At 38.7% G+C, this 542969-nt stretch overlaps 1 protein-coding gene and 1 long non-coding RNA gene across 2 annotated transcripts; both read right to left on the bottom strand.

Annotated features, from left to right (window-relative positions):
• Positions 1 to 95745: 95745 nt before the first annotated feature.
• Positions 95746 to 370794, bottom strand: ppk13 (pickpocket 13). The gene is made up of 9 exons (XM_067140082.2): positions 370658 to 370794; positions 331381 to 331578; positions 308957 to 309116; positions 299374 to 299504; positions 223649 to 223733; positions 168486 to 168771; positions 150848 to 151013; positions 133556 to 133656; positions 95746 to 96032 (listed from the first exon to the last, which is right to left on the bottom strand). The coding sequence occupies exons 1-9, from the start codon at positions 370792 to 370794 to the stop codon at positions 95746 to 95748; spliced, it is 1551 nt and encodes a 516-aa protein (XP_066996183.2).
• A 73189-nt stretch (positions 370795 to 443983) lies between these two features.
• LOC137498395 (uncharacterized) lies at positions 443984 to 445309 on the bottom strand. The gene is made up of 3 exons (XR_011017777.1): positions 445094 to 445309; positions 444615 to 444773; positions 443984 to 444327 (listed from the first exon to the last, which is right to left on the bottom strand). It is a non-coding gene; the product is annotated as an uncharacterized lncRNA (long non-coding RNA).
• Between the last annotated feature and the right edge of the window lie 97660 nt (positions 445310 to 542969).

Below are 542969 nucleotides of genomic sequence, written 5' to 3'. Positions count from 1 at the left end.
AACAAGGGAGCAGGGTCATCCCAAGGCTGTTTTAGATGTGGCGCGTTCTCCCATATTGCAAAAAATTGCCCGAATTCGAATAGCACACCCTCCTGCTCAATTTCGGGTGCAACTTCCACCAACAATCATAAGTGACTAGTGGCTCCAGCTGAGCCGGCAGATTCATCTTTTCAAGGCTCAGCCCAGGTTAAATCCGACAAAAATTCAGGGAAAAATCAGAACTGTTCTACATTCCCATTTGTATGTCCCAAAGAATGTCTTAGGATTGCGGCGGATACCCCCGTACCTGTTCCATTTCTCAAGATTGAATTGAATAATGAACCTGTAACTGCTCTTTTAGATTCTGGCAGCGTGTGTTCCATTATTTCGGCCGAGTCATACTCCAAATTGAAAACTGTTTGTAAACTTCCTGATTTTTGTTCGACTTCGGTTCAATATGTTTCGGCGAACTCATCCCCATTAGAAATTTTAGGTTTTCTGTATGTCAAAATTAGAATTCCTAAATTTACTTGGAAGGTTAAACAGTTGGTGGCTAAACACTTGTCTTGCCCCATTATTTTGGGAGCGGATTTCATGTCTTTTACTGGCCTAGTGCTCGACATTCAGAGCAAGTCGTGCACGTTCAAATTTGCTGCTAATTGTAAAATTCCCTTATTGAAATTTAGCTCTGTGTCATGTTCATCGGTTTCGCCTACTCAGGATGAGATGTTGTTAGACCTTAGACATCTACCTGAGGAGCAGGCTGACAGTATTCGTAAGTTGTGTCAGGCATTTCTGGATGTTTTCTCCGAGGCTCTTGGTGTTACTGACCTTATCGAATACAAGATTCAGGTGTCTGATTCGATTCTGGTCTGATTTCCACCTTATAGGCTGTCTCCACCCAAAATGAAGGCTTTGAAGGAAATCATAGATCAGATGTTGAAAGATGGTATTATTCGGCCCTCTGAGTCGGCGTATTCATCGCCTATTTTCCTTGTGCCAAAACCCCAAGGTGGCTTCAGGCCTGTGATTGATTACAGGGCTCTCAATCGGAAGGTGGTGTTACAATCTGTGCCCCTTCCAGACCTTCACTCTTGTTTCTCATGGTTTCGAAATGCTAAGTTCTTTACCATCTTAGATCTTAATCAGGCTTATAATCAGATACCTCTGGCTGAAGAATCTAAACATCTTACAGCGTTTGCCATGGATTGGAACTTGTATGAGTACAACCGCGTGCCTTTCGGGCTCCCCACGGGAGCAGCTGTGCTTACGAGATTGCTGGATAGGGTCTTCTCAGATATCAAAATTCGAGTACCTATACCATTATCTTGATGATGATGTCGTATTTTCTGAGACCTTTGAAGAACACCTTGATCATCTGAAAGAGGGCCTTAATTGTCTTCGTAAGGCAGGGTTAACAGTTAAGGTGTCCAAAGTCACTTTTGCTAAGCCTTCTGTGTCATTTCTAGGGCACATTGTGTCGCCCGATGGTGTCGCTGTAGATCATTCTAGAACACAGGCCACCGGGCGAGTTGGCCGTGCGCGTAGAGGCGCGCGGCTGTGAGCTTGCATCCGGGAGATAGTAGGTTCGAATCCCACTATCGGCAGCCCTGAAAATGGTTTTCCGTGGTTTCCCATTTTCACACCAGGCAAATGCTGGGGCTGTACCTTAATTAAGGCCACGGCCGCTTCCTTCCAACTCCTAGGCCTTTCCTATCCCATCGTCGCCATAAGACCTTTCTGTGTCGGTGCGACGTAAAGCCCATAGCAAAAAAAAAAAAAAAAAGAACACAGGCCATCCGTGATTTCAAACCTCCCAAGGATATCAAAGTTATTGCTAGGTTCATCGGTATGGTGAATTTCTTCAGGAAATTTATTCCAAATTTTGCCAATAGAGCGAAAAAGACACAGAGCTACATTTCAATAAGGGAATTTTACAATTAGCAGCAAATTTGAACTTACTTCATAGGAAAGGCGTCAAATTTGAGTGGGGACCTTCTCAACAAGCCGCTTTTGAAGATCTCAAATTAGCTCTGTGTAATGCTCCTGTTCTGGCCATGCCTGATTTCTCGAAGAAATTCATCGTCCAAACCGACGCGTCATCGTCGGCGGTGGCAGCAGTCCTTCTTCAAGAGACTGAACTAGGGAGGCGACCCATCGCCTATGCATCTAGGACATTATCGGCCCAAGAATCCAAGTATTCCATCTATGAACTTGAGGGTTTGGCTGTCTTGTTTGCTCTAGAAAAGTTCCACCTCTATCTGGAACATGTCAAGTTCGACTTGGAGACTGATAACCAAGCCTTAAACTGGGTCTTAGCTAGGCCGCGTCGTACTGATCGCATAGCCCGCTGGGCCATCAGAATTTCTGCCTTCCAATTTGATGTCAGGCATATAAGAGGAACAGAAAATGTGGTGGCAGACGGTCTAACCCGTATGTTTGCCAATGATATAGAGACCTGAGCAGGTTGATAGTTCTTCACCTCCCGAGTCCATACCTCCTGAGGTTAATGCCATTCTAACTGATGCTCCCATGCTCTTTAGGGATATTGAAAAATATCAACGTGAAGATCCGATGCTGGCCCCTATCATGGAAACCCTTTCTTCGGGGGAACATGTTGTCCCTTATGTATTGAGGAATGGTGTTTTATGTTGCCCGTCGGGGCATGATAAGAAGATGAAAGTTGTGGTTCCAGCTGTTCTCGTACCTATGATCTTCAAGTACTATCATGAGACCCCACTAGGGGGGCATTTAGGCATCTTCAAAACCCGTGAAAAGATCCGTGAAATGTTCATTTGGAAGGGTATGGACGGAGAAATCCGTGAATTAGTAAAAGCTTGTAAATCTTGTTGGCTTAGTGAACTCACCATGTCCACTAAGCAAGGGCTCTTGTCTTCCCACCAAGCGTCGCGCCCCATGGAACAACTCTATATCGACTATGTCGGACCCTTTCCCCAGTCAAAGGGGAATGCCAATAAATTCATCCTTGTGTGTGTAGATGGTTTCACAAGATTTTCTTGGTTATTTCCGACTAAGCTGGCTACCGCTCAGTCCACCATTTCTTGTTTAAATTCTATCTTTGCTTCTTTTGGTCCATGCCAATATATTGTATCTGATAATGCTAAAGCCTTTACCTCTAATCTCTTTCATAAATTCTGTTTTGATCTATCTATCTCACATGTAACAACTTCCGCTTACTATCCTCAACCATCTCTGGCTGAACGGGTCAATCGTAATCTGAGGTCGGCGCTGATTGCCTATCATCACGACGATCATTCCAGGTGGGATACATCCCTGCATTGGTTAGCCTTCGCTTTGAACTCGGCAGTTCACGAATCTCATAAATTCACCCCTGCTTCATTGATGTTCAAGTTTGTACCCAACACGCCGCTCTCTAACCTGTGGTCTATTAGCGATATTCTACCTGAGGCAATAGATCCAGATAATATTAGAGATCTTTGGGAGAAGGCCAAGGCCAATCTTAAAATTTCTCATGAAAAGGTTAGGGAAAGATATGATCGTGGACGGAGGCCCACCAACTTAAAAGTAGGAGACCAAGTTATGGTCAAGAATTTTGTTCCCGCGGGCAAGCTTGCCCCCAGATTTCATGGGCCGTGCACCGTCTTGGATTTTTTAACGCCAGTGACATTGTTAGTGAGCAATCCAGCCACCGAGAGAATCCTTAGGGTTCACCTGTCCCAGGTGAAACCTGTGTAAATTACTTGCTCATTGCATCTTTAACATCTTGTAAGAACCCCAAAAGGTTATATTTTTCTCTAAATCCTAGGCCTTCTGCCCCTTATAGTTTTACATTTTGTTATTTTTTATCTGCTCTGTATAAATATTATGAAACCTTCTCTGAGGTTACTCTGCTGTCCTCTCCGTATGGCCATTACCAAGCTCCCATCTCCTGCTAAACCACACCAGTGGCATTAAAATAAAAGTAATGAAATAATAGTTTCCACGCTGCTGGCCCCTCAGCCTCAACTCCAAGACAGTACCCTAAAACATTATATTCCAACAAAATTCTGCCACCGAGATCTTAATGTTTCAGTCCCCCCGCAGCCGTGCGGCACCGTACTGAGGTGGGGTACAGGCCCACTCCACTCCAGTGAGGTCAACCCGTGTACGGCGAGCCGGAGTCCTCCTTCCGGCCAAGGCTGATGTGCGGCACACCACCTGCAAACTGCTCGAGGACTGTAAACAATCGTCGCGTCTGCGGCGTGCTTCACCACGACTACCCCTCTCATAGTAGCGGCAGAGGTGTATCTCAGGGTACTTAAGGGGTCCGAGCGGCCTCCCCTGGATATAAGCAGCGGCGACAGTTCTTACAGTCAAAATTAATCAACAGCTTATGTACTTCTTAAGCTACGTGGACATTCCATATCCGCAATTACTACATTTTTGCTCCAATCAACCTTAGGTGGACTTAGAAAAATTTTACTTCCATGAATTAATTTGTGTTTCACCATTCTACAACTACAAAAATTTCTCAAAACTGGACTTAATCTAGTCGCACCCACCTATATCAAACAACTTGTGAGACCTCCGAGTACTGAAAAGTTATATTTTTCTCTTCTAAATTCTTCAACTCATCAGCAAAAAACTTGGACTTTGTTTTAAAACAAAACAAAAATTTTTTTCTTCTATGTCACCCCTTGGAAGGACTTTTGGGTGGGGAGGTCTGTACCGGGCGGTACACCTCCACGCCGCTACTTCAAATATTGCGCCAATTGAAACTCCTCTACAGGAGAAAGCCTGAACTTTAAAAAACTGTACTAACTCAACAGTTGCTCCGAAGATGGCTCTGTGTGAATTTTGATGTATTTTTGTTTGCAATTGATCAAGAAGTGTGGACGTTCTCTACCAGATGCCTCTACTAAAAACTATGATTACACACTCTGGTGCGAAGGAATGAACTATCTTGAAGAAATTTTGTATTCAAAAGTTGTTGTCTTTACTAAATTTTGTTCTTTTATTTTTTGGGTTGGCAATATTAATCCTTCCTTCTGCCAGTTTTGAACTTAGCCAATCCCAAATTTCTTTAATTAATTTTCAGCCAATCATGTATGTCTTCTTCGATATGGATATGTAGCTCTAAGCTATCCAATAAAGTTGAGGGGGGTTGAGGGGGTGTGTGTATACATTCTTGAAAGGTCTCGAATTTTCCACGAGGGTATAAAACTGCTGATTTTCCTGTCTCCTGGCCACTAGTATAACATCTAACTCAGTGTGTGAATATGTAGCAGGGGGCGGGAAGCGCCTCTTTCTTCAAGCAGCAGTTCTTCTACAAGGTAATGGCCTTTTAACATCTTTATTTCTTGCTAGCTCAGCAGTTTAACTCTCGGGGAAGGTTCAAAACATTTAATATGTAACCTACCACTTTTGAAAGGTAAATTCCTCTTCTGTCTATGTAAACACTACAAATCTCTTTCACTGTAAAGTGGGGATAGAGAGTGCTTTACCCTCTCGAACTCCCCTTCATTTTGAAATTGAGGTGACCACGTTTTTATAACCGTTTCTTCTCTTCCTTAATGTATTAAAGTTTTCTCATACGGGTCACCTCCCTAGCTTGGGACTAGCCCCAGTGTATCGGCCTAGAGCCACTTAGGTTTTAAAAGTGTATTTGGAGTGCAAGTTCACGCCTCCAGTCCTCTCTGTACTTTGAGCCAGTAACTTAACCTGTTGTTTTATTTTCATTGCAAAGGCCCTGTAGGTTGGGTATTAAATACCCCTGTTTCTTTGTGTGCCTTGAGGGCAGATAGATGTGAAATTCGTTGTGGCCTTTGATAGGCTTGAACTTTGAGAGCGGGTCTGCTCCTTCCTAAATTTGATTTCTGTGTGCCTCTAGGAGGCTTAACATTGTAATTTGGAGCAAGTGCTCCTTGGCATGATGGGGTTTTCTGCCCCTTTGTTCAATTTTGTACCTTGGTAAAGTTGGGCTAATAGCTCAAGGATTGTGATTGTGGGGCTCGAAGCCCAGACCTTGTAATTATCCCCTAACACTTGTAATTTCTTTGTATCTGATTTTGGCTTGTTGTTGCTTGTTAAGTTTTCAAATTCTATGTTACCATTGTTAAGTTTAGAAAATATAACCTTTGTTGAAATTTTAATTCATCTTTCGAACTTGTAGTTAGAACCATTCCAGCCCGCATCTTCTTTCACCTCTGCTGTTCCACAGATACCTCAGAACAATAAGTATTGCATTTGATTGTATGTTCCTTGGTCTTAATTTGCAAATACTGCAAAAATACATTTTTGTAAGTTTTAAGAATTCGTAACATTATTTGTAAAAATCATATACAGTAATAAGCGCCCATTGTAACACACCTCCTCATTAAGTATTATCAGATATAAAAATCAAAAATACGGATATTTGCCAATGGACTTCAAGTGAAATATCGTTCTCCCATTTAGTGTGAAACTTGTTGCTGAATCTTAGTAGCCATGTCATTTATATTAGGTTCATAACTTGCTGTCTTCAGTAGGTACCACAGACGATGCACGTAGTTCTGAACCAAGACAGTTTTTAACTGTTGACTTCACAAAGTTCTTTGTAGAAAACAGCTGTTCGCAGGCGTATGATGACCCAAACGAGGTAAGTAGCACTGTAGCAAGTTTATTCGTGGCTGAGAACTTTTGTGGGAGGCTGTTCCACTGTTCAAGTATTAAGTTCTCTGGCTTCTGGAGAGAGTATTCACCATCAACAGCACACTCAATTTTTACCAGTGCTTCACCAAGTTGTACGAATTTGTTCACCCATGTATTGCTTTCTCGAAATTCAATCAACTCTATTTCTAAATGGTCAATATCTAACCTGACCTTTTGTCGCTTAAGTGCGGCCAGTATTCCAGTATTCGGGAGATAGTAGATTCAAACCCCACTGTCGGCAGCCCTGAAAATGGTTTTCCGTGGTTTCCCATTTTCACACCAGGCAAATGCTGGGGCTGTACCTTAATTAAGGCCACGGCCGCTTCCTTCCCACTCCTAGCCCATCCTTGTCCCATCGTCGCCATAAGACCTATCTGTGTCGGTGCGACGTAAAGCAACTAGCAAAAAAATAACCTGACCTTGTACAATATAAGGCTTTGAAATAAAGTGCAAATTTTTCTCCAAATCTCAAAATTCGGAAAAATCTCTTGGAAACTATTTGTTTTGAATTTTGTACAATGTTCACATAATTCTTACAAATACCTTTTTGTGTCTTCAAAAGGTAATTGATCTGAAAAATTTGACATCAATTCAAGTTGTACTTCAAGTTAAGGAAAGTACTTAAATGTCTTTGTTTCAACATCCCTGACGAATACTTTAAGTTTTCTGTGAAATAATTTTATGATCTCAAACAATCTATCTGCAGTATGTCCCTTTCCTTGCTGGTCCTTATTCACATCATTGTATATTGCTGTAAAATCACGGAGAAACATTAAATTGCACAGTCAGATAGGGTCCATGAGTTCCGGAAATTATTCCTGTTTTCTGTCATGAAGAAGCAAATTTCATCCAAGAGCTCGACAAACCTCTGGACTACTTGCCCACTACTCAGCCAGCGAACATTATTGTACATTACAAGTCCGCCATATTGAGATTCCACTTCGTGTAACGTCTTTGAGAACTGACGATTATTTAGAGCACGTGCAGATATGAAGTTCCCAATTGTAGTTACCACCGAGAATTCACTTTCAAATGACTTCATACCTTCTTTCGCACAAAGGGCTTCTTGATGTAATAAGCAATGGAACTGTAAAATTGGGTTTTTAACTTCTTCTTTAAGAAATTCCACAAACCCATTATGAATACCCACTATACTTGGGGCAGCATCAGTTGTCAGGGACACAATATTCTGTAAGTCAAACATCATTTTTAATACAAGTTCTGGCTTCAGTTCATTCAATATATCTTTCCCAGTTGTCGTAGTTCGTAAATTCAGCAAATTAACTAATTCCTCCCTCATCACATTTCCTCAAGGAAATCGGAAGAAAACAGCTAACCTTGCTTGTAAGGGTCGTATCCGAGCTTTCATCAAGACATATTGAATACATTTGGGAGTTATCCAGATAAGCTTTCAATTGCTCCGAAACATCTTCACTCATTCTTATTATTCTATCCTTGACAGACTTTCTGCAGACTGGCATTTTTTTAATTCTGTTAATTATTTGTTGTTTGTTAGGAAAGTCTTCAAATAATGTGTCAGACGACAATAAGAAACCCTTCTTCAAGAACTCACGTCAGAAAGCGGATTCTCATTTTGTACTATGCAAAGAGACAGGTGGAAACTACCCGCACTGATATTATTCCTTAACCTGAAAGATGATACAAAAAAACTAGTTTGTTTTGTATATTGTTCTATTTTTTGTGAAATGAACTGTCTTCTTTCTTCACTTGGCATGGAACAAACATTTGAATGATTCGTCTCGAAATGGTGCTTTACATTAAATGACAATTAAATAAATTAATAATAAATTAAATAAATTAAATGTTAAATGACATTAAATGTTCGAGATACAACTGTTTCCGAACACAGGCAACACGAAACTTTATCGTTCCTTGTTCTTGAGAAATCCGGTCACTATCTTCGTTAAGTTTTTTCGGCACCGAAAACATGTTTACGAGGTCCGTGTACAAAACCACCAGAAAACGATATTCAATAAACAGTTACACACTAAGAATAATTACGGGCTACTGGCTACCACACACAAGTCGAACTTCACTGACTGAGGTGTGTGTATGAGTCAAGGGCACGCCAGCCGTATCTGACACTTATCTCACTAGACTTCTGGACCTATCAGTGTTGCCATATTGCACATCAGAATGGAACTAGAATTTGTATTTTCGATTGATTTCTTACACGTGAACACTATGATTATGCGATGCACGAGATACGAGATACACAAGGCCGGGAAATACAGCGCACTAAACTTGTCCTAGAGATACTTCAGACAAGCGCCGCTAGAGTTCTCTTTACTATTCTGTCTCGCCCGCTCAAGGCAACACGTTCATATATGAAAAACTATAAAAATTCATTAAAACTAGTAATTTCAGAAAGCAGCAAGATCAAAGATAGACCAAAAGCAATTGTTTAACTTATTTTCTACAATGTATTTCTTACAATATGCTTAAACAAAATAAGTAATTCACAAAAGAAGCAGAGAAATCTGATAGAGAGTTTGTCACTTCTTACCGATTCCTTTAATTGTGCCTCAGAGTATCTGATAAGCGGATCGAGATTGCGGGTTTAATCGCCCTTTCACCAATTATCAGCGATCCAATCTTTTCCTCGGCACATCCGATATTTTGACATTCGTATTGAAGCCGCTGTTTGGTGAGCGATGTTATGCCCATTACGCAAATATTTAGCGGCATTTCACCATATTTCTCTTTTTTCTTCCCATAAAATTAAATTTGTGTTCGCCTCTGTGGTGTAGTGGTTAGTGTGATTAGCTGTCACTCCCGGAGGTCCAGGTTCGATTCCCGGCCCTGCCACGAAATTTGAAAAGTGGTACGAGGGCTGGAACGGGTCCGCTTAGCTTCAGGAGGTCAACTGAGTAGAGGTGGATTTGATTCCCAGCTCAGCCATCCTGGAAGTGTTTTTCTGTGGTTTCCCAATTCTCCTCCAGGCAAATGCTGGGATAGTTCCTAACTTAAGGACACGGCCACTTTCTTCCCTCTTCCCTGCCTGTCCTTTCCAATCTTCCCTTCCCTCCACAAGGCCCCTGTTCAGCATAGCAGGTGAGGCTGCCTGGACGAGGTACTGGTCATCCTCCCCAGCTGTATCCCCTGACCTGAAGTCTGGTGCTCCAGGACCCTACCCTTGGGGCAGTAGAGGTGGGATCTCTCGCTGAGTCCGACGGAAAAACCGATCCTGGAGGGTAAACAGATGAAGAAAGAAGAAAATTAAATTCGTTCTAACAGGAATAAACTCCTAAATGACCAATTTTAGCATGCTTTTCAATTTGGTTTGCTTTTTTTTTTTTTTTTTTTGGTCAAGTTCAGATACCATAAAACTTTTTTCTGATTTCATTACCCGTATCCTACTTCTCAATTTACAGATTGCTTTTCTGTAATCTGGTATTTAATTTTCTCATCCATATTTTTTTTTTTATAACAGAGGTACTCGTAGACTTTCTTTGATATAGAAACGAGACTTGTACTCCTTTTTCGTTTGTGGCTGACGTATGAAGATATGATATGTTCAACCTTATCTGAATCGAAACTTTTACTAAATTTTGAAGGACCGGGCAAGTTGGCCGTGCTGTTAGGTGCGTGCGGATGGGAGCTTGCATCCGGGAGATAGTGGGTTTAAATCCCACTGTCGGCAACCCTAAAGATGGTTTTCCGTGGTTTCCCATTTTCACACCAGGCAAATGCTGGGGCTGTACCTTAATTAAGGCCACGACCGCTTCCTTCCCACACCTAGGCTTTTCCTATCCCATCGTCGCCATAAGACCTATCTGTGTCGGTGTGACGTAAAGCCACTAGCAAAAAAATATTTTGATGGCAATACATCATTTTTGGGAGCTGGACGCTTCCTGCATTTGACATTTTCCTGTTTGTGAACAGGATACACAATGAAAACAGAAGGAAGTTTGATTGATGTGCTTACACTGAAATCTGTTTTGTGAGAATTGCTAGGTACCTAAAGAGATCCTACTATATTACCTTGCTTAGAAATAGTTTGCTTCCATTTCTCCCTTAAACCGCACTCAGAAGGGAAACTATGGAATGTCAATTTTCATGCTTTTTTTAGTGTCATCCGAAATACAGAGAGGTACACAACAGTGCACCTTCTTCTCAACCTCATAGAAACAATATTCACAATAAATTGCACAAAATCAACACAGCATCACAATTACTCCGCATATCACAATGTTAAAGTCTGCCAAGAACAGAACGGAAACCTGACATCTAGCGGCCAAACCATGAACACGGTCGGGCCACTTTTTCAGCGACAAATTAGTAGCTATGTCCCGGCCTTGTATATCTTGTAGGCAACGACAGTACAAGGCGTGAAATGTTAATATGATCATGTGGCGTGCCACCGAAATCGTGTTCGTGTCACCTAGTGACACGCGTGGCATAGGTTCACCATCCCTGTTCTAGGATGATCAGACTCAGTTTCCAACGGGGGAAGATGTGTGTTGAAAAGCAACAGATTTCTTACTTTCAATAGATTTACTAGTATCCTCCTCAGTAGCCAAGTTTATCAACGGGACTTGGTCGGTTTTGGGAGCAGCGGCCCCAGACAACAAGTAACTAACTCTACTAGACATATCTGTGAGATGTTCAACCAAATTGCTAGCCTCCTTAGCATGATCATCCTTTAGCCTTAGAGACAATAGGTCCCTAGACATACTGTAGAAATGAAACAGTCTAACCTGTACTCTCTAAAGTTGGCTAGCAGATGGATCACTCACTTCAAAAAACTAACTACAGACACTAGCTCGGTGATATTGTCTGTGATAGTGGATAGAGCCTCATCAATTTCTTTTTCCCCCAAAACTGGAAAACAAATAGGCAGTTCTAAGGACTCTTTAAGTTTGGCAATATCTGCCACAACCATGCCTCCAGATTGGACCTTTCTTTTGAAGAGCTCATACATCAATTCCTCATTGCGCAAGTACCCGGGAGCGAGGACTTCACGAGGACCAGACATGTTGACAGAAAAAGTTAATAATTTGGAAAATTCCCAGCAACCGAGAAAATTCTTAGAGTTTGGAGCTAATCCTATGTTTAGCCATCAAAGAGGGCTTAATCTAGACCTATTCAACCACTTTCTGCTACCACTTGTTCCGTGGTTATCTGTGGAATGCAGAGAGGTGAAAGAAGGTGCGGGCTGAATGGGTCTATCTACGAAAATCAAAGATTCTTTTAAAACTTTAAAATAAGGGTTACATTTCTTTTCAGAAAATCAAATGGTTAACCAAATTCTTCACTTTGTGAAAGAACACGGAATCAGGTACAATGACAATTTTGACACCAGAATAGAAAACCTGAGAATAGATAATTTACAAGTTCTTTGAGCTTCAGGCTCCAAATTTACAATTTTAAAAGTCGCTAATGTAGCATTTAGTTATATAAGGAGAGATATCTCCTAATAAATAATATTCCAGAGCACTTTGCTCCAACCATTAAAATGGACTGCCTTCCAGAGTCACCACTCATTATTACACAAATCTCAGAAAAGAGCTTACATATTCTCCAAATTTTACCAAGGAGGCTGACTCCCAATTTCTTACAGCCTACTCAAGGGAACTTAACACCAAACTTTACAATTTCTGGCCTCTCTAGGCACAGCCTACAATTTATAATACCTTTACACAGGGATATATAGTAACCATACTATTGGGCCTTTGTGAAAAAGAAGAATAGGTTAAATTACTAACCCAAACTCAAAAATGCATGGAGGCGTACACTTGCGCTCCTGAAAAACCAAGTTTTAAAACCATACTTGGGCTTGTGGCCCGGTGATGCAGGGGCTAATCCCACACTACTAAGGTGACTAGAAAGAAAGGTTAATTAATGCTTTACAGGAAGAGAAACAGTTACAAAATCATAGTCACCTCAAGATAAATTGAAGGGGAACTTGAGAGGGTAACGCCCTTTGTATCCCGATTTACAGTTAAAGTCTTTATGAAATTTTACATTAGCAAGAATTAGTTTACATTTTTAGAAAATGGATGGTTACATATTTAGAAATTAGAACCTTCCCCTCGGGTAAATTTGTGGAGATAGCTACAGAGATGTAAAACGGGTGGCCATTACCTGGGCCGATGTTCTGCCTGCCAAAGAATGAGGCATGCCGCCTCCTGTCTTAACACACACACACACACACACACACTCAATAACTCGATGATCTGTAAGACAAGGTAACTTGAAAAAGCCGCAGCTTATATACCCGAGAGGAGGCTTCGAGAAGGCTCTGGACTAAATCCGGAAAAATCCTCTCATTTTTATTGGCTAAACAAGAACCTACAAGAATCCTATGTTTGGCTGAAAAATAATTAATGAAAATTTATTATTGGCCATACTCAAAAGCTGGCGGGATGAGAAGGAAGTGTTGCAAACCTTGAAGTACCAAAATAAATGAAAGTTAATTTAGTTGAGAAAACCTATAAATGCGAAACTTCTTTAAATCACTCATTCTTCCACCTTGTACCAGAGTGCATGACCTCAGTTTTCTTGTAGAGACATCTATGGAGGAAAGTTCAAACTTCTGGATGTACACCAAAACAAAACAAACAAATCTAATCAGTTTAGGAAACTTTAAAATAGCATATTACTCAGTTATTCAGTAGTGACGTCTGATCAATGTCCCAACTTTATATGCATTAGCTGTTTCACGTTTTGTTCGATAGATAGAGTTCCATAAGGCGCTTCTTTTAAATGTGCGGGTTTGAGGTGTACCTCCCAGTACAGTTTCATCAATGGATACCCATGTTGCCTGTGGCAAATCAAAATTTTCGATGTGTGTTGTCATAACAGGGGTGCAAGTAACTTTTCTGTAATGTTGCTTTGTGCGGGATTGACTGTGTTGTGTATTTAGTTAAGAATTTTTGGAAGTGCTCATTGTTTACTTTAAGCAGAATATTGGTAGATACCAACATTTCACACATGTCTTAAAGAGCCTGCCTGTTCTATTCAGAAGACTTTCAATTAGTGCAGCTGTTATGCTTAGTCACAGCACAGCACTGTTGCACATTAAGGGGGTTTGGAATCGCCTATCTCGCCCATGTTAATTTTTGCGAAATCATGCTCCTTTTTTGAAGAAACTAAGAAACACTTATATATCATTTTTTGCACACATATTTATCTTGCTTGCTTTCTGTTTAAAGGGGCCTAACATCAAAGGTCATCAGCCCACACATATTTATCAGTACCTCTTGTAATGTGTGCAAAACAAGAATCTTCATCTATTTTTAAAAGTTAGAAACTTATAATTTATTTTGCTATGCTTCCTTTTATTGTGCAGAAAAAGTTGAATAAAATATATTCTAACCCTCTTGTAATTTACATTTGCAGAATAGAAAAGTTCTGTACACTCATTGATGTACGTGTTGCTTCTGTTGTGCAAGTTTCAAAACTTTCACTCAACTGCAAGCTGAGAAATAGGTACATAACTTTGGAAAAAGCATGTTTCAAGAAAAAAGCCTTAAAATTATGGATGTAGTCAGTCATTTAGAGTGTTCTAATACATCCCAGCTGCATATAATGACTCATCAGGGTCTTCCTGTTGCTCATATATCTCTTCCAACTTCTTTTTCGCCTTGCTCCTATTTTGTCTTCCACTTTTCTGCCATTCGCTCAGCCTTTGCAATCTGGATTTTGTCAATGTTTTTAATTGCAGCAATAAAATTAGATCCAGGTGTAAACCCTAACCATTTTAATACATAACATGCCACAATAGAACCCTCATTGAAAGCTGCTACTGTTTCAAACACACCAAAATGTAATTATTTTATTCCCATAAACTTTTTTGGCAGACGATTCCAAATAATATTGTTCAAGGATTCATTGGGGTTTTGACTTTTACCATGCACACATTACTTTAACAAGTCTGGTTGTGACAAATCCAAGAATATTGGTTTGATTTCCTCCGTTATTGCTGGAGGAACATGGAAATGTCCTTTGTGTATGTATTTTTCACTTTTTGCTGTAGCTTTCCTGTATTTTCACTATCTGAACAGAAATAATGGCACAGGTTATCATCTGTTGACCTAATGTGGAAATATTTTGCCCAAACAGCTTTTTTTATTTCTCTGTGGTAGCCAGTATTTCTTCTTATGGCTAAATTGTAGTATTTTTGGATGTCACCTATACAGAAATCTGTCAGTCATCCATGCCCTCCAATTGATTTACCATCTGTAAATTTCTTTCCAACGAGTTTGGACTTGAGAATCCTAAGTCTTGTGCCCATCTGTTTCTTAACGTGCCCCATGCACTCTTCTTTTTCTTCTATTGCTTTTCCTACACCTGTGGGGTCGTGGATGTGAACTGCGTCACACATGTGGATTTGACTCTGTTTTACGGCTGGATGCCCTTCCTGATGCCAACCCTATATGAAGGGCTGTGGGTAATCATTATTGCATGTTTCTGTAGTGTTTGGGAGTGTAGTGTGGTGTGTTGTCTGAATATGAAGAGGAGAGCGTTGGGACATACACAAAGTCAGAAGAATTAATCAGAAGCGATTAAAATCCCCGACCCAGCCGGGTATCGAACCTAGGACCTTCTGAACCGAAGGGCAGTGCGCTGACCATTCAGCCAACGAGTCGGACCCCTATGCACTCTTAATTTCTCTATATTTACATCTGGTCCATAGGGCTGAGATTTAGCTACAGCTTTATACACTTTTAGAATTAGCATTACCAAGATATTCTAAAATAATGCACATTGTAATTTGAAACAGACCGGTTAAATATTTTTTGCACCACAGACCTCCATTCCACCAATAGTTCCATGATAATTTGCACTACATTCTCCAATATCTTGATCATTCATTTTATTTTATCAGGGCATGTACAATGTTTGTAGAGGATGTCAACATACAAAACTTTTCCTGCGTCAATCATTGTAGCTGTAACCATATTGACAGAAGATCGTTTTCTTGCCAGGACCCATCCAGGGCAATAGACAGGTCTCTCTTGCCTTCATTTATAAGAACAGTTTCCTTTATGGATTCCATACATGTATCCTCAACACTGGAATTGGCTGCGTCCAAGTATGGTTGGAATTTCAATGGTGGCTTTTGGCAAGTTCAGAATACCTCAAAGAATACTTGCTGCCCTTTTCCATTTACACCCTTAAATTTATTTCATAAAGCTGCAGTTCTGTCCCTTCATTGTTAAATTTTTCAAGATCAGAATTTGTGAAAGAAAGTTCTGCACTACAATGTTCACAGTTTAACGAGAGTTCACATGCAAGTCGCACGTGCTTCGTAATGGAAAGTGTGACACTGTTAAGGCATCTTCTACAAACAACAAATTTGGTTAGTTCTGACTGTAATTCTGTTATGGTTATAATTTAATTTGTACCTGAAAGTTTGGCATTTCTTCCTTCCCCAGGGGTTTGTAGCCCTTCGTAAGATGTTGAAAGATTTTTATTTTAGAAGCACTATTTTCCTTTGAGTCAATGTCAGTAAAGTTCTCCATATCGTTTCCGGTATCACAGTTTCCCGCCGGGTCATTTTCATTATCACCTCGCATAACCTCACTTGAGTTTCCTCCAGTTCACCCTCTTCTAAAGTATTCTTTGACTTCTAGGCATTATGTTGCAAGTACAAACATGGTTTATAGTAAAATAAAATATAAATAAACTCTTGGCCATTATCCTCAGAAATAAAGAAATACCAAAGTTACTAAAACACTGAACCACACACAACAAATATGCCCTACCCCCTGTGGGTGGGGGACGCAGATGAAGAATACACCCACGGTATCCCCTGCCTGTCGTAAGAGGTGACTAAAAGGGCAATCAAGGGACGATCAAATTAGAACCATGATACTACTTGTAATTATTACGACCATTCAGGGAACACCATGGGTCGCTTTTACTTGTGCGTAGTACCACTGTGTTAGGTATGCAATAGGTTTGTGATTAGTAGCGACAGTGTGTGCTCAGGATGCATTTTACAGTATTTGTGATTCGTACCGCTATATAAGCGACACCATGGGTGAGTGACACCATGGTTCTGCCTTGCGTATGATTAGTACCCACTATGTGAGGAACACGACGGGATAGTGCGAGTCCCTGTGATTAGTCCACTTATGTGAAGAACACCATAGGTTTGCATTGCCTGTAAATAGCTACACAATGTGCGAAACAACATAGGTCTGTGTTACATGTGCGCATTACATTACGTGTGAATAGTACCATAATGTGTGGAATACCGCAAGTCTACGCTACTTTTCATTAGTACCGCAGCATGACAGATACCATGGTTCTACTTTCCTAGTGATAAGTTCTATTATGAGGGGCTGATGACCTGCATTTTGGACCTGTTTAGACTGCAAGCATCATCGATTTGGTATTGTGCTTTAGAAGCAGTCCCTTGGTCAGTAATACTATTGTTTAATGCTAGTTTCTGGGAATGTTGGGCATTGCTGGTCGGATCCACTGATTCTTCGTCCTCACGTTTTGAATTCTGATCAGTGGAAGATTATGGATTTTTATTTGTCCTTACACTTAGTCTCATTTCATGCCATTAGGGGCCGATGACCTAGATGTTAGGCCCCTTTAAACAACAAGCATCATCATCATCATCATCATCATCATCATCATCATCACAAAAACTCCCTCCTTCCCACATTAGTATATGCAGGTTAGTCAATATACTTCCCAGGCAACCTAACAGAATGAAAACTCCCTTCAGGATAAAAAGTCTCACTGAAAAGAAGTTGTAAGAGTTTCACTACAACTTCCCAAACGTTGTCTGGGATTCTTAATATGTGTAACTGAGTAGGCAACATATACAGTAATGTGAAAATTTAATACCTTACACTATGAGGAATTTTTCGTATTGTACATCATTTTAAAGCTTAGATTCTGTACTTGACGAATCGCCAAAAGAAATGCATAATTTTAAAAATTTCCTTTATTCCAAACGCCTTTAAGTCGCTTTACCTCCGCTACCTTAACTTCACACATTTTACAAAAAGGAATTGTAGGGTCAGTATTGAAGATCTCTTCACCAAACTCTCACATAATTTTACACCTTCACTGCACATCACTTTCAGCATGATACAGTTTACTGGAGTACTAAAAGTGTGACCAATTTGTTGAAATTTGTTGGTAGTGAAAGGGGAATGGAGCTGTAACTGGAACCGTCAAGGAAGAATTAGGCAAGAGATAACATGGGATTTCCTTGTTTGCTAATTGCTTGTCAGCTAAATATATCTACTGGGGTGACATCCTATTGAAAGGCGGAAATACACTATCATCATGTTCCGTGAGCTCACACGTTTAGTGTCACAATATAATGTCTCCAGAAGGATGTGCCAAAAGACATTCGTACAGCAGATCCTTCTTGGAATCAGGTCTTCTAAATCTGCTACCTGTCTGTTCTGGGAAAAGAAAGAAAAATATATCTACTACACTATTTGGAAACCCTGTGTTTGAAACTCGACACAGATAACATGAACCTAGTTAACGACTCCCCAATTTAAACAATGCTAAATTTTAACCAAATGTGACCTTACAAATATATCACTAAACTGAGCAAAAAATGACCAAAAGAATAAAAATGGCTGAATTATGCATTTATATGAAACATCAACTTGCTTTATGTGCAGTCAGGGACCCATCATTCAAACTTATTTTTCAGATTCCATTTAAAATGAGCTCAGGAAAGAAATGTGACTTTTCCTTAACTTCTGAACCTTAGTTGTCATTCATTGTGTGCTACCTCTGGCCCTGAAGCATGCTTGAACATGGTGAGGCATGCTCAGCACCAAATAATCCAGCTTGTTTTGGGACAGATTATCCCACTCTTGAATAGCTGCTTCTCTCATTTGCTGAATATGAGCAAAAGGATAAGGACTGTGAGAAATTGCTCTCTTCATTTCACACTATGTTTGTTCAACACATTTCAGCTCTGCAGAATTGCCAGCCACACCATTTGCTGTATGCCATGTATCTCAAGGAACTGAGGATCTGCTCTAGCCTGATGGACAGAAGCATTATCATTCACTTAGTGTAAAGCCCTTGCCCACAGTGACAGCAAATCCTGTAACTACAGGTTGGAGGATGTTGTCTCTCTATACCAGAATAATCCTGACCATGTTACTCTGGATAGGAATTAGTAATGTACGGTATGTCTTCCTAACATGATGGAAACCCGTTGATGCAAGATGAAGGGCTTGTTCCATCCCTCTGCAGGTTCTAATGCTTCTGTTGTGTGGGTGCATGTTATGGTGACCTCATTAGAAATCTTACACTTCCACTGTTCTTAATGCCATGTGTTAGAGTTGTTACCTTCTTCACATGAGCTGCTCTATTGTTTGGTTTAAGAGGAGCTTTCATCCCTGGCCTCCATACAGTCCTCCAATGTTCAGCCATTTTGCATTGTCTGATTAGACACATTCATTCTTATGGCCCTCCGTAGATCCTGCAAGAATTAGGTGGGCCTATGACATGCTGGCAGCAAGAAATACGAATCCTCCCTGTGAGTTGTCGATCAGCTACCATTTGTGTCTCCGTGATCTTTTACCAAATTCTGGAGAGATCACTCTGACTCACTCCAAACTGAATGGTGACATCCACTTGTGACCATCCATACTGCAGTGTCCCAATTTGAATGCAGTCACTTGAAGAAGTGGGTACTCATGCCAGGTCTACCTCAGTCCATGGTTTGAAATAGAACAAACATTTGTGCAGGTGGTAGGATTCTACATGCTGTTCATCTAACAAGAATATATTGCAAGTTTAATCTTCTAATTCACTTAATCTTCACATGAACACTTATACTTTGAAAAAAAAACTTAACACTAGCAGTGTTAGAAAAAACGGGAATTTTTTGCCAAATCTTACAATTTAATTGGCACATTACTATGACTTGGACATCAACTTCCTGTGATTAACATCTAGTCTAGTATAGACTTATTTTAATTGTTACTTCTTCCTGTTTACTTTTTATATAGTAACGATATTTTATTGCGTACTAACATTTTAATGAACAAATAATTGTAAAATAAGGTTTATTATAATGACTCAACCTTGAGATAATTATACAAAATGGCTGAAAATGCTCAACACAATGAGCGAAACATGTCCCATTTAATGTTTGTTTTGTAGTAAATGTCCTTTTGGGGACAATAAACATTTTTATGTACAGTATTGAATAAGGTGGATATAAAAACAAGAATTCATAACTTAGAAGTGAAGCTTCCACGGTGTGAAGAATTATTTAATTTATTTTCCGGGTTGAACCGTGTTGTGCTTGTACGCATATCACGTACAGTTTGCCGACGTTTCGAATACATTGCAGTATTCATTGTCAAGGCGACTGAAATACCCCTACTCGATCCGAGGTAATCAGTCTCCCAGGCAGAGTTACACTACTAGAGTGGCCTTGATCTTGGCCTTTTATATCCTAGCCTATCTGGCTGGCGTAAGCCCTGGCTGTCTCGCGAGGCTTCTGGAAAGTTTATGTCACAGCCAGGTAGTGGGGGCTTGCCCGCGCTGTTATGTAATGGGGTTGCGGCCCGTGTGTTTACGTTGTGGTCTGTATGTCTTAAGCTATGAATGATGGGCATCCAAGAATTACTGATTTTGTATCCTTCTTCTAAATTTATGTTATTCGGATGTTTCTTGATTTCGATAGCCTCGCGGATTTTTCTTTCCAGATTCCAAGGGATAGCTGCTAGGATCTTGGTCTTGTCAAATGATATTCCGTGCCTAGTTTCGTAGGAATGCTTGGCTACTGCTGAAATATCTGTGTTTTGGTTCTTGGTGTGACGGATATGTTCTTTTAGGCGGGTGGAGATCAGACGTTTTGTCTCACCTACATAACAAGCTCCGCAGCTACATTCAATGTGATACACTCCAGGGGCCTGTAATTCTATTGTGTCTTTTACTGGTGGTAGATAACGGGTTAGCTTACGGTGAGGTTTATAGATAGTTTTTATGTTGTATTTGTCCAGTATCTTGCCGATCCTGTCTGTAGTGTTTTTAATGTATGGCAGTATCGCTGTTTTCTGGCGGGTCAGTTCTTCTTTCCCGTTGTTTTCTCCTGCGGCGGTCTTTTCTTTCTTCTCTTCTGATTTTTTAAGGACTCGTCGGATGTTATTGAGCGAGTAGCCATTTTTCCTAAGGGTTTCCGTGAGGTGTTCTTTTTCTTCCTCGAGGTGCTCTGCGTCAGATATCGCTATGGCCCTGTTTACTAGTGATGTTAGGACAGCCTGCTTTTGTGATGGGTGATGATGAGACGAGGCGTGTAGGTACCTGTATATGTGAGTGGGTTTCCTGTATACTGCGCGACTCAGCGTCCCATTGGGGTTACGTATTACTAGCACATCCAGGAACGGTAGTTTTCCGTCTACTTCTATTTCCATGGTGAACTGAATATTTACGTGTATGGAGTTGAGATGGTCGAGAAATAGCTGTAGGTTATTGCTCCCGTGAGGCCAGATTACAAAAGTGTCGTCAACAAAACGGAGAAAACATTTCGGTTTCAGGGCAGATGTAGCTAAGGCTTTCTGTTCGAAGTGTTCCATATACATGTTTGCTATTATTGGAGAGAGTGGCGACCCCATCGCGGCCCCTTCAGTCTGTTCGTAGAACTCCCCGTTGAAATAGAAGTAAGTGGCGCTAAGGCATTCTTTAACTAGTGTTGACAGGTCTTCTGGAAGTTTCTGATCTAATAGCGGAAATACTTCTGTTAGCGGCACCTTGGTGAAAAGTGACGTGACGTCAAAGCTTACTAATAGGTCCGTACTTTCAATTGATTGGTCCTTAAGGAGCTGGATGAAATGTCGGGAGTCCTTCACGTAGGTTTCAGTGTTTCCTGTATGTGGCTGAAGTAGTCCAGCTAGGTAGCGGGCGATCTCGTGCGTGGGAGAGCCTATAGCGCTCACGATAGGTCGCAGAGGTATGCCTTCTTTGTGGATTTTAGGCAGGCCATACAATTTTGGAGGTATCGGGTCCGAGGATATCAGTTTCTTCTGTATTTCGGCTGGGATACTGGAATTTTTTACTAGTGTGTGGAGTTTGTTCTTAATGCGGTTGGTAGGGTTCCTAATTTTCCTGTATGTAGAATCGGTGAGTAATTGTTCTATTTTCCGAGTGTAGTCTGTGCGTGTCATTATCACCGTAGCGTTGCCTTTATCTGCGGGTAGGATAATTGTTTCCGTATCTTGACGTAGTGTTTTTAGGGCATGAATTTCTTCTTTAGTCAAATTGGATGGCGGCGGCTTTGCGGATCTCAGTAGACATGATACATCCTGTCTGATCTCCTCTGCAGATTCGGTAGGAAGGTGCCGGATTGCAATTTCTACTTTGCTAATTATTTCTTCTACCGGTATGCTATTCGGAGCTACTGCGTAGTTGAGTCCTTTTCTCAAGACCGAGGTAGTGGGTTCACTGAGTGGCTTATCTGTGAGGTTTACTATTACATTCTTCTTCAGTGGAGCAGGTGGTTTCGGTTTCTGTTTTTGTAAGAGGCGGTTGAATTTCTTGTTTTGCTTGGCAGTGGCTAGTTCCAGTGTACGCTGGGATTGTGTGTTGCTAATGCTGTCTAACGTGGTCCAATCATTGAGCGACAGAGTGCTGGCAAGTTGCAGGTGGAGATGAAATAATTTATTGTTGAGGTAGTCCAGAGTCTGTCTTGTGTCACTGATCCGTTCTCTGAGGAGTTTTATGCTGGTTTCGTGAAGAATACGGTCAGTCCGTCGGTTCTTGGTGTGATATTTCAGTCTCACACATGCTGGTATAATGCTGTTGTCCCTGCAGCGTTTCAGAAAGGCGAGTCGAGCCAGGTAGTTACTCATTTTCTTCCGAAGGTTGTCGAACTGCCTAGTAGCTTTGAGAATATCCTCCCCGTAAAGGTTTCGTATCTTAGAAGTGAAGCTTCCACGGTGTGAAGAATTATTTAATTTATTTTCCGGGTTGAACCGTGTTGTGCTTGTACGCATATCACGTACAGTTTGCCGACGTTTCGAATACATTGCAGTATTCATTGTCAAGGCGACTGAAATACCCCTACTCGATCCGAGGTAATCAGTCTCCCAGGCAGAGTTACACTACTAGAGTGGCCTTGATCTTGGCCTTTTATATCCTAGCCTATCTGGCTGGCGTAAGCCCTGGCTGTCTCGCGAGGCTTCTGGAAAGTTTATGTCACAGCCAGGTAGTGGGGGCTTGCCCGCGCTGTTATGTAATGGGGTTGCGGCCCGTGTGTTTACGTTGTGGTCTGTATGTCTTAAGCTATGAATGATGGGCATCCAAGAATTACTGATTTTGTATCCTTCTTCTAAATTTATGTTATTCGGATGTTTCTTGATTTCGATAGCCTCGCGGATTTTTCTTTCCAGATTCCAAGGGATAGCTGCTAGGATCTTGGTCTTGTCAAATGATATTCCGTGCCTAGTTTCGTAGGAATGCTTGGCTACTGCTGAAATATCTGTGTTTTGGTTCTTGGTGTGACGGATATGTTCTTTTAGGCGGGTGGAGATCAGACGTTTTGTCTCACCTACATAACAAGCTCCGCAGCTACATTCAATGTGATACACTCCAGGGGCCTGTAATTCTATTGTGTCTTTTACTGGTGGTAGATAACGGGTTAGCTTACGGTGAGGTTTATAGATAGTTTTTATGTTGTATTTGTCCAGTATCTTGCCGATCCTGTCTGTAGTGTTTTTAATGTATGGCAGTATCGCTGTTTTCTGGCGGGTCAGTTCTTCTTTCCCGTTGTTTTCTCCTGCGGCGGTCTTTTCTTTCTTCTCTTCTGATTTTTTAAGGACTCGTCGGATGTTATTGAGCGAGTAGCCATTTTTCCTAAGGGTTTCCGTGAGGTGTTCTTTTTCTTCCTCGAGGTGCTCTGCGTCAGATATCGCTATGGCCCTGTTTACTAGTGATGTTAGGACAGCCTGCTTTTGTGATGGGTGATGATGAGACGAGGCGTGTAGGTACCTGTCTGTGTGAGTGGGTTTCCTGTATACTGCGCGACTCAGCGTCCCATTGGGGTTACGTATTACTAGCACATCCAGGAACGGTAGTTTTCCGTCTACTTCTATTTCCATGGTGAACTGAATATTTACGTGTATGGAGTTGAGATGGTCGAGAAATAGCTGTAGGTTATTGCTCCCGTGAGGCCAGATTACAAAAGTGTCGTCAACAAAACGGAGAAAACATTTCGGTTTCAGGGCAGATGTAGCTAAGGCTTTCTGTTCGAAGTGTTCCATATACATGTTTGCTATTATTGGAGAGAGTGGCGACCCCATCGCGGCCCCTTCAGTCTGTTCGTAGAACTCCCCGTTGAAATAGAAGTAAGTGGCGCTAAGGCATTCTTTAACTAGTGTTGACAGGTCTTCTGGAAGTTTCTGATCTAATAGCGGAAATACTTCTGTTAGCGGCACCTTGGTGAAAAGTGACGTGACGTCAAAGCTTACTAATAGGTCCGTACTTTCAATTGATTGGTCCTTAAGGAGCTGGATGAAATGTCGGGAGTCCTTCACGTAGGTTTCAGTGTTTCCTGTATGTGGCTGAAGTAGTCCAGCTAGGTAGCGGGCGATCTCGTGCGTGGGAGAGCCTATAGCGCTCACGATAGGTCGCAGAGGTATGCCTTCTTTGTGGATTTTAGGCAGGCCATACAATTTTGGAGGTATCGGGTCCGAGGATATCAGTTTCTTCAGCTTCACTTCTAAGATACGAAACCTTTACGGGGAGGATATTCTCAAAGCTACTAGGCAGTTCGACAACCTTCGGAAGAAAATGAGTAACTACCTGGCTCGACTCGCCTTTCTGAAACGCTGCAGGGACAACAGCATTATACCAGCATGTGTGAGACTGAAATATCACACCAAGGACCGACGGACTGACCGTATTCTTCACGAAACCAGCATAAAACTCCTCAGAGAACGGATCAGTGACACAAGACAGACTCTGGACTACCTCAACAATAAATTATTTCATCTCCACCTGCAACTTGCCAGCACTCTGTCGCTCAATGATTGGACCACGTTAGACAGCATTAGCAACACACAATCCCAGCGTACACTGGAACTAGCCACTGCCAAGCAAAACAAGAAATTCAACCGCCTCTTACAAAAACAGAAACCGAAACCACCTGCTCCACTGAAGAAGAATGTAATAGTAAACCTCACAGATAAGCCACTCAGTGAACCCACTACCTCGGTCTTGAGAAAAGGACTCAACTACGCAGTAGCTCCGAATAGCATACCGGTAGAAGAAATAATTAGCAAAGTAGAAATTGCAATCCGGCACCTTCCTACCGAATCTGCAGAGGAGATCAGACAGGATGTATCATGTCTACTGAGATCCGCAAAGCCGCCGCCATCCAATTTGACTAAAGAAGAAATTCATGCCCTAAAAACACTACGTCAAGATACGGAAACAATTATCCTACCCGCAGATAAAGGCAACGCTACGGTGATAATGACACGCACAGACTACACTCGGAAAATAGAACAATTACTCACCGATTCTACATACAGGAAAATTAGGAACCCTACCAACCGCATTAAGAACAAACTCCACACACTAGTAAAAAATTCCAGTATCCCAGCCGAAATACAGAAGAAACTGATATCCTCGGACCCGATACCTCCAAAATTGTATGGCCTGCCTAAAATCCACAAAGAAGGCATACCTCTGCGACCTATCGTGAGCGCTATAGGCTCTCCCACGCACGAGATCGCCCGCTACCTAGCTGGACTACTTCAGCCACATACAGGAAACACTGAAACCTACGTGAAGGACTCCCGACATTTCATCCAGCTCCTTAAGGACCAATCAATTGAAAGTACGGACCTATTAGTAAGCTTTGATGTCACGTCACTTTTCACCAAGGTGCCGCTAACAGAAGTATTTCCGCTATTAGATCAGAAACTTCCAGAAGACCTGTCAACACTAGTTAAAGAATGCCTTAGCGCCACTTACTTCTATTTCAACGGGGAGTTCTACGAACAGACTGAAGGGGCCGCGATGGGGTCGCCACTCTCTCCAATAATAGCAAACATGTATATGGAACACTTCGAACAGAAAGCCTTAGCTACATCTGCCCTGAAACCGAAATGTTTTCTCCGTTTTGTAGACGACACTTTTGTAATCTGGCCTCACGGGAGCAATAACCTACAGCTATTTCTCGACCATCTCAACTCCATACACGTAAATATTCAGTTCACCATGGAAATAGAAGTAGACGGAAAACTACCGTTCCTGGATGTGCTAGTAATACGTAACCCCAATGGGACGCTGAGTCGCGCAGTATACAGGAAACCCACTCACACAGACAGGTACCTACACGCCTCGTCTCATCATCACCCATCACAAAAGCAGGCTGTCCTAACATCACTAGTAAACAGGGCCATAGCGATATCTGACGCAGAGCACCTCGAGGAAGAAAAAGAACACCTCACGGAAACCCTTAGGAAAAATGGCTACTCGCTCAATAACATCCGACGAGTCCTTAAAAAATCAGAAGAGAAGAAAGAAAAGACCGCCGCAGGAGAAAACAACGGGAAAGAAGAACTGACCCGCCAGAAAACAGCGATACTGCCATACATTAAAAACACTACAGACAGGATCGGCAAGATACTGGACAAATACAACATAAAAACTATCTATAAACCTCACCGTAAGCTAACCCGTTATCTACCACCAGTAAAAGACACAATAGAATTACAGGCCCCTGGAGTGTATCACATTGAATGTAGCTGCGGAGCTTGTTATGTAGGTGAGACAAAACGTCTGATCTCCACCCGCCTAAAAGAACATATCCGTCACACCAAGAACCGAAACACAGATATTTCAGCAGTAGCCAAGCATTCCTACGAAACTAGGCACGGAATATCATTTGACAAGATCAAGATCCTAGCAGCTATCCCTTGGAATCTGGAAAGAAAAATCCGCGAGGCTATCGAAATCAAGAAACATCCGAATAACATAAATTTAGAAGAAGGATACAAAATCAGTAATTCTTGGATGCCCATCATTCATAGCTTAAGACATACAGACCACAACGTAAACACACGGGCCGCAACCCCATTACATAACAGCGCGGGCAAGCCCCCACTACCTGGCTGTGACATAAACTTTCCAGAAGCCTCGCGAGACAGCCAGGGCTTACGCCAGCCAGATAGGCTAGGATATAAAAGGCCAAGATCAAGGCCACTCTAGTAGTGTAACTCTGCCTGGGAGACTGATTACCTCGGATCGAGTAGGGGTATTTCAGTCGCCTTGACAATGAATACTGCAATGTATTCGAAACGTCGGCAAACTGTACGTGATATGCGTACAAGCACAACACGGTTCAACCCGGAAAATAAATTAAATAATTAAAGAATTCATAACTATTAGTAGTAAGTTCAATACAGGAAAAAACATGAAATTGGTCTTATGCAACATACCACTTAGTCGAGCAGCTCATCTCCTTTCTCCCAAGTCTTCCCAGTGCAAACTTAGCAACATTTTTGTAATGTTACTCGTTTGTTGGAAATCACTCAGAACAAACCAAGCTGCTTTTGTTTGGATTTTTTTCAGTTCTTGAATCAAGTAATCCTGGTGAGGGTCTCATACACTGGAACCATACTCTAGTTTGGGTCTTACCAGAGAATTATATGCCCTCTCCTTTACATCCTTACTACAACCCCTAAATACCCTCATAACCATGTGCAGAGATCTGTACCCTTTATTTACAGTTATATTTATGTGATTACCCCAATGAAGATCTGTCCTTATATTAAGACCTAGGTACTTACAATGATCCCCAAAACAAACTTTTACCCCATCAATGCAGTAATTAAAACTGAGAGAACTTTTCCTATTTGTGAAACTCACAACCTGACTTTTAACCCCGTTTATCATCATACCATTGCCTTCTGTCCATCTCTCAACATTATCGTGGTCATTTTGCAGTTGCTCACACTTGTTCCACACTCACTTACACAGCGCTCCACCTCCTGAGGTACATTTAATACATGGCGGTCACCAGTTCAGCTTTCTTCATGTGGCTGAAAGTGTTCAGAAAAAAGTCACTGTCACAAAGATGTAACATATAGCTTACGTTAAAGTTACAGAGTGAAGTTCTCTCGTCAGTTGCAGGGTAGTTGTCTTACAGTAGCAATAATTTATTTACTACTACTGAATTCAATGAGGAAACCCATTACATCAGCATGAAAACACTTCTCTTAAATCACTATTTTATATTAGACTGCATCACAGATACACAGATACAGAGCTATTCCATAACCAAATTGTAATATTTGTCCAAGTATGCTTTCCGAGATATAGACTTTTGAGGAATAGTTTGGTTGCAATACTTCTCAAGAAGGGAATATTTACTGCAATCATTGTGTGGCACAATGCTCGTTGGGCAGAATCATTCAGAAAAACCTAGAATTGACTGTCATGCCCACTCGAAGGCCGGAGCTGATGTATTGAATCATTGACAAAGTGAGTGGTTGTAGAATAATTTGCCCTTTCTAACCCTGTGCAAGAGATAAGATGCAGGGCACCCAGTTCATCTCCGTTCAACTTCCTGACCAACATGTTTGTTACGTATTGTAACGGTTCAAATCTCGTTACAAGGTGATATCTGTATTATTATTATTATTATTATTATTATTATTATTATTATTATTATTATTATTATTATTATTATTATTATTATTATTATTATTATTATTATTATTGTACCGGTTGGTACACCTATACGCCGCACATTTGAATTTTCCGCCTTAAAGTACTCCTCTACAGCTGAAACTCTGAACTTTAAAACTGAATTAATTCAACCGTTTATCAGAAGATGTCAGTGAGTTAATTTCGAATTATTTTTGCTTACAATTATCAAGAAGTGTGGACATTCTCTCACAGATGTCTCTACCCAAAACTATGATCATGCACCCTGGTGTGAAGTGAAGGAACTTTTCTTGAAGATATTTTGTATTCATAAGTTTATTCTTTACTAAATGTTGTTCTTTCATTTGTGGGTTGGTAATATTAATCTTTCTTTCCGCCAATTTTGAAATTAGCCAATCGTAAATTTCTGTCATTAATTTTCAGCCAATGGCGTCTTTCTTTACCAATGTCAATGTGTAACTGTAAGCTACCCAATAAACGACTGTGAGTGTGTCTTAATCATTCATGAAAGGTCTCGAATCTTCCCCGAGAGTATAAAAACTGCTGATTTTTCTGGCTCTCCGCCACTCGTACAACATCTATGTTAGTGAATGGAAGAATAGCAGGAGGCGGGAAGCGCCTCTTTCATCAGTCAGCAGCCCTTCAAAAAGGTAATGGCCGTTTAACATCTTTATTTTCTTGCTAGCTCAGCAGTTTAATCCTCAGGGAAGGTCCGAAACTGTTTTGATGTACCCTATACCATTTCAATGTAAAGTTTTCATGTTACTTTAACTGTAAATCGGGGATAGAGAGTGCCTTACCCTCTTGAGCTCCCCTTCCTTTTGTTTTGAGGTGACTACATTTGTAACTGTTTTCCTTCCTTATGTAATGTCTTAAATTTTTCTTGTACGAGTCACCTCCATAGTGTGGGAATATCCCCTGTGTAATTGGCCTATCGCCACTTAGGTTTTAACAAGTTTCATGTAGGAGTGCAAGTTCTTGCCTCCATTCCTTTTGTATTTAGGGCCGTTTAAATTAACCTATTATTTTTTTCTATTTAAGGCCCAGTAGAATGGGTATAAGGTACCCCTGTTCATTTGTAAGTGTGCCTTGAGAGGCAGGTAAGGCGAATGTTGTAGCCTTTGTAAGGCATGAGAAATTGAGAGCGGGTCAGCTCTTTCTTGTGTTTGAAAAGTGCCTCTGGGAGGTTTGAGGTTAAAAGTTGGGAGCAAGTGCTCCATGTAATGAGGGGTTTTCTGTCCTTTGGTAATATGTGGTTGTGAGCTGAGAGCTCAGGAATTGTAAAAATTAGGGCTTGTGGCCCAGATTGTTAAAGTCTCTCTAAATCTAGGCTTTCTTGGTCTTGTACCTGATTTGACTTGTTGTTATTTGTTAAAATCTGAAATTTTAATGTGAAAATTGTTAAGTTTTGAAAATATAACCTTTATTAAAATTTTAATTCATCTTTCGGACTTGTAGTTAGACCCATTCCAGCCCGCACCTTCTTTCACCTCTGCTGTTCCACAGATACCTCGGAACAAGTGGTAGCAGAACGTGGTTGAATGGGTCTCAATTTTGCCCCTTTTGACGGCTAAACATTGCTTTTGTTTTGAACTCTAACAATTTTCTCCGTTGCTGGAATTTTCTTTCTCATTTTCTATATTTGTCAATCTTTTGTCATCATGTCCGGCCCTCGCGATGTCCTCCATCCTGGCTATTTGTGCAAGGAGGAATTAATTTACGAATTAACTATTAGAAATGTTCAATCTGGGGGCACGGTTGCGGCCGATACCACTAAGCTTAAAGATTCTCTTGATTTGCCGATTAGTATCCCCATCTTGGGGGAGAAAGGTATTGATGACGCTCTCTCCACGACCACTGATAATGCTACTGAACTAGCATCAGTAGTTAATTTTTTTGAAGAGGGTGATCCATCACCTAATCAACTTAAACGTGTGCAAGCTAGATTGTTCCATTTTTACAATAGGGTTACTGATCTATTGTCTCTTAAGTTGAATGACATTCAAGGGAAGGAGGCTAGTGCTCTTCTCAAAAACCTTTCTAAATTGTCCAGTAAGGTTAGCCTATTGTTAACTGGGGCAGTACCCCCCAAAACCGACCAACCTGCTCTGATAAACATAGTTAGCGAGGAGGATTCTCCCATGGGTGAAAGAGGTAGAAAATCCGTGGCAACTCAACAAACATCTGCCCCATTGGAAACCGAGTCAGGTCGGCGTACATCTATCCCTCCATTTGTGTTGAATAATGTACCTTCTGAAACAACTTCTCCGCCCCTTAGGCCTTTACCTACTATGTCACCCGGGTTCAGTATTTTGCCTCATCCTTTAGCGATGTTGCTTAGGGGTACTTCTAAGTTTTCCGTTAATTCTACGAATGACGTCATCGCATTCTTAAGGTTTTTAGTTGAGTTTCAAGATCACGCTCTTGTATTTTCTCTTTCTCCGTGTCAGATCCTACAGATTATTTATCCCTATTCCATTGGTGTTCTCTCAGACAAAATAGTAAGAGCCATTGCTGAACAATCATCTATTGAAGACTTCCATGCCCACCTGCTAGCTAACTTCATTCTGGCTCGAGCTAGGTCATCTCTAATTCAGAAGTACTATTATCGTGTACAGCGTCTGGATGAAAACCTTGCCGATTTCATCCAAGACATTAAATTCTACACAAGGGTATTTGCTCTTCATTTCCCTGAAGACCAAATTGTGCACGCTATTGTAGAAGGCATTTCCCCATCATACAGGTCATACTTGTGTTTCGCGTCGCGTCCTCAAACCTTTGTTGAGTTAAAGGCTATGGCTGTATCAGCAGAAGGAGTTAGATATGCGGACACATTACGTGTTGCGAAGGAGCCCTCTCCATCTTCAAGTAATGTTCGACCTCCACCTCGTCGAACCCTCACACCCCGTAAATGTTATGCTTGTGGGTCGCCTGACCATCTCCGGAACAAGTGCCCTTTGATCAGATCCAACGGGACAAAGAATGGAGCAGGGTCATCTCGAGGCTGTTTTAAATGCGGCGCTTTTTCCCATATTGCCAAGAATTGCCCGAATTCTAATAGCACTCCCTCCTGCTCAACTTCTGGTGCAACTTCCACCAATAATCAAAAGTGACTAGTGGCATCGGCTGAGTCGGCGTGCCCAACTTCTTCAGGCTCAGCCCCGGTTAAATCCGACCAAATCTCAGGGAAAACTCAGTCTTCTAATTTATCTTTTGAAGGTCCCAAAGAATGTCTTAGGATTGCGGCGGATTCCCTCGCTCCTGTACCATTTCTCAAAATTGAATTGAATAATGAACCGGTAACAGCTCTATTAGATTCTGGCAGTGTGTGTTCCATCATTTCGGCTGAATGGTATTCCAAATTAAAATCTGTTTGTAAATTTTCTGATTTTTGTTTGTCTTCGGTTCAATGCATTTCAGCTAACACTTCTCCAGTAGAAATTTTAGGTTTTCTGTATGCCAAAATTAGAATTGCTAAATTTACTTGGAAAGCTAAACTGTTTGTGGTGAAGCATTTGTCTTGCCCCATTATATCAGGAACGGATTTCATGTCGCACACCGGTCTAGTGCTCGACATTCAGAGCAAGTCATGCATTTTCAAATTTGCTAGTAATTTCAAAATCCCCTTACTTAAATGTAGTCCTGTGTCATGTTCATCTGTTTCGCCTACCCTGGATGAGATGTTGTTAGACCTTAAACATCTACCTGAGGAGCAGGCCGATAGTATTCGTAAGTTGTGTCAGTCGTTTCCAGAAGTTTTCTCCGATACTCTTGGTGTTACTGACCTTATCGAATACAAGATTGAGGTTACTGATGCGATCCCTTTTAGGTTTCCACCTTATAGGTTATCTCCACCTAAAATGAAGGCTCTGAAAGAAATCATAGATCAGATGTTGAAAGATGGTATATTTCGGCCCTCTAAGTCGGTGTATTCATCGCCTATTTTCCTAATTCCGAAACCCCAAGGTGGCTTCAGGCCTGTGATTGATTATAGGGCTCTCAATCGGAAGGTGGTGTTACAATCTGTGCCCCTTCCTGACCTTCACTCTTGCTTTTCATGGTTTCGAAAAGCTAAGTTCTTCACCATCTTAGACCTCAATCAGGCGTATAACCAGATCACTCTGGCGGAAGAATCTAAACATCTTACAGCGTTTGCCACGGATTGGAACTTGTACGAATACAACCGCGTGCCTTTCTGGCTCCCCACGGGAGCAGCTGTGCTTACAAGACTGCTAGACAGGGTCTTCTCCGACATCAACTTCGATTACCTATACCATTATCTTGATGATGTCGTCGTATTTTCTGAGACCTTTGAAGAACATCTTGATCATCTGAAAGAAGTCCTTAATCACTTTCGTAAGGCAGGGTTAACCGTAAAATTGTTCAAGGTTGCCTTCGCTAAGCCTTCCATGTCATTTCTAGGGCATATTGTGTCACCCGATGGTGTCGCTGTGGATCATTCTCGAACACAGGCCTTCCATGATTTCAAACCTCCTAAGGACATCAAAGGAATTGCCAGATTCATTGGTATGGTGAATTTCTTCAGGAAATTTATTCATAACTTTGCTAATAGAGCGGCGCCCTTGAACTTACTTTGCAGGAAAGGCGTCAAATTTGAGTGGGGTCCTTCTCAACAAGCCGCTATCGAAGATCTCAAATTAGCGCTGTGTAATGCCCCTGTTCTTTCCATGCCTGATTTCTTGAAGAAATTTATTGTCCAAACCGACGCATCATCAGCGGCGATGGCTGCAGTCCTTCTTCAAGAGAATGAACTAGGGAGGCGACCCATCGCCTATGCATCTAGGACTTTATCGGCTCAAGAAACCAAGTATTCCATTTATGAACTTGAAGGTTTGGCAGTCTTATTTGCTCTAGAAAAGTTCCGCCTCTATTTGCAACATGTCAAGTTCGACTTGGAGACTGATAACCAAACCTTAAGTTGGGTCTTAGGTAGGCCGCGTCTCACTGGTCACATAGCCCGCTGGGCCATCAGAATTTCTGCCTTCCAATTTGATGTTAGGCATATAAGAGGAACTGAAAATGTTGTGGCGGACGGACTAAGCCGTATGTTTTTTAATGATGTCGAGCCCTGTGAACAGGAAGACAGTTCTTCACTTCCCGAGTCCATACATCCTGATGTAAATGCCATTCTAACGGATGCTCCCCTGTTATTTAGGGATATTGAAAAATATCAACATGAAGATCCGACACTGGCCCCTATCATGGAAACCCTTTCTTCTGGGGAACATGTCGTCCCTTATGTATTGAGGAATGGTGTTTTATGTTGCCCGTCGGGGCATGATAAGAAGATGAAAGTTGTGGTTCCAGCTGTTCTTGTACCTATGATCTTCAAGTAATACCATGAAACCCCATTAGGGGGGCATTTAGGCATCTTCGAAACTCGAGAAAAGATCAGAGAGATGTTCATTTGGAAGGGTATGGACGGAGAAATTCGTGCATTGGTAAAGGCTTGTAAATCTTTTTGGCTTAGTAAACCTACCATGTCCACTAAGCTAGGTTTATTGTCTTTTCACCAAGTGTCGCGCCCCATGGAACGTCTTTACATCGACTACGTAGGATCCTTCCCCCAATCAAAGGGGAATGCCAATAAATTTATCCTTGTGTGTGCAGATGGTTTCACAAGATTTTCCTGGTTATTTCCGACTAAGCTGGCTACCGCTCAGTCCACTATTTCTTATTTAAATTCCATCTTTGCTTCCTTTGGTCCGTGTCAATACATTGTGTCTGATAATGCTAAAATTTTACCTCTAATCTCTTTCGGAAATTCTGTTTCGATCTGTCCATCTCTCATGTGACTACATCGGCGTACTATCCTCAACCATCTTTGGCTGAACGGGTCAATCATAATCTGAGGTCGGCTCTAATATCCTATCATCACAACCATCATTCTAGGTGGGACACATCCCTGCATTGGTTAGCCTTCGCTTTGAATTCGGCGGTTCATGAATCTCATAAGTTTACTCCAGCTTCCTTGATGTTTAAGTTTGTACCCAACACGCCGCTCTCTAACCTGTGGTCTCTTAGTGATATTCTACCCGAGACAATAGATCCAGATAATATTAGAGATCTTTAAGAAGAAGGCTAAGGCCAACCTTAAAGTTTCTCATGAAAAGGTTAGGGAAAGATATGATCGTGAATGGAGGCCCACCAATTCAAAGGTAGGAGACCAAGTCATGGTCAAAAACTTTGTTCCCGCGGGCAAGCTTGCCCCCAGATTTCATGGGCCGTGCACCGTTTTGGATTTCTTAACCCCGGTAACATTATTAGTGAGCAATCCAGCCACCGAGAGGGTCTTTAGAGTTCACCTGTCTCAGGTGAAACCTGTGTAATGTTATTGTTAACCTAGCCATCTGTGTCTTACAATGGTGTAAATGTTATATTTTCTATTAATCTTAGGCCTTCTCCCCTTTGTTTTCTTATCTGCTCTGTATAAACTTGAGCGACCTTCCTCTCCGGTTACTCTGCCGTCATTTCCCATACAGCCATTACCAAGCTCCCGTCTCCTGCTAAACCATACCAGGGGTAATAAAAAATTTTCTACGCCGCTGACCCCTCTGCCTCACCAACAAGATCGTACCCTAAAATAAGAAATCAGATGTCAACAACAATTCTGCCGCCGAGATTTTATTGTTTCAGTGCCCCGCAGCCGGTGGGGTAAGGGCCCACTCCACCCCCGTGATGTCCTACAGTGTACGGCGCGCCGGAGTCTATCTCCCGGCATAGGCTGAAGTGCGGTGCACCAACTGCAAGTTTATCTGGGGATTGTAAACAAACTTCACATCTGTGGCGTCCTTCACCACGACTACCCCTCTCATAGTGTGGGAGAGAGGTATCTCAGGGTACTTGAGGGGTCCGGGCGACCTCAACTGGATATTGGCAGCGGCGACTGGTCTGGCCGTCAAAATTAGCAACATGTATTTGGCAGTATACAACAAGAAAGACACTCTAAGTCTGGAATTTATCTAGTCATCCACAAGTATCCAAAAAAATATGTTTTCTTTCTTAAAAATTCTTCTTCTATTCAACATTAAGAACCTTTTTCATCTATTAATGTTTCTTCCATGTACTTCAACAAATCTATATCCAGGGAAGTAAAAATTTTCTTCAAGTTGGGTTAAACAAAACTTGGACTTTTGTTTTGGAAAATAATTTTCTTCAACATTCTTCTGTGTCACCCCTTGGGAGGACTTTGGGGGGGGGGGGAGGTCTGTACTGGTTGGTACACGTATACGCCACACATTTGAATTTTCTGCCTTAAAGTACTCCTCTACAGCTGAAACTCTGAACTTTAAAACTGAATTAATTCAACCGTTTATCAGAAGATGTCACTCAGTTAATTTAGAATTGTTTTTGTTTACAATTATCAAGAAGTGTGGACATTCTCTCACAGATGTCTCTACCCAAAACTATGATCATGCACCCTGGTGTGAAGTGAAGGAACTTTTCTTGAAGATATTTTGTATTCATAAGTTTATTCTTTACTAAATGTTGTTCTTTCATTTGTGGGTTGGTAATATTAATCTTTCTTTCCGCCAATTTTGAAATTAGCCATTCGTAAATTTCTGTCATTAATTTTCAGCCAATGGCGTCTTTCTTTACCAATGTCAATGTGTAACTGTAAGCTACCCAATAAACGACTGTGGGTGTGTCTTAATCATTCATGAAAGGTCTCGAATCTTCCCCGAGAGTATAAAAACTGCTGATTTTCCTGGCTCTCCGCCACTCGTACAACATCTAGCTTAGTGTATGGAAGAATAGCAGGAGGCGGGAAGTGCCTCTTTCATCAGTCAGCAGCCCTTCAAAAAGGTAATGGCCGTTTAACATCTTTATTTTCTTGCTAGCTCAGCAGTTTAATCCTCAGGGAAGGTCCGAAACTGTTTTGATGTAACCTATACCATTTCAATGTAAAATTTTCATGTTACTTTAACTGTAAATCGGGGATAGAGAGTGCCTTACCCTCTCGAGCTCCCCTTCCTTTTGTTTTGAGGTGACTACGTTTGTAACTGTTTTCCTTCCTTATGTAATGTCTTAAATTTTTCTTGTACGAGTCACCTCCATAGTGTGGGAATATCCCCTGTGTAATTGGCCTATCGCCACTTAGGTTTTAACAAGTTTCATGTAGGAGTGCAAGTTCTTGCCTCCATTCCTTTTGTATTTAGGGGCGTTTAAATTAACCTATTTTTTTTCTATTTAAGGCCCAGTAGAATGGGTATAAGGTACCCCTGTTCATTTGTAAGTGTGCCTTGAGAGGCAGGTAAGGCGAATGTTGTTGTAGCCTTTGTAAGGTATGAGAAATTGAGAGCGGGTCAGCTTTCTTGTGTTTGAAAAGTGCCTCTGGGAGGTTTGAGGTTAAAAGTTGGGAGCAAGTGCTTCATGTAATAAGGGGTTTTCTGCCCTTTGGTAATATGTGGTTGTGAGCTGAGAGCTCAGGAATTGTAAAAATTAGGGCTTGTGGCCCAGATTGTTAAAGTCTCTCTAAATCTAGGCTTTCTTGGTCTTGTACCTTATTTGATTTGTTATTATTTGTTAAAATCTGATATTTTAATGTGAAAATTGTTAAGTTTTGAAAATATAACCTTTATTGAAATTTTAATTCATCTTTCGGACTTGTAGTTTGACCCATTCCAGCCCGCACCTTCTTTCACCTCTGCTGTTCCACAGATACCTCGGAACAATTATTATTATTATTATTATTATTATTATTATTATTATTATTATTATTATTATTATTATTATTATTATTTCTGTACTATTATTATTGCTATGATTGTATCATTATTGTTCAATTCAATTATGCAATGATTGTCGTTTGCGCGATTGTAGGTACACTGACTGACAGAGCAAATGCAACACCAAGAAGGAGTGGTTCGAAAGGGATGAAAGTTGGGGAAAAAACAGAGACGGCACGGACGAATAATTGATGTTTATTTCAAACCGATATGCAGGTTACACAATGCGCACGGCATCGACTCAGTAGGATGTAGGACCACCGCGAGCGGCGATGCACGCAGAAACACGTCGAGGTACAGAGTCAATAAGAGTGCGGATGGTGTCCTGAGGGATGGTTCTCCATTCTCTGTCAACCATTTGCCACAGTTGGTCGTCCGTACGAGGCTGGGGCAGAGTTTGCAAACGGCGTCCAATGAGATCCCACACGTGTTCGATTGGTGAGAGATCCGGAGAGTACGCTGGCCACGGAAGCATCTGTACACCTCGTAGAGCCTGTTGGGAGATGCGAGCAGTGTGTGGGTGGGCATTATCCTGCTGAAACAGAGCATTGGGCAGCCCCTGAAGGTACGGGAGTGCCACCGGCCGCAGCACATGCTGCACGTAGCGGTGGGCATTTAACGTGCCTTGAATACGCACTAGAGGTGACGTGGAATCATACGCAATAGCGCCCCAAACCATGATGCCGCGTTGTCTAGCAGTAGGGCGCTCCAAAGTTACTGCCGGATTTGACCTTTCTCCACGCCGACGCCACACTCGTCTGCGGTGACTATGTCTGACAGAACAGAAGCGTGACTCATCGGAGAACACGACGTTCCGCCATTCCCTCATCCAAGTCGCTCTAGCCCGGCACCATGCCAGGCGTGCACGTCTATGCTGTGGAGTCAATGGTAGTCTTCTGAGCGGACGCCGGGTGTGCAGGCCTCCTTCAACCAATCGATGGGAAATTGTTCTGGTTGATATTGGAACAGCCAGGGTGTCTTGCACATGCTGAAGAATGGCGGTTGACGTGGCGTGCGGGGCTGCCACCGCTTGGCGGCGGATGCGCCGATCCTCGCGTGCTGACGTCACTCGGGCTGCGCCTGGACCCCTCGCACGTGCCACATGTCCCTGCGCCAACCATCTTCGCCACAGGCGCTGCACCGTGGACACATCCCTATGGGCATCGGCTGCGATTTGACGAAGCGACCAACCTGCCCTTCTCAGCCCGATCACCATACCCCTCGTAAAGTCGTCTGTTTGCTGGAAATGCCTCCGTTGACGGCAGCCTGGCATTCTTAGCTATACACGTGTCCTGTGGCACACGACAACACGTTCTACAATGACTGTCGGCTGAGAAATCACGGTACGAAGTGGGCCATTCGCCAACGCCGTGTCCCATTTATCGTTCGCTACGTGCGCAGCACAGCGGGGCATTTCACATCATGAGCATACCTTAGTGACGTCAGTCTACCCTGCAATTGGCGTAAAGTTCTGACCACTCCTTCTTGGTGTTGCATTTGCTCTGTCAGTCAGTGTATATTGTGTATAATTATATATGTGTGTGAATATTAGCATTTAACCATGTAAAGTAAGACTTGCTACATAATATTATATATGGATATGCTTTGTAATAAGTTTTGACATTGCAATGCACATGTTGCAATACTGCTAGCGTAACTGCCGAGTCATCACTCCATCACTGTGTGCATTTAGTGGTGAGCTCACTTTGTTGGTGTAACCTAGAGTGCCCCAGGCAATTTCACCACTGTATGTAACAGTTTGAGCCGGGTGGGGGTAATATCATAGTTATTTGTGGAGATTGCGTAGGTGTGTCAGCAAATGTCTATATAAGCTGGCTGTATATTGTAGCATCAGTCATTAGTCATTAGTCATGGTGAGAGTGAGGCCACAGTTGGTCAGTCAGTCAAATGGATGGTAAACAGTGAGTGAGTCAATTGGAAGGAGAGACCTCAGTCGGTCAGTTTCGAAATTAGACTGTCTCGAACTTTGAGCTTTCTCAGGCACTCCCAGATAAGCTCCCTTGGTATGCTGTCATAGGCCTTTTCGGTGTCAAGGAACAGTTTTTTTCCCATTAGCATCCTGACAGCAAATATAAGATCTGTTGTTGATCTTCCAGGAATAAAGCCATATTGTTCCTCTTCTAAAAGTGGTTCTACAATTTCTCGTAATCTATCGTCTATAATTTTTTCCAGAATGTTTAGTCCAAGAGAGAGTAGTGATGCCACGGTAGTTGGTACATTTCTGTCTGCTGCCTTTCTTGAATATAGGTACAATTATACCTTTCTTCCAGTCTTCTGGGATGGTATTTTGCTGCCATACTACATTTAGGAGTCTATATAGCCATTGGTTGCTGGGATTCCTCCTGCTCTCAACATGTCCACACTTAACTCATCTATTCCTGCAGCTTTTCCTTTCTTCATACTTTTAAGGCTCTTCTCTACCTCCAACCATGTGATTGGTGGCTCCATATTTTTACTGGGATCTTCACTTTTACCAGATTCTTCTCTGTTTTGAATTACATTTGATGCCTTTCCATTCAGGAGCTTGTCAAAGAAGGTCTTGAATTCTCTCTGATTCCATCTTCCTCTCATACAACTGATCCATTTTCCTGCTCTATTACCTTGATGTCTTCTAGGTTATTTTGCTTGTTTTTAATTACTCTGTAAAGAAATTTCTTGTTTCTTCTGCTTTCCTCTTCCAACTTTTCCACAAACTCATTCCATTTTTTCTCTTTCTCTTCTCTTACTATCCTCTTAGCTGTAAGTTTCTTTGCCCTGTAGAGTTCCTGTAGTTTAGTAATTTCTTGGCCACCTGGATCTTGTGTATCTCTTTGCTTTTCTTTGTCTAGCATCTTTCTTGCCCAATTTCTCTCTTTTATAGCCAATCTGACTCTGACATTCCACCAATATGTCTCTCTTTCTTACCCACCAAAGTAACTTTAAAAAATTTCCATTCTTCTTCTAATGTATTCATTTCCCCTTTTGATAAGTGTCTCTGTATCCTTATATTATATTCTTCCTTCAGCTTGGCTGCTTCTAATTTATACCATGGAATATTTGCTGCCATTATTGTGTGCCACAAATCATGGGTAAACTCATTTTATACCAAAGTGAATGGAAGTTCTTGTGTCAGTAAGGTTTGTTTTGTGTTGCTCCTACCAACTTGCTTAGCATTTATTTGAGCTGAGGTGTTAAAGAGTGCTATAAAATCTTAGCTGGTACCTTTTTACACAGGGAACCTGTTTGTCACAAACATGACAAAGAATTATTTTACTATCTGGGGTATAATCTGCTTTGCCTCCTATCCAGCATTTTGCAAGGTAATTTCTACTACTTCTTTGTTTTAGCATTGTCTGGACTTCGCTTAGATTTCAAACTTGGAAACACATCACTGGCCAGTTCACTAACAACATTGTGATAATCAGCACTGAAATATTTAACTATTAACTCACATTTACACACCTGCGATACACTGTGGGCTTCGGGTGCAGATAGAACTCTAAACACTGCTCACAGACTAATTGTTTCATTCATAGGAATAGGTTCGCCTCACTGAGGTTCCTATAGCCCATCAGCAAGTAAGCTACTTCCTATAGCCCATTATGCCATTTCACCTACAGTGCTTTCTCCTTCCCCTCTGAAGAAATACGGAGGTTGAGTCATAAGTCATGGCAACTATTTTTTTCCTACGAACAGGAGACAACACGGAAAATCTACATACGGTATGTACTTGCGTATGATGCCACTAGATGGTGTATGTAAACAACAGTGTGGGTCTAAGCATGCCCCCAAGTTCAGTGTGTGAGTGAGAGCATCAAAAAATGGAAGTCAACAGGCAGGAGCAACGATCGTGTATTAAGAGAGCAGAAATGCTCCGTGGCAGAAATGCATGCCAATGCCATGCAGAGCTGCGGGAAGCATTAGGTGTGCATGCCATGCCCTATAGAACAGTGGCGAGATAGGTGGAGACGTTCAAACGGGTTAGAGTATCAACTGCTGCTTTGCCTCGCCCAGGCCGTCCAGTGTCCATGGACAAAGATGTACGGATAATGGTGATCGATCAGTGTTTACATGAGGTCTGTAACCAGTGGAGACCTGTCCTTTGTATGTAATCTTGTGTATTTGCTGTCTATACCATAATCAAACAATGTTTACCAATGGCCTGTGTTCTGTCGCTTCCCAACGAGTATCTCCTGAAGTCAGAATTTGTCTTCAGATGCTATGCATAAGTACATGCCCTATATTTCGAAATGCATATCTTATATTTTCCATGTTGTCTCCTGTTCGTGAGAAAAAAGTAGTTGCTATGACTTATGACTCGACCCTCGTATTTACCCCATTCTCAGTATGGATGATTGACAAGCCAGGTATTTCTGTGTGTAAATACCTCGTAAGGAAGCATTCAGTTGATGCTTATCTGGATCCAGGACTGTCACTCCATACAGTCACCAGTTTACGCTTTCTTTACAATGTTGACAGGAATTGATGCACGCTTTGCTCTTGAAGCAATTTTTCCTTGAAATCTAATCACAGCTGTAATGTTCGTTTAAAGAAAGGCCACTCATTCTGAAAGAGTTCATGGCATTAATTACTTTACATTTTCTTGAGGACTGCTTGTAAAACTTGTTAAAATATACATAATAAAAGTAAAAATCATGCACAATATATCTAAAATTGAAACGTATCCTTTAATCTTATAAATAAAATTGTAAGGGGTCTGCTGTCTGTAATATCAATTATTTCACATTTATTTTTATATATTTGTCCGTTTTAGGTCAACCCAAGACCGTATCAGTAGTTTTTAGCTTTCAAGTCTGTCTGTCTGTCTGTTTGTTCCACCATCACGGGTAAATGGTTGAACTTCATATTTAGAGTCTATTCATGTGGGAGCAGTTTTTGTTGTGTACATGATTTAAAAATCACTGAATAGACTGGGGGTTTAACAGAATTTATTTTCACTTTTTGCTTACACTATTGTTTATATCTCAACCAATCTTCATATTAATATTCCACTCAACCAGGAACAGGTTTCAATATGCATATCATTTTAAAATCACTGAATAGACCAGGGGTTTATAGGAAGACCAGAAGAGAGTTTTTCAATTTCCTCTTACACTATTGATTATATCTCGACCAAACTTCATATTTAGAGTCTACTTATCCAGGAGCAAGTTTTGATAACCATATCATTTAAAAATCGCTAAATAGACTGGGGGTTTATAGGAGGACCATAAGAGTGTTTTTCAATTTCCTCTTACACTATTGATTATATCTCGATCAAACTTCATATTCAGTCAACTCATCCAGGAGCAGATTTTTGTATGTGTATCATTTAAAAATCACTGAATAGACTGGGTATTAATTGGAAGACAAGTACATAATATTGCTTACTCTTCACATGCAAACCATTTACTTCATGGTCCGTATCGATAAATTAATCAATAAATCAAGCAGAGCAATTATTCCACCTAATCGATACTTTTTATTTTGCATTTGGAAAATTTAATTTACAAGTTGTACATGTTTCATTTAGACTGTCAAAACATCATCAGCTGCACTTTTTTAGTTTAGGTAGAAATTCATGAAAGTACAGAGACATATTATTCCATATGAATCTTAAAACAATCTCTAACATATTCAAAAGTTTAAGACTGAACCATTGAAAACATGGGTGGGGACGAAGGTGAGGGGGAGGGGGTGTGAAGGTTAAGAACTTAGCTGTGTCTATTTTGGTTAAAACTAATAAACATTTTTAAAAACATGTTATAATAGTTATAATAATATTGATGACTGGATGATAAGAAGACAGTTTACTTTTCTACGTTCCATGTTATGGGAACACAAAAAGAACAAAGATAATTTCTAGCCATCAGTTATAACATGTTTGTAGAAATGTTTGTTAGCCATTAGTTTTAATCAAAATATACGTTTTCAATGGTTCAACCCTAAATTTTTCAATGGTTCAACCCTAAATTTTTTAATATGTTAGAGATTGTTTTAAGATTCACATGGAATAATATATCTCTGTACTTTTATGAATTTCTACCTAAACTAAAAAGGTGTAGCTGATGATGTTTAGTCATTCTAAATGAAACATGTATTACTTGTAAATTAAATTTTCCAAAGGCAAAATAAAAAGAACCAATTAGGTGGAACAATTTCTCTGCTTGATTTGCTCTTCAAATGACAGAGAAAATCACTATTTTCTACGGGCTTCATACTCTGCAGCCAGTGACGGACACCCTCACAGACCTACAGTGAATCTACTGGCTGCCATGGCAACATCTCAGTCTGTTTGGCAGCAGGGAAGTCATGTAATGCCATTTTTGTCATCATTCCTGTGAACTCATAGTTTTTAGTTGGGTAGAAGGCGAGAAATGCATCAGGCTGACATTCTGAGGTATATTTGCAGAATACCGGTGGAGGTTACAATTGTCACATGGGTAAATATTCCTGATCCCACCTATCTATTACAAGTACAGTAAATTCGAAGTGGGAACCAATGATCATCACAACATTATTTAGCGTGTATGTCACTTGAAATTGAAAGCTTTTATGGTCTTACTAAACGGAGGTCAAACATTTGGACAAACTCTTTGTTTTATGTCCTCGGTTGAATGGCACATGTGAGGTTTGCCTGTACTGTTACAGACAGAGGATAGGATAATAACTGCTGAATTGTCAGAAAACTGTAATGACAGACAGCCTTCCGACTTTCGTAAAAGTCACATGCTACAGTGCAGGGACTATGGGGTTCCCTGAAGTGGTGATCACCATGTATGAAAGGTGAGTGATATTCAGAATGGTATTCATGAATTTTGATTAACTGAGCACAGATGGGCAGTGCATAATATCCTGACCAGCTTTAGGAGTCCATAAACAGGTATTCTTCAGCGAGCTTGATGTTTCTCCTTCAGCTATGTTGTGTGGGAATCTGTGTCTTCCCATAAATGATGGGTAGTTCTACTGCTGATCATGAAAATAGAGGGAAAGGTGATGTTTGCGGCCCAATCAGAAGTTGTCCAGCACTTTCCAAAATTTTGCTGATGATGATCCACAGGAATTGCTTCCTGTGAATATTTTGAAATTACTCGCATTCGCAGAAGAAGAACTAGGAGACTCCAACAAGTAATTCCTCCTTGATATCCAGCAGAATGATAGAGCCAATAGGATTCAGTACTTCAGTGACATTTGAATTCTTCTGGCTCGTGGACTGGGTGTTTCTATTTGTCCCAACACTTTCCTCTTCATATTCAGACAACATACTACACTACCAACCACCACAGAAACATGCAATAGTTATTACATCCCTCCGTATAGGATTGGCATCAGGAAGAGCATCCAGTCGTAAAACAAGACCAAATCCACATGTGCAACACAGTTCACACTCGTGACCCTACAGGCGTGGGAAAAGCGGTAGAAAAAGGAAGAAGAAGAAAGAACTTCAATGACTTTGGAGGACTAATAACCTTCCCGAGTGGAAATATAATCACCTACAAACTATTGTGGGACACCATCATCTAAGTCCTCTAGTTGGGGTCTTACCAGAGACTTATATGCCCTCTCCTTTACATCCTTACTACAACCCCTAAACACCCTCATAACCATGTGCAGAGACCTGTACCCTTTATTTACAATCCCATTTATGTGATTACCCCAATGAAGATCTTTCCTTATATTAACACCTAGATACTTACAATGATCCCCAAAAGGAACTTTCATCCCATCAACACAGTAATTATAACTCAGAGGACTTTTCCTATTTGTGAAACTCACAACCTGACTTTTAACCCTGTTTATCAACATACCATTGCCTACTGTCCATATCACAACATTATCGAGGTCACGTTGCAGTTGCTCACAATCTTGTAACTTATTTATTACTCTACAGAGAATAACATAATCTGCAAAAAGCCATACCTCTGATTCCACAACTTTACTCATATCATTTATATATATAAGAAAACATAAAGGTCCGATAATACTGCCTTGAGGAATTCCCCTCTTAATTATTACAGGATCAGATAAAGCTTCACCTACTCTAATTCTCTGAGATCTGTTTTCTAGAAATATAGCAACCCATTCAGTCACTGTTTTGTCTAGTCCAGTTGCACTCATTTTTGCCAGTAGTCTCCCATGATCCACCCTATCAAATGCTTTAGACAGGTCAATCACGATACAGTCCATTTGACCTCCTAAATCCAAGATATCTGCTATATCTTGCTGGGATCCTACAAGTTGAGCTTCAGTGGAATAACCTTTCCTAAAACCGAATTGCCTTCTGTCGAACCAGTTATTAACCCTCTTGGAGCCAGGAGCCGATCTGGTCGGCCGCTCACTAGCAGCTGGAAGAGGCCAGAGCTCCGCCTGCACTCTACTACTGTAAAGTGCCAGGCCGCTTCTAGTAGAATTACGTGCATTTTAACATTCGCGTATATCTACCGGTGTATGTCAAATACCGGCAAGAAATTTTCTACACATCGACTACATAAAATAAACAACTGATTTAGAGTGATATAAAGAATTAAAAAGTATTATTGTTGATATCTCAATATCTACTTTGAAAATACCATCTACGATACAAAAGAATATACATGATAATGTAGAATTTTTTTCTAAATATAATTATATAAAATAATTACTTTGAACGCAAAAAATAAAAATATAAAAAATTAAAATTCAAACTATGTCCCGATAAAATTCATGTATATATCGATGTATGGCAAACACTTAAGATAAATTTTATATGTGTGGACTAGATTGTATAAAAATAGTTCTGAGTTATTAAAAAGTAAAAAATAATAGTTGAGATTATAGTTTTTATTTTATCGGAAATCCCCTTTTCTAGTTTTCTGTTCCAGTATCTATTTAAAAAAAAACATTTTACAATACAATACAATATGCGCAATTAAAACATCTATGGCACTAAAGCCCTGATGGGCCTTGGTCTATTAAGCGACCGCTGCTCAGTCCGAAGACCTGCAGTTTACGAGGTGACGCATGGTCAGTGAGACGAATTCTCTCGTTCATTATTAATGGTTTTCTAGACCAAGGTAGCTCTCTCAGCCTAAGATCTCTCCTCGATTGTCATCACTTAGGGTCACTTAGTTTGAGTGGACCTCGAACCAACACTCAGACCCAGGTAAAAACCGTTCACCTGTCCAGGAATCGAACCCATGACCTCCAAGTGAGAGGCAGGCACACTACACTTGACCCGCGGGGACTGGCATTTACGTAATGATAGAGAATTCATTTATGAACAGAATAATTGCTTTGAACGAGAAAAAGAAAAACGAGAAAAAAATGCAAACAAAAATTTATTATGTCACTAGTAAAAAAGAAGGAAAATGACAAAATAAATTTACTCACCGAAATTTTTTGAGAAGAAGACTCGTCACCGCTATATAATGTTGTTCACAGTTTGAGACCACTGTTGAAGCACTTAAGGGTATTTACACTAACACTAATCACTTATCACTAACACTAATAGGAACAATATAAAGCGCAACGCGTCATATAAAATCTGTGTTTTTTGTTCAAATAGAACTTTAAATATATTTTGTTTATTTAGGGCACTTATGAAGAGCTGCACATTTAGTATGCAGGCCTTTATCACACTTGATGCACATAGTTCACGACCTCTTTCTCTGTTGCGGAGAGCTACATACAACGCACCGTCTTTCTAATTTACCTGACAAAAGTTTTACGCCACACACAGGAATATTCGTGATAATCTTTTGTCTATTCTCAAACCATTCAGCACTTAGAGATTCAATTATACTGGAGTAGAACTGGAGCCAAGTCATTTTCTTTCCGTTACAGTTTTCTAAATACATCAAATAAGCATTTAAAACTATTCTCAAAATTATATTGAATGCAACTTTTTTCCAGAATTTCAAAGTTCTACATTCATCTAAATAAAAATACACCATCATGTCATTTGTATCAACGCCACCCATATAACGATTATAGTCTAAGATCACATTAGGTTTCCTCTTGGGTTGATTAATGTTTCTAGCAGTTGCAGGCACTTCTGTTCCTATTGCAGCTCCGCGTGTACTTATAACCACCACCTGATTTTTCTGAGATTTTTTTCTGTTTGGATCCCACTAGTAAAATTGGCCCCTGTCTGAAATATTTACTACAAACTAATTTAAATGGCTTTTTCACAGCATCTGGTAGTCCCTTTCTGTTTCTTCGTATAGTGCCAGTAATAAATGTTCCAAGTGAATATAAATGTTTTGCAAGGGATATTGACATAAAATAATTATCTGCATAAACGCGAAAACCTTTCATGAAATAATTCCCTAGGGACATGAGTTTGGTCACTACAGTGTAGGCCAGTCCATTAATTCTGATTTCGTTTCTGTCTTCAGTGGATCTTGCTCCTCGGTAGGTATAAAAACCAACACAATACTTACTAACTGCATCACACAACATCCAAAATTTTATCCCCCACTTGTGATGGTGCTTATTCGGCATGTATTGGAGTAGTTGTGTATGGCATTTAGTTCCAACTAAACTTTCGTCTATGGAAAGTTGCTGATGAGGAGTATAATGATGTCTAAATAGCCTATTAGCATGATCTACAAGAGGCTGGAATCGAGCACAGGGATCATAGTTTGGAGAGCCAGGAGGAGAAAGCTTACTGTTGTCAACTAAATGAAAAAATTTCAAAAGAAGCTGAAACCTATTCCATGAGAACATTTCACCAAACCAAGGGGTAATGAAATGGTCTTCAGTACTCCAGTACGAAACAATGGTAGGTTTTCTTATCAGTCCCATATTCATGACGACAGCAATGAATGCCCTTATTTCACCAATCATAGTGCGTCTCCAACATCAAGAGCAGGAATTGGGTGACAGTTCATTACAAGTAAGGAGTTGGTCAGCGTAGCGATTGGTCTCTGTGACTATAAGGTTTAGCAGAGAAAAAGTGAAAAATAAATTGAAGTATGATATGGGCGGAGAATCAGGCGGAGGGGCATGTTTAGGTCCAGGAATTTCCATGAACGAAACAGGAGGCTGAGGAACGTTGTCAGGTTCGTTGGGAGAAATTTCCATAAAATGTTCTCCAGAGACATCAACATCATCATCATCATCATCATCATCATCATCATCACTAGTTTCATCAACAACAGTATTCACAGTAGCTTTAGTGCCATTAGAAACAAATAAACGCCTCTTCTTTAGCTGTGGTGATCCTGGGGGCGTGTCTGGTATAATTTCATCACTACTCTCTGAATTAACTTCACTATCGCTATCCGATAAATCATCCGCGTTCACTTCGCATTGTTCCAAATATTCCATTAATTTATCGTCATCAATACCTGCTGAAAATATATCACGTGAACCACTTGCTATTCTGCTGTCAAGAATCCACTCACTGCAAGGAGCAATCTTGTACTGACCGGTTAACGGTATTTATAAACACAGGGAACAATTCTTGTGAAAGCTAGAACACCCTCTTACAAATTCCAAAGCAAGGTCAGGCACACAATAACTTGTAGCCCCTTTACTACAGATTGTCACAAAAGTATGCACATCACTATAGACTGCCACAAAATTATGTATATCATAGAATTTCCAGCCGGCCGATGTAATCGGCTCTGGCAACTTCCGAACGGATATTTAAAGGCCGATCTCATCGGCTCTGGCAATCTAAAGGGCGGGTGCTCGCAGTACCTCCTGGCTCCAAGAGAGTTAATTTCACAAACATGTTTAATATAATCAGAAAGAATGCCTTCCCAAAGCTTATATACAATGCATGTCAAACTTACTTGCCTGTAATTTTCAGCTTTATGTCTATCACCCTTTCCTTTATACACAGGGCTACTATAGCAACTCTCCATTCATCTGGTATAGCTCCTCCGACCAAACAATCATCAAATAAGTACTTCAGATATGGTATTATATCCCAACCCATTGACTTCAGTATATCCCCAGAAATCCTATCAATTCCAGCCGCTTTTCTAGTTTTCAACTTTTGTATCTTATTGTAAATGTCATTGTTATCATATGTAAATTTTAATACTTCTTCAGCATTAATCTCCTCCTCTATCTGGACATTATTCTTGTAATACCAATATAATGGTCCGTTATTGGACATTGGATATTACTCATTCAGGACAAATATTTTAAGTTCCCTATGGGAATCAACATCTATATCATTATTCTTGTACCCAACAATATTTACATACTGCTGACTGAATACTTCTGCCTTTTGAAGATCCTCACATACACACTACCCTTGTTCATTAATTATTCCTGGAATGTCCTTCTTGGAACCTGTTTCTGCCTTAAAATACCTATACGTACCCTTCCATTTTTCACTAAAATTTGTATGACTGCAAATTATGCTTGCCATCATGTTATCCTTAGCTGCCTTCTTTGCTAGATTCAATTTTCTAGTAAGTTCCTTCAATTTCTCCTTCCTTCCACAGCCATTTCTAACTCTATTTCTTTCCAGTCTGCACTTCCTTCTTAGTCTCTTTATATCTCTATTATAATAAGGTGGGCCTTTACCATTCCTTACCACCCTTAAAGGTACAAACCTGTTTTCACATTCCTCAACAATTGCTTTAAACCCATCCCAGAGTCTGTTTACATTTTTATTTACTGTTTTCCACCGATCGTAGTTACTTTTTAGAAACTGCCCCATGCCTGCTCTATCAGCCATATGGTGCTGCCTAATAGACCTACTTTTAAGACCTTCCTTTCTATCACATTTATTTTTAACTACAACAAAAACAGCTTCATGATCACTAATACCATCTATTACTTCAGTTTTCCTATAGAGCTCATCTGGTTTTATCAGCAACACATCCAGGATATTTTTCCCTCTGGTTGGTTCCATCATTTTCTGAATCAGCTGTCCTTCCCATATTAACTTATTTGCCATTTGTTGGTCATGCTTCCTGTCGTTCGCATTTCCTTCCCAATTGACATTTGGTAAATTCAGATCTCCCGCTACAATCACATTTCTTTCCATGTCGTTTCCTACATAGCTGATTATCTTATCAAATAATTCTGAATCCGTGTCAGTGCTACCCTTTCCCGGTCTGTACACTCCAAATATATCAAGTTGCCTATTATCTTTAGAAATGAGCCTCACACCTAGAATTTCATGTGTCTCATCTTTAATTTTTTCGTAGCTTACAAATTCCTCTTTAACCAGAATGAACACTCCCCCTCCCACCATTCCTGTCCTATCTCTACGATACATGCTCCAGTTCCGTGAGAAAATTTCTGCATTCATTATATTATTTCTCAGCCATGATTCAACTCCTATTACAATATCTGGTAAATATATATCTGTTAAATTACTTAATTATATTCCTTTCTTTACAATACTTCTACAGTTCAACACTAACAATTTATGTCATCCCTACTTGATTTCCAGTTCCCTGTCCCCTTATCACCGCTCCCTAGGCCACCCCATTTCCCTGAATGTACCTCCCTATTACCCTTCCAAACAAATTTCTTAACTTATACATACCACTGCGGTTTAAGTGAAGGCCATCTGAGCGCAGATCCCTATCTCCTACCCACCTATTAGGATCTAGAAATTTCACTCCCAGTTTCCCACATACCCACTCCATAGTCCCATTTAAATCCCCAATCACCCTCCAGTCAGTATCCCTCCTACAAAGTATTCCACTAATAACAATCTCTGCTTTCTTAAACTTCACCCGTGCTGCATTTACCAGATCCCACACATCTCCAACTATGTTGTTACTTATATCAGCTTGCCTTACATTGTTGGTACAAACGTGAAACACTACCACCTTCTCCTTTCCCTCCTCCCTCTCTTCTACTTTCCTCAACATCTGCCTCAACCTAATTCCTGGATAGCACTCTACCCTGGTTCCCTTTCCTCCACACACTTTCCCCACGTGTCTAATGATGGAATCCGCCAGAAAGTTGAGAGCCCCAAATTTTAAACATTGTTTCACAAATTCTAAGGATATAAAGTATACATAAGAGCTATTGGACATAATATAACATTTTATTGAATTTGGAAAAAGCATGTTTGCAAATGTTGTACTCAGGAATCCTCATTTCTTGGGGAGAACAGTTCTATGAATTAAATTTATTAGGAAGAATGGATTTGGAAAAGTGTCTGCTAATCAGAGACATAGACATAGAGATCATTGCTAAAATAGTCATGTGAGAACTAAGACAACTTCTGCACCAGCCGCATTATGCACTTCATCACCTAAACCTCAGGAAAAATATCTACGTCAAACTGCAGAAGATAGTGATTTTTTAAACCTGCAGTATTTTGAGGAAAGTGATGAATAGTTATTTAAAGGATTCCTAACAGAAGAAAATCACAGGAGGTATAATATTTCGCTCGGCTTGAAAATTAACCCCGCCTAATGTAACTGAACATCGAGGAAACATGAGGTATAACTTTTCCCTTTGGTGTCTGTCTGTCTATCTGTCTGACTGGTTATCTGTTTGTATATTCCAAAAAGCGGAAAACTGCTGGACTTAATTCAATTAAACTACGTATTTGGATTCTACTCACTTAGGATTGTGTTATCAGATGCTTATGATATCATGGTAAACACACAGAGTTGGTATTTATAGAAATATTATTCTCAAATATTTTAATTTACATTAAGTCTATGAAAATAATGTATATAACAAACATTTAAGAATATGTCATTTCCATTCCTTTATACCATGTACGTATTTATCATATGACAGATAATAATGGAAATGATTATGAAAAAATGGATTTTTAGTCCAAGTCCCTTTGGACATGTCGTGCATGTCACTTCAAAGTAGGTAAAGGGAAAAACTGAAGAGCCATTTTACTCTTTCCAATAGTGCAGATAATATGGGAGGTATCATCAGTGTCTGAGCGCCATGCCAGTAGCCATGGATACCATATGCAACCTGATAATTAGGGAGAATTTTGCACAACTTCAGACCAGGAACTGTAACCTACAATAAATTGGGAAATCATCCTCTTTCTCTCTTGATTTTGTTCAGCTTCATCATGTAGGAAAATACCAGTTTAACGTGTTGCACTAACCATGTGAATAGAGCCATGTTACTTCACATAAATTCATGAAGCTAAAGTGTAATCCACTACTAATTCCTGTGCAAAGAACGGGTACAAATGCTACTCTCAAATATATGTAAATATGCACGTATACACTGCCTGACAAAAAAAAGTTAAGCACCCAGAATGGGTATCTGTTTGTATATGCCTAAACATGGAAAACTGCTGGACTTAATTCAACCAAACTATGTATTTTGAATCTACCCACTCAGGATTGTGTTATCAGGTGCATATGATGTCATGGTAATCACATGGAGTTGGTATTTATTCAGAATACTACGTATGCTGAAAGACCATGTGCCTTTATTGAACTGATTACAATATGGGATGAAAGAGACAAGGCCATTGGGAGTTAGAGGTGGAATGCTGGCACCAGGCCAGTAGGATGTCGCACACCCCTGGCCACAATACATACCCTTATGAGGTTCAGAATGGTGTAAAACAGCCTTTGGATCCTCTTCTGAGGCAAGTTTGCCCACAGTTGTTGCAACTGTCCCTCCAGATTCCGCAGGTTAGTACTTGGACAGAGTTCCCTTCCAATGTCATCCCACACGTGTTCTGTGATGGAGAGGTCTTGGGACCTTACTGGCCACGGGAGGACCTCAACATGCTCTAGGCAGTCCATAGACACACATGTTGTGTGTGGACATGCATTATCTTGTTGGAAAAATGTCCCAGGGTGCTGTGCCATAAGGAGAAGGATGTGAGGATGCAGAATGTCTGTGACGTATCGCTGTGCCACTAAAGTCTACCGAAGCAATATTAGAGGTGACCTGAATGCATATACTATGGCTTCCCACACCATGATGCCAGGGATTACACCTGTGTGTCTTTCCACAATATGGGCAAGATCTGCCCTCTGCCCTCGACGCTGCCAAACCCACACACAATGGTCATGGGAGTTTATGGAGAAGCATGCCTCATCATTGAACATGATGCAACACCAGTGCAAGGGTAAGGCACCACTCCAAATGCAGGCGTTGGTGATCTGGTGTCATTGGCAACCGACTTATGGGGCGGTAAGACCCCAACCTGGCAGATGCAAGTCATCGAGACACTGTGCAGGAACTCACAGGATGTTGTAGAGTCTCAAGTACATGTTCGCAGATGGCGGGTGCCGAAGTTATGGGATCCCACAATGCTTGGCGCGCCATACGACGGTCCTCCCTCGGGGTGGTGTTTCTTGGTCGACCCGAACCTGCATGACGTGATTGGGTGCCCTCATGTATCCATTGTGTCCAACATCAGGCCACTGACATCTCAATGGCACACATGCCTGGCAATTGTATGATACGACCAATCAGCCTCATGCAGTCCCATAATGTGATCTCTGTCAAATGCTGTCACTTGGTGTATAGGTTGTCTAACATATCTGCAAGGCATCGTGGGTGCTTCATACTGTACGTAGTCCTCTCTGCATGTCTTACTTAACTGTCTGACTCACAGCTGTTAACTGGTAACAACTTATCAACAACTAGACGGTGCCATCATGAATGCACTCTGGTGGGCGTTTTACACATTACATATCCACACATTCACACTCACACATCAATGGTATGCATGTATACTAATGTGGAACTACTCCTTCTGGGTGCTTAACATTTTTTGTCACACTGTCAAACTTAATAATTTGTCCAGTTTCACCTTCAAACGCACTTCCTTGTTAGTTTTGGAGGTCTTCATATCGGCAAAAATATATGCATTTAGTTACAAATCTGATGTCTACTGATGAAGAGCTGATCATTTAGATGATCTTCAACAACTCCTTAGTACAGTAAGTGAAGGCAGTTAAAATCTAAGCCTGAATATTAACATAATCTTCTCTGTCTTTAGGTCATCAGCCCAGAGGCTGGTAAAGAAAACAAAATTCATAATTGTCATACCAGAGCCCAACACTCAATGGCTCACCAACATGAAGAATGAATAAGTTTAAATCCATTGCATCATGGCTTTGTGATGTCTCGACATCAAACATGGAGACAAAATGCTGTAAAGGGAATGCCCGTTGTGCTGTCTACAGATTTGGACATCAATATTAAGGTAAGATTTGTAAAATGTTTTATTATCTGGTTTATACTTCTGAATGGTGTTGAAGGAAGGATGCTAAAAATTCTTACAATGAAGAAAATAAAGTCCTTTGAAATATAGACCTATTGTAAGAGGCTTAAAGGGGCTGCCTTGCTGAGGCAGTAAAGGCGTGCTCAGTTCACCCGGAAGAACATGGGATAAATTCCCTATCAAGAAATCAAAAAATTTTAGAAACTAGGTTTCCACTTCAGTAGGTGCATATGGCCCTGGGGTTAATTCAGCCTGCACCAAAGATGAGTACCAGGTTATTTGCTGGGGGCAAAGGCAGCAGGGCATACAACAAACCACTTTATCCTATCAAGTGCTGAGGTTACAAATAGTGGAAGCCTTTACTTTCTGCACATCCAAGGGCCTACATGGCCTGTACGGAGATGACTTTGCTTTTTGTAGGATGCGTAAAATACCTAACGTGGACAGCAAGAGTGATTTAATGAAGAAGTCCCAAATTGTACGAAGAGAGATCAAGAACTGCTAATTACAGTTAACACGTTCAGTGCGGATCACGCGCTGGGCGCGTGACGCTACTTCACAAGCACGTGTGGAGCATGCGCCTAGCACGTCATGGGCGGGTGCTAGGAAATGTAAATCACAGTTTTCCCGAATGGTAAGAAAGGCTCTGATTGTCATCCCGTACATTGTGTAAGTCCAGTCTACTAGCAGATCCATCCGTAGCCATATTTGCACATGCGTATTCCGTTTCCTGCGTATTTCCTCTCCAGAGTTGTCGTCATACGTCACCATTCATTTATGGGATCTTTGAGCAGCAAGACCATTTCAGTGCGAGTGAAGACACTGCATTTTCTGTTTATTTTGACTTCAAGAGAATTATGAGTGATTCTGCTTTTGAAATAAATAAATTCCACTACTGCAATATGTTCAGTAAAAGAACTGAACTTGTAATTGTCATTTATTCTTGCATCATATATGTGTATAACACAAAAGAACTTCGAATTGTCATTTATTCCTGCATCATATTTATAAGTAACTTGAAAGAACGTGCAGTAATCATTTTTTACTGCGTTGTGATGCTTATGTTTTCATTTTATTATATTTTTTCAGATGGCCGACAATGTGGTTCCTTCAACATCATGAGACCCACCCAATTAGCAATGCGTTTCATTTTTGTTTGTCAAATTCTGTAATAGAGAAGTGTAAATAGGAATATATATTTATGTATGTAAACTACTTTATGCATTTGTTTGCTTTCCGCGGTAAAGAATACACAGTAATCTATCAACGCGCGTGGCGCGTGATCTGTCTGGTGACCAGTATTACTTCTCGATTTCAACTACCGTGCAGGTCACGCACCAGGTGCGTGAGTGGGATAAGTCCACGAGTTCGATAGAACTCATCCTACCAACGTACAAAACTTCTATAATTACAGCTTTTGAGAAGTCCCACACAAATATTTTGCTCAGGTTGGTGGGTATGTCACGCTCTGCTAATACGCAGTGAATGTGTTAAAAGAAGAAAAACTGTATACCTGGGACATATGTGGAATTCTAAATATTGCCTTCTACAGTTACTCATAGAAGGACAGATAGAAGGCAAATGAGGAAAAGGGCAAAGAAGAATATCAAGGCTACACAACATAAAGCAGTGGGCAGGGCTACTTATTGTTGACTGTCTGCTACACCCAGCAACCTGTTGGATAGAAATGCAACATGTGGCCAACAACGTCCATTAATGGATACGCATAAAAAGAAATGTCCAAAATCTCATTTTTCGGTATGAAATGTTTTATGTAACTGTAATGGTATATATATATGCAGTTCATACAAATGGTCATTCATCTAACTCCTCTGAGCTGGCCAGCTATTTTTCAGCAATTAACTTTATTTATTTAATGGCAAAATGATGATTACCATTAAATTTAAGAAATGTCAATGAAGCATTTGTTAGATCCAGCCCAAGCAGTTCCTTTGAGAGTATGAGGTGTTGCAATCAGAGCAGAGTTAAAGGTAAACTTGGCAGTGTATACTATCCAGGAGTAGGCTCTGAGATGATATAGACACATCACAAGGATGATTGAAGAAGAGAAGTCGAAACAGGTGTCTGAGGCTGAACCTAAATGTACCGTACTCAAAGAAGAGGTCATCCAAGGAAGCAATGGATCCTGTATATTGGAAAGGTAGCATAGAGGAAGGGAAAGACTCTTCAGCAAGCCAGGCATCTCAGAGTGGATAGGAATGAGTACAGAAGGTAACTGGCAGATCCTATGCTGAGAGGCAGAAGGTGTACATAAAGTAGAAGAAGAGAGAACACACACAACTTTTGGTAGGTGTCAGGATATTTGATCATTTATTGAGATACACCATTCAGTTAAAAGATTGAACAAACTATTAGTTACCACTTGTGTGGAAAATTTATGGTACAGTGATATTTAAATAAAATACAATAAGTGCAATCTCTGGGTGAAAATTCCACAGGCACTCACAGGATGCATTGTTGAATGTTAGAACTCAATGTGTCTCCATGTACCATTATACAGTCTTCATAATAATTTGTGGGCTGTGCTTAAGAAAAGCAGGATCATTTGAATTACTACTAAACCAAAGCTTAATTTACAGAATGCTTAAAGAGATTGAGTTAGCTTAACTCTAGAGGAAAATTATTTGACAACATCATAACTTTATACTAGAGAAATAACCTATTTCCCTTTACTACATCATATTCTGTACTTGTTTTTAGTTTCTTTTGCTGAATATATAGGTATAAATTTATCTGATAATTACAATTTACAAGCAACTGCTTATTTCTTCAACTAGTGGACAATCCATCAACAGACATTTTGTCATCTGAAAATTTTGCCTATTTTGGAAATTATTCATCATGATGCATTTGTCAACCGAGAATCTCAACAAGGAGAACATCAGCAACAGATATTTCATCAATGAAATATTTTTACTATTTGTGAAATCCGTCAGTGTTATGGGTATGAAAACTGAAAAAAATTGATGAGACCAAATGGAAAGGCTGAAGTGTAAAACAGAAATTTATTTGTATTATTTATACATCATCATTCTATGTTTTTTCTGTATACAATTTTAATTTGTAGCTGACTGAATGTAGGTAATCTTCAATGTAAATTTGTTTGATTGATATTCATCATAATTTCATACAATATTTTCAATTCTTTTTCTATTTATAATATATTTCTTTTTAATAGGACACTTAACATTGTGGTGTCCTCCCAGTAGTTGTAGTATAATTATGCTGTTTTCATGCTCGTCCTTGCGAATATTGTCTAGAAACATCTAAATGGTGAATAACAACATTTTTCTGGAATTTGGAATGCCACTCATCAGCCACGTTATTTGTTCTTTGATCTCCATGAATAATATGCTTGTGAATGTTCTCCACTCTTTGGGGGAGGAGATCATGCTAGAATTGCCGCATATTATCCTCTTGTTCATCTGCGATGGATGTAAGTGATTTCAATGTATTCGGCAAGTCCAATAACATCCTCGTGAACGGTGTCCAGTACAATGTTGAACACTTCCAGAACATCCTGAACTGGTATAAAAGGAAGGGCAAGTAACATACCAACTGAATCTTGCATTTCTTGATTTTCATTATGTGGTGCTTCAAGACCACATTGCATCACAGCATGGTACCAAATAGCCTATGTATAGTGGAACAAGCAATCACATACCTGCGCTGCTGGAAATGCATGCCTGACCACGTTCATTGCTGGTAACTCACAGTCCATTAAGATTTTCTCAGGTTCCAGAATGAAATTTCAATGCCATGCTGCATTTTTCATTGCTTTGAAGAGAGTTGTGTAAGAATTTTCATCCCGCCAGCAGTTAAAGCATATGGTAATGGAAGCACATAATTGTGCACCACACCGTGCGGTGTGTACAGCTGTCCAAAGATTCCAGGAACAGTCTTAAAATTCCATCAGCTTAAAAGCCACGAGCTTCATATGAGGAGACATAACCATCTGACAAGAAAATAATAATTTGATTGGGATCAAGTTCCCCTGGTGTCATATAAAAGGAACCTCTCATTGGTGATAGTAACATCATAAAGTGCTCGCATGGCAACTTAGGAGAGGAAGCTTGGTATAGGTGGTCATTGCTTACTTTGTTGCCTGTTGATGTCAAGCAGGGATGTGCTTCTGTTCAGATGTCCCATTAGTACTGTCTCATCATTAATGCACACCAGTTTTTCTCTTAATACTGCTGCTGGGGGGTTCATTAGGATGGACCTCTGCTCTTTGTTTACACAAACCACTTCCCTTACTTTGATGTAGGGTCATTAGCACATCGATGGGGTAATACTATCTATATTTATGTGGGTGTTCGGGTCAAAATTTGTAACACATGACTCTGTGCGTGTCTCTGTATTGACACAGCTCAATTATTTCCGTGTATTATTTTTATTACTTACATTATAATTGTACCTGTAATTTTTATCCACTAACATAGGCCTGTTCCTGATGGACTGCAGTAGTCTTGCCATTCGAAGTCTGCACTCAAATTTTTGTTAAAGTCTGCACTAAAAATTTTGGTTAGGATCTGCTTTAAAATCAACACACATTCATAGCCACAAAAACTATTATTGTATTGACAAAAAGTCCCTTTGCAATTTTTCCTCATGACTAAAGTAAATGTAGGCTAAAATCTTGTTGACGAAATGTCCATTGGCATACTGCTGTTGACAAAACGTCCTGGAAGCATTTTTTAATTTATATATATGTAACTTTTAAGATTGGAATATTGTTTCCAGAACTTATTTTAAGCAAGGATGAACTATGACTACATTTCTACTTTTACTTTAAAATCACTGTTCACCTAACCTGTTCATAACAAATAGAAAATTGAAGGCATGTCCTGAAAAATGGGTTAACTCTCAAAATTAAAAAAATAGAGGTAAGTGTTGCCATCTGCTTTAGGAAAAGAGATGTATCTGTTGTCATTCTGGGCTATCCATCAGTGATTATATTAGGTTAAATACAAATTGTAAAAGTTATTGTGTTTCTGGATTTGCTTTATCTTTAATGTCAAGAACAGGCTAAGCCACTGCTGCAATATATCTGCCTTCAAAAGGTGAGTAGTGGAACTAGAAGCAATAAATAATGTCATAAATGAGAAAGTATATTTGTTAATGACTCTTGTAATAGTAGATAATACCAAGATATTTCAGTTTTACACAACAGAATATTTTACACGGGTAACACACTGTTAATCTACGCTCCGGAAATGGGCTGATGACCTTCGATGTTCGGCCCCTTAAAACAACAAGCATCATCATCATCATCACCACACTCCAGAAAATGAAAAAAGAACACCTTGATGCAAGTGAATAAGGCCTGCCATACTTGCACGGGATACTACAAGAGAGCAGTGCATGCAGTGATCAAACACGCAGTGGACACACTCATTATCACCCGAGAAATGTTGCAACTTGTGCAACAGTTGGTCACTGCCTAAGCTAGTGGCAGCCATTTTGCCATTGCATATGGAGCTCTGTCTATGTCAGCAACATTGTTAGCATGCCACAACAACATGTACGTGAACAATTTGTGCAACTGATGAAGTTTGAGCGAGGGCGTATAGTGAGCCTACGGGAGGCCAGGTGGTCACACTGCGGAACTGCGCAACACGTGCGGCGAGAGGTCTCCATAGTGCATCGATGTTGTCACCAGTGGTCAGCAGAAGGTGCACATGCCCGTCGGCCTGTGTCGCATCTTATGAAGTGCTGTATTTGACCGCACTGCGACTTCACAACAAATTAGGGACACGATTGCTCCGGGGGTATCAGCGAGCACCATTCACAATCGTATATGTGAAGCAAGGCTACGATCCTTCCGCTCACGCCCCACTAATGTTCAGCCCACCTCCAATGGTGTCACGATAGGCACTTATGGAAGGACGAATAAAGACACGTCGTCATCAGTGACAAGAGTAGCTTCTGCCTTGGTGCTAATGGTGGTTGTATGCTTGTGTAGTGTTGTACGGTGAGCGCCAATGTCTGCAGTGTATATGAATGAGGCACACAGGGCCAACACCTGGCATCATGGTGTGGGGAGCCATATCCTACACTGGCCTTTCTCCTCTGGTGATCGTCAAGGGAACATTGAACATTGCACGGTGCATCCAAACCATCATTAAACCCATTGTTCTGCCGTTCATGCTCCAATAAGGCGATTTGTTTTCCAACAGGAAAATGCACATCCACATGTATCCCGTGCCACCCAACGTGTTCTACAAGGTGTACGTCAACTACCCTGGCCTGTGCAATCCCCAGATCTGTCCCCCATTGAGCATGTTTGCGACTGGTTGAAATGTCATCTTGCATGGTCCGCACGAATGGCAGGAAATATGGTCCAACTGAGGCTCCAGGTGGAAATCGTATGGCAGGCCATTCCACCAGACTACATTCGTCACCTTCATGATCATTTGAATGGGACAATTGCAGCCTGCATTACTGCAAGGGAGGGTATACACGGTACTAGCGCTGATATTGCGCACACCCTGTTGACTGTACTCAGATGCTTTTGGCTCTGTTGGTGTGATCATGTGTTTTATATGTCCTCAAGAGTGTATTGATAAAAGTTCCTTCTGCTGGGTCGACGACTTCATGGTGTTCATTTTTCATTTTCCTGGAGTGTATTAAGTAGTTAATCATATAAATATTGTAGTACTTGAGCAGCAGTTATGTTGGCACTCGATACTGAGAAAGTAAAGAACAACAATGAAAGTAACTAAAGGCCAAAATTTAAGCTGATTTTTTTTTTTTTAAATGTATAATTATGATGAAATAGAGGCTTATGTTTCTGTGGAGCTTAGAAGAAAAACAAAATTGGCTGATAGACCTTCACGTAGTTATGTGACATTCCCCACCAAATATCATGTTCCAAGGCCCATAAATCCTACAAAATTGAAATATTTAAAGGAACTGATAGATTACAGTGTGCCAATTTATCATGCATACTACCCAAACATTAAATCTGTTTCAGAATCAGAGAAAATCCCTGATCAACCATATTTTTAGGATAACAATGACTACTGTTATAAATAACATCTTCAACCATAAATTTCATGGGAATAATACAGTTAGGAAGTGCCACAATCTTAGTATAACATGTTCAAAAAGTTAAATATAATACATAACTGATTATTTTTGACTTAGAATTGAATATAAATGTCATTTTTAATATTGGAGATAGCTTTGTGAAGGATCAAAGGAGTTTAATGTAAATGCCCTGCATTTATTGTTTTGGGCTTACCAAATGAAATGGAAATGGCGTATGGCTTTTAGTGCCGCGAGTGTCCAAGGACAAGTTCGGCTCGCGACCTGCGCGTCATGATGAGGATGAAATGGTGATGAAGAAGACACATACACCCAGCCCCCGTGCCAGTGAAATTAACCAATTAAGGTTAAAATTCCCGACCCTGTCAGGAATCGAACCCAGGACCCCTGTGAGCAAAGGCCAGCACGCTAACCATTTAGCCATGGAGCCGAACAGCTTACCAAAAGAAAGTCTGTAATAAAATACATAAATGTATACTATGTACTTGAGCCTTATGTTCACAAAAATTAATACGGATAACTCCTTATGTTTCTCTTTAGCTTCATTTACAAAACTCAGTTTTCCTCCATTTAAAAAAAAGTGTGGGTTAACTCATTTTTTTGGGCATGCCTTCAGTTGTTGTTTCTAACTTTTATCCTTTTGTGCTACACAAGTTGTGAAGTGTAATAAACTTTTTTTACTAGAGCACACTAAATTTATTGCTTCAGACTTGACATCCATGTCATTTTCCATTCAATTTAGTACTTTGTCTATTTATATGACCATAGATAACATGCTGAAAAGTACTTTACTTGAAGTTGAATTTCGTGCCTTATTGCATGAAGCTTTAAAGTTTGAGAGAGGTTTCCTAGTGCCTTCAGGTGATGTACATTGATGATGATGATGCTTGTTGTTTTAAGGGGCCTAACATTGAAGGTCATTGGCCCCCGGTGATGTATATTACATGGCCATTTTATTATAAGCACTTCTTTCTTTTTTAATGTTCTGAAGCATTTTTTCTGTAGATGGATTGGTTCTTGTCAGGGACATTTGATCTTTCTGCTATGTTATGTTGGAAACACCACCATCCACATAGGATGACAGTTGTTAATGAAGAATGTTATGGTTGGTTCTGCTATGTCCAAAGTTTATCATGTTCTTGGGAGCCAGAAAATTATAGTGCCCTGCATTGAAAGCACAGTGGAGAAATGAGCTAGCCAGTAACAAAAGCTAAAGGAATATAATTCAAATCATAAAACATAAGGCACTTAGATATGAAATCATATTATTCTACTATTTGAAAAGTGAAAGAAATTGTGTTTGAATACTTATCCCATGAATATGTTCAGGATATCAAGAGTCATAAGAAAATACACATGCTTGCTAGCATTTCTGAATACATGTACGCTTATATTGTGCTAAAAGAAGGCCTTGTAGTGATCCATCCTCACATTGGAAAAAATATGGAAATGTACAAACAAAACCAAAAAAGAAAGTCTGACAAACATACATGATTATAATAATGTGACCATGTAGAGCAATTATGTTCTTAAGCAAACTGATATTTGTCTATGACGGCCAATTATTTAGCACTCTATTGCAGAAAAATGTGACTGGAATGTATTTTTGAAGTAGGTAGTCCATTCAGTTTTGAACATGTCTCAATATTTTCCTTTAGAGATGTTTATCCAAATAAATTTTCACCATCTGTGTACTTACATCCTGTAGTTTCTTATTTATATGACCTTTTCCTTGTATTTTGTTAGGTACACCATCTATGTTAGAAAATTCTGACAAGTGGTTAATCTGTTAATACGATTGAAATGAAGCCACATTTCTCAATATATTTAGCCTGCGATACTTATGTTGAAGTCCTTTAAAACCAATAAATGCTATTGAAAAGTGGCATATCTTATCTATCAATTTGTAGCAAAGTCATGTGACAGTTCTATTATATGCAGTGTAATACATTCACAGTATTTATGAAAGTCCTTTTGCTCATAATTTTTTTTACTTGTGTAGGAATTTTGTAGATTGCTTGATGATATTTATGCAATTAGGTTAGTTCATAATCTTCATCTTGTATATATGCTTGAAGTACTCCCATGGTTCTGAAAGAAAAGAGAAATCTTGATGTAAGAAACAAAGATACTATGGTGTAAGGGGTCTCATAATTCATGGCATTTAATTGCATTTGCTCAAATGCAGGATCTACCAGAAAAATGGAAATATACATTTGGGAGTGGGGAGCATGAGATGCTGTGCTTGTTACTTTTTCAAAAAATATCAATCAATCAATCAATCAATCAATCAATCAATCAATCAATCAATCAATCAATCAATCAATCAATCAATCAATCAATCAATCAATCAATCAATCAATCCTGATCTGCATTTAGGGCAGTCGCCCAGGTGGCAGATTCCCTATCTGTTGTTTTCCTAGCCTTTTCTTAAAGGATTTCAATGACATTGGAAATTTATTGAATATCTCCCTTGGTAATTTATTCCAATCCCTAACTCCCCTTTCTATAAATGAATATTTGCCTGAATTTGTCTTCTTGTATTCTTGTATTTCCTACTTTTAAAGACGCCACTCAAACTTATTCGTCTACTAATGTCATTCCACGCCATTTCTCCGCTGACAGCTTGGAACAAACCACTCAGTCGAGCAGCTCGTCACCTTTCTCCCAGTTCTTCCCAGGACAAATTTTGCAATATTTTTGTAACGCTACTCTTTTGTCGGAAAAAACCCAGAAAAAAATTGAGCTGCATTTCTTTGGATTTTTTCCAGTTCTTGAATCAGGTAATCCTAGTGAGGGTCCCATACACTGGAACCATAGTCTAGTTGGGTTCTTACCAGAGACTTATAAGCTCTCTTCTTTACATCCATACTACAACCCCTAAACACCCTCATAACCATGTGCAGAGATCTGTATCCTTTATTTACAATCCCATTTATGTGATTATCCCAATGAAGATCTTCCCTTATATTAACACCCAGATACTTACAATGATCCCCAAAAGGAACTTTCACCCTATCAACACAGTAATTAAAACTCACCGAGCTCGATAGCTGCAGTCGCTTAAGTGCGGTCAGTATCCAGTATTCGGGAGATAGTAGGTTCGAACCCCACTGTCGGCAGCCCTGAAAATGGTTCTCCGTGGTTTCCCATTTTCACATCAGGCAAATGCTGTACCTTAATTAAGGCCACGGCCGCTTCCTTCCCACTCCTAGCCCTTCCCTGTCCTATCATCGCCATAAGACCTATCTGTGTCGGTGCGACATAAAGCAACTAGCAAAAATTAAAACTCAGAGGACTTTTCCTATTTGTGAAACTCACAACCTGACTTTTAACCCTGTTTATCATCATACTATTGCATACTGTCCATCTCACAACATTTTCGAGGTCATTTTGCAGTTGCTCACAATCGTGTAACTTATTTATTACTCTATACAGAATAACATCATCTGCAAAAATCCTTACCTCTGATTCCACTCCTTTACTCAAATCATTTATATATATATATAAAAACATAAAGGTCCAATAATACTGCCTTGAGGAATTCCCCTCTTAATTATTACAGGGTCAGATAAAGCTTCACCTACTCTAATTCTCTGAGATCTATTTTCTAGAAATATAGCAACCCATTCAGTCACTCTTTTGTCTAGCCCAATTGCACTCATTTTTGCCAGTAGTCTCCCATGAGCCACCCTATCAAATGCTCTAGACAGGTCAATCGCGGTACAGTCCATTTGACTTCCAGAATCCAAAATATCTGCTATATCTTGCTGGAAACCTACAAGTTGAGCTTCAGTGGAATAACCTTTCCTAAAACTGAATTGCCTTCTATTGAACCAGTTGTTAATTTTTCAAACATGTCTAATGTAATTAGAAAGAATGCCTTGCCAAAGCTTACATGCAACGCATGTCAAACTTACTGGCCTGTAATTTTCAGCTTTATGTCTATCCCCTTTTCTTTATTTACAGGGGCTACAATAGCAACTCTCCATTCATTTGGTATAGCTCCTTCAACCAAACAATATTCAAATAAGTACTTCAGATATGGTATTATATCCCAACCCATTGTCTTTAGTATATCCCCAGAAATATTATCAATTCCAGCCGCTTTTCTGTTTTCAACTTTTGTATCTTGTTGTAAATGTCATTGTTATCATATGTAAATTTTAATACTTCTTTAGCATTAGTCACCTCCCCTATCTGGACATTATCCTGACTGAATACTTCTGCCTTTTGAAGATCCTCACATACACACTCTCTTTGTTCATTAATTATTCATGGAATGTCCTTCATGGAACCGGTTTCTGCCTTAAAATACCTATACATACCCTTCCATTTTTCACTAAAATTTGTATGACCACCAATTATGCTTGCCATCATGTTATCCTTAGCTGCCTTCTTTGCTAGATTCAATTTCCTAGTAAGTTCCTTCAATTTCTCCTTACTTCCACAGCTATTTCTAACTCTATTTCTTTCCAATATGCACCTCCTTCTTAGTCTCTTTATTTTTCTAATATAATAAGGTGGAATGTATAAATAATGCTGAGTATGTGGATGTAAAGTGAGGAAACTGTCAGCCATGAAATCCTTGTGTTACATAATATTTATTTTCAGGGAGAACAGTAAACCCTCAAGGTAGTCTCCTAGATTGTTCACAACACGTTGACAACAATGCAGGAGACATCGAATACCAGTTGCCTCACCATGTGTGAACTTTGCAATCTCACGTTTCACAGCGTTGGCAATGTCTTCTCATGTTACAAACCGTCTCCCACACTTTCACTTTGGAGATGACGTCAATATCACTTGGAGACAAGTCTGGTGAGTGTGGTGGGTGTTCCAGTACTTTCCACCCCCCAGCGCTGTAGTTTCCTCAGTACAGCCTCTGCTGCATGCAGTTTGGCATTACTATGGAGAGTTGAGAAGATCCAGGCATTTGTCACTAATAGCATGACGTAACTGCCTCTGCAGGAAAGTTGTGTTGTATATTGCTTTCACCATTGTGCCATATGGAATGAAGTGACATGCAATCATGCCTCTGACGTCCTAAGTCAAAATGCCCATCAGCTTCACTTGTGTCTTGGTGGTTGATCCTGCATGTCCCCAGTTTGAGCTCTGGTTCGTACGTCCTGCCACAAAATTCATCCATGGTCACTATTCTCTCCAGCATTTGCTTGCTTGGTTGGAGCAAATGCCATACTGTGTCCATTGCTGACATTGAGTACATGTGGCACCCACTGTGATGCATTTTTATGCAGATGATGATCTTCCCATAAAATTCTGGTTTGGCTTGTAACTCAAGTAGTGTTCATCTTCTATCCATGTCCATACACTGGGTAATTACTGGACATGACACATCAGTCCTGACACTAAAAGATCTTCTGGAACATTGCACGTCATTGTTTTATGTTCGTGCTGAAATAGTACTACCTATCTCACAAAAGTGCAGTATGGAAGGACATTTTTCCTCCATAGCTTCCACAAGCTCTTACAACATTCTTTGTCACTGGAACCCTGGTCAACGGCCAGTTTTTAAATGGATGTTGTTCTTGTCTCGTAACATCCATCCTGCACAGAACTTGACTCACTACTGAAGTCCCGTTGCCCTATGCTTGGTACCTGTCCAACATACTGACATCGTGTGCTGTGTCCATGTACTATGAGTGTCATGCTTTCCAGGACATATTACCATTGTATGGTAACAAGATGCAAATGTGCCATGACTTATGCACCAACCTTAATTGATAGGATATATGCAGAATGCGAAGTGAATGGTTAGGCATTTGATAACATACAACTCCCTATGTTGGAATGAGCTGGAAGACATGAAAGGATTATGGTACAAATTGAAAAATTTGGCAACATTACTGCTTGCAGAAGTTTGCAACTGTATGTATGCCAAAAGCAGGTAAACCAGCCGGACACTGTCACAGCTGTTAGAGCCGGATATGCATAGACAGAGAGGGGGAGATGTAACAAATAGGTTGCGTGTATGAACACATTTTATAAACATCAACACATCAGAGAAACATCTACAAGACTGCATGTGCATATCCGAACTTAGCATGCAGAATCTCGCAAGGGGACCTGCGACTTTCCCACTTCTGATATTTATGAAACTTATTAATAATGTATGCACTGAGTTAAAAGTAACATCCATGAAATAGTTTGTTTCGGAGCTCTTTCTGTTGTGAGTTATTGGAAGAACACTTTTAACTCCTTGTTGTAGTTAGGCAACTTGAAAGCACATTCTGGTATAATGTAGGACAGAAATTACATTTTAACGTTATCTCAGCTCAGTTCCTAATGGGACATGCATCTTATTTGGACAAAATACTAATAATTGTTATAAACTACCTTTAAAATGGAAATTTAATGTTATGAGGGCACTTCATGGTAACAGAATCTTCTTGACAGAATTTTCATGATCAAAATGCACTCTCAGTCACTTGTGTTCATCCACATATCAACCAATGCTTCACTCTACTCGCAAGCAGCAGGTTATCCCTATGACATCTCGTGTTTGGTATTCAGATCTTCTGGACATTAACTTTCATGTATCAAGAAGGTGCAGTGTAGATAACTATGATGAAAACGCTCTCGTGGTATGTTCTTGATGTAATAATAAACTTGTTATCGAACATTGTGTTCTTCATCTATATTACTGTGAAATGCCCTCATGGATTAAATTTCCCTTTAACAGGTAATATATACTAGGTAAGGGTGTATTCTGCCCGAAGACAGGTCCGAATCTCCTCAGAGGTGTGCCTGAGCCGGAGTTTACATGCGGTAGGATGGCCAGTTCCTTTCTGCTCCTCCATTCCCTTACCCCCACCAACAGCGTGTGACAATCAATCCAAATCTTGACCTCGCCCAATGTTGCTTAACTTTGGAGATATCATAAAATCCGGTGTTGAACATGACTACGGCTGTTGGCTAATATATACTAATTATTAATATTGTTATTTTCATTATTATTAATATTGTTATTTTCATCATCATCATTATTATTATTATCATCATCATCATCATCATCATCATCATCATCATCATCATCATCATCATCATCATCATTATTATTATTATTATTATTATTATTATTATTATTATTATTATTATTATTATTATTATTATTATTATTATTATTATTATTATTATTATTATTATTATTATTATTATTCAACTGATGAGAGATACTGCATGTGTTGAAATGGTAGATGCATGTTAGCTCTTCTCATATTGTATCAAGGAGGTGCAGTGTAGATAACTGACAACAGTTACTATACAGTACTACAAGAAGTACTGCATCATGGACCTCCCTCCACCATTCCCAGGATTTCATCTTCCTCTTTCAGGATGCATGTGGATGTACTCACTCTTGATGTTCATCATGCATTGTCTCATAATTGATGTCATGAACATGGAGCTACTGCAAGTACCGTTGCTGGATTCAGCACCCATCTGTTAGGGAATTTCTCCCGATAAATTTGCTTAGGATGGCGAGTATTCTGTTGTGCCTCATCATACGCTAGCAGCATGTCAAGGTACTTGTGATTTGAATGCACTGCTATTGTCCAAACATTATGAGTACGTACAATCTCTGTATAATAATGTCCGACTCCTTGGCTGAATGGTCAGCGTTGAGGCTTTTGGTTCAGAGGGTCTGGGTTCTATTCTCAGCTGGACCAGGGATATTAATCATGTTTGATTCATCCTTCTGGCTCAGAGATTGGGTGTTTGTGTTTTACCCAACACTCTCCTCTTCATATGTGTGCGTGCATAAGAAAAGAGACCACTTCTCAGTCAATAGTTCACAAAATAATTGTAAAAAACCACTCAAGAGAGTAAAATGTCAAATTTTCGTTTTTGATACCCATGTATTGCTTAGACCATCATCTACTCACTGCATGAATTTAAGAGCCCTTTGACAATAATTACTACTAAACCATGAGTTTTATTTAATACCAAGAAAAGGGACCACTTTATCGCATCATAAGCGCTTGCGCTCTCAGCTGTGCAAATATAAGGTGACTCAGATATCTTATGATAAATACTCTGCTATTTGCTTTACGTCGCACCGACACAGATATGTCTTACGGCGACTTATGATAAATAAACCCTAGCTGGGCACTTTTAAAGGTAATAGGTTTCATAAACATCCTGTCTGCTCCAAACATTTCCAATACCGATGCAGTCTTTCAGTGTATTTCAGAGTGTGGATAAGTGTGGTATTTTCCTTATTATTCGTATAGTTGTGAATTTAAGTTTACTAAAATGTTTTAAAATAGATTAGGTTCCAAAATAAGGAGTAATAATTCTCACTATGTCAGGGGCTAGTGATGCAGCAGATGTTATTGTAAAATCTTTAAAACAATATGCAGGCAGTGACTTACCTCTGGAACTTTTGAATGTTATTTCAGACTACTTGAGCACACCCCCTCGAGTTTCAAAGTGAAAATTGTGGTGAGGATAGTGATTTTGAGGAAAGTGAACCTTTTGAAGTTTCCACAACAGACAACTTGCACGAGGACTCTGCTGACGTGGATGTAAGTTTTGTACATGATGTTCTCAAAGTTCAAACAGCCTCCGAATATACGGAGAAGATTAAAAAATTTGTAAACAAGGGTTGTGGCTGTACAAGAAATTACACTGGTCTTTTTCCTGAAAGCTTCATTCATTCTTCAAGAAACGAATGTCAGGAACTGGATAACAATTGTGAAGAACATGTCAATCACCACCACATTTTAATGATGGGTGCAATGAATGCTTTAGTAGGAAACCACAATATGACGACAGCTATTAAGAGAAAACATTATGACAGGAAAGAAACTTAAACAACTTATCACTTCAGAGAGCAGGAGGTGTATCAGTCATTCTTTCAATTTGTATTCACTTGTGGTTCTAAGGGGCTAAAGAATTCAATGGAACACTCCAAGAAAGAAGGGGTGCAGCCTAAAATTCACCAAAACTTATTAAAGACTTCTCAGACAAAACCTATTTCTTTTGATGATCGTAAACATGCAATCAACTTTATGAATAATTTCAGTGAACAAAATGCACTTGTCATGCCAGACTGGATCCCTACAAAATGAAGAAGTGATCTCATGCTCCTCCCAACCAGGATGGCTAAGAAGTATGTACATACATTATACTCTGAAAGTTGTAAATTATTAGACAGAATTCCTGTATCATCCTCGTCCTGGTATTCCATCTGGCATACATTTTACAGTAACATAGTAGTTCAAAAACCCAAGACTGATCTCTGTATGACTTGTAGAAGCAATCAAACTGTAATAGGGAAACTGTCCATTATGGATGAGGAGAAAAAAAGAAATCTGATGGAAAAGGCTATACAACATCTTAATCAAGTCCAAGCAGAGCGGTTTGCTTATAAAAATACCATCGAAAATTGTAGAAAAGGGATTACACAACTGGAAACTCCTTTGTCTCTTGGGCCATATAGCTGTAACACATACAAAGGCACAATGCATATTTTTTTTCTTACAGATGAAAAGTGGGTCTCTTTAGTGTAATGTGTGAACCACTTAACAAATTTGTTTTGTACATTATTTCAGAAACTTGTATTGCAGGTAAAGGAGTAAATATTATCTTATCCCTTATACATCACATCTTGGAAAGGTTTTCATTAGGTGAGGAGCATTTAGAATTCCATGCTGATAACTACATTGGGCAAAATAATGAGATACCTCATGTGGAGAGTTATGACAGGAAAGAACAACAGTTGCAAAATTTCATTTTTGCCAGTGGGACACACGAAATTTCAACCTGATTTGTATTTTGGTTGTTTCAGGAGAGCATTCCAGAAAAATAAAAGTGCAGTTATTGAAGATGTATTTAATGTCACCCATAAAAGTTGTCAGGTTTCTAGCTCTATTATTCCTGTCACTGTTGGCACAGAATCTGGAAATGTAACATTTCCTGCTTATGACTGGCAAAACAAGTTCTGTGTTGGAATGAAAAACATACCACAAATAATCCAGGTACGGTACATCATTTTGTGTGTATGGAAGAGCACCCTGGTGTAGTGTTGACAAAGAAATCCATAGTTTCTGACGAAGTACCCTACACCATCCTTCCAGAAGATCCTCCACCTGACTTCAGTGACCTTCCGCAAATCATCAAACCTCAAGGACTTACATTGAAATAATTAGACCCTTCATATCAGAAGATAAAAAAGATATACTATGTCCTGCTATAACATCTTTCCCTGTTCCAACAACGCCACCACCAACCACCTCAAGTGAAAATCTTATGGAGCCAGCTTCTGTTTCTCCTTTTCTGCCAATAATCACAACATCATCTTCTTCAAAAAGTGTAACGTCTAAAAGCAAGTATGGCTCAGAAGAGAAAACCATCAACTCCAAGAAAATTCTCCCCAAGGAAGAGGTCTCGACCCACCTGCAGCTATTGTGGAGAGGTAGAACATCAGGACCAGACGGTGAACGGACATATAATACGCCCAAAATGCAGGCTTCACCATGAATAACTGATATTCGTGTCTTATGCTGACTGTGATTAATGATCATTAAGGTATGTGATAATTTTTGTAAAGTGCAGTAGTTTTGCAATTAGTTGTTTTCAGTGACCTTCTGCAAGTCATAGTCATCTGTTGGTAATATTCATTAAAAATAATCTACGTCAGGATACCAGTGAACATGAAAATGCAAATGCCAGCATAACTTCCAAATAGTTTAGTAATTATTTCTGTCGTAATGTAACCAAATTTTTAAGCAGCTCCACTGAAAAGTTATGAAATCTTATGTTGTAACATTACATGCTAATTTAAGGCCTTAATTTCCTTCGGAGGCATTCAGTTCATATTAGTTACATATTATGTCACACAACAGTACCTTTATCTCAATACCAGACATGGGGTCCCTTTTCATTTGCACGCACACATATCGATATAACACACAACACTACCAACCACCACAGAAATATGCAATTATGGTTACATCCCTCCACATAGGGTTGGCATCAGGAAGAGCGTCTGGTTGTAAAACAGGGCCATTCACATGTGTGACACAGTTTGCACCTGTGATCCCACGGGGGGTATAGGAGGAGGAAGAAGAAGAAGAAGAAGAAGAAGAATAATTATCTCCCTATAATAATAGTTCGCATAACCCTGCAAACTTACAGGGGGCACAAACCTGCAAGAGTGATATTCATAATTGAACAGATGTTAAGTAGGTGAAGGGCATGCAAACATCTTATAAGCAACGTCTGTATTGAGGAAAAGGCGAAGGGGGTGGACTGATGCCTGCTGGCTCAAAGCAGCACCGCTCTCTTTGTAAACACATATAGCCTATTCCCTACTCTCACAGGCATACGCGCGACACCTGAAGGAAGCTGTTGTCAAGTAGCTCCGGTTACGAGAGCTGCAAAAAAGTCATTTCAGTATCAGCTTGCTGTATACAGAAAAGGCGCAAACTCCTTTTCCTTTGGTTTGTTTTGCTCTACATAGAGTATATATCAAGCCTATAAGAAGGATGCTTAACATATTAGACATGTCAAAGATCTTACCTTGAATTTTTCTCCCACTAAACCATGCATCTTTTAATATACTTTTTTTATGTTTGTCTGCTTGTTCCAAATGTACTTTCTCAGCTGCCGTATATTGGTCATTTTATCACATAATGGAAGATTTAGTGTTGCAGCACACCACTTACTGGAGCTATGAATTGTGCTACATGTCGTTAATAGGTGGTAGCATCACACACACATTATTTTGTGTTAATTGATAGAGATCACAGTGCCATAAGTAACATATTTAATATATGATAAAACTCGTAACATTGGCAAAGCAGTGTAGTGTAATTAGAAATTGCATCTAAATCCAATGCAGCTATTTCTGAGGCATTTCTTAACATTTCTCTCCGCCCCCCCTCCCCCCCCCTTGGGGGAGCCTGAAATCCCTGCAGGGTGCATCAACAGGTGGCAAATAGGGGGTGTCACCCAGATGCATGGAACTGGAAGGAAATGAAATACCTTCAACAGATCAACAGGTAAAAGGGTGGTGGATAGGTGTGTTTGTACCTAATTTGGACACCTCCAAACAGTATCATTATGCAGTATCTCTTCTCCAGGATAGGAGTGGCTGTAAATGGCGTCTGTTCTTCAGGTAGGGAGCGTTCTCTCACAAATTCCTTCAGCGGCAAGTAAAGCGACACATCGGTTGAAGTATTTTTCTATCGCATCGTCAAATCATGAATGCTACGCCTATTCACCTCTCAGAAAAAGTTAGGGCATTCTCACAGGCGACATGTATCGACCTCGCCAGAGTGACGTGGAAAGTGGGCAAGGGCTACCTGTTCATGGACAGAGTAGGCTAAAGAAGAGAGTCCCCAACTTATAGCAAGCTACCATTAACATTGGCACCCTCACTGGAAGAAGCCATGAGCTAGCAGACACCCTGAAGAACCAAAACATCAACATTGCCTTTATCTTTAATGTTTTCATAATAAATGAGTATTTACTATAAGTAGGTATTAACTGAATTATTCTTTGTTCAAAGTTTAGGCCACAAAAGTTCTTCAATCCAAAACCTCGAAGGGTTCCTTCCACTGTCCACATCCTGTCGTTAGTTTCCGTGTATTTTACATTGCTTAATTTTGATTTTATGATGTGGTTTTAATGGTTCTAAATTGTATCTAATGTTCCAAAATATTTGTATCTTTTTATATAATTATTTTATTAATATCCACCAAGCGCCGCTACATGTTTGAGACCCAGTGGCCATTTTGGACAGGTAGAGAAATTATTTTGAGGCAATGTGTTACAAAGAATATCCACATCCACCAATAATGAGTGAAGATTAAATTTCTGGGCCTGTTCCACTAATAATCATTGAAGAGGTCTTAAAGATGGTGAGTAATCAATCAATACTGATTGATTACTCACCGACAAAGAATGGAAAACTACAGGGCCAGATGACATCCCATCAGAAATCTGGAAGATGCTTGGACAACGCAGAGCTGAAATACTCGCAGTGCATTTCAGTTTGGTAATTTCAAATGGATGCCCACTCGCAGTCTGGTTGACTTGCACTACATCCCCATTTCTTAAATTTGGTTTCTATTTATTTGCAGGATACAATATTTTGTTGATTTTTCATTTTTTCATGAAGAAGATCAAACAATGGCTAAGGTATGTATGTGTAGTTACTGTGGGTGTGAAGAATGGGAATTAAGGAGTACAAGGAAAGAGTTGGAGAGGTTTTATTTTGGTATTTGCTTTACTTCGCACCAACACAGATAGGTCTTATGGCGACGATGGGACAGGAAAGGCCTAGGAGTGGGAAGGAAGTGGCCGTGGCATTAATTAAGTTACAGCCCCACTATTTGCCTGGTGTGAAAATGGGAAACTATGGAAAACCATATTCAGAGCTGCCGACAGTAGGGTTTGAACCCACTATCTCTCGGATGCGAGCTCACAGCTGTGCGCCCCTAACAGCATGGCAACTTGTCCGGTAGTTGGAGAGTTTGAGGGAGATAATTAGGATTCTCAAGGAAGACAGGAATGAACAAAGGTAGGCCCCCTTAAACAATGTGCAGGTATACAAGAGTGTGAGAGGGAAGTTGTAGAAGATATGTGGTCTAATGTTCTGAGGTGGAGGAAATTGAGGGTCAAGGGGCTATTCAGAGGTAGAATTCATTATAGATATTAAAGAGAAATCAATATCAGTCACTGCAGGTAGAACAGTCGAGAGAAGATGAGGAACAGAGAAGTGTGCAGTGGAGGGGAGAGTTAGGAGGAAAGGAAAAGGTAGGAAAGGAAATATAGAGTAGAGGATAGGATAAGAGAGTTGGTACGAGGATGTGGGAGGGAAAAAGGATAGGAGGAAGTAGGGGAGACTGTATGGGGATCTGGAAGTCAAGTAGAGATGATATAAAAATGGTTAATTTTGAACTGTGGAAATATGGTAAACAAAGGAATAGAATTCAGTAATTATATATATATATATATTTACCAGATATTGTAATAGGAGTTGAATCATGGCTGAAAAATGATATTACGGATGCAGAAATGTTCTTATGAAACTGGAGTGATTATCATAGAGACAGGTTAGAAATTGTAGGAAGGAGAATATTCATTCTAGTGAAATAAAAATTTGTAAGCTATGAAAAAGTTAAGGATGAAAAACATTCTAGGTGTTAGGCTCATCTATAAAGATAATAGGGAACTTGATGTTTTTGGAATGTACAGACATGAAAAGGGTGGGCCTGGTGCTGATGAGGAATTATTTGAACAGATAATCAGCTATGTGGGAAACGATACGAAAAGGAATGTTATTGTAGTGGGTGATCTCAATTTGCCAATTGTCAATTGGGAAGGTAATGCGAACAACAGGAAACATGACCAGCTAGTGGCATGTAAGTTAATCTGGTAAGGACAGCTGAATCAGAAAGTGATGGAACCAACCAGAGGGAAGAATATTCTGGATGTGGTGCTGGTAGAAAAGGATGAGCCCTGTAGAAAAACCAAAGTAATAGATGGTATTATTGATCACAAATCTGTTTTTGTCATAGTTAAAATTGCAGCACGAGAAGAGTAGATATTCTAGCAATCAATAAACAGAGAGATCGTTCTTTAATATTGGAGGGTAGACAATAGGCTGATAAGACAGGCATGAGGGAGATTTTAAAAAGTATTTATGATCAGTGAGAAATGGTAAATAGAAATGTAAACAGACTGTGGGATGAGTTTAAAGCAATTGTTGAGGAATGTGAAATAGTTATGTACCGGTACCATTAAAAGTGGTAAGGGATGGTAAAGACATGCTATATTATAACAGAGAAGAAAACAGGCTATGAAGGAGATGTAGGTTAGAAAGAAATAGTTAGAAATTGTTTTGGAAGTAAGAAGAAATTGAAGGAAGTTACTAGAAAATTGAATCTAGCAAAGAAGTCAGCTAAGGGCAACATGAAATGGCAAGCATAATTGGCAGTCATACAAATTTTAGTGAAAAATGGAAGGGTATCTACAGGTACTTCTAGGCAGAAACTGCTTGCAAGAAGGATATTCCAGGAATCATTAATGAACAAGGAGAGTGTGTTATGTGAGGATTTACACAAGGCAGAAGTATTCAGTCAGTGGTATGTAAGGACTGTTAGTTACAAGGATAATGTCCAGGTAGAGGAGGTGACCACAGGTCTTATTGCTAAAGCCTTTCGTGATAACGGGTAGGAAGTACATGAAGAAGTGAACTGCTTAGCTGAAAATTGTAGCATGAGAAGAGTAGATATTCTAGCAATCAATAAACAGTAGTATTGGAGGGTAGATCATGGGAGACTACCAACAAAAATGAGTGCAATTGGACTAGACAAAAGAGTGCCTGAATTGGTGACATATTTCTAGAAAATGGAACTCAGAGAATTAAAGTAGTTGAAACATTATCTGATCCTGTAATCATTAACAGGGGAAGTGCTCAAGGCAGTATTTTTGGACCTTTACATTTTGTTATATATACAGTATATGACATGAATAAAGAACTGGAAACTGAGAAGACTTTTTGTGGATGATGTACTGTATAGAGTAATAATAAGTCACAAGATTATGAGCGACTGTAGAGACACCTCGACAGTATTGTGAGATGGACGTCAGACAATGGTACTAAGATAAACGGGATGAAAAGTCAGGTTGTGACTAATGAGAAAAGTCTTCTCAATTTTAATTACTGCATTGATGGGGTGAAAGTTCCTTATAGGAATCACTGTAAGTACAAAGGTGTTAATATAAAGAAAGATCGTCACTGGGGTGATAACATAAATCAGATTGTAAATGAAGATTACAGATCTCTTCACATGGTTAAGAGTGTGCCAATTCACTGTCATATATTGACACTTTGGAACTAAAATGGACGCTGTTGCCACGAGATGAATAAATACGGCACATAAATTCAATCATTGATATCGAGAAAGTAATATATATAGCATAATCGAAGCAAGAAATATCAAGGTGGCGGTGAAAAAAATAAAGTAAGGCCTAAGATTGTTATATCATTATTACTACTACTTCTCACAAAAGACTGAAAGCTAGAAGAAGCAAGGTACCGGTCGTGGCAAAATAAGCATATAATACAAGCAGCTGACTGAGATTTTAAGAGAATTATTACAACATTTGGGAGAAGGAGATCAGAAATACAGAGTGCTATGCTGAAACGCGCAAATAAATTCCAATAAATCAAAAGTGGCATATTCAGAAGAAGATTGTGGGAAGGATTATGTCACGAATTCTGAACAGCAGCAGAAAGCATTAATAGCTGACCAGAAAGAAATATATAAGTCACAGAAATTAGTATCACTATATCAAATAGAAATCGTAACAGATAATTGAATTTTAGGCAGACATATTTGTAATCTGGAAGAAAAACCAGAGTTGAAACTTAAAGAAACGCTACATTTGACACCAATATTTATGTTAGAAGGGAGAGAAGTTCCTACGATGACAAAACTGACTCTGTTTGTATGCATTTTTGTTACATTTGTGCAAGAGATGACCGTCAACATGAGCTAAGGAGACCATGGCCCGATGTCCGGGGAAGACTTGCTTGAGATGACGGAAATGGAAGCATGACTTGTCTCACAGCATCCCAGAGACTAAGAGGATGTAGTAGCCAAATCTAAATCACAGATGTACCAGTACATCTAATTCCAACATCATTTGAGCAGAGGGTAAAAGAAAAGTCATATACGTCAATGCAGTAAGTAAAGTAAAATTGTTTTGAATGAAATGTTATTGTCTTATGTGATAAATAGATAGTGAAGGGGTGAGATCTTCAAATTAGCTCATAGGTAGTGGATTTTTGAGAAATAACATATACATGTGACAATGCAAAGGGATGATAGGTAGTCATCTAAATGAAATAACAAATCTTTGGCTAGGATGTGAATGTGATATATATATAACCTGTAAATGCTTTCATAATGTTTCCTAACATAGTGAAGAGGTTAGCACATGTGAATTATAAGAGTTATGTCGACGTAATGGTTAATGTAATGAATAAGTTAGGGTTAGTATTTTATAAAATGGATGTAATTCAGTGCCATATGTAGGTTATAGTTGGATTATGAGAAGATACATGAGTAACGTGAAATGAAACAGAAGTGAATTAAAAGAAGAAATGGAATATTCAAGCAAATAGATGATGATTATGGAATTATCTGCGTCAAATCAATGTGTACATGTAGGTAGTTGATATAAAAGAAGAAATATGATAATGAGATATGAAGCAGATGATTTATATGAAGAATGAGTGAATAAGAATAATAATAATGATGGATATAGTTATTATTTCATCGATTAAGAAGAGAATGATTTATGGCAGTTGTTATAGGTAATTTTTACGGAGTTATCCGTGGTAGTTAGAGGTGAAAGAAGGTGCGGGCGGGAATAGGTCTTAACCCTTTCAGTCCAGGTGTACAGTATACTGTACATCAAATTCATTAGCTTATAGCACCAAGAATTATTAGTGAATAGAGGAGTTCTCTATCTTGCTAGAGACTTCTATGCTTTATCTTTGTTTCTCAATAGGTTGAAGTGACATCTACCAACACATTAGTGAATTATGAAGATAAACAACAAACATGGCAGACAAGCATGCTGTTAGTGGAGGTAAGTGGGAAAATGTTATTCTTTATTTTTAACATTTTATTCTGTTTAGGGTAAAGTTCTGTTCGGGGGTTAAAGATAAAGGTTTGAATAGAATATGCATACTAATTATAGTTAGTTTTTCATATCCCTTGCCTCATAACATCCAAGTATATTAGCATGTACAGTATACTGTACATGGGGTCCCAAGTGTTGCAAATAGTGTGACTGATTTCATTATCTTTCACAAAGTTTTATTTATATACCTGGTAGTTTCTAGTAATATAGAAGAAGATTAAGTGTTGTATACTCTAGATTGTCTCTTAGAAATGTAAAAAGAAACTTTGTTTTAGTTCTCTGAGTTCCCTAAAATATATTTTTGTTGAAATTCAGGCACATCAAGGATGAAAATGAACCCAAGTGACGTTGATATGATTTTGAAGTTGTTGGAGAATGGAGATGTGTCTGATGTGGAGGAACTAGCCAGTGATGATGAGGATGAACCACAAACCAGCCACAAATACAGCGCATTGGTACGTTATCACATTCAATATTATTACACATTATGAAACTCCAGTACTCTTATGGCAAACTGAGTTGCCCAAATTTTTAGCTAATAATTATTAAAATATAGCTTTATTTTGCGATATGTTTCAGGAGCTGATGTTGAGATGATATCTGTAAGCAGCCCAACCGAGGCAAGTGGCAATGGATATACTATTGGTACTTCTGGAGATGCTGAACTTTCTGTTGAAGATATTTTCCTGACACAGAGGCCTGATATTCTGCTCCCATAACAATGTGCAAACCAAACAAATCTTTAATTACTTTCCTCAGGTTTGATTGGCTTGTATGTCACGTCTTTCTGAAGTACAAAAATATTTGTTTTCTCTGAGTGATGGAGTACAGCCAAATGCTAGAAATGCTGGGTTGGCACAGAAGGAGATAATGGATTTGTTAGATTTCAGGCTTAGGGTAACTGAAGCTTTTGTGAAAGTTGATAACCAATTCAAGTGTATCAAAAGAGGAAGGCTATCTACAAGCCCTGTAAGATCACCTTCAACTAATAAAAAACAAACAACTGAGACGAGACCACGGAGGGAAGTGCGGACGGATAGTGTTGATCACTTACCAGAGCATGATGGCAATAAAGAACCTACTCGATGCAAGAAAATTAATTACACCCAGCGATCACACATTATCTGCAGAAAATGTGGAGTACATCTTTGTGTAAATAGGAACAGAAACTGCTTTGCAGCATTTCATAAGCAATGAAATGAATGTGAATTGTTATGAAGCATCTCTTTGTCGGTAACATGTGAACAAAATATAAATATTTGTAAATAATTATCTGTAAACAATGAAAATATCTCAAAAATAGATAATTTCAGTTCTATAGGAATGTATAGCTTACCATTTAGTACAATATAAACATTGTATACCTCCAAATCCTGTCCTAAGAAGGTTGCCATCCCAAGGTAAAAGTTTAGGATTCAGCAACACTTGATACCAAATGTACAGTATACTGTACATTATATATTTTTTTAACGGAAGGTCTCTCATCAACCAAATTTTGTAAGTACACCCCCACTATGACCTAAAATCAAAATCCAGTCAGAAATCATTTTTCTTTCTAAACAGAAAAAATCAGGACTGAAGGGGTTAACTACAGAATTAAAGTTAATTTAAAACTTTAACAAAGGTTATATTTTCTTTTCCAAAATCAACAAATGACAACAAATAACAAAGGTGTAACAGGTACCAAGTAGCAGATCAACAATTTAAGAATTTACAGATTACAGTCGTTACAAGATTTGGGCTTCGAGCCCCAAGTTTAATTCCTGAGCTCTCAGCTCACAACCACCATAGCTGAAGGGCAGAAAACTCCTAAGTACGAGGAGCACTTGCTCCTAATTACAATGTTAAGAGAAAAAGAGCAGACCCGCTCTCAATTTTACAAGCCTATCAAAGGCTACAACAAACTTCATTCCTAACTGCCCTTAAGGCACACATACAGTGAAACAGGGGTATCTTGTACCCAACCTACAGGGCCTTCACATGAAGAAAACAAACTCTGGGTTAATTAAATGGCCCAAAAAGCCAAATTGACTGGAGGCGTAGCTTGCACTCCTACATGAAACTTCTTAAAACCTAGGTTGCACTCGGCCAGTTATACAGGGGCTAATCCCATACTAGGGAGGTGACTCGTAGAAAAATAATTTATCACACTAAGAAGAGAAGAAAATCGGGTATGAAAACGTAGTCACCTCAAAACAACATGAGTGGGAGCTTGAGAGTGTTAAGCACTCTCTATCCCAAATTGCGGTTAATTTACATGAATATAGTAAGGTTTACATTGAAAAGGATTCGAACCTTCCCCCGCGGGTTAAAACTGCTGAGCTAGCGAGAAATAAAGATGTTAACAGGCCATTACCTTGTTAATGAACTGCTTCCCGAAGAAAGAGGCGCTTCCCGCCCCCTGCTACGTAATCACACACTAAGCAATTTGTCGATGAAGTGGCCCGGAGACAAGAAAATCAGCAATTTTTTATACCCTCGTGGAAAATTCGAGACCTTTCAAGAATGAATAGACACACCTCTTCAATTTTATTGGTAGGCTAGGAATTACACATGGAAACCTGATGAAGAAAGCTATGATTGGAGGAAAATTAATTACAGAAATTACTGATTGGTTAAATTCAAAACTGGCGGAAAGAGAAGGGTTATACTGCCAACCCAAAAAATGAATGAAAGAAATTTAACAAAGAACAAACTTATGAATACCAAATTTCTTCAAAAAACAGTTCCTTCACTTCGCACTAGGGTGCATAATTATAGTTCTAAGGCAGTGACATCTAGAAGAGGACGTCCACACTTCTTGCTAGATAGTAAACAAAAACACGTCGGAATAGACACAGTTCAGAAAATTTCAAAATTACACCATTTACCGTAGTGACATCCTGTAGAGGAGTTTAAATTGGCGCAATATTTGAACTAGCGGCGTGGAGGTGTACCGCCCGGTACAGACCTCCCCCCCCCCAAAAGTCCTTCCAAGGGGTGACACAGAAGAAAACAAAAATATTTGTTTTAAAACTAAGTCCAAGTCTTTTGCAGATTGGATGAAGAGAAATTTAGCAGAGAAAATACCAATTTTTCAGTAGTCAGAGATCTCTTAATAGATTTGATATTGGTGGGTGCGACTAGATTAAGTCCAGTTTTTAAACTTTTGTAGTAGATTTTGATGAAAGGTCTCTATGTTTGTAGGAGTTGAATTCAAAAAACACTTTAATTCTCGAAAGAAAAAAAAATATTTAAGCAAAAAATTATTAATTGTAGCAATAAGGTGTCCATGTAGCTGAAGAAGAACTTTAGCTGTTGATTAAGTCTGACGGCCAGACCAGCCGCCGCTGCTTGTGTTCAGAGGAGGCCGCTCGGACCCCTCAAGTACTCTGAGATACACCTCTCCCGCTACAATGAGAGGGGTAGTGGTGGTGAAGCACGCCGCACACGCGACGATTGTTTACAGTCCGCGGGCAGTTTCCAGGTGGTGCGCCGCACATCAGCCTTGGCCGGAAGGAGGACTCCGACTCGCCGTTCACTGGTTGACCTCACTGGAGTGGAGCGGGCCCGTATCCCACCTCAGTGGCGGTACGGCGCCGCACGGCTGCGGGGGCACTGAAACATTAAGATCTCGGCGGCAGAATTTTGTTGGACCATAATGGTTTTAGGGTACAGTCTTTGTGGTGAGGCTGAGGGGCCAGCGGCGTGGAAGTTTTTATTTCATTTTAATCAGCCACTGGTGTGGTTTAGCAGGAGACGGGAGCTTGGTAATGGCCTTACGGAGAGGACAGCAGAGTAACCTCAGGGAAGGTTTCACACAATTTATACAAGGCAGATTCAACCAAATGTAAAACAATAAGGGGCAGAAGGCCTTAAAATGAAAGTAAAAATATAACCTTCAGGATTCTTACAAAATTATAAGGACCAAGTTAGCACGGAAATTACACAGGTTTCACCTGCGACAGGTGAACCCTAAATATCCTCTCGGTGGCTGGATTGCTTAGTAACAACGTCACCGGGGTAAGGAAATCTAAAATGACGCACGGCCCATGAAATCTGGGGGCAAGCTTGCCCGCGGGAACAAAATTCTTGACCATAACCTGGTCGCCTACCTTCAAATGGGTGGGTCTCCGTCCACGATCATATCTTTCCCTAACCTTTTCATGAGACACCTTAAGATTGGCCTTAGCCTTCTTCCAAAGATCTTTAATGTTATCAGGATCTATTGTCTCGGGTAGAATATCACTAAGAGACCAAAGGTTAGAGAGCGGCGTGTTGGGAACAAACTAGAACATCAAAGAAGCTGGAGTAAATTTATGAGAATTCAAGGCGAAAGCTAACCAGTGCAGGGACGTGTCCCACCTAGAATGATCGTCGTGATGATAGGCAATAAGAGCCGACCTCAGATTACGATTGACCCGTTCAGCTAGAGAAGGTTGAGGATAATAAGCAGAAGTAGTCACATGAGAGATGGACAAATCAAAACAGAATTTACGAAAGAGATTGGATGTGAAAGCTTTAGCATTATTCGACACAATATATTGACATGGACCAAAAGAAGCAAAAATGGAATTTAGACAGGAAGTAGTGGTCTGAGCGGTAGCCAGCTCAGTCGGAAATAACCAAGAAAATCTAGTGAAGCCATCTACACACACAAGGATGAACTTGTTGGCATTCCCCTTTGACTGGGGGAAGGGTCCTACGTAGTCGATATAAAGACGTTCCATGGGGCGCGACGCTTGATGAGAAGACAAAAGCCCTTGCTTAGTGGACATGGAGGGTTTACTAATCCAACAAGTTTTACAAGCTTTAACTAGTTCACGAATTTCACCGTCCATACCTTTCCAAATGAACATCTCCCGGATCTTTTCTCTAGTTTTAAAGATACCTAAATGCCCCCCTAATGGGGTCTCATGATAGTACTTGAAGATCATGGGCACAAGAACGGCTGGAACCACCACCTTCATCTTATTATCATGCCTCGACTGGCAACATAAAACACCATTCCTCAGCACATAAGGGACAACATGTTCCCCAGAAGAAAGGGTTTCCATGATAGGGGCCAGCGTCAGATCTTCACGTTGATATTTCTCAAGATCCCTAAACAACATGGGAGCATCAGTTAAAATTGCATTAACCTCAGGTCGTATGGACTCGGGAGGTGAAGAACTATCGACCAGTTCATGGGTCTCTACATCATTGGAAAACATGCAGCTTAGTCCGTCTGCCACAACATTTTCAGTACCTCTGATATGCCTAACGTCAAATTGGAAGGCAGAAATTCGGATGGCCCACCGGGCTATACGACCAGTACGACGTGGCCTACCTAAGACCCAACTTAAGGCTTGGTTATCAGTCTCCAAGTCGAACATGACATGTTCCAGATAAAGACGGAACTTTTCTAGCGCAAACAAGACAGCCAAACCCTCAAGTTCATAGATGGAATACCTGGCTTCTTGAGCCGAAAGAGTCCTAGTTGCATAGGCGATGGGTCGCCTCCCTAGTTCGGTCTCTTGAAGAAGGACCGCAGCCACTGCCGACGACGACGCGTCGTTTTGGACGATGAATTTCTTCGAGAAATCGGGCATGGCAAGAACAGGGGCATTACACAGAGCTAATTTAAGATCTTCAAAAGCAGCTTGTTGAGAAGGTCCCCACTCAAATTTGATGCTTTTCCTACGAAGTAAATTGAAGGGCGCCGCTCTATTAGCGAAATTAGGAATAAATTTCCTGAAGAAATTCACCATACCAATGAACCTAGCAATACCTTTGATGTCCTTGGGAGGCTTGAAATCACGGATGGCCTGTGTTCTAGAGTGATCGACTGCAACACCATCGGGCGACACAATATGCCCTAGGAATGACATGGAAGGCTTAGCGAAGGCGACCTTGGACAACTTCACAGTTAACCCAGCCTTACGAAGTTGATTGAGAACTTCTCTCAGATGATCTAGGTGTTCTTCGAAGGTCTCCGAAAATACGACGACATCATCAAGATAGTGGTACAAGTACTCAAACTTGATGTCGGAGAAGACCCTATCTAGCAGTCTAGTGAGTACAGCTGCTCCCGTGGCGAGCCCAAAAGGCACGCGGTTGTATTCGTACAAGTTCCAATCTGTGGCAAAAGCTGTCAAGTGTTTGGATTCCTCTGCTAGCGGAATCTGGTTATAAGCCTGATTGAGGTCTAAGGTGGTGAAGAACTTAGCTTTTGAAACCATGAAAAACAAGAATGAAGGTCGGGAAGGGGCACAGATTGTAACACCACCTTCCGATTGAGAGCCCTATAATCAATCACGGGCCTGAAGCCACCTTGCGGTTTCGGAACAAGGAAAATAGGCGATGAATACGCCGACTTAGAGGGCCGAATAATGCCATCCTTCAACATCTGATCAATGATCTCCTTCAGAGCCTTCATTTTAGGCGGAGATAGCCTATACGGTGGAAATCTAACGGGGATGGAATCCGTAACCTCAATCTTGTATTCAATAAGGTCAGTAACACCAAGAGTATCGGAGAAAACCTCTGGAAACGACTGACACAGCTTACGAATACTATCAAACTGCTCCTCAGGTAGATGTTTAAGATCTAACAACATCTCATCCGGGGTAGGCGAAATAGATGAACATGGCACAGAACTACATTTTAGCAAAGGGATTTTGGAATTATTGTCAAATTTGAAAGTGCATGACTTGCTCTGAAGATCGAGCACTAGAGCAGTATAGGACATGAAGTCTGCTCCCAATATAATGGGGCAAGACAAGTGCTTTGCCACCAATAGTTTAACCTTCCAAGTAAATTTAGAAATACGAATTTTGGCATTTAAGGAACCTAAAATTTCTAATGGAGAAGAATTAGCCGAAACATATTGAACCGAAGACGAGCAATAGTCAGGAAGTTTACAAACAGATTTCAATTTCGAATACCATTCATCGGAACACACACTACCAGAATCTAACAGAGCTGTTACAGGTTCATTATTTAATACAATTTTGAGGAAGGGAACCGGTACGGGTGAATCCGCCACAATCCTAAGACATCTTCTGGGACATTCAAATGGTAATGTAAAATTGTTCTGACTTTTTCCTGCATTTTCGTCAGATTTAATTTGTGCTGAGCCTTGAAAGTATGAATCTACCGACTCAACCGAAGCCACTAGTCATTTTTGATTTTTGATTGATTTTTGATTGTTCGTGGAAGTTGCACCCGAAGTTGAGCAGGAGGAAGTGCTGCTAGCATTAGGACAGTTCTTGGCAATATGTGAAAACGCGCCGCATTTAAAGCAGCCTTGGGATGAACCTGCTCCATTATTTGTCCTACTAGATTTGATCAATGGACATTTATTGCGAAGATGGTCAGGCGACCCGCAAGCATAACATTTACGGGTTGTGACGGTTCGGCGAGGAGTAGACCGAAAGGTACTTGATGACGGAGGTGGCTCCCTCGCGACACGTAATGTATCACCATATCTAACCCCTTCGGCTGATACGGCCAATGCTTCAAACTCAGAAAAGGTTTGCGGGCGCGCCGCAAAACACAAATATGACCTATAGGATGGTGATATTCCTTCCACAATAGCATGAACGATTTGATCTTCTGGAAAATGAAGAGCAAACACCCTGGTATAGAATTTGATATCCTGGATGAAGTCGGCCAGGCTTTCGTCCAGACGCTGTACACGATAATAGTGCTTTTGAATAAGAGATGACCTAGCTCGAGCCGGAATGAAGTTTGCGAGAAGGTGGGCGTGAAAGTCTTCAATAGATGACTGTTCAGCAATTGCCCTAACTACTTTGTCTGAGAGGACACCTATGGCATACGGATAAATAATTTGAAGAATTTGGGAAGCAGAGAGGGAAAATACTAGGGCATGATCTTGGAACTCGACCAAAAATCTCAAAAATGAAATTACTTCACTGGTAGAGTTAACCGTAAACTTGGAAATACCCCTAAGTAACATTGATAATGGATGAGGCAAACTACTGAAGCCAGGTGACATAGTAGGGAACTGCCTAGGAGGTGACGGAGGCTTGGAGGGAGCATTATTTAAAAAGAAGGGCGGAATTGAGGGCCGACGATCAGGCTCGGTTTCTAGAGGGGCAGGTGTCTTTTGAGTAACTGCAGATGTTCCATTTTCTTCCCCTTTGGAAGAAGTTTCCTCACTGACAGTGTTTACCGCCATGGGCGGGTCAGTCTTGGGAGCCGTTACCCCCGATAACAATTGACCAACAGTACTGGACAATTTAGAAATGTTTTCAATGAGGGCACTAGCCTCCTTTCCCTGAATGTCACTCAATTTGAGAGACAATAGATCATGAAGCCTATTATAAAAATGGAATAATCGAGCTTGCACACGTTTAAGTTGGTTAGGTGATGGATTCCCTTCTTCAACAAAACAAACTACGGATGCTAGTTCAGTAACATTGTCATTGATCGTGAAGAGAGCGTCGTCAATCTCTTTCTCTCCCAAAGTTGGGGAGTTAATTGCCAAAGTGAGGGAATCTTTAAGTTTGTTGGCATCCACCGCAACCGTGCCTCCAGATTGAACGTTTCTAATAGATAATTCATAAATTAATTCCTCCTTACGCAAATAGGAGGGATGGAGGACATCGCGAGGGCCGGACATGATGACGAATGGTTTACAACTTTAGAAAAGAAAAATTTCCAGCAACGGAAAAAATTGTTAGAGTTCAAATTAAATGCAATATTTAGCCGTCAACAGGGGCTAAAATGAGAACCATTCAACCACGCTCTGCTACCACTTGTTACGGAGTTATCCGTGGTAGTTAGAGGTGAAAGAAGGTGCGGGCGGGAATAGGTCTTAACTACAGAATTAAAGTTAATTTAAAACTTTAACAGAGGTTATATTTTCTTTTCCAAAATCAACAAATGACAACAAATAACAAAGGTGTAACAGGTACCAAGTAGCAGATCAACAATTTAAGAATTTACAGATTACAGTCGTTACAAGATTTGGGCTTCGAGCCCCAAGTTTAATTCCTGAGCTCTCAGCTCACAACCACCATAGCTGAAGGGCAGAAAACCCCTAAGTACGAGGAGCACTTGCTCCTAATTACAATGTTAAGAGAAAAAGAGCAGACCCGCTCTCAATTTTACAAGCCTATCAAAGGCTACAACAAACTTCATTCCTAACTGCCCTTAAGGCACACATACAGTGAAACAGGGGTATCTTGTACCCAACCTACAGGGCCTTCACATGAAGAAAACAAACTCTGGGTTAATTAAATGGCCCAAAAAGCCAAATTGACTGGAGGCGTAGCTTGCACTACTACATGAAACTTCTTAAAACCTAGGTTGCACTCGGCCAGTTATACAGGGGCTAATCCCATACTAGGGAGGTGACTCGTAGAAAAATAATTTATCACACTAAGAAGAGAAGAAAATCGGGTATGAAAACGTAGTCACCTCAAAACAACATGAGTGGGAGCTCGAGAGTGTTAAGCACTCTCTATCCCAAATTGCGGTTAATTTACATGAATATAGTAAGGTTTACATTGAAAAGGATTCGAACCTTCCCCCGCGGGTTAAAACTGCTGAGCTAGCGAGAAATAAAGATGTTAACAGGCCATTACCTTGTTAATGAACTGCTTCCCGAAGAAAGAGGCGCTTCCCGCCCCCTGCTACGTAATCACACACTAAGCAATTTGTCGATGAAGTGGCCCGGAGACAAGATAATCAGCAGTTTTTATACCCTCGTGGAAAATTCGAGACCTTTCAAGAATGAATAGACACACCCCTTCAACTTTATTGGTAGGCTAGGAATTACACATGGAAACCTGAGGAAGAAAGCTATGATTGGAGGAAAATTAAATACAGAAATTACTGATTGGTTAAATTCAAAACTGGCGGGAAGAGAAGGGTTATACTGCCAACCCAAAAAATGAATGAAAGAAATTTAACAAAGAACAAACTTATGAATGCCAAATTTCTTCAAAAAACAGTTCCTTCACTTCGCACTAGGGTGCATAATTATAGTTCTTAGGCAGTGACATCTAGAAGAGGACGTCCACACTTCTTGCTAGATAGTAAACAAAAACACGTCGGAATAGACACAGTTCAGAAAATTTCAAAATTACACCATTTACCGTAGTGACATCCTGTAGAGGAGTTTAAATTGGCGCAATATTTGAACTAGCGGCGTGGATGTGTACCGCCCGGTACAATAATAATAAGATTAAGGCAGTTTATGGTTAATATTATATATATTTAATTCCATGATGAGTGATAATTCTTAGATATTCCATATCGAACATTGAATATGAGTTGCATAGCTCACATAGAGAAGGTAGGCACGAATAAGTTGTCGAGATAAATCCATATAAGGAAAGTTGAGTAGAATATCAACCAACATTAACCCAGATTTCAACCAGAGTCATGTTTGCTTGATAGATAGAAATATATCGTACTTATTTCCTAACATTTATGCTATTGGAAAGGTTACTCACACATAATTGCTAAAGATATGGTTAAGATATACGATGCCTATTTTCATAAATAGCGATGAGTGAGGTGTTGTAATTTATTAATGACCTGTTGGCATGTTTCATGTGACACATTTATGAGCTATTGGTAATGATGACAGATGGTAATTTTTAAGAGTGTACGTGTAGTAAATGACTTATCGCTCATCTTTTTCCTGATGTATCCATATATAAAACTAGATGTGATTGATATCCTCAATATTATCGATATTATTGATATTAATGATATGATGAAAATGTGAAGACATGAATGTTTAATATTTGGATATTTAATTCAAGGCAACGGATTGATGCTCAATAAATTTTTCCAGATAGATCTGTAAATTTTGCAATAAGAAATAATGTAGGGATAGTAATCTCATTCAGTCACAGAAAGAAATGAATCAGAGATGTGATTTTAATTTATTGGTACAGAATTCATGAAATAATTTCATAATTATTTTCTACTTTTCAATATACATAATTGTAAATATTATATTTTAATCAAAGATCTTTGATGAATCGAAGCAACAATTAACTAATTTTTTTAATGAAGATAGATATTTCTTCCCAAAGATACTTCATTTTTCTTTCCTTTTTCTAGATTTTTCTATTAGAATAAAGTAAATGAGAATAATCAAAAGTTAATGGCATTTTATGTTATAAGCAGACAGTAATAGTTAACTATTGGTTAAGGATTACGAATTATACTACGTAAAAATGATTGATCGGCGCGATGGAGACGTTCATCGGCACTATTGAATGGAAATCAGCCAGCAAATATAGCTATCCAATGATCTCTGCAAATCCACGACCTCAGGACGAAATGGAAGTTGGAATTTAAGCTAGTCTGGATTTCTTTGCGACCCGCCCTGGACGCAGGAACGGCGCAAGAGTGTATTTAGGGGTTGTTGTAAGGATGTAAAGGAGAAGTCATATAAGTCTCTGGTAAGGTCCCAATTAGTGTATGGTTCCAGTGTATGGGACCCTCAGCAGGATTATTTGGATTGACAAGTGGAAAAATCCAGAGAAAAGCAGCTCTATTTGTTCTGGATGATTTCTGATGAAAGAGTAGCATTACAAAAATGTTGCAAAGTTTTGGCTGGGAAGACTTGGGAGAAAGGAGACGAGCTACTCGACTAATCGGTACGTTCTGAGCTGTCGGTGGAGAGATGGCATGGAATGACATCAATAGACAAATAAGTTTGAGTGGTGCTTTGAAAAGTAGAAAATATTACAGTATGAAGATAAAATTGTAAGAGGACAAATGTGGGCAAATATTTGTTTCTAGGAAGAGGAGTGAGGGATTGGAATAATTTACCAAGGGAAGTGTTCAATAAATGTCCAAATACCGGTACGTTTATGTTATCTAAGAAAAGACTATCTAACAACAGATAGGGAATCCGACATGTGGGCAACTACTCTAAGTGCAAATCAATGGTCGGTCGGTCTGTTGACTTAAGCTTCTGTCCAAGAGTGGGATAATCTGCCCCAAAGCAAGTTGGATTCTTTGGGACTGAGTATGTCTTGTGTTCAAGCATGCTCAGGGTCCGAGGTGGCTATAGGCCTACGTGGTATTGATCTGTTATAAGCTATAAATTTCATTTTTGTTCCGTATTGAAGTGCAATTATAAGAAATAAATTATCAAGAGAGTCCACCTTTTCAATACAATTCATTGAACCCAATTGGTTCATGTCATGAATAAGATGTAGTGAGAAAATAAAGTAGGAAAGATCACAATATGAAAATAAAGTTGGAATTCAAGAGGACAACCTGGGGCAAGTATTCATTTATAGGAAGAGTAGTTAGGGATTGGAATAACTTACCAAGGGAGATGTTCAATAAATTTCCAATTTCTTTGAAATCATTTAGGAAAAGGCTAGGAAAGCAACAGATAGGGAATCTGCCACCTGGGCGACTGCCCTAAATGCAGATCAGTATTGATTGATTGATTGATTGATTGATTGATTGATTGATTGATTGATTGATTGATTGATTGATTGATTGATTGATTGATTGATTGAATAATATATGGGAAAGAAGAGTTCATACTGAAGCGGGTTATGTGTGGAAATCCAGCCGTTGAAACATGTCTTCAACGGTACACGTGTAGAGGCTTAGCGGATGTTGCATTAGAGAGAGCACTGGAATTTTCCATTGGTTAGAGAGAGAAACGTGAGAACAAGATGAGACGGAGCTAAAGGGATTTACCGGCAGAAATTTTGAATTACAAGGCAGCATGCATAGGAGTAACTGGTATGGAGCAGTAGTAATGTGATAACGCTGTGAAAGAATGTTAAATCCAGAAGAAATGATTATAAAATGTGAATAAGACACTTATAATTCCGTAAAAATTCAATTAAAATATCCTGGCAGTTTGTGAAGTTATGTATATGTATATGATCACCAGAGACAGGAAGTATGGTGCAATCCAGAGGAGAATCGCTGATGTGTGTACTGTAGGTACCAGTACATGAGTTGCATGACACCACGCGCTGACGAGGGGCTCACTCTGAATTTTGAAATTGAACGGGTCGGACGTGTATCTAAGATCGTCGCTTGAAAAATGTGGAGTTCACATTGAGCATTTCCGCAGGCAAGAATAATAACTTTAAATATTAAATACAAACTTAATCTGCAGGGATTTTACCATAATGGAATTATTAATGGTTAATTGTCACAAATTAATACGTATAGCTGTGTGAAGTGCCGAGCCATTTGTTCTGCAAGCAGTGTGAAATTTTATAAGTACTGAAGTCGCGAGTCAAGCTAGAACTTGTAATTAATATTGAATAATAGATTCCAGTGGAGAATAGGCTACAGAATGAACTGTTATGTGGATGGAATCTTGAGAGGGATTATTTTACTCTGTTTCTTTAAACTGTGTGATAATTGATACTGTATGTTTTCTATGCTCGGTGTATTTCGACTTGTACGGGACATGATTTACCAATTGTGCCGTGAATAAGATTGTCGTCGGGACAGTGTACTTCAGAAGAAGAACCATGGGGGAGAGCCCTAAGGGCTGTTATATTTCCAACGTCATGCTGGAGTGAGCGCAGTATCAATGGGCCGATCCGATGGCTGAAATGGTGCATTGCTGAATCATGGACCGATGCGGACAAGGATGAGTACATCTGATTTTATTTAAACCGAGCTCAATAGCTGCAGTCGCTTAAGTGCGGCCAGTATCCAGTATTTGGGAGGTAGTAGGTTCGAACCCCACTGTCGGCAGCCCTGAAAATGGTTTTCCGTGGTTTCCCATTTTCACACCAGGCAAATGCTGGGTCTGTACCTTAATTAAGGCCACGGCCGCTTCCTTCCCACTCCTAGCCCTTTCCCGTCCCATCGTCGCCATAAGACCTGTCTATGTCGGTGCGACGTAAAGCAACTAGCAAAAAAAGATTTTATTTAATCTCCAAAACAGTAACTTCTAGCTAGAAGAATAAATTTGTACATAGTCAGTTCTTGCATGTAATATTTAAATTTATTTGAATTAATTATGTAGCAAGTGTCAGGTAGATTAGTACAAGTTATTTTTGTCATACTAATGCCTTGGAGGTGTTTATTTTTGTGTGAAGGTGTTAATTTAATCTTTGGAATATATTCTTGAGCATGTTGAAATAATCTTCTTACAATTATATGAGCGTGTGTTAATGTAATGGTGATAAATAGTAGATGGCATTATGTACAGTTAAAGTAGTTTGTGGAAGCATTTTAGTTGTATGGCATGTGGCACGATTATTTTTGTTCTTCGAGAAAGACCCATCAGTGTCATGCTACGGACTCGAACCAGTGACCATTGGTGTATATTACAATTTATATTTAAAGTCATCGTACGAGGATAAGTGATTTGGTTTTGGTTGAGATAGCAATTTGTGCTGTGAGGTGGTTCATGTTTCTCGACGTTTCTTTATTGTGTTTATTTTGTTATCTGCTGAAATATGATATATTTAAAACATTCAGAACGGCAATGAGAGGAAGAAAATAAGCGATAACGATGATATGAGGTATTATGAAACTGATAATTGAAGGCAAGAGATTGTGTATTCCTGATCATAGATTTTGTGGAGTATTTTGTTAATCCTGGTGAGATTTGAACCGGTGGATGTTGTTAGCCAGAGAGAGGCCAAATTATAAGGTATTTGGAAGAAGACTGAATGAGCTTGCTTTGTCATGGAGATAACGTATGGAATACTGACATATGTGTTACTCCAGGAAGCGTTGAAAGGGATATGTTTATGTTCAAGTTACGAGCCTCCCAGTGACTGCGTCTGAATGTGAAAGATTATATCCTGTTGAGATAGGGATTAATTATGATGTTACTTTATACAGTTCCAATTGATTAACTAGAACCACAGCACGAGGTTATTTGAATATTCAACTTCATCTGACAGGGCATTTCAGGTACGCGGTAATTGGATGTCTTGAGGGACATCGCTTTCATTCTTGACCAGGTCTTTGGACTTGGATTTTTTGCTGATGGTGGTTGTCATGGATTTATTTACATGTGTGACTTATAATTTCTTGTATGTGTATTTTGACAATGTAAATTCTGTTTTGTGGTTGTTGTGATTTATTGATTGTGGACTCATGGTTGGACTGTCTTGAGGCAGGGGTTCCATTCCCACTGCAGTAAAGTCAGTGTAGTTGTAAGCTTTTGGGGGATTTATGTTTGTTTATATTTCGTAGGGCCCTTAGCTACAGATTTATTATGAGTGTGATTTTACTAACGTATACCGTAATTTCCATGTTGGTGGAATATAGTAATTAGACAGCTGGTTGTGTTTGTTTATGAGATTGAATTTTTGGTTGGATTTTTTCTTGTCAGTCCGTGTTTGGTTTGTGGTAGTAAATTGTAGGGATGATTCAACAAAATGATGATTTAATAAATGTAATTTAACTGATTTTATATAATGGATTTAATTGGACTTAATATGATTTGATGAATTTAATAGATTAAACAAATTTAATTTAATGATTTAATTGATGTAATTTAACTTAATTGACAAAGGGCAATACAGGTCAACTTTGTTTTTGGAACAATGATGTGAGTAATTTAATAATGAAACCCAATAAGAGAATAAACAGAATGAAATGATATGTAATGAGTTACGTCAGTAAATACTTTTGTGACAAATTAAATTGCATAGATGGATCCAAAAATTATGTAAATGAAGCTTCAACCACTCGATATGTATCTTTCTTAGGGGTTTAAGATTGTGAGAGAGAGTGGTATTATGTCAGAGATTTAATGAGTGAATTTGAATGTTTAAAGAAACGACTTAACAAATTTAACAAATAATGTATTTGTACTATATTGAAATAATACTTGGAGGATATAACCGAATTGTGTAATATCCGTATGAAGTATTAATGATTTTGTCCTTTTATTGTTATTCATTTTTCTTTGCCATACTGTCAAAATTTAAAATAAAGTAGTTTTGCAAAAAGTTCTCATTCATAATCTTTTTATTATTTTTTACTATTTTTATCCTTCCTGCTTATTAATTTCAGTTTAGTTTATTTTTATACGACCCTGGGATTTATAGCCGGTGCCCAACTTATAGGCGGAAGGGTAGAATATATATAGTATTGATCTGCCACACAGTAAACTATAATTTTGTGTTGTAAGTGCCTCATAACTAACTTTATGCTTTTGTTGCATTTCTGTTGCTTTTGCATAGCTGACTGCATGTTGTTTTCCTTTGTCATGTGTAATACATGTACAGACACATTGCAGAAAAAGTTGTTCAGACCAGAATATGCAAATTTTTCTGATCACTGTGTTAGGGCATACACAGAAAACTTTAGCTCTAATGTGACACCAACATTTGACTAAATTATATGGAAATTTTGTTGAAGAATCTAAAATATACTTTGTCTACTTTTGTTAGAGGTTAATATATATAATCCCATCTTGAGTATGAATGGGATGCATGAATGAGAGTGAATATGGTGGTTTATTGTAATGTGTTCCTGTTTATACTTTAGTTATACTTTACTCACTTTAGTTAGTTTAGTTAGTGATACTTCAGTTGCTTTAGTTATACTTTAGGTTGTAAAGATTTCATACCGGTATGTTAAAATTTTATGTAAAAATTATATTGTATATACATGAAGTGGTTAAGTGTAGGAAAGGGCCAGGAGCCCTAACTTCGCCACAATAAAGACGCTTTAATAATAATAATAATAATAATAATAATAATAATAATAATAATAATAATAATAATAATAATAATAAAATTTTCATTAGGATATGTTCATGCGTATTCCATATGGAAATGGTTAGTAGTCGAAAATGTCTGAAAATTAGCAGTTGATGACTTTCAATGAGATATTATAACTACTTACTCATGTTTATAGATGATGAACTATACCAAAGGAATGCTGGGCTCTCAGAAGTTTTGTTTCTGGTACTCCTGTCACAGGTATTAAAGCACCATGCATTAGTTGTGGATTATCCATAGGAACAAACGTCATTTTTCGTTTGGTGACTGTTGATTTTCCAGCAGTTTTGCAGTTTTGATTCTTTGCAGTTTGAATTTTTGCTGTGCTGTATGCACGTAGTGTAAAGTAATGGACTAATTCCACAAAGCTGAGCAGACTTGCTCCCACAAATAAGCCAGTTGTTCCTCCCATGGACACTGTATAACACAAATATCATGGGTTAAATGCGTTGCAAAAACACTGCAATTCATTAATAAATTTAAGAGTATTTAAATGTCTCCTGCAACTGTAAGAAAATCAATAAACACAAGGGCAGTTCAATAATTAAGGTATAAATCACAATTTCATCAACATATGAATATGCATTTCACAAAATCTGGAAAAGATATAATTGTTCACATCGGTACAATCCTTTCAGCACACATTTCCCATGTTTCACAAGTTTAAAAATTTACTTTGTAGTACTACTCCTCCTCAAAGGTGATGAAGTACCGTAGTGTGGATTAGGGTCACACGAAGCAAGTTGAATCAAGGGAGAATACACCCAGGGCAATCCACCTAGGAATATTCACCCAGTAAGAATTCACCCACTTAGTTTCGTTCTTACCCTTACCAAAACAATTAGTACGTTTACTTGCAGGATTCAGATCGATCTGAGTACACTTCCCGTATTGAAAACGCCATGTAAACGGGGACTCAATTCGGATTGAGTCTCAAGGTCGATACAGTAAAATCTGGGATCGTATCGTACTCAGTTCGAACTGAGTTCCGTGTAAACGCGGATCGTACTGAAATCGTATTGAAAACGGCTGCGCACATAGTCCATGTTTGTTCTGACAAAATCATCATCATTAAAGTTCTGTCGAAATATAAGCCAGTAAATATATTTACCTGTATAAATGATCAACAACTGCAATCATATTATAAGACGGCGATTAAGAAAATCACGGTAACCTTCTATTGGGGGTAAAATTGGAATGTGCGTTCTATCTATTGCACCAAATACATTTAGAATACCACATATACTTTCAAAACTGTAAGTTATCTCCTGGGCTTCTACTTCATTTGGCGTTTTTAAATTCTAAGAGGTGATAGGCTATCGATTTTACTACAATTCTGCATCGTCTGTATACGTCGATGTTGCCCGGTGGATTCAATACGATACTCAAATACTACATGTAAACGGGGATCGTATTCAATACGGTAAGTGTACTCAAATCGATCTCAATCCCCATGTAAACGTACTAAATTTGTACAGGACAAATCACCCAGGAATGTTCTATGTTCAATGTTCTTCCATCTTCAATAAATGTAGTTTTACAACAATCAATTATATCCGTTGTTTAGTATACAAATCTTTTTGTACCTTCCTGAAACTAGAATCCAAATTGTAAATTTTGACATGGATAATTGGGGAGATGTTTTTTCATGTGGCTTTCAGCCTTGTGAGTGTCCAAGGACATATTTGGGTTGCCAAATTTTGTAGCTGCTTTTTCCGGTATATCCCATGTGGGTGAGCTACATGTACTGCTGTGCAAGGGCGTTGTTGATGGGTATAGGTGTAATTGTATGGGCTAGGAATGGGAAGACAGTTGTTGTGACCTTGAGAAAGGTATCATCCCAGCATTTACTTGGATTTGAAATGGGAAACCATAGGAAGGGGATGGGTGACGGGGGATTCAAACCTACCTGTCTACCAAGTACAGAGCTAGCAGCCTTATTGGCCGTGCCCCAGTGCACTGAGGTAGCTTGTTTAGTAGAAATGTTTATTTTAGTGTACAGAAAGCTGTATGTAACCTGCATTCCAGAAATTCCTACAGAGGTAAAGCATAATGGGTTGTAGAAGGAAACCAGCTTGCACAAAATGGGCAATAAGTACAACCCACAAATGTTCTAATGTAGAAGTTTTAAATGCAGATGATCATTAGCATCTTCCATGTAATGAAGAGGTGAAAACAGTTTGACGATATTCAGTTAAAGCAAGCTGAATACAACAATGCAAATAATGCTAGCTCAGACAGTCATTACAGCGAAGCTCAAACCTTTTGACGTTTGAGGCATGTCAGCCTACCCAGCACTGGCCAGTAGCAGCATCCAGAAAGAGAGTTGTGTTGCCTCATACGGTCAAGGTATCTCATCGCTTGTGAAACTAAAATCAAGAACCATGTGCACTCGGAGAGATGTTTTATGTTTAGTACTTTGAGTACAATTGGCACGGATGGGGACATTTTTATAAATATGTAGAAACAAAAATAGTATTTTTACGCTGAGTGGTTTGCATTTCATAGTGCGTTAATGAAAATAGCAGTAATCAATGTCCAGGATTATGCACACGTTATTGCCGTCTCAAAATTTGTTGAGCAACAAATTTGGAAACAAACATAAATTGAATGACTGAAGTATTTCACCGTGGTTTTTCATTTCAAATCCAGGCAAATACTGCAACCAGTGGTTTAGTTGGACCGAAACGGGCCGGAACGCCGTTCCGGAAAATATTTTGCCGCTTTAGAATGACGTAACATTTTTACATTCAGTAAGAATATCTTATAATCTATACATAGCGCTGAAACGTCATGGGTGTACAATGAGATCCACGCCGAAAAGAGAAATAGGCTGCTGGTTGCAAGATCAAGCGGACTTATTTTCATAAACAGCGTTGGACCCCATGTGCATATATTTAACCCACAACCATATGTCAAGTCATGGCTACGAAAGGGGAAACGTTCAGCTGACGAAACAACTTGTCGGAAACATAAGGCCGCTGATTTTGACACCTAATACGAGTCCATTAGGAAACTGCTGAATTAATAAAGTGAGTTCCTGTAAATATTTTGTTCCAACTACATCACTGACTGCAACAAAATATTTCGTAGCCCCACAACTATATTTCCTTTCATATTTTAACGCTAACAATTGTGAGTACCCATGTGGCATAGACACCATAGCGGAAGTTACACATACACACACAGGACTGAAGACCATGATGTCCTACTTCCTCAATCATCATCATCGGTTTGCCCTTCCAGCGAGCTGGGTAGGGTGTTTGTAAACGAGCGTCTTCTAAAGTTGCCTATTCAAAAAGATTTTGTTGTACATGACAGTTTCCCAATTCCATCCTCTTCTCTCCACGTCTTCCCTCAGTTGGTCCATCCATCTTCTTCTTGATCTGCCAGCTGGTCTTCTACCTGTTATTCTCTTTTCCAAGTAAGCACATGGTAACCTGATGTTATTCATTCGTTTAACATGCCCAAACCATTTAAGTCTAGATGACCTAAGTCTTTCCTCCATCGATTCATTTAGACCTAGGTTAGATCGGATCTCATAATTTTTCACATGATCAAGTCGTGTCTTTTGGAGGGCAGTTTTAAGAAACTTCATTTCACAGGCTTGAATCCTACTAAAATCCTTTGATGTTAGTGTGCAGGTTTCCAGAGAATATGTAAGGATGGGAATGAAATGTGACTTGTACAGTGTCAGTTTTGTTCTTTGTGGGACCTTCTCATTCCATAGTAGGTGTCTAACAATTCTGTAAAAGTTAGGGCCTTTGGTTACTCTGTTTGTTATTTCTATCTCAGCTCTATTATTACTAGCCATTACGCTTCCTAAATAGCTTGGGGTACTACTTCAACTTGGTGGTCCTGTATTTTTATGTTGCATTCTATATTATGTCTGCTGATTTTCAATGTTACTGTTTTTGATGGGTTCAATTTCATTCCATACTCATCAAAATTCTTATACCATGCATTCCGATTATTTTGCACTCCCTCCTCTGTTTCATCCCATATTGTCACATCGTCTGCAGATCTTTATTACCTTTTCCTGTTAGTTCCTTTAAAATGGTATCCATAACTGCTATGAATAGAAGAGGTGAGAAGGCACTTCTCTGTTGTACTCCTTTGGTTGTATTGAACCATTCAGTTTGACCATCTCCAATACTGACACAGCTTTTGCAATTAGTACCGTATATAGCATTTGGATCTTCTAAGTAAGGTACTGCGGTACAACAAGTTTTCTAAGACTTTTCTAAATACTTGATCTAGGAACATTATTATACGCCTTTTCAAGGTCCATAAACACAATAATTAGGTCTATTCCGTTTTCCCAGTGTTTCTCGGCCAACATCCTCAAAGCAAATATCAGATCTGTTGTGCTTTTTCCAGCCCTAAAGCCATGTTGTTCCTCTTCTAAGATAGGCTCTAGTATATCCCTTACTCTGGCTTCAATGACCATCTCTATAATTTTAAGGCTGTAAAAAGTACATGCTGCTGCTGAAGACCTTCCAGGTATGGGAGAGGAGGTGTAATAAGATGGTAGGGTAAATTAATTCAATGTTATGGACTTAATATTCTATTGTTATATTAATGTCATATAACATTATATACATCAGCACTGGTGTCTTAAAAAGGCATAAAGTAATCTACTGATAGCCAACTCATTACTCCAAAGGGGATATTATCGTAAGTGAGGAGTAGGATGTTTACACAGCTGCAATATCGATAAGGTACTATAAACAGACGCCCATAGCCCATAGGACCAAGACATGTCAACTGTAGAGAACATTAGTCTACTTTCTGTTTGGCCTGTGAACAGTTGTGTTAATGAGCAAATAGAGTGAAAAAAATTGAACTGAAGTTTTTATTGTCGGTTTGGAACACTGAAAACAATTATGTCCCTCAGCAAGACCAGAACTAGTGGAAGTGATAGATCCAGTGGATACAGTAGTTAAGTTCGGTATATGGTGTATAATGTTTGTTGTTTCTTCCAAAAATATACACTTGAAGAAAACTGCAGGCAGCTTTTCTTAAGTGTCACGGTTTAACTGCTGAAACGTGTTTGGTAAGTGTGTCAAGTGTATGCAGAGAAGCTGAAAAGGCAAAAACACAGAGTGCCCAGAAATTGTTTTTCTCACCTCAAAAACTCATAGAACTTGTCTGGGTACAAACAAAAGAAGAAGTATCCAAGAAAAACACTACTTTCAGACTCCGAGATGTTGAAAAGCTTGTAAATGATGAAATTAATAACGTAACATGGGAAAACTTGATTTCCTGCGTAAAACACACAGAGAAATTGCAAGATGATTTTGTGAAGGAAACGGATCAACTTGAAATTTTGGAACCCATTATAATTAACTTAGAAGACTACAGTGATAGTGATACTGATGTTAGTAAAGACAGTGATAGTGACAAGGGGGAAGACAACACACCACTAAGTGTGTCCCTCAAATAGAAAATTATGCTACAAAAAGTACGTTGATTAACTAATAATGTTATTGGCTTTACATCACACTAACTACTGTTATGGTTTTCGGAGATGTCGAGGTGCTGGAATTTAGTCCTGCAGGAGTTCTTTTATAAGCCAGTAAATTTATCGACACAAGACTGACGTATTTAAGCACCTTCAAATACCACCAGACTCAGCCATGATCGAAACTGCCAAGTTGGGGTCAGAAAGCCAGTGCCTCAACAGTCTGAGCCACTCAGCCCAGCTGTTGATTACTCTATTATTCTTAATACCATGTGTGTTTTTCTTATACATTTATGTCAAGAGCCTTTTATTGATACATTTTAAGTTGTTGCTAGTCATAAGCTTTGGAAAAACATCGATGAGATATTAGAAGATGATTTTTTTTATATAACTGATTTTTAAATGAAAGGAAAAGTGACTACTGTAAATTTAAGCCCGTCTGCTACGAATTTCAAGACGGCAGTAACCTGTGCATGATACTGGAAATTGATTACTCCTATTTCCCTTAACGAACTATAAAATATGAATCACTGAGCATAAAAATATCCCCATCCGTGCCAATTGCACTCCAAAAATGAAGTATTTATTCATATTATGCTCGCGGTATTTCTTCTTGGTTTTACAACCAGCGAGACAGGCTGTCCACATGACACAATGCAGTTCTGCTCTGTAGCGTACACCAGCTCCGCAGTGTGACATTGTCTTGCACTCGCACACGATTGGCGCCCGCGAAACATCAAGAAGTTTGAGCTTCACCTTAGGTGAGTTCTTAAGCCTAGTATTTGTATCTCTAGAAGATTTATATTGAACCTATTGTTGTCTGATGCCAAGAGTTCCAAGAGAAATGGGGGATTTTATTAAATATTTTGAGAAAACGTATATTGGATGCTTGCTAGAGTATGTCGTGTAACTACTAGAGCTGAATTTCCACCAGTATTGTGGAATCGGTTTCAAGTAACTACTGCAGATGTAATCAGCTCCAGACAAATAATGCTGCAGAAGGATGACATGACAGGTTTCCTCATCAGTTGGTAAATAGCACACCTATCAAGACGCATGGTTAGTGCATACCATGGAGGCCACTGCCTAGGCTCGTGATGAGCTCAACTTCGCACACTGGGGCGAGACGCCGGCAACCAGGAATGAGTTAGCTGGAAAATTTATAATGTCCAAAAATGGAGTAACTATATTTGTATTATAAATGTATTCATTCAGAACAAATATTTCAGGTTCCATATGGGAATCAACATCTTTATCATCTGATGGCCAGGCAGGCATCAATTTTTGAAAATGTGACAAAGTCACTCATAGTGCATTGGCACTGCCGGTGGCTCCCTTGATAGGTGTGCTATTTACTAACTGATGAGTCCAACTCAGCACACTGAGGACCAACTATATTGGTATTAGAAGTGGTATATTCCGAGCTGTCAATGGAGAGATGGTGTGGAATGACATTAGTAGACGAATGAATTGGAGTGTTGTCTTTAAAAGTAGGAAAGATCACGATACGAAGATAAAGTTGGAATTCAAGAGGACAAATTGGGACAAATATTAGTTTATAGGAAGGGGAGTTAGGGATTGGAATAACTTACCAAGGGATATGTTCAATAAATTTCCAATTTCTTTGCAATCATTTAAGAAAAGGCTAGGAAAACAACAGATAGGGTATCTGCCCCCTGGGTGACTGCCCTAAATGCAAATCAGTAGTGGTTGTGTTAGTTCTGTTACTATTACATCGGATTCCTTACAACACATTTTCGTCTGCTTCCTCTTCTTCTGCACTTTGCAGGCAATGCAAGTTTTGTACATACTCCACTTGTTATGGATGAGGTCCTGCGGTCAGCCTCGAGGGAAGGAACTTAACATGCTAACATTGTCCACTAAACTTTTCAGTCCGGAATTAGCTGCATCGAACTTTTGTTCCTTCGGATTCAGGTTCTTCTGTTTCCAATGTAGTTTTCTGCTCAGTATTTCAGGCATCTGATCTTCATCCTCACTATCTTCATCTTCAGTTGAATCATCGAAGTAGACTGACCTGTTAGATGAGGAAGCGATATCTTGAGTAGAAAACATGCCTGAAGTAGAAGATATGATTGAAGTCGTTCTGTCACCAGAATCAGATGATAAATCACTATCACAGTCATCTTCTTCAAAGTCACTACCTAATACGAGGGCAAGAATATCCGCAGTATATCTTTCCTCCGTCATCAGGCCTTTCACAATTTAAAGCGATTAAGAGCTAAGTTGAAAAGCACAAGCACATCAGCACACGGGAGCAACTAGGCATGGTGTGAGTAGCATATCGGACACATTGCTTTAGATTCGAACTGGTTACTCTTGTCATCTGGTGATCATAGCCCTAACTATAGACTCCGAACACAGCCACGAGAGACCTCCAAGGCCGAACTTCCCTAGCAGCCTATCGTAGCGAAACTGAAAATAGCCGAAAAACACGCAACTTCTACAAGAGTCAACTAGCTGTGAGGCATGGCTCCAGCACAACTGCTATAACAGTCCACCGTGTACATGGCACAGTTCCCTCCCGATTGCTAGAACAATTGACTGGAGTGAAAGGGCTAAACAAAGGAATTTGTGCCTGCTAGAAAATACACTAGACTGGTTCGGGGGAAGCTTTGGATAATAAATAAATGATACTGTTTTTACGTACCACTAACTACCTATTTGGTTTTCGGAGACACCGAGGTGCCGGAATTTTGTCCCACAGGAATTCTTTTACGTGCCAATAAATCTACCGTCACATTTTTTTGTAACACTAGAATTAATGAATACATCTTATGCGACCTTAACATTGCAGTCCAAGCTATTGTTGTAGCTGAGGTTATGTTTCACTGCGTGATACACAAATATCATTTCTGCTGCAACAGCTCTGCTTATTCCACTTGTGGTTGAGCTACCTCTTGCTGAAAAGAAGCTGGAGATCATGGAAGACTGCTTTATGTCTTTTTCTCTTTTGTATGACCTAATGATATTAAAAATATTTATTACTAAATTAAATTCATATTTACATCATTTTAAATTGCACCAAACAAAATAAAATAATGGTACTAAAATTAACTTGTAGTTTTTGCATGCTGACGTATTTGAGCACCTTCAAATACCACCGGACTGAGCCAGGATCGAACCTGCCAAGAATCTCATATTAAAACAAGAAATTGCAAACTCGCAATCTTACCAGAACAATGCTTATGTCGTCTAACTTAGCGTAATGTGATCCTTCCTCCAGTTTCTGGGTCGCCGGCTGGCAGACCAGACTCGTAACATAAGGTGCTGTTGCCGGTTTACTTGTTAACTTGTTCACCTGTTCACCACAGCCAGAGATTTTAGGGAAAGCCATGGCGTGTCAAGCAAAATAAATTATTTTAACTACCGTAACATGGGGCTACTTGGGACGTTGGGGTAACTAGGGACATTACAGCATCTCATGTTTTTGTTCTCCTTATTGGCAACACTGTTTTAGTTCGCCTTCTTGTAAGTACACGGATGTGTGTACCATAAGTGACTGTTACTGTGAGAAAATTCATATCTTTTGCGACTTGAAGGTAAGTTAGCAATACACGTTGTAATTTTTTACATATTTATCTAAAAATATCTGTATGAAATAACTTTGTCTCCACACAAGAATCTATTAATGCTGAATAAGTTTTCACGCCTTCATACATAACCTCGTACTGTTCTAAACAACCTGTAACTAGTGATGTGCGCGAGTGATGCCTGGAATCGCGGCACTCGACACTTTCGAGTCCAGGCTCGGGCTCGTTTAGCTTGCGAAGACTCGATGACAGCATGACGTCACACGTTCGCTCTCTCGCCCGCTCTTGGATGGATGGAGCATATGTACAAGAGGTCGCCGAGGTTTTATGGGATCAGTGGCGGCTCGTGACAAAATTTTTAGGGTGTTCACAACAACATTTTTGTTCATGTCTCAGATCAGCAAAAAATTAACATAGGTACAAAAATTATTTCACTAACAGTTCCTTGTACGGTTCCTTCTTCACAAATAATTTGGTAGAACCCCTGTAACCGTGGATAAATTTTATACGAGACTAATTTGTTAGTGTAGAACTAAAGTAAAATGCACAATAACTTTATTACACTGCGAATATTGAAGGATGCGAGCACTATTCTTGTTTTTTAAATAGCACGAACTTCACCTGAGTGTAGAACCAAACAAAACTCCATGGTCTACCAGCTTTTTTGACCGCCATCTCACCGTCAGATAGCTCCTCAATTGTAGCGGACCTCGAACCAGCCCTCAGATGCAGGTTAAAATCCCTGACCTGGCCGGGAATCGAATCCGGGGCCTCCGGGTAAGAGGCAGGCACGCTACCCCTACACCATGGGGCCGGCAGAGTTCTACTGTGTCATATGTTATTTATTCTCGTCTTGGAAATTATAGACAATACTGGCGTTTTTGTGTGCATGAGAATTTTCATGTTTATTTATTTTTGCACTCAAATGAGCAAGGTCTGTGCACCCAGCTGAATTCCATTCACTTCTTTCTTTGTTGAACAATAAACAGGGCAAACAAAAAAGCGCGTTCCTAGATCTACATCCACAGAGCCACTTGCGTGTTTCGTACACTTCTCTCTTAAAGTTACGCCTATACTCGCGTTTGTCAGTTTTTGTAAATTTTTCGATAATCAAATCTGGTCTGTTCGGTCCAAGCCTTTTAAATTCTAACTTATCCTGATAGGTTAATATTTCACTGGTTAAAATTACCTGAACCGAATTCATTTCCTCTTACACAAAGAATACCATGGTCACAAACCATACAAACACAGAAGCAGAACAGAACATTTAAATTAATTTCACTTGAAAAGATTTTCCAGTCACAAGGTAAAGCAAACTCCTTCCCGCGATTACAAACACCTGTTCACAACGAGCTAGAAAATGCCTATTCAGAATTAGGGTACTAGCGAAATCTGCCGGTAATGTAATGCAATAGTAGTTCCTGGGAGGCTGTGGCTAACCGTAATAGGGGAGGTGGCGGACCCTTGTGGTCAACTGTCATACTGCCACTGGATTGAGGGTGGCTCTAGACGAGAAGGCACGTACCTTGCCGTGCTCCTCACTAATGGGAATATCAGTGCAGAAAACCATGACGTCATCTGCTTTGCGCATGCGTATAGTCTTCAGCACAATAGCGCATTATCCAGTGTGCTCGCTGCACTGTCAGTCAAAACGAACAACTGTCGGTGTAACGGAGCTTCGATATAAGTCGAGTGTTTTCGATCGATTGTCGAAATCAGGTCGAAAGAAAGGAAAGTTTTAAATTAGCCATGAATGCGTAAATATGTATTAAAACTGGGTGTTCACGTGCTCCTGTGCTCCTGAGAGCCCACCGCCACTGTATGGGATTGCGATAGACCGGTACGATAGAAATATTCTTAATGAGGGAGCAAAATAAATAATCTGAATTTGATGATGACTTGCGAAAAATAATACTACAACTATACGCATAATAACGTATGAAAATATTCGTTCACGGCGTCTCTCACCCACTCCACGGAACTTGCCCTATATTCTAATAATGATAGCACAGATTATCTTGCCTTCAGCCCAACTTGGCAGGTTGTTCGATACTGGTTTAGTCTGGTGGTATTTGAAGGTGCTCAGATACGTCAGCCTCGTGTCGGTAGAATTGCTGGCATATGAAAGAACTCCTGGGTGACTAAATTCCGGTACCTCGGCATCTCCGAAAACCATAAAAATGTACGTAGTTGGACGTAAAACTCATAACATTATTATTATTTAAAATCACTGTCATGGTGTCCGGCTCCATGGCTAAATGGTTAGAGTGTTGGCCTTTGGTCACAGGGGTCCCGTGATCGATTCCCGGCAGGTTCGGGAATTTTAACCATCATTGGTTAATTTCCCTGGCACGGGGGCTGGGTAAATGTGTTGCTTCATCATCATTTCATTCTCATCACGACGCGCAGGTCGCCTACGGCGTCAAATCAAAAGACCTGCACCTGGCGAGCCGAACCCGTCTTGGGATCTCCCGGCACTAAAAGCCATACGCTATTTCATTTTTTTCACTGTCACGGTATGCCTACAATCGTCCTAGGGGACAGGTGAATAGTTTATACTTACATCATACTTTCGGCAGATATAATGTAGGGTATTAAGATTAGGCGTCCAGAATGTGATGTATGTACACGAAGCAAATCATCAGATAGAACGTCATTCTGTTCTAGCTAAACAATGAACGCAATGAACAAAATACACCCTCCGTTTTGACGTTCATCATTGCACCACTTGACTGTGCAAAGGAACAAAACCGAGTGTAGTCTTTAGAAGTTGAGCGAAGGTCGAAGAATAGCGGCGGGATGTCAGCAGTACATTCTTTTTTTTCTTTTGCTATTTGCTTTACGTCGCACCGACACAGATAGGTCTTAAGGCGACGATGGGATAGGAAAGGCCTATAAAGTGGAAGGAAGCGGCTTTGGCCTTAATTAAGGTACAGCCCCAGCATTTGTCTGGTGTGAAAATGGGAACTCACGGAAAGCCATCTTCAGGGCTGCCGACAGTGGGATTCGAATCCGCTATCTCCCGGATGCAAGCTCATAGCCGCGCGCCCCTAACCGAACTGCGTGTTTCTGTGCTGATTTGTAGTATAGTGTGTGAATATGAAGAGGAGAGTGTTGGGACGGACAAAAACACCCAGTCCCCGAGCCAGGAGAATTATTCAGAAGCTATTAAAATCCCCGAACCGGCCGGGAATCGAACCGGGACCCTCTGATCCGAAGGCCAGTACTCTAACCATTCAGGCAACGAGTTGGACAATAACAATAAGTGATACTACAGCACATGTATGTTTCTGAACGCCCTACACATGTATCTTTGCAATAAATTCTCTGGCAGTAATATTGCCATTATTTCGCACAATATTATTACAGGTTTTCCTACAAGGACGTCGCGGGAATAATATTTCACAGCTATCAACAAATCCCTGGTGGCTAATTCCAGGCTGCACATTAATAATAATAATAATAATAATAATAATAATAATAATAATAATAATAATAGAACGCTGCCGTTATCGACATTAGAAAAGGTCCCCACCACAGTGTGGAAATTGTCCGCATCCCACGCTCATCTTCGGTCCTACGTGTCTATCTTTCAAGTTGACTGTTTGTTAGTAAGTCATAAATATTTTGCCTATGATGATAATAATTATCGTAACAGTCAAATGATTGACGACCGATGACTCAATAAAACCAATCATCAGCAGCAAACATATTGCAATCCCATCACAAAAATATTCTGTGAGTGACCCTGAATGCCGTGCAATCCAGTATAGTACAATAGATTATAGTCCTAAGACATGTCCACAGATAGCGACACTAGTATGCTTGGACTCGAGTCTGGAGTCGAGTATACCGATTCTAAGAGCACATTACTTGATTCTACTCTTCTTCTTCTTCTTCTTGATACTTATGGACGTTTTTACTGTCGTCCAGCCACTATGCGTATAAAAAGGAGATCACACGCCAAATAGAGTTCAAAAAACATAGGATAAGTGCATTTTGCACATATTATAGAGAGTTGAAAAAACTTATGTCTTTGAAAGCAGTCTAAGGGTTCACTGTTCACATACAACCGAAAATTTGTACTGGATTCAAAGATGGAAGCCAGAACAGAACGCAATAAAGATAGGTATAAACTTGCGGAGAGAGCAAAATATATGGAGAACCAGTAAATATGATCGAGCTGCGGAAATGTCATGTAAATTCTCATATGGAAAGTAACAATGTAAAGCATTTGAGAAGGGGGAAATAAGGGTGTGTGACACAGAAAAAAGCACAGGGACACAAAGGTACTAAACTTCACGCCGAAGTGGCCTGTCTTGGCGACTTGTCTACGACTCAAACACAACACCGGGCCTACAATTGGGATAGACAAACACTTAGGAAAAATGTAGTATGGAGAAAGGAAAAAAATGAATGCTAATAGGAGTATTAATTGAAGGAATATGGAGGAGTTGAGGTATAGACCAAAGAATTTAGTTCAGAAATGAGAGTACTAACCTAATAACAGTAATGCGCAATGCTCTGATTTAGTTGGTGAAAGACGAATGTACCGGAATTACGTATAATAATGTTTGGAGCTCGAGTAACGGGAGTAACAAAAGACTGTAGCTGTGGAAAGTAGCGAGACAAACAGTAGCGACTAAAATGAAGTACAACGGGAGCCAAAAGAAAACGAAGATCAAATGAAAATGAGTGAATAAATGTATATACCAGTAAAAAAGTAATTAAATGACCATAAGCGTGGAATGATTATAGGATCAAATGAGCATCGTCTATAAATTGATTAAGAACTGCAATGATATCAGATGAGAGATCATCTAATAGACAACTAAGACTTGTAGGAAAATGAATTTTCATTCGTGTCAGGCTAGCGAGTAGCTTACGCCGGGGTGCAGAATAGACAGGACATTGAAAAAATAGATGGTTACTATCCCCTTCCAATTCACCACATACACAGTTAGGCTGATTAACTAAATGAAAACGAAACTTGTATTGCGGCGTAAGGAAATGATTGAAACGTACCGGTAATCGAATTATGTTAGTGATATGTCGACGTGTGTATGAACCTTTGGCAAACCAGGGTTTTGTGGTAATATGTGGTTGTAGTTGATAATAATACGTGCCTCTACAACGCGCAGTTTGATTCCAGTCATCTTGCCAGGAGCTGAAGGCGGTGTCCTTAAGACTGGGATAGAAATCAAGAGGGGGTATAGTTACTGTGAGAGGGGGCGTGGGGAGTCGACTAGCTTCTTTAGCAGCAGTGTCCGCTAGATCATTACCAATAATATTGGAATGTCCCGGTATCCATACGAGTGTAATATATATGCCATTTTGTTCAAGATGATACAGTAGGGATTTAACAGAATAAATATATAAATTTAAGGATGGAGTAACAGAGGATAGTGCCTGTAATACACTTTTAGCGTCGGTATAAATAGTAGCTTTTGGCAAGGAATGTTGCTGTATGTAAATTAATGCTTGTTGAATGGCAAATAGCTCTGCAGAAAAGATGGACAAAGTAGTCGAAAGATGAAAACGTTCAATTGTGTTGGAATCTCTAATAACAAAAGCAGCACCAACTCCTTGGGGGTGTTTTACCCCATCTGTGTAAAAGTCTACACCGATATCAGAGGGAGATATGCGCATTCTTTTTGACATGGGGTAGGAGCGATCAGCGATAGCTGACGATCTTGTTAATAAAGATGCATGAGAGAAAATTATTGTGGGTGTGTAGTGCAAGCTTGCAAATGGAGTAGAATACATGGGAATGGAAGGAGTTCTAAGTATCGAAGTGCAGAATCTGTTGATAATGGTATATGCAGTATATATAGCTGGCACGCGTCCCGATCTAGGCGGACATTGTTGATAATAGTCATGTAAGAGTTGTAGCTTTGGAATTAAAGGGGAAGATGAAAAGGCAAGCCTTTTAATCAGATATTTTTGTGAGAGCAGTAAACGCCTTATCACAAGTGGGACTTCACTCGTTTCCACTAATAATGCATTGGTTGGGGTAGTCTTAAGTGCCCCAATACAAAGGCGTAAAGCTTGAAATTGAAGGGTAGTGAGTGGAATAAGCGAGGTAACTGAAGCGATGTCTATTATGTAAGCTGAATAATCGAAAATGGTGCGTATAGATGCTTTGTATAAGGAAAGAGCAGTATTGGGGTCGGCGCCCCAGTTACGACGAACTGCAGTTTTAAGAATTTTGATAAATCCATCAACTTTTTGACGTAGCATTGTGATATGTCGTTGCCAGGTGAGTTTGTGATCAAAGATGATACCAAGGTATTTATGATGAGTAGTGAGAGGGACACTATATCCCTCAAAAGTAAAGGGAGAGTGATCATATGAACACTTGTGAGTAAATATCATTGCCGCACATTTTTCGATGGATAGTTGAAGGCCATTATCTTGAAACCAGATATGCACGTGACTCATGACCTGGCTCATCAGCTGTCGGGCAACATCAATGTTGTCTTGCGATGTGTCAAGAACTATATCATCTGCATAAATAAGTACTCGGGCATGTTGTGAAATGAGATGATGTTCCAATTCACTGATATAAAGGGTAAATATGGCTTCAAATATGGTACGTGATTATAAACGAGTGTGTGGCGCACGTACATATAAGGACAATTCTGCTAACCAGCTAGAAATATCAGTTGACGCTGTGAAGAAAGGGACATCTCTCCGTAAAGCAGCTGAAGAATTTGGGGTATCAAAGTCCACCTTGAATAGGAAACTTAATGGGAAAAGTTGGGAGGCCATACGTACTTTCAGTGGAAGACCAAGAAGAGCTGGTGCAATGTTTGATCTTGGCCGGTGACTGGGGATTTCCACTAACAGTGTATGATATTCGACTTATTGTCAAATCATACTTTGATAGGTTGGGTAAAAGTGAGAAAAGGTTTAAAGACAATTTACCTAGTGTGGATTTTGTGCAGTCTCTCCTAGGAAGATACAATAAGGAACTCTCAAACAAAATGTACCAAAATATAAAGAGGAGTCGAGCCAGTGTACATGATATCATTATTAATCAGTACTTTGATGAATTGAGTGTGACGTTAAATGGTGTACCGCCCAAACAAATAATTAACTATGATGAAACTAACATGACAGATGACCCTGGAAAGCACAGAATTGTTGTTAGAAGAGGTAGCCGTCATCCTGAGAGAATTATTGATTCAACCAAGTCAAGTACCTCCGTCACGTTTACTGCTGCCGCTGATGGCACTTTACTGCCTCCCTATATTACGTATAAGGTTGAGCACCTGTACAGCACATGGACAGAGGGAGGTCTTATGGGAACAGTGTACAATCGATCAAAACGTGGATGGTGTACTATCGAAATATTTGAAGATTGGTTCAGAACAATTGCCTTGCCATATTTTCGAAGATTTGACAAAAATTATGTCAAAGTGATGATTGGTGATAACCTGGCAAGTCACATATCACCTTGTATTATAAACGAGTGTAAGAGCAACAACATTAAGTTTGTTCTTCTGCCCCCCAACAACACTGGACTCACTCAACCTTTGGATGTCGCTTTTTTCCGACCATTAAAAATAAAATTGCGTCAAGTGCTAACACAGTGGAAAAACAAGAACCGAGGAACTGTTCCAAAAACAATTTACACGTCTCCTGAAGCAAACGATAGAGGAAATGGGAACTGACGCAAGACATCCACAGTGGATTTAAAGCATCAGGAATTGCCCCTGTTGACAGAGACCAAGTGCTGGAAAGGCTTCCCCACAAACGGACACGATCTATTGATCATGGACCATCAAAATCTACATCTGCTGATAATTCTAGCAGTGAATGGGCCCTTACATTTGAAACGTATTTGGAAGAATCCAGGAAAAGAGCAACTGAGCCTTTGAAGAAGTTTAAAAGGAAAACGTTACATGTTCCACCAGGAAGAGGAATACTGGTAGAATATCTTTCAGTGAGCCCTAATGCTCCAGAAATACCAGAGGATGATACACCAATGCTGCAACAAAGAAAAAGAAATAGGCGTAAAAGGAAATTTGATGAGACCTCTAATGATGATACAGACACTTATTCTGTCCACAACTCAGCCTCCGATCTTGACCTAAGTGACTATGATGAGGAAACATCCGTACCGGTACCAGAAAACTTGGGAGTGAACATAAATAAACTTCCCGTTGGTGAATTTGTGCTTGTGAATTTGATTTTTAACGAGAACACAAAGAAAGAAGTTATGCAACAATATTACGGACAGATCACTCAATCAGATGTTGATAACGATAAAGTAACAGTGAAATTCCTAAGAAAAAGTTCGAAATCTTTCGGAAATATGTATATTTTTCCAATTGTTGATGATATTATGGAAATTGATATAAATGCAATTTTAACTAGTGTGCAGCCAGTCAATGTGAGGAGGGACAAATTTACATTCCCCTTTGAAATTAAAAACTAAGTTTATGGTAGGGTCTGTGTCCAGTACCAAATATATTCAATTATGGTAAAATGTATCATTATAAATAAATGATGTTATTAATTTTTCACTTATATGATATCTTTATATGTTTGAAGTGTCCCTAGTTATCCTACAATAGGCTAACTTGAGAATATCAGGTGTTTCAAATCAGTGTCCCAAAAAACCCCAACTTGGGGTATAACTTGGGACACCCATTAAATTTAAATTTCTCCATTTATGTATAACTGTAGAAATGATACTACCTCACGTTTAGGAAGTATAACTGTAAACCCAAGTTTTCAAAAAGTTACATTATCACAAATAACATTTTTATGAAAATGGCAAGTGTTTAAATCAAAAAAGTGTCCCAAGTAGCCGTTGCAAAGGTTAGAAAAATATGGGATAAATCTGAAATAATATGGGACATAGGATATGACAAACAAACAAACAAACAAACAAACAAACAAACAAACAAACAAACAAACAAACAAACAAACAAGCCAAAATACAGGAATTCCTAAGAAATACGGGATAGCTGGCAACTCTAGTGACAGCAGCAATGGGAGGACTGTGTGACTGAGTGAGTCTGTAATGCGAGTGATCGGAGCCTGTGAGTATTAGTGTAAATAAACAGTGAGGACATATTTATTTACGCTGCCAACACGTCACATTAGTATGTATTCCTACATACAATCGGAGACACTAATACTAGGTTTTGGGCATTGACTCTAGGATTGGAGACACCACTGGTCTTTCTGTAGTCGACTTCTTAGAATTCTGGGTCTTACGGAGAGCTTCTTCATTGATATTGGATCTTTTGATAGTTACAATACTGCTAGTAGTTATCTTTACCATATCCCTTGCTACTGCTTCTTGTACTTTTTCTGCCAGACTACTTTCCATTTTTTGCTTCATATTACCTATTGTTAGGGACCTGAAAAAATCGCAATTGCAATAAATGTGAATTTTTGAATCTTGTACTGAATCCAAGCCTACGGTAATTCTAATGTGGAATGAAATGAAGTGCGATAACATGCGAATTGTGACCCAAAATGCGAAATTAGTATTAATTTGCGATTTTGGTGCGAATTCAGCGAAAATGTGCTATTTTACTGGCGAAAACAACATATTTCGGCAAAATCATCAGAAATACTCAAAATATGATACATAAATCTTTCAACGGTTCCGGTCTATGAAGAGAAGTAGCCGATCGATTGCTGCTTGCTGACTTTAATCGATATTCACAATGGGAATAGCATGGGGCATAAGATCTGTATCGATTATTATCGAAATGTTAATTGAGTGTTACGGAAATAATGAGATAGGCGCAGCGTTGTTTTCCTGTTCTTCAAAAATGAAACTAGTGAAGAGAAGAAAGTCGAGCGATTGTTTAGGTTATGGGGCGCATGACAAAAACTGCACACGAAAGGGCTCAGCAATATGCAAAGAATGGTTTGTATGCCACAGATTCAGCGACAGTGTTTTGCAAGTATTGTAATTGCCGATTTGGTTGGGAAAAAAAGATAGCATTATGAAACATGTCAAATCTGAAAAACACGTGGGTAAACGACGCGATAACGAAAGTTCAATCCCTGCTGCTAGTACGTCTCAAAGAAAGCAATCTTCTGTGCTTACACAGTTAGATAGTTGTAAAAGACGACAAAATTCCAGAGATAACTTCTCGAAACGCACAGTTGAAGTATTTGCCAAAACAAATATACCTCTGGAATAGCTGGAAAGCTAAGAGCCTGGATTACTGAGTTTTCAAATGAAGAGCTACCATGTGTGAGAACTCTGCGTGAAGTAGGTATATTTACCGGGAAAGTTTCGATTTCATTGATCGGGTACAGTTTAGGTATTACGACATCGAAACCACGCGCAAAATTGAAGGATACTGAATTTGAGTGCGATTTCCATATCGAACGATCTTACCTGTACCCAATTTATCCAGTAATTTTAAATTATTTGCTTATAATTTGTGATCTTTCTTCCTTTCTAGAAGTTGCATCTGACCACCAGAAAAGATCAGCAGAAGCTGTAGTGGGGAAGGACATCACCATACTCTGTGATGAAACTACAGATAGAATGGGCCGTTGTGTTGTTATCATCATATTCCAAGTCCCAGCCGGATCGAAAAGAGAGCTGCACGTTGTTTCTGTGAACTATCTTGATGCAGGAAATGCCACAAATAGCTCTCGTGCTGTTTTAGAAGCTCTGCGCAGTTACAGTGTACCATATGATGCAGTTAAAGTGTTTGTTAGTGACCCGGTGTTATGACACATTAATTGTGGTCATTATTATTATTATTATTATTATTATTATTATTATTATTATTATTATTATTATTAATATTATTATTATTATTATTATTATTATTATTATTATTATTATTATTATTATTATTATTATTATTATTATTATTATTATTATTATTATTATTAATATTATTATTATTATTATTATTATTATTATTATTGTACCGGGTGGTACACCTCCACGCCGCTAATTCAAACCTTGCGCCAGTTGAAACTCCTCTACTGGAGGAAGCCTGAACTTTAACTACCTGGTTAATTCTCAAGTTTATCAGGAGATGTCACTACTTGTAAATTTTGAAGTGTTCTGAACTATGTCAATTTCGATTCAATGTTGTTTTCTCTGTAGCAAGAAGTGTGAACATTCTCTTCTAGATGACACTACTTACGAACTACAATTGTGCACCCTAGTGCGAAGTGAGGGAACCCTTTTTTGAAGAAATTTAGTATTTATAAGTTTGTTCCTTATTAAATTTCTTTCAGCTTTTGTTTAAGTTGGCAATGTTAACCCTTTCTTTCTGCCAGTTTTGAAACTGGCCAATCAAAATTTTCTATATTTAATTTTCCACCAATCCTGGGTTTCTTCTTCAGCTTTGACATGTACTCTTTTGGTCGTCCAATAAAAGGCTTGTGGGCGGGTGTTCTCATTCATGAAAGGTCTCAAATGTTCCGCGAGGGTATATAAACGGCTGATTTTCGGGTCTCCGGGCCACTTCAGTAACACCTATCATTGTGTAAATTATGTAGCAGGGGGCGGGAAGCGCCTCTTTCTTCGGGCAGCAGGTAATGGCCGTTTTATAACTTATTTTCTTGCCAGCTCAGCAGTTTAACCCTCGGGGCGCGTTCGAAACCTTTTACCATGTAACTTTCCTCTAAAATGTAAAAGACTCTTGATTTAAATTCTGCCTCTGTAACTACATATCGGGATAGAGAGTGCTTAACCCTCTCGAGCTCCCACTCATATTGCTTTGAGGTGAACTTATTTTCACAACCGTTTCTTCCCTTCTAATGTAATGTAAATCGTTTTCTTATATAAGTCACCTCTTTAGTATGGGATTAGCCCTTGCATTAGTGGCCTAGTGCCAAGTAGGTTTTAAAGAAATGTATTAGGAGTGCAGTTTCGCCTCCTCTCAAGTTGGTATTCTGGAGGCCATGTAATTGTCCTGTTCCTTTATTGAGTAGGCCTCAGTAGGTTGGGTATTTTTACCCCTGTTTTCATGTGCTGGGAGGTCAACTTGAAGGTGGAGTTTGGTGTGGCCTTTGATAGGCCGGAACTTTGAGAGCGGATTGCTCTTCCCAAAAAAATGTGTTTCTGCGTGCCTCGAGGAGGCTTTACTGTGTAATTGGGGGCAAGAGCTCCTGGGCATGATTGGGGTCTTCTGCCCCTTTGTTGAATCTTGTATATCGGTAAAGTTGGGCTTATAGCTCAAGAATTGTGTGTCTGGCTCTCGGAGCCCAAATCCTGTAACCACTGTAATTGTACATTATCGCTTTGTTGCTAGGCTACTAAGTACCTGTTATATTTGTTATTTCTTGATCTTGAAAAGAAATATAACCTTGTTAAATTTTTAAATTAACTGTAATTTCATATATTGAGACCTGTTCATCCCAGCACCTTCTTTCACCTCTAACTACCACGGAAAACTCCGTAACAATTATTATTATTATTATTATTATTACGGTATTATTATTATTTATTGTCTTGTTTTATATGGCGGGACTCAGGCTATGATGCCTGCTATTCTGTCCGACCATACATACACCTACATGAACAGTTAAATATACACAAAATTATCTACAATTTAATATCTCAAGGTATCAATTAAATGTTTTAATTAACCTAATCACTTAGCTATGATCTAATCCTACTAGTTATAAGAAATTATCATTATTTATTAACCAGGTTTGACAGAGTTTCTTAAAGCGGAGGTGGTTTGACACGCTCCTAATTTCAGCAGGTAGGGAATTCATAATTCGGCTGGCGGCGACTACAAATGATCTACTGTAGCCAGTTGAGCGGTGAATGGGAATGCTTAGTACTGAGGTGGATGATGATCTGGTAGGAATACTGGAAGGTGATGCTAGGTAATGGAATTGTGTGGCAAGGTATTCAGGTGTGTTAAGGTTCAGTATACGATGTAACAGGGAAACAGTGTGTAAATTTCGTCGCTCTCTTAAGCATAGCCATGAAAGCCTACCAAATGCGGGAGAAATATGGCTAAACCTTGGTGTATCTGAATAAAATCGAACAGATGCGTTATGTGCCTTTTGGAGCTTGATGGAAAGTGAGGCGTTCAGATTACTGTATACTACGTCACAGTAGTCGAATATTGGCATTACCATACTTTGGATAAGCAGTTTTCTTACGTTTTGGGGCAGTAAATCTCTGAGTTTCTTAAGGGATTGTAAGGAATAAAACACTCGCCGGCATATACCTGTTACATGATCGTTCCAACTAAGTTTTTATCCGTTATCATCCCTAAGTTTTTAACCGTGTCTTCGAATTGTAACTGAGTGCCTCTTAATGTTACTGAGTGGGTATGGACGCCTGTAAATCGTGCGCGGGAGTTTTGGGTAGTTAAAGGAATACACTGCGATTTTTGGGCATTGAATTTTAGTGCATGGTCATCGGTCCACCTACATATTCTTCCTAGGTCGTCATTCATACTATATATTGCAGTCGGTAAGTCACCAGGATGTGCATGTGTATATATTTGTATGTCGACTGCGTACACATGATATTGACAATGTTTAATTACTTGTGCTAGTCCTGAAATGAAGATCGAAAATAGGAGTGGCGCTAGCACTGACCCCTGTTGTATTCCAGTCTCTACAGATTGCCATGAAGAGAAATTTTCGCCCTTAGATACACACTGCCGGCGATCAGAGAGATAGGAATACATCCAGTATAGTGTGCTTTGTGAGAAATTAAGAGCACGTAATTTTGCTATTAGTATGTCCGTGTCAACGCAGTCGAAGGCGTTACTAAGGTCTAGAAGAGTTAAAACAGTGACTTCTCCCTTATCCATAGCTACTCCTATATCGTCTGTAACTTTAAGCAATGCAGCAGTTGTGCTATGATTGCTTCTAAAACCAGCCTGGTATTTGTCAAGAAGCATATTGTTATTTAAATATGCGGTTATTTGTCTGTGAACTATTTTCTCCAAACTTTTGGACAAAAATTGTAAAATGCAAATGGATCAAAAGTCTTTGGGTTCCACGGGATTGTTGGTCTTGGGGAGTGGGCGATCAATTGCACATTTCCAAAGGGAAGGGAATGTGCCGGTTATCAGTGAGGTATTAATGATGTGGGTTAGAGTTGTAGGATTACGTCTAGAGTTTTTAACAGTAACTGTGGAACAAACTCATCACATCCTGTCGCAGTTGTCCTTATTGATCGTGCAATTTGTCTCACTTCTTCAGGAGTTACGAGGGAAAAATATAACTGTTCTCCTCCATTGTTAGTATTGCCATTGTGTAGAATTTTGCTAATCGTCTGTTCTTTTGTTGTCTCGTCAATGTTAACTGGTCTTGTAGTAAAGTATTGGTTTAAATCATCCAGTGATAGTTTAATGTCAGCAGTATTCATTTTATTTCCACCTATGCCCATTTTGTTAATGGTTTTCCGGATTGTTGTCGTGTTCCGTGTTAGCAAAATGTTCTGTGAGTGTCTTATTTTAGCATTCCTTACGGCCTGTGTGGTCCTGTTACGAAGGGACTTATACAGGTCAAAATCGTTTGGTATTTGGTTAGTTTTAAATTTTCTGAAAGCTTTGTCTCTTTCTGTCATTAAGTCTCGTGTTTCCTGAGTCATCCATGGAGCCGCAGGGCGTGTTACGCGAGCAGTGCGTTTTGGGGCGTGTTAGTTAAGAAGAGCTAACAGCTGTGTGTTTAAGAACTCCACTTTATCATCTATATTATCTAAAATATGGACATTATGCCAAGGTATGTTTGCAGCGTCTTCTAATAGGGCTTCGTTATTTATACTGTTTAGGTCTCGCAATGTAATTAATTTAGGTCCGTACTTGGAGCATTTAAGTGAATCAGATAAATAAATTAAGTCGTGATTAGATAGTCCGCAAGCAGACATTTGCCCGTGAGGCAGTACCCTGACAGGGTTATTCGTCACAATTAAGTCCAGTAATGTAAGTGTCGTGGCTGTGTGATGTGTTGCGTTAAGTGGCAAAATCGTCATGTTACAAGATTTAAATGTGTTGATTAGTTGTTTAGTCTCAGTCATTTTGCCATTAAGGACGTCAGTATTGAGTCCCCTAGCAATCAAACATGCTCATACCTGGGTAAGAGGCCAAGAAAGATGTCTTCAAGGTCGGTGATGTATCCAAACTTTGGTGGGCGATACACTATACTCAGTAAGCACTTTTCGCCTAGAGCCTCAATTTCTATGAACATGAACTCAGGCCTTATGCAGTATTCACTAATTGTTTTGTAGATTATTTTATATTTTAGGTCGTTCCTAATATACACTGACTGACAGAGCAAATGCAACACCAAGAAGGAGTGGTCAGAACTTTATGCCAATTGCAGGGTAGACTGACGTCACTGAGGTATGCTCATGATGTGAAATGCGCCGCTGTGCTGCGCAAGTAGCGAACGATAAATGGGACACGGCGTTGGCGAATGGCCCACTTCCTACCGTGATTTCTCAGCCGACAGTCATTGTAGAACGTGTTGTCGGGTGCCACAGGACACGTGTATAGCTAAGAATGCCAGGCCGCCGTCACCGGAGGCATTTCCAGCAGACAGACGACTTTACGAGGGGTATGGTGATCGGGCTGAGAAGGGCAGGTTGGTCGCTTCGTCAAATCGCGGCCGATACCCATAGGGATGTGTCCACGGTGCAGCGCCTGTGGCGAAGATAGTTGGCGCAGGGACATGTGGCACGTGCGAGGGGTCCAGGCGCAGCCCGAGTGACGTCAGCACGGAGGATCGGCGCATCCGCCGCCAAGCGGTGGCAGCCCCGCACGCCACGTCAACCGCCATTCTTCAGCATGTGCAAGACACCCTGGCTGTTCCAATATCGACCAGAACAATTTCCCGTCGATTGGTTGAAGGAGGCCTGCACTCCCGGCGTCCGCTCAGAAGCCTACCATTGACTCCACAGCATAGACGTGCACGCCTGGCATGGTGCCGGGCTAGAGCGACTTGGATGAGGGAATGGCGGAACGTCGTGTTCTCCGATGAGTCACGCTTCTGTTCTGTCAGTGATAGTCACCGCAGACGAGTGTGGCGTCGGCGTGGAGAAAGGTCAAATCCGGCAGTAACTGTGGAGCGCCCTACCGCTAGACAACGCGGCATCATGGTTTGGGGCGCTATTGCGTATGATTCCACGTCACCTCTAGTGCGTATTCAAGGCACGTTAAATGCCCACCGCTACGTGCAGCATATGCTGCGGCCGGTGGCACTCCCGTACCTCATGGGCTGCCCAATGCTCTGTTTCAGCAGGATAATACCCGCCCACACACTGCTCGCATCTCCCAACAGGCTCTACGAGGTGTACAGATGCTTCCGTGGCCAGCGTACTCTCCGGATCTCTCACCAATCGAACACGTGTGGGATCTCATTGGACGCCGTTTGCAAACTCTGCCCCAGCCTCGTACGGACGACCAACTGTGGCAAATGGTTGACAGAGAATGGAGAACCATCCCTCAGGACACCATCCGCACTCTTATTGACTCTGTACCTCGACGTGTTTCTGCGTGCATCGCCGCTCGCGGTGGTCCTACATCCTTCTGATTCGATGCCGTGCACATTGTGTAACCTGCATATCGGTTTGAAATAAACATCAATTATTCATCCGTGCCGTCTCTGTTTTTTTCCCAACTTTCATCCCTTTCGAACCACTCCTCCTTGGTGTTGCATTGTCACTGTCAGTCAGTGTACATAGCTACTCCGCCGCCGGCTTTACCTGTGCGATCATTTCGGATCAAAGTATAATTTTCGAGGTGTACAGGAGAATCTGACAACCAAGGTTTCATCCAGGTTTCCCCGTTCATGACGATGTGAGGGTTGACATTAGCAATTTATGTTACGAAGTTTGTGGAAGTGAGGAATTACACTTTGAACGTTAGCATGTACTACCTGTAAGAAATTTGGAAAGTTGTTAAAGGCATTTGTAAGGGATTAGTATTAGGGGGATGGGTAGGTATGGGAGCGGAGATTACACTCAGCTGACCACCAGTAACCTTGCCGAAAATAGAAGCTTGTTCAGCACTCTCACTTTGAGTTGCCAACCTGTACACTGTCTTGCCTAGTTATTATATATAAATCTAATGAAGATATAATCTAAAAGTAATAAATTGAATAGTAATTATAGTATAGTAATTAAAGTCTAGTGTCTAAGTTAGTTAAAACTGTAAAATGTTAGTTTCGGTCTGTCGGTTTATTTAATCCTGTCCAATTCCGCTTGGTTCGACACACGATATTTCACACCATTGTGTTTCATAATAATTGTACCGTCTATTGTCCAACAATTGGACACAGAAAATCTAGTGATCGCTTCTTGCAACAGTTTCATCCTGATTGACGTGTGGTCTTCTCTGATTGTTTTGCCCGTTCCTTTCAGTTTCTTTTTAGATTTGAATAGTTCGTTCCGTTTGCGGTACGACACGAACTTCACTATTATCGGACGCGACTTATCTGTTCTCATCTTGCCTACCCTGTGACTTCGATCTATGTCCTCGTGCTTTAAATGTACTCCAATACTGTCAGCTAGCTCGATGACAATTTTGTCCGTGTCCTCGCTACTTGATTCCCGCACCCCGAACACACGCAGTGATTGCCGCCGCTAATATTGCTCAAGAGCATCGGTCTTAGTTTCGGGCTGTTCCCTGAAGTCTGATGTTGTCTTGTCTCTGGCCTCGAGCACTTCCCTCATCTCCTCGATTACTTTGGTATTAAAATCTATCGTAGCTTTAAGCTGGTCTACAACGGCCCTGGCTACCTGGCCTTGTATGATGTTTGCTAGCGTGGCGAGTGTCTCCGTGTCTCTCAGAGCTTCCTGTAGAGCGCGCTTCACTGGGCTGCCTGTTGTTGCTACCTTTCCTTTCCCTGGCATGGCTGTTTACAAGAAGGATTATGTTGTCAATTACTTGTAATACACTTTGAACTGGCTATTCGTAGCACGGTAGTTTTACTTATCACTTAGTTGAAAGTTGCACACGTAAATGCCGATCTTACACCTTCAAAACACTGATAAACCTGGAGACTGAAACACACGCTACTAAACACTGGTCGCCATACAGTGCTGGGCACATAAGATCAACTTGGTTGGCAATAGTTGGGTCGCAGTGACGACAGATTTAAATCATGTGGTTGCGATGGTAAAGTATGCATTTTTGAACACAAGAAAGCGAAATTATTTACAATTCTTAAAATCGAAGTATGGTGCTTCAAAGGAAGCAAAGCTTTTTCCTGCACCTGTCATAACCCGATGGAATAGCTGGTTTCAGGCTGTCTTCTATTTGAGTGCTTACTTTACTGATGTTGTTACATTTTTCAAGATGTCTGACATGAAAGATATACACAACTGTGGTATTAAGTACCTGACGGATCTGAGTGACCGAGAAGAGAATAGGCTTCACTCCCACATGGTTTTTGTCACAGATCATGCAGCTGGATTGGTTGACCTTCTTACTGAACTTGAAGGGTGTCTGTATCCTACCTCTTATCTCATTTACCCCAAACTGCATAACCTTGACGCCAGTTTTACCGTAATTTGTGAGGGGAATTCTTCTGCGGCAACTAATGATGCTTTGATTAAGCTCACTCCTCTACAGCAGGCTGCATGTAGAGACACATTTGTCAAAGCTGCTCATTCTTCATAGTGCAAGCTAGCCACATTGAAACCTAAAGACCCCAACCATAAGCATTTTGTGTCAATTTCTCAAGCTTTGTATCTTAAAAATATAATTTTGCATAACACTGATAAATTAGATGTGCTTGAGAAATTGTTTGGAGACACAGATCTCTCATGAAACGATATCTGGTCTGGTTACTGTTCTCTGGAACATGCAATTCCAACCCAGATGAAAGAAAGTGGAAAATGTGATGTCATGGTTGCATTAACTGCAGTTCAGATTTCAGCATATTTGCTAAATACTGTCTTGAGTTTTGTGGACCCCAACGAACAATGTAGATAGCGAGCGTATGTTGTCTTATTAAAACAAAGTGGTTATAGACAGACGGTGCAATTTGGAAGAAAAACAATGCCCAAGTACTAACAATGCTTTCGTTTGAACAATGAATTTGTATGTTATGTGAACCAAGGACAATAATTGCACTTCATAAACTTGGATTCGTTAAAATTAATAATACCATGCGATAATTTTAACTTTGTAAAAAGGTGCTAATTTTGGAAAAATAGATGCTAATTTTAAAACAAATAGATGCTAATTTTACAGGTTCCTACCTATTGTAGATTCTTTGGACTTTGCATTTCCTATGCTCCCATATTGCACATCCTTTGCATTCGAATGAAGTTCCAGCACTGTCAAAATTATTGTTACAAGATCAACACAACTCCTTAGAGTTTCTTTGCACTGATGCATTTTATAACATCAAAGGTTCAAACTGGCAGATACCGTAGTTGTGTTGATGACCATCCACTTCATTTCCTATTATAAAGAATACACAGTTCCTAATCTATCCTTCTCACTTGAAACACAACAAAACAACCTAGCTAACAAGATAAATGAAAATGAAAATCCACAGCCTGTATCCAGTCATCTGACCGGGTCAGGAATGGAATGAACAAAGCCCCCATCTAGTGGCAAGGATAGGAAATATGCCGTCTGCCGAAGCCTGTCGCACTCCTCTGGGGCAATGATAAATGACTGACAGACGAAATGTTAATGGAGAGTGTTGCTGGAATGAAAGATGACAGGGAAAACCGGAGTACCTGTAGAAGAACCTGTCCTGCCTCCGCTTTGTCCAGTACAAATCTCACATGGAGTGACCGGGATTTCAACCACGGTATCCGGTGGTGAGAGGCCGATGTGCTGCTGCCTAAAGCCACAAAGGCTTCCAAGAAGATAGGTGCACTTATATAATTATATATTGATGATTGACAAGTTATTAGTTTGTCTGAAATATAAATTAATAACACCAAATTTGCAAAGGAACATTTTAAGTTGTCCTCCAATTCAATACATAACATAACTCCATCATTAGATGGAGTAATAAAAGTCAAACGTGTTTCGACTCGTTTGAGCCATCTTCAGTGTAAGGGGGTTAAAGTTATTTACATAATAGAAGCTAAAAGTGTGTTAAAAACATAATTAAGGAACAAATTGAAAACAAAAGAGACATGATGGAAATAAACAAACAATTCAATATATGCACATTTCCATCATTAATTGGAGTAATAATCAACTTGAATGAGACATCTCAAGTTAAAAAGGTTAACATATTTGCATAATTGAAGCTAAAAAGTGTGCTAAAACCTATGATGCAAAGAATGAAAACAAATGAGGTAAGACGGAAACAAACAATAAATGTTTATAGTGAGGTTAATGGACATTTTAGTCTAAAAATTTTGCAATGTGATATAATTAAAAACAGGACAAAACCACTGTGTTAAAAATTCATTGTTGACAGTCTGTCTTTGTAGAGTCACCATCACCACGAATAGTTAAGAGGGGAGCAATAAAACTTGAGAATCTAAGTTTGAGAGGAAACACGTGCCAGGTGAAATGTATGTGACACGTGATGGAAAACCGCCAATGAATTTCAAATTTTAGACTAGTAGCACTCTCGAAAGGCCTGATCTTCTCAATTTTAGCGGTCCCGTTCTCAATGATTTTTTCCAATGTTGGATAGGAGTGTTTGCCTTATTTTAAATAGTAAGGAGGGCAGCAAAAAAATGGAAAGCTGTGATAGAGAAGATAACAGATGCATGGTAAACTGCATGTGACCATAGTGGAAACCGTCGATGAAGTTGCAGTTTATTAAGTGGTTGTCCTCTCGAAATGGCCTGACCTTTTCAAAGTAAACGGTCCCTTTCTTATGATTGTGTCTATTGTTGGCTCAGCTTCGTTTGTGAGGATGGGAGGAGTGAAGGGGAAAGGGAGTGGGTGCAGGGCTGGTGGGGACAGGGAGGAGGGAGGTTTGTTTTTATTATAGAAGTTCTGACAAATATATGGAATGAATGTTTCAAGTAGAATGTTCTTTTTATATTGATTTCATTTAAATTATGAGAAGGGTTCATAAACTGATCTGAATCGATTTGGATGCTCCTGAGAATACTGAGCAAGGTGCGTTTTTGCTCATAATGCAAGATATTAAGATCTTTATCTATTGATGTATATTCGTGACTGGATTCTTTATGATGGTCACTCTTAGCTGAAAAACGATTATATTTGAGAGCGTTGCAATGTTCGGCGTATCTTATGACAAAATTGCTGCTTATTTGAACAACATAGCTGGAATTACAGGATTAGCATTCTAATTCGTAAACTCCGGAGTTCAGATATCTATTATTAGTGTTATTATTGTTATTGTTTACAGTGTGTGGATTTAAAATGAGTTTGGAGTTGGCGTGGGAGGTTCTAAATGCTATTTTAATGTCGGGTTTTTAAATATATTAGAAATTTGGTAAATGCTACTATTAATTACTATGAAAGTGGAAAACTTCTCTTTAGGAGCAGTATCTTTTTCGAGTTTAGTCTTGGGTCTACTCTTATATCTATTAATGATTCTGCTGATGAAGGTTCTACTGAAACCGTTGTGTTCTGCAATATTGTAAATAGTATTAATTTCCTTTTTTAATTCTTGCGAGATAGAGGAACAGTTAACGCTCTGAGTACCATGCCGTTGTAAGCTGCTTTCTTATGTATGTCTGGATGCATAGGAGTTTGTTGGATGGTATTGATGGTGTGGGTGGGTTTCCTGTATACATCAAATGAGAAAGTATTGTTGCAGTTGCGCATAATGGTTAAGTCTAGGTAATTAAGTGCATTCTTGCTTTCTGACTCTATGGTGAATTTTATATATGGATCAGTGGAGTTAAGAAATTCAAGTACTGTATTGCTGTTTGTAACACAGGAGTCTAAAATAACAAATGTGTCATCTACATAGCGTGGCTAGTGTTGAATGCCATTAATCTTACCAATGACGTGAAAATGTTCTAAATGATCGATGTAAATGTCTGCAAGGATCCCTGAAGCTGGTAACCTCATGAGAAGACCTATCTGTTGGTAAATGACATTATTGAAAGTGAAAAATTGTTATTCAAAGTAAATTTCAGAATCCAAATAAATTAAACTATTTCGCCTATACTTAAATTGATGAATTTAGAAAGATTGTTCTTAATCAATTGTATGGTGTTGTTAATGGGGACATTAGCATACATTTATCAAATGAATGAAGAGTGTGGTGTTTGGAAATTTTGCAAAATTGTGTGGAATTTTTCACTGATGTATTGGGTTTTTTAAATTTTTTTATTTGGTGTGATTTAAGGAATTTGTGAATGAACTGAGATACTTCATAAGTTGGACAATTTCTGAAATTGATAATGGGTCTTATGGAGATGTTGGCTTTGTGGATCTTGGGCAGCGCTTTTGCTGTGGGAAGCTTCGGATTCATGATAATCATTTTGGATTTTCAAGGTCATTGAACTAAATGGTTAATAATGGTGTTTAGGTCTCTTTGTATTTTATTAGTTGGATATACCCTCTCATCTTAATCCTTACTACAACCCCTAAACCCTTTCATAACCCCAAGTGAAGAGATATGTATCCTTTCTTTACTTCCTGGTTAGTGTGATTACCCCAATGAAGATCATTCCTTATATTGACACCCATGAGGTACTATCACCCCATAGACACAGTAATTAAAACTGAGTAGGCTTTACCTCTTGGTGAAACTTATAACCTGATTTTTTATCCCATTTACCATTGTACCATTGTCTGCTGTCCATCTCACAACATTGTCTAGGTCTTTTTAGTTGCTCACAATACTGCATCTCATTTACCATACTGACTTCTATCAAACCAGTTAGTAATTTTGCAAATGTGTCTAATGTAACAGAAAGAATGCTTTCCCAGAGTATACAAATAACACAAATCAAAGTGACTGGCCTGTAATTATGCGCTTTATGTTTATTACACTTTCTCGTATACTGGGGCTACTATTTCTACTCTACAATCATTTGGTATCTCTCCTTCATACAAATTGTAATCAAGTAAGTATTTGAGATATGGCACTGAATCCCATCCCATTTCCTGTAATGTATCCCCAGAAATTTGATCGATCCCAGCTGATTTTCTAGCTCACAACTTTCGTATCCCTTTGTAAATGTCTTTATTATCATGGGTAAATTTCAGTAATTTGACAGTATTACTTGCCTCATCTAATTGGACGTTATCCTTATATCCAACTATCTTTTCGTATTGTTGACTGAAAATCTCTGCCTTCTGTAAGTCCTCTCATATACACTGTCCTTGTTCATTAATGATCCTTCAATGGTCCTTCCTGGAATGTGTTTCTGCCATAAAGTACCTGTAAATATACTTCCAATGATCCCTAAAATTCATATGGCTCCCAGTTATGTTTGCCATCATGTTATCCTTAGCTGAGTTTTTTGCTAAATTCAATTTCCTTGCAAGTTACTTTAATCAATCCATTCTCCCACAACCATTCCTAATTATATTTCTTTCCAATTTACACCTCCTTCTTAATCTCTTTATTTCCCTGTTATAATATGATGGGTCCTTACCATTCCTTACCACTTTTAAGGTACATCCTCTTTTCATACCACTCATCTATTGTTTAAAACCCATCCCATAGGCTGATTACATTTTTACTTACCATTTTCCATTGATAGTTAATGCTTTTGAAAAATTCCCCCCTGCTTTTCATATCAACCATATGGTATTGCCTGATAGTCCTAATTTTACAACCTTCTTTTCTATCACATTTATGTTTATCCTAACTATAACAATAACTGCTTCATGATCACTTGTGCCACCTATCAAATTAAGTTTCTCTATAGAGTTCACCTGGTTTTATCAGTACCACGTCTAGAATATTCTTTTCCTTCAACTTGGTTCCATCACTTTCTGATTGAGCTTTCATTCCCATAATAACTTATTCACCATTTGTTGGTCATGCTTTCTGGCATTCACATTCCCTTCCCATTGAAAATTTGGCAAATTGAGATGATGTGCTAAGATAACAATAAAATAACAATAAAATAACAATAAAATAACAATAACAATAAAATAACAATCACCGGGCGAGTTGGCCGTGCGCGTAGAGGCGCGCGGCTGTGAGCTTGCATCCGGGAGATAGTAGGTTCGAATCCCACTATCGGCAGCCCTGAAGATGGTTTTCCGTGATTTCCCATTTTCACACCAGGCAAATGCTGGGGCTGTACCTTAATTAAGGCCACGGCCGCTTCCTTCCAACTCCTAGGCCTTTCCTATCCCATCGTCGCCATAAGACCTATCTGTGTCGGAGCGACGTAAAGCCCCTAGCAAAAAAAACAATCAAATAATTCCGCATTGGTGACAATGCCAGCCTTGCCAGGTCTGTACGCCCAAAAACCTCAAGTTGCCTATTATATTTAAGGATAAGTCTTACACCTAGAATTTTGTGTTTCTCATCCTTAAAGATTTCGTAGCTTACAAATTCTTCTTTCACCAGCACAAAAAACCCCCTCCTATCGTTCCTAACCTCTCTTTATGAAAAATACTCCAGTTCCGTGAGAAAATTTCCAGATCCATAACATCACTTTTCAGCCATGATTCAGTTCCTATTACAATATCTGATAAAATAATATATATCTATTAGAGGGCTGATGACCTAGATGTTGGGCTCCTTTAAACAACAAGCATTATCATCATCATCATCATCATCATATGTCTTTGAATTACTTAATTCTATTTCTTTCATTCTTTACATTACTCAGTTTATTGCTAACAATTTTATGCTATCCTTACTTCATTTCCTGCTTCCTGTACTGTCATCACTCTAGTCCACCCCATTTCCCTGAATGTAACTCCGTATAACTTTTCTGAACAATCCCCCTAACGTATTTGTACCATTACCGTTCAAGTGAAGGCCATATGAAAGTAGATCCCTAGATACAACCCACCCATTGTGATCTACAAATCTTACTCCCAATTTCCCACATACTTGAAAATTTATCAAACATCTCCCTAGATGTATTATCTCCATTACTACATCTTTTTACTTTATTTTAATTATCCTGCGGTGTTGCTAAAAGGGCATAAATATGCATGATATCTGGTGTAATATCACTTTATCAAGACGTGACCATAGTACGGGTACCAGTTAGTCACATGACAGCCTTGCTACTGCATGGTGTATTGATGAAAGTTGTAAAAGGAATTGATAAAATAGAATTTGGGGGAATAGCTTTAATTTCTGAGAGTAATACTGCATCAATAGAAAGGCTTTGGAACACTTTTCTAGTAGTCAATAGAATATGTTTTTCCCCATCGCTGTGATAGCGACAGGATTTGTTTTTCATACGAATGAATTAAAAAATTAGCTTAATAATTTGCCTCACGTTGTAAATTAATGTACATACAGTTAAACTATTAACATTGTTTTATTTCAGCATGCATTATGACTCAGTTTTTACGAGATTTGGGAAGGAAATGCAATCACGTAATATGTATTATGTTTATATTGTTGTGAAGTTAAAAATGTTAATGTCTCACATCTAAGCTTGTAAAAACATTTCATTACATATGACCATGTTTCACACTTTCTGATGGTATGATTTTGGTTCCCAACTTTGTTTTATTTCCTTGGTTTGAGATGCTTCTTTCTCCTGTTTTATTAATGCCCTTCAGAAATGATCGTTGGCAGTAATTTTTTTGCTAGATTTAAACATGCATTTATTGCTGTCTCGAAATGTCTCCTATGTCCCTCTGAGAGATGCACAAAATTTAGTGCGTTTAGCTTATACTACTTTACTCATGGAAATATCAATAAACAAAGATAGCAAAAGAACATTATTACCAAGCGAGTTGGCCGTGTGGTTAGGGTTATGCAGCTGTGAGCTTACATTCAGGAGATAGTGGGTTCTGAATTCCAATGTTGGGAGACCTGAAGTTTGTTTTTTGTGGTTTCCCATTTTCGCTCCAGGCAAATGCTGGGGCTGTGCCTTAATTAAGTCCACGGCCTCTACAATCCCAATCTTCGCCCTTTCCCATCCTTGTGTCGCTGAAAACCTTCAATGTATTAGTGCGATTCTAAACCACTTGCAGAAAAAGAAAACAAAAAAGAACGTTATTTCACAATTTCTTCAATAACCAAGGAGAGAAGTGGGGCAGTGGAAAACTGGGGTAAGTAGGTATGTTATTTTTTGTTTCATTTTGTGTTATAAAAGTGTGTTATATGATAAATTTAATTTAATTATTCCAATTGTATTTAATTGGGGCCGATGACCTTAGATGCTAGGCCCCTTTAAACAATAAGCATCATCATCATCATCATCATCATCATCATCATCATCATCATCATCATCTTTAATTTATAAAAATTAAATTTTTAATCATGAGCAAACAAAGCATTGTATTATTTATTTGATTAAATTAAAAGTATCTTTGTTAAAGACCTTCCTATAAAATATTTTGACAAGAGGGAATGGGAATACCACGGAATATAACCTTCATGTTTCACTGTTAACAGCTAAACTAATATTCTTTAAATCACTATAAAATGATTTATTGTTGAACAGTATCCTCCTTATTCAATACCGGGCGAGTTGGCCGTGCGGTTAGGGGCGCGCGGCTGTGAGCTTGCAACCGAGAGATAGTGGGCTCGAACCCCACTGTCGGCAGCCCTGAAGATGGTTTTCCGTGGTTTCCCATTTTCACACCAGGCAAATGCTGGGGCTGTACCTTAATTAAGGCCACGGCCGCTTCCTTCCACTTCCTAGGCCTTTCCCATCCCATCGTCGCCATAAGACCTATCTGTGTCGGTGCGACGTAAAGCCCCTAGCAAAAAAAAACTATAGAAATCACCAAATTTGGCACGAGGCATGGTACAAAACAGGAAAGGAATTAAAGATCACACCTACTAATTTTAATTAGGCATTCAGTTGCTGAAAACAGTCCACAATTGTACTTATGATTATTATCCCAATAATAATAATAATAATAATAATAATAATAATAATAATAATAATAATAATAATAATAAATAAAATGGTGTATGGGTTTTAGTGCCGGGAGTGTTCGAGGACAAGTTCAGCTCGCCAGGTGCAGGTTTTTATTTGACTCCCGTAGGCGACCTGCGCGTCATGATGAGTATGAAATTATGATGAAGACGACACATACACCAGGCCCCGTGCCAGCGAAATTAACCAATGATAGTTAAAATTCCCGACTCTGCCGGAAATCGAACCTGGGATCCCTGCGACCAAAGGCCAGCACGCTAACCATTTAGCCACGGAGCCGGATATAATAATAAATTAAATACTACACAAATTACAAATTACCCTGTTGAATTAGAGATCGGTGAATAAATATTTATTGTATGATCCATTCATTACCTCACAGTTCTTTTCTTCTTTGTACAATTTATTCTTCCACGACGAACTGTTGGTAATTGCCATGGCACAGAGCCTTCAAGCGAGTTTAAGTAACTTTTTAAAATTTTATCATATCTGAAAAGCCTGTGTAGGATTTCTCCGAATCAGTTGCAAATGCAGAGCGTACTTTGCCCAGAAATGTCATCCTTGATGAGGTTATGTAAGTAGTTGAATTCATCTTTGTTCAGCCTGAAGTACATCTGAAATTTTTCTGTATGCCCATTTAGCTCCCTTATTACTAAGTTGTGGTATTCACCACAAATAAATTTCATGTACCTATAGTCGTTTGCGACAGACAGTACTCGTGGCAAGAGAAACATCACAGGCAATTTAAAGATCATCAGAATTCGAAGAACTGGATGTACTATCGTAGGTTGCCATCGGACGATTTGTGATCTGTGAACGTGAGGACAGTGTGTTTCCTGTCTTCACGCCGCATGCAGTGACAAAAAAACATCCCCTCCTCGCCGACTCAGCTAAGAGAGAGTTCACGTGAAGTGACAGTAGTGTGTTTCCGCCTTAATACACTGGATTTGATCTCACACCTTATGTCTCACACAGGTGTACTGAAATTGCAGCCACTGGGCGAGTTGGCCATGCGGTTAGGGACGTGCGGCTGTGAGCTTGCATCTGGGAGATAGTGGGTTCGAATCCTTCTGTCGGCAGCCCTGCAGATGGTTTTCCATGATTTCCCATTTTCAATCCAGGCAAATGCTGGGGCTTACCTTAATTAAGGCCACGGCTGCTTGCTTCCAACTCCTAGGCCTTTCCTATCCTATCGTTGCCGTAAGACCTATCTGTGAGGGTGCGACGTAAAGCCACTAGCAAAAAAGAAAGAAATTGCAGCCAGTTCAGCAGTGTTACATTCCATCTAGCTCATTAGACCTGGAAATACCCTATGATCTGGAATTACCTACCTGCCTTTCACCAAACAAGGGGAGGGAGCTGCTGTGACTAAGATAAGGGAATGAAAATGGCAGACAGTTCGACGTTTTGCTGATAACATTGTTGCAAAGTGTACCTAATTGTATTTATACTGACACATGAAGAAAAATCGATGCAAGGTATAAGCAGAGATAATTTTTCTCCCTTACTTCATTGTCTGAAATCAAGTTCGTAATATACATAATGCCAAGATATATGTGAGTAAATATGGTATTTCCTCCTGTATTTCGAATGAGGTTTTATGTGACATTGGTAGCGTTAGGCTTCCGGCTTAAACTTTATGAGAAGGCCTTCATATTCTTCTAGCGTCAATAAGTCTTGGCTGCCCACTACCTTTCCAGTGGTTTGTGATTGTTATATTACTGATGTGCTGTTAGTGGGTACTTGCCATAACTGAACATCAATATCCTACAAGCAATAATAATACACAGATCCCCATAAAGTCAAATAAGACTTTTCATGCCCATGACTGCCACATTCAACACAACAAAGTGGAATGCATGATGACAGATTTCCCTGAGTAAGATTCTATTTGACAGCAATAATCTCTAGCGTGTATCCATATCACTATTATAATTGTTCATTACATCAAAGATGTTCTCATTCTAGAATGGCTTCTGTTCTTGCTCTGTGTACTTACCAACCAAGTCTAGTTTTCCACGTACCACATTCCTCTTGAACCGTTCGGATGGGAGATCTTGAATTGTAACCTCGACAGCACTCAGCGTATTGTTTTCCATGCTGAAATATGGGAGAAGAAAATTATGTTAGTAACAAAACAATGGATTTATCTAAATATGAGTTATATAGAGAGCAGAGGTTTGTGGGTAGCCTCGGAAAAAATTATATTATGGAAGTTACGAGATAGATAACATCTATATATTGAAACCATTAGCCTACAGGTATTGCAGTAGTAACTCCAAGATATATTTCATGACATTGCACAACTGTACAGAAGATATAGTGCGTGAGGTTTTTTGAGACATTGACACTGAGGCGCCAGAACAAGAGCATCGAAAGCTCAGGTATGATGTCAAAAGGGAATTCCATAATGGCAACACCTTATAATTTAGACACAGTGAAACTAATTGTCAGTGGAAAATTTTTTAAAAACCAAACACCAACCTCGTACCCAGCCATTCCGTGGTACCTCGAAGAGTATAGGATGCAATGGCTCTATTTCATTAATTTATGATTAAATTATTTTCTGCCAGGTACTGATTGTATCACCTGTCATAAGATCCCGAGATGAAGGACTACATCACTTTGGGAGGGGACGTACAGAGCTGCCCTCATTTTTTTGCCGAGGCTACTTAAGCAGCCACCCGTCATACCAAGGGAGATTCACTAACTTGTATTCCAGTTGTTCAGACGTACGGGCCGTGTCTCACGTCGTGTGAATATATTGTCTTTGTGCAGTAGTGAAAGAAACTATAAAATGCAGTAACTGTGAAGTAAATCAAGAGAACTGTGTTTTGATTTAATCCGAGGACTCACAACATTTCCGTAGTCAAATTGCACATCTCGCAAATAAACGTTGAGAATTTTTCGAGACAGTCCTACAGTATCTTAGTAAGTTTACAAAAGGAGTTATTCATTACCCCACCTATTCAATACAGTTAATTCCACGGTTGTGTGGTTAAATGAACATAAAAATTACTATAGAAATTGTGTTGTATAGGATTTTGGGCTTTTGCCGTGTCAAGAAAATAAGGTGAAATTAATTACGTTCCTTGACACGACATAAGCCCAAAAGCCTATACAGTATCATGTCTATAAGTACGGGCTGTGAAAGCATCAATGGAAATATTAAAAATTACTAGATTTAAAGGGGCATGTTTCGCCCTTCTTTTATTGGGCATCATCAGTCTTATTTAATTTAAAACAAGCTTTGGTTTGAGGACATTATCACGTGTAAAAATTGAACTGATGATTTCTTAAAGGTATTTACACTGTGGAATAGTTATATACAAAATAAAGTTATTGAGACATAATATATACAACACATGCTAAAATTACTTTAAACAATTTAAAATGTTTGTCCAAAAAGAAAATAATTTTGTGTCATATTAATTCTAAAAATGACACATGTCCAACACTGAGATGGATCCTCTTCATAAAAAGTTTGAATATACGCATCGCTTGGGGATCGGATTATCGAACCCAAGACTTCAGTAGACAAGAATGGTAAGACAAAGCACAAAGGCTGAGGCTGAATTCTGCTTTTTATGAAAAACACAGGAGCTAAAAATACTTGGCCAGAAAGAAGGCAAATGGGTTAAAATTATCTTATCATATTGAGTAAATAAAAATCATCATACGATGAATAAAGCAAGAAGACATTGATATGCTGGTTAAAGTTGCTACTGAGATGATTTTATCATAGTATTTGACGGTTTATTTGTCAGTCTTATGAAATTGTGGTCCCTCTTGAAGTTGTAGACAACCAAGGAAAAGAACGTGGTTACTTCATTCGCCGTAAACTATGTCCGTCTTAATGTACCAACAGCGTTAGGCTGTATTAGTCTTAGACAGACATTTTCAACTTGCGATCGGCAGATAATGTATTCGAACCCCACTGTTGGCAGCCCTGAAGATGTACTATAATTAAGGCCGTGGTCACTTCCTTCCCACTGCTAGCTCTTTCCTCTCCCATCATCGTCATAAGACCTATCTGTGTCAGAACAATGTAAAGCAAATTACATTTTTAAAATTATGGTAGATTTACGAACGTCGATCAAATAAACGGGATTTTTGTTCCTGAACATCAACAGTTGGTATGACTGGCCCCGCGCTTCTGCTATGCTTAGGCGGGACTGTTAGGAGTGAGTAGAGCGTGTTGTTAGATATTTCCTGCCGTTTCGCCAGTAACGCTCACGATGTCGGAGCAACAGGTGCACCCCTCCACTTCACAACGCATAATTATAAAATTTCTCGCTCGTGAAGGAGTTACAGCGGTGGAAATTTTCCAGAGATTGACTGCACAGTTCGGTGATGAAACATTGTCAAGGATGCGTGTTTGTGCCTGGCATAAAACGTTCAAGGAAGAACGAGAACGTGTGGAAAATCAGCAACACGATCACCGTCCTCAGACGAAAATATTCGTGCGATTAAAGACATTATTGATGAAGATCGACGTGCATGTGCGATGCACAATCAATGCTGCTTACTACTGCAAGCTGTTGGACAAAGCGATGGTTGAATATCGCCGCAAAAGACGAGACCAACCGATTCGACAGGCCATCCTCCTCCACGACAATGTTCGGCCCCATATAGCAGCTCTAAGTGTCTACACGTTGCAGGAAATGCACTGGAATACACTTGATCATCGTCCTTACTTATCAACTTGGGATTTCCATTTCTTTGGACCAGTTAAAGAAGCTCTAGGTGGGCAACGATTTGAAGATGACGAGAATGTGAAAGACTTCATGTGCAACTGGCTGGTGACACGACCCTGCTTTTTACGATGATGGCATCAAAAAGCTGGCCATACACTGGCACAAATGCATTTCCGAAGCAGGAAACTATGTGGAAAAATATATTGTAATTGCCTTGTGTTTTTCAGTAAATGAATTTAAATAAAGAAATTAAATCCCATTTATACTTCATCCACCCTCGTATTTATGTGTAAAATCAAGAAGATTGGGACTGGCTCACCTAGTGCATGCTCAGCCAGGTTCAGAAGATGTTCCTGATTTATACATTTACTTCAACCAAGTCGTCGTATATGATGCAATATTTTCAAAAGTACAACCAGAGAAGTTCATAAACATGTACAAATCTTTACAAAAGGTGTAAACTTAGATGATGCATTAGGAAAAGGTACAAAAGGCCGTGTACATTATAAGAGACACTGGATGTGAAAGGGTACAAAAGCTTTATACATTATAATTGAACCCGAGTGACTTAGGCCCATAATCAATCATGATTTGATCGGTAAAATAATATGATACATTTATTGAAATACAGAGGAGTGTATTTGAAAATATTTCGTTTAGGTAATGTCGAAATCAGAGCGAAGGAAGGACGACAGACTGGAGCCTGACGGATTAGCTCAACCCGACAACTTTTAGCTACTTCACAGCAGGGAATATCATTAGTTGGCGTACAAGGAAATACAGAGTCCACAAATAAGTCTTGGTCAGAAAGAGGAAGGGGGAGAATCATACAAAGAAAACTCACCACATGAGTAAGACCTTGGGATATTTTTGGTAGGACGGAAATTCCATGACCTCATGGAAAATTACAGCGGCTGAGTGTACGTTCGCTAGCCTAAGTTCGAGCAGGTGGAGATTTAAATCACGTGACCGCTTGCCGGCCAATAGTAAAAATTTGATGGGAGACTCAGTGATACCATCTTAAGGAATGATGGATGAGATATTTTCGTAACTACAAAAGTATTCAGTAATAAATTAATATGAGTACGCGGATGGATGTAATGCATTTATTAGATGTCACGCATGGAAAAATAATCAATACTTATTGGCAAATTAATTAAATTGAAGGCTGGATTTCTTGGAAACCGGACAGCTTGAATCTCATTGGCTGAAAGAAGACCACGTTGTCAGGGACGCTTACGAAGGCGCGAAATGTGAGGAGCGAAATCCACCCATATCTCCTAAATCTGTGATCACCAGGAGTTCATATTTTATCCAGCAGATATGCTAGCGGAGTGGATTAATTTGATGTAAATTTTAACTTCAAATTCGGAGTGCAAGTACCGATATTAAAAATCCACCCCCTCCCTAAGGGGTATGACGTCAACGAATCCGCGGGAAAAAGGCTTCATCCATATATACGGAGCTGAATTGACGGTCGCGAGCCACTTGTCTTGAATCGTTGGAGCTGAATTGACGGTCGCGAGCCACTTGTCTTGAATCGTTGGAGCTGAATTGACGGTCGCCAGCACACGTGAATTGAATATCGGGAGCTGAACTGTTGGTCGCCGGTAACTTAGAATTCTACGGACGTACAGTCATTTAATGGCGCGAGCATCCGCCAGTGTTTGTAAAGTGTGATCGCGCTCAAGCAACATGTTAAATCTGGAAATAGTTAACGTAGGATAGTGTTTGTTATTTATGAATAATCAGTGACGTAAAGTAATTACCCTGCAAGAGAGTAGTATAAAATATATCACCATAAGTACGTACATAATAGACTGTGTGACGAACAGTACTTTAAGGAAGTAGTAGCCTGTACTTAGCTATACCGAACCGATGTAATGAACACGTCAAGAATGCCGTATAAATCGGGCGTATCGCGACGGGCGTAATAGTTGACACCACGTCGTACGTGTCCAGGTCCATTGTGCGGTAGGTGGACGAAGATTAAATAGTGTAAATATATTAAATTCTTGGGTCTAGGATAGAAATTTGTTGTATCCAAATTAAAGTATACAGTGTTAACGTAGTAAATGGTGAAGGTTTGTGGTAATCAAGATATGAGTGTAAAATAATAATGTGCCAGGAAATCTTTTGTGAAACTACGCCATCAAGGATGGAGGAGTAAAACGCAGAGAGGGGCTGGATGAAGCCTCTCGTCTGCAAAGCTGCAATGGAATACCGATAACTAAGATGAGTACTAAACTGTAAAATATATTTGGGAAATGTTATCGTGATGGGAAAAATGGGAATAATTTGGTCATACTTGGTTACCTTCTGTAACAAGATGGGTCGCTTAACGACCCCATCCTAAATTTGTAGCACGGACAGTAGTAAATCATAATAATGTAAATAATCGGGTCTTTTATGTATTCAGTTTGTTGGAGATGTAAATTTGTATATATAGTGTAGTACGTTAAGTCATGCATGCATTCATATTTTCTTTGTAGTCGATAATTTTCTTTACATTTGATTTTGATTATGCTAGTTAAATAAGACCCGATATGTGCTTTTATGTTTTGTCACTTTAACGAGCCATTTAATGACATGGAAGGAAAATCCAGCTTCGCCATACCAAGTGTGTTTTGTTGAAATTAATATGGTCATATTTTTAAAGTGAAGTTGTTAAATTTGTGAGATGCGATTAATATAATATTTCCAAGTAAATCATATCTGGAGTGATTAGTGCCAGAATAAAATGAATTTGTAAAAGGGGTTATGCGTTAAACATAATAAGAGTGGACTACCGTAGTACAGGCGAAATTATTATTTTTTTTTAAATATTAATAATAATAATAAATAAATAATATAACTATTTTTTTAAAGAAGATATTTCTTTTTTAAATATGATTTGGAGATAATAATAATTTATGTGATCAAGTGTTGAGTTTATTGGGAATCATTTAATGACGGGAGGTCGTTTTAATTTGGAATTAAAGTGCGTGGTAACTTAATTTGATCAATTAATAATATTGAAATGTAGATCGGTGTTAATAATCCGTACATGTTAATGAACGTGTGGTTTAAATTACGGTCCAATATTTTTTTACGTATAAATGTCGCGTTTTGAAGTTGCGATTCATTAGCCGGAACATGTAGTGCTAATATTACGAGACCATGATTGTCAAATTTTGGTAAATATAATTTCAAGATGTTACGATTATTTGTGGAGAATGAACTAAGGCATAGATCCAAATGAGATAGAAAATGTGAAAGAATTTGCAGTCAGATAATAAAAGGTCGTACGATGTCCGAAATGAATAAATAAGTCAGTTGATAATTCTGTGAGGAATAAATAAATGAATCGAGGAATATTGAGATAGAGAGGAAAATAAATTCCGTACGAGAGACACTTAGGATATTGATATGAGTGTAAAATGTACGGGCAGTGTCACAGAGAAATACTGAGTTACGCAGCGGGTAGAATTCGAACCCGTGACAGCATGTACGAAATAAATAGACTGCACAGCTGTTCGTTGAGATACAACGGATCTAAGGATAATGAGAGTTCAGATTCCACAGAAATGGTCGTATATTGTATTCATTGTAATAACGAGTGAGGACAATCATGATGTCGTGATAATAATAATAATAAATATTGCAGATAAAGGATTGGACCGCCTTAATTAATTGAGCGTTGATAACGATGTTAAACGGGAATCTAATTGAGAATATGCAACCAATAATAATAACAATGTAAGGACGATGTTAAATCACCGCGGTCGGATTAATAATAATTGTCATAATAATAACTGTAATGATGTCGTTGGTTGATCAGTGAATTAATTTGTAATTGCGACCGATATCTTAATATATAATTTGGCGGAAGTGACCGGTCCATTAATAATAATAACCTCTTAAGTGACGTGAATAACAATAATAATATCTTGAGTCACCTATTAATTAATAATAATAATAACCACGAGAGGGATATAATAATAATAACAGTAATAACCATTTGTGTTTGCATCCCGCATAATAATGATGATATTAATCAAACGTGACAGTGCCAGGAACCGTTGAATAATAATAATAATAATAATAATAATAATAATAATAATAATAATAATAATAATAATAATAATAATAATTTCGAGGATGATAATTTCGTGGATTAAATTATTTGGTGACAACATCCCTCTATTCATATGTTTGAACAATGAGAATGAAAATATTAGAGTCTTTTGGTATCTTTTTATTGTACGGTTTCCGTATGGGACGATGTTACAGTCATACTTGCGTGTTTGTTTACTTCGCTCGCGATGCGAGGGGGGTCACTGGCCACGGTATTTCCCACCGCTTCTCGTTATCTCATCTGTGGCAGTAGTCTACTGAGGCTAACTGGAAACAATTCAGATCACATGTAAATAATATGTATATGCTAATTCATTGGTATGGCATCAGCTGGATATCGTAAGATAGGGACTGTCCGTGGAATCCAGTTTTCGCACTTCACGAGAAACATTACCCAGTCCGAGTACCGGTCTCGGAAAAATGTATATAGCCGGAGTACATCATCTTAGTTAAATCGGGAAGCCGACCGTAACATGGGTTATGCTCGGGCTCCCGATAGAAGGAAGCTATATCCTTGAGTAACGGTTCGATTCAAATGGAATCGATCCGTAAATTATACCTCCAAAATGTCATTTTATTTCAGAAGCAACGCAGCAAGATATTGATACCACTTGCGGTATGGCAAGTGATTTATATATGTAACATGTGTGTAAATTCAAATATTGTTGCCACGTGTATCAAAGTTTTATACGTCAAATGGCGTAATAAACCGCTCCTTCTGGCAAATTATTTCAAAGGAAACCACTCTCATAATCTTTTTATTGTAGTTAGATGATGCCCTTTTTAAAGTAACAGTCACTTCCTAGTCCTATCATGGAGTCCTTAAATTCAAGTTACAATCGAGCCTTCCCCCTTTTAATTTTAAGTTGCTCCGTTCATCCCCGTGTTCTATTATGCCGTTATATTTATATTTGATGATTTAAATAATGAACCGACACCCCTGAGATAAATGCTAGTCTGGGACTCGGGAGGTGGACGGGTGCAAAATGGCTGGCCCAAAGTGGGGCTTTAAGAACGGCAACGTGTTGCTTTAAGAACGGCAGAGAGGCCAATATCATTGCTAATCAATTGTAAAATTTTTATATATTTTTTTTCCAAATTTTATATTTTTAAATTTTTGATTTTTATTAATTGATGACCGCATCACGGTCAAGTGTGTGTTCACTTGTAACGTAATATCATGCTAGAGTAAGGTTAGTTTCGAACGGAGCTAGATTTGACTAGTGTATTATTATAATCCATTGCTAATCTCTTTAAGTTTGGCAATGATTCAAAATTCAATAAGCTCGAAGATTTGATGTTTCTCTTTTCCCATATGAAATTTAATATTATTTTGGTAATTCAGGACTCCATTTAAATGTCATTGGACATGAGATGAATATTATAAACAGCTGTTTAGGAAGGCTTGAAATGGTAAAAATATTACTGAGCACCAGTTCAAGTTATTAGTTAAAAAGAGGTTGAGATGGTATAAATTAAAATTAACGTATTTCAGGGCAGGAGATTTCCAACTTCATCGTTGTTTTTTTTTATGTTGTTGTTGTTGTCATATTGGAGCGGTTTATTGTGAAATCTTAGGCGCAAGCCAGCATTCAAGGTGAATGACCGGCAAATGTAAACAAGTTTTAAAGTCAAAATTTTTTTTGTTAAATGAAAGTTAGTGTAGGGGTATAATGTCATAGGATAGGGCCTAGACCCAATAGCGTATTCCTTCGTGTGCAGCAAGGCGATAGGCCGATCGGCCCTTTTGCTTTCTCAAGAAAAGTTATAATGTCTGACGACGGTGGGGAGCGATCCCAGGACATAGTGGTAGAAGGACAAGGAGAGATGAAAGCTCTCACGTTAGAGGATTTAATGCGGAACTTAACTCTGAACATGGAACGTAGGTTCGATCAAGTACAGGCTAATAGTGTTTCATTAGAAAACAAAATAGATCAAGTACAGGCTAATAGTGTTTCATTAGAAAATAAAGTTGATCAAATGCAGGCCGATAATGTTTCAGCTAAACATGAACTTGTTGACAAAATCGACCAAGTACAGGCTGCGAGTGTTTCACTAGAGAATAAGATCGACCGAGTACAGGCTGCGTGTGAAATAAATAAATCAGAACTCAAGGCACAAATAGATGCAGTTCAGGCCGCGAGCGTAGCGATGGGACAGGAACTTAGGGACCAATTAACTCAAGTCCAGGAAGCATGTCACTTCGCGAAAGACGAATTAAAAGTGCACATGGATGCGTACATTACCATCGTTAATGAAAAGGTTGACCGCGTTAGAGATGAGGCTCAAATGGAACGCGCAGAAATTAAGGAAAAATTGAACGCTAGTGTCAAGGAACTCGCCGCTCTGCGATTAACTGATAAAAAAAACATAGAATCACACATAGAGGAAATTCGGGATGAGTGTAGGAAGGAGAATGACATCGTCCGGGGACAAGTAGAAGAAAAATGCGCGCAGATAGCTGGCACCTTGGACAAGCATGACAAGGGCATGAACGAGTTACGTGGGGAAGCCGCACGTACACTTGTCATCGTAGCAGGACTGAAAAACAAAGTCGAAGAACTAACTATAAATTTAGAAGACCGTAGCCAGAGAATAACTAAGTGCGAAGACGCAAACTTAGCGTTATTCCAGCGGACGGAAGATTTAATTGAACAGGGCCAATCATTGGCCGACACGGAAGTTCGCCTATTAGAACAATGCAAGGCGTATAATGGGCAAAATTCCGGCACAAAAGAAATGTCAAGTTGTAATCCCGACGGAATGGATGACATGCGAAAAGACTTGGAGATGTTGAAGGCTAGGTTGGAACCATCAGCGTCTAGCCAAGATTTTAACCTCCAATATCGCGAATACGAACCCCATGATAACCAGGGGATTCATAAGAAAGGAGGCCTATCCCATGCTGATATACACGGTTTCAAGTTTGAAAACAGAGATGGGTCGTCTACGTCATCAAGTGCTATCCCGACATCGGTGGTACACGTCATTAAGATGTCTGATGACAAGCCACCAAAGTTCGATGCCCGTGGGCATGTCACCCCGAAAGGTTTCATCCGGGAAATCGCCGGTTATATAAATGAGAATAAAATACCAGTAGAGCGACAACTGCGAACGGTCGAGAAATTCCTAGACGGAGCACCAGCTGTATGGTTCAGGGCTTTCTTGTATACTTTTGAAGATTTTGAAGGATTTCGGCGGGCTTTTCTCCAAAAGTTCTGGAGTATTCAGGAACAGCAGGAGTTAAGGCTGGAAGTATACTCCAGACGATATTCAACATCTTCACCCACGAAATTCTCAGATTACTTTGTGGCACAATTCCACAAGCTACGGGAGCTTGATAATCCAATGAGCGAAACAGAATTGATTAGCGCCATTGGAAAACAATTGCCATTCGAGGTCCAACGAATGATGATAGCGTCAAATGTCCAGACAGCTGTCGATGCGGAGGCTTTATTACGTCAATTAGACCTCACAACGCATCATTCGAACCCAAGACAAATTAGGAGCAGGGACCAACAGGTGAATAATATCGAACGGACAATCGAACCGAAGACCACTAGTACGAAGAACCAGGGAACTAGTACGGATCCGGAACCTCGTCGAGCATATAATACGGAGTGGAAGCCGCGACAATGGACGAGACCAAGGAATTTTGCGGAAGGCAACCGGCAAACCAACCAAGGGAACTTTCGAGCTGACAGGGGATACCGTGGATGCCAGAGAAGTAATTACAGGCCGTATCCAGCTAGGAATCAAGGGAACCCGAGATATTACCAGGGAGGATCTCGTCAGGAGAAGGATGACAGATATCAAGAGTCTAGGCGGTACATAGAAGAGCTGAACAAGAGAAAATGGAAGGAGGCGAACCATGATCGAGGCCGTGATGAGGAAGCGACAGGAGCGGAGAGCTTGCAATTCCAAAGAGCAAGGAAAGGTGGCAGCGACTTGAACCCGAATGCACCGACGTTCGATTCGGGACAAGGAAACAAAGAGATGTGACTGGAAGCAGAGGATGAACGAGAGGAAGCAGATGACGAGCCGGAAGAAGATGAGGTCGAAGAAGAGGATGAAGAAGATGACGGAAGTTAAGAAGAAGTCCAAGTAATCCATACACCAATTGAAGCAAGGCCATGTCCAGGGTGTGGAGAGATAGACAGAGACGTGCAGGAATTTGTCAATGCGATCCATGATATCGAAAGACAGAACGAGGAGTTAAGGGTCAGGAACCAGATGTTGAGAGACGAAATCAATAGCCGTCGCAGAACAGAGGATCCGATGTCAAATCATGATAGTGATGATATGGACACATCATAAAAAAAATCTCATGATGCTCACTAGATTTTTTTTACCTGGGCAAGAGGAAGATGAACCCGAGTGACTTAGGCCCATAATCAATCATGATTTGATCGGTAAAATAATATGATACATTTATTGAAATACAGAGGAGTGTATTTGAAAATATTTCGTTTAGGTAATGTCGAAATCAGAGCGAAGGAAGGACGACAGACTGGAGCCTGACGGATTAGCTCAACCCGACAACTTTTAGCTACTTCACAGCAGGGAATATCATTAGTTGGCGTACAAGGAAATACAGAGTCCACAAATAAGTCTTGGTCAGAAAGAGGAAGGGGGAGAATCATACAAAGAAAACTCACCACATGAGTAAGACCTTGGGATATTTTTGGTAGGACGGAAATTCCATGACCTCATGGAAAATTACAGCGGCTGAGTGTACGTTCGCTAGCCTAAGTTCGAGCAGGTGGAGATTTAAATCACGTGACCGCTTGCCGGCCAATAGTAAAAATTTGATGGGAGACTCAGTGATACCATCTTAAGGAATGATGGATGAGATATTTTCGTAACTACAAAAGTATTCAGTAATAAATTAATATGAGTACGCGGATGGATGTAATGCATTTATTAGATGTCACGCATGGAAAAATAATCAATACTTATTGGCAAATTAATTAAATTGAAGGCTGGATTTCTTGGAAACCGGACAGCTTGAATCTCATTGGCTGAAAGAAGACCACGTTGTCAGGGACGCTTACGAAGGCGCGAAATGTGAGGAGCGAAATCCACCCATATCTCCTAAATCTGTGATCACCAGGAGTTCATATTTTATCCAGCAGATATGCTAGCGGAGTGGATTAATTTGATGTAAATTTTAACTTCAAATTCGGAGTGCAAGTACCGATATTAAAAATCCACCCCCTCCCTAAGGGGTATGACGTCAACGAATCCGCGGGAAAAAGGCTTCATCCATATATACGGAGCTGAATTGACGGTCGCGAGCCACTTGTCTTGAATCGTTGGAGCTGAATTGACGGTCGCGAGCCACTTGTCTTGAATCGTTGGAGCTGAATTGACGGTCGCCAGCACACGTGAATTGAATATCGGGAGCTGAACTGTTGGTCGCCGGTAACTTAGAATTCTACGGACGTACAGTCATTTAATGGCGCGAGCATCCGCCAGTGTTTGTAAAGTGTGATCGCGCTCAAGCAACATGTTAAATCTGGAAATAGTTAACGTAGGATAGTGTTTGTTATTTATGAATAATCAGTGACGTAAAGTAATTACCCTGCAAGAGAGTAGTATAAAATATATCACCATAAGTACGTACATAATAGACTGTGTGACGAACAGTACTTTAAGGAAGTAGTAGCCTGTACTTAGCTATACCGAACCGATGTAATGAACACGTCAAGAATGCCGTATAAATCGGGCGTATCGCGACGGGCGTAATAGTTGACACCACGTCGTACGTGTCCAGGTCCATTGTGCGGTAGGTGGACGAAGATTAAATAGTGTAAATATATTAAATTCTTGGGTCTAGGATAGAAATTTGTTGTATCCAAATTAAAGTATACAGTGTTAACGTAGTAAATGGTGAAGGTTTGTGGTAATCAAGATATGAGTGTAAAATAATAATGTGCCAGGAAATCTTTTGTGAAACTACGCCATCAAGGATGGAGGAGTAAAACGCAGAGAGGGGCTGGATGAAGCCTCTCGTCTGCAAAGCTGCAATGGAATACCGATAACTAAGATGAGTACTAAACTGTAAAATATATTTGGGAAATGTTATCGTGATGGGAAAAATGGGAATAATTTGGTCATACTTGGTTACCTTCTGTAACAAGATGGGTCGCTTAACGACCCCATCCTAAATTTGTAGCACGGACAGTAGTAAATCATAATAATGTAAATAATCGGGTCTTTTATGTATTCAGTTTGTTGGAGATGTAAATTTGTATATATAGTGTAGTACGTTAAGTCATGCATGCATTCATATTTTCTTTGTAGTCGATAATTTTCTTTACATTTGATTTTGATTATGCTAGTTAAATAAGACCCGATATGTGCTTTTATGTTTTGTCATTTTAACGAGCCATTTAATGACATGGAAGGAAAATCCAGCTTCGCCATACCAAGTGTGTTTTGTTGAAATTAATATGGTCATATTTTTAAAGTGAAGTTGTTAAATTTGTGAGATGCGATTAATATAATATTTCCAAGTAAATCATATCTGGAGTGATTAGTGCCAGAATAAAATGAATTTGTAAAAGGGGTTATGCGTTAAACATAATAAGAGTGGACTACCGTAGTACAGGCGAAATTATTATTTTTTTTAAATATTAATAATAATAATAAATAAATAATATAACTATTTTTTTTAAAGAAGATATTTCTTTTTTAAATATGATTTGGAGATAATAATAATTTATGTGATCAAGTGTTGAGTTTATTGGGAATCATTTAATGACGGGAGGTCGTTTTAATTTGGAATTAAAGTGCGTGGTAACTTAATTTGATCAATTAATAATATTGAAATGTAGATCGGTGTTAATAATCCGTACATGTTAATGAACGTGTGGTTTAAATTACGGTCCAATATTTTTTTACGTATAAATGTCGCGTTTTGAAGTTGCGATTCATTAGCCGGAACATGTAGTGCTAATATTACGAGACCATGATTGTCAAATTTTGGTAAATATAATTTCAAGATGTTACGATTATTTGTGGAGAATGAACTAAGGCATAGATCCAAATGAGATAGAAAATGTGAAAGAATTTGCAGTCAGATAATAAAAGGTCGTACGATGTCCGAAATGAATAAATAAGTCAGTTGATAATTCTGTGAGGAATAAATAAATGAATCGAGGAATATTGAGATAGAGAGGAAAATAAATTCCGTACGAGAGACACTTAGGATATTGATATGAGTGTAAAATGTACGGGCAGTGTCACAGAGAAATACTGAGTTACGCAGCGGGTAGAATTCGAACCCGTGACAGCATGTACGAAATAAATAGACTGCACAGCTGTTCGTTGAGATACAACGGATCTAAGGATAATGAGAGTTCAGATTCCACAGAAATGGTCGTATATTGTATTCATTGTAATAACGAGTGAGGACAATCATGATGTCGTGATAATAATAATAATAAATATTGCAGATAAAGGATTGGACCGCCTTAATTAATTGAGCGTTGATAACGATGTTAAACGGGAATCTAATTGAGAATATGCAACCAATAATAATAACAATGTAAGGACGATGTTAAATCACCGCGGTCGGATTAATAATAATTGTCATAATAATAACTGTAATGATGTCGTTGGTTGATCAGTGAATTAATTTGTAATTGCGACCGATATCTTAATATATAATTTGGCGGAAGTGACCGGTCCATTAATAATAATAACCTCTTAAGTGACGTGAATAACAATAATAATATCTTGAGTCACCTATTAATTAATAATAATAATAACCACGAGAGGGATATAATAATAATAACAGTAATAACCATTTGTGTTTGCATCCCGCATAATAATGATGATATTAATCAAACGTGACAGTGCCAGGAACCGTTGAATAATAATAATAATAATAATAATAATAATAATAATAATAATAATAATAATAATAATAATAATTTCGAGGATGATAATTTCGTGGATTAAATTATTTGGTGACAACATCCCTCTATTCATATGTTTGAACAATGAGAATGAAAATATTAGAGTCTTTTGGTATCTTTTTATTGTACGGTTTCCGTATGGGACGATGTTACAGTCATACTTGCGTGTTTGTTTACTTCGCTCGCGATGCGAGGGGGGTCACTGGCCACGGTATTTCCCACCGCTTCTCGTTATCTCATCTGTGGCAGTAGTCTACTGAGGCTAACTGGAAACAATTCAGATCACATGTAAATAATATGTATATGCTAATTCATTGGTATGGCATCAGCTGGATATCGTAAGATAGGGACTGTCCGTGGAATCCAGTTTTCGCACTTCACGAGAAACATTACCCAGTCCGAGTACCGGTCTCGGAAAAATGTATATAGCCGGAGTACATCATCTTAGTTAAATCGGGAAGCCGACCGTAACATGGGTTATGCTCGGGCTCCCGATAGAAGGAAGCTATATCCTTGAGTAACGGTTCGATTCAAATGGAATCGATCCGTAAATTATACCTCCAAAATGTCATTTTATTTCAGAAGCAACGCAGCAAGATATTGATACCACTTGCGGTATGGCAAGTGATTTATATATGTAACATGTGTGTAAATTCAAATATTGTTGCCACGTGTATCAAAGTTTTATACGTCAAATGGCGTAATAAACCGCTCCTTCTGGCAAATTATTTCAAAGGAAACCACTCTCATAATCTTTTTATTGTAGTTAGATGATGCCCTTTTTAAAGTAACAGTCACTTCCTAGTCCTATCATGGAGTCCTTAAATTCAAGTTACAATCGAGCCTTCCCCCTTTTAATTTTAAGTTGCTCCGTTCATCCCCGTGTTCTATTATGCCGTTATATTTATATTTGATGATTTAAATAATGAACCGACACCCCTGAGATAAATGCTAGTCTGGGACTCGGGAGGTGGACGGGTGCAGAAATTAAATCCCATTTATACTTCATCCACCCTCGTATTTATGTGTAAAATCAAGAAGATTGGGACTGGCTCACCTAGTGCATGCTCAGCCAGGTTCAGAAGATGTTCCTGATTTATACATTTACTTCAACCAAGTCGTCGTATATGATGCAATATTTTCAAAAGTACAACCAGAGAAGTTCATAAACATGTACAAATCTTTACAAAAGGTGTAAACTTAGATGATGCATTAGGAAAAGGTACAAAAGGCCGTGTACATTATAAGAGACACTGGATGTGAAAGGGTACAAAAGCTTTATACATTATAATAGACACTATGCGTAATAGGGTACAAAAGCTGTTTACTGTAATACCTTGATGCACTGTTTTTCAAGGGAGAGGGGAGGAAATTGACAGTGGGTGCAGGATATCAATAAATATGGATAACATAAAAAATAAGGCAAAGCAAAATAATAAAATACGGGTACTGTATTTGGATATTTTTATTTATGTAAACCTCATACTATTCATGGAGGATTTAAAATATTACAACCACAAAATACTGTACACTATGAAAGTAAAAAGCATTATTCTTACAACGTTTCTTTTCACTTTTCCTTACCTTTTGTAATGGTAAAATAATTTGAAAACTTTAAGGTCAGTTCTCTAATGTAAATTAATACTATAAGTGGATAGTCGGCAATAATCTGTATTTTCAGAAAAAAATATGAACGATTTCAAAGAATGTGTAACTTTCCATTATTTTGAATTGAAAAATGAAGTTTATAGGTTTGGACGGTGTCACAGTGGGCTACGCAAGCTTGCCAATTTAGGTTGCTGCTATTCTATGGTAGAGTTGTTTCTTTTGTTTTTTAGCCTTTGTATATACTTTTCTCACAGACGATCATTGCGGGAAAATTGTAGCCAAGGCAGATATTTTTTATGATGATGCCATAAAACGATAGTTTGAGGAACGATAAATGCGGGGAAAGTTAACATTAGTTTATATGGATTCTTTTTGGGACTGAATAAACTGAATGATGAATACGGGAAAACAACAATCCTGGAAATGATGCGTTGAGGTTCTACTGTATAGCACTGTGTATGGAAGGATAGACAAGTTGTCTGTTATAATAGACACTGGGTGTCAACGGGTTAACGACAGGCTGAAGCAAGGAAATATTTTATTTAGTTTGATTTTTCCTAAACACATTAAACAATTATCAAGAATATTTTTAGATCATTTGTAAGTTACGATACTGTCTTTATTCTAGTCCATGAATGTGATGAATTTGAAGTAATCAGCAGAATTCTATGCCCTTAATGTTTTTCCGTGATTTTCTATTTTCACACCAGGCAAATGCTGGGGCTGTATCTTAATTGAGGACATTGTCACTTCCTTCCCACTCCTAGCCCTTTGTAATTCCATCACTGCTACAAGACTTATCTGTGTCGGTGCGCTGTAAAGCAAATTGTAAAAACAAGAATCTATGCCCTTTGACACATACGCTGTTGTGTAAGCTACATTGCCTAACCCACTTGCTAGTTTAAAGCAGGTGTTTTCAGAAGTAAACTAAATCTATTATCTTACTTGTCCATGGTACCATAGGTGTCTTTAAGTTCTTGGTCCTCACAGCTTAGCATACAGGGGCAGTAAAGTGCTTCTTTGAAACTGTTCCTGTTTCGTAGTACAGAGAGAAACATGTGATTGCTGTTGATGCAGTTGAGGCCTACCAAGTCACATGTTTCTTCAGGCTCTGGAAAACAAAATAGATATATATCAGATACTGAGCGAGTCTTGGAATGAATGGAACGAATTGAGTTCTATGCATTGACACACCCAATGTTACAGGATGAACTGATGTCATACCACAGAGATACTTTCACTTCATCAACACAACGATGAAAACTGAGAGAAAATTTCCTCTTCGTGAATCCTACAACCTGACCTTTTAACCCCATCTACATCCAGTTCCATAGCTAAATGGTTAGCGTGCTGGCGATTTGTCGAGAGGATCCTGGGTTCGATTCCCAGCCAGGTCGCGGATTTTAACCGTCATTGGTTTATTCCAGTGGCTGGGAGGCTGGGTGAATGTGCCGTTTTCAGCATCAGAATACATCATAGGTAGGGCCCCATTCTCATAGATGTACAGATGGATTATACTGTTTGACTCGAAAGAAATGCAGCAGGCTTCTTTGGAGGCAATAAAAAAGAAACATTTACCATCATACCATTATCCACTGTCCATCTCACAACATTGTCGAGGTCTTCTTACAGTGCCGGGCCGAGTGGCTCCGACGGCTGAGGTGCCGGCCTTCTGACCTCAACATGGCAGGTTCGATTCTGGTTCCTAAATACATCAGCCTCATGTTGGTAGATTTATTGGCGCATAAAAGTTCTTCTGCGGGACTAATTTCCGGCGCTTTAAGGTCTCCAATAACTGTGAAAGTAGTTAGTGGACGTAAAGGAAATAACATTATTATCAATCGTTTTGCACTTGCTCACAATCCTGTAACTTATTACTTTATGCAGTACATCATCAGCAAAAAGCCTTATTATTGTGATTCCAGTTCTTTACTCTTTATGTAGGTATACTGTATACTAGTGGCCTGTTGCAGCAATAGGTGCGAACAAAGACTATAAACGAAATTGATGATAAAGGAAGCGTGAGAAAAATAACGGAAAATATACTGAACTCCAGAACACAATTTATTTGCCTTTAGCTTACACTTCCGTTCTGACCATACATACGGAATATTTGAACCTCGGCGATGTATAGATTTTTCACAATGAAATCTTTTTACAAGACTTGAATCTAACTACAAGTAACTTTACACTCAAAAACAGAAGAATTTGTTTTTAATGATACAAGTTATTCGATAGTTAACAAAGATCCCACTGTAAGAATTCAGCAAAATTTAAAAACTTTAATAAAAAGTTCTAATTTTCTTTCCAACGACCAAGAGAAACAATGAATTTTCAACATGAACCCCAGTATTCCTACCGCCAGAGCTTTACCAAAGATTCATAAGAAGGACACCCCAATGCGTCCCATTTTAAATTGTAGGAATACCCCTACCTATAAAGTATCGAAATTCATTCATAGTTTTTTAAGAAATCATTATGTTTTCAACAATAAATACCCCTTAAAAATTCAATTAATTTCTTCAAAATATTGGAGAAATTTGAAATGCAACCCAACCATATTTTATATTCTTTCGATGTCACAAACATGTTTCCAAGCATTCCTACTAAAGAAACCATTAAACTTATCCATGACAGCGGCCTTTGTAAAATGGAAATTTACCGAGCTCGATAGCTGCAGTCGCTTAAGTGCGGCCAGTATCCAGTATTCGGGAGATAGTAGGTTCGAACCCCACTGTCGGCAGCCCTGAAAATGTTTTTCCGTGGTTTCCCATTTTCACACCAGGCAAATGCTGGGGCTGTACCTTAATTAAGGCCACGGCCGCTACCTTCCCACTCCTAGCCCTTTCCTGTCAAATCGTCGCCGTAAGACCTATCTGTGTCGGTGCGACGTAAAATAACTAGCAAAAAAATGGAAATTGAAGAATTCATGAAGATTTTGAATTTCGTTCTAAACAATAATTACTTCTCCTTTAATGGTAAATATTATCAGCAAAAAGGCCTAGATATGGGAGACCCTCTTTCTGAAATTCTAGCAGATATTTACATGGACTATATAGAACATACAAAAAATACTTCACAAATAAAGGGCTTTAGTTTGTGGCTAAGGTTTGTTGACGATACATTCGTGATCATCAATAAGGACATTACTGACAGTAGCGATATATTAGTCTCACAACACAAAATAGATCCTAACGTCAAATTTACCAAAGAAGATGGGGTCAATTATTCTTTAATTTTTTTAGATTTAACAATTACACGCTTGAATACCACATTTTAATTACAAATATTTAGGAAACCTACTCATTCAGCCATTACTCTTAAAGATTCGTCCTTACAACCTACGACCAAAAAACTAGCTGCCTATCATAGTCTAATATATAGGTAAGGTAACGGTTGTTCTGCCCGAAGGCAGGTCCGAACCTCCGCAGAGGTGTTCCTGAGCCGGAGTTTACTTGCGGTACGGTGGCCAGTTCCTTTCCGCTCCTCCATTCCCTTACCCCCACCAACAGCGCGTGGCAACCCATCCAACTCGTGACCACGCCCAATGTTGCGTAACTTCGGAGATCTCACGGGATCCGGTATATAAACACGCCTACGGCCGTTGGCTGTAATATATAGGGCACTAAAATTCCTCTTTCGCTAAAGGTTTGGGAACAAAACTGAATTACATAAGACAGTTAGCTCGGTTCAATGGCTTTAAAATAAATGTAATCAATCGGTTAATTAATAAGATCAAAATTAGGCTATCTTCCAAACTAGTCTCAGAGAAATCGGAGAAAAACAGCTACTCCACATTTACGTATAACAGCCCGGCTATCCATCAGATCACTAATGTTTTAAAAAACACAGCGTCAACATAGCCGTGCATAATGCTGCGTACTGGTACATCTGCTTCCGTCCTTACCTAACCTTCTGAAAACGACTAAGTAGGTAGGAACTGCACCTAGGTTCATCCATAACTCCACTGATTCTAAAATATCTAACTATATTCTCAATAAAATCCGTGCATGAGTACCTCATCAACACGCCAAAATACACTTATAATACACAAACAAAAGATTGCTGGAAGACTCCATATTTACAACAACAATGAAAACAGTGGGAAAACGAAGGCGAGAACTAAGCTACCATTTGTAGTTAGTTCGTTGAACAATGTACATATATGTATATAAGAACCCTTCACTGTCTCTGTATCAACACGACTTGCCGATTCTCATAATCAGCACTTATAAAATCACACAGATACTGTACCTCGTAATACTGTGTTCACAGACTTTAACACTTGTTGTAAAGATATATACATTTGAGCAACACACGCTTGTCGATCCTGAACATAAATTATGGAAAGTCTGAGATATAGCACCTCCCAGCTTTCAGCAACATGTAATACCAGGCCACCACAAAATGATACAATACTAAGTTGTATGTCAGTCACTTTTCACAAACATACAAATACTACGTTCCGCAAACAAGACTAGGTTCCACAAACGTTTGAAGTCCTGTCCAGTATAGTGCAGCAGTGTCACTCCAGTACCGTATATCCAGTTTCACTCCCGTGTGTGTTCGCACTACTTCATCTCCGTACAGTGTGTGTGCACTACTTCCTTCGCGTACAGTGTGTCATTTCCCGCCGTATGATCAATCATTGTAGACATCTGCATTCCCCTTCCTCTCACATCATACGCCTAGATTGATCTCGCCAGCCAATCGTGGTAGATCCTCTTGTCAAGACAACGCTGTGAACTCCTTCTTGGTCCCAAGACATAAACAATATCTCTGGGGTGTTTCACATGAGAAATAGAACTTTCCTAGTACAAAAACAAGCTCATCTCATCAGACTGGGATATATATATGACCCATGCAAAGATTCCGAGCTCCAATATAGCAATTTTTTCCAGCCGTATGATCAAAACAAATCACTCGTTCTACATATATGGAGACCTCCCAGCTTACAAATATTAATAACAAAATATACAATTGAAATAGAGCTAATAATAATAATAATAATAATAATAATAATAATAATAATAATAATAATAATAATAATAATAATCATTATCATAAATCGCATACAGACAATAATATCTCTCACTTATACATATATTGCGAGGGTATGATATATGTACTATCACACGCTGTGATAAATATGTAGTCAATACAATTGGAGAAACAGCAATTCTCTCTGTGATCAGTCCAATCTACTCTTTGGATATCTAGTCATTATAAAATGAATTAATTAATTGTTCTTGTATTCTGGCAAAGTTAATGCACATATTGTACATTTTGTGAACTATGTAAAAAGAATAAGACCATTGTTTTTAGTATTAAGTTAAGTTTGGTCTTAAGTTACAGTATTTAAAGCTTTAATTCTTGACTATAAGATTAGTATTAGGCTTAAGATGCCCGTAACTGGGGCGAACCATGTCCCTCATTTGTGTTTATAACTCATGTAGAATTTAATCACTAAAATATATTTGTATTGAATAGGTGCATACAATAATTTTAAACTTGAATTGTTTTAATTATTGTATCTTCGATACGGAACAAAATGAGATTAGTTACTTGTAACGTGATAGCCAACGGGGCAAATTATCGATTAAACCGATATTTGAATCTTAAGGTCAAAATAGGCAATTTAACAAAAGATATAGCTTATTTAAAACAATGTCTAGAGTAAAAATTTGTTCTAAAATTTCTAAGACCCACGCAGAGGAATAGTATAACCAATACAAATAGAATTCAGAACAAGGTCAATGAAATTTGGATAAGAAATGAAATTAAGGCAGCGTACAAAAAGAAAGCCCTCTTAAATTTACAATTATATAAGGTTCATTTATTTTTGGCCTAAAAGTTGTCTCCGTGTCCAACTACATGTGGACTATAAATTGAATATTGCATTAGAAAGGAAGCAAGCAACACTTGATAGAAAAACTCTCCCAATTAGTACAGTCTAAGATAGGATCTCCCACAAACAACAAGGTTTCACAAAGACTAGCATCCCCGCATGCTATCACATCCACAGTAGTCAATTTGACGAACCTTCAGTTTTCTGAGGAGGAAATTGGGATATTGGACAAGGGCTTAAAGTATAATTGGCTTAGCCAAAATAAAACAACAGGCATCATCAATACAGTAGCAGAGGTAGAAACAAGTATTTCGAAACTCCCTATTGAGATTCAAAACGATGTTAGATACGAAGTAAAAAATAAATTACCTAAACAGGCGGAAGAGGTAAATGTTAATTTTGAATTCAATCATAAGAAACAAATTCAGAAATTAAAAACAAATATAGACGACAATAACATTATTGTTACAAAGGCAGATAAAGGAGGTTCCACAGTCCTATTAGACAAACAGTTTTACACTCAAAAACAGAAGAATTTTTTAATGATACATGTTATTTGATAGTTAACAAAGATCCCACTGTAAGAATTCAGCGAAATTTCAAAACTTTAATAAAAAGCTATAATTTTCTTTTTAACGAACAAGAGAAACAAAAACTTTTCAACATAAACCCCAGTATCTCTCCCGCCAGAGCTTTACCAATGATTCATAAGGACACCCCAATGCGTCCTATTATACATTGTAGGAATAGCCCTACCTATAAAGTATCGAAATTCATTCATAGGTTCTTAAGAAAACGTTATGTTTCCAACAATAAATCCCCCTTAAAAATTCAGTTAATTTCAGCAAAATATTGAAGAAATTTGAATTGCAACCCAACCATATTGTATGTTCTTTCAATGTATCTAACATGTTTCCAAGCATTCCTACTAAGGAAACCATTAAAATTATCCATGACAACATCAATAAAACAAGCGGCCTTAATACAATGGAAATTGAAGGATTGATGAAGATTTTAAATTTCGTACTTCTCCTTTAATGGTAAACATTATCACCAGAGAGACCTAGATATGGGAGACCCTCTTTATGGCATTCTAGCAGAAACTTACATGGACTATATAGAACATACAAAAATTATTTCACAAATAAAGGGCTTTAGTTTGTGACTAAGGTATGTTGGCGATACTTTCGTGATCATCAATAAGGACATTACTGACGGTAACGATATATTTTTCTCGCTAAACGAAATAGATCCTAACTTCAAATATACCAAAGAAGATGAGGTCAATAATTCTTTAATTTTTAGATTTAACAATTACACGCTTGAATAACACATTTGAATTACAAATTTTTAGGAAACCTACTCATTCACCCATAACTGTTAAAGATTCGTCCTTACATCCTACGGCCAAAAATCTAGCTGCCTATCATAGTCTAATATATAGGGCACTAAAAATTCCTCTTTCGCTAAATTTGGGGAACAGAGCTGAATTACATAAGACAGTTAGCTCGGTTCAATGGCTTTAAAATAAATGTAATCAATCGGTTAATTAATAAGATCAAAATTAGGCTATCTTCCAAACTAGTCCCAGAGAAATCGGAGAAAAACAGCTATTCCACATTTGCGTATAACATCCCGACAATCCATCAGATCACTAATGTTTTAAAAAAAACAGCGTCAACATAGCCTTCAGGAAATAAATAATAATCGGAACATATCCCTCAACCAAAATAGAGTCAATAATAATAACAACGTTTACTCAGGATCTAGTGTTTATAGGTTACAATGTGCACAATGTGAGTTCACGTATTTTGGTCAAACAGGGAGGAGCTTTTACACAAGGTATCTGGAACATTAAAATGCTTCCAAGCATAACAAGTATTCGGCCATGAGCCAGCATATGAGTGAAACAGGCCATAAATTCACCTCAATAGAAAAAGATTTGACGATCGTTAACAGCCTAGGTAAGGGGAAATTATTGAACGAAACGGAAAACTTGTACATTTATTTGGAACAAACTTATAATAAAAATAATAATCTTAACGAAGTCATTGACAACAAAAATCCGTTATATGAGACAACTCCGAGGTTAATCAAGGCCGTAAATCAGAATAAAGTTCCCAGTATGTTTAAATCACGGCACGCATACGCTCCAGTAGCCACGCCTAACGCCGGGCCCGCCCAATCCAATTCGAGTAACACCTCTCAAGCATCAACACGGACGCACATTTTGAAATTCACTCCCCCTTCCCCTCCACGCTCCACCACTCCGTTACAGCATCAATACTAAACTAGGTGTAGCAAGCTTAGTCGTTCAGACACAACCGGAACAAGTGGTCCCAGCTAACGTCGACAAGACAAGTAAGTTCGTCCACTTGCATGGGATAAACACTTTCACTCTACAATTATTATCATATTGGGCTCTACATTCATCATTCTAATTCCCTTTTTTTTCTCTTATCCAGTTATAGAATACTCATATTCCTCCCAAGTTTGAACAATGCACCAACGGGAAAGTTAATCAACAAGAATGACTTAATATTCCAAATTTTTATCCGATGAGCACTAATGAACGATATCAACAATAAATTGCCAACAATACCTTAAAACACAACCATGCTTCTTTCTAAAGGAATATTAAAACAGATTCAAACCCAACATGATCGACTTTAGCCAAGGTTCCGGTTTTGTAACAATTCTTACGACGTAGGTGACCATAACAGTTGAAGAAACTCCAACTCACGCTGGTAACTCGTTGTGAATACTAATAAATGCAAATTAAATATCAAAAAATAAAAATATGTCAATAAATTAAATACTTGAAATAAATTAAATTAATAAAAACAATTTATCGAAATATCCGTAGTGTGGGCGCCAGAGTTCACCAGAATGGATCCCTCGAATTTAGATAGGTCATGATAATTCTTTATATCCCTGGCCGTGCATAATGCTGCGTACTGGTACATCTGCTTCAGTCCTTACCTAACCTTCTGAAAACGACTAAGTAGGTAGGAACTGCACCTAGGTTCATCCATAACTCCACTGATTCTAAAATATCTAACTATATTCTCAATAAAATCCGTGCATGAGTACCTCATCAACACGCCAAAATACACTTATAATACACAAACAAAAGATTGCTGGAAGACTCCATATTTACAACAACAATGAAAACAGTGGGAAAACGAAAGCGAGAACTAAGCTACCATTTGTAGTTAGTTCGTTGAACAATGTACATATATGTATATAAGAACCCTTCACTGTCTCTGTATCAACACGACTTGCCGATTCTCATAATCAGCACTTATAAAATCACACAGATACTGTACCTCGTAATACTGTGTTCACAGACTTTAACACTTGTTGTAAAGATATATACATTTGAGCAACACACGCTTGTCGATCCTGAACATAAATTATGGAAAGTCTGAGATATAGCACCTCCCAGCTTTCAGCAACATGTAATACCAGGCCACCACAAAATGATACAATACTAAGTTGTATGTCAGTCACTTTTCACAAACATACAAATACTACGTTCCGCAAACAAGACTAGGTTCCACAAACGTTTGAAGTCCTGTCCAGTATAGTGCAGCAGTGTCACTCCAGTACCGTATATCCAGTTTCACTCCCGTGTGTGTTCGCACTACTTCATCTCCGTACAGTGTGTGTGCACTACTTCCTTCGCGTACAGTGTGTCATTTCCCGCCGTATGATCAATCATTGTAGACATCTGCATTCCCCTTCCTCTCACATCATACGCCTAGATTGATCCTCGCCAGCCAATCGTGGTAGATCCTCTTGTCAAGACAACGCTGTGAACTCCTTCTTGGTCCCAAGACATAAACGAATTCTCTGGGGTGTTTCACATGAATAATAGAACTTTCCTAGTACAAAAACAAGCTCATCTCATCAGACTGGGATATATATATGACGCATGCAAAGATTCCGAGCTCCAATATAGCAATGTTTTCCCAGCCTTATGATCAAAACAAATTACTCGTACTCCATATATGGAGACCTCCCAGCTTACATATATTAGTAACAAAATATACTAATAATAATAATAATAATAATAATAATAATAATAATAATAATAATAATAATAATAAACCAAACCAAAAACCATGGCACTACAGCACTTGAAGGGCCTTGGCCTACCAATCGACCGCTGCTCAGCCCGAAGGCCTGCGGATTACGAGGTGTCGTGTGGTCAGCACGACGAATCCTCTCGGCCGTTATTCTTGGCTTTCTACACCGGGAATAATAATAATAATAATAATAATAATAATAATAATAATAATAATAATAATAATAATAATAATAATAATCATCATAAATCGAATATCGACAATAATATCTCTCACTTCTGCATGTAGTGTGTAGGTATGATATATGTACTATCACACGCTGTGATAAATCTCTAGTCAATACAATTGGAGAAACCCCAATTCACGATGTGATCAGTCCAATCTGCACTTTGGATTTCTAGTCATTACAAAATAAATGAATTAATTGTTCATAAATTCTGGCAAAATTAACGTACATATTGTACACATTGTAAACTATGTAAAAAGCATAAGACCATTGTATTTAGTATTAAGTTAAGTTTACTATTAAGTTCCAATATTTATAGTTTTTATTCTTTGCCTTAAGATTAGTATTAGGGTGAAGATGCCCATAACTAGGGCGAAACATGTCCCTAATTGGTGTTTATAACTCATGTAGAATTTAATCACTAAAATATATTTGTATTGAATAGGTGGACACAATAATTTTAATCTTGAAAGAATTTTACTTATTGTATCTTCAATACGGAACAAAATGTGATTAATTACTTGTAACTTGATAGCCAACGGGGCAAATTATCGATTAAACCGATATTTGAATTTTAAGGTCAAAATAGGCAATTTAACAAAAGATATAGCTTATTTAAAACAATGTCTAGAGCAAAAATTTGTTCTAAAATATCTAAGACCCACGCAGAGGAATAGTATAACCTATACAAATAGAATTCAGAACAAGGTCAATGAAATTTTGATAAGAAATGAAATTAAAGCAGCGTACAAAAAGAAAGCCCTCTTAAATTTACAATTATATAAGGTTCATTTATTTTTGGCCTAAAAGTTGTCTCCGTGTCCAACTACATGTGGACTATAAATTGAATATTGCATTAGAAAGGAAGCAAGCAACACTTGATAGAAAAACTCTCCCAATTAGTACAGTCTAAGATAGGATCTCCCACAAACAACAAGGTTTCACAAGGACCAGCATCCCCGCATGTTAACACATCCACAGTAGTCAATTTGACGAACCTTCAGTTTTCTGAGGAGGAAATTGGGTTACTGGACAAGGGCTTAAAGTATAATTGGCTTAGCCAAAATAAAACAACAGGCATCATCAATACAGTAGCAGAGGTAGAAACAAGTATTTCGAAACTCCCTATTGAGATTCAAAACGATGTTAGATATGAAGTAAAAATAAATTACCTAAACAGGCGGAAGAGATAAATGTTAATTTTGAATTCAATCATAAGAAACAAATTCAGAAATTAAAAACAAATATAGACGACAATAACATTATTGTTACAAAGGCAGATAAAGGAGGTTCCACAGTCCTATTAGACAAACAGTTTTACACTCAAAAACAGAAGAATTTTTTAATGATATATGTTATTTGATAGTTAACAAAGATCCTACTGTAAGAATTCAGCGAAATTTCAAAACTTTAATAAAAAGTTATAATTTTCTTTTTAACGAACAAGAGAAACAAAAACTTTTCAACACAAATCCCAGTATTTCTCCCGCCAGAGCTTTACCAATGATTCATAAGAAGGACACCCCAATGCGTCCTATTATACATTGTAGGAATAGCCCTACCTATAAAGTATCGAAATTCATTCATAGGTTACTAAGAAAACATTATGTTTCCAACAATAAATCCCCCTTAAAAATTCAATTTAATTCTGCAAAATATTGAAGAGATTTGAACTGCAACCCAACCATATTTTATGTTCTTTTCATGTCACAATCATGTTTCCAAGCGATTCTAATAATGAAACCATTAAAATTATCGATGACAACATCAATATAACAAGCGGCCTTAGTAAAATGGAAATTGAAGAATTCATGAAGATATTGAATTTCGTTCTAAACAATGATTACTTCTCCTTTAATGGTAAACATTATCACCAGAGAGGTCTAGCTATGGGAGACCCTCTTTCTGGCATTCTAGCATGGACTATATAGAACATACAAAAATTATTTCACAAATAAAGGGCGTTAATTTGTGGCTAAGCTTTGTTGTCGATACTTTCGTGATCATCAATAAGGACATTACTGACAGTAACGATATATTTTTCTCACTAAACGACATAGATCCTAACGTCAAATTTAACAAAGGAGATGAGGTCAATAATTCTTTAAATTTTTTAGATTTAACAATTACACGCTTGAATAACACATTTGAATTACAAATTTTTAGGAAACCTACTCATTCACCCATAACTATTAAAGATTTGTCCTTAATCCTAAGCCCCAAATCTAGCTGCCTATCATAGTCTAATATATAGGGCACTAAAAATTCCTCTTTCGCCAAAAAGTTTGGAAACAGAGCTGAATTACATAAGACAGTTAGCGCGGTTCAATGGCTTTAAAATAAATGTAATCAATCGGTTAATTAATAAAATCAAACTTAGGCTATCTTCCAACCTAGTCCCAGAGAAATCAAAGAAAAACAGCTACTCCACATTTACGTACAACAGCCCGGCTATCCTTCAGATCACTAACGTTTAAAAAAACAGCGTAAACATAGCCTTCAGGACAATGAATAGTAACCGGGACATAGTCCTCATCCACAATAGAGTCAATAATAATAACAACGTTTACTCAAGATCTGGTGTTTATAGGTTAAAATGTGCACAATGTGAGTTCACGTATTTTGGTCAAACAGGGAGGAGCTTTTACACAAGGTATCTGGAACATTAAAATGCTTCCAAGCATAACAAGTATTCGGCCATGAGCCAGCATATGAGTGAAACAGGCCATAAATTCACCTCAATAGAGAATGAGTTAACGATCGTTTACAGCCTAGGTAAGGGGAAATTATTGAACGAAACGGAAAACTTGTACATTTATTTGGAACAAACTTATAATAAAAATAATAATCTTAACGAAGTCATTGACAACAAAAATCCGTTATATGAGACAACTCCGAGGTTAATCAAGGCCGTAAATCAGAATAAAGTTCCCAGTATGTTTAAATCACAGCACGCATACATTCCAATAGCCACGCCTAATGGCGGGCCCGCCCAATCCAATTCGAGTAACACCTCTCAAGCATCAACACGGTCGCACATTTTGAAACTCACTCCCCCTTCCCCTCCACGCTCCACCCCTCCGTTACAGCATCAATACTACACCAGGATTAGCAAGCGTAGTCGTTCAGACACAACCGGAACAAGTGGTCCCAGCTAACTTCGACAAGACAAGTAAGTTCGTCCACTTTCATGGGATAAACACTTTCACTCTACAATTATTTTCATATTGGGCTCTACATTCATCGTTCTAATTCCCTTTTTTCTCTTATCCAGTTACAGACAACTCATATTCCTCCCAAGGTTGAAGAATGCACCAATTGGAAAGTTAATCAACAAGAATGACTTAATATTCCAAATTTGTATCCGATGAGCACTAGTGAATTATATCCACAATATGTTTCCACCATATACCTTAAAACACAACCATGTTTCTTTCTAAAGGTATATTCAAACTGATCCAAACCCAACATGATCGACTTTAGCCAAGGTTCTTGTTTTGTAACAATTCTTACGACTTAGGTGACCATAACAGTTGAAGAAACCCCAACACACGCTGTGATAAATTTCTAGTCAATACAATTGGAGAAAACTCAATTCACGCTGTGATCAGTCCAATCTATACTTTGGATGTCTAGTCATAAAAACAATTCATTGTTCATAAATTCTGGCAAAGTTAATGTACATATTGTAAACTATGTAAAAAGCATACGACAATTGTATTTAGTATTAAGTTAAGTTTACTATTAAGTTCCAGTTTTTGTAGTTTTAATTCTTGACCTTATGATTAGTATTAGGCTGAAGATGCCCATAACTAGGGTGAAACATGTTCCTAATTGGTGTTTATAATTCATGTAGAATTTAATCACTAAAACATATTTGTATTGGGTAGGTGGGCACAATAATTTTAATCTTGAAAGAGACTTGAATCTATCGAATAAAACTGGCTGTATAATGCTCGGAAATTTTCAGTAGGCGGTAAATCTGAAATGTACCTATGATTCATCCCTGAATCTTAAATCAGTAAGGACCTAATCCTGGAATTTGGCTACTGTTAACAGAGAAGGATGCAAATGACACTTTACTGTTATACTGCCTTATATAGTTCATTAAATCATTATCATGTAGCATCATTCCTTTAAGTACGTCATTTACTTGAGGTTGTGGAAAATAAATCAACCCATTGTGGCAACACGAGTTAAAATGTCAATTTACCGTTTCCACAGCAAAATGTCATTCTTGGCAGTGCATACCGATTTCAGTTAATAACCCTACAATGATAAATTCAATGTAAGTTTTACACTGAAGATCTTGGTGAAACAGTATATCCTGAGATGGCTTTCTTTCTGTTTCTGGCAACATGGAGCAACAACTGAGTTTCTGGTGATAAGTTGATTTCACAGACTAACATAGATTTGCATAGACAATATTCACAGAGTTCTCTATCAGGCTGGCATAGAGAGATCAGCACGAGCCAACTTTCATAGAGCCATCTACCGGTGAATTCAGTGAACTACTATGACCTAAACAGCATATTATTTGAATAAATGACTATTTTATACAAATAAAGGACATCATGGAATAAATAACATTTTTCTAGTAATCCTGAGATGGAGATCTTTCTTTTGATGTATAATACACAGGCGTTAGTATTGCAGTTTTCTCACAATATTGTGTTACACGTTCAAATTATATATTTATATAAAATGTATGTTCTACCCCTTACTCCCGCTTCCTGTTATAGGGTTGGGGATGAGGTGAGATTAAATTATGGCCAAATGCCCTTCCTAATGCCAACTTCAGTTAAGGAGCTAACAAAGAAGAAATGAATGATGGATGAAATTGGTAAGGAGGTGGAAGGAAATGGCTGTGGCCTACGAATATGTACTGTCCTGAAGTTTGCCTAGAAATGAAAATGGGAAATCACACGAATCCACTCTCAGGACAGCCAACAATGCATTTCGAACCCACTCATATCCCAAGTGCAGAGCTTGACTCCATAGTTATAGTGCGTTAACATGTGCAGCCGCTCGCATTGGTAAGAAAACATAAAGGTCCAATAATAGTACCTTGATTGGGCGTACCAAATACTCCCTAGTCTTCATCATTGCATGACGTTCTTTTTTTACTATTTGCTTTACGTTGCACCGACACAGATAGGTCTTATGGTGAAGATAGGGTAGGAAATGCCTAGGAGAGGGAAGAAAGTGGCTATGACCTTAATTAAGGTACAGACCCAGCATTTGCCTGGTGTGAAAATGGGAAAACACGGAAGACCATCTTCAGGCTGGCCACAGTGGGATGCGAACTCACTCTCTCCAGGATGCAACCTCACAGCTGTGCGCCCCTAACCACACGGCCAACTCACCCGGTCATTACATTATTATCAGATAATGCTTCATCTACTCTAATACTCTGAGTTCTCTGTTCTAGAAATTTGACCATTCATACCATCACTCTTTTCTCTTGTCCAATAGACCTAATTGTCATCAGCATTCTCTTATGATCTACCCTGTAAAAAGCCTTGGATAGGTCAATAGCAATACAGATCATTTGACCTGCTAAATCTAAAATATTTGCTGTATCTTGCTGGAATCTTACAAGTTGAGCCTCAGTGGAATAACCTTTCGTAAATGCGAACTCCATTCTATTCAGTTAGTAATTTTGAAAATGTGTATTGTCCAATATAATCATAAAGAATGCTTTCCCAGAGCTTATATGCAACACATGTCAAGCTCACTGGCCTATAATGATCTGCTTTATGCTTATCACCCTTCCCTCTGTACACTGAGGCTACTATAGCAATTCTGCATTCATTTAGTACAGCTCTTTCATGCAAACAGTGATCAAATCAGTACTTCAGATATGGTACTATATTCCCACCCATTACCTTCAGTACATTCGTAGAAATCTTATCAATCCCAAATGCTTTCACCTTTTATATCTTTTTGTAAATGTCATGGTTTTCATAGGTAAATTTCAGCAGTTTGCCAGTATTAGTCACCTTCTCAACCTGGAAATTTTCCTTGTATCCAACTATCTTAACATACTACCTTCTGTAAGTCCTGTACACTCCCCTTGTTGGCTGATGACTCCTGGAACCTGTTTCTGCCTTAAAGTTCCTATATATACCGTTCGACTGTATTGAGATTGACCTATCTAAGGCATTTGATATGGTAGATCATGGAAGACTACTGGCAAAAATTAGTGCTATTGGATAGAAATAAGAGTGTCTGAATGGGTAGCTTATTTCTAGAAAATAGAACTCAGAGAATTAGAGTAGGCGAAGCTTTATCTGACTGTGTAATAATTAAGAGGGGAATTCCTCAAGGCAGTATTATTGGACCTTTATGTTTTCTTATATATAACAAAGATATGTGTAAAGAAGTGGAATCAGAGATAAGGCTGTTCGCAGATGGTGTTATTCTGTACTGAGTAATAAATAAGTTACAAGATTGCGAGCGGCTGCAGGGTGACCTCGATAGTGTTGTGAGATGGACGGTGGGCAATGGTATGATCATAAACGGGGTTAAATGTCAAGTTGTGTGTTTCACAAATAGGAAAAGTACTCTGAGTTTTAATTACTGCGTTGATGGGTGAAAGTTCCTTTTGGGGATCATTGTAAGTACATAGGTGTTAATATAAGAAAGGACCTTCACTGGGGTAATCACATAAATATGATTGTTAATAAAGGGTACAGATCTCTGCACATGGTTATGAAGGTATTTAGGGGTTGTAGTAAGGATGTAAAGGAGAGGGCATATAATTCTCTGGTTAGACCCCAACTAGGGTATGGTTGTAGTGTATGGGACCCTCACCAGGAATCCTTGATTCAAGAACTCGAAAAAATCCAAAGAAAGCAGTTCGATTTGTTCTGGTGATTTCCGACAAAAGAGTAGCGTTACAAAAATGTTGCAAAGTCTAGGCTGGGAAGACTTGGGAGAAAATAGACGAGCTGCTCGATTAAGTGGTATGTTGCGAGCTGTCAGTGGAGAGATGGCGTGGGAGAACATCAGTAGACGAATAAGTTTGAGGGGTGTCTTTAAAAGTAGGAAAAATCACAATATGAAGATAAAGTTGGAATTCAAGAGGACAAATTGGGGCAAATATTAATTTATAAGAAGGAGAGTTGTGGATTGGAATAACTTACCAAGGGAGATGTTCAATAATTTTCCAATTTCTTTGCGGTCATTTAAGAAAAGGCTAGAAAAACAACAGATAGGGAATCTGCCACCTGGGTGACTGCCCTAAATGGAGATCAGTAGTGACTGATTGATTGATTGATTGATTGATTGATTGATTGATTGATTGATTGATTGATTGATTGATTGATTGATTGATTGATTGATTGATTGATTGATTGATTGATTGATTGATTGATTCCATTCTTCATTAAAATTCATATGACTGCCAATTATGCTTGCCATTATTTTACCCTTAGCTGACTTTTTAGGTAACTCATTTTTCTAGCTCCTAAGTTCCTTTAGTTTCTCCTAACTTCCAAAACCATTCCCAACCCAATTTCTAACCTACCCCTGCTTCTTAAACTGTTTATTTCTATGTTTAATATAGTCAGTCTTTACCATTCCTTAACACCATTAAAGGTACATATCTCTTTTTACACTCCTCACACTTTAAATCCATTCTATCATATATATTTATGTACCATTTTTCACCAATCATAATTACTTTTGATAAACTCCCTCATGCCTCTCTTATTTACCATATGGTACTGCTTAATAGTCCTACTCTTACAACCTTCCTTTCTGTTACAGTTATTTCCAACTATGACTAAAACAGCTTCGTGATCACTTATAACATCTATCATTAATTTTCTATATAGAGCTCATCGGGTTTGGCATACTTAACATATCGATTATGTACAAAATTGTGATCCATTTTTATATAATTTTTTAATTGCTAAAGTGGACTATTTATTGAAATACAGTGACAGTGGTAAAATGAATGTACGTTTTGCAAACTTAACAATGAAATATAAACCACTGAAGAATCCCTGTTTTAAAATCCCGAGTATACTCGTAATATTGTCCATGGGTTCTTCTTTAACTCATATGTAAAATAGAGACAAAACATTTCAGGACTGAACGGTTGACAAGTAAAGCATCATGATATTCAATATTGTACAAGAAATATATTGTTTATATGTTTGTGGCTATGTGAAATGCCCTGAAAGAAGAGTCAACACGCATTGCTACGTTGCACTTCTTACATATGTACCTGGATTCCCTTAATGCCTTCTTCCTTGTAGCATCAATGAACTGACTAATATAGTGCATAACATCTTCAATACATGGCTGGATATTTAATTCAGGGTTAATTACCAAGATAATCAAGAAATTTCCTTGTAACCAAAAATAATATTCTATTCCTTAATTTTCCTAGAGGAACTCTAGTCGTACTTATATTTGGTGTTTGATGATTTGAGCAGTTGCATAAGGAGATCTGGGCATCTTTGCGACACTGTGTTAGGCAGCCTGTGTAAGAATACTTCTGGAACACATCAAGGCCACCCTCATCTGGAAAACGACAACCACGCTGTTTTATAGTCATCTCACGTACTTCTGGTTCATTCTCTACTTCCTTAATGTGATACCAGCGGTGGAAAAATGTGCCTTTCTTTGTCTTGAACCTCACTCTGTCCATGGAATTCCATGATGGTACATCTTGCTTAGCCAGTACATATACCTGTAAAGGAAGGAATGAGTTTAATGGGAATTTGATCGAAATATAGATCATACATGTCATGTCACCAAGAGCTCCTAGAAGACTGCTTCATTGCGATAAGAACTTATGTGGTTGGATCAATAACACTTACAAAAGAGATACAAGTTATGTTTTGAATTGTAGAAAGCATTACTGCTGCTAAATTAAGATTCTATGGCTACTTTCAGTTATTAAAAATAATAACATATTAATGTATGTTTCTAAATCCATTCTTGTGTAATAATTCAGTAAATATAGGAAATAACAGAACATGAAAGTGAACATTAAATGATAATTAACCCCTAGTGCATAGTTATGAGATTAGTGCAAATTGTTTTTAAAATACAATTGAAAATACAAAGCATGTTTTGTACTTCTTTTCTTAGTCTGTTTACCCTTCAAATTTGGTTTGAATATATTACTACTATCGACCAAAATATTATGTATACTCGAGTTGGAATATTGTTCATGAAATAACCAATTGGCCTAAAGAAAATCCAATAACACTGTCACTTTCCTCATTTCATTTCTCATAAAGTCATGCATGTTTCAGATTTTTAATTTATATTTTTAGATATGTTTATTGCAGGTGGAATGAAAACATGTCCATTTTTAAACATGTGTCAACTTTAATACATTGTTTCTCAAAAATATGTCCTGTGATCAAGTCCAAGCCTTAACACAGTATAAAGTGGGGTATTTTATACAATTCTTATAAACTTCGGAATTTTAAGTTTCAAAAAATGTTGTCAATTTTATAAAGTAGCTTTTTCTCTGCTTGGGGATTTTGGAAAATTGTGTCCTTTTTTGTTGTGATCTTTATATTTCCAATGGTTATGCTGTATGATTGTGAAATACATAAACGAATTAACTTTTTTAATATCATTTTATGTTTCGTAGATCTAGAGGAAGCATATGACAGGGTACCGAGGGAAAAGATGTTCGCCATACTGGGGGACTATGGAACTAAAGGTAGATTATTAAAATCAATCAAAGGCATTTATGTTGACAATTGGGCTTCAGTGAGAATTGATGGTAGAATGAGTTCTTGGTTCAGGATACTTACATGAGTTAGACAAGGCTGCAATCTTTCACCTTTGCTGTTCGTAGTTTACATGGATCATCTGCTGAAAGGTATAAAATGGCAGGGAGGGATTCAGTTAGGTGGAAATGTAGTAAGCAGTTTGGCCTATGCTGACGACTTGGTGTTAATGGCAGACTGTGCCGAAAGCCTGCAGTCTAATATCTTGGTACTTGAAAATAGATGCAATGAGTATGGTATGAAAATTAGCCTCTCGAAGACTAAATTGATGTCAGTAGGTAAGAAATTCAACAGAATCGAATGTCAGATTGGTGATACAAAGCTAGAACAGGTCGATAATTTCAAGTATTTAGGTTGTGTGTTCTCCCAGGATGGTAATATAGTAAGTGAGATTGAATCAAGCTGTAGTAAAGCTAATGCAGTGAGCTCGCAGTTGCGATCAGCAGTATTCTGTAAGAAGGAAGTCAGCTCCCAGACGAAACTATCTTTACATCGGTCTGTTTTCAGACCAACTTTGCTTTACGGGAGCGAACGCTGGGTGGACTCAGGATATCGTATTCATAAGTTAGAAGTAACAGACATGAAAGTAGCGAGAATGAATGCTGGTGCAAACAGGTGGTAACAATGGCAGGAGGGTACTCGGAATGAGGATATAAAGGCTAAATTTAGGAATGAACTCGATGGATGAAGCTGTACGCATAAAACGGCTTCGGTGGTGGGGTCATGTGAGGCGAATGGAGGAGGATAAGTTACCTAGGAGAATAACGGACTCTGTTATGGAGGGCAAGAGAAGTGGAGGGAGACCAAGACGACGACGGTTAGACTCGGTTTCTAACGATTTAAAGATAAGAGGTATAGAACTAAATGAGGCCACAACACTAGTTGCAAACCGAGGATTGTGGCGACGCTTAGTAAATTCTCAGAGGCTTGCAGACTGAACGCTGAAAGGCATAACAGTCTATAATGATAATGTTTGTATGTATGTAATATCATTTTATATTTGTATTGGTAAAATATTATGGATCAGTATCTGGCCCATGCACGCAAAATCGTGCGAATTTGTCACAATGGAGTTGGACACTAGAGTTAAAATACTGCGAACAAGTTGCATGTCTAGTAATATTTGCTTCATGTTTGCTTATAAGAACGCATTTTTTCAACCACCCTGAACAGAAAATGTTACCTTACAAATTGATAATAACTCATTTTCTAAGAAATATAAAATTCTGAAATTTACAAACAGTGTATAAAACATATTAGTGTATATTTTGTTAAAATTTGGATTTGCTCAGGTGATGGGCGTTTGAGAAACAATGTCTTATAAATGACGGATGGTTGAAAAATGTTTAAAAATGGGCACCTTTTGCATTCTACCTGCAGTAAAAAATATTGAAATATAAATGATCTAATATGAAATAAAACAAAGAAAATGATGGTGTTATTGGATTTCCTGTGGGCCTATTGGTCATTTCATAAACAAGCTCAAAACTTGAGTAAACATGATATTTGGTTGAAAGTAAGTGAGGAATCCTCTTCTTTCACAATGTTAGACCAGTACAATGCATGTAGATACTGGTGGTGACTCTCACCTACAATTAATATATTTCACTTAGTTTGGAAACTATTTTCACTCTCAGTTTGGAAATAATCTTCACTCTCATATAGACCAGTTAACCTTGAAGGTGTATGAGTTATTTGTCAGTATTCATTTAACTTGGAATTGGTATACACGAGAATGCTGATTGTGGGTTTCACACTCATCTACCCACTGACATCATGATTATCGGTATTATACAGAGCTAAAATCCAGATATATGAACTAGTATGAGAGTGGAATGTAGGTACTTCTATGGTCTTATATCAGTGGAAGAACGGCTAGTGAGGTGGTATTTTGAGCCCAATATGGCTGGTTTGGTCTCAAGTCGAGGTAAGTGGATTTTTGGAGACAAAAACATTCACTGCTTGGCATGCTGCATGGTGGAAGATGGGTCCACTAGGAGTCTGTGAGATATGCTGGATGAATAGACATCCAGAAGCAGGCGATTGATTTAAAACACCGGAAGCCAATATAAAAAACACTTATGATTTTGTGTGTACAAAAAAGATGATGACGCAAATCCATGAATTTTGCTAGACATATAGTAATGAGGTTTAGGTTGTGGGATAATCATTGTTCCCTGGCCCAGTCAGTTGGCTTTTAAGAAAATCTGGCATTTTAAAGAATACCTTTCTCTTGCAAAATTTATTTCTTATGACTTGCAGTAGTTGAAAGGGTGTTAAAAATACAGCAATTACTGTTTTTCACTTTTTATCTTATTGCTTCCATACATCGGCGCCCATATGACAGTTTGTAAGGGGGGATAGACCTGGGGGTACGTAGTATTTTTAATATTTTGGAAGATGAATGGCGACTTGTATTCGCCATAGAGTAACACCCACGGTATCACGTGCCTGTTGGTGGAGGCAATACTACCACTTCTACGTAATACCAACTTTTAAATCATTTTCTTGAAAGAAAAACACCTGACTACATTAGATTCTTCCTTTCCCTGAGAGCTAGTGGGGGCCGCCCCCCCCCCCCGGTCCTGGGCGCCCTTGCTTCGTTAACTTATAAGTCTGCTGAAAAGAAAGCTTACCAAAGACATACAAGACCTGAGCTTATTGGCCTCCTACCTTTTTCTTATGTTAGACAAGGTGGGATTAAACCTTGAAAAATTGCCACAAAGTGTACATAGGTAATATAGAACAAGAAGCAAGCTTCAAAATTATCAGACTGAAGAGCAACAAATATCATCAACATAAAACTAAGCGAGCCTATTCACACATCTGTCCTAGACCTACTTCACTGCATACTTTATAAGTTTTAAACTTCAAGTTTCAACAATTTAATGTTAATTTTGGAGTATTTTGAGATTTTAACATAATAACAATATGAATTCTGCACATTGTCTTGCAAAGTGAAGGACTGAAAGACAAACAGTGATGCTTAGCTACCCTACCAGCCACTAGCAAACTTGTCAATGAACGGCCATGTCATTAAAAACAATGCATTTCATACCAGTTCCATACTGAATTGATAGTTCCTGAATATTAATTCTAAAAATAATTTATATTTGTGGGTCCACACTTTCAATACGGTACTCAAAAGTCTAAAACACTACAAATAAGTGGTAACTTTAGTCATACAGTATATAAAAGGTACATGCCTCAACGCTATTTGAATCATCCTCAGCCAACTATACACACTGGAAAGGCATCTTAAACAGTTATAAAATGTGTTAAACTATTTAAATAGACAAAATAATGAAAGATGTGAAGAAGCAAATTTAAAAATGTTTAAAACACAATGTGCCAGTGTCTGTCTTGGAATATCCTTGCTTCGGATTTAATGAGAAATGACAAAGTGGTTTTGAATAACTGCATCTTGTGCTAAATCAGGTGTCGATCAGGCATTTATCTAGGGCATTATGGATTGTGGAATTTGATAGTAGACAGAGCACTTCAAATAGTAAAATGTCAACACAGAACTGGACGTGCTGGATATCACTAGCAAAAGGTGTTGATGTCTTTCTATGCTTGATAGAGAAGCTTTAAAAGCTTTAGAGAAAAAGAAATCAAGAAGATAAAAAACAAATTGCGTAAGTGATAATGTGAAATACTCACTCCTCATCCCATCAGCCTCATCAAGTCGGCTCTGACACATCACCTCACATAGATATTTGAACTTACACTGGCAGGCAATGGCCAGGAACTATTGTTATTGAGAGAAGGTGGCGAAGAAGGGGAATTAGAGGGGAAGTGGCAGGTTGTCTACCACATGCTAGAATTGCTTTATTAGTTTGTTATTCTGATATAATGTTTCATTGATTCATGAGAAAGGATGTTAACCCTTTCAGAAATTTGTTCAGATTAAAGTTAGGATTATTTCTTTGTTCCGCATGTATGTGGATGTTTTCAAATATGTTAAGCAGGGTGCCTATATTATCTACTAGCAATTACCTGCGGTTTAGATCATGTGGATTTCGTAATTTGATCAAAAAATCGTTCCTCGGCATTGTACTAAGATATTATCTAAAAATTGCTAAAGTATAAAAGCTCACCAAAAAATTGAGTTTCATTTACCCCAGAAATTCTTAGTAAACCACGTTTGTCGTATTACCTTTTTGGGGCTAAAATGGCCATGCGACATAGAACTGTACATGTGGGAAAAGGTCTTCTCTCAAGTCGAAAAAATAAATGCCTGTTTCCTTATTTTTAAAGGAGATTCTACATACCTCTTTCCACATCTGTAACATCTTCAGTTTTTAAGATTAAGTATCCTCATAAAAATTCAACTATTTTTTTACTTCTTTTCAGCCCCGTTAAGTGCCTTCTCTGAAAACCAAAAGGTACATATTCCTGTATTTTTAAAGGACTTTAAAAATACCAAGTTTCTTGTCTCCAACATGTACAGTTTTTGACATATAATATAGGTATACCAGTACTCATTCTAAAAATTCACCCACGTTTCCAATTCTTTTCAGCCCCTTACGTGGATTTTCCAAAAACAACAAATACATGTTTCATTGCAAATACCAGTTTTCACGTCTGTACGTATGTAACCCCTTCAGTTTTTGAGATAAACGTATACTCATACAAATAATTCAACTTCTTCCCCTTCACTTCTTTCCACCCCCTCCCGCCTTAAGTGGACTTTCCGAAAACAAAAAATATGTGTTTCTTTATTATGAAAGGAAATTTAAAATACCAACTTTCACATCTGTAACAGCTCCAGTTTTTAAGATATAAGTGCGGTATCCTCATAAACATAATTCAACTCCTTATTTACTTATTTTCAACCCCTTTTCCAAAAAAACAAGTATGTGTTTCTTTATTTTTATACGAGATTCCGAATATCAAATTTTCACGTCTGTAAAATCTTCAATTTTTGAGACATATGTATCCTCATAAAAAGAATTCAACTACTTATTCACCCCCACTTCCTACCCGTTAAGTTGATTCCCCATCCCCAAAAGTGCGTGTTTCTTTAGTTTTAAAAGAGATTCCAAATAGCAATTTTCACGTCTTTAACATCTTTTGTTTTGAGATATAAGTATCTCCATACAAAGAATTCAACTAATGTTTCAATACATTCACCCCCTTTAACTGGCTTTTCTGAAGACAAAGGAACACGTGTTTCTTTACTTTGAAAGAAGATTCCAAATACAAATGTTCATGCCTCTAACTTCTTCTGTTTTTGAGATATAAGTATCCTCATAAAAGGAATTCAACACCCTTTTCACGTCAGCTTGCAAAGTTGATTCCCACACCATCCCCTTAAAAATGCATGTTTCTTTACTTTTAAAGGAGATTCCAAATGCCAATTTTCACGTCTGCAACATGTTAAATTTTTTAGATACAGTAGAACCCCGCTTAACCGAACTTCGCTTAAATGAAACCCAGCTTAACCGAAATGCTCTGGCAAAATAGTATTTTAATATTTTTTCACCCTCTCGTTCTTAGCCGTCGATATTAGTAATTCTCTTGCTATATGCGCTCAGAGCTAGTAGGTAAACCCTATTTTTATATCATGACTTATACCAGAATGCACGTGTAGCATAAAACAAAACAGTTTGTTTCCTAGCATCTAGTTCGTTCCATGATACATTTTTTCTTGAACAAGCAGGAATTATTACTATTTCTGCATTATTATTATTGTTGTTGTATTATTCGTCATGAAGATTATGTGGACCGTAGTTAACGTCGCTTCAGTTGCGGGAGTTTCAATTTGTTTACTGCTCGGACTATACTGCAGGTTCTGTTAGGAAACCAGGGAAGTCCAGGGACCCTTCTCCATTCATATTTTTCTTTCACCCAAGGTCGTTCCACTGGCCTTGCGGTTTTATACTGTAGTTCAAATGCTTTTATTACCCCATTGCAAAAGGAACTGTTTCATAATATCAGATTGCTTTGTACTTTGTTGAACAAAGCGACGAATCTACACCAGCTGATGAATTGTTGTGTAAATGGTGGCACGACGTAGCTGCACGACAGCGCTGCATCAAGAAAATTAAGAAAATCACTGATTTCATACAATGAGTGACATTATGTAAGGATTTTAATGTTAATATGCAGCATGCACATTTGCTTAACACAGTTTATGAATTTTTATTTCGACATAATTTTAACTTCCGAAAAAATTTACCATATGTTATCCGAAAAAACGCGTCAACCGAAGTGGCTCCACCCCCTTTATTTCGGATAAACGGGTTTCTAATGTATGCTGTAGATATGCTAATTTTAAAAATTCACCTCCTTTTTTCAGTTAACCTTAAGTGGATTCTCCGATTTTGCTTTTACAGGAAATTCCAAATACCAGTTCTTAAATCTGTAATGTGTTACGTGTCTGAGATAATTTGCAGGTATAGTCTTTTTTAAATTCACTCGCTTGTCACTCCTGCTCACCCCCTATTCATCAGATAATCCAAAAACACAAAAATGCGTGTTTCTTTATTTTTAAAGGAGATTCAAAATACCAATTTTCATGTCTGTAACATCTTCAGTTTTTGAGATACAAGTATCCTCATAGAATGTATTTTACCCTTTTCCCCCTTTTCCAACCCCTTAATGGGATTTTATGAAAACAAAAAATACGAGTTTCTTCATTTTTAAAGGAGATTCCGAGTACCAATTATTACATCTTTGACTTTTAAATTTTTGAGATATAGATACCCTCATTTTAAAAATTCACCCACTTTTCACCCCCTTAGAGATGGAATATCCTAAAAGATCCTCCCTTAGTGAGCACCTACACCCTAATATATATGTAAAGAAATGGAATATCCTAAAAAATCCTCCCTTAGTGAGCACCTACACCCTAATATATATGTAACTCCAACATTTCATTTCTTTATGTTCAGAAGTTTTGGGTCAGCGATGAATCAGTAAGTAAGTAAGTAAGTCAGTCAGTCAGTCAGTCAGTCAGTCAGTCAGTCAGTCAGTCAGTCAGTCAGGACATGTTATTCTATATCAAAATTTAAAAAAATCTCTATTTGCAAATGAGGTGTTTACCTCGGTGGCAAATGGTACACTAAAATACATTATTGTCAAGCACTAAATATTAAATTAACAAGAGAATAAAATTTTCCTATAATACAATATTATATAATATACGCTAACAATTTTTTCTATTAAAAACACAGCTCATCCTTAATAACTTTACATTGTTTACAAAATTCTACTTATAATATCTCCTGTACTACTTACAAATATAGTCATCTGATATACAGTATGTGGAATTACTTAAAATGATACTGTACAACTGGTATAAGATTAAAATTTACATTGCATTTATTTACTTTTTCTTTTCTTTACCCATTCTGGAACCTAAGTAGCATAACGACCTGCTGCGTCTTAACCGGAGCCCCTTTTACCACCACTTTTCAGAGTTCCTGAAGGGCCTTCACAGCTACCGTAGCGGTCCCAGGGCCCTCGAAGTCCCCACTGTACTTCACCCCTACAGGCAGTCCCCTACTTTGGCTGTCCAAACTCCTTAGACCAGGGGATGGAATTAATTTATTCACACACATTCTTTATTTACATTAACCTGCACTGGTCGAATGCCCTCTAACATTTCATTTATTTTCTCTGTTGCTGTTTATTCTCTTTTTGAATATCTGTACAGATTTTGGAAAAGGATCAAAGACTACCCCTGGTAAACTGTTCCACTCCTTCACACCCTTCCCAATGAATAAAAATTTATCCCAATCGCTTCTGCTAAAATTCCTTCTAATTTTATATTTGTGGTCAGTCCTGCCGATATAATTATTTTCCAACTGAAGCCTCTCACGGATATCCCCCCATGCTGCTTCTCCTGTATAGGCTCTATATAAACCTATAAGTCAAGTTTTCTCCCTTCTCTTACTTAAAGTTTCCCACCCTAGTTTCTTTAATATTTCTGATACACTACTCTTTCTCCTGAAATCCCCTCTTACAAATCTTGCTGCTTTCCTCTGCACACTATCTATTTCTTTGATTAGGTATTCTTGGTGAGGATCCCAAACACTGTTTGCATATTCCAATAATGGACGAACCATACTTAAGTAACTTTTCTTTTTTAGTTCTTTGTTGCATCCTTTAAGTAGCCTCATTATGGCATGTAACGATCTGTATGCTTTCCCAACAATGTCATCCACATGACCCTTCCAATTCAAATTACTTTCAAATCTTACACCTAAGTATTTGCACTTGCCATCTTTTGGGATAACTACCCCATCCAAAGTATATTCTAATTCAGTTTTAAAACTCCTGTTTGTAAATGTTGTAACAGTTGATTTGCCTCCATTAACTTTCATGTTATTCTCTTCAACCCATTGTTGGATACTCTCAAGGTCCCTTTGTAATTCTGAACAATCCTCAGTGGTATTTATTTCCCTGTAAACAATTATGTCATCTGCATACAATCTTATTTTTGATGTTATATTGTTCCCTAAATCATTTACGTGTATTAAGAAAAGTAACGGACCGATTATACTACCCTGTGCAATTCCCTTCCAAACTTTCTCTTCCTGCGGTACATTAATTCCTACTTTGACTTTCTGAACCCTTGAATTTAGAAATGTTTTTACCCAACGTGTAACCCTTACGTCCAATCCTATTCCCTCCAATTTCTTTAATAATATTCCATGTTCCACTCTATCAAAGACTTTGGAAAAAATCTATGGCTATGCAATCTAACTGGCCTCCTGAATCCAATTGATCTGATATGTCCTGCTGAAATCCCACCAGTTGTGCCTCGCAAGAAAATTTCTTTCTAAATCCATACTGGCTCCTCATGAACCAATTTTTATCATCACATATCCCTCTGATGTACTTTGCTATTAAACTCTCCAGTATTTTACAAACTATGCTGGTCAGGCTGATTGGTCTCTAGTTCTCTGGTTTCCTTTTATCACCCTTTCCTTTATAAATTGGTATTATTATAGATTCCTTCCATTTCTTTGGTATTACACTATTATTTATGACATAGTCAAAGAGAAATCTTAAATAAGGCATATGTACCACCCCATTGTCTTTATCACCTCCCCAGTAATTTGATCACTTCCTGTTGCTTTTCCTTGCTGAAGCAGTTGGATTTCTCTGAAAATATCTTCATTTGTGAACGAGAAGCTTCTTGTTTCCCTCTGTGTCTGTCTCTCTGTAACTTCTGTTTCGGTGTCCAACTCCTGACAATCATCTACTGAATCTCTAAATTCCCTACTAAAGAGGTTTGCTTTCTCAGTATCTGTTAAATAGTGATCACCCCCTTCTCCCACCATGGTAGGAATTTGGATTCCATTTCCTTTTTGATTCCTGATTTATGAATACAGCTTTGTCCATTTCCCTTTGTGGTCATTACGCTCTTGAAGAATGCCATTCATATAATTCTCTTTTGCTTCCTTTTTCACTCTATTCAGTTCCCTCATTAGCTGTTTTCTACTTTCTCTACTCTCCCTACCTTCTTTGATTTTCCTGTTTACTATTCTACATTTTTTTAAATTTTCTTATTTCCCTTGTATAATAAACAGGGTCTGAGGTCATTTTACCCTTCTTAACAGGTACAAATCTCTTCTCTCCTTCCCAAACGATTCCTTTTAATTTAGCCCAAAGTGTATCCACATTACTCCCTTCACTTATCCAACAACTGAATTGTGATTTAAGGTAAGTCCCAAATTCATCAACTTTAGTTTTTCTGTACAATTTCTTGTCTTGTGTGACCCTCTTATTAAGCCTTTTTGGTACCAGTCCTACATCCATTATTACAGCCTTATGGTCACCTATTCCATCAATTACCTCAGTTTTATCAACAATTTCCCATGGTTTAACCAAGAATACATCTAGTAAGTTATTGAAACGAGTCGGTTCTTGTACTACTTGTGTAAATCCTCCCTCCCAAATTAACTTATTTGCCAGTTTCTCTTCATGGGCTTCACTTGCAGCTCCATTCCACTCAACCTCAGGCAAGTTTAGATCTCCCCCAATTATTACCACATCATTATTATTGTTTTTATGAGTATAATCTATTATTTTCTCAAATATTTCCATGTCTCTTTCCTCTCTTCCTGGCCTGTATGTTCCCATAATTCCCTCCTCCTTCATATTATCACAAATTAATTTTTCCCTAATATTTCGTCCCTTTCACCAGTAAACCATTCATGTGAACAATATGTTTCCTTCACCAGAATAAACACCCCCTCCCTTTTTATCTCCTCGGTCTCTACGATAGACTGTGTACCCTTCTGGAAATACTTCTCTATTACCCACCCCTTCTCTCAACCACGATTCCACTCCTATCACCACATCAGTCTCATAACATTCCATCAATGTACCGAATTTTAGTTGTTTATTTACTACACTCTGACAGTTTACCAAGAGCAATCTCAGACCCCCTTCCTGCCTAAAAATTGACTGTTGCAATTGGGTAACTTGAAATTCCTTACTTTCCTGAGTTTCATTTACTAGTTGGCTGAGCCAGCTTGAAGTACAGCTGGCTCTTTCTACTAGTTTTCCTGGTCAGTATTATAACTCAAGGGAGTTGCCTTTTTTACAGTACATATCTTATGATTAATAAAATCTAGAACAATATTTGTTATCTTTCGTTTACCTGAATTGTTTAGATGGAGGCCATGCTTTGTGTAACAGTGTCTCTCGAAACTGCTGCTATCAATTACCTTTGTATTACGAAAATGTTTACAAATTTTAACCATATCTATATTAACTTTGTCCACTTCAATGTTCACACACGAGTTTCTAATCAAATCATGCCTGTGGGGCACGTTCACTACAAAGATGTTAGTGTGAGTCAGCTTACCTAGTGTACATTTAAGTTCAGAAATAACATTCTTAGCGTCGTTGTGAGCTACGTCGTTCGTCCCGCCGATGATCACTACTGCATCACGACTTCCGAGATTTCTTGCCGCCTGCTCCGTGTTTTCCAATACCTTCTTCATTGGGGCCCCAGGATAGATGACTGCCGACTAGCAAGATACCCGTGCTTTGCTACGACTTGAAAATGAAAGTTATTATTCAAAGCTTTTCATTTTGGAAAATCCACTGTCAGCTGATCCTGTAAAATACGTCCTCAGTTCGTACGTCAAACGGTTTTGGGGGAATTATTGTTTATGTTATAATCTAAAACTCACTTGTACCCCATACGAAAGAATTTGAATGTTTTAAACCATATCTGATTTAACATCTAGGACGTAAGAAATTTTTATTTTGTAACTTACATTGAACAGTAATGGGGGAATGATACTTTATAAAGGAAGAATATTTTGAAATATTTATTAACATATAGAAGACAACCCTTCATAAAAAGAATGTTATGCTCGTGCCTGAAGCAGTTTCGGAAGAATAGATATTGTGTTTTTGAGGGTCAACTACCATCTAAACCTCTTAGGGGAGAAATGTTTTGAAGTATGCGGTATTTTACACCTAGGACTTAAAAGAAGACCCTTCTCGTAAAATTACAACTTTGTACACCAAACAGTTTTGAAGGGATGAATAATTTAGTTCACGGAGCTAACCTCATTTGACACTTTAGATGTGAAACGTTTAAAAATAATTCCTATTTCACACGTAGGATTTAAAACATATACTGCTATTTGAAATTTTGTCTTCGTACGTCAAACCGTTTCGGAGATGGATTAATATTTTTTTTCGGATCTTGACCACCATTTAACTCTCTGAGGGGTTAAATTTGTTTCAAAACTTTTGTTATTTAACACCTAGGATATCATTTGACATTTTAACTTCGTAATTCAAACTGTTTCATATAAATGTATATTTTTGTCATCATTCCTCATCCCCCAGTCAAACCCACTTAGGGGCGTATTGTTTTAAGTCCATTTCTTACTTGTATCCTCAAAGAAAGAATTCAACTCCTTTTTCACTCCCCGTAAAAATGTGTGCTTCTTTTTTTTAAAGGAGATTCCAAATACCAATTTTCTAGTCCATAACATCCTTCGTTTTTGTGTTATAAGTATACGCATACAAAGAATTAATCTCGTTTTTCAATTCATTTACCCACCATCAATCTGATTTTCTGAAAACAAAAGAATGCGTGTTTCTTTATTTTTAAAGAAGATTCCAAATACAAATTTTCATGTCTGTAACATTTTCAGTTTTTGAGGTATAAGTGTCCTCATAAAAAGAATTCAACCCTTTCAGTCCTTTTTACACCCCCTTTTAAGTGGCTTTTCAAAAACAAAAAATAACTGTTTCTTTATTTTTAAAGTAGATTCCAAATACCAATTTTCACATCTAATATCTTCAGATTTTGAGATACCATTATCTTAATAAAAATAATTCAACTCATCCTTAAGTTCTTTTTATCTCCCCATTGATTTTTCCGAAAACAAAAAGTACCGTATGTGTTACGGCGTAACATGGGGCTACTTGGGACGTTGGGGTAACTGGGGATATTACAGCATCTCATAGTTTCGTTCTCTTTATTGGCAACCCTGTTTTAGTTCGCCTTTTTGTAAATATACGAATGTGTGTACGGTACCATAAGTGACTGTTACTGTGAGGATATTCATATCTTCTGCGACTTGAAGGTAAGTTTGCAATACACGCTTTAATTTTTTACATACCGGTATTTATCTAAAAACATTTGTATGAAATAACTTTGTCTCTACACAAGAATCTATTAAGGCTGAATAAGTTTTCGCGCCTTCATGCATAACCTCATACTGTTCTACACAACCTGTAACAGTGACAAGATCATTTTGCCAACTGTACTTTAGTAGAGAACGAAATTTCCCGACAGTGTAGAGGTTGGGGTAACTTGGGACAGAAGCATACTATCTAACCTACACATTATATAAACTTCACATTATTTAAACTTCACATTATGTAAATGACAGGATGTTTAACTTTGTTTCTTCTCCTTTCAGCCTCAAATATCGTACGTGATTATAAACGAGTGTGTGGCGTTCCTACGTATGAAGACTATTCTGTAAACCAACTAGAAAAAGCAGTTGACGCTGTGAAGAAAGGGGCATCTCTCCGTAAAGCAACTGAAGAATTTGGGGTACCAAAGTCCACCTTGAATAGGAAACTTAATGGGAAAAGTTGGGAGGCCATACGTACTTTCAGTGGAAGATCAAGAAGAGCTGGTGCAATGTGTGATCTTGGCCGATGACTGGGGATTTCCACTAACAGTGTATGATATTCGACTTATTGTCAAATCATACCTTGATAGGTTGGGTAAAAGTGAGAAAAGGTTTAAAGATAACTTACCTGGTGTGGATTTTGTGCAGTCTTTCCTAGGAAGAATCAAAAAGGAGCTCTCAAACAAAATGTGCCAAAATATAAAGAGGAGTCGAACCAGTGTAGATGATATCATTATTAATCAATACTTCGATGAATTGAGTGTGACGTTAGATGGTGTACCGCCCAAACAAATAATTAACTATGATGAAAGTAACATAACAGATGACCCTGGAAAACACAGAATTGTTGTTAGAAGAGGTAGCCGTCATCCTGAGAGAATTATTGATTCAACCAAATCAATTACCTCCGTCATGTTTACTGCTGCCACTGATGGCACTTTACTGCCTCCCTATATTACGTATAAGGCTGAGCACCTGTACAACACATGGATAGAGGGAGGTCTTATAGGAACAGTGTACAATCGATCAAAAAGTGGATAATTTACTACCGAAATATTTGAAGATTGCTTCAGAACAATTGTCTTGCCATATTTTCGAAGATTTGATAAAAATGATGTCAAAGTGACGATTGGTGATAACCTCGCAAGTCACATATCACCTTGGATTATAAACAAGTGTAAAAGCAACAACGTTAAATTTGTTCTCCTTCCCCCCAACAGCACTGCACTCACTCAACCTTTGGATGTCGCTTTTTTATCATTAAAAATTAAATGGCGTCAAGTGCTAACAAAAACAAGAAAAACAAGAACCGAGGAACTGTTCCGAGAGAAAAATTTACACGTCTCCTGAAGCAAACGATAGAGGAAATGGGAACTGACGCAATATCCTAAGACATCCAGAGTGGATTGATGATGATGCTTGTTGTTTAAAGGGGCCTAACATCGAGGTCATCGGCCCCCAGAGTGGATTTAAAGCATCAGGAATTGCCCCTGTTGACGGAGACCAAGTGCTGAAAGGCTTCCCCACAAAAGGTCACGACCTACTGATCAAGTACCATCGACATCTACATCTGCTAATAATTCTAGCAGTGAATGGGCCCTTACATTTGAAACGTATTTGGATGAATCCAGGAAAAGAGAAACTGAGCCTTGGAAGAAGTTGAAAAGGAAAAAGTTACATGTTCCTCCAGGAAGAAGAATACTGGTAGAATCTCTTTCAGTGAGCCCTAATGCTCCAGAAACACCAAAAGGTGATACACCAATGCTGCAACAAAGAAAAAGAAATAGGCGTAAAAGGAAATTTGAGGAGACCTCTAGCGACGATAGACTCTTATTCTGTCCACAACTCAGCCTCCGATCTTGACTTAAGTGACTATGATGAGGAAACATCCGTACCGGTACCAGACAACTTAGGAGTGAACATAAATAAACTTTCTTTGGTGAATTTGAGCTTGTGAACTTGATTTTTAACGAGAACACAAAGAAAGAAGTGATAAAACTTTATTACGGACAGATCACACAATTAGATGTTGATAACGACAAAGTAACAGTGAAGTTTCTAAGAAAAAGTTCGAAATCTTTCGGAAATGTGTATATTTTTTCCAATTGTAGATGGTGTTATGGAAATTGATGTAAATGCAATTTTAACTAGTGTGCAGCCAGTCAATGTGAGGAGGGGTAAATTTACATTCCCCTTTGAAATTAAAAACTAAGTTCATGGTAGGGTCTGTGTCTAGTATCAAATATGTTCAGTTATGGTAAAATGTATCATTATAAATAAATGATGTTATTAATTTTACTTGTATGGTCTATTTATACATTTGCAGTTTCTCTAATTATGCTACAATAGGCTAACTTGTGAACAACAGGTGTTTCATATCAGTGCCCCAAGCAACCCCAACTTGGGGTATAACTTGGGACACCCATTAAATTCAAATTTCTCCATCTCTGTATAACTGTAGAAATGATACTACCTCACGTTTAGGATGTACAATTGTAAACCCAAGTTTTCAAACAGGTACTTTATCACAAATAACTTTTTTATGAAAATGGCAAGTGTTTAAATCAAAAAAATGTCCCAAGGGGTTAAAATACCAATTTGCACATCTGTATCATGTTTCATTTTTGAGATACACTCATTTTAAAAATTCACCCCCTTTGTCAGTCCTGTTCACACACACCCCTAAGTAATTTTTCCAAGAAACAAAAAATGTGTTTCTTTATTTTTGAGACTGTAACATCTTCAGTTCTGAGGTATAAATATCCTCAAAAAAGGTAGTCAACCCCTTTCTCATATTTTTTCTCTCCCTTAAAACGCTTTTTATTTTCAAAAACAAAAAATACATGTTTCCTTATTTTTAAAGGAGATTCGAAATACCAATTTTAGCGTCTGTAACATCTTCAGTATTTGATGTATAAGTATCCTCATAAAGCGAATTCAGCTAAGTTCACTTCTCTTCACCCACCACTCCCCCTTAAGTGGATTTTCCGTAAAAAAATACGTGTTTATTTTTAAAGGAGATTCCAATACCAATTTTCATGCCTGTAACCTATTCAGTTTTTGAGGTATAAGTATCCACATAAAAATAATTCAACCCCCTTTTCAGTCCTTTTTACACTCTCCCTCCTCTAAAGTGTTTCTTTTCCAAAAAACAAATACATGTTACTTTTATTTTCAAAAGATTAAAAATACCAATATTCACATGTGTAAGTTGTTAAGATTTTTTATGTATTATAACCTTTCAATGGTCTTTAGATCGAGTATGAGGGAGCTATTGAAAGTTATAATAAGAAAAGATCAACGGAAATCGTGCAGAAGTATACGTCCGGCAAAAATACGTCCAGTCTATACGTCCAACTAGGTCCGTAAGCCGAGATAACTCGCTCATTTGATAAGAACTTAACACAATAGAATGAGGGGAAATTCATAAGCTCAGAACCCCGTGGTATTCGGATAATTGATTTAAGAAAGCGTGTGTTGAGAAATTAATGGAGACTAGCAAACAAATGATTGTACCAACAGCTGAGAAGAAGTCAAGTCTTGTATGTAACATTCAGGTCCAGGAACGTCACATGGCGGAGGCCATGGAACGGTTTTGAACAGTGAAGGTTAATTATCGAGAAGGCGTATATGGAGTAATCGATTGTATACATTAAGAAGATGAATGAATAGCTGAATATGTTCCTTTGCGTGTTACCCGAAAAGAAGAGATTAACCTTGTTATATGAAAGGTTCCTCAAATGTCAAAAACAGAAGGAAGGGAGATTGCAGTATGGTAATTTTGATTGGAATTATGAAATGCGAACTGATGTATTATTGAAATATATTAAAAACTGTATTTTGTTTTTATGACAATGTGATAAAATATTAGAAGAAGGTTGATTAAAAAGAGAGCTCTGGGACACGCTGAGAAGAGATTGTGAAAATTATAAGAAATAACTAGTGAATACATTGCAGAAGATATAATAAGGAGTTCGATAACAAATTGTGAATATTAATACACGAGAATAAGGTGAGTGTTGTAAAAAAAACTGAAGTACTTTGAATATGCTAATCTTAATTGTACAAGTTTCAGATTGGAAGGACGACGGACCTGATTTATCATTATAATGCATTCAATTAGAGCAGAGATGTGTCTTGACAGGTCCGAGTTCATGTGGAATTACCTAAAGATGACGTAAAATGAGTGTCCATGGCTACAACAACCAGGAAGATGGGATGAAACACCAGAGTCGTCAACGATAAGTACCCAAAACATTGTTTTTCTTTTTTCTATCTGTGGAAAGCTTATATATCAAATCAAAATATCTTTATTTGCAAATGAGGTGTCTACCTCGGTGGCAAATGGTACACTAAAATACGTTATTGTCAAGCATTAAATATTAAATTAACAAGAGGAGAAAAGTTTCCTATAATACAATATTATACAAATTACGCTAACATTTTTTTCAATTAAACACACAGCTCATCCTTAATAAATTTATATTGTTTACAAAATTATAATATCTCCTGCACTACTTACAAATATAGTCAACTGATATACATTATGTGGAATTACTTCAAATGATACTATACAACTGGTATAAGATTAAAATTTACATTGCATTTATGTACTTTTTTACCCATTCTGGAACCTAAGTAGCATAACGACCTGCCCCTTTTGCCACCACTTTTCAGAGTTTCCAGGGCCCTCGAAGTCCCTTATCGTAGAATTGGATTTTGATTGTATTATCAAGGTGACTTAAATACTACACAACTTGAGTAACATAATGAAATGAATAGTCGTATGGCTTTCAGTGCCGGGATATCCCAGGAAGGGTTCGGCTCACCAGGTGCAGGTCTTTCTATTTGACTCCCGTAGGCGACCTGCGCGTCGTGATGAGGATGAAATGACGATGATGAAACACATACACCGTGCCATTGCAATTAACCAATTAAGGTTAAGAACCCCGACCCGGCCGGGAATCGAACCCGGGACCCTCTGAACCGAAGGCCAGTACGCTGACCGTTCAGCCAACGAGTCGGACAGTAACCTAATGTGATCGTCGTAATGTATGTCAGAGAGTGGTGACCCGGTCATTGGTGAGAATAATAATTCGGATTACCGTGAATGTTTAGGTAATGATAGGCATGCAATTGTGGAATGTTTTATGGGATTTCCTAATATTGTCCGAATGTTTACAAGATATGACATTCGTAAATGACATAATATATTGGATGTTGCGTGTGTAATTCTAGTGAATGATTGTGTAGTTAATGTATCAGTGTCGAGATCTCCTGTAGTATGATTTATGTCGCGTATTAATTGAGAGAAATGCGATTATGCTGTCAATTATAATGGATGATTTTACATGCGTGTAATTATGAGGTTCTTCGGATACATGTGCTGGTATATTTAGGATGATAATGTAAAGGCATGATGAAAATATGAGGTAAGGATAGTGAATGATAGGGTCGTCGAGAATATTATGGTGATATAAATGCTGCTGTTTTAATGATATCGTTTGTTGAGATACATACTTCGGTAATATAGTGAGTTATTAAGAATATCAGTGAACCTATGTTGAGGATGATTAGAATGAGATGTTCATCATGCAATTTTAAAAGGATATTCGGATATGCAAGCGATAGGATATACTGAAGGTTTTTTAAAGGTATCCCGGAGATTATAAATGTCGAGCGTGTGAGAAATCATCAAAATATTAATTTATGGCGGCAAGAAGGTAAGATGTGTGCATTTTAAGGATGAACTACTGAGAGGATCTTCGATAAAATGTCATGAATGAATAACGAGATATGTTGTTTATAGGATAATGTCACCTAGTGCAGTACGTTAGCATTCGGTGAGTAGTTGTTTGTAGTAATTAACTTCTTAGGCAGTAGTATTTATTTAAAGGAAATCTTTGGAGGAGAGCAGATGTCATGAGGACAGCCTATTATTATCGTTTACACTAATTATGTTAGTAGTTAGACGTTGTTTATTTTTAGGTACGACAGAGCAGAAGGTTCCAGATGTGTGCCGTTGTTACCATGATTGACTTATTCATTAAAATTATCTGGTCACGTTGGCTGGTTATCAGATGATTACATTATGGTAGGCAATGTTCTGAAGACCGGATCGTTAGGATATTCAAGTTGTACGTTAGGTTGATAGATAGCTAGACGATGGAATATGACAGATAGAAAATAGGAGGACAAACTTTGGGCCAATAAGTGACAAAATTGAATGAACAAAATGAACATTTATAGAATTAATTTCGTGATTGGCAGATATTTTTAAAAACTACTAAGTAATTCATTATTTCGTGATCAATATTTCAGAAAATGTTGTGTTGAATTTAATTATGGAATTTTTATGAAAATTAAAGTCAGATGACTCTTTATGATGTGCTTAATGAAAACCAACAAAGGTTAATCGGCATGATATTTATTATTTTCAATCATGTTGTCTTGTTAAATTATTATTATTATTATTATTATTATTTTATTTCGCATGAATGATTAATTAAAGTGGAATATCGTTTCAAAAACATATTGCGATATTATCATTCCGCTAGCTTATGAGTTAATTTAGCCTTATGTAATTAGGTGGAACGTAAATTTTACTCTGTTTTATGAGCCTGACGTTGGATAAGAAAGATATAACCGGTACTCGTCGAATGTCAATGCCCATGAGTGGAATCTCGTGCAATCCGCTGACACCAGCCGAGGCTTAATCGTAAACAAACAGTTATTTTGAACCACTCGAACGGTTAAAATATACTGTATTTATGCTCGTTAATTTTTTTTACCCCTTTAACACTTCCCCGTAAGTGGATTTTCAGAAAAAAAAATTATGCGTGTTCCTTTACTTTTACAGGAGATTCCAAATACCAATTTTCTCGTCTTTAACATGTTACGTTTTGAGATATACTCATTTTAAGAATTCACCCCTTTGTCACACTTGTTCACCACCCCTTAAGTATATCTTCCGTAAACAAAATAAATATGTGTTTCTTTACTTTTAAAGGAGATACCGAATACCAATTTTCATGTCTGTAACATCTTCAGTTTTCGAGATATAAGTATCCATGTAAAAAGAATTCAACCCACTTTTCAATGCATTTTACACTCACCCCCCACTGATTTTCCCCGTACACAAACAAATACATGTTACCTTTATTTCTAAAAGAGATTAAGAATACCAATTTTCAGGTCTGTAACGTTTTAAGTTTTCGATATATAGCCTACTGTATACATGTTCATTTTAAGAATTTGCCTCCTTTAACACTTTCTCTTAAGTGGATTTTCAGGAAAAAATACCAATTTTCAGATACATTTTTATATATACTCATATTAAGAATTCACCCCCTTTTATCACTCCTGTTCACAGCCCCTTAAGTAGATATTCCCAAAACAAAAACAAAAATACGTGTTTCTTTATTTTTAAAGAAGATTCCAAATACCAATTTTCATGACTGTAACGTCTTCAGTTTTTTAGATGTAAGTATGAACTTACAAGGTATTCAACCCATTTCTCACCATTTTTCAACCCCCCCCCCCCACTTAACAGTATTTTCATAAAAAATACATGTTCTTTTATTTGTAAAGGAGATTTCATATACCAATGTTCACGTCTTTAATCTGTTCTGTTTTCGAGATATAGATACACTCATTTTTAAAATTCACCCCCCTTTTCACCCCCTTAGCGACGGGATATCTAAAAATCCTCCCTTAGTAAGTACCTACATTGTAATATGAATGTATCCCCAAAATATAATTTAATTTCTTTATAGTTTTGGCTCGGCGATGATGAATCAGTCAGTCAGTCAGTGAGTCAGGACAAGTTACTGTATTTTATATATATATACTAGCAATTACCCGCGGCTTCGCTCGCGTGGATTTCGTAATTTGAACAAAGTAATCGTTCCTCGGCAGTGTTCTAAGACATCATCTGAAAATTCCTAAAGTAGAAAAAATCCCACAAAAATTTAGTTTTATTTACCCCAGAAATTCTATGTAAACCATGTTTGTGGTGTTACCTTTTTGGGCTAAGAGGACCATGCGACGTAGAACTGTACATGTAACAAAGAGTCTTCTCTCTAGTCGAAAAAAGTAAATACATGCTTTATTTTTAAAAGAGATTCCAAATATCTGTTCCCACATCTGTAATATATTCAGTTCTTGAGATATACATCAGTATCCCCATAAAAGAATTCAACCCCTTGATCAGTTCTTCCCACACTCCCACCCCCATCTAAGTGTATTTTCCAAAAAAGTACATGTTTCTTTATTTTTAAAGGAGATTCCAAATACCAATTTTCACGTCTTAATATCTTCAATATTTAAGATATAAGTTTCCTCATAATTCAACTATTTTTCACTCATTTTCACCACCCGTTAAGTGCCTTCTCCGAAAACAAAATGGTACATGTTTCTGTATTTTTAAAAGACTTTCCAAATACCAGGTTTCTTGTCTCTAACATGTTAAGTTTGTGACAGTCATCTAGTGTAGATATACCAGTACTCATTTTAAAAATTCACCCGCTTTTCCAATTCTTTCCAGCCCCTTCAATGTATTTTCCGAAAACAGAAAATACGTGTTTCATTATTTTTAAAGGAGATTCCGAATACCAGTTCTAATGTTTGTACGTCTGTAACACGGCGCGTGACTTTCGTCACTGGGGGTTCAACAGCAGGAAGAATTCTTGTGCCCCCCCCCGTTCGCCCCCACATACTACCACTCCGACTTTAGTCCAAGTCCCTTCGCTTTCATCACTCACAAAGAATAAACAGGGAAAACAAAACATCCTGTTGGTTATTTCGCACCCACACATCCACTCGATTCTTTTGCGTAGGGCCTATATCCATTCTGAATTTACGCACGATTTCTTTACTTTTAATCTGCATCGTTATATCAAGATCAGGCAGTGGGCGGCCGGCATTCTTAATCCCAAGTTTGCACTCAAGAGAGATAGAAGGAAATTTTGTCTTTCTAGGTATCTGGACAGTGTTCATACTCATTTTGTAGCTCCTTACCTTTCCCGAGCACAAAGATTGTGGACGCAACCACAATGCACAAAAACACACACGCGGACATAAGATTGTAACTTCTTTATGTTCTAAAAATTAAGTTTCTGTACGACACAATAGTACACTGACACGCTTGCACAGCGTACAATAATATAACTAATTATGATAAATACTGCAATGTTTTATAAACACTAATATCACATTTGAAAAAAGAAGGAAACTTTAGGGATATGTGTTCGCACTGTTCACAACGTTGATAACTTAATTTTACGAGCTCGTGTGGGCTAGGCAGTTAGCATTTTCATTGCTATTATCTTCCCGCTATTTTTTGCCTCAATGACTTTTAAGTTAAGTTTCTCTCCAAGAAGTAATTACTCCAAAGAAGGCAAATGAATAGATGTTCATTAAGTATTAGTAATATATTTGGGACAAAATATCAATTGGAATTTGGCAGTTTAATGTGACTTTTGGTAGTAATGATGCTTTCCAACACTAGTGTTAACTATATGTACTATTCTTTGTTGCCGTAGTTAAATTCCTGTAAGGGCAACAGTTGGCAGGCATGTACTACTTTTCTAACCCCAACAACACGACTTGCGATTACGAAGACGGGTGAGAGAGAGTGGCATATTGCGCATGCGTAAATGACGCATATTCGTTTCTGCGATATCCTGGTCTTGTCTACGTGTTGGTCGGTATCTCCCCGCACCTCACCACACCCTTCGCCAAGGTACAGACGGTGATGTGGCCTTGCATGGGGGGGGGGTGCATTTCAGACGAGTATCCAGCCAGGACTTCGCGCGGCTCGCTTGAATGAAAGTCAGTACGAGTATATTACGGATAGATGAGCTTAGCAAAGGCTTCGAGATTGACAAGGCAGTTGTGAAAATTAAGTAGTTAAGTACAATGTGAAACCGCCACTGGTATACTCATAAAAATAATTCAACTTCTTCTTCTTCTTCACTTCTTTCTTTATTTTGAAAGGAAGTTCAAAATACCAACTTTCACGCCTGTAACAGCTTCAGTTTTAAACATATTTGAACTCCTTATTTACTTATTTTCAACTCCATCCCCCTTACGTCGATTGACCGAAAAACAAACAAACAAACAAACAAACAAACAAACAAACAAACAAACGCGTGTTTCATTATTTTTAAAGGAGATTCCAAATACTAATTTTCACGTCTGTTACATCTTCATTTTTTGAGATATATAAGTATCCTCTTAAAAGTATACGACTCATTTTTCACCCCAGACCGTTAAGATGATTACCCTCCCCTTCCACTACCAAAAATGCGTGTTCCTTTATTTTTAAAGGAGATTGCAAATACAAATTTACACGTCTTTAACATCTTTATTTTTTGAGATATGAGCATCCTCATACAAAGAATTCAATTACCTTTTCAATTCATTCACCCCCTTTAAGTGGATTGCTTTGAAAGAAGATTCCAAATGAAAATGTTCATGCCTCAAACATCTTCAGTTTCTGAGATATAAGTATCTTCATAAAAAGAATTAAACTCCTTTTTCTCCCAGGCCCGTCAAGTTGATTCCCACCTCCAAACAATGCGTGTTTCCTTATTTTTAAAGGAGATTCCAAATATCAATTTTCACGTCTGCAACATGGTAAGTTTTTGAGATATGCTGTAGATACGCTAATCTTCAACATTCACCCCCTTTTTCAGTTTCCCTTAAGTGTATTTTCCGAAAAAATGTTTCTTTTACAGGAAATTCTAAATAGCAGTTTTCAAATCTGTAATATGTTACGTGCCTGAGATAATATGCAGATCAGATATAGTCTTTTTTTAAATTCATCCTGTTCGTCACTCCTGTTCACCCCCTATTCATAGGATTATCTAAAAACACAAAAATACGTTTTTCTTTATTTTTAAAGGAGATACCAAATTTCAATTTTCAAGTCTGTAACATCTTCAGTTTTTGAGATATAAGTTCTCTCATAAGAGGTGTTCAACCACTTAACCCCTTTTCTCACCTTCCTTAATGGGATTTTTTGAAAAAAATACGTGTTTCTAAATTTTTAAAGGAGATTCCAAATACCAATTTTTACGTCTGTAAACTTTTTTGGAGATATAGGTATCCTCATTTTAAAAATTCACCCACCTCTTCACACCCTTAGCGACGGAATATCCAAAAATCCTCCCTTAGCGAGCACCTGCAAGTTAATATGAAGGTATCCTCAAAATTCACTTATGTCCAGTAGTTTTGGCTCAGCGATGATGAGTCAGTCAGTCAGTCAGGACAAGTTATTATATATATATATATATATATAGTTTAGCAGGACAGGCCTCTGTGGCTCAGGCGGCAGCACGTCGGCCTCTCACCGCTGGATTCTGTGGTTCAAATCCCGGTCACTCTATGTGAGAATTGTGCTGGACAAAGTGGAGGCAGGACAGGTTTTTCTCTGGGTAGTCCGGTTTTCCCTGCCATCTTTCATTCCAGCAAAACTTTCCAATATAATTTAATTTCATCTCTCAGTCATTAATCATTGCCCCAGAAGAGTGCGACAGGCCTCTGCAGCCGGCACAATTCCTATCCTCGCCGCAAGATGGGGCCTTCATTCATTCCTTCCCTGATCCTGTCACTGAGTGGAAAACAGTTTGTAGGTTTTCATTCATTTTCACAAGCAAGATACCGATGCATCGCTACGGCTTTAAAATGAAAGTTATTATTCAAAGTTTTACATTTCGGAGAGTCCACTGTCAGCTGAGTCTGTAAAATACGTTCTCAGTTCGTATGTGGAAAGGTTTTTGGGGAATGATTATTTATCTTGTAATCTACCACTCACTTGAACCCCATACAGAAGAATTTGAATGTTTTTAACCATATCTGATTTAACATCAAGGGCGTAAAAACGACCAGTCTATGAAATTTTCCTTTGTACGTCAGACAGTAATTGCGGAATGAATACTTCTTAAGGGAAGAATGTTTTGAAATATTTATTAACATCTAGAATATAGAAGACAACCCTTGATAAAAAAGGATGTTATGTTCGCCCCTGAAAAGGTTTCAGAAGAATTGATATTGTGTTTATGAGAGTCAACTACCATCATTCCTCATCCCCCTTTCTAAACCCGTTAGGGGTGTACTGTTTTAAGTCCACGTTTTATTTGTTTTCTCAAAGTAATAATTCGACTCCTTTTACAACCCCCTTAAGGTGATTTCCCCCACACAAAAAATGCGTGTTCCTTTATTTTTAAAGGAGATATCAAATACCAATTTTTACGTCTGTAACATCCTTCATTTTTGTCATATAAGTATCCTTCTACAAAGAATTAAATTTATTTTTCAATTCATTTACCCACCGTCAATTTGATTTTCCGAAAACAAAAGAATGCATGTCTCTGTGTTTTTAAAGAAGATCCCAGATACAAATTTTCATGTGTGTAACATGTTCAGCCTCATAAAAGGAATCAACTTCTTTTCCGTCCTTCTTACACTCCCTTTAAGTGGATTTTACGGAAACAAAAAATATGTGTTTCTTTATTTTTAAAGGAGATTCTTAATACCAATTTTCACATCTATAACATCTTCAGTATTTGATGTATAAGTATCCCCATAAAAAGAATTCAAGTTTCACTTCTTTTCACCCACCCCACTCCCGTAAGTGGATTTTCCAAAAACAAAATAATACATGTTTACTTTTAAAGGAGTTTCCAAATACAAATTTTCATGTCTGTAACATCTTCAGATTTTGAGATACCACTATCCTAATAAAAATAATTCAACCCGTCTCAGTCCCTTTTATTCCCCCCAAGTGATTCTTCCAACAACAATAAAGTACCAAATGTGTTAATTTATATTTGATAGAGGTTAAAATACCAATTTTCACATCTATATCATGTTTCGTTTTGAGATGTACACATTTTAAAATTTCACCCCCTTTGTCAGTCCTGTTCACCCCCTCCCCTTAAGTAGGTTTCCCCAAAACAAAAAATGCGTGTTTCATTATTTCTAAAGGAGATTCCAAATAAAACATTTGATGACTAACATCTTCAGTGTTTGGGATATAAGTATCCTCAAAAATGTATTAAACCCCTTTCTCACCTTTTTCACCCCTTAAGGAGTTTTCCAAAAACAAAAAGTGTATGTTTCCATATTTTAAAAGGAGATTCCAAATACCAGTTTTCGCGTCTGTAACATCTTCAGTATTTGATGTATAAGTATCCTAGTTAAAAGAATTCAACTTCACTTCTCTTCAATCACCCCACCCCTTAAGTGGATTTTCCGAAAACAAAAGAATACGTGTTTATCTTTAAAGGAGATTCCAAATACCAATTTTCATTTCTGTAACATCTTCAGTTTTTGAGATGTAAGTATCCACATAAAAATAATTCAACCCCTTTTTCAGTCCCTTTTACACCCCCATCCCTTACTGAAGTGTTTTTTTCGAAAACAAACAAATACATGTTACTTTTATTTTTAGAAAAGATTAAAAATACGTCTGTAACCTGTTAAGTTTTGGATTTATACTGTATGTATGCTCATTTCAAAAATTTACCCCATTAACACTTCCCCTCAAATGGATTTTTATAAAACAAATTATGCTTGTTCCTTTACTTTTGCAGGAGATTCCAAGTACCAATTTTCACATCTGTAGCATGTTACCATTTAAAACCTTCACCCTTTTGTCACACCTGTTCACCACCACTTAAGTAGATTTTTCAAAAACAAAAAAAATATGAGTTTCTTTATTTTTAAACAGATTCCAAATACCAATTTTCATGTCTGTAATATTGACAGTTTTTGTGATATAGATATCCACGTAAAAATAATTCAAACCGTTTTCATCTTTTTACACCCCCTCAATGCTTATTATCTGAAAACAAACGAATACATGTTTACTTTTATTTTTAAAAGAGATTTTAAAATAGATTTTAAAATACCAATTTTCACGTCTGTAACGTGTTAAGTTTTATATTGTGACCGTACTGTAGATACCATATCGTGACATCCAATATCAATAATATGCCGTTTTCCGAGTCATTCTATGATGTTTAGTCGCATAACTAGCAGTCTCTAGTGCTGCACGGGACACGAACGATGCGCTGCTGCTTCAGAGGATGAAAGTCTCTTTGCGCGTAATGACGAAGGTGATTCATACGCTAACCAGCAATTGGGATGTCTCTCTCTCTTGTGGGAGTGAGTTGGAAGAGGTAAAAGTCATGTGACAGCCTGCGAGCCATACTTAATAAGTCGGGTTAACCAAGGGAGAAGTAATTCCCTAAATGTTTGTTGGTGAATTTAGCGAAGCCAACCAAAAACCTTCATTTGTTTCAAAATTTTCAATATTAATAACAATAATAATAATCACGTGATTCTGGACATACGCGCTCAATATTCATGAACAAGAGCTTGTCATAATCAGAGAACACTTTGGTTAATTATGACAACAAAACATCTTCCAGTTACTCAACTTATTACTAATTACGTGATCTGGATCGGTGCGGAGAATTACAGAACGTCGTCACGAGTCTGGCGAGGTGAGCCTACCTTGAATTTCGGCAAGACGTAAGTCAATCATTGCACAAGCGCTAGATGACGCTTTGACGATTATGATAAACCACCGATCCTACGAGAATAAGATTCGATCAGTAAAATATAGAAGGTCAGAGCTACGTTTTGATATGCAAATCAACACCGACAAACGGCTATTTCCGGAGCGACTTCCGACGTGGAGTAATGGCTACCTCCCACTCTTGATTTTTACCCTATGTGTTACAAAAGAAGTTGTACAGAAGACCATCTAGCAATTCTCTACTATGTCTCCGGACTGTCCAGACATGTCGTTATTTTGCAAGACCAGTGAAATGGTGCAATAATTTCATTAGTGATGAAGTACTACGATTGTAAGATATAAGTGGTAAAAAATACTGTATAAAATGTTATTTGAGCGCATTCATTATTGACGTGCCGCAGATTTGTGAAAAATTCGTGTATTTACGATATTCTGTACTATGGTGTAATCATTGGTGTTAGTGAACAAGGAATATTCCACCTACATTGAGCTGCGTAGCACCCCAGCTACTTTTATATATGTGTAATGGATACGCGTGAGGCTAATTCGATTCACGGTTAGTCAAATACAATGAACTGTTGTGAAAGCGTAATCGAAATTACAACAGTAAAGTTGAAAAGTAAATTTATCAAGAAAAATAGTGATTCCCGTATAACAATAATGATAATAAATGGGCGGCGTCCACCGAAAATATAAACGTGATGAGTGAGTTGTCTTACATTGTGAGGGGTTGTGAAATAGGAGAACTTCTGACCCTTAACATCAAATTACAGTGTTAATGAGTACGTGATATTTCAGCAATATTGAAATAATTTTAACCATACTTGATTGTAGTGCGCATTACAAGTTGACGCAATTGTAATCTCAGTGTTTCCCCTTTGCATATTGGAACGAGTGACCGCCGATCTTGGAAGAGAATATACGAGTCACCTACCTATTCTGCATCTCATTGTGTCTGGTGTCTTCAAGATCATTCCGACCCGGTAAAACCTACAACGTAGAGAATCTCATCCCAGCAGCGAATCAAGGACCTCACGACATCGAAGGCGCCAAGATGATAGCTTAAGCCATTATGAGTGTGCCTCCTCGGACAAGAATGATCACCCTAGATAAGTACACCTCAATTTAGTATGTTTGAAGGTCACACCCCACCTGTTTATAATCAAAAACTTGCGAGTCAATTAGATAAAATGTGAATGATGATCGTGGGCTGTTTCAAAGGAATTATAGTCTCTTAGCTTGTGTAGTAGGAATTTTGTTTACTGTTATGGTAACCAGCATTTAATTTAAACCCCTTGGAAAGTAATGCATGTTAATTATAAGGTTTCAGTATTGCTATTTTGTCTTCGTGAAGTGTTATAATGAATGGAAGTGGTATCCATTTAGATAATTTCAAATATTATGGCAAAATGAGACGTTGTGTATCTTCAGAGAGTACATGGATAACTTGTACCCCATGCGTAAAACAAAGTATTTGAGGAGTTAAAAGTGAAATTTTGGACGGAAGTTCGATTTCCAGATCGTGGATATAATATGTAAATTTTTAGAATGTTCTGAATAATAAGTTCTTATATAAATATATGCGGGTGTTTGTGGTGTTGAGCTGGAAACGGCGGTCGGTTAATATGTTGCCAATTGATAGTCAAAGCAAGATGGAAATGTGTCAGAGATAATTTATGTAAAGTGTGAGGAATCGTACCACACTAATTATAATGGAATTAGGCTGAATAGAATCATATGAGAATTGACATGTTAGAGTTAAGCTCAAAGGAGCCGTGTTAGCCCGAACGTAATATCGAGGCGGCTGATTGAAGAGAGATATCTTCCCTTAACTGAAAGGATGGGAGGCAGTCTAGAGTGCCGTTACGCTGAGTGAAAGTGTCAGCTGTAAAGGGTTTGAGGATATTGCGGGCAGGTTACAAGCTTTCCGACTTTGGAGTGTTGACTGAGCATTTCCTTTCTAGCAATATCCGACAAACACTCACAGAGAGAATGGCTAATTATCATCGATATTGAATTAATATGTTAGGAAACAGTAGAATTCCTCCCAATTTTATTTCATATATTTCACGCGATCTGGAGATTTAAAAACATGCATCCTGCTGCAAGAAGACCACGAGTTCGACCCCATCCAAGGGCAATGTATATCATCACCGTTATTTTGGTGATGGGAGGACCATTCCTTCCGTATAATCATGTATATATGAAAAAAGGTCATCATATATGTTTAATAATAGATGAGTGTATTATTACATGTAAAATATTGTGTTATCATTAATGTGTTATTCATAAGTTCAGTGTAATTTTGTATTGAACGATTCAATGTAATATTCTTAGTCCCGGCGAAATATGCCTATGCGATTATTTACATCTTTGTAAATAATAATGAAGTTAGTTACTAGAGGCTAAATATGACTTTCAGATATTTTGGGATGTGCTTGTCATAATCAATATATTGTCTTAATCCCTTGATTGCGTAATGATATAATCACAGGAAATCATAATATTTCAGACTCCAACTCATGAATAGGAAGTTGGGATGATGACATAAGATGTGATCATTATTGTGCCTATTATTATACATAATTAATTGACTAATTATATCATTGTGATTAATTGACTCACAGGACAATTGAATAATAATTTACCAATTTAAATCCCACATACTTATGATAAATGTTATTTTATGGCACATTTTATTTTAGTTGTAAATGTTCTCTTCTCAGTATATAATAAATTTTATTTCGATAAAACTTTAAAAATATCATTCTTCTAATTAAGTATTGATGTTGCATTCCTCTTAACTATCCCTACTTATAAATGATTTACATAATGCCCAATAGTACGGACGCACCATTGACCCGTTTTGCTATAAAAATTCAGCCGCGGTTACTATAAGTATGGGGTGATGAGATTTCGATTCTGGGGTCGTTCGTCGAAGAACTCATCACGTATTTTCCATTCAACAGATGCACTTACGAATTATTATTATTATTATTATTATTATTATTATTATTGTTATTATTATTATTATTATTATTATTATTATTATTATTCACTGAAGCCCTGGACAGGTGCATAAAGATTGGCGCCCCATCACGTGGTGCATTGTTGTTTATGGGCAAGTTTTATATCGCTATTATGGTGCTATAAGTGATGTCCAAAAGCGAGCTGTGTATTGCTTTGTGGGCAAGGTTGTTAAAGTGCAAGTCTGAACACCACTATGATGAATGGAAATACCAAATATTTTCGTATAATTAAATTTGTTAGGAAAGAGGAATACAAGATAGATGAAACCAGAACGTGTGAATATAGTATTTGTAATAAATTAACATGTCAGATGGAGTGTTTAAGCCACGACCCTAGACAGGTATATCACACGTGATGATATTTAAACGAGTGACAGAAGCAAATTAAATTTTGATAGGAAGAGGAATGAAAGATCGTGTGTCCAGTTTAAATGGAAATTTACACGATAGTCACTCACAATTATAGTAGACCCAATGAAGTTTTGGAACTTTTGGGAAACAACGAAATGAGTTTCCCATTATGAGGATAATGTGACTGGAAAGAGTTCTTCAAATTCTACCGGTTACGGGTCTATGCTCAAGGTGATGCATTAGCAGCAGACCTTGGTAGCTTAGGGGACACATCCCATTCTTAATGAATTAGATATTACGGTTTAGAAGGGAAGCTTCATCCTATTACTCTCAGTTCTTTTTATGATAAACAATGAAATGTTGTCAGCTCGTAGACGAGTAATTATCTGCTAAAGCATTTTATTAGCCTTGAAGCTGAAAGCATCCAATGTTTATTTAAGATACCATGTTTCTGGTACATGTAAATTACCGAGCCCATTTAGGTCGCGAGTTCGATTAATTTTATTTATGAAGGGCTAAAGTAAAGTAATTTAAATAATATTTCAAGATAATATTGTTGAATAAGTCATAAGACTACTGAGAAAATTACAGCTAATTGCTAGGAGGCGTAACAGAACTGTTGTTAAGCTGATTTTGGTTTAATATAATTGCCTATTTGAGAAAAAATACACGCCTACCTAAAATTAGGGAAGTATATCATTGTGATTAAGACAATTGTGATCATTCTGATTCGGGGGGTACATGTTTCTAAATATTGTTAGAATGGAAGAGTTGAGGGAAGTGATAGCCAAAATGATGGCGGACAAACAGGAGCGTTTTGAAAAACAGGAACAGGCAAGTGAGAAATTAGATTAACGTTTTGAGAAACAGGAACAGCCAATTGCGGAGTTGAGGGAGCAATTAGATGAACGTTTTAGGAAACAGGAACAGGCAAATGTGGATTTGAGGGAGCAGTTAGATGAACGTTTTGGGAAACAGGAAAGGCAACTCACTGAGCGTTTAGGAAAATATGAGGCGTCGCGTAAGGCCCAACCCGCAGATGTCACTTCACATATAGGTGATGTAAATGACAGTACAGGTTCGATGACCGAAAAAATGGAGCAGACATAGACGCGTTTAGATGAGCATTTGAGGGATTTAGACGCAAAGATGATCGCTTGTGAACAAAAAATGAAAATCTAGAAGCAAAGGTGGATGCCGGAGCTGAGATGTCGGAAATCTACGGACCCAGTTCGAGGAGTTGTCATTAAAAACTCACGAACTTGATGGACAATTGACTCAGGTCGTGATAAGTAATGAAGACAGATGTAAGGAGTATTTTGACCAGAAAATAAATTCAGTAAAGGATGAATTGTATTTATACACCAAAGGAAAGCAACGGGAAACCAAACTCTAATTGAGAATCTTGAGAATAATGTTGAGAAATATGAATTGAAGGCTATTGAAGCGTGTATTAAGATTGATGTACATGACCAGTTAATTCAGGAATTACAAGAAGAAGTTGAGAATTTCAAAATTCAGGGAATTCAAGGAGATGAAGTATTGAAACCGATTTTAAAGAAACAAGATAAGAATCAGCAGGACATTCAAGGGAATGAGACCGAGCCAGAAGTGACGGGAGACACGTCACATATTAATGGGACTCCTCCAAGTCGTCTTCCTCCAAGATACAGTTCGACCCCTGTTGACATGAGTTCGATGCCATTTTATCCCTTCATCCGTATGTCCAATGATGAACCAAAGAAATTTGGATCCAACACACATATGACGCCTAAGGGTTTTCTTTCTGAGATGGATCAGTACTTTGAAGACCATAACATACCTACAGACAAGGGCCTTGGAGTAGTTGAGAGATATCTTGCCGAACAACCTCTCGTTTGGTTCAAGGCATTTAAAAACAGTTTCGACATTTATGAAGAATTCAAGCGTCGATTCCTCGATAAATAGGGGGGATCGAATCTCAGCAGAATTTATGTTTAGAGCTTTATTCTAGAAGATATTAAGCCGCCGGTCAAACAAGATTTTCAGAGTATTTCACCCAACAGCTTTTACTGATGAAAGAACTTGATAGCCCACCGTCAGAATTAGAATTGGTCTCAGCGATAGGTAAACAACTACCGCTGGAGGTACAAAAGACACTGATTTCAGCAAATGGTAGGACGGCTGTTGATGCTGAACGTATACTACGACAGCTTGATCAAACTATTAATAGCGGACGTTTTAGACAGAGACATCAGGAGGCGATCAATACGATGAACGTGGAACAAGAAGAAGGGTCGCTTAAATTCAGGAATCAGGGTACGAATACCGAAGAAGGTAACGTAATCTACCCAACACCGAGGGGAGATAATAAGAACCCTCCAACGTGGAAGTGGCCCAGGGACCTATATGGAGACGCGTGGAACTCTCGAAATTATGAATATCGACATCGAACGCAGAGAAGAAATTGACCCAGGAATAATCAAGGGGATAGATTTCGCAGACCATACTCTAGAAGGAAAAATGACAACCGTCAAACATGGGAATGACCTAGAAATTCGGATAATCAGATACAAGAACGTCAAGCCGAATCTCTTAGATATGTCGTGCAGTTATGAAACCAACCGACTTGAACAGATAAATGGCAGAAACCAATTCAGGATATGGCAACCTCAGTTGAGTGTAAAGGAGCTGAGAGTCTCCAGTTTCAGGCCCAACGCAACCATAACCAAGAAAATAGACTCAATCCCCATGCTACGGAATATTTCGCTGGGAATGGAGCTGTAAAAATGATTAATTAAGCAAGGAAGATATAGTTTTTCAACAGGTTAGCAATCATCCGAATGAATCAGATTGGACCACCGTTACCATTGACACTTGGGTAGTCCAGCCAGAGGACTTAATAGAGGACCCAAGTCGTGGCTTTAAGAAAATTATTAGGGAGTTACCTATAATTTATATACGGGTGCAGGGACTACGCGTACGCTGCTTAATAGACACAGGAGCTAGCGTAAGTGTAGTGTCAAAGTCTTTTATTCGAGAGGTCCAAATAAAATTTGAAATCCCAACATTGCCCGTATCCAAAGTTAAAGTACGAGAAATTATTCCGGACCGTACTACGATGTGCGATACACAGGTTTACCTGGATTTAGAGATAGGTAACGCTGTACTGGCCCTTCCATTTTTAGTGATGGACAAAATGGAATATAATATCAATTTGGGCTCAGATTTACTGCGAGAATGTAAAGCTGTTACTGACATGGACCTAAATCAAGTAAAGTTTTACATAAATAAGAGCCATGAAGACGTCCACTTGAATGATAAGCCAGAGACTATCGATGGAGTAAGGATTTGGAGAAATCAAGTATTCCATAATGAGAAAAATCAGCAGGATGAATTCCCAAATTGGGATATGCATGAAATGAAGGAAATTAAAGATAAATTTGAAAGGATGATTGCTAACTTAGAGAAAGGGGAGGATGATGAGGAGCCCAAATTTGAAGACTTGGTCCAAATTAAAGTGGACGAAGCCAAAGTCGCCGAGGGAGATAAGCACAAATTGAAAAAAATTTTGGAAATATACCAGGATGTTTTTGGGACACACCCCGGGAAAATTTTAAATTTTAAATATAATCTGGTTGTTAACAGTTTGGAAACTTTTAAGAAAAATCCGTATCCCATACCGGAGAAACACCATGCCAAAGTTCGCACTATTATTAAGGAAATGGAAGATCATGGTATAATTTCAAAGATTCGAACGCCATTTTTGAATCCGCCAGTCATTGTGAGTAAATCAAACGGGTCTCTAAGGGTGTGCCTAGGTGTGAGGGCCATTAACGACAGCCTAGTGCCGGAATATGACCGGGCACCTAATATTAAAGACATTTTGAAGAAATTCCAGCACATGCAGATATTTTCAAGCGTTGATTTAAGGGCGTCTTGCCGTCATGTTGAATTATCCAGCGAAGCTAAGATCCTAACTGGATTCTTATTCGACCAGCAAACATATGCATACAAACGGTTGCCATTCGGGATTAAAAATGCGGGATCAGCCTTGATCCGGGCATTGGATCGAACCTCAGTGATAAGGTTAAGGATATAACGGTGAGATATGTTGATGATATCCTAATAGCGACCCCGACGCTAGAAGAACACTTTGAACATCTGCGCCTTGTGTTGGAAGAACTCAACCGAAACAATTTCAAAATTAATCTTGGAAAGTCTCACTTTTGCCAACGCAATATTTCGTTTTTGGGACACATCATAGATTCGATGGGTGTTTCCCTAAATCCGTTAAAGCTAAGAGCTATTCAAAATTTTCCGAAACCCACCAGGGTTAAGCATGTGAGACAATTTTTGGCATATGCGGGTTCTTCGCGGACCATTGTCCTTTATACACGACCACGGTTGCTCCATTTCAAGATTTATTGAAGAAGAACAATCGCTGGAAGTGGGATGCGACGTGCGAAGAAGCGTTTAACAAAACTAAAGAGCTTTTGAGTAACAGTGTTAAGCTGGGATATCCTGATTTTAATGAAAAATTTATTATCCAGACTGACGCATCTATGATAGGCGTTGGTGCTGTGCTCTATCAAGAGAGAAATGATACTGAACCCCGCATAAACTACCTGGCTTTATGAGCCGTAAATTAAGGGAACATGAGAGACATTACACTGTAACTGAATTGGAGATGCTCGCCATTGTGACAGCCCTTAGCTCCTGGCGCAAGTATATCTATGGTTTCCCTATCCTTCTCCGAACCGATCATCGAGCGTCAACTTTCATGCTCAAATCTGTAATGTCACCAGAAAGGGTGAATCGGTGGGTCCTATTTGTACAGCAATACGATTTGATAGTCGAACATTGCGCAGGTAAAGACAATGTCATTGCTGATGCATTGAGTAGAAACCCAGATCCTGAGGTTGAAACTATACAACACCTGGAATTAAGTGAAGGAGATCGTGTGATTGTAGATAGATTGAGGCAAATTCCTGAGGAGCAAGAAAGTTAGCACGAGACCCGTCGGATGGTTCGTTTCCTTCAGAAACGTTTACAACCAGGGACACCTGAGTATCAAGAAGCCGGAAAACGTGCTCAGAATTATAATTATCTCAATGGTATTCTTTACAAATATGTTGATGAACCCCATACTCAGGTTAGAGTCGCCGTCTCACCAGTTATTCAAGTGGATCTGATCTGGTTGACACATAATTCAATAGGACATGCGGGAACAGACAAAGTTTTGGCAACATTGAAGGAAACATTTATTTGGCCGAGAATGAGAAGGATGATACGCACGGTTTTGATGACATGCGATACCTGTCAACGTGTGATACCGAATCCGTACTTACTCAAGCAGCCACCAAAGCCCTTAATTCCGGAAAAACCCCGCGAGTTACTTTCTGTGGAGTATTATGGTCCAATTCCCAAGGTGACCAGACGGTTGCAGTTTATTTTAGTGTGCATGGACGTATTTACAAAGTTTGTTATGTTGTGTCCTGTGCAGAAAGCAAATACGCGTACTGCAGTAAGTCATATTCGGAACAAAATTATTCCGAAGATGCTTTTTTTGCTAGGGGCTTTACGTCGCACCGACACAGATAGGTCTTATGGCCACGATGGGATAGGAAAGGCCTAGGAGTTGGAAGGAAGCGGCCGTGGCCTCAATTAAGGTACAGCCCCAGCATTTTCCTGATGTGAAAATGGGAAACCACGGAAAACCATTTTCAGGGCTGCCGATAGTGGGATTCGAACCTAATATCTCCCGGATGCAAGCTCACAGCCGCGCGCATCTACACGCACGGCCAACTCGCCCGGTATTCCGAAGATGAGAAAACCAGAAAAATTGCTTACTGATCATGGATCCCAGTTTACATCAGCTGCCTTTCGACGGGATATGGAGCAGTTGGGAATCCAACACATCATGACCTCGATTAGACATCCGAAATCAAATCCCTCTGAAAGAATCGTGCGGGAAATTGCGAAATTCTGCAGAATGTATTGCCCTCGGCAACATTGGCGTTGGGTTGATGTCGTTCCAGTCATCATGGAGTGCATCAACTCTACGATCCATGAGTCGACGGGACAAATCCCTAGCGTGCTTCATTTTAATGAGCAACGTGAGAGACCCTGGAAAAATGTCGTCCTATGTCCAGAGGACCCAAGACTTTCAGAAGAATTTAGAGTGAGGAATATATTAGAGCACCTCCGAAAGCAAGGCGAGAAACAGTTACGACGACACCGGAACAAGGGATTCCACCGACCTCTAAGTGTGGGAGAGCTTGTTTTGTTCAAACGTCCCGCCATTTCAGATCCGCCGCGTAAATTCTACCATAAATTCGCGGAAATGTAAATCGGACCGTATAGAGTCGTCCAAAATCTAGAGAATAACTCCTACAAGGTTCAGACAATGGACGGTACAACAGAGGCAATTTATAACGCCTCTAATTTGAAGCTATACCATGTACCAGGAAACTACCAGCAGAAGATCCTAGAGATCAAGGCGGTGAAGACTTACCTGAAGAAGACGAGAACGAAGACGTGCCTGACGTTGTGGATGATCCAGAGATTGATGAATAGGAGGATGTGAATTACATACTTATGGAACAAGATTTTCAAGATGAGGATTACAACGATGATACTTTGGATGAAGAGGATTGCTCCGAATGCGCGGAAAGACGTGATATGATGACATTGGTATAATTGCGGATTTTTATGAAAGATATGAAATCTCAAAGGAAAATGCTATTCTTCGTAAGATTCAATCATGAATTTCTGAATTACTATGAGATTGGTAAGTAAAATCACTGCTTGTGATTTTTCTTAGTCAAAGCAGGCGAGAGATGTGACCGTTCACGGTACTGTAGATACCATATCGTGACATCCAATATCAATAATATGCCGTTTTTCCGCGTCATTCTATGATGTTTAGTCGCATAACTAGCAGTCTCTACTGCTGCACGGGACACGAACGGTGTTCTGCTGCTTCAGAGGATGAAAGTCTCTTTGCTTGTGTAGTAGGAATTTTGTTTACTGGTATGGTAACCAGCATTTAATTTGGAAAGTAATGCATGTTAATTATAAGTTTTCAGTATTGCTATTTTGTCTTCGTGAAGTGTTATAATGAATGGAAGTGGTATCCATTTAGATAATTTCAAATATTATGACAAAATGAGACGTTGTGTATCTTCAGAGAGTACATGGATAACTTGTACCCCATGCGTAAAACAAAGTATTTGAGGAGTTAAAAGTGAAAATTCGGACGCAAGTACGATTTCCAGATCGTGGATATAATATGTAAATTTTTAGAATGTTCTGAATAATAAGTTCTTATGTAAATATATGCGGGTGTTTGTGGTGTTGAGCTGCAAACGGTGGTCGGTTATTATGTTGCCAATTGATAGTCAAAGCAAGATGGAGATATGTCAGGGATAATTTATGTAAAGTGTGAGGAATCGTACCACACTAATTATAATGGAATTCGGCTGAATAGAATCATATGAGAATTGACATGTTAGAGTTAAGCTCAAAGGAGCCGTGTTAGCCCGAACGTAATATCGAGGCGGCTGATTGAAGAGAGATATCTTCCCTTAACTGAATGGAAGGGAGACAGTCTAGAGTACCGTTACGCTGAGTGAAAGTGTCAGCTGTAAAGGGTTTGAGGATATTGCGGGCAGGTTACAAGCTTTCCGACTTTGGAGTGTTGACTGAGCATTTCCTTTCTAGCAATATCCGACAAACACTCACAGAGAGAATGGCTAACTGTCATCGATATTGAATTAATATGTTAGGAAACAGTAGAATTCCTCCCAAATTTATTTCATATATTTCACGCGATCTGGAGATTTAAAAACATGCATCCTGCTGCAAGAAGACCACGAGTTCGACCCCATCCAAGGGCAATGTATATCATCACCGTTATTTTGGTGATGGAAGGACCATTCCTTCCATATAATCATGTATATATGAAAAAAGGTCATCATATATGTCTTAATCCCTTGATTGCGTAATGATATAATCACAGGAAATCATAATATTTCAGACTCCAACTCATGAATAGGAAGTCGGGATGATGACATAAGATGTGATCATTATTGTGCCTATTATTATACATAATTAATTGACTATTTAATTAATGAATTTTTAACAATGTCGTGAATAGTGGATGTGATATTAAAAGGAAATGCCTCTTAACATTGGGATTATTTGGTGTGGAATGCAAATTCCACAGGACAATTGAATAATAATTTACCAATTTAAATCCCACATACTTATGATAAATGTTATTTTATGGCACATTTTATTTTAGTTGTAAATGTTCTTTTCTCAGTTTATAATAAATTTTATTTCGATAAAACTTTAAAAATATCATTCTTTTAATTAAGTAGTGATGTTCTATTCCTCTTAAATATTTGAGATCCCTACTTATAAATGATTTACATAATGCCCATTAGTACGGACGCACCATCGAACCGTTTTGCTCTAAAAAAATTTAGCCGTGGTTACTATAACTATGGGGTGATGTGATTTCGATTCTTGGGTCGTTCTTCGAAGATCTCATCACGTATTTTCCATTCAACTGATGCACTTACGAATTATTACTATTATTATTATTATTATTATTATTATTATTATTATTATTATTATTATTATTATTATTATTATTATTATGCACTGAATCCCTGGACAGGTGCTATATATATTCATTTTCAAAATTCATCCCCGTTAACACTTTAAGTAGATTTTCAGAAAACAATTATGTGTGTTCCTTTACTTTTATAGGAGATTCCAAATACCAGTCTTCTCTAAAGCCAAAAAAATGTTTATTTATTCTTTAAGGAGATTCCTAATACCTATTTCTGCGTCTGTAACATCTTCAGATTTTGATATATAAGTATCCCAATAAAAGTAATTCAACCCCTTTATCACTCAATTTCACCACCCCTTAAGTAGATATCCAAAAACAAGATAACACGTGTTTATTTGTTCTTAAAGGAGATTCCAAGTACCAATTTTCATGTCCTTAATCTGTTTAGTTTTCGAGATATAGATACACTCATTTTAAATATTCTTCTTCTTATTATTATTCTTATTATTATTATTATTATTATTGATGGTCTGGAACACACAGCAAGGTGCAAGACCGCTACTTGGCGGTAAATTACATCTGCCTGCCATTGTCATTGTGGACAATGTGACCAGCACCATCGTCGCGCGTAAGCATGTGCGCGAGTTTTCTGGCTACACGAATGATATACTTCCGTGCATTATTAACCTTATTACAGAGGTGAACAATTGCACGGTCAATATCATTCCTATCGTCTATTTCAAATGTGTTTAAATTTTTATTTATATGCCAGGGGGATGTACTGTAATCTAACTTTATGTTCTCCAAAGGAAAATATGGTTCTTGAAAACGAACCCAGGAAAGACTAAAAATGATCATTTTATGATCAGAATAAGTACATTATGGAGAGTAAAATCAATTGGTCTCAACTCCTTTTTCACACCACCGCCGTTAAGTTGATTTACCCCCCGCCCCAATAAAGAAATCGTGTTTCCTTGGTATTTGGATCTCCTTTAAAAAAGAAAGCGTTTTGGGGAGAAATCATCTTTGGGGCCGAGGTGAAAAGGAGTTGAATTCCTTTTATGAGGACACATACCTCAAAAACTGAAGATGTTAAAGTCGTGATAATTGGTATTTAGAAGATCCTTTAATATTAAAGAAACAAGTATTTTTAACGGGAATTTCACTTAAGGGTAGGGGGAGTGTGAAAGGAAGTGAAGAGAAGTGAATTCTTTTTATGGCGGTACATATATCTGAGAACTGAAGGTAACAGACGTGAACATTGCTATATGGAATCTCCTTTAAAAATAAAAGAACACGTATGATTTTTTGTTTTCTGTAAATTCAAATAGGAGGGGTGAAAAATGTGAATAAGATGTTGAATGTCTTTAATTAGGATACTTATATCTCAGAAACTGATGATATTACAGTACAGACAGTTAGTATATGGAATCTTCTTTAAAAATACAGAAACATTTATTTTTTGCTTTTGGAAAATCTAATTAATGGGGGTTAAACAGGAGTGACAAATTGGGGTGAATTTTTAGAAAGACTATATCTACAGTATATCTCAGAAACGTAAAATGTTACAGAGGTAAAAACTGGAATTTGGAATCTCCTGTTAAAGTAAAGAAACAGGTATTCTCGGAAAATCCAATGAAAGGAGGCCGGGCGGGGGGTGAAAAATTGAAAAATTAATTGAATTAATTTTATGTGGATACTTACATCTAATAAAAACTTCAGTTGTTACAGACGTGAAACATGGTATTTAGATCTTCTTTAAAATTAAAACGACGCGTTTGTGGGGGGGGGCGGGAATGATGTTTGTGGGCGGGTGTGAAAAGGAGTTGAATTCGTTTCGTGAGGACACATATCTCAAAAACTGAAGATAATCGGTATTTAGAAGATCCTTTAGTATTAAAGAAACAAACATATTTTGCCCAAAAATTCACTTAAGGGGGGAGTGTGAAAGTAAGTGAAAAGAAGTGAATTATTTTTATGGGAATACTTATATCTCAAAACTGAGGGTGACACACGTGAACATTGGCATCTGGAATCTCCTTTAAACATAAAGAAACACGCCTTTTGGGGGGGGGTCAATCAACCGCGGTGGAGTGAAAACGGAGGTGAGACCAATTGATTTTACTGTTCGTAATGTACTTATAAGGAGCCTCTGTGGCTCGAGCGGCAGCGCGCTGGCCTCTCACCGCTGGGTTTCGTGGTTCAAATCCCGGTCACTCCATGTGAGATTTGTGCTGGAAAAAGCGGAGGCGGGACAGGTTTGTCTCTTTGTACTCCGGTTTTCCCCGTCATCATTCATTCCAGCAACACTCTCCAATATAATTTCATTTCATTTGTCATTCATTAATCATTGCCCCCAGAGGAGTGCGACAGGCTTCGGCAGCCGGCACAATTCCTAACCTCACCGCTAGGCATATTCATTCCATTCCTGACCCGGTTGAATGACTGGAAACGGGCTGTGGATTTTCAATGTACTTATTCTGATCATAAACCGGTCATTTTTAATCTTTCCTAGGTTCGTTTTCAAGAGCCATCTTTTCCTTTGGAGAACCTTCTTAGATTACAGTAGATTCTTCTGTCATATAAATAAACATTTAAACAGATTTTAAATAAACGATAGGTATAAGATTGACCGTGCAATTGTTCACTTCTATAATAAGGTCAATAATACACGGAAGTGCGTCATCCGCATCGCCAGAATCCCTGCTGCGCACTTGCCTACGGGCGACAATGGTGCTAGTCATACTGTCATAAATGGCAATGGCAACAGATGTAATTTACCGCCAAGTAGAGGTCTTGCATCTTGCTGTGGGGTCCAGAACATCAATAATAATAATAATAATAATAATAATAATAATAATAATAATAATAATAATAATAATAATAATAATAATAATAATAATAATAATAATAATAATAATAATAATAACAATAATAATAATAATATTCTGGACCGTCGTCAAAATGTGCGGACCGTGCTGGAAATGGTTCTTGGACGGGTAATGACTACGATTGCAGTCCGGCCGCGGGTTCAGTACCGTCAAGGCACCCAAGACGACACCACGCCGGATCTCCTCAAGGATTTGATCCACATTAAAAAAGCTTATAGGAACACATGACAAAGATTTAGGGACCCAACTGACCGGCTGGAATACCTGGACCTAGCCCGGGAAGTACGAAATCGATTGCTGGAAGAAAGATTGAAAAATGGGAGGAACGTTGCCGTAATCTCTCAGAAAACGAGCCAGATCGCGAATATCGATGGGTTATATATAAAACGATAAGCATTCAATTATAAATTTCTGTATAATACCGTAGCGAAGCACGGATATCTTGCTACTTTTATAAATATACAGTGCGCTCCCATTAATTCGCGGTAATTAATGCATGCACTTCCGCTAATTATCGAAAACCGCGAATTATCCGCAGTCATTTTTAAGCCTGGTAAAAACAAAACCATAGGTTAAAATAACGAAATATATTTTACGAACAAGCAGAAAATAATTATAACACTTAACATTGTATTGTAAGATGCACTAGAGAAAAATTACAAATTGCCCATGTGTATTATCCCAACATTCATATCTAACGAAGAATATCGGTCATCACTTTTTTGTTTCTTACACGATTGTTCATTTTTTCTAATTTTGGATCGTACATTTCTCAAGAAATCAATATCTGAAAATGAAAATTTATCTCTATTTTCTATGTAAGAGATAAGTGGGTCTATAGAGACACTATATATCTCGGCTGTGGGAAACTTCCGGAGTTTCCGTTGCATCACTCCCAAACACGATATCATCTGTATCTTTTTATTTGCTAGTTGCTTTACGTCGCGCCGACACAGATAGGTCTTATGGCGACGATGGGACAGGGAAGGGCTGGGAGTGGGAAGGAAGCGGCCGTGGCCTTAATTAAGGTACAGCCCCAGCATTTTCCTGGTGTGAAAATGGGAAACCACGGAAAACCATTTTCAGGGCTGCCGACAGTGGGGTTCGAACCTACTATCTCCCGAACACTGGATACTGGCCGCACTTACGTGACTGAAGCTATCAAGCTCGGTATCATCTGTATCTCCGTCTTCCTCACCAACTACCAAATTCCGTACAATATCTTCCTCACTTTCATGTCTGAAACCATAATCGTCCTTATCGACGTCTAACCACTCAATAATGTCACTTTCTTCCTCATCATGGTATTTATCCAGGTTTTTCAGTAATGATATCATCGTAGCGAGACTACGTTGCCTGTTCAAAATATGATTGTCACTGAAGCCCATGAATTATTGGCTACAAGAAGAGCACCCAACAAACTGAAGTCCTTCCAAAGGAATTAATTATAATAGTTTAACAAATAACTCTCTGCGACCCGCGAATTAACCGCAGAACGAATTATCTGCACGCGGATAATTGGGAGTGCACTGTATATATATATATACACATACAGAGAGAGAGAGACTAGCAGTTACGAGCGGCTTTGCTCGCGTGGATTTCGTTATTTGTTAAAAGTAATCGTCACTCGGTACTGTACTAGGACATTACCTGAAAACCCCTAAGGTATAAAGTCTCACCGAAAAACTGAGTTTCATTTACCCCAGAAAATTTTTGAAAACCACGTTTGTGGTATCAATCAATCAATACCGGTACTGAGCTGCATTTACGGCAGTCGCCCACGTGGCAGATTCCCTATTTGTTATTTTCCTAGCCTTTTCTTAAAAGATTTCAATCACATTGGAAATTTATTGAACATCTCCCTTGGTAATTATTCTAATCCCTAACTCCCCTTCCTATAAATGAATATTTGCCCCAATTTGTCCTCTTGTTTCCCAACTTTATCTTCATATTGTGATCTTTCCTACTTTTAAAGACGCCACTCAAATTTATTCGTCTACGAATGTCATTCCACGCCATTTCTCCGCTGACAGCTCCGGACATACCAGTCTCCTTTCTCCCAGTTCTTCCCAGCCCAAAATTTGCAACATTTTTGTAACGCCAATCTTTTGTCGAAAATCACCCAGAACAAATCGAGCTGCTTTTCTTTGGATTTTTTTCCAGTTCTTTAATCAAGTAATCCTGGTGAGGGTCCCATACACTGGAACCATACTCTAGTTGGGGTCTTACCAGAGACGTACAAGCCCTGTCCTTTATATCCTTATTACAACCCCTAAACACCCTCATAACCATGTACTGAGATCTGTATCCTTCATTTACAATCCCATTTACGTGATTACCGCAAAGAAGATCTTTCCTTATATTAACACCCAGATACTTACGATGATCCCCAAAAGGAACATTCAACCCATCAATGCAGTAATTAAAACTGAGAGGAATTTTCCTATTTGTGAAACTCACAACCTGACTTTTAACCCCGTTTATCATCATACCATTGCGTATTGTCCCTCTCACAACATTATCGAGGTCATTTTGCAGATGCTCACACACAATATTGTAACTTATTTATTACTCTATGCAGAATAACATCATCCGCAAAAAGCCTTACATCTGATTCCACTTGTTTACTCATATCATTTATATATATAAGAAAAGTCTAATAATACAGCTTTGAAGAATTCCCCTTTTAATTATTACAGGGTCAGATACAGCATCGTCTACTCTAATTCTCTGAGATCTATTTTCTAGAAATATAGCAACCCATTTAGTCACACTTTTATCTAGTCCAATTGCACTCGTTTCTGCCAGTAGTCTCCCATGATCCACCCTATCAAATGCTTTAGACAGGTCAATCGCGATATGGTCCATTTGACCTCCAGAATCCAAAATATCTTGTATAACTTGCTGGAATCCTACAAGTTGAGCTTCAGTGGAATAACCTTTCCTAAAACTGAATTGTCTTCTTATCGAACCAGTTATTAATTTCGCAAACATGTCTTATATAATCAGAAACGATGCCTTCCCAAAGCATACATGCAACGCATATCAAACTTACTGGCCTGTAATTTTCAGCTTTATGTCTATCACCCTTTCCTTTCTACACAGGGGCTACTATAGCAACTCTCCATCCATTTGTTATAGCTCCTTCAACCAAACAATAATCAAATAAGTACTTCAGATATGGTACCATATCCCAACCCATTGTCTTTAGTATATCCCCAGCAATCTTATCAATTCCAGCCGCTGTTCTAGTTTTCGATTTTGTATCTTATTGTAAATATCATTGTTATCATATGTAAATTTTAATAGTCACCTCCTCTATCTGGACATTTTCCTTGTAACCAACAATCTTTACATACTGCTGACTGAATACTTCTTCCTTTTGAAGATCCTCACATACACACTCTCCTTGTTCATAAATTATTCCTGGAATATCCTTCTTGGAACATGTTTCTGCCTTAAAGTACCTATACTTACCATTCCATTTTTCACTAAAATTTGTATGACTGCCAATTATGCTTGGCATAATGTTATCCTCAGCTGCCTTCTTTGCTAGATTCAATTTCCTGGTAAGTTCCTACAATTTCTCCTTACTTCCACAGCCATTTCTAACTATATTTCTTTCCAATATGCACCTGATTCTTAGTCTCTTTATTTCTCTATTATAATAAGGCGGATCTTTATCATTCTTTACAACCTTTAAAGGTACAAACCTGTTTTCACATTCCTCAACAATTTCTTAAAACCCATCCCAGAGTCTGTTTACATTCTTATTTTTTAAAACAGCTTCATGCCTGCTTTATCAGCCATATGGTACTGCCTAATAGTCCTACTTTTGAAACCTTCCTTTCTATCACATTTATTTTTAACTACGACTAATCAGCTTCGTGATCACTAATACCATCTATTACTTCGGTTTCTCTATAGAGCTCATTTGGTTTTATCAGGACCACGTCCAGGATATTTTTCCCTCTAGTTGGTTCCATCAATTTCTGAATCAGCTGCCCTTCCCATACAGCTTATTTGCCATTTGTTGGCCATCCTTCCTGTCGTTTGCATTTCCTTCCCAATTGACATTTGGTAAATTAAGATCTCCCGCTAGAATAACATTCCTTTCCATGTCGTTTCCCACATAGCTGATTATCTTATCAAATAATTCTGAATCCATGTCAGCACTACCCTTTCCCGGTCTGTACACTCCAAAGACATCAAGTTGCCTATTATCTTTAGAAATGAGCCTTACACCTAGAATTTCATGTTTCTCATCTTTAACTTTTTCATAGCTTACAAATTCTTCTTTCACCAGAATGAATACTCCTCCTCCCACCATTCCTATCCTATATCTACGATACATACTCCAGTTTCGTGAGAAAATTTCTGCATCCATTATATAATTTCTCAGCCATGATTCAACTCCTATTACAATACCTGGTAAATATGTATCTTTTAAATTACTTATCTTTTAAATTAATTATATTCCTTTCTTTACAGTACTTCAACAGTTAAACACTAACATTTTTATGTCATCCGTAATTGACTTCCAGATCTCTGTACCCGCATCACCGCTCCCTAGACAACACCGTTTCCCTGAATGTACCTCCCTATTACCCTTCTAAACAAATTTCCTAACTTATACGTATCGCTGCGGTTTAAGTGAAGGCCATCTGAGTGCAGATCTCTATCTCCCACCCACCCATTAGGATCTAGAAATTTCACTCCCAGTTTCCCACATACCCACTCCATACTCTCATTTAAATCCCCAATCACCCTCCAGTCAGTATCCCTCCTACACAGTATTCCACTGATAACAATCTCTGCTTTCTTAAACTTCACCCGTGCTGCATTTACCAGATCCCGCACATCCCCAACTATGTTGGTACTTACATTAGCTTGCCTTACGTTGTTGGCACCAATGTGAAACACTGCTACCTTCTCCTTCCCCTCCTCCTTCTCTTCTACTTTTCTCAGCATCTTCCTCAACCTAATTCCTGTATAACACTCTACCCTGGTTCCCTTTCCTCCACACACTTTCCCCACGTGTCTAATGATGGAATCCCCCATGACCAGAGCCTCAACACTACCCACCTCCTCTGATCCCCTCCTGGTCAGCCCTATCTTCCGTGATAGCTGCAGAAGCTACTTCCTCTTCCCTTTTCTCCGTCCCATGACCCTGTTCCACCTCCCTTTTCCTATCCTCTACTCTACATTTTCCTTTCCTACTACCTTTTCCCTTCCTCCTACTTGCGCACATCTAAGCAAGAGTTCCCTGTTCCTCATCTTCCCTCTGTTGCTCTACTGGAGTGGCTCGTACCGATTTCTCACAGACACCTGTCCTGAATTCTGATCCTGAATAGAGCCCTTAGCCTGAAATCTCCTTCCCCATAGAACATTAGACCTCCTGTCTTCTACAGTTGCCCCCTTTCCTCCCCATCCCTCATTTACACCTGCTGTAACGTGTATACTGTTTGAGGGAGGCCTACCTTTCTTCCTGTCTTCTGTGAGAATCCTAATTATCTCCCTCAAACTCTTCAACTCCTCCCTCATACCCCTCAATGCCTTGCCGCACCCACAGTATTGCCTTTTGGTGCTAAGATTACCATGTGACATAGAAATGTACATGAGGGAAACAGTCTTCTCTAAAGTCGAAAACATGTTTTTTTAAGGAGATTCCAAATACCTATTTTCGCGTCTGTAACATCTTCAGATTTTGAGATATAAGTATCCCCGTGAAAATAATTCAACTCCTTTATCAGTGCTTTTCCCACCCCCACCTAACTGGATATTCCAAAAACAAAATAATAATAAATGTTTCTGTACTTCTAGAGGAGGTTCCAAATACCAGATTTTACGTCTGTAACATCTTCACTTTTTGAGATAGTATCCTCATAAAAATAATTCAGCTCATTTCTTCACTTCGTTTTACTCCCGAAAGTGCCTTTTCTGAAAACAACAAAATACATGTTCCTGTATTTTTAAAGGACTTTCCAAATACCAATTTTCATGTCCGTAACATATTTAGTTATTTAGATATAAGTATCCTCATACAAATAATTCAACCAATTTTTCAATTAACTCGCCCCCCTTAAGTGGGTTTTACAAAAACAAAGTATATGTTTTTCTTTACTTTGAAAGAAGATTCCAAATACAAATTTTCATGTCTGAAAGATCTTCATATTTTTAGATATAAGTATCCTCATAAAAATAATTCAACTCCTTTTTCACCCCACCCCCCGTTTTGTTGATCCCCCCAAAAGAATGTGTGTTTCCTTGTATGTAGAGGAGATTCCAAATACCAGTTTTCATGTCCGTAACATCTTTAGTTTTTGTAGATATAAGTATCCTTATCAAATAATTCAACTAATTTTTCAAATCCCACCACCTTAAGTGGATTGTTCTAAAACAAAGAATTGCGTATTTCTTTAATTTTGGGGCAGACTCGAAATATCAATTTTCACCTCTGTAATGTCTTCAGTATTTTAGATATCACTATCATAATAGAAAGATTTCAACGCCCTTTTCAGTCCCTTTTGCTCCCCCTCCCCTACATTTTTCCAGAAAAAATATACGTATTTCTTTATTTTTAAAGGAGATTCAAAATAAAAAATATACGTATTTCTTTATTTTTAAAGGCGATTCAAAATACCAATTTTCATCTCTGTGTCATCTTCAGTTTTTGAGATATAAGTATTCTCGGAACAGGTATTCAACCCCTTTTTCACCTTTTTCACACCACCCCCTTAAGGGGATTTTTCAAAAACAAAAAGATGCGTGTTTCCTTATTTTTTAATGAGATTATAAATCCCAATTTTACGTCTGCAAACTTTTAAGTTTTTGAGATATAGATATGCTCATTTAAACAACTCCCCCCCTTTTCTCCCCCTTAGAGATGAAATATCCAAAATCCTCGCTTAGTAAGGACTTACACTTTAATATAAATGTATCCCCAATATTTCATTTCTTTACGTCCAGTAGTTTTGACTCGGCGATGAAGAATCAGTCAGTCAGTCAGTCAGTCAGTCAGTCAGTCAGTCAGTCAGTCAGTCAGAACATGTTATTTTACATATATATATATATATATATATATATATATATAAAATAGCTTGTCCTGACTGACTGACTGACTGACTGACTGACTGATTCATCATCGCCGAGCCAAAACTACTGGACACAAAGAAATGAAATTTTGGGGTTACATTCATATTAAGATGTAGGTGCTCGCTAAGAGAGGATTTCTTGATATTCCGTCGCTAAGGGGGTCAAAAGGGGAGTTAATTTTTAAAATGAGAATATCTGTATCTCAAAAACTTAAAGGTTTAGAGTAATAAAATTTGGTATTTAGAATCTTCTTTAAAAATAAGGAAACACGTATTTTTTCGTTTTCAGAAAATCCCAATAGGAGGGGTGAGAACGGGTGAAAAGGGGGTTGAATTCCTTTAATCAGGATACCGGTAGTTATATCTCAGAAACTGAAGATATTACAGACCTGAAAATTGGTACTTTTTATCTATTTTAAAAACAAAGAAACACGTATTTTTCTGTTTTTGGAAAATCCGATGAATGGGAGGGTGAAAAGGGGGATAATTTTTAAAATGAGTGCATCTATATCTCAAAACTTTTAAAGTTTACAGATGAAAAACTTGGTATTTAGAATCTTCATTAAAAATAAAGAAACACGTATTTTTATTGTTTTCGGAAAATCCCAATAGGAGGGGTGAAAAGGGGTGAAAAAGGGGTTGAATGCCTTTAATGAGGATACTTATATCTCAGAAAATGAAGATATTACAGACCTGAAAATTGGTGTTTAGGATCTCTTTTAAAAATAAGGAAACACGTATTTATTGTTTTTGGAAAGTCCAATTAATGGGGGGTGAAAAGGGGTGAAGTTTTAAAATGAGTGTATCCATATCTTAAAGCTTTTAAAGTTTATAGATGTAAAATTTGGTATTTAGAATCTCCTTTAAAAATAAAGAAACACGTATTTTTGTTTTCGGAAAATCCCAGTAGGAAGGATGGAAAAGGGTGAAAAATGGGTTGAATGCCTTTAATGAGGCTACTTTTATTTCAGAACCTGAAGATATTACAGACCTCAAAATTGGTATTTGGGATCTACTTTAAAAGTAAAGAAATAGGTACTTTTTCGTTTTGGAAAATACAAATAATGGGGGGTGAATTTTTAAAATGAGTGTGTCTACATCTTAAAACCTTAAATGTTTACAGATGTAAAAAGTTGGTATTTAGAATCTCCTTTAAAAATAAAGAAATATAGGTGATTTGTGTTTGGAAACTCCATTTAAGGGGAAATAAAAGGGGGTGAAATTTTAAAATGAGAATTTCTACAGTATATCCAAAAAAACTTAACATGTTACAGAAGTGAAAAATGATCTTTTCTATCTCTATAAAAATAAAGGAACGTGTATTTTTAATTTCGGAAATACCACTTGGGTGGAGGGGGGGGGTAATGTGACTGAAAATGGTGTGGAATTCTTTTAATTAGGCTACTGATATCTCAAAAATGAAGATGTTACAGACGTCAAATTTGATATTTGGAATCTGCTTTAAAAGTAAAGAAACACGTATTCTCGAAAAATCCAATGAAGGGGAGGGGGGTGAAAGAATTGAAAAATTAATTGACTTAATTGTATGAGAATACATACATCTAATTATAAATCTAATGTTGTTACAGACGTGAATATTGGTATTTGTATCTCCTTTAAAACAAAGAAAAACGCGTTTTGGGGCGGAAAACATCATGGGGGCGGGAGTGAAAAGGAGTTGAATTCCTTTCATGAGGACACATAAATTAAAAACCAAAAAGTTAGAGTCGTGATAATTGGTATTTAGAAGATCCTTTACTATTAAAGAAACAAGTATTTTTTGCCGGAAAATTCACTTAGGATTGGGGGAGGATAGAGTGTGAAAGGAAGTGAAAAAAGTGAATTATTTTTATGGGGATACTTATATCTCAAAACTGAAGGTAATAGACGTGGACATTGGTGTTCGGAATCTCCTTTAAACATAAAGAAACACGCCTTCTTTTTGTTGGGGGGGGGGGTAAATAAACTTAACGACGGTGGGGTTAAAAGGATGAGAGACCAATTGATTTTACTGTTCATGATGTACTTACAAGGAGCCTGCGTTGCTTATGCGGTAGCGCGCCGCCCTCTCACAGCTGGATTCCGTGGTTCAAATCCCGGTCACTCCATGTGACATTTGTGCTGGACAAAACGGAGGTGGGACAGGATTTTCTAAGGATACTCCAGTTTTCCCTGTCATCATTCATTCCAGCAACACTGTCCAATATTTCATTTGTCATTCATCGATCATTGCCCCAGAGGAGTGCGACAGGCTTCGGCAGCCGGCACTATTCCTATTGTCGCCGCTAGATGGGGCTTTATTCATTCCATTCCTGACCCTGTCGAATGACTGCAAACAGGCTGTAGATTTTCGATGTACTTATTCTGATCATAAACCGATCATTTTTAATCTTTCCTGGGTTCGTCTTCAACAGCCATCTTTTCCTTCGAAGAACGTTCTTAGAATACACTAGATTCTCCTGGCATTTAAATAAAAATGCGAACACTTTTGAAATAAACGATAGAAAAGAGATTGACCGTCAAATTGTTCACCTCTATAATAAGGTCAATAATGCACGGAAGTATGTCATTCGTATCGCCAGAAATCCCGCACACTTGCCTACGCGCGACAATGGTGCAGATCACATTGTCAACGAAGACAATGGCAGCAGATGTAATTTACCGCCAAGTAGCGGTCTTGCATCTTGCTGTGGGGTCCAGAACATCTATAATAATAATAATAATAATAATAATAATAATAATAATAATAATAATAATAATAATAATAATAATAATAATAATAATAATAATAATAATGATGATAATAATAATAATAATAATAATAATAATAATACCGAGCTCGATCCTGGAGTCGCTTAAGTGCGGCCAGTATCCAGTATTCGGGAGACATTAGGTTCGAACCCCACTGTCGGAAGCCCTGAAGATGGTTTTCCGTGGTTTCCCATTTTCACACCAGGCAAATGCTGAGGCTGTACCTTAATTAAGGCCACGGCCGCTTCCTTCCCACTCCTAGCCCTTTCCTGTCCCGTCGTCGCTATAAGACCTATCTGTGTCAGTGCGACGTAAAGCAACTATCAATAATAATAATAATAATAATAATAATAATAATAATAATAATGTTCTGGACCGTCGACAAATGTGCGGATCGCGCTGGAAACGGGTCCTGGACGGGTAATTACTAATAATGCAGTCCGGCCGTGGGTTCAGTACCGCCAAGGCACCCGAGACGACACCACGCCGGATCTCCTGAAGGATTTGATCGATATTAAAAATGCTTATAGGAAAAGATGGCAAATATTTAGGGACCCAACTGACCGGGTGGAATACCTGCACCTAGCCCGGGAAGTACGATATCGATTGCTGCAAAGAAAGATTGAAAAACGGGAGGAAACTTGCCGTAATCTCTTAGAAAACGAGTCAGATCGCGAATTTTGGCGGATTCTCGCAGAAATCGAGTCAGATGGCAAATTTCGGCGGATTATATATCTAAAACAATAAGCATTCAATAATAAATTTCAGTGTAATACCGTGGCGAAGCACGGGTATCTTGCTAGTATATATATATAGATAGATTTGTATGATGACTAAATTATGATCTATAGGAGAAAATGACTGAATGAACCTGTCATATGTTCATTCAAAGTAGAGAATTTATTATGGTTCCTGGACATATTCTTCCTCCCTGCCTGTGTCGCAGTGAGGACATTCAAGTTTGTAAACGCCAGGAATCAAGTGTTTATTTTTATAGTTTAAAATGTTTGTGTTGTAGAAAAGCTTTGAATTGGTGTTGTTTGTTCTGAATGCAATATTGAAATTCTGTGTTTTAAATATATTTTTGAGATGATATAAATTACTGTTGTTAAATATGAAAATGACAGAATCCTTCTTTTCCGTAGGTTCTTTCTTTGTATGACTACATTTACCAATTATTTGTAGTGTATTATTCTTTTGTGTATTTAAAAGTTGAACCCACAAATAGAAATGATTTTAGAATTAATATTCAAGAATGGTCAAGCCATTGCTGAACTTCCCTGTACCGGTACTCGAAAATATGTATAAATTGGCAGAGTGGCTGAGATGGTAGAAGTGGTGGCTTTTTGATCTCAAGCTGGTGGATTCGATCTCAACTCATTCTGGTGGTTTGTGGAGGTTCTCAAATATGCCAGTCTCATGTTGAGAGATTTATCAGCACATAAAATAGAGCACGTTGGCCATACATATTGGGTCACATAGTTGTGAGCTTGCATTAAGGAAATAGTGGGTTTGAATCCCACTGTTGACAGCCCTGAAGATGGTTTTACAATGTGTTCGCATTTTGACATAATGCAAATGCCATGGCCGCAACTAAACCAATTCTATCACTTTCCCATCCTTGCATCATCGAAAACCTTCGATGTGTTAGTGCGACGTTAAGCCACTAGAGATAATATATTAAAAACTCTTTTGAGACAAATTCTGGCTCCTCAGCATCTCCAAAAACCATTAAAGTATTTTGTGGGGCATAAAACTAATAGCGTTATTATTAAAACATGTATGATTTGTTTCCTTATAAATTTCCTTGCTTGAAGCATCCACCTACTTCACATGGGATCAAAACCCACAATCTCATTCACTAGAACTACTCCACCATGTCTACTAAGAAATGTACGAAGAGTAATGCCTTCTGTTTTATAGTTCCTCAGAGTAGTAGAAGCAGTTCAACTCACCGTGCTAGGGACTCGCAGTTCCATGTACAGTGATCCAGGTCCAGTGGTTCTGTTTGATACCATGTTCAATGGAGGACGTGGTGTCCTGGAAATAGGAGATATTATGACCAATGGCAAACTCTTGGTGCAAGACAGGGTTGACGGTGTCTATCGAAATTATAAACAAATAGCATTTCTTATTGATTACTATTGTAATAAGAATAACATGAAAGAAATAGCAACATTGTTTTTCAAATATTAAACTCTTCATGCTAAGTTTCTTGAGTATGTTCTGTATTCTTCTGAAGAATTTGAAAGAAAGATTTTTGTCACCAGTGTGTCATCAAGAAAGGAGAGCTGAAGAAATATGGACTCTGGACTCTGCAGGAATTATTTTGTGTAACTAGAAGAAAATGCTAATTTGAATATGTTTGTAATATTTCTTTTAATAATTTAGGGAAACCTCAAGAATAATATTTGGGACTTATGAACTTTTGAATATTTTTAACATTGCAAGAGCGATTAAGTGACCTTTGTATTTAAATTTCATTCAGTTGTGTTGTATTAGTTATGTGTATCATTTAAATTAATTTCAAGAAGTATGAAGAAAAGGCATTCTGGATGTTTTAATGTAACCTGAAGAATTTATTGAAAATTATTTTTTAAAATTATTGTGTGAAGAAGAACTAAATGGTATTATAATTTTATATTCTGTACTTCAAGAATTGTAATTTTGTCATGTGATTGAAAAATTTAAAAGGGCTTTGTTTTCGAGGCTGATGGATCTTGTGTCGCAATAGAAGTTCAAGAACTTGTGAAATTGCTAACTATCTTAAACTGACCATATATGGTCATGCAATTGGATTGGTCAGAATAACGTTCTTTCCAATTAGCGAAAAATGGGAATCTAGAGGAATTTGGTGTCCTATTGGTTGTCTGTGATATGGCCATTTCCGGACTTCTGCCGGCTTTGCGTGTGTCGTGTGTTATTGGCGTCTTTTCCATCTGACCGTCCTCGCAAGCGTTCGCGTTCGAGGGATCCCCTCGGGGAACTCCTCTCTTTCTTGGTAAGTGCTATTTCTATCATGTTGATTTTATTTAATTCCTTCTAGTGTTTCAGTATTTTCTCGTTTAATGTAACTTTCAATGTTTTAAATTCAACTTGTCGGAGTTTGCCCTAGATTTCCGTCGTCACCAATTTCAATTCTCTGAATGGCTCTTTACGACAGACAGTCACCAGCATTTCTTTGTTATTGACAATATATAGTAATTTTGGATAATCTTACAATGTTAAACCTTGTGTTTTACAAATTTACTTACCGGTAAGTATCCTGATTATGTTTTCGTTTTGGTTTAGTGGATCTGTATCTTTTGTTAAAGTCTATTTAAACATCCTTGGTTTGTGAGTTAAGTATCAGCTGCTCTGGTATTTATTAATTTTGTTCTTGCATTTTTCACATGTAATTTTAAAATAGTTGAGTTCGAGGTGGATGATCCCCCATAACGTCATACCTTCCCGCGGACCTCAATAGGGCTCCTTCACGTTCCACAATCCTTCCTTAGTAATCGTTGTTAGGCCTGTAAGATGTTTCCCTTGCATATGATTTCATTTTGCATATTGATAAGTTGACCATCACGTTTCCAAGCTTAGATGTGAACCGCCGCAACTTTGGATTTTCCTGTTTTCCCTATATTATTTTACTACTTTGTATTTCATTCATATTATTATTCATTTTTATCATTATGTTTATTTTTATTATTACTATTCGGGTATGCACTAATCATCTTGAGTGCGGCTACAATTTTCAAAGGCTATGGTTAAGCCTATGTTCAGCTTTCTATAATGTAGGCTACAGCATCTGCTGTGCTTATACAGGACTCTGGCAAGGAATACACCTCACACCATGTCTCTCCTACTTTCTCATCGCGGCATAGAAAACACGAATACCCGCTCTTCCTTCTCCTCCCAATCCTCTCTGTCAGTGTGATTCCAGTAGTTTGGTAGACATATCTGTACAGTGATCATAACCAAGTAGTTGTTGATGCAGAGATATTTGTTGCAATTTCAATGTGAGCTGTAAATTCAACTGCGATTTAATTTTCATTATTTGAACGAGCATTTGGTTTAAAAACAAGTTGATAATTAAAAGTTATGGGATATGTATTTTTCCGAATGATTGTGTGGCAAGTAACTAATCTCATGTTTTAATCCGTATTGAAAACTGTTAATTACAATAACAAAGCTTTATTATAATCCACCTGTTCAATATATTAAAATCTTGTTACATTTAAAATATCTTCATTAATAGAAAGTTATATGTGGGACATGCTTCGCTCCCTTACAGAGCATCATCAGCCAAATTTGAAATCTTGAAAAATTATGTTCGTAATTATGCCCTGAGAACTATTAAACCATTTTTTACTATCTTAAACGTACTCTACTAGAATATCATAAAATACAGAATCTTTGGTGACATGCCTTAATAACAAGGGCTTAATAGGAAAAATACATGAAAATTATTGTAGAATGAGTTGTTCAAAATATTTAAAGAACAAGTAGCATGTCTAAAATCTTAAAATGATGTGAAAATTCAATCTTAAGGAATAAATTTGAAAATTTTTTTGCAAATGAGATCGGGTCAAAAAGTTTTTATTATCCTTCGAGGATAAGAGTCTATAAAAATCCAAGATCTCGTCTTTCTCATAACTGAAATGTGACAGGATGAATGCTGGTCTTCATGGAATTCAAATACTTGTAATTTGACCTCGGCGAATGCTGTTGAAGAAGTATGCTCCTGTTGACGTCAGATGATATATAAGTTGATTCCCATATGGAATCTGATGGCCAAGCAGGCATCAACTTTTGGTAATAAGACAAAGTCTATCATAGTGCATTGGCACTGCCGGTGGCTACAATAATCTACGCAGTGGCCCCCACGGTATGCACTAGCCATGCGTCTTGGTAGGTGTGCTAGGTACCAACTAATGAGTCCAGCCTAGCACACGGGGGCGAAACGCTGGCAACCAGGAATGAGTTAGCTGGAAAATGTATAATGTCCAATAACGGACCATTTACATTGGTATTATAAATTTACTCATTCGGAACAAATATTTCAGATTCCCTATGGGAATCAACATATATATCATCTGATGGCCAAGCAGGCATCAATTTTTGGTAATGAGACAAAGTCTCTCATAGTGCATTGGTACAGCCGGTGGCTACAATTAACCTACCCAGTGGCCTCCACGGTATGCACTAGCCATGCGTCTTGGTAGGTGTGCTAGGTACCAACTGATGACCCAGCCTAGCACACGGGGGCGAAACACTGGCAACCAGAAATTAGTTAGCTGGAAAATTTATAATGTCCAATAACGGACATTTTATATTGGTATTATAAATTTAATCATTCGGAACAAGTATTTCAGATTCCCTTTGGGAATCAACATATATATCATCTACCTACGGAACGCGTAGGAATGATTTGTATTCCTTTTATGAGGATACTTATGTCTCTGAAACTCAAGGTGTTAGAGACGTGAAAATTGGTATATATCTATATAAAATGCAATTAGTACCCACTAACGAAGGGTTTCAAAGAATGGGTAAAACCCTAATGACCAAAATATTAATTCCTCTGAATCCATTGACCACACAAAGGTGAAATGGCACGCAGTGATTCCTTCTTTATGTACTAGATGTTAAATAAGACAGGTTTAGAAATAAATTCAGCCCTTAAGGGTAAAATGGGGGTTAATACCCGAAGACAAATATATTCCTTTCTCTGAAACCGTTTGACATATGAGGTTGAAATTTAACATGATGGTTCCTCCTGTATGTCTTAGATTTTCAATAAAATATAGTCTTAAAATAATGCATTCCTAAGGGTTTTTGACTAGGGGCGGGAGCTGACAACATACATATTAATTTCTCTCCAGCTGGTTGCCATAGTAGCTTCAAATTTCACATGATGGTTGCCCTATATGTAATAGAATTTTGAAATAAAATGTGGTCTTGAAACAATGCACCCCTAAGCGGTTTTGACTGCGGGGAGGAGTGAGGTCTGATTACAAAAATATCAATTTCCCTGAAATCGCTTGACATACAAGATTGGAATTTCACATAGTGGTTACTCCTCAATATCTTAGATTTTAAATAAAAATTGGTCTTAACACAATGCACCACTAAGGGATCCTGACTGGAGGTGATGTCCGATGACAAACAATTTATTTCTCTGAAACCGTTCAACATACAAGGTTGAAAATTCATATTACTTTTGCTCCTACGTATCTTCGATTTTAAATTAGAAGTGGTCTTGAAACAATACATTTCTAAGGGGTTTTAACTGCAGTTTGTGGCCTGATGACAAAAAAGTTATTTCTCTGAAACCCCTTGACGTACGAAGTTGAAACTTCATATGATGATTGCTCCTATGTACATTACATTTTATGTAAAAAGTGGTCTTAAACCAATACACCCTTAAGAGGTTTTGAATGGGGTGAATTCTTGTGACATAATATCCATTTCTATGAAACCATTTGACATATGAGGTTAAAATTTCACATTATGGTTGCTCCTATATATTTTAGATTTTAAACTAGGAAATGTCTTAAAACAATACCAAGAGGTTTTGGCTGGGAAGTGACGACTTATGACGAAATTATTCATCCCCCCAAACTGTTTGATGTGCGAATATGGTATTTACGAGATCTTTGGATGTACAAAATATTTCACGTATAATGATTGGGACTGTGTAGAAGTAGTTGAAGTTGTAAAACTAAGTCTACACAACAGCCAAGGTACTCGACCTAATTTTCGACTCCATTCCTTTATTTCCAAAGAAAGTTATATGTAAAACTCAGGGGTTTAACTAGAATAATCTTGAACTTATGCACAACTGGAGGAACTTTTTTCAAACTGTATACTATTAATAGTTCAGTCGTTATTGTTAAAAATTGTTAAAAAAGAAAAGATAATATACCTATCCCTTCTTGCAAATGGTCGGGTCGTTCTGAATTTTTATATGTTGTTAGATCCTAAACCAATTTAAAAAACAGATTTTCAATTTCCAAAGTGTTGTGCGAGCGGCGGTGTATTAAAAAAACCATGAAATTTTCGGACTTTTTTCAGGATTTGCTCAATATCTTAGTGAAGGAAGGGTCTGACTGGAATAGTTACTCTATATGCTTTTACAGCAGACTAAATTTTCTACAATTTGAGACCAGGGCAAGCTCTATTCAGCCATTGGTTCCAAGATTCACTTCTTCGGAAATATGCCATTTTATTCCAAAAAAGTGATTTTTTTGAAATGGTCATATATTTTGTGAAATATCTTCTAACATATGTATCCCACGTCAAATATTATTTGGAATGAAGTTGTAGTAAATTTAATTAGCTTTCATTTGAGATCAGATTGGTGCCTGTAGGCCCAGCGGTTCTCTCAAAAACGGCAGATAACAAAAAACCGTCATAAGTGGATTTGGGGGGAAAATGCAAATAAACTGTTTTTACGTCTGTTTATGGTTTTATTTATCAAACAGTTAAAATTTATTTTGTTATTGTTAAAAAATTGTTTGATGAAAAAAGAAAAGATAATATACCCATCGGGAATTTCGTCATCATCAAACATTGTTTTATATACCTACATACTAAAATGCTTGTACGAACATCATGGTACCTACTATAAGGACAAGTTACATTTACACAAAAGAGAAAACTAATATAAATCATGTAGGTATAGTTGTTTGGTTGCCAAATCATGCCTTTCTTTTTATCTTAGATGGCCCTGGCATGTGCTCGCACGAAGATGGTGTCTCGATGGCTGTGATGGACGCGGGAGAGGCGCCCAGTCTGTAGTCGGTTCATCTTCATCGTCCGAGCATTTCAGCTCCACATCCGGGACGTTAATGCACAATTTACCACCGCATGACTGGCAGAGGACTGAACAGTTGAGACCATCCTTTCTGCACAAGCAGCTTCCAGAGCACCCTTCCTTGCATTTACATGAAATTTTTCGCAGGTCCATGGTGGTGAGAATGGGGGTGAGTCCCTGAGAAGACAGCTTCCACCCCCAATCAGTGGGATTCAGGTTGACTCCCCGCCACTTCTGCCCTTGGAGGTAGCACCTTGCTGCATGGTAGCCTGCGGCATCTTCCGTCGGTGGCAAACGGGCGAGGATTATTCTCGTTGAAGTGACAAACGCCTTATACCGCAGGAAATCCAAAGTATCTCTCGCGATATCACCCCCATATAGAGCCACAAAGCACTTGATGCCTGCTTCTCTCACGGCTTGTGGGGTGGAGTCTGGCCGAAGGAAGACCTCCACTTGCTCAGCAAGTGGTTCACTCTTGTTTAAGAGTGTGGTCATTTTGGTCTTTCCTTGGCCAAACGGTGCTGAGGTGGTTTCGCACCCGGTAAACGCGTGGGTGAATAGTACCGTCCCTGGCGATCTCTGGGAGTCCTGGTGGTTGTAGGAGGTCGTAGAGTAGTGACAGCAACCAGCTTCGTCCTTCGTGCTCTTCTGAAGGTAGACGTTTGTCTCTTCAGCGCCTAAACCATTGAGAAGAACGAGCAGGTCGACGTCTTCTCCAACCATGACGACCCGATCGGCTACTGCTCTTTTTGAAAGCGCTGTCATGACGATTTCTCGATCCGCATCTTCTTCCGCAACAGCCACTTCTACTCCCTCCTTCTGAAAGGCGTCACAAAGAAGAGTTATTAGGCGTCTCTTGTTGTTCTCATTGCCCAATACCTGCTCTTGAGAAATTTGAATTACTGTGGATTCATCGAACGTCAATTCGTAGCTGGAATGAGCTGCGGAGCGCCGGAGGCGTCGGCTGTTTTGGTGGTTTTTTTGGTAGCGTCTTCGGGGTAGCCGTCAAAACCGATGGAGACGTTCTTCCCAAAGTGGTTACGGACGTAGGAGGTATAACGCGCCAAAAGTGATCGAACTGTGCTCTTCCGCTGCCACACGACCTTGTGCAAGAGGTAGCCACCATCCAAAACGACGTAAGTGCTGGCATCTATCGGTTGTGGCTGGAAAGAGGAGTGAAGGCAGAGTACAGAGTGGATTTTGTGCCCTTGCGCCTCCCCTGTTCATTGAACAGAAACATCGGGAACTGGGCCAACTCATACTTGAAGTCATCCTGTAAATCCTGTTCAGATTGCTTTGCAATACACAGTCGCTGGAAATTTGTGAGCTGATCCCCAGATACTCTTCTGTTTTAGGGCAATTTAACGGATGAGGTGATCGATGCCAGCGTGGCAATTTTGTTTTTCCGTTTTATTACTACCTTGTCCTACATTTGTCCCACAATTTCCTTCACTCCCTCCGTCCCAACTCTCTGGGCCGTGTGGCAGTTAATCTCAGGACCTGCCAGTAAACCACTACTGATAGAAATCAAACTGTCAGTTTGGGGAAATGGAGGGTGCAGAGCAAACCAATTTTTGAGTTTTTTCACATCACTGTTATCTCGGATGATTCGAGAAGGTCTCATGTCTATATGCTGCTCTCCAGTAGGACATGAGATGCTGCAAATACTTTCATGTTCTTCACATACATTCACCATAAACACCATTCCTGTTGTCGACCTTGCCAGTACATTGTCCGATATTCCCCTTCCTTGGGTCAACCCAAGGTAGGTCAGTAGTGTAAATAGGACAGTTCGGCCGCCACCTCCAACTCTGGCTCTCGGGAGAGGCCTCCACCTCCCGCGAAAAATTTGAATTTTGGCTGGAAATTTGAATTGTGGCGCGAGATTTGAATTTGTAATCAAAGCCACGTGCTTTTTGACAGCTGTCATCGACAACAACGCATCGCTAACCTCACTGCTGCCATCTTGACGGGCCTAAACTTCAGTGGTACCAACTTAAGATTACTAGCGCGAGATTTGAATTTGTACACAAATCCACGTGCTTATTGACAGACAACAACGTATCGCAAACCTCAGTGCAGCCATCTTGACGGACCTAAACCTTAGTGGTACCAGCTTAACCTCACTAGCGCGAGATTTGAATTTGTAAACAAATCCACGTGCTTTTTGACAACTGTCATCCGCCATCTTTAAACTACAGAGCACCGTGCTGCCCTCTTTATCGCAGTAGCTGTGAATTCGTCAACTGACATCCGCAGTGCTGCCATCTTAGCGGGCCTAAACCTTAGTGCTACCAACTTAACCTCACTAACGCGAGATTTGAATCGGTAAACAAATCCACGTGCTTTTTCGACAGCTGTCATCCGCCATCTTTAATCAAGAGAGCGCCGTGCTGCACTCTATGTGGTGGCGGCAAAGTCGAAGTGCTTTACAAACTCACGTGCTTTTGCTATCCGACAACTTTAATCCAGAGAGGACCGTGCTGCCCTCTTTGTAGCGGTAGCAAATTCCACGTGCTCTTGTTTGGAAACAAACTCACGTGCTTTTTTCTGACAGCTGTCATCCGCCATCTTTAATCTAAAGAGCACAGTGCTGCTATCATGCGGACAATTTCGTCAGCTGTCATCCGCCATCTTTAATGAACAGAGCACCGTGCTGCCCTCATGCGGGCAATTTCGTTAGCTGTCATCCGCCATCTTTAATGAACAGAGCACCGTGCTTCCCTCATGCGGGCAATTTCGATTGCTGTCATCCGCCATCTTTAATGAACAGAGCACCGCGCTGCCATCTTTGTGGTGGTGGCGAATTCCACATGCTTTACAAACCCACGTGCTTTTTTGACAGCTGTCATCCAGCATCTTTAATCAAGAGAGCACCGTGCTTCTATCATGCGGGCAATTTGAAAAGCTGCCAAGAGAGCGTCGTGTTGGCATCTTTATTCTTTGAAATGTGGTGGCGGCAAATTCCACATCCGCCATCTGAGAGCACCGTGCTGCGCTCTTGATCGTAGTAGCGGACAATTTAAAAAGAAGCCATTAAGAATATAATCGAACACTGTACTCGATACAACAAATAATCAGAACGTCGATTTTTTTCTAAGAGAAAACAAGACTACAGTTTTGAATAGCTTGCGTAAGATAGCGATTGTTTGCTTAGCATAACTTGCACCTAAGATGCTTGTTGTTACATCAGGAATGTTAAGTAGCTAAATCCTGGTCTTTCAGCGCTAGGAGGGGCATGTAGCGGCAAAACAATAGTTCAAGAAACTGTGATTTAAATTTCTAGCTGTAAAAACAGATTCTTGCATCAGGAAGGGCATCCGGCCGTAAAATAGGTTCTTAAAATTTAAAATCTCATGTTAGGAAGGGGCAACCGGTTGTAAAAACAGGAGGAGAGCAGCAGCTAGCTGCTTCCTAGTGCATTTCAGGTGTTATGCCTTACGAGTAGCTATGTACTAGCACCAGATTTAGAATAAGCCGACTAGAACGAGAAAATATATCTGGGATGTATTTTTGAAGCATGCCCACACACTCACGCGCGCAAGCTGCATCCGGCTAGCGAGCTCCTACCTGGAATGTGTTTGCCTCAGCGGAGTACGAAGTCCACTGCACGCGTACAGTTCGCATTAAAATTATTAGCAGCTTGTAGAGCTGAGCTCAAACCTTCCCGTTTAGTCGCATTACAAATACGTCTGCATGTAGAACTTGTATATTTCGGTACCTCTGCGTTTCGTGTTGTTGCCAACAGGTAGGGGATACTGTGGATGTAGGCTTAGCTTAGTGCTCCTGAGGATTACTTCTCAGCCTAGCGCCTTTGAAAATCGCTTCTTAGCCTAGTCCTCTCTTTGTCTACTTAAAGGTAGGGAATACCGTAGATGCAGTCTTAGCTCGGTACCCACAGGCAAGGAATACCGTAGATGTCGGCTTTTTGCTTAGCTGAGCACCCTTACAGGCAGGGGATACCGTAGATGTGATCCTAGCTCAGTACCTACAGGTAAGGAATACCGTATATGTAGGCTTAGCTCACCACTCCTGCTAAGTACAGGTAGGGGATACCGTAGAGGTGATCTTAGCTCAGCACCCTGCTAAGTACAGGTAGGGAATACCGTAGATGCAGTCTTAGCTCGGTACCTACAGGCAAGAAATACTGTAGATGTTGGATTTTTTCTTAACTGAGCACCCTTACAGGCAGGGGATACCGTAGATGTGATCTTAGCTCAGTACCAGCAGGTAAGGAATACCGTACACGTAGGCTTAGCTCAGCACCCTGCTAAGTACAGGTAGGGGATACCGTAGATGTGATCTTAGCTCAGCACCCTGCTAAGTACAGGTAGGGGATACCGTAGATGTAATCTTAGCTCAGTACCTACAGGTAAGGAATACCGCAGATGTAGGCTTAGCTCAGCACCCCTGCTAAGTACAGGTAGGGGATACCGTAGATGTGATCTTAGCTCAGCACCCTGCTAAGTACAGGTAGGGGATACAGTAGATGTGATCTTAGCACAGTACCTACAGGTAAGGAATACCGTAGATGTAGGATTAGCTCAGCACCCTGCTATGTACAGGTAGGGGATACCGTAGATGTGATCTTAGCTCGGTACCTACAGGCAAGGAATACTGCGGATGTCGGCTTTTTTATTAGCTTAGTACCCTCCCGTTTAAGTTCAGAGGTCGAGGATCGCGCGCTAACTTTCCCAGGTTCGATCCGCTGCAGAACTTCTAAATTCAAGCACCTCGGCATCGACAGCAGGTTCGATCCCAGCTTAGTACTTCAATACATCAGCCTGCAGAACTCAGCGTAAGGCACTCAGGAGAGCTCTTGTTGCATAAACATTTAGTTCCAATTGTACTGCAGATGTCAGCGACTCTGATATCCGCTTGATAACAAGCAGCATATTTACTCGCTGCAGTCTGCGTGAAGTGCTTACAGTTCTTTGTGTGTGTTTATTACGTGCACATCCCCGTCTAAGTACTGTCTGCTGTGAATATTATTCTTCTGCCTTCAACTTAAGGTAAGCCAGAACTGTTGGTTAGTGTTTGCAAAGCAACTTCTACGCTAGGTAATAAACATCTACATTCATATATTTTCTTTTCCTCTTTAGGTACAACTAGAATATTATCGTTCGAGTTACAGGCTTGAAGGTACGCATTTCATTCATCCGAGTAACAGTTTGCAGAGCGAATATTTTAAGGTTTGTCTGACCTCTATAGGTTGAAACTGGGTTTATTCCGAACATCGTAACTTTAGTCTACTGATAAATAGTTGTTCTCTTCAATCCACATGCTGTAGAAGATGTTAATTTTATAATTTCAAACTCACAGCAATGTCTGACCTCTCAAGTTTCAAACTTGGTTTCCTCCGAACATAGCAACTTTAGTCTATTGATAAATAGTTGTTCTCTTCAATCCTCATGCTAAAGAAGAGGTTAATCTTATAATTTCAAACTTACAGCAATGTCCGACCTCTATACGTTGAAACTTGGTTTCTTCAGAACATCATATCTTTAGTCTATTGATAAATAGTTATTCTCTTCAATCCACATGCTGTAGAAGAGGTTAAACTTATAATTTCAAACTTACAGCCATGCCTGACCTCTATAGGTTGAAACTTGGTTTCTTACGAACATCGACACATTAGTCTATTGGTAAAAAGTTTCCCTCTTCTATCCGCATGTTACAGAAGATGTTAGTATTATAATTTCAAACTTACAGCAATCTCTGACCTCTATAGGTTGAAACTTGGTTTCTTCCGAACATCGTAACTTTGGTCTAATGCTAAATAGTTGTTCGCTTTAATCCACATGCTATAGAAGATGTTAATCTTATAATTTCAAACTCACAGCAATGTCTGACCTGTACAGGTTCAAACTTGGTTTCTTCCGAACATCGTAACTTTAGTCTATTGATAAATAGTTATTTTCCTTAATCTGCATGCCATAGAAGAGGTTAATCTTATCATTTCAAACTTACAGCAATGTCTAACCTCTATAGGTTGAAACTTGATGTCTGACTTCTAAAGGTTCAAACTTGGTTTCTTGCGAACATAGCAACTTTAGTCTATTGGTAAATAGTTTCCCTCTTCTATCCGCATGCTATAGAAGACGTTAATCTTATAATTTCAAACTTACAGCAATGTCTGACCTCTATAGGTTGAAACTTGGTTTCTTCCGAACATCGTAACTTTAGTCTAACGATAAATAGTAGTTCGCGTTAATCCATATGCTATAGAAGATGTTAATTTTATAATTTCAAACTCACAGCAATGTCTGACCTGTACAGGTTCAAACTTGGTTTCTTCCGAACATCGTAACTTTAGTCTAACGATAAATAGTAGTTCGCTTTAATCCATATGCTATAGAAGATGTTAATCTTATAATTTCAAACTTACAGCAATGTCTGACCTCTATACGTTGAAACCTGGTTACTTCCGAACATCGTAACTTTGGTCTAATGATAAAAAGTTGTTCGCTTTAATCCACATGCTATAGAAGATGTTAATCTTATAATTTCAAACTTACAGCAATGTCTAACCTGTATAGGTTGAAACTTGATGTCTGACCTGTACAGGTTCAAACTTGGTTTCTTCCGAACATCGTAACTTTCGTCTATTGATAAATAGCAATTTTCTTTAATCTGCATGCCATAGAAGAGGTTAATCTTATAATTTCAAACTTACAGCAATGTCCAACCTCTATAGGTTGAAACTTGATGTCTGACCTATAAAGGTTCAAACTTGGTTTCTTCCGAACATAGCAACTTTACTCTATTGATAAATATTTGTTATCTTCAATCCTCATGCTATAGAAGAGGTTAATCTTATAATTTCAAACTCACAGCAATGTCCGACCTCTATTCGTTGAAACTTGGTTTCTTCGGAACATCATATCATTAGTCTATTGATAAATAGTTATTATCTTCAATCCACATGCTGTAGAAGAGGTTAATTTTATAATTTCAAACTTACAGACATGTCTGACCTCTATAGGCTGAAACTTGGTTTCTTCCGAACATCGTAACTTTAGTCTATTGGTAAATAGTTTCCCTCTTCCATCCGCATGCTATAGAAGATGTTAATCTTATAATTTCAAACTTACAGCAATGTCTGACCTCTATACGTTGAAACTTGGTTACTTCCGAACATCGTAACTTTAGTCTAATGATAAATAGTTGTTCGCGTTAATCCACAAGCTATAGAAGATGTTAATCTTATTATTTCAAACTCACAGCCATGTCTGACCTGTACAGGTTCAAACTTGGTTTCTTCCGAACATCGTAACTTTAGTCTATTGATAAATAGTTATTTTCTTTAACCTGCATGCCATAGAAGAGGTTAATCTTATAATTTCAAACTTACAGCAATGACTAACCTCTATAGGTTGAAACTTGATGTCTGACCCCTAAAGGTTCAAACTTGGTTCCTTCCGAACATAGCAACTTTACTCTATTGATAAATAGTTGTTCCTTTCAATCCACATGCTATAGAATAGGTTAATCTTATAATTTCAAACTCACAGCAATATCCTACCTCTATTCGTTGAAACTTGTTTTTTTCGGAACAACATATCATTAGTCTATTGATAAATAGCTATTCTCTTCAATCCACATGCTGTACAAGAGGTTAATCTTATAATTTCAAACTTAGAGCCATGTCTGACCTCTATAGGTTGAAACTTGCTTTCTTCCGAACATCGTAACTTTAGTCTAACGATAAATATTTGTTCGCATTAATCCATATGCTATAGAAGATGTTAATTTTATAATTTCAAACTCACTGCAATGTCTGACCTGTACAGGTTCAAACTTGGTTTCTTCCGAACATCGTAACTTTAGTCTATTGATAAATAGTTATTTTCTTTAATCTGCATGCCATAGAAGAGGTTAATCTAATAATTTCAAACTTACAGCAATGTCCAACCTCTATAGGTTGAAACTTGATGTCTCACCTCTAAAGGTTCAAACTTGGTTTCTTCCGAACATAGCAACTTTACTCTATTGATAAATATTTGTTCTCTTCAATCCTCATGCTTTAGAAGAGGTTAATCTTATAATTTCAAACTCACAGCAATGTCCGACCTCTATTCGTTGAAACTTGGTTTCTTCGGAACATCATATCATTAGCCTATTAATAAATAGTTATTCTCTTCAATCCACATGCTGTAGAAGAGGTTAATTTTATAATTTCAAACTTACAGACATGTCTGACCTCTATAGGCTGAAACTTGGTTTCTTCCGAACATCGTAACTTTAGTCTATTGGTAAATTGATTCCCTCTTCTATCCGCATGCCATAGAAGATGTTAATCTTACAATTTCAAACTTACAGCAATGTCTGACCTCTATACGTTGAAACTTGGTTACTTCCGAACATCGTAACTTTAGTCTAATGATAAATAGTTGTTCGCTTTAATCCACATGCTATAGAAGATGTTAATCTTATTATTTCAAACTCACAGCAATGTCTGACCTGTACAGGTTCAAACTTGGTTTCTTCCGAACATCGTAACTTTAGTCTATTGATAAATAGTTATTTTCTTTAACCTGCATGCCATAGAAGAGGTTAACCTTATAATTTCAAACTTACAGCAATGACTAACCTCTATAGGTTGAAACTTGATGTCTGACCCCTAAAGGTTCAAACTTGGTTCCTTCCGAACATAGCAACTTTACTCTATTGATAAATAGTTGTTCCTTTCAATCCTCATGCTATAGAATAGGTTAATCTTATAATTTCATACTCATAGCAATATCCGACCTCTATTCGTTGAAACTTGGTTTCTTCGGAACAACATATCATTAGTCTATTGATAAATAGCTATTCTCTTCAATCCACATGCTGTACAAGAGGTTAATCTTATAATTCCAAACTTACAGCCATGTCTGACCTCTATAGGTTGAAACTTGGTTTCTTCCGAACATCGTAACTTTAGTCTAACGATAAATACTTGTTCGCTTTAATCCATATGCTATAAAAGATGTTAATTTTATAATTTCAAACTCACAGCAATGTCTGACCTGTACAGGTTCAAAATTGTTTTCTTCCGAACATCGTAACTTTCGTCTATTGATAAAGAGTTATTTTCTTTAATCTGCATGCCATAGAAGAGGTTAATCTAATAATTTCAAACTTACAGCAATGTCCAACCTCTATAGGTTGAAACTTGATGTCTCACATCTAAAGGTTCAAACTTGGTTTCTTCCTAACATAGTAACTTTACTCTATTGATAAATATTTGTTCTCTTCAATCCTCATGCTATAGAAGAGGTTAATCTTATAATTTCAAACTCACAGCAATGTCCGACCTCTATTCGTTGAAACTTGGTTTCTCGGAACATCATATCATTAGTCTATTGATAAATAGTTATTCTCTTCAATCCACATGCTGTAGAAGAGGTTAATCTTATACTTTCAAACTTACAGCCATGTCTGACCTCTATAGGTTGAAACTTGGTTTCCTCCGAACATCGTAACTTTAGTCTATTGGTAAATAGTTTCCCTCTTATATCCGCATGCTATACAAGATGTTAATCTTATAATTTCAAACTTACAGCAATGTCTGACCTCTATACGTTGAAACTTGGTTACTTCCGAACATCGTAACTTTAGTCTAATGATAAATAGTTGTTCGCTTTAATCCACATGCTATAGAAGATGTTAATCTTATCATTTCAAACTTACAGCAATGTCTAACCTCAATAGGTTGAAACTAGATGTCTGACCTGTACAGGTTCAAACTTGGTTTCTTCCGAACATAGCAACTTTACTCTATTGATAAATATTTGTTCTCTTCAATCCTCATGATATAGAAGAGGTTAATCTTATAATTTCAAACTCTAGGCAATGTCCGACCTCTATACGTTGAAACTTGGTTTCTTCCGAACATCGTAACTTTAGTCTATTGGTAAATAGTTTCCCTCTTCTATCCGCATGCTATAGAAGATGTTAATCTTATAATTTCAAACTTACAGCAATGTCTGACCTCTATACGTTGAAACCTGGTTACTTCCGAACATCGTAACTTTGGTCTAATGATAAAAAGTTGTTCGCTTTAATCCACATGCTATAGAAGATGTTAATCTTATCACTTCAATCTTACAGCAATGTCTAACCTGTATAGGTTGAAACTTGATGTCTGACCTGTACAGGTTCAAACTTGGTTTCTTCCGAACATCGTAACTTTCGTCTATTGATAAATAGTAATTTTCTTTAATCTGCATGCCATAGAAGAGGTTAATCTTATAATTTCAAACTTACAGCAATGTCCAACCTCTATAGGTTGAATCTTGATGTCTGACCTATAAAGGTTCAAACGTGGTTTCTTCCGAACATAGCAACTTTACTCTATTGATAAATATTTGTTATCTTCAATCCTCATGCTATAGAAGAGGTTAATCTTATAATTTCAAACTCACAGCAATGTCCGACCTCTATTCGTTGAAACTTGGTTTCTTCGGAACATCATATCATTAGTCTATTGATAAATAGTTATTATCTTCAATCCACATGCTGTAGAATAGGTTAATCTTATAATTTCAAACTTACAGACATGTCTGACCTCTATAGGCTGAAACTTGGTTTCTTCCGAACATCGTAACTTTAGTCTATTGGTAAATAGTTTCCCTCTTCTATCCGCATGCTATAGAAGATGTTAATCTTATAATTTCAAACTTACAGCAATGTCTGACCTCTATACGTTGAAACTTGGTTACTTCCGAACATCGTAACTTTAGTCTAATGATAAATAGTTGTTCGCGTTAATCCACAAGCTATAGAAGATGTTAATCTTATTATTTCAAACTCACAGCAATGTCTGACCTGTACAGGTTCAAACTTGGTTTCTTCCGAACATCGTAACTTTACTCTATTGATAAATAGTTGTTCCTTTCAATCCTCATGCTATAGAATAGGTTAATCTTATAATTTCAAACTCACAGCAATATCCGACCTCTATTCGTTGAAACTTGGTTTCTTCGGAACAACATATCATTAGTCTATTGATAAATAGCTATTCTCTTCAATCCACATGCTGTACAAGAGTTTAATCTTATAATTTCAAACTTACAGCCATGTCTGACCTCTATAGGTTGAAACTTGGTTTCTTCCGAACATCGTAACTTTAGTCTAACGATAAATATTTGTTCGCATTAATCCATTTGCTATAGAAGATGTTAATTTTATAATTTCAAACTTACTGCAATGTCTGACCTGTACAGGTTCAAACTTGGTTTCTTCCGAACATCATATCATTAGCCTATTAATAAATAGTTATTCTCTTCAATCCACATGCTGTAGAAGAGGTTAATCTTATAATTTCAAACTTACAGACATATCTGACCTCTATAGGCTGAAACTTGGTTTCTTCCGTACATCGTAACTTTAGTCTATTGGTAAATAGTTTCCCTCTTCTATCCGCATGCTATAGAAGATGTTAATCTTATAATTTCAAACTTACAGCAATGTCTGACCTCTATACGTTGAAACTTGGTTACTTCCGAACATCGTAACTTTAGTCTAATGATAAATAGTTGTTCGCTTTAATCCACATGCTATAGAAGATATTAATCTTATCATTTCAAACTTACAGCAATGTCTAACCTGTATAGGTTGAAACTTGATGTCTGACCTGTACTGGTTCAAACTTGGTTTCTTCCGAACATCGTAACTTTCGTCTATTGATAAATAGTTATTTTCTTTAATCTGCATGCCATAGAAGAGGTTAATCTTATAATTTCAAACTTACAGCAATGTCCAACAACTATAGGTTGAAACTTGATGTCTGACCTATAAAAGTTCAAACTTAGTTTCTTCCTAACATAGCAACTTTACTCTATTGATAAATATTTGTTCTCTTCAATCCTCATGCTTTAGAAGAGGTTAATCTTATAATTTCAAACTCACAGCCATGTCTGACCTCTATAGGTTGAAACTTGGTTTCTTCCGTACATCGTAACTTTAGTCTATTGGTAAATAGTTTCCCTCTTCTATCCGCATGCTATAGAAGATGTTAATCTTATAATTTCAAACTTACAGCAATGTCTGACCTCTATACGTTGAAACTTGGTTACTTCCGAACATCGTAACTTTAGTCTAATGATAAATAGTTGTTCGCTTTAATCCACATGCTATAGAAGATGTTAATCTTATTATTTCAAACTCACAGCAATGTCTGACCTGTACAGGTTCAAACTTGGTTTCTTCCGAACATCGTAACTTTAGTCTATTGATAAATAGTTATTTTCTTTAACCTGCATGCCATAGAAGAGGTTAACCTTATAATTTCAAACTTACAGCAATGACTAACCTCTATAGGTTGAAACTTGATGTCTGACCCCTAAAGGTTCAAACTTGGTTCCTTCCGAACATAGCAACTTTACTCTATTGATAAATAGTTGTTCCTTTCAATCCTCATGCTATAGAATAGGTTAATCTTATAATTTCATACTCACAGCAATATCCGACCTCTATTCGTTGAAACTTGGTTTCTTCGGAACAACATATCATTAGTCTATTGATAAATAGCTATTCTCTTCAATCCACATGCTGTACAAGAGGTTAATCTTATAATTTCAAACTTACAGCCATGTCTGACCTCTATAGGTTGAAACTTGGTTTCTTCCGAACATCGTAACTTTAGTCTAACGATAAATACTTGTTCGCTTTAATCCATATGCTATAAAAGATGTTAATTTTATAATTTCAAACTCACAGCAATGTCTGACCTGTACAGGTTCAAAATTGTTTTCTTCCGAACATCGTAACTTTCGTCTATTGATAAATAGTTATTTTCTTAAATCTGCATGCCATAGAAGAGGTTAATCTAATAATTTCAAACTTACAGCAATGTCCAACCTCTATAGGTTGAAACTTGATGTCTCACATCTAAAGGTTCAAACTTGGTTTCTTCCTAACATAGTAACTTTACTCTATTGATAAATATTTGTTCTCTTCAATCCTCATGCTATAGAAGAGGTTAATCTTATAATTTCAAACTCACAGCAATGTCCGACCTCTATTCGTTGAAACTTGGTTTCTCGGAACATCATATCATTAGTCTATTGATAAATAGTTATTCTCTTCAATCCACATGCTGTAGAAGAGGTTAATCTTATACTTTCAAACTTACAGCCATGTCTGACCTCTATAGGTTGAAACTTGGTTTCCTCCGAACATCGTAACTTTAGTCTATTGGTAAATAGTTTCCCTCTTATATCCGCATGCTATACAAGATGTTAATCTTATAATTTCAAACTTACAGCAATGTCTGACCTCTATACGTTGAAACTTGGTTACTTCCGAACATCGTAACTTTAGTCTAATGATAAATAGTTGTTCGCCTTAATCCACATGGTATAGAAGATGTTAATCTTATCATTTCAAACTTACAGCAATGTCTAACCTCAATAGGTTGAAACTTGATGTCTGACCTGTACAGGTTCAAACTTGGTTTCTTCCGAACATAGCAACTTTACTCTATTGACAAATATTTGTTCTCTTCAATCCTCATGCTATAGAAGAGGTTAATCTTATAATTTCAAACTCACAGCAATGTCCGACCTCTGTACGTTGAAACTTAGTTTCTTCCGAACATCATATCTTTAGTCTATTGATAAATAGTTATTCTCTTCAATCCACATGCTGTAGAAGAGGTTAATCTTATAATTTCAAACTTACAGCCATGTCTGACCTCTATAGGTTGAAACTTGGTTTCTTACGAACATCGAAACGTTAGTCTATTGGTAAATAGTTTCCCTCTTCTATCCGCATGCTATAGAAGATGTTAATATTATAATTTCAAACTTACAGCAATGTCTGACCTCTATAGGTTGAAACTTGGTTTCTTCCGAACATCGTAACTTTGGTCTAATGCTAAATAGTTGTTCACTTTAATCCACATGCTATAGAAGATGTTAATCTTATAATTTCAAACTCACAGCAATGTCTGACCTGTACAGGTTCAAACTTGGTTTCTTCCGAACATCGTAACTTTAGTCTATTGATAAATAGTTATTTCCTTTAATCTGCATGCCATAGAAGAGGTTAATGTTATCATTTCAAACTTACAGCAATGTCTAACCTCTATAGGTTGAAACTTGATGTCTGACTTCTAAAGTTTCAAACTTGGTTTCTTGCGAACATAGCAACTTTAGTCTATTGGTAAGTAGTTCCCCTCTTCTATCCGCATGCTATAGAAGACGTTAATCTTATAATTTCAAACTTACCTCAATGTCTGACCTCTATAGGTGGAAACTTGGTTTCTTCCGAACATCGGAAATTTAGTCTAACGATAAATAGTTGTTCGCTTTAATCCATATGCTATAGAAGATGTTAATCTTATAATTTCAAACTCACAGCAATGTCTGACCTGTACAGGTTCAAAGTTGGTTTCTTCCGAACATCGTAACTTTAATCTATTGATAAATAGTTATTTTCTGCATGCCATAGAAGATGTTAATCTAATAATTTCAAACTTACAGCAATGTCCAACCTCTATAGGTTGAAACTTGATGTCTCACCTCTAAAGGTTCAAACTTGGTTTCTTCCGAACATAGCAACTTTACTCTATTGATAAATATTTGTTCTCTTCAATCCTCATGCTATAGAAGAGGTTAATCTTATAATTTCAAATTTACAGCAATGTCTGACCTCTATACGTTGAAACTTGGTTACTTACGAACATCGTAACTTTAGTCTAATGATAAATAGTTGTTCGCTTTAATCCACATGCTATAGAAGATGTTAATCTTATCATTTCAAACTTACAGCAATGTCTAACCTCTATAGGTTGAAACTCGATGTCTGACCTGTACAGGTTCAAACTTGGTTTCTTCCGAACATAGCAACTTTACTCTATTGATAAATATTTGTTCTCTTCAATCCTCATGCTATAGAAGAGGTTAATCTTATAATTTCAAACTCACAGCAATGTCCGACCTCTATACGTTGAAACTTGGTTTCTTCCGAACATCATATCTTTAGTCTATTGATAAATAGTTATTCTCTTCAATCCACATGCTGTAGAAGAGGTTAATCTTATAATTTCAAACTTACAGCCATGTCTGACCTCTATAGGTTGAAACGTGGTTTCTTACGAACATCGAAACTTTAGTCTATTGGTAAATAGTTTCCCTCTTCTATCCGCATGCTATAGAAGATGTTAGTATTATAATTTCAAACTTACAGCAATGTCTGACCTCTATAGGTTGAAACTTGGTTTCTTCCGAACATCGTAACTTTGGTCTAATGCTAAATAGTTGTTCGCTTTAATCCACATGCTATAGAAGATGTTAATCTTATAATTTCAAACTCACAGCAATGTCTGACCTGTACAGGTTCAAACTTGGTTTCTTCCGAACATCGTAACTTTAGTCTATTGATAAATAGTTATTTCCTTTAATCTGCATGCCATAGAAGAGGTTAATCTTATCATTTCAAACTTAGAGCAATGTCTAACCTCTATAGGTTGAAACTTGATGTCTGACTTCTAAAGGTTCAAACTTGGTTTCTTGCGAACATAGCAACTTCAGTCTATTGGTAAATAGTTTCCCTCTTCTATCCGCATGCTATAGAAGACGTTAATCTTATAATTTCAAACTTACAGCAATGTCTGACCTCTATAGGTTGAAACTTGGTTTCTTCCGAACATCGGAACTTTAGTCTAACGATAAATAGTTGTTCGCTTTAATCCATATGCTATAGGAGATGTTAATCTTATAATTTCAAACTCACAGCAATGTCTGACCTGTACAGGTTCAAACTTGGTTTCTTCCGAACATCGTAACTTTAGTCTATTGATAAATAGTTATTTTCTTTAATCTGCATGCAATAGAAGAGGTTAATCTTATCATTTCAAACTTACAGCAATGTCTAACCTCTATAGGTTGAAACTTGATGTCTGACTTCTAAAGGTTCAAACTTGGTTTCTTGCGAACATAGCAACTTTAGTCTATTGGTAAATAGTTTCCCTCTTCTATCCGCATGCTATAGAAGACGTTAATCTTATAATTTCAAACTTACAGCAATGTCCAACCTCTATAGGTTGAAAATTGATGTCTCACCTCTAAAGGTTCAAACTTGGTTTCTTCCGAACATAGCAACTTTACTCTATTGATAAATATTTGTTCTCTTCAATCCTCATGCTTTAGAAGAGGTTAATCTTATAATTTCAAACTCACAGCAATGTCCGACCTCTATTCGTTGAAACTTGGTTTCTTCGGAACATCATATCATTAGCCTAATAATAAATAGTTATTCTCTTCAATCCACATGCTGTAGAAGAGGTTAATCTTATAATTTCAAACTTACGGACATGTCTGACCTCTATAGACTGAAACTTGGTTTCTTCCGAACATCGTAACTTTAGTCTATTGGTAAATAGTTTCCCTCTTCTATCCGCATGCTATAGATGTTAATCTTATAATTTCAAACTTACAGCATTGTCTGACGTCTATACGTTGAAACTTGGTTACTTCCGAACATCGTAACTTTGGTCTAATGATAAATAGTTGTTCGCTTTAATCCACATGCTATAGAAGATGTTAATCTTATCATTTCAATCTTACAGCAATGTCTAACCTGTATAGGTTGAAACGTGATGTCTGACCTGTACAGGTTCAAACTTGGTTTCTTCCGAACATCGTAACTTTCGTCTATTGGTAAATAGTTATTTTCTCTAATCTGCATGCCATAGAAGAGGTTAATGTTATAATTTCAAACTTACAGCAATGTCCAAACTCTATTCGTTGAAACTTGGTTTCTTCGGAACATCATATCATTAGTCTATTGATAAATAGTTATTCTCTTCAATCCACATGCTGTAGAAGAGGTTAATCTTATAATTTCAAACTTACAGACATGTCTGACCTCTATAGGCTGAAACGTGGTTTCTTCCGAACATCGTAACTTCAGTCTATTGGTAAATAGTTTCCCTCTTCTATCCGCATGCTATAGAAGATGTTAATCTTATCATTTCAAACTACAGCAATGTCTGACCTCTATACGTTGAAACTTGGTTACTTCCGAACATCGTAACTTTAGTCTAATGATAAATAGTTGTTCGCTTTAATCCACAAGCTATAGAAGATGTTCATCTTATTATTTCAAACTCACAGCAATGTCTGACCTGTACAGGTTCAAACTTGGTTTCTTCCGAACATCGTAACTTTAGTCTATTGATAAATAGTTATTTTCTTTAATCTGCATGCCATAGAAGAGGTTAATCTTATAATTTCAAACTTACAGCAATGACTAACCTCTATAGGTTGAAACTTGATGTCTGACCCATAAAGGTTCAAACTTTGTTTCTTCCGAACATAGCAACTTTACTCTATTGATAAATAGTTGTTCCATTCAATCCTCATGCTATAGAAGAGGTTAATCTTATAATTTCAAACTCACAGCAATATCCGACCTCTATTCGTTGAAACTTGGTTTCTTCGGAACAACATATCATTAGTCTATTGATAAATAGTTATTCTCTTCAATCCACATGCTGTATAAGAGGTTAATCTTATAATTTCAAACTTACAGCCATGTCTGACCTCTATAGTTTGAAACTTGGTTTCTTCCGAACATCGTAACTTTAGTCTATTGGAAAATAGTTTCCCTCTTGTATCCGCATACTATAGAAGATGTTAATCTTACAATTTCAAACTCACAGCAATGTCTGACCTGTACAGGTTCAAACTTGGTTTCTTCCGAACATCGTAACTTTCGTCTATTGATAAACATTTATTTTCTTTAATCTGCATGCCATAGAAGAGGTTAATCTTATAATTTCAAACTTACAGCAATGTCTCACCTCTATAGGTTGAAACTTGATGTCTGATCTCTAAAGGTTCAAACGTGGCTTCTTCCGAACACAGAAACTTTAGTCTATTGATAAATAGTTGTTCTCTTCAATCCTCATGGTATAGAAGAGGTTAATCTTATAATTTCAAACTCACAGCAATGTCCGACCTCTATACGTTGAAACTTGGCTTCTTCCGAACACCATAACTTTAGTCTTTTGATAAATAGTTATTCTCTTCAATCTACATGTTGTAGAAGAGGTTAATCTTATAATTTCAAACTTACAGCTATGTCTGACCTCTATAGGTTGAAACATGGTTTCTTCCGAACATCGTAACTTTAGTCTATTGATAAATAGTTATTTTCTTTAATCTGCATGCCATAGAAGAGGTTAATCTAATAATTTCAAACTTACAGCAATGTCCAACCTCTATAGGTTGAAACTTGATGTCTCACCTCTAAAGGTTCAAACTTGGTTTCTTCCGAACATAGCAACTTTACTCTATTGATAAATATTTGTTCTCTTCAATCCTCATGCTTTAGAAGAGGTTAATCTTATAATTTCAAACTCACAGCAATGTCCGACCTCTATTCGTTGAAACTTGGTTTCTTCGGAACATCATATCATTAGCCTATTAATAAATAGTTATTCTCTTCAATCCACATGCTGTAGAAGAGGTTAATTTTATAATTTCAAACTTACAGACATGTCTGACCTCTATAGGCTGAAACTTGGTTTCTTCCGAACATCGTAACTTTAGTCTATTGGTAAATTGATTCCCTCTTCTATCCGCATGCCATAGAAGATGTTAATCTTACAATTTCAAACTTACAGCAATGTCTGACCTCTATACGTTGAAACTTGGTTACTTCCGAACATCGTAACTTTAGTCTTATGATAAATAGTTGTTCGCTTTAATCCACATGCTATAGAAGATGTTAATCTTATTATTTCAAACTCACAGCAATGTCTGACCTGTACAGGTTCAAACTTGGTTTCTTCCGAACATCGTAACTTTAGTCTATTGATAAATAGTTATTTTCTTTAACCTGCATGCCATAGAAGAGGTTAACCTTATAATTTCAAACTTACAGCAATGACTAACCTCTATAGGTTGAAACATGATGTCTGACCCCTAAAGGTTCAAACTTGGTTCCTTCCGAACATAGCAACTTTACTCTATTGATAAATAGTTGTTCCTTTCAATCCTCATGCTATAGAATAGGTTAATCTTATAATTTCATACTCATAGCAATATCCGACCTCTATTCGTTGAAACTTGGTTTCTTCGGAACAACATATCATTAGTCTATTGATAAATAGCTATTCTCTTCAATCCACATGCTGTACAAGAGGTTAATCTTATAATTCCAAACTTACAGCCATGTCTGACCTCTATAGGTTGAAACTTGGTTTCTTCCGAACATCGTAACTTTAGTCTAACGATAAATACTTGTTCGCTTTAATCAATATGCTATAAAAGATGTTAATTTTATAATTTCAAACTCACAGCAATGTCTGACCTGTACAGGTTCAAAATTGTTTTCTTCCGAACATCGTAACTTTCGTCTATTGATAAAGAGTTATTTTCTTTAATCTGCATGCCATAGAAGAGGTTAATCTAATAATTTCAAACTTACAGCAATGTCCAACCTCTATAGGTTGAAACTTGATGTCTCACATCTAAAGGTTCAAACTTGGTTTCTTCCTAACATAGTAACTTTACTCTATTGATAAATATTTGTTCTCTTCAATCCTCATGCTATAGAAGAGGTTAATCTTATAATTTCAAACTCACAGCAATGTCCGACCTCTATTCGTTGAAACTTGGTTTCTCGGAACATCATATCATTAGTCTATTGATAAATAGTTATTCTCTTCAATCCACATGCTGTAGAAGAGGTTAATCTTATACTTTCAAACTTACAGCCATGTCTGACCTCTATAGGTTGAAACTTGGTTTCCTCCGAACATCGTAACTTTAGTCTATTGGTAAATAGTTTCCCTCTTATATCCGCATGCTATACAAGATGTTAATCTTATAATTTCAAACTTACAGCAATGTCTGACCTCTATACGTTGAAACTTGGTTACTTCCGAACATCGTAACTTTGGTCTAATGATAAATAGTTGTTCGCTTTAATCCACATGCTATAGAAGATGTTAATCTTATCATTTCAAACTTACAGCAATGTCTAACCTCAATAGGTTGAAACTAGATGTCTGACCTGTACAGGTTCAAACTTTGTTTCTTCCGAACATAGCAACTTTACTCTATTGATAAATATTTGTTCTCTTCAATCCTCATGATATAGAAGAGGTTAATCTTATAATTTCAAACTCACAGCAATGTCCGACCTCTATACGTTGAAACTTGGTTTCTTCCGAACATCGTAACTTTAGTCTATTGGTAAATAGTTTCCCTCTTCTATCCGCATGCTATAGAAGATGTTAATCTTATAATTTCAAACTTACAGCAATGTCTGACCTCTATACGTTGAAACCTGGTTACTTCCGAACATCGTAACTTTGGTCTAATGATAAAAAGTTGTTCGCTTTAATCCACATGCTATAGAAGATGTTAATCTTATCACTTCAATCTTACAGCAATGTCTAACCTGTATAGGTTGAAACTTCATGTCTGACCTGTACAGGTTCAAACTTGGTTTCTTCCGAACATCGTAACTTTCGTCTATTGATAAATAGTAATTTTCTTTAATCTGCATGCCATAGAAGAGGTTAATCTTATAATTTCAAACTTACAGCAATGTCCAACCTCTATAGGTTGAATCTTGATGTCTGACCTATAAAGGTTCAAACGTGGTTTCTTCCGAACATAGCAACTTTACTCTATTGATAAATATTTGTTATCTTCAATCCTCATGCTATAGAAGAGGTTAATCTTATAATTTCAAACTCACAGCAATGTCCGACCTCTATTCGTTGAAACTTGGTTTCTTCGGAACATCATATCATTAGTCTATTGATAAATAGTTATTATCTTCAATCCACATGCTGTAGAAGAGGTTAATCTTATAATTTCAAACTTACAGACATGTCTGACCTCTATAGGCTGAAACTTGGTTTCTTCCGAACATCGTAACTTTAGTCTATTGGTAAATAGTTTCCCTCTTCTATCCGCATGCTATAGAAGATGTTAATCTTATAATTTCAAACTTACAGCAATGTCTGACCTCTATACGTTGAAACTTGGTTACTTCCGAACATCGTAACTTTAGTCTAATGATAAATAGTTGTTCGCGTTAATCCACAAGCTATAGAAGATGTTAATCTTATTATTTCAAACTCACAGCAATGTCTGACCTGTACAGGTTCAAACTTGGTTTCTTCCGAACATCGTAACTTTACTCTATTGATAAATAGTTGTTCCTTTCAATCCTCATGCTATAGAATAGGTTAATCTTATAATTTCAAACTCACAGCAATATCCGACCTCTATTCGTTGAAACTTGGTTTCTTCGGAACAACATATCATTAGTCTATTGATAAATAGCTATTCTCTTCAATCCACATGCTGTACAAGAGGTTAATCTTATAATTTCAAACTTACAGCCATGTCTGACCTCTATAGGTTGAAACTTGGTTTCTTCCGAACATCGTAACTTTAGTCTAACGATAAATATTTGTTCGCATTAATCCATTTGCTATAGAAGATGTTAATTTTATAATTTCAAACTTACTGCAATGTCTGACCTGTACAGGTTCAAACTTGGTTTCTTCCGAACATCATATCATTAGCCTATTAATAAATAGTTATTCTCTTCAATCCACATGGTATAGAAGAGGTTAATCTTATAATTTCAAACTTACAGACATATCTGACCTCTATAGGCTGAAACTTGGTTTCTTCCGTACATCGTAACTTTAGTCTATTGGTAAATAGTTTCCCTCTTCTATCCGCATGCTATAGAAGATGTTAATCTTATAATTTCAAACTTACAGCAATGTCTGACCTCTATACGTTGAAACTTGGTTACTTCCGAACATCGTAACTTTAGTCTAATGATAAATAGTTGTTCGCTTTAATCCACATGCTATAGAAGATATTAATCTTATCATTTCAAACTTACAGCAATGTCTAACCTGTATAGGTTGAAACTTGATGTCTGACCTGTACTGGTTCAAACTTGGTTTCTTCCGAACATCGTAACTTTCGTCTATTGATAAATAGTTATTTTCTTTAATCTGCATGCCATAGAAGAGGTTAATCTTATAATTTCAAACTTACAGCAATGTCCAACAACTATAGGTTGAAACTTGATGTCTGACCTATAAAAGTTCAAACTTAGTTTCTTCCGAACATAGCAACTTTACTCTATTGATAAATATTTGTTCTCTTCAATCCTCATGCTTTAGAAGAGGTTAATCTTATAATTTCAAACTCACAGCAATGTCCGACCTCTATTCGTTGAAACTTGGTTTCTTCGGAACATCATATCATTAGCCTATTAATAAATAGTTATTCTCTTCAATCCACATGCTGTAGAAGAGGTTAATTTTATAATTTCAAACTTACAGACATGTCTGACCTCTATAGGCTGAAACTTGGTTTCTTCCGAACATCGTAACTTTAGTCTATTGGTAAATTGATTCCCTCTTCTATCCGCATGCCATAGAAGATGTTAATCTTATAATTTCAAACTTACAGCAATGTCTGACCTCTATACGTTGAAACTTGGTTACTTCCGAACATCGTAACTTTAGTCTAATGATAAATAGTTGTTCGCTTTAATCCACATGCTATAGAAGATGTTAATCTTATTATTTCAAACTCACAGCAATGTCTGACCTGTACAGGTTCAAACTTGGTTTCTTCCGAACATCGTAACTTTAGTCTATTGATAAATAGTTATTTTCTTTAACCTGCATGCCATAGAAGAGGTTAACCTTATAATTTCAAACTTACAGCAATGACTAACCTCTATAGGTTGAAACTTGATGTCTGACCCCTAAAGGTTCAAACTTGGTTCCTTCCGAACATAGCAACTTTACTCTATTGATAAATAGTTGTTCCTTTCAATCCTCATGCTATAGAATAGGTTAATCTTATAATTTCATACTCACAGCAATATCCGACCTCTATTCGTTGAAACTTGGTTTCTTCGGAACAACATATCATTAGTCTATTGATAAATAGCTATTCTCTTCAATCCACATGCTGTACAAGAGGTTAATCTTATAATTTCAAACTTACAGCCATGTCTGACCTCTATAGGTTGAAACTTGGTTTCTTCCGAACATCGTAACTTTAGTCTAACGATAAATACTTGTTCGCTTTAATCCATATGCTATAAAAGATGTTAATTTTATAATTTCAAACTCACAGCAATGTCTGACCTGTACAGGTTCAAAATTGTTTTCTTCCGAACATCGTAACTTTCGTCTATTGATAAATAGTTATTTTCTTATATCTGCATGCCATAGAAGAGGTTAATCTAATAATTTCAAACTTACAGCAATGTCCAACCTCTATAGGTTGAAACTTGATGTCTCACATCTAAAGGTTCAAACTTGGTTTCTTCCTAACATAGTAACTTTACTCTATTGATAAATATTTGTTCTCTTCAATCCTCATGCTATAGAAGAGGTTAATCTTATAATTTCAAACTCACAGCAATGTCCGACCTCTATTCGTTGAAACTTGGTTTCTCGGAACATCATATCATTAGTCTATTGATAAATAGTTATTCTCTTCAATCCACATGCTGTAGAAGAGGTTAATCTTATACTTTCAAACTTACAGCCATGTCTGACCTCTATAGGTTGAAACTTGGTTTCCTCCGAACATCGTAACTTTAGTCTATTGGTAAATAGTTTCCCTCTTATATCCGCATGCTATACAAGATGTTAATCTTATAATTTCAAACTTACAGCAATGTCTGACCTCTATACGTTGAAACTTGGTTACTTCCGAACATCGTAACTTTAGTCTAATGATAAATAGTTGTTCGCTTTAATCCACATGGTATAGAAGATGTTAATCTTATCATTTCAAACTTACAGCAATGTCTAACCTCAATAGGTTGAAACTTGATGTCTGACCTGTACAGGTTCAAACTTGGTTTCTTCCGAACATAGCAACTTTACTCTATTGATAAATATTTGTTCTCTTCAATCCTCATGCTATAGAAGAGGTTAATCTTATAATTTCAAACTCACAGCAATGTCCGACCTCTGTACGTTGAAACTTAGTTTCTTCCGAACATCATATCTTTAGTCTATTGATAAATAGTTATTCTCTTCAATCCACATGCTGTAGAAGAGGTTAATCTTATAATTTCAAACTTACAGCCATGTCTGACCTCTATAGGTTGAAACTTGGTTTCTTACGAACATCGAAACGTTAGTCTATTGGTAAATAGTTTCCCTCTTCTATCCGCATGCTATAGAAGATGTTAATATTATAATTTCAAACTTACAGCAATGTCTGACCTCTATAGGTTGAAACTTGGTTTCTTCCGAACATCGTAACTTTGGTCTAATGCTAAATAGTTGTTCACTTTAATCCACATGCTATAGAAGATGTTAATCTTATAATTTCAAACTCACAGCAATGTCTGACCTGTACAGGTTCAAACTTGGTTTCTTCCGAACATCGTAACTTTAGTCTATTGATAAATAGTTATTTCCTTTAATCTGCATGCCATAGAAGAGGTTAATGTTATCATTTCAAACTTACAGCAATGTCTAACCTCTATAGGTTGAAACTTGATGTCTGACTTCTAAAGTTTCAAACTTGGTTTCTTGCGAACATAGCAACTTTAGTCTATTGGTAAGTAGTTCCCCTCTTCTATCCGCATGCTATAGAAGACGTTAATCTTATAATTTCAAACTTACCTCAATGTCTGACCTCTATAGGTGGAAACTTGGTTTCTTCCGAACATCGGAAATTTAGTCTAACGATAAATAGTTGTTCGCTTTAATCCATATGCTATAGAAGATGTTAATCTTATAATTTCAAACTCACAGCAATGTCTGACCTGTACAGGTTCAAAGTTGGTTTCTTCCGAACATCGTAACTTTAATCTATTGATAAATAGTTATTTTCTGCATGCCATAGAAGATGTTAATCTAATAATTTCAAACTTACAGCAATGTCCAACCTCTATAGGTTGAAACTTGATGTCTCACCTCTAAAGGTTCAAACTTGGTTTCTTCCGAACATAGCAACTTTACTCTATTGATAAATATTTGTTCTCTTCAATCCTCATGCTATAGAAGAGGTTAATCTTATAATTTCAAATTTACAGCAATGTCTGACCTCTATACGTTGAAAATTGGTTACTTCCGAACATCGTAACTTTAGTCTAATGATAAATAGTTGTTCGCTTTAATCCACATGCTATAGAAGATGTTAATCTTATCATTTCAAACTTACAGCAATGTCTAACCTCTATAGGTTGAAACTCGATGTCTGACCTGTACAGGTTCAAACTTGGTTTCTTCCGAACATAGCAACTTTACTCTATTGATAAATATTTGTTCTCTTCAATCCTCATGCTATAGAAGAGGTTAATCTTGTAATTTCAAACTCACAGCAATGTCCGACCTCTATACGTTGAAACTTGGTTTCTTCCGAACATCATATCTTTAGTCTATTGATAAATAGTTATTCTCTTCAATCCACATGCTGTAGAAGAGGTTAATTTTATAATTTCAAACTTACAGCCATGTCTGACCTCTATAGGTTGAAACGTGGTTTCTTACGAACATCGAAACTTTAGTCTATTGGTAAATAGTTTCCCTCTTCTATCCGCATGCTATAGAAGATGTTAGTATTATAATTTCAAACTTACAGCAATGTCTGACCTCTATAGGTTGAAACTTGGTTTCTTCCGAACATCGTAACTTTGGTCTAATGCTAAATAGTTGTTCGCTTTAATCCACATGCTATAGAAGATGTTAATCTTATAATTTCAAACTCACAGCAATGTCTGACCTGTACAGGTTCAAACTTGGTTTCTTCCGAACATCGTAACTTTAGTCTATTGATAAATAGTTATTTTCTTTAATCTGCATGCAATAGAAGAGGTTAATCTTATCATTTCAAACTTACAGCAATGTCTAACCTCTATAGGTTGAAACTTGATGTCTGACTTCTAAAGGTTCAAACTTGGTTTCTTGCGAACATAGCAACTTTAGTCTATTGGTAAATAGTTTCCCTCTTCTATCCGCATGCTATAGAAGACGTTAATCTTATAATTTCAAACTTACAGCAATGTCCAACCTCTATAGGTTGAAAATTGATGTCTCACCTCTAAAGGTTCAAACTTGGTTTCTTCCGAACATAGCAACTTTACTCTATTGATAAATATTTGTTCTCTTCAATCCTCATGCTTTAGAAGAGGTTAATATTATAATTTCAAACTCACAGCAATGTCCGACCTCTATTCGTTGAAACTTGGTTTCTTCGGAACATCATATCATTAGCCTAATAATAAATAGTTATTCTCTTCAATCCACATGCTGTAGAAGAGGTTAATCTTATAATTTCAAACTTACGGACATGTCTGACCTCTATAGACTGAAACTTGGTTTCTTCCGAACATCGTAACTTTAGTCTATTGGTAAATAGTTTCCCTCTTCTATCCGCATGCTATAGATGTTAATCTTATAATTTCAAACTTACAGCATTGTCTGACGTCTATACGTTGAAACTTGGTTACTTCCGAACATCGTAACTTTGGTCTAATGATAAATAGTTGTTCGCTTTAATCCACATGCTATAGAAGATGTTAATCTTATCATTTCAATCTTACAGCAATGTCTAACCTGTATAGGTTGAAACGTGATGTCTGACCTGTACAGGTTCAAACTTGGTTTCTTCCGAACATCGTAACTTTCGTCTATTGGTAAATAGTTATTTTCTCTAATCTGCATGCCATAGAAGAGGTTAATGTTATAATTTCAAACTTACAGCAATGTCCAACCTCTATTCGTTGAAACTTGGTTTCTTCGGAACATCATATCATTAGTCTATTGATAAATAGTTATTCTCTTCAATCCACATGCTGTAGAAGAGGTTAATCTTATAATTTCAAACTTACAGACATGTCTGACCTCTATAGGCTGAAACGTGGTTTCTTCCGAACATCGTAACTTCAGTCTATTGGTAAATAGTTTCCCTCTTCTATCCGCATGCTATAGAAGATGTTAATCTTATCATTTCAAACTACAGCAATGTCTGACCTCTATACGTTGAAACTTGGTTACTTCCGAACATCGTAACTTTAGTCTAATGATAAATAGTTGTTCGCTTTAATCCACAAGCTATAGAAGATGTTCATCTTATTATTTCAAACTCACAGCAATGTCTGACCTGTACAGGTTCAAACTTGGTTTCTTCCGAACATCGTAACTTTAGTCTATTGATAAATAGTTATTTTCTTTAATCTGCATGCCATAGAAGAGGTTAATCTTATAATTTCAAACTTACAGCAATGACTAACCTCTATAGGTTGAAACTTGATGTCTGACCCATAAAGGTTCAAACTTTGTTTCTTCCGAACATAGCAACTTTACTCTATTGATAAATAGTTGTTCCATTCAATCCTCATGCTATAGAAGAGGTTAATCTTATAATTTCAAACTCACAGCAATATCCGACCTCTATTCGTTGAAACTTGGTTTCTTCGGAACAACATATCATTAGTCTATTGATAAATAGTTATTCTCTTCAATCCACATGCTGTATAAGAGGTTAATCTTATAATTTCAAACTTACAGCCATGTCTGACCTCTATAGTTTGAAACTTGGTTTCTTCCGAACATCGTAACTTTAGTCTATTGGAAAATAGTTTCCCTCTTGTATCCGCATACTATAGAAGATGTTAATCTTACAATTTCAAACTCACAGCAATGTCTGACCTGTACAGGTTCAAACTTGGTTTCTTCCGAACATCGTAACTTTCGTCTATTGATAAACAGTTATTTTCTTTAATCTGCATGCCATAGAAGAGGTTAATCTTATAATTTCAAACTTACAGCAATGTCCAACCTCTATAGGTTGAATCTTGATGTCTGACCTATAAAGGTTCAAACGTGGTTTCTTCCGAACATAGCAACTTTACTCTATTGATAAATATTTGTTATCTTCAATCCTCATGCTATAGAAGAGGTTAATCTTATAATTTCAAACTCACAGCAATGTCCGACCTCTATTCGTTGAAACTTGGTTACTTCCGAACATCGTAACTTTAGTCTAATGATAAATAGTTGTTCACTTTAATCCACATGCTATAGAAGATGTTAATCTTATAATTTCAAACTCACAGCAATGTCTGACCTGTACAGGTTCAAAATTGTTTTCTTCCGAACATCGTAACTTTCGTCTATTGATAAATAGTAATTTTCTTTAATCTGCATGCCATAGAAGAGGTTAATCTTATAATTTCAAACTTACAGCAATGTCCAACCTCTATAGGTTGAATCTTGATGTCTGACCTATAAAGGTTCAAACGTGGTTTCTTCCGAACATAGCAACTTTACTCTATTGATAAATATTTGTTATCTTCAATCCTCATGCTATAGAAGAGGTTAATCTTATAATTTCAAACTCACAGCAATGTCCGACCTCTATTCGTTGAAACTTGGTTTCTTCGGAACATCATATCATTAGTCTATTGATAAATAGTTATTATCTTCAATCCACATGCTGTAGAATAGGTTAATCTTATAATTTCAAACTTACAGACATGTCTGACCTCTATAGGCTGAAACTTGGTTTCTTCCGAACATCGTAACTTTAGTCTATTGGTAAATAGTTTCCCTCTTCTATCCGCATGCTATAGAAGATGTTAATCTTATAATTTCAAACTTACAGCAATGTCTGACCTCTATACGTTGAAACTTGGTTACTTCCGAACATCGTAACTTTAGTCTAATGATAAATAGTTGTTCGCGTTAATCCACAAGCTATAGAAGATGTTAATCTTATTATTTCAAACTCACAGCAATGTCTGACCTGTACAGGTTCAAACTTGGTTTCTTCCGAACATCGTAACTTTACTCTATTGATAAATAGTTGTTCCTTTCAATCCTCATGCTATAGAATAGGTTAATCTTATAATTTCAAACTCACAGCAATATCCGACCTCTATTCGTTGAAACTTGGTTTCTTCGGAACAACATATCATTAGTCTATTGATAAATAGCTATTCTCTTCAATCCACATGCTGTACAAGAGGTTAATCTTATAATTTCAAACTTACAGCCATGTCTGACCTCTATAGGTTGAAACTTGGTTTCTTCCGAACATCGTAACTTTAGTCTAACGATAAATATTTGTTCGCATTAATCCATTTGCTATAGAAGATGTTAATTTTATAATTTCAAACTTACTGCAATGTCTGACCTGTACAGGTTCAAACTTGGTTTCTTCCGAACATCATATCATTAGCCTATTAATAAATAGTTATTCTCTTCAATCCACATGCTGTAGAAGAGGTTAATCTTATAATTTCAAACTTACAGACATATCTGACCTCTATAGGCTGAAACTTGGTTTCTTCCGTACATCGTAACTTTAGTCTATTGGTAAATAGTTTCCCTCTTCTATCCGCATGCTATAGAAGATGTTAATCTTATAATTTCAAACTTACAGCAATGTCTGACCTCTATACGTTGAAACTTGGTTACTTCCGAACATCGTAACTTTAGTCTAATGATAAATAGTTGTTCGCTTTAATCCACATGCTATAGAAGATATTAATCTTATCATTTCAAACTTACAGCAATGTCTAACCTGTATAGGTTGAAACTTGATGTCTGACCTGTACTGGTTCAAACTTGGTTTCTTCCGAACATCGTAACTTTCGTCTATTGATAAATAGTTATTTTCTTTAATCTGCATGCCATAGAAGAGGTTAATCTTATAATTTCAAACTTACAGCAATGTCCAACAACTATAGGTTGAAACTTGATGTCTGACCTATAAAAGTTCAAACTTAGTTTCTTCCTAACATAGCAACTTTACTCTATTGATAAATATTTGTTCTCTTCAATCCTCATGCTTTAGAAGAGGTTAATCTTATAATTTCAAACTCACAGCCATGTCTGACCTCTATAGGTTGAAACTTGGTTTCTTCCGTACATCGTAACTTTAGTCTATTGGTAAATAGTTTCCCTCTTCTATCCGCATGCTATAGAAGATGTTAATCTTATAATTTCAAACTTACAGCAATGTCTGACCTCTATACGTTGAAACTTGGTTACTTCCGAACATCGTAACTTTAGTCTAATGATAAATAGTTGTTCGCTTTAATCCACATGCTATAGAAGATGTTAATCTTATTATTTCAAACTCACAGCAATGTCTGACCTGTACAGGTTCAAACTTGGTTTCTTCCGAACATCGTAACTTTAGTCTATTGATAAATAGTTATTTTCTTTAACCTGCATGCCATAGAAGAGGTTAACCTTATAATTTCAAACTTACAGCAATGACTAACCTCTATAGGTTGAAACTTGATGTCTGACCCCTAAAGGTTCAAACTTGGTTCCTTCCGAACATAGCAACTTTACTCTATTGATAAATAGTTGTTCCTTTCAATCCTCATGCTATAGAATAGGTTAATCTTATAATTTCATACTCACAGCAATATCCGACCTCTATTCGTTGAAACTTGGTTTCTTCGGAACAACATATCATTAGTCTATTGATAAATAGCTATTCTCTTCAATCCACATGCTGTACAAGAGGTTAATCTTATAATTTCAAACTTACAGCCATGTCTGACCTCTATAGGTTGAAACTTGGTTTCTTCCGAACATCGTAACTTTAGTCTAACGATAAATACTTGTTCGCTTTAATCCATATGCTATAAAAGATGTTAATTTTATAATTTCAAACTCACAGCAATGTCTGACCTGTACAGGTTCAAAATTGTTTTCTTCCGAACATCGTAACTTTCGTCTATTGATAAATAGTTATTTTCTTAAATCTGCATGCCATAGAAGAGGTTAATCTAATAATTTCAAACTTACAGCAATGTCCAACCTCTATAGGTTGAAACTTGATGTCTCACATCTAAAGGTTCAAACTTGGTTTCTTCCTAACATAGTAACTTTACTCTATTGATAAATATTTGTTCTCTTCAATCCTCATGCTATAGAAGAGGTTAATCTTATAATTTCAAACTCACAGCAATGTCCGACCTCTATTCGTTGAAACTTGGTTTCTCGGAACATCATATCATTAGTCTATTGATAAATAGTTATTCTCTTCAATCCACATGCTGTAGAAGAGGTTAATCTTATACTTTCAAACTTACAGCCATGTCTGACCTCTATAGGTTGAAACTTGGTTTCCTCCGAACATCGTAACTTTAGTCTATTGGTAAATAGTTTCCCTCTTATATCCGCATGCTATACAAGATGTTAATCTTATAATTTCAAACTTACAGCAATGTCTGACCTCTATACGTTGAAACTTGGTTACTTCCGAACATCGTAACTTTAGTCTAATGATAAATAGTTGTTCGCCTTAATCCACATGGTATAGAAGATGTTAATCTTATCATTTCAAACTTACAGCAATGTCTAACCTCAATAGGTTGAAACTTGATGTCTGACCTGTACAGGTTCAAACTTGGTTTCTTCCGAACATAGCAACTTTACTCTATTGACAAATATTTGTTCTCTTCAATCCTCATGCTATAGAAGAGGTTAATCTTATAATTTCAAACTCACAGCAATGTCCGACCTCTGTACGTTGAAACTTAGTTTCTTCCGAACATCATATCTTTAGTCTATTGATAAATAGTTATTCTCTTCAATCCACATGCTGTAGAAGAGGTTAATCTTATAATTTCAAACTTACAGCCATGTCTGACCTCTATAGGTTGAAACTTGGTTTCTTACGAACATCGAAACGTTAGTCTATTGGTAAATAGTTTCCCTCTTCTATCCGCATGCTATAGAAGATGTTAATATTATAATTTCAAACTTACAGCAATGTCTGACCTCTATAGGTTGAAACTTGGTTTCTTCCGAACATCGTAACTTTGGTCTAATGCTAAATAGTTGTTCACTTTAATCCACATGCTATAGAAGATGTTAATCTTATAATTTCAAACTCACAGCAATGTCTGACCTGTACAGGTTCAAACTTGGTTTCTTCCGAACATCGTAACTTTAGTCTATTGATAAATAGTTATTTCCTTTAATCTGCATGCCATAGAAGAGGTTAATGTTATCATTTCAAACTTACAGCAATGTCTAACCTCTATAGGTTGAAACTTGATGTCTGACTTCTAAAGTTTCAAACTTGGTTTCTTGCGAACATAGCAACTTTAGTCTATTGGTAAGTAGTTCCCCTCTTCTATCCGCATGCTATAGAAGACGTTAATCTTATAATTTCAAACTTACCTCAATGTCTGACCTCTATAGGTGGAAACTTGGTTTCTTCCGAACATCGGAAATTTAGTCTAACGATAAATAGTTGTTCGCTTTAATCCATATGCTATAGAAGATGTTAATCTTATAATTTCAAACTCACAGCAATGTCTGACCTGTACAGGTTCAAAGTTGGTTTCTTCCGAACATCGTAACTTTAATCTATTGATAAATAGTTATTTTCTGCATGCCATAGAAGATGTTAATCTAATAATTTCAAACTTACAGCAATGTCCAACCTCTATAGGTTGAAACTTGATGTCTCACCTCTAAAGGTTCAAACTTGGTTTCTTCCGAACATAGCAACTTTACTCTATTGATAAATATTTGTTCTCTTCAATCCTCATGCTATAGAAGAGGTTAATCTTATAATTTCAAATTTACAGCAATGTCTGACCTCTATACGTTGAAACTTGGTTACTTACGAACATCGTAACTTTAGTCTAATGATAAATAGTTGTTCGCTTTAATCCACATGCTATAGAAGATGTTAATCTTATCATTTCAAACTTACAGCAATGTCTAACCTCTATAGGTTGAAACTCGATGTCTGACCTGTACAGGTTCAAACTTGGTTTCTTCCGAACATAGCAACTTTACTCTATTGATAAATATTTGTTCTCTTCAATCCTCATGCTATAGAAGAGGTTAATCTTATAATTTCAAACTCACAGCAATGTCCGACCTCTATACGTTGAAACTTGGTTTCTTCCGAACATCATATCTTTAGTCTATTGATAAATAGTTATTCTCTTCAATCCACATGCTGTAGAAGAGGTTAATCTTATAATTTCAAACTTACAGCCATGTCTGACCTCTATAGGTTGAAACGTGGTTTCTTACGAACATCGAAACTTTAGTCTATTGGTAAATAGTTTCCCTCTTCTATCCGCATGCTATAGAAGATGTTAGTATTATAATTTCAAACTTACAGCAATGTCTGACCTCTATAGGTTGAAACTTGGTTTCTTCCGAACATCGTAACTTTGGTCTAATGCTAAATAGTTGTTCGCTTTAATCCACATGCTATAGAAGATGTTAATCTTATAATTTCAAACTCACAGCAATGTCTGACCTGTACAGGTTCAAACTTGGTTTCTTCCGAACATCGTAACTTTAGTCTATTGATAAATAGTTATTTCCTTTAATCTGCATGCCATAGAAGAGGTTAATCTTATCATTTCAAACTTAGAGCAATGTCTAACCTCTATAGGTTGAAACTTGATGTCTGACTTCTAAAGGTTCAAACTTGGTTTCTTGCGAACATAGCAACTTCAGTCTATTGGTAAATAGTTTCCCTCTTCTATCCGCATGCTATAGAAGACGTTAATCTTATAATTTCAAACTTACAGCAATGTCTGACCTCTATAGGTTGAAACTTGGTTTCTTCCGAACATCGGAACTTTAGTCTAACGATAAATAGTTGTTCGCTTTAATCCATATGCTATAGGAGATGTTAATCTTATAATTTCAAACTCACAGCAATGTCTGACCTGTACAGGTTCAAACTTGGTTTCTTCCGAACATCGTAACTTTAGTCTATTGATAAATAGTTATTTTCTTTAATCTGCATGCAATAGAAGAGGTTAATCTTATCATTTCAAACTTACAGCAATGTCTAACCTCTATAGGTTGAAACTTGATGTCTGACTTCTAAAGGTTCAAACTTGGTTTCTTGCGAACATAGCAACTTTAGTCTATTGGTAAATAGTTTCCCTCTTCTATCCGCATGCTATAGAAGACGTTAATCTTATAATTTCAAACTTACAGCAATGTCCAACCTCTATAGGTTGAAAATTGATGTCTCACCTCTAAAGGTTCAAACTTGGTTTCTTCCGAACATAGCAACTTTACTCTATTGATAAATATTTGTTCTCTTCAATCCTCATGCTTTAGAAGAGGTTAATCTTATAATTTCAAACTCACAGCAATGTCCGACCTCTATTCGTTGAAACTTGGTTTCTTCGGAACATCATATCATTAGCCTAATAATAAATAGTTATTCTCTTCAATCCACATGCTGTAGAAGAGGTTAATCTTATAATTTCAAACTTACGGACATGTCTGACCTCTATAGACTGAAACTTGGTTTCTTCCGAACATCGTAACTTTAGTCTATTGGTAAATAGTTTCCCTCTTCTATCCGCATGCTATAGATGTTAATCTTATAATTTCAAACTTACAGCATTGTCTGACGTCTATACGTTGAAACTTGGTTACTTCCGAACATCGTAACTTTGGTCTAATGATAAATAGTTGTTCGCTTTAATCCACATGCTATAGAAGATGTTAATCTTATCATTTCAATCTTACAGCAATGTCTAACCTGTATAGGTTGAAACGTGATGTCTGACCTGTACAGGTTCAAACTTGGTTTCTTCCGAACATCGTAACTTTCGTCTATTGGTAAATAGTTATTTTCTCTAATCTGCATGCCATAGAAGAGGTTAATGTTATAATTTCAAACTTACAACAATGTCCAAACTCTATTCGTTGAAACTTGGTTTCTTCGGAACATCATATCATTAGTCTATTGATAAATAGTTATTCTCTTCAATCCACATGCTGTAGAAGAGGTTAATCTTATAATTTCAAACTTACAGACATGTCTGACCTCTATAGGCTGAAACGTGGTTTCTTCCGAACATCGTAACTTCAGTCTATTGGTAAATAGTTTCCCTCTTCTATCCGCATGCTATAGAAGATGTTAATCTTATCATTTCAAACTACAGCAATGTCTGACCTCTATACGTTGAAACTTGGTTACTTCCGAACATCGTAACTTTAGTCTAATGATAAATAGTTGTTCGCTTTAATCCACAAGCTATAGAAGATGTTCATCTTATTATTTCAAACTCACAGCAATGTCTGACCTGTACAGGTTCAAACTTGGTTTCTTCCGAACATCGTAACTTTAGTCTATTGATAAATAGTTATTTTCTTTAATCTGCATGCCATAGAAGAGGTTAATCTTATAATTTCAAACTTACAGCAATGACTAACCTCTATAGGTTGAAACTTGATGTCTGACCCATAAAGGTTCAAACTTTGTTTCTTCCGAACATAGCAACTTTACTCTATTGATAAATAGTTGTTCCATTCAATCCTCATGCTATAGAAGAGGTTAATCTTATAATTTCAAACTCACAGCAATATCCGACCTCTATTCGTTGAAACTTGGTTTCTTCGGAACAACATATCATTAGTCTATTGATAAATAGTTATTCTCTTCAATCCACATGCTGTATAAGAGGTTAATCTTATAATTTCAAACTTACAGCCATGTCTGACCTCTATAGTTTGAAACTTGGTTTCTTCCGAACATCGTAACTTTAGTCTATTGGAAAATAGTTTCCCTCTTGTATCCGCATACTATAGAAGATGTTAATCTTACAATTTCAAACTCACAGCAATGTCTGACCTGTACAGGTTCAAACTTGGTTTCTTCCGAACATCGTAACTTTCGTCTATTGATAAACATTTATTTTCTTTAATCTGCATGCCATAGAAGAGGTTAATCTTATAATTTCAAACTTACAGCAATGTCTCACCTCTATAGGTTGAAACTTGATGTCTGATCTCTAAAGGTTCAAACGTGGCTTCTTCCGAACACAGAAACTTTAGTCTATTGATAAATAGTTGTTCTCTTCAATCCTCATGGTATAGAAGAGGTTAATCTTATAATTTCAAACTCACAGCAATGTCCGACCTCTATACGTTGAAACTTGGCTTCTTCCGAACACCATAACTTTAGTCTTTTGATAAATAGTTATTCTCTTCAATCTACATGTTGTAGAAGAGGTTAATCTTATAATTTCAAACTTACAGCTATGTCTGACCTCTATAGGTTGAAACATGGTTTCTTCCGAACATCGTAACTTTAGTCTATTGATAAATAGTTATTTTCTTTAATCTGCATGCCATAGAAGAGGTTAATCTAATAATTTCAAACTTACAGCAATGTCCAACCTCTATAGGTTGAAACTTGATGTCTCACCTCTAAAGGTTCAAACTTGGTTTCTTCCGAACATAGCAACTTTACTCTATTGATAAATATTTGTTCTCTTCAATCCTCATGCTTTAGAAGAGGTTAATCTTATAATTTCAAACTCACAGCAATGTCCGACCTCTATTCGTTGAAACTTGGTTTCTTCGGAACATCATATCATTAGCCTATTAATAAATAGTTATTCTCTTCAATCCACATGCTGTAGAAGAGGTTAATTTTATAATTTCAAACTTACAGACATGTCTGACCTCTATAGGCTGAAACTTGGTTTCTTCCGAACATCGTAACTTTAGTCTATTGGTAAATTGATTCCCTCTTCTATCCGCATGCCATAGAAGATGTTAATCTTACAATTTCAAACTTACAGCAATGTCTGACCTCTATACGTTGAAACTTGGTTACTTCCGAACATCGTAACTTTAGTCTTATGATAAATAGTTGTTCGCTTTAATCCACATGCTATAGAAGATGTTAATCTTATTATTTCAAACTCACAGCAATGTCTGACCTGTACAGGTTCAAACTTGGTTTCTTCCGAACATCGTAACTTTAGTCTATTGATAAATAGTTATTTTCTTTAACCTGCATGCCATAGAAGAGGTTAACCTTATAATTTCAAACTTACAGCAATGACTAACCTCTATAGGTTGAAACATGATGTCTGACCCCTAAAGGTTCAAACTTGGTTCCTTCCGAACATAGCAACTTTACTCTATTGATAAATAGTTGTTCCTTTCAATCCTCATGCTATAGAATAGGTTAATCTTATAATTTCATACTCATAGCAATATCCGACCTCTATTCGTTGAAACTTGGTTTCTTCGGAACAACATATCATTAGTCTATTGATAAATAGCTATTCTCTTCAATCCACATGCTGTACAAGAGGTTAATCTTATAATTCCAAACTTACAGCCATGTCTGACCTCTATAGGTTGAAACTTGGTTTCTTCCGAACATCGTAACTTTAGTCTAACGATAAATACTTGTTCGCTTTAATCAATATGCTATAAAAGATGTTAATTTTATAATTTCAAACTCACAGCAATGTCTGACCTGTACAGGTTCAAAATTGTTTTCTTCCGAACATCGTAACTTTCGTCTATTGATAAAGAGTTATTTTCTTTAATCTGCATGCCATAGAAGAGGTTAATCTAATAATTTCAAACTTACAGCAATGTCCAACCTCTATAGGTTGAAACTTGATGTCTCACATCTAAAGGTTCAAACTTGGTTTCTTCCTAACATAGTAACTTTACTCTATTGATAAATATTTGTTCTCTTCAATCCTCATGCTATAGAAGAGGTTAATCTTATAATTTCAAACTCACAGCAATGTCCGACCTCTATTCGTTGAAACTTGGTTTCTCGGAACATCATATCATTAGTCTATTGATAAATAGTTATTCTCTTCAATCCACATGCTGTAGAAGAGGTTAATCTTATACTTTCAAACTTACAGCCATGTCTGACCTCTATAGGTTGAAACTTGGTTTCCTCCGAACATCGTAACTTTAGTCTATTGGTAAATAGTTTCCCTCTTATATCCGCATGCTATACAAGATGTTAATCTTATAATTTCAAACTTACAGCAATGTCTGACCTCTATACGTTGAAACTTGGTTACTTCCGAACATCGTAACTTTGGTCTAATGATAAATAGTTGTTCGCTTTAATCCACATGCTATAGAAGATGTTAATCTTATCATTTCAAACTTACAGCAATGTCTAACCTCAATAGGTTGAAACTAGATGTCTGACCTGTACAGGTTCAAACTTTGTTTCTTCCGAACATAGCAACTTTACTCTATTGATAAATATTTGTTCTCTTCAATCCTCATGATATAGAAGAGGTTAATCTTATAATTTCAAACTCACAGCAATGTCCGACCTCTATACGTTGAAACTTGGTTTCTTCCGAACATCGTAACTTTAGTCTATTGGTAAATAGTTTCCCTCTTCTATCCGCATGCTATAGAAGATGTTAATCTTATAATTTCAAACTTACAGCAATGTCTGACCTCTATACGTTGAAACCTGGTTACTTCCGAACATCGTAACTTTGGTCTAATGATAAAAAGTTGTTCGCTTTAATCCACATGCTATAGAAGATGTTAATCTTATCACTTCAATCTTACAGCAATGTCTAACCTGTATAGGTTGAAACTTGATGTCTGACCTGTACAGGTTCAAACTTGGTTTCTTCCGAACATCGTAACTTTCGTCTATTGATAAATAGTAATTTTCTTTAATCTGCATGCCATAGAAGAGGTTAATCTTATAATTTCAAACTTACAGCAATGTCCAACCTCTATAGGTTGAATCTTGATGTCTGACCTATAAAGGTTCAAACGTGGTTTCTTCCGAACATAGCAACTTTACTCTATTGATAAATATTTGTTATCTTCAATCCTCATGCTATAGAAGAGGTTAATCTTATAATTTCAAACTCACAGCAATGTCCGACCTCTATTCGTTGAAACTTGGTTTCTTCGGAACATCATATCATTAGTCTATTGATAAATAGTTATTATCTTCAATCCACATGCTGTAGAAGAGGTTAATCTTATAATTTCAAACTTACAGACATGTCTGACCTCTATAGGCTGAAACTTGGTTTCTTCCGAACATCGTAACTTTAGTCTATTGGTAAATAGTTTCCCTCTTCTATCCGCATGCTATAGAAGATGTTAATCTTATAATTTCAAACTTACAGCAATGTCTGACCTCTATACGTTGAAACTTGGTTACTTCCGAACATCGTAACTTTAGTCTAATGATAAATAGTTGTTCGCGTTAATCCACAAGCTATAGAAGATGTTAATCTTATTATTTCAAACTCACAGCAATGTCTGACCTGTACAGGTTCAAACTTGGTTTCTTCCGAACATCGTAACTTTACTCTATTGATAAATAGTTGTTCCTTTCAATCCTCATGCTATAGAATAGGTTAATCTTATAATTTCAAACTCACAGCAATATCCGACCTCTATTCGTTGAAACTTGGTTTCTTCGGAACAACATATCATTAGTCTATTGATAAATAGCTATTCTCTTCAATCCACATGCTGTACAAGAGGTTAATCTTATAATTTCAAACTTACAGCCATGTCTGACCTCTATAGGTTGAAACTTGGTTTCTTCCGAACATCGTAACTTTAGTCTAACGATAAATATTTGTTCGCATTAATCCATTTGCTATAGAAGATGTTAATTTTATAATTTCAAACTTACTGCAATGTCTGACCTGTACAGGTTCAAACTTGGTTTCTTCCGAACATCATATCATTAGCCTATTAATAAATAGTTATTCTCTTCAATCCACATGGTATAGAAGAGGTTAATCTTATAATTTCAAACTTACAGACATATCTGACCTCTATAGGCTGAAACTTGGTTTCTTCCGTACATCGTAACTTTAGTCTATTGGTAAATAGTTTCCCTCTTCTATCCGCATGCTATAGAAGATGTTAATCTTATAATTTCAAACTTACAGCAATGTCTGACCTCTATACGTTGAAACTTGGTTACTTCCGAACATCGTAACTTTAGTCTAATGATAAATAGTTGTTCGCTTTAATCCACATGCTATAGAAGATATTAATCTTATCATTTCAAACTTACAGCAATGTCTAACCTGTATAGGTTGAAACTTGATGTCTGACCTGTACTGGTTCAAACTTGGTTTCTTCCGAACATCGTAACTTTCGTCTATTGATAAATAGTTATTTTCTTTAATCTGCATGCCATAGAAGAGGTTAATCTTATAATTTCAAACTTACAGCAATGTCCAACAACTATAGGTTGAAACTTGATGTCTGACCTATAAAAGTTCAAACTTAGTTTCTTCCGAACATAGCAACTTTACTCTATTGATAAATATTTGTTCTCTTCAACCCTCATGCTTTAGAAGAGGTTAATCTTATAATTTCAAACTCACAGCAATGTCCGACCTCTATTCGTTGAAACTTGGTTTCTTCGGAACATCATATCATTAGCCTATTAATAAATAGTTATTCTCTTCAATCCACATGCTGTAGAAGAGGTTAATTTTATAATTTCAAACTTACAGACATGTCTGACCTCTATAGGCTGAAACTTGGTTTCTTCCGAACATCGTAACTTTAGTCTATTGGTAAATTGATTCCCTCTTCTATCCGCATGCCATAGAAGATGTTAATCTTATAATTTCAAACTTACAGCAATGTCTGACCTCTATACGTTGAAACTTGGTTACTTCCGAACATCGTAACTTTAGTCTAATGATAAATAGTTGTTCGCTTTAATCCACATGCTATAGAAGATGTTAATCTTATTATTTCAAACTCACAGCAATGTCTGACCTGTACAGGTTCAAACTTGGTTTCTTCCGAACATCGTAACTTTAGTCTATTGATAAATAGTTATTTTCTTTAACCTGCATGCCATAGAAGAGGTTAACCTTATAATTTCAAACTTACAGCAATGACTAACCTCTATAGGTTGAAACTTGATGTCTGACCCCTAAAGGTTCAAACTTGGTTCCTTCCGAACATAGCAACTTTACTCTATTGATAAATAGTTGTTCCTTTCAATCCTCATGCTATAGAATAGGTTAATCTTATAATTTCATACTCACAGCAATATCCGACCTCTATTCGTTGAAACTTGGTTTCTTCGGAACAACATATCATTAGTCTATTGATAAATAGCTATTCTCTTCAATCCACATGCTGTACAAGAGGTTAATCTTATAATTTCAAACTTACAGCCATGTCTGACCTCTATAGGTTGAAACTTGGTTTCTTCCGAACATCGTAACTTTAGTCTAACGATAAATACTTGTTCGCTTTAATCCATATGCTATAAAAGATGTTAATTTTATAATTTCAAACTCACAGCAATGTCTGACCTGTACAGGTTCAAAATTGTTTTCTTCCGAACATCGTAACTTTCGTCTATTGATAAATAGTTATTTTCTTATATCTGCATGCCATAGAAGAGGTTAATCTAATAATTTCAAACTTACAGCAATGTCCAACCTCTATAGGTTGAAACTTGATGTCTCACATCTAAAGGTTCAAACTTGGTTTCTTCCTAACATAGTAACTTTACTCTATTGATAAATATTTGTTCTCTTCAATCCTCATGCTATAGAAGAGGTTAATCTTATAATTTCAAACTCACAGCAATGTCCGACCTCTATTCGTTGAAACTTGGTTTCTCGGAACATCATATCATTAGTCTATTGATAAATAGTTATTCTCTTCAATCCACATGCTGTAGAAGAGGTTAATCTTATACTTTCAAACTTACAGCCATGTCTGACCTCTATAGGTTGAAACTTGGTTTCCTCCGAACATCGTAACTTTAGTCTATTGGTAAATAGTTTCCCTCTTATATCCGCATGCTATACAAGATGTTAATCTTATAATTTCAAACTTACAGCAATGTCTGACCTCTATACGTTGAAACTTGGTTACTTCCGAACATCGTAACTTTAGTCTAATGATAAATAGTTGTTCGCTTTAATCCACATGGTATAGAAGATGTTAATCTTATCATTTCAAACTTACAGCAATGTCTAACCTCAATAGGTTGAAACTTGATGTCTGACCTGTACAGGTTCAAACTTGGTTTCTTCCGAACATAGCAACTTTACTCTATTGATAAATATTTGTTCTCTTCAATCCTCATGCTATAGAAGAGGTTAATCTTATAATTTCAAACTCACAGCAATGTCCGACCTCTGTACGTTGAAACTTAGTTTCTTCCGAACATCATATCTTTAGTCTATTGATAAATAGTTATTCTCTTCAATCCACATGCTGTAGAAGAGGTTAATCTTATAATTTCAAACTTACAGCCATGTCTGACCTCTATAGGTTGAAACTTGGTTTCTTACGAACATCGAAACGTTAGTCTATTGGTAAATAGTTTCCCTCTTCTATCCGCATGCTATAGAAGATGTTAATATTATAATTTCAAACTTACAGCAATGTCTGACCTCTATAGGTTGAAACTTGGTTTCTTCCGAACATCGTAACTTTGGTCTAATGCTAAATAGTTGTTCACTTTAATCCACATGCTATAGAAGATGTTAATCTTATAATTTCAAACTCACAGCAATGTCTGACCTGTACAGGTTCAAACTTGGTTTCTTCCGAACATCGTAACTTTAGTCTATTGATAAATAGTTATTTCCTTTAATCTGCATGCCATAGAAGAGGTTAATGTTATCATTTCAAACTTACAGCAATGTCTAACCTCTATAGGTTGAAACTTGATGTCTGACTTCTAAAGTTTCAAACTTGGTTTCTTGCGAACATAGCAACTTTAGTCTATTGGTAAGTAGTTCCCCTCTTCTATCCGCATGCTATAGAAGACGTTAATCTTATAATTTCAAACTTACCTCAATGTCTGACCTCTATAGGTGGAAACTTGGTTTCTTCCGAACATCGGAAATTTAGTCTAACGATAAATAGTTGTTCGCTTTAATCCATATGCTATAGAAGATGTTAATCTTATAATTTCAAACTCACAGCAATGTCTGACCTGTACAGGTTCAAAGTTGGTTTCTTCCGAACATCGTAACTTTAATCTATTGATAAATAGTTATTTTCTGCATGCCATAGAAGATGTTAATCTAATAATTTCAAACTTACAGCAATGTCCAACCTCTATAGGTTGAAACTTGATGTCTCACCTCTAAAGGTTCAAACTTGGTTTCTTCCGAACATAGCAACTTTACTCTATTGATAAATATTTGTTCTCTTCAATCCTCATGCTATAGAAGAGGTTAATCTTATAATTTCAAATTTACAGCAATGTCTGACCTCTATACGTTGAAAATTGGTTACTTCCGAACATCGTAACTTTAGTCTAATGATAAATAGTTGTTCGCTTTAATCCACATGCTATAGAAGATGTTAATCTTATCATTTCAAACTTACAGCAATGTCTAACCTCTATAGGTTGAAACTCGATGTCTGACCTGTACAGGTTCAAACTTGGTTTCTTCCGAACATAGCAACTTTACTCTATTGATAAATATTTGTTCTCTTCAATCCTCATGCTATAGAAGAGGTTAATCTTGTAATTTCAAACTCACAGCAATGTCCGACCTCTATACGTTGAAACTTGGTTTCTTCCGAACATCATATCTTTAGTCTATTGATAAATAGTTATTCTCTTCAATCCACATGCTGTAGAAGAGGTTAATTTTATAATTTCAAACTTACAGCCATGTCTGACCTCTATAGGTTGAAACGTGGTTTCTTACGAACATCGAAACTTTAGTCTATTGGTAAATAGTTTCCCTCTTCTATCCGCATGCTATAGAAGATGTTAGTATTATAATTTCAAACTTACAGCAATGTCTGACCTCTATAGGTTGAAACTTGGTTTCTTCCGAACATCGTAACTTTGGTCTAATGCTAAATAGTTGTTCGCTTTAATCCACATGCTATAGAAGATGTTAATCTTATAATTTCAAACTCACAGCAATGTCTGACCTGTACAGGTTCAAACTTGGTTTCTTCCGAACATCGTAACTTTAGTCTATTGATAAATAGTTATTTCCTTTAATCTGCATGCCATAGAAGAGGTTAATCTTATCATTTCAAACTTACAGCAATGTCTAACCTCTATAGGTTGAAACTTGATGTCTGACTTCTAAAGGTTCAAACTTGGTTTCTTGCGAACATAGCAACTTCAGTCTATTGGTAAATAGTTTCCCTCTTCTATCCGCATGCTATAGAAGACGTTAATCTTATAATTTCAAACTTACAGCAATGTCTGACCTCTATAGGTTGAAACTTGGTTTCTTCCGAACATCGGAACTTTAGTCTAACGATAAATAGTTGTTCGCTTTAATCCATATGCTATAGGAGATGTTAATCTTATAATTTCAAACTCACAGCAATGTCTGACCTGTACAGGTTCAAACTTGGTTTCTTCCGAACATCGTAACTTTAGTCTATTGATAAATAGTTATTTTCTTTAATCTGCATGCAATAGAAGAGGTTAATCTTATCATTTCAAACTTACAGCAATGTCTAACCTCTATAGGTTGAAACTTGATGTCTGACTTCTAAAGGTTCAAACTTGGTTTCTTGCGAACATAGCAACTTTAGTCTATTGGTAAATAGTTTCCCTCTTCTATCCGCATGCTATAGAAGACGTTAATCTTATAATTTCAAACTTACAGCAATGTCCAACCTCTATAGGTTGAAAATTGATGTCTCACCTCTAAAGGTTCAAACTTGGTTTCTTCCGAACATAGCAACTTTACTCTATTGATAAATATTTGTTCTCTTCAATCCTCATGCTTTAGAAGAGGTTAATATTATAATTTCAAACTCACAGCAATGTCCGACCTCTATTCGTTGAAACTTGGTTTCTTCGGAACATCATATCATTAGCCTAATAATAAATAGTTATTCTCTTCAATCCACATGCTGTAGAAGAGGTTAATCTTATAATTTCAAACTTACGGACATGTCTGACCTCTATAGACTGAAACTTGGTTTCTTCCGAACATCGTAACTTTAGTCTATTGGTAAATAGTTTCCCTCTTCTATCCGCATGCTATAGATGTTAATCTTATAATTTCAAACTTACAGCATTGTCTGACGTCTATACGTTGAAACTTGGTTACTTCCGAACATCGTAACTTTGGTCTAATGATAAATAGTTGTTCGCTTTAATCCACATGCTATAGAAGATGTTAATCTTATCATTTCAATCTTACAGCAATGTCTAACCTGTATAGGTTGAAACGTGATGTCTGACCTGTACAGGTTCAAACTTGGTTTCTTCCGAACATCGTAACTTTCGTCTATTGGTAAATAGTTATTTTCTCTAATCTGCATGCCATAGAAGAGGTTAATGTTATAATTTCAAACTTACAGCAATGTCCAACCTCTATTCGTTGAAACTTGGTTTCTTCGGAACATCATATCATTAGTCTATTGATAAATAGTTATTCTCTTCAATCCACATGCTGTAGAAGAGGTTAATCTTATAATTTCAAACTTACAGACATGTCTGACCTCTATAGGCTGAAACGTGGTTTCTTCCGAACATCGTAACTTCAGTCTATTGGTAAATAGTTTCCCTCTTCTATCCGCATGCTATAGAAGATGTTAATCTTATCATTTCAAACTACAGCAATGTCTGACCTCTATACGTTGAAACTTGGTTACTTCCGAACATCGTAACTTTAGTCTAATGATAAATAGTTGTTCGCTTTAATCCACAAGCTATAGAAGATGTTCATCTTATTATTTCAAACTCACAGCAATGTCTGACCTGTACAGGTTCAAACTTGGTTTCTTCCGAACATCGTAACTTTAGTCTATTGATAAATAGTTATTTTCTTTAATCTGCATGCCATAGAAGAGGTTAATCTTATAATTTCAAACTTACAGCAATGACTAACCTCTATAGGTTGAAACTTGATGTCTGACCCATAAAGGTTCAAACTTTGTTTCTTCCGAACATAGCAACTTTACTCTATTGATAAATAGTTGTTCCATTCAATCCTCATGCTATAGAAGAGGTTAATCTTATAATTTCAAACTCACAGCAATATCCGACCTCTATTCGTTGAAACTTGGTTTCTTCGGAACAACATATCATTAGTCTATTGATAAATAGTTATTCTCTTCAATCCACATGCTGTATAAGAGGTTAATCTTATAATTTCAAACTTACAGCCATGTCTGACCTCTATAGTTTGAAACTTGGTTTCTTCCGAACATCGTAACTTTAGTCTATTGGAAAATAGTTTCCCTCTTGTATCCGCATACTATAGAAGATGTTAATCTTACAATTTCAAACTCACAGCAATGTCTGACCTGTACAGGTTCAAACTTGGTTTCTTCCGAACATCGTAACTTTCGTCTATTGATAAACAGTTATTTTCTTTAATCTGCATGCCATAGAAGAGGTTAATCTTATAATTTCAAACTTACAGCAATGTCTCACCTCTATAGGTTGAAACTTGATGTCTGATCTCTAAAGGTTCAAACGTGGCTTCTTCCGAACACGGAAACTTTAGTCTATTGATAAATAGTTGTTCTCTTCAATCCTCATGGTATAGAAGAGGTTAATCTTATAATTTCAAACTCACAGCAATGTCCGACCTCTATACGTTGAAACTTGGCTTCTTCCGAACACCATAACTTTAGTCTTTTGATAAATAGTTATTCTCTTCAATCTACATGTTGTAGAAGAGGTTAATCTTATAATTTCAAACTTACAGCTATGTCTGACCTCTATAGGTTGAAACATGGTTTCTTCCGAACATCGTAACTTTAGTCTATTGATAAATAGTTATTTTCTTTAATCTGCATGCCATAGAAGAGGTTAATCTAATAATTTCAAACTTACAGCAATGTCCAACCTCTATAGGTTGAAACTTGATGTCTCACCTCTAAAGGTTCAAACTTGGTTTCTTCCGAACATAGCAACTTTACTCTATTGATAAATATTTGTTCTCTTCAATCCTCATGCTTTAGAAGAGGTTAATCTTATAATTTCAAACTCACAGCAATGTCCGACCTCTATTCGTTGAAACTTGGTTTCTTCGGAACATCATATCATTAGCCTATTAATAAATAGTTATTCTCTTCAATCCACATGCTGTAGAAGAGGTTAATTTTATAATTTCAAACTTACAGACATGTCTGACCTCTATAGGCTGAAACTTGGTTTCTTCCGAACATCGTAACTTTAGTCTATTGGTAAATTGATTCCCTCTTCTATCCGCATGCCATAGAAGATGTTAATCTTACAATTTCAAACTTACAGCAATGTCTGACCTCTATACGTTGAAACTTGGTTACTTCCGAACATCGTAACTTTAGTCTAATGATAAATAGTTGTTCGCTTTAATCCACATGCTATAGAAGATGTTAATCTTATTATTTCAAACTCACAGCAATGTCTGACCTGTACAGGTTCAAACTTGGTTTCTTCCGAACATCGTAACTTTAGTCTATTGATAAATAGTTATTTTCTTTAACCTGCATGCCATAGAAGAGGTTAACCTTATAATTTCAAACTTACAGCAATGACTAACCTCTATAGGTTGAAACTTGATGTCTGACCCCTAAAGGTTCAAACTTGGTTCCTTCCGAACATAGCAACTTTACTCTATTGATAAATAGTTGTTCCTTTCAATCCTCATGCTATAGAATAGGTTAATCTTATAATTTCATACTCATAGCAATATCCGACCTCTATTCGTTGAAACTTGGTTTCTTCGGAACAACATATCATTAGTCTATTGATAAATAGCTATTCTCTTCAATCCACATGCTGTACAAGAGGTTAATCATATAATTCCAAACTTACAGCCATGTCTGACCTCTATAGGTTGAAACTTGGTTTCTTCCGAACATCGTAACTTTAGTCTAACGATAAATACTTGTTCGCTTTAATCCATATGCTATAAAAGATGTTAATTTTATAATTTCAAACTCACAGCAATGTCTGACCTGTACAGGTTCAAAATTGTTTTCTTCCGAACATCGTAACTTTCGTCTATTGATAAAGAGTTATTTTCTTTAATCTGCATGCCATAGAAGAGGTTAATCTAATAATTTCAAACTTACAGCAATGTCCAACCTCTATAGGTTGAAACTTGATGTCTCACATCTAAAGGTTCAAACTTGGTTTCTTCCTAACATAGTAACTTTACTCTATTGATAAATATTTGTTCTCTTCAATCCTCATGCTATAGAAGAGGTTAATCTTATAATTTCAAACTCACAGCAATGTCCTACCTCTATTCGTTGAAACTTGGTTTCTCGGAACATCATATCATTAGTCTATTGATAAATAGTTATTCTCTTCAATCCACATGCTGTAGAAGAGGTTAATCTTATACTTTCAAACTTACAGCCATGTCTGACCTCTATAGGTTGAAACTTGGTTTCCTCCGAACATCGTAACTTTAGTCTATTGGTAAATAGTTTCCCTCTTATATCCGCATGCTATACAAGATGTTAATCTTATAATTTCAAACTTACAGCAATGTCTGACCTCTATACGTTGAAACTTGGTTACTTCCGAACATCGTAACTTTAGTCTAATGATAAATAGTTGTTCGCTTTAATCCACATGCTATAGAAGATGTTAATCTTATCATTTCAAACTTACAGCTATGTCTAACCTCAATAGGTTGAAACTAGATGTCTGACCTGTACAGGTTCAAACTTGGTTTCTTCCGAACATAGCAACTTTACTCTATTGATAAATATTTGTTCTCTTCAATCCTCATGATATAGAAGAGGTTAATCTTATAATTTCAAACTCACAGCAATGTCCGACCTCTATACGTTGAAACTTGGTTTCTTCCGAACATCGTAACTTTAGTCTATTGGTAAATAGTTTCCCTCTTCTATCCGCATGCTATAGAAGATGTTAATCTTATAATTTCAAACTTACAGCAATGTCTGACCTCTATACGTTGAAACCTGGTTACTTCCGAACATCGTAACTTTGGTCTAATGATAAAAAGTTGTTCGCTTTAATCCACATGCTATAGAAGATGTTAATCTTATCACTTCAATCTTACAGCAATGTCTAACCTGTATAGGTTGAAACTTGATGTCTGACCTGTACAGGTTCAAACTTGGTTTCTTCCGAACATCGTAACTTTCGTCTATTGATAAATAGTAATTTTCTTTAATCTGCATGCCATAGAAGAGGTTAATCTTATAATTTCAAACTTACAGCAATGTCCAACCTCTATAGGTTGAATCTTGATGTCTGACCTATAAAGGTTCAAACGTGGTTTCTTCCGAACATAGCAACTTTACTCTATTGATGAATATTTGTTATCTTCAATCCTCATGCTATAGAAGAGGTTAATCTTATAATTTCAAACTCACAGCGATGTCCGACCTCTATTCGTTGAAACTTGGTTTCTTCGGAACATCATATCATTAGTCTATTGATAAATAGTTATTATCTTCAATCCACATGCTGTAGAAGAGGTTAATCTTATAATTTCAAACTTACAGACATGTCTGACCTCTATAGGCTGAAACTTGGATTCTTCCGAACATCGTAACTTTAGTCTATTGGTAAATAGTTTCCCTCTTCTATCCGCATGCTATAGAAGATGTTAATCTTATAATTTCAAACTTACAGCAATGTCTGACCTCTATACGTTGAAACTTGGTTACTTCCGAACATCGTAACTTTAGTCTAATGATAAATAGTTGTTCGCGTTAATCCACAAGCTATAGAAGATGTTAATCTTATTATTTCAAACTCACAGCAATGTCTGACCTGTACAGGTTCAAACTTGGTTTCTTCCGAACATCGTAACTTTACTCTATTGATAAATAGTTGTTCCTTTCAATCCTCATGCTATAGAATAGGTTAATCTTATAATTTCAAACTCACAGCAATATCCGACCTCTATTCGTTGAAACTTGGTTTCTTCGGAACAACATATCATTAGTCTATTGATAAATAGCTATTCTCTTCAATCCACATGCTGTACAAGAGGTTAATCTTATAATTTCAAACTTACAGCCATGTCTGACCTCTATAGGTTGAAACTTGGTTTCTTCCGAACATCGTAACTTTAGTCTAACGATAAATATTTGTTCGCATTAATCCATTTGCTATAGAAGATGTTAATTTTATAATTTCAAACTTACTGCAATGTCTGACCTGTACAGGTTCAAACTTGGTTTCTTCCGAACATCATATCATTAGCCTATTAATAAATAGTTATTCTCTTCAATCCACATGCTGTAGAAGAGGTTAATCTTATAATTTCAAACTTACAGACATATCTGACCTCTATAGGCTGAAACTTGGTTTCTTCCGTACATCGTAACTTTAGTCTATTGGTAAATAGTTTCCCTCTTCTATCCGCATGCTATAGAAGATGTTAATCTTATAATTTCAAACTTACAGCAATGTCTGACCTCTATACGTTGAAACTTGGTTACTTCCGAACATCGCAACTTTAGTCTAATGATAAATAGTTGTTCGCTTTAATCCACATGCTATAGAAGATATTAATCTTATCATTTCAAACTTACAGCAATGTCTAACCTGTATAGGTTGAAACTTGATGTCTGACCTGTATTGGTTCAAACTTGGTTTCTTCCGAACATCGTAACTTTCGTCTATTGATAAATAGTTATTTTCTTTAATCTGCATGCCATAGAAGAGGTTAATCTTATAATTTCAAACTTACAGCAATGTCCAACAACTATAGGTTGAAACTTGATGTCTGACCTATAAAAGTTCAAACTTAGTTTCTTCCGAACATAGCAACTTTACTCTATTGATAAATATTTGTTCTCTTCAATCCTCATGCTTTAGAAGAGGTTAATCTTATAATTTCAAACTCACAGCAATGTCCGACCTCTATTCGTTGAAACTTGGTTTCTTCGGAACATCATATCATTAGCCTATTAATAAATAGTTATTCTCTTCAATCCACATGCTGTAGAAGAGGTTAATTTTATAATTTCAAACTTACAGACATGTCTGACCTCTATAGGCTGAAACTTGGTTTCTTCCGAACATCGTAACTTTAGTCTATTGGTAAATTGATTCCCTCTTCTATCCGCATGCCATAGAAGATGTTAATCTTATAATTTCAAACTTACAGCAATGTCTGACCTCTATACGTTGAAACTTGGTTACTTCCGAACATCGTAACTTTAGTCTAATGATAAATAGTTGTTCGCTTTAATCCACATGCTATAGAAGATGTTAATCTTATTATTTCAAACTCACAGCAATGTCTGACCTGTACAGGTTCAAACTTGGTTTCTTCCGAACATCGTAACTTTAGTCTATTGATAAATAGTTATTTTCTTTAACCTGCATGCCATAGAAGAGGTTAACCTTATAATTTCAAACTTACAGCAATGACTAACCTCTATAGGTTGAAACTTGATGTCTGACCCCTAAAGGTTCAAACTTGGTTCCTTCCGAACATAGCAACTTTACTCTATTGATAAATAGTTGTTCCTTTCAATCCTCATGCTATAGAATAGGTTAATCTTATAATTTCATACTCACAGCAATATCCGACCTCTATTCGTTGAAACTTGGTTTCTTCGGAACAACATATCATTAGTCTATTGATAAATAGCTATTCTCTTCAATCCACATGCTGTACAAGAGGTTAATCTTATAATTTCAAACTTACAGCCATGTCTGACCTCTATAGGTTGAAACTTGGTTTCTTCCGAACATCGTAACTTTAGTCTAACGATAAATACTTGTTCGCTTTAATCCATATGCTATAAAAGATGTTAATTTTATAATTTCAAACTCACAGCAATGTCTGACCTCTATAGGTTGAAACTTGGTTTCTTCCGAACATCGTAACTTTGGTCTAATGCTAAATAGTTGTTCACTTTAATCCACATGCTATAGAAGATGTTAATCTTATAATTTCAAACTCACAGCAATGTCTGACCTGTACAGGTTCAAAATTGTTTTCTTCCGAACATCGTAACTTTCGTCTATTGATAAATAGTTATTTTCTTTAATCTGCATGCCATAGAAGAGGTTAATCTAATAATTTCAAACTTACAGCAATGTCCAACCTCTATAGGTTGAAACTTGATGTCTCACATCTAAAGGTTCAAACTTGGTTTCTTCCTAACATAGTAACTTTACTCTATTGATAAATATTTGTTCTCTTCAATCCTCATGCTATAGAAGAGGTTAATCTTATAATTTCAAACTCACAGCAATGTCCGACCTCTATTCGTTGAAACTTGGTTTCTCGGAACATCATATCATTAGTCTATTGATAAATAGTTATTCTCTTCAATCCACATGCTGTAGAAGAGGTTAATCTTATACTTTCAAACTTACAGCCATGTCTGACCTCTATAGGTTGAAACTTGGTTTCCTCCGAACATCGTAACTTTAGTCTATTGGTAAATAGTTTCCCTCTTATATCCGCATGCTATACAAGATGTTAATCTTATAATTTCAAACTTACAGCAATGTCTGACCTCTATACGTTGAAACTTGGTTACTTCCGAACATCGTAACTTTAGTCTAATGATAAATAGTTGTTCGCTTTAATCCACATGGTATAGAAGATGTTAATCTTATCATTTCAAACTTACAGCAATGTCTAACCTCAATAGGTTGAAACTTGATGTCTGACCTGTACAGGTTCAAACTTGGTTTCTTCCGAACATAGCAACTTTACTCTATTGATAAATATTTGTTCTCTTCAATCCTCATGCTATAGAAGAGGTTAATCTTATAATTTCAAACTCACAGCAATGTCCGACCTCTGTACGTTGAAACTTAGTTTCTTCCGAACATCATATCTTTAGTCTATTGATAAATAGTTATTCTCTTCAATCCACATGCTGTAGAAGAGGTTAATCTTATAATTTCAAACTTACAGCCATGTCTGACCTCTATAGGTTGAAACTTGGTTTCTTACGAACATCGAAACGTTAGTCTATTGGTAAATGGTTTCCCTCTTCTATCCGCATGCTATAGAAGATGTTAATATTATAATTTCAAACTTACAGCAATGTCTGACCTCTATAGGTTGAAACTTGGTTTCTTCCGAACATCGTAACTTTGGTCTAATGCTAAATAGTTGTTCACTTTAATCCACATGCTATAGAAGATGTTAATCTTATAATTTCAAACTCACAGCAATGTCTGACCTGTACAGGTTCAAACTTGGTTTCTTCCGAACATCGTAACTTTAGTCTATTGATAAATAGTTATTTCCTTTAATCTGCATGCCATAGAAGAGGTTAATGTTATCATTTCAAACTTACAGCAATGTCTAACCTCTATAGGTTGAAACTTGATGTCTGACTTCTAAAGTTTCAAACTTGGTTTCTTGCGAACATAGCAACTTTAGTCTATTGGTAAGTAGTTCCCCTCTTCTATCCGCATGCTATAGAAGACGTTAATCTTATAATTTCAAACTTACCTCAATGTCTGACCTCTATAGGTGGAAACTTGGTTTCTTCCGAACATCGGAAATTTAGTCTAACGATAAATAGTTGTTCGCTTTAATCCATATGCTATAGAAGATGTTAATCTTATAATTTCAAACTCACAGCAATGTCTGACCTGTACAGGTTCAAAGTTGGTTTCTTCCGAACATCGTAACTTTAATCTATTGATAAATAGTTATTTTCTGCATGCCATAGAAGATGTTAATCTAATAATTTCAAACTTACAGCAATGTCCAACCTCTATAGGTTGAAACTTGATGTCTCACCTCTAAAGGTTCAAACTTGGTTTCTTCCGAACATAGCAACTTTACTCTATTGATAAATATTTGTTCTCTTCAATCCTCATGCTATAGAAGAGGTTAATCTTATAATTTCAAATTTACAGCAATGTCTGACCTCTATACGTTGAAACTTGGTTACTTCCGAACATCGTAACTTTAGTCTAATGATAAATAGTTGTTCGCTTTAATCCACATGCTATAGAAGATGTTAATCTTATCATTTCAAACTTACAGCAATGTCTAACCTCTATAGGTTGAAACTCGATGTCTGACCTGTACAGGTTCAAACTTGGTTTCTTCCGAACATAGCAACTTTACTCTATTGATAAATATTTGTTCTCTTCAATCCTCATGCTATAGAAGAGGTTAATCTTATAATTTCAAACTCACAGCAATGTCCGACCTCTATACGTTGAAACTTGGTTTCTTCCGAACATCATATCTTTAGTCTATTGATAAATAGTTATTCTCTTCAATCCACATGCTGTAGAAGAGGTTAATCTTATAATTTCAAACTTACAGCCATGTCTGACCTCTATAGGTTGAAACGTGGTTTCTTACGAACATCGAAACTTTAGTCTATTGGTAAATAGTTTCCCTCTTCTATCCGCATGCTATAGAAGATGTTAGTATTATAATTTCAAACTTACAGCAATGTCTGACCTCTATAGGTTGAAACTTGGTTTCTTCCGAACATCGTAACTTTGGTCTAATGCTAAATAGTTGTTCGCTTTAATCCACATGCTATAGAAGATGTTAATCTTATAATTTCAAACTCACAGCAATGTCTGACCTGTACAGGTTCAAACTTGGTTTCTTCCGAACATCGTAACTTTAGTCTATTGATAAATAGTTATTTCCTTTAATCTGCATGCCATAGAAGAGGTTAATCTTATCATTTCAAACTTACAGCAATGTCTAACCTCTATAGGTTGAAACTTGATGTCTGACTTCTAAAGGTTCAAACTTGGTTTCTTGCGAACATAGCAACTTCAGTCTATTGGTAAATAGTTTCCCTCTTCTATCCGCATGCTATAGAAGACGTTAATCTTATAATTTCAAACTTACAGCAATGTCTGACCTCTATAGGTTGAAACTTGGTTTCTTCCGAACATCGGAACTTTAGTCTAACGATAAATAGTTGTTCGCTTTAATCCATATGCTATAGGAGATGTTAATCTTATAATTTCAAACTCACAGCAATGTCTGACCTGTACAGGTTCAAACTTGGTTTCTTCCGAACATCGTAACTTTAGTCTATTGATAAATAGTTATTTTCTTTAATCTGCATGCAATAGAAGAGGTTAATCTTATCATTTCAAACTTACAGCAATGTCTAACCTCTATAGGTTGAAACTTGATGTCTGACTTCTAAAGGTTCAAACTTGGTTTCTTGCGAACATAGCAACTTTAGTCTATTGGTAAATAGTTTCCCTCTTCTATCCGCATGCTATAGAAGACGTTAATCTTATAATTTCAAACTTACAGCTATGTCCAACCTCTATAGGTTGAAAATTGATGTCTCACCTCTAAAGGTTCAAACTTGGTTTCTTCCGAACATAGCAACTTTACTCAATTGATAAATATTTGTTCTCTTCAATCCTCATGCTTTAGAAGAGGTTAATCTTATAATTTCAAACTCACAGCAATGTCCGACCTCTATTCGTTGAAACTTGGTTTCTTCGGAACATCATATCATTAGCCTAATAATAAATAGTTATTCTCTTCAATCCACATGCTGTAGAAGAGGTTAATCTTATAATTTCAAACTTACGGACATGTCTGACCTCTATAGACTGAAACTTGGTTTCTTCCGAACATCGTAACTTTAGTCTATTGGTAAATAGTTTCCCTCTTCTATCCGCATGCTATAGAAGATGTTAATCTTATAATTTCAAACTTACAGCATTGTCTGACGTCTATACGTTGAAACTTGGTTACTTCCGAACATCGTAACTTTGGTCTAATGATAAATAGTTGTTCGCTTTAATCCACATGCTATAGAAGATGTTAATCTTATCATTTCAATCTTACAGCAATGTCTAACCTGTATAGGTTGAAACGTGATGTCTGACCTGTACAGGTTCAAACTTGGTTTCTTCCGAACATCGTAACTTTCGTCTATTGGTAAATAGTTATTTTCTCTAATCTGCATGCCATAGAAGAGGTTAATGTTATAATTTCAAACTTACAGCAATGTCCAACCTCTATTCGTTGAAACTTGGTTTCTTCGGAACATCATATCATTAGTCTATTGATAAATAGTTATTCTCTTCAATCCACATGCTGTAGAAGAGGTTAATCTTATAATTTCAAACTTACAGACATGTCTGACCTCTATAGGCTGAAACGTGGTTTCTTCCGAACATCGTAACTTCAGTCTATTGGTAAATAGTTTCCCTCTTCTATCCGCATGCTATAGAAGATGTTAATCTTATCATTTCAAACTACAGCAATGTCTGACCTCTATACGTTGAAACTTGGTTACTTCCGAACATCGTAACTTTAGTCTAATGATAAATAGTTGTTCGCTTTAATCCACAAGCTATAGAAGATGTTCATCTTATTATTTCAAACTCACAGCAATGTCTGACCTGTACAGGTTCAAACTTGGTTTCTTCCGAACATCGTAACTTTAGTCTATTGATAAATAGTTATTTTCTTTAATCTGCATGCCATAGAAGAGGTTAATCTTATAATTTCAAACTTACAGCAATGACTAACCTCTATAGGTTGAAACTTGATGTCTGACCCATAAAGGTTCAAACTTTGTTTCTTCCGAACATAGCAACTTTACTCTATTGATAAATAGTTGTTCCATTCAATCCTCATGCTATAGAAGAGGTTAATCTTATAATTTCAAACTCACAGCAATATCCGACCTCTATTCGTTGAAACTTGGTTTCTTCGGAACAACATATCATTAGTCTATTGATAAATAGTTATTCTCTTCAATCCACATGCTGTATAAGAGGTTAATCTTATAATTTCAAACTTACAGCCATGTCTGACCTCTATAGTTTGAAACTTGGTTTCTTCCGAACATCGTAACTTTAGTCTATTGGAAAATAGTTTCCCTCTTGTATCCGCATACTATAGAAGATGTTAATCTTACAATTTCAAACTCACAGCAATGTCTGACCTGTACAGGTTCAAACTTGGTTTCTTCCGAACATCGTAACTTTCGTCTATTGATAAACAGTTATTTTCTTTAATCTGCATGCCATAGAAGAGGTTAATCTTATAATTTCAAACTTACAGCAATGTCTCACCTCTATAGGTTGAAACTTGATGTCTGATCTCTAAAGGTTCAAACGTGGTTTCTTCCGAACACAGAAACTTTAGTCTATTGATAAATAGTTGTTCTCTTCAATCCTCATGGTATAGAAGAGGTTAATCTTATAATTTCAAACTCACAGCAATGTCCGACCCCTATACGTTGAAACTTGGCTTCTTCCGAACACCATAACTTTAGTCTTTTGATAAATAGTTATTCTCTTCAATCTACATGTTGTAGAAGAGGTTAATCTTATAATTTCAAACTTACAGCTATGTCTGACCTCTATAGGTTGAAACATGGTTTCTTCCGAACATCGTAACTTTAGTCTATTGATAAATAGTTATTTTCTTTAATCTGCATGCCATAGAAGAGGTTAATCTTATAATTTCAAACTTACAGCAATGTCTAACCTCTATAGGTTGAAACTTGGTTTCTTCCGAACGTCGCAACTTTAGTCTAATGATAAATAGTTGTTCTCTTCTATCCGCATGCTATAGGAGAGGTTAATCATATAATTTCAAACTTACAGCAATGTCTGACATCTATAGGATGAAACTTGATTTCTTCCGAACATCGTAACTTTAGTCCAATCATAAATAGTTGTACACTTTAATCCGCATGCTATAGAAGAGGTTAGTGTTATAATTTCAAATTTTCAGCAATGTCTGACCTCAATAGTTTGAAACTTGGTTTCTTCCGAAAATCGTAACTTTAGTCCATTGTTAAATAGTTATTCTCTTCTATCCGCATGCTGTAGAAGAGGTTAATCTTATAATTTCAAACTTACAGCCATGTCTGACCTCTATAGGTTGAAACTTGGTTTCTTCCGAACATCGTAACTCTAGGCTAGCACACTTACCCTTTTATATCCTATTATTACTATGTGTGATGCAAGTGCTAACGCTACATTTATATATTTGTTCATTTTAGAAAAACCATGTAGAAGATTAATCAGCTAGGTCATATTTCAACTCCAACTACCAAGCCGCCAACAAGTCTACCGCTAAATGAGCAATTTAAAGTAATTTCACTACGAAGATTAAAAACGAAATTTGGAGAAAGGATATTATGCGTCTGCCAAGACTTTCAAGTTTTTTTACCTAATAGATTTAGCGTGCTGACTGATTTAGAAATAGAAGAACTAAATCAACGTTCTATTTTCATTATATATCGCGGGATAGAGAACAAATCTCGTGTTATTAGTTTTATTGACGCGTAAAAGCATGTAGATACAAGAATTACATCGAGAAGGCAAAAGTACGCAAACATCTCTACAAGTGAAATCATTCATGATAAAACTAGTACATACAAGATGTAAATAAATACTGTACAATTGGCATATTCTTTTACTTTCGGTTAAGTATTACCTTCTCCTCCTACTCCTTCCTCTCGAAGAAGAATAAGAGCAAGAAAGAAGGTGTTGATTAAATTCGTAAGTATGTTATCGTCTAGCACAGTAAGTATGTTGAGAAGAGATTTTTTTCTAAACAGTGCTTGATTCTAGTCTTGCAATCCAGTGTACTACAACATCGCACTATAGTATGTATATATGTTTTTTGAACGGTAGTATGTGTTCAAGTCTAAACTTGCACAATCTCACTTTTGCAATGCATGTTCGATAAAGATGTACCTTGGCAGAGTAAGTAAAGGTAGAGGAAGTTATACACATCAATTAATGTTCTGATCACATGTTAAAGTTAACAACATCGAGTGCAGTGTTCGATTCTAGTCTTGTTATGTTTCAATCTGATTTTCTTAGAACAAAGGTATCCCCTAACATGTTCTAAATACATGTTGTATCGAGTACAGTGTTCGAATCTAGTCTTGATCACTTATCTAGTGTTTTGAACACATCAATTAATGTTCTGAATACATGTTAAAGTTAACAACATCGAGTGCAGTGTTCGATTCTAGTCTTGCTATGTTTTAATCTCATTTCATGTTCTAATCACATGTTGAAGTTAACAACATCGAGTGCAGTGTTCGCTTCTAGTCTTGTTATGTTTTACAATCTTCCTTTTGCAATGCATGTTCGATAGAGATGTACCTTGACAGAGCAAGAAGAGTTCGATTCTAGTCTTGCTATGTTTTAATCTGATGTAATGTTCTAAGCACATGTTGAAGTTAACAACATCGAGTGCAGTGTTCGATTCTAGTCTTGTTATGTTTTACAATCACAGAGCAGGACGAGCAGCTCAGTAAGTATGTTGAGAAGAGAATTTTTTCTTTCTAAACAGTGCTTGATTCCAGTCTTGCAATGCTGTGTTCTACAACATCGAACTATAGTATCCGATTCTAGTTGTAATAGGTTTTCTAACAGTAGTATGTGTGTTCAAGACTGAACATGCATCACTGCTGGAATTTGCCGCCACCACATGTCAAAGAATAAAGATGCCAACACGACGCTCTCTTGGCAGCTTTTCAAATTGCCCGCATGATAGAAGCACGGTGCTCTCTTGATTAAAGATGCCGGATGACAGCTGTCAAAAACGCACGTGGGTTTGTAAAGCACGTGGAATTCGCCACCACCAAAAAGATGGCAGCACGGTGCTCTGTTCATTAAAGATGGCGGATGACAGCTAACGAAATTGCCTGCATGAGGGCAGCACGGTGCTCTGTTCATTAAAGATGGCGGATGACAGCTAACGAAATTGCCCGCATGAGGGCAGCACGGTGCTCTGTTCATTAAAGATGGCGGATGACAGCTGACGAAATTGCCCGCATGATAGCAGCACGGCGCTCTCTAGATTAAAGATGGCGGATGACAAAAAGCACGTGGCTTTGTAAAGCATGTAGAATTTACCGCCACCACATTTCAGCTAAAGATTGCAGCACTGTGCTCTGTAGATTAAAGATGGCGGATGACAGCTGACGAAATTGTCCGCATGATAGCAGCACGGTGCTCTCTTGATTAAAGATGGCGGATGACAGCTGTCAGAAAAAAGCACGTGAGTTTGTTTCCAAACAAGAGCATATGGAATTTGCTACAGCTACAAAGAGGGCAGCACGGTCCTCTCTGGATTAAAGATGTCGGATAGCAAAAGCACGTGAGTTTTTAAAGCACTTCGACTTTGCCGCCACCACATAGAGTGCAGCACGGCGCTCTCTTGATTAAAGATGGCGGATGACAGCTGTCGAAAAAGCACGTGGATTTGTTTACCGATTCAAATCTCGCGCTAGTGAGGTTAAGTTGGTAGCACTAAGGTTTAGGCCCGCCAAGATGGCAGCACTGCTGATGACAGGTGACGATTTTGCAGCTACTGCGATAAAGAGGGCAGCACGGTGCTCTGTAGTTTAGAGATGGCGGATGACAGCTGTCAAAAAGCACGTGGATTTGTTTACAAATTCAAATCTCGCGCTAGTGAGGTTAAGTTGGTACCACTAAGGTTTAGGTCCGTCAAGATGGCTGCACTGAGGTTTGCGATACGTTGTTGTCTGTCAAAAAGCACGTGGCTGTCAAAAAGCACGTGGATTTGCTTACAAATTCAAATCTCGCCCCAGTAAGGTTAAGTTGGTACCACTGAGGTTTAGGCCCGTCACGATGGCAGCAGTGAGGTTAGCGATGCGTTGTTGTCGATGACAGCTGTCAAAAAGCAAGTGGCTTTGTTTACAAATTCAAATCTCGCGCCAAAATTCAAATTTCCAGCCAAAATTCAAATTTCCCGCGGGAGGTGGAGGCCTCTCCCGAGAGCCAGAGGTGGAGGTGGTGGTCGAACTGTCCTATTTACACTGCTTAGGTCTTCATGGATCGCATCAGCTTTTGTTCTATTGTTAGGTCTGACCACAATCCAGACCAAAACTTGTCAGTCCGACGAATGGTGAAGGATCCTTTGGTGAACATGTCGTATTCACTTTTATACATCCGATCTTGTAGAGCCATCATACCCTGAAGGTAGAGGTGCGCACTCTTAGCGTACAAAAATGTCCAGCTGCGTGGAAAAAACGGAGTATCTTGTGGACAGTGTACAAATGAAGGTTCCAATCACCATCACGCTCTGCCTGTATGAACAGTTTGATCAAAGTGGTCATACGAAGGTACTGGACCCACAACTCTGATGTTGGAACATTTGCTTCAATTTTCTCCAAGGCACTTTTAAATTTCGCCTTCAGGATTTGGTAGGTATCAATTTCTTCTGCTGACATAGTGAGATACCCCTCAGTGTCTCTCTGCAATTTTTCAGTCTCGTGTCGCTCCTCAGTAGTCATGTCAACCTCATCAAGAACAATGCCGGCCAGTGTGAAGTTTGTCAAAATGTGGGCTCGAACAGCTCGTGAATATGCGTGCCCATTCAAAATTTTGTCATCACTGTGGCCTGCGCAGATGGTGGCTAGTAGCTTTTTCAGACCACTCCCACCCATTATTGTGCCAATGCATCCCATAAAGGACAGTAAGAGGTGAAATCCACCAAGCCGTAAGCACTTTTCAACTGCGGGTGAAGTCCACTCTCGACATATATTTTGCTTTCATGAATATTAGCTGGTCGAAAGTAACGAACGTGATTTTCTGGCCATGAGATTTGCTCCGGTTGCTGGCTTCCATGAGTGAAGTGAACACCGTATTGTAGGCAGTGGGAGAGGCACGGATAAATGGAAGGAAAATGATTTTTGAGCGTAGAAACTGAAGCCCTTTGTGACTTGCTCCATAAATCCATTCCACCCGGGCATCGACTGTTTGTTGAGTGACTTTCCATACAACCATATTCGGTCAGGAGCCGAGGGTAAAATTTCACCATCAATTTCATAGGTTCCTTGCAAATCCTCAATCCACTGTTTTCCTTAACAATGCACTCTTTGATTAGTACTTCACTGCTAGAAGTCACATTTTTAGCAGAAACATAGTTCTGTATACGTGGGATGTTTTTGTTTCGCATTACTGCTCTCGAGGGGGTCACGCACATAATGCCTCCCATCTCATGAAATGTGTTATCACCATCCAGCGTGTTAATGTTCACGTCCGCATTGTCATAGACAAATTGGATAAAAGCTCAGGATTCATCTCGTAAGATCGCTGAAGTTTCAAGTTACACAGCTGCTGAATAAGAACAGGAGAACCCCAGCGCAGCGCACATATTTACCAGATGTTTTGATCCATATTTTCTGTAAAAGTAGGTACCAATTCGAATCAGAAGGGAGGAAACAAAAGATCCAGGTCGTACAGCAGCTATCAGAGCATCAGAAAATGACACACACTTCTTCTTCCATGCTTCAAGGAGGCCACGCTTGTTTTTGAGAACAACAGTCTCAAGAAATAGCTGTACTGACTCAGGGATGACAGAATCAACATTGTTGAAGAAATCGTCCGAGGGGGGATACTGACTGGTGTCATACACTTGTGTGCGGATATCTGCCACGATGATTTCTGCTGCTGCCTTCACAACTCTCAACCGCTCTTGCTGCGCATCGCCTTTTTGTTCCTTGTACCAATGATCATACAAAATTTTATGGCCGGTATTTTTGAAGCAGACGAGTGTCCCTTTGTTGGAACCCATTTCCACTATGACTATGTCATCGCCAAAACGTTCTTGGAGGTGAGTTTTCGCTGTTCTGATATCACGGACACAATCACCCTTAGTTTGCTGCAGAAGGTGTGATAAAGAAAACTGGCATTCATCACTGTTTTCCATTAGGTAATCGTACACACACTCCATCGCTTCTTCAGTATTACTGGCTGGACGATACCCTCTCCTATTCCCAGTAGCAGGTGGTAATCTAAACAGGCTCCTATAGCAACACTTTGTGGTACGTCCCATCTGCAGAAACCAGGTCGTCAATGGAGAGGAGGCGCCCCTCAATGGCCCTTCCCCAGCCGTCACCTCGGCGTTTAGTTGCATCTAAAACAGTTTGCCTCATGCCCAACTTCTGAACTGTATGGACCACATTGCTTCCTGTCAAGGAAAGTTTGCTTTGTTGCTGGAGAAATGCTTCAGTGATTGCATCACCACACAAAAAGCAAATCCCTCACAAGGTAGGAGCCAGTTTACTTGATAATCGTGTCGATGAAATCTTCGGTTGGGAAGTTGAATACCCTCCTCGACGAACTGAGGCTTCAATGTCACACACAGCTGTATATCTCTCTTCCTGCATGCATCATGAACGCTGACTTGGTTGCAAGTTTGGAGGTAATTTTTATTTTCCGTGAGACCACGTTTTTGACTCACTTCAAATAGTGTTCGAATTTCTCGTTCTTTGATGATCACAACAGGACCTGTGTCGAGGTCCTCACGACACAACAAAACACACGCCCGGACGGATAGACATGACGCAATACACTGAGAGCTGCTCTGGATGGGCCGGATGCGGGTAAGGAGGTAAGGGGAGGGGACAACGAAAACACTTGGGGAATTTCCCTTGAGGCGGGAACACCTGCGAGGGGCTATTTCCTCCCTCTGTCGCCTGTATGTCTTTCTCACACCAGTACGAACGATTAGGACTGGTTTTACTACGCGTCCTAAAATAGCCTTCCTTGCAAGTTTAGCAGATCTTCACGATCCAAAAAGAATGTTATTGCCACGGGGTCCTTCATTAGTCTGCAACTGTTCCCAATTATTTCCGTAAAAAAATGTAAAATTATGAAGTTATTAGTCACATGGACTGTACAGTCTACCCGTCAGGTCTCAAATGATTTTTTTAACAATCACAAAAATAAATTTTAACTATTTGATAAAAAACATAAAAAGACGTGAGGACAGTTTATTTGCATTTTAACCAAAACCCACTTATGATTGTTTTTTATGTTTTAGAGAGAACCACTGGGCCTACAGGTACCAGTCTGGTCTCAAATCAAAGCTAATTAAATTTACTACAACTTTATTTCACATAATATTTGACGTGAGATGCGTATTTTAGAAGATATTTCACAAAATATGTGACCATTTCGAAAAAATTTCACTTTTTGGAGAAAATGACCTATATCCGAAGAACTGTATCTTGGGAACAAATGGCTGTATAGAGCTCGCCCTTGTCCCTCATTGTAGCAAAAATAGTCTACTTTAAAAGCATATAGAGTGACTATTCCAGTCAGACCCTTCCTTCACTAAGATATTGAGCAAAACCTGAAAAAGTCCGAAAATTTCATGGTTTTTGGATACACCGCTGCTCGCACAGCACTTTGGAAATTGCAAATCTGGTTTTTAAATATTGGTTTAGGTCCTAACAACATATAAAAAATTCAGAACGACCGGACCTTTTGCAAGCACGACCCCCTTTTCATGTTTAACTTGACTGGACTATAATGGTGCCTACGAATTCTTGCACATGTTTAATGTATAATATTTAAAGATTTAAATCCCTCAAATTACTAATCACTTTCCGCAAGCTTAATACCTATAATAGACCTAAATAATAAAGGACGTTTCATCTCGATTTTTTTCAGATATCGGTGCTACCCTCTATACACACTAAATTCTATGTCTTAGATTTTAAATAAGAAGTGGTCTTCAAACGACACAGGGGTTTGACTGGTGAATGAGGAATGACGACAAAAATATTCACTTCTATGAAACTGTTTGAAATACGTAGTTAAAATTTGAAATCATGTTAAATAACAGAGAGTTTGAAACAAATTTAAATTTAAATGGGGGCTAAGATTAGAAAACAGATATATTAATTCCTTCCTCCGAAACCGTTCAACTACGAAGACAAAATTCCAAATAGCGCTATATATTTTAAATCTTAGGTGTGAATTAGGGAATATTTTGAAACATCCCACCCTTAAGTTGTTAAATGGAGTTCTCTCCGTAAACAAAATTATTCATCCCTCCAAAAAAGTTTAACGTACAAATTTATGATTTTAAGGGGAAGGTTCTTCGTTTATGTCCTAAATGTAAAATATCAAACTATTTCTCCCCCAAGGATTTAAATGGTGGTTGACTCTTAAAAACAGCAATATCCCTTCTTCTGCAACCGTTTCACGTACGATCTTAAAATTTTATACGAAGAGTAGTCTTCTGTGTCCTAGATGTTATGTAATATTTTTAAAACATTCACCGCCCAAGAAAGCATTCATTCCTCCATTACTGTTCAACGTACAACATCTAAATTTCACAGGTTGATCGATTTACATCTTAGATGTTAAATAAGATAGGGTTTAAAAACATTCCAATTCTTCTGTACAGGGTTCAAATGTCTGTTAGACAAGAAAATTAACAATCATTTCCCCAAAACCGTTTGATCTATGAACTGAGGGTGTATTTTACAGGTTCAGTCGACAGTAGACTCTCCAAAATGTAAAAGTTTGAAAAAACTTTCAGTTTAAAACCGTAGCGAAACACTGATATCTCACTAGTAGACTATTAAGATTAGCATGAAATGTTAGTGTGGTATATTCTAATTGGACAAAAACAGTAATTGCACCCATCTATAACCAAGGGAACAAGAAGGATTGCACTGGCATTTTGGACGGGAGGGTGCAATCAGTGGTTGAGAGTAAGTTGAATGAAAATGTGATTTCAGACCACAGAGGGGCTGTCAGGATCAGACTTTCAGTATGCGCCAGGTAATTAGAAAATGATGCAAGAGGAATAGACAGTTATGTTTTGTAGATGTAGAGAAGGCATATGACAGAGTACTGAAGGAAATGATATTTGCCATACTGGGGGTCCATGGATTAAAGGCGGATTATTAAAGCCAATCAAATGCATTTATATTGACAATTGGGCTCTGGTGAGAATTTCTGTTAGAATAATTTAAAGGGCTTAGACAAGACAGTAATCTTTCACCATTGTTGTCCATAGCTTTACATGGATCATCTGCCGAAAGGTATAAAGTGGCAGGGAGGGATTCAGTGGGCTGGAAATAAAGCGAGCAGTTTGGCCTATGCCGACGACTTGGTCTTAATGACAGATTGTACTGAAAGCCTGCAATCTAATATCTTGGGACTTGAAAATAGGTGGAATGAATAAGATATGTAAATAAGCCTTTCCAAGACTTAAGTGATGTTGTTAGGTAAGAAACGTAAGAGAATTTAATGTCAAGCTGGGATTACAAAGCTGGAACCATTAGATAATTTCAAGTATTTACTATGTGTATTCTCCCTGGATGGTAATATAGTGAGACTGAGTCAAGGTGCAGCAAGGCTAATGCAGCGAGCTCACAGTTGCGATCAACAGTATTCTGTAAGAAAGAAGTCAGCTCCCAAACGAAACTATCTTTACACTGGTCTGTTTTCAGACCAACTTTGCTCTATGGTGGTCAAAGCTGGGTGGACTAAGGACATCTTATGGATAAGTTAGAAATAACAGAAATGGAAGCAGCGAGAGTGATCTCTGATACCAACATGTGAGAACCATGGCAATAAGAGATAAAGGCTAAGTTAGGAATGAACTCAATTGACGAAGGTGTGTGCATTAATCAGCATTGATGGTGTGGTTGTGAGGCAAATGGAGGTGAAAAGGTTGCCTATGCGAATAATTTGCACGGTCATGGAGGATAAGAGAAGTAGAGAGAGACCAAGATGACAATGGTTAGACTCAGATTGTAATGATTTAATGATAAGACGTATAGAAGTAAATGAGGCCACAGATCTAATTACAAATAGAGGATTGTGGGGGCGTTTAGTGAATTCAAATACCAATTTTCACGTCTGTAACAACTTCAGTTTTTATTGGATGTATGTATTCCCATACAATTAAGTCAATTAAATTTTTTTTCAATTCTTTAACCCCCCCCCCCCCTTCATTGGATTTTCCGAGGAGACGTGCTTCTTTACTTTTAAAGCAGATTCCAAATATCAAATTTCACATCTGTAACATCTTCATTTTTGAGATATCAGTAGCCTAATTAATTAATTCAACACCATTTTTCAGTCACTTTGCGCCCCCTCCCTCCACCCAAGTGGTATTTCAGAAAAGTAAAAATATACGTTTCTTTATTTTTATAGAGGCCGTGCGCATAGAGGCGTGCGGTTGTGAGCTTGCATCCGGGAGATAGTAGGTTCGAATCCCACTATCGGCAGCCCTGAAGATGGTTTTCCGTGGTTTCCCATTTTCACACCAGGCAAATGCTGGGGCTGTACCTTAATTAAGGCCACGGCCGCTTCCTTCCAACACCTAGGTCTTTCCTATCCCATCGTCGCCATAAGACCTATCTGTGTCGGTGCGACGTAAAGCCCCTAGCAAAAAAAAAAAAAAAATATTTTTATAGAGATAAAAATACCATTTTTCACATCGGTAACATGTTAAGTTTTTTGAGATATACTGTAGAAATTCTCATTTTAAAATTTCACCCCTTTTTAGTTCCCCTTAAGTGGAGTTTCCAAAAACAAATTACCTATGTTTCTTTACATTTACAGGAGATTCCAAATACCCACTTTTTACGTCTGTAACATTTTACGTTTCTCGGATATTCTGTAGATATAGTCTTTCAAAAAATTCACCCCAATTTGTCACTCCTGTTTAACCGCCATTAATTGGATTTTCCAAAAACAAAAAATGCTTGTTTCATTATTTTTAAAGGAGATCCTATATACAAACTTTCAGTTCTGTAATATCTTCAGTTTATGATATATATGTATCCTCATTAAAGGCATTCAACCCATTATTCACCCTTTTACACCCCTCCTATTGGGATTTACAGAAAACAAAAAAATGCGTGTTCCTTTATTTTTAAAGGAGATTTTAAATACCAATTTTTACATCTGTAAATTTTAAGGTTTTAAGATGTAGACACACTCATTTTAAAAGTTCACCCCTCTTTTTACCCCCCATTATTTGGATTTTCCAAAAACGAAAAAAAACGTGTTTCTTTATTTTTAAAATAGATCTCAAATACCAATTTTCAGGTCTGTAATATCTTCAGGTTCTGAAATATAAGTAGCCTCATTAAAGGCATTCAACCATTTTTTCACGCTTTTCCACCCTTCCTATTGGGATTTTCCAAAAACGAAAAATACATGTTTCTTTATTTTTAAAGGAGATTCTAAATACCAATTTTTTCTTCTATAAACTTTGAAGGTTTTGAGATATAGATAATCTCATTTTAAAAATTCACCCCCTTTTCAACCCCCCCCCCCATTAATTGGATTTTCCATAAACCAAAAATGTATGTTTCTTTATTTTTAAAGAAGATCCCTAAATACCAATTTTCAGGTCTGTAATATCTTCGGTGTCTGAGATATAAGTACCCTCATTAAAGACATTCAACACATTTTTCACCCCTTTTCGCCCCTCCTATTGGAATTTTCGGAAAACAAAGAAATACGTGTTTCTTTATTTTTAATGAAGATTCCAAATACTAATTTTTACATCTGTAAACTTTCAAAGTTTTGAGATATAGATGCACACATTTTAAAAATTCACCCCCTTTTCACCCTTCCATTAATTGGATTTTCCAAAAACGAAAAAAAATACGTGTTTCTTTATTTTTAAAAGTGATCAAAAGTACCAATTTTCAGGTCTGTAATATCTTCAGTTTCTGAGATATAAGTACCGGTATCCTGATTAAGGGCATTCAACCGCTTTTTCACCCTTTTCACCCCTCCTATTGGGATTTTCCCAAAACAAAATACATGTTTCCTTATTTTTAAAGAAGATTCTAAATACCAATTTTTACGTCTGTAAACTTTTAAAGTTTTGAGATATAGATACACTCATTTTAAAATTTCATCCCCCTTTTCACCCCCTTAACGATGGAATATCTGAAAATCCTCTATTAGCGAACACCTACATTTTAACATGAATATATCCCCAAAATTTTATTTCTTTATGTCCAGTAGTTTTGGCTCGGCGATAATGAATCAGTCAGTCAGTCAGGACAAGTTATTTTATATGTATAGATGTATGTATGTATGTATGTATGTATGTATGTATGTATGTATGTATGTATGTATGTATGTATGTATGTATGTATGTATGTATGTATGTATGTATGTATGTATGTATGCATTGCTACCAAAATTTGGAAGTCTTCTTTGAACTGTATGATAACTGAATGACTGATTCAGACTTGGTGCTATTATAGTACTCCCCATTGACATCTGCATTTGTCTCTTTTGAGTATGTCGGTTCAGGCAAAATAAAAATAAAAATTGATGTCCGCTCCATCCCTTTGTAAATCTATGGCTGCAGCGACAAGGCTAAGCCTTTAGAATTTGACAATGATGATATCCCATTGTGGTAACTACTCTAAGAAAACTACTGCAGATATCGGACTGCTCTGCGACAATTTCTGCCCATATATTGTGATTCTGTTCATGATAAAAATGGAATAATTTTTTACAGGGTGTTTTAGCACCCACCTGTTAGTCTAGACCTGGCTCCATTAGGTTTACATTTGTGTGATCCAATTAAGGGATTGGCTTTGATTATTTTTTTAATTGGATCAATCACATGCAGCAGCTACATGGACTTTTCCATCATTTTTTAAAACAAGGTGGACTAAGACTGTTGGTAAAATGATACAAATGTTTACAGCAACTTGATTATTAAATTAAAAATATGTCAAAAATATGAATTTGTCTTTGTGTATAATTCTTAACTTACCTGGCTAAAAAACTTTATATTAGGCTAAGAAATGCATGTTACTATTGAATCTTTCCTCAAAATATACACTTTTTTAAAATCTATTGGGCATTACCATTTTCACTACCATCTTTGTCAAGCACGATGTAAAGTATTTTCCATGCCTTACGTCCAACCCATTCTTTTTCTCCAGACATCTATCAGCTAATAAAATTTCTGTCCTACTTTCTCTGTCACCTCATTTATGTTTGACTACATGACTGGTTGCATTCAACTCAGTTTCTCAACATAAACAAACATTTTATTTTGGCATGGGAATGCAGTGCAGTAAAGTATATATAAAGGAAGACCATATTGTTCTTTGTGTCTCCTATGTTTGTTTAACACATTCAAGTCGTTACATCTTTTCTTTGGACAACTTATCATAATGCAAGGCCTCTTAAAACAGTAAGCATCATCATAATTTTCTGTTGCTCTACAATCAAATATTTTAGGGCTTGACAACTGCGCAGACACAGTGAGACAAAAAGTCTGTGTTGTTTTCTCACATGACAGTTTTCAGCTGTGAAAAACAAATGTTCCATGAACAGACTAAGTAACTGTCACTTCATTTGAGATCAAAACTCTTATTGCTGACAGATATGAAGAATCAAAGGGTAATTTGCACCTACTTACTCAGTGTGAATGTTATTGATAGAGTAACAGATGCCAAGTTCCGTTGGAAGTGGCAAGAAGTATTGGCAGCAATTAAAAGGCTTGTTATTCCACTTGCAGTTGGTAAACACACTCACACATGGAGTTCTGTACTGTAATCAAAGAAGCAGATTATTATTTTATTAACATTAGTTATGCTCAGTTTACTACACATATATAAGCTAGTTACCTGAAGAACTCTTGGTGCCATAAATATGTCTGAATTCCACAGCAGAAACCCTTGAAGTTGTCTATCTTTGCCAGTATTGTGCTTATGAAGGTGTTTTCATGGAGTATGGTCGAACAGTAAATGGAATTTGAATTGTGTACGTTCATTGAAAATGTTCAAAGTGCATTTTCATATAGGTGTGAAATGTTGAGAACATGTCCTATGGAAATTTTCATGAAGACTGTCAATGGATGAAGCTGTAAAAGGTGTAGAAATAAACAGTTCCACTAGCATTCTCATACGTACCTGCTCTTCATGTCCAGGTTGTTGTAATATTTCCAGAATTTAGCAACCTAGATGGCCCCGATGTATACTTCCAAGATGCCCTAGGCGGTGCAGTGTTCACTAAGACTCCCACAGACCAGAAGATGTGCTTGGTCCTTGATGGCTCTGCACTCACACTGTGTTCTGCTTCCTGCCGAGAGTAGTCCCTACTTTTGAAGGTTTGCTTTTCATCTTAAAACACCAGTTCTGAGCCTGTTTAAAAATCTTCAGATGGTGTAAGAGAGGTCTCCTGTAGGGGATAGTTATTCTCTGATCTGCATTTCTGGATCATTCAGCTTCTCTTTCCACAACTTCATGCAAGTGCTTTCTTGAGATCCTTGAAGCACCTGGGATCTAGTGAAGAAGCTCTTGCTAGACTACAGGTATTATTCAGGTGAGTGGTGTTCATGTACAGAGGATGGCATGGATCTTCCATTACCTTTTTGCACCCAGCATCTGTTATTATCTTCCTTTGCACATCAATCAGGGGGTACGATTTCAACGAGTAGGTAGAGTTTGTGAACAGGTGTTGGTTTAAAACATCCCATGATGATGCTGGCAGTTTTATTAAGTGCAATGCCAACATGGTTTGTATGAGCTAACACTTTGCAAACAGGAGCTGCATACTCTACCACTGACATGCATAGACCCAGGGTTGATGTTTTCAGTGTCACTGATTGTGATCCCCAAGTAGAACTGGTGAATTTGTGCAAGATATTGCTTCTAGAGCACACTTTTCCTTTTGTATTCAAGCAATGCTGCTTGAATGACAAGGTGCGGTCCAGCATTACTCCAAGGTATTTGGGGGGTTGGGCAATACTGAAATAGATTCCCTCTCTACCAGATGTCAAGCTGTCTTCTCGCTGTTTTTGTTGTTGCACAAATGGAATGCACACATTCGTGTCTTACTTGGGTTGGGTTTTCGGTGGCCAGATTCATAATGCAGTGACAGCTCCTCCAGAGCTTCACTTAGTATTATTTTGACCTGCATAAATCTTCTGCCTTGTACAGCTACACCAGTGTGTATAATGCTCCGTGTGCTAATAACATTCTCATGATATCTCGGAAATCAGGGTATACAAAATATTTTGGACAACTTGTATTATTATAGTGTTTAAGCCATTTGGGTTTTCCAGTTTGAGCAGAGGATTCTGACTATAGCTGTGGTATATTATATACAACACTAACTAAACAACTATATACAATAAGAATGGAAAGACCTGGGGATAAAAGCTACAAAGAATAACCATGGCCCAGGATCAAACCACACACAAGGTCTCATACTAGTCTGTATCATCAAAAAATTCTCCTTCAGTACCTGCTTTTTTAGATGTCCTTTTAATATTTGGAAATTATAAGAGTTTGTGATACCTGGAAAATATGCCACAGTGCATAATTTAAATAGATTAGTTCACATATTGACCTGCCATAAATTATATGCCTGAATGGCACAAAATTTAATACGTATATTTCACAAATATTCTCACACAAATTAGCAAACAAGACATGTCATTCATAACCCTTTCATTGCAACAAAGATAAATATACTGAAATGGAAAATTTTGAAGATCGTGGATTGAATATGAAGTATAGACACCATTGCCTTTGAATATTTGATATGGAAGCTGATGTTGCCCAACAGTCATACAAATCATGCATTGTTGAAATGGTTTGCCCATGAGTTCCTTCAAGAGGAAACACTTTGCAAACACTTGTAATCTCCAAATATTTAAAGGACATCTAAAAAAGGAGGTACTGAAGGAGAATTTTTTGATGATACAGACTAGTATGAGACCTTGTGTGTGGTCTTCTGCTCCCAGCAAATTCTATACTTTGCAGTATGCATCACAGAGATGTGAATGTGCCCATGATAGGGGCTAATGAATCAAATTATCTTCTGTAATGCATCCATGGATGTATTGAATTCGTTTTTGAATACCTCACTGACCACTCCAAGTGGTGGATATCTTTACCTTAAAGAAATTCTATTTACCTGTATGCTCTGCAGAAACATGCATCATCGTGCATGACATTGATCTCTAGATGCATTGCACCTCTTAAAAAGCCTCGCATGAGGTTCATGAACCCTGCCTGGCTCTGAAACTCATAGTTTTAACAGTTCCGAAGGCTCACTGAGCAAGATACCTGTCCGTATCTGTATACGTCACTGTCAAATTGGTAATTTATTTTCCCTGCAATATTTATATGGGATTGCAACTAACATTTTCTTCTCTCTGGATCATTATGTAAGGGGAATCCGTCTGCTATTGAACTTGGACTAATCTTAGACAAGTACAGTGCTTCGCTAATTCATTTTCTATGATTCTAACTCTGGTACAAATGGAATGGATTTGTAAAGGAGAATAGGACTTCTGTTGCAGAACTTAAAGCTTAGAGAACAGCTGGTTTGAGTCTATAAAATACAGTTTGTCTTGAAACTCAAACTTTTTAGATGACTACAATCTCCAAAGTCAAGTGACCGTTTGTGCCTTTGAGATATCAGTTCTGTTGGCGAGTCACAGCTTGGTCTACCTGCTACTGATCTTCGGTTACTGCTTCCTATCACTTGGAACCATAGTATTGCTAAAGCAAGGGATGTTGTTTCTTGAAGCATTCAGTGCTGTTGTGTTTGCCATTCTTTTATCTGTCAAAGTTGTCATCCCTTTAGCAGGGAGTCCATACGTCACATTAGTGTACAAGAAAAAAAATATACACGTGTATGTACACAGAGGAATAATCAAAGAATTAGTCGATAACAGTTATGTATCAAGACTTAATTATGAAAAATTATGAAGAAGTGCATTCTGACAGTTTTATATTGCTCCTAACATGAAAGGCCGAGGTGGTAAAGGTAGGCTTGGTTCACTCGGAAGGATGTGGGTTCGATTTCCTTTTAGAAAGTCAAAATATATGACAAAACAAGATTCCCCCTTCTGGAGGTGCCCATGGCCCTGAGGTACACTCAGACTACACCAAAATTTAGTACCAGGTTATTTCTTGGTGGTAAAGGCAGCCAGGTATATAGCTGATCACTCTACACCATCAAGCGCCGAGGTTACGGATAGAGAAAGCCTTTACCTTACACCCCTCCAAGGGCCTTCATGGCCTGTACGGAGATGACTTTTGCTTATGACAAACCTGAAACTAAATATCACTCCTCGAAAATTTAATGACCCTGGAGTTTAACAATTTACATCGCAGCTTCCTTTGCATCACGATTTTATCATCTGAACCTGAAGTTGAACGTAAAACTTGTCCACCTCATCAACTAAATGTTCTTGATGCAGATCATTCTGTATACATTCTTAAAGTTCAGGGAGTTTTATTAATCAATTATTTTGTTGATTTGACTGTGTTGTTTCAGTAAGTGAGTGGGTTTGTTGTTGCCCCTGATACTGGATAGTGGGTTCAATCAGTCAATCAATGATCTTCATTTAGGGCTATCACCTGGGTGGCAGATTCTCTATCAGTCGTTTACCTAGCCTTTTCTTACACATTTTCAAAGAACTCGGAAATTTATCGAACATTTCCCTTGATAATTTATTCCAATCCCTTACTCCACATCTTATAAATGAATATTTGACTCAATTTGTCCTCTTCAATTCCATCTTTATCTTCATGTTATGATCTTTCATACCTCTTAAAAGCTCTGTACAGGCTTATTCTTCTATCAATGTCATTCCACGCCTTGTCTCCACTGACAGCTCTGAACATACCATTTAGTTGAGCATCTCGTCTCCGTACTCCCGAGTCTTCCCATCCCAGAGTTTGCAACATTCTCGTAATGATACTCCTTTGTCAGAAATCACCTAGAACAAATCGTGCTGCTTTCCTTTGAATCTTTTCTAGTTATCTTTTCAAGTAGTACTGGTGTGGGTCCCATACACTGGCATTATACTTCAATTGGGGTCTTATCAGAAACATATACTCTATCCTTTACATCCTTACTACAACCCCTAAATACCTACTGTGATCTGTAACCTTTCTAAACAACCTCATTAATATTATTACACCAGTGAAGATCATTCTTTTTATTAACACCTAGGTACTCACAGGGATCCACATGAGGTACTATTACTCCACCAATACAGTAATTAAAACTGAGAGGACTTTTCCTCTATGTTAACACTAGCAAGATACCCGTACTTCGCTACGGTATTATACTGAAATTTATAATTGAATGCTTATTGTATAATATATATAATCCGCCGAAATTCGCGGTCTGACTCGTTTTCTGCGAGAACCCACCAAAATTCCCGATCTGACTCGTTTTCTATTAGATTACGGCATGTTTCCTCCCATTTTTCAATCTTCTTTTCCAGCAATCAATTTCGTACTTCCCGGGCTAGGCTCAGGTATTCCTCCCGGTCAGTTGGGTCCGTAAAACTTTGCCATCTTTTCCTATAATCATTTTTAATATGGATAAAATCCTTCAGGAGATCCAGCGTGGTGTCATATTGGGTGCCTAGAAGGCACTGAACCCGCGGCCGGACTGCATTCTTAGTCATTACCCGTTCAGGAGCCGTTTCCAGCGCAGTCCGCACATTTGACGACGGTCCGGAACATTATTATTATTATTATTATTATTATTATTATTATTATTATTATTATTATTATTATTATTATTATTATTATTATTATTATTATTATTATTATTATTATTATTATTATTATTATTATTATTATTATTATTATTATTATTATTATTATGTGTTGCTGGAATGGATGATGACAGGAAAACCGGAGTATCCGGAGAAAAACCTGTCCCGCCTCCGTTTTGTCCAGCACGAATGTCACATGGAGTGAACGGGATTTGAACCACGGAACCCAGCTGTGAGAGGCCGGCACGCTGCCGACGATCCTTATAAGTACATTAAGAACAGTAAAATCAATTGGTCTCACCTCCTTCTACACCCCACCGCCGTTAAGTTTATTTACCGGCACCCCCCCCCCCCCCAAAAAAAAATTAAAAGAAGGCTTGTTTCTTATGTTTAAAGAAGATTTCAAACACCAATGTTCACGTCTATTACCTTCAGTTTTGAGATATAAGTATGCCCATAAAAATAATTTACTTTTTTTCACTTCATTTCACACTACTCCCCCCCCCCCCCACCTAAGTGAATTGTCCCGCAAAAAATACTTGTTTCTTTAATAGTAAAGGATCTTCTAAATACCAATTATCACGACTCTAACTTCTTCAGTTTTTGATTTATGTGTCCTCATGAAAGGAATTCAACTCCTTTACACTCCCGTCCTCCAGGATGGTTTCCCCCCAAAACGCGTTTTTCTTTGTTTTTAAAGGAGATCCAAATACGAATTTTCACGTCTGTAACAACTTTAGTTTTTATTAGATGTATGTATTCTCATACAATTAATTCAATTAATTTTTCAATTCTTTCACCCCCCCCCCCCCTGTTCATTGGATTTTCCGAGAATACGTGTTTCTTTATTTTTAAAGCAGATTGCAAATATCAAATTTCACGTCTGTAACATCTTCATTTTTGAGATATCAGTAGCCTAATTAAAATAATTCTACACCATTTTCAGTCACTTTTACCCCCCCCTCCACCCAAGTGGTATTTCCGAAAGCTAAAAATACACGTTTCTTTATGTTTAATAGAGATAAAAAAAAACATTTTTCACTTCTGTAACATGTTAATTTTTTGAGATAAACTGTAAAAATTCTCATTTTAAAATTTCACCCCTTTTGTGTTCCCCTTAAGTGGAGTTTCCAAACACAAATCACCTATGTTTCTTTAGATTTACAGGAGATTACAAACACCCACTTTTTATGTCTGTAACATTTTACGTTTCCAAGATATTCTGTAGATATAGTCTTTCAAAGATTCACCCAATTTGTCACTCCTGTTTAACCGCCATTAATTGGTTTTTCCAAAACTAAAAAATGCGTGTTTCTTTATTTTTAAAGGAGATCCCATATACAAATTTTCAGTTCTGTAATATCTTTCGTTTCTGAGATATATGTATCCTCATTAAAGGCATTCAACCCATTTTTCACCCTTTTACACCCCTCCTATTGGGATTTACAGGAAACAAAAGATACGTTTTCCTTTATTTTTAGAGGAGATTCTAACTACCAATTTTTACATCTGTAAATTTTAAAGTTTTAAGATGTATACACACTCATTTTTAAAAATTTACCCTCCCCCTTTTTACCCCCCCCCCCCCAATATTTGGATTTTCCAAAACGAAAAAATACGTGCGTTTATTTATTTTTAAAGGAGATTCTAAATACCAATTTTCACATATATAACCTTCAAAAATTTTGAGATAGATACACTCATTTTAAAATATTACCCCCTTTTCACCCCCCTTGATTGGATTTTCCAGAAACAAAAAATATGTGTTTCTTTATCTTTAACGGAGATCCCAAACACCAATTTTCTGGTCTGTAATATCTTCAGTTTCTGATATATAAGTAGCCTCATTAAAGGCATTCAACCAATTTTTAGCCCCTTTTCACTCCTCCTATTGCAATTTTCCGAAAACAAAAAAAATACGTGTTTCTTTATTTTTAATGAAGATTCTAAATACCAATTTTTACATCTGCAAACTTTAAAAGTTTGGAGATATAGATTCACTCATTTTAAAAATTCACCCCCTTTTCACCCTCCCATTAATTGGATTTTCCAAAAACAAAAAAATACATGTTTCTTTATTTTTAAAAGAGATCAAAAGTACCAATTTTGAGGTCTCTAATATCTTCAGTTTCTGAGATATAAGTACCAGTATCCTGATTAAAGGCATTCAACCCATTTTCCCACATTTTCACCCTTTTTCACCCCTCCTATTGGGATTTTCTGAAAACAAAATAATACGTATTTCCTTATTTTTAAAGAAGATTCTAAATACCCATTTTTACATCTGTAAACTTTTAAAGTTTTGAGATACAGATGCACTCATTTTAAAATTTCACCCCCCTTTTCACCCCCTTAGCGAGGGAATATCCAAAAATCCTCTCTTAGCGAGCACTTACATCTTAATATGAATATATCCCCAAAATTTCATTTCTTTATGTCCAGTAGTTTTGGCTCGGCGTTGATGAATCAGTCAGTCAGTCAGTCAGTCAGTCAGTCAGTCAGTCAGTCAGGACAAGTTATTTTATATATATAGATTACAACCTGACTTTTTGTCCCAATTAACATCATACCATTCTGCACTGTCCATCTCACAACATTGTCTAGGTCTCCCTGCAGTTGCTGACAATCCTCAAACTCATTTTCTACTCTGAACAGTATAACATGAGTCTCCGTGGCTCAGGCGGCAGCGCGTCGGCCTCTCACCGCTGGGTTCTGTGGTTGAAATCCTGGCCACTCCACGTGATATTTGTGCCAGACAAAGCAGAGGCAGGACAGGTTTTTCTCCGGGTACTCTGGTATTCCCTGTCATCTTTCATTCCAGCAACACTCTCCCCTATCATTTCATCTGTCAGTCATTAATCATTGCCCCAGAGGAGTGCGTCAGGCCTCGGCAGCTGGCACAATTCCCATCCTCGCCGCAAGATGAGGGCTTCATTCATTCCATCCCTGACCCGGTCATTGACTGGAAAACAGGTTTTAGGTTTTTCACAGTATAACATCACAAATATGATTCCATTTCTTTACTCATATATGTAAGAAAATATATAGGTCCAATTATACTACCCTGTGGGACCCCCCGACCCCCCCACACCTTAATCATTACAAGATCAGATAACATTTCATCTACTATAATTCTCTGAGTTTTGTTTTCTAGAAATGTAGCCACCTATTCAACACTCTTTTGTCTAATCCAATAGCCCTTATTTTTATCAGTAGCCTCCCATGATCTACCCTATCAGAAGCCTCGGGTAGCTCAATAGCGATACAATCCATTTGACTTCCTGATTCTAAAATATACTGAGTAACTGGCGGTGCAGTTTGGGTCATGTAGCTATCAGCTTGTGCTCGGGAGATAGTGGTTTTGAATCCCACAGTCAGCAGCCTTGATGATGGCTTTTTTTTTTGTTGTGTGTTTTCCCATTCTCACACTAGGCAAATGCTGGGCTGTACCCAGTAAGGCCATGGTTGCTTGCTTCCCACTCCTAGCATTTTCCTATCCCATCATCACCACAAGACCTATCTGTGTCGGTACAACATCAAAAAAATCTAAAATGTCTGCTATATCTTGCTGGAATCTTACATGTTGAGCTTCACTGGAATAACATTTCCTAAACCTGAACTTTCCTTATTAGATTATATTTTGTTATTAGGATTTTTCCATATAATGAACATTCCTTTGGCACAATGGAATTTTCAGGAAAACCTCCCTGTAAGTTCCTTGCAATACAACAAACAAAGCTAAGCTAGTGCCTTATCCTTTCCAGAATGTTGGTAACCTAGTCAATGACCTACCTAAGCCAGGGTCTTGGATCAGACATCCTGCATTGCAGCTTACTTCCAGTAGAGTGGCCAGTTCCTGCATTAGCCAAGTGTACATAGGCTACCCATCCAAGTAAATACCGTGTCCAATAGTTCTTAACTCTGAAGATTTCTCGGGATCTGCCATTTCAACACAGCTACTCTGTTGGCTTACACTTCAATGAATACTGCAAATCTTCAGTCTCTTTTATAATTGATTTTCCAACCAAGCAAGTTGGTCCCATGTTTCAGATCATGTAGCTGTGAACTTGTATTTGAGAGATGGCAGATAAGAACTCCTCTGATAGCAGCCCTGAAAATGTTTTTTTTTTTTCTTTCAAATTTTCACACCAGGCTCTAATGTAATTCAGGCCATGGTCACTTCCTTCCCAGTTCTAACCTTGTTCGGTCCTGTTGTCATCAAAGACCTCTCTGAGTTGGGGCAACATAAAACAAGAATGGCAGATTTTTTCTTTTTTTCCATTAGCTATTGCAAAATTTCAGAATATCAACTGCCTTTTAAGAACACTTCCAACAAGTTTTAATGATGGTTTTAAGTACTAGGAATATCAAAATATTTATATATTAATGGATAGGAGTTTTAAATTACCTCCTCAAACAACTTACTCTGTGGAAGCTACTATCTTGACAGGGAATGTTGAAGTCAACTTACATGTTTTGCAATAGATGTGAAGTTGCCTCTAGGGCATTTAACATCTGTATTAATCTCATTTCCTTCAAAGCAAGTATTCTTGATGAAATTGGCTTCCCCACTGAAGTAGGTGATCTCTTTATAGACTTCATCTAGGTCAAATGTGCGTTTGTCTTTTTCTCTGTGAACAAAAGACATGAAGCAATAGTGAACAATAATTATGTGTAATTAAAATTTCTTTAAATGAGGTCTTAAGATACACAACAACAGATGCTAGTTGCAAGTAAAAAATAAAATGTCATTATAAAAGCAGTGTCCACATGCAGCATATCTTTACTGATATCTGCTGGAGAAATAAACAATTATTTCTGCAAGATAATGTGATAAGGAATACAAATATCAGACATGCTCGTCGTTTGATCTTCCTGTACTTCCCTTATGCTCCATGGTTGAGTTTATTATTTTCTTACATAATCCCACCACTGAATTGGTTATATGCACAGCTTCAGCCATTTAGTTCATTCCTTTTATCTCCTCATTATGAGTATCCTCTTGCCCAGTGATGGTGTTAAAGACTTGGACCGGGTGAATTGGCAGTACAGTTAGGGGCGTGCAGCCGTGAGCTTGCATCCGGAGATAGTGGGTTCGAACCCCATTGTTGGCAGTCCTGAAGATGGTTTTCTGTTCTTTCCCTTTTTCACAACAGGAAAATGCTGTGCTGTACCTTAATTAAGGCCCAGCTGCTTCCTTCCCATTCCTAGCCCTTTTCTATCCCATCACCACCAAAAGACTTATCTGTGTCTGTGTAAAATGAAAACTGAAAAAATTCAGAAACTTCAAACATACACCCAACAGATCCCATAATCCTTTTGAAATGATGATAGGTTGAAATAAAAGTAATCAGCACAATTTTATAAAAAAACTCTTGCTTCAGTTACAATCCCTGTATAAGCTTATAAACATAGTTTTTAAATGTTGTTATATTGTTAAAGTACTTATAAATGATTCTTTAAGGCAAACCAGCACCCACCAGGCCTTTGCTTTTTCAGAACTAGAAATTCTTCAACAATTTTGTCGATATTTATGTTTCTTGCTCTTTCATGTACAATGCTTAAAACTGACAGATCACTAAGATGCACTTGACGCATCATGCTTCGTAAATGGGTTTTCATTCATTTCAGTTCAGAGAAATGCCTCTCCATGGTCACTGTGCTGATAGGGAGAATTAGTTACAGCTGTTTCATATTGTTAAGGTCCAAAGCTACTTACAAGGTAGTTTTCTTCAGTTAATAGGTCCGCAATGTCCCATATGGTTTTCTTACTGCTTATATTATTATTAATGTAAATGCACACAATGTGCAAAATACAAAAACTATATTATATTACATTAGTACTAGTTTTGGTATTGATATTTGTCTTTTACTGCAGACTTTTGCATGATATCTTTCACAGTGTACATTGCACAATTCACACACACAATTTCCATTCAGGTGATGAAATCTCTTATTTTGGCAGAGCGTGATGAAAACCATGTATTGCATATGGTGTTATTACATTTCAAAGCTTGTAATTTTCTTGTTTCCAATCACCTGTCATTATGGTGTCTGTTGAATAAATGTCGTTCTAGATATAGCTGCATTTTTCTATGAGAATTTGGAATGTGTTCCCGTAGGCTTTAATGTTTGGTAGGTGTGTCTGCATTCTGATGTCTTCTATGAAGAAAGTTTCTTTTAGTAAGACATAGGTCAATTTTGATGGTGCTGTCTTCCCGATACACAGGATTTGTTTCATATAATGAGCTTTAACTTTCTCTAGCATTATCAGGTTATTAATTTTAAGTTTATCACAGATAATATGGATCTCATAAGTTGCTATTATTTTTATTATTAATACAACTTCCCCCATAAGGAGGAGGCTGCCACAAGGACAAAGTATGTCAGCTACACAGTATTTTGTCTCCTAGGTTACTGGTGAGTTTGCTAGTATGTCAGATAGAAATGTGCTATAACTGTTTTAAATAGTATCCTTGCTGTTTTTTTTTTTTTTTTGAAAGTTTTGGTGGTTGTTATTTTTTTTGCTATTTGTTTTACGTCGCACCGACACAGATAGGTCTTATGGTGATGATGGGAGAAGAAAGGCCTAGGAATGGAAAGGAAGCGGCCGTGGCCTTAATTAAGGTACAGCCCCAGCATTTGCCTGGCGTGAAAATGGGAAATCACGGAAAACCATCTTCAGGGCTGCCGACAGTGGGGTTCGAACCCACTATCTCCCGGATGCGAGCTCACAGCTGCGCACTCCTAACCGCACGGCCAACTCGCCCGGTTTTGTGGTTGTTGAATTTTGTAAATTGCTCTTATTGATGTAGATTGGTGAAGCACACCAAATAATTAAAAATACTTTCAGATGTCTTAAAATAAATTTTCATCCAAAGATTGGATGAAATCACCTTATCCAAGAGTTCAATTCAAATTAATGATGTTCTACAAGGAGATCCAATTAGCCCATTACTGTTCAACATCATGATAGTAGACATTATAAATATCATTAAAAACAGTCCAGCAATACTTCTACTCTATGCAGATGATATGGTAATATGTTCAGAAGACAGAGAAGAGCTCCAGAAGGTACTAAACACTCATTTCATGGGCCCTAAAAATGACTTGCAAATAAATTGTGACAAAACTAAACAAATGACTTTCAGAAGAGGTGGTAAACTCTCTCCAAAAGATACATTGAACTTTCAAAATAAACCTGTAGAAGTAGTACGGTATCAATATTCAAATATCTTGGTGTTACTGCTTATATTCTCAGATAGTAAGGATCTAAAGGACTGCACTTGACTGAGAAGGTTTTCTGCCCCAGACAGATCTGGAAGATAAAGAGTATTTGTCGACAAATCTTTGTATTTTATTTCTCATTTATTCCCATGTAACATTAATTCAATTTAAGGGCAAGAGAAATGAAAAACTCTCCAGAACTGTTTGCAGGCTTGAAAATCAATCTTCTTTTTTTCTTTTTACCCAGAAAATCATTTAATAAACAAACCTGGAAGTCGTTTAGGGAATAACTAATTCTTGAATCAGATGACTCTTCATTATAGAAACATCTGGCGTCTCCAAAGACCATAAAAGTAGTTAGCGGGACGTAAAGCAAATAACATTATTATTATTATTAGAAACATCTGATTACTTTCAGACATTTTGATTGCAATTTGCATTGAATTTTCTATGACCTAGCCAATTCCTTTGCTCCTTGTACAAAAGAGGAAAAATTCTACCTCAAACGTGACAAGGTATTGCACACATTTCTTAAGAGTGACAAAACAAAGCCAATCTATATACGGTATATAAAATAACTTGTCCTGACTGACTGATTCATCATCGCCGAGCTAAAACTACTGGACATACAGAAATGAAATTTTGGGGATACATACATATTAACATGTAGGTGCTCATTAAGGGAGGATTTTTGGGTACTCCATCACTAAGGGAGTGAAAGGAGGGGTGAATTTTAAAAATGAGAATATCTATATCTCAAAAACTTAAAAGTTTACAAATGTAAAAATTGGTACTTAGATTCTCCTTTAAAAATAAGAAAAACATATTTTTTGTTTTTTGGAAAATCCCATTAAGAAGGGAGGAAAAAAGGGGGAAAGGGGGTTGAACATCTTTTAATAGGAGATTTATATCTGAAAAACTGAAGATGTTACAGACATGAAACCTGAAATTTGCAATCTCCTTTGAAAATAAAAAAACACGTATTTTTGTGTTTTTGGATAATCTGATGAATAGGGGGTGAACAGGAGTGACAAATGGGGTTAACTTTTAAAAATCAATCAACTTGGGGGCAGAGGCAGTGAAAAAGGAGTTTAATTCCTTTTTATGACGATACATATATCTCAAAACTGAAGATGTTACAGTCATGATAATTGGCATTTGGAAGTTCCTTTATAAATAAACAATTTTCATTGGGTTTCAAAAACTTCACTTAAGGGGGAGGGTGAATGGAAGTGAAAAAATTTAATTTTTTATGGGGAAACTATATCTCAATAACTTAATGTTACACACATGAAAATTTCTATTTAATATCACCTTAAAAAGTGAAGAAACGCATTTTTTGGAGGGGGGAATCAACTTAATGGGCTGGGGTGAAAAAGGAGTTGAATTCTTTTTATGAGGATACTTATATCTCAAAAACCGATTGTGTTAGAGGCATGAGCATTTGTACTTGGAATCTTCTTTCAAAGTAAAGAAATATGTGTTCTTTTGTCTTTGGAAAATCCACTTAAGGGGGGTGAATGAATTGAAAAATTAGTTGAATTCTTTGTGTGAGGATACTTATATCTCAAAAAACTAAAAATGTAAGACATGAAAATTGGTATTTGGAATGTCCTTTAAAAATAAAGAAACACACACTTTTTTGGAGGGGGAATCAACTTAGCGGGTAGGAAGGGTGTGAAAAGAAGGAGTTGAATTACTTTTATGAATATACTTGCATCTCAAAAACTGAAGATGACCGGGCAAGTTGGCCGTGCGGTTAGGGGCGCGCTGCTGTGAGCTTGCATCCTGGAGATAGTGGGTTTGAATCTCACTGTCAGCAGCCCAGAAGATGGTTTTCAGTGGTTTCCCAATTTCAAACCAGGCAAATGCTGGGGCTGTACCTTAATTAGGAGCATGGCCGCTTCCTGCCAATTCCTATCCCTTTTCCTATCCCATCGTCGCCATAAGACCCATCTGTGTTGGTGCGACGTAAAGCCACTAGCAAAGAAAATGAAGATGTTACAGACATGAAAATTGGTGTTTTGGAATCTCCTTTAAAAATGAAGAAACATGCACTTGTTTTTTTTTTGGGGGGAAAATCAATGTAAGGGGTATGGGTTTGAAAATAAGTTCATAAGGAGTTGAAATATGTTTATGAGGATACTTTATCTTAAAGACTGAAGCTGTTACAGATGTGAAAGTTGGTATTTTGAATATCCTTTCAAAATAAGGAAACACATACTTTTTGTTTGTGGAAAGTCCACTTGAGGCGGGAGAGGGGTGGAAAGAAGTGAAGAGGAAGAAGTTGAATTATTATTATGAGTATACATTTATCTCAAAAACTGAAGGTGTTACAGACGTACAGGCATAAAAACTAGTATTTAGAATCTCCTCTAAAAATAATGAAACAAATATTTTTTTTTGTTTTCAGAAAGTCCAGTGTAGGGGCTGAAAAGAATTGGAAAAGCGGGTGAATATTTAAAATGAGTACCGGTATATCAACATTATATGTCAAAAACTTAATATGTTAGAGACAAGAAATTTGGTATTTGGGTAGTCCTTTAAATATACAGGAACCTGTACCTTTTTGTTTTCGGAGAAGGCACTTAACAGGGGGTGAAAAGAAGTTAAAAATAGTTGAATTATTTTTTATGAGGATACTTATATCTTAAAAACTGAAGATGTTACAGATGTGAAAATTGGTATTTAGAATCTCCTTCAAAAATAAAGAAACATGTATTTTCGTTTTCAGAAAATACACTGAGATGGGGATGAGGGTGGGGGAAGGACTGATCAAGGGGTTGAATTCTTTTTATGGGGATACTTATGTATATCTCAAAAACTGAAGATGTTACAGATGTGGGAATTGGTATTTGGAATCTCCTTTAAAAATTAAAAAAAACCATGTATTTATTTCTTCGACTTGAGAGAAGACTGTTTCTTACATGTACATTTCTATGTTGCATGGTTGTCTTAGCCTCAAAAGGTAATACCACAAACATGGTTTACAAAGAATTTCTGGGGTAAATGAAACTCAATTATTGGGTGTTTTTTTATACTTCAGGAATTTTCAGATAATGTCTTAGTACAATGCCGAGGAATGATTTCTTTGATCAAATTATGAAATTCACATGAGCAAAGCCATGGGTAATTGCTAGTATAATATAACATGACTCCTTTGAAACTGCAGTAAATTAATACTTTCCAGCAAGGTTCTGCAAAGTAAGCACCAACATAAAGTTGAATATATTGAGTTGCTTTAGGAGTGAAAATGCCTCTTCTATATCTAACAATTTTGGACTGTGCAGTACTATAGCCTTCATATATTTCATAAACAGGGGAAGTTATTTTTAACCCTGGACCGTGTCTGCCACTGCATATCATGTTACTATGTGCATGGCAGTGTTTGGACTGCACAATGTACTTTGCCAACTTTCTCAAACATTTTGTGCATTTTATTATTTTGTACACTGAGAAACTTCTCTGTGTCAGTGCAACATAAAGCAAGTTATAACAAAAATAATATTCAAATAATTGAAAGATATGGTGTGTACATTGTAAAAAGACAAAAATATATACACTGTATGCATGGAACATATTTTATGGAATCAGCAAACAGAAGCCAAGAAATTCAAACATGGGACTGCATTCCATATGGATGTGGAATGAAATAGTAAATTACAATTCACAAGGAAGTCAGTCAAATTCAGTTTTTTTTCCAGCTTCTTGACTGCACTGTTCACAAGCAACTTCATGCTGACTGCGATTGCGACACACATTTTGCTGACATAGGTCACAGGAAACACCAGTCTTCATATTTTTGTGTGTTCCACAGATGAAGCCGATTTTCTTTTGCGATGTTGACTTCACAGTCTCCTTGGTTTCATGATAATCAGATAAAAATACCTATAAATCATTTTGAAGACACACAAGTTGAATTTCCTTCTCACGCAATCCTTTGATGGGTTGTTGGCCACAGATATCTTGTTTGAGTTTATCTCTGCAATATAGAGTTCACAGAGAAACACTACAAGCATCCAGCACCTTGTTTTTCTTGCTGGTTGTATATGTCAAACATGTCTGATCAACAGTATCTGTGCCATTCTTGGCCCATTGTAGTAAACAATAACAAATGGTTTATTAGTTGTGAGGTCTATTAAACCTGTGTCATACATAGTCGATAAATGAAGTACAACTGCCTCCTTTTTCATAACATAGGACACTAGTGTCACGTCAGGTTGGAATTCAAACATGCTGGAGGCAACCTAATGAGATTTGACCACTAGGAATTTCCCTTTTACGTCTTTCAGAATACCTACAGTCAATCCTTGCTCCACATCATTGAAATGCAGCGGCGATGATCTAGATGTTAGGCCCCTTTAAACAACAAGCATCATCATCATCATCATCATCATCACTGAAGTGCAAACATTTCATCAAAAATAGAAAGTGCCTGGAGTTAAAATTTCCTCTCAGTATTATCATTCAAGCACCTTCTCATGACCAAAATTCTAAAGTACCAGCATAGTTGCCCCTTTTTTTAGTTGCAATACCCAAAAGCGCAATAATCTCGGTACGTGTAGTATCCTTTTAATCCCTACTTCACAACTCTGCATTCACTGACCGACATTTGGCAACGTACATCTTAGTGTATCTTGTGATATCATGAATCATTTCAAGGGAAATTATTTGCAAGAAAGCATCAATTGGTGTTGGAGTATTTTTTTGCCCAGGGAAAGTCTTCACAATATTTTATGAACAGATTCTAGAATTATTCAGAACCACAGAAGTACTTTACTTTTCCATATTGTTTCACCATGTCTACCAATATAAAATCTTAAATGTTGCGCTCCGTGCCTTCTTGCATTGGAGTATCACTCGCAGTAGATTGTGCCAACTCACTAGAATGATTGTCGTCAGCCACCCCTTCTGCATCAAAATATTTGTCTCTTTTGAAGTCACAGTCACTATCTTCTCTGTGTTGCTCTGAAAGTTCCATGAGACACTGTCAGATGTCATCAGGCTCAATATATATCTCTCTTTGATCCCTGTTGCGAAAAAACAGAAATTTTTTTTTGCTAGTTGTTTTACGTCGCACCGACACAGATAGGTCTTACGGCGACGAAGAAAAAAAAAGCACAGAAACAAATTACTAGTATTGATATACCTATAATACTTTATATCTGTGACAAATACATAATGAAGTATCCCCCTCCGTTAGTTACTAGAACTTTCTCGAAGGAACGTTGTTACAATGGAAATATTGTACGATACCGCTTGGAATTGTAAACGTACGCTCAAACATACACTTACGTGCACTACGTTTTGGTGTTAGGACTGCTCTCAACAAGCTGAACAGTAGAAACTGTCTTCACGACTGTTCCCATACTGAATTGCTGGTACGCTCGCATAATGAGAAGACGAGCCTACTCAGTTGTAAGAACAGCTCTCCAATCAAACCTGGGTGGAATATGACCACATAGAAGACCATTGAAGCAGTGGACCATTAACATCCAGGACAACATGTGTGATATTGGATTACAACGTAAAGATGTCAGCAACAAACCAAAAGGGCAGAGATATAGCGAAACAGCAGACCGTTTATATCTGGATAAACACCAGGAAAGAGACAGAATAGGGTCTTTGAGAAGCACTCTGTCTGTTTGAAGGAGTGTATCAGATTCATTAACAGTTGAATGGATGCACGCAAAAATGGGCTAACTATCGTATTTGTGGAAATTGAGTTAGATGGTGCCACCTACTGTTAATGATATAAACTACATTTACTGAAGTGAGCTACCATCTGAGAAATACCTATAAAGAAATACAAGGCTTTGAATTTCTTGAGCTATGTAAATCATCTTGATAGAATTGCAAAATTGGGCTAACTTATTGGTACAAAAAGTTCATGTATGATGGTGCCACAGTATTGGCAGGATAGTAAAACCTACAGAATTTGATAGTCCATGATACATGTCTGTTTACTATGAAGTAAATTCAGAATGGAATCAAAGACACAGATATTATTTTCATTTTAGTAATGCATTGCCTTGAAAGAGTTTTCGTAGCAAAACATGAATGTAAATGATGAATTGTTATACAGACATTTATAGTCTCTTATTGGCTATATCTCTGTTTACAAACCGAGTAAAGATGGCTTATGGTTTTGAAGGTGATGATAATTTATATCAACATAGTCAGAATTCAATAAGTGGAAGTTAGAGAGGCTGAGCTCGATAGCTGCAGTGGCTTAAGTGTGGCCAGTATCCAGTATTCGGGAGATAGTGGTTTCGAACCCCACTGTCGTTAGCCCTGAATATGGTTTTCCATAGTTTCCCATTTTCACACCAGGCAAATGCTGGGGCTCTACCTTAATTAAGGCCACGGCCACTTCCTTCCCACTCCCAGCCTTTTCCTGTCCCATCGTCGCAATAAAACCTATCTGTATCGGTGCGACGTAAAATAACTCGTAAAGAAAAAAGGAAGTTAGGGAAAACAAAAAAAGAATATCTGACACTGGAAAATGGAAAATCAGAAAAGGAAAAGGGTTAGTAGTGATTCTTAACATTACATACAGAGGTGAATCAATGGCAAAAAAAAAAAAAAAAGCTTGGGTGGAGACTGTAAATGTGCGCGATAGTTAATACTATCACTGAGAAATGGTTTGTGTTTTCATGTTCTGGCCCAGTAGTTTTTGATCCATTCACCTCGGACTGAGAAGCTGCGATGTTCGGAGATCTGAGGTTTGAATCACGGTGTTGACAGCGGCTGTCATGACTGTGGCTTTTCCCTGGGTTTTTCTGCATTGCCTCCAATCAAATGCTAGGATAGTACCTTATTTCAAGCCCCCCGGCACTTATCCCATGGCGACAATGAGCTATCTTTTGAGGAACATTTCTTCAATGGGCTGGATTAGGATTAAGTGGCTGCATCTGAACATAATGTGTCGTTCCCCCTGCCCTGTTGTGATTATCAATAAAACAGTTAAAGTTGTATGCCAATGTTAAAAATAAAGCTACTTCTATCAGATGACAACAAAAATATGTTAAATATATTCTCCAAAGCCTCCCATAAGTCCAACCCATTGTCCACGTCGTGGGAGGTGGGTAACGGCATGAAGTAGGGGATTGCCTGTAGTGGTGATGTACAGCGAGGACTGTGTGTGCCCCAGGACCACTAGGATAGCTGTGAAGGCCCTTCAGGAACCCTGAAAGGTGATGGCTAATGGGGCCCTGGTAAAGTCCTCAATGGCAGATGCGGCAGAGAAGAAAACCTTTGGAACGGCAAATCTGGCAGACAAGGCAACCCTCTTCCTGTGGCGTTAAAGAAATAGGGAGAAACCACTGCCTTATGGTGAAGAGGGTTATTCAAAGGCTAAAAGAGATGACCCCTACAGAAAACGGCAGGCTTGGAGGCTCAGGTGGCTGCCCCACCTCCAAGCTCAGGTGCTGTGGGCTAATAACTTGCACATCTTAAATCCACTTATTAAAGAAACTGAAGTGAAGTGAAACCGGATGGATACCTCGATGTCAAACTTCAGCCCAAAACAGAAAATGAGAGTTGGTTGTTGGAATGTTAGAACTTTGATAGAGGAAGGTAAACTAAAGCAGGTTGAGAAAGAGATGCAAAATTGTGGCTTGGAAATTCTTGGCTTAAGTGAAGTGATGTGGTGCAATTTTGGAGAGATTATGATGCAAAATGGGAACACAATTATTTATTCTGGACAGTCAGGGGAGGATGCTGAATGGAGAAGTGGAGTGGGTATGTTGCTAAGTAGGACATCCAAGAACAGTTTATTTTGATGAAGTCCCATTTCAGACAGAATAATGACAGCTAGATTTCAAGGTAGAATTCGAAATGTAACAGTAGTAGTTTGTTATGCACCAACAGAAGTATCTGATGGTGACATGAAGGGTTAATTTTATCATCAGTTGAATGAAACTATGAAGAATATAAATAAAAGAGATATTGCTATTATTATGGGTGATATGTATGTGAAGATTAGATCAAATAATGGGGAACTAGAGCATGCTATAGGGAAACATGGATTAGATGAAATGAATGATAATGGATAGAGATTTATAAATTTGTGTGCCAGCCAGAAAATGGCGATTGGAAGGACAATCTTTCCTCACAATAGGTGTCATAAGTTTACATGAGTATTACCACATCACAAAATAGAAAATCAGTTCGACCATGTAGCTATTAGTAAGAAATTTAGAAGATCATTGTCCGATATGAGGAACAGAAGAGGAGCTGATGTTGGTAGTGATCATCATCTAGTAGTAGCTGAGTTCAAATTGAAAATAATGCTGCATCAAAGAAGTTTGCAGCTAGAAAAAAGGGCTTCAACATACAATGGTTAGACAATGAAAAGAGGAGGAAAGAATTTATTCTGGAGTTAAAAAATCAGTTTGAAGTCCTTTTAAATCTCGAAGGAGAGTTGAGTGTAGAAAGAACTTGGGAAAATATTAAGAACAGTTACATATAAATGTGTGAAAAAGTAATTGGTTATAGGAACTATCAACAGAAAGACTGGATGTCTGAGGAACATGGGACTTAATTGAAAAACAAAAGAAGGCAAAAGCTCTAGTAAATCAAAGCAGAACAAGGCAGCAGAAGTCAGAAGCCCAAAGGAAATATTAATTATTTGAACAAATGGTTAAAAGAAGTGTGAGAAGCAATAAAACAAGTTGGATTGACCAACAGGCACAAATTGCAGAGGAAGTGAGAAGAAGGGTGATATGAAACAACTCTATAATATTACAAGGAAGTTGTCAAGAGGAGGTTATAAGCACTAGTATTTGTAATCTGTGTAACACATAGTCACATAACTAATTTGAGGAAGTTAATTGACTTATTATTAATTAAAATGAAGCAGAGGCTGCAGGACTCAATTTTAAATGTTGTTAAGACCAAGGAAATGAGAGTAAATGCTAAATTGATGAAAGATTTATTTGTGGCAAGAGAAGAGATTGAAGAGGTTAAAACATTTACCTACTTGGAAGGTGAGAGCCAGAATAAGGAAAGCAAATGGAGCCTTCATGCAGCTGTATGCAGTGTGGAAGAATAACAACATTTCAAGGAAGACAAAAATAAAAATGTTCAATACAAATGTTAAATCAGTCCTTGTATATGCATGTGAAACTTGGAAGGTTACACAATCACTAATCTCTTGCAGACATTTATATACCATTGCTTACGCAGATGGCCTGAAATTATATCCAATGATGAGTTATGGAGAACAGCAAATCAAGTTCCAGTCACAGTGGAAATCAAGAGGAGGAAATGGAAATAGATAAGTCATACTTTGAGAAAGTCAGCGGGATCTATAGAATGCACAGCATTGGAAAGGAAACTGCAAGGGGCACGGAGGAGAGGTCGTCCTAGGAAGACCTGGAGGAGGACTGTAGAGGAGGAGGCTCTTGAAGTAGGGTAGACTTGGAAGAAAGTTAAAGCTTTGGCAAGTCGACAACCACAATGGAGACGTTTCACGGATGCCCTATGTTCCAGTGGGAATGAGAGGAATTAAGTCAAGTAAGTCATATTTTCCCAAATTGTATTTTTTCCATACATGAGAGAGTCTCTTTTTCTCCAATTGAAGAAAATTATGATTAGCCCATTTTTGCGTGCATCCATTCAGTTAATCTAGAATCATGTATTTCAACATTATTGATACTTGAGCTTTGTGAACCATTATCATTTACTGCTCCCTCTACAGCTTTACTCAGTCCAGGTTGAGGTTCATCTTGAATCATCTCTGATGGAACAATTCTTTTATAAAGCACATCGATTTTTAAACATTTATTAGTAAACTCTTCTTTTTTCCTGTATATTTTTGCTTTCTTGCACCATTTAAATATAGAATTATCAAATGGGAATGTCTACCCAATTCAACATAATTTGTAGTACACTTTTCAATTATACATTATTTTACAATAGGAATACATGTTTCATCCCATTGTGGGAACATTTCAGTTCCTTAAAGTGAGATTCAGTATTACAAAAGTACAATAAGCACATTTAAATCCTTAAAAATAATGGTTGTTAATTAACAGGAACAGAAGAGGAGCTGATGTTGGTAGTGATCATCATCTAGTAGTAGCTGAGTTCAAATTGAAAATAATGCTGCATCAAAGAAGTCTGCAGCTAGAAAAAGGGTAAGTAGTGTAAATAAGCACTAGTTTTTGTAATCTGTGTAACACCTCGTCACATAACTAATTTGAGGAAGTTAATTGACTTATTATTAATTGAAATGAAGTTCCTTAAAATCCTTAAAATAGTCGTCTATTAGCTGCAGTGTTATATTCCATTAGAATTATAGTTAATATAATATTAGCGGGAAAACTCTTTGCAGATGATAATTATAATCTTCAGGAACATGTTGAAAACGCCATGTCGCTGATTTATTTCAGTGTATAGAAAGTCTAGAAAAGAATGAAAAAGAGAAGAATGAATATTGTGTAAAACGAAAAGTGTGATTATGTAGTTGAGGTATTAATTGGTACTCACTCCCCTGCTGCTTCCTCTGGAAGTGCAATATGTGTGCACTGTTATATGGCATTCATGATATTAATAGCTATCTCATCGAGTTGGATAGCTGTTGAAGAGTCTCTGCTTTAGGGAGATGAGTGGATCCAAACCCCACTGTCGGCTGTCCTGAGAATGTTTTGTGGTTCCCCATTTTCAATACCTGGCAAATGCCAGGACAGTTCCTGTTCATAGGCCATGGTTGATTCCTTCCTTCTCCTTACCCCATTTCATTTACCTCATTCATTTCATCTTCATTAGTCCCTCAACTGAGGTTTGCATCCAGCTGTAAAAGCATGTCATATGAATTCATCTCACTTCATCCTGATGCTACATCAAGGAACGAAATAAGGGGTAGACATACACATCTAATCTGAGAGAATTAATCATAAAACCAATGTCCAAGTTGTATCAAACCAATTTTTTTAGAGATTCTGATTTAGATGTAACAATCTGCTGCAACATTTTGAATGATGCTGAAAAAATAGTAGACTAGTCTACTTTGCACTGAAACAAGCCAGTGTGCATTTCAGTAGTGACAGAATTTGAATTTAAACTTGAAAAATGGTGAAGCATAATTTTCTATAATACTTTACCTGCTTTGACTACAAAATGTATGAAAGTGTTTGCATGTCATTTGACTTTTGGTATTCTGCACAATTTCTAACCAGTCAATGAAGTATCAGCTTTTAACCATTACTGGTAATGTATACACCATCACACTAATAAAATTTTGTTTTGAATTCAACAGTACCTTCATAGTGCATAAATTATTATGTCGGTACTCATAATTACAATAGGAACACATTTTCTGTCCACTTACAATCTTTGGATTTTACATACTGTCAAATCCATTCCATTACTGAAAATGTATTAATGGATACTTGTATGAGGGTAATCCCAAAAATAAGCTCGCCTATTTTTTTTAATAAATACATTATGTTTACATGATTTTAAAGGTTGAATATTTATCTGTTTTTCTACATTATCACCATTTCAATCGATGAATTTTTGTAGATGCTGTGACTGTTTATGTATGCCCATTTCATATCAGCTCACCGCCATGCCATTGAGGAAGCATTGAACGTCATCTTTCACCCTGTCATCAATGTTTGTTTTAATTATCATGGCTTGGGCACGCCCCTTGTGTGATCTTTGAATTTAAACTTGAAAAATGGTGAAGCATAATTTTCTATAATACTTTACCTGCTTTGACTACAAAATGTGTGAAAGTGTTTGCATGTCATTTGACTTTTGGTATTCTGCACAATTCCTGTTCATAGGCCATGGTTGATTCCTTCCTTCTCCTTACCCCATTTCATTTACCTCATTCATCCCTCCGTTCTTTATTTTTTGCAACTAAGTTATTTTTATTTTATTTTCATTTTTTTCCCCGTAAGAATGGCTAAAGAGCGCGAGTGTATGAACTGTGGGTGTGGCGAGGCATTGAGGGGTATGAGGGAGGAGTTGGAGAGTTTGAGGGAGATAATTAGGATTCTCACAGAAGACAGGAAGGAAGATAGGACTCCCTCAAACAATGTACAGGTTATAGTAGGTGTACAAGAGGGAGGGGAAAGAAAGGGGGGGGAGTTGTAGAAGACAGGTGGTCTAATGTTCTAAGGGGAAGGAGATTGCAGGCTAAGGGCTCTATTCAGGATCAGAATTCAGGACAGGTGTCTGTGCAAAATCGGTACGAGTCACTCCAGGTAGAACAACAGAGGGAAGATGAGGGACAGGGAACTGTTGCTAAGATGTGTGGAAGTAGGAGGAAGGGAAAAGGTAGGAAAGTGAAATGTAGAGTAGAGGATAGGAAAAGACAGGTGGAACAGGGTCATGGGAAGGAGAAAAGGGAGGAGGAAGTAGCTTCTGCAGCTATCAGGGGAGATAGGGATCAAATGAGGTAGGTAGGGTTGAGGCTCTGGTCATGGGGAATTCCATCGTTAGACACGTGGGGAAAGTGTGTGGAGGAAAGGGAACCAGGGTAGAATGTTATCCAGGAATTAGGTTGAGGCAGATGTTGAGGAAAGTAGAAGAGAGGGAGGAGGGGAAGGAGGAGGTGGTAGTGTTTCACGTTGGTACCAACAACGTAAGGCAAGCTGATATAAGTACCAACATAGTTGGAGATGTGTGGGATCTAGAAAATGCAGCACGGGTGAAGTTTAAGAAAGCAGAGATTGTTATTAGTGGAATACTGTGTAGGAGGGATACTGACTGGAGGGTGATTGGGGATTTAAATGAGACTGTGGAGTGGGTATGTGGAAAACTGGGAGTGAAATTTCTAGATCCTAATGGGTGGGTAGGAGATAGGGATCAGTGCTCAGATGGCTTTCACTTAAACCGCAGTGGTACGTATAAGTTAGGAAATTTGTTTGGAAGGGTAATAGGGAGGTACATTCAGGGAAACAGGGTGGCCTAGGGAGCGGTGATAAGGGAACAGGGAACTGGAAATCAAGTAGGGATGACATAAAATTGTTAGTGTTGAACTGTAGAAGTATTGTAATGAAAGGAATAGAATTAAGTAATTTAATAGACATATATTTACCAGATATTGTAATAGGAGTTGAATCATGGCTGAGAAATGATATAATGGATACAGAAATTTTCTCATGGCACTGGAGTGTGTTGTGATATACTAACAATTTGTTGGTTATTTTGATCCACCTTTTCAATACAAATTACAGTTTGTGTTGCTAAGTTGTAATGTTTATATTTATGACTCAAATTTTAATGCCAAATTATAGTAGAATCAATTTTATTATAACATTGCAAACAATTTTTAGCCAAATTTTCAAATTGTAAAAACTGTGTTTTGGACGTCAATGTGTTTTAGAATTAAGAGTTTATCCATTTTAACATTGCAAATCATATTGTCATAATCTTTAATGTGTATATTATTCTTGTTTTAAATATTGTTATTACTGAAATTAGATTTACATTCAATGTTATGAAATTTGTAACAACAACCCAAGTATGACAAACCTTGAGGCAATTGTATAGGCTGATGATGCTTGTGAATAAAAGCGAAACATGTCCCCGGTAAATTAGTGTTGTAACATTACAACTTAGCAACACAAACTGTAATTTGTATTGAAAAGGTGGATCAAAATAACCAACAAATTGTTAGTATATCATAGCATAGTTCAATACGGGTCTAATAATGAGATTAGTTACATGTAATAAAATAATAAACTGGAGTGTGTATCGTAGAGATAGGATAGGAATGGTGGGAGGGGGAGTATTCATTCTGGTGAAAGAAGAATTTGTAAGCTACGAAAAAGTTAAAGATGAGACACATGAAATTCTAGGTGTAAGGCTCATTTCTACAGATAATAGGCAACTTGATATATTTGGAGGGTACAGACCGGGAAAGGGTAGCGGATTCAGAATTATTTGATAGGATAGTCGGCTATGTGGGAAACGACATGGAAAGAAATGTGATTGTAGCGGGAGATCTGAATTTGCCAGATGTAAATTGGGAAGGAAATGCGAACGACAGGAAGCATGACCAACAAATGGCAAATAAGTTAATATGGGAAGGACAGCTGATTCAGAAAGTGATGGAACCAACCAGAGGGAAAAATATCCTGGATGTGGTGCTGATAAAACCAGATGAGCTCTATAGGGAAACTGAAGTAATAGATGGTATTAGTGATCATAAAGCTGTTTTTATTATAGTCAAAAATAAATGTGATAGAAAGGAAGGTCTTAAAAGTAGGACTATTAGGCAGTACCGTATGGCTGATAAAGCACGCATGAGGCAGTTTCTAAAAAGTAACTATGATCGGTGGAAGACAGTAAATAAAAATGTAAACAGACTCTGGGGTGGGTTTAAAGAAATTGTTGAGGAATGCAAAAACAGGTTTGTACCTTTAAGGGAGGTAAGGAATGGTAAAGACCCACCTTATTATAATAGAGAAATAAAGAGACTAAGAAGGAGGTGCAGACTGGAGAGAAATAGAGTTAGAAATGGCTGTGGAAGTAAGGAGAAATTGAAGGAACTTACTAGAAAATTGAATCTAGCAAAGAAGGCAGCTAAGGATAACATTATCGCAAGCATAATTGGCAGTCATACAAAGTTTAGTGACAAATGGAAGGGTATGTATAGGTATTTTAAGGCAGAAACAAGTTCCAAGAAGGACATTCCAGGAATAATTAATGAACAAGGAGAATGTGTATGTGAGGATCTTCAAAAGGCAGAAGTATTCAGTCAGCAGTATGTAAAGATTGTTGGTTACAAGGAAAATGTCGAGACAGAGGAGGAGACTAAGGCCAATCAAGTATTAAAATTTACATATGATAACAATGACATTTACAATAAGATACAAAAGTTGAAAACTAGAAAAGCGGCTGGAATTGATCAGATTTCTGGGGATATACTAAAGACAATGGGTTGGGATATAGTACCATATCTGAGGTACTTATTTGATTATTGTTTGGTCGGAGGAGCTATACCAGATGAATGGAGAGTTGCTATTGTAGCCCCTGTGTATAAAGGAAAGGGTGATAGACATAAAGCTGAAAATTACTGGCCAGTAAGTTTGACATGCGTTGTATGTAAGCTTTGGGAAGGCATTCTTTCTGATTATATTAGACATGTTTGTGAAATTAATAACTGGTTCAATAGAAGGCAGTTCGGTTCTAGGAAAGGTTATTCCACTGAAGCTCAACTTGTAGGATTCCAGCAAGATATAGCAGATACCTTGGATTCTGGAGGTCAAATGGACTGTATCGTGATTGACCTGTCTAAAGCATTTGATAGGGTGGATCATGGGAGACTACTGGCAAAAATGAGTGCAATTAGACTAGACAAAAGAGTGACTGAATGGGTTGCTATATTTCTAGGAATTAGAGTAGGTGAAGCATTGTCTGACCCTGTAATAATTAAGAGGGTATTCCTCAAGGCAGTATTATCGGACCTTTATGCTTTCTTATATATAAATTATATGAGTAAAGGAGTGGAATCGGAGGTAAGGCTTTTTGCGGATGATGTTATTCTGTATAGAGTAATAAATAATTTACAAGAATCTGAGCAACTGCAACGTGACCTCGATAATGTTGTGAGATGGACAGCAGGCAATGGTATGTTGATAAACGGGGTTAAAAGTCAGGTTGGAGTTTCACAAATAGAAAAAGTCCTCTCAGTTTTAATTACTGCGTTGATGGGGTAAAAGTTCCTGTTGGAGATCATTGTAAGTATCTAGGTGTTAATAGTAGGAAAGACCTTCATTGGGGTAATCACATAAATGGGATTGTAAATAAAGGGTACAGATCTCTGCACATGGTTATGAGTTGTAGTAAGGATGTAAAGGAGAGGGCATATAAGTCTCTGGTAAGACCCCAACTAGAGTATGGTTCCAGTGTATGGGACCCTCACCAGGATTACCTGATTCAAGAATTGGAAAAAATCCAAAGAAAAGCAGCTCGATTTGTTCTGGGTGATTGCCGACTAAAGAGTAGCATTACAAAAATGTTGCAAAGTTTGGGTTGGGAAGAATTGAGAGAAGAAGAGCTGCTCGACTAAGTGGGATGTTCTCAGCTGTCAGCGGAGAGATGGCGTTGAATGACATTAGTAGACGAATAAGTTTGAGTGGCGTTTATAAAAGTAGGAAAGATCACAATATGAAGGTAAAGTTGGAATTCAAGAGGACAAACTGGGGCAAATATTCATTTATAGGAAGGGGAGTTAGGGATTGGAATAACTTACCAAGGGAGACATTCAATAAATTTCCGATTTCTTTGAAATCATTTATGAAAAGGCTAGGAAAACAACTGATAGGGAATCTGCCACCTGGGCGACTGCCCTAAATGCAGATCAGTATTGATTGATTGATTATATATTATTCTTGTTTTGTCTTTGCTGCAATGCAGACAATAAGGACAACCTCTTGGGCTCGATTGTCATGGGTGACGAAACCTGGGTATTCCACTTCACACCTGAGACATGTATTCCCACTAACATATAATTCTACATATGAGATAAATGTTGAACAGGTGGACCCTCTCATATGAGTTTTGATCTACATACATTATTTGGTCCTTACTTTTTCAATAGGTTTGTTAAGTGGAGATATGGCTAATACTACAGTTGAAATACAGTAGCTTAACGCAGTCTCAACCTATAGTATTTTAAGCCATAGCATTAAGCACTGGAAATACTTAAGTTGTGTGTGAATTTCTATATGATGATGCTGGATTTGGAGTGTTAAATTAGTAGCATTTCTTGTAATATTTTCTTTCCATGGTTATTGCTTGTTGTCATTGTTGCTGTCGTCGTTGTTGTCATTGTCGTTGTTGTTGGGTAATTATATTATGTTTTAACTTTAGTTTATTATTATGCTACTGTAAGTGACCATTGCCACTGGGATATTTCACCCCCTTTTTCCTTTTGGGAATCAACATCTATATCATCTGATGGCCAAGTAGGCATCAATTTTTGTTAATGAGACAATGTCTCTCATAGTGCATTGGCACTGCTGGTGGCTACAATTAGCCTACGCAGTGGCCTCCACGGTATGCACTAGTCAGCGTATTGGTAGGTGTGCTAGGTACCAACTGATGAGCCCAGCCTAGCACATGGGGGCAAAACGCTGGCAACCAGGAGTGAGTTAGCAGGAAAATTTATAATGTCCAATAACGGACCATTTATATTGGTATTATAAATTTACTCATTCGGAACAAATATTTCAGATTCCTTTTGGGAATCAACATCTATATCATGAGTGGTATGTTCCAAGCTGTCAGCGGAGAAATGGTGTGGAATGACATTAGTAGATGAATAACTTTGAGTGGCCTCTTTAAAAGTAGGAAAGATCACAATATGAAGATAAAGTTGGAATACAAGAGGACAAATTGGAGCAAATATTCAGTTATAGGAAGGGAAGTTAGGGACTGGAATAACTTACCAAGGGAGACGTTCAATAAATTTCCATTGTCATTGAAATCATTTAAGTAGAGGCTAGGAAAACAACAGATAGGGAATCTGTCACCTGGGCAACTGCCCTAAATGCAGATCAGTATTGATTGATTGATACCGTATTTTAGTCTCAGTTCCCATTATTTTTCTCTAAGCAACACTACTTCATTATAGATTCACTCTCGATAATAATGCTTATTTCAGTACAGCAACGCACCATCTGAGTGACGAATCTCTGTTTCTATGAAAAAGATTTAAGTGATGCTCACATAAGGATTTTAATTAGTGAGTAACTCACTGCTAACATTGTCCTCCACCATAGCATAACTGTTATCACTATTAGCTATTCTTGGTAGCCTGGGTTCAATTCCTGGTACTGCCAGAAACTGAGGAATGGCAGGAAGGTTGGTAAGTGTTTAAAATGTTAGATGCAGCTGATCTGCTAGTGGGGTGTGCCTGAAAAGAGCTGCACTATCTCTGGACGAGGACAAAAGTTTACTTTACTTTACTGTAAACATTGATAGACTTATGATGGATTGATTTACCTCCAAAGATAGTCAATCTTCATTACTCAAAGGAAGCGGGCATTTAAAAAAAAAAACATGGTACAATAGCCCCGAAGGGCCATGGCCTACCAAGCGACCACTGCTCATCCTGAAGGCCTAGAGATTACGAGGTGTTATGTGGTTGGTACGATGAATCCTCTCAGCAGTTGTTCTTGGATTTCTTGACCGGGGGTTCTATCTCATTGTCTGATAGCTCCTCAATTCAAATCACGTAGGCTGGGTGGACCTTGGCCCAGCTTTCAGATTCAGGTAAAAATCCCTGACAGGGCTGGGCATCAAACCTGGGGCCTCTGGGTTGGTTGCATTGACCACACAGCAATAAATATTGAGGATACTGTGGGATGCCTATCATCACTAAGGACAATTTTTCAATAGGATAATGCTTATGTACTCACTTCTCTTATTACCAAGTGAGTTAGCTAGGATGGAGGGTCATGTAGCTGTGGACTTTAATTTGAGAGATGGGAGGTTCAAATCCCCCAGCTGGTGGATGCTCTTTTCTGGGTTCTTGTTTTCACAGCTGGCAAATGCCAAGGCTTTACCTTAATTAGGGTCATGGCTGCTATCTTCACAATACAAGCCCTTTCCCTTCCCTAGTCTCACCGAAAAACCTGTATATGTTTGTCCAGCATTGAAGGACTTACCAAAAATAAACAATTCTTATTTCCAAAGAATGTCATGATATTTTGGTCTCAATTCTTTTTACTCATGTTGAACATATAGGGGATATGTCAGAATGCAAATATCAGTTTTCACAGGAATCTCGAGCAACATTCAGAGAACATTTTGATGAAAAATATCTGAACATAAATATCATCTCTGCATACCCTACCATATCTCTGAATTCATTCAAACGTTCATATAACATATCTACATAAAACCATTCCATACCATACCTCTGAATCCATTCAAATGAGAGATACTACAAGATACCAAGTATGAAAAATATGGCAATATTCATAAACAAATGGTCCTTTTCTGTTATAATTAATCTTCATCTTTGTATTCTTCCATTGAGCCCCCTACTGTATCCTTTCTATTACACTGCAACCAGTTACCTAGACTAATTATAGAGCTTAATTGGCTTGTGATGCCTCTATACAGATGTGTCAGTTATCTCTGTATAAAGATGTATATCTTTAAATTAACTACCTTGTACGGAAGTTGCGATCAGCCTCAGCAGTTAAATTCGAGTTGCTCTGATTCAGATCAAAAGTTATCTCTAGGTAATTTATCTCATAATAGACTTCCTTTGAAACAATCCTTACCATGATTGTGTCAAGCACACTTTTTGCCTAATCTAAAGTTTATGAACATAATAGAGCTTCAGCTACACAAAGCATATCTCCAATGAAGGTGTCTGTAAGTAGAACTAAATCATTGATGCACAATTATAGTTTTTTTAAACAGATCATTCCTTGACCAGAGGATGGGCTCAAACAAAAGAATGGACAATGTTTAGTCACTCCATCATTCCTTTCTACTCTCAGTGGGTGGTCTCTTCTCACTTCCTGCTTATTGTAACATTCCTGATTAAGGGATTAAGCAGTGCATTACAGATGTAGATCAGTTACTGCTCTGAAAAGCTTCCAGACATTAAAAAGGTGTCACTGTAACTGATAACAAATTTCAAACCAAATTGTATTGAATATCTGATAGAAAATGAATTATACTTACATTTGAGATCTTACTGCATCAATACGATCATCATTATCTGTTTCACAAACTGATACAGATGGGAAATCAGTGTCCCAATCTCCATATAGGGTTTCTGTTACAAAACTTATGGCATTATTCTGGAAGTTTTGCCAAGATGCAATGATCAACAATGCAGATCCAAACCATGAGAGGAGGCAGCAGCATAACCAGAATATTCTGAAAACATCAAATTCAAGTTCAAGTTATCATGGTAATTTCAAATGCATACAGGTCATATTAACTTGGATCTTCTACATAATATCTTAATATTTAACAATGTCAAAGCCCTTAAGAGGCTTTTGAGGCTTAGCCTAACTAAAAAGTAAATTAGTTATTATTCCTACAAACAGTACAATTTCATAATAAAAATATATCATAACATTTGATTTCATTCCAATCCTTTCAACCATACATTAATTTCACTGTTCTGACATTCCAGTTAGTATGGACAGTTCAGTGCTTTCAGACATGAGACATTAGCTACAGCTTGCTCTGAGGAAGGTTGTGGAGTGGGAATTATCAATTTGCCCAGCATAGTGGCTGCTGCAAAAACATTCACAGCCAGTTAGTCAAGGTTGTGGCTTGCCTTAGTCACGCCTTGTATGTAAATTTGATGTTCTATGGTTGTACATCATTGTCGAGTTATACTTTCATCAAGAGTGCACGTGTGTGTATGTGTATTACATACTATTTTGTGTAAAATGGCTAATATGGAGAGAACATTAAGGTCATTATTTCTTGAATTACAAGAGAAACCATTTCCTTCTTGGACGTATGAAACAAAAGGTGCTTACAAATATAGGAGAGCAACACCACTTATATTAAAGTAGTAGATGGAAGACAAAATAGATTTATCCAATTTTCATTGTACATTAAAACCTGCCTTCAGTGGAATAAAATAGGGCTCACAAATTTTTCCTTTAAAGATAGGTTTCCAGTTATCAGAAGTAGACCTGTACTAAAATAATTAAACTATGAACATGCATACGAATTAATACAGTACAAGCATAACTTACAATGAACAGAAAAATAAATCACTGTACACATAATTCTTTTAATTTTTCCAACAGTCAAAGGGTTTTCTTCACACATTGTTGCTTAGCTGGTCAACTTTCCACAAGCACTTTAGCCTGAGAAAGCACACCAAGCATATCATAATAATTTTGCGGTAGGGCAAATTGCTGTAGTTCATTTAATCTCTTGACAGCATCTGGATAACTCTTTAACCTATGCTCTTTTTCCAAGTCAGTGTCATATTCTTCTTCTTCTTCTTCTTCTTCTTCTGACTCCTGTCCTTTCTGATTTTTTGTAAAATTCTTACTTTAGCCATCTATCCATTGTATCTGTTTCAGGTTGCAAATCACTGTCTATTCTTATGGAGTCCTCGGCATTGCAATTGAAAGCAGCTTCATTAATGTAGTACCGAGGTCGATAGCTGCAGTCGCTTAAGTGCAGCCAGTATCCAATATTCGGGAGATAGTGGGTTCGAACCCCACTGTCGGCAGCCCTGAAGATGGTTTTCCGTGGTTTCCCATTTTCACACCAGGCAAATGCTGGGGCTGTACCTTAATTTAGGCCACGGATGCTTCCTTCCCACTCCTAGCCCTTTCCTACCCCATCATCATCATAAGACCTATCTGTGTCAGTGTGACGTAAAGCAGCTTGTAGAAAAAGAAAAGCATTAATGTAGTTTACCGAGCGATTGGCTGCGCAGTTTGGGGCACACAGCTGTCAACTTGCATTCGGAAGATAGTGAGTTTGAATCCCACTGTTGACAGCCCTTAAGATGGTTTTCTGTGGTTTCTCATTTTCTCACCAGGAAACCTTAATTAAAGCCACAACAACTTCTTTCCTGCCCCTAGCCCTTTCCTCTCCGATCATTGCCATATGACCTAACTGTGTCGGTGACATGTAAAGTAAATTCTAAAAAATAAAAATTCATGAATGTAGTTTCGTAATTCTTGATGTTAATCCTCATGTTTCTCATTATCAACAACTTTTCTTGTTGGAAACCCTGCCTTTCCGAAATATTTTTTTGCTGTTTTTGGTAACAACTAATTTACATATCTTGGCTTTCCTAAATAACCGCATCTAACATCGAGACGATTTTAGCTAGTTCAGAGGCTGATGATGTAGAATTCCTATTGGTGAGCAAAGATTGTGTTAAAAGTTAACGATAATGCACTTCAACATTCTGAATGATTCCCTGAGTAAGACTTGTACATTGGAAGTTCGATGTGGGGGTGACATGTTGTGTTATCCAAAGTAAAGCAAAACTTGCCAGTTTTGCTATTTATTCTTCCACTAAATGCAGTTAACCATTCTTCCATGATCTGTGACATGATCCACAACTTATTATTGAATCTCCAATCAACGGGTAGGTTCCTTAAGTCAATGCTTTTGAAACATCGTGACTTAGCACTAAGGGTTTCTTCATTTCACATGACATACAATCACATAAAAAGAACAGTCAATCTTTCCTTAGACAATTTTCCTCCTGAACGCTTCTCACCTTGCAAACACACTGATTTATTCTGTAACGTGTGGAAGAATAGTCCCATCTCATCACAGTTTGCAATGTCAATGTATCACATGTTAGAATTCTGTAAGGAAAAAGGGAGTACAAAGTTACTGTATATTAAATAAAAATTGGAAAAATTGGCAGGTTAAAGAAGTACAGTTAGTGAATAGATATTGTAAAGAAAATTAAACCAAAAAATTATGGAACAGAATAAACAAAATTTGTAAAAATCAGAATAATAACCAAGAAAGTATAAGTAAATGTAGCCTCTGTGGCTCAGGCGGCAGCATGCCCGCCTCTCACTGCTGGGTTCCATGGTTCAAATCCTGGTCCCTCCATGTGAGATTTGTGCTGGACAAAGCGGAGGTGGGACAGGTTTTCTCCGGATACTCCGGTTTTCCCTGTCACCTTTCATTCCAGCAACACTCTCCAATATCATTTCATTTCATTCATCAGTCATTAATCATTGCCGCAGAGGAGTGCGACAGGCTTCACCAGCCAGCACAATTTGTATCCTCACCACTAGATGAGGGCTTCATTCATTCAATTCCTGACCTGGTCAAATGACTGGAAACAGGTTGTGGATTTTCATTTAAGTATGAGTAATAATGAATGATTATAGAGTATTTCAAGGGATTATTAGGGGGTCAGCATAAATGGAAACTGAGGGAAAATGAAACTGACATTCTTAGAATTATGGAGAACACAATACTCTTATTAGATGATGCAATAACAATAAGAAGAGAAGAGGGAAAATATCAGGTACTATTACTGGAATAACTTATGAATTTCAGGAAGAGCTAGGCAACAAGTTATATGCTGGGAACTATAACAAAAATATTCAACATAATTTTTGATGGCTGGAAAACTCCAAGATTTTGGCAAGTGGGAGTAAAATGTCCCATATACAAAATGAGGGGAAGGAGATCAAATACAAATAATTATATAGACATTACTCTATTGGACACGCTCAGGAAGATTTGTACTGGGATATTAGCAGAAACTTATAAATGGGCAGAGGATTACTCTATACCCTCTGTGTATCAGTCCAGGTTCAGGAAAGAGTGAGAACCTCAGACAATATATTTATCATCAAAATAGTAATAAATATTTGAAGAGAAAAGGGGGGTAGATTGTATATTACAGCAATAGATTTAGAGAAGGCTCTTAACTCCGTAAGCAGAGGGGTAGTCGTTGCAAAGCTGGTTAAAATAGGAGTGTCAATCAAAATGATCAATGCCATGACAGATTTGTATTCAGAGGTTAAATGCACGATTGAAGTGAAAGAGAACTTAGTATTGGGGGATATACATATATTCAAAAATTGGTCTAAAGCAGGGATGCAAATTATTGCCAATATTATCAATATTTTTTTATTAATGAGATTTTGGAAAATGAAAGAAATAAGAACATGACAAGCCCATGTCTTAACAATAAAGAAATTCCTGGTCGAGTCTTCACAGATGACATCTTTCTGTTATCATTAACATCAGTTGGTATGCAAAGAAGCATCGCAAAAACTGTACAAAATGGAATTTAAAAATTAACATTAAGAAAACAAAAATTATGGTGTGCAAAAAGGGAAATAAACTAAGGAGAAAAGGAAGGTGGTAGTTAGAAAGTGTAGAGATAGTCAATAAGATAGAATGTTTAGTAATAATACTAACAAGTAATGGTAAGTGTAAAAAATAAATAAGGCAAGAAAAAATGAAAGGACTGGCACCTTTACCTAGCACAACATATTTGGAGAGGAAGATGCCAAATATTGAATACAAACTGCAGAAAAATGTTCTAAATTCACTTGTAGAAGCCAAAGCATTGTACAGAGCAGAAATATAGGGCTGTGAAGGAAATAGTAAGAAACTAGAGGTAATAGATAATAAGTTCTGCAAAATAATAATGGGGCTATCAGAATGTACAGCTAACAGTGGAGTCAGAATTCTATATGAAACTGTAAGTATACAAGCAAACATAGCTAAAAGAGTAAAAAAATTCTGGTTAAGATTAAAGAGGAGAGGGAAATGCTCAATTTAGCATACCAACATCAGATGATGAGTTTTGGATATCTGAGGTGAAAAGGATGCTAGACAGAATAGGAATGGGAGATACTAGGAATAAAGAGATCCAGAATGAAGAAAAGAAATTGAGTAAGAAAGTAACTATTGTAGTGAAAGGCATTGAGAAACAGGTGAGTATGTCAGAATGTAGAACCAAAAGAACATTACGGGTATTCTGTGAAATTGGCATAAAACTGTCCCTAAGGAAAGAGTTACAAATAGAGAAATAAGAGGTATATTGTGATGGCTAATGGGTATCTATAAAATTAAGAGTCTAAGAGAAAAATGAAGAATACTGCTCTTTGTTATGTGGAGAATTAATGGAAGAGACACACCTGTTGAGAAAATGTAGGGAAACAGAATCACTTAGGATCAAATACCTGGCTAGTGATTATAAAGCAAAAATTGAAAGAGGGAAAGAATTTTATACAATTATAAAATTGTTAAACAAAGAATGGACAACAAAATTTCTAAGAAAAAGAGAATCAAGGGAAGCAAGCACAAAAAAAACTTCCAGTATTATGGTTGTATTGTTGTAGGTAGTCATTGTTTTTTTCATGTTAATTGCATGTGAACTTGCTTAGGTTACAACAGATGAAATGTTCCTGCCTCAGCTGCTGGAGTTCCATAGCTATAGGTTGAGGGCATTCATTCATTCATTCATTCATTCATTCCATAATAAGAGCTCTCTCCCCAGTTGGTGTTCATCCATGACTTGGAGAGAGATTTTTTATGCATGCATGAATTCAGTTCATTCATTCAGTAATGCATTCATCCACATGGAATATTCTCGCCTTATCTACTGGATTTCATCACGTGACGAATGTCAGGCGTGATGAACATGTAACACCCTATTACATGCAGCTGCAATGGTTGAAACTCCGTGAACGACGGGAAATCTCAGTAGCCGTTGCTACGTACAAAATACTCAAAATGAAGACCCCACCCTACCTTTATAATGCATTTAAACCTATGGAGTCAGTAAATAACAGAGATAATAGGTTTACAAAAACTACCCTTAAAATTCCCCTTCATCATACCACTAAATTTAACAAATCTTTTGTTCGCACTGCATCCCGTACCTTTAACGTCTTTAATCTTCACCGTTTCACAAATGACACTAACTGTACTCAACTAAAGCAGTCCTTAACATCTATCTTCCTGGAAGAGTATGCACGGGGCTGAGATCAGACATTCTTGTGTCTAACAATCAGAAGTATGTATATTTCTAAGAAAATTGTTTCTGTTTTAGTTTTATATTCTTTAGATTGTTGTAGTCCAAAATATTAAATAAGTTTAAGGATATACTTTCTTATTTATTATATAATTTATGTTTTAATATTATTGGATTTGGTATCTGTATTTTTAATTTTTTTAAGTTTAATATTTAATTTAATATTTTATTATTGTAAAATGTAGTTAGTGTGTTCATAAACCTGTATTGTGTTATACGGAGATGGCACATAAAGGGGCTTTTCAGCCTCAGTGGCATGTAAACCATCATCATTCAATAAATTCAATTCAATTCAATTTCTGTAGATGTAGGCGGTGAGCATTCAGTCATTTAATCACTTATTCATTTATTGTTCATTCATTCATTCATCATTAATTTATTCATGGTCATGCATTCATCCATATGGAATTTTCTCACCTTATCTGCTGGAGTTCCGCAGATGTAGGCTGAGAACATTCAATTCATTCAGTCACTCATTCATTAAGTAATGCTCTCTCTGCAGTTGGTGGCTGTCCACTGTGCATGCATGCATGAATATAATCAGGCAATTCATTCATTTGGTCTTTCATTCATTCATACAGTCATTCAGTTAATTCATAATGTCTATTGTAAGCTAAGGATAACACTGTTCAGACTCATGACACAAATAAATACTTGGCACTAACACAAATTAATAAGGGTAAGATACATGTTGTCCTAGACTATACATAGTCCCAATAAAATGTAGGCATACACTCTTTGATAGTTCATAATAACCAAGCTTTTTGTCATTTTTCAGTTGTGGCTGCTTGAAATAATGGCTGGGACTCAGACTGAACTTTGAGGAAAGAAAATTCATTAATAAAGTACTACTGGAAGACTAAGAACGTAAGTGACGTGCAAAGATGGTTTAGAATGGAGTTTCAACACGATGCACCAACGAGACTCACAATTACTCGTTTGCGAGATAAGTTTGAGGAAGAAGGAACTGTTAAGGATGTCCATAAGACCCATTCCGGAAGACCACGATCATCCACCAGCTCCACCAGGGAAAGAGAAGTTATGCCGCAATTTTAGCAATCGCCTAGAAAATCTGTTCGGCAAGCGGCCCATGAGACAGGAGTTCTAAAATCGTGCGTCCATCGCATTTTGAAGCATGTCCAATGGAGAAGTTTTATTCCTACATTAGTCCACGCTCGTAATGAAGATGATTATGAAAGGAGAATTGAATTTTGTGAGTGGTACCAAGCAAAATTTGCAAGATTGTTTGGAGTGATGAGGCTACGTTCAAGTTGAATGGTTCCATTAATTGTCACAATTGCACCTACTGGGCAGCTAACAATCCTTATGTGACAGTGGAACACAATGTGAACTTACCTGGAGTTACAGTGTGGTGTGGTTTGTCAGCATTTGGTTTAAATGGACCTTTCTTTTTTATGATACCATTAATGGTGCAAATTATCTCAACTTGCTACAAGAATACACTACGCCATGCATCCAAGAGATGTTGAGGAATGAAGAATGGTACTTGCAGCAGGATGGAGCACCTCCCCACTACCATCGAGATGTAAGGGCCTATTTGATTGCCACCTGCCAAACAGATGGGTAGGAGAGGAAGAATCGAGTACCCTCCACGCTCACCGGATTTGACCCCATGGATTTTTTCTGTGCGGGTTTGTTAAACACAATATTTACACCACAAAAGCAGCTACAATCAATGAGTTGAGAGCAGCGATGTGCTGAAATATTGAAATAATTAGGAACATTTTGGATTCAATCAGTCAGCATTATCAGCTGTGCTCGGACCACAATGGCCAATAATTTGAGCACTATGGTTTTCCGTGGTTTCCCGTTTTCACACCAGGCAAATGCTGGGGCTGTACCTTAATTAAGGCCACGGCCGCTTCCTTCCAATTCCTAGGCTTTTCCTGTCCCATCGTCGCCATAAAACCTATCTGTGTCGGTGCGACGTAAAGCAAATAGAAAAAAAAAAAAAATTTGAGCACTTTCGATAATTGGCTGGTTTCTACACTTGTTCACATTATTTTGATTTTTGAAACTTTTCTGTATTATACATACATTTTATTGGGACATTCTGTATGGCAATGTTAAAGTGTAGGAAAATTTTTTAAAAATCTTTGAAAATACAATGTAGAGATCAAGTGTAAATAGTGAGTAGGTGTAACTGCAATATTTAAGGTAGTAGTAGATACATTAATTGTAATAAAATCATGCATGTATCAAAATAATTTGGATTGCAATAAATGATTACTCTCTCCCCAGTTCCTGGAGATCCGGAACTAGGGGATGGGATTAATTCTATTCTAGTAAAAATTCTAAAATCATCTCCTGAAACAGACAGGCACTTTGGAACTGAAAGCATGAAGTTTAGGATTAGAAAAGGTGTATTTCTTTATGATTACAGTATATCAACTTGTGGGGGACTGTTGTTGCTCACGTCTGTAGATTTAATCCTAAGATATCCTACACATGTCCCCTGAGTGGTGTTAAACAAGCAATATTTTTTTCTGGCGGCCAGACAATCCTCGTGATCTGGCCAGTTTACATATCGCTGTCATGGCAGAATCAAATATAAATAGTCCTTTTACAGACTCACTCTTTAGAAGAATTGGACATAGCATTCTCACATTACTGATTAATGTGGAAGGCATAAGCAGAGCAGAAGCTGCCTCTGTGGATCCGTGGTAGAGTGTCGGCCTCCGGATCCCAAGATAGCGGGTTCAAACCCGGCAGAGGTAGTCGGATTTTTGAAGGGCGGAAAAAAGTCCATTCGACACTCCATGTCGTATGATGTCGGCATGTAAAAGATCTCTGGTGATACATTTGGTATTTACCCGACAAAATTAATTAAATCCCAGCCATAGACGCCCAAGAGAGATCCGGTTTACTCTAGGTCCGCTAGATGGCAGACAGAGTAAACCGGAACGTCGAAATTGACAATCAGACAGCCAGATGGCGTCAATTCGAAATGTCTGCAAACGGTAGCTGAGGCCATACGATTATTATTATTATTGCAGAGCAGAAGGAGAGTACCTATCTAAAATCACTCTAGAAAACAACATTGATGAAATTATTATTCATGAAACACATACAGAACATACAGACCAACTAAACACACAAGGGAAAGTTATAGGATGTGATATTATAGAAGCAACGTATCATAAGGTATATGGTGTAGCTACCTACATGCATTGCAGTATAGAGGAGGGTTCCTTGATTTCTATGAACTCCAACGATGACATCCACACCATTATTATACAAGTAAGTGGGACAACAATTACAAATGTTTACAAACCACCTGCCCTTCAATGGTCTGCTCTTATTATGCCGACTTATGCACACCCATCTGTTTACCTCGGCGATTTCAACAGTCACCACACTGAATGGAAATATAGTGTTAATGATGTTAATGGTGAAGCCCTGGCCACTGGGGCTGAAGCGCACCACATGCACCTCATTTTAGATGCCAAGGACTTGAGCACTTTCCAGTCAGCTGCAACAAGACGTGGGTTCAACTATGATTTATGCTTTGTATCTAATGACCATAATTGCCTGCCCCTACCAACATCATTCAACATGCCTTCACTCACAGCCAACATTGACCATTAATTATTGAAATTGGCATGAAAGTGCTCATCATCATTTCTGTTCGATGACCTTGATGGAATTTTCAAAAACCAAATTGACCAGCTTTTGCTGAGAATATGGACATGATCTTGGGATAGATTTCTCCAGTTAGTGAAAATTATGAGAGGTTTGTGGGTGCAGTGAACTGCATAACTAAGAGGTATATTCATAGAGGGTGTAGGAAGGAGTATACCCCTGGATGGATTGAAGTTAGTGAAAATCTATACTAAGAGTTCCTTTCAACCAGTGACCATGAAATATCTAACAAACTGCTGCACAGCCTTGATGCCTCAAGAAGACAGAAATGGGTTGAAACAGTTGAGAACCTCGACTTCAAACACTCAAGCACAAAAGGATGGTCCCTTCTTCGAAAACTAGGAGGTGGAAAAAAAACAATGCATGAAAAACAGTACCACCAGTCCAAATGCTATAGCCTCACATATGGTGCCAACATCAAAAGCACCAAAACAGAGAATGCACACTATCAAGGTTAAACATGAGCTTGAAGTCTTAAAACTGAAGTGTCAGGAGAATGGTGAACTCTCTGTTCACACCAGGACATTTCAAGGGCACTAGAAGATGTTAAATGATGTAAAGCTCCAGGTTTTGGTGGTATCTATCCAGAATTCCTGCTCCACTGTGGAAAATATGCAAAAGTATGGCTCACACACTTCTTCTCCAATATCCTGCAGATAGGAACGTACCTCATGCACTTAAAAGAACAATGGTTATTGCCATATTGAAACCAGGCAAACCAAGTGACAGACCTCAAAGCTACAGACCTATTGTACTACTGAGTACAGTGTACAAGTTACTGGAAAGACTTCTGTACAACAGAATAAGTTATTCAATCCTTGAGCACGTGGCCCTAGAACAAGCCAGATTTTGACCAAATCACAGTTGTACAGGTCAAGTACTACCACTGACCACACACACAGAAGCTGGCTTTCAGAAAGGTCTTAAGACATCAGTTGCATTCATTGATCTAACTTCTGCACAGGACACTGTCTGGAGACATGGTATGATCTACAAACTACTCCATTTCATACCTAGCACAAGAATTGTTCCATGTTAATACTCCAAACAGGTATCACCGTGAACTGTTCAGTGAAGTAACTTTTCATCAATCTACTGAAGCTAAATTATCATTCTAATAAAATTCACTTTTCACACCTGCAATGTTTCCAGTCAGCAATATTTTCATCTCGTGAAAATACAGACTAGAATTCAATTTACAATAATCAAGTATTATCTTGACCATGTATTTTGTTCGTGAGGTCGGCAGTCACAAAAAATGCAACTTCGCTGGTATCAAATAGAACCGTCACTTAGACTTAATTGCCGTTACCTATGGTCTTACATAAAATAGTAATCATGGGAGAACATCAACTTGTACTTAAAATAGGCATCACAATGTGCTCACTTAGATTTGACAACCTATATATTCATCAATCGTTCTGGATTGCTGCAGGACATCATTCTGCTTATACAGCCTGTCTCAGAAACATTACAACTCAACCAATACACCATGTTACAAAAATTCCTCTCCATCGAAATGCAGGGCCTCTTATCCTCCGCATCCTGCTGATTCTACATCACTCATAAAATACAGGCTTACTCTGCCTTTAACATCTTCCTAACTATTCTCATAATATTTAATTTCCATTACAATGCATTTCTTGTTTGAAACTTTTCTCAATACAAGCGATCCCATAACCAAACAACTTTATAATGATCCCACAATTAACTTCTCGAAAATTTTCCTGACCTAAGGAGCAAAATAGCATACCGTGATTTTTGGTATCACAAATACACGGTGTCACAAAATGTAAGTTTCCCAAAAATGCCAACTTATGATTTTCTTCACTGGATTTCGATATAAACCGCGAATCTCGCTTGACATTACTGCTGAACAAATAATTTATCATCTCAGTTTCATCCTGACGTGATTATTATTATTATTATTATTATTATTATTATTATTATTATTATTATTATTATTATTATTATTATTATTATGATATTTGACTTTATCACACTCATAACGGTTATTTTATCGTTATCATTCTTGTAAGTTTTAACGGCCCGAACATTATTTCTGCTTAATCTACTAAGGAATGCTTCCCAAGGTGCAGTGGCGAATCCTGGAATCTCCATCGAGGCATGCAACTAGTAACCATGCGGTAACACAATGTATTAAGAAAATTTATTTTCTACTCACGCTAATTACATGTAGGTGAACTCGACCCTACGATTCTTTTTGCAGAATTCCTTGGTGACGTCACTATAGAAGTCCTCACGTGTTTTCATCTCAACAAGAAGATCCTTTTCTATAGACATCATTCCTAATGCAGAGAGACGACTTTGAGAATTGCGGACGAAGTATTCTATTCGCTCTAGGACCGATGATGATGTAGCGGGAACAGTTGTAATCAATGTCTACAACTTGTAAAGCTCGGGAAGACCGCTGTGGAGACCACTGGTCAAGAGGAATTTCTGGATTTGAGTCACAGTCTTATCTTAGAAGTGTTCAGTAGTGAACATTGCCCTCAATTCTGATTTAAGTCGTACTACAGTATATCGAAATATTTTCCATAAACTACTGAATTGCTCTTCAGGAAAATCGCCAGAAAAAATGAAAATTTCTTACAATCAAGCATTTCAATGAAGGACACATCTTCTAATGAACAGAAGCGATATTTTACCTGTGCTAGAATAATATCATGTACCGGGCGAGTTGGCTGTGCGGTTAGGGGCGCGCAGCTGTGAGCTTGCATTCGGGAGATAGTGGATTCGAACCGCACTATCGGCAGCCCTGAAGATCGTTTTCTGTGGTTTCCCATTTTCACACCGGGCAAATGCTGGGGCTGTAACCTTAATTAAGGCAACGGCCGATTTCTTCCCACTCCCAGGCCTTTCCTCTCCCATCGTCGCCATAAGACCTATCTGTGTCGGTGCGACGTGAAGCAATTTGTAAAAAAAAAGGAATATTTATTTCCAGGTAAACTTCCCCACACTCATCTTTAACCGAAAACGAAGTAAGTTTCTTCCTTTCTTCTCTTCCTTGCTGGATCAAATTTCTCTTCCCTTCTGTCCCAGATGTTAGCAAATCTACTGTTTTGTATTATAGATACTTTAGTTTCTAAAGAATTCACTTCTCTGGTGCAATATGCAATGTCTAGGGTCTTAGATTGAAGGATGTTATAATATATGTAACATCAATCAGGGAAAATATTTCACTAAAAACATTCAGAAAAAATTGAACTGAAATTTTATTAACTTCGCAAGGAACCCGCTTGCCTCATTAATTGTATTGTTATCCCAATTCGCAGGTTTCTCCGAAATACTTTCGTAAAGTTCTTGGAGAGGAGCACCATATTCCGCGATGGTCTGTACTAAACGGCTAGAATAGTTCCCCCTTGTTGGAGCTAGCTTAGGAAACATTTTCTTGAGGATACTGTCCATCATGTTAGTTCTCTTAGAAGAATTGCAAAAAAAATGTCGCAAAGCCACTCATCGTTGCGAAGAATATACGACATTCTTTTGTGTATTACACGGTTTGAGAGAGGACTAAATTAAGCTTGTGAGCGTAGCAGTGGGTGAATACAGCCTCAGAAACTACTTTTTTTTAAATTTAGCTTGCACGCCATTCAGCTGACCTGCAAGCACCGCCGCTCCATCGAAAGTCTGCGCAACTAATCTTTCGCGGCAGTGAAAGTTATCCAGACACTCAGTCGCAAGTCTCACCAATGCATTCGCTGTCCTATCAGAACTTACATTACAGGAACCAACAAATCTTTCTACAACATCACCATTATGAACGTATCTAAGGACAACAGATAGCTGTGAAAAGTTCGAAACATCAGCGGTCTCATCGATCATAATTCGTACGAATTTAGCTTCCCCAACCTGAAACTTTATTTCAGCGGTCATTACGGTGCAGATGCTTTGAATTAAATCGTTCTGAATGAGTGGAGAGAGTCCTGTAAATACACTTCTTGTTGTGAGGAGACTGTCTAATTTTTCATAAAACTCAGCTAACAATTTAATTAGTTCTGTGTAATTCCCTCTGCTGTTGGACTCGCTAGCCTCATTGTGCCCACGGAATGGTAACTCTTGCTTTCCCGAAAATCATGTCACCGCAGTCAGCCGTTTCAGAATTTCCCTATTTTTCTTAACGGCTTCGTTGTTCCTTAGAACATCCCCCTGCTTCTGTTTATCCAACTGCAAATCTATTCTGTTTTACCAAAGGTACCAAAAGATGGCCATGCGTTGATATGACAGTCTGATCTCTCGTGCCTCGCAATATTTAGGTCTGCATATCCACGTTTCTTGTTGTTCCAAGGGGAATTTTCAGCAACAAGCAATAAGCAAGGCCAACAGAATAATTTGTTTAGTGACTCAGAGCCTCAGAGCCAAACAGTTTTACTTTAAGCTTCTGGATTGAACGTGAGAACACAATTATTGTTTTCTGTTTTTAAATTTGCGAGGGAAGGAAGAGGTCTCCCGGCTTTAACTATCTGAATCTTTCAATGGAGCGGCGGTGCTTGCAGGTCTACTGAATGGTGTGCAAGCTAAATTTAAAAAAAGTAGTTTCTGAGGCTGTATTCACCCACTGCTAAGCTCACACGCTTAATTTAGTCCTCTCTCAAACCGTGTAATACACAAAAGAATGTCGTACATTCTTCGCAACGATGAGTGGCTTTGCGACATTTTTTTTTTTTTGCAATTCTTCTAAGAGAACTAACATGATGGACAGTATCCTCAAGAAAATGTTTCCTAAGCTAGCTCCAACAAGGGGGAACTATTCTAGCCGTTTAGTACAGACCATCGCGGAATATGGTGCTCCTCTCCAAGAACTTTACGAAAGTATTTCGGAGAAACCTGCGAATTGGGATAACAATACAATTAATGAGGCAAGCGGGTTCCTTGCGAAGTTAATAAAATTTCAGTTCAGCTTTTGCCTGGTGTGAAAATGGGAAACCACGGAAAACGATCTTCAGGGCTGCTGACAGTGCGGTTCGAATCCACTATCTCCCGGATGCAAGCTCACAGCTGCGCGCTCCTAACCGCACAGCCAACTCGCCCGGTACATGATATTATTCTAGCACAGGTAAAATATCGCTTCTGTTCATTAGGAGATGTGTCCTTCATTGAAATGCTTGATTGTAAGAAATTTTCATTTTTTCTGGTGATTTTCCTGAAGAGCAATTCAGTAGTTTATGGAAAATATTTCGATATACTGTAGTACGACTTAAATCAGAATTGAGGGCAATGTTCACTTCTGAACAGTTCTAAGATAAGACTGTGACTCAAATCCAGTAATTCCTCTTGACTAGTGGTCTCCACAGCGGTCTTCCCGAGCTTTACAAGTTGTAGACATTGATTACAACTATTCCCGCTACATCATCATCGGTCCTGGAGCGAATAGAATACTTCGTCCGCAATTCTCAAAGTCGTCTCTCTGCATTAGGAATGATGTCTATAGAAAAGGATCTTCTTGTTGAGATGGAAACACGTGAGGACTTCTATAGTGACGTCACCAAGGAATTCTGCAAAAAGAATCGTAGGGTCGAGTTCACCTACATGTAATTAGCGTGAGTAGAAAATACATGAACTTAATACGTTTGTGTTACTGCATGGTTACTAGTTGCATGCTTCAATGGAGATTCCAGGATACGCCACTGGTAGTAATTATCGAGTAACTTTGTCGGCTAATCGGACTGAAATGATGTGGAACGTCTGCGTTCAGTGCTGTTCCCCTGTCGAAAAGCCTAACCGTGATCCGATAGAATCTGGTCGTGGAAAATCTATTGTAATCGTGTATAGAATGCGACTGGGATGCGTTGCGTTGTTCACAAAAAAGTTCAAACTTGCGCTTTACCGTGAGAAAGCATTGTACGTCGAATTAGCCAGTGAGGACGTCGTAGATATGGTCGTGAATATCGTCTATGGATAGCCGCAAGGGGGCAGAGATAGCACAGATTAGTCGCAGTAGAACTTGCCGTTGATGTCTTAAAATACGTTGCAAATTCTAATATGATTTTTAAAAGAAACGAGTTCCAGTATTTCGGGTCCTTCTCCGCGAACGGTGATAGTTCTACTTTCAGTTAACGTATTCCCTATATTAAGCAGATCTATTAAAAAAAATATTAACTTGCTCAGTGCTGATGTTAATTAAGGTACAGCCCCAGCATTTGCTTGGTGTGAAAATGGGAAACCACGGAAAACGATCTTTAGGGCTGCCGACAGTGCGATTCGAACCCACTATCTCCCGGATGCAAGCTCACAGCTGCGCGCCCCTCACCGCACAGCCAACTGATTTTTTATGATTTTTAATTTTAAAACTGCCTTAAAGTAAAGTTTCTCGGTTTTAACACCTGAAGTTGTACTGTTTCAACATGCATACATACATACATACATACATACATACATACACACATGCATACATACATACATACATGCATACATGCATATACATATGCATTTCAGCGCTCAGTCTGCAAGCCTCTGTGAATTTACTAAACGTCACCACAATCCCCTATTCGGTGGCCTCGTTTAGTTCTATGCATCTAATATTTAAATCGTTAGAATCTGAGCTTAAAAGTCGTCGTCTTGGTCTCCCTCTACATCTGTTACCCTCCATAACAGAATCCATTATTCTCCCAGGTAATTTTTACTCCTCCATTCGCCTCACATGACCACACCACCGAAGCCGGTTTATGCGTACAGCTTTATCCATCGAGTTCGTTCCTAACTTAGCTTTTATCTCCGCATTCCTCCCTGAGTCCACCCAGCTTCCACTCCCGTAATGCAAAGTTGGTCTGAAAACGGACCGATGTAGGCCTAAAGATACTTTCGTCCGGGAGCTGACTTCCTTTTTACAGAATACTGTTGATCGCAACTGCGAGCTCACTGCTTTAGCTTTACTGCACCTTAATTCATTCTCACTTACAATACTACCCTTCTGTGAGAGCACACATCCTAAGTACTTAAAATTATCCACCTGTTCCAGCTTCGTAGCTCCAATCTGACATTAATTTCTTTTGGATTGTTTACCTACTGACATCTGCTTAGTCTTGGAAAGCTGCTTTTCATACCATACACATTGCACGTACTTTCAAGTGCATGCATTCGGCACAATCTGCCTTTAAGACCAAGTCGACATCATTGGCTAGACTGCTTACTACATTTCCATCTAAATGAATCACTCCCTGTCACTTTATGCATTTCAGCAGATGATAATGTAAGCTATGAACAACAAAGGTGAAATATTACTGCCTTATCTAACCGCTGTTTGTTGGTGTAGGGGGCAACGCGTCCGCCGTTCACCCGGCGGCCCCGTGTTCGATTCCCGGCCGGGACAGGGGTTTTTAATTGTAAATGATTAATATCCCTGGCCTAGGGACTGGGTGTTTGTGCTGTCCTTAACACTCCTTTCCTCACATTCAACACTCTACACTTCCGCAATTCCAATTACACGCAGGTTCAAAAGATCTGTATAGGTCGACGCCCCGAACAAATAGCATTTTTTTTTTTAAACCTGTATGTAAGTGCCTTGAACCAAGAACTCATTCTACAACCAATTCTCACGCCAGCTCAATTTTCAACATAAATGCCTTTGATTGATTTTAATAATCTACCCTTAATTCTGTGGTATCCCAGTACAGCGAACATCTTTTTCCTCGGTACTCTGTCATATGCTTTCTCTAGATGTACGAAACATAACTGTCTATTCCTCTCTTAACATTTCTTCAATTGCCTGGTGCATACTGAAATTCTGATTTTGACGCCACATTCTGTAGTTTGAAACCACTCTGGTTTTTATCCAATTTCCTCTCAACCACTGATCGTACCCTCCCTTCCATGATACCAGTGAATACTTTGCCTGGTATACTGATCAGCGAGATACCCCGATAGTTGTTGCAATCCATCCTACCGAGCTCGATAGCTACAGTCGCTTAAGAGCGGCTAGTATCCAGTTATCGGGAGGTAGTGGGTTCGAACCCCACTGCCGGCAGCCCTGAAGATGGTTTTCCGTGGTTTCCCGTTTTTACACCAGGCAAATGTTGGGGCTGTACCTTAATCAAGGCCACGGCCGCTTCCTTCCCATTCCTAGGCCTTTCCTCTCCCATCGTCGCCATAAGACCTATCTGTGTCGGTGCGACGTAAAGCAAATAGCAAAAAAAAAAAAAAAAAAAAAAAAAGAGTAGTAGCAATCCTTCTTGTTCCCTTGCTTATAGATAGGTGCAATTACTGTTTTTGTCCAATCAGAATATATCTTACTAACACTCCATGCTAATCTTATTACTCTACGAAGCCTTTTCATCCTTGCATTGTCACTATCTTTCACCATTTCAGGTCTAATTTCATGTAGCCTATTCCTGCTTCTTTTTGACAATGGAGTTTATTTACCATCCTTTCCACTTCATCAAGCGTAATTTCAAAAACATCATTGTCCTCCTCCGCATGAGCTTTGTTGTTCGTGACGTCACCAAGAAGATTTTCTTTTACGTTGAGAATATTTTCACCGGGCGAGTTGGCCGTGCGCTTAGAGGCGCGCGACTGTGAGCTTGCATCCGGGAAATAGTAGGTTCGAATCCCACTATCGGCAGCCCTGAAGATGGTTTTCCGTGGTTTCCCATTTTCACACCAGGCAAATGCTGGAGCTGTACCTTAATTAAGGCCACGGCCGCTTCCTTCCAACTCCTAGGCCTTTCCTATCCCATCGTCGCCATAAGACCTATCTGTGTGGGTGCGACGTAAAGCCCCTAGCAAAAAAAAAAGAATATTTTCAAAATATTCCTTCCACGTGACCAGTGATTCCCTGCGATCTATTATGAGATCACCTAAATTACCCAAAACGAAATCCTTTTTCCCTCCCTTCCTAGGATTCTTTATTACTGTCCAAAAAGTTTTCCCTACTGCTCAACCTAGCCTTTCCGGGTTATTATCAAAATCTTTCTAAGTCTTCTTTCTTGGATTCAACATTTTTTTTTGTTTCGCTCTGTCTTTCATCTACGTACGATTCCCTGTCTGCACCAGTCCTTGTTTGGAGCCATTTCTAATACGCCTTCTTTTTATGTTTACAAGCTGCTCTCGCTTCATCATTCCACCAAGATGTTCGCCTTTTCCTATCTTTACACAGAGTTGTTCCTAGGCTTTCCCTTGCTGTTTCTACTACAGCATTCCTGTATGCCACTCATTCTCTTTCTATATCCTGAACCCCTGAATCTGCTTACTGTTGACTATTTGAAACTTTACAATAATCATATCTATGTACTTCTGTCTAACTTCCTGTTCCTGGAAATTTTCTACCCTTATTCGTCTGCAGATAGATGTACTTTCTCTATCCTAGGCCTCACTACAGATCAGATAGTGGTCTGTATCATCGTAGAATCCCCTGAAAACTGGCGTATTTCTCACAGAATTCCTGAAATCAAATTTGGTTAAGGTATAGTCTATTATGGATCCGATACCCCTACCCCCCCCATGTGTTGTGGTGAATAGCCTTATGCTTGACGTACGTATTCATAACTGCCAAGCCCATACTAGCACATAAGTCCAGCAAACGCTTCCCCTTTCTTATTAGCTTCCATACCTTCCCCACATTTACCAATCACACTTTCTTATCCTTAAGTTTTGTTTACAACTCTCGCATTGAAATCGCCCTTTCGCACTATCATGTCCTTGCCGATGATCCTGACTACGATGTCACTCAATGCTTCGTAAAACTGGTCAACTTCATCATCATCTGCACCCTCACATGGTGAATACACTGTGACAATTCTCGTCGTAATTTCTCCAAATGCCAAATCTACGCACATCGTTCGCTCATTTACGCTATGTTATGTTAAGTGCAATAGTATTCCTGAAGAACAGCCCTACCCCATACTCTGCCCTTGCACTTTTTAACATACGTCAAGTACACTTTTATATTCTATCCATCGTTATCTCCCCTTACCCGAATATCATTTACTTCTAGCACATCCAGATGCATCATCTTTGCTGACTCATCCAGTTCTATTTATTTCTTCCATAAGCCCCATCAATAACTAAAGCTTCCCATCGAATTCCCTTTCCTTCACCAAATTGTTTCGAAGTAGTCCGTCGCCTCTCAAATCGATGTGGGGCTCCTTACAACCATAGGTCCGAGGTTTGATTAAAACGTTCTGAGTTTGCTAGGTGAAAATTCTGTGAAGCAGGATGCTACCCTTACTTGCACATAGTCCAAGTGATGATCTCCTCTACAATGGGTTAGGAACCAGCGGTGGATTTTATATTCCCAGCCGCCTTAGCACAAAATAGTGGTTGAATGGGTGGCTAAACTTCTAGAAAACTGAACTCAGAGAGTTTGATTAGGCGAAGTGTTATCAGATCCTGTAATGATTAAGAGGAGACCCGCAAGGCAGTATTATTGGACCGTTTTGTTTTCTTATGCGAGGATTGGGGCAAAAGTCATGGCAACTATTTTTTTCTTGTAGATATATGAACGGATCACAAACGTATATGTGTCGTGTGGAAGTTCTGCAGGCATAGTGTGTATGCAGAACAACAGATGGCTTTGTGATAGCTGGTAGTAGCGCAGCGAGGGCTGTGAAATCAGTCAGTTGATGAGTGTCGTGCGAGATGGAAGTAACCCGTGAGAGCAGCGGGCTTACATCAAAATAGCCGTTCTGCGAGGGAGAAATGCGACGGAATGTCACAGTGAATTAGTGGAAGCCCTTGGGAATAATGCCCTACCATACCGTACAGTAGGACGGTGGGTAGGAAAGTTTCAGCAAGGACGTGTGTCAACTAGTGATGAGCAACGTTCGGGACGACCTGTCAGTGTGCGGTCCGACGCGGCACGTGCCGTCATCGAGCAGCTCCTGGATGAAGACAGACGATGGACGCTACTGGAGTTAGAGAGGGTAAGTGGCATCGAGAAACGCACCGTCCACAGGATATTGAGTAATGAGCTGCAACTGCGTAAAATCGCATCGCGGTGTGTACCGCATGCACTGACGGAAGTTCAAAGGTGGGTACGCTATGCAATATGCTCCACCCACCTTGCACGCTGGCAACAGGACGGCGATCAATTCTTGTCACGAATAATCTCCATCGATGACTTTTGGGCCAGGGCATACGAACCAGAACTGAAACGTCAGTCCGCGGAATGGCGACATGCTGGATCAGCAAGGAGGCAGAAGTTCCGTCAGAATCCTTCCCCAGTCAAATTGATGGGGATCGTCGCGTATGACGTCTGGGGTGTCATTGTTTGCCACTTTGTTCCGCATGTCAGAACAGTGACCGCACAGTACTACAGGGACTTCTTGATGCGACAGGTACGACGTGGCGTTCGGGAGAAACGTCCGGTTCTTGTGGACAGTGCAATAATCCTGCACGACAATGCAAAAGCACATAAAGCAGAGTGTGTAGGGCAGCTACTGCGACGTTGGGGATGGGAAGAATTGGAGCACCCACCGTACTCTCCCGACATTTCGCCCAGTGACTTTGATCTCATTCGAAAGATTAAGGAACCACTACATGGTAGGCGGTTTGCAACACGAGAGGACATTGCTAATGCTGTGCGCCAACAAGAGACCCGATTCACACATGGTGCGGCAAATGCTGAGGCAGATGGTATTCAGCGCCTCGCACATCGTTGGCAGCGTGTGGTGTCAGTAGCAGGGGGCTACTTTGAGGGTCTTTAGGCCCAGGAGGTGTCATGTCAACTTAATGTGTACTGTGTTGTCATTCTTTTGCACCGGGAAGGCAATGTTGTCCTGTACAGTACCGTAATCAATTAGTGTGTTACGATATTTCAGTACTATTCATTGTCCTTTACCGGGCGAGTTGGCCATGCGCGTAGAGGCGCGCGGCTGTGAGCTTGCATTCGGGAGATAGTAGGTTCGAATCCGACTATCGGCAGCCCTGAAGATGGTTTTCCGTTGTTTCCCATTTCCAAACCAGGCAAACGCTGGGGCTGTACCTTAATTAAGGCCACGGCTGCTTCCTTCCTACTCCTAGGCATTTCCTATCCCATCGTCGCCATAAGACCTGTCTGTGTCGGTGCGACGTAAATCCCCTAGCAAAAAAAAATGTCCACACATGCAGTTAACACTTTGTCCTTTTGTCTGTATATGTCACATTTTCCAACCGGAATGGTATCTTCAAGAAAAAAATAGCTACCATGACTTTTGCCCCAACCCTCGTACAAATTTAAATGATAGTATGGTAAAGAACTGACATCTCAGTTAAAGCTCTTTAGTGATGATGTTATACTGTGTAGATTAGTAATAGATTAGTAAATAAGTTACAGGATTATGGGCGATTGCAAAAAGTCCTAGACAATGTTGTGTGATGGACAACAGACAATGGTGTGATAGTAAACGTGTGAAAGTTACTTATGGGGATCACTGTAATTACCTAAGTGTTAATATAAGGATAGATCTTCATTGGAGTAGTGGGATTGTAAATGAAGGGTACAGATCTCTGCAAATGGTTATAAGGGTGTTTAGGTGTTGTAGTAGAGATGTAAAGGAGAGGGCATATAAGCCTCTGGTAAGACCCAAACTAGAGTATGGTTCCAATATATGGGACCCTCATCAGGATTACTTGATTCAAGAACTGGATAAACCCAAAGAAAAGCAGCTCGATTTGTTCTGGGTGATCTCCGACAAAAGAGTAGCGGTTACAAAAATGTTACAAAGTTTGGGTTGGCAAGACGTGGGAGAAAGGAGACGAGCTGCTCCACTAAGTAGTAAGTTCCGAGCAGTCAGTAGTGAGGTGGCGTGGAATAACAATAGTAGACGAATTGAGTGATACCTTTAAAAGGATGAAAGATCACAATATGAAGATAAAGTTGGAAGTAAAGGGGACAAACTGGAGCAAACATTCCTTTATAGGAAGGGGAGGTAGGGATTGGAATAACTTACTAAGGTAAATGTTCAATAAATTTCCAATTTCTTTGAAATCATCTAAGAAAAGGCTAGGAAAACAACAGATAGGGAATCTGCCACATGGGTGACTGCCCTAAGTGCAGATCAATAGTGATTGATTGATTGATTGATTGATTGATTGATTGATTGATTGATTGATTGATTGATTGATTGATTGATTGATTGATTGATTGATTGATTGATTGATTGATTGATTGATTGATTGATTGATTGATTGATTGATTGATTGATTGATTGATTGATTGATTGATTGATTTTCTCTCGGAAAAACCTGCCATTCTGTTTTAATTATGTTTCTTTCTTTCTTTCTTTCTTTCTTTCTTTCTTTCTTTCTTTCTTTCTTTCTTTCTTTCTTTCATTCTTTCTTTCTTTGTTAATCCGCTTATCCTCCAGGGTTGAATTTTTTCTCGGACGCAGCGTGAGATCCCACCTCTATTGCCTCAAGGGTAGAGTCCTGAAGCGTGAGACTTTGGGTCGGGAGTTACAACTAGGGACAAGGGCCAGTACCTCGCACAGGGGCATTGTGGGGGAGGTGAAGATTAGTAGGGACAGACAAGGAAGAGGGAAGGAAGCGTCTGTGGCCATAAGTTAGGTACCATCTCGGCATTTGCCTGGAGGGGAGGTGGGAAGCCACTTCGAGGAAGGCTGAGGTGGGAATCGAATCCCCCTCTACTCAGTCGACCTCCCGAGGCTGAGTGGACCCCGTTCCAGCCCTCGTACCACTTTTTCAATTTCGTGGTAGGGCCGGGAGTCGTACCCGGGTCTGCGGAGGTAGCAGTTAATCACACTAACCACTGCACCACAGAGGAAGACATTTTTTTTTCGGGTATAATACTGTTACGATATGTTTTCTTTTTCAGGTAGTTTATAAATGTATTATTCAAAATTAGTTCGCGCAGACTGAAGAACCTAACAGTTAAAAATTAATTTTGCATCCGGGAGATTGCGGGTTCGAATCGCACTGTCGGCAGCCCTGAAGATGTTTTTCCGTGGGTGGCTGTTGGGTGACTGTCTCATCGGACCATATTTATTCGACGGACATCTAACGGGAGCATGCTACCTTCATTTTCTTCAAAATTAACTCCCACAGTTGCTGGAGAACACCACTGCGTGATCGATTACGAATGTGGCTTCAAGAGGACGGGGCCTCACCTCACGATCAGTAGTCGTCCGGAACGATCTTAGTGCTTCTTATTTAAATAAATTGATAGGAAGAGGAGAACCCGTTCACTGGCCCGCCAGATCACCGGATCTAACACAACATGACTTCTTCCTGCGAGGTCAATGAAAGTAGGTAGTGTATGCACAGGAGCCTGAAGATATTAGTCACCTTCGGCAACTGATTACCGTGGCATGCCAAGCTGTTAGACCTGATATGTTACAATGTGCAAGAATGCCTTTGCAACGTCGTGCTGAAATGTGCATAAGCCAAGGTGGTCAATATTTCGAACACTTGTTACGCTGATTATGCAGATTACCCTACTTCCTACCTACAGACCATCATGTCGCAGTCAAGCCTGGCTAAGTAACATCGAATAAAAACGGTCCTTTTCAAGGCCAAATAAAAGTTCACTCTTTGGAACAGGATGATATGCGGGAATATTACAGTCACTGTAAACTACGCTAATGAAATAAATAAAGCGTAGCAGCCTGTGAATTGAACCTGCTACCAGGCAGCTTGGTTGATGCAACAGCAGTGATGCGTAATTTCGCCACCCTTAGCTACCACTAGCTGTGATACGTAGTTAGCATGTTGTAGTCCTTATAGACACTTCCTGTCCAAACGCCAAGCTAGTGTTATTTGCATCTGTGATCGTTCTACACATTCATTATAAACTTAGTTTAAGTGAAATAACAGTGCCGCTAATGATTTCTACCATATTCGGGAGCATTATTTAAACGGTATAGTTGTACTAAGACCATAAAGAAGCAGATATTAATGTGTTTCGGATGACTGTGATATGCACCTTAGTTGGGTTACCTTCCTCCGAAAAAAGTAAGGGGCCTGTGAACCACCCGGTGCAGGGGATACGGTGCATTCCGTTGGATGATTCCGATCGTAGAAACATTCGAAACATAGAAATTTTGCACACCACGATTATCGCGCGAAGGCAGATTTGTCGGAGTTACGTTTTTGGATGGGAATGTCGCTCGGTAATGAAACGTCGTTAGCATTACTGAAGATTTCACGTGTTGGCAATAAGTTTGCGACAAGCCACGCATAACGGATCATTTTCCAAAAACTGACGCTTGCAGTTGATTATGAATCAATGCGTGGATGTTTACTGCGACGCGACTAGTCGTGATATTCCTTTCCTGTGCAATGAGTGTAGAAAAACTGATGTTTTAAAATTTGTTTTTAAGTGCGGCCACTATCCAGTATTCGGGAGATAGTGGGTTCGAACCCCACTGTCGGCAGCCCTGAAAATGGTTTTCCGTGGTTTCCCATTTTCACACCAGGCAAATGCTGGGGCTGTACCTTAACAAAGGCCACGGCCACTTCCTTCCAATTCCTAGCCCCTCCCTGTCCCATCGTCGCCATAAGACCTAACTGTGTCGGTGCGAAGTAAAGCGAGTAGCAAAAAAAATCGTTTACCAGGCAGAACATTAAGAGACGAGAAAGGGCAACGATATTTCAAAATACATCGAACAAAACCATACCTGTAGTAATCGTCAATGGACAAAAGTAAATAATTGAAATAAAAAGGAACACATTTCATCGGGTTTTGAACACGGGACGCAAAAATGTTAAGGCGCGCCGCCACCGCGTCGGTTGAATTTTACGACGCGCTAACAGGCACATAAAACACGTCCGAATTTTCGACTGTCATTTTCTCGGCAACGGTCGAGTGGCTAAGGATAAGCCGAAACATGTGTTCGTTTATTTCGACCCTTTTTTCTCAATGAGCGAAGTTTCTAGTAAATCGGGCTGCTACATTTGGCGGGTTCCCCTCCGGAGTCGAAACTGAAAAGAGATGGCTTCAGATATTACAAAATGTTATCATCTGTTGTGAACCATTAACCACACTCATTACTTCAGCATATGAATGAGATAAATATACTGACTACTTCCAGCACTTTCCCCATAGGTTACAGTAAAGTCGGTCTGGAAACACAGCGATTCAAGGTTAACTTCGTCGGTGAATTCATTTCCTTTTAACAAAATACTGCTGATCGAAACTACAGACTCAACCTATTAAGTTTCCCACACCTTGATTCGACTTTCTTCACTATACCCTTGGAAAATATATGCCCTAACCACGCAAACTCGCCTACCTGCACCTAACATTCGATCTTCTTAGATTTCGTTCCAGCTTGTATCAATTTATCACTGGAAATTCCAGTTATTTTACAATATCTTCTAGATTTCTTCTCAATTAAAAAATATCAGGCTGCAGATTATTGACAGAATCTACCATTACAACCAAGATATCAGCATAACGAGAAGAAGTTGGTCACCTACATAAGACAACTGCAGATTTCTGGATTCCCCCTTCTGCAGAAAATCTACAGAAGCTAGCATTTTAGTTTGCAGGAAGAAGTAGAATTCCTCGCCGATTTCGTCGAGAAAATGGTATGGCAGTCTGGGATTGGCTACAGTCCTTTTTGGAACGTTTCCCAACTTTAGTTAGGAAAAGGCCACATGGTCTCTCTGTTGAGTCGGCTATGGCAACGAATAGGGAAGCAATTGCAGAATATTTTTTCTTTAATTCTGGATGTGTTGTCATCGAACAATTTACTGGATAAGCCCGGACACTTGTACAATATGGATGAAACTTGTTTGCAGATGAATCCTAGGCCAGACACTGTGATAGCAGAGCAAGTTTCTCCCACTTTGTACCAAGTGACTTCTGGAGAAAAAATAGAAACAAAAACAGTTATTGCCTGCTGCAATGCTGAAGGTAACTTCATTCCCCCAGCATGCATTCTAAAAGGTAAGAAAAAGAAACCCGAATGGGAGGACGTCTTCCAATTGGTTCAACTGTATATATGAATGAGAAATCCGGGAATGTCACGTCCGATATATTCATGAGGTGGTTGAAATACCACTTTATTCCCAAGAAACAACAAGAAAAAATGGTCCTGTTTCTTGATGGTCACGCCTCGCATTGAACTGATCCCGACATGTTAGATCTCACTACAAAAAACGTCGTGATCATGATTTGTTTACCACCTCACTTGACCCTTTTTCTTCAACCACTTGACAGCTGTGTTATCAAATCCTTAAAACAGGCATTTTACAAGACACTGCCCAACTGGGCATTGTCTCATCCTGGACGTAAAGTCTCAAGATCACAGTTCCCAGATTTCCTCAGGGAGGCTTGGAAGAAGGCTGTAGTCCCATCCACTGCTCAGTCTGAATTTGCAAGTTGCTTTACGACGCACCGACACAGATAGGTCTTATGGCGACGATGAGACAAGAAAGGGCTAGGAGTGGGAAGGAAGCGGCCGTGGCCTTAATTAAGGTACAGCCCCAGCATTTGCCTGGTGTGAAAATGGGAAACCACGGAAAACCATTTTCAGAGCTGCCGACAGTGGGGTTCGAACCTACTATCTCCCGAATACTGGATACTGGCCGCACTTAAGCGACTGCAAGTCTGAATTTGAAGCGTGCGGTTTGTACCTACAAAACCCGGAAATAATACCAGAGGAGGCGTTTCAACTGTCCGATTTGGTTTCGGCAAATGAGACCGACAGGAATGAAAGAGATTGTTCAGATAGCAGAGGATGTGCTCCTCCCTCAGAGGAAGACAACAACAGACTTGAAGACCCAGCGGAATCAGCGATTGCAAATGAGACAAAACCAGGAGGACCCTTTGAAGCAATTTCTGCTATACCTATCTTGGATCCGTTACCTATGTGCAGAAAGAAATCAGCTGCAGTTCTCACAGAACAACATCGAATAGAAGATGCAAGAGCTCGACGAGAGAAAAGTAAGACCAAGAAATCCACTACGAGTCATTTTGTTAGACTAAGCAGGTCAGAGAATGCCAGTGACTTTTGTGCTGGGTGTGCCCTCAATTATTACGACAAAAATGGACCACAGTTAGACTGGATTCAGTGCGTCGTTTTTGATAAATGGTTACATGAAACCTGTAAATATTCAGAAAACATGTGCAATAACTGTGCTAAAGAACTCCGACGCAATAGTTATTTATATAGCCGATTTCATGTGGTTACAATTTAATTTTATGTATTTAATGTTTGATAAGCATAAAAAATATGCTTTATGAATTGTATTTAGACGATTTGTCCCCTGAATGACATAAAACTAGTAGTCGAAACTCATCCAGATGTAATTGCCATTGCTCGGGGTGAGATGACTAATTACATGTCTTTATAAATAAATGTCTAAAACATAAAATTACTAATGACTGGCACCGTTAACTGGTCAATATATAGGACGCATTCGGCAAAATATACTTGTTTTATATCTAACTGAGACTCTCAATTTTCATGTAAATTTTTATCCTCAAAACACTAAGTTGGGCATCTTCCCCCGATCTACTTCTGTATGTTCCTATTGTAACATTTCTCACTTAATTGGTGCGTACAGAAAATCTGGTCCTGACAACCGTTTTGTGGTCAGAAATCGCACTAACCTTAAAGCATCTCACCCTCCTCCAATGACTGCATTTTCTTTTCTAAATTTGCTGTAAACGCTTGGCCTGGTATGCTTATCCACGAAATACTTCCGTAGTAGTTGTTACGATCCTTCCTGTTCCCTTGCTTATAGATTGGTGCAATTGCTGATTTCTTCCATTCCGATTGCACCTTATTTAAATTCCATGTTAATCCTGTTTCTCGGTGAACTCGTTTTACCCCTACCTCGTCACTATATTTCAATATTTATGGTCTATTTCTTTCAGACTGGCACTGCTTTACAGCCCTGATGTTTATTTACCATTCTCTCCAATTTTTCAAACGTTCTATAATTATCATTGTTACGACGAAAACAAATTCAATGATGGAATCTTTGAAGATAAATATATCCTTTCACTTTGAGTAGGTCTTCAAAATGTCCTTTTATCTGTCCATCGATTCGGCATAATCTACAGTGAGTTCATATGATTTTATCTGTAATGCTATTCATTCCCGTTTTGACTCCCTTTTACACTGCAGAAAGGTCCCTTACTACTTGACAGACTCTTCATATTATTTTCAAAATCCTATAATCCGTTTCATTTTGGCTGTTTTGTATTATTTCCTACTGTCAGCATTTCTTGTTTGAATAACTTTTCGTATACCTTCTTTCACGTTTGCAAGGTGCCTTGACTGCTTCGATACGCCACGATGTACGCTGTTTCCCAACTTTAAATATTATCTTATCCTTTCAAGCTTGACATCCCTCTATTCCAACAATTTTATATTTATAGTGTATTCTGGAGCTGATCATTATGATATCTTTGGAATGTTTCACGGAACAATGAATTTACATAACCTGTGATATTTGAAGCTATTTCTTCGTTTCGACTTAGTTAATTTATAAGGTTCTACCGTCGATTGCGCAGAATGCGTTATAAATTGCATTTACATAACCTGAAGCTTTTCCACCCTTATTAGTTGGTAGTCAGTCCTTACTTTAATCATATTAGGCCTAGTAGTATTTCGTTTACTGCATGGAGGTAGTGGTCAGTATCATCGACTCCGGTGAATACTCGTATTTTACTTAGAGATTTTCGTAAATTGCGATTCAGTCTATTACCCACCTTGCATCTGTAATGTCTCAAGTTTAGAGATGAATAACCCCCTGCTTGGAGAATAAATTTGGAACACTCAGAAATCCAGACAACGTCTCCGATTCCTGATACGACACCGATCTTTCTCACAATTACATAATTTACGTAATTTTCAATAGTATTTCCAATGTCTGCACTGAATCTGAAACCACCCTTTACTCTCTCTGGTGTTAAACTGTCCCACCCATTGCTCCACAAGACTCGTTTGTCTCATCCTGATAATGTATTTGCATATTATGCCCTTCACATACACAGTAGTTAATACACTGATGTCATCCTAGCCCGAGTTCCTGCAATCACCGAATCTTCCTACACCCTCATTCATTCACATGCCAAGTAGGAAGTATGTGCGTGCTCGTGTTTATTGCACCTGTTAAGAAAATCAACATCACAATTTCTGTCATGTGGCCACCGAGACGAATGACAATATGACAACCAGAATAGTTCCGTTTTATGAGAGTTAGGGAAGCTCATTGGACTACTTATAAATCGCAAATGGAATTAAAATAATTTACTATTTATGAAGTTACTAGACGTATTTCAATAATAATAATAATAATAATAATTCATGTTACTTGCTTTACGTCCCACTAACTACTTTAACGGTTTTCGGAGACACCAAGGTGCCTGAATTTAGTCCAGAGGGAGTTCTTTCACGTATCAGTAAATCTACCGACACAAGGCTGACGTATTTGAGCATCTTCAAATACGACCGGACTGAGCCAGGATCGAACCTGCCGAGTTGGGGTCACAAGGCCAGCGCCTCAACCGTCTGAGCCACTCAGCCCGGCGGGACGTATATCAATTAGAGCATGAATATTTCAATGGAATTTACTGTGATTCTAGTTTCACTTCAGGGATTAGCGATATCTTTGTGCTATTTGCTTTACGTCGCACCGACACAGATAGGTCTTATGGTGACGATGGGAGAGGAACGGCCTAGGAATGGAAAGGAAGCGGCCGTGGCCTTGATTAAGGTACAGCCCCAGCATTTCCCTGGTGTGAAAATGGGAAACCACGGAAAACCATCTTCAGGACTGCCGACAGTGGGATTCGAACACAGCGATATCTTTGTTCATATGCCATATTATTTTAGAGGTTGCGGAAGGTTTAGCGTATTTGAGTGTGAGATGAAAATCAAGCCCCTGAATTGTGAAATAATGTACTTTCATGGCATTTGTCTTATAGGTCGCCGTGGACGGGAATCGATCCACTTAAGTACCATCAGGTTCCCATTATTGTCATAGGGTTTGGTTTAATGAGCTGTGATATAAAATTAATGTTATAAAATAGTAGTGTTCTGCAAGAAGTAATGCTATATATATTAATATTAATGACGTACGTACGTTAAAGAAAGTCCCCTATTAGATGCTTCTCTTACCTTTCAATCCAAGGTCTGTCCGAGTCTACTATAAAACGAAGTCCGTGAAAAGACGAATTTGTGAAGTAATCCTTGACTATGGCAAGCATAGTGAACTGTACGACAATCTAACCGGAGCATAACGCGTACTGACTCCTGGCGTGACGCTCTGTTTTGGCGCACGCTTGGCAGCCCGCCGATAACAATTGGAGGACTGTAACGAGCTTGCGTATATACCGAGTCGATTGTATCTCTTTATTAAAAAGGACACGTGAGGCATTATACATATTCCACATCAGATATCATCACTCAACCTTGTAGAAAATATCCTGTTCATTTTGATAAACCGAAAACAATGTTACATGGAAAGTCGAAAGGAAAGTTTAATAATAATAATAATAATAATAATAATAATAATAATAATAATAATAATAATAATAATAAACCGACGCCTTGGCTGAATAGTAAGCGTTGAGACTTTCGGTACAAAGGGTCTCGGGTTCGACTCCCAACCGGGACGGGGAGTTTAATCACGTCTTATTAACTCTTTTGTCCCGGGGACTGGTGTTTGTGTTTGTCCCAAAATTCCCCTCTTCATATTCAAACAAAACACCACACTACGTACCGCCTCAGAAAACTGCAATAGTTATTACATCCCTCCATATAGGGTTGGGGTCAGGAAAGTCATCCGGCCGTAAACAGGGCTAAATCCGCATGTGCGACACAATCGTACCCGCGACCCTACAGGTGTGACAAAAGCGACATAATAATAATAATAATAATAATAATAATAATAATAATAATAATAATAATAATAATATCTCTCTAACGTCACTTCGATTGTTTTAGGTTGTAAAAGACGATAAAAGTGTCGGAAGTTTGACCCACAGAAGTTCTTAAACATATTGGAAGTCAACGGCCTTGGAGTCGTCGCATTTAAACACCCTTCTATGCCACCGTTGGTATCGAACTCGGTACTTAGGGAATAGAACAACAGCTGCCAGACGACTAATCCATTAAGGTCGGTTTTCTATTATTATGATGTATTTCTACCCTCGCCAACATTTGAAGGATAATCATTCGTCTCCCCGTGTATTAACAATCACTGTACGAGCCTAGGTCAATTTGCCGGGTATTTCCTGTGCTGTGTCTGGGCGTATGGATGATGCAATAGCCGCCTCACCCATGTAGCTCGCCCGGTGATGACATGATCTCAGCTAGTCTGCGATAACCTCCCGCACAGCGTACAGCGTGATTGCTTATTAATCGGTTTAGTGCGTTTTATGACTTCTAAATTAAGTATTGAACAGCGTATTTTCGTGTGCTGTTGATTTTTAAAGCACAGATCTGCTAGGAGAGTGAGAATTGAATTCCGCGTACAATTTTCCGGAGCGTGATTGCCAACGTGTTAAGAAAATTGTTAATAAATTCAAAACTGCGTATTCAATGCGAAACAAACAACGAGTTAAACAACCGACTGTCTTTAATTACGAAACACTTCAGATATTCGTGCAAAACTCGAGTGATACCCCCGAAAATCTTCAAGGAAATCGCCTCATCAAAGTGAGGTTTCATATTCTTCTCCACGGGAGCCAGCAAGAAAAGTGAAATATAAGACTTGCAAAGTCACGCAAGTGTAAAATTTTAGCCCAAGAAATGCAGCCGCAAGGAAAAATTTCAATTTTCTTCGACCTGTCAACAGTTGTGCCTTACAACCTGAATTAGTGTTGTTTTCTGATTAGGTCTGATTTTATTTGCATGGACATGTGAATTGAATAATAACCGGTAGTGGTTGCGTGAGGATCTAATAATTACTGAGACTCAACTTCATGACCTTAAGATAGGAGTTTGGAGCACTATTAGTGCTAAAAGAATTTTAGGCCCATCATTTTAACGTCAGCATTTCTGGCCGATACATAGAATTAATATTGAAGGAGTTCTTCTTCAACTGACTGAACAAGAAAGGTCGCTCAGATGTTTCCACGAAACGGGACTAGCCCACTCATAATTCAATTAACGCAGTGTGAGGTGTTTTCGTGGACAAAATAATAAGTGCAGATCTAGGGTCGCTCGCTCTCCTGATTTAATGCCTTGCGACTTCTATTTATGAAAAGTAGAGTGTACAGAAGTACCCCCTCCATCCACAGTAGGGTGAATTGGACAGTTCGGCCACCACCACCTCCGCTAGCGCAGAACAGAGCACCTCTGCCGCATAGTGTGATGACGTAATTGAGGAAGAGAGCTTGCTGTATCCCATGACGTCATAACGTAACCTGACAGTCTTAACCTAAACTTACAGGGCAGGCCCTATGCTTAAGTCTGAGAGTTCAATTCGGCTGAGATAGACCAACTTTCTGAGCTCCAATTCCAGAGTTCGATTCTTGTTGGATTCCGGTGGTATTTGAAGGTGCTCAAATACGTCAGTCTCGTGTCGGTAGATTTACTGGCACGTAAAAGAACTCCTGCGGAACTAATTTCCGGCACCTCGACGTCTTCGAAAACCGTAAAAGTAATTAGAGGGACGTACAAACAAAAAACACTATTATTATCATCAGATAATTCTGTTACTGGAGGGGGCTCCAACAAGAAAGCTCGTTAGGTAGTTGTTATAGTCTGTATCCCGTCATAATTTCGGCCTAGCTCAATGCAGAAGCGCATGGTGCGTCCGGATGTGGGCAATAAAATATCCAATTACTAAAATATACTAAAGTATATGGACAGGTATACGTACAGTGGTCTGCCAAATTATTACACTCAGATTGAAAATACATGGATTTGCTTACATTTTGGTAAAATAAATATATATTTCTGGTAATATTTCATGCATTTTCTTTATTTCATTTGTATTTCACATATTCTGTTTACCGCTTTCCACAGAAAAAACTGTTTCTTAACTACAATTGTCTTTGTAATGATCAAACGTTTAGTATTTTGTGAAGCCACCCTTAGCTGCAATCAGTGCAGAGACCCTTCTTGGCATACTTGTAATGCATTTTCTTGCCTGTTCCTCCATATTTTTGCTCTTCCAAACCTCAATAAGTCTTTCTAGGAGCATGTTCTTGCTTGTAATGACATCTTGTTTAGTAATTCCTTTTTTCAGTGCCTTCCAAATGTTTTCTATTGGATTCATGTCAGGCGAGTTGACTGGCCAGTCCAATACATTAATTTTTTGATTCTATAGGAATTCTGTCACCAATTTAGGCTTGTGGCATGGTGCTAAATCATGCATGGAGGTAACATCATTTTTCGGGAATCATTCTGAGACTTGAGGCAAAAGTTCGTTCCTTAGCACCAGTTCGTACTGATTCTTCCGCATTGTGCCTTGAACAATATCATTATGGAGAGAGAATGTTTCACCAGTTCTACAACACATTCTTCATTGAACTTTTCATTGGTGCAGCATCGAACAAACTTTTATCATCAAGGATCTGTATCGAAGATTCATCTGTGTAGCAAACCTAAAAAATACAATGCCAGGGTAAGAGAGTATTAATCAATATTATCTTATATCATGAGAACGCAAGAAATTGCATGTACGATTTTACAAACCTCATTCCAATCTTCCTCTGACCAATTTTTGTGATCGTTAGCCAACTGAAGCCTATTTTGTTTCATAGCAGTTGTCAACTTTGGTTTCTTTAAAGGGCGGCGGCATTTCAGATCCATCTCTTTGAAACGCCGGTGTAAAGTTCTTTGTGATAAAGCAATCCCAGCATTCCAAAGTTTATTGGTTAACACTTTAGAAGATGTCCGACAAATTTTTGTTGCATAATTGTGAATTATTCTGCCTATTCTGGACGAAGTTATCCTTTTTCTGCCACACCAACCTCTGCGGCATGAGTCAAGAGGTGTGCTTGTTTTCATTTTTTTGGCGATATCTCTCACCGATGACCGTGAAATCCCCACGATTGATGCAATCGGCCATTGGTTATACTGACAGTAGGGCAATAATGTAGAAATTGTGGCTTTCTTACGAAGGCTTAAGTCACAAGACTTTCCCATCTCAATTTGTAGGTTAGAATCCCTAAACGGAGAATAACAACGGATTTAATGCATTGTTCCACACGGCTTCTTATTACTAAGTACTCTGCATTCCTTACTGTAAAAGTAACTTGTAATTACAAACATTAAAAGAGAACAGATAGACCACAATAACCATAGGACGTCAACGAACAATTGTAATACACAACTTGCGCGCCAATAGTGCTGAAGTTCCAGGCTGACCAACAATGACACGACACTATTTCGGGACTTGCCAACTTCTTGATATATGTAGCAGACTCCAAAGAATAAATAACTCCTGAAAAGACAAGCTGTAGCACTAACAATGGAAAATACAACAGCTTTGCTCTTCAAAAAGGTAAATACTTGTTCTGAGTATAATAATTTGGCAGACCACTGTACATATAAATCTAGTGAATGAGCACGCGGGTAATCGGGTAGAATAGATTTCTTAAGTTAAACACACGAATTAAATTGAAATGCAATTGAATGAAAAGAATATATAACAAAACGAATAACCGACCAATGGTTGGTCAAAGAAAAATGACACGCACATATACATAAAGTAACATTATTGTCAAAACGCTTACAACGGGTAAGGAACCCGAGAAATAGAAAAACATGTATACCGTACATGGAATATGTTTGAATTACATTTTATTTCGTTATATTGCCTGCCTCGTTGTCCCTAGTTCTTTGCCCGAAGGCTCGATATATAACCGTTCATGAGATGCGATAGTAATATCCGATAGGCCCTACACTAGTAATTGGCCTAATTTACATATATATACACTCCGATCACTCGGACACAAATATATAAAACACTCTTTCACACGATTACAACTTTAGTATTTGGCTACTATTTACAATAACCTCCGCGCAGAAATAATTTCAATCTGTGCGGCACTAAATTAAGGGAACTAGCCCGATTGTAATTTTTCCTTGGCAGCGGTTGTCTTTTGAGCGACTCGCACGCGTTAATAACACAATTCGCGTACGCGTTAAATAATACTTATACATTGTATATCGTCACTAGCTCTTGTGAGCTAACTCATGCGATTGTACTTTAGTCTGAATGGGAGGAGTACGCCCATCCCCTAGTTCCGGATTATCCGAAATTAAGGGAGAGAGCACTCTTTTATTGCAATTTGTTCAATTTTGATACATACCTTAAATTTTAAATTTTCCTCTTATATTTGTTTAACTATACTAAATGTAATATGTTTTGTCCTAGACTTTGGCAATGCTATATTGTCTAGGATAGGGCCTCTCAGAGTGCATGCGCCGTGCAGTGCACGGGCACAAGGTGCAGGAGACGACTTCACTTGGTTGACCAGAGTGCAAACTCCCACTCCACTTTCCATACACCTGTCTAACCCGTTCGGCCTGTCTTCGCCTTCTCCACCTTCCCCGCTGATCCTCCCCTCACTGCGAAATGTTTATGTGCGGTGAGCGGGGACACTGTTGTATGGGACAACGTTACCGGAGTTAAAACACTCTTCTTTCAATTTGGTTTGAGCAGAAAATTTATCTTCTCTAGCTCTTCTTTTCCTTTATCTTTGCAATGATACCAGTTACAAGGGACCGGCTGACAGCAATTTGAGAGCCTTCTTTAAATTACAATCAGAAATAGACCTACTCGCACGCAATCTAGTTTTCGTACAAGTCAATGCAGGAAAAAATACCTTTCACATATGCATGTGGAACCAAATTTAGAAATAATCCTAGCTGCTTCTCGATGCAGCTTAGGAAAATCTTCCTTCGACAAATTCTCGTAGAATTTGAGCTAAGCCTTTGTATTGGAAAATCTTTTTGATTAACTTATCACATAATTATTGTCCCACGTATTAAGCATTTGGATTTATCGTCACGACTGACAAAGAAATTCGAAAATTCCCAGTTCGATTGAAATGGACTTTCGGAAGTCTTTGCTTTCTTTGAAACAGGTTGCTCCATTTATATGTTGTTGTCTTGCGCTTATCTATTTCATTGATAAACAAGCTTTCTATCACCGAACGCTTCGTCGCTCTCAGCGCACCACACCATCCGAGTCAAGCCGAGTTGAGTCGAGTAGGAACGATGCACAGAGCACGGAGTCTCTGCGCCTCGATATGCACGCGTGAGATATTGAGCGTTTGAGAGGCCCTGGTCTAGGACAACATGTATCTTACCTTAAAATATTTATATACTTAAAACAAAAATGATCATTATCAAACATACAATTTAACTGCTCACCTCGTGGCAAACTACCAAAAAACACACACTTCTACTTCACAGCCGAAATAATTTAAATAATTGTAAATACCCACTTTCCACTAGATACTACATATTATGTCAAACCTTTTCAGGCAAGACACATGCCAACCCTTGCGTTGAAATCACCCATTATAAATTCCCGCTTCTTCATTTTCCAATTTAATCTGGTTTACAACATCAATAAGATCTCCAAAGAAGGTTTTCTTCTCAAACGGGGACCCCGATGGGTGGTTGTAATCAAAACCTATAAAAATCTCTCTCCCACTCTGATTTCCTATCTTTATTTTTACCCAAATAATTTCCTCACAACCCGATTCCCATAGCTCTACCTGATTGCATATTTCATATTTTACAATCACTGATATCCCTCCCGAGTAACGCCCTTACAGGCTCCTTTTATGTTACATTCTACTCCAGACCTTATAGCCCGGTATTTGTACATTGTAGCTCCCCGGCAACCAAGTCTCTACCATCCCAATAATCTCACTATCTCGCACTGGATCTCTAACTTCATCATTTTCCAGTTTGCTTAATATACCCTCAACATTTATTAATCCCACGACCCAATCTAGCTATTTTTTTTTTTTTTTTTGCCAGTTGCTTTACGTCGCACCGACACAGATAGGTCTTATGGCGACGATGGGACAGGAAAGGACTAGGAGTGGGAAGGAAGCGGCCATGGCCTTAATTAAGGTACAGCCCCAGCATTTGCATGGTGTGAAAATGGGAAACCACGGAAAACCATTTTCAGGGCTGCCGACAGTGGGGTTCGAACCTACTATCTCCCGAATACTGGATACTGGCCGCACTTAAGCGACTGCATCTATCGAGCTCGGTAGTCTAGCTATTTATTTGTGGGTATATCTGCTGTCGCCAAGGCCTTACTTCTCGCAATTCGTGCTTTTTCTAACTGTATAATGGATCCACTTGTGGAGCTAACTATTTCTTCTTCCAACCCCCTGGCTTCCTCAGACCTTATCAGCCCTTTTTTGGCCCAAACATATTTCAATAACGCTGGTTTACGTTTCTTTTCTTCTTTTCTCCCTGGGTTGTCTTGCCTCCTAGGGACCCCCTCTTCTTCTTGAGTTGATTTCCTGGGTTGGTGAAATGAAATGAAATGTATGGCTTTTACTGCCGGGATATCCCAGGACGGGTTCGGCTCGCCAGGTGCAGGTCTTTCTATTGACCCCTGTAGGCGACCTGCGCGTCGTGATGAGGATGAAATGGTGATGAAGACAACACATACACCCAGCCCCCGTGTCATTGGAATTAACCAATTAAGGTTAAAACCCCCGACCCGGCCGGGAATCGAACCCGGAACCCTCTGAACCGAAGGCCAGTACGCTGACCGTTCAGCCAACGAGTCGGACCCTGGGTTGGTGATGCCTGGTTTCGAGCGCCGCGTCATCCAGTTCACTGTCCGTGCTTTGTTGATTGCCACGCACAGCTGCTGACTCGGATCTACTGTCGTCACTTACTAGTCCGCTGGCGTTCCGTATAGCTGACACATCAGGGCAATGCTCCAGCTCGCGTAGCTTACTAGCAGTCCATGTCCTACTCCAAGAATCGCCCGCTGTTACAAGTCTGTTTCCACGGATAAATGCTTTTAGACCCGAATGCCGCGCCTTCCCTCGATGAAAACGTAATGCTCGTATATTTTCCATTTCTCCTTGATCCAATTCTTTTTAAATCCATATTTTTGCGCCCTTCAAGCTTGTTGCACATTCCGAAATTGTTCGGGCCTTCAAACTTGATACCATACATATTTTCACTGGTCTTCTTCCTACAATCCTCCCTGAAAAATGAAATGTATGGCTTTTTTTAGTGCCGGGATATCCCATGACGGGTTCGGCTCGCCAGGTGCAGGTCTTTCTATTTGACTCCCGTAGGCGACCTGCGCGTCGTGATGAGGATGAAATGACGATTAAGACAACACAATACACCCAGCCACCGTGCCATTGGAATTAACCAATTAAGGTTAAAATCCCTGACCCGGCCGGGAATCGAACCCGGGACAATCTGAACCGAAGGCCAGTACGCTGACCGTTCAGCCAACGAGTCGGACATATTCCTCCCTAACCTAAAGGTACTATCGATATCACACTCATTTTAACTCGAGCTTCAACTTCTCCCTGAATAAGGAAAGTATTCTGTCTAACATATCGTTAAGTTCTCTTTTTCTGTTTCTGCCAGCCCGTAGATCCTATCTTCCTTCACTCGTGTCCTTTCCTTTTCTTCGAGGTTCCTTTGCCTTTCTTCTATATCCAGGACTTTCTTCCTCATTTCATCTATCTAGCCAACGGCCGTAGCCGTGTTGAAACACCGAATCCCGTGAGATCTCCGAAGTTAAGCAACATTGGGCGTGATCAGGAGTTGGATGGGTTGCCACGCGCTGCTGGTGGGGGTAAGGGAATGGAGGAGCGGAAAGGAACTGGCCACCCTACCGCACATAAACTCCGAGTCAGAAACACCTCTGCGGAGGTTCGGACCTGCCTTCGGGCAGAATAACCCTTACCTTACCTCATCTATCTCGTTCATGTCGTGCAGTACGCTCTCTTTCATATCCTTAAGTTCTGTTTGTATGAAGGTATTCAAATCCTTAAATTCATTTTTTGTTCCATTAACATTACCTTTGTCTTCTCCGCTTGGCATTCTTGCGTGACCTCCTTGAGCTACTCAATATCTTCCCATGACAGTCCAGGGTCCGGATATAGTTCCACTCCACCGATCACTAGTAGTACCATCACCAGAACTAATGAAAATATCAAGCTATTTTTCACCATTTGAGTTGATTTAACTTTCCACCTGCCCTGCCATCTGCCTATAGCACATCTGCAATGATCAACTGAAACTCCCATGTTAGCACACTTCTACACTTTTCACTCGCTCAGTACACCACGTCCTTTCACCTCGCAAGCTGAATTGCATCTGGATTGTACTTTAGTCTAACAAACACTTCACAAAGAAATATGTCTTGTTGGCTCGCAAATTACGACACACCGCACTTGGCGTTTTCAAACAGCGAGCGAATGAGACAATGAAACAGTGACTGTGTCTGAATGAGAGTCAATGAGTAACTGAGAGCCCTTCCTTTCTTGCCACAGAGTTTATAGCCTCTAGAGGACGCCATCTTCGAGGGTAACTCCCGTCTAAAAAAACCTTTCTCCTTTGTAAGAGCTGGCCAGATGTCAACGGCCATTCCTGTAAATACGCACATCTCTCAATTCAGCACAAGTAAACAATATTATCGACTCCTCTCACTTGATAATTCTAATCTTAATCATGTGTGGTGTCAGATCTGTCGAATTTAGCATAGTGGCAGATTAATTGATTGAAATTCAGATGATTCCAGCCCTGGAGAAGAGAAGTTTGTCAATCTGTGACAATTGTTCTGTACATCCCGTCTTTAATCTCACCCCCTCCAAGTTGCTGCACTTGGGTATGCCGATATTGTAGGGGTCGACATGATTGAAATCCCGGCTTGCGGCTCAATTACAACTAGAGGAAATCGTTCCTACCGGAGCCATGCGGGGTTTGCACAGCCTATGGCACGGCCATCCAGGGTCTCTTCCTTCACTCCCCGCGACTATATAGCGCGCTAAATAAAATTATGCCACAGCGTTATAAATAAATTGAAGCATATTATGATATGGTTCAATAGAATACACTTCTCTCGGGTGAGCTTAAGTTCAAGGGTTCGATTTTTGTTGGATTCGTATAATTCTGTTCCTGAAGGGAGCTCTAAAGCTCGCTGGATAGCTACTTTGGAATTGGAATACGCTTCCCTCGGGCATAATGCGGTAGGGTGTATCGGTAACTCGGGGTATAATGCAGTAGGGTGGTGGCCTGGAGGCCAATGGACAAGCTGGTTACCAAACACACGTGAAATTTCTTCAGGGTCTCACAGCTTGGAACCTAGCTGAGTCTGGCGTTATTTTTTATTTGTACACTGACTGACAGAGCAAATGCAACACCAAGAAGGAGTGGTTCGAAAGGGATGAAAGTTGGGAAAAAAACAGAGACGGCACGGACGAATAATTGATGTTTATTTCAAACCGATATGCAGGTTACACAATGCGCACGGCATCGACTCAGTAGGATGTAGGACCACCGCGAGCGGCGATGCACGCAGAAACACGTCGAGGTACAGAGTCAATAAGAGTGCGGATGGTGTCCTGAGGGATGGTTCTCCATTCTCTGTCAACCATTTGCCACAGTTGGTCGTCCGTACGAGGCTGGGGCAGAGTTTGCAAACGGCGTCCAATGAGATCCCACACGTGTTCGATTGGTGAGAGATCCGGAGAGTACGCTGGCCACGGAAGCATCTGTACACCTCGTAGGGCCTGTTGGGAGATGCGAACAGTGTGTGGGCGGGCATTATCCTGCTGAAACAGAGCATTGGGCGGCCCCTGAAGGTACGGGAGTGCCACCGGCCGCAGCACATGCTGCACGTAGCGGTGGGCATTTAACGTGCCTTGAATACGCACTAGAGGTGACGTGAAATCATACGCAATAGCGCCCCAAACCATGATGCCGCGTTGTCTAGCGGTAGGGCGCTCCACAGTTACTGCCGGATTTGACCTTTCTCCACGCCGACGCCACACTCGTCTGCGGTGACTATCACTGACAGAACAGAAGCGTGACTCATCGGAGAACACGACGTTCCGCCATTCCCTCATCCAAGTCGCTCTAGCCCGGTGCCATGCCAGGCGTGCACGTCTATGCTGTGGAGTCAATGGTAGTCTTCTGAGCGGACGCCGGGAGTGCAGGCCTCCTTCAACCAATCGACGGGAAATTGTTCTGGTCGATATTGGAACAGCCAGGGTGTCTTGCACATGCTGAAGAATGGCGGTTGACGTGGCGTGCGGGGCTGCCACCGCTTGGCGGCGGATGCGCCGATCCTCGCGTGCTGATGTCACTCGGGCTGCGCCTGGACCCCTCGCACGTGCCACATGTCCCTGCGCCAACCATCTTCGCCACGGGCGCTGCACCGTGGACACATCCCTATGGGTATCGGCTGCGATTTGACGAAGCGACCAACCTGCCCTTCTCAGCCCGATCACCATACCCCTCGTAAAGTCGTCTGTTTGCTGGAAATGCCTCCGTTGACGGCAGCCTGGCATTCTTAGCTATACACGTGTCCTGTGGCACACGACAACACGTTCTACAATGACTGTCGGCTGAGAAATCACGGTACGAAGTGGGCCATTCGCCAACGCCGTGTCCCATTTATCGTTCGCTACGTGCGCAGCACAGCGGCGCATTTCACATCATGAGCATACCTCAGTGACGTCAGTCTACCCTGCAATTGGCATAAAGTTCTGACCACTCCTTCTTGGTGTTGCATTTGCTCTGTCAGTCAGTGTATAACGGGCAAGCGGAGTTCGGCTATGTTGCAGAGACTCGATGCTTTGTACTGTCTTACTAACTTACCTTTTACAGCAGTAACACGCAGTTTCGTATACACGGCAGACGCTGCCCACTTGAGTGAATATGCTCACTCGAGTATAGTGAGGGGGTGCTCGTCCACCTGACACTATATCCCGACCCAGAGCACGTGCTCTAGCAATGGTTCGCTTCCGCAGCATGTAGTTGTGCGGTAGATACAATGTGTTTTATATCTGTAACAATGATTTTGAAAAGAAAAATAACTGCTTCAGGTTTTTATTATTAGCACAGGAAAAATATTTTAAACACACATACACACAGGTTTACAGGGAAGTTAATCTCACGTCAGAAACTATGCGGTCTTTATCTGTGGACCTATGTTCGACTCTAACCTCTGTATGTGGACACCCGCTACGTCAGTCGGGACATTGAGGTGGGACCTCACTTGCTCGCGTTTAATGTGGTAGGGTGGTATCAGTAGCTTGGGATATAATGCAGCAGAGTGGTGGCCTAGAGGGTAATAGCAAGATGGTTAGCCCACACCACTGAAATTTCTTCAGAGTTTCACATCTTGTGACCCCTAGTTGAGTCTGGCATTAATTTTTATTTGTCTAACCTTTTCTGAATAGCAATAACGGGGTCTCGGTTTTGTTGCAGATTTATGAAACAAATGTTACGTTATTATAAATTACATTCAGGAGAAAAATAGGAATAGATTAACTACTTCTATAGCTGAACCTTCTCTCCGAACTATCTTCTACCGCAATATCATGCAGTTTCTCATACATAGCAGATGTTGCCTACCGTCGCTGGCTTTAAGCCTCTGTCTTGATTCTTAGTGGCCAGTAGCGGTGATTGAAATGGCGTATGGCTTTTAATAATAATGTTATTGGTAGGGCTCTCTAAAGACTAGGTATGCTCGCCCGCCATTATGGTTCATTCCAGCGCTACGTTGGTAGGCAGTTGACCGCCTCAGCCTTGTATATTCCTCCTGTTTACTGTTCTCCACGCTAGAAAATAATGCTAAACTAATATACTGTAAAAATACTCATTCTCAGTATTACTCAAACGGTTACTCAACATAAATATTAGTACATTTCGTACACTATTGTGTAATTTTTACTCGAGACGCTGATTGTAAAAGCAAGGTCGTTGATAATTTGCCTTTTAACAAACAAACCAACTAGGCATCTACTCTCACTGGAGAAATTTTAGAAAAAAGAGCGTAGGCCTACTAATAAATCGGTTTATTATTATATTATTGATAAGTAGAATGGGTTGTTCGCAAGCTATGCGCCGCGGTACCGTCAAATGAAATGAGGGACACCGTGGTATTGATGTAGGCTACTGTCACTCTTAAATCGTGGAATTTGACGTGAAAATCGGTCAGTGTCGAAGTTATATAAATTGTAATAGAAGATTTTGATACCATATACTCTCAGTCGGTATTTCATACTTGCGTAAAATTGATTCAGCGCTATTTTCGATGTTGTCGAAATAATGAGGAAATTTTCTTCGAACAAAAATAACGCTGAAATGTGATATGCGAAGACGAACACACCCAAGTAACGGGTATTCTTTAAGTTTATTTATTTCCTCTAATATTTAGTCCCTTTTCTTATTTATCAGTATTTTAAAAATTCATTCTATGTCCAAAATAAAGTTAATTTTTGGTGAGTGCTATGAATCTCATCAGCTTATGCAATTGTAATGAAGAGAGGATCTTAGTTTATTCAACCGAACATTCATGAAACAAATGTTATGTTATTATAAATTACATTCAGGAGAAAAATAGGAATAGATTAACTACTTCTATAGCTGAATCGTCTCTCCCAACCCGAAGTATTGCACTGATTATCAGTTACCAGTGACTTGTAAGGAGAGTGACCCACGAGCTGTGGAGAATATTGAATATTTTTTACTTTTTCAAAGTTAACAGTACTTTTTTTTATTACAGAGATCCGTCTAGTTTGAGGAGAAGTAGTATGATTTTCCAACACGGCTCACCTTATTAAACTTCAAGGGGTTGCAACATTGGTTAACTTGCTGAAGCAGCACATTTAAAAAATATATGATATTTAAGTAATATTTTACAAATTTACTGTCTCCTTTTATAACAGTAAGTTATTTACAAAACAATGGCATTACATTCCCTGTTGCTGTGGGCTTGCATCCGGGAGATAGTAGGTTCGAATCCCACTATTGGCAGTCCTGAAGATGGTTTTCCGTGGTTTCCCATTTTCACACCAGGCAAATGCTGGGGCTGTACCTTAATTAAGACCATGGCCGCTTCCTTCCAACTCCTAGGCCTTGCCTATCCCATCGTCGCCATAAGACCTATCTGTGTCGGTGCGACGTAAAGTCCATAGCAAAAACAAAAAACATTCCCTGTTTACATTTTTGCTCTTCTTTTTCGAAACAGTCCCATACATTTTACCGCGTTTCCGTACATTCTTGTTAAAGTCCACACCAGAATAGGATCGAATTTTGAAGTGCCTAACATTTTTTCTTTTAAATTACAGCACGTTGGAGAACATGCACTGGTACATTTATCATTCAAAATTTTCTCCATTACCAGATTTGCGCCATTTTGCATAATATCATGCTTATAGTCCCTATAGAAGACCTCACAGTTAAAAATTAATTTCATAACTTCACAATTTGGTTTCTTTAGACCACCTAAATTTAGAAAGAAAATGTACGAATGTTTTAGAGCTTGAGTCAGAAAGCGCATAGTTTAAAACCTCTCTGCATATAGACTTGCCACAGATCTTGGTTTTCAATAATGCATTTGTTGTACTACCACCAATGTTAAATTTTCTGTCATATGAAGTTAGTTTTGGCAAGTATTGTAACTGTGGTGTTTGGATGTTGAACTCCTGTTGCCGGACTTTGGGAGCAGAACTAAATATTGAATGATCAGTGTAACTGAATTAAGGGGTGTAGTCAAGGAACTTAGAATACTCGGTAGTAATGTCTGTGAGAGCTGGATGCAATTTAAGTCAGCAGTTGAAGTAGAAGTTGTAGCAGTGTAGCAGAGGCAGAGGAGGCATAATGCCGATGTGTCGGAATTTAGCCCCGCAGGTGTTCTTTTACGTGCCAGTAAATCTACTGACACGGGGCTGGCGTATTTGAGCACCTCCAAATACCACCGGACTGAGCCAGGATCCAACCTGCCAAGTTGGGGTCAAAAGGTCAGCGCCTCAACCATCTGAGCCACTCAGCCCGGTGTATGGCTTTTAGTACCGGGAGTGTCCGAGGATATGTTCGGCTCGCCAGGTGCAGATCTTTTGATTTGATTCCCATAGGTGACCTGCGCGTCGTGATGAGGATGAAATGATGACGAAGACGACTTAAACACCCAGTCCGCGTGCCAGCGAAATTAACCAATGATGGTTAAAATTCCCGACCTTGCCGGGAATCGAACAGGGGACCCCTGTGACCAAAGACCAGCACGCTAACCATTTAGCCATGGAGCCGAACACTTTGTGGATAAAACGTTACGTTTGTAATCCATTTTAGCCGGCTGAAACTAGGGATTGTAGGAATTATTTAAAAAAGCAATTTTTACAAGCCCTGAGCTAATTCCTTCCTTTATTTTCTTTTATTACGAACAAAATTATTAGCGGAAGTACGCACAAAATATCGTTCGTCGCGGCTAAGCGATTTGTATGGCGCCAGAGGAAGTAGTGGAGATTTTGCAAGTGCTGTGTGGAAGGGCAGCGGGGCTATATACTGTATATTTGCCAAGGTCATGGATACTGAGGTATGATTCACCCCTTGCCGCACGCATTCGTCAGTCTTTTTTTTGTTGCTATTTTGCTTTACGTCGCACCGACACAGATAGGTCTTATGGCGACGATGAGAGAGGAAAGGGCTAGGAATGGGAAGGAAGCGGCCGTGGCCTTAATTAAGGTACAGCCCCAGAATTTGCCTGGTGTGAAAATGGGAAACCACGGAAAACCATCTTCAGGCTTGCCAACAGTGGGATTCGAACCCACTATCTCCCGGATGCAAGCTCACAGCTGCGCTCCTAACCACACGGCCAACTCGCCCGGTCATTCGTCAGTCTGGCAATCTCTTTAATGTCAGTTAGTTTCTTAAGTGTAGTCAAACACTAAATGGTTTTAAATTGTATAATCACGCCGTACTTCTATTTAACTATAATACATGTGTAATATTGTTCCTTTGGTGAAGGTTTTATTGTATAGTATTGAATCAAAATCTCAAAAAACTATTATTATCGCACTTCAGTTGGTAAACTGTCAACCTTTACCTCTCTGTCGAAATTTGCTCAGAGAGCATAAAAAACTTACCATTTTGTAGCATTTTTTTGTAGTTTTGATGTACAGGATCTTTCTTATGGCTTGTTCCGTGTATCGGGGGAAGATGCACGGAAGGCGATAGCGCGGCCGGGCGACTCATTTGCCGAGAGATATTGTAGCTACTCACTTATTCACTAATTTAAAAATATGAAACTGAAATAAAATGAAACAATAATGAAATATTCGTGAAATAAAATATTCAACCGTCGGACCATGTACTCACACTTAGTAGGCCTACTTACCTGATTACTTACACATAAAATTGTTGATGGGCGCCAGCTACAAATCAGTGTAACGATAATAGAATGAGAGTCCTGTATATCTCTAAGGTGTGAGGTAATAATACTTTGACAGCATAACGTATAGGTTCTGGGAAAAGGCATTGAAGTTTGATTTCCCCATTAACAAACAAAATGTTAGGTTATCTGATCTGCTATTGAAATGAAACAGTTAATTAATTAATTAAACAAAATATATTATTTAAATACTTTATTGGGTGAGACCTGCTGCGATAATATCAATTATAATATAAAACTCTGAACTAACAACTAAAAGAAACTCTAGGGATTAAATTTGAAATCCTCTTGACCGAAAATTTAAAAGTTTTACAAGAAATTTATCCCTCACTGGTTCACGTAACAATACCTTTAACACTTTGAGTATTATTACGACGTACTCCTTTGAGTTGGTATCAGCTGTAGTTATCTTAAACCTAATTTGATGATGGTGTTAGCGTAAGTGCCATTCGTTCAAAATCGTATGTTGTATATGAGAGAGTGTTATTAGCAGTATGTACTTAAAATTATGACGAATTTTATAGATGAGAAATTATTATAAGCCTAAATTAATACGTAAATAATTAGTAGTAAAAACGATACATTTCTTAAAAAGTGCAAACAGTTATTCTGGTAAAGGAAAAGAAAGAGCTAATTATGAGACTAGGTCTTCATTATTTTAAAGGCAGAGTACGGTTAACCGTGCGAGTTCATTGCGTCCGTGGATCTTCCGAACCCCTGTCGTTAATTTCATGTGCGGAGCCACACGGCAGGTCTACCTCGAAAATAAGCGAGGTGCTGTAAAAGAAAGAGGCATGCTGTCCCGGTTTGCACTAACAGTGAAGTTTTACGCAATTGCACTAGTAGGTAATAAAAGTACAATATAGATGCTTTATGTCACGAAGGCTTATCTGTGTGAAAGAGTGTCTGCAATCGAGGCACATCGGGACCGTCCGCAATGAAGACGCAACTGAAAGGGGAAAACCCTGGAATGAGTTGGCACTCTTCCCAAATATTTTGTGTCCGCAATAGAGACTGGCCGCAATCGCGGCGACACTCTATAGAGAGCTTTTGATGCGATCGCAGAGGTGCTTATTCAGCAGCAGAGGGCGCAATGCTACTGTTCTAGTGTTGCTTCGTTGGCTCGCTGTAATGCCTGTTCTATATTCCATTTCCAGGTTAGTGCCTTGTCTAGGATCATACGAAGGTACTTGGCCTTATTCAGCCATAGTAGCTCAGTTCTCCTAATTTTAAGGTGACGATACCTCGGTCACCTCCTTAAAAGACGATCGCCTGGGTTTTGTCCGGATTCATTTTAACCTTGTTCTTGGAACACGCGGATAAAATGTGGTAAATCCGGGCTTGCATTTTCGCTATGGCATCACAATGCTTTCGCTGTGCGGTATAAACTGCAATGTCATCAGCGTACTGTTGGAGCTTTACTTCTGTTACTCTAGGGAGATCGTTCATACATAGGGTTAATAGAGTTGGCGACAGTGCCCCTCCCTGCAGCACTACTAGCACTCCTACAAGTTAATGCCAAAAGGTGGAGTTTCATCATCGCATGTGACAAAAATTGTTGGTTGCGTAATAAATTGAGTAATTTCGTGTGGCTATTTCTAGCAGAGTGCAGCCCTTGTAAGGCAGACCCTCCGATGAGGGTGGGCGGCATCTGCCATATGTAGGTAACTGCGTGTTATTGTGGTGGAGGGTAGTGTTGTGAGTGGTGTGTGAGTTACAGGGATTTGGGGACAGCATAAATACCCAGCCATCGAGCCATTGGAATTAACTAATGAAGGTTAAAATCCCCGACCTGGCCGGGAATCGAACTCGGGATCCTCTGAACCGAAGGCCAGTACGCTGACCATTCAGCCAACGAGTCGGACGTCGGTTGCGTAGATATGATTGGATAATTTTGATTAAATATAGAGTTTCCCAAATTGCAGGGGTCAACAACCTACAGTCAACAAACCGAGATAGAGTTCTCCCAGTATTTTAGATAGCCGGGGTAATCGCTCCGGTGGCCGTCGTGCCAGACGGTGTCAAAAGCTGTATCTATGTCAAAAGAAAAGACCGTTGGCACGCTACGCCGTATAGCGAACGATCTCGTAGCATATTGGACATGGCGTAATACCACCAGTTGAGCCGATCGTTTGGACCGGAAACCAAACTGCTCCGGTCTCCATATCCTGCTGGACGCAAGGTAACAGTTGAGGCATTTGAGAATATTTTTTTCAAAAAGTTTAGACAAATGGGATAAAAGGCTAATAGGTCTGTAGTTTCGTGGAAAAGTCTGTCCTTCCCCGGCTTTGGAATCAGGCAAACCTTTGCCGTCTTCCACGCCGGTGGGTAATAGCCTATGGAAAGGCAGGCCGTGAAAATTGTGGCAAGGAATGCCACTGCTCTGTATGGGAGGGACTTGATTTCCTTAACGGTGACCCTGTCAGCCCCGGGAGACTTATTCTCAATAACTTGTAGGTCATTTAATGCACCTGCGGACCTCCGCAGGTCCGCAGGTGTGATATCTGTCATAACACGTTGCGTCCTACTTTTGCCTGAAAACTGCTGCTTTTCGTTCTATCCGTCTGTCAGTACAGTCGTCAACGTGCGGGTGTATTTTGCTACACACTGACTGTCCATCGAGTCAACGAAAGCCTCAGCTTTCTCCAGAGGGGAGAATACGAGACAACGTCTTGCCATGAAGTGCACGACGAGATTCTCGTGTTCGAGTCAGATTACGACTAAACCTCCAAAAATCGCGATCTGAGTCGTTTTCTGTGAGAGTGCGACAGATTTACACCCATTTTTCAATCTTGTGATCCAGCAGACGATGGTGGACGACCTTGACAAATCCCTTGTATTATGTCCAGTAAGCTGGGTCATAAAAATGTTGCCATCTCTTCCGACAGCGATTTTTAATCTTGATCAAATCCTTGAAGAGATCTGGAATATCCTACTCAACTTGAGGACTAGAAGTTCAATGTGAATATTGAGCAGCTTCTTGGATGTGTCACCTGGCACTGAGTATCTTACGAGTAAGGTGTTCAACCACCTTGTCAACATCATCCTAGGTGCGAATATCAAAAGGTTTAAAAAATTTATCTACATGTTTCCTCAACTTGTGGAAGTCCAAATTGGCACGAGGGTTCGAACGAGTTGGCCCCTCAAGACGCTCTCATGTAAGACTGAAAACAATGGGATTGTAATCTGAATTTAGTTCACTAGAGACTTCAAAATCAATTCTCCTGTTATAAAATTTAGAAACGGTCATATCTGTGACGTCGGGCGACGAATTAGCTGGGTATATGGTGGGCTCCGTAGGGGCACACACTTTGAAGTCACTGTCTCTCATATATTCACTTAATATTATTTCCTTAGTGTTGGCAGCCTTGGAGTTCGAGTCTTGATGCTTGCAATTGAGGTCACCTGCTATTACGGTTGGTAGATGGCCGGGGTTAACCAAAATAGCATTTAGTTCAACTAGATTTAAAGGCGCAGAAGGCGGTAAACAGGCCGAAAATATTCTGTCCCGATGTCGAATTTTTATCCCGAGGGATTCCAGCACGGAATGGGGGAGGGAATCCAGTACGTGATGGACAAGGCTAGGCTTAACCAGCACGGTCAGGTCGCCTACGGGCGTCAAATCAATAGACCTGCACCAGGCCTCTCCGGAGGCCACACGCCATTATACTATTACCAGCACGGCCACGCCACCACTCTTTATCTCGGCTCTGGCTTTCCGGTAGGCTAATATGGTTTAATTTTGAAAGGCAAGAAATGTCTCATCCAATAGCATGATGTAAATGTTATGGTCAAAAATAAAAACCTCAAGCTCGTACTTCTCACCGATAATACTTTAACAATTCCAAGCACCAACTTTCAATCCATAGTCCGTAACGTCAGTCGCGTCATCTAAGGGGCGGAGAAATACTGCACTATAGCATCAATCAGCACCATGTTCTTGTCTAATATGCTAGTGCACGAACTCAATTTAGACATAGTATCCCTTAGTAAAGGGATGAATCTGGTAAAACTGATCTGCCGAAGCAGACCAATGACGTCAGCTAGACACGACAGGTCGGGAAGGGAGTACCCATTGCTAGTAGGGGCGGGGTAGTAATGCGAACTGTGGGACGGGAAGCAGCGTCACCAACAAGGCTCGCGAACGTGATCACTGTGGTCACCGGCCCAGAGGGTGGTAGAGCACTTTTTTTCAGAGCTTTGAATTGCTCAGCTGTTTGCTTCTTAGTTATGGCCTCTCTAAAGCAAGTACACCCCCTTCATGATGCTGGATGTTCCCCTTTACGGTAGATGCACTTGGCGGGTGCCTCCGGAAACAGCGGGCAGGCAGCGGCCAAGTGGTCGCCTCCACACTTGACGCACCTAAGGGTCATCTTACAGTAATAAGCTGTGCGGCCCAGCCGCTGGCTTCGGAAAAATTGGGAAGACCCTTCCTTATCTCGGTATGCCTCTATTTTTACCCTAGAATAACATAAGTAATGCAGAGAGTAAATGGTTTTGCTGAATTCCTCGTTAGGGAGAGTCACGCTGATTACGCTAGAAGGGATGACCACTTTGGTGGTGGCACCCTTTCTAGTGTACTGGTAAATATCCTTAGGTTAATACCCGAACACAATCAGCGCTTCGTTAACCCAATCAACACTGACTGTATAAAATATATTCTGAATTATTACTTTCAGCAGCCACTGGATAGTCAGCTGATGAATGTAAAAATTAACATTTGCGTCGTCTAAATATTGAATAAGCCGCCAGTGGTCTGCCTCGTAGTCGACATTGAAACCAAGGGCATCCCTAGTGTTGATTATCCTGATTTTACCAGTAGATCGCTGCTTAAGGTATCATAAAATCCTGCTGCTAGTTAGACTTGTCAGTAAGTCCTTATCATAAATTTGAACACATAATATTAATGATCTTTTTTGAGGACGTACCTAGCCTTAGATTTTCCTTAACTTGTCTAGGCACTGACCAGGGAACCTGACGACCATACGGTTTCTGAATAGATGCTAAAATTTTTGCTTATTCATCGACGTTTATGCCTTCTGGCAACAAAGTAAGTGAAGAAAAACTGCTTTTAGAGCTAGCTGCCTCTGCCGACTTTAGTCGTCATCAGACTGGTCTGCGGGGCAACCGTTAGATTTGGCGGGTCCCTACCACCAAGTGGGGGCTCGGACATCTTTTACCAGAATATCGTTCAGCAGGGGTAACAGGCAAGGTCACACCCTCCAAATCCACGCCAAATCACTCCAAACAACAGTCCATACGCTCTCACTCATTCGCACACAGTTCAGGAATCATAGTGATATACCGAACACAACCTCTCTCTCCGTACGAAAGATGTCGAAATAGGGGAGCGAAAACGCTGGGAGTTGTATAGAGCGGTGGCGATGACGTCATCCGGCAGTAGGCGAAGCAAATCAGCTGACAGTAATATTGCACTCGGCGCGGAGAGCAGAAGCAATTCCGGGAAGAAGAAGAAGAAGTGAGCACTATTTTGAAGGATAAAGGCGGAGGTGAGTAGAGTCCATTTAATTAGCTAGCTACTCTTCCGTGACTATTACTCGAAGATATCTTAGAAGCTCAAGGTTTTCTAAGTACATATCAACGCCAACTGGGATTTGCCAGGCTAACAGTCAATTCGATGTTCTCTTGTGTCACCTATGGACTTAAAACGCCGATCAGGTAAAATACTTGCCTGAATGCTTTCTTACCCGTTTCTTTAGACTTAAAATTCACCAGCCTCATAAGGAGACGAGAGTTGCAGAATGATCTTGGTGTATTGACTAAATTGAACTGAGTCTTTATTACGAACCTTCTTTTTCGATGGAAAAGAACATTAAATATTCATCGGTGGATGGCTGCGTATGTCAGGAAGAAATCTGGTCTCGTCGGGAAGTGTTAGTGTGCTGTCAATACGTGCGGATGCAAAGTGAGTAGGTACGGTTTTGTCGCGAATTCGTACAGAATTGCTCAGCGACTGTTATTCAGTTTATGATGGTAAATGGAGCCGACAGTTACCGTCGTATGAAAGATAGGTATAGGAATGTTAATGTTTGTACATATCATACCATGTGTCGTGTAATAAATCCATTTAATGCAATACTTAGACTCGCGAATACACAATTTTACAAGGACTGATCGATCTACACTTCTTTTGTTTTTAAGGTTACAACAAATACAATTCACAATAAAACATGACCAACATCAAAACATCAAATATCCCGACATTCTCCCACCTTGCAATTTTCAGTCATTCAACAAAATTGCAACAAACAGTCATTCATTACGGAAACCGTGCAGGTCACTTCACCACTCTTCCACATCTAGTACGGTCTACCTCTAAGTCTGGCTCTCTCTTGGAGGCATCAATTTTGTGTTCGGACTCTTCAACTGATGACAGGAAACATTCTAACGGGATCAGACGTTGAACAGGTCGCATGACTACTCCTCTCTTCGTACGAAGCCTCACAACTCTTACACGGCCGTCCTTCCCAGGTAACAGATCTTCGATAATGCCCAGCGGCCACTCATTTTATTAAGATTGTCCATCTCAATGAGCACAACATCTCCTTTGCTAAATTTGTCATGCTGCTTCTGTTTCAACTGAAGTTGACCAAGGTACTCCTTTCGAAATCTCTGACGAAGTGCATTTCTCAATAGCAGTCGATAGGCTGCTCTCTTCCTCAGTTGAGGTCCACCCATCGCATCCAGATCCGGTACACCTATCTCATGGGCCTCTTGCAGAAACATCACTGGTGTGATTGGTCTCAAGTCATCAGAATTATCTGTGTCTGCAGTCAAGGGTCGGCTATTGATAACTGCCTCACACTCGCATAAAACAGACATTAATTCTTCACATGTCAGGGAAGATTTTCCCAGAACTTTACGAAGCAGGTCTTTCAACAGTCCGATCAATCTCTCCCACCAACCACCCCACCACGAGGCTGTGGGAGGGTTAAATTTCCATGCAATTCTTCGAATGCTACAATAAGACTCCATCTTCTGCCAGTTAAGCTTAGCCATCATGTTACTCCCACCTCTAAAATTTGTTCCGTTGTCACTATAAATTGTCGAAGGCCTTCCTCTACGTGGTATAAATCTTCGTAGTCCTTGAAGAAAAGAGTCTGTAGATAGCGATGCGAGCAGTTCCAAATGTACTTCTCGGTACACAGCGCATGTGAACAAACATCTTCTGATTACCTCTCACAATCAACGGGCCGGCCAAGTCAACACCAACTACTTCAAAAATCTTGGCATCTCTCACGCGATCGTGAGGTAGAGGTGGTGTAGAAACCTTTAGACTCCCCTTCTTATATCTCTTGAAAATAACACATTTTCGCACACATGATCTCACGACTCTTCTTCCATTCAAGATCCAGAATCTTTCTCTGAGAATACCCAACAGAGTCTGTGGGCCTACATGACAATTCTGAACATGAGTACCATGAATAAGTCGCTGAACAGCAGGGTGATCTCCCGGCAAGACAGCGGGCTGACGAAACTCAAATTTATCCTCCCTCTCTGATACTCTCGTATTCACTCGCAAAATACCATGTTCGTCCAAGATTGGTACAATTAAAATCAGCTTTTGATCCTCAGGTCCTCGAAAACTCTCATTCTGGATAAGTTTAATAACTGTTCTTTCGCAGTCTTCCAATTCTGAACAACTCAGCTCTCCACTTTTCCTCCTTTTAGACTTACAGTTAAAAATAAACCGTTTGATCCAACCAATCAATATTGCTATCTTGTGAAATCGAGAAAAATATTTGTAGTACCAGTCTGACCTTAATGGATCTTCTGTCACGTCGAGGCTTGTGGCAGTCTTTCTTCTTTCGTACATAATTTCATCTTCATTCCTCACGCTGCGATCTGAAGGCCATTCTTCCGCTGGAAGGTACAACAAGGATGGCCCCTCCCACCATCTGGAGGTATAAATTCTCTTGTCCCACATCCTCGAGTAGGCAGATCAGCAGGATTCACTGTACCAGACATATGTCTACAAGATTCCTTTTGAGTCAGTTGTCTTATTTCCCTAACCCTGTTTTCAACGAAGACTGACCAAAGGCTGTATCCATGTCAACACTGTCGTAGAATCTGTTCACAAGTAAAGTGACTCAGCGTCAAAATCTTTTCTCACAGTTGACAACAATCGAGCACTTATTGTTGCTCCCATGAGCTCGAGTCGAGGAATGGTCGGCCGGGGTAAAGGAGCTACTCTTGATTTTGCTTGAAGGAGCTCGACGTAAACTCCTGACTCCGTATGCGTACGTAAAAATACCACTGCGATATATGCATCTCGACTCGCATCGCAGAAGACGTGAAGGCTACGTTCTATATATACCTCAGGGAATTTTCTGGGGATCTTCAACTGATGTAATTCTCGAAGTTCACAAAACCATTTTCCAAACATGGTTTTCATTTCCGAAGGTATTTCCGTGTCCCAAGAGACCTCGTTTATTTTCTGTAGTAAAAGTTTCGGCAGCAGCATAATGGGCACCGAAAATCCTATTGGATCATAAATCCGATGGACAGTAGACAGCACTATCCTTTTTAGTTATCTTCTCTTGTGAAATATTTTCCAGAGGCTCACAATTCAAACGAAGCACATACTCCTTGCGATTCCACATTGTTCCAAGGACGGGTGACAACTTACAATCATCTTCAAGCAAAGGATCAGTGCTCTCCCAACCTCTGAGCTCAAACTTGTGTTGGGAAAAAGCCTCTTGAGCAGTACTGACAAATAGTTCCAGCTCCTCCTCATTTGAGACACTTGTCACACAATTATCAACATAAAAACTGTCCTTAAGCTGTCTAATAATACCAACAGGCACTTTATTTTCATCTTGAGCATTTAGCAAGGCTTGGTCTAGAAGGTGGTCAATCACCGCTGCCAGTAAAAAAGGGTTCGATGTCACTCCAAAAACTACTCGATTGTGCCTATAGGTTTTCACTTCTTCCTTGCCTCACAGGAATCTCAAAAAATATCTATCTTCTGGTGCTATTGAAATTTGCAGAAACGCCTTACGGATATCAGCAATAACCCCAACTGATTCTTTCGGAACTGTAGGAGGAGAGAAGGCATTCGTTTGATGAGATTGGGACCCTTTTCTAGACAGTCGTTGAGGGAAGGATTGTTACCACTTCTCGCGGAAGCATCAAAGACTGGCCTCACTGGTGTTGTTGCAGAATTCTTGATGACAGGTCGATGAGGAAGATAATGCCCACAGATTCCAGCCTGATCACCCGGAATTTCTTCTATTATCCCTTCATCAAGCCAGCCTTGAAAAACTTTATCATATTCTTCTCAGAGCCCGTTGCTGTCAAGCTTTCTCTTTGTAATTTCTAGCCGCTTTCCTGCTGTCTCGTATGATGGACCTAAGGGCAGATGATCTTTCAGCCATGGAAGTCGAACTTCGTACCTACCATCTTCTTTTATCTCTACGGTTTCCAGGAAATCTAGTCTTTCTTCTTCTTCCAGTTGACATTTCTTCTTTTCAGAGATAGGATCTTCTATCCCCAAAACGTCCAGTTCCCACAGTTCATTCACTTTCTCTATATTCAGCAGAATAGGTGTCACTTCCCTCTTATCACAACCTGAGCGCTGCTTTCTGCCGAATACCGTCCACCCTAATGTAGTCAACATTGCCGTCAAATCTCTCACTACTCTACGCTCATTAAAGAGAATTGACCCTAGGAAATCTGCTCCGATAAGGATCTCTATTTCTTTATCTCTCCCCACATCTAGGTGTGACAGTCCCAGTTGCATCACGTGTTCTGCTGTAAGGCGAGGAACATGACTGCAAATAAAAGGCTGGCTAAGAGCAGTCAGTCTCAACTGATTAGAATTACCAAGATTCTGAAGAACAAGTTCAAATACACGATATTCTACAGGAGACCCAGTAATACCACCAAACACAGCATGACACATAGTCACTTTTCTAATCACCTGAAGACCTAACCTCTCTGCCAGTTCTTCTTTCACGTATGAACGCTGCGAAGCAGAGTCCAGAAGGACACTCACAAGTTCCTGATTATATCCATGCACTATTTTAACCAAGACAGTTTGAAGATAGACACACGAGGAATTAATGCAGAAATTAGTTACTGACCTAGACTGAGGTGAAGCCTGCGACTCTTTCTCAACTTTCCTTTCTGAAAGATCACCGGATAATGTTGCCGCTTACACACATTGCAGGAGAGGCGAGCATAACATTTTCTTGCAAGATGTCCAACCTTGAAGCACTTGATGCATGCACCGTTCTGGGAGAGTCTAGCTTTCTTTCCTTCGAGAGTCATAATTTTTACCTGCTGGTATTGCTATGAAGCATGAGCCTCTACTTTACAGAAAGCACATGGATTACCTACACCACTAGTGTAAACTAAACCTTGAGCAGTTGGAACATCAGATTTTCTCAAAGGTTTTGATGTTTGAGCTTTACCTACACTAATATCACTGATCTTCCTTAGCTGCAAGTATTCTTCATTTTCTACTTCAGATTTCAGAAATTCTAACAGTCCTTTGAGCTTTTCCTGTGACCCAGCTTTTTGCATATTATCTCCTCTCCTCTGCCACACACGGATCAATTCATCAGTCAAGCAAGACTCCACGAGAGGAAATAATAATGCAGCATAGTTGTCAGTAGTTAGACCCATTGATTCTAGCGACCTAACATTAACCTCAATTCGATCATACAACACTGACAGGGAAGGTTTTTCAGTCACTAGATTTATAATGTCTCTTACGTAAAGCTCTATTAATAAATCCTTTCGACCATAACGTGTTTTTAACAACTGAACAGCTTTACTATAATTTTCAGGAATAGGTGGAAAACCATTCACAAGCTCATAAGCCCTTGTCCCAGGAGTCATAGATTCTCTTAGATAGAGAATCTTTTTCTGCATCATCCAGCTCGCTACTTTCGTGTATTCGTTTGAACTGTGCCCAAAATGATAACCACTGCTTAATATCTCCCGAGAACTTCACAAGCGATAACTTCGGCAATTTACTAACCAATCTACTAGTCTGAGAAACACTCGAGCTTATGGAAGAAGCATCACACGTTATTTGACATTCACTGAATTTCTCGTACTTACATTTCACTGTTGTCCACTTATCTCGATATGATTCGACTTCTTCATATTCCGCAGCTACATCTTCGTCCGTGCCTTCATCGGTATGCCAAGCTTCATGGATTCTCTCATCAAGTGTAAACAGTCGATCGGCCTTATCTTCGAGTACCTTAAAACTGGTGAAAACATCTTCCTGCGTCACATTTTCCTCAGCAATCTTGTTCTGGAATATGTTAAACGCTCTTGTAAATAAACGACATAACTGTATTCTTTCTTTCAATAATACATTTAAAGCAGCCATGTCTTTACGTCGGTCGAAATCGAAAGGTGTACCGCGAAGCAAGTTTTCTCTTATTTTACCTTCATAGGATTATTACACGGCCAGAACTGTCCTGTCACGGTCGCCAGATGTTAATGTTTGTACATATCATATCATGTGTCGTGTAATAATTAGGTAAGTTATCTTAAATCCATTTAATGCAATACTTAGACTCGCGAACACACAATTTTACAAGGACTGATCGATCTACACTTATTTTGTTTTTAAGGTTACAACAAATACAGTTCACAATAAAACATGACCAACATCAAAACATCAAATATCCCGACAAGGAATGAATGTGTGTCACGCTGTGCAGTGTTCAGTTAGTGTTGGGAATTTCATGGTGGACGATTAAGGACGTGTTAAAACAAGGTCAGGCGTAGTGGACAGCCTGATGAGAAAATGGGAGAAAAGAAAAAACTCATTGGATAATTATTGTTTGCAAGCATTGGTGAGTCTGAAACGCCGTTGAAGAATGGTTCCGCCGCCAACCACGGGCGTTGTTCGCTGGAGATATGTCATCAAGTGGATCCCAGGGATATTTGTTTCGACCGACAAAGTGACTATATTTAGGCAACTACAAAGTATGTCACTCAGACATCACTATTTACTTTCTGTAAGTTCACGTATTCCAAACAATAAACCAGTACAGAAACCAACAAAAGTAACAGTTTTATTTGAACAACCGTTATAGTTCCACTTTCAATAATAATAATAATAATAATAATAATAATAATAATAATAATGATAATAATAATAATAATAATAATAATAATAATAATAATACACCGAGCTCGATAGCTGCAGTCGCTTAAGTGCGGCCGGTATCTCGGGAGATAGTGGGTTCGAACCCCACTGTCGGCAGCCCTGAAGATGGTTTTCTGTGGTTTCCCAATTTTTTGTTTTGCTATTTGTTTTACGTTGCACCGACACAGATAGGTCATATGGCGACGAAGGGACAGGAAAGGACTAGGAGTGGAAGGAATCGCCCGTGGCCTTAATTAAGGTACAGCATTTGCCTGGTGTGAAAATGGGAAACCACGGAAAACCATTTTAAGGACTGACGACAGTGGAGTTCGAACCCACTAGCTCACGAATGCAAGCTCACAGCCACGCGCCCCTAACCGCACGGCCAACTCGCCCGGTATTTTCCCATTTTCACAGCAGGCCGCAGCCGCTTCCTTCCGACTCGTAGCTCTTTCCTGTCCCATCGTCGCCGTAAGATCTATCTGTGTCGGTGCGACGAAAAGCAACTTGTAAAAAATAATAATAACAATAATAATAATAGTTATGGGGATATCGTGGTAAACAGAGGTGAAAGAAGGTGTGGGCATGAATGGGTGGTTAGAAGAAAAAATTAACTTGCCATTTAAAACTTTAAAATTTGGAATATATATCTCTTATGAATTGCTTTTTTTAAACTTCACACTTTACTAAGCAAATAACAAATTATCAGGTACAAGGTCTAGCTCGTGAGCTCGAAAAACAGTGTAAGAAAAATCTAGAATAATCAGGTAACAACAATTTAGCAACATGAGCTTGAAGCTCCCCCGTTACAAATTTATCAAGAGCACCATTCTCCCTTCCAATACATACTCAAGGGGACGGAGCTCCAAATTTTACATCAGTAGGAAGAGCGGCTTAGTTCTACAAAATTACTCACTAAGAGACTATTCTCGAATATTTACAAGTTCAGGCCTTCTTTAACAAAAACCAACAGTAGAACCAGTCTTATTTGCTCAACAGTCGAAATTACATCGGAAAATAGAATGAAAATAGTGAATTTTAACAGAGGCTATAAGTGCCCATTCTACCTGGCCTTGGTTAAAAAAGAAAAGGTATAAGTTACTGGCCGAAAATCAGAACTTTAAGAGGCGAACTCTTGCACTCCTTGAAAATTAAGAGGTAGATTTTAAAGATTACAAAATCGGTCACCTCAATATCAAGTTGAGAGGGAATACTAGAGTGTTCTCACTCTTTATTCCCTAAGTTCGGTTAAGTTCTTTAGACTTGTTTGAGAATTTACAATTCGGAAGATAGTGGGTTCGAGCCCCACTGTCGGCCGCCCTGAATAAGGTTTTCCGTGGTTTCCCATTTTCACACCAGGCATTAAATAAGACCACGGCCGCTTCCTTCCCACTTCTAACCCTTTTCTGTCCCATCGTCGCCATAAGACTTATCTGTGTCGGTGCGACGTAAAAGTAACTTGAAGAAAAAATGAAAATTTACATTGAGAAATAAAAGTTACATTACGAAAGGACTTGAAACCTTCCCCTCGAACTATATTTCAGAGGCTATTAGATGATTACACGGAGTCTGCCATTACCTTGAGCTGGTGGACCTCCCGGCGATGGACGAGGCAGCCCTTCCCCTGCCTCCGCTACGAACGCACTCTAAACATCTTGACTGGAGCGATCGAAAAGACAACATGGCCCGAAATGTCCCAGCATTTATAGCGAAGAGGAAGGTTCCAGATTTCTCTGGGCCGAGGTCCTGTCACACCCACAATTTCCATTGGACAATCAAATAAATATCAAGAACTCTGATTGGTTACTTAAATAAATGAACAAAATTTCCTATTGGCTACAATTTTAAGCTGGCGGTAAGAGATGGAAGTGCTGATATCCTTAGAACACCAAAAACAATCAATAAAAAAATCAGTTTAGGAAACCTTGACACGCAAAATTACTTTGGAAATTAATTTTTCATCCTCGCCCCAGAGGGCGCACATAAGTTGATAGTAGAGACATGTGTCGATGAATGTTCACACTATTTCTGAAATGAGTTTCAGAGTTTATGTTATAGATGGCCTTCTACAAGGCGCTTGATTTAGATGTACAGGACGGGTGTACCTACGGTATAATAATAATAATAATAATAATAATAATAATAATAATAATAATAATAATAATAATAATAATAATAATAATAATAATAATTTCCTGATCCTTGAATGCATGGTCAGCGTAGTGGCATTCGTTTCGCAGCACCCGGGTTCGATTTCCAGACGGGCCGGAAATTTAGGTGCGTTTGGACTATTCCTGTAGGTCGGGGGCTGGATATTTGTGGCCGTCTTAATAAACGTCATTTACATACAGCACATCACACTAAAACCACTGTGGTAACACTCGGCGTCAGGAAGTGCATTCAGCCGTAAAACTTGGTGCAGTGCCCTTTAGTGCTGACTTGCAGATAATTGGGAAAAGGCTAAGAAATAATAATAATAATAATAATAATAATAATAATAATAATAATAATAATAATAATAATAATAATAATACGTATATTTTCCTTCAACCACAAACGCTCTTTATACATGCCAGAATACCGATCGAGTGGCTGGGTAGTTTGGGTCACGTTGCTCTCAACTTGCATTCGGGAGATAGTGCGTTCGAACCCCACTGTCGGCAGCACTGAAGATCGTTTTCCGTGGTTTCCCTGTTTCTCACGGCCACGGTCGCTTTCTTCCCGCTCCTAGCCCTTTCCTATCCAATCGTTGCCATAAGACCTATCTGTGTCGTTGCAACGTAAAGCAAAATGTAAAGGAAAAAAGGCCAGAATGCTGGAAGTTTGTCCACAAAGAAGATTCTTTAACATGCCAATAAATACAGACACGGGTATCTCATAGATCAGCAGCTTAAATGTAGCTCACTGCGTCCAGATTCAGTTCCGCTGCCCTGAATAAAGGAGACGAGATAAAGAACACAGCATGCAGTTCATGAACACTTAAAATCTCTGGTGACGGATGGCGGTTGGACGTACTACGGGAAAGAAACAAGCAACTTGCATCCTGCCTGGCTGATCGATTGAGTGGGCATCTCGTCGTCGATGAACATCTCCCTGAGATGATAGTAGAGACATCTGTCGATGAATGTTCACACTATTTCTGAAATGAGTTTCAGAGTTTATGTTATAGATGGCCCTCTACAAGGCTGTAATATACAACTGACTACGCGATTCTGGACTCGATTCCTGGCTTTGAATCTGACACAATGAGAAACTTATCTGAAACTGTGTCAAGTAGAATAGTTTGAATGAAATCGTCACCCTTCTCCAAGTTAATTCAACTTGATTACGTACATTTTACATGCACGTCCAGTGCACGAAATATGATTGCAAACCTGTCTCTAGGTCTTAAAATGAGTTAATAACATAATTTCCTGAGTTTACAATCAAAGCAAAATTGAGAAAAATATCTTACATCTGAGAAAATCACATTTGAATGCTTTCACAGTATTTTATTGCCAATATCTGATCTCGGAATACTAGAAAAATATATCTTTAAATTATGCAATAGGTTTGTTAGAGAACCTGCAATAGCGCTGTGTAGCTGAAATTGCATTAATGTATTTTTTTTGAATGAAATTCATTTTTGAGACGTAGCAAGAAAATGAAAATGAAAGGATTCGTTAATAACATTGACCTCGTACGACTTATGGACATTACCAGTGAACAGAGAGGAAAAATGGTGCATAGGATGGTGTGAAAAATGTCAAGAACTTAAAAACAGACTTAGTGTATTATGCTTGTACTGCGATTTATTCCTATGCTTCATCCCTTCAGCACTCACAAGGTCTTATGGTATTGATTGGCACATAGTGTGAGCAAACACATTGTAATAAGAGCAGAGAAATATCGACTATGGCGTTTCAATATCAACTATGATAATAATTACGTAGATTGTATCTTCATGGAATTCGGATACCTGTCAGGGATCAAAAACAGAAACAATAGGAAAAAACGATGCTGTTTGGGTGCATAACTCGCATGCTATGGTGCACAAGGCTTCTAGGAAATCGGACATCAGAATGAAAGCGAATTTCCACGAATAAGATACTCGATCTTTTGAATTATCTGGTTAACATTTCCGTTGTGCACAGAATTGGGTAGTTAGTAAAATGAATAAAATATTGAGCTGCTGAATTATACTGGCATAAGGCACCAAAAGTAATGTAATACTTGTTTACGAGCGAGTAGGGTGCCCACATGCCTGGAGAGATACACAAGTGAATGGAAGATCTCTGGAGGGGTTATACCATGCCGTTTGGCTGTCTTCCCACAATTTCCTGATATCCATAAGTGCAAGAATTTTGGTGCTAATGGACCTTTACACCATGTTCTATAATGCTCGATTGAGTTCATAAGGGGCAAACGTGGTGGCCACGACATTAATTGGAGATATCCAGAACGCTTTTCACACCGGTCCTATTTAATCTCGATCCAACGAAAGGATGCATGATCCTGTTGGAGTGTCTTATTGTTCCCGAGAGACATGAAGTACAAGAAGAGTTGCAAATGTTCACCAACGAGGGCTCTTTTGTGATCGCTGTTCAATGATGTAGTTTGAAATGTAAATATACAAGTCCGAAACCACCACCAGCCTACACGATGCCTTGTCTTTTAGAATCGTTGTCCCCCATATGCTTTTAACAAGGGTGCTCTGGTGGACCTTCAGATCTTATATCCCATAAGAGCTATAAAATCGCTGCACTAATCTGTTTAAAATGCTTTACGTTCCTCCTACTTAAAATGTGGCAGTAATATAAGTCCGTCACCACAGACAATAATTGTGGTCAGTCTACACTGGTCACGATCATTAAGCAACCATGTTCAGTCACTGCGCTATCCATGGTGAATCGTCAAGTCTTCAATGAGCTATTCCCGAAGCACAAGTTACACCGTGAAACGAGAAATATTGAATTTCACCCAACCTCAAAAATTGAGTGAACCAACAAGCCTCGTTCAAGCCTGGATAACCCACATCGTCTTGCGATGAGCAGATGGTTGAATAATATGACCTCAAGGATAAAAGAGCATTTTTGTATACACGGTTGGTGTTGTTTGACTGTAAGGACGAGTTTCCAATCAGTAGAGTTCATAAATTATAAGGCGGTAATTTATCAGTAAATAGGAGCATTTGTGGAATGAGATATTCGACGTTTTTAAAGCGATATGTTTGACTGTGTAAATTTATTGAATTTCGTTTCACTGGATAGTCATGGATATGTTTGTTTGAAAAATTATAGTATGGATTTCCACACTGGTGATGATTATTATTTTTGACGACATCTACTAAAGGTTAGACGTGTGTTGGAAGTCTATATTAAATTTTCCTAAACATCATTGCGCATGCTGAGATCGTGTTTGAGTTGGGGGATTTTCAAGTTCACGTTTTTTTGTAACAAGATAGAAACTTATTGCATTTTTCGACTTGCATTCGTTCTGTGGCAAGAGTTGTTTCGTTGTGTGTTATTCGTTTCGACCAGATTTACAGTTAAAAATATCAGAGTTTGTTTGAAATTACGAGTTCGCCTGATATGCTAGGGGAAACGTACACGGCCCAGTTTCTGCCCGACGATAGATTTAGGACGTCACATGTTATCCTAGGAGTATACTGATGATGAGACGTCCTAGTTCACACTCAACGATAGAATTAGGAAGGTACGTGTACATAGAGGTTAGTGTTAGGGTGTACAGATATTAAGTAGGCCCGACGATAGGTCTGGGATGTCAGCTGTACATACTCAAGTCATAGATTAGATGTTTTTGCGAAGTGACCTGGGCGATGTAGCAGCTGCAGTAATATACGAAATGGGAAGATTGTTAGATCGGTATTAATGAGGCCAAACTTGCGCGCAGCCCTCGACAGCTGGAAGGTGTTACCTAAGATTATGGAATCGCTATCGGCAAATGAGGGTTGTCCAACATTGGGTACTGAGCTAACGGTGATTGAATATTTTACTGTAATTCTCCATGCGTGTTGAGGTCAAAAAACTTCGGTATTTTATTTTATTTTACGGACCTAATTGTTTTGTCGTTCTGACGTCCGTTTCGCTTTGATAGTGTGCATATTGACACTCAACGTATTAGTGTGAGACTTGAGTTACGAATGTGGATTCGATTCGTCAGCCAGTAAAATATTTTATTTTCAATCTTTGTCGTTCTTTCATTTTATACGTAGTTGAATTCGATTAATTGATAGCTTTGTAGGTAGTGTGTTGGGACAAGCAATAAGTAGATGGATATGTGATGGTAGTCATTGTTAAGTAGGAAAGAATTCTTTAATTCTGTAATTTGTGTATTTTTTATTTGTGGACTTGTAATTTTATTAAGCGTAACGTAAACATTCATAACCTGAAAGTCGGTTTTATAGTAATATTTTTCAAGTGATTTACCACTTTTTTTATTAACTTCAGTGTTTGGCATTTCTTCTAAGTGCGTGATGAATAAGAGTTTCCTGCATTTCGCAGTTTTGTTCCTTCAGAACGACGTAACGTAAGATCCTCGCGGATCGTGCTTGTTGTTGGTTCCTTCTGAACAGCTGTTTGGGTGATGCACGTTCAGCATCGGGATTATTTTATCACTTAAGGGTGTCATGAAATGACAAATACATGGTGGAATTTTGTTTCAATTGTGAAAGCTGCTGTTAACTTGTAGTGAACACCATGCTTTCCAATAATATTTCGCAACCTATCCAAAGCAACTGATAGTCAATTTGGTTCGATTTAGGGTCCATTCGGCGGGTGTTCCGTATCCGAAAGGGTATTCGACTGGTGGATAACTTTAATTGAGAGTAAATCAGGCGTTCTACTTGTGAAGGTCAGATTTTCCACGGATCGTGTGGATTAATTCTCAGTTATCGTTTGGATTAATAGGTGCCCGATTTTTGAGGTTTTCCTTTCATTTTTTTTTGTTTCGCCGTCCACTAATTTATGATATTCCTACTTTCACCGAAGTAAATTCTTCGATATTGTAAAAGAAAATATAGACGCTATGCAATGTGACTGCGTTGAAACATTTCATAATTAATAATATTAATTGTTGATCAAGGATTTATATAATTTTTTGTGTCATTGAGAATTTAATAAAAGTTAGTAAGCACATATTTGCTCCTCATTTCAAGTAGTTAGGCTCTCTTCTGAACCCCAGCGTTCGCCCGAAGATCGTGACCGAAACATTCCCGCAACGACCCCAAGATTTAAGAGTTCAATATTGCTCTACTGTAGGAGCTGTGGCCGACCAACTATGCAACGGTAAGTCAAGGGTTCAACATATAAAATAACTTGTCCTGACTGACTCTCTGACGGACCGACTGACTGACTGACTGACTGACTGACTGACTGACTGACTGACTGACTGACTGACTGACTGACTGACTGACTGACTGACTGACTGACTGACTGACAGATTCATCATCGCCGAAACAAAAATACTGGACATAAAGAAATGAAATTTTGGGGATATATTCATATTAAGATGTAGGTGCTCGCTAAGAGAGAATTTTTGGATATTCCGTCGCTAAGGGGGTGAAAAGGGGGGTGAAATTTTAAAATGAGTGTATCTATTGAACCCATAATTCTACGGACAGAAAAATATTTTTTTTCTCAATATTTATTTGATATCAAGAAGCTACTTTTATGTTTGAGGGCAGCCATGTTGCGCTCCTAAGAGCCCCGATGTCGCGTGGGAAGGATCTCACTCGCGGCAAGCTCGTGAAATACCGGGACATCTCGGCGGAACTCGAGTGCCCGACAATTCTTTAAATTCATGGAATTCTATACAACGAGGGATATTGGCAACACAGTAAATAAAGAAATAAATAAGTAAAATTATTCGTACACCCTACGTGAAGACAGAGCCACCAGGGGAAAACATAAATGCAGTTATGCCTAAGTACATGTTAGCGTCAGATCAGTGAACCAGCTACACGTGCCAAGGTCAGGGGATGAAGAAAACGCGCGAAACACACGGGCAGAAAGAATTTATTTCCCCTGTTGTGAGTGTGGTAAAATTATAAGATTAACATCTAAAATAAGTGCAAGCCTGTCCGGAAGTCTGGGACAAGTCTCATCAAAATCGGTCTATAGGACGCAAAATTGGCAGATTACACAATCAAGCTTAATAGTGGGGATAGCGTCCCTCCTGAGATTATAAAAGAAATCCCCCACCGTATATTTTTCAGTGTCGATCTGGAACTTGAAGCCGCGGGAGCTAGTGCCCGTCGTCATTGGGAATTCGCGCCAGATTAATCGACAAATAACTAAATACATGTCCGTGGCAAAGGTCCACATACTCGGTTAAGAAGAGAAGGTGGTTGGAAAAGTTCTGAACGTTTGCCGACGAACTAGGAAAGTGTAGGCGTTGGTTAAAATATACACAGCAGATTTTATTTATATCATCTCATGTACGTTTGAAAGTGAAGAGGGTTGGGGAAGCTATTCAGAGTAGTTCTGCTCCCTTTATCTGTTGAACACCTGTTTTATTGGAGTAACGGAGAGAGACAACTCTGGGAACGAACCAGACAGTCGCAGAGGACTGCAGAACGAGGGAAGTTCGTGGTGCCAATTACAGAGAAAAGTGCGCGATTTATGTGGTAATTTTAATATCGTGTGTGAGAAGGGTAGTGTTTGTAATAGTGAGATGTTGGAAATGATAATGTTCTTTGTGAAAATGTACGGCTAAGGAGCGAGGTCAGCTGGTGACGATGTAACCAGAATACTGGGAATGTCACCATTGTGCAGGTCTGTCTATATTTATATTATGTTGTAGTTAGTTTTATTTGTTCTGTCCCAACAAATTTTTCAAGATGATTGTCGGGTTGATATTCGTAATTATCAGGCGAAAGGTGTTGTAATGTTTGGTCAGCGTGTGAAACTTTCAGTGTGTAAATTTCATGTCAAGAAACGGTAAAATGCGACGCTTAAAATTTGGTGTTAATGTTCGATGGGATATTGTCCAAAGCATGGAATTCTGGGGAAGTTATAAGTTATAAATTAGTCGTGGCGAATATCTAAATTTCAAATATCAGTTGAATTCAGAAATGTTTTGTCGATAATAATAATAATAATAATAATAATAATAATAATAATAATAATAATAATAATGTCTACCGCGGGATAAAGAAATTTTTCTATGTTAAAAGTGCATTTAACCAGTATATTTTTACAAGGATCGCAGGCATATTTAGATAATTTCAGTGAAATTTGGTAGAGTTACAGTTATTCATGGGAAGGAAAATTTTGAGACATCGTGTATATCAATGACACGAAAAGTCGCGGTGTGTTCTTGGATTCTCGAGGTCTGAAAGTCGTAATAACAGTAAAGTAAGAGATGTGTTTTATAGTGGTTGTTGTTTTCACCAGGGGATTGAATTATGAAAAGGTGTCTTGGAAATATAAGAAAAGGGGATTGAGAGCGATGAATTTATATGTATGTGGAGATGAGAGAGAGATAGATGAAATGAAGCCTGGATTTTAAGTGATACCGCTGGAATAAAGCGAGGAGAATGAGTGTGAGACAGGCTATATTTTTGCAGAGGAAGTATTTAGGAAACAGGCTGTGTTGAGGCAGGCTGTATTGTTTTCCGCTACCAATCCGAATTTGAGACGACTACTGTGTGAAGCACCGTAGATTTCTAGTAAGATCCCAAGTGAAAACGACTCTAGTAAAAGGTTAAAATCTTGGTAGTAAACGTCCAGCGATGTGTTACTTAAAGCCCGTCTGAATATTAAGATAATGCGACCTCAAGGATAAAAGAGCATTTTGGACCCATGGTTGGGGTGTATTGAATTTGTTCACTGGATATGTCATTGATATAAAATGTTGGAATTGACGATAGGCGATTTGTGAGTTTCGAATGCGGTAGTGATGATTATTATTTTGAAGGCATCCACTAAATGGTAAACATGTGTTGGGAATTGTCATTGCTTCCCTAAAACTTCAGTGCACAGGCTGAGATTGTGTTTGAGGTGGAGAATCGTTCGTCACGCATATTTATTTTTGAGTTCACGTATTGTGACGAGGTAGAGACTTACTGTATTTTTGACTTGCATTCGTTTGATAGTAGAGACGTGGTTCCGTCGTGGGTTATTTGTCTGACCAGGTTTAGTATTGAATGTCGGAGTTGTTTGAAATTGCTAGTTCGCCTGATATGTTAAGGGAGGCGTAGTACGACCCACTTTGACGCCCGACGATAGATTTAGGACGTCACATGTTATCCTTGGAGTCACTGATGATGAGACGTCCTAGTTCACGCCCGACGATAGAATTTGGAAGGTATCATGTACATAGTGATTAGTGTTAGGATGTACAGATTTCAAGTGAGCCCGACGATAGGTCTGGGATGGCAGCTGTACACACTCAAGTCTCAGATTAGATGTTTCTTTTTTTTTTTTTTTTTTTGTTGAAGTGGCCTGGACGAAGGTAGCATCTACAGTATGATATGATTTATGAAGAGGGTCTGTGTGTAGCTCTCCTTGAGATAACGGGACCACTAGTGAGTGAGGGTTGCCCAAATGTTGGACATCGACCTGATCTAGATTAAATATCGTTATTGTAATTCTCCGCGCGTGTTGAGCTTTAATGACTTCGATATGTTAATTTATTTTACGGACTTTATTGTTTTATCGTATTGACGTCCCTTTCGTTTGATAGTGTGCATATTGACACTCAGTGTATTAGTGTGAGACTTGAGTTGCGAATGCGGTTTCGATTCGTCAGCCAGTAACAATATTTTATTTTCAATCTTGTCGTACTTTCATTTTATTCATAGTTGAATGTAATTAAGTAATCACTTAATAAGTAGTGTGTTGGGACAGACAATAAATAGATAGATCTGTACTGGTAGCATTGTTTTTCAAGGGAAAGAATTCCTTAAAGTTGTAGTAATTTTTAACGTGGACTGGTAATTTTATTAAGCATAACAAACCCATTTCTAACCTGAAAGTCGGTTCGATAATAATACTTTTCAAGTGACTTTCCACTTTTTAATTAACTTCAGTGTTTGGCATTTCTTCTAAATGCATGATGAATAAGTGTTTCCTGCATTTCGCAGTTTTGTTCCTTTAGAACGACATAACGTAAGATCCTCATGGATCATGTTGTTATTGGTTCCTTCCGAATAGCTGTTTGGGTGATGCACATTTAGCATCGGGATTACCTTATCACTTAATGGTGTCATGAATGACAAATACATGGTGGGATTTTATTTCAATTGTGAATGATGCTGTTAACTCGTAGTGAACACCATGCTTTCCCATAATATTTCGCAACCTATCCAAAGCAACTGATAGTCAGTTTGGTTCGATTAAGGGTCCATTCGGCGGGTGTTCCGTATCCGTAAAGGGTATTCGACTGGTGGATAACCTTAATTGAGAGAAAATCAGGCGTTCTACTTGTTGAAAGTCAGATTTTCCACGGATCGTGTGGATTAGCTCTCAGTTCTCGTTTGGAATAATAGGTGCCCGGTTTTCAGGTCTTCCCCTTTTCAGTTTTTCAGTTTCGCGGTCCACTAATATATTAACTTCTCCGAAGCAACTCTTCGATATTGTAAGAAACAAATCAACGTTATGTAATGTGACTGTGTTTGAAACATTCAAAAATCAATAATTTAATTTTTTTTTAATTTCAAGAATGCATATTAAATTCATAATGTTATCGTGCTATTTCAATTTAATAAAAGTTAGTAAGTACATTTTGCTCCTCATTTCAAGTAGTTAGGCTCTCTTCTGAACCCCATCGTTTGGTTAAGATCGTGACCGAATTTATTCCCGCAACGACCCATGATTTAAGAGTTCTAGATTGTTCTACTTTAGCAGCCGTGGCCGACCAACGATGGAATGGTAAGTTCAAGGGTTCACTATATTTCAAAACTTTAAAAGTTTTCAGATGTAAAAATTGGTATTTAGAATCTTCTTTAAAAATAAGGAAACAAGTATCTTTTTGCTTTCAGAAAATCCCGATAGGAGGGGTGAAAAAGGTTTTGAATACCTTTAATCAGGATGCCGGTACTTATATTTCAGAAACTGAAGATATTAAAGACCTGAAAATTGGTACTTTTGTGATATCTTTTAAAAATAAAGAAACACGTATTTTTTTGTTTTTGGAAAATCCAATTAATGGGAGGGTGAAAAGGAGGGTAAATTTTTAAAATGAGTGCATCTATACCTCAAACCTTTTAAAGTTTACAGATGTAAAAATTGGTATTTACTATCTTAATTAAAAATAAAGAAACACGTAATTTTTGGTTTTCTGAAAATCCTAATAAGAGGGGTGAAAAGGGGTGAAAAATTGGTTGAATACCTTTAATGAGGATACTTATATCTCAGAAACTGAATATATTACAGACCTGAAAATTGGTGTTTGGGATCTCCTTTAAAAATAACGAAACATGTAATTTTTGTTTTTGGAAAATCCAATTAATGGGGGGCGGGTGAAAAGGGGGTGAATTTTTAAAATGGGTGTATCTATATCTCTAAACTTTTGAAGTTTATAGAAGTAAAAATTCGTATTTAGAGTCTCCTTTAAAAATAAAGAAACATGTAACTTTTTGTTTTCGGAAAATCCCAATAGCAAGGGTGGAAAATGGTGTGAAAGGGGTTGAATGCCTTTAAAGAGGCTACTTATATTTCAGAACCTGAAGTTATTACAGACCTGAAAATTGGTATTTGGGATCTACATTAAAAATAAAGAAACAGGTATTTCTTCGTTTTTGGAAAATCCAAATAATGCGGGGTGAAAAAGGGGGTGAATTTTTAAAATATGTGTGTCTACATCTTAAAACTTTAAAAGTTTACAGATGTAAAAATTTCTATTTAGAATCTCCTTTAAAAATAAAGGAACACGTATTTTTTTAAATCCCAATAGGAGGGGTCTAAAAGGGTGAATAATTGGTTGAATGCCTTTAATAAGGATACATATATCTCAGAAAATGAAGATATTACAGAACTGAAAATTTGTATATGGGATCTCCTTTAAAAATAAAGAAACACGTATTTTTTGTTTTTGGAAAATCCAATTAATGGCGGTTAAACAGGAGTGACAAATTGGGGTGAATTTTTGAAAGACTATATCTACAGAATATCTGAAAAACGTAAAATGTTACAGACGTAGAAAGTGGGTATTTGGAATCTCCTGTAAATGTAAAGAAACATAGGTGATTTGTTCTTGGAAACTCCACTTAAGGGGAACTAAAAAGGGGTCAAATTTTAAAATGAGAGTTTCTACTGTATATCTCAAAAAACTTATCACGTTACAGAAGTGAAAAATAGCATTTTTTATCTCTATTAAAAATGAAGAAAAGTGTACTGTTAATTTTCGGAAATATCACTTGGGTGGAGGAGGGGGGTAAATGCGACTGAAAATGGTGTTGAATTATTTTAATTAGGCTACTGATGTCTCAAAAATGAAGATGTTACAGACGTGAAATTTGATATTTGGAATCTTCTTTAAAAGTAAAGAAACACGTATGCTCGGAAAATCCAATGAAGTGTGGGGTTGGGGGGGAGGGGGGTGAAAGAATTGAAAAATTAATTCACTTAATTGTATGAGAATACATGCATCTAGTAAAAACTAAAGTTGTTACAGACGTGAAAATTGATATTTGGATCTCCTTTAAAAGAAGGAAATACGGGTTTTTGGTGGGAAATAAACTTGGGGGGCGGGAGTGAAAAGGAGTTGAATTCCTTTCATGAGGACACATAAATCAAAAACTGAAGAAGTTAGAGTCGTGATAATTGGTATTTACAAGATCCTTTACATTAAAGAAACAAGTATTTTTTGCCGGGAAATTCACTTGGGGGGGGGGGGTGAAAGGAAGTGGGGAAAAAATGAATTATCTTTATGGGGATACTTATGTCTCAAAACTGTAGGTAATCGACGTGGACATTGGTGTTTGGAATCTCCTTTAAACATAAAGAAACACGCCTTCTTTTAATTTTTTTGGGGGGTGGTGTATATAAACTTAACGGCGGTGGGGTGTAATAGGAGGTGAGACCAATTGATTTTACTGTTCATAATGTACTTATAAGGAGCCTCCGTTGCTCAGGCGGCAGCGCGCCGGCCTCTCACAGCTGAGTTCCGTGGTTCAAATCCCGGTCACTCCATGTGACATTCGTGCTGGGCAAAACGAAGGCGGGACAGGTTTTTCTCCGGATACTCCGGTTTTTCCTGCCATCATTCATTCCGGCAACACTGTACAATATTTCATTTCATTTGTCATTCATCGATCATTGCCCCAGAAAAGTGCTTCGGCAGCCGGCACAATTCCTATTGTCGCCGCTAGGTGGGACTTTATTCATTCCATTCCTGACTCTGTCGAATGACTGGAAACAGGCTGTAGACTTCCGATGTACTTATTCTTATCATAAACCGATCATTTTTAGTCTTTCCTGGGTTCGTTTCAAAGAACCATCTATTCCTTTGGAGAACATAAAGTTAGATTACAGTAGATTCTCCTGGCATATAAATAAAAATTTAAACACATTTGAAATAAACGATAGGAATGAGATTGACCGTCACATTGTTCACCTCTATAATAAGGTCAACAATGCACGGAAGTATGTCATTCGTATCGCCAGAAATCCCGCACACTTGCCTACGCGCGACAATGGTGCTGGTAACATTGTCAACAATGACAATGGCAGCAGATATAATTTACCACCAAGTATTGGTCTTGCATCTTGCTGTGGGGTCCAGAACATCTATAATAATAATAATAATAATAATAATAATAATAATAATAATAATAATAATAATAATAATAATAATAATAATAATAATGTTCTGGACCGTCGTCAAATGTGCGGACCGCTCTGGAAACATGTCCTGAACGGGTAATGACTAAGAATGCAGTCCGGCCGCGGGTTCAGTAACAGCAAGGCACCCAAGACGACACCACGCGGATCTCCTGAAGGATTTGATCCATATTAAAAATGCTTATAGGAAAAGATGGCAAAATTTAGGGACCCAACTGACCGGGTGGAATACTTGGACCTAGCCCGGGAAGTACAATATCGATTGCTGGGAAGGAAAAACCGAAAATGAACCTCAAAGTGATACTATTATTAAGTTATTAAATAGAGAATGGAAAACACCAGATAGAACAGCGAAACTATTTAATATTATGAGAATAATGCGGTAAAGTAAATTTAAAGAAGATGAAAAAATATGCAAGTAGCTATTAGAAGGGTAAGTTATGTATGTGCAAGGCCGGGCTGAGTGGCTCACACGGTTGAGGCGCTGGTGTTCTGACTCAATCGTGGCAGGTTCGATCCTGGCTTAGTCCGGTGGTATTTGGAGATGCTCACATACGTCGGGCTCGTGTCGGTAGATTTACTGGCACGTAAAAGAACTCCTGCGGGACTAAATTTCAGCATATCGGCGTCTACGAAAACTGTGAAAGTAGTTAGTGGGACGTAAAGCCATTATTATTATTATTATTATTATTATTATTATTATTATTATTATTATTATTAATATTATTATTATTATTATTATTATTATTATTATTATTGTATGTGGAGGTATCGTAGAATCTATGCCGTAGTTAAGTCTAGGAGGTATCTTAAATTCTGTGTTTGTACAGTCATTAATTAAAAATACGTCTGAGTACTATTTATGTCAAATACTAGCAAAGCAAAGCAAAGCAAAGTCATCTTCGCACAGGCCATGAAGGCCCTTGGAGTGGTGGAAGGTAAAGGCTTCCACTATCCGTAACCTCGACACTTGGTGTGGTAGAGTGGTTAGCTCTACGCCCGGCCGCCTTTGCCCCCAGGAATTAACCTGGTACTCATTTTTGGTGCAGGCTAAGTGAACCTCAGGGCTATATGCACCTCCGAAAGTGGAAATCTCGTTTATTAAATTTTACGACTTCCTGACGGGGATTCGAACCCACGCCCTTCCGGGTGAGCCGAGCACGCTGTTACCGCCTCGGCCAGGCAGCCCTTTTATGTCTAATACTGCATATTAGTAAATATACTTAACCAATTTTGTAACATTTGTCTTAGTTGGATTGTCTTTAATGTTCTGTATTGTAAAAAACTAACTGCATGTATAATTTAAGATTACAATAAATGAATAGTCTCCCCAGTTGGTGGTCATCCGTGACTGGGTGAGAAGAGTATTTTATTCATTCATTCATACTCATCGTTCTTCCCTTAAATTTGTATGAATTTTGCCAGTATGAACTTATTTAGCAACCAACCCGAATCGGTATAAAGAGTAAGTCAAAGAACTTTAGCACAGCACACTGTGCTTCTTTTTCTCGTTAACCTTTTTCTTATTCTTATTCTTATTCTTTATCTCTTCATCCTACAGGGTCGGTATTTCTCTCGGACTCAGCGAGGGATCCCACCTCTACCGCATCAAGGGCAGTGTCCTGGAGATTCAGACTTTGGGTCGTGGGATACATCTGGGGAGGATGACCAGTGCCTCGCCCAGGCGGCCTCACCTGCTTCTGCTGAACAGGGGCCTTGTGGGAGATGGGAAGTTTGGAAGGGATAGACAAAGAAGAGGGAAGGAAGCGGCCGTGGCCTTAAGTTAGGTATTATCCCGGCATTTGCCTGGAGGAGAAGTGGGAAACCACGGAAAACCAGTTCCAGGATGGCTGAGGTGGGAATCGAACCCCCCCCCCCCCCCTCTACTCAGTTGACCTCCCGAGGGTGAGTGGACCCCGTTCCAGCCCTCGTACCACTTTTCAAATTTCGTGGTAGAGCCGGGAATCGAACTCGGGCCTCCGGGGGTGGCAGCTAATCACACTAACCACTACACCACAGAGGCGGACTCTCGTTAACCTGTTGAATGAAATTTTGCTCCTTTCTTGAAATTGAATATGAAATCATAATATCGAGAGAATTGGTTGACCACCTCTCATTCGTTTTATTGTCACTCCTCTCGAACCAGAGACCTACTTCTGAGTACCGAGAATTCATTGCCTTGCAACGTATTTTGTGAACATTACGTGACTAGATATATATATTATTGACTTTGTGTTATGTGGTGTGAGTACTAAAGCTACATGCAAGCCCTGAAGTCCTCCGAATAATTTATGATATGGAGCGAACTGTGTCAACCAAATGATTATGAAAGGTCTTTCCCCCACAACGGCACTGCCAAATTAATGACAATATTCGAAGTACTACGTTCACTAGCAGTTTACAATTCAAAATCCAATGAACCTTGATTTATTTAATTCTTCTTCAGGGTTGAACCGTGTTGTTGTTGTTGTTTTCTGTACTTTCCGTAGCCTGGGAGGCTGATTACCTCGGATCAAGTAGAGACATTTTAGTCGCCTTGACAAAGAATACTGCAATGTATTCGAAGCGTCGGCAAACTGGACGTAATGTACAGAAAACAACAACACGGTTCAACCCGGAAGAAGAACTAAATAGTAACTGTACACACCGTGGAAGCTTCACATCTAAGATTGTTTCAGCAATAAAATACACATTTAAACAGCCATGTTCATGTTTTCTCCCATACCTTCCCTACATGTCTAGGGATTGATAGCCGAGTTGCATCATCACTGGCTTCTCACCAAGGCAGCTGCGGTTCCAATCTACTGGAAAGTAATCCAAGCACATCACATATTATGGAAACATTTCCAAATAAAATTCGGCTCCGTGATCACAGGAGTCCCGGGTTCGATTCACGGCAGGGTCAGGAATTTTAACTGTCATTGGTTAATTTAGCTGGCACGGGGGCTGGGTGGGGTGCGTCGTCTTCATCATCATTTCATCCTCATCACGACGCGCATGTCCCCTATGGGCGTCAAATCAAAAGACCTGCACCTGGCGTGCCGAACATGTCTTTGGACACTCCCGGCAGTAAGAGCCATACGTCATTTCATTTTTTTCCAAACAAAGATTGAAATAACATCTGGAAACAATTAAAGACACCGTACGTAGCTACGGAATGAAAGGTTAATGCTTACAAAGCAGTCAATTAAATAGCTGCGACGAAACAAATAAAAGTCTTCGTGAAGTTGTACAATCTCCTCTTTGCAGGATATATTGAAGAGTGGATACGCAGTACCATAGATATACCACCTGCATGAAAATACGTGAAATATGGACATGAATGTGCTGCACTACGGAGCGTTATTAAATGATTTTTAAAATGTTATTCACAGGGACATCCTATTCCTGGACATAAATGTTAGGCAAAAGTGTTTTGTACAGACATGGCTGAAGGTGGACTTTCTCCACCACAGGCAAACGGGCGAGACTCGTCCTAATTTTTTTAAATGCTCAAAGAGGAAAAGTGCCATCCAATATAATTTTGTTCTCCACAAAATAACACCCTGAAACAACAGAGGTCCATCTCATTATAGAGGAAAGCAACTTCCGAAGTTCCTGACGGTGGAGTTAAGAAAATATTATAAAGTTCATTGACTGACATAAATGTGCAATGTATTAAGAAATGTAAAGCTGTTTTGGTAATTGGAGTATCCACACCATTTGCGATTGGTTGATTGATTGATTGATTATTTATTGATTAATTGATTGATTGATTGATTGATTGATTGATTGATTGATTGATTGATTGATTGATTGATTGATTGATTGATTGATTGATTGATTGATTGATTGATTGATTGATTGATTGATTGATTGATTGATTGATTGATTGATTGATTGATTGATTGATTGATTGACATAATGTGTGCTAAAATTTTAGACACGATGTAAACTTGTGTGCAAAGTTGTTTAAATACCCTCTGTTAATTTAATAATAAATATTCTCTGACGTAACCGAGTATGTCGACATACCCTATTAAGTGAACATTACTAATTTTGTCTAAATAAATATTCGTATTAAAAATCACACACAATGCATATGGAATTTTAGAAATGAAAAATCATCTCTCTGTGATTCGGATTCACTGTAAAATTTGGAGTAAATCTCGTGACTGTGAACACGATATCAGGTCACTTAAAACTGCCAGCTACCGGGCGAGATGGCCGTGCGGTTAGGGGCACGCAGCTGTGAACTTGTATCCGGGAGATAGTGGGTTCGCACCCCACTGTCGATAGCCCTGAAAATGGTTTTCCGTGGTTTCCCATTTTAACACCAGGCAAATATTGTACCTTATTTAAGGCTACGGCCGGTTCCTTCCCATTCCTAGGCCTTTCCTATCCCATCGTCGCCATAAGACCTATCTGTGTCGGTGCGACGTAAAGCAAGTAGCAAAAAGAAAAATCTGCCAGCTTGTTCTGTATATTTTTGTATGACCTTGCGAAAGAATTACATGTTTCCATAATCACTGCTTTGCTCATACAGTAGGTCTAGAGTCTCGTGTACTACTACTGTACCTCTTAGTGCATAGATACATAATACAAAGCTGATTGAATGGCGGAGATTATTAAGCTCTCGCCTCCAGCATACAAGGTTGAGGAAACAAATCTCAGCTCAGTTGGAAGGGTTAGTTATTACACGTAGTCCTAACGCTGTAGACGTGCCAGACTGAACGGATATCCTGACTGTTTGATTTTCACCAAGATTCTTCATTCTCACTTCAAGAAAGTATAGGACTAGTGCCATATATCAAATCTCGGGCATCTTTCTTAATCTTGGTCATCAATCTTCTTAATCTTTTTCTTCTTCTTCTTCTCTTCGGCCGTTTCTAAATTATTTGGTCCTAACCACCCATTCCGGCCTAAATTCGCACTTCAACTTTACATCATTGGAAACCCTTGTTCAAACACATTCACAGCCCACTCAGCTCAAGCAACTAAATAACTACGCCATAGAATAGCATCCTCTCCAGTCTTTGCAATCACCGGGCGAGTTGGCCGTGCGCGTAGAGGCGCGCGGCTGCGAGCTTGCATCCGGGAGATAGTAGGTTCGAATCCCACTATCGGCAGCCCTGAAAATGGTTTTCCGTGGTTTCCCATTTTCACACCAGGCAAATGCTGGGGCTGTACCTTAATTAAGGCCACGGCCGCTTCCTTCCAACTCCTAGGCCTTTCCTATCCCATCGTCGCCATAAGACCTATCTGTGTCGGTGCGACGTAAAGCCCCTAGCAAAAAAAAAAAAAGTCTTTGCAATCACCAACTGAACTTACATTATATTAAACGTAGGCTTGTGATTGCACCAGGGAAGTTAAATATAATTCTTCACATATTGCTACCCTGTATTCAAAATAGAGCGCCTCGGCGAACGAACCAAGGAACCAATGCCAAAATACTTAATTGGTGTTCATAGCCCAAGTACTGTTACACTGTAAATATTATGAAAAAACATGAAGAAATGAAAGAAAAATCTTTGTAACTAACAATGAAATAAAATAATATTGCTAACCCCTTAGCTAGTTGGCCAAACCCCCTCCCATCTCCTTCTTCACATCCTTTACCCAATTCCTTCTTCCATCGCATCTCCCCAACCCCCCGCATTTCTTGACCAGAGAGAGGGCGTAACCCTCTAGGTGGCCCACCCCACTCCTTCAGGGTGGGTAATGAAAACATTTATTGATAGATAGATAGTGGTCCAAAATATAGCCTGAATGGCTGTGGGAACTAAGTCCCGAGATGAACAAGTTAAAATGCCACTTTGCTCATCCAATATCACGTTGGTAAAGTCCAGCTGGTCTGAAGATAAACAAGAGCATGTAAAACACGCGACGAGCGTAGGTTCTTCTACCACACCGGAGTCGAAAGCAGACTGAATTTCAGTTAGAGTGGATGGTCCTTTTATACATACTGGGTGAGAAAAGACGAGAACATATCTAGAATCAAGTTCGTTCCAGAAGGTGACGTCAGAATCACGTCGCAAACAACTGAGATGAAGAGCTGAGTGTTCAGATGTGTAAAGACATCATGCGATGGCGGGTGGAAACAGCGATCCGGAGCGTAGAAAATCTAGGCAAGGTAGCCTTTTCTTGAATTTTCTTGTAGATTAGCGGGAGAATATTACACAGCTGGTGGTGGAACTGTTGGGGTTTAACCAGCCTTCCAGCTGAGGACTCGGCATACATACTGGACTAGTGATGGACAACGCTCTCGCTCGAGACTGACGTCACAGATTTAGAGACTCTCGCGTGAATCTCGAGACCGATTCTCCTGTGCTGCGATCTCTGTGACGTCCGAGTAACTAAGAATGTAAGCCTGATAGTGTATCATCATCAGTTCTCATATGGAAACGTGTGTGCCGATACATTTTGTCAAAATCCTAGGAAAGAGCTGCATGTTGAACTATGAGCTCCTTAATACCATTAACGGGTTATGTAGACGAAAGGTATCCATGAAATGTCACTGTAATATTTGTCCCTAATGGAATATAATAATTCATTTTACTCAAAAAAGTGTAAAATCTGCGGTAAATTAAGAAACAGTACGAAATATTTTACTAGCAGGGAATAATATGGATACTTACTTTACTACCTTACAACTACTTTTTCTGCTATGTCGCAGCGCTTATGAATGTGCTTTGTTTGTCTAACACTTTCGTGTGTGATGTCTTTGCTCATTGAAGTTGTTTGAATTAAATGGGTGTCGTTTTCTTCATGTTTCTCATGCGTTTTGTGCCCTAACTCATTCATTAAATGATATATTTATTGGTCCAGGCATCATGCTATTTTGCTGTTTGAACTGCCCGCGCTAGTCATATGGACAAAGATAATGACACTTAACAGACATAGCACTACCATTCGTCGGTGCGAGCCTTGGACCTCAAGAAAGAAACAGAAGACGGCACGAGCAGCGGAATGCAACATAAAGGAGTCCTGTCTACGACCCGTTAGTACGTATACATATTTCTCTAGATATTTCTCTAGTAACGACCGTATTTCTTAATTTACCGCGGAGTTTTCACCTGATGGGTGTAAAAGCAATTATTATGTTCCATTTGGGACAAATAATATAGTGACATTTCGTGGATACCTTTGGCCTACATAACCCCATTAACGAAAGTGAAAACGGTACACGGGTTACTTAAGGTGGACATCTTAGCTGAATAAACCTAATAATTTGTTAAGAACTGTAAATAGGTTGTACACCTATCTGGATACCTTGCAATTTTTGTCGACAGGGTAACTTCTTGTGATGTTAACCAGGCCGGAGGTGTTCTATGACGATTCCCCTTCATTGATATTATGTGTTTCTTAAGTGCCGGATCATCCCAGAAGTATTTATACCGCCGTATTTTACTTCTTTTGAGCAAACAACACAGCGGGCTGTGTTATGTGGCATCTCTTCGAAATAACCGACATCCGCGAGTTACGTTGCGTTTCGGACATCGTCTTAAAGTTGTCGCGTACAATTAGACACAATTACACATTACACCGTCATATACCGAAGTACCTAGTTATGATGAGCATACTCTATAACATTGTAAGGAATTATTTCCCTCTTCACCAAAACATCGGTAAACACAAGCAGTGGTCATACGATATTGAATATGGGGCCCGGTAACGATGTAAACCTACCTATGGAAAGAATGGAGCAAACTCCGGCATTTTAGATTGCACGTTCCACTCATGCGTAATGAAGGTTACATATACATCTAGGCGCACCTTGTCCTGTCTCGAGTTCGAATAATGCACGCCTCTAATATCCAGGTAGGTGTACCTACAGTAGTCTTCAGTTTCTGTACTTAAGCGTATTCACTCGTGTACTTATCGCTAGATACAATGCCAGAATCCGTATCCTTTATAATTATGTTATACTATGTCAACCAAGCTCGATAGCTGCAGCCGCTTAAGTGCGACTAGTATCCAGTATTCAGAAGATAGTAGGTTCGAACTCCACTGTCGGTAGCCCTGAAGATTGTTTTCCGTGGTTTCCCATTTCCACACCAGGCAAATGCTGGGGCTGTACCTTCATTAAGGCCACGGCCGTTTCCTAGGCTTTTCCTATTCCACAGTCGCCATAAAACCTATCTGTAGACCTCGGATTTTTAGGTAGAAATAGGTTAGAATGCAAACTAATTTGGTTATTAGGAAGTGTCGTGCAACCCGTTCTTCCACAATGTAGCAAGAGTAACATAAATTCTAGAAGTTGTATATGCCGCACCCCTAATATCTATGCAAATCTCATAGCATATCTGTTGTACAGGGTAGGTTATACTTGTTACTCGCTTCAGTAAGTTGGCATTCTAACCTAGCAGTACCTAAAAATCCGGCCTCTACCTATCTGTGTCGGTGCGACGTAAAGCAAATTGCAACAACAACGTACTGTGTCAAAATAGACCTCGGTAGAAATGAACGCCCTAGTCGCTTGTTGACATGTAATTTCGGATTGGAGAAGGCCTGTGGTTGGCTATTCGTATACTCGTCACAAACAACATTCAGCTCCGTCTACCTGTAGGCCTACGAGACGCTGTTCGCCATACAATGCGGGGACAACGCTCTCGAGATCTCTCGAAATGTCTCGCGAGAATCAGTGCCTGCGCTAGTCTCGAGAAATCTCGAGAACTCGTCATAGACTACCCATCACTACTTTAGACCAGGATGTTACAAGTCTCTTACATGACGCAATAGCAAAATCGTCAATCATTATATTATTTAAGTACTTTCGATAGAATATCTCGTTGCTTAATGATACCATAGCGTATAGAAGAGGAAGTGTGCACTCTCCGAGATTTACCGTCGACCGCCGCACAAATAGCACTGACAACACCTATAAGGAGCCGTGAAATTAACAGAGGCCTGTTCAGTACCATCGTTGTCTACATCTACGTAAATAGCTGATGCGTGCAACTCACGTTTAAAGATGATTTCAGCAACTGGACACTTTGTAGTATTTTCGAAATGATTTAGCTGTCTTCGAAGAAGCCAGCTCTCTTCGTGTAGGCAGCATACACAACACATGATCTTCACAAGATCCCAATTGCGACAACTTCACTTGAATAACATTAAAACTATTCCAACAATAAAAACATTTATGCACCGCAAACTATCAGGGCACGATAGGTTTTCCGCAACAGCCTTTTCCACTCGCAACAGCGCATTATAAACGCTTTCCGATGCATGCCTAAGAAATGTGCCGCTCTGTGTAGACCCGAAATCTTTAATTAGTATTAACGAAGTAGATACCTGTATATTATCAGTAGGTTTGCCGTGGAGAAAAGGTAGGCATAACTTACACTGCGTCACTTTTGAAGTATTTCGCACTATACCAAGTGGCTCCCGGACGCCGTACTTTCTACTTATAAATGTCCCGCATGCATAAGTGATGTGTGGGGGTGTCTACCACCTACTTTTAACAGGGGAACCACTGCCAGCGGGCAGGTTACGTCAGAATATGAAGAGATAAGAATCAGAGTCACACTCGCAGCATGTTACTCAGCGTTCCCGGTCGAATGCACCCCTTGCATTAGTAAACATCGTTTTCGACCGCATACTTCTAGGCTGGTGTATGGTACAGCCGCACTATATTTACTGTCTGCTTATCGACAATGGCTAGTGTGTTCAGCAGCGATGAATACACATACATTATTTTTAACTGGACTGCCAGGTCGGAATGCAACCGAAGCTCCAAACAGACATATACCGTCTACACAAGTACACTGACTGACAGAGCAAATGCAACACCAAGGAGGAGTGGTTCGAAAGGGATGAAAGTTGGGGAAAAAACAGAGACGGCACGGAAGAATAATTGATGTTTATTTCAAACCGATATGCAGGTTACACAATGCGCACGGCATCGACTCAGTAGGATGTAGGACCACCGCGAGAGGCGATGCACGCAGAAACACGTCGAGGTACAGAGTCAATAAGAGTGCGGATGGTGTCCTGAGGGATGGTTCTCCATTCTCTGTCAACCATTTGCCACAGTTGGTCGTCCGTACGAGGCTGGGGCAGAGTTTGCAAACGGCGTCCAATGAGATCCCACACGTGTTCGATTGGTGAGAGATCCGGAGAGTACGCTGGCCACGGAAGCATCTGTACACCTCGTAGAGCCTGTTGGGAGATGCGAGCAGTGTGTGGGCGGGCATTATCCTGCTGAAACAGAGCATTGGGCAGCCCCTGAAGGTACGGGAGTACGGGAGTGCCACCGGCCGCAGCACATGCTGCACGTAGCGGTGGGCATTTAACGTGCCTTGAATACGCACTAGAGGTGACGTGGAATCATACGCAATAGCGCCCCAAACCATGATGCCGCGTTGTCTAGCGGTAGGGCGCTCCACAGTTACTGCCGGATTTGACCTTTCTCCACGCCGACGCCACACTCGTCTGCGGTGACTATCACTGACAGAACAGAAGCGTGACTCATCGGAGAACACGACGTTCCGCCATTCCCTCATCCAAGTCGCTCTAGCCCGGCACCATGCCAGGCGTGCACGTCTATGCTGTGGAGTCAATGGTAGTCTTCTGAGCGGACGCCGGGAGTGCAGGCCTCCTTCAACCAATCGACGGGAAATTGTTCTGGTCGATATTGGAACAGCCAGGGTGTCTTGCACATGCTGAAGAATGGCGGTTGACGTGGCGTGCGGGGCTGCCACCGCTTGGCGGCGGATGCGCCGATCCTCGCGTGCTGACGTCACTCGGGCTGCGCCTGGACCCCTCGCACGTGCCACATGTCCCTGCCACATGTCGCTTCCATCTCATTCCTAGACCATTCCCGTCCCATCGTCGCCATAAGACCTATCTGTGTCGGTGCGACGTAAAGCAAAATAGTAGAATATTTTTTTACAATTGGTTTTACGTCGCAACGACACAGATAAGAATTATGGCTACGATGAGACAGGGAATGGCTACGCGTGGAAAGGAAACGGCCATGGCCTTAAATAAGGTACAGCCCCGGCATCTGCCTGGTGTGAAAATGGGGAACCACGGAAAACCGTCTTCAGGGCTGCCGGTAGTGGGATTCGAAACCACTATCACCCGGGTGCGAGCTCGCAGCTGCGCGGCCCTAACTCCACGGCTAGCTCAGCCGGTACAATTAAATAGAAGTACGGCATGATCATGCAATTAAAAGTTATTTAGTATTTTAATACACACTAAGGAACTAACGGACACTGAAGAGGCTGCCAGACTGACGAATGCGTGCGTCATACTGGTGAATTATAACTCAGTGTCCACGACCTTGGCAAAAACATTATACCCCTACTACCCTTCCCCACAGCACATGCAAAGTCTCCACTACTTGCCGTAGCGCTATACAAATCGGTTAGCCGCGACGAACGGCATTTGGTGCTTATTTCCGCCAAACATTATGTTAATAAAATTAAAGAGAATAAAGGAAAGAATTAGCAGATAAGACACAAAGGCTTGTACAGATAACGTTTCTTTTAAAACTAATTGGCTGTGAGCTTGCATCCGGGAGATCGTGGGTTCGAATCCCACTGTGGGCAGCCCTGAAGATGGTTTTCCGTGGTTTCCCATTTCCACACCACACAAATGCTGGTGCTGTACCTTAATTAAGGCCACGGCCGCTTCCTTCCAACTCCTAGGCCTTTCCTATCCCATCGTCGCCATAAGTCCTATCTGTGTCGGTGCGACGTAAAGCAATTAGCAAAAAAAAAAAAAAAAGAAATTCCTAGTTCCAGGTGGCTAAAGTGAATATGTAATGTTTACTCCACAAAGTGGCGAGGGGCGGGGGCGACGTTCCCTTCTCGCCCCACCCCCTAATCGCCGCAACTGTTTGGTAACACGCCAAAGATGCAGAAAAGGAAATTTAATAACGTGTTAATTTATACACGTGTAGACATTCCACGCGATAAAAGAGTTGCTTGTATGAAACAAACACGGTACTGTTCGGTGAAATACTTGTGTGGACGGCATATGTCTGTTTGGAGCTTCGGTTGCATTCCGACCTGGCAGTCCAGTTAAAAGTAATGTATGTGTATTCATCACTGCTGAACACACTAGCCATTGTCGATAAGCAGACAGTAAATATAGTGCGGCTGTACCATACACCAGCCTAGAAGTATGCGGTCGAAAACGATGTTTACTAATGCAAGGGGTGCATTCGACCGGGAACGCTGAGTAACATGCTGCGAGTGTGACTCTGTTTCTTATCTCTTCATATTCTGACGTAACCTGCCCGCTGGCAGTCGTTCCCCTGTTAAAAGTAGGTGGTAGACACCCCACACATCACTTATGCATGCGGGACATTTATAAGTAGAAAGTACGGCGTCCGGGTGCCACCTGGTATATACGGCTAAATGAGACACAAAGCATTCTTTGCCAAAACTCTGCTAACTTAAGTCGAGTAAACTGTTTTCCCAGTCCGGTATTTAAATTTCATCTTCAGGATTCACAATTTTTCCCCTGATTTTATCTTCAGCTTGTATTCTCACTGCACGATTTTTGTATCCAGTTGCTCATGCAAGAATAAGCATATCATTAACAAGAGACGTTAAGGGGGATTCAGCTATGTTCTAATGAAATTACGTTTCTTATTAGTGTATTTCCTCTTTAAAAAACAATTCTTTGCTTAGCATTTGCGGAATCGGGGCTATCTTCAGCTGCTAAACATACGGGCTGATCGGTCACATTTATGTTCTGATTAGGGTTTTTAATAGAGGCATCTCTTCGCATGGATTGCCTCTTCATGGAAGTGTTACATTTCTCAACTGTCTTAAAGAGATATTTGGGCAGATTATGAAGTATATGTGGGAAAGATTCTGGTTTTAATCTTCACCGCTGTCTTGGTATCTCTACTCTTTGACCATTCACCGTAAATTAGTCTACTTTTATTAAGATGTTATCGCAAGAAATGAATATCACACACGAAATAATTATGAATCCGTTTTCTGTCTTTTCGTCGGAGAGCTTTCTCCCATTTTAGGAGAACACTCTTTAGGGAGTCTAAATAAATACCTACCTGAAGGCAATCGGTCATATCCAGATCTACATCAGGGAACGAAACACGTGAACATGTTGCAATAGTACTCTCCGCATTGTCTCAAGCACCATCAGCTATCCTCATCCTTTCTCTAAAGCCTGACTGAAGTTTACAAAACCGATCCCCCCTCTACCAACTTCATAATAATTTTCGCCAACACACCTGTGTATATTTTACTTAGTGTATCGAATAAGGCTATGCCCTGTATTATTCGGGTGATATTTCTCTCCTTTATTCTTGTAGATTGGGTAGATCACTCCCTCTTCCCAATATTTGGAAAATATGTAAAATTTTATGTTAAATAATTTAACAATACCTTCTAGGATGTCCTTATTCTTCGCCACTTGATTCCAAAATTCGTTAGTGATACCCGAAATCGCTCCTGATTTACCTTTCTTAGCTTTCCCTAAAACCTCTCTTGTTTCTTCTATCGATATTTCCTCATCTACTGTAATGCAGGCAAAGTACACCCCAGCCTTATCGATATTCTGTTTTCTTCCATTCTCGGTCTCCACCCATCTTCACCCTCTAATAATTTCTTATAGTACTCAACCCAGTTAGCCTGACTTATTTCAGCCTGCCGAGGATGTTTTTGCATTCCGCAGATCCTCTTAATTATACTCCACACTTTCTTACTTTCATTATGTTTTGAATTACTATTCAATTCAACAACTCTTTGCTTCTGCCATTCAGACTCAGTTATATACAGTATTTCTCTATATTATTTTCTCATTACAAAATTCAATCGTATGATTTTCTCCCCCGTGCTTTCTATACGCCATCAATGCTTTCATTACTTCGTACTTTTTATGCCTGCATTCATCGTTGTACTAACCCTTTCTTGTTATCCTCTTTCCCTCATATACCCGCACCTACTCCCCTGCAATCTTTACAGTGTTTTTCTAGTAGTTTTACTGCTGCACCCGTTAGGTTATTTTCGATCATTGAGTCTATTCCAGCTTTCACCATCTGACTTGCTTCTCCCTCATAATAATTCACAAACTCTTTCTTTAGCTCCTCTCTCCACCTGTTTTTAGTAACTGATCCTTCTTTGAATTTTATCATGTTGCTTGTTAATGCCCTTCCCTCTCTATCATTTACTCTGACAATAATTGGTAAGTGATGTGACTCTCCCCATTCCTCAACATTCGTGCTCTTAATGACATGCAACGCATTTCTAGAACATAGCGCCAAATCTATGATACTACCTCCTGTCTCCGTTATGTATGTCAGGTTCCCTAGTTCGTCGCCATACCACCATTCATTCAAAATATATAGTTCTACCGTACCACACAGCTCTAAAAACTTTTCTCCATTTTTATTACAGCCCCTATCCTGACCCACTCTCTTTTGTATATAAAATTATTCTGCCTCTTTGTCGTACAACGGCTTCTGATCCGCAACCCTCGCGTTGAAGTTCCCCATTAGTAGAATGTCTATGTCCTCAAAAATATTTTGAATCCCAATAATTTCTAATGCCAACTCATCAAAGAAATCCTTTTTCGCAAATGGAGAGGCCTCAGAAGGGTTGTAGACGAGCCCGACGCATAAATCATGCTCACTTGCTCATTTCCTCGTAAAATTTTATTTATAACCAAATCATATCCTCCATTTCTGATTCAATATGGTCTATTCTATATTGCAAATCCTCCCTAACCATAACCATTATTCCACCCGGGTATCTACCCCTGCCGGATCGCCTTTCTTTTGCCTTATAATAAACTGTAAACTCGTCTACTTCTATCTTACTTCCCAGTGGAATCCAGGTTTCCACACACGCGATTATATACAAGCTTCGCAACAACTCTTTAAAAGATTCATTCTGTAGCTTATTTCGAATACCTTCAGTACTGATTCACCCTCCTGACATCTCTAGTTATTTCTTCTGCACCTCACTCTGGCTGCCCGTCTTGGACCTCGAAATCCTAGTTACACCCAGTTCATCAGAGTTCTCATCTAGTGTACTAACACATTTCCTATCAAAGCCATCCTCATTTAAATGACCTCATCCCTGCCAGACGTCCTTCAGACTCACACGCCTGCGTTTGGGTGTTGTGTCTCTCGCAGAGTCAGCACTAAGCTGCCGATGCAGGTCACCATGGCTGCACTCTCTACTGGTCTCTGTCCTCTTCGATTCACTTCCCCATTCTGCTGATCTCAGCTGCCTTTTGCGTTCAGCTTCCTCATCGGCCAACTTACTCTCTGTGCTGTACATATTCTTTAACTGTTCCACTGACCATGCTCTAGTCCACTTCTCTTCACCCACCACTAATTTGTTGCCTCTTGTGTAGGCAATTAGCCCGGCACGCCTAGCCTTTCTCAGATGGAACTGGAGTTTTTTCTGGTTCCTAAAGGCTTCTTTCCCTAGCTCCTGTTTGATCCATAAATTTTCACCGTTCAATCGGCGTGTATTATCCAAAATCTTCTTCACCAATAGGGTTGATACGAACCTCACTTTCTCTGGTCTCTTGCCATTTGCCTTCCCATTCGCTGAATCTCGTCTATGTCGGCTTTTCTTTTTCTGCAGTTGATATTCAACCTCTCATTTATTAGCTCAAGCACTTTAAATACTAGATCTCCTTTAGCGGCCTGAGGTAACCCGTATATAAAAATATTTTTCTTCCAAGTTTCCTGCTGGAGATTTTTCTCTTGCCACCTCAGTTCTTTTATCTCTTCTTCCATTCTTTTCACCTTATCACTCAAACTTGATATTTCCTTACCATTTTGGGCAGTTCTGTTACCTTTACTAACTCCTCTTTCATTATTTCTCTCAGTTCACTGGCTTGCACTCTTAGGAGCTCTCTTGTTTGATCTGCTTGGCCCTTAACAATTTCCCTTATCTTCTCCATCTCTTCCCATCTATCCGTACCAGCAGGACCAGGTCCAGGGTTAATCTCATCCCCTCCAATGACCAACAGCACTGCAATCACTGATGCTGCCATCAGAATTGAAGCCTTTGACCAACCACTATGCAGTTTACTGTATTCTTAAGAGCTAAACAGGTTTATAGTTTTACATGACGGGTGATATCGTGATCATAGCCACGAGACCTCTAGTTTTATGAGGAACACGAACCACGGGATCAAGGTCTTTTTATTTCAAAAATCCCACGGTGTGTGACCATGATTTGAACTGCGCCTTGCCGAGAACATGGTGATGATGCCACTCAGCTCCTGAGAACTAAGATCTTGTTAGTCAGATGGCTAGGAAATGAATGTTGAGTTGTTACATTTTGTTTCATTTGTTGAGATTGTTCTTTATTACAGTAATTATGGATTACCCCAAAGTTGTGATGCGATGCACTATTGGGCTTGGATGGAGAGGAGGTCTCCGAGGGCTCGCCTGACTGGCATGTTATTCAACTGCTCGTTGTATTGGTTGGGGAGGGTTGGGGGGAGTTTTTGTGGTTATTGGGGGACTGGGTGTGCAGTCATCGTTCTCCAGGGGGCACCACCTTAGATTGGGGAAAGCTACCGGAAAAGTGGTAGGTAGTTTGGATGAAGTGGGGGCAGGAGGAGGGGTTCCGCGGAGGAATTGTTTGAGTGAGGGATGGTCACGCTCGAGGGTTCGGCTGTAGGCATGTAGGAATTGTGATAGGACGTAGAAGTTGAGTGTGGGGAAGGGGAAAATGTCAAGCAAGTCGGCGGTGAGGTAGTGGAATGGGAGTCGGCGTGCATGGCGTTCTGTGAGGCGCACGATGGAAAGGAGAAACGATATAGTTTGTTGTTGGAACTGGCTACCACTGCCCAGGTGGTGAGGCCAAATGTTATAGGTGGTCGGACGAAGGACATGTAGGAGGATGGAGTATTTAAGACCCCACCGGGTCCCCTCTAGGCGGCGCACGAGTCGGGCTCGTGAGGCGTCTCGGTTTTAATGTGATGGAAGTGGGGACGGAAGGTTAGGTGCTGATCGAAAAGGATGCCCAGGTATTTCAGGGTGGGTTGTGCCCGGATGAGACTGTTGCGGATCCGAGGTTGGATATAGTCGGGATTGCGTGTGCTACAAGATTTCCCGCGTTTGGGGCGGAAGAGGACGGACTGGTGTTTGCCGGAATTTAGCTTGAGGTGCCACGGGTCACATCAGAAGAGGAAGGTGTTGAGGTAGGGTTGGACGGTGCGATAGATGGCATGCACTGAGTATAGGGGAGCCAGGATAGCGGTGGCGTCGGCAAATTGTAATAGTTGGATAGGAGATTGGGGGTTGGGGCATATCGGCAACAAAGAGGGTGAAATGAAAGGGATAGATGTGATCCCTGTGGAACTCCGTGTGTGAGGGGAAAGGCAGAAGAGAGTTGGTTCTTTAAGGAGATCCGGGTTGAGCGATTTGATATGTATGAGGATATGAGGCGTATGTAGGAGATTGAGAAGGCAAAGAATCTGAGTTTAAATAGGAGGACGGAGTTCCAGACGGAATCAAAGTTGAGTTGGAAATCAAAGGTTGGAGGTGGTTTGGATGAGACACTGGAGTTGGTCTTCAGTGGACAGTTTAGGACGGAAGTCGAATTGGGATGGGGCAGGAGGTGATGGGATTGGAGGTGGGAGTGGTGGTGGAGGCGGCGGACTGGTATTTTGTTAAGGATTTTCGCCAAAAACTTGATGAGGTTTATGGGACGATAGGAGCTTATCTCGGGTGGGGGATTTCCGGATTTAGGGAATAGGAGCATTGTGGTTATGTGTCCAGGAACTGGGTAGAATCCAGTATGGAGGATAAAGGTTTAGAGGTCGGTCAGAAGGGTTAGTAGGGTGAGGGAGGCGTGACGGATGTGAAGGTAGCGGGTTTTGATTGGGCCTGGGGCTGTATTGCGGGATTGGATGAGTACTGAGTGGATTTTAGTTGGGGTGATAAGGGCCTCGAAGAGGTGGATGGAGAGGGTATGAGTGTTGAATGGGGTGAGTGGGGGAGGAACCGAGGTTCAGGTACAATTGGGTGTCAGAGTTGTCGAAATAGGGATTTCCGTGAGTGTTAAAGCAGTTATGGAAGTAGTAGGTGAAGGCTGCCAGTTTCCCTTCGGTATTCGCTGGCGCCATCCCTCTGTAGATAATGGGGTAGCGGGCAGAGGGTTTGTGCCAACGAGGGAGTTAAGTTTGGCCAAGAACTTAGCTGGATGTGTATGTAAGGGAGCAGGCTTGGGTACAGGAGAGGCGGGAGTGGGTTGCAAGTGGTTTTGGATTGTTCTAAGGATTTGGCGGTTAACCCATATGCATCCACCCGCCCTTTGCTCTGACATTGCTAGGAATCCGCCAACTTTTTAGTATGCAACCTGGGTGTTGCAAGCTTTCGGTTAAAACAGTATAGTGGGTGATCGACTGCGCGTATTATCACGGGACCTGTTGTATATTATTGAGAAATTCCACACTATTGCTCACGACACCAAAAACAGAACAATACAGAAATATAACACATAAAAAATCCCTTTGAAATCTTAAATTTTTCATTACCTTATCTCACCTCAGAAGTTCTTTAGTGTGTGTTATGGCCTTAATTATACGACATGAGCCTAACATTTGCCTGATGTGGAAATAAGGAATTAATGGGAAACAAATCACGAGTAAGTGAATGAAGAGATTCGAACCTATATCCCAAATACGAACTTACAGCCGTATGTCTCTCTCGGTGTATTATTATTATTATTATTATTAAGTCTGAGGATCAGTGGTAAAGTGTTCACATCCAGGTACCAAGATTGTAGGTTCAAATCCGGCAGTCGCAATCGGATCTTGAGGGGCGGGAGAAAGTTCATTCGGCATTCCATGTCGTACGATATTACTACGCGAAAGATCTCTGGTGATATATTTCGTTTTCATTCATGCACAGGATCACTAATAACTTCTTCCTCACTAATACTGCTGAAATCAGAGCCTAAAACATCAAATATGCTTTGAATTTCGCTATTACTGAGCATTTCGCGCGAGCAAGCAACTTCCTTCTAAGTCAGCCATCTTGTCAACAACAGAATACAGATTTCTCGATCGATATTTCAATCAATTCTCTTTGCCAAAGTTGCATACCAGAGCACTCTGGGGACACTATGAGACACCAAGAACAGATTTCCAGTAGAAATGTTTCCAGAAAAAGCCTACAGATGTCACAAACGTCTCTAATATGCGACCTTGCACTCCGGCGTACCAGTCCGCTTACGGAGTCCTGGCCCAGGCGCTCGAGCGCGTACCAGTCCGCTTACGGATGCATTGGGGTTAAGGCGCAGGAAGTAGGAGGTCATGAATTCGCGGAGATTGGATTGGGATAGTTTTTGTAAGTTAATGAAACGCGGCGGTATACGGGGTTGGGTAGGGGAGTGAAGTGTGGCGGGGATACTGGATTCTGAGGTGGATGATATGGCGGAAAGGATGAACGTTTTGAGTATGTCGACGGATGCCTAATTGGTGAAGGTGGGGAGGGTTTTCCACGGCTTGGTTTAGTTTGGCTCGGTAAGAGGGCCATTCGGCTTTGGAAGAATTACGGACTGGAATGGTGGGCTGAGGGGGCGGGGTTCGGTGGATGGGATTTGGAGGAGGACCAGGATGTGACCATTTCCCACACTGGGGAAATTAAGAAGATGGATTAGGGAGTTGTTGGCTATTCTGGTGTGGTGTTGGAGACCGAGGGGGGCGGGGAAAGGATCAGGGAGTGGTTCCGATCGCTCAAGAGGGTCTGGAGTTCGTTCATGGCTCGCTGGGCTCTGAAGGCGAGGTTTAGGTCGGCTGGGAGTATAAAGTGGGGAAAGTAATCACTGAGGTTGGTGATGAAGTCCAGGGGCAGGGGCACGTGGGGCCAGTGGTAGACGGTTGCTAAGTTGAGGATCTGGGAGTGGAGGTAGACTTAGACGATTGCTGATTCTGGGAGGGCGAAGGGGTGGGGTGTGGGAACAGTTTGGGAGTGATAAGTGGGTGTATATGGTTGAGAACCCATGGCCTAAGCCATCGGGTGGTCAGCTGTATAAATGAAGTAGACTGTGACGATTGCGTATTCTGGGAAGGTGATGAGGTAGGTTGGGGTCTGGAGCCAGGTGGGGAGTGATGAGCGGGTGGCTATAGTAGAGCCCCAATGACCTAAGCCGTCAGGTGGTCGTCTGTATGAATGGTGAAGCAGAGGGTGTGGGTGGACTGGTTGGGACGGAGCAATGTCTCATTAAGGGGAATGGTGTGGGTGGAGTGTTGGGTGGTGAGGTCTTTAAGGTGTAAAAGTTTGGACTGCAAGGATTGGATAATGAGGAAAAGGATGAAGATGTGGTCAGGAAGCCGGGAACATCTCGGTGGGTTTCAGGCCATAATTAAACTAGAGTCTCTAGGTGGATGAAGTGAAAGTGGGTGTTTAGGCTGGAGTGGGTGGTTTGGAACCGTGCGTTGAGGGTTTTGCTGGCTGAAGACTGGAGTTGGACTAGGATACATGGTGGTGGTAGGGGTGAATGTTCGGGAGGGAGATAGTTACAAAGCGGATTATGTCTTCTAAGGAGTGAGTGGGAAGAGGGATTGTGTGGGATGGGTGGGGGTGTCAATGGTTCGCATTGGGGTAACTAATTCAGGGTGGTTTTCATGTGGTTGGGGGCGGGCCTTGCATTTAAGGGAGTCAGCGTGGTGGGGGTTTGTTGCAGGTGGTATATTTATGGTAGACATGTACGTTGGGGCATCTGGAGTTGGGATTGGATTGGGAGCAGTGGCTGTACACCTGATGTTCTGTGGTGCAGTGCCGTGCTGGTTATATGTGAGGCACCGCTCACACCTGATGGGCTGGGGAACCGGAGCTGGGGAGGGTTCTACTCGTTAGTGGTGTCAGAAAATGGAGACTCCACTGGCCAGGACACGGTCCACGTCCTGGATAATCGGGTGGAGAATTATCACCATGAAGGTGGACCCTGAAGTCCCCACGGACCACACATTTGAAGACGGGGGGAGTTTTGTTTGTGGGAGGGAAGAAAGGCTTTGAGGGTATTGCAACACGAAATGGGCTTCACCTACTGAGCCGGGCGTCGTCGTCTCCATTGATTTTTATTGTGACCCCGTTGTTGGTAGGGCGTAGATCAGCTATCTCCTATCTTTTAACAAGGGCGGTGCATGGTATTCTTGCAGTGTTGCACAACTCCCAATAATGTTATACTTCATTTGTCGTATTTTCTTCCTATTTTGCAGTTTAATAACCAACCACCTTTGGTCGTTCGAAGTACTAATGCTTCGTAACGGACCACTCGGCCGTCTTCGAATCAAACTCAGATGGTTGACTTTCATACGGCAACTCCCTAGCGCACAGCGCGCCGCTATATAGGTTCAGCAGGAACGAGCCTAAGGCTGATTCTCCATGAGCAGGTAAAACGCCGCTGTTCGCCCGCCTGACCGCTCAAACTTTTTGCCTATTCTACACGAGCGGTTGAATTGACGCCTGTAAACAGCACCAAAAACGCCGGCGACACGCACAGCCATTCTCCACCAGCGATAATCCTGCCATACTATAATGATGGATGTCGTACAAATAGGTTGTGTTGTCGGAGCTGTTCAACTACAGTTAATAGTAATATTAAAAAAGAAACCTGGTAAGAAAAGACGTTGGTGGACTCATCCTGCGTTATCGAATCGGCTCACCACTGGACAATTTCATTGAACGTTTTGCGAACACAGGAGCTATCCGGAAATATTTTTCCAATATTATAGAATGTCAGTTGCTTCATTCGATGAGCTGTTTGAACTTATTAAGGTGCATATTACTAAACGAGTGAAATGGTAGTTTAGGGGAAGGTCTGAAATTTAATTCTCAAATATTTATATTATTAGTGGTCTTATCGATAGATATTACATAACTCAAGTTATATAGAATTAAATTTCGGATCATTTATGTCTCATACATGTTTCCGTACCGGCTATGATATGGGAGACATTCATGAATTTGTATTTTTGTTGCTAATTCCATATCAACGCCGAACCAGGAGAATTTGGGTTAACAGAATATAATGAAAATCGATACATAGAGTTGGGGAATAAGAAACTACAGTCTAAGCTATAAACAATTTTATTCACCCTGGATAAATTGCAGTTCAGGGAAAGGCACCTAAAATTTATTTTTTAAATACCTACAATAAGTTATTGGTCCTATCGAAAAGTACTGCATAACAAATGTTAGAGAGAATACAATTTTCGATCATTTATGTTTTATTGCCAACGGCCGTAGCCGTGTTGGGAACACCGGATCCCGTGAGATCTCCGAATTTAAGCAACATTGGGCGTGGTCAAGATTTGGATGGGTTGCCACGCGCTATTGTTGGGGGGTAAGGGAATGGAGGAGCGGAAAAGAACTGGCCACCTACCGCACGTAAACTCCGGCTCAGGCACATCTCTGCTGTGCCATATCATATATGCCCCAAAGAGTAATTATATAATATGGTGTAATATAGAAGTTGCGTAATGCAGTAACCCGGCAGCGCGTGGCTTCAGTAATTTCTTATCTTCCATAGCAACAGCGTATATCTCGGGTATTCCGTATGACTCAATCGGGGATGTACGAGAGTGTTTGAGAGCGGCCGATTATAAAAGGACCAATCACAGCCCTGGAAGCGATATGGCAGAATGAAGGGATTTACAAAACAAATTAAGTCAGTCTTACCAACTTTGAGATTTACAGTGCTGCACTACTCTTTATTTTATTAGGCAATCTGTTATAAAGCCATACTCCACGTTTTTAATATGAAATAGAAGCCAGTTAAACATTAAAAGAACTACCTGTAGACAGTTGCAATACTCAATTTGAATTAATAAAGTAATTAACATATTTCTATTGAATCAGCGCTTTTGCAGAGTAGTGGGTGAGCAATAGCGTCATCGCATCAGTGGAATCCCCTAAGATATGACTAATACCGGAAGTTTGGTGTACATAGCAGCCTCTGGAGATGGAAAGTCACTCTGCTTTGAAGTGTCAACCGCGCGGGTCGGTGTTTTTGATATTAAGCCAGTGGTATAGGAAAGTAACCTTTTTAGTGACCAGTATTGAACATATAAGTTGTCAATTTGTGAAGCTGAAACGTTTCTTTTATGGAAACATGCATTACATGAATGCAAGTGATAGATTGTAGTTACGAGTGTGTATAGTACATTAACAGAGCAATTACCTTTGCTATATAAATAATATCACGTATCACGGATGTCAAAGTGCGGTGGTGACACGGGATAATAACAATAAAAACGATAGTTACTGTCGATATTTCCGTACCCGTGTATACGTAATTTGCATACGGTTTGTGCAAATACCGTGTTCGGTACGCGTCCGGTTTCGCGAAGAACTTGTGTGAACCGCCGTCATCGTATCGGTACAATTTAATGGTGTGTGCGAAGCACTATTACTACATGATGAAGAGAGAAGAAAAAACTTGCAGAGTATTTGATAACGCCATGCAGTTTGGTGCATTAATGGCGTAATTTGCTGGACGCTGTGGCCTGGAATCATGAAGAAGCTGAGAAGCTACCAGTTGAGTTCATTTTAATTATAGGCATGCTTAGATAGAAGGAATTAGGCTAATTCGATCCCAGTGTAATGTAAATGTAAATGTCAGTCTTGTTGTGACTGAGCTATGTTGTATTTTTATAGATTAATGTCATGTTTCAGGGAAATGCATGTTTGGAACCCTGATTTTTATATATTATTTTATTTCCTTTTTATAAGATGGGAAAGAGGGAAATGATTAGGTGTAGATGAGGATATATATGTCTAAAGGTAACTGTTTATTCCATTTTGGTACAAGATGTAGACTCTTTTAGTATGAAGGCTACACTGCCTAAAGTTTGGCCTGGGAATAAAATTTAGTAAGGTATCTTTTTCTGCATGTAGCACGTTCATAGGAGTGCATGGCAGTGATGACCAACGTAAAAGTGCACCGTCGAACTAGTATCTTTCAGATCCGCAGATAGAACTAGATAATTGGTATTGAGTTATGTATTTACGAGAAAAGGCAAGATTAGCCTGACACTGAGATTACAATGTGTGTTAATACGGGACGGAAGTGCCTGGAAATGAATATCGGGAAAGATATAATGGTGTCAGCTGCATGAAATGAGAGAGAAGTTTGATTTGCCTCGTGTGTCATTATCATTGTGAGAGTCGAACTCATGAACTCCGAAGTGTTAGGCCAGATGTGTCGTGTATCATATCTGTAAGCCGTGTTATATTGGAATATGTATTTAAGGCCATAGGAATGTGTATTGGTGCCTTATTATGAGTTCGAGGACTTGTGTTAGTTAATGAACAAGAGAAATGAATGGCAGCGTGATTTATGTTCCCAGATATATTAGAATCTCTCAGGCAGGAATTACCAATCCAATTAGTTAGTTTCTTTTCTGGCGAAGTAAGAGGTTTCGTAGCTGAAGCAGGAGAAGTGTTCCGTGATTTATATTACAGTGTGCGAAGTGAAAGATCAACAGACGAACAGCTGAGCCAGGGGTTTCGTGTTCTTTTAATAATGTAGGAGTCTAGTATCTTATTGTTTATCTTACAGATAACGTATACACAGATGAATTTTTTTTTATTGCATGTCTTTACAGGTTTCTCTGAGAGTGTATTTTGTATTAATTTGTGTTACTTGTATTATTGCTGATTATGTCATTGCCAGCGTTGATAAAGACTTGTTCTTAAATATGAGTCCGAAACTCATTTTATTGGGAAGCAGGCTTCTAAGCCATCCAATTTATGACAGAGCGGTCTGTTAAGTAAATTCAGTGTAGATATAAGCTAGGGTCCCTGAAATATTGATTTGTTGATAAGTGATGTACATATAGTTTTATTATGGATCGGATTTAGCATAATTTTATTCTGTCACGGTATGTCCTGTAATTATAATTTGAATGATATCCGTCAGGGTGCGTTAAAATGAATTTAACTGCGTAAGTCGAAGCGAAGTGTGAATTTCTTCCCCAGGTCGTTGCGTTTATTTTGTAAATGTTTTCATTTTGAAACGGGACATTGCCCGTCCTTTGTAAATTGGTGTAATTTATGTTAATTATGTGCCCGGCACATATTATTTTTTGACATTTATTTGAGCCATATTTTAATTATTTTCCATTTTTTGTGTTTATCTCGAATTTCAATAATATTTATTAGTCAATAAATCCATCTTACCCCTTTATTTTGAATTTTATTTCGGAAATATGATACTGTTTCCCGTTCATATACCCATGGTATTTATTTTATCCTGAGATTTTTAATTTATTTTAGCCCGATCAATTTTTTAAGAACTGAACACGCAGCTCTCCGATTGGCGCCGGTAGACTGTATTTCAGACGGGAACGGTACACTGCGGAGGTTCGGACCTGCCTTCGGGCAGAATACACCCTTACCTCTATGTTTTATTCAGTTTTACCGCACCGACTATGATAAGAGTGGTATTTAGAAAACTAAATGTGAGGCCTACGATATCGAAAGCGCATAACATTCATCAACAATAACATGATATTGGCCATTGTTTGTTGTGATGTTCTTTTTTTGTTATGCTGCCACTCATCTCCGATAGATGGATTACTGCTGCGTACAGAGTATAACAGCCTGACTGAAAATTGGCGGGAAATAGCTGGGGAGTTAGAAAACATTCTTCTTTAGCATTCCATTCCTCTGGTTCATACATACGTAACACACTGGTTCATCATAGTATTCCAGCCATTCGATCCCTACTCTGACGCGCTGTTTTGAATGAGCAGTGTGCACATTTAAGGCAGAAGCTCACTTAGTAGTAGTAGTAGTAGTATGACCTGGTCTAGAATTAAAATTTAGGCCTACTCCAAATTATAGCACCACAGCATAGCAGTGAAGAGGGGCTTTCTCCTCTGGCTTTGAAGAAGAATTTGCTTCCAAGTCAGATAGTTTCTTCCCCCGCCAGTGTAGTGAATTGAGATTTTCCGATTCATCGTGTATTCCTAGGAAACAGAGTAGTAAAATGACATAGTTTTTGCCCTGGGACTCTCCACTATTCGACACCTCCGTCGAAAAAAGACGAAGAGTGTTCACGGATCACGGCTGTCTGCGGCTTGGTCTTTCCAGCTCTGAAAATTTGGATTGTTAGATCGGAAGCGTAGTACTGTTCGTTAAAATTGAGAAAATGTGTGGTTTTTCATTTGATCGAGTATTTCACATGACAACATTGATTTTAATCGTGCCATTCCTACTGACTCATTGTAATGACCTATGTTCATTTCAGTTGGGAAAATGGTCTTTCTGAGGATGTAAAAAGGCAGGTTGAGATTGAGTGTCTGCCATTATAATGTTCCCCATCTTGATTTTGACTGATGGTAGCCAAGCGGGCCTACCGTTACAATGAATATTCCCTAACCCAGTCTTCATATGAAAAAATGACGTTTGGTGACCTCCCCATCGTGTTTCTAGGGTAATGTTAAGAGCTATGGAATTGAATACAATCTTGCTCACAACGTGTACATTATCTACCTAGAATTCTGTATACAATGTAGAATTCCGTACAGAAGCACGGGTACATCAGCTAGCAAAGCATATACTACACTTCAGGCAGTTCCTATCGTGCGACAGAGGCGGGTGAACTGCTCACTGCCGTCTCGTGGAGTATGATTCGCTGTTCTACCGCTAGCGGGAATGACGCATCTGCTGGCGTTAGGCTCATTCTCCACGAGCAGGTAAAACGCCGCTGTTCGCCCGCTACAAACCCGCTTGCGGAACAGAACTATGGGGTATTTGTCCAGCTGTCTACACGGGCGGTTTGCACGCTGCGGGTGGACGCGTCCATGAGCGGGCAGGCGGGTCTAACGCCAGCAGAGGCGTCATTCCCGCTAGCGGTAGAACAGCGAATCATTCTCCACGTGGCGGCAGTGAGCAGTTCAACCGCTCTGTCGCACGATAGGAACCACCTGAAGTGTAGTATATTCTTTACTAGCTGATGTACCTGTGCTTCGCTACGGAATTCTACATTGTATACAGAATTCTAGGTTGGGTAGTGTACATGTTGTGAGCAAGATTGTATTAAGTTCCATAGCTCCTAACGTTACCCCAGAAACGCGACGGGGAAGTCACCGAACGTCTTTTCTAATATGAAGACTGTATGAGGGAATATCCATTGTAACGATAGGCCCGCTTGCCTACCATCAGTCAAAATCAAGTTGGGGAGCATTATAATGGCAGACACTCAATCTCCACCTGCCTTTTTTACAGCCTCAGAGAGACTGTATTAGTCATTTTTCCAACTGAAATGAACATAGGTCATTACAATGATGTCAGTAGGAATGACACGATTAAAAGCAATCTTTTGATATGAAATACTCGATCAAATGAAAAACCACGCATTTTCTCACTTTTAATGAACAGTACTACGCTTGAGATCTAACAATCCAAATTTTCAGAGCTGGAGTGACCAAGCCGCAGACAATCGTGATCCGTGAACACTCTTCGTCTTTTTTTTTGGGGGGGGGGGGTCGAATAGTGGAGAGTCCCAGGGCAAAAACTACTACTCTGTTTCCTAGCAATACACAATGAATCGGAAAATCTCAATTCACTACACTGGCGGGGGAAGAAACTATCTGACTTGGAGGCAAATTCTTCCTCAAAGCCACAGGAGAAAGCCCCTCTTCACGGCTAATTTGGAATAAAATGAATATAGATTTAATAAAAGTGAAGCGGAAGAAGCTTCTTAAGAAACGGCTCTTTTCAGGGTTGAATTTTGAATTATTTAGTGAATTGTGGTGCTATAATTTGGAGTAGACATAAATTGTAATTCTAGACCAGGTCATACTACAACTACTACTACTACTACTACTACTACTACTACTACTACTACTAAGTGAGCCTCTGCCTTAAATGTGCACACTGCTCATTCAAAACAGCACGTCAGAGTAGGGATCGAATAGCTGGAATACTATGATGAGCCAATGTGTTACGTACTAGCAGTATCAGGAAATGTATGAACCAGAGGAATGGAATGCTAAAGATGAACGTTTTCTAACTCCCCAGCTATTTCCCGCCAATATTCAGTCAGGCTGTTATACTCTGTACGCAGCAGTAATCCCATATATCGGAGTTAAGCGGCAGCATAAGAGACAAAGAACATCACAACAAACAATGGTCGATATAATGTTATTGTTGATGAATGTTATGCGCTTTCAATATGGTAGGCCTTCACATTTATATTTTCTTCCGACTCTGAAATACCACTCTTATCATTGTCCGTGTGGTGAAACTGAATAAAACATAAAGGTAAGGGTGTATTCTGCTCGAAGGCAGGTCCGAACCTCCGCAGAGATGTGCCTGAGCCGGAGTTTAAAGGTGCGGTGGATTGGCGAGTTCTTTTCCGCTCCTCCATTCCCTTACCCCCACCAACAGCGTGTGGCAACCCATCCCAAGCTTGACCACGCCCAATGTTGCTTAACTTCGGAGATCTCACGAGATCCGGTGTTTCAACACGGCTACGGTCTTTGGCAATAAAACATAAATTGCATTATCTCTAACTTTTGTTATGCAGTACTTTTCGATAGGACCAATAACTTATTGTAGGTATTAAAAAATACATTTTAGGTGCCTTTTCCTAAACTGCAGTTTCATCCAGGGTGAATAAAACTGTTTATAGCTTAGACTGTAGTTTCTTATTCCCCGACTCTATGTACCGATTTTCATCATATTCTGTTCTCCTGGTTCGGCGTTGATATGGACTTAGCAACAAAAATATAAATTCATGAATGTCTCTGTTGTCATAGTACGGTAAACATGTAAGAGACATAAATGATCGGAAATTTAATTCTATATAACTTGATTTATGTAATATTTATTGATAAGACCACTAAAAATATAAATATTTGAGAATTACACTTCAGGACATCCCCTAAACTACCACTTCACTCGTTTAGTAATCATCATCATCATCATCATCTGTTTACCCTCCAGGTTCGGTTTTTCCCTCGGACTTAGCGAGGGATCCCACCTCTACCGCCTCAAGGGCAGTGTCCTGGAGCTTCAGACTCTTGGTCGGGGGATACAACTGGGGAGTATGACCAGTACCTCGCCCAGGCGGCCTCACCTGCTATGCTGAACAGGGGCCTTGTGGAGGGATGGGAATATTAGAAGGGATAGGCAAGGAAGAGGGAAGGAAGCGGCCGTGGCCTTAAGTTAGGTACCATCCCGGCAATCGCCTGGAGAAGAAGTGGGAAACCACGGAAAACCACTTCCAGGATGGCTGAGGTGGGAATCGAACCCACCTCTACTCAGTTGACCTCCCGAGGCTGAGTGGACCCCGTTCCAGCCCTCGTACCACTTTTCAAATTTCGTGGCAGAGCCGGGAATCGAACCCGGGCCTCCGGGGGTGGCAGCTAATCACGCTAACCACTACACCACAGAGGCGGATTCGTTTAGTAATACGCAACTTAATAAGTTCAAAAGGTTCATCGAATGAAGCAACTGACATCTATATATATAAAATAACTTGTCCTGACTGACTGACTGACTGACTGACTGACTGACTGACTGACTGACTGACTGACTGATTCATCACCGCCGAGCCAAAACTACTGGACATAAAGAAATGAAATTTTGTGGATACATTCATATTAAGATGTAGGTGCTCGCTAAGAGAGGATTTTAGGATATTCCGTCGCTAAGGGGGTGAAAAGGGGGTTGAAATTTTAAAATGAGTGTATCTATATCTCAAAACTTCAAAAGTTTACAGATGTAGAAATTGGTATTTAGGATCTTCTTAAAAATTATGGAAACACGTATTTTTTTGTTTTCAGAAAATCCCAATAGGAGGAGTGAAAAACGGTGAAAATGGGTTGAATGCCTTTAATCAGAATACCGGTACTTATATCTCAGAAACTGAAGATATTACAGAGCTGAGAAAAGGTACACTTGATCTCTTTTAAAAATAAAGAAACACGTATTTTTTTGTTTTAGGAAAATCCAATTAATAGGAGGGGGAAAAGGGGGTGAATTATTAAAATGAGTGTATCAATATCTCAAAACTTTGAAAGTTTACAGATGTAAAAATTGGTATTTAGAAATTTCATTATAAATAAATAAACACGTATTTTTTGTTTTCGGAAAATCCCAATGGGAGGGGTGAAAAGGGGTGAAAAATTGGTTGAATGCCTTTAATGACGATACTCATATCTCAGAAACTGAAAATATTACAGACCTGAAAATTGGTGTTTGGGATCTCCTTTAAAAATAAAGAAACACGTATTCTTTTGTTTTTGGAAAATCCAATTAATGGGGGGTGTGGAAAGGGGGTGAATTTTGAAAATGAGTGTATCTATATCTCAAAACTTTTAAAGTTTATAGATGTAAAATTAGTATTTAGAATCTCCTTTAAAAATAAAGAAACACGTAATTTTTTTGTTTTCGGAAAATCCCAGTATGAAAATGGGTTGAATGCCTTTAATGAGGCTACTTATATTTCAGTACCTGAAGATATTACAGACCTAAAAATTGGTATTTGGGATCTACTTTAAAAATAAGGAAACAGGTATCTTTTCGTTTCTGGAAAATCCAAATAATGGGGGGTTAAAAGGGGGGTGAATTTTTAAAATGAATGTGTCTACATCTTAAAACTTTAAAAGTTTACAGATGTAAAATTTGGTATTTAGAATCTCCTTTTAAAAGAAATAAACATGTATTTTTTTGTTTTCGGAAAATCCTAATAGGAGGTGTGGAAAGGGGTTGAATGCCTTTAATGAGGATACTTATATCTCAGAAACTGAAGATATTACAGTCCTGTAAAAAGGTATTTGGGATCTCCTTTGGAAATAAAGAAACATGTACTATTTGTTTTTGGAAAATCAAAATAGTGGAGGGTTGAAAAGGGGGTGAATTTTTAAAATGAGTGTATCTGTATATCAAAACTTTCAAAGTTTACAGATGTAAAAATTGGTACTTAGAATCTACTTTAAAAATAAAGAAACACGTATTTTTTGTTTTCGGAAAATCCCAATAGGAGGGGTGAAAAGGGGTGAAAAATAGTTTAATGCCTTTAATAAGGATCCTTATTTCACAGAAACTGAAGATGTTACAGACCTGAAAAGCGGTATTTGGGATCTCCTTTATAAATAAAGAAACATGTATTTTTTTTAGAAAATCCAAATGGGGGGGGGGGGGTGAAAGGGGGATGTATTTTAAAAATGAGTGTATCTATATCTCAAAACTTCAAAAGTTTGTAGATGTAAAAATTGATATTTAGAATCTCCTGAAACTGAAGATATTACATGCCAGACAGTTAGTATATGGAATCTCCTTTAAAATACAGAAACATTAATTTTGTGCTTTTGGAAAGTCTAATTAATGGGGGTTAAACAGGAGTGACAAATTGGGGTGAATTTTTAGGAGGACTATATCTAGAGTATATCTCAGAAACGTAAAATGTTGCAGACGTAAAAATTGGTATTTGGAATCTCCTGTTAAAGTAAAGAAACAGGTATTCTCGGAAAATCCAATGAAGGTTTGGGGGCGGGGGTGAAAAATTGAAAAATTTATTGAATTAATTTTATGAGGATACTTACATCTAATAAAAACTAAGTTTGTTACAGACGTGAAAATTGGTATTTAGGTCTTCTTTAAAAATAAAACGACGCGTTTTTGTGGGGGGGGGGGGGCGAAGAATCATTTTTGGGGGCGAGTGTGAAAAGGAGTTGAATTCGTTTCATGAGGACACCTATCTCAAAAAGTGAAGATAATCGGTATTTAGAAGATCCTTTAGTATTAAAGAAACAAGTATTTTTTGTCGGAAAATTCACTTAAGTGGGCGGGGAGTGTGAAAGTAAGTGAAAACAGTGAAATTTTTTTATGGGAATACTTATATCTCAAGACTGAACGTAACACACGTAAACATTGGTATTCGGAATTTCCTTTAAACATAAAGAAACACGCCTTCTCTTCTCTTTTTGGCGGGGGGGGGGGGGCGGTGTAAGTCAACTTAACAGCGGTGGGGTGAAAACGGAGGTGGCACCAATTGCTTTTACTGTTCATATTGTAGCCTACTTATAAGGAGCCTCCGTGGCTCAGGCGGCAGCGCGCTGGCTTCTCACCGCTGGGTTTCGTGGTTCAAATCCCGGTCACTCCATGTGAGATTTGTGCTGGACAAAGCGGAGGCGGGACAGGTTTTTCTCCGGGTACTCCGGTTTTCTCCCGTCATCATTCATTCCAGCAACACTCTCCAATATCATTTCATTCCATTTATCATTCATTTAATCATTGCCCCAGTGGCTTGCGACAGGCTTCGGCAGGGCTTATTCATTCCATTCCATTCCTGACCCGGTTGAATGACTCGAAACAGGCTGTGGATTTTCAATGTACTTATTCTGATCATAAAGCGATCATTTTTAATCTCTCCTGGGTTCGTTTTGAAGAGCCATCTTTTCCTTTGGAGAACCTTCTTAGATTACAGTTGATTCTTCTGGCATATAAATAAAAATTTAAACATATTTGAAATAAACGATAGATATATGATTGACCGTGCAATTGTTCACCTCTGTAATAAGGTCAATAATGCACGGAGGTATGTCATTCGTATCGCCAGAAGTCCTGCGCACTTGCCTACGGGCGACAATGGTGCTGGTCATACTGTCATCAATGACAACGGCAGCAGAAGTTATTTACCGCCAAGTAGAGGTTCAGTACCGCCAAGGCACCCAAGACGACACCACGCCGTATCTCCTCAAGGATTTGATCCACATTAAAAATGCTTATAGGGAAAGATGGCAAAGATTTAGTGACCCAACTGACCGGATGGAATACCTGGACCTATCCCGGGAAGTACGAAATCGATTGCTGGAGAAAAGATTGAAAAATGGGAGGAACGTTGCCATAATCTCTCAGAAAACGAGTCAGATCGCGAATTTTGGCGGAATCTCTTAGAAAACGAGTCAGATCGCGAATATCGGTGGGTTATATATAAAACGATAAGCATTCAATTATAAATTTCAGTATAATACCGTAGCGAAGCACGGGTATCTTGCTAGTTCTTCATATGCGGCAAAAGAGTCATTAAGAAACAGTAATCGGGATCACTGAAATCCTGTCTCTGCCTTTGTTCTTCTAATAATATGTCCATCTTTTTTCCTCGAACTCCAGCATCTTCTCATCGAATGGATCGATTTTACGCTTCCGGGCTCTTGGTTTTGGCGTTGTGGTATCCGAGGACACATTTGTCTGTTGCGATATCTCCTCACCATCACTGCCAATAGTATGTTCACTTTCCCCCACATAAGAGGCGCTTGATGGCGATGGCATCTCTTGTAGGTAGAGGTTTCCCTCAGTTCTACCGGGAAGAACGACGTCCTTTACAAACATCATGGCGTCGAAAAACGCCCAAGATGATTTGACGATTTTTGCTTCGGAACCGCTGTATGTCTTTGGAAGCTTTTGGAGTTCCTTCCGAAACTTGTCTTTCAAATTCTTCCACTTGTTTTTCGCCACGTTTCCTGAAGTAGAACACAGTAATAAATATTCAGTAACTACTGTATGTGGTAATTAATATAATCTTATATTAGTGCTAATGGCTTAAAATTTGAAAAATACTTAAAGTAAATTTCTAACAATGTTCTTATTTTCTATGTTTCTAGCGACTGGAGTATCGTTTCGGTCACTGGCATTTTCCTTCAGGATAGGAAAATCTACAGTTTCTGTAATAGTGAAAGAAACCTGTGAGGTCATCTGGAGTGAACTGGTTGAAGAATTCCTGCCACAACCAACTGAAGAAAAACTAAACAAAGTGGCCACTGACTACTATGAACGCTGGGGGTTCCCTAATTGCTTCGGTACAATCGACGGAAAGTACTGTCAGATAAAGTGCCCTCCTAATTCCGGCTCCAGTTATTTCAATTATCTCAAATATTTCTCCATAGTATTACAACGTGTTGCTGACGCAGACAAAAGATTTTTAACTATTGAAGTGGGGTCGAGAGGAAAACAGAGTGATGGAGGCATTTTCACAACTTCCACTCTTTTCAATTTATTGGAAACCAATAATTTTAATGTGCCTAGTGATAAAGGACTACCGAACTCAGAAGTAAAAGTGCCACTGGTACTTCTTGGAGATGAAGCCTATCCTCTAAAACCTTACCTCATGAGGCCATATCCAGGGAGAGGACTAACGCCTAGAAGGGAAAGGTTTAATAAACACTTATCTAGTGCTCGAAAATGTGTGGAATGTGCATTCGGAATATTACGCGCTAAGTGGCGATTTCTGGATACAAATACTGACACAAACGTGGAAAAGGCCATCACTTTTATCAAATGTGCTTGTGTCCTCCATAACCTAATAAGAGAAAAGGATGGTGACAGTGATCTACACTATCGTGAAGTGACTCTACATTTTCCAGAAAATGAAACTGTCCAAACTTGTGGGAACTTAGATCGCAGGAACAACAGTTGCAGTGAATATGCGAGGCAAATAAGAGAGTATTTCACTGATTATTTCAATGACTTGTAAACTGTCTGTTGGTATCACCTCATCATCATCATCATCACAAACAGAATTAAAACTGCAGACTTAGATATAATCTACATTAATTAATTACTGTAATTAAATAGAAGGGCATATTGTAACTAACACTAAAGGGAAACGGATAGAAATAATTACTGCTAAAACAATACACCGAAGGTTTCTTCCGAGTTATAGGATGAGCAAATCTGTCAATAACCTCACAGAACATTGTTCTCAGTGTTAATAGTACATAAACACTAGAACATTCATTTTTCTGTCCCCCAAGGACTCCTTTTAGTATTTTTTGTATTAGTAGGCCTATTAAAATGCAAATTTCATATCTCATTTAAGTACTTTTATAAAAGTCAGATGCAATGCCGAAAACAAGTTTTCAACACAGTAATATGTTACAAAATATAATAATATTAATTAAACAATGATAACAGGACGTACAATAATAATAATAATAATAATAATAATAATAATAATAATAATAATAATAATAATATGTAAGTTATTAAAGGCAATATTGTTTATGTTCATAACCGTGTTTGATTTTTAGTTCAATTTACCTGGTATATTTAACATCGTTCCAATCTCTTCCCATGCTTTCCTTGTCATTAGTAGGTTTTTGAAATTCTTCTCTCTGTCATTCCATAGGAAAGTGCGAGTTTGAACTTCAGAAATCAACACTTCCTTATCTGCTCTTGTTAATTCACGAAGTCATTGCGAGCGGCGCAGCTGAAATCTCAAGCAGGAATGAGCGGCTGGCGGCAGACAGCGTTGTCCTTGAGCCAACTTCCCCTCCAAAGTGACGCGCCGCTGGCACTATGGCCACATGCATTTGCTAACGCAGGTTTGAGTTTCATCCGCGCCGCCACACAGAGCAACGCTCCGCTCGCCGCCTGCACTGTGGCCGAAGCCTTAAAGCCCGCTGTCACACAGGGCATCGAACGATCAAGAGCGACCAACTGGCATCGAGTACTAACGACTAAATTCATTTACCTTGTCACACTGCTCATCGATCGAGAGGGATCGACTGCACGGAAACAGCTGATATTCCCGCCCAGTACCGTACAGGCTACAGACGTATTCATATTCACGGGAGAAAAAGAATGTCTTGTGAAAGCGATAATTCGGGTGGAAATATGATTCTAACCTATGAATATATTAGGAGAAAGGAAAGAACCAGACGATCGCAGTGGACAAGGTAAAGAGCCATGGAGAATTCCACCAAAGTGTGCCTTCGTTGTGGAATGACGAAGAAAAATTCAGGGACTAGTACCGAATGTTCATCAATAATTACGGTATAAGGAATTAGAGGGAAAAATGTAGTCACTAATAAATATCAGGCAAACAAATTACAGGAAAAGTATAAGTTCTGAGGAAAGGCTGACACTATTGTTAAATTCAATATTCACAACGATTTTTTTTAGGTTTAAAGTCAGAAGTGATGTTCACCTCCGAAACAACTACTGTATGTCCGTGGCAAAATATATCAAATAAAGGATTAGTGGCAGGTACATTTCTTTGCATTCTGTAGGATTCTAATAAAGTATTGATAAAAAAGGACTGAAAACGGTTATGTAGCCTACATCAATTTGAATTCATAATTTGAAGGTGCTACAATGACCAGTGGAAATATATTTATTTAGGCCTACAGGTTTCTGGACATTGGTGACTCATACACATTTAGGATTGCTCACAATACATCAGTGGATTTGTTCCTATTATATGTGATGCCATTCATAGAGCACTACAGCCAGAATTCTTGACAGGGTGAAAGTTCCAACAAAAGCCTCACAACAGTGGCTCATTGTACTTCAAATATAAGACTAATACCATTTATGCTTATTTGTTTTAATGATGCTGGATCTTGGAGCATAATTACTGTCTTTTCAAATGATATTTTGAGGTGTTTATTAGATGGAGGTTAACAGCTTTTTTTTTCCATACCACTTAGTGAGATCCCACCTACCAAAACAATAGACATATCAAGAAATGCTTCCAGTCAAAATTTACATTACCTAATGTAGAAATAATGTGTCAAGTTTCATTACAATCCTGTAAATAATTTTGAAAGAAAAAAAATGCACATATGCTCTGAATATTGTGAAAATGATAAAAGTATTGGAGTTCCTTACACTGTTTCTCTCCCTCATGATCCTCTGCAAATCTCTTGTTTGTTATTGTGCCATGTTCAGAATAGTATCATATTGCTTTCATGACAAAGATGTTGCTGAATTTCTGTAGGCCTACTGTGTTTTGTGCAAAGAATCCAGGTCCATATCCAAACTTTGCAAGAATGACAATCCTGTCTTAATTTATATCATTGAAGACTACAGCAGCTTCAAAAGCAGCTAATTTTACCAAATGCCTGTGAAGAAAGGTTGTCTATGGACATCTCTTCCAAAGTAAATTCTCTTTGGGGTTCTGTGTATTCACATATGTGTACATTTCTTGAGGAGTTCAGGTGAGGCTAGTGCTCTACACTAGCTTAATAACTATAGGAAAAGCTTCTGGAATATTGTTCTAATAAGTTGGCAGTGTAATAGACTGATACTTGTCACAACTACATGTAAATTACACACAAGGTCTTGTTTATTACCCTCATCACTAAGCATAAAGTTCTGTCCCCCCAAACTTCGCACTGGCAAGCTGCTCTAATTGCTCACTTGACAATAATAAACCAATTAATATAAATCCTGCACTTCCATCCAAGTTACTGGTAAACTCCTTGGTACAGAGTAACAACTTTTTCCGCAAAGGTCTGGTAGGACTCTCTTTCTTACCTCAATGTTGATTTTGCCTTTCTGTGTATTGTTCATATGTAACTTCTTTACTGATATGAACACTACCAAGCCTATCTATCCATCCTGAAATACTTTCCTTATGAATCAGTTCAAGGAAAATGAAAACTTTGCCTTCAATTTAACCCAAAATGAGAACCAAACACTGCAAAAAATAATAGGTGCTAATAACAAGCACCTTGCCTTCTATTTTTAGAAGTGAAGAGTGTGCCTTTCTAACAACTAAATACTATTGCCATCTACAGTAAAATGTTATTTAGGCCTGTTGCTCAGGTGGTAAATGATTTAATTTTGCTATATCTTACATTGCCTGTCAAAACTGTTTGTAAATACCAATTATATAAATTAATGTTTGACAGAGTAGGGTGTATGGGTCTTTTAAGATCTTGGATTGACTTACAGGGTAATTAATCTACTCAACCTTTTATTACAAGCATGTAACTGTCATATGGATATACTTTTTATAAATATGTACATGTTCTGCCATCATATCCCCTTAATATCACATCCCACAAAATACAGTTTTTTTTTAATGTTGTAGATTAAAATCTACAAAACTTTGGTAGAAACACCTGTCAAAATAGTTACAAATGAATTTTTCATCTTTGTTTTTCATTGTTTATATGGATCTACAGCACAAGAAATAAAATAATCGGTCTACCTTGATGCCCCCTGTAGGCCTATATGTTATTAATAAATTACAAGTACGGTAACAGACATGAAAGTAGCGATTGCTGGTGCAGACAGGTACCAATGGCAGGAGAGTACTTGGAATGAGGAGATAAAGGCTACCTAAGTTACAAAGGTATAAGGTGGCAGGGAGGGATTCTGTCAGGTATAACTCTAGTAAGAATTTTGTCCTATGCAAACGACTTGGTCTATTGAAACTGTGCAATCTAATATCTTGCAACTTCAAAAAGGATGCAATGAATATGACATGAAAATTAGTCGTTTCAATTCTAAAGTGATGGCAGTAGGGAAGAGTAGTAGAACTGAATGTCAGGTTGAGAATACAAAATTGGAACAGGTAGATAATTTCAAATAGGTATTTAGGATGTGTATTCTTCCAGGATGGCAGTATAGTAGGCAACATTGAATATAGATGCAGTAAACCCAATGCAATGAGCTTGCAGTTGTGTTCAACAGTATTCTGTAAGAAGACAGTTAGCTCCTGGACAAAACTACTCATGTCTTTACACTGGTCTGGTTTCAGACCACCTGTGCTGTACATACCTAATGCAATGAGTTTGCAGTTGTGATCAACAGTATAGGTACCAAAAGAAGGAAGTCAGCTCTTGGACAGAACTATCAATACGCCGGTCTGGTTTCAGACCACCTGTGCTGTACAACTGCTTACTATATACACACAGAAGGGACCTACTACATGTATTTCAAAATACTCCTTTCCTTGTAAACCATACGTGTTCTACCACATAAAATATACAAATTAAGATGATGTAATAATGCTAATAATTTAAAAAAATTGGAGTTAAGTATCTTTCCCATCAGGTGCTAATACACATAACTCACTGAGGATTCAAATAAATATTGATAGATAAGTATAACAAAAACTGATTTAATTAAAAAAGTAGAACATTTCTCAAGAACATAAATTTTATTTGATTCTTTCTTGATCTAACACTGTATACAACAGTTCCTGAATTTTAACTTTGAAAACCCTTCGACCTAGTACACTCATTCTTTCCATGTCATCACAAAGACACGAAAAATAACACTGATTACATTTTCTTTTCAGTTTTCAGTATCTTTTCTAAATATTCACTTAACACATCACTGTCACTTTCACATTTCTGTTTCTTTTATTTTTAACTGCTGGCAGAGCTGTTTGTGGAAGCAGAAGCCACTGGACTGGAAGTTGAAGTCCCTTCAGTAATTTCTGAACTGTAGGAGTAAGACCCCTCCAACACAAATTATTTCTGCTTCCTCCTCCTCTATTTCAGCTTGGTGAAAAGGCTCTCACACATCAGGTGCCACTTCCATAGATGTGTTTGTTACAGAACTGAAAAAAATGAACAACATATTAATGCAATTCTTCTAAATTGGAGCTATATTTTAGTCTGGACACAAGCCTTCTGCTTAAGAAATTGTTGCTTTCAATAATTATTTTAGTAAGATGATTGTTAGGTTGGATTATATTATATTACTTTCAGTTATATCTGATAAATTAATGAACAGATGGGTGTAACTTATGGCCTACAGACTGAATCTTCCCCTCACTCTTTCACAACTATAACACTGGTCTGTAGTGTAGGTCTACTATTAAAAATAAATATTACAGAATTGTACCTTTTTCCAGCAATGAAGAGTTCCAGAAAGTTGAGAGCATTGAAGTAGACCCATTTTATGTTTTCTGTACAGCAGAACCTGGGAGGAGAGGGAGGATGTTATCTCTCCAAGTTCGATATCCAGCCTTCAGAATTTGCCTTGTTTTGGCACAACTTTTTCCTGAAACAATGAATCAGAATATTGTGACAAAGAAAATATACATGTTAGGCCTACTTATGGCATAGGCCTACACTTATTTGTCATTAAAGCGAACAATGGTAGGCCTATTCATTTCATTAGGTACCGGTACGAGATGGAGGTTAGGAAAGCACTGCTTATGTTTTCCAAACATTTCTTCAATTAAGTTACAAGAATGATAATTACTAGTTCTCCTAGTATAACTTTTTTTACCAATCTATTCCGTATAATATATTTTATCAATAAATAATCTAAGATAACACTATTAATAAGATAATCGTAAAAATATAATAATTACTTACCAGTTTTTGTCCCAGTTCTCGACGCTATAGAATGCCATACAAAATTCACGGTCTCCCTATTACTATATCCAGGGAGTCTAGGATTATACACCACTTTGTTTTCATACACTAAGCAAATTAATGTTTCGATTTCATCAACAGATGACTATGTTGCGTCCGCCATCATCGAACGACTGCGACTGAAAAACGGACACGTTTGTTTTCACAAACCAGTCGATCTTCATCGCTCGCAGTTGATCGCTGACGATCGATGCTGTGTGACTGGTGCCACTGCCCTCTGTAGGTTTGTTTTCTTAGTCGGTTGATCGCAGTCGTTCGATCGAGCCTGTGTGACAGCCCCCTTAGCCTGTACACAGTGTATAGCATCAGGTAGCACGCCCGCCAGTATCAGTCCTAGGGAGTTGCAAAAGACCAGCAAGTCCCCTGTCGAAAAACAATTCCAAATGTCCCCGTTAGATTGCACCACTCTGCAGAGAAGACTTCATCCCTTCTTTCTCTCCTCTCGCACCGGTAATTTCTTTCCCACGCCACTAGGGTGGGCCTTCGCCGTACGGCACCACCCCAGGGAGTTTTACTCCCTGCACCACCCACAATGTGACCAACATTGGTATTTCATCGGCAATCATAATAATTGTTTTAATCTCCAAATTTGTTTCGTGGATATACTTTCGGAGGAAAGATTTTCTGATCAGCATAACTTCATGTTACACTTTTGTCAACCGTAAAACGAACTTTGTGCCAACATTGTCACATGTGGATAAACGGCTGGACTATTGCGACATGGAGTTGTTGGTGTTACTGTAGACGTTATGCTTACATTTATCACGTGTATGTCTTCATGTGTTTTGAGGTGATTGAGTGTTTTGGTTCTAGATAGTTTTTCTGTGCGTTGTTATAACTGATGGATTCTGGATTGTGAGTATGACCTCATCACAAAGCTGTCGGTGTTTGTGTAGTTTAGTTTGACCATTTGTTGGTGTCATTTCACGGCATTAGCGCTCAAGCCTGTCACCTGAGGATGTATTAGTATTTTGTTGTAACTGAATGTTTAGTTTGAAATATTAACTTTTCAAGGTGTAATCTCATGTGTAGTGGAGTGTGAGTGAAAGTGAATACTGTAAATAATCTACAAGTTGGGTAGAATACTTAGGAGTACGCAAGGATTACTACATAAAATATTACAGGCCACAGCGGACCGCGCTACCGGTACTTAATGAGGTAGTGAGGAAACGTTTGCCGCAGTCTTGTCCTACTAGGTGGAATTTTCAATCACGATGCGTAAATACAGTTTATGACTGCAAGGAAGACATTATTGAGTGTATGAACCAGATATTGGAAGGTGACACTATAATGAATGAAACTACAATTTGTCAGGCTCTTGATCATAAAAGAAGTTCTTTCCAATTGTAGTTTCAATTATTGGCTGGAATTCTTCCGTAAAGTTATGCCGTAAAGTTATCTTCGATCAACTACAACATGGAGACACTGATGCGGGTTGTGCACATAACGCCGTTTCAGCATTTGAAGAAATATCTCCAAAATCCGAGAAGAAATTGACCTCATGAGTGGTAACGAACCTACCAATTGCTCACTGAAGAAAAAGAAATTGGACAAGAGTGACCAGAAAAGAGAAGCAAAGGAAGTGCGCTATGTGATAATTTCGTTTTAACTTCTCAGTTCATCTTGCAGCTTCAACATTGTTTCTTCCTGAGAAGTTCCCCTTTTGTATTGTTCTAAGTTCCCTGAAGGTATCTTAGAGACAGTGTGTTCAGTGTATACGTTTCTGGACAAATTCAAACTACGCCATGAACTATCTTCCATCTATTCAGCACAAGAATTCAGATCATTGTCAGGTGCTGACAAGTTTGCATCAATGAAAAACAGGAGGGCAAATTTTCAATTCAAGTGTGGTAAGAATAACTGTAGTTGTATTGTGAAGTTTATAATAACCAACAACCTAGAGAGGACGTATACTGAGTGCTTGAAAATATTGAAGTTAATTCTAACAATCCCTATGACGTCTGTCGAAGCAGAAAGATGTGTTTCTACTTTGAAGAGAATAACAACTTTCTTAAGGAACTCTGTGACCCAGGAAAGATTGCCGGCCTTGGCAATTCTTTCTATAGAAAGAGATCTGGTGATGGAAATCGAACGTTCAGTCAACGTGTGAATGACAAGTTTGCATCAATGCAAAACAGGAGGGTAAATTTTTAAATTCAAGTGAGGTAAGAATAACTGTAGTTATACTGTGTAATTAGCCTCTTATTTCCTGTGCTTTAATTGCTGGATATATTTCAGTTTTAATAGGAATGCAGTTCATTACTTAAGGATACTAGGGATTCTTGTTATTTCTCTAAGCTTCTCATTTTTAAATGCAACATTGAAAATTTTGGTGCAACACCCATCTTCAGGTACCACCAGCCGCCACTGTCTTTTAAAGTTACATTGGAGGAGCTTCTGAAAAAGCTTTTGCGGGTTTCTGAACTCGGGGGGGGGGGGGGGGGAGGATTGTAGGAGAAAGAAAGAGTGGATGCTAATGGAAGGTTTCTGGAGGGTTCAGGGGTTGGTGATGCGACGGCGGGCTCCTGATTAATGGGGGAAATTCGGTCTTGGATGAGGTGCTGGGTGAGAGAGAGGTGTTATTTTCTGATTCGGAGTCTGAGATGTCGGTTGCTTGTTCTTTGGCGGGGATGTTTGCTCTGGAGATGCTCTCTGCGGGGCTGAAGATCGGTCATTTCGGTACGATGGCACGAGAGGAATCCCGGGTGGGAGCCAAGGTTACAGGTAGCTTGTGTACTAATCCTGATGTTAGTGAAGGTTCTGTACTGAAGCATACTACAGTTCGGGAATGGATTATGCTGTTTGGCATACAGTCTGTAGTTGCCTTGGTTGTGGTGGTGGTAGTGGTGGCGAAGGTGGCCCAGGTAGTGGCACCCGTGGTGAAATGCATAGTGAGGCACAGTACACAGAATAGTTCGCATAAGAGTACACTGGCGCTATCTAGTGCAGTGTTGCCGCTAAATACTACTAAAATCCGCTAAAATTCCGCCAAGAAATCCGATTTCAAATAATAATAATAATAATAATTGTTACCGTGTTTTAGCGGTAGTTATGCGTAAAAGAAGGTGCGGGTGTGAATGGGTTTCAAGCTACGAAATTATAGTGCATGTAAAATTAATTTAAAATTTAACAAGGTTATATTTCCTTTTCAAAAACAAAGCAATAACAGACATGGCAGGTACAATGTAGCAAAACAAGGGGAGTTACAATATTTACAGGTTTTGGGCTTCACGCCCTGACTTCAGCGATCAGCTCAGTTTTACCACAAACACAAGTTTTAACAGAGGGGCAGAAAACCCCATTCATCCCTAGGAGCCCCTGGCTCCGAATTACACAGAAAAGCCTCCACGAGGCATATGACACTCCATTTCAAAAGAGCGATCCGCTCTCAAAATTTAAGCCTCTCAAAGGCCACACCAAACTCTACCTTCAAGCTGTCCTCTAAGGACGTATTCACAGGGGTAAAATACCCAACCTACTGAGGTCTATTGAATGAAAAAGAAAGTTGATTACATGACCTCTAAAATAACAATTTGAGAGGAGGCTAACCGCACTCCTGATACACTTTGTTTAAGACCTACTTGGCACTAGGCCGTTAATACAAGGGCTAATCCCATACTACGGAGGTGACTTCAGAAAATAACAATTTACATTACATCACGGAAGAATTGGTTTGAGAAAATAAGTCCACCTCAAAACAATATGAGTGGGAACTCGAGAGGGTTAGCACTCTCTATCCCAATATGTGGTTTAGAAGATAGGATAGGTACCAGTAGTCTTTACATTTTAAAGGAAGGTTACATGGTGGAAGGCCTAGAACCCGCCCCGAAGATTAAACTGCTGAGCAAGCAAAGAAAGAAGTTATTACTTGGCCATTACCTTGTTGTAGACGCCGCCGAAGAAAGAGGCGCTTCCCGCCTCCTGCTATGTACTTAATACACTGAAAGATGGAACAGAAGTGGCCTGGAGACCCTAAAATCAGCAGTTTATATCCTCTCGCGGAAGATTCTAGGCGTTAGGGGAAATAAAACACCCTCCCACAAAAAATTTTATTGGCTAGGGAAAAGAAACCCCTACATAGAGGAAAAAGAAACACATTATTGGTGGAAAATTAATTAAAGAAATTCGGGATTGGCTAGATCCAAACTAAGGGGAAAAAGAGGGGTATACAGCCAACTTAAACAATAACAGAAAGAAATTTAGCAAGGAACAAACATTTGAAATAAAAATTTCTTCAACAAAATAGTTCTTTGATTTCGCACTAGGTTGCACTATTGTAATTCTTCAGTAGTGTCCTCTAGAAGAGAAAGTTCACACTTCTTACTTCAAGCGAGACAAAAACACATCAAAAGTGACACAGTTCAAAAACTCAAAATTTTCCACGTGGTGACATCTTCTGAGAAAGTAGAGAATTAATAGAATAGATAAAGTTCAACCTTCCTCCAGAAGAGGAGTTTCAACTGGCGCAACTTTTAAATAAACGGTGTAGAGGTGTACCGCCCGGTACAGACCTCCCCCCCCAAAAGTTCCTCCAGGGGTGACACATGAAATCAGTTTGAAACAAAGTCCAAGTAATGATGTTGATACGAAGATAGATAGCAGAAGCATTTACAAGATTTCTTAATTCAGTTTCAAAATATTGTTGTTGCAGGTGAATGAAAGTCTTTATGTTTGTAGAATTTGAATTTCTGAAGATAAACTTTTAATACTTGAAAGTGATGAAAAATTTGGCAATGTCCACCAATTATTGTTGTTGAATTCCCAAGTGTAGTTATTGCTTATGGTGACTGTCCATGTAGTTGATGTAGATTGAGTCGGATGGCCAGACCGGCCGTTGCAGCTTGCGTCCAACGGAGGCCGCTCGGACCCCTCAAGTACCCTGAGATACCGCTCGCCCGCACTATGAGGGGAGCAGAGGAGTTGAAGTACGCCGCGCCCGCGGTGAACAGATACAGGCTGCGGGCATGTAGCAGGTCGTGCGCCGCACATCAGCCTTGGCCGGGAGGAGAGTTCCGGCTCGCCGTGCACATGTCGTCCTCGCTGGAGAGGAGGGGGCCCATCCCCCTCCCCAGTCGCTGCACGGCGCTGCGCGGCTGCGGGGGCGCTGAAACATTAAAGCTAGGTGGCAGAATTGTGTTGGACTATCATCTTCTTTGAGGGTACAGGCTTGTGGAGAGGTTGAGGGGCCAGCGGCGTGTAGATATCCATGGCATTTACTATTATGAAGCCACAGTGTAAGGTGGAGCAGGAGACGGGAGCGTGGTAATGGCCGTGGCAAGCACAGGATGGCAGTTTAACGGGTCGGGGCAGGTTTTACACAAGCCTTACATCTAAAACCAAAATATTACAGAAGGGGCAGAATGCCTTAAGCGTGGAACTCAAAAAAAATATAACCATCATATTCCTATCAATTATATGAAGCAAGTTGACAGAAAATTTACACCGGTTTCACCTGTGACAGGTGAACCCTAAATATCCTCTCGGTGGCTGGATTGCTTACTAACAATGTAACCGGTGTGAGAAAATCGAGAATGATGCATGGCCCATGAAATCTGGGGGCAAGCTTGCCCGCGGGAACAAAATTTTTGACCATAACCTGGTCACCTACCTTCAAAGGGGTGGGTCTCCGTCCACGATCATACCTTTCCCTAACCTTTTCATGAGACACTTTAAGATTGGCTTTAGCCTTCTTCCAAAGATCTTTAATGTTATCCGGATCTATTGTCTCGGGTAGAATGTCATTCAGAGACCAGAGGTTAGAGAGCGGCGAGTTGGGAACAAACTTGAACATCAAAGAAGCTGGAGTAAACTTGTGAGATTCATGAACCGCCGAATTCAAAGCAAAAGCTATCCAATGCAGGGACGTGTCCCACCTGGAATGATCTTCATGATGATAGGCAATAAGTGCGGACCTGAGATTACGGTTAACCCGTTCAGCCAGAGATGGTTGAGGGTAATAAGCGGAAGTAGTTACATGAGAGATGGACAAGTCAAAACAGAATTTACGAAATAAATTTGATGTGAACGCCTTAGCATTATCAGATACAATATATTGGCACGGACCAAAAGAAGCAAAAATAGAATTTAGGCAAGTAATGGTGGACTGAGCGGTAGCCAGCTTAGTCGGAAATAACCAAGAAAATCTAGTAAAGCCATCTACGCACACAAAGATGAACTTGTTAGCATTACCCTTTGACTGGGGGAAGGGTCCTACATAATCGATATACAGGCGTTCCATGGGGCGCGACGCTTGATGCGAAGACAACAGGCCTACCTTGGTGGACATGGTGGGTTTACTAAGCAAACAAGATTTACAAGCTTTTACAAGTTCACGGATTTCACCGTCCATACCTTTCCAAATGAACATTTCACGAATTTTTTCACGGGTTTTAAAGATTCCAAGATGCCCTCCTAATGGGGTCTCATGATAATACTTGAAGATCATAGGCACAAGAACAGCTGGAACGACAACTTTCATCATCTTGTCATGCCTCGAAGGGCAACATAAAACACCATTCCTCAGAACATAAGGGACAACATGTTCCCCAGAAGAAAGGGTTTCCATTATCGGAGCCAGCGTCGGATCTTCACGTTGGTACTTCTCAATATCTCTAAAGAGCATGGGAGCATCTGTTAGGATGGCATTAACCTCAGATAGTATGGACTCGGAAGGTGATGAACTGTCGACAGGTTCATGGGTCTCGACGTCGTTAGAAAACATACGGCTGAGTCCATCAGCAACAACATTTTCAGTACCTCTCATATGTCGTACATCGAATTGGAAGGCAGAAATACGGATGGCCCAACGGGCTATACGACCAGTACGACGCGGCCTACCTAAGACCCAGCTTAAGGCTTGATTATCTGTCTCCAAGTCGAATTTGACGTGTTCCAGATAGAGACGGAACTTTTCTAAGGCGAATAAGACTGCCAAACCTTCAAGCTCATATATGGAGTACTTTGCTTCTTGAGCTGACAATGTCCTAGACGCATAGGCGATGGGGCGCCTCCCTAGTTCAGTCTCTTGAAGAAGGACTGCAGCTACCGCCGACGACGACGCGTCGGTTTGGACGATGAATTTCTTCGAGAAATCCGGCATAGCAAGTACAGGGGCATTACAGAGAGCTAATTTAAGGTCTTCGAAAGCGGCTTGTTGAGAAGGTCCCCACTCGAATTTGATGCCTTTCCTACGAAGAAGGTTTAAGGGCGCCGCTCTATTAGCGAAGTTAGGAATGAACTTCCTGAAGAAATTCACCATGCCAATGAACCTGGCGATACCTTTAATGTCCTTGGGAGGTTTAAAATCACGGATGGCCTGTGTTCTAGAATGATCGACTGCTACACCATCAGGTGACACAATATGCCCTAGGAATGACATAGAGGGCTTAGCAAAGGCAACCTTGGACAACTTAACAGTTAACCCAGCCTTACGAAGGCGATTGAGAACTTCTCGCAGATGATCTAGATGTTCTTCAAAGGTTTCGGAAAATACGACGACATCATCTAAGTAGTGATATAAGTACTCGAATTTGATGTCGGAGAAGACCCTATCTAGCAGCCTAGTGAGTACAGCTGCTCCCGTAGGGAGCCCGAAAGGCACGCGGTTGTATTCATATAAATTCCAGTCCGTGGCAAACGCTGTAAGATGTTTAGACTCTTCGGCTAGGGGAATTTGATTATAGGCCTGATTTAAGTCCAAGATGGTGAAGAACTTGGCCTTACGAAACCATGAAAAACAAGAATGAAGGTCGGGAAGGGGCACAGATTGCAACACCACCTTCCGATTGAGAGCCCTGTAATCAATGACAGGCCTGAAGCCTCCTTGGGGTTTCGGGACTAGAAAAATAGGCGAAGAATACGCTGACTTAGAGGGCCTAATAATACCATCCTTCAACATCTGATCGATGATTTCTTTCAGAGCCTTCATTTTAGGTGGAGATAGCCTATACGGTGGAAAACGGACAGGAATCGAATCCGTGACCTCAATTTTGTATTCAATAAGGTCAGTAACACCAAGAGTATCAGAGAACACCTCGGGAAACGACTGACACAGTTTCCGAATACTATCAGCCTGCTCCTCAGGTAGATGTCTAAGGTCTAACAACATCTCATCCTGGGTAGGCGAAATAGATGAACATGATACAGAATTACACTTTAACAAGGGAATTCTACAATTGGACGCAAATTTGAATGTGCACGACCTACTCTGGAGATCGAGCACAAGACCAGTGTGAGAAATGAAGTCCGCTCCCAATATGATGGGGCAAGACAAGTGCTTAGCCACAAACAGTTTGATTTTCCATGTAAATTTAAAAATACGAATTTTGACCAGTACGGAACCTAGAATTTCTAATGGCGATGAATTAGCCGAAACATATTGAATAAGAGCTGAGACATGGTCAGGTAGTTTACAAACAGATTTCAATTTAGAATACCATTCAGCCGAAATAATCGAACAAACACTGCCTGAATCTAAGAGAGCTGTTATAGGCTCGTTATTTAACTCAATCTTAAGAAAAGGAACAGGTGCGGGGGTATCCGCCGCAATCCTAAGACATTCTTTAGGGCATTCAAAAGATGAATTTGAAGGCTGATTGTTCTCTGCATTTACAACCTGTTTACTAGGGGCTGAGTCTCGGGAAGATGGATTAGTCGACTCAGCCGATGCCACTAGTCACTTTTTATTATTGGCATAGGTGGAATTTGCACCAGAAGTTGAGCAGGAGGGGGTGCTATTTGAGTTTGGGCAATTTTTGGCGATATGTGAGAAGGCCCCACACTTAAAACAGCCTTGTGATGAACCAGCTCCATTATTTGCCCTACTAGACTTGATCAGAGGACACTTATTGCGAAGATGGTCAGGCGACCCGCAAGCATAACATTTACGGGGCGTGACTGGTCGGCGAGGTGGAGGCCGAGTGTTACTAAAGGAAGGCGGGGGTTCTTTCGCTACACGCAAAGAATCGGCGTATCTAACTCCTTCCGCTGAGACGGCCAACGCTTCAAGTTCAGAGAAAGTTTGCGGGCACGCCGCAAAACACAAGTATGATCTATAAGATGGTGAAATGCCTTCCACAATAGCTTGTACAATTTGATCCTCAGGGAAGTGAAGAGCAAACACCCTAGTATAAAACTTAATATCTTGGATGAAGTCAGCCAAGTTTTCGTCCAACCTCTGTACTCGATAATAGTATTTCTGAATAAGAGATGACCTCGCGCGGGCAGGAATAAAATTTGCAAGCAGATGTGCATGGAAATCTTCGATAGATGACTGTTCAGCTATGGCTCTTACTATTTTATCTGAGAGAACCCCAATAGCATAAGGATAGATAATTTGCAAAATTTGACATGGGGAAAGAGAAAACACAAGGGCATGATCCTGAAATTCCACTAGAAATCTTAAAAATGAAATTACGTCACTGGTGGTATTAACGGAAAACTTGGATATACCTCTGAGCAACATTGCCAATGGATGAGGCAAGCTGCTAAACCCGGGCGACATAGTAGGTAAAGGTTTCAATGGCAAGGAAGTTAATTCAGCACGTACATTGTTCAACGATGTGCGGCGTTCAGACTCGTTGTCCAATGGAGCAGAGATAGTTTGAGCAGCAACGGTTATCCTATTGCCTTCTCCCTTAGCAGGTTCTTCCTCACTACTTACATTCACAACGGTGGGCTGATCAGATTTGGGAGGAACTTCCCCAGTTAACAATTGAGTGACTTTACTAGACAATTCAGAGATAGTTTCAAGGAGCGTATTAGCTTGCTTCCTCTGAACGTCATTCACCTTCAGAGACAACAGATCATTAACTCTATTTGAAAAGTGATATAGCCTGCCTTGCACACGCTTAATTTGATTAGGAGACGGATCGTTTTCATCAAAAAAGCTGACTACAGATGCTAGCCCAGTAATATTCTCGACGATCGTGGAAAGAGATTCATCAATTTCTTTCTCTCCCAAATTGGGGATGGAAATGGGCAAATCAAGGGACTCTCTAAGCTTGTTGGTGTCGATTGCAACCGTGCCTCCAGATTGCACATTTCTGATAGTTAACTCGTATATCAACTCCTCTTTGCGCAAGTAGTTAAGGAGGAGAACATCGCGAGGGCCGGGCATGATGACGGAACAATTTTGAAAAACTCAAAAAATTCCAGCAACTGAGAAAATTGTTAGAGTTCGAATCAAAGCAATGTTTAGCCGTCAAAAGGGGCTAAATTGAGACCCATTCAACCACGCTCTGCTACCACTTGTTACCGTGTTTTAGCGGTAGTTATGCGTAAAAGAAGGTGCGGGTGTGAATGGGTTTCAAGCTACGAAATTATAGTGCATGTAAAATTAATTTAAAATTTAACAAGGTTATATTTCCTTTTCAAAAACAAAGCAATAACAGACATGGCAGGTACAATGTAGCAAAACAAGGGGAGTTACAATATTTACAGGTTTTGGGCTTCACGCCCTGACTTCAGCGATCAGCTCAGTTTTACCACAAACACAAGTTTTAACAGAGGGGCAGAAAACCCCATTCATCCCTAGGAGCCCCTGGCTCCGAATTACACAGAAAAGCCTCCACGAGGCATATGACACTCCATTTCAAAAGAGCGATCCGCTCTCAAAATTTAAGCCTCTCAAAGGCCACACCAAACTCTACCTTCAAGCTGTCCTCTAAGGACGTATTCACAGGGGTAAAATACCCAACCTACTGAGGTCTATTGAATGAAAAAGAAAGTTGAATACATGACCTCTAAAATAACAATTTGAGAGGAGGCTAACCGCACTCCTGATACACTTTGTTTAAGACCTACTTGGCACTAGGCCGTTAATACAAGGGCTAATCCCATACTACGGAGGTGACTTCAGAAAATAACAATTTACATTACATCACGGAAGAATTGGTTTGAGAAAATAAGTCCACCTCAAAACAATATGAGTGGGAACTCGAGAGGGTTAGCACTCTCTATCCCAATATGTGGTTTAGAAGATAGGATAGGTACCAGTAGTCTTTACATTTTAAAGGAAGGTTACATGGTGGAAGGCCTAGAACCCGCCCCGAAGATTAAACTGCTGAGCAAGCAAAGAAAGAAGTTATTACTTGGCCATTACCTTGTTGTAGACGCCGCCGAAGAAAGAGGCGCTTCCCGCCTCCTGCTATGTACTTAATACACTGAAAGATGGAACAGAAGTGGCCTGGAGACCCTAAAATCAGCAGTTTATATCCTCTCGCGGAAGATTCTAGGCGTTAGGGGAAATAAAACACCCTCCCACAAAAAATTTTATTGGCTAGGGAAAAGAAACCCCTACATAGAGGAAAAAGAAACACATTATTGGTGGAAAATTAATTAAAGAAATTCGGGATTGGCTAGATCCAAACTAAGGGGGAAAAGAGGGGTATACAGCCAACTTAAACAATAACAGAAAGAAATTTAGCAAGGAACAAACATTTGAAATAAAAATTTCTTCAACAAAATAGTTCTTTGATTTCGCACTAGGTTGCACTATTGTAATTCTTCAGTAGTGTCCTCTAGAAGAGAAAGTTCACACTTCTTACTTCAAGCGAGACAAAAACACATCAAAAGTGACACAGTTCAAAAACTCAAAATTTTCCACGTGGTGACATCTTCTGAGAAAGTAGAGAATTAATAGAATAGATAAAGTTCAACCTTCCTCCAGAAGAGGAGTTTCAACTGGCGCAACTTTTAAATAAACGGTGTAGAGGTGTACCGCCCGGTACAATAATAATAATAATAATAATAATAATAATAATAATAATAATAATAATAATAATAATAATAATAATAAAGTAAATGTCTGCACTTACCTGATCTGTGAGTTTCACTAGAATTGGTGAGATGAATATTCTTAAAAAGTCAATTGGCCGTCCTCATTCACATAAAAGAGTTCAAAGGCGAACTCGTTTGTTGCTGTGCTGGTGCTAGGACGTGGATCGTCCGTGCTGCGGTATGCTGCCATGGTTCCGATCTGACGAAGTATGTCTGTAGGTTAATCGTAGTTGTGGCAACACTTTCTTATGCACCTCAAGCCAGCTTTTACACTTAGGATGGAATTAATCATTTTAATATTCAACCGGTTACGTTGTAATGTTTTCAACAAGTTTAACTGGCTAAATGCTCTCTCCACCTCAGCATTCGACCACGGCAAGACGAACAGCGTCGGTGCCAAGACAGAAAGTTGTAGGAACGGATTCAAACCCGATGCGTCCCTGTATAACCTAACCTCATTACAAAATTCTACCGTATTGCTTGTATTTTGCCACGTTGCCATTGTTAATTTTAACCATTGAAAGCCAATTTGGTTATGTCACAATTAGTCAGTTACTACTTCCTCAGCTAATGGTACGATGGGTTCTTTTATAACACGTAGCATTTGAATGGTGAGAGTAGTGGCACTTTCTGAAGAATGTTTACATTTTGTGGCAGACGACGTTGCAATTCAGATGCAAGACATAACAGAAAATTATCGCATCTTCCGCATCCAAAGTTAACATATTATGATTTTTCAGTTCTGTCAACAAACTTATTCGTGTCCAAGATAAATTCTATGCGCTTTGTGATTTCGTACGTCAACTGTCAGTAGATCTCCCTTATATGCTGGTACTACAATTCTTCTCGTCAGTCCCGTAATTCCGCTAGATAAGGTTTCAGTAAAACCAAGTAAAATTTGTTTGTAACATCACGGTACATATTGTAGAGTAATTCAGCCGTATATCATTTGCCAGTCACCTAACTAAGATATTTCAAAAATTTTCTGTAACTCCACCCATTGAGAAAGAGTGAGACTAACTTCCACCTCAATCGACATCCGTCTCCTGTTAGCCTTATGAACAGCTCCTTCATTGATTGTATTGCACAAACGTTTGAACGGCAGCTGGCGTAATGATGATCTGGAAAACCAGGAGTACCTACGTCTCTGACCGCAGGAATTCTACATTTCTAGGTAAAGTCTCCTCTGCAACTGAAGATACGGCCAACTGCACCGAGTGACAGACACGCGGGATCAAAACAAGATGATGTACTTCTTTCAATTTTTTATGCACGCCGTTATTGACGCCAACCATAAGTGATGCATTGTCTGTTCCAATTCCTTGCATTTTCTGGATATCTAATCCTAAATCCGAAAGCACACACTTCAGCCCTGTTACAATTACCATAGCGTTACCCTGTTCAAGTTCGACTATACCCAGGAAAGTGTAAACAATGAGGCTTTGTGTTTTCGATAAATAAACTATATACACGGCGAGCAGTTTTGAAACACGTACGTCAGTGGATTCATCTAAAAGAACACTGAAATGACTGTCACCAATGTCAGTTTTTAGTTCGTCCTTAAAGTGAGGGGAAAAAGATATTCTTTACAATACCACTGCACTTTGTTCGATGAAAACGCAAACTCGACGCGTGTTCCGCTCCCTTAAAATACTTTTTTGTGAGGTCACAAAGGTGATCCACAGATCTTATCGTGCAGTGATTTACACTAAACAAGGCTAGTGCTGCTTCAACTGCCGCGCATGCGTTACTGTGTCTGATAACGTTAAAATATAACTTCATTTGTAGTTTAGGTTTCATAGTTCACTGACAGTACTTGCACCACGCATTAGAGCTACTGAAATCAGCAGGCACCTAAATTAGCCACTCTTTTAGCGATTCGTGGTTTAGCCATTCTTTCCTAAACTTCTGCGTATTCTTTTTTGTCCTTCTGTTTAGCCGTAGTAATGAAACGTAGTCAAATTGTAATAACAAAAATATTCATACCTTAAGACCACGATTCAAGATAAGCTGCTCTCCGAACACTTCCTAATGCACCAATAATAATTAGACACTGCGAAGCACGGAACACGATACCGTTAAACACACTCACAGCGACTTGCTGAAGTTAACCCCCTGCCTGCAAGGCGGCGAGCTAAATCTTGTAGGTGTTTTAGTGCCGGGTGCAAACTAGGTGAATCACCTACCTAAAGGGCCGAACACAGAACAGTCCAGCTCATTAAACGGTCTTCCTTCATAGCATAACTATAAATGCTACACCCTCACAGTTCATTATTTGTCGTCATTCGTCAACTAAGATATAAGTATCCTTTCCCCACGCATTACAAATTTATGATACGTACCATGATCTCATAACATCAAATCCAAATGACGTGTTTTCCTCATGTGACTGCTAGCTCCTTACAAGAAATACGGAATAGCTCGGAAACAGACTGGAGTAGAAAATTTTAAAAAAACATAAAATGGATAAAACGCTAAATTCCGCTATACTAAACCTAGAATTCCGCCAGAAATACGCTCTCCGCTAAATGATATATTTCTCCACCGACAGTCTTCCAATTCCGCCAAATTTAGCGGAAAATCCGTTATGTTGGCGACACTGATCTTGTGTCGTCAGTATCACTTCACTGCTCAGCATTTTATACTAACACTGCTAAAACATTTTCATTCTGTCCCGGAAAGCAACTCCGTCTCTCAGGCCAGGGAGATGTGATATGGTTAAGGAGATATTCGGAGAAGGTGAGGGGGTTGGCTTCTGTGGCCTATACTAGAAACTGTCCCTGCATTCGCCTTAGTGCAGGAGAATGGAGAACCACAGAAGGCTATTCTCAGGGCAGCTGATGGTTGGGGGCCAGTCCCACTCCATCTCCCGAATGCAGAGCCGTGGCCACCCTTCCTCTGCTCAGTCAGAGTGCAGAAGCATGGACCAGCCGTTGCCACCTACAGGCCGAAGCCCACTCTGCATCCACCCCTGAACTTGTTGATGATGCTGATGCTTTCATTCCACATCCTGAGGGGATGGGGCGGGTCATCTAGAGGGTTATGCCCTCTGTCTGGCCAAGAGATGTGGGCGGGTAGGGGAGATGTGCTGAAAGAGGTAGGTGGGTAAGGACATGAGAAATAGATGTATACATTCAAGATGAGTGTATTTTTCCCTTTTCTTAAAAAGTATTTTCTTTTCTATTTTGCTATCTTTTTCCTTATAATCCTACACCAGATATACATGACAAATATTGAATTATGAATCCATATACGATATAGAGTAAGAGTTGTATAAAGATGGTAATTGCTGGAGCTGCTAATGGTGCTGGTGGTGGTGGTGGTGGTAGTGGTAGTGGTAGTGACAGTAGCAGTGATAGATGACGGAGAGTGTTGTATACTGGTATCCACAGGAGGAGATGTTTCGTCTGCTGTGGCCAACTGCGGTGCTGGCGCAGGCACCGAATCCACTGCCAAGTGATGAGATGCTTGTTTTCCTCTGTGGGCTAGTCGAGGGACCCTCCTCATGGATGGTGCTCGTGAGGTGTAGAAATGGTGAGCTGATGTCACTGGTAAAAAGCGGGCTTCATAATTTGGAGCTGCATGGCTGGACATCAGTGCTGTATGGAAAGCAACGGGAGCTGTGTTTGCGGCGAATTGTCCTTAAGTGGTGATGGAGGTAGTGGTGGTGCTGATAGTAGCAGTAGTAATGGCAAGAAAATATGGCAGCTATGGGTACATGGTTGTTAACTCAAGAGCCCAGAGAGATATAAAGAATGCTGGAAAATACAGATCGACGCTGGAATATTTGCTGATTCAGGTGCAGTTTGATGAAGCTGAAGGACTCGTCCCAAGGTTAGACCTCACTGATTTGCTTTTGTCCACCTAGTGAGTCCACAATTTCCAAGAGGCAATAAACCTCTGTGGCTTTTCTAAGTGTTGCAAATAGTCAGACAGTGAAGGATGCTGAACTTATCTATCTATCTATCTATCTATCTATCTATCTATCTATCTATCTATCTATCTATCTATCTATCTATCTATCTATCTATCTATTCAAATGTTCATTCCTCCCCTGAAGGGGGAGGCCGGCCACCTAGTAGGGAACACCTACTCTCTGACCAAGAGAGTTGTGAGGGGTTAAAGGCGATGTGCTAGATGTGGGAAAGGGTAAATAGAGGTGATATGAGTGGGAGATTAGGGATTGTGGGCATCATGGCTAGCGAGTCTTGTGGTATACACATTGTTGTGCACGATAGTTTTTAATTTTTCTCTCTTGTTTGTTATTTTTTAATTTCATTTTTACTGAATTAGTTTTGTTGTCTTCTACCATTTACACTTGAACAGAAGATTTTGTTTGAATACACTTATCATACATAGAAATACAATAATACAGGCTTATTTCTTCACAGTATAACCAAAGAAACTTTGCTATTTTCTACAGTATCATTAATGAGAGAATTTAAGTAAATAGACCTAGTAAGTTATTAGTTATGAAAGGAATGAATGAAATCTGCAACTTGCTAAGAAAATATTGAATGTGAAAAGGTACTTAAATAAAACATTGAACTATACCAACTACATATATATAATACAATTTGGAACTATATACATATGTACAGGTTGCCACATGTTAGCAATAGGCTACATCAGTTCTATAGATGGAATAGATTGTGGGTTCTAATTTTGATTTCTTGACAACGTAACCAATAGTAGCTTAGCTATTTTTGCCGACTAAATGAATATACTTTGCTAGCTTTCTGCTACATAATGTTCAATATATGTAAAGATTGTTGAAATATATAATAACTGAAGTTAAATCAACTATCTGCTAAGAATAGAATGTCTGAGTAAAGAAATTGGTGAGAAAATATTGATATATATTAACTATAATATGTAATACAATTTTAGAACTATATACATATGTACAGAATGTCACGTTTGAGCAAGAAATTGGATTTGTCTCTATGGTGGGAAAACATTGTGGGTTTGAATGCTTGCTAAGTGTGGCTAAAGGGGAGTTTTATGGTCAATGGTGAGGTGGTCGATATGGTGTCTTAGGAACCGGAATATCGAAAAGTAATAGTGACCGATGAGATGGACTAGGCAGCTAATGGTGTGTGGAGGGAGTGTGTAGGGTACCCAAAACACAGTCGTCTCTGCGGGGGTGGCCGGTCTGTGGGTTTGATGAGGATGTGGTAAAAGTGGAGTGGGGATAAGATATGTCGAGGAGTCTTAAAGGGTGGTGACCAGAGTGGGGATGTGACGGATTTGTTGGGGATCAAAGCTTTATCGAGGAATCTTTGGAACATGAGGGAGATGTGAGTGTCCAGTTTGGGGAAGGGGAATATGTTATAGAGGTCTTTGGTATGATTGAGAGGTGGGAGACAGAGAGCAATGCGAATCAGGTGACGTTCCATAGATAGAAGAGGCTAGTAGAGGGTAAGATTGAAATGGATGATGGCTGCCCAGGCAGAGTGACCATAGCTGACAGCGGGTCTGATAAAGGTTTTATAGGTAAGGAGGAGGAGTTTGGTGTTGAGATCCCAGCTAGTGCCCGCCAGTCAGCGAAGCAGCAGGGATCTGCGGGCGACTTTGGATTTGACATTAAGGAAATGAGGACGAAAGGACAGATGTTAGTCGATGGTGATGCCCAGGTACAGTATTTCAAAGTAGGTTGGGGATGAAGTAGGGTGTTATGGATTTTGAGATGGAGATGTGCAGGGTTTGGGGTGGCGGACTGGCCTCTACGATGGGGCCAGAGTATGATGGATTGGGTTTTGGAGGGGTTGATAGGCTGATGCCAACTCTTACACCAGGAGGTAAAGGATTTCAGGTAGGGTTGAAGGATTCGGTTCATGGCTTGGACAGATGAGAGCGGAACAAGGTCTGCTGTATTGTCAGCGAATTGGAGAAGCTAGACTGAGGAGGGTGGTTTGGGGATATCGGCTACTAAGAGAATAAAGAGCAATGGAGAGAGTGGAGAGCCTTGAGGAACCCCTACAGACATCGGGAAGTGTTGAGAGAGCTGGCCTTGGATGGATATGCAGGTGGTTCTGTTGTATAGGTAAGAGGCACAGAATCAGATGAGGGGGGTGCAGATGGGTGAAGGGATGAAGCTTATAAATTAGGGCAGGGTGAAAAATGGAATCGAAAGCTTTATTAAAATCAAACGTAATGGGAAGACTGGGTTGGGCCAAGTTGAAATTATCAGCAATAAACTGAGTGAGGTAGAGGAGCTGGTGTGAAGTGGAAACAATGGCCACAATTGGGTGATTCTGATTTGCAGTGGGGTGTAGTGTGATGATTGTATTCGAGACACCTCTCACATCAAATGGGCTGCATTGGGGGTACTTTCGATGCCTTAATGTCGATGTATTGCTACCCCATAATATCTTCTGTTGTTGGTGGGGGTAATAATGAGTGAGTTGGTGTTGTGGGGGTGTCAATTGTCCTAACAGGTGCTACAAGTACTGGTTTGCTGGGGGCCGGTGCGGGGCGCGCTTTGCAGGTGTGGGGAGCAGGATTCTAATCATATAGGCAGGTTCTGTTGTCCGGCTCCATCGCTAAATGGTTAGCGTGTTAGCGTTTTGTCTTTGGGGTCCCGGGTTCGATTCTCGGCAGGCTCGGGAATTTTCACCATCATTGGTTAATTTTGCTGGCTTGAGGGCTGGGTGTATGCATTGCCTTTATCATCATTTTCATCCTCATCACGACGCACAGGTCTCCTGTGTACGGCTCCATGGCTTAATGGTTAGCATGCTGGCCTTTGGCCACAGGGGTCCTGGGTTCGATTCCTGGCAGGGTCGGGAATTTTAACCATAATTGGTTGAATTCGCTGGCACGAGAGCTGGGTGTATGTGTCGTCTTCATCATCATTTCATCCTAATCACGACGCGCAGGTTGCATCTGGCGAGCCGAACTTGTCCTTGGACACTCCCGGCACTAAAAGCCATACGCCATTTCATTTCATTACAGGTCGCCTATGGGACTCAAATCAAAAGACCTGCAATTGGTGAGCTGAACATGTCCTCGGGCACTCCTGGCACTAAAAGCCACACGCCATTTCATTTCCAGGTCCTGTTGCATTTGCTAATGCAAAAGGCCTACTGGGCTGGAATTCCTTCCGCATGGAAGTCTTAGAGGATGGTAATCTCTGAAACGGAAGGGTCAACTCCCCTGATTACACAACTTAATCAGTTGTGTTTAGGAGGTGTCTTCATGTGCAGCGCTGAACTTACAACTACTAAAATGTTTTCATTCCTCCCCTGAAGGGAGAGGCGGGCCTCTTAGACGGTGACGCTGTCTCTCATGCTGGGAGATTTGTTGTGATGAAGGAGATGCTTGGAGAATGTGAAGGGTTTGGCAGCCATGGCGTATACTAGGAATGTTTTCCAGCATTCGCCATAGTACAGGAGAATGGAAAACCGCGGAAAACTATGGTTGGGGCCAGCCGTGATGTCCAGCCCTGTCCTGTCTCCTGAATGCAGAGGCATAGAGCAACAGTTGAGCCATGTCCACCCCTTCTCTACTCGGTTGGCTGGTCGGAGTGCAGAGCTGTTGTACCACGGACCAGCCATGGCCCCTTATAGGCCGAGACCCACTCTGCATCTACTGACCCCTGAACTTACAGAATGTTGGGTCTTATAACCCAATGAGTTTGTTAAGAACTTATGAGTGTTTATCTAGGGCTGGTACACGTGAGAGTCCTTGGGTGTGCCCAGGAGACCTGGGGTCACCTTGCACTGCTCTCTATTGGCACCCACACCAAACAGAAAAGAGTCCTGGGGTGAGACCACATGAGAGGCCACTCATTCCACCTGTCTGAGGTATCTTTTAAACTTGACTGGGGAGCCGCATTAGCTTTCATTGTTAGTGGCCCTCGTTGGACAGAGAGAGAAATAGAAGCATCTTACCAAGCTTTTTACCAGCTTACCAGACTGTCCCCTGTAGTGCTGGGTTGCACTGCAGTGAGGTGTAGTGGTTTCCACTGAACTGGCGGAGCGCGCAGGCTGGCTAGAATCGACAGGTACAGGGACAGAGAGGAAAGCTGTGCAAGACTTTACTCGGTCAGTTTACTATTTCTAACCAGGGGAAGGTGCTTTTTTTTTTTTTTTACAACTTGCTTTACATTACACCGACACACATATGTCTTACGGCAATGATGGGATAGGAAAGGGCTAGGTGTAGGAAGGAAGCCACCGTGGCCTTAATTAAGGTACAGCATTTGCCTGGTGTGAAACTGGAAAACCACAGAAAACCATCTTCGGGGCTGTCGACAGTGGGGTGCAAACCCACTATCTCCCAAATACAAACTCACAGCTGCACGACCCTAACCACACTGCCAACACTTTTGGTAACGAGGGGAATAGAGCTCAAAAAACTCACAAAGTTCTCCGGAAGACTCTGAATGACACGATTGACCCATGTACTATGGTGTCACATGATTGTTGCTGCATCTGCAAGACATCTTACTGATTGTTTATAGTTGAGAAAATTATTTGTGTATTTCAGTATAATTATCCTCCTTAGAAAAGTTTTAGTTTATTTGAAGTTACAGTATATAGCATGACTGACTGAGTGGGGGTTACTTTTGTAAAATGGCTAAACCATGTGTAATAAAACATTTACTGAATAAACAATTCTCGCAACTGAAGTATGCAGATAAATAGCTGATAGTTTAAAATGGTAAATCTATTCCACATCTTCCTTGGAATCAACCTTGTCGTACTCTTAGTTTGCTTGTCTTGGGGACTGATTGTTTATGATGTCTTCACAGATCATTTCATCCTCATTAAGTCACCACCAAGCCTTTCCAGAGGCAATGCACTGTTCTTTTTTCTTTTTGTTCTTCTACTTATTATTATTATTATTATTATTATTATTATTATTATTATTATTATTATTATTACAGCATCACTGACGGTCATAGCCATTATTCACTGGTTTATTAGCTTCCTTAGTAGATCAGTGGTAGTGTCTGACCTATGATCATGGCTTCGATTCCAACCATGCGTTCCTCATGGTATAGTCTTCCTCATCTCATAATACTGACTTAATTACATAGATAACAGAGTGCTGGTATTTCACTCCTATCTACTTCTACATTCTTGTAGGAAGACACTGCAGGGCTGCTGTTATATGAATAACGTAATTTTCTTTTTATAGCCTAGGTAAATCTGCTGAAATGAAAAACAGTCTTTCAGGTTTAGTGTTCTCTTTTGTTGTTTATAATCGAACTCATGATCACGGGTTGGACACCACCACCAATCTACCGAAGAACCTAATAAACCAGTGAATGATGGGTTTGACCGCTGGTAATGGTATAAAATTCTACATTTTAATGTAATAATAACAATAATAATAATAATAATAATAATAATAATAATAATAATAATAATAATAATAATAATAATAATAATGCGTGGCCTCTGGAAAGGCTTGGTGGTGACCTAATGAGGATGAAACAAATGGCAAAGACTTCATAAACCCCCAATCCCCAAGCTGGGGGAATTAAGAGTACAAGGAAGTTGATTTCAAGAATTGAACTGGGACCATCAGACCATAAGCAAGCATTCTCTCTATTAAGACACAAAGCCAGACTTTAATTTGCTAAGGTCTTTAATTTGTTAAACCATAGGCTACTGTTTCCAGTGATCAGCTGTTGAGTATTGGCAGTGGCGGAGGCCAGGGCAGTAGCTTGTGAACAGCCTTGACAACGTAGCAGGCTACGCTGTGGCTGTTGCCTGCAGCTCAAAATGCTTAAGGCATGACATTCACTAAACCAACTATTGAAAAATTGTAACCTAAGTGTAGTGGCAGCCCTTGTCTTGATCCCAGCATATGCCATTTATGGACAACACTGCATTGTGATACATTGATGAGCCATAATATTATGACTACCTTCTATATACTACGTTCATGCTTTATGAGCTACCAGTACTGCTGTCATTGTAGTATATGTGGACTCTATTGCATACCTGAATATATTCATGAAGCTCTAATGTCAACGTATTAAAGAGTAGGTTCTTGAATTGCTGTACGTTACAAGGCTCTGGTGTGTGCAAGGGAATTTGTTATTCTAGGATGTACGATAAATATTCCATCAGGTTAAGATTGGGTAAATCTTCTAACTGGACAAAATTATTCTTTTCTCATGTTCAAGAAGCTATTTCCAAATAAGCCATGGAATGTTGCTGGACACACTCAGTGGCTTAAAGACACCACTCTTATCGCTGAACTCCATTGTTATGATAGTTTGTATGTTATATTCAGTGAGAAATGTGTCCAAGTAAGGAAATAGTGTGCTCCCATGTTTCCCAACAGAATAGGTATTGCCCAGACTTTCATAACCTAGTGCCCTCCTATATTGCTCTCTAATATTGCTTCTGCAGTGAATGACACATAATTACATACTCTACCATCAAGCTTCTCAGGAGAAAATAGAGTTTTTCAGGCTTGTAAACCTTCTTCCACTAATCTGAGGTCCATTTCCAGTGCTATTGAAAGCACTCTCTACAAAATACAAAAGTCAATCTGCGGCTGCACAACCCCTGTATATCCAGGACTGCTGTACTCTTTGTCCCATACTTTGATTAAAACATTGTGTTGGCTCAAACTTTACACTGCATCTGGGAGATAGTGGGTTTGAATCCAACTGTCGGCAGCCCTGAAGATGTTTTTCCGTGGTTTCCAATTTTCACACCAGGCAAATGCTGGGACTGTATCTTAATTAATGCCACAGTTGCTTCCTTCCAATTCTTAGGTCTTTCCTATCCCATTGTCGCCAGAAGACCTATCTGTGTCGGTGCGACGTAAAGCCACTAGCAAAAAATAAAAGGAAACTTCACACACAGAAAAAAAAGCCTTAATATTCCTCTTACCTATTACAGGTATGATAATATAATCGGGCCGATGACTTTAGATGTTACACCCCTTTAAACAACAAGCATCATCATCATCATCATCATCATCATCATCATCATCATCATCATCATCATCATCATCATCACAATATACTCCTAGAAGTAGTTTTACAAGAGGCCAGGAAAAAAGAGCTTGATTATATGCCATGTAGAGAGTGGTTAGCTCAGCCTTGGGCTTGAACAATACTTGCATATGCTGCCTATGATGGCATGTCTCGAGCAGAGCCTTTTGATCTGGAACCTCCCGCTCGATCTATTGATAGCAAGGACAGTGTTTAGTTTCTGTATACTAACCTTGCTATAGGTGATGCTGAAACTGATGTCCATCTGGACTCACACATTCCTGACATCTTGTGATGAAATTACCATTCACATAGATTCGAGTTCTTTGGTAACGTTCCTAATTTCTTCTGTAATATTTTCCTGCAGTTTCTCTATAGTCTGAGAAATATTTCTGTAAAATTCATTTTTTTTAGAGTTCACCACAAATAAAACCCACACACAGTAAGATAGGGGGAGTGAGTGGCGATAATCCTTTAGAAATTATCTTGTCACAAAAAACATGTCATCTATGTAATCACTGGCAGTATGGGTTGTAGCAGAATCTTGTTGGAAATACCCATTGTTACTTTTATCATTTGACAACATTTGAAGATATAGCATGAGCCTTTTTGAACAAAATCTGTGTCCATTTACAGTATCATTAAAAATTGATGGGCCATATTATTTGCCTTATATTTACAGACCACTAAAAGCCTACTTTATCGTCATATAATAGAACTTAAATGTAATAATCAAGGGTTGTCTGTACTCCAATATATGAGGGTGAGTCAATAAATAAGTCGCAAACATGTGTGTGCCTTATACCATTTGAAATTATGTGCTCAAGTTTTGCCAGCAGATGGCAGCATATGTATGCTTGTCGTACGACATCTCACAGGCACTCAGTCAGTCAGAGGCTATTAGTGCACAATGGCACATGTGTTGCTTGACTGTATACAAGAAGAACAGTGTGCAGTTGTGCGTTTTTTGTGGGGCAAAGGACTGTCCACAAAAGAAGTGCATCGCGAAATGCATCCCGTCCATGGTGAAAACTGTTTCTCACGGAAAGATGTGTTCAATTGGATCCTGAAGTTTAACCATGGAAGGCAAAGCGTCAGAGATGGGGAGTGTTACGATCATTTCATTGGGATCGCTTGGAACAACCACCGTACAGTCCTGACTTAGCCCCCAGTGATTTTCATCTGTTTGGGCCCCTAAAAAATCGTTTGAGTGGCCGTCATTTTGATACAGATGATGCAGTAATCTATGAGGTTACACGTTGGCTGCGACAACAACCAAAGGACTTCTTTGCTCCTGGCTTTCAAGGACTTGTAAAGAGATGGGATAAGTGCCTGAATATACAGGGTGAATATGTGGAAAAGTGAAATAAATGTCAGAAAGTTACTTCGATTATTTTTGCTTCAATTCAGTTTTGCGACTTATTTATTGAGTCACCCTCGTATATATGTCTACAAAATTATGTGACCATCAAAATGAAACCATTCTTCATCAGAAAAAATATCAAATGTGGATGAACAATGCTGTCAACATTATTTTGTAAAGCCCATTTACAGAAATTAACTCCTTTTTCATAGTCACAGGGCCATAATACACCCACAATAGTCACTCTATAAGGTTTCAGCCTAAGAAGTTTGAGGCGTTTGAAACACCAACTTCTATGCAACACATCATAGAACTTTATTTGGGGGGGGTGTGCAAACAATGCACAGAATTTATCAATTCTTCCATCTGTCAGAACACTTTATTATGGCTTAGGAATTTCATCAATTAGGAATTCCATTGTTTCTTATCAATCAGTCACTACTGATCTGCATTTAGGGCAGTCCCCGAGGTGGCAGATTCCCTATCTGTTGTTTTCCTAGCCTTTTCTTGAATGATTTCAAAGAAATTGGAAATTTATTGAACATCTCCCTTGGTAAGTTATTCCAATCCCTATAAACAAATCCCTATAAACAAATATTTGCCCAATTTGTCCACTTGAATTCCAACTTTATCTTCATATTATGATGTTTCCTACTTTTAAAGACACCACTCAAACTTATTCGTCTACTAATGTCATTCCACGCCATCTCTCCACTGACAGCTCAGATCATACCACTGACATATAAATTATAAACATAAAAGTTTTCAACCTATTCAATACATAGTTATATTTACAATGTGTGTATTTAAATTACATGGGACTAGTTTAAACCCTACTCGGGGTCATCATCAGCTATATTTAAACAATACACAATATTTGACGAAATCCTAAAACATGTTTCTAAGCAGTAAGAACAGTATGAAATAAATATATAATTAACACTATGATGTGTGGTTGAATTAGGTGAAGTGCTATGGTGCTCAAAATGTTGCAAATGAAAGTGAAATATTTTGAGTGACAATAGGTGAGCAATGTATAATACAAGTACACAACCACGTTAAAAAATCTGGGTATAAAAGAACAAATGAGATGCTCTATGTTGTGGGTCAACTTGAGTCAAATTTTTAGACACATGGTGTTTCAGATAGAATTCAGTAGGTCCTGGCAATACATTACAGTTGTGGACCGAGTGTTATGGTACTAATACTGAACACAATATAATGTGACACATATAATAAAAGTATACAAGTATATACAAATGTTTGAGTAACAAATGTGTAGATGATACTCTCTAGAAGAATCTGTGAGGAGTTGATTATACACTGCATCAGCTTAAGCAGAAATTTTGATACTTGGTGTATTAGGTAACCAAGCTATGTTGATATGGCTGCAGAGTTGATATTTGGAACTGTGCAGACTGAATATGAAGTTTTAGAATTCTTCTGGAGTTGTAAGTAGACACTGGTCATGGTGATATTAATGGGTGGAACTCTCAGTTCATTGCGGAACAAATGGGACCTATTAAAATTGAGAAAAAGCCAGTAAAAAGCGCAAAGTACACGGAAAGAAGTATAGATGACATCTACTTGCATGCTTGGTTCGCCCGGAAGGACGTGGGTTCGAATCCCCATCAGGAAGTTGTAAAATTGAAGAAACGAGATTTCCACTTCCGGAGGTGCATATGGCCCTGAGGTTAACTCAGCCTACACCAAAAATGAGTACCAGGTTACTTCCTGGGGGCAAAGGCGATCGGGCGTAGAACTAACCAATCTACCCCATCACGTGCCGAGGTTAACAATGGTGGAAGCCTTTACCTTCCACTCCTCCAAGGGCCTTCATGGCCTGTACAGAGGTGACTTTGCTTTGCTTTTTATTTTTATATATCTATTAAATTACTTAATACTATTCCTTTCTTTACAATTCTTTTACATTTCAACACTAACATTTTTATGTCATCCCTACTTGAGTTTATTAACAAGAAGCCTGACAGTTTCTCTACCTGGAATGGAGCACCAAGTTATTTCATCTGAAACTGTCTACACAGCTCCCTAGACGAATCAGTTTTTACAGATATGCCATACACAAAATCTCTTTAAGCATGATCTTATCAGTTGATATTGTAATAGAAAAATGAAAATCCACAGCCTGTTTCCAGTCATTTGACCAGGTCAGGTATGGAACGAATGAAGCCCCATCTAGCAGCGAGGATAGAACTTTTGCTGGCTGCCAAAGCCTGTCACACTACTCTGGGGTAATGGATAATGACTGACAGATGAAATGAAATGATATTGGAGAGTGTTGCTTGGAATGAATGGTGACAGGGTAAACTGGAAGACATGGAGAAAAACCTCTCCTGCCTCCATTTTGTCCAGCACAAATCTCACATGGAGTGTCCAGGATTTGAATCATGGAATGCAGCAGTGAGAGGCCAGCACACTGCAGCCTGAGCCACAGAGGCTCTTCATTTTAATAGATTAACTTGATTCTTTTCAATACTAATTCACACACACTCTGATTTTTAAGACACTTGCAAAAAATTTACATTGTCCAAAGAAGGGTATCACCAAAAGAAACTAAATTTTAAGAACCTTATACTGCACAATCAAGTGAATGGGAAAGTGAAAGTGAAACCGAAAGGAACATACGTGTAGGACTATGACCTTCATGGTCAATCTTCTATGTGCTTCCTTGCAACAGGTAACTCCAGCAGCTTCGCTGCGCATGCATGCGTTGTTCTGGCCCAAGACCGAGGTAACTGCTCTTTACAATACCTATATGAATACACTGTTGAGCAATTGAATTGAAGATAACTGGCTAATAGCATGTACGTAGGTGGTTTGAAAAGTTCTCAGAATGTACTTGAATTAAGTATCTTACCTCGGTGGAACTGCTTTTATTTTTCAACATAGTCTCCCTGTAGACTAATGCATTTGGTCCAGTAATGTTCCAATGCCTTGATCCCATCTCGAAAATGAGATTCCTCCAGGCCTGCAAAATACCTCTCCAATTCGGCTGTCAGTTCTTCCCTTGTAGAAAATCTCCGTCCACCGAGGAAAATTTTCAGCTTAGGGAATAGATGAAAGTCTGATGGTGCCAAATCAGGTGAATAAGGTGGATGTGGTAACAATTCATACCCCAGTTCATGAAGTTTTGCCATGGCAATAACACTTGTGTGCGGCAGAGCATTGTCCTGATGAAAGATGACCTTTTTCCATGCCAAACCAGGGCTTGTTTCGCGTATCTTTTCCTGTAGTTGGTCTAGGAGGTTTGCATAGTATTTCTCCGTAATTGTTTGGCCAGTAGGAAGATAATCTATCAGCAGAATGCCTTTTGCATCCCAGAAAACTGAGGCCATAACTTTTCCAGCCGAACGCACTGCCTTTGCTTTCTTTGGTGGTGGTGAATCAGCATGTTTCCACTGCTTTGACTGCTGTTTTGTCTCTGGGGTATAGTAGTGGACCCAAGTTTCATCTGTAGTCACAAACCGGTGCAAAAAATCTTGTTGGTTGCACTGAAAACGCGCCAAACTTTGTTCGGACATTTCCAATCTGGTACGTTTATTGTCCAATGTGAAGAGCCGTGGCACCCATCTTCGGATAATTTTTTCATACCCAATTCTTCGGTTAAAATATAATATACCCATTCAGAAGATATCCCTATAGCTTCAGCAAACTCCCGCACTTTCAGTCGACGATCCTTTATGACCATTTTATGCACTTTTGCGATCAATTCTGGGGTCGTAACACTTTTTGGCCGTCCACTACGCGGATCATCATCCAAGCTCTCCCAACCAAATTTAAACTTGCTGGTCCACTTGGCAACACTTGAAAATGAAGGAGCAGAGTCCCCCAGTGTGTTCTGAAAGTCTGCATGAATTTCCTTTGCTTTAATACCTTTCTTTACAAAGTATTCAATCACTGCTCGAATCTCAGATTTTTCCTTTGTCACAAATCACTACACGGGAACAACAACAAGGAGTCATCACTACCACACTCCTGCAGGTAGAGCACTGACGCGCCACGTGTTCACTTACAAAGGATGTGTGATTATTGCGCAGGAACCTCGTTGCTCTAGCACTGACATCTAGCGGTGATTCCGAGACCTTTTCAAACAGTCCTCGCAGCACCCCTTTCGTCTTGATGATGGCATGGACTCCACAAGACACCAGAAGCATTGGAGAGCCATACTGATCCATGATCGCTGCACAGCCTACCATAGTCCACGAAGATTTGTCAGTGTAGCGTCCAGGGCATAGACATCAAGTATAATACAGAAACTATCGGACCGCATACACAAATGGGTAGGAGGGTACAGAAGCAAAATCTGTTCTAAGAAATGGTGATGGCTTCTGTTTTCTTGGGGATTTAATGTTGCAATAAGAAATTCATTATTTCTCCATAGGAGATCTGCTAAGTGCCCAGGCAATGAAGACAGGTATTTCTTAGAGTTTTCAAGAAATATCTCCATGACCCTTCTGTCAAAATGTGGCCACCTGAATTCAAAGTAGACCAGGCGAGTTGGCAGTGCGGTTAGGAGCGTGCAGCTGTGAGCTTGCATCCGGGAGATAGTGGGTTCGAACCCCACTGTCGGCAGCCCTGAAGATGGTTTTCCCTGGTTTACCATTTTCACACCAGGCAGGCTGTACCTTAATTAAGGCCATGGCCGCTTCCTTCCCATTTCTAGGCCTTTCCTATCCCATCATTGCCATAAGACCTATCTGTGTTGGTGCGAAGTAAAACAAATTCACAAAAAAAAAATCAAAGTAGGATGGATGCTATACCCATCCCAAGCATGGTTCCTGTTGATGTGTGTTTTTATCAAAGAAGACATAAGCCAGTTGTACAAACTTTAGATTGTGTACACTCAAAATTGTTTTATTTTAATACTAGAAACAAATTATTAAAACGAGTTGGTAAATGCATCATTGTCATGTCATTTGATCAACATTTTGTACATGAAGTTTCTTATTCATCACTCCTATATTTAATCTGATGATAAAGGGACTGTAATAAGGAATCTCATCTTCATGTGTGATTTAAAGAATGCTCACCGGTAAAAGTCACACTAAATTATTACCGTATAAATTGGATATAGTAAAGGAATATGGGATTAAGAACAGGTTATTAAAGACAGTCATGGGCACTCATATTGACAATCAGCTTGCAATGATGGTAGAAGATGTTTTTGGTTCAGGATAGTTACAGGAGTTAGACAAGACATTAGTCTTTCACCCTTTTTGATCATGGTTTAGATTGCAGAAATTTTACTCACTTTACAAGACACAAGCTACGTGGTAAAATTTGTATTTACCATTTACTGATATGCTACAGTACACACAATGAGAATTAGCACTGCTACACTACACAAAAGACTAATGGGCTTCACATGCAATAAGGATAACTTTAATACCGTACCACACATTGTTCGGAGTTCACTCATGAATCACATACGAAATGGTATGATGTTCATGGACCGAATGATGTACTGCAATAAACAGAAGGAACACAGTAGCCAAAACAAAAAGGACGAGATCATGGGCCCACAATGTGATTTGCTGAGAAAGGTGACAAGGGCTGCACAGTGTATGCAACAGTTTGCTCAAATGACCTTGTTCAGCAAATGCGAGCAAAGTCCTGACTAACAGAGAGCAAGGAATTAGCTCTCCATGAAGTGCTCCACCCTGACACTGGTGAGTGGAGAGGAGAGTATATCGGCCAATGAAGAGGTTTCCTACAACGCAAATCATTTTCTGAAAGGTACAAAATGGCAGGGAGAGATTTGCTTGAGTAGAAATGTAGTAAGCAGTTTGGCTTATCCAAATGACTTGGCCTTAATGCCAGATTGTGTTGGAAGCTTGCTATCCACTATCTCGGAACTTGAAGAGAAATGTTTCTATGTATATGCAAATCAGCATTTTGGAGACTAGTGAGCAAGCTTGAATTTTTACATGACTGTTAATATTATGTTTGTAGCCAAGGGACCTCCTGTCTTTTGTGGAATCTGAACTACTGGGCTATGACATTTCATTTCAAGAATACACATGGATTGGTCAGGTTTTGGCCTGTGACTTTCTTGAAGTGATGATATCACTTAATAAGACTAATGTGATGTCAGTTAGAAAGAATGAGAGGACTGAACGCCAGGTGGGGAATATGAAACAGGTCATTTCAAGTACTTAGGATGGTATTACGGTAAGTAGAATTGATATAGATGTTGATTCCCATAGGGAATCTGAAATATTTGTCCTGAATGAGTAAATTTATAATACCAATATAAATGGTCCGTTATTGGACATTATAAATTTTCCAGCTAACTCATTCTTGGTTGCCAGCGTTTCGCCCTCGTGTGCTAGGGTGGGCTCATCAGTTGGTACCTAGCACACCTACCAATACGCTGGCTAGTGCATACCGTGGAGGCCACTGCGTAGGCTAACTGGAGCCACCGGCAGTGCCAATGCACTAAGAGACTTTGTCTCATTATCAAAAATTGATGCCTGCCTGGCCATCAGATGATATAGATGTTGATTCCCATAGGGAATCTGAAATATTTGTCCTGAATGAGTAAATTTATAATACCAATATAAATGGTCCGTTATTGGACATTATAAATTTTCCAGCTAACTCATTCTTGGTTGCCAGCGTTTCGCCCTCGTGTGCTAGGGTGGGCTCATCAGTTGGTACCTAGTACACCTACCTATCAAAAATTGATGGCCAGGCAGGCATCAATTTTTGATAATGAGACAAAGTCTCTTAGTGCATTGGCACTGCCGGTGGCTCCAGTTAGCCTAGGCAGTGGCCTCAACGGTATGCATTAGCCAGCGTATTGGTAGGTGTGCTAGGTACCAACTGATGTGCCCACCCTAGCACACGAGGGTGAAACGCTGGCAACCAAGAATGTGTTAGCTGGAAAATTTATAATGTCCAATAACGGACCATTTATATTGGTATTATAAATTTACTCATTCAGGACAAATATTTCAGATTCCCTATGGGAATCAACATCTATATCATCTGATGGCCAGGCAGGCATCAATTTTTGATAATGAGACAAAGTCTCTTAGTGCATTGGCACTGCCGGTGGCTCCAGTTAGCCTACGCAGTGGCCTCCACGGTATGCACTAGCCAGCGTATTGGTAGGTGTGCTAGGTACCAACTGATGAGCACACCCTAGCACACGAGGGCGAAACGCTGGCAACCAAGAATGAGTTAGCTGGAAAATTTATAATGTCCAATAACAGACCATTTATATTGGTATTATAAATTTACTCATTCAGGACAAATATTTCAGATTCCCTATGGGAATCAACATCTATATCATCTGATGGCCAGGCAGGCATCAATTTTTGATAATGAGACAAAGTCTCTTAGTGCATTGGCACTGCCGGTGGCTCCAGTTAGCCTACGCAGTGGCCTCCACGGTATGCACTAGCCAGCGTATTGGTAGGTGTGCTAGGTACCAACTGATGAGCCCACCCTAGCACACGAGGGCGAAACGCTGGCAACCAAGAATGAGTTAGCTGGAAAATTTATAATGTCCAATAACGGACCATTTATATTGGAAGTAGAATTGAGTCAAAATGTAGTGAAGCTAATGCAGTGATCTCCCAGATAAAATTATCCTTACATCAATCTGTTTTTCAGGCTGGAATGAACATTGAGTAGACTCAGGATATCTTGCCTATAAGCTGAAGGTATGAGACAAGAAAATAATGAGAATAATTTCTGATGCAAACAGGTGGGAACAATGGCAGCAGGGCACTCACAATGTGGGAAATAAAGGCTAACATGGTAATGAAGTTAGTGGATGAAACTGTGTGTATAAACTGGCTTCACTGCTGGGGCCATGTAAGCAAAGGAAAGAAGGGTTACCATACTTGGGAGAATAATAGAGCTAGCCATGGAGGGTAAAGGAAGATAGGTGACAATGGTTAGACTCACTTTTTAATGATTGCAGTGTTAGGAGGTGCAGAACCAAAGGCCACAATATTAGTTGCAAATAGAGAATTTTGGAGGGCTTGTGTTATTTACAGGTGCTTTCAGACTGAATGCTGAATGGCATAGAAGTTTAAAGTGAATCTAAGGATCCAAAAGTTTGGGAAATGGCATGTAGTTCTGTACTGTGAATACTTTGCATAAATAATACTCAGCTATCTTCATTCTACCACCATTGGCATAGCTTCTGGAAGCACCGCTGGTAGGCAGGTTTTAAAACCTTGTATAATGCAATGCATTCTGTGATATTTGCTGAAGGTGTTTCTTTTCATACTTGAAAAGAGGTAAAATTAGTAGGGAGTAGGGGATTGTAACTTAAAAATTTTGTGTTTTGCGAGAAAGTCCTTAAACTGATTAGAATCGATGTGCAGGTGCATTAATATGGAAAGGGTGTCGTTGCCCTCTTCACACCATCTCAGGCCATTTATATTGGACTAGCAATTACCCGCAGCTTCGCTCGTGTCAATTTCATAATTTGATCAAAGTAATTGTTTCTCGGCATTGTACTTAGACATTATCTGAAAATTCGTAAACTGTAAAATCTCTCCCGAAAATTGAGTTTCATTTACCCCAGAAATTCTTTGTAAACCATGATGTAGTATTACCTTTTGGGGCTAAGACAACCATGTGATGTAGAACTGTACATATGAGAAAGAGTCTTCTTTCATGTCAAAAAAATAAATACATGTTTCTTTATTTTTAAAGGAGATTACAAATACATATTCCCACATCTGTAACATCTTCACTTTTTGAGATATACATAAGTATCCCCATGAAAAGAATTCAACCCCTTGATCAGTGCTTCCCCACCCCCACCCCCATCTAAGTGTATTTTCCAAAAACAAAAATACATGAATCGAGGATTGTGGTGACATTCAGTAAATTCTCAGAGGCTTGCAGACTGAAAGCTGAAAGACATAACAGTCTATAATGATAATGTATGTATGTATGTAAAAATACATGTTTCTTTATTCTTAAAGGAGATTCTAAATACCAATTTTCACGTCTGTTACATCTTCAGTTTTATGATATAAGTATCCTCATAAAAACTAATTCAACTACTTTTAACATTTTTCACCCCCTCCCGTACAGTGCCTTCTCCAAAAGCAGAAAGGTTCCTGTATTTTTAAAGGGCTTCCCAAATACCAAGTTTCTTATCTCTAACATGTTAAGTTTTTGACATATAATGTAGACATACCGGTAATCATTCTAAAAAATTCACCCACTTTTCCAATTCCTTTCATCCCCTTAACTGGATTTTATGAAAACAAAAAAGTAAGTGTTTCATTATTTTTTTGCTAGTGGCTTTACGTCGCGCCGACACAGATAGGTCTTATGGCGACGATGGGGTAGGAAAGGCCTAGTAGTTGGAAGGAAGCGGCCATGGCCTTAATTAATGCACAGCCCCAACATTTGTCTGGTGTGAAAATGGGAAACCACGGAAAAACATCTTCAGGGCTGCCGACAGTGGGATTCGAACCCACTATCTCCCAGATGCAAGCACACAGCCGTGCGCTCTTAACCGCACTGCCAACTCACCTGGTCATTATTTTTAAAGGAGATTCCAAATACTTGTTTTCATGTCTGTACGTCTGTAAAACCTTCAGTTTTTGAGATAAATGTATACTCATAAGAATAATTCAATTTCTTCTTCTTGACTTCTTTCCACCCCTCTCCCGCCTTAAGTGGACTTTCCGAAAAAAACAAAAAAACGTGCCAACCTTTACGTTTGTAACAGCTTCAGTTTTTAAGATAAATAATCCTCATAAACATATTTCAATTCTTTATTTGCTTATTTTCAACCCCACCTCCCTTACATCTATTTTCCAAAGAAAACAAAAGCGTGTCTCTTTATTTTTAAAGGAGATTCAAAATACTAATTTTCACGTCTGTAACATCTTCAGTTTTTGAGATATAAAGGTATCCTCATAAAAGTAATTCAACTTTTTTTTTCACCCCCCCCCTTTCCTACCTGTTAGTTGATTCCCCCCTCCCCTAAAGTGCCTGTTTCGTTGTTTTAAAGGAGATTCCAAAACCAATTTTCACGACTTTAACATCCTTAGCTTTTGAGATATAAGTATCCTCATACAAAGAATTCAACTAATTTTTAAATTCATTCACCCCCCCGCCCCTAAGTAGATTTTCCAAAGACAAAAGAACACGTGATTCCTTACATTGAAAGAAGATTCTAAATACAAATGTTCATGCCTGTAACGTCTTCAGTTTTTGAGATATAAGTATCCTCATAAAAAGAATTCAACTCCTTTTTCACCCCAGCCCGTTAACTTGATCCCCCCCTCCAAAAATTCGTGTTACTTTATTTTTAAAGGAGATCCCAAATACAAATTTTCATGTGTGTACCCTTAAGTTTTTGAGATCAAAGTTTTTCCACAAAAATAATTAAAATTTTTCACATCCTCTCACCCTCCCCCTTAAGTGAATTTTCCGAAAACTGAAAATGTTTGTATTTTTATTTATAAAGGAGCTTCCAAATGCCAATTATCACTACTGTAACTTCTTCAGGTTTGAGATATGTATCCTCATAAAAAGGAATTAAACTCCTTTTTCACCGCCCCTGCCCCAAGTTGATTTCCCCCAGATAAGGCGTATTTGTTTATTTTTAAATCAGATTCCAAATACTAATTTTCACGTCTGTAACATCTTTAGTTTTTGAGATATAAGTAGGCTATCCTTATACAAAGAATTTAAATAGTTTTTCAATTAATTCCTCCGCCTTAAGTGGATTTTCCAAAGACAAAAGATTACGTGTTTCTTTACTTTGAAGGAAAATTCCAAATACAAATTTTCATGTCTGTAACATCTTCAGTTTTTGAGATATAAGTATCCTCATGAAAAGAATTCAACCCCTTTTTCACTCCACCTCCGCCCGTTAAGTTGGTTTCCCCCCACCCAATGAATGCGAGTTTGTTTATTTTTGAACAAGATTCCAAATACCAATTCCCACGTCTGTAGCCTTCAGTTTTGAAATATAGGTTTCTCCAGAAAAAGAATTAAATATTTTTACTTCCTTTCACACTCCCCACTCAAGTAAATTTTCTATAAACAAACAGTACACGTTTCTTTAAAAGAGAGCTTCCAAATACCAATTATCACGACTGTAACATCTTCAGTTTTTGAGATATATGTATCCCCGTAAAAGGAATTCATCTCCGTTTCCATCCCCCCTACCAACTTGATTTCAACCCCCTCCCCCCACCTAAATGCGTGTTCCTTTATTTTTAAAGGAGATTCTAGATAACCGTTTTCACATTTGTAACATCCTTAGATTATTTGGTATATATGCATACATTCTCATACCAATAATTCAACTAATTTTTCAATTCTTTCACCTCTCCCCCCATTCAGGGTTGTTTCCTTAAACCAAAGAATTTGTGTTTTCTTATTTTTAAAGGAGTTTCCAAATACCAATTTTGACGTCTGTAAATTTTTGATATATAGATATCTTCATTTTTAAAATTAAGCCCCCTCTTCACTCCCCTTAGCGACGGAATATCCAAAAATCCTGCCTTAGTGAGCACCTACACCCTAATATAAATGTATCCCAAAAATGTCATTTCTTTATGTCCAGTAGTTTTGCCTCGGCGATGATGAGTCTGTCAGTCAGTCAGTCAGGACATGTTCTTTTATATAATATAGATGGTCTCCCACGAATTACATAAAAAATCCAGATACAGTTCCTTGTTTTTACTGTTTTAATCTCAGAAACCACTCATTATTTGCAATGGATTCTCCACTTTCTTTGTCTCCAATGCCATCCAAAGACTTTTGATCTCACTATAACTGCTATAAAATTTTTTGTTAAATTCACCAGAGGTCTTCTCGCTAAATGCTGAAGAAATTTAATATTTGCACACTGTTCATTAGTTTCTTACTTTGCAGCATAAACATGACTAGCAATAGAGGAACATATCTGCACACTTTTGCTTTTCATAGATGACACTGTTCTGATTATGGAGTGGAGGGGAATTTCAGACACTGTTACTTTTACAACATGCTCATGGTTTACTGGATATGTGTACTCCCCAAACTTCTGTATCCTAAAAGTAGCTAGTGGGATGTAAAACCAATAAGAGTATTATTAATTCTTTATCTTACCTTGTATGTCTTTTTTACTTAACATGGATTCAGATGATTTTGAAGCTGAAAGGGACTACTACTCTTGCAAGAACTCATTGTAATATAATCCTCTGACAAATAAAAAAGAAGGTGAAAATAAAATGTAGATGGAATATGAATATGAAATATTTGACAAAGAGGTTTATATTTTCCAGATGATCATGACTTGATTTATTGTCTAAAAACATTCTGGATAGCAGGTAAATCCCTCAGATCTATAAAATGGTCTAGAGATACTTGGAGATCTATTAGGTTGTCTGGAATGTTATGTGGCTTTTTCTAGGTGGAAATTAAATTATGTTTTAGGAAAACATCTTAATTCTTCAAAGTATCCTCCATTTTGGTAAGGACTGTAGTCCTTTCTAGGAATTCTGAAATTTCATCCCTGAGGAACTAGGTTAGCATAGATGCAGCGAAATCATTCTACCCATTTTTAACATACAGTGAAACATTCTAGTGGTTCCCACTGGGTTGTAACAACAACATAATTACTGAAAAACCACTGTTACATTATAGCGCGTATTGCATCTTTGCAGTTCCCCTAGGTTTACAAATAATGTTACTAAAATATTTAATACACATGCCTGTTTTGTGTGTTCATTATTTCCCGATGTAACTTTTTTTTTTTTTTTCTTTTCTTTTTCCCAGTACAGCAAGGCAATTTTGGGGCATGGCCACAATACACTCTTTGAGAAATGTTGCTCTACTCTCATCACTGCAGTTTGTTTTTTGTACAGATTATAAAAAACTCTTTGTTCCTTGTACTTAATGCCATTCTTCTTAAGAATTTCAAAATGCTTAGTCCAGACAACATTATCAAAAGCATTTTCTAAATCTACAAATGGCATAAACTTGGGATCTTCTAATACAAACTTTAAGGTCACAATTGCCTCATGAGTTCTTACATTCTTTCAAAAACAAAACTGAACTTCCCCCACAATTTGCTGTCAATTTATCTTTCACGCCTTCTGTAAATAATCCTTGTTAAGAATTTACATGCATGAGATATAAGGGTAATGGTGCAGTAGTTTTCACACATATTGGCCTCTAGTTTCTTAAATATCAGAATAATTACTTTATTCTTAAATTCAGCTTGTAGTAGTGTCACATATATCGATCAAGTTACACAAAATAGCTTGGTCATTTCTCTTTTACTCAGTGCCACCAGTAGCTCTGATGGAATCTTTGGTTATTTCCTAGGTCCGCCCTAGCCAATCAAATTCTGATCTCATTTTTTAATTTTTTTTGCTATTTGCTTAACGTCGCACCGACACAGATACATCTTATGGCGACGATGGGATAGGAAAGGCCTATGAATGGGAAGGAAGTGGCCGTGGCCTTAATTAAGGTACAGCCCCAGCATTTTCCTGGTGTGAAAATGGGAAACCATGGAAAACCATCTTCAGGGCTGCCAACAGTGAGGTTTGAACCCACTATCTCCCGATTACTGCATACTGGCCGCACTTAAGTGACTGCAGCTATCGAGCTTGGCAATTCTGATCTCAGAACTGGGTCTACCATTTCATCAAAAGCTATCATTTCTTTGCTTTCCAGCCCTATTCATCAAGATCCTGTACCCTGCAGACAGTAGCAGTGACAGTAGTGGAGAAAAAATATTTCATTTTAGCCAAATGATTTTTTTTTTTTAAGTTTCGGCACACTGAAGAACGTAACAGTTATTAAAAGTATCGTCTGAAACTATGAATTATTAAAAAAAAGCAATTTGTTCAGTCCCTATTGTTTTTTCAGCTAATTCCTTCCTTTAATTTCTTTAATTATGAAGAAAAATACTTAGCAAAATGTTGCTTGTTGCGGCTAACCGATTCGTACAGCATCACAGCAAGTAATCGGCAAGTAGTGGAGATTCGCGCAGCAGCGTGTAGCATGTGCTGTGAGGAGAGGTAGCAAGGGTATATTTTTTGTCAAGGTCATGAACACTGGGGTATGATTCACTTGTTTACCACACGCATTTGTCAGTCTGGCAGTCTCACTCTGTAAATGTGTCTCTGTTCAGTTCTATCTAGTGTCTGTTACTTTGTTGGTGTGTAGTCAAATACAAAATGACATTTTAATTGTATAATCACACCAAAATTATATTCAATTGTAATACATGTCTAATTATTGTTCCATTCATGGACGTTTTATTGTATAGTACTATTATTACCGTACTAAAGTTGGTAGACTCAAACTTTACGTCTCTATCAAAATTTGCTCAGAGAGCATTAAAAAACCTTACAATTTTGTAGATTTCTTTCAATTTTGTTGTCCTTCTCCCTGCTGTAGCCCTAGACCAGTGTACTTTTTGTTGTTTATACATTTTTTGCCCTTCTCCCACTTCTAACTCCCAATCGCCGCTACTGCCTGTATAGGCATTCTATGTGTTCCATCTTTCAGCTTTTTTCTCTTCCCTAAGAGTGGATTCAGCTCTTAATATTCATACCCTTGTTTATCCCTTCTGCAAAATATATCTGACCTTCCTATAAGCAGCATCTACAGTACCTAGCCTACAGCCATATTACCTTCAGTAGCTTTACACTTTCCTTTCAACAGTTCCTCCTTTGGAAAAATGTCCAAGTCTCTTTGTTTCTCTTGATCAGTTTGTAGGCTATGTCTATTACAATTTCATAGATCCAATTGCCTTCATCATTTCTGCTTGAGATTCATTTATTTCAATACTTTTCCCACTTTCATCTCATTAAATGTCATTTCTGTCTCTGCCATCTCAACATGTTCTCCTGTAAATTGGATACCTATATTTTTGTTTGTTAAACACATGCTTTCACATTTAGTAAATCACTAAGTTATTTCTCTGTCTGCTTTCTACTTGCCGAGCTCCATCTCTGGTGAGGTACAGTGCTGAAAGTACACTTTGTTTTCTAGCATACAGGGTGAACTTTAATAAAACCGACAAACTGCAGGTACTGATTCCTGACTGGAAATAGAGGAAAAAATGTCCTACAAACATGTGTCTGGAAATAGACGGTGTGCGTGCAACGATAACGAATAGTCCTGGAACACAGTACATAGCTGAATCACATCTACATCACAGCAGATGTTCAAAATGGCCTGCATGGGCTGCAATGCACGCGTTCAGACGTCATATCATGGATTGCCTCACTCTTTCGCACGTTCCGGCCTCACGCCGAATAGCGTCACAGGCGTCGTGAACACGCTGTTGAAGGGTCTGCACATCAGGAACTGGCTCAGCATACACAGCGCTTTTCAGATGTCCCCAGAGGTAAAAATCCAGGGGGTTTAAGTCCGGTGATCTAGGAGGCCATGCAACAGGGCCTTCGTGTCCTATCCAGTGCCTGGGGAAGATGTTGTTGAGGTGTTGGCGAACTGTAATGCGGAAGTGGGGTGGTGCTCCATCATGCAGAAATTAGATAACCTGTCTTATTGCCAAAGGCACATTCTCAACCAATCCAGGCTGAGTATTCTGCAGGAAGTCCAGGTACGTTCCTCCATCGAGGCGTTGTGGAATAATAACTGGTCCGAGTATGCGGTCGCCAAGAATCGCTGCCCAAACATTGATGCTGCACTGATGCTGGTGAGACGCTTCAACCATTCCCCAGGGATTTTCTGTAGCCCACAGATGACAATTATGTAGATTGACGATGCCATTTCTGGTAAAGGTTTTCATCTGTAAAGATGACTGATGATAGAAATCCCAAAACTGTGATGGCCTGGTGCAAAACCATCGACAAAGTACTTCTGTAGAGGGAAATCAGCTGCTGATAATGCATGCACTCGTTGCAGGTGATAGGGAAAATAGCAGTTGTCATGCAGGATACACATAATCGTTGTCTGGCTTACACCATGTTGACGGGCCACTTGCCTGGAACTTGTACTAGGGTTCATCTCAATGTCCTGTAGAACCTGTTCCTCCATATCTGATGTACGCACAGTCCGCCGCCTCCCTGCATGTTCGGCTGTCTGAAAGGACCCATGATCACACAAATGCCCAAAAATGGCTTGAAACATTATGTGATGTGGTTGGTGTCTGTGATGGTACTTGTTTTTTTTATAGCCATGCTGCCTCTCGACCGTTTCAATTGGCTTGTCCGTACACAAACACCATCTCGGCTTGTTCCCGACATGTATACCGGACCATTCTGCTTCTGACAGTACGCTGCTTCAATCACACTATCTGCAACAGAAGAAACACACTGCAAGTAGTTAGAGAAAATTTCATTCGTCAGTGCCATCTACCGTCGTAACGATGCATTTCCGGATACATGTTCATAGGACATTTTTTCCTCCATTTCCAGTCAGGAATAAGTCCCTGCAGTTTGTCGGTTTTATTAAAGTTCACCCTGTATAATAGATCAATATTTTTACTTTCATTTATCCATTTCAGTCTCATCCTTGACAGTATGAAAGAGCAGGAGAGGTATAACTGAAGCTAGAGACAAAATTCTTTCTGCAACCAGTCTCTGTCATCAGTAGCGGCGATTGGGAATTAGAAGTGGGGGGGGGGGGAAGTTATAGACAACAAAATGTACCGGTGGTCTGGGGAATATAGTGCAAGGTAGACATCAAAATTGAAAGAAAATAGCTACAAAATAATAAGTTTTGGTGCTCTCTGAGCAGATTTCAACACAGAAGTAAAAGCTGACAGTTTAGCATCTTAACTGTGATAATAATACTTTTGTGACCTTTTGATTCAATTCTATACAATAAAACTTTCACCAAAGGAACAATTACAAATGTGCGCATCTAAGGTTCTGTGCCATCAGATAGTGATCACGCATCTACACGCTGCTGTGCAAGTCTCCACTACTTGCTGTGGTGCTGAAAAATCCGTTAGCTGCATCGAATGGCATTTTTAAATGTATTTATTTATTTATTTATTTATTTATTTATTTATTTATTTATTTATTTATTTATTTATTTATTTAGGATCAGCAGAAGCATAATGCTGAATTACGAAGATCCGAGCTATGTACAATAGATATTAATCTAAAATGAAAGATATATAAATCGTCGTTGCCGGGACAAAACCTCCTATGTGAAATATTTTAGCTTAGAACTTTGGCCGGTAAGGTTCTGTCATCTAAGGTGCAATACTGTGTGACAGTTGTCAAGGCATTCTCGCTCTTCATTATGTATGTGCTGCAGGTCAGTATATCTCCAAAAATATTAACACATAGGAGATTTCGTCCCGGCAACGACGATATATATTTACAAAGTACCCAATATACACATTAAAAGCTGTACAATCCTATATAACACATTTTTAAACAAATGACATAAACAAAGGAAAATACATTTAAATACAAGAGCAGAAACAGGAAAGAACAAGTAGGAAAATTAAGTTATATGCGAAATATCATGACAGAAGGAAGGAAACGATACGAAGATGTCCAGGTTCTCCGTATTCCTACTAATTTTTTTAATTGGGTTCGATTCCAACTTCAGCCATTCTCAAAGTGGTTTTCCATGGTTTCCCACTTCTCCCCCAGGCAAATGCCGGGAAGATACTTAATTTAAGGCCACGGCCGCTTTCTTCCCTCTTCTCCTTCTATCCGTTCCAATCTTCTCATTCCCTCACAAGGTCCCTGTACAGCATAGCAGGTGAGGCCGCCCACTTGTATACCTCCAACCCAAAGTCTCACGCAACAGGACACTGCCCATGAGGCGGTAGAGTTGGGATCCTGCGCTGAGTCTGACGGGAAAAACCAACCCTGGAGGTTGAACGGATTAAGAAAGAAAGAAAGAAAGATATTTTAATATTTAAAGAAACTGAAACATAATTATGTAACAGACACAACAGGATTTACATGCCATTGCTTTTTTATCATTCCTTATTTCAAGTGGCTAAAATGGAATAAAAATGTAATTTTTCTCCACAAAATGGGGGGGGGGGCAACTGCCCCAACTTGCCCCCGTTTTTTGCTGCTACTGTCTGTCATAAATGGTGTGAAAGTGTCACTCATAGTCTTGTCTAGTGTATACATTTCAGAGGGCTTGGTGGAGTGACATGTAACAGGATATTCTGGCTCAGTGGGAAAGCAATGGGAAACTAAATCACTTCTCATTTCTCAAGTATACTTCTTCAGTAACTGTCTGATGGCTGATCTACAGGAAATCTAATGAGCTTTTAGCCTGAGGACACCATATATATACAACTACTTCTTTTTTCTTCTGGTGTTATCGGTATTACACCATCTGTTCTTCACAAATATAGCATTACCATTTTAAACTCTTGCTGATTCTTACAACTTCATTTAACAGATTCTTTTCAATGTTCAGATCATCTATTATTTCTCAGTGAAGAGTGCTAACCTTTACTTCCTTTTTTACAATCATATGCTCTTATTGCTTCAGTGTCCTGCTTCTTCATTAATTTCTGTTTTCATTCTTCGATACTTATCATTCTATAGGTAATTTCATTTTTTACTAAACTCTTTCTTCCTCTCTGCCATTTGATGTTCTCTTTTTTATTTACTTTTACTGATATTCTGAACATATTCTTTCTGCACTGTCAACAAACACAATCTTAAATTCATCTATTCCCCTCCAACATTCCCAATCTCAATTCTTGATATTAGTCCCCCTCACATGTTATTCTTGCACCTGCATATCTCTCAGTTTCTTTACTCTTATTCTCCTTTCCTTTCTTTCTAGTAATTGTTCAGTCCTATCTACTTTCAGCTTCACTATCACTGCTGTATGATTACCACTGAATGCTTCCTCAGGCATCCATTCATCAGTATTTTGAAACTTGTTTCCTCCATCAAAGTGTTGTCGATCAGGGTTTGAGTTCTTCTATTTCCTGATCCATTCTTTAAGGTATACCGCCCCAGCATGCAGTATGTGTGGTGTGAAAATGGGAAACCATGGAAAAACATCTTCAGGGCTGCCAAACCCACTGTCCTCCAAATGCAATCTCACAGCTACTCGACCCTAACTACTCAGCCAACTAGCTCATTCTAGATAATTTCATTTATTTCCAATTAGTGGGATATATACTTAACACATTCAGTACCAGCCACACAGTGGGGCATTTAAACCCACAGTTCAGCGATTTGAGTGCTCTTGTAGTCCTTTATCCAGCAAGTTGGCAAATGGAACTACAGTAGTAGATCTAGAAACTTAAAATATTGTACATACCTAAAGAAAGCATCCTAGTAGACACAGATGGTATCCTCAAACTTTAAATACTACCACAATTTTTGAAAATAATAATAATAATAATAATAATAATAATAATAATAATAATAATAATAATAATAATAACAATAACAATAACAATAATAATAATAATAATAATAATAATAATAATAATAATAATAATAATAATAATAATAATAATAATAATAATAATAATATGATATTGTCCCCACAGCAGACTAGCGAAAGTGCAAACTGTTCATTTTTCAGGAGAGCTAAAAGAAACTCTGACTGCTCATGTAAAATCCATTTTTGTATTTACAATTTTGTTTATTTGTGTAAATAAACTTATTTACCATCATGCTTAAGGGTAATTTTGCATTTTGTGCATTTCTTAATTTTTAGGGCAGAAAAAGCAGTTTTGTTACTTTACCTGAATGAGTTTATAAAAGTTCTCATTGATAATAAGTGTAGTAAGGCGTTCATTCTGCACTTAAACTGTTCCTGTTTTACTAATAATGACCTATTAGGTAGATGCAATTTTACTTAAGAATAAGACCAATTTGAAGAAAATAAGATGTTTGACTAATATTATTAGAACATTTTTACATTAGGAATTTAAGGCACTTTCAAGTAATAACAAAATAATTAAAGTAAATATTTGACAATTACTGTTCTATTAAAAGCACACTTTTCCAGTCTATTCAAAGTCGGACTCCTCTGAAATGTTTGGCTCAGGTAGAGCATCTCTCGCTGTTGCTGATGAGGGAAGATTTTCATAAAATCCATGGTATGCCCTTGGGATTTGCAGATCATTGCAAAGTTTTAGAAGATCCTTCCTTTTGGCATCAGAAATGGGGAATCTTGAAGAGTAACGTTTCACTGGTTCAGACTTTGATGGGCGGCCCTTTCGGCATTTGAAAGTGAATTTTTGAAGTTGCTATCTTTATACCCAGTCTTTATCTGAACCGTACATGGTTCATCCTTCGTGTAACAAAACTACACCATTTGTTGGAAAGGCCAAGGCTGTAAAATTAGCCTTCTTTGGGTTGAAATCAATGAAGTCGTTCTGCACAAATGCAGAAACACTGTAGGATTTTTGTGTGCATTTCTTATCTGTTGAACCCACCCTTCTGGAGTGCATACTGGGAGGATTTCTGCAGACATGAATATTTTTTGGTGGCTGGAGTCACATTCCATCAAACTATGCCCCGATTGAAAATAAATATGATCAATCTGCTGAAGTTTTGGGTGTTCTTGTACTGCTTCTATACACATATATATGAAATTAGTGTTCTTTTGTTGTCTTCCACAGCAGTCTGACATCATAATTACTGTCTCTGCATTAGGATATTTCATGAGGTAAGAGTAAATGCTACTTGAAATTTCCACGCTTCCTCTCTTTCCTTCAATCTCGTCCCAAATAAAATATTCCACTTAGGCGTCACCTAAATTGTAAAATGTTAAATTATAAAAGCCAGCTTCCGTACATAGATAAAAGGGCTTTGAACTGCTTTGGGGGTACTCAACACAGCTTGCAAATCAAATTGAAATGCCAACATTGTCTTGTCACTCTTTGCTTTCTCTTTATTAAAATATTTCAAATTTTGGGCAGCTTCCTTCCTCTCCACATGTTCCTTGTATGATTCTTTCTCATCTTCATAATTCAGCTGTTTTCTTTTTTTCTTCATAGTTTGAACAAGTTTTGCAGTAATCCTCCTTAGGAACATGGAGGGCAATTTTGTATTCACGGAAAATTCTTCTGTACTTTTCAAATTTCACACATCTTCTTTCTGATTCATTGCCTCTCTCTTTGTACAAGTCATACGATTTGTAATGTTCAGGTTAACTTCTAGAAATCTATACGCACTTTTCTTCCAACAGTAGTGTGATTTTACACTCGGGAAAGACAGTATGTGTTCCCTGATGAATGATTTGTCTTCCATCGTAAGTTTGTTCTTGGGTATGTTTTTCCGTTGCATCTCAGGAAGTAAAATTCCTTGTTCATTGACTTTACGTAGTGCTCCCCTGACTAAACCTTCAGAGATGTTTAAAATATCCAGGAAAAACTCATGGCACACAGTAACTTTTGCTCCTTCCTTGGTGAGAGTTTAAGTTTTGGAAAAATGATGCCTTGAAGGTCCATCAGCTGTTTCCTTCTTTTTTTTAGACTGTTCAGTGACATGATGAATGATAAATTGGTGTTAATCAAAAAGTGTTGGGACTGAGCTCGAAAGTTGCAGTCGCTTAATTGCGGCCAGTATCCAGTAATCGGGAGGTAGTGGGTTCGAACCCCACTGTCGGCAGCCCTGAAGATGGTATTCCGTGGTTTCCCATTTTTACACCAGGCAAATGCTGGGGCTGTACCTCAATTAAGGCCATGGCCACTTCCTTCCCATCCCTAGGCCTTTCCTATTCCATCGTTGCCATAAGACCTATCTGTGTCGGTGCAACATAAAGCAAATAAGTAGCAAAAAAATGTGTTGGCAGGTTCCGGAAATGTTTGTAGATTTTTCTCTTCCTTCTTCTGAAAATGTACTCAAACAGGTATGATTGTCTTTGTGTAGACATGTCAGAATTTTGGTAAGCCTTGACGGTACTTGTTTTTCTTTCAGGGTTTCATAACTTTTTCCCTTGAGACGACTTTTCTTTTGAATATTTCTCTTCCACTTGGCTGGATCGGATGTCTTACGTTTCTTGGGTGGTGACTGTTGAGAACTTTCTCTGGGTAGAGCTGTGCCAGGGGTAGGATTTGTCTCCTCTCCACATTCATTGTTTCTCTGGGTGGGTACTGGATGAGGTGAAATCCCATGACTTTGAGCAATGAAAATATTTTCTGTACTGACAGGTTCTTTGTAATCACCTAAAAATAGAAAATGTAACATTAAGACACACAAAAACCAAACCAAAAATATCAGTTGAATTTGGTTGTGCTTGTAACAGTAATTTTCACTAGAGTGGCTCAAGTGGGCAGAAAGAACTGGATTACTGCTGCGTACCGAGTATATTTTAAAACATTGCCTTACTTCACACCGACACAGTTAGGTCTTATGGCGACGATGGGATAGGAAAGGACTATGAGTGTGAAGGAAGCAGCCTTGGCCTTAATTAAAGTACAGCCCCAGCATTTGCCTGATGTGAAAATGGAAATCCACAGAATAACAGCTTCAGGGCTGCCGATAGTGGGGCTTGAATCTACTATCCCCCGGATGCAAGCTCACAGCTGCGTGCCCCTAACCACACGGCCAACTCGCCCAGTCGTACAAGTGCAATAGTCTGGCTAAATATTGGCGGGAAGTAGGTGGGGAGTTAGGTAACTTTCTTCTTTAGCATGCCATTCCTCTGTTTCATAAATTTTCCGATACTACTGGTACATAACACACTGGTTCATCATAGCATTCAAGCTATTCAATCCCTACCCTGAGGCACTGATTGGAATGAGAAGTGTGCATATTTAATGGAATAATAGCAGAGAAGTGTTCACGGCTGTCTGTGGCCTCTTCATTCCAGCTCTGGAACTTTGGACTGTTAGATCGGCACCGTAGTACAGTACTGTTCGTTAAAAGTTAGAAAATGTGTAGTTTTTCATTTTATCGAGTATTTTATGTGATAACATTGCTTCTAATCGCTACATTCCTACTGACGTTTTTGTAATGATCTAGGTTGACTTCAGTTAGGAAAACCACAAAGTCAGTCTTTCTGAGAATCCCGTAGCAAAGCACAGGTACATCAGCTAGTAAATAAATATAATTAACCAGAATTATGTTTGATGAACTTGGACATCGGCTACTTCCTGGTGACTGAACGTAATCATTTAATGCGTTACTACTGCAGAGGGTATTTGATGGATTTTCACATTAAGCAAGTTGTAGAAGTGTTCCTCCCCTCGTGTTTGGGAACCTGTCTAATTGTGCAATGTCTGTCTTTCATTACGCGACTGTCTGTCATCACTTTGTGTTACAGACTCTCTGTCTCGTTGAGGGTGGCGGCAGAAAGTAGCAGGTGGTTTTTGTCTCCTACCAAGTGGACAGTGCTATTACAAAGGATCACTGTCCTAATCTGTCCTCTGGTGAGGGCTTGCTAAATTCAAGTGAACAAAGCAGCAAAATTAAGTCTCTGGTACTAGTAATCATTCTACTATGTAAAACAAACGTTATTAATTCTAAATAAACTGTATATAACCTAAACTTAGTAGCAATCCTCACACATCCAGAAATAAAATGCGGGAAGCAGCGTATTGTTCCACAGCACACCTGGCACTTTCACTAGTTTGCCGCAGTGAATGTTCCAAACCTCAATTATGGTGACAATGGCAAACTAACAACAATGCAGATCCGCTACTTCTGCATAGTGGAAAATACTAACAACCCATATTAGTGAATTCAACACAGCTGATTGTAGCCATATGGAATAAGATACAGATACAATACTTTGTCAGAGGGTAGATCATATACCAATAGTAAAATTTAGACCTTAAATGCAGATTCGCTATTTTTTCACTTTCGCTAGTTTGCTACATTCATGAGAATGAAAAAGCAATCCAGCTTCTTATAGATACTGGAGAAGATAGCCTAAGCTAATAGAGGTGCCAGAATTTTGTTCTCCAGGAGTTTTTAGTTCCAAAAGTAAATGTGGGATCCTTCAAGTTTACATGCATTCTGTATGCATCTAACAGGAAGGAAAAATTGTTCCTTTATCATGTGTCTTCCTTCCCTGCTATTGTGAGGGCTGCACAAAATATATGGACCAAATATAAATGCAGTTTGTTCTTGCCACCACTTAAACGTCTTAACTGGCTGACAGCTACATCCATAAAGACTGATCTATGTTACTGAATGTGTTAAAATAAATTTTAGAGTGGTGCACGAAATGTTATCCCAATTCATTTTTTTTCTTAAAGCTTCAACTAAGGTATGGTATCAGCTTTCATATTGTGCTAGCAAATTCTTCAGTTCATAGAAATTATGCCAAAAAACATTGCAAGTAACATGCCTTAGCTTACAAAAATGGCAGGTAAAGGAACTAATAATAATAGTTTTATTGGTTTTATGTCTGACCTAATTTCTTGTACTGTTTGTGGAGAATCTGAGATGCCAGAATTTATTCCATGGAAATTATTTTCCTTGCTGGTAAATCTGTCAATACAAGGATGACGTATTTGAGCAACTTCAGATATCACCAGACTGAGCAAAGTTGAGCTATTCAAACACACAGACAAGGGAACATTGACATTGCACAGACAGCAAATGTTATGCTACCATTTGTGGAAGCAAAGAGTATTATAGTGATCCAGAGACGTTTTCATGATCATTTTGGTACACACTAGGTCATGTGACTACAGACAATGGGAGAAGAAGCGGCCATGTGATGTTACTTTTCACACTCCGGCAAATGCTGAAGCCATGTGAGTAGTCCTTACTCATCACCCATTGCTTGGGTATTAATCCATGTGACTTAATCCTTTGGAGTTTCCTCAAAGGAAAGATGTACCACACAAAACCTGAAAATGTGGCACAACTGTGGAGTTGGCAATTTCTGAAGATTTGTGTCAGAAAATCATTATCAATGTAAGTGTGCACAAACAAGAAATCAAGAGGCAAAATGACAAACATATGGAATACGTTATCCATTAGGAACATTTTTTTTCATGCTATTGTGATTATTTTTGTATCAATTCTGTACCAGTCTTGTCCTATATAAAAGCGAAATACCACTCACTGATCACTGAATCTCCAGATCCAAGAGACCTAGACCCTAGAGGTGCACTAAGAAAGGATTTTTCAAAATTCAGTTTGTCCTAGACTTAGGCCCTTTGACACAATATCCACAATAGACAGAAATCAAATTTGTCGTACAAGGACAAGACAAAGCTCATTTTCAATTTTACAACGTAAGGAACAAAACTATGTTTATATGGGCCCTAAAACCAACCACTTTGTGTTATTGGCACCACACACTACACCACTCTGTTAAGGGAAAGAGACCAGTTGGAAGACCAAGAAGAAGGTGGATGGATCAGATTTGGAAGGACATTAGAGAAGCTGGATTAGATGTGGCAGAAGTTATGGAGCTGGAAAAGAGGAAAGACAGAAAGGAGTGGAGGAGGCTTGTTAACCACACCCGGGCGACTGGAATGGGACATTGATGATGATGATGATGATGATGACTACAATCAAAAGTGCTGGAGATCACATGCTGACAGGCTCATGAACAAGGCGATCAGCATTACAACTTCTGCTTGGGCAAATTGCATAAGACATGCAGAAAGAAATTATTCTGTGAGAAAAGTTCACAGTGCTTACTGTCAGTTGTCTAATTTACACTACTATGATCAGCCAGCTTTATACCGTTCAATGAGCTAACTTTTGTTCATTGTACAAATCTTCTTTTCTTTTATATATACTTTTGATTAATACTTTCCACCTTTTCAGGCTCATTTTGGTTACAATGGTATAGTTGTTCTCGCATGCATTTCTAGAACTCCTGTATACATAATTTCTGTTTCTTTTACTAATTTCCCTTTTCTTTTCCGTATCTATCTTCTGTACCTAGAAAAGCAAAGACAAGCTTCTGCATGCAGCTGTCTCATCTTTCATTCTTCATATTTTCTGCCTTTTCACACTTATTTTGATCACAACACTGTAGTTTTTCTACCAGGTTTTCAGTTCTGTTTATCAACAGCTCCTGTATACTGTAGTTCCTATTTCTCATAGCTGACTCTATTTTCCTTTTCTTTTTCATAACAGGATTCATTAAGCATGGAACTTATTGCTATTGACAGCACAATGGTACCTCACTATGTTGTACTTATGAAGAGAGATTTTTTTCTATTCCCTATCTCACTTAATGTACGGCACTGACTCAGTGGCACCTCAGGTGCAGGTTAGTGTTATACAGAACATTTGTAACAACTGGCGATGGTTTCAGGTGTTTACTATTATCTTCTTCATCTTTTCCTACCGCTTTTTCCACACCTGTAGGGACGCGGGTGTGAACTGCGTCGCACATGTGGATTTGGCCCTGTTTCATGGCTGGATGCCCTTCCTGACACCAACCCTACATGGAGGGATGTAATCACTATTGCGTGTTTCTGTGGTGGTTGGTAGAGTAGTGTGTTGTGTGAATATGAAGAGGAGAATTTTGGGACAGACACAAACACCCAGTCCCCGAGCCAGAATAATTAATTAGAAGCAATTAAAATCCCTGACCCGGCCGGGAATTGAACTCGAGACCCTATGAACCGAAGGAAATTGATTGAGAAATTTTGAACTTTTCTATGAGCTAAAATGTCTTTGGTATCATTTTAAGTCCTGAAGGCTTAATAAAATCACTTGTTTAAAAAACTAAAAAATTGGTGTTGTGATCCTGGGGATTTCTCAGTCAATTTCCATTATTTTAATCAATTTCCTTAGACAACACTTCCCCAGGCAATTTTAACTAATCTATATATATAAAATAACTTGTCCTGACTGACTGACTGACTGACTGACTGACTGATTCATCATCGCCGAGCCAAAACTACTGGACATAAAGAAATGAAATTTTGGGGATATATTGATATTAAGATGTAGGTGTTCGCTAAGAGAGGATTTTTGGATATTCCTTCGCTAAGGGGGTGAAAAGGGGGGATGAAATTTTAAAATGAGTGTTTCTATATCTCAAAACTTTAAAAGTTTACAGATGTAAAAATTGGTATTTAGAATCTTCTTTAAAAATAAGGAAACACGTATTTTTTTGTTTTCAGAAAATCCCAATAGGAGGGGTGAAAAAGGGTGAAAATGGGGAAAAATGGGTTGAATGCCTATAATCAGGATACCGGTACTAATATCTCAGAAACTGAAGATATTACAGACCTGAAAATTGGTACTATTGATCTCTTTTAAAAATAAGGAAACACGTATTTTTTGTTTTTGGAAAATCCAATTAATGGGAGGGTGAAAAGGGGGTGAATTTTTAAAATGAGTGAATCTATATCTCCAAACTTTTACAGTTTGCAGATGTAAAAATCCATTAAAAATAAAGAAACACGTATTTTTTTTTGTTTTCGGAAAATCGCAATAGGAGTGAAAAGGGGTGAAAAAGGGGTTGAATGCCTTTAATGATGCTACTTATATCTTAGAAACTGAAGATATTACAGACCTGAAAATTGGTGTTTGGGATCTCCTTTAAAAATAAGGAAACACATATTTGTTTGTTTCTGGAAAATCCAATTAAGGGGGGTGAAAAGGGGTAATATTTTAAAGTGACTGTATCTATATCTCAAAACGTTTAAAGGTTATAGATGTGAAAATTGGTATTTAGAATCTCCTTTAAAATTAAAGGAACACGTATATTTTGTTTTCGGAAAATCCTAATAGGAAGGGTGGAAAAGGTTGAAAAAGGGGTCCAATGCCTTTCATGAGTCTACTTATATTTCAGAACCTGAAGATACTACAGACCTGAAATTTGGTATTTGGGATCTATTTAAAAGTAAAGAAACACGTATTTTTTCCTTTATGGAAAATCCAAATATTGGGGATGAAGGGGGGGTGGTGAATTTTTTAAAATGAGTGTGTCCACATCTTAAAACTTTAAAATTTACAGATGTAAAAATTGGTAGTTAGAATCTCCTTTAAAATAAAGGAACACGTATTTTTTTGTTTCCTGTAAATCCAAATAGGAGGGGTGTAAAAGGGTGAAAAATGGGTTGAATGCCTTTAATGAGGATACATATATCTCAGAAACGAAAGATATTACAGAACGGAAAATTGGTATAGGGGATCTCCTTTCAAAATAAAGGAACACGTATTTTTTAGTTTTTGGAAAATCCAATTAATGGCGGTTAAACAGGAGTGACAAATTGGGGTGAATTTTTTGAAAGACAGTATCTACAGAATATCTTGGAAACGTAAAATGTTACAGGCGTAAAACGTGGGTGTTTGGAATCTCCTGTAAATGTAAAGAAACATAGGTGATTTGTTTTTGGAAACTCCACTTAAGGGGAACTCAAAAGGGGTGAAATTTTAAAATGAGAATTTTTACAGTATATCTAAAAAAAAGTAACATGTTACAGAAGTGAAAAATGGTATTTTTTATCTCTATTAAACATAAATAAACGTGTATTTTTAGTTTTCAGAAATACCACTTGGGAGGAGGGGGGTAAAAGTGACTGAAAATGGTGCTGAATTCTTTTAATTAGGCTACTGATATCTCAAAAATGAAGATGTTACAGACTTACAGACGTGAAATTTGATATTTGCAATCTGCTTTAAAAGTAAAGAAACACGTATACTCGGAAAATCCAATGAAGGGGGGGGGGGTGAAAGTATTGAAATATTAATTGACTTAATTGTATGAGAATACATACATCTAATAAAAACTAAAGTTGTTACAGACGTGAAAATTCGTATTTGGATCTCCTTTAAAACAAAGGAAAACGCGTTTTGGAGGGGGGGGGGACATCTTGGAGAGCGAGAGTGTAAAGGAGTTGAATTCCTTTCATGAGGACACATAAATCAAAAACTGAAGAAGTTAGAGTCGTGATAATTGGTATTTAGAAGATCGTTTACTATTAAAGAAACAAGTATTTTTTGCGGTAAAATTCACTTGGGGGGGGGGGGGTAGTGTGAAATGAAGTGAAAAAAGTAAATTATTTTTATGGGGATACTTATATCTCAAAACTGAAGGTAATAGACGTGAACATTGGTGTTTGGAATCTCCTTTAAACATAAAGAAAAAAGCCCTTTTAAATTTTTTTGGGGGAGTGGGGGTGGCGGTAAATAAACTTAACGGCGATGGGGTGTAGAAGGAGGTGAGACCAAATGATTTTACTGTTCTTAATGTACTTATAGGGATCCTTCGTTGCTCAGGCGGCAGCGCGCCGGCCTCTCACAGCTGGGTTCCGTGGTTCAAATCCCGGTCACTCCATGTGACATTCGTGCTGGACAAAACGGGGGCGGGACAGGTTTTTCTCCGTATACTCCGGTTTTCCCTGTCATCAGCCATTCCAGCAACATATAATAACAATAATAATAATAATAATAATAATAATAATAATGTTCCGGACCGTCGTCAAATGTGCGAACCGCGCTGGAAACGGCTCCTGGACGGGTAATGACTAAGAATGCAGTCCGCCCGCGGGTTCAGTGCCGCCAAGGCACCCAATAAGACACCACGCCGGATCTCCTGAAGGATTTTATCCATATTAAAAATGATTATAGGAAAAGATGGCATAGATTTACGGACCCAACTGACCGGGAAGAATACCTGAGCCTAGCCCGGGAAGTACGAAATCGATTGCTGGAAAGGAAGATTGAAAAAATGGGAGGAAACGTGCCGTAATTTATTAAAAACGAGTCAGATCGGGAATTTTGGTGGATTCTCGCAGAAAACGAGTTAGATCGCGAATTTCAGCGGATTATATATCTAAAACAATAAGCATTCAATTATAAATTTCAGTATAATACCGTAGCGAAGCACGGGTATCTTGCTAGTCTATATATATAAAATAGCTTGTCCTGACTGACTGACTGACTGACTGATTCATCATCGCCGAGCCAAAACTACTGGACATAAAGAAATGAAATTTTGGGGATATATTCACATTATGATGTAGGTGCTCGCTAAGAGAGGATTTTTGGATATTCCTTCGGTAAGGGGGTGAAAAGGGGGGGGGTGAAATTTTAAAATGAGTGTATCTATATCTCAAAACTTTTAACGTTTATAGATGTGAAAATTGGTATCTAGAATCTTCTTTAAAAATAAGGAAACACGTATTTTTTTGTTTTCAGAAAATCCCAATAGGAGGGGTGAAAAAGGGTGAAATGGGGGAAAATGGGTTGAATGCCTATACCGGTACTTATATATCAGAAACTGAAGATATTACAGACCTCAAAATTGGTACTTTTGATCTCTTTTAAAAATAAGAAACATGTATTTTTTTGTTTTTGGAAAATCCAATTAATGGGAGGGTGAAAAGGGGGTGAATTTTAAAAATGAGTGAATCTATATCTCGAAACTTTTAAAGTTTGCTGTTGGAAAAATTGGTATTTAGAATCTTCATTAAAAATAAAGAAAGAACGTATATTTTTCTTTTCGGAGAATCGCAATAGGAGGAGTGAAAAGGGGTGAAAATGGGTTGAATGCCTTTAATGAGGCTACTTATATCTCAGAAACTGAAGATATTACAGATCTGAAAATTGGTGTTTGGGATCTCCTTTAAAAATAAAGGAGCACTTATTTTTTTGTTTCTGGAAAACCCAATTAAGGGGGGGGTGAAAAGGGGGGTAATATTTTAAAATGAGTGTATCTATATCTCAAAACTTTTAAAGGTTATAGATGTAAAAATTGGTATTTAGAATCTCCTTTAAGAATAAAGAAACACGTATTTTTTGGTTTCGGAAAATCGCTATAGGAGGAGTAAAAAGGGGTGAAAATGGGTTAAATACCTTTAATGAGGCTACTTATATTTCAGAACCTGAAGATATTACAGACCTGAAAATTGGTGTTTGGGATCTCCTTTAAAAATAAAGTAACACGTATTTTTTTGTTTGTGGAAAATGCAATTAATGGGGGGGGGGTGAAAAGGGGGTGATTTTTTAAAATGAGTGTATCTATATCTCAAAACTTTAAAAGTTTATAGATGTAAAAATTTGTATTTAGAATCTCCTTTAAAAATAAAGAAACACGCATTCTTTTGTTTTCGGAAAATCCCAATAGGAAGGGTGTAAAAGGGTGAAAAATTGGTTGAATCCCTTTAATGAGGCTACTTATATTTCAGAACCTGAAGATATTACAGACCAGAAAATTGGTATTTAGAATCTTCATTAAGAATAAACAAACACGTATTTTTTGGTTTTCGGAAAATCCCAATAGGAGTGGTGGAAAGGGATAAAAAATGGGTTGAATGCATTTAAGGAGGATACTTATATCTCAGAAACTGAAGATATTATAAACCTGAAAATTGGTGTTTTGGATCTCCTTTAAAAATAAAGAAACACGTATTTCTTTGTTTTTGGAAAATCCAATTAACCGGGGGGGGGGGTTGAAAAGGGGGTGAATTTTTCAAATGAGTGTATCTATATCTCCAAACTTTGAAAGTTTACAGATGTAAAAATTGGTATTTAGAATCTTCTTTAAAAATAAAGAAACACGTATTTTTTTGTTTTCAGAAAATCCCAATAGGACGGGTTTAAAAGGGTGAAAAAGGGGTTGAATGCCTTTAATGAGGATACCGGTACTTACTGTATATCTCAGAAACTGTAGATATTACAGACCTGAAAATTGGTACTTTTGATCTCTTTTAAAAATAAAGAAACACGTACTTTTGTGTTTTTGGAAAATCTAATTAATGGGAGGAGGAAAAGGGGGGGGGGGATGAATTTTTAAAATGAGTGTACCTATATTTCAAAACTTTAAAAGTTTGCACATGTAAAAATTGATATTTAGAATCTCCTTTAAAAATAAAGGAACACGTATTTTTTGTTTTCTGTAAATCAGAATTGGAGGGGTGTAAAAGGGTGAATAATGGGTTGAACGCCTTTAATGAAGATACATATATCTCAGAATCTGAAGATATTACAGAACTGAAAATTTGTATGTGGGATCTCCTTTGAAAATAAAGAAACACGTATTTTTTTTGAAATTCCAATTAATGGCGGTTAAACAGGAGTGACATATTGGGGTGAATTTTTTGAAAGACTATATCTACAGAATATCTGAGAAACATAGAATGATACAGACGTAAAAAGTGGTATTTGGAATCTCCTCTAAATGTAAAGAAACATATGTGATTTTTTTGGACACCCCTCTTAAGGGGAACTAAAAAGTGGTTGAAATTTTAAAATGAGAATTTATACAGTATATCTCCAAAAAAAAAAAACATGTTACAGAAGTGAAAAATGGTATTTTTTATCTCTATTAAAAATTAAGGAAAGTGTATTTTTAGTTTTTAGAAATACCCCTTGGGTGGAGGGGTGGGGGGTGAAGCGACTGAAAAGGGTGTTGAATTCTTTTAATTAGGCTACTGTTATCTCAAAAATGAAGATGTTACAGACGTGAAATTTGATATTTGGAATCTGCTTTAAAAGTAAAGAAACACGTATTTTCGGAAAATCCAATGAAGAGGGGGGAGGTGAAAGAATTGAAAAATTAATTGACTTAATTGTATGAGAATACTTACATCTATTAAAAACTAAAGTTGTTAGGGCCAACAGACGTGAAAATTGGTATCTGGATCTCCTTTAAAAACAAAGAAAAACGCGTTTTGGGGACAAATCATCCTGGGGGCGGGAGTGAAAAGGAGACGAATTCCTTTCATGAGGACACATAAATCAAAAACTGAAGAAGTTACAGAGTTACAGTCGTGATAACTGGTATTTAGAAGATCCTTTAGTATTAAAGAAACAAGTACTTTTTGCCGGAAATTTACTTAGGGGGGGGGGGGGATGTAGTGTGAAAGTGAAAAAAGTGAATTATTTAAATCTCAAAACTGAAGGTAATAGACGTGAACATTAGTGCTTGGAATCTCCTTTAGCATAAAAAAACACGCCATATTTTAGTTTTTTCTTGGGGGGGGGGGGGGTTGGCTAAATAAACTTAACGGCGGTGGGGTGTAAAAGGAGGTGAGACCAATTGATTTTACTGTTCATAATGTATTTATAAGGAGCCTCCGTTGCTCAGGTGGCATCGCGCCGGCCTCTCAAAGCTGGGTTCCGTGGTTTAAATCCCGGTCTCTCCATGTGACATTCGTGCTGGACAAAACAAAGGCGGGACAGGTTTTTCTCCGGATACTCCGGTTTTCCCTGTCATCATTCACTCCAACAACACTGTCCAATATAATTTCATTTCATTTGTCATCCATTAATCATTGCCCCAGCGGAGTGCGACAGGTTTCGGCTGCCGGCACAATTCCTATTTTCGCCGCTATATGGGGGCTTTATTCATTCCATTCCTGACCCTGTCGAATGACTGGAAACAGGCTGTAGATTTTCGATGTACTTATTCTGATCATAAACCGATCATTTTTAATCTTTCCTGGGTTCGTTTTCAAGAACCATCTTATCCTTCGGAGAACGTTCTTAGATTACAGTAGATTCTCCCGGCATATAAATAAAAATTTAAACACATTTGAAATAAACGATAGGAATGAGATTGATTGTCCAATTTTTCACCTCCATAATAAGGTCAATAATGCACGGAAGTATGTCATTCGTATGGCCAGAAATCCAGCACACTTGCCTACGCGCGACAATGGTGTTGGTCACATTTTGAACAATGACAATGGCAGCAGATGTAATTTACCGCCAAGTAGCGGTCTTGCATCTTGCTGTGGGGTCCAGAAGGTCTATAATAATAATAATAATAATAATAATAATAATAATAATAATAATAATAATAATAATAATAATAATAATAATAATAATAATAATAATAATAATAATAATAATAATAATAATAATAATAATAATGTTCTGAACCGTCGTCAAATGTGCGGACGGTGCTGAAAACGGTTCCTGGACGGGTAATGACTAAGAATGCAGTCCGGCCGCGGGTTCAGTACCGCCAAGGCACCCAAGACGACACCACGCTGGATCTCCTGAAGGATTTGACCCATATTAAAAATGCTTATAGGAAAAGATGGGAAAGATTATGGACCCAAAGACCGGGTGAATACCTGGATTTAGCACGGGAAGTACGAAATCGTTGCTGGAAAGAAAGATTGAAAAATGGGAGGAAACTTGCCATAATGTATTAGAAAACGAGTCAGATCACGAATTTTGGCGGATTCTCTCAGAAAACGAATCAGATTGCGAATTTCGGCAGATTATATATAAAACAATAAGCATTCAATTCTAAATTTCAGTATAATACCGTAGCGAAGCACGGGTATCTTGCTAGTAGATGCATATTTTTTTCTGTTGGTTACAGATTGTACAACAAGCTATCCAACCTGATATGTTTATGAATACAATTCTTAATTCAACCAACAGCGGATACACCCTTTCCACTTAGAAAAGGATAAACAAGAGGATCAACCTTTTTAGTATAGTACAAAGTGATGAGGAAGCAAACTAAAAGTCAAGTAAAGAAGAAGCACATTTCAGCAAAAACATTTCTTCAGGATCACAACACCAATTTTTAGTGTTTTAAACAACAAGTGATTTTATTAAGCCTTCGTGACTTAAAATGATACCAAAGACATTTTAGCTCATAGATAATATTTTTAATTCTTTTTAAGTTTAACGTCCTTGTAATAACCATCCCCTCCGTCGCACACTACCTCCCCCCCCCCCCTTCCAACACATACGTCCTCACTATGTAATTGCTTTATGCTTTTTATCTAAGCTTTTGTGTATGCAGCTGATGATGATCGCAAAGCGATCGAAACATGTCCTGTTATTCTTAATGATTTCATAAATTGCCAAATGCAAAATAAAAGAAAGGTATCAATTAGGTGGAAATATTTTCTTATATTGATTAGGCTCCATTACATGCATGAGCGGACTCGGGATGCTATGACTAGGGCCCGGATTTTTAGGTTTTAAAATATTTCATTCCTTGCTAGCTAACTGCAGTATTTTAACTTACTTATCCATTTCATCACCATTGGAGTAAATTACTCGAATCTTATAAAACCTAAAATGGCTAAATAAGACGTTAAAACCTACAAAAAATAAATGGGCTATTCAAGACAATATTAGATTATTTTGAAAAAGAATGACCAAATATTAATGAAAGGGAATGATTTTTTAAAAATAAAAATGTTCATGACTTTTTGAAATGACTTCATGGTTTGGAACTTGAAGTGGTTTGTAAGTATAACTTGTGCGAGCGAAACGTGATACGATATCATTGCACCAGGGTACAGCACAAATCAAGAGGCAGCCCCCTGGCATTCACTGACCTGTATCTAGCAGGCACAAGCCCGCCTAACTTGCCAGCTTCAGTGCATCTCTCATTGTGTACGGTCGACTACCGCCAGCTACTGCGGTTTTCACTGTTTAGCTCTATACACATTGATGTGCAAGAGACTAAAATTAATTTTCCCTATACATCAATCATTTAAGGCAGTTTAAGAAGCTTACTCATCTCAGAAGCAGCAATGCCTAAAGGCAAGTCATCTCAAAGTTGGTTGATTCGCCAGTGGACCTCACCACAGATGGCAAAATTATATTTTATCAAGTCTGTCAAAAGCAGGTAAGGAATTATTTAATATACCTCTAATAAAAAAAATACCCATTAATGTAATGAAAAGCAAGTTTTATAGAAAATTAAAAATGAGTTAACATAAATATTATGGTTGAAAGCTCATAAGACGAATGCTGCAAAGCAAACCTCAGATGAGTAATAGTACTAGGGAATCCACACAAAATGAAAAGTTGAGCGAATAGTACATACATTGTGTCTACAATGGACTATAATTATTTTATTTAAGTATTTTTCCAGGTGGCATGTGACCAAAAATCACATTTTGTGCAGCAGAAGGAATCTAGGACATATCAGCAACAATGCTATAAAAAAAGAGAAATTTTACATCACACCGGCCAATAATTTCCAGTTTTCCTGGCACTTCAATGGTGGATAATTTTTATATCCGTTTATGCAAAGCGCTGGTTTCAGCAAACGTGCCATGGAATGCACTACATAATCCTGTGTTGAAGAAATTTCTTGAGGACATCAGTTGCCGTATGATACCAGACGTATCCACGTTGAGAAAAAGTGAATTGGGAAAACTGTACGAGAAAACTATCGAAGACAAATGAGGTGATATAGGTGATCGTTACATTTGGCTTTCGGTGGACGAGACCACAGATACTTGTGGTCGTTATAGAGCAACCGTTGTGGTAGATAAATTAGATGCCACAGAGCCTGGTAAACCTCATATTATGCTGTGTAAGATGTTGAAAAAAACGAACCATAGCACCATAGCTTGCACCATCCGAGATGTTCTTCGCGTTCTTTGGCCAAGAGGAACAGAATGACAAGTTTTTACTTCTTTTGAGTGACAGTGCAGCATATATGATCAAAGCTGGTGAAGTATTGAGAAGTTTCTACCCTAACATGCTGCATGTAACTTGCATAGCCCATGGCTTACACAGATTGATTGAAGAGCTTAGAAAGGTCCAGGAGTAAACAGGATTGATTCTTCTGTGAGAAAGGTGTTTCTTAAAGCTCCTAGCCGCATTGTCACATTCAAGGAAATGTTGCCTCAAACTCTTCTTCCTCCTGAACCCATCATGGCTCAATGCAGCCGTAAACTATGCCAATCACTTTGAAGACATTAAAAAATGTTATAAATCCTTTTGATGTCGATGAGGCACTCTGCATAGCGAAGGCTAAAACAGCTCTCACGAACAAGAATGCTGTTTCACTTGCCTTAATTAGGGCACACTTTGCTGACTTTCCTGCAGCTATTGAGCATGTTGAGTTGGCATCATAGCCATTAAAAGATGCAATAGAAGATGCGGACTCCATTTCCAAGAAAGAAATACCATGACCAGTGGGTGCAGCTTATTCACTCAAACTCACCACAATTCTATGGTGGAACCCTTGATTTTTAACAATGAAGAATGTTTCTGCAATACTTCAGGGAGGAGAAGTTACTGATGAGGTACCATGGGGACTGACAGGTCCCGATTTCAAGTAGTTAGCACCCTGGGCAAACAATATTTAGCCCCCCTCCCCCGCTCATTTTCCTGTTCCTCTAAAAAAAATTGTTTACAAATTAAATATTGCAGTTTTCAACATTATGAGTTTTAAAACAGCACATTATGCAAATACAGTTAATTCTCATAATTAAACTTATCAATCCAAATAAAGGTAACAGCCAAATAAGAATGAGGCTGTTTTTATTTTTAATTAAAAAGCCGTTGGTTCAGTTTTATAGTTTGTATGTAAGTAAATCATTTTAGAAATAAGACACATTTTCTCCATAAAATATAAATATATAGATTAAATTCAGGTTTTAAAGTTAGAATAATTTAAAGTGTTTCATATAGACTAATAAAATAATTGTAATAATTTGTGGAATGTAAAATTAATTTGAGTGTAATGAATTTAAGATGTAATTCACGCAGTCCATAATTACTCGATCCGCCGGCCTCCGCCCATCTGTAAATCGGGGCCTGGGGACCGAAAGCTATTGCTTCAATGAAGTTTTCTCCAATGACTTCTTGTTGTGTGGTGCGTACATGTTCCTGCACTAAGAATATTTTGAGAGATAACAGAAAAAGTTTTACTCTGCAAAATCTGGAAATGCATTTGGTTGTACAATGTAACAGCAAGCAAAAATTGTGTTCTGTGCTTCTGAAAATGTTTGTTTCTTGATGCTTAAGAAGTGACAAACATTTAACCTACATGAAACATTTATTGTATTTGCACATAATTACTCTTTGTTATTTTTTATTTCAGTTGGTACAATGTGTCTGAAATGCTTTCATTAAGCCATTCTGTCCCATATTTAGAGAATATTTTGAAATAAATGGTATAGTTTTGTACTAGAGAGGTGTGAAGGTTACAAAAAAGTTTGAATGAATAGTATAACTTTAGTAATAATTGAAATGATTATTAAAAACTATTTCAGGAGAATAAAAAACAAAAAAGAACTATTTTGAGCAATTAAATAAACTAAAAAGTGGTTTCTAAGAACCTAAAAATCCGGGCTCTAGCTATGACATATATATGTCAGTTTGATCATCCTGATCTGTTCATCACATTTACGTGTAACCCAAAGCAGACTGAGATACAAGAGGTTATGTCAGACAAAAGCCCCAAGACACACATGACATTATTGCTCACGATTTTCATATAATAGTAAGAGATGATCCGTCTATTGATTAAAAACCAAACCAAAACCCATGGCACTACAGCCCTTGAAGAGCTTTGGCCTACCAAGTGACCGCTGCTCAGCCGGAAGGTCTGCAGATTAAGAGGTGTCGTGTGGTCAGCACGACTAATCCTCTCGGCCGTTGTTCTTGGTTTCTAGACCGGGGCCGCCATCTCACCTTCAGATAGCTCCTCAATTCTAATCACGTAGGCTGAGTGGACCTCGAACCAACCCTTAGGTCCAGGTAAAAATCTCTGACCTGGCTGGGAATCGAACTCGGGGCCTCCGAGTAAGAGGCAGGCATGCTGCCCGTACACCACGGGGCCAGCGTCTATTGACTAAGGGATCTATTTTGGCCTAAGTAGGTGATACACGCACACTGTGGAGTGGCAGAAGAGTTGTTTGCCTCACGCCTACTTCTTACTGTGGCTTCAAGGCAGAATCATGCCTGTGCAAATCGACAGTGTTATAAGCGCTGAGATTCCTGATGCAGAACTTGATCTAGTCCTTCATGAAATCATAAAGTCTACAATGATTCATGGGCTGTGTAGAAATCTGAACAGAAGTTGGACAAATAAGTTTGAGTGGTGTTTTTAAATGTAGGAAAGATCATAATATGAGGATAAAGTTGGAATTCAAGGGGGCGAAATGGGGCAAGTATTTGTTTATAGGAAGGTGAGTTAGGGATTGGAATAATTTACCAAAGGAGATGTTCAGTAAATTTCCTAATTCTTTGCAATTATTTAAGAAAAGACTAGGGAAACAACAGATAGGAAATTTGCCACCTGGGTGACTGCCCTAAATGCAGATCAGTGGTTATTGATTGATGATTGTTCACCATGCATGATTGGTCGCTATTATAGCAAGAGATACCCACAACCACTAACCAAGGGTGCTCAAACTGCAGATGATAGCTATCACCACTAATGCAGACGATCTCATTCTTATGGTAGATTAAGAGTTAGTATAAATGGAGTAGACCTTGATAATCAGTGAGTGGTGCTGTACAATCCTGTCTTGTCAAGGACCTTCAAGGACCACATTAATGTTGAATTATGTAATTCTGTAAAGTCGATAAAGTATATCTGCAAATATATTATTAAAGGCAGTGATCAAGCAGCGTTTGGCTTAGAGAACGAATGGGATGAAGTTACCACGTATGAGGCAGGGTGCTGTATTAGTAGTACTGAATTTGCTCGGAGAGTTTTATGCTTCCCTATTCATTCTCTGTCATGCATCTGTCCATCTCAAGAATGCCCAGCAGGTTTATTTTACAAATGATAATGCCACATATAAAGTACAAAACCCTCCAGAAACCATTCTCTTAGCATTTTTTTGAACTTTGCAGACTAGATGCTTCTCCAAGAAGTCTTCTCTACAGTGAAGTTCCAACGCATTATATATGGAAGAACAATAAGTTTAGAGGAAGTAGGGTAAGACTGTTCCTCGACATCAAAAAGAAAAGCAGGATGAAGTGATTGGTCACGTGTATGCTGTACATTTGAACAATGCTGAATGCTATTACTTGTGGATCCTTCATCACGAAGTTGGAAGGCCTAATTGGCTTTAATGATCTTAAGAAAATGTCAAGTGTGGTTCATCCTTTTTATCAGTCTGCTTTGCTGAGTATTGGGTTTGTTGAAGGATGATACTCACTGGGATCGAACTCTGGAGAAAGCCGCCATTTCTGATGCACCTTACAAGCTATGACAACTATTTGCTATCATGTTGTTGTTCTGTCAATTGGCAGATCCTTTAACACTTTGGGAAACCACAGAGACACACTTCTGAGGATATAAAAAATCAGAGTGAATTTCAAGTGGTTGGCTTTGAACATTGCATAACATTATTTATGACAAATGCTTAGTGTTGTTAGAAAATGTAAAATGCTTAGTGTTGTTAGAAAATGTAGTATTTTCAATGTCTAACTAACTACTTGAGCACTTTGGTCTTCCCTCACCATCAAATTATCTAACAAGTGAAGTTAACATCAGTCACGAGTCATCATCATCATAAGTCGGTTTACTCATTGCTGAGCATCGTGATCTCATTTCTTCACTTCGTTAGTAACTGCATCCTTAACGAGATTTTTCCATGCTGAGCGGTCTTCAGCTCTTCTTAAGATATTGTGAAGAGGTAGACCGGTGATCTTCTTTGCTTGGTCTAACCATCTACTTGTTGTTCTGCTTCTTGGTCTGGTGCCTTCAATTTTGCCTTGCAGAATGGTCTTTTCTAAATTGTCTCCTTCTCTCCTCAAAATGTGTCCCAGGAACTGGAGGTAACTTTCACTAACGCGGGAAAATAAATGTTTTGTGATGCTCAGTTCTTCTATAATGGATTCATTTGTTCTTCTTTCTGTCCATGGTATACAGAGCATTCTCCGCCAACACCACAGCTCAAAGGCATCTATTCGGTTCTTGTCACTAGCCTTCACAGTCCAGGTCTCACAACCATACAGGAAAACAGAGAGCACCAGTGATTCCACCAATCTTATTTTCACTGTTTTGGATAATGCCCGGTTCTGCCAGATCTTTGTGAGTTTAACCATTGCGGCACGACCTAGGACAATCCGTCGTTTTATTTCTTTATCACAATTTCCCGTGTTACTGATTATGGAGCCCAGATATACACAATCACTCACCAACTCCAGATCTTTCAGACATCCTGTTATTTACATTGGGATTTGACTTTGTCGGTTGATAACCATTAGTTTGGTCTTTTTCATGTTAATTTCTAGACCAAAATCCGAACTAATGATTGTCACTCTAGAGAGCGTTTCATCAAGTTCTTGTCCATTTCCTGCAATGAGTGTAGTATCATCAGCAAAGCGTAAATTGTTGATTTTCCTACCACCGATTGAAATTCCACTATCCCAGCTATCCGGTGCTCTTCTCATTACATACTCTGCGTAGATATTGTAAAGTTGGGGTGACACTAGGCAACCTTGTCTGACTCCATTTGTCACATTGAAAAATTCTGAGCATTCACCATCCACCCTTATGGTTGCATTATGACTATTATAAAGACCTTTCAACAATGACGTTAAGTGTTTTGGGACTCCACATTCATTGAGCACTTCCCACAACTTGTCTCATTTGACACAGTCGAAGGCCTTTTTATAATCAAGGAAACAAATATACGCAGGGACACAGAACTCGCAGCATTTCTCATTTATCTGCCTCATGTTTGTTATTGACTCTCATGTACCTTTACCTGCCACAAAACCTGCTTCTTCTGCAGAAATCTGAGATTGCAAGAAAGTTTTTAGTCGTTGATTTATTATGTTCCTGAGAGAAATCTCTTACAACGTAGTACAACTTTCTCACTTACTTGCTCAACACATTACTAAACTAAACACTGAACAAAATCAAGTATATCAAGAGGTGTTTGATAGTGTTGGTTCAAATTCTGGATTACTTTCATTTCTTGACACTTGAGGTGAAGAGGCAAAATGTTTTTGATAAATCTGTTGCTTGCCAGTGTAAGAAAAAACAAGAAAATTGCAATCTCAGTAGCTTTACCAGGTACAGCTATAACTTTGTTGGAAGGTGGGAAGACTGCACATTCTGCTTTCATTTTGCCTTTTAACTTGAATTTCTCTGAAAGCAGAGTGATGCTGCTTGGGTACTTAAAGAGTGCAAGTTGATAGTCTGAGATGAGTGTACTTTGGCTCACAAGGGAGGTATTTAAATGTTAGAGAGTACTCTCCAGGACGTTCAGAGTAATCAAGTAATCAATCAATCATTACTGATCTGCATTTAAGGCAGTTGCCCAGGTGGCAGATTTCATAGCTTTTCCTTAAATGACTTCAAAGAAATTGGAAATTTGTTGAACATCTCCCTTGGTAAGTTATTCCAATCTCTAACTCCCCTTCCTATAAATGAATATTTTCCCTAATTTGTCTTCTAGAATTCCAACTTTATCTTCATATTGTGATCTTTCCTACTTTTAAAGACACCACTCAAACTTATTCGTCTACTAATGTCGTTCCACACCTTCTCTCCACTGACAGCTCGGAACATACTGCTTAACAATACCAATATAGTTGGTCCGCTACTGGACATTATAAATCCTCCAGCAAACCCACCCCAGCCGCCAGCGCCTCGCCCCAGTGTGCCAAGTTGGGCCCATCAACTGGCAAATATCACACCCACCAAGATACATGGCTAGTGCATACCGTGGAGGCCACCGCGCTGGCCACCTGGAGCCATCGGTAGTACCAATGAATGCACTATGAGAGACTGTCTCATTTTCAAAAATTGATGCCTGCCTGGCCATCAGATGATACAGATGTTGATTCCCATAGGGAACCTGAAATATTTGTCCTGAGTGAGTAAATGTATAATACCAATATAGTTGGTCCGTTATTGGACATTATAAATTTTCCAGCGAACTCATTCCTGGTTGCCAGCATTTTGCCCCAGTGTGCTTAGTTGGGCTCATCAGTTGGTAAATAGCACACCTACCAAGACGCATGGCTAGTACATACCGTGGAGGCCAATGCGTAGGCTACTTAGAGCCACCGGGAGTGCCAGTGCACTACGAGAGACTTTCTCATTTTAAAAAATTGATGCCTGCCTGGCCATCAGATGATAAAGATTTTGATTTCCATAGGGAACCTGAAATATTTGTCCCGAATGAGTAAATTTAGTAAATTTAGTAACATCTGGTGGGTGGGATGCTGTATTACTGGCCGGGATCTTCCAACAGACACTACCTGGCATGCCACGAGGCACATGTGCTAATGATGTAAAACCCTGCCTCAAGTCATCCTGCCCATGGCCTAAAGTCCAGTCCTATCCTTGTGAGTCAATATGAGGGCCCATCTCAAGGTGATTTGAGGGCTGAAGAGTTTTCCAACTTACTTTTTGAAATTTGTGATGGATGGTTAAATGAAGAAGTTTGCAAAGTCCATATTCCAGTAAATCTCATTAAAGTAGTTAAGAATTCTAACATTTTGTGTGACAAAATTTACCCTGGTTTGACCATTTCATGCATTAAAGACCCGAACTGGCTTGCCTAAGAGCAACACTGCAGAAGCGTCAGGATTCCTAATTGGACAAACTTCTGCTAAGATGGTGAGATATAAGCCTGTCAGCTCCGTAGTGGAGGTAGAAGATATGGTCCACTACCCTGTGGAATTCTCCACACTTTAAATCCACTGGGTTTTCCACCTGAAAATCTCAGTCTGAAAGCTGGAGCCCCTATAATGCTACTATGAAAATAATCTGATATCTCCTAAGATTTGTAATGGCACCAGGTTGCAAGTGAAGTCTTAATGTAGTAACGTGATCGAAGCAACTATCTTCAGAGGATTTGGTGTGGGAGAAACAATTTTAATGCCCCGCATTCCTGTGATTCCCTTGGACTAGCATTTCTTATTCAATCGACTGCAATTTCCCATTAAACTCTACTCTGTAATGACAAAAATTAAAGCTCAGGGGCAGTCCTTAAAAGTTGCTGGTGTGGCCAGTTACATGTAACCTGTTCGTGTGTAAGCTCTCCTGACAGCCTTGTGATTCTGCAGCCACAGGGGCAAATGAAAAATGTAGTTTACAGGGAGGTTTCATAAAACAGCCAACTTCAACACAACCTTGGACAACATAATTTGAATGCCAGTAGAATATAATTTTGACTGGCTGCAGGCAACTGTGGGCAAGGGAGCCTACCATTATAATGAGAACTTGCCAAGTCGAGTGTGACTGGCAATGGGCCAGGTGCTGCAATTATAATGAAAACTCCCCAACTCAAATGTAACTGGAAGTAGGAAAGTGGGGCCTTGTACTGAATACTCCCAAAATCAACTGTGCCTGGCAGTAGACAAGGAGGCCTGTGGTTATAATGAAAACTCCAAAACTAGATTGTGACTTCAACAAAAAACCTTCACAACATAATTTGAATGGCAGTAGACAAGGGGGGTCTGCATTTATAATGGCAACTATGCAACTCCATTTTGACTGGCTGTAGGCAAGGGACACTGCTATAATAATGAGAACACCCCAAGTCAATCAATCAATCAATCAATCAATCAATCAATCAATCAATCAATCAATCAATCAATCAATCAATCAATCAATCAATCACTACTAATCTGCATTTAGGGCAGTCGCCCAGGTGGCAGATTCCCTATCTGTTGTTTTCCTAGCCTTTTCTTAAATGATCGCAAAGAAATTGGAAAATTATTGAATATTTCCCTTGGTAAGTTATTCCAATCCCTAACTCCCCTTCTTATAAATGAATATTTGCCCCAATTTGTCCTCTTGAATTCCAACTTTATCTTCATATTGTGATCTTTCCTACTTTTAAAGACACCGGGATAGTGGATATATTTCACTCGTCAGCTAGTGAAATTCGCAGACATCTTATGGACACTTCATAGACAGAGTGTTCCTTGTATCTTGTTCTGCCCATTTAGTAACTGAAAGTTATACTTACTTCCTTCGGTCATTTCAAAACATGTCTTTTTTCCTTCCTAATGTGTTTTGTAAATATGTATATATTATACTAGCAAGATACCCGTGCTTCGCTACGGTATTATACTGAAATTTATAATTGAATGCTTATTGTATTAGATATATAATCCGCCGAAATTCGCGATCTGACTCGTTTTCTGCGAGAATCCACCAAAATTCCCGATCTGACTGGTTTTCTATGATTTTACCGCACGTTTCCTCCCACTTTTAAATCTTCCTTTCCAGCAATCGATTTCGTACTTCCCGGGCTAGGCTCAGGTATTCCTCCCGGTCAGTTGGGTCCGTAAATCTTTGCCATCTTTTCCTATAATATTTTTAATATGGATAAAATCCTTCAGGAGATCCGGCGTGGTGTCATATTGGGTGCCTTGGCGGCACTGAACCCGCGGCCGGACTGCATTCTTAGTCATTACCCGTCCAGGAGCCGTTTCCAGCGCGGTCCGCACATTTGACGACGGTCCGGAATATTATTATTATTATTATTATTATTACTATTATGTGTTGCTGGAATGGCTGATGACAGGGAAAACCGGAGTATCCGGAGAAAAACCTGTCCCACCCCCGTTTTGTCCAGCATGAATGCCACATGGAGTGACCGGGATTTGAACCACGGAACCCAGCTGTGAGAGGCCGGCGCGCTGCCGCCTGAGCAACGGAGGATCCTTATAAGTACATTAATAACAGTAAAATCAATTGGTCTCACCTCCTCCTACACCCCACCGCTGTTAAGTTTATTTACCGCCACACCCCCCCCCCCCCACCAAAAAATTAAAAGAATGCTTGTTTCTTTATGTTTAAGGGAGATTAAAAACACCAATGTTCACGTCTATTACCTTCAGTTTTGAGATAAAAAAATAATTCACTTTTTTCACTTCATTTCGCAATAATCCCCCCCCCCTTTTAAATGAATTTTCCCGCAAATAATACTTGTTTCTTTAATAGTAAAGGATCTTCTAAATACCAATTATCACGACTCTAACTTCTTCAGTTTTCGATTTATGTGTCCTCATGAAAGGAATTCAACTCCTTTACACTCCCGCCCTCCAAGATGGTTTCCCCACCAAAACGCGTTCTTTGTTTTTAAAGGAGGTCCAATTAAGAATTTTCACGTCTGTAACAACTTTAGTTTTTATTAGATGTATGTATTCTCATACAATTCAGTCAATTAATTTTTCAATTCTTTCAACCCCCCCCCCCCTTCATTGGATTTTCCGAGAATATGTGTTTCTTTACTTTTAAAGCAGATTGCAAATATCAAATTTCACGTCTGTAACATCTTCATTTTTGAGATATCAGTAGCCTAATTAAAAGAATTCATCACCATTTTCAGTCACTTTTACCCCCCCTCCACCCAAGTGGTATTTCCGATAACTAAAAGTACACGTTTCTTTATGCTTAATAGAGATAAAAAATACCATTTTTCACTTCTGTAACATGTTAAGTTTTTTTTAGATATACGGTAAAAATTCTCATTTTAAAATTTCTATAAACTTTTAAAGTTTTGAGATATAGATACACTCATTTTAAAAAATCACCCCCTTTTCACCCCCCCTCCCCATTAATTGGATTTTCCACAAACAAAAAAATACGTGTTTCTTTATTTTTAAAGGAGATCCCAAACACCAATTTTCAGGTCTGTAATATCTTCAGGTTCTGAAATATAAGTAGCTTCATTAAAGGTATTCAACCCATTTTCACCCCTTTTCACTCCTCCTATAGCGATTTTCCGAAAACAAAAAATACGTGTTTCTTTGTTCTTAAAGGAGATTCTAAATACCAATTTTTACATCTATAACGTTTAAAAGTTTTGAGATAGAGATACACTCATTTTAAAATATTACCCCCCTTTTCACCTCCCCTTAATTGGGTTTTCCAGAAACAAAAAAATAAGTGCTCCTTTATTTTTAAAGGAGATCCCAGACACCAATTTTCAGATCTGTAATATCTTCAGTTTCTGAGATATAAGTAGCCTCATTAAAGGCATTCAACCCATTTTCACCCCTTTTCACTCCTCCTATTGCGATTCTCCGAAAAGAAAAATATACGTTCTTTCTTTATTTTTAACTAGCAAGATACCCGTGCTTCGCTACGGTATTATACTGAAATGTATAATTGAATGCTTATTGTATTAGATATATAATCCGCCAAAATTCGCGATCTGACTCGTTTTCTGCGAGATTCCACCAAAATTCCCTATCTGACTGGTTTTGTATGATTTTACGGCACGTTTCCTCCCACTTTTAAATCTTCCTTTCCAGCAATCGATTTCGTACTTCCCGGGCTAGGCTCAGGTATTCCTCCCGGTCAGTTGGGTCCGTAAATCTTTGCCATCTTTTCCTATAATATTTTTAATATGGATAAAATCCTTCTGGATATCCGGCGTGGTGTCATATTGGGTGCCTTGGCGGCACTGAACCCGCGGCCGGACTGCATTCTTAGTCATTACCCGTCCAGGAGCCGTTTCCAGCGCGGTCCGCACATTTGACGACGGTCCGGATTATTATTATTATTATTATTATTATTATTATTATTATGTGTTGCTGGAATGGCTGATGACAGGGAAAACCGGAGTATCCGGAGAAAAACCTATCCCGCCTCCGTTTTGTCCAGCATGAATGCCACATGGAGTGACCGGGATTTGAACCACGGAACCCAGCTGTGAGAGGCCGGCGCGCTGCCGCGTGAGCAACGGAGGATCCTTATAAGTACATTAATAACAGTAAAATCAATTGGTCTCACCTCCTTCTACACGCCACCAAAGTTAAGTTTATTTACCGCCAACCCCCCCCCCCCATAAAAATTAAAAGAATGCTTGTTTCTTTATGTTTAAGGGAGATTCCAAACACCAATGTTCACGTCTATTACCTTCAGTTTTGAGATATAAGTATCCCCATAAAAATTATTCACTTTTTTCACTTCATTTCACAATAATCCCTCCCCTTAAGTGAATTTTCCCGCAAATAATACTTGTTTCTTTAATAGTAAAGGATCTTCTAAATACCAATTATCACGACTCTAACTTCTTCAGTTTTCGATTTATGTATCCTCATGAAAGGAATTCACCTCCTTTACACTCCCGCCCTCCAAGATGGTTTCCCCACCAAAACGCGTTCTTCTTTGTTTTTAAAGGAGGTCCAAATAAGAATTTTCACGTCTGTAACAACTTCAGTTTTTATTAGATGTATGTATTCTCATACAATTCAGTCAATTAATTTTTCAATTCTTTCACCCCGCCCACCCCCCCACCCTTCATTGGATTTTCCGGGAATACGTGTTTCTTTACTTTTAAAGCAGATTGCAAATATCAAATTTCACGTCTGTAACATCTTCATTTTTGAGATATCAGTAGCCTAATTAAAAGAATTCATCACCATTTTCAGTCACTTTTACAACCCCCCCCCCTTCCACCCAAGTGGTATTTCCGAAAACTAAAAGTACACGTTTCTTTATGTTTAATAGAGATAAAAAATACCATTTTCATTTCTGTAACATGTTAAGTTTTTTAGATATACTGTAAAAATTCTCATTTTAAAATTTAACCCCTTTTGAGTTCCCCTTAAGTGGAGTTTCCAAAAACAAATCACCTATATTTTTTACATTTACAGGAGATTTACACCCACTCCTTACGTCTGTAACATTTTACGTTTCCAAGATATTCTGTAGATATAGTCTTTCAAAAAATTCACCCCAATTTGTCACTCCTGTTTAACCGCCATTAATTGGCTTTTCCAAAAACAAAAAAATACGTGTTTCTTTATTTTTAAAGGAGATCCCATATGCAAATTATCAGTTCTGTAATATCTTTCGTTTCTGAGATATGTGTATCCTCAATTAAGGCATTCAACCCATTTTTCACCCTTTTACACCCCTCCTATTAGGATTTACAGGAAACAAACAAAGACGTGTTCCTTTATTTTTAGAGGAGATTCTAACTACTAATTTTTACATCTGTAAATTTTAAAGTTTTAAGATGTGGACACACTCATTTTAAAAATTCACCCCCCTTTTCACCCCCCAATATTTGGATTTTCCAAAAACGAAAAAATACGTGTTTCTTTACTTTTAAAGTAGATCCAAAATACCAATTTTCAGGTCTGTAATATCTTCAGGTTCTGAAATATAAGTAGCCTCATGAAAGGCATTCAACCCATTATTCACCCTTTTACACCCTTCCTATTGGGATTTTCCGAAAACAAAAGAATACGTGTTTCTTTATTTTTAAAGGAGATTCTAAATACCAATTTTTACATCTACAAACTTAAAAAGTTTTGAGATATAGATACACTCATTTTAAAAAATCACCCCCTTTTCACCCCCCCCCCCATTAATTCGATTATCCACAAAAAGAAAAATACGTGTTTCTTTATTTTTAAAGGAGATCGCAAACACCAATTTTCAGCTCTATAATATCTTCAGGTTCTGAAATATGAGTAGACTCATGAAATGCATTCGACCCCTTTTTCAACCTTTACCACCCTTCCTATTATGATTTTCCGAAAATAAAATATACGTGTTTCTTTATTTTTAATGGAGATTCTAAATACCAATTTTTACATCTATAACCTTTAAAAGTTTTGCGATATAGATACAGTCATTTTAAAATATTACCCCCTTTTCTCCCCCCTTAATTGGGTTTTCCAGAAAAACAACAAATACGTGTTTCTTTATTTTTAAAAGAGATCCCAAACACCAATTTTCAGGTCTATAATATCTCCAGTTTTTGAGATATAAGTAGCCTCATTAAAGGCATTTAACCCATTTTTCACCCCTTTTCACTCCTATTGCGATTTTCCGAAAACAAAGAAATACGTGTTTCTTTATTTTTAATGAAGATTCTAAATACCAATTTTTACATCTGCAAACTTTAAAAGTTTGGAGATATAGATTCACTCATTTCAAAAATTCACCCCCTTTTCACCCTCCCATTAATTGTATTTTACCAAAACAAAAAATACGTGTTTCTTTATTTTTAAAAGAGATCAAAAGTACCAATTTTCAGGTCTGTAACATCTTCAGTTTCTGAGATATAAGTACCGGTATCGTGATTAAAGGCATTCAACCCATTTTCCCCATTTTCACCCTTTTTCATCCCTCATATTGGGATTTTCTGAAAACAAAAAAATACGTGTTTCCTTATTTTTAAAGAAGATTCTATATACCAATTTTTACATCTGTAAACTTTTAAAGTTTTGAGATATAGATACACTCATTTTAAAATTTCACCCCCATTTTCACCCCCTTACCGAAGGAATATCCAAAAATCCTCTCTTAGCGAGCACCTAGATCATAATATGAATATATCCCCAAACTTTCATTTCTTTATGTCCAGTAGTTTTGGCTCGGCGATGATGAATCAGTCAGTCAGTCAGTCAGTCAGTCAGGACAAGCTATTTTATATATATAGATAGATGAAGATTCTAAATACCAATTTTTCCATCAGCAAACTTTAAAAGTTTCGAGATATAGATTCACTCATTTTAAAAATTCTCCCCCTTTTCACCCTCCCATTAATTGGATTTTCCAAAAACAAAAAATACGTGTTTCTTTATTTTTAAAAGAGATCAAAAGTACCAATTTTGAAGTCTGTAATATCTTCAGTTTCTGATATATAAGTACCGGTATCCTGATTAAAGGCATTCAACCCATTTTCCCCCATTTCACCCTTTTTCACCCCTCCTATTGGGATTTTCTGAAAACAAAAAAATATGTGTTTCCTTATTTTTAAAGAAGATTCTAGATACCAATTTTCACATCTATAAACGGTAAAAGTTTTGAGATATAGATACACTCATTTTAAAATTTCACCCCCCCTTTTCACCCCCTTACCGAAGGAATATCCAAAAATCCTCTCTTAGCGAGCACCTACATCATAATGTGAATATATCCCCACAATTTCATTTCTTTATGTCCAGTAGTTTTGGCTCGGCGATGATGAATCAGTTAGTCAGTCAGTCAGTCAGGACAAGCTATTTTATATATATAGATAGATATTGCTTATTTATAATTAGTGGTAGTAGTAAGTTCTGTTAATATTGTTCTTATTTGAATGTATTATATCATCTGTAATTGGAGAATCAATAACTCTGTTGATGATAAATAAACAAATCAAAATCAAATCAAATCAAACCACTCAAACATTCATCTACTGATGTCCTCCCACGCCATCTCTCCACTGACAGCTCAGAAAATACCACTTAATCGAGCAGCTCGTCTCCTTTCTCCCAAGTCTTCCCAGCCCAAACTTTGCAACATTTTTGTAACACTACTCTTTTGTCGGAAATCACCCAGAACAAATCGAGCTGCTTTTCTTTGGATTTTTTCCAGTTCTTGAATCAAGTAATCCTGGTGAGGGTCCCATACACTGGAACCATACGCTAGTTGGGGTCTTACCTGAGACTTATATGTCCTCTCCTTTACATCCTTACTACAACCCCTAAATACCCTCATAACCATATGCAGAGATCTGTACCCTTTATTAACAATCATATTTTTGTGATTATCCCAATGAAGGTCTTTTCTTATATTAACACCTAGGTACTTACAATGATCCCCAAAAGGAACTTTCACCCCATCAACGCAGTAATTAAAACTGAGAGGACTTTTCCTATTTGTGAAACTCACAACCTGACTTTTAACCCTGTTTATCAACATACCATTGCCCACCGTCCATCTCACAACACTATCCACTTACCTGCAGCCACTCATAATCTTGTAACTTATTTATTACTCAGAACAGAATAACATCATCTGCAAACAGCCTTATCTCTGATTCCACTTCTTTACACATATCATTGATATATATAAGAAAACATAGAGGTCCAATAATACTGCCTTGAGGAATTCCCCTCTTAATTATTATGTAGTTTCTCTCATCTGTCCAGCAACCCCTTCGAACACATGAATTCTTGCGCCTCATTGGGCAACTTGAGATAGCTGCTTAGCTTTGTTCCTCAGCACTCTCTTGCTTAGAGCATCCCCAGCAGATTTCTGAATAGTGAACTATTTCAGCAGCGCTTGGTCAATATAAGTCTTAATCAACAATAAAAAACAGGTGTTTGTTTGAGGTATGTTTATATCAAAGGCACTCAGAATTGTCCCTGTTTCTAATAACTTTGCTCACAGTATTATTCAAGCTATACTTCCGACCTATGCTTGCTTGAGAAAGTCCATGCTTAATGTCACCGATAATATATGCCTTATCTTTCAAAGAAAACATCTGACATATGATGTTCAATGTTAACTGAACTTAACAGCCAGATGCACAGCATCTAGATGCCTGATGTGCCTTGCTAAAACAAACTTCAGCTTACTTTTGGCTGCCCTTGGCAAGCACATTCGCTTTTCCACTCGAAGGGGTTTAGTAACTTGGATGTTTTTTTTCTTTTTTTTTGCTAGTTGCTTTACGTCGCACCGACACAGATGGGTCTTATGGTGACGATGGTACAGGAGAGGGCTAGGAGTGGGAAGGAAGCGTCCGTGGCCTTAATTAAGGTACAGCCCCAGCATTTGCCTGGTGTAAAAATGGGAAACCACGGAAAACCATCTTCAGGGCTGCCGACAGTGGGGTTCGAATCCACTATCTCCCGAATACTGAACTTGGATATTCCCCTGCTAACTCCATATATTCTCAGTCACTCTAAGAGCTATAAAAAAAGAAAGAGATCTTCAAGTTGTCAAATGTATACAAGAAAATCTGCTAAGAAAAAAACTCTTACTGTTACAATGACGATCTGCCTTAGAAGTACCAGTTTATTGGTCCTCTATAGCCAAAGTCAAGGATTCACTATCTTAAAAATTTAGTGTACAATTTAATCAGAATTTAGTGTAGCCGATTGGCCATAATGATACATATATGTCATATTCCTTTTAGAATTTGACCTACATAGTAATACATTCGAGTGTGACTGGCAGTAGCCAGGGGGGACTGGCATTTTAACCTAAACTCCCAATCTCGACTGTGACTGCCAGTAGGAAATGGGGCCTGCTATTGTAATGAAAATTCCCCAATTCTGACTTTACATGAGAAATGACATATGGCACTCTTCCCGTGCTGTTTCTCGGGTAATGCTAAGAACAATGCAAACTAACTAAATCTTACTTGAAATGTGTATAGTACACTGACTGACAGAGCAAATGCAACACCAAGAAGGAGTGGTCAGAACTTTATGCCAATTGCAGGGTAGACTGACGTCACTGAGGTATGCTCATGATGTGAAATGCGCCGCTGTGCTGCGCACGTAGCGAACGATAAATGGGACACGGCGTTGGCGAATGGCCCACTTCGTACCGTGATTTCTCAGCCGACAGTCATTGTAGAACGTGTTGTCGTGTGCCACAGGACACGTGTATAACTAAGAATGCCAGGCCGCCGTCAACGGAGGCATTTCCAGCAGACAGACGACTTTGCGAGGGGTATGGTGATCGGGCTGAGAAGGGCAGGTTGGTCGCTTCGTCAAATCGCAGCCGATACCCATAGGGATGTGTCCACGGTGCAGCGCCTGTGGCGAAGATGGTTGGCGCAGGGACATGTGGCACGTGCGAGGGGTCCAGGCGCAGCCCGAGTGACGTCAGCACGCGAGGATCGGCGCATCCGCCGCCAAGCGGTGGCAGCCCCGCACGCCACGTCAACCGCCATTCTTCAGCATGTGCAAGACACCCTGGCTGTTCCAATATCGACCAGAACAATTTCCCGTCGATTGCTTGAAGGAGGCCTGCACTCCCGGCGTCCCCTCAGAAGACTACCACTGACTCCACAGCATAGACGTGCACGCCTGGCATGGTGCCGGGCTAGAGCGACTTGGATGAGGGAATGGCGGAACGTCGTGTTCTCCGATGAGTCACGCTTCTGTTCTGTCAGTGATAGTCACCGCAGACGAGTGTGGCGTCGGCGTGGAGAAAGGTCAAATCCGGCAGTAACTGTGGAGCGCCCTACCGCTAGACAACGCGGCATCATGGTTTGGGGCGCTATTGCGTATGATTCCACGTCACCTCTAGTGCGTATTCAAGGCACGTTAAATGCCCACCGCTACGTGCAGCATGTGCTGCGGCCGGTGGCACTCCCGTACCTTCAGGGGCTGCCCAATGCTCTGTTTCAGCAGGATAATGCCCGCCCACACACTGCTCGCATCTCCCAACAGGCTCTACGAGGTGTACAGATGCTTCCGTGGCCAGCTTACTCTCCGGATCTCTCACCAATCGAACACGTGTGGGATCTCATTGGACGCCGTTTGCAAACTCTGCCCCAGCCTCGTACGGACGACCAACTGTGGCAAATGGTTGACAGAGAATGGAGAACCATCCCTCAGGACACCATCCGCACTCTTATTGACTCTGTACCTCGACGTGTTTCTGCGTGCATCGCCGCTCGCGGTGGTCCTACATCCTACTGAGTCGATGCCGTGCGCATTGTGTAACCTGCATATCGGTTTGAAATAAACATCAATTATTCTTCTGTGCCAACTCTGTTTTTTCCCCAACTTTCACCCCTTTCGAACCACTCCTCCTTGGTGTTGCATTTGCTCTGTCAGTCCGTGTATTTTACCAAGAATTCCGCAGCAAAGCACGGGTTCATGAACTTGTAATTCATAAAATTAAAATGTTGAAAGCATAACTTCATGCTTTGAAAAGTAGTGTATGGCATTTAGTAATTCAGGGATTTTTTTTAGAATTCTTTCTTATTTTATCCCACTATTTCCCCCATCACATTAACTGTACGAATGAACATTTTGTTTGTGAGGCTACAAGAACATAATTTTTCTCGCCGTGGGAGTGTATCATCTGTTATGGATATTTATTGGGATAAACTTAAAACAAGAGACAGTCAGGTGGGATGTTTCGCCTGCTCGCCGAGTACAGTGTCTTGTATTTTGTCAACTAGACCTACTGAGGAGCATACAGCGTATGACATTGAGTAAAAGTTTTCAAGGCCACAGCAAGTAGCAGTATTTGAACTAATGAGTTTCTGAGACTGACTTGTAATAACCAATAGGACATTTATGCTGTGTCCAATATAGTGTCTTCAAATACCAGTGATTTATAGATATAATAAATTGGTGATGCCATTACTTAGTGGCCTATACTGAAAAGAACAGAGTTAACACAGACATGTAGAATGCATATATGCTGATGATGAGAGACCTCGCAATGCTTTCTTTTCATAATTGGGCATTGATCCAAGTTAAGTATTCTTCACGTAACTCCACATTAAAATAGCTGATGATCATGAATGAATCTTAATTTTCTACATCAGTTTCTGCATGATGGAAATCAGTCAGATATTCCAAGGAGACGAGTGGAACTTTACATTGCCTGTGGAACATTCTATGTATTTCTTCAAGAGAATCAAGTCTACAATGAAGAAGATTTCTGCTTGTGAAGCCATCGTTAACATGGACAGCTAAGATGTGAGTGCAGATTTGATTCAAAGAATGGAGCGCCCATAGGAGTGAAATCATCGCCATGAGATCTGATCCCACTGTCATCAAATTGAGTACCATTTTGTAATATAATTTCTGTCAATCTTTCTTAGAATATAATATGATCTTTTTCATTGGTATAATTCCATTATTTAGAACTGTATAGTAATACTCTTTCCATTTCAATTCTTACCTTGGTAATGGTAGATTTTGGACTTAAGTGGTAGTAGACTTGTAATAAGTTGTGTGAGAGTTGCTGTCTTCAAATACCAATGATTTAAAGATATAATAAATTGGCGATGCCATCATTTGGTGGCCTATACTGAAAAGAACTGAGTTCATGTGGGATTTACTTGGAAGAGATGAACCTGAAAAATTCTTTCTGTTTCGGGTTTGCTCATCAAGAGGGTGACTGGCATTAAGAAATAAGAAATCTAATATAATGCAAGGTCCATGAAATCTGGGGGCAAACTTGCCTGCTGGAACAAAATTTTTAACCATGACCTGGTCTCTGACTGTTAAATTGGTGGGTCTCTATCCACGATTATATCTCTCTTTCACTTTCTCATGAGAGGCTTTAAGATTATTTTTGGCCTTTCTCCATAGATCCCTGATATTATTTTGATCTATTGTCTCTGATAAAATCTCATTGATTGACCACAAATTGAATAACGGTGTGTTTGGAATGAACTTAAACATAAGAGATGTGGAAGAAAACTTGTGTGACTCATGAACTGCCGAGTTGAATGCAAAAGATAGCCAATGCAATGAAGTGTCCCAACAAGAATGAGCTCCATGGTGAAATGTGATCAGAGCAGATCGAAGATTATGGTTATCCTACTCAGGTAGAGATGATTGTGGGTAGTAGGCTAACATCGTGACATGTGAGATGGATAGATCAAAGCAGAATTTACAAAATAAATTAGACGTGAACGCCTTGGCATTATCAGAAACTATATATTGACAAGGTCCAAAAGATGCAAAAATAAGATTGAGGCAAGAAATAGTGGACTGAGCGGTAGCAAGCCTAGTTGAAATCAGCCATGAGAACCGTGTGAAACCATCTACACACACAAGGATGTATTTGTTCCTGTTCCCCTTAGATTAAGGGAAAGGCCTGACATAACCTATGTACAATCACTCCACAGGGCGAGGTGCTTGGAGAGATGACAATAGCTCAACCTTAGTAGACAATGTGGACTTGTTAAACAAACAAGATTTACATGTTTTAACCATCTCCCTAATCTCACCGTCCATACTCTTCCAGATGAACACTTCCCTAATCTTCTCTCTTGTTTTGAAAATGCCCAAATGTCCCCCTAATGGGGTCTCATGGTAATACTTGAAGATCATAGGCACAAAAAAAAACTGGAACCACAATTTTCATCTTTTGATCGTGCCTCAAGGGGAACACACAACCCCATTCCTCAAGACATAAGGGACAACATGTTCCCCAGAAGAAAGGGTTTCCATTATAAGAGTCAGCACAGGAACTTCACATTGATATTTTGCCATATCATGAAATAACAAAGGGGCATCAGTCAAAATAGGATTTACACTTGGAGGTATGGAAATAGAAGCTGAAGGACTTTCCTCCAGGTCAACAGAATCAACATCGCTAGAAAACTTTCGGCTTAACCCATCTGCGACCACATTCTCAGATCCCCGAATAAATCGCACGTCGAAGTGAAATGCGGAAATTCGAATAGCCTAACGGGCGATTCACCCTGTACGACGGGGCTTAGCCAAAATCCAGCTCTGACAGAGCCTGACTGTCAGTCTCTAATTCAAACTTAACATGTTCGAGATAAAGACAGAATTTTTCCAAGGCAAGCAGGATGACCAGTTCTTCTAACTCGTATATGGAGTATTTGGCTTCTTTAGATAATAAGGTCCTAGACGCAAAGGCAATTGGCCGCCTTCAGAGTTCAGATTCCTGAAGAAGAGCTGCAACAACCGCAGATGATGAGGCGTCTGTCTGTACAATTAATTTCTTTCAGAAGTCTGGTATTGCAAAGGCTGGGGTGTTACAAAGAGCAAACTTCAAGTCTTGTATGGCAGCCATTCAAACTTGACATCTTTCCTACAGACGATGTTTTTTTATTTTAAAACGCTAAGGTGCACCGTGGTAAGTGGAACTGCATATTTATATAGTTGACATTCTATTTGCAAGTGTACATTGATTTGCCATTCAATTTTATTAACATTCTATATGCTGGTTCAGAAAAAGATGCTCTAAGTACAGATGAATTAAAATGCACACATATTTTAACGGTTTCCATTCTGGAACACAGAAAATAAATCTTGGTCAGCGTTTACACTTGCCCCGATGATTGGGGAAAGTGGAACCCAAGGCCTGTTAATATATCATATATCACAGAAATATCATTGGGGTAAGTGGAAGTAATTCAATGTGACATACAATACTAATAGAAATGTAATTTCTCGTTAATTTTCATACATTTCATACATTTAACCAACATTATAAGAATCAAATGAGATACCAAATTTGAATATGCCTTGCTTCTCAAATACTGGAGGTGGTAGACATTGAAAAATTTCCTCAGGTTGAATTATACTCTTGTCCTCAATGTTGGGCCAATGAAATGTTGATATTGAGCGAATTCTTCGAGCAAATTTCACTTCCAGACATGGCTCCTTTTCCATCAGCTGTCCAACATACATTTAGATTTTTTTCTTATGACAAAATTTTGTAAGAATCCAATCACTCACCTGTGCTGTTGATATCTCTCTACATTACAATTGTAAAGTTATGTTCTTCATCCATTTCTTTGATCTCGTCTTCCAGTTCAAAATCGTCCAAGCATTATCTTCATCACTACTTTCCCCATGATTTACTGTTGTCTTTTTCGGTTTTTTCATTGCTTTCCAGATTTTATCCTTTCACTCTCAGCTTTAGAAATGCCTCCTCTGAGGTTATAACTTCTGCCCCTTCACATATTCTTTTTCTTGCATGAATGACTCTTGCTGCTTGTTTTATTGTTCTAGAAGCAACTCTTCAAACGAGACCCTTCATGTGCTTGATGTTGATACTGGGGAAGCAATATCATTTTAATCAGATGTTGATGGCCGAGCTGTGGGAGTTTCTTCATTAGATACTGATAATGGCAGAGCTTGGGGAATTTCTTCACATGACACTTCTGATGGCAAAGATGGAGGAGCTTCTGCAAGGGTCATTGTTAATGACTGATGAGTTACATTGCTTTGACTTGCGGTTCGTAACTTTCTACCGGGATTACTGCACTGCAATATGGAAATACCCCAGCCTTTTCAAATCCACTCTTTAGAATAGTAAGATCCAGTTCTGACCAAATTCTTAATATGATGGATGCAAACGTTGATTTTGGTAACTTATAACCATAATTTTTTCATTGCCATTTTATGAGTTCTTTGTCCCACTTTAATTTCAAGGGCCTGAATTCTCCATTGTTTTGATACCATCAGCAATTATCTTCTCTTCTTCATAAGGGATAGCTGTAGGTCTACCCATAGTTACACTTTTAACACCTCTTTGTCCTTTGACATGTTTAAATAATGTTGGTTTAGGTATTTTGTATGTTTTTTCAGCCCTATATAATTTTAATTGTCCACTTTTAACTAAGTTCACAGCAATCTTGAGTTTTACGAACATATGTACGCACCAATTCTGGAACAAATGGAACAAGTGGTTTGATTACTAACTTGATGTTGGAAGTGGAAACCAATGGGTTGCACTTACCCCAGTGACAATTTAATCTGGGGAAGAGGAACCTATATTGATTTCACTCATAGTAACCAAATTTCATCTACCTTACCACACTATTACAGCATGTTAAGATATTATTTAACACCTACTTACTGATTTAACCTTAACCAAATCTCTACACTTCTTGCCGTAGCAATCGTAAAACCATATGTCGCACAAGTAACCCGTAGGCGTGGCGACGAAGTAGTCGGTAGCTTGCGCTAGCCTTGCGTGCGGGTTGCTGTATAATGCTGTATTCATGAGTTAACCCAATGACTCATTCCAAATTTCCAGCGTCAAGAATAACTTTTCCGTATACACAAATATGAGATGAAATGACACAAACTATGTTTCAACATATTAACCAAATCGAATACATAATAAATTCCTATCCTTCATAATATAATAATAAATGTTGTTCTAACTATATAATATGATTCCAATAGCCTTCTTATTTACAATTGATTGAATTTAAATTAACATGTCTTAATGAATAATTGCCGATGGCGGATAATCTTGATATCGAGTGTTATCACGTAATAGGACTGTACAATAAATTAGTATGGCTGGAGAAGCCTGGACGGTTACAATCCTTACAGAGTTAATGTTACTTTAAGTAATACTAAAGTGTATTACATGATTCTCATATTCATCCTTGTGTAAAGTTTGTCATCCCCAGAGCATCGATTTCTAAAACCAGAAAGCCACGAACAGAATGGCAACATTGTCTGTAATTGAATCATGTAATCTAAGAGGAGCCCACGTCCGTTATATCAAACTTTTGGGAAACTGGAACAAAGTTAGCTCTTTCTACAGAAGTGCCTGTGACCATCAAGTTTTTTAATAGTAAATCTCTAGAACATTCTTTCATAATCACGAGAACAAGTTTCAATAAATACTGTTGGTGAATAGTTGTTCATGGTTTGGGTTACTGTAGTGACATCTTAGTTTCTGAATCATGAGTGACAGGTGAACGGTCTAAGAAGTCGTCCTGATACCAGTTGCAATGGAATCTCGGACATACTCTGCGTCTACCACTATCCAATACACCGATGATGCCTAAAACGTTAGAAGAGAAATTCTCTCCTGGATTAAGTAAGGATAAGAACCTACTTCACATAAATTGACCAAGCGCCCTCAGAATGTTTTAGTAAGCCTAGAACTTACGGGTAAAAACCGTGTGTCAGTGCGACGTTAAACCACCACTCGGGCTGGGTCGGTTATTCCATGGAATAAAGGGAATGAGCCATTCCCTTAAAAATTATTACACAAAGAAAAAACTATATTTAAGCATGTTATTGCACCCAGAATTTATTTTAAACTTTGTGTCGTTTTATATAATGTTTGTATAATGTATAATTAACTTTATTTTAACGTGACAGTGATGCATGGGCAGTTGAGAGTTGCAAACATACCTTTGTCTGCAAGCGCACGGATGTGCTATCAAAGCCGTTCGTCAGGCAAGTAGCTCGCCAGACGGCTAGCCCACCTTGTCAGACTCGAGCATGGATTCACTCTGGTCCCTTCGTAATTATTCGTTTGGATTCGGGAATCTCCGCCCAAGGGGAATGCATCTGACTACTCATTCCATTCGAGATTATTTGTATTTGATAAAACTTGTGCGAAAAAGTTTTAATGGTGCTTGTGTTTTCAACTGAAGTGAAATATCGTATAGTGAGTTGTACCATTTAATTTACTTTGTGTTATTTGTGAAAATTACACCAAATTTACGTGCACACTTATAAATTAAAGGAACTACTGCGATTTTGCCGGCTTAGAAGCGAATGCATTGACTGTGCTCATTCCCCACTTTGAGTCACTAAAGCATGGCAACTGTCGCCGCGAGTGAGGAGGGCGGAGGGGAGTGTAGATGAGTATTAGAATCTCTCTTAATCCAGGGCATGAGTTTGAGGGCTTTTCAAGAGAAGAGCAAACTAATTTCCGGTGGCAGACCAATGCCTGATTTACCGGGCGTAAAAACTAAAACAAAACGTTGTGTTCGACACTTTAATACAGAACGATATGGAAAAATAGGCTGGTTATGTGGTTGTCAAAAAACATCTATTTTCAAATGAAAAGGGGGTGTGGAACAGTGTAGGCTTCGATGACATGAATAACTTGCTTAAAGCATCCCAGCGTCATCACCAACAACAAACACATATCCGAGCTGAAGTTCTGTTAAAAACTTTCGGAACGACCAGAATAGATCTGCAACTCGATCAGCAGCGTAAACTGGTGACAATAAAACATAACGCGTTGGTAAAACAGGATAGAAAGGTGATCCAACGACTGATTGACGTATTGTATCTTGCAAGACAAGAACTTCCTTTCAGTGCGCATGCAGAAGATAAAAGCAGAAAGCAACAGTGTTCACAGGTCTTTCACATCAAATACAAAATAATTTAATTGACGGAGTAGCCAGTGTGTTATTGACCGAAATAAAGAAAGAAATATCACAGTCGCCATTCGTGGCGATTATTATTGAAGAAACTACTGATATTTCTGCCCATTCCCAACTTTCAACTGTTGTTAGATACCGGTACACGTCTGCTAATGGAGAAGTACAGGAGCGATTTCTTCGATTTACCGACGTAAGCGCCGATCGCAGTGCTCCTGCTCTTGCAGATCACGTGTTCTACATAATGGACGAGTTCAATTGTGATTCTAAAATAGTCGCTCAGTGTTACGATGGAGCCGCAGTAATATCAGGAGACCTCAGTGGTTTACAAAAAAGAGAGAAAAACAAATATCCCGACGCTATATTCATACATTGTTTTGCTTACAGACTGAACCTTGTCCTTACACAGACAACTTCTAATATAAAAGAAATGTAAAATATTCTTCACAACTCTGAGCAGCTTGGCCTCTTTCTTTTCTAATTCGACGAAGAGAACAGTTGCATTAGATAAGAAGTCAAGAGACGATTTCCTAAGTGTGTCCAGCACGACGGAATTACAACGGAAGACGTGTTGAAACAGTTCGTGAATAAAAAGAATTCGTTCAGTTGTTCGAAAATAGCCTTGATAATCCAGTGCAATGGGATTGTTAAACGTATCACGAAGCTCGAGGTTTTAACAGTGTTCTCTCAGAATTCCAGTTCAATTTTATTTTATTAGTTTTCAGCGAGATATTTTGCTTAACCAATTATTCTCTCTCTGAAATTCTTCAAACGAAAGCACTGGATGTAAATTTCTGTATTGCCAAAGTAGAGGAAACAAATAGTATCACTCAATGAAAAAGAAACGAATTTGAAAGAGTATGGAACAAATGTCAAGAGAGCTAAGAGCTGCCAAAGAAGAGGTTACGTCAAAATGAAACCTGCGACATAAATTCACACTACCGTCGCATATATTGCGAGATATATGACAATATACATACCCAACTAGAAGTTCGATTCCAAGCACTCGAGACATTAACATTTTTACAGTTAGCTGATCAAAAGAACACGAAGAAAAGTTTTCCTGAAGCAGCATTCTGTTCTTTGAAACAAAGTTACGATCAGCATTTTGACTTCGCCCGTCTCAGAAGCGAGCTCAGCGTAGCGTAGCTTATTCCTCCGATGAGTATCTTACGATGGGAGTTAGTTATGTGCGTTGATTTCAATTATCCCAGTGTCCAGTGCTAGTGCCGAACGTTCATTTTCGGCGCTTCGGAGAATCCATACCTACTACAGAAACACACAGGGACAACAAAGACTCTCGAGTTTGTCTCTACTATCGATTGAGAAGACGTAACTAAATTGAAGTTATCAAAGAGTGAAGAATTCTACGGCCTTGTCATAGAAGAATTCGTCAAGAAGGAGAGGCGGATGGAATTAACAATCAAATAGCACAAGCCAATGTGAGTTATTACTTATTATATTTATTTTACTGTATTTTATTTTACTGTACAATTTACATCTTCTTAGCTTATGATATGTGCTTCCCTTACTGTAAAAGTCACGCGCCGCCACTGCACTCGGGCATATGGAAGTGATGGAGTTTCACGTTCATTCGACAGGCTATGGACTCCATGGAAACAACTTTATGAATGAAGTGGATTTCGGTGGGCTGCTATCAGTATTAATGCTGCTTATGGAAGGAAGAAAAAAGTAGAACTGGCTGTCAGCATAGAGGACGGGTCTGGATGTGTTAGGAGTTAATGATGTTCATATGAGGGAAATAACGAGGAAGAGATAGGAGATGTTAAGATGGTCACCGAGCTCGATAGCTGCAGTCGCTTAAGTGCGGCCAGTATCCAGTATTCGGGAGATAGTAGGTTCGAACCCCACTGTCGGCAGCCCTGAAAATGGTTTTCCGTGGTTTCCCATTTTCACACCAGGCAAATGCTGGGGCTGTACCTGAATTAAGGCCACGGCCACTTCCTTCCCACTCCTAGCCCTTTCCTGTCCCATCGTCGCCATAAGACCTATCTGTGTCGGTGCGACGTAAAGCAACTAGCAAAAAAAAAAAAAAAAAAAATTAAGATGGTCATAGCACACAACATAATTTCTGTTAGCCGTGTAAATGAACGAAGGTTGTGGATAGATTTGGAGGTTCCGGTGATTAGGACGAGAATAGTCTCAATGTATTCACAATGTGAGGAAGCAGATGAGGATCAATTGAAAGGTCTATGAAGCACTGAATAATGTTGCAGTCAGGCTCGGGAGCAAGGATTGTGTTGATGGAGATTTCAATGCGAGAATTGGAGGATATTTATTTATTTATTTATTTATTTATTTATTTATTTAATTATTTATTTATTTATTTATTTATTTATTTATTTATTTATTTATTTATTTATTTATTTATTTATTTATTTATTTATTTATTTATTTATTTATCTGCGTCAGAAACGCTAGACAATTATACAAGAATTATATGTTTAAAATCAATACATGTTTACAATTCATTCCGTTTATTCAGTGATTAGCAGCTGTAATTGTCCTGCCACTTGCACTTAGTAAGTGATCTTCGCTGCATGGTTCACTTAGGTGGTCACATATCATCAAATGCACTGAATCCTACCTCCCGCCTCATTCACATTCCTCGTCGCTGGTGTAATGCCATTTCTTCAGGTTTACTCTCCATTTTGTTACTCCAGTTCTCAGTCAGCCTTCCACGTTCCGAATGGCTGCTGGCCTCTCCGTTACTGCCCATTGTCCTTCAGGTGAAGGTGGCTAAAGATGGAAGATGGAGGGTGTAAACAATTCATCGGATGCCTTGGGTCTTCCTTTTGTTTCTTCTTGTCAATTTCTGCTGCTACCTGCCTTCTTACCTCTGGTGTCGCTATTCACAGGAGAGGAATGATCGTATTTACTCGCATAGGTTATAAGCAGCCCGTAACCCTGCGGCCTGTCTCGTGAAATATAACGTCTACTTGGCTACCATGGACAGAACGCTGGAGGTTACGGGAAGTTAAGGGGTAAATGAGGGTAAGGTATGGGAGCTAATAGGAAGAGGAACCGTGCACTGGACTTCAGTGTTAGTATGGGATTAGCAGTTGCTAATTCTTTCTTCAAGCAAAAGGCTACTTCTCACTACACATGGGAATATACTACGTCATAACTGACTATGAATTCGGAAAATATATTAGAAATGCAGGGTATTCCGGATATATTTCGATGATATAGACCATGATCTGATTGCAGCGAACTAATTATCGCGAGGCCTAGGATAGAGAAAGTGTAGTTCCTTTACAGACGGATAAGGTCAGAAAATTTCTAGGACGAGAACATGAGCCATCGATCAAAAACAAACAAAAACAAAAAACAAAGAATCAACGCATGTTATTGTATAAGCTCCTCGAAGTTTCACATTTCTCAGAAATTATTGAATCTATAGGTATAATTGTACCGGGCGGTACACCTCCGCTCCGCTAATTCAAACATTGCGCCAGTTGAAACTCCTCTACTGGAGGAAACCTGAATTTTAACTACAGTGTTAATTCTCAAGTTTCTCAGAAGATGTCCCTACTTGTAAATTTTGAAGTGTTCTGAACTGTGTCGTTTTCGATGTATTTTTGTTTTGCCTGTAGTAAGAAGTGTGAACATTCTCTTCTAGATGGCACTACGGAAGGACTACAATTATGCACCCTAGTGAGAAGTGAAAGAACTGTGTTTTTGGAGAAATTTAGTATTTATAAGTTTGTTCCTTATTAAATTTCTTTCAGCTTGTGTTTACGTTGGCAACGTTAACCCTTTCTTTCTGCCAGTTTTGAAATTGGCCAATCATAAATTTCTGTAATTAATTTTCCACCAATCCGGGTTTTCTTCTTCAATCCTGACATGTAATCTTTTGGTCGTCCAATAAAAAGCTTGTGGGCGGGTGTTCTCATACATGAAAGGTCTCGAATATTCCGCGAGGGTATATAAACTGCTGATTTTCGGGTCTCTGGGCCACTTCAGTAACATCTCTCAAAGTGTAAATTATGTAGCAGGGGGCGGGAAGCGCCTCTTTCTTCGGGCAGCAGTTCAACCAACAGGTAATGGCCGTTTTATAACTTATTTTCTTGCCAGCTCAGCAGTTTAACCCTCGGGGCGGGTTCGAAACCTTTTACCATGTAACTGTCCTCTAAAATGTAAAAGACTCTTGATTTAAATTCTGCCTCTGTAACTACATATGGGGATAGAGAGTGCTTAACCCTCTCGAGCTCCCACTCATATTGCTTTGAGGTGAACTTATTTTCACAACCGTTTCTTCCCTTCTAATGTAATGTAAATCGTTTTCTCATATAAGTCACCTCTTTAGGATGGGATTAGCCCTTGCATTAACGGCCTAGTGCCAAGTAGGTTTTAAACAAAGTGTATTAGGAGTGCAAGGACGCCTCCTCTCAAGTTGGTATTTTGGAGGCCATGTAATTTTCCTGTTTCTTTAATGAATAGGCCTCAGTAGGTTGGGTATTGCTACCCCTGTTCCCATGTGTTTGGAGGTCAGCTTGAAAGTTGAGTTTGGTGTGGCCTTTGATAGGCTGGAACTTTGACAGCGGTTTGCTCTTCCCAAAAAATATTTCGTTTCTGTGTGCCTCGAGGAGGCTTTTACTATGTAATTGGGAGCAAGTGCTCTTGAGCATGATTGGGGTCTTCTGCCCCTTGGTTGAATCTTGCATACGGGTAAAGTTGGGCTTACTGCTCAAGAATTGTGCGTCTGGCTCTCGGAGCCCAAATCCTGTAACGCTGTAATTGTACATTCTCGATTTGTTGTTAGGCTACTGAGTACCTGTTATATTTGTTATTTCTTGATCTTGAAAAGAAAATTATAACCTTGTTAAATTTTAAAATTAACTTTAATTTCGTAGATTGAGTCCTATTCATCCCAGCACCTTCTTTCACCTCTAACTACCACGGATAACTCCGTAACAATAATAATATTTGTTGTGGGTATCCACAGAGTTTGAAACTACATGGGAAGCGAATTACAGTCTATTTTGATAATAATTAATATTAAGTCTGATAACAAATTAAATTCGAGGAACATAAAATACCATGCGCTCATTCTTTCCTTGTGTGACTATGCATGGAAATGCTCCAAAAAATAAAAAGTCAGCAGGTTCAGGGTACGTGTAGAAAGGGAATGCCTGGCAGAGAGGGATGCTGTAGCAGAAACGGCAAGGGAATGCCTAAGAAGAACAGTGTGTAAAAATGGGGAGAAACGAACATGTTAGTAGAATAAACAAGTCGGAGCAACTTATTACGGTAAAAGAAAGCGCATCAAAAATGGCTCCAAACAAGCACTGATGTGCGTAGATGAAGGAAACAGAGCAAAACAAAACACTATAAATTCCAAGAAGAAATCATGGGAAGATTTTGGTAATCACATGGAAAGACTTTCTGGACTACAATAAAGGAATTTAGAAAGGACGGGGAAAGTGAAAAGGGACACGAGTAACCTTTTGGGTAAACCAGGTGAACTCATTGTAGATCCTGATTCAAGTGTAATGGACTACTATAACCCGGAAACAATTCTCTAACACATGGGTTAATAATGAAAATATCGAGCTCGATTATTATTATTATTATTATTATTATTATTATTATTATTATTATTATTATTATTATTATTATTATTTTGCTAGTTGCTTTACGTCGCACCGACACAGATAGATCTTATGGCGACGATTGGACAGGGAAGGGCTAGGAGTGGGAAAGAAACGGCCGTGGCCTTAATTAAGGTACAGCCCCAGCATTTGCCTGGTGTGAAAATGGGAAACCACGGAAAGCCATTTTCAGGGCTGCCGACAGTGGGGTTCGAACCTACCATCTCTCGAATACTGGATACTGGCCGCACTTAAGCGACTGCAGCTACCGAGCTCGGTATTATTATTATTATTATTATTATTATTATTATTATTATTATTATTATTATTATTATTATTATTATTATTATTGTGCCGGGAGGTACATCCCTACGCCGCACTTTTAAATCTTGCGCCAATAAAACCTCCTCTATAGGAGAAACACTGAACTTAAAACTAGACCTCCTTTAACTTTTGCTCAGAAGATGTCACTACCTTAATTTTGTAATTATGAAGTTGCCAGTACTGTGTGAAATTCAACTTGTTTTGTTTTCCGTTCTTCAAGAAGTGTAGACATTATCTCATAGATGTATCTACTAAAAAACTATGATCATGCACCCTGGTGGGAAGTGAAGGAACTTTTTTTGAAGAAATTTTGTACTCATAAGTTTTTTCTTTACTAAATTTTGTTCATTCTTTTGTGGATTGGCAATATTTAGCTTTTCCTTCCGCCAGTTTTGAATTTAGCCAATCCAGAATTTCTGTAATCAATTTGCTACCAATCACAGGCTTCTTCTTCTACTTTTCTAAACATGTAATTCTCTGCCGGTTTATGTAAAAACTTCATAAAATCTGTAACTGTAATTCGGGGATAGAGAGTGATTTACCCTCTCGAGCTCTCCTTCATTTTGGTTTGAGGTGACTACGTTTTGGTAACTGATTTTCTTCTCTTCCTTAATGTTTTAAAATTTCTTTCTTATACGGGTCACCTCCATAGTTTGGGAATAACCCCTGTTTCATCGGCCTTGTGCCCGTTAGGTTTTAGGAAGCTACATAGCGGAGTGCAAGTATCTGCCTCCTTCCTTTTGTTCGGGCCATTTATTTAACGGTCATTTCTTTTACTCGAAGGCCCTGTAGGTTGGGTACGAGATACCCTGTTTCAATTTGTAAGCTGGGCCATGGAAGGCCAGAAAGTGTAAGACATTTTTGGTGTTGCCTTGACTAGGCTTGAAAAGCTTGAGAGCGTGTCTGCTCTTTTCAAGTATTGTAAAAGTGCCTCTAGGAGGCTTGACATTGTAAATTACGGAGCTAGTGCTCCATGTATTGAGAGGTGTTCTGCCCTTGCATAATATGGTGATCTTTGTAGAAATAAGGTCGAAGCTCAGGAAGTGTCAAGTGAGGATTTAAAGCTCAAGTTCCGTTTATACCAACAATCTTGTCTTAACTAGACTTGTCTTTTGCTACTAGTACCTGTGATTTTGTTACTTGTTGTGATTTTTACAAAAGAAGAAAAAAAACCTCTGTTAAAATTTTAAATTAACTTTGACTGTGTAGTTAGACCCATTCATCCCGGCACCTTCTGTCACCTCTGCTGATCCACCAACCACGGTAATAATAATAATAATAATAATAATAATAATAATAATAATAATAATAATAATAATAATAATAATAATAATAATATTGCCTGCTATGAATGGTGTGAAAATGTTGCTCATAGGGTCGGTTGATGCAAGCACGTCAGTGGGTTTGGCATACTGACATGAATAGCAACTTCTGGCTCGGTGAGGAAAGCAACGGGAAACTACCTCACTCCTCGTTTTCCTAGTACGCCTCTTCAGAGACGCCTAGGTCATCTATGAGAGCTGATGCCGGAGCTGTTGAGGTTCCAACTAGCCTTAGGGCTGAAGACTGAACGTAATTATTATTATGATTATTATTATTATTATTATTATTATTATTATTATTATTATTATTATTATTATTATTTACGTAGTTATGTACGGACTTTATTTGGCATAAATCGTGGTCGTAACAAAATATGTGAGGTTATGTCACGACACGTCTGCTGTATGTGTTTTAATATGAGTTTATTTAATGTAAGAACACGTAATTAATAGTAAATAATGTATAATTACCTGTAAATATAATGTATAAGTCCAATGTAATGTTTTGCAACACAGGGTAATAGTCCAGAACTACGTATCCTTGTCAATAGAAAGTTATAGAACATTCGATCCATTTGTAAATAGGTATTAGAGACTCTAGAAATTACGAGAAAAACATGCTGTGTCATACTTTTCTAGAAGCCTGGTCAGGCAATGTATATAAAGAGGCGGTCTTGGTAGTTGGAGTTGAGTTGTTAGTGAGAGCTGCTAGTGAAAGTCGTTAGTCAAGTATGTGAACTTATGTTGTGATTTTGTTGTGTTGGTAGTTGGTTGATATGCGAATGTTGCTGTCTTCTTCTTGTTCTTCTCCTTCTTCTTCTTCGTAGCAGTGTTTTGTTCAAAACGGCAATTTATTAGTGCAAGTATCATGTGTGTACGATGTGTATATAATTTGTAAATAAAACAGTGTACACAATTGCCAGCATCGCGTGTGTGTGTCTTTGTGGTTACAACAATCCTAGGGAATAAGAACATTTGGAAGGAATATTTTGAAACTCTTTTCAATATTTTTTTTTCTGTTTGAGTCCTTAACAGTCGAGTTCATGGGTAGGAGAACAATGACGGCAATGAAATTACGCTCGAGGAAGTGGGAAATATGGTAAATAAACTACAGTGTCATAAAGCATTGGTAAAAGATGAATTAGACTAGAAATAGTGAAATATAGTGAGAAAGTAGGGATAAAATGGCCTCGTAGAGTAATAGGATTAGAATGGAACGTGACTAAGGTATGTTCTGATTGGACGAAAGCAGTAATTGCAGCTATTTATACGAGGGGGAAACAGTACTGGAACAATTTATCGAGGTGTTTCCTTGATCAGTATACCAGGCAAGGCGTTCAGGGGCATTTTGGAAAGGAGGGTGCGGTCAATAGAGCAGAGTAAGTCGGATGAAAACCAGTGTTGTTTCCAACCACAGCGTGACTGACAAGATTAGACTCTATGCATGCATCAAGTAACTGAAAAATTATGCGAGAGGAACAGAGAGTTACATTTACGTTTCGTATATCTAGAGAAGACATATGACGAAGTACCAAGGGTAATGCTGTTAGCCCTACTGAGGGAGTATGTATTAAATGTAGGTTAATGCAGGTAATCAAAGGTTTGCTGGCAATCGGGCCGCAGTGAGAAGTGATTGTAGAATGAGGTTTTGGTTCGAAGTAGTGACAGGGTTTGGACAAGGCCGTAATGTTTCACCTTTGTCGTTCATGGTATACATCAGAGGTGCTCAGCTGGGAGCCCGTTGAGGCTAGGAGCCCAGTGCGGCCGGGCTGGCGTGACGTATATGCGGGCAACTTACGTAAGAAGCATACGTAACACTAAAGCGAGAGAGCGAACACACTTCGCAGGGAAGCGAGCGAGCGGGCATTGACGTTCGACCGTGATTACGAAGCTCTCCTCCACTACTCAGCGAAATGTTGACTGGGGTACATTATTTAAAATAAAACTTTATAATCACAAAAAACCCTGACCTTTTCAAGATATTCCGGTTTGATTTATACTGCGGTCGATTTAAACAGTCTGTTTTATTTTCTTACTAGCAAGATACCCGTGCTTTGCTACGGTTTTAAACTGAATGTTATTATTCAAAGTTTTAAATTTTGGAGAGTCCGCTGTCAGCTAAGCCTGTAAAATACCCCCTCAGTTCGTACTGTAAAATGTTCGTAACTCCTTTACTAAATTACAAATATAAAACTGCTTTTAAATGAAAAGATATGAAAATGAATATTCATTAAATAAAATACACAATCGTCGGACCTTGTACTCACACTTAGATCTTATCTGCCTACTTAGGCTACACATACGTTATTTGAAGGGCGCCAGCTACAACTCAGTATAGCAATAAGAGAATGAGATTCTTGAATATCTCTAGGATGTGGGGTAATAAGCTTACTTTTGACAACATACGATATAAGTTCTGGGAAAAGGAGATTGGCATTCGGTTTCCCCATGAAATTTGAGGTTATATGATTCTACTCTAAAAACGAAACGATAAATTAATTTGATAGAACAAAATATATTCTTTAAATTGTATAGAAAAAAATAGTAAGTCTTGCTGGGATAAAACAGATGAGAATATGAAATTATGACATTGCAACTGAAAGAAACTAGACATGAATTTGAATTCTTCTTGACCGGACATTAAACAATTATACACGAAATTTATCCCTCACTGGTTCACTTGACTGTACCTTCAACACTTTGAGTGTAATTACGACGTATTCCTTTGATCTGGTGTTTACTGTAGATGTGTCAAGCCTAATTTGGTGATGTATTCATGTGACTGCTTCTTCTCCATCCTGGTGACTTCTTGTTAAGTCTGTCCTATATGACTTCATGGTGAGGTGAGAGAAGAAGTTTGCTATCATACTGAGGTGAGATTGCTCTGTTATCTTACTGTTCTGAGGGGCCCGATTATCAATATAGTGGTAGTGAGGGTGTTCAGGAATAATACAGATACCCTCAGCTATCGTCGTAGGTACATACGAAGCAGAGATAAAATAGTATACAATATTAGTTGATAGCTCAAACATAGATGTGGTAGAAGAAGCAGCACGATATAATAATCATCATAATAATAATAATAATAATTTACAGCAGAATTTGCGCAGTGAGAAGGAATAGGACCACGAGAAAGTGACAGGAACAAGAAAATCTCGAATTTAACAAAGCAAACAGGATATGTATTTAACAGATAATAAAAATAGTAAACATTTTTCAACAAGTTTAGTAAATCGCAGACAAGAGTTTGCTAGACTGAAATATATTGAGGAAACCTTGAAAGACAAGGAAAATATGCCACATTTACAATATAAAACATCAAAACCGTATGAATAAGTATAAAGGGTACAATGAAGAATAATATAAGTCGATATAGAGGAAGCAACCTGAAAGAAAAAGTGAAAAAAAGGAAAAAGGATAAAAATGAAGTAGGGATTGAACTGGGAAAGGGATTCTCTTCGCCGGGTGAAGTTACGCTGCAGAATGTGTTAAATAAACATATACCAAAAGATAACGATGGTCCAAGGAAACACATATTGTGATTTCAAAATTCCATTGTCCGTAGTACAGTTCATGTTTGAAAGGTTTTAGTCGAAATGATGTCTTGCATATATACACTGACTGACAGAGCAAATGCAACACCAAGAAGGAGTGATCAGAACTTTATGCCAATTGCAGGGTAGACTGACGTCACTGAGGTATGCTCATGATGTGAAATGCGCCGCTGTGCTGCGCACGTAGCGAACGATAAATGGGACACGGCGTTGGCGAATGGCCCACTTCGTACCGTGGTTTCTCAGCCGACAGTCATTGTAGAACGTGTTGTCGTGTGCCACAGGACACGTGTATAGCTAAGAATGCCAGGCCGCCGTCAACGGAGGCATTTCCAGCAGACAGACGACTTTACGAGGGGTATGGTGATCGGGCTGAGAAGGGCAGGTTGGTCGCTTCGTCAAATCGCAGCCGATGCCCATAGGGGTGTGTCCACGGTGCAGCGCCTGTGACGAAGATGGTTGGCACAGGGACATGTGGCACGTGCGAGGGGTCCAGGCGCAGCCCGAGTGACGTCAGCACGCGAGGATCGGCGCATCCGCCGCCAAGCGGTGGCAGCCCCGCACGCCAAGTCAACCGCCATTCTTCAGCATGTGCAAGACACCCTGGCTGTTCCAATATCGACCAGAACAATTTCCCGTCGATTGGTTGAAGGAGGCCTGCACTCCCGGCGTCCGCTCAGAAGACTACCATTGACTCCACAGCATAGACGTGCACGCCTGGCATGGTGCCGGGCTAGAGCGACTTGGATGAGGGAATGGCGGAACGCCGTGTTCTCCGATGAGTCACGCTTCTGTTCTGTCAGTGATAGTCACCGCAGACGAGTGTGGCGTCGGCGTGGAGAAAGGTCAAATCCGGCAGTAACTGTGGAGCGCCCTACCGCTAGACAACGCGGCATCATGGTTTGGGGCGCTATTGCGTATGATTCCACGTCACCTCTAGTGCGTATTCAAGGCACGTTAAATGCCCACCGCTAAGTGCAGCATGTGCTGCGGCCGGTGGCACTCCCGTACCTTCAGGGGTTGCCCAATGCTCTGTTTCAGCAGGATAATGCCCGCCCACACACTGCTCGCATCTCCCAACAGGCTCTACGAGGTGTACAGATGCTTCCGTGGCCAGCGTACTCTCCGGATCTCTCACCAATCGAACACGTGTGGGATCTCATTGGACGCCGTTTGCAAACTCTGCCCCAGCCTCGTACGGACGACCAACTGTGACAAATGGTTGACAGATAATGGAGAACCATCCCTCAGGACACCATCCGCACTCTTATTGACTCTGTACCTCGACGTGTTTCTGCGTGTATCGCCGCTCGCGGTGGTCCTACATCCTACTGAGTCGATGCCGTGCGCATTGTGTAATCTGCATATCGGTTTGAAATAAATATCAATTATTCATCCGTGCCGTCTCTGTTTCTTCCCCAACTTTCATCCCTTTCGAACCACTCCTCCTTGGTGTTGCATTGTCACTGTCAGTCAGTGTATTTGATGCCGTAATAAGCTGGCCAAAGTAAAGTTCAAGTGGGGCAGATGGCCCAATGAAGAATTTAATGTCCAAATAACATAATGATAAAACTTGCTCACCGGATAACCTAAAGAAAATAACAGTCCAGATGGTAAATGACAATATCGAACGTAGCAGTAGTATGGCTGCTTCCACCACTCCGTAACGAAGCCAGACTCAATATTTTGAGCGGTGGAGCGAGATTATATAATCGTACAGAAACATCGAGAAGAATAGAGAAGTTAAAAACCAGCATATTCCAGAAACGTCGTAATCACGTGTCCAATTGAGGTTAGCGCAAGCACACACACA

This window comes from Anabrus simplex, chromosome 2, assembly GCF_040414725.1.
Source record: "Anabrus simplex isolate iqAnaSimp1 chromosome 2, ASM4041472v1, whole genome shotgun sequence".
Taxonomy (NCBI): Eukaryota; Metazoa; Arthropoda; class Insecta; order Orthoptera; family Tettigoniidae; genus Anabrus; species Anabrus simplex.
The sequence above is the reverse complement of the archived record's forward strand: the minus strand, read 5'-3'. Positions and strand labels throughout refer to the sequence as shown.

What these genes read in the sequence shown, in the direction of transcription:
- ppk13 (XM_067140082.2), bottom strand. Translation starts at nt 370,794, where the DNA reads ATGCCAAGCGGAGAAGACAAAGGTAATGTTAATGGAACAAAAAATGAA. An exon ending in AACTGCGAGTCCCTAGCACG is followed by an intron (nt 168,772 to 223,648) that starts GTGAGTTGAACT and finishes CTTCCTTTACAG; the next exon opens with GTATATGTACTGGCTAAGCA. An exon ending in ACCTATGGTACCATGGACAA is followed by an intron (nt 133,657 to 150,847) that starts GTAAGATAATAG and finishes CCCATATTTCAG; the next exon opens with CATGGAAAACAATACGCTGA.